The sequence below is a fragment of the Melospiza georgiana genome, chromosome 25 (genome assembly GCF_028018845.1).
Source record: "Melospiza georgiana isolate bMelGeo1 chromosome 25, bMelGeo1.pri, whole genome shotgun sequence".
Taxonomy (NCBI): domain Eukaryota; kingdom Metazoa; phylum Chordata; class Aves; order Passeriformes; family Passerellidae; genus Melospiza; species Melospiza georgiana.
In genome coordinates this window covers 6,773,366-7,230,059 of record NC_080454.1, presented here as the reverse complement: position 1 = coordinate 7,230,059, position 456,694 = coordinate 6,773,366, and the positions used below count along the sequence as shown (strand labels likewise).

Sequence of the window (456,694 nt, the reverse complement as noted above, 5' to 3'; positions counted from 1 at the left end):
ACTCTAAATCACTTCCCAACCTCATCTCAGCCTGATGGCTGCAGAATCGAGTGAGTTTGGCATGGGATTGAGTTCTTTGAGGTGAGTTTGAGCTATTTTTGGGGTAAGGTTGAGCTTTTTTCACTGGGATTTGAGTGATTTGGAGGTGACAGATCCATTCCTCTTGACTTTTGCAGTGCAAAGAGATGAAGAATAGAAAAAACTTGGGGTGAAATTAAAAGTAGAAGAAGCCAGGTGTGTTCTCAACATGGATCAAAGGGACTGTGGCTCACCTGGGCTGTGGCAAAAGTGCCTCCTCCAGTGGGGGATGGAGCTGGAGCAGTGCACGAAGCTCTGCCCGCACTCGGGGCACTCACAGGACTTCCCTTAGTGGTGCCTCCGTTGGTGTCGGGTCAAGTTAGAGCTGCTGGAGAAGCTCTTCCCACACTGGGGACACTCGTAGGGCCTCTCCCCAGTGTAGGTGCGCCGGTGGGTGACGAAGTTGCAGTTGCACTTGAATCCCTTCCCGCAGTTGGGGCATTGGAAGGGCCTCTCCTCTGTGTGAATCCGATAGTGCTGGAGCAGATGGCTGCTTGTCTTAAACCTCTTCCCACACTTGGAACACTCATGGGGCCTCTCCCCAGTGTGGGTCCTCTGGTGCACGATCAAGTGGGAGCTCAGGCTGAAGCTCTTCCCACACTCCTCACACGTGTAGGGCCGTTCCCCAGTGTGGGTCCTCTGGTGTACAATCAGGTTGGAGTTCCACCTGAAGCTCTTCCCACACTCCACGCACGTGTGGGGCTTCTCCCCACCATGGAGCTGCTCATGGAGCACCAGCTCTGAGCTCTGGCTCTGTCTCTGGCCGCCTTCCCGGCCCAGGCTGGCTCTTTCCCCCTCAGATCCCCGCCGGCTGCGTTTGCAGCCCCTCCTCGTGCGGCATCTCCGGGGCTTCTCCTCCCCGTTGGCTTCCTGCACCGTGGAGCCACTCAAAATGGCCTCTTCCACCAGGTTCTGCCGTGGGCATTTGTCCTCCCTGCTCTCCATGCTCAGCTCCTGCTCTGGGGGAGGAAGGACAAGGACAGGATGGGATTTGCCTCCATGCCACAGGCAAGGGCAAGGAGATCCCCCCAGGGCTGAGCTGCTGCCGGGGCCGTGCTGGGCTGGGAGATGGAGCAGCACAGAGGGGAAAGGGGCACTGACTTCCTCCTCACCTGCCTCAATATCTCGGGTCATCTTCCTCTTCCTTGCAGCCTCCCTGGGGTTGGCAATGGGCAATCCTGGTTTGGTGAAAACAAGAGATGAGCGCGTTTGAAGGAGTGTCGGGGGATTGGACGGTCGGGACGGACGGAGGCGAGAGATCTCTGCAGCCAGGGCATGGAACTCGCGGTTTATTGCAAAGCGCCTGGGTGCAGGGCCCTGCTTGGAGCAGCCAGGCACAGCTCAGAGCAGGCCCAAGAGAAGAGAGGGGTAGAGAGGATGAGAGGGTAAAAGACAAAGACAGGCAAGAGCATAAGAGAGTAAGGTTCCCATTACAACACAATAAATTTTCTTCTGTGTTAAATATTCTATTACTCACCGACCAATCTAGTACAAGATACAAATCCTACAGCATTTACATACAGCCTATAAGAATCATTACATCACCATACTGTGTTACATTTTAAACCCTAAAAACTCCTCTTTGGAGTTTTTCTGCTGAGCTAGTAGGGTCTGGATCTCTCTGCGAACAGAGGGAATTGTTTCATCAAAAGGGGATTACCTTCACTCAGGCCACACATTGTTTTCCAGTTGTTCACTAACATAGGTATCGTAAAGCTTGCTTTCATTTCAATCTACCTTATTCTTACTATATTCTCAAAATCTTCTGCCAGACAATTGTATTTAAAAGGCTTTCCTGTTTCATCTTCCCCAGCACACATTGAGTTTGAAGGTCCCTCTGCCCGAGTCCATCTCTACAAGTCACTGGCCACGTGTGCTCCAGAAAAACCTCCCAAACACCAAGAATCAGGCCTGAAAAAGCCTGCCATGAGTTCCCCATCCCCGGTTCCTCCCCTCTGGTGTTCTGGGGTTCCCCCCTGACCCAGCAGCTGGGGGTCATGCTTAGATTGGGGATCCCCCTTCTCCTCGGTGCCCACCCTGCCCAGGCTGCTGGCAGTCCCAGCAATGCCAAAAGCTCCCCCTGCTTCGCTCTCCCCATTTTGGGATGCTGGGGCTTTTTGGGCTCCCGAGGTCCCTTCTCCCCTCATTCTCTGCTTTGGGCTGCAGTGGCTCCAAGGAGTCCCCCCTGCCCCTCTCCAGGCTCTTGAGGCTCCCACCAGTGGTGGCGCTCCCCCCTCTCTGGGCTCCCCCCTTTGGGCTCCTGGGGAACACAGGGCTCTGCTCCTCCAGGCTGCCTCTGCTGGCAGCCGCCACTGCCACCCCCCAATGTCCCCCTGAGGGGCCTTTTCTGCTTAGCCATGGCGTTCTTCATTCTCCATATGTCGCCCCAAAACCCCAACCCAGGGAACTCTGGGGATATCTGGGTCGAGCTCCCCCTCCCTGCTCACTGGTTTGATGGGGGGGGCGATGATCCCACAGGTAGGGGCTGCGAATTCAGGCAGGGATCAATGGCTTGGTTCCCTCACCTCAGCCTTGATCCACCTTTGTAGCTCCTCTTCCTCCCACTCCTCCTTTTCCATCCCCTCTCCTCCTCCTCCTCTGTTATCTGTACTTCCTTCTCCTCTTCCATCCCTCCCCTTCCATCCCTTCTCCTCCTTCTTAGTAACCCCACCTCCTTCTCCTCCTTCCATCGCTGCTCTCCTCCTTCATCCCTCCTCTTCATCCCTCCTCCCCCTTCTCCTCCTCCCTAACCCCGCCTCCTCCTCCCCCTTCATCCCTGCCCTTCCCTCCCTCCTCCTTCTCCCCCAGCAGCAGCCACACCCTCGGTGACCCGTTCCCGCAGGCCTCGCAGCCCGCGGCAGGAGCGGGGATGGAGCCGGGACAGGTCGGGATGGGCAGCACGGGGCTCTTGGCTGCTCCCAGCCGCTGCGGGCAGGGGGAACCCGGCCCAGGCCAAAGGAAAGGCAAACTGGGAAAACTGGAGGCACATTACAAAGCTAAAGATGCAGCGGAAAATGGAGCTGAAAGAGTTATGTTAATATTAACTCAAAACAAGGAAAACCAGGAAATTCCAAAGTTTAGGGAAGCCGAGAAAAAAGAATTTAACAAGTTAGGAAGTGAACAAGATAAATCAGGGAAATGGAAATTCCTTGATGGAAGACAATTACTTATTAAAATGTGCTTCTAGGAAAATATTAGAAGACATGCATCAGAACACCCACTGGGGTAGTCAAGCTTTGTGTGATCATTTTTAAGAAACTATGGGTCCACTGGGATTTTTGGAGTAGCAAAGTAAGTAACTGAAAGATGCTTAATTTGTCAAAGGATAAATAAAAAAGCAATGAGAAAAACAAGATTAGGAGGTCGTGAGTTAGCTCGTTGACCATTTCAAAGTATCCAAGCAGAAGTTTAGATTTGTTAGGCTCTGGATTTATTGTAAAAAAACCCTATTTAATCTAGAAGAAAGAGAATATGCCGTATGTCAGACAGGAGATTTTAGGAGAATAAAAATCTTTAAAATATCAGTAACACTCAATACAAAACAAGAAAAGAAAAAGGGGAAATGAAAGGGAAGGGAACAAGAGGAAAAATCAGAAAGAGAGTGGGATCCTCTGCAGGTCTTGCCCCCTCCGTTTGCGGCCCAGGCGCCTGTCCCGGGTCCCGGCTCGCTGCCCGCCTCAGCTCCGCCTCAGCTCCGCCTGCCCCGGTTTCCATCCCAGGTGCGGCCTCACTGCCCAGGGCAGCTCCACCTGCCCCGGCGCTGTCGCTCAATTTGTGTGCCCTGCTCCCACTGCCTGGCCCGCGGCCGCTCTGCCGGCCATGCTGGGGAAGATGGGCTTGCTCTGTCCTGCCTCGTGCTTTGAGGTCCCTGCGCCCACTGCACCCGGGGGGGTCCCAGCCATCCCATCCCCGGCTGCCCTGCCCGTGCCACCTGCGCTGGGCACCGCCGCTGCTGCCGGGCTCTCCCACCTGCCTTTGCTCTGCCGGGAGCTGCCGGATCAGCCACCATCAGCCATGTGGGGGCTACTCACGCTCCGGCTCGGGCTCCACGGGAAGATCCCCCTCTGGCGATTCCAGTAGCAGACCCTGCCCACACTCCGACCGAGCCTCAGCAGGATATCCTCCCCTGACCCCGTCCTGCTCTCAGTTAGGTCCCCTTGGTAACCACAGCTCCGGCTGCTCAGGAAACTCTCTCTCTCTTTATCAAAACACTAGGAGCTCAGTTAAAAAGCAGCCCTCTCCAAATTCTTTCCCAAAACACAGCAGAAAGGCTATAGAAGGGAAAAAAGTGAAAGAGTTAGCTGAAGGGATTGCTCTATTTCCGTTCAGAGAGGTTCCCATGGGAGGGATGCGCTGCCCCGCCCCGAGGGAGCCACCAGCGCCCCTGCCGGCCGTGCCCGGAACTGCACCAAAGGGCAAAGCGCCGCAGCCCAAAGGCCGGGACTGGGTTCGGGCTCTGTTTGCTGTCAATGCCGCAGCTGTTGCTGTTTGTTTGCTTTATTATACACACTAGTAAAGAACTGGTATTCCTACTCCCATGTCATTGCCTGAGAGCCCCTTGATTTCACTATTCTAAAAATTAAGAGGGACGGGGTTTGCATTCTCCATTTCAAGAGAGGCTTTTTCTGCCTTCCCGAGCAGACACCTCTCTTGTAAAGCAGGACAAGCACCCACAGGCACTGAGGGCGGCTGCAGGAGGGGCACAAGAAGGCTTTGCAGCACTTGGGCACAAAGGCACAGCAGGTGAATGCAAGAAGGGAGCAGCAAAAGGCCAAGCTGAAGGCAAAGGCCAGGGCACAGTTCCCACAGCCCCTGAGGGATCAACCCCAGGGCCCAAGGGGGCCCCAGCACCCAGGGCATGGGCTCGGCCACAAGCACCTGGCATTGCCCTGCTCTGCAGGGGAGAGCCCACCCAAACAGCCCCTGGCAAGGAACCAGGGCTCCAGCTGCAGGGCACAAGGACACTGCAAGCACAGACAGCAGCACCCTCAGGACCAGCAAGTCCACCCTTTGGTGGACATGGATTGGCAGGGCTGTCACAGCTCCCATCACACCAGGGACCCTCCACACTGCAGCCCTTGAGAACATTCAGGATGGGTCTGTGTGAAAAATGCATGTATTTTATGATTGGCTTTTCGCAAATATTTAAATGAATATTATATGTGTTGTGTTAGAAAGTAATGCTGTATTAATTCTCTTAAGTACTGTGTTAAATATATTTTTAGGTTATAAAAATTGTTAAAGTAGAAACTATGCTATGTAAGATGCTTTGTTTAAAAGAAAGGACTTGCAGCGAGATAGCAGCCACAGGACACGTAGATCTTTCAGAGAAAAAGAATTTATTGCCTTCTTATTGGAAGGATCTAACTTCTTCTTGCCTCAAGGGCGCTTTTAGGGTTAGAGCGAAAAAGCTGATGAAGAGCAGATGGAGTCCCGTATTTGAATGGAATTTATGCATTATTTATTAAGAGTATGAATATGCATCGGGCTATTGTTCTTAAGGGTTCGTCCTTTGTTAGCGGTTGTCCTTTTTCGGGCTTGTGCTGCCCAGAAAAAGGTACCCGGACGTCCGTAACTCTTTGGTTTTATTGTCTCATATTGTCTTAATTCAATTTATCCAAATTGTTATTACTCTAATTGTGTTACTATTCTTTTTAACCATTTTATTTCTTTTAGACTTCTAAAAATGTTAAAAACAAGGGGTTGGCATTTTTCACAATTTGGTAGCACAGGATGGTTACCAACACCTCGCTGCTGGTGCTTTAGGAGAGTCAGAGCGGGGAAGGCGCGCCCTGCCCCATTGGCAGCCTCACTCTGTTTCCCCTGGAGTGACCGACAGACGACAGACGCAGGTTACGATCTGTGGACAAAAGGAGACAATAAAACAAGGAGAAGGGAAAAAGCCTCCCTACAACCGGGGTAATTGGCCCCCTAAGAGTAGTAATGGGCACAAAGACCCCGGGAAGGAAAAGGGATTGGTAAGTATTTCTCAGGGGGGCAGGTACAGGGGATGAATGTGTGTGAATGAGAGGAGGGCTGGTTGTCCCAGACCTGCCAAGTGAGTGCTGGAGTCTCCCACGCTGCGTTTCCGACTTTCTGCAGTAAGTGGCCAGGAAAGAGAGGAAGTGAATGTTAACAGGAGTGAGAGAATCCCCCAGCGTAACTGGGACTGAGTCTCCAAGAGGGGTTGGACCCCTCAGAGGAACGGAGCAATGTTTCCTAGCCCAACCCTCTAGGAAAGGGGACAGGAGGAGCCCCTAAAACCTGCTGGGTTGAGGGATTTATATTCCAAGAGCATCCAAGAGCAGGGTTGAGCAGAATTCTGTCGGAGTGAGGATATGCCCAAGAACACTCAGGGTGGGACAACACATCTAGATTGAGGGATAAAAATTGCCCAAGAATATCCAGGTTTGGACAACATAGCAGAACAAATTAAATGCCCAGGAGCATCTGTAGTTGTACCACACAGCTGGGTTGAGGGACAGAAAATGCCCAAGAGCATCTGGGGTTGAACAAAACAGCTGGATTGAGGGAAAAATACCCAAGAGCATCTGGGGTTGGAAAACACAGCTGGGTTGAGGGATATCCAATAGCACCGGGACTGGCCAGTAACACCTAAACTTGTAATAGGTGATGTGAAAGTAAAAGGTACCTTATTGTTGTTTTGTGGTGTGTGAGAGTGAGACACACACAAAGTCAGCCTCAACTTCCTGGGCAGGTGGGAAGGGGGGGGGCGGTGGAAAGAGGAGTGAGTGACCTGCTCACCAAGCCGTAGCTCCCGAGTAGGTGGCAGCTTCTGGGCCAAAGGGTATGAGTTACCTACGCACCAGGCTGTAGCTCCCGGGTAGGTGGGGGCTTCTGGGCCGAAGAGGAGTGAGTGACCTGCAAACCAAGCTAGCATTCCCTGGGCGTGTGAGGAGCCGTAGCTGAAGAGTGTGAAAGACATGCAGCCTCACAGGTGAATGGGCACTGGAGGCAGCCAGAGTCAGGGCCCTTCTAGGGGGCCTGGTGACACTGCGACCTGGAGGTAAAGCCCAAAGCGAAAGAGGGGGCCACAAGGACCTGTGATTTCCTAGCAATAAGGATCCACTTTGTGTCTTGAGAGTGTGAAAGAATGTGTGAAAGTGAATGAGAAATAAAAGTGACTGAATGTAGATGAATGAAAGTATAGGTAATGTAGATTGTGCATTTTAAGCCTTACCATATCTCCTTGGAGGGAGGTGGATTGTATTGAAAAGCAGTGTGAGAAGAAGGGGTTTTTTTTTGGGTGTAAGTAGTTGAAAGAAAAGTGGTATTTAAGTTGTTAGTAAAAAGTGAAAAACAGAAGCAGGGGATGAATAGATAGAAAATTGAAAAATGAGACAGAAATCCAGTAAGGTGGATACAAGAAAAGAAAAGCAAAAAAATTACCAACAGAAATACCCCAAGATAGCACTTCGGGAGTTATGTTAACAAACAGAAATACAACTCTCTGCAAAATACAGGGTATGCAGAAGTTGATGAGAAAAAACATGCAAACTTATGAATTATATACTTAAAAAGAGCATTAGAAAATTTAACACAAAAGAAAGGAGTTATATATTGATTCAAGGTATGCCTTTAGAATAGCACATACCTTAAGAAAAATTTGAAAAGGGAGATTACTTAATTAAAGAAGAAAAAGATTAGTACATGAGAAACTTATTTTCAAAATTTTAGAGGCATTAAAATTACCTAAGAAAGATAGCAATAATACATATTAAAGGACACCCAAAGGTAAAGACCCAGAAATAAGAAGAAATAATTGACAGATCAAGAAGCTAAAGATGCAGCAGAAAATAGAGCTGAAAAAGTTAATATTAACTCCAAATGAAGAAAAATTGGAAATTCCAAAGTTTAGAGAAGCAAAAAAAAGGGAATTAAAACAAGATACATGGCGAACAAGATAAATCGGGGAAATAGAAACATCTTGATGGAAGACAATTAGATAATAAAACGCTTACTAGGGAATAGCAGAGGACACATATCAAAAAGCCCAGTGGGATACTCAGGCTTTGTGTGATCATTTTTTTCAAAGAACTGTGGGTGCACTGAGACTTTTAGAGTAGAAAAACAAGTACCTGAAAGATGTATAATTTGCCAAAGCATAAATAAAAGGGTGATGAGAAAAACAATATGAGAAGGTTGTGAGTTGGCCCGTCGACCATTTCAAAGTATTCAAGCAGAAGTTTATATTTGTTAAGCTCTGGATTTATTTGTAAAAACCGTTTAATCCAGAAGAAAAAGAGTATACCACATGCTGGGGAGGGGGGAGGCTGTAAGAAAATAACATTTTTGAAAGGCAATAAAAGCAAAACGGGGGAAGTATAAAGCTGAGAACAAATTACCTCATCCATTCCCGTTCGTTCCCCCACTCATTCGCACCACCCCTCCCAGCCCCTCTGCCAGCTCTGGCACAGTCCGTCTGTCCCAGTCCGGTCGCCTGGCCCGCGGCCGCTCCGCAGTTCGTGCTGGGGGTGGAGGTCTGTCCGGCCGTGTAGACCGTAGTTACCGCGCTGACCGCACCGAGGGGGGGTCCCGTCTGTCCCATCCCCGGCTCTCCTGACTCTGTCGGCTCCCGCCGCTGCAGCTAGGGTTGTGGTAGATAGGGAAAAGGCGCTGCGGAAGATCACACGATGTCACGGAAAGCCAGGACCCTTTGTTCCTCTAAGATAAGAGATTACCCTAGGAATGTGGCCCCACTAACAGTAGGAATGTGGCCCCACTAACAGTAATGCCAGTAACTTTCCACTCCTTACCCAGTACTTTTCCATTCCCTAACCATAGATAACCATAACCCATTCCATAACCATAGATAAGAAGGACAAACCCCCTTTTGACGTAGAGACCCCTTAGACTATAAGACCCCATGAGAAGAAGTAATAAACGCCTTTTGACCGTCCACCACATTGGTGTCTGCGTGTGTCATTGGCCCGAGCAGCCCTGGAGAGAGTGGGCCGCCGTGCTGATCCTCAGAACCAGGTCGCCTGCCTTGATCCAGAAGGCAACATTTGGTGCTGACACCCGGGAAGCGACTTGCGCCCGGGGAACGGGGATACTCCTGGAAAGAGGACGGCGGCTGTGGCAGCAGGTCTGACCACAGCGGGAGGGACGCCTCCGGACCCGCGTGGACCATGGAAGCCATAGCGAAGGTCGTAACAGAGATGCATGCACAATGGGGTATAGAATGTAAACTTAGAGATTTAACTCTCGCATTGCCGAGATTGATTAAGCTTGGGGCTATTGAAAGCCCTGCGGACGTCCTACATTCGGACGTGTGGGATAATTGTACAAAAGCTCTGGTGTAGGACACTATGTCCTCGGGCACAGAGAAAGCCCGAAAATCGTGGGGCAGAGTTGTCCAGGCTCTGCAAAAAGCTCGACAAGAGCAAGAAACCTGGAATGCCGCTCGAACTTGTTTATTAGCTGTGCCGCAGTTGGGGGTGGGCGCGGCGACACAAACCGCCGAGGTGCCTGACCCGGGCGGGCGTGCGGAGGCGCGAACGCCAGATCCCCCTCAGGGAGCGGACTCACCATTGGAGGAGGGGGAGCACACGCGGGCGTTCTGGCGGGGGCTCACGGAGGAGGAGCGGAACGTGGCCAGAATCGGACCCTGTAGGGATCGATAAAAACGCCCCCCCACCATATGCGTTTGAAAATGGTGCCGGACCGTGTGGTCAGGGTGGAAAGGAGGAGGCAGGGGGCGGAAACGCAGTCAGCCCGCTTAACATCGCATGCGCGGGCGAGCAGGGAGACGGGGCGGCTCCCGCAGAGGTGTGTAAGACCAATTAGAGCGCTTTATTCAAATTAGGTCCTTGTAGGGCAAGGACCTCCCCCAGCAGGAGGCGGGGGGACCCCAGGGAGAGGGAACGGCCCGACCCCCGCAGGAAGGGGCGGGGTCGGAGAGCGAGGAAAAGGCAGAGCAGCCCGGAAGCGTCTAGTTACTCGACTTCCGGCTTAGCCTCGGACTCGAGCTCTGAGCCCGAGACAGGGTCGGAGGATTCTGACTCAGATTCTAGCTTTAACAGAGAGAGAGCAGCAGCATGTAAGGTCACTAGCCACAGCGCTTCTGCATGGGTGAAGGGGTTACTAGAGAAAAAGCGAACCCCGCTTACAAACTGGCAGAAAGTAAAAATGGCTTGTGCGTTATGGACTCCGTCTGCCACTCTGGTGTTCCTGGTCCGTGTGGGGGGGGCAGGCGGAAACCAAAGGACTTATTCACCAATCAATCCGAAAGATGTGCAGGCAATTGTTAAAGCGATTGCGGATAAGGGAATTAATTCTGCCATGGTTTGCACACTTATTGATGGCCTTTTTGGTGGGGACGATATGCTTCCCTTTGATATTAAGCAGACGTGTAGAATGATATTTGATGGTGCGGGAATGATCATTTTTAAACAAGAATGGGAGGATAATTGCATCAAACAGCTAGCCTTGGTAACAGGGGCAGACCATCCACTGCACGGCTCCAGCATACAGAGGCTAATGGGCACAGACCCCACTATGATCACCCCCCAGCTACAGGCTGAGGGCTTGCATGCCCATGAGGTCATGACAACAACCCGTGCTGCCTGAGAAGCCATCCGTGACACTCCTAAAGTGGTAGCCAAACCATCTCCGTGGTCTCTCATAAAACAGGGTGAGAGTGAGAGTTTCACTCAGTTTGTGGACAAAGTTCAGGCCGGATTAGATTCCTCTGCGTTACCCTCAGAGGCGAAGGGTCCCGTGCTGGCAGACTGCCTACGCCAGCAATGCAACTCAGCCACCAAGGACATTTTAAGGTCACTGCCACAGGGGTCTAATATAGCTGCCATGATCAGACACGTTGCAAAGGAGGAACATCTAGCTCCCATTCAAGCAGCAGTTCACACTGCAATAACCAGTGTGATGGCATGCCTTAAGTGTGGCCAGGCAGGTCACTTGGCAGTAAACTGCCCCCAGCCAAGGCGCCTATCAGCACCTGCTCCACCACGCCAAGGGGGAGGTAGGGGGCCGTGCTGGGTGTGTGGAAGGAAGGGGCATTTAGCTAAGGAATGCAGATCCAGGCCCCAGGGAAATGGGAGAGGGAGGGGGCACCTGGCGCGCAGCCAGCCTCCTCCCACCTGGAACATGCAGCGGCCCAGCTACAGCAACCTCCAGTGGGGCAGGCGACCTTCATACCCTATGCCCCCACAGGGAGCAGTTACCTTTGCATCCCCCCCAGCAATACAATGGCAGAGTTGTGCAGCACCCTCAATACCTTCGCACCCCCCACCGCCACAAGCCGCGCCGGAGTCACAGGAACAGCAGGGGACGTCCCAGAGCGGGATCCCTGGGTGGCCTTGGTCATGAAAATAGGGAAGGAGCCCCTGATGGAGTGGGGGACATGCCGCCTTTACGGCAGCCAGGATCCCCACGTCATAGGGTTTCAGTTCTGGGCGGACACGGGATCAGACTGCACAATTTTTCTCCAAGCCCATTGGCCTGGACATTGGCAAACAAGGAAGTCCCCCCAGTGAACAGAGCGGGGGGCAGTCCCGGGCATGGAAAAGCACCCAGCTGGTGGCTATAATACTTCACACAAAAAAGGGACCAGAACAGACAGTAGCAATCTACCCCTACATTTTGCAAAGTTTTCCACTCCTGTTAGGAAGGGACGTCCTTTCCATGCTCGGATTTCGGATTACAAATTTATCATGAGGGCCACTGCCGTACACCCTCCGCTGCCAATCAAATTGACTTGGAAATCATCAGACCCTGTATGGGCTGAGCAGTGGCCCCTGACAGAGCCTCGAATGGCAGCCTTGCTGGAACTGGTCGACCGCAAACTGCAAAAGGGTCCCATAGAACCCTCCACCAGCCCATAGAACACCCCTGTATTTGTGATCCCCAAAAAGTCCGGAGAAGGCTATCGCCTTGTCCACGACCTGAGAGAAGTGAACAGGACAATCCGACCCATGGGTCCAGTCCAGACACTGCTACCCACGAACTCAGCCATCCCCGCAGGGCAGCCGTGCGCAGTACTGGATATCAAGGACTGTTTCTTTTCAATACCCCTGCACCCTGAGGACAGAGAAGGATTCGCCTTTTCCGTGGCGTTTCGAAACAGTGAGCAGCCCAACCTTTGCTTCCAATGGAGAGTACTTCCACAAGGTCTTGTTGACAGCCCTGTCATATGCCAAATCACTGTGGACAAAGCACTGATGCCAGTCCGACACTCCAATCCCACCACAACCATCATCCAGTACATGGATGACATCCTGGTCGCAGCACCATCAACAAGCCAAGTAGATCACCTGGTGTCCACAATCATGGAGACCCTTCAGGCCAACGGCTTCGAGATCGCGAGCGCAAAGATCAAGAGAGGACCCTGCGTGACGTTCCTGGGAGTAGGAATCACAAGCTCCTACATGACACCCCCCGAGATGAAGGTCAACCGAGACGTCGAGACGCTCCACGACGTGCAACACCTGGTGGGATCGCTGCAGTGGCTTCACAACATCGTCTTGATTCCTCCCGAGGTCATGGACCCTCTGTACGACCTCCTGAAAGAAAAGAACCCCTGGGAACCCAAGGAGCTGACGCCGCAAGCAACGAGCTCCCTCCACTTTATTGAAAACCAGATGTCCACTGGCACGCTTTCCAGGTGGAACCCAGCCGTGCCACTGGACGTGTACGTCCACTTTACACCGAAGGGGGGAGTGGGAGCACTGGCCCAAGGATCTGCTGAAAATGCCCGACCGATCCAATGGGTGGTCCTCGGAAGACCCGCTCGTGCATTTTCCCCAGGAATCGAATGCATCGCCAGCCTCATCATGAAAGGCAGGAGACTCGCCTTGAAACACCTAGGAACCAAGCCGACAAGCATCCACCTTCCGTTTTGCAAGCAGCCAATCACGGAGTCAGCCACAATATCGGAGTATCTGGCCCTTGCTCTCTCCAGCTTCAGAGGAGAAATCTCCTACTCCTCCAAGCCACCCTGGACGAAGCTGCTGACTGTAGTCGACATGGACATGCCACTGAAGGTCAAGGACAGACCGCAGCCAGGACCAACGGTCTTCACAGACGCTTCGTCCACGACTTCAACGGCAGCAGCAGTGTGGCAGGCAGGAGAACAATGGCATTGCATCAAAGCGTGTGACCCCACACTGTCAGTGCAACAGCTGGAGGCAGCAGCAGTGGTTTTGGCGTGCGGACTCTTCCAAGACGAACACCTCAACATCGTAATGGACTCTATATTCGTGGCAAGGCTCTGCCTAGCCATGGCAGGACCAGGAGTGTCAACATCAGCAGTAGCCCTAATGCTGGAAGAAGCACTCTCCTCGCGACAGAGCACCGTGTCAGTCATCCACATCAACAGCCATGACCCAGTCAAAGGTTACTTCCAGATTGGCAACGACAAAGCGGACGCCGCAGCAAAAGGCGTATGGACCTTGCAAAGAGCTCGTCAATTGCATGAGTCGCTCCACATCGGAGTCAAAGCACTGGCGAAAAGATGCGAAATCTCGACGGCAGACGCAAAACATGTGGTAGCCACCTGCCCTTACTGCCAGAAGTCACCCCTATGGACCTGCAGGGTCAACCCGAGAGGTCTCAAGCCCTCAGTAATCTGGCAGTCGGACTTCACCTGGTGCGAACTGCTGAACCCCCGAGCATGGCTTGCAGTGACAGTGGACACTTAGAGCGGAATGATCATAGCCACACAGCACCCCAAAACCAACTCCAAAAACACAATTCAGCACTGGCTGACAGCCATGGCTTGGCTTGGTATCCCCAAGCAGATCAAAACGGACAATGGCTCCAATTTCACCTCCAAACAAGTACAGGAATTCCCCTCAAAATGGGGCATCACGTTAGTGCAAGGCATCCCATACAACAGTACCGGGCAGGCCATAGTTGAGAGAGCAAACCAGACCCTGAAAACCAAGCTAGAAGTGTTGGCAAAAGCAGAGGGCTTTGCCAATGCCATTCCCCCAGGAGATCAGGCACATATGCTGGCAACCGCTCTGCTGGCACTGAATCAATTCCCTAGGGAGGACGAAACAAACAGTCCCGTCCAAAAACACTGGGCCACTCGAACGCTAGAAGAGGGCCCACAGGTGGTAATCAGAAACGAGCTAGGCGAGTGGGAACGGGGTTGGAGGCTGATGCTCACAGGGCGAAGGTACGCAGCTGTCAAAAAGGACGGCAAAATCAGGTGGTGTCCACTTAAGTCAATTAAACCGGACCTTCATAGCAAGCAGAATGAGACTGAGGAGAATTGCGAGTCTTTGTTTACAGGACATGCTCGTGGGACATCCTCGTGACGCGTACATCCCGGTTCCAGAAGAAAGTGACAGACCACCAAGCCGTCAGGCCGCACGCGAGAGACCCACACAGGTGAGACCCAAGCATCAACGGTGTTTCTGTGTGATTTTGCTGTTGGGGCTTGTCGCCAGAGGGCAAGCCAGCCCAGACCACTACCCCCATCGGCCATTCAGGTGGGTCATGCGACACCTTAGTAGTGGCAAAGTACTCAGAGAAATCACCACACCAAACACCCCATCCTTCGTGCTCCGCATCACCGACCTGTTTCCAGGACAGCCAAGGGTAAACCCCTATTCCCTACACGTCACACACTTGTATCTATCCTACTGGTGCCCAGCTTCAAACCCTGGGAAAAGCTACTGCAATCACCCAGGGTGGGGATATTGTGGGCACTGGGGCTGCAAAACCATAGTTACAGATGCCAGACCGTTGGGGCCTGGGTGGGATCCACAAGAGCCAGACAAATTCTTACAGTTCACCTGGGCACCCATCGGCTGCAAAACACCCTTCTTCTCTCACGGAACCTTCCATCGAAACCAACATAAAATCCCTAGATTTCGGGCGTGCACTGATTACAACATGACGGTCTTGCAGCCAGATCACCCTAGCTGGGCCACAGGCAGAACGTGGACAGTGGTCCTTCAAGGGTCAAAAGAGAGGGTGAACGTGCAAATTATCAGGCTCCAACCTTTGGCACCCCGAGCGGTCGGAGCCAACAAAGCGATTAAAAGCGTGCCGAAAGGGAGAAACGTAACCTACCCCAAAACCTTACCCACAGGGGTCAGCAATGTCCCGACCGGTCAAGCGGAAACCTTTCAGATGAGCCGCTTAACCGAGTCTGACGCAGACCCAATCCTTTGTATGTTAGAAGCTACCTTTGTATCCCTGAATGAATCCAACCCTAACCTAACCGAGTCCTGCTGGCTTTGTTACGATGCCAAACCCCCCTTTTACGAAGGAGTCGCTTTAGACACTCCCTTCAGTTATTCCTCAGCCGACGCCCCTCACCAGTGCAGATGGGACACCCCTCGCAAAGGAATCACCCTGAGTCAAGTCACAGGCCGAGGCAGATGCTTTGGCAATACAACCCTAGCTAGGCGGAAAGGCAACATCTGCACCAAAATTGTCAAGCCTAACAGGAAAAACAATAAATGGGTAGTCCCATCCGCATCAGGGATGTGGGTTTGCCAGCGATCCGGAGTGAGTCCTTGTGTGTTCCTTTCGAAATTCAATGACTCTAACGACTTCTGTGTCCAAGTTTTGATTGTTCCTAGAGTCCTGTACCACTCAGACGAAGAGATGTACCATCTTCTTGAGGGACCCAGCCGGATCCACAAAAGAGAAATAATGACAGGTATAACTATCACAATGCTCCTTGGCATGGGAGCAGCCAGAACGGCCACGGGTGTCTCAGCCCTAGCGACCCAGCACCAAGGACTGTCCCAGCTGCAACAGACCATTGATGAGGACCTGCAAAGCATCAGAAATCCATCTCCTTTCTAGAGAAGTCAGTCTCCTCACTTTCAGAAGTGGTCTTGCAGAACAGGCGAGGCCTGGACCTCCTGTTCATGCAGCAAAGGGGCCTGTGTGCCGCCTTGAAAGAGGAGTGCTGTTTCTAAGCAGACCACACGGGAGTTGTGAGAGACTCCATGGCAGAACTCCGGAACCGACTGGCTCAGAGACAGAAAGACAGGGAAGCCCAACAGAGCTGGTATGAGTCCTGGTTCAATCAATCACCTTGGCTAACCACTCTGATTTCTGCCCTGATAGGTCCATTGGCGATGCTGTTTCTAACAGTCACCTTCGGACCATGCCTGCTGAACAAGCTGGTCTTGTTCGTTCAGAGCCGCCTGGAACGGACCAACATCCTGTTCTTAGGCCAACGACAGTTGCTGTGAATTCAACCAGGGAACACTGCCAGTCACAAGATTTTCTGAACTTGTCTGGCAAAAGCTTACTCAGGTTTCCCAAAACCCCTTTCCCTTGTCAAGTTACAACCTTATACCTCATTTTAGTACCTATGTATATGACTACTTCATTCATTTGTGAAAAGGGGGGGGGAGATGTGGTAGATAGGGAAAAGGCGCTGCGGAAGATCACGCGATGTCACGGAAAGCCAGGACCCTTTGTTCCTCTAAGATAAGAGATTACCCTAGGAATGTGGCCCCACTAACAGTAGGAATGTGGCCCCACTAACAGTAATGCCAGTAACTTTCCACTCCTTACCCAGTACTTTTCCATTCCCTACTAACCATAGATAAGAAGGACAAACCCCCTTTTGACGTAGAGACCCCTTAGACTATAAGACCCCATGAGAAGAAGTAATAAATGCCTTTTGACCGTCCACCACATTGGTGTCTGCGTGTGTCATTGGCCCGAGCGGCCCTGGAGAGAGTGGGCCGCCGTGCTGATCCTCAGAACCAGGTCGCCTGCCCCGATCCAGAAGGCAACACGGGCTCAGTCCCGGCTTTGTCTCTGCCGGACCAGCCACCGTGAGCCGTGTGGGGGCAATCCACGCTGCAGCTCGGCCTGCACCGGAACAGCCCCTCGGGAGATCCTGGCTGCAGACCCCGCCTTTGGAGCACCCAGACCCTGAGCTGTGCTGATCCCCTCAGGTCATCCCGGCTGCAGACCCCGCCTTTGGAGCCCCCAGACCCTGAGCTGTGCCGATCCCCTCGGGCCATCCCGGCTGCAGACCCCGCCTTTGGAGGACCGGGACTGTTGAGCTGGGCCGAGTCTCCCCGTCCTGCCCTGAGCTCCATTCCCTTGGTAACCACAGCTCCGGCTGCTCAGGGGAACTTTCTAAAGGAATCACTTAATCGAAACACTAAAAGTTCAGTTAAAAGAAAGCCCTCTCCTGATTCTTCCTAAAAATACGGGAGAAAGGCTATAGAATATAAAAATCCAAAAAGAATAGGATAAAGGGATTGGTCTATTTCCGTTACAAAAGGTTCTCATAGGAGGAGATGGATCAGAGTTTGTAAATGCTCCTTTGACTTTGTCTGAGGTCTGAAATTTTAAGAAATAAATAAAAGGGATATTTGGAGGATCCATAGGCATAGCTGAACAATTAGACCAACTTTTAGGTCCAAACATTTATACTTGAGAAGAGATGCGGTCGGTAATGAAAATAATATTTTTCTCAAGAAGAAGGGCAATCAATTAGAGCAATTGAAATAAAAACTTAGGAAAAAGATAATCCGCGGGGACCCCCAGAGAAGACAAACTGCCAACTGTACCTCCTGAGTGGGGTTAAAATAATGAGGAGGGGAGTAAACACATGAATAGCTATTGTAATTACATAACCAAGAGAACAAATGAGACAGCATATCAAAGGCAAAATGCGAAAACAAAAGATTTTTGAGGGACAGCTTTTAGAGGGGAAAGAAGAAACTCCAACTAAATAGATAAACAAAGTTGAGAGAAAAAGGAAAATGGTCCTAAGTAAGAGGAAGATCTGAAAATCTTTAAAGAAATGGGCACATAAAAAAAAAGTCATAGGTGAAATAAACGGGGCCAGGACACTTCTTCTCGTTTTTAATGCCTTTATTAAAAGTGATCAGCTCAGGATTGGGCGGCTCGGCGGGTCTGCAGCGTCCGTCGTCTCCCAGGGCGACTCAGAGGAGGAGGATATGCACAGCTCTGTCCACCAGGGGCAGGGCTGGGGGAATCCACTCCTCGTGGGAGCCTTTAGGGCGTGATGTGCCCATCAGATGGTGCTTCTGTCCGGGTCTCGCTCCCTCCCAGACCTGGCCCGGGGGATCTCGAAGACAGGGTGAGGAACGATGAAGGTTTCCCGCATCTCTGCAGGCCCAGCACTCCGCTCCTCACATCCAGACATCACTCCAGTCTCTCAACTCTTAGGTGGCTCGTTGTTTTTGGGGTTTCTCCGTGGGTTTGGAGTCAGGGGTCCCACAAAGCATTCTGGTCTTGGGAGTCACTTTGCATAACCCCCCCCACCCTCTCAGGTGTCTTCACTATTCTGGGAAAGGTACAACTTAGCCTCGGGAAGGTCCTCACCCAGGAGAAGGGCCATTAACTCGCCCCAGCCAGGGCTTTTACTAATACAAAAACAACCATTAACGACAACGACCTGTGATTACAATAACAAAACGCTCAGAACTTGGGCAGGGCCAGTCATCTGGCTGCCTCTTTGTAACTTTTTCTCACAAAAAAAATATTAACCGAATTTTTGTTCATAACAATAGGCTCTAATTTTTTGGGGGGGACAAATACCATCTGGAGCCTGTGATAACTTTAAGAAGTGGGTCCCCGAGAAGAAGAATTGGAATTTGTAATAGACACAGGGGCAGAGAGAACCTGCCTGTTAAATGTTCCAAAAAATTATAGTGTAAGCAAACATATAGCGAAAGTAACAGGGGCAAAAATAGAAAGTTTTACATTTCCAGTCATTAAATATGTGGTAATTGAAGGAAGAAACTAAAATTTAGATGGGAGATGTGTTATTGGTCCCAGGGGTGAAATAAACGGGGCCAAGAGCCTTCTTCTCCTTTTTAATGCCTTTATTATAAGTGATCAGCTCAGGATTGGGCAGCTCGGCAGGGCTGCAGTCTCCCGTCGTCTCTCCCAGGGCGACTCAGAGGAGGAGGATATGCACAGCTCTGTCCACTTGGGGCAGAGCTGGGGATCAGGTCCTTGTGGGAGCCTTTAGGGTGTAATGATCCCTTCGTTGTTTTGGGGGTTCTTCCTGCACGTTTGGAGTAGGGGTCCCACACAGCATGCTGGTCCTTAGAGTTATTTTGCATATCCCTCCCCTCCAAAGTCTTTTCTCTTAACTGTTCGGGAGGTACCGCACCCTTCACTGTCTGAGCGAAGAGCCATTAATTCGCCCCAGCCAGGGATTTACTGATACAAAAACAACTATTAACAACAACGACCCATAATTACCATAACACAGGCAGCAGCCCAGCAGTAGTGGTAACCTTTTTCTCACAGAAAAAAATCAACTGAATTTTTGTTCATAACAGGGGCAGGTAGCAATTTATTGGGAAGAGTCTTACAAGTGCAATTAAGAGTAAGAGTTATATCAGAAAATGGGAAAATGACAGGTAGAGTTTTGAAATTAGGCCAAGGCGATGAAGAAAAAAAAATATCAACAAAGAAGTTTGGGCTGGAGAAAAAGATAGGGGAAGATTAGATATCGATCCCATAAGGGTTACAATTGAGAGAGAACAAAGAGAGAAGTTGAAGTAGAGAGGCAGTTGAGAAACTCTGAGATGTTAGAATGTGAAGTGATGACATCTTGGTGCTAGAAGAGAGCAGAAGTGTGAATGAAGGTTTTTTGCATGAAAGGCAGAGAAGTATCTTAACACATGGTTGTTGGGAGGTTATTCGATGCCACACTGAGGTCCAGAAAGGCCTTAGAAGAACGAGCCCTGCTTGAAGAGAAAAGAGGATAAGTTGCCTAGAGAAAGAAAAATAATGTCAGGAGCACCTGGGGGATGCCAAGTTTGGGGTTGTCAAGGTTGGGAGGTGTCTGAGCGCTCCCTATGATCGGCGGGGTCTCGGGGGCTGCGGCAGGGACCAATCCATGGAGGTGACCCGTGGCAGTGCTGGCAGCAGAGGACACAGGTTTGCGGCCAGGAGCGAGCTGGCTCCGTGGTGGAACTGCCGGGAGGCTCCCAAGACTGTCGGGGCGCCGAGTCCAGGATGGCAGCATCGGCCCAGTAAGTGAGCCGAGAGAGAGAAGGAAAGAGAGAGAGAGAAAAAGAGAGAGACAAGGAAAGAGAAAGAGAGAGAAGAGAGAGAGAGAGAGAGAGAGAGCATGGGGACCCAAGGCAGCCCCCAGGGTCCCCATGCCCGGGGCTGTTCTCCCCTGCTCCGGCCCTGCAGCCAAGGGGCAGCAGCGGGGGAAGAGCGAAGAACAGCACTGACAGTAAGGCTGTGAAGAGCAGGGGAGAGGGGCTAGCACTAAAAGATAAAATCAAAGCAGATTGCTGACTCTCCAAACCCCACAAAACAGTTTGTTTTTCTTAAGTAAGAAGGTTTTTTGGGGGTTTGTTGTGTGTGTTTTGTTTGCTGTTAAAGAGAAGGTTTTTTTCCTGAAGAATGGGTTTGTAAGGCTAAAACAATTAAATGCTGCCCAAAAAGTAAAAAGCAATAGATGATACATCTCGTGTTAAAATTGGTCTAGCTTTTCTTATTTAACTAACTGTAACTCACAGAAACAAGAATTTGCCTCTGCAGCTATTAGCACAGCTGCATAGAAGAAGAGGCTGCTGTGGAGAAAGCTTTTAGAAAGTTTGGAAAAAAAGCGAATAGTAAAAGTTAATGCAGTATTATCTTTCTTTTTTTACTATGCTATTAAGAAGTCCTTTCCAGGTACTACTGAAGCAACAATCAGAATCATTGTTGCAGAGGGTGAATTCATGCCAGCAGAATCAACAGACTTGTGAAGAAACCTGAGGAATGGACTATCACATTTAAACTGGGTGATACCGAAGTGACTTTCAAATGGGGACTGAGTGGCAATAGTTTGGGAAAACCCAAATGATCCAAGAAATGTACAAAGAATAACACTGAATTAAGAAATAAGATAACGTTTATATCACTGGTTTCGAGCACTGCCTGAATAAAACATCTCCTTGGGGGAGGAAAACTTCAGATAGAAACATCAAGACTGCTTTTGTGTTCTGACCTTAGCCTGAGAATTGAACAGGGGAGAAGGGGAATTGCCATTTCCATTAGTAAACTTTATTTGATTCATTCTAATACTGGACATGCTATCTGGATTATAAGTAAATGCTTAAATTGTGAGAGTAATTAGTATTGTAATTCACAAAATTTATGCTCTTGTTGCAAAAAGATTGTTAAAGTAATAACTTGGTTTTGTGGATGGGAATTATTAGTGCCTGTTGAATGAGAGATACCTGAGGAACAGTAAGAGACCACAGTTAAAGAGTGTCAAAAACAATTTGCCTAGAAATTAGTTAAGAGAAGGTGACAAGAAAATAGAGGGCAAGACCAGATTGGCCTCTGCATTTTGCCACCGAGAAGATCAAATAAACCTGCTGTGGGTTGCAACCTCACAGGCATGGGAGGTGGGAGTATAAGCCATACTGGACCTCTGTTATTCCTGTTTCCAGCACTCATTTGTTGTCTTTTCCCTTTCGGGATATCAGCAAGATTGTGTCACAAATGCTACAGAAAGCATCACATGGAAAGAAACCAAAGTTCCTCTTTTATTACACACACCCATGCCAACAGCCACTGTTATAACCCATCCAAATTAAAAACCTGTAGGCAAAATAGAGTAAATTATTAGATTACAAGAAACTTAAGAAAAAGTGGCAACAGATTTAGAACTGAATGTCCAAAAGGAGAGAGATGGATTTGTTTTAAATTTAATCTTGAAGATATGGTTCAAGATTTGGTAAAAAAAAAATAATAAACGAAAAGGTAAAACCAGGACAGCCATCTAACTCTGTATTGACTCCAAATTATCTGTTGAATTGCATTACAAGACTCCAAGCAGTTATAGAAATGATAGCAAATAAGGCTACCCAGGCATTAGAGTTAATATTAAGCTAGCTAAGCCAAACGAAAACTGTAGGGTATTAGAATAGTTTGGCTTTAGACTATTTATTAGCCAAAGAAGGGGGTGTTTGTGGAAAGTTCAATATATCAGATCATTGAAAATTGATGACCACAGAAAAGTCATTCTAGCAAAAGCAAAAGAAATCAAAAAGAAAAATATATATGCATATAATAACCCAGGTACCAGTCCAAAAATTAGAAAACAATGTTAACATCTAGCTGGTGGCGTAATGTATTAGAAGAAATTAAGATCTTTCATTTTGTGTTACGACGGTTTTTATATTTCTTACTTGTGTAATCCCCTATTTTATTTCACCAGCATAGTCCAGAAGATACAAGTAGAAAAAGATATTGCTCAAGCCAAATTATTTACAAAGAATAAGAGTGGGGATTGTGAAAAATGCATGTATTTTATGATTGGTTTTTCACAAATATTAAAATGAATATTATAAGTGTTGTGTTAGAAAATAATGCTGTATTAATTTTCTTAAGTAATGTGTTAAATATAGTTTTAGGTTATAAAAATAGAAACTATGCTATGTAAGATGCTTTGTTTAACAGAAACGGCTTGCAGTGAGATAGCAGCCACAGGACACCTAGATCTTTCAGAGAAAGGGAATTTTTTGCGTTCTTATCAGAAGAAACGAACTTCTTCCCGCCTTGGAGGCGCTGTTAGGATTAGAAGGAAGAAGTTGACACTGACCAGACAGAATCCGGTATTTGAATGGGATTTATGCATCATGTATGAAGTGTATGAATATGCAACAGGCTATTGTTCTTAAGGGCTAATCCTTTTTTAACGCGGTTTTTTTTCGGGCTCCTGCTGGCCACAAAAGATACCCGGACATCCGTAACTCTTTCTTTTTATTGTCTCATATTGTCTAAATTCAATTTGTCCAAATTGTTATTACTCTAATTGTGTTACTATTTTTATAACCATTTTATTACTATTAAACTTTAAAAATTTTAAAAACAAGTGATTGGCATTTTTCACAGAGGCAACTCCCATCTTTTCATTGTCCGCCCTCCTTCCTTGTAGATTTCTATGCTGTTTCTCTTTTCTTGCTTAGGCTGTTTTACGCTGATTTATAGTTGATTTAGGTTTGATTTATAGTTGATTTATGCTTGTCGGTTTTCTGTTTCTCCCGGCTGGCTGATTTATGTCCGGAGATAGCACAGGGATGCCACTTGCTCGGTTTCTGCTCTCTTTTCTCGGCTGTTTCAGACCTGGAAAGGCCCAGAGTGGCCTTGGGCAGCCCGGCGCTTCAAAGGACGAGGAGAGACTTCTGGTCTTGTTTCGGTCTCAGTGTTTATTAATTGTTTATCTAAAAGATTTTCTTTCAGCCCAACAGAGGTCTGCACAGCAAGTCAGCCATGGGCACACTCCCCAGCCTCCGGGGCAGTCACTTATCTTTATACCTAAAGTTACGTGTACAATATTTATGATTTTTCTCCAGTACCTTCTACTCTTATTAACCGGTGCACTTCTAGTAAAGACCAATCCCAAAGTGCCACCATCACCACAGAAGATGGAGGCCAAGAAGAAGAAGAAGAAGGACAGGACACGCCCCAATTCCTCCATCTTACTTCTCTAGACTCCCCTGTACAGAAATCCTAAACCCTGTGTTCTACACCTTAATTAACTTATCCCTTCACCATTCACCCCAGTGAAATCCTCCCAGTCCTCATAGAGGTGTCATCTCCTGCGTAGGATCAAAGTCCTGCCACCAGACACTTCTGGCAACATTCCAGGACTCCCGAGCCCCCCAAGGGTGGTCTCGGTCTCTGCACCTCAGTCCTGAGGTGCTGAGATCCCACATCTCCCCCTTCTGTTTGCACCAGGAAAACTTCTTTTGCTATCCGATTCATAGCGTGTTTTAAACATGCAAATATGCATGGGATAACAAGTATGAGGACTAGTAGAATTATTAAAACATAGAATCCTACCCTTAAAATTCCTCTCCAAATGGGAGAGATGTCAAAGAACTCTACCCTTAAAATTCCTCTCCAAATGGGAGAGATGTCAAAGAATTCTACCATACATTTTGCTTTTGCTGACTAATAGGTATATTACCCCCATTGCTTACTGCAATGAATGAAAGAATGATGCAGATAAGCATCATAAAACTCATGGCTTCGCTTCTATGTGAAATCATTGTTTCGCTTTTCATTCAGGACCTTAACAGAGAATTCCCCCAAAGTCCTTAGTTTCTTTTTATTTCTCTTCCGAGTCGTCTTGTGCAGTGTGAGTCTCGACTCCTGTCTGAGTACTCGTCTCTTTGTTACTTGAATCATTGTTTCTCGGATCCACGTTTTCATGTTCTCGCACTCGAAATGGTTTCACGTGTCGTGCCGACACCCACGTCAGACCTCGCTCTGTGGAAACACAAGCGAAAGCCTTGCCCCCCACTAGGTGGCGCTGTCACTGGCCTCCCCAGGTCGTACGACAGCATGGGCTCGACTGCCCCTCGTCCTGTCGACTGCCGTGTTCGTGATCTTGTTTGAGACCGTGTCTGCCTGGCTTTCAATTCAGCTGGAAATGGAGCTTGAACACCAGAACGTCTCCCTTGAAGGGAAGGGACTGGGACTCCGAGGGTTATAACCAGAGGTACCAAGTCTGAAGAGGGTGTGGAGCCGCTGGGACATAGGATCCCGAGCACGGCCCCTCCTCGCCTGAGACGTCACGGGCCCGCCCCCGCCCACGCTCTACTCTCTGCGCATGCGTGCTCTCCGAGCCTCTCCCCGTCTCTCCTGGGCTGACGTCACTCTCTCCCCCTTGTTCCACCTCCCAGGTCTCCTCCCTCGGTCTGCCCCTGACTCTGTCTCTGTGTCCATTCCTCCCGCCGGTGTGTACGGCCCGCCCCCCGCCGGCACCCGGGCCCGCCCCGCCCCGCAATTCGAGCCGAATTTGTCCGCGGGTTTTTCCGAGTTCTGCCCGCCGCGCGCGTTTCCAGGACGGCCGCCACCCCCCGGCGCCGTGCTGACAAAAGCCGCACTGGGACATGTGTCTCCCGGTACCTCTTCACCCACGCTCCCCGTCTGCTCCGCCGCTACCGCGCCGTGCCCCCGCGAGGATGCGTCCCCCCCAATCCCTTCTCTGTCCCCCCTGCACCCCCCCCCTCCGATCCTGACTCCCCTGTACTCTCCGGAGTTTCAGGACGCTTTAGGAGTTTCCTGGGGTTTCTGGGTTTTGGGACCGGGGCTTTAATATTTTTCCTGCTCTCTTTTCTCGAGAGCCCTTTCCCCCTGGCTTCTTAAGGCCAGAAATAATTTTTTTCCGGAGCTTTGCTCCTCCCCTTCCGATGAGGGCACCGCAACTTTTCGTTGCTCTCCCAGTCTTTTCGACTGTGCTGATATGCCTTCCAGCATTAATCTTGCCGGCAAGAGCAGCTTTAACGCTGTCTCGTCTTTTTTGTCGTTAAGAAATATCAGTGCCTATTGATTTCCTGCCAAAACCCCACTTCGAATAGCAGGCATGTTTCGGCCAGTGGGTAATTAAGCCTTGCCCACAACAATAGCTGTTTTAATACTTTCTTTGGGATCTCTTCTGTGTGTGTTTGAGCCACGCCTTGTAAGGCGGACAAAATTTCCCGCTGTTCTTGGGAGAGAGTGTGCAATTATGTTCTTATATTTTGACCTTCTCACCGAATCTGTCGTCAGAGCTGTCCGAAGCCTCCCGTCTCTGTCCAGCAGGTCACAGGAGAAGAATCCGGAGGCGCCTTCCGGTTCCGATCTGGGCTGCTCTGCTACGAACTGTCTTCGGTAGAAGCTGAGAGATGTAATTCTCAGTGACTGCTGTTTTTTGCAGACTCTTCTGGCCGTTGTTTTTTTTTTTTTTCTTTTTCTTTTTTCTTCAGGCTTCTCTCCTCAGGAGCTATCAGTGCTCTCCTGAGAACTCGTCCTAGATTGGAGCTGCCCTCTTTGCTTTTCAGCTCTTTAGCTTTTCAGCTCTTCAGGGCTGATCCCCCCCCGAAAGGGTTGGTGGGGAGTAGCCCACGCAGGGACGCCACTTGTAGATTTCTATTCTGTTTCTCTTTTCTTGCTTAGGCTGTTTTACGCTGATTTATAGTTGATTTAGGTTTGATTTATAGTTGATTTATGCTTGTCGGTTTTCTGTTTCTCCCGGCTGGCTGATTTATGTCCGGAGATAGCACAGGGATGCCACTTGCTCGGTTTCTGCTCTCTTTTCTCGGCTGTTTCAGACCTGGAAAGGCCCAGAGTGGCCTTGGGCAGCCCGGCGCTTCAAAGGACGAGGAGAGACTTCTGGTCTTGTTTCGGTCTCAGTGTTTATTAATTGTTTATCTAAAAGATTTTCTTTCAGCCCAACAGAGGTCTGCACAGCAAGTCAGCCATGGGCACACTCCCCAGCCTTCGGGGCAGTCACTTATCTTTATACCTAAAGTTACGTGTACAATATTTATGATTTTTCTCCAATACCTTCTACTCTTATTAACCGGTGCACTTCTAGTAAAGACCAATCCCAAAGTGCCACCATCACCACAGAAGATGGAGGCCAAGAAGAAGAAGAAGAAGGACAGGACACACCCCAATTCCTCCATCTTACTTCTCTAGACCCCCCTGTACAGAAATCCTAAACCCTGTGTTCTACACCTTAATTAACTTATCCCTTCACCATTCACCCCAGTGAAATCCTCCCAGTCCTCATAGAGGTGTCATCTCCTGTGTAGGATCAAAGTCCTGCCACCAGACACTTCTGGCAACATTCCAGGACTCCCGAGCCCCCCAAGGGTGGTCTCAGGCTCTGCACCTCAGTCCTGGGGTGCTGAGATCCCACACTTCCTCTCCTCATTCTGTCCTATATCCATCCATGTTCCTTTCCCATCTCCTTCCTCCCTTGCTCCCTCTTGTTCCTTCCTCTCCTCCTGCCTTTTCCTTTTCCCTTCTCCCTGTTTCTTCCTCTCCTTTTCCTTCCTCCACCAGGCACTGTGCTGCAGACAGAGACCAGGGAGAAAAAAATCCCTGCCACAGAATCTCATGGAAGAGGCCATTTGGAACGGCTCCACGGCTCAGGAATGCAATGGGGAGGAAAAGCCCCAGAGATCCCACACGAGGAGGGGCTGCTGTGGAGAGTCAGGGACAAGCGTGCTGAAGAATTCGGGCTGTACGGTCAGTCAGGACACCCCCCAGCCGGCGGTCAGACCTTTGCTCCGTGCCTGGGCGCACCCAGCCGGACGTGAGCAGAAGGAAATGACACTGACTTCCCAAGCCATAAAAACCCGTGTAACCCAGCAATCAATGCCATTTGCTGTCCACAACATTGGTGTCAGGAGCATATGGACCAAGTGACCCTGGGCTTTGCGCCACCTTGCCAGAATAAGAACCAGGTCGCCACGCCTTGAGAAGGCAACAGGCTGCAAAACCAGCCCGGGGAGCTGTGAGGAGGTAAAAGCCTCCCTGTGCTAGGAAGGGTGAGGGGAATGTGAGAAGAGCTTCAGGCAGAGCTCAGCCGATTCCTGATGCCTCCCACAATGGCGGTGCCGGATGCAGAGATCCCCCTGCAGATCTATGGGGATGCAGAGATCCCCCCACAGATCCATGGGGATGCAGAGATTCCCCTGCAGATCTATGGGGATGCAGAGATCCCCATGCAGATCCATGGGGATGCAGAGATCCCCCTGCAGCCCCTGGAGCAGCCACGCTGGAGCACGGCGATGCCTGAGAGGAGGCTGTGACCCCGCGGCCAGAGGGCCCTGCTGGAGCAGCCTGTCCTGGCAGGACTGACCCCGGGGCACAGTGACCCTCGCTGCAGCACTTGGAGGGGGCCGGAGAAGTTCCTGGAGAAGTCTCCGGTGGGAGAAAGCCCAGGGTGCAGCAGGGGAACGACTCCTGTCCCTGAGCAGAGGGAGAAGCCCCGGGGCATGAAATGAGGCCGGCCCCATTCCCTGTCTGCGGCACTGCCAAGGTAGGAGGTGCAGCTGGAAGGAGGGAGGTGTGAGGGAAAGCTGCATTTAAGGGTCTTCACTTACTTCTCTGTTGCCTTCTAGATCAAGGCAGGCGACCTGGTTCTGAGGTACAGCTCGACAGCCCTCTCTCTAGGGCCATTCGGGCCAATGACATACGCAGACACCAATGTGGTGGACAGTCAAAAGGCGTTTATTACTTCTTCTCATGGGGTCTTATAGTCTTAGGGGTCTCTACATCAAAAAGGGGTTTGTCCTTCTTACCTATGGTTAGTAGGGAATGGAAAAGTACTGGGTAAGGGATGGAAAGTTACTGGCTTCAGTGGGGCAACATTCAAATTGTTAGTGGGACCACATTCCTATGTTAATTTCTTATCTATGAGTACCTGAGGGTCTTATCTATGGGGAACCGAGGGTCCTGGCTTTCCGTGACATCGCGAAATCTTCCGCAGCGCCTCTTCCCTAGCTACCACATCTCCCCCCCCCTTTTCACAAATGAATGAGGTAGTCATGTACATAGATGCTGAATTGAGGTATAAAGTTGTAACTTGACAAGGGAAAGGGATTTTGGGAAACCTGAGTAAGTTTTTGCCAGACAAGCTTGGAAAATCTTGTGACTGGCAGTGTTCTTTGGTTGAATTCACAGCAGTTGTCGTCGCCCTATGAACAGGATGTTGGTCCGTTCCAGGCGGCTCTGAACGAACAAGACCAGCTTGTTCAGCAGGCATGGTCAAAGGTGACTGTTAGAAACAGCACCGCCAATGGACCTATCAGGGCAGAAATCAGAGTGGTTAGCCAAGGTGATTGATTGAACCAGGACTCGTACCAGCCCTGTTGGGCTTCCCTGTCTTTCTGTCTCTGAGCCAGTCGGTTCCGGAGTTCCGCCATGGAGTCTCTCACGACTCCCGTGTGGTCTGCATAGAAACAGCACTCTTCCTTCAAGGCGGCACACAGGCCCCTTTGCTGCATGAACAGGAGGTCCAGGCCTCACCTGTTCTGCAAGACGACTTCTGAGAGTGAGGAGACTGACTTCTCTAGATAGGAGATGGATTTCTCGATCCTCTGCAGGTCCTCGTCAATCGTTGCCTGCAGCTGTGACAGTCCTTGGTGCTGGGTCGCTAGGGCTGAGACACCCGTGGCCGTTCCTGCTGCACCCAGGCTGAGCAGCATTGCGATAGTTATACCTGTCATTATTTCTCTATTGTGGATCTGGCTGGATCCCTCAAGAAGATGGTACATCTCTTCATCTGAGTGGTACAAGACCCTAGGAACAATCAGAACTTGGACACAGAAGTCGTTAGAGTCATTGAATTTGGGAAGGAACACACAAGGACTCACTCCGGATCGCTGGCAAACCCACATCCCCGATGCAGATGGGACTGCCCACTTATTGTTTTTCCTGTTCAGCCTGCCAATTTTGGTGCAGATGTTACCTCCCCGCTTAGCTAGGGTTGAATTGCCAAAGCATCTGCCTCGGCCTGTGACTTGACTCAGGGTGATTCCTTTGCGAGGGGTGTCCCATCTGCACTGGTGAGGGGCGTCGGCTGAGGAATAACTGAAGGGAGTGTCTAAAGCGACTCCTTCGTAAAAAGGGGGGTTTGATATCGTAACAAAGTCAGCAGGATTCGGTTAGGTTAGGGTTGGATTCGTTCAGAGATACAAAGGTAGCCTCTAACATACGAAGGATTGGGTCTGCGTCTGACTCGGTTAAGCGACTCATCTGAAAGGTTTCCGCTTGACCGGTCGGGACATTGCTGACCCCCGTGGGTAAGGTTTTGGGGTAGGTTACGTTTCTCCCTTTCGGCACGCTTTTAATCGCTTTGTTGGGTCCGACTGCTCGGGGTGCTGACGGCTGGAGCCTGATAATTTGCACGTTCACCCTCTCTCTTGACCCTTGAAGGACCACTGTCCACGTTCTGCCTGTGGCCCAGCTAGGGTGATCTGGCTGCAAGACAGTCATGTTGTAATCAGTGCATGCCCGAAAGCTAGGGATTTTAATTTGGTTTCGATGGGAGTTTTCGCGAAAGAAGAAGGGTATTCTGCAGCCGATGGGTGCCCAGGTGAACTGTAAGAATTTGTCTGGCTCTTGTGGATCCCACCCAGGCCCCAACGGTCTGGCATCTGTAACTATGGTTTTGCAGCCCCAGTGCCCACAATATCCCCACCCTGGGTGATTGCAGTAGCTTTTCCCAGGGTTTGAAGCTGGGCACCAGTAGGATAGGTATGAGTGTTTGACGTGTAGGGAATAGGGGTTTGCCCTTGGCTGTCCTGGAAACAGGTCGGTGATGCGGAGCACGAAGGATGGGGTGTTTGGTGTGGTGATTTCTCTGAGTACTTTGCCACTACTAAGGTGTCGCATGACCCACCTGAATGGCTGATGGGGGTAGTGATCTGGGCTGGCTTGCCCTCTGGCGACAAGCCCCAACAGCAAAATCACACAGAAACACTTTTGGCGGTTGGGTCTCACCCGTGCGGGTCTCTCGGGTGCTGCCTGACGGCTTGGTGGTCTGTCACTTTCGTCTGGAACCGGGATGTACACGTCACGAGGACGTCCCACGAGCAGGTCCTGTAAACAAAGACTCGCAATTCTCCTCAGTCTCCTTCTGCTTGCTATGAAGGTCCGGTTTAATCGACTTAAGTGGACACCACCTGATTTTGCTGTCCTTTTTGACAGCCGCGTACCCTCTCCCCGTGAGCATCAGCCTCCAACCCCGTTCCCACTCGCCTAACTCGTTTCTGATTACCACCTGTGGGCCCTCTTCTATCGTTCGAGTGGCCCAGTGTTTTTGGATGGGACTGTTTGTTTCGTCCTCCCTAGGGAATTGATTCAGTGCCAGCAAAGCAGTTGCCAGCATACGTGCCTGATCTCCTGGGGGAATGGCATTGGCAAAGCCCTCTGCTTTTGCCAACACTTCTAGCTTGGTTTTCAGTGTCTGGTTTGCTCTCTCAACTATGGCCTGCCCGGTACTGTTGTATGGGATGCCTTGCACTAACGTGATGCCCCATTTTGAGGGGAATTCCTGTACTTGTTTGGAGGTGAAATTGGAGCCATTGTCCGTTTTGATCTGCTTGGGGATACCAAGCCAAGCCATGGCTGTCAGCCAGTGCTGAATTGTGTTTTTGGAGTTGGTTTTGGGGTGCTGTGTGGCTATGATCGTCCCGCTATAAGTGTCTACTATCACTGCAAGCCATGCTCGAGGCTTCAGCAGTTCGCACCAGGTGAAGTCCGACTGCCAGATTTCTGAGGGCTGAAGACCTCTCTGGTTGACTCCGTAGGTCCAAAGGGGTGACTTCTGGCAGTAAGGGCAAGTGGCTACCACATGTTTCGCGTCCGCCGTCAGGATTCCGCATCTCTTCGCCAGTGCTTTGACTCCGATGTGGAGCGACTCGTGCAGTTGACGAGCTCTTTGCCGGGTCCAAATGCCTTTCGCTGCGGCGTCTGCTTTGTCGTTGCCAATCTGGAAGTAACCTTTGATTGGGTCATGGCTGTTGATGTGGATGACTGACACGGTGCTCTGTCGCGAGGAGAGTGCTTCTTCCAGCATTAGGGCTGCTGCAGATGTTGACACACCTGGTCCTGCCATGGCTAGGCAGAGCCTTGCCATGAATATAGAGTCCATTACGATGTTGAGGTGTTCGTCTTGGAAGAGTCCGCACGCCAAAACCACTGCTGCTGCCTCCAGCTGTTGCACTGACAGTGTGGGGTCACACGCTTTGATGCAATGCCATTGCTCTCCTGCCTGCCACACTGCTGCCGTGGTTGAAGTCGTGGAGGAAGCGTCTGTGAAGACCGTTGGTCCTGGCTGCGGTCTGTCCTTGACCTTCGGTGGCACGTCCATGTCGACTACAGTCAGCAGCTTCGTCCAGGGTGGCTTGGAGGAGTAGGAGATTTCTCCTCCGAAGCCGGAGAGAGCAAGGGCCAGGTACTCTGATATTGTGGCTGACTCCGTGGTCGGCTGCTTGCAAAACGGAAGGTGGATGCTTGTCGTCTCTGTCCCTAGGTGTTTCAAGGCGAGTCTCCTGCCTTTCATGATGAGGCTGGCGATGCATTCGATTCCTGGGGAAAATGCACGAGCGGGTCTCCCGAGGACCATCCATTGGATAGGTCGGGCCTTTTCAGCAAGTCCTTGAGCCAGTGCTCCCACTCCCCCCTTCGGTGTAAAGTGGACATACAGGTCCAGTGGCATGGCTGGGTTCCACCTGGAAAGCGTGCCAGTGGACATCTGGTTTTCGATGAAGTCGAGGGAGCTCGTTGCTTGCGGCGTCAGCTCCTTGGGATCCCAGGGGTTCTTCCCTTTCAGGAGATCGTACAGAGGGTCCATGACCTCAGGAGGAATCAGGACGACGTTGCGAAGCCACTGCAGCGATCCCATCAGGTGTTCCACGTCGTGGAGCGTCTTGACGTCTCGGTTGATCTTCATCTCGGGGGGTGTCACGTAGGAGCTTGTGATTCCCACTCCCAGGAAGGTCACGCAGGGTCCTCTCTTGATCTTTGCGCTCGCGATCTCGAAGCTGTTGTCCTGAAGGATCTCTGTGATTGTGGTCACCAGGTCATCTACTTGGCTTGTCGATGGTCGATGGTGCTACAACCAGGATGTCGTCCATGTACTGGATGATGGTTGCGGTGGGATTGGAGTGTCTGACTGGCGTCAGTGCTTTGTCCACCGTGATCTGGCATATGGTCGGGCTGTCGACTAGGCCTTGTGGAAGCACTCTCCATTGGAAGCGAAGGTTGGGCCGCTCGCCGTTCCGAAATGCCACGGAAAAGGCAAATCGTTCTCTGTCCTCAGGGTGCAGAGGTATTGAAAAGAAGCAGTCCTTGATGTCCAGTACTGTGCACGGCTGCCCTGAGGGGATGGCTGAGTTCGCGGGTAGCAGTGTCTGGACTGGACCCAGGGGTTGGATCGTCTTGTTCACTTCTCTCAGGTCGTGGACGAGACGATAGCCTTGTCCGGACCTCTTGGGGATCACGAATACAAGTGTGTTCCATGGGCTGGTGGAGGGTTCTATGTGACCCTTTTGCAGTTCGCGGTTGACCAGTTCCAGCAAGGCTGCCATTCGAGGCTCTGTCAGGGGCTGCTGCTCAACCCATACAGGGTCTGATGATTTCCAAGTCAATTTGATTGGCAGCTGGGGGTGCACGGCAGTGGCCCTCATGATAAATTTGTAATCCGAAATCCTAGCAAGGAAAGAACATCCCTTCCCTTCCCAACAGGGGTGGAGAGTTTTGCAAAATGTAGGGGTAGATTGCTACTGTCTGTTCAGGTCCCTTTTTCGTGTGAAGTGTTATAGCCACCAGCTGGGTGCTTTTCCATGCCCGGGACTGCCCCCCCACTCCATTCACTGGAGGGACTTCTTAGATTTGCCAATGTCCGGGCCAGTGTGCTTGGGGTATAATCGTGCAGTCTGATCCCGTGTCCGCCCAGAACTGAAACCCTATGACGTGGGGATCCTGACTGCCGTAAAGGCGGCATATCCCCCACACCATCAGGGGTTCCTTCCCTATTTTCATGACCAAGGCCACCCAGGGATCCCGCTCTGGGACGTCCCCTGCTGTTCCTGTGACTCCGGCGCGGCTTGTGGCGGTGGGGGGTGCGAGGGTATTGAGGGTGCTGCACAGCTTTGCCATTGTATTGCTGGAGGGGATGCAAAGTTGACTGCTCCCTGTGGGGCCATAGGGTATGAGGGTCCCCTGCCCCACTGGGGGTTGCTGTAGCTGGGCCGCTGCATGTTCCAGGTGGGAGGGGGCTGGATACAGCCTGGCTGCCCCCTCCCTCTCCCGTTTCCCTGGACCCTGGATCTGCATTCCTTAGCTAAATGCCCCTTCCTTGCGCACACCCAGCATGGCCCCCTACCTCCCCCTTGGCGTGGTGGAGCATCTGCTGATAGGCGCCTTGGCTGGGGGCAGTTTACTGCCAAGTGGCCTGCCTGGCCGCACTTAAGGCACGCCATCACACTGGTTATTGCGGTGTGAACTGCTGCTTGAATGGGAACTAGATGTTCCTCCTTTGCAACGTGTCTGATCATGGCAGCTATATTAGACCCCTGTGGCAGTGACCTTAAAATGTCCTTGGTGGCTGAGTTGCATTGCTGGCGTAGGCAGTCTGCCAGCACGGGACCCTTCGCCTCTGAGGGTAACGCAGAGGAATCTAATCCGGCCTGAACTTTGTCCACAAACTGAGTGAAACTCTCACTCTCACCCTGTTTTATGAGAGACCACAGGGATGGTTTAGCTACCACTTTGGAAGCGTCACGGATGGCTTCTCGGGCAGCACGGGTTGTTGTCATGACCTCATGGGCATGCAAACCCTCAGCCTGTTGCTGGGGGGTGATCATAGTGGGGTCTGTGCCCATTAGCCTCTGTATGCTGGAGCTGTGCAGTGGATGGTCTGCCCCTGTTACCAAGGCTAGCTGTTTGATGCAATTATCCTCCCATTCTTGTTTAAAAATGATCATTCCCGCACCATCAAATATCATTCTACACGTCTGCTTAATAGCAAAGGGAAGCATATCGTCCCCACCAAAAAGGCCGTCAATGAGTGTGCAAACCATGGCAGAATTAATTCCCTTATCCGCAATCGCTTTAACAATTGCCTGCACATCTTTTGGATTAACCGGTGTATAAATCCTTTGGTTTCCGCCTGCCCCCCCCACACGAACCGGGAACACCAGAGTGGCAGACGGAGCCCATTCCGCGCAAGCCATTTTTATTTTCCGCCAGTTTGTAAGCGGGGTTCGGTTTTTCTCTGGTAACCCCTTCACCCATGCAGGAGCGCTGTGGCTAGTGACCTTACTTGCCGCTGCTCTCTCTCTGTTTGAGCTAGAATCTGAGTCGGAATCTTTCGACCCTGTCTCGGGCTCCAAGCTTGAGTCCGAGTCCGAGCCGGAAGTCGAGTAAAGAAACGCTTCCAGGCTGCTCTGCCTTTTCCTCGCTCTCCGACCCCGCCCCTTCCTGCGGGGGTTGGGCCGTTCCCTCCCCCTGGGGTCCCCCTGCCTCCTGCTGGGCGAGGTCCTTGCCCTACAAGGACTTAATTTGAGTAAAGTGCTCTGATTGGTCTTACGCGCCTCCGCGGGGGCCGCCCCGTCTCCGTGCTCGCCCGCGCATGCGTTGTTAGGCGGGCTGACTGCGTTTCCGCCCCCCGCCTCCTCCATTCCGCCCTGACCACGCGGTCCGGCGCCATTTTCAAACGCATATGGTGGGGGGGCGTTTCTATCGGTCCCTATGGGGTCCGACAATCTGGCCGCGCTCCGCGCCTCCTCCGCGAGCCCCTGCCAGAACGCCCGCGTGTGCTCCCCCCCCTCCAATCGTGAGTCCGCTCCCTGAGGGGGATCCGGCGTTCGCGCCTCCGCGCGTCCGCCCGGGTCAGGCACCTCCGTGGTTTGTGTCGCCGCGGCCACCCCCAACTGCGGCACGGCTAATAAACAAGCTCGCACAGCTTTCCAGGTTTCTTGCTCTTGTCGAGCTTTTTTCAGAGCCTGGACAACTCTGCCCCACGATTTTAGGGCTTTCCCTGAGCCCAAGGACATAGCGTCCTCCGCCAGGGCTTTTGTACAGTTATCCCACACGTCCGAATGTAGGACGTCCACGGGGCTTTCAATAGCCCCAAGATTAATCAATCTCGTCAATGCGAGAGTTAAATCCTTAAGTTTACATTCTATACCCCATTGCGCATGCATCTCTGTTACGACCTTCTCTATGGCTTCCATCGTCCAAGCGGGTTCGGGAGCGTCCTCCCCACTGCGGTCAGTCCGGCTGCTGCAGTCGCCGTCCTCGTTCCAGGAGTGTCCCCATTGGCCGGGCGCAAGCCGCTGTCCCGGGTGTCGGCAGCAAATGTTGCCTTCTAGATCAAGGCAGGCGACCTGGTTCTGAGGTACAGCTCGACAGCCCTCTCTCTAGGACCGTTCGGGCCAATGACATACGCAGACACCAATGTGGTGGACGGTCAAAAGGCGTTTATTATTTCTTCTCATGGGGTCTTATAGTCTTAGGGGTCTCTACATCAAAAAGGGGTTTGTCCTTCTTACCTATGGTTAGTAGCGAATGGAAAAGTACTGGGTAAGGGATGGAAAGTTACTGGCTTCAGTGGGGCAACATTCAAATTGTTAGTAGGACCACATTCCTATGTTAATTTCTTATCTATGAGTACCTGAGGGTCTTATCTATGGGGAGCCGAGGGTCCTGGTTTTCCGTGACATCGCGAAATCTTCCGCAGCACCTCTTCCCTAGCTACCACACTTCTCATTATCCTGCTCTGAGATTTTGGAGTTCTCTGTCAAAAATCTCTCCCCTCCCCCACTCATCCACAGGGCTTTGGGGCGGTTTTCTCTTTTTGGGGGAAATCAAAGCGATGCACTGATGCTCCTAATTAGGGGTAGGAGAAGTCAGGCTCCAGGGCTTCCCGCTGAGCCGGAGCCACCGAAGCGACAGTGCCGGGAAAGCCGTGGCGTGAGATGCGGAGAAGTTTGTTTGTGTTTTCAGCTCAATCCCCTCGGGCCCGGGCCCATTCCAGGGCTGCTCCTCAGCTCCGGCTCTGCCCTCACGCAGCCCGGGGGGCCCTGAGAGCGTGGGGCGGGGCTGTGCCGCGTGCAGAGCCCGCCCCTGGCTGGGATTGGGCGATGGTGCCGTCAGTCGTGGTTGTGGCGCAGTGATTGGTGGGAGCGGGGCGGAGCAGGGTCTCGGTGGCGGGCTGAGGGCGGCCGTGGCTGGGCAGCGGCGCCATTGTCGGAGCGTGTGTGCGGTCCCGTGAGCGGCGGCAGTGGCCGGAGCGCGGTGAGGCGGCGGCGGAGCTCGGAGGTGGCCGCAGCGCAGGTGGGAGCCGCGCTGGGTTGTGCGGGGGCTCGGGGCTGGCTGCGGGCCTCGGGGGCGGCAGGGGGCTCGGGTGGGTTCGTTGTGCCACGTCCGGCCCGTGTTGCCGCTGGCATGAGGGCGCTGCGGGAGCGGCTGCCCGCGGTCTCCTTGCGGCCGCTGCCTCGGCAGGAGCCGCTGCCGGAGCAGCGCTGGCTCAGCCCGGTTGCTGTGGCTGGGACAGAGGGGGCTGCCCCGTGCCCGGGGCTGTGCGGGGAAATTCCCGTGGCCGGAGGTTTCTGTGCGCAGAGGAGACAGAGGAGTCCTGTAAAAGTGACTTTATTGCTGGGCAGAGGGAGAGGCCGAGGGGCATTTGCCGTGCGCTCTGTGCCATTGTTGTAGTTCTCAGCCTCCTTTTTATCCTCATTTTCCCGGCCTCATCTCCCTCTCCCTTTGCCCCCTGGCTGAGGTGCTTGGAAGGTTCAGACCTCCCGGTCCGGCAACTGCATGTCCTCGTTAATGTGCACCCCCACATTTGTAAAACAGCCGATATTCACGGCTCAGTAAAGTCTTTTTTCTTCTCCAAGTTCAGGAATTTTGCGGCACTTTGAGCAGCAGTCCATGTTAATTAGTAACATTTATTGAAGCTGGTGCTTTCGCCCCTTACTTCCTTACCTGCAAGTCCCTGGCCCCTCCCTCACCTGCTGAATGAGCTGCACTCTCAAGGTGTGGAGCACGGTAATATGATGAGAGTTGCTGTAGCACATCAGAGGAGAAACAGCATTCGTTTAACCCATGGTCTGCCCGGGAACCCCGAAACCGTGTCCCATTCCCATCCTTTCCGCATTTGAATCTGTATAGGAGCTGCTTTCTTATTTCCTTTGTTATCTGTTTCACCACTTTTTTTTTGTCATCTATTTGCCCACAGCAGTTTGAGTCATTTAATTTTCCACAAACTTCTCTTTTTTCTTCTAAAAGGTAATCTGATGCCATCCCATGGTGAAATGTTGTGTTCCTCATTTCAGTGGATTGGTCAGCAGGAAGGTCAGGAGCTGGAGCTGTTTGGTTGGTTATTATTCCAAGGACAGCTTGTAATCTAATGATGCCATTGAAATGAGAAATGGATTCTATGGCTCCTGATATAAATTGGTTCGGGTTCCCAGGGCCTGGTCCATGGTGTTGTAGGATTTGTTCTGCTGGCCGTTCAACTATTCCCTATTTTACTGCTCTCTCCAGCCAGGGCTGCATCAATTGACTGCTTTTCTCTAATTAAATCCTCAAATACTTGGATTCCCAACTGATTTCCCTGATTTTTTGGTAGCAAAAAACCCCCAGTGCTCTGATACACCCTTTATAACAGACAGTGACAGCACATGTTGGAGTGGGCAGTGGGATGATTCCAAGCCAGTTATTTATAGTGAAGTTTTCCCAACTTTCTCAATTTGCTGTTTCTCTTTGCAGCTTCACCCGTTTCTGTTGCAGGGTCAGATATCCTCCCCCTGGGCTCTGCCTCGAGCTGTGCAAATTCCATCAGTGCAAGCAGGCAGAGCTTGGAGTGAGGGGCAGAGGGAATCAGCCCAATTCCTGCCCCGGGCAAGACACCCAGGTGCATTGTCCACACTTTGCCCAGCAGTGTTCATTTGCATTTCTAAAGCTCCTCTGCAGACTGCCTGGAATGGAGCTTCTCTTCCAGGGCAGCCATCTGGTGAGTCACATGTGGCCCCCCCCAGAATATGCTTTTTTAAAAAAAGTATGAACTATTTACGAGTTCAAAGTGTTACGGTTAAAGCTGTTCAATTTTGCAAAACGCAACATAAAGGCAAACATGGAAAATCCGAGACCAAAACTTGATTCTCACACTTCTTTCCGAAACTTACCTGACAATATAAAATGGGAATATTATGAAAACTTTTTCTCATGTTGTAATTTTGTCACTGAAACTGCAGGGAAAACAGAAACCCTCCAAGAATCACTTTAGTGTTAGAGAGTCAAGGCATTCCTTCTGGCCAGGATGTGCAACAGAAATAATTTCTTTCATAAATAGCCCGGCTGTGCAGAGAAAATCATGCCATGTGAGTTTTACTCGATTTTTCCTAAACTTTATGTAGTCGGAACCAGTCTAAATCCAATGCTTTAATGTTCATTGCTTCCAAATTGTGTAAGTTTTTAGTATTTGGTTTCCTGTTGGACCCGGATTTCTTCCCCTCTGATGTGAATTCGGTCTCCACACTCCTGGATTTCCTTCTCAGCCTTTTCCAGCCCAGGTGTCTCCAGCTCTGCCGGGGGCAGTGTCTGGGGTAGCTGTTGGTTGCTGTTTGCTGCTGGGCAATGTTGATGTTTTGTTGCTGGTCACTATCTCTGTGGGTGTCTTTTGGGCTGTTCCCAGTCTGTTGAGATGTTAAACTCATCTCCATTGAGTGGTGTAACACCCCTTAAATAAAACCTTTAAAATTCCTTTTCCAAAGGCAAACCTTTGAGTAGAGAAACCTTTCTGAGCAGAGAAATAATATTTGAAAGAACCAAAATCAGTACATTTTGCAGCAGTGCAATGGCAGGCAGCCCAGAGTGTGGGTGTCAGTGAGCCCCAGAGTGGAATTGTGCCGTGGTGTTCCCCAGCAGCTGTGGCAGTGCAGGCCCAGCCAGTGCTGAAGCTGCAGCAGTGGCAGCAAGGCTTGGCCCCAGGGGCTGGAGATGGCAGAGGAGGGTGGCCAGGATTGCAGAGGATTCCAGGCGAGGATCTGTGGGCAGGCGCAGGGGCTTGGCCCGCTGTGGAGCCCTGGCTGCTGCTGCATTGCCTTCAGGGCAGGCTCAGGGGCGGCCTCCCGTCCTCCTGCTGCGGGCGGGAATTGCAAATCTCCGGGGCTTCAGAGCCCTTGAGGCCAGGCTGAGGGGTCCCCCCGTGTTGAGCTGTGCTGGCGGCTGTTTCTGGCCTCAGGGACACTTGGCATGGGCCCCTTGGCCACCAGTGGTGCTGCTTTGCACTCCTTAGGCAGGAGCCAATGTCCTGGCTGGGTGTTGGGAGCAGCAAAGTGCCAGGGCAGGCTCTGTGCCAGCCCAGCTTCCTGTGGGAGAATGTACCTTGATATCTGCTCCAGTGGTTTCTGAAGCAGTGAGAATTGCTTTTGCCCCCCTGTTAGGTGCCATGGTGTCAGCAGAAGATGTTGAAGCCTTCCTGCTCAGGGCATTTCAGTGCCAGGCTCTCACAAGCACCCACAGCTGCTCAGGTTGAGCTGAGCATGGGATGGTGACCTGTGCTGTGTCTGATTCCCCTTCCTACCCTGCCCTGTAAAAGGGTGTTGCTTTTAGACGCCACTTGTCCTGGCTGCTTCAGAGTACTTTGGAGAGGCTCCATATCTAATTTTCCCTATTTTCCTCGGGCTGCCCACACTTCTGGGTTCACTTCAGATAGGCCTCGTCAGACATTTGAAACAAAGGTACAACAGAACCGGCCTCTGTATCCCTTTTCATAACATTAATTTGTGTTACGAGTTTAGCGATCAAATCCCTTCCCACTAAATCATTATAGCAATTAGGAGCAAATAAAAATTCACGCATTTCAAACCCATCCCCCAGATCTCCTAACACTGATTGAATAAAACCATACATCTTTTCCACTTATCCCCTCACTAATTAAACATATTTCTAGCATATTCCCCCCCTTAGGTCTAAGATTTAGAGTGGATTTAGAGACCCCTGTGTCCATCAGGAAATGCCTCCTCTCAATGCAGACCCACCGTGAATGTTCTCAAGGGCTCCAGTGTGGAGGGTCCCTGGTGTGATGGGAGCTGTGACAGCCCTGCCAATCCATGTCCATCAAGGGGTGGACTTGCTGGTCCTGAGGGTGCTGCTGTCTGTGCTTGCAGTGTCCTTGTGCCCTGCAGCTGGAGCCCTGGTTCCTTGCCAGGGGCTGTTTGGGTGGGCTCTCCCCGGCCGAGGAGGGCAATGCCTCTGCCAGGTGCTTGTGGCCGAGCCGTGCCCTGGGTGCTGGGGCCCCCTTGGTCCCTGGAGTTGATCCCTCAGGGGCTATGGTAAGTGTGCCCTGGCCTTTGCCTTCAGCTTGGCCTTTTGCTGCTCCCTTCTTGCATTCACCTGCTGTGCCTTTGTGCCCAAGTGCTGCAGGGCCTTCTTGTGCCCCTCCTACAGCCGCCCTCAGTGCCCGTGAGTGCTTGTCTTGCTTTACAAGAGAGGTGTCTGCTGGGGAAGGCAGAAAAAGCCTCTCTTGGAATGGAGAATGCAAACCCCCTCCCTCTTAATTTCTAGACTAGTGAAATCAAAGGGCTCTCAGGCAAAGATATGGGAATAGGAATACCAGTTCTTTACTAGTGTGTATAATAAAGCAAACAAACACCAACAGCTGCGGCACTGACAGCAAACAGAGCCCGGACCCAGTCCCAGCCTTTAGGCTGCGGCGCTTTGCCCTTGGGTGCAGTTCCGGGCATGGCCGGCAGGGGGGCTGGTGGCTCCCGCGGGGCGGGGCAGCGCATCCCTCCCATGGGAACCTCTCTGAATGGAAATACACCAATCCCTTCATCTAACTCTTTCACTTTTTAACCTTCTATAGCCTTTCTCCCGTGTTTTGAGAAAGAATTTGGAGAGGGCTTCCTTTTAACTGAGCTCCTAGTGTTTCAATAAGGTGCTTCCTGTAGAGAGACAGTTCCTTGAACAGCTGGAGCTGTGGTTACCAAGGGGACGTAACTCAGAGCAGGACGGGGTCAGGGGAGGATATCCCGCCGAGGCTCGGTGGGAGTGTGGGCAGGGTCTGCTGCCGGAATCACCAGAGGGGGATCTTCCTGTGGAGCCCGAGCCTGGAGCGTGGGTAGCCCCCAGATGGCTGATGGCGGCTGATCCGGCAGCTGCCGGCAGTACAAAGGCAGGTGGGAGAGCCCGGCAGCAGCGGCGGTGCCCAGCGCAGGTGGCACGGGCAGGGCAGCCGGGGATGGGATGGCTGGGACACCCCCTGGGTGCAGTGGGCGCGGTGACCTCGGAGCAGGCGGCAGGACAGAGCAACCCCCATCTTCCCCAGCATGGCCGGCAGAGCGGCCGCGGGCCAGGCAGTGGGAGCAGGGCACACAAATTGAGCAACAGCGCCGGGGCAGGTGGAGCTGCCCTGGGCAGTGAGGCCGCACCTGGGATGGAAACCGGGGCAGGCGGAGCTGAGGCGGGCAGCGAGCCGGGACCCGGGACAGGCGCCTGGGCCACGAACAGAGGGGGCAAGACCTGCAGAGGATCCCACCCTCTTTCTGATGTTTCCTGTTGTTCCCTTCCCTTTCATTTCCCATTTTTTTTTCTTGTTTTTTCTTGGGGCATTCTGATACTTCAAAGATTTTTATTCTCCTGAAATCTCCTGTCTAACCCATGGCATATTCTCTTTCTTGTAGATTAAAAGGGGTTTTTTTACAAATAAACAGAGAACCTAACAAATCCAGACTTCTGCATGGATACATTGAAATGGCCAACCATCTAAGTCACGACCTCCTAATATTGTTTTTGTCATCATCTTTTTATTTATCCTTTGGCAAGTTACGGATACATCCTAAATCCAAGAATCCCAGTGCACCCACAGTTCCTTAAAAAATGATCACACGAAGCTTGAGTACCCCAGTGGGTTTTCTGATGCCTGTCTTCTAATATTTTCCTAGAAGTCCATTTTATTAGGTAATTGTCTTCCATCAAGAAGTTTCCATTTCCCAGATTTATCTAGTTCACTTCCTGTCTTGTTTAAGTCTTTTTTCTCAGCTTCCCTAAACTTTGGAATTTCCAGTTTTTCCTCGTTTGGAGTTAATATTAACATAACTCTTTCAGCTTAATTTTCTGCTGCATCCTTAGCTTTGTGATCTGCCAAATTATTTCCTCCTCTTTCTGGGGTCTTTCCCTTTTGGGATTCCTTAACATGTACTATAGCTATCTCTTTTAGGTTATGGTAATGCCTTTAAAACCTCTAAAATAAGTTCCTCATATACAAGTCCTTTTCTTCTTGAATTAAGTAATCTTTTTCCTTTCCAAATTTTTTAAAGGTATGTACTACTCTAAAGGCATAACTTGAATCAGTATATATAGTTCCTTTATTTAGTGTTAAATATTCTAGTGCTCTTTTTAAAGTATATAATTCACAAGTTTGAGCTTACTAGTTTAAGGTTAATTTCTCTTTTTCCATAGTTTGCACGTTTTTCCCATCAACTTCTACATACCCTGTATTTTCTCCTTTTGCAAGGAGGTGTATCTCTGTTAGCTAACATAACTCCCAAAGGCCTGATTTTTTTTCTTTTTTTTCCCTGTATCCAACTTACTGCTTTTCTGTCTCATTTTTCAAGATCTTATCTATTCATCTTCTTCCTCTGTTTTTCACTTTCACTAACAACGTAAATACCACTTTTCTTTCAACTACACACAGAAAAATAAAAAACATTTTTCTCACACTACTTTCAGTACAATACATCTCCCTCCAAGGAAATATAGCGAAGCTTAAAATACAGAATCTACATTACCTATACTTTCATTCATCTACATTCCCTCACTTTTATTTGTCATTCACTTCCAAACATTCTTTCCCACCCTCAGGACACAGAGTGGATCCCTGTTGACAGAGAATCGCTGGTCCCTGTGGCCCCCCTCACCTTGGGGTGGCCTCTGGGTCTCAGTATCTCCGGGCCTCCTGGGAGGGCCCTGACTCTGCTGCCTCGGGTGCCGTTCACCTGTGAGGCTGATTTGTGTGTCACTAACACTCTTTAGCCACGGCCCCCTCACATGCCTTGGGGACAATGGCCCGTTTGCAGGTCACCTGTACCTTATGCCACAGCCCCCACACGCCCAGGAGAGCAATGGCTCATTTGTGGGTCACACACTCCTCTTTCCACAGCCCCCCCTTCCCACCCGCCCGGGAAGCTGAGGCTGATTTTGTGTGTGACTCACTCTCACACACAACAAGACAACAATAAGGTACCTTTTGTTATAAATGATCAAATCGAGAGCCAAACTTATAAGAAAATATTATAGATAAATTTATTAATTTGTCTGTGAGATTGAAGTTCGGTCATCTACACTACCACAGCCAAGGGTCAGCGTCGAGCCCGGGTTTGGTGCTGGGTGAACACGGATCTGAGCTCCGAATGTCAGTCTCCCCCTGTTCACAAATGCTGCCTGACGCAGCGAGTTCTTTTACAGTTTATTCTGTTCGAGGCAGAGATGACCGAATGCTCTTTGTGTCCCTTCCCATGCATAACCTTGTCTTTACATGCCCAGAGGTGGACAAAGACTCAGTCCCGGTGTCTGATGTTGTCAGTAGACTCCAGGGAAGTCAGCATTCACATGCATCAGGGTGGGGCTGTGGATCATTGTGGTAGATGTAATCGTTGAGGCGATAATCACTCTTGGCTGGACCTGGTGACCCGGGGAAGCCAGCGATTATCGCCCTGGAAGCTTCTATTCTTTCATTAAAAACCCCGATGTTTATCTCAACCAAGTCCAGGAACTAGATGTATATGAATAAGACACTGCTCCTGGCCAGATGCTCAAAAGACATAATGTGGATTTTACAATATTTTATACATTAGTAGCATAAATTATCTGTACCATATACTACACTTTCACATCACCTATTACAAGTTGAGGTGTTTCTTGCCCGTCCCCGTGCTCTTGGATATCTCTCAACCCAGCTGTGTTGTGCAACCCCAGATGCTCTTGAGCATATCCTCAATCTGGCAGAATTTTGCTCAACCGTGGATGCTCTTGGAATGTTAATTCCTCAACCCAGCAGGTTTTAATTCTGGATGCTCTTGGGCTCTCTTATCCCTCAAACCAACAGAATTTTTAGGGTTCCCTTTTGTCCCGTTTCCCAGTGGATTGGGCTCAGAAACTCCTCTGCTCCCTTCCTCCGAGGGGTCCAGCCCCTCTCTGAGACCCAGTCCCAGTTACCCCGGGGGATTCTCTCACTCCTCTTATCACTCGCTGTGTCTCTTTACTGGCTGCTTCCCTCGAGGAAAGTTGGAAAGGCAGCACAGCACGGGAGACTCCAGCACTCACTTGGCAGGTCTGGGACAAGCAGCCCTCGTCTCATTCACAGCCCAAAGCAGAAAATGAGGGGAGAAGGGAGCCCTAGAGCCCAAAAAGCCCCTGGACCCCAAAATGGGGAGAGCGAAGTGGGGGGAGCTTTTGGCATTGCTGAGACTGCCAGCAGCCTGGGCAGGGCAGGCACTGAGGAGAAGGGGAACCCCCAATCCAAGCGTGACCCCAAGCAGCTGGGACAGGGGGGAACCCCCGAACACCAGAGGGGAGGGACCAGGGATGGGGAACTCCTGGGAGGCTTTTTCAGGGCTGAATCTTGGTGTTTGGGAGGTTTTTCTGGAGCCCAGATAGCCAGTGACTTGTAGAGATGGACTTGGGCAGAGCGACCTTCAAACTCAATGTGTGTTGGGGAAGATGAAACAGGAAAGCCTTATAAATACGATTGTCTGGCAAAAGATTTTGTGAACATAAAAAATATAAGGAAGATTGAAATGAAAGCAAGCTCTGAGATACCTCAGTTAGTGAACAACTGGAAAACAATGGTGTGGCCCAACTGAAGGTAATCCCCTTTTGATGAAACAATTCCCTCTGCTTGCAGACAGATCCAAGGGTCAGAGCAGACCCCACTAGCTCAATAGAAGGGGTCCAAAGAGGAGTTTTTAGGGTTTAAAATGTAACACAGTATGGTGATGTAATGATTTTTACAGGCTGTATGTAAATGCTATAGGATTTGTATCTTGTACTAGATTGGTTAGTGAGCAATAGAATATTCAACACAGAAGAAGATTGATTGTATTGTAATAGGAACCTTACTCATACGCTCTTCGCTTACTCTCTTACCCTCTCACCCTCTCTACCCCTCTCTTCTCTCAGCCCTGCTCCGAGCTGTGCCTGGCAGCTCCAAGCAGGGCCCTGCACCCAGGCCCTTTGCAGTAAACCGCAAGTTCCACGACCTGGCTGCAGAGATCTCTCGTCTCCGTCTGTCCCGACCGTCCTACCCCCCAATGCTCCTACAAACGCGCTCATCCCTTGTTTTCCCCAAACCAGGATTTCCCATTGCCAAGGCCTGGGAGGCTGCAAGGAAGAGGAAGATGCCCCGGGACACTGAGGCAGGTGAGGAGGAAGTCAGTGCCCCTTTCCCCTCTGTGCTGCTCCATCTCCCAGCCCAGCATGGACCGGCTGCAGCTCAGCCCTGGGGGGATCTCCTTGCCCTTGCCTGTGGCACGGAGGCAAATCCCATCCTGTCCTTGTCCTTCCTCCCCCAGAGCAGGAGCTGAGCATGGAGAGCAGGGAGGACAAATGCCCGTGGCAGAACCTGGTGGAAGAGGCCGTTTTGAGCGGCTCCACGGCGCAGGAAGGCAACGGGGAGGAAAAGCCCTGGAGATGCCGCACGAGGAGGGGCTGCAAACGCAGCTGGCGGGGATCTGAGGGGGAAAGAGCCAGCCTGGGCCGGGAAGGCGACCAGAGATGGAGCCAGAGCTCGGAGCTGGTGCTCCATGATGGGGAGAAGCCCCACACGTGCGTGGAGTGTGGGAAGAGCTTCAGGCGGAGCTCCCACCTGATCAGGCACCAGAGGACCCACACTGGGGAGAGGCCCTACGAGTGTTCCAAGTGTGGGAAGAGGTTTCAGACCAGCTCCATTCTCCTCCAGCACTATCGGATTCACAGGGAGGAGAGGCCCTTCCAATGCCCCAGCTGCGGGAAGGGATTCAAGGACAACTCCACTCTTGTCACCCACCAGCGCATCCACACTGGGGAGAGGCCCTACGAGTGTGATAAATGCAGGAATAGGTTTCAGACCTGCTCCTGTCTCCTCCGGCACTATCGGATTCACACAGAGGAGAGGCCCTTCCGCTGCCCCGACTGCGGGAAGGGATTCAAGCGCAACTCCACCCTCATCATCCACCAACGCATCCACACTGGGGAGAGGCCCTATGAGTGTCCCCAGTGTGGGAAGAGCTTCTCACAGAGCTCTAACTTGACCCAACACCAACGGAGGCGCCACTAAGGGAAGCCCTGCGAGTGCTCCGAGTGCGGGCAGAGCTTTGTGCACTGCTCCAGCTCCATCCCCCACTGGAGGAGGCACTTTGGGCACAGCCCTGGTCACTCACGTTCTCTGTGATCCATGTTGAGAACACACCTGGCTGCTTCACCGTTTGGTTTGGCGTTAATTTTCCTCTGCTTCACCTTCATCCTTTAAAAACACCCAAAACTGGGTTAAATGAAGGAAATTGTTTGAATATATCTGAAGTTCCATAATTTCTCACTTGTTTTAGACGGAATTTAGGATTTGGGGATGCGTTCTGTGTGGAGTGCTGCTGTTGCTAAGAGGAAGGATTTTGATCTTGCCCTTCTTTTGTTGCTAAGAACTCCTTCCCTGACCCCACCCCAATTCCACCCTTGGGATACCCTGTAAATATTCCACGGCCCTGCCTTTCACCTGACTTTCAGGGTTAAGAAATGGATTCCCAAAGGATCAGCCCTATTCCCTCTGTATTCCAACAGGATGAACCTGTTTCACTGGATTCCCAGAGGATACTGACTCTATCACTTGTTTTTTTTTGTTTGTAGTACTGCATTTGTATTTTTAATTCTACCTAATAAAGAACTGTTATTTCTACTCCCATATCTTTGCCTGAGAGCTCCTTAATTTCAAAAGTATTTAATATTTATAATGATAATAATAATAACAGTAATAATAATAATAATAATAATAATAATAATAATAATAATAATAATAATAATAGTAATCAAAGGGAGGGGGTTTACATTTTCTATTTCAGTGGAGACTCCTGAAATAGGGAGACACCCCCAGGGCTGGGCCATGTAAAATAGTTCCTGAAAGATGTAAATTAGTTTATGGATATGGATAATGGTCTATGAATATGCAACAGGCTGATGTAATTAAAACCAGACTAATTAAGAGGTGTCCCCAAAAATAACTGGGGGGGGGTCTTGGTGGCCATAACAACCTTTGCTCGAAGGTCCTTGTCTCCCATTACATCAGTCTGTTGCATATTCATGGCCTTGTATACCCATAAACTACTTTACATATTCTGGCATCAAAAGTGGATTCATCCTGTTTGGGGGTCCAACCCACTCCCAGCTCAACTTGGTGGGTCCCATCCTCCTCCCAGCTCAGTTTTTGGATCCCATACCCATCCCAGCTTAATTTGGGGTTCCCACGCCCCTCTTTTTCCCACTCTCCCTCCCCTTTTCAATCATTTCCCCAATCCCCTCCCCCGTGTTTGGTTTTAGGGGCTTCAGGGTCCTCCTGGGGTCTCCAGGCCCCTCCTGCTCCATTTTGGGGTCCCGACCCCGTTGTAGACTAATTTGGGGTCTCCAATCCATCCCCAGGGTCACCTTCCCCCCCCCCACCAAATTCCGCCCCTGGCAACTGATGAGTCATCAGCGAGGCACGCTCTGATTGGCTGGAAATTACCCTGCACGGTCTCTGAGTATTTACCGCAGTGAGAGGCCTTGGTCTGTGGCTGGCAAGTGATGAGTCAGACTCGGGCTGGGCGCTGATTGGCTGAAAATCGCTGAGCAGGGCCAGTGCTCTGAGTTTGTGCCCAGCAAGTGGATCGTCATCAGTGCTGTGCATTCTGATTGGTCGGGATCTGTTTTGGGGTGGGGATGGGAGGAACTGGGGTTACTTGGGGTCTACTTGAGTTTATTTAGGGTTTGTTTGGGGTTTATTTGGGGTTATTGATTTACTACATTTGGTTTATCTTGGGTTTAATTTGGTTTATTTCTGTTTATTTGGGGTTATATGGAATTATTTGGGTTTATTTGGAAGTATTTGGGTTTCTTTGGGCTTGTTTGGGTTTATTTGGGCTTATTTGGTATTATTTGGGGTTCTTGGGATTAATGTTGGTGTATATGGGGTTTTTTAGATGTACTTGAAATCAATTGGTGTTTTTTGGGTTTAATTTTGGGGTTTATTTTGTTATTTTGGGGTTGTTTGGATTTGTTTTGGGTTATTTGGGGGACTTTTAGGTAGTGTTTGGGTTATTTTCGAGGTATTTGGGGTTTATTTTGAGTATTTTGGGGTTATTTTGGTTATTTGTGGTCATGTGGGGTGAATAAATCCGGCAATGTTTCTCCTGCAAAAAACGGGAATTTTTCCTTAAAAATCTGAGAGTTTTTCCCCAAAAAAACTGGAATGTCCCTTAAAAATCCCGGACTTTTCCCAGCCAATAGCAGCGTTCCCTGCCCCAAACCATCCAATCACTGCACTTCATCTCCCAAATTAACGAATCACGGCACGTACTGCCCCAAACCAGCCAATCACTGCGTGTCTCCCCTCAGGAACACCAGCCTCCCTGTGTCCCGATCCAACCAATCACCGCACGCCTCCCCTCAGACACACCCGCCTGTCACGCACCTGAGCCAACCAATCAATCACTGCACGTCTCCCCTCAGCAACTCCCGCCTTCTTTGCCTCTATCCAACAAATCACCGCTCGCCTTCCCCGCCCATCTCCTGTCAATCACCATGCCCTCTATGAAACCAACCAATCACCAGGCATCTCCCCACAGCAACTCCCGCCCTCCCCACGCTGCTCCAGCCAATCAGAGCCAAGCTGGAAGCAGCGCCCCCTCACCCCGGGGCCAGGCATGGAGCGGCGCCCCGCCCCCGGGACCCCCTCAGGGACCCCCGGGAGCCGTCCCGGGCTCGGGCGGGTCCTGTGGGAGGCGCTGGAGAGAGTGGGGGAGGCGCTGGGAGAGGACGGGGGGCTCCGGGAGCTGCTGAAGAGGCACAGGGACAGGTGAGGGGTCCGGGAGGGGCCGTGAGGGGAATTTGGGGAGGGGTCTTGAGGGGGTTTGGGAGGGATTTGGGGAGGGTCTGGGGGGAACTTGAGGGGATTTTAGCGGGGTCTGGGGGTGCTGGGGGGGCTTTGGGGGGGAATTCGGGGAGGGGTCCTCGGGGGCGTGTCACGATCCGTCCTCACGGACGGGTTTCATGGTGGTTCGTGGATTTGATCTCAGGGTGCAAAAAGAACCGACATGGAACAGGGGGGTTTGCAATGATAATTGAAACAAATGCACCTTTATTGAATGACCACAGCAAAATGCGATAGAGGGATTAAGGGAGAGTAAAAGATAGAGGAAGAGAGAAAAGAGAGAGAGAGACAAAGAGAGGGGGGATAGAGCTACCAAACGTAGAGACAATGTTGTTTGGTTCAGTCCAGTCGAGGATCCACCTGTTACCTCGGGGAGATCTTGAAGTCTCTCGCTAACTCAGAGGTTTTTATTATGATAACTCTATTGGCAATTGCAAGGGAGGGGATACAGATACAATAAGGAATAGAAGTAACAGGTAGTCCACGCTCTCAGCAGTAAATGAGAGCCATTGTCTTCTTGGTCCATGGGTCACAACCTGCAGGCAAACATCTCGCTTTGGTCAGCTTGCCTCCCCCACACACCTGCCCCGGGCTGGGGGTTTCAGTTCCAGTCCTTGGAAGGAGCAGAGGGGCCTTTTCACATGGGGGTTCCATGTCTCAGTCCTTGATGGAGAGGCTCCTTCCATCTCAGTCTGTCTGTCACGGTGGTTGTAAAACAGGTGAGGGTCTTCTGTGGGGGGACCACCTGAAACTCAGAAGAAGTCCAGCCAGGCCGAGAGGTGGGACAGCTTCCAAGGCTGTTGTTGCACAAAGGGCACGGTGCCCACTTTTTCTTGTCATTGGGCTCAGTGTAGTATACAGCAAATAACACCTATGAGAACAATGGCTTAGCAATGCTCTCAGGTCTCAGGCACATGACTTTCTCCCTTGGAGCCAGAGATTTCAGACAGGGGGGGTCTTCTCTTCAGTGGTCCCCCAATGACAATCATGAGGCAGATGAGGGAAAATCCGTACAGACTCGTACATGACCCCATGACTCACGATTGTCTTGAGGGATCTTCATCAGCGGAACTCTGGAGCATCTTTGATCAATCTGCAGAACTCGCTGTACATTGGTAGTATAACCTGGGAAAATAGGGATGTCAGAAAGAGAGGAAAAAGAGAGTGAGAGAAGAAAAACAAAGGATAGGAGAAGGAGGGGGAAAGGGAAACAATAAACAAACATAATATTGATTATCATAACAATTTTCACAAATGGTTGATTAATTAAAACAATATTACTTTTAAAACAATATTTAAATGGTTAAAACCAGTCACAAATAATCAAAAGCAAAAGCAATCAACCCATATTAATACAAGCATTAACTTTAAAAAATTATTTTCTAAAACAATTCACTAAAAATCGAACGTAATTTCCACAAAACCATAAATGGAAATCAAGGATTATTCCAAAACACATAGGCTTCATTCATAATTGCCTTGTGTCAAATGTCATGGGGATGTCCACAGTGTAGAGTACATCAGCCAAGTTGTGTGCATTAACTATAGACATTAATCTTGTCAGCTGTTTCATGCTCCACTTAATAACGAATAGGACTACTGATAAAATAAAACCAAACAGAATTAGTATCAAAAGGATAACAATGGGATGACACTGTTCAGGACACCCATGTGTCCTAGGGTGACGTTATGATGCTTGTATCCCCATTCATATGTTCTGTGCCTTTAAGACTGTCTCTGTAATGTGAAAGTTTTGTTTGGGTTTTTCTTATCAAGGACACAGAGACTGGGCAGCGCACAGTTCTGCTTTCGCCTTTTTGCTTTGCTCTCTCTCTGGCTCTTACTTCTGCTTCACTTCTGCTTGTTTTTGCTCCTGCTCATTAGCTAGTTTAGCTAAACAGTCCAAATTCCTTCCTGGACTGTTTCTCCTTTCCTTTTTTCAACCTTCTCGAACCTGCTCCAGACTGGGACCTGGGAACACCGAGAGTTTGCACCTTGTGGCTGCAGCAGCTGCCCCAGCGCCGGAGGGACTGAGAACAGAGCGACCACCCCCGAGAGAGACTTTCTGAATTTGTCACCTTTTTCAGAGCGGTGTCATCCGGTATTGTTCATTCTGTGTGCTGGGGGTGCTGTGCCTGTTAAATAAACAGGTTCTTTCCCCTTCTCTCGGAGGAATCCTTCCCAAACCGGTTGGGGGGAGGGGCCGTGTGGGTTTGCTTTCTGGAGGGGCCCCTTTGGAGATTCTCTACCAAATTTACCCTAAACCAGGACAAAATTTGGCGCCCAATACGTGGGGCTTGAGAGAGAGTGGAGAAACCCTGTTTTGAGTGCATTTTGGTTGCCATTACTCTGTGTTTGTATAAAGCAGTTAATAGCTATGCTTTTTGAATTCATGATGTCTGTTGGGGTGAAGGCTTGCATGCATTTCTGGTCCCTAGGGTTTTTTGAGATTTTAATACCTCCGTGGTCCCTAGGTTTATTTTCTTATCCAGAAATAGCTTTATATTGTCCCTAATATGTAGTTTTTATAGCAGAGGGGCAATGACCAGAATAGCTATCCTGCTGGGCTTGGTGGCAATGATTTGCAAGAAGTTTATAAACATGCTGGGGTCTGCTCCAGGTATGAATGGTTCATGGCTACGGTTATGCATCCAGTTTGTTAGAGGAGGAGCAGCAGGGGATCAGGCATTTCAGCCTTTGCTTTCCTTCTTCTCCTATGAATCTGTTGCATCACTATTGAAGGATGTTGAGTTTCCGCTAAATGTTAAAGAAACCATCTTTCTGGTATTGAGTCTGGTAACCTTCCTCTACACAGCCTGCTGCTTCTCTAGGATGAGGGCTGAGATTTCTAGACAGGCTGATGAGACCCCTGACTCAGGAGTAGACCCCAGTGTGGAAAATCCTAAGTGGTGTGGGAAATGGGAGGATATGGGCCAAATCCTGAAGGAATTCTCTGACCCTATGGTCTGGGATTTTCCCCATGAGCAAATTCAGAACCCAGCTGAGGTGGGGAAATATCTGAAAGAGAAGTACCAGGATGAGCCTAAGGAGAGGAAGGTCATTGCAGTGAGCTGGGCCCTGGCTTGTGCTCATCGCTCACTGCTAGATCCTGTCGGGCAGCAGACAGAGGCAGGGGGGCAGGGAGATAAATCAGCAGCTATCCCGGTGACTCAGGCTGCAGCCAACAGCCCAGGCTCGAAGCCAGCAGCCAAACCAGATAGTGAGCCTAAGCCAGCAGCTAAACCAGAAAATAAGCCTGAACCAATGGCTGTTGTTGCCAGTACTAGAAGTGGAAAATGCACGGACAAGACCAATTGACCAGTGGATGACGAGGATGATGATGATGAAGGAGAAGGAACCTCAATGCCTCCTGACATAAAATCAGGAGTCAACGCAGCAGGTGCAAGATCAGATGCAAATATTTAGTCCTTTCCCCTGAAGGAACTTCGTGGCTTACGGAAGGATTCCATGTGGGGACAGGGTCTGTTTCTATTGCTGGTGTGACAGGGGCATCACAGGATTTTACTTTGGTGGAAGCTGAGGTGAGCCTGACTGGAAATGAATGGAAGAAACACCCTATTGTGACTGGTCGAGAAGCCCCATGCATTTTAGGTATAGACTTCCTCCGACGTGGCTATTTCAAAGACCCAAAGGGACTCAGATGGACATTTGGAATAGCTGCTGTAGAGACAGAGGGTGTCAAGCAGTTGAACAGCTTGCCTGGACTGTCAGAAAGCCCATCTGCAGTAGGACTTCTGAAGGGAGAAGAGCAACAGGTGTCAATTGCCATTTCCACAGTGCATCGACGACAGTATAGAACCACTCGAGACGCTGTGATCCCCATCCAAAAGATGATCCAAGAGCTGGAGAGCCAAGGTGTGGTCAGCAAGACCCACTCACCCTTCAACAGTCCCATTTGGCCTGTGCGAAAATCTGAAGGAGAATGGAGATTGACTGTGGACTACCGTGCATTGAATGAAGTGACTCCACCACCCAGCGCTGCCGTGCCAGACATATTAGAGCTCCAGTACGAGCTGGAGTGCAAGGCAGCGAAGTGCTTTGCCACTATAGACATTGCCAATGCATTTTTCTCCATTCCTCTGGCAGCAGAATGCAGGCCTCAGTTTGCTTTCACATGGAGGGGAGTGCAGTACACCTGGAACCGACTGCCCCAGGGGTGGAAGCACAGCCCCACCATCTGCCATGGACTGATCCAGACTGCACTGGAAAGGAGTGAGGCTCCAGAACATCTGCAGTATATTGATGACATCATTGTGTGGGGGAACACAGCTGCGGAAGTGTTTGAGACAGGGAAGGAAATCATCCAAATCCTCCTGGGAGCTGGTTTTGCCATTAAAAAGTCAAGGTAAAGGGACCAGCTGGTGAGATTCAGTTCCTGGGAGGGAAGTGGCAAGACGGACTGTAGTAAACCCCATACATTTAGCAAAAGCACCATGGAGAATTTAACAAAAGAAATGCTGACACAACAGCAAGGAAGCTTCCTGACTCCATGGACATCTGCCCTATAAACTGTCTCTATAACCATGTAAGGAAATGCCATGGTAGCCTTTACCTATCGGTCATTTTATGATCCCCCTAATCCCTTGCCATTGGTCAAGTTTGGATACTTGCCAAGCCTATAAAAGTAGCATGCTGTACCCTACTAGCTCAGAAGGAGAAGAGCCGAGACCCTTCGTGGACCCCCAAATAAAGCCTTCTCTGTGGAACACCTTCTGCCTTCTTCTCCTCTCTCCGTCTGCTGCTGCCTCAAGCCCGGGGCTCCACTACCCAGCAAGCAAAGAGATGAGGTCCTAAGAGCTGCTAATCACTATAGAGCTGAATATCACCAGGCTTGCTAGAAAGGTAGCCCCGCAGCATTGGCCTGAGCTGGCTTTGGGCACCCGCTCCCTCCTCAGGGACTGAGATCCTGAGCACCAAGGCTCTGCTTCATGATAAGGCTGATCGGAGGCCTTATTAATGGATGGCATCAGATTCCTACAGACGTAATCAACAAGATCACAGCGATGTCTCCACCCACCAATAAGAAAGAAACACAAGCTTCCCTAGGTGCCACAGGCTTTTGGAGAATGCACATTCCTGAGTACAGTCAGATCGTGAGCCCTCTTTACCTGGTCACCTGCAAGAAGAACGAGTTCCACTGGGGCCCTGAGCAGCAACAAGCCTTTGCCCAGATCAAGCAGGAGATTGCTCATGCAGTTGCCCTTGGCCCAGTCAGGACAGGACCAGAGGTGAAGAACGTGCTCTACTCTGCAGCCGGGAACCATGGCTTGTCCTGGAGCCTTTGGCAGAAGGTGCCTGGGGAGACTCGAGGCTGACCACTGGGATTTTGGAGTCGAAGCTACAGAGGGTGAGAAGCCAACTGCACTCCAACAGAGAAGGAAATCTTGGCTGCCTGTGAAGGAGTCCAGGTTGCCTCAGAGGTGATTGGCACGGAAGCACAACTCCTCCTGGCACCCCGACTACCGGTGCTGGGATGGATGTTCAAAGGAAAGGTTCCCACCCCCCACCACACCACTGATGCTACATGGAGTAAACGGATTGCTCTTATCCCACAGTGTGCCTGTACTGGAAACCTGAATCGCCCTGGGATTTTGGAGATAATTACAAACTGGCTGCAAGGTGAGAACTTACTGATGAAGAGCCACAAGAACCAGTGACACGGGCTGAAGAGGCTCCTCCCTATAACCAACTGCCCCCAGAGGAAACGCACTACGCTCTTTTCACTGACTGTTCCTGTCACATTGCAGGGATGGACCAGAAGTGGAAAGCAGCCGTATGGAGCCCCACATGACAGGTAGCAGAGGCTACTGAAGGAGAAGGTGGATCAAGTCAACTTACAGAACTCAAAGCCGTTCAGCTGGCCCTGGACATTGCTAAGGGAGAGAAATGGCCAAAGCTCTGCCTCTACACTGATTCATGGATGGTAGCCAATGCTCTGTGGGGATGGCTGGAGAGGTGGGAAAAGGCCAACTGGCAGCGTAAGTGTCACGGTTTGACGCTGGCACAATGCCAGTGTCCCCATAAAATATATGCTCCCTGGTGTCTGCTGTGAGATGTGACCAGGAATAAGCAAAGCAGGCCCCCACTTAGAAATAAAGAAAAGAAACCTTTATTAACTAAACTACAACTCTAAGTAACAATAAACACACAGGGAAAATGAAAACTTTCCAAAAACATTTCCTCCCCCTCCCACCAAATTTCCAATACACCTATCCCACAAATCACCAACTCTCGGTCCATCACCACCCTTTAGGTAATCAATTCTCAGTTCATCAAGGGGAGAGGAGTCCTTCTTGTGCCACAAGCTTCCCCAGGAAACACCGTTGAAACCTCGTGTGTTTCCACGTCACTCGTGGCACCGCCTGGAGAACATCTGCCATCTTCCTTCCATGTCCAGTGCTCTCACCACTGCACATGGACCAGAGCTGCTTCTAGGGTTGTCCTTTTAAGGATGCTTTGTCCCGTTCCAAAAAGGGCACAGTCTTACCTTTGGGACACCTGTGCCCCCCAAATTTCACCCCCTGGGGCCCAGGGGTACCAACACTGAACCCTCTTGGCTCTGAGCCATTGCCTTCCTCTGGATGCAGTCTCTGTGTCACAGGAAACATGGTTCTGTCCATGGCCATACAGGAAAAGTCTAGCTAAGGCCACTCCATCATCTCTTCCCACCTAAGATTCTTCTCTACTCTCCCGACATCTTTCACTTGCCCAGACCTTCACACTTGCACATTTCCTTCCTCCATTTCATCTCTTATCTCTCTTCTAGGAAAGGTTAATGTTCTGCAAAGTTTTCCTTGTCCAAAAAAGGGTTAAAAGCTCGGGCTCTACCCGCCCAAAGCTCCCACAGCTGCCAGGCCCCTTCTCGCTGCATCCCCCCGCCCTTCTCCGCCCTTCTCCGCCAGCCGCCCTTCTCCGCCAGCCGGGCTGTGCTGCCAGCACAGGATATCAAATTTCACGGGGGCACAGGCGCTCCGTCTCTCTCTGTGTCCTGGGGGGCAGGTGTGGCTGCCCGATGCCCCTCAGGGCTCTTCCACCCTTCCATCCTCGGGCCAGGCCTACCTCACCCAGCCCCAAACCAGCCAGGAGCTGGGCAGGGGAGGCCCGACCTGCTTCCCTTTTTGGAACCCAAGAGAGCTTCCCCCCGGGAGTGCTCTGCTTTTTAACCCCTGAGTTCTCAGAGGCGTATCCAATGTCCCCAGTGGCCAAACCAGGTGCCAGTATTCAAATGTGAGCACCTACTGGCCTGACCACTTCATATCCCAGAAAACTAACTTCCTCTCAAACCACGACATCTATATAATCTCAGTCCAGTTTATCCCAGTCTGTAGGAACCCAGTCCATTTGATCCCAATCCATATTTGATCCCAGTCCATATTTAATTCCTGTCCATACCTTACCCTAGTCCATATTTGATCCCAGTCCAAATTGATCCTAGTCCAAAATTGATCACAGCCCTGATTTGATCCCAGTCCAGTATATCCCAGTCCATACTTGATTTTAGTCCCTATTTGATCCCAGTCCATGTTTGATCCCAGTCTGTACTGCCCTTCACACGTTCCAAAAGTCTGGAATTCCAGCTTCCAGCCAGGAAAAGATGTTCCTGCCCTTGAAGGGAAATGGAGCAAAATCCTACAGAGACATTTCCCTGCCAGCCTTCAGGACTTCAGCTCCTGGGACTGGGAATTGAAATAATAATTGGGAAATAAAATAATAAATAATCAGGGGAGGGTCTGTGGGGACAGAGGGGTCATCTAAATCAGGGCAAGGGTCAATTAAATCAGGGCAGGAATCAATTAAATCAGGGGAAGGTGAATTAAAACAGGGAAAGGTCAACTAAATCAGGGGAGGGTCTTTGGTGGCAGGGGTCAATTAAATCAGGGGAGGGTCTTTGGTGGGCACTGGGGCAATAAATCAGGGGAGAGTATTGGGTGGTCCCTGAGGCAATTAAATATAGGGAGGGTCTCTGGTGGTGCCTGGGTCCAGGGAGACACTGAGAGAGAAATGGAGCAGGCGAAGAGAGGTAGGAGAGAAAAGGGACACAAAGACAATGAGCTGAGAAGGCGGCACTCTGCAAACAGAACTGCAACAGACTGAACATGAACGGGAGAGAAATCAGTAAGTCTCAGAGTTTTATTTGCTGTCAAATATATCCCACACACCCAGCCCGACACAATCTCCATCCCACCACTCTAATTGGGACCCCACGACTCTAAATCATTTCCCAACCTCATCTCAGCCTGGTGGTTGTGGAATTGAGTGAGTTTGGCATGGGATTGAGTTTTTTGAGGTGGGTTTGAGCTCTTTTTGGGGTAAGATTGAGCTGTTTTCACTGGGATTTGAGTGGTTTGGAGGTGACAGATCCATTCCTCTTGGCTTTTGCAGTGCAAAGAGATGGAGAATAGAGAAAAATTAAGGTGAAATTAAAAGGCGAAGCAGCCAGGTATGTTCTCAACATGGATCACAGAGAACGTGAGTGACCAGGGCTGTGCCCAAAGTGCCTCCTCCAGTGGGGGATGGAGCTGGAGCAGTGCACGAAGTTCTGCCCGTACTCGGGGCACTCACAGGGCTTCCCTTACCGGTGCCTCCGTTGGTGTTGGGTCAAGCTAGAGCTGCTGGAGAAGCTCTTCCCACACTGGGGACACTCGTAGGGCCGCTCCCCAGTGTGGATGCGCCGGTGGGTGATGAGGTTGCAGTTGTACTTGAATCCCTTCCCACAGTCGGGACAGCGGAAGGGCCTCTCCTCTGTGTGAATCCGATAGTGCAGGAGGACACTGGAGCTGGTCGGAAACCTCTTCCTGCATTTATCACACTCGTAGGGCCTCTCCCCAGTGTGGATGCGCCGGTGGTTGATGAGGGTGGAGTTGTGCTTGAATCCCTTCCCACAGTCGGGGCATTGGAAAGGCCTCTCGTCCCTGTGAATCCGATAGTGCCGGAGGAGAATGGAGCTGGTCTTAAACCTCTTCCCACACTTGGAACACTCATGGGGCCTCTCCCTAGTGTGGGTCCTCTGGTGCGTGATCAGGCTGGAGCTCTGGCTGAAGCACATCCCACACTCGGAGCACTTGTACGGCCTTTCTCCAGTGTGGGTCCTCTGGTGGTTGATCAGGTGGGAACTCTGGCTGAAGCTCTTCCCACACTCCCCACACTCGTAGGGCCGCTCCCCAGTGTGGATCCTCTGGTGCTGGTTCAGGCTGGAGCTCCAGCTGAAGCACTTCCCACACTTGGAACACTCATAGGACTTCTCTCCAGTGTGGATCCGCTGGTGCCTGATCAGCCTGGAGCTCACGCTGAAGCTCTTCCCACACTCCTCACACTCGTAGGGCCGTTCCCCAGTGTGGATCATCTGGTGGCTGATCAGGCTGGAGCTCACGCTGAAGCTCTTCCCACACTCCCCACACTCATAGGGCTTCTCCCCAGTGTGGATCCTCTGGTGGCTGATCAGGCTGGAGCTCACGCTGAAGCTCTTCCCACACTCCCCACACTCGTAGGGCCGTTCCCCAGTGTGGATCCTCTGGTGCCTGATCAGGTTGGAGATCCACCTGAAGCTCTTCCCACACTCCACGCACGTGTGGGGCTTCTCCCCGTCATGGAGCTGCTCATGGAGCACCAGCTCCAAGCTCTGGCTCCATCTCCGGCCGCCTTCCCGGCCCAGGCTGGCTCTTTCCCCCTCAGATCCCCGCCGGCTGCGTTTGCAGCCCCTCCTCGTGTGGCATCTCCGGGGCTTTTCCTCCCCGTTGGCTTCCTGCGCCGTGGAGCTGCTCAAAACAGCCTCTTCCACCAGGTTCTGCCGCGGGCATTTGTCCTCCCTGCTCTCCATGCTCAGCTCCTGCTCTGGGGGAGGAAGGACAAGGACAGGATGGGATTTGCCTCCATGCCACAGACAAGGGCAAGGAGATCCCCCCAGAGCTGAGCTGCAGCCGGGCTGTGCTAGGCTGGGAGATGGAGCAGCACAGAGGGGAAAGGGGCACTGACTTCCTCCTCACCTGCCTCAGTGTCCTGGGGCATCTTCCTCTTCCTCGCAGCTTCCCAGGCCTTGGCAATGGGAAATCCTGGTTTGGGGAAAACAAGGGATGAGCGCGTTTGTAGGAGCATTGGGGGGTAGGACGGTCGGGACAGACGGAGACGAGAGAGCTCTGCAGCCAGGTCATGAAACTTGTGGTTTATTGCAAAGGGCCTGGGTGCAGGGCCCTGCTGGGAGCTGCCAGGCACAGCTCGGAGCAGGCCCGAGAGAAGAGAGGGGTAGAGAGGGTGAGAGGGTAAGAGAATAAGAGGGGAAGAGCATAAGAGAGTAAGGTTCCCGTTACAATACAATAAATCTTCTTCTGTGTTGAATATTCTATTTCTCACTAACCAATCTAGTACAAGATACAAATCCTATAGCATTTACATACAGCCTGTAAAAATCATTACATCACCATACTGTGTTACATTTTAAACCCTAAAAATTCCTCTTTGGACCCCTTCAATTGAGCTAGTGGGCTCTGCTCTGACCCTTGGATCTGTGTTGTTGTCATCTTATTGTATTTCATATTTCTGGAGTCCCATATATTGTTATGATATTCTTAAAGTCCATACCTTCTAGCTGGTTTTCTACCATACAGCTCCTCTCTGCTCTGCTGTTCCTCATGGCTTCACAGGGGCTCCTTCTGGGCTCTCGACCCACCCCCTTTTATCCCAGCTATCTTTGCAAGCCACAGCTGCTGCCCAACTAAGGACTTTACAGCTGTGGCTCATTTAGAGCAACTAGGACCCACTTATCCAATACATAGGACTCTCACTACATTTCCCCTTTTTTCTGTTACTAACAGATGTATTCAAATACAATATCGATATTCAAGTACAATATATTCATTTCCTTTACAATACATGTTTTATCCCAAGACTCAAAGGCCCCATACACCACACAAGTACAATACACACATTCCCCCATGGCTCAAAGCTCATGTACAACACACACAGCTTCTTGACTCAAGGGCCATAATCCAGCACAGCTCTTTAAGATTCAATAGCTATGTTCTTTCTGCAGTTCTAGGCTGCCTTTTCTTCCACAGCTCTTCAGGCTGCTACAGCTCTCAGGCTATCCTTATTTTCCACAGCTCTTCAGGCTGCATACCTCTATCATGTCGGGGTCACCAATTGTTGTTGTTATCTTATTGTATTTCATATTTCTAGAGTCCCATACTCTTGTTATGATATTCTTAAAGTCCATACCTTCATGGCTGGTTTTCTACCATGCAGCTCCTCTCTGCTGTGCAGTTCCTCATGGCTTCACAGGGGCTCCTTCTAGGCTCTCGACCCACCCCCTTTTATCCCAGTTGCCTTCATGAGCTACAGCTGCTGCCCAACCAAGGACCCCGCAGCTGTAGCTCATCCAGAGCAACAGGACCCACCTATCCAATACATAGGACTCTCACTACATGTCTGCAAGCAGAGGGAATTGTTTCATCAAAATGGGGATTACCTTCAGTTGGGCCACACCATTGTTTTCCAGTTGTTTACTAACTGAGGTATCGCAGAGCTTGCTTTCATTTCAATCTTCCTTATATTTTTTATGTTCACAAAATCTTTTGCCAGACAATCGTATTTATAAGGCTTTCCTGTTTCATCTTCCCCAACACACATTGAGTTTGAAGGTCGCTCTGCCCAAGTCCATCTCTACAAGTCACTGGCCATCTGGGCTCCAGAAAAACCTCCCAAACACCCAAGATTCAGCCCTGAAAAAGCCTCCCAGGAGTTCCCCGTCCCTGGTTCCTCCCCTCTGGCATTCAGGGGGTTCCCCCCTGTCCCAGCTGTTGGGGGTCGCACTTGGATTGGGGGTTCCCCTTCTCCTCAGTGCCTGCCCTGCCCAGGCTGCTGGCAGTCCCACCAATGCCAAAAGCTCCCCCCGCTTCGCTCTCCCCATTTCGGGATGCTGGGGCTGTTTGGGCTCCTGGGCTCCCTTCTCCCCTCATTCTCTGCTCTGGGCTGTGAATGAGACGAGGGCTGGTTGTCCCAGACCTGCCAAGTGAGTGCTGGAGTCTCCCACGCTGCGTTTCCACCTTTCCTCAAGGGAAGCAGCCAGTAAAGAGACAGAGTGAGTGATGAGAGGAGTGAGAGAATCCCCCGGGGTAACTGGGACTGGGTCTCAGAGAGGGGCTGGACCCCTCGGAGGAAGGGAGCAGAGGAGTTTCTGAGCCCAATCCACTAGGAAATGGGATAAAAGGGGCTCCTAAAAATTCTGCTGCTTTGAGGGATAAGAGAGCCCAAGAGCATCCAGAATTAAAACCTGCTGGGTTGAGGAATTAACATTCCAAGAGCATCCACGGTTGAGCAAAATTCTGCCGGATTGAGGATATGCTCAAGAGCATCTGGGTTTGGGCAGCACAGCTGGGTTGAGGGATATCCAAGAGCACGGGAACTGGCCAGAAACACCTTGTAATAGGTGATGTGAAAGTGTATTATATGATAGAGATAATTCATGCTATTAATGTATAAAATATTGTAAAATCCACATTATGTCTTTAGACCATCCTGGCAGGAGCAGTGTCTTATTCATATACATCTAGTTCCTGGACTTGGTTGAGATAAACATCGGGGTTTTCAATGAAAGAATAGAAGCTTCCAGGGCGAAAATCGCTGGCTTCCCCGGGTCACCAGGTCCAGCCAAGAGTGATTTTTGTCTCGACAATTATACAGCTACCAAGATGATCCACAGCCCCACCCTGATGCATGTGAATGCTGACTTCCCCGGAGTCTACTAACAACATCAGACACCAGACTGAGTCTTTGTCCACCTCTGCACAGGTAAAGACACGGTTATGCATGGGAAGAGACACAAAGAACATTCGGTCATCTCTGCCTCGAGCAGAATAAATTGTAAAGGAACTCGCTGCGTCAGGCAGCATTTGTGAACAGGGGGAGACTCTGACATTCGGAGCTCAGATCCGTTTTCACCCAGCACCGAACCTGGGCTCGACGCTGACCCTTGGCTGTGGTGGTTTTGACGACCGAACTTCAGTCGCACAGAAAAGTTAATAAAACTTTGCTAAATTTTCTTATAGGTTTGGCTCTCGATTTGATAATTTATAACAAAAGGTACCTTATTGTTGTCTTGTTGTGTGTGAGAGTGAGTCACACACAAAATCAGCCTCAGCTTCCCGGGCGGGTGGGAAGGGGGGCTGTGGAAAGAGGAGTGTGTGACCCACAAATAAGCCATTGTTCTCCTGGGCGTGTGGGGGCTGTGGCATAAGGTACAGGTGACCTGCAAACGGGCCATTGTCCCCAAGGCATGTGAGGGGGCCGTGGCTAAAGAGTGTGAGTGACACACAAATCAGCCTCACAGGTGAACAGCACCCGAGGCAGCAGAGTCAGGGCCCTCCCAGGAGGCCCGGAGATACTGAGACCCAGAGGCCACCCCAAGGTGAGGGGGGGTCACAGGGACCCGCGATTCTCTGTCAACAGGGATCCACTCTGTGTCCTGAGGGTGGGAAAGAATGTGTGGAAGGGAATGAGAAATAAAAGTGAGTGAATGTAAACGAATGAAAGTATAGGTAATGTAGATTCTGTATTTTAAGCTTCACTGTATCTCCTTGGAGGGAGGTGTATTGTACTGAAAGTAGTGTGAGAAAAAAGATTTTTATTTTTATGTGTGTAGTTGAAAGAAATTGGTATTTAGGTTGTTAGTGAAAGTGAAAAACAGAGGCAGAAGAAGAATAGATAAGATCTTGAAAAATGAGACAGAAAACCAGTAATTTGGACACAGGGGAAAAAAAATGAAAACAAATAGTCCTGTGGGAGTTATATTAGCTAACAGAGATACAACTCCTTGCAAAAGGAGAAAATACAGGGTATGCAGTAGTCGATGGGAAAAACATGCAAACTATGGAAAAAAGGAAATTAACCTTAAACTAGTAAGCTCAAACTTGTGAATTATATACTTTAAAAAGAGCACTAGAATATTTAACATAAAATAAAGGAACTATATATGCTGATTCAAGGTATGCCTTTAGAGTAGTACATACCTTTAAAAAATTTGGAAAGGAAAAAGATTACTTAATTCAAGAAGAAAAGGACTAGTACATGAGGAACTTATTTTAGAGGTTTTAGAGGCATTTCAATTACCTAAAAGAGATAGCTATAGTACATATTAGGGAACTCCAAAAGGGAAAGACCCCAGAAAGAGGAGGAAATAATTTGGCAGATCACAAAGCTAAGGATGCAGCAGAAAATGGAGCTGAAAGAGTTATGTTAATACTAACTCCAAATGAGGAAAAACCGGAAATACCAAAGTTTAGGGAAGCCGAGAAAAAAGACTTAAACAAGACAGGAAGTGAACAAGATAAATCAGGGAAATGGAAACTTCTTGATGGAAGACAATTACTTAATAAAATATGTCTCTAAGAAAATATTAGAAGACAGGCATCAGAAAACCCACTTCGGAACTCAAGCTTTGTGTGATCATTTTTTAAGGAACTACGGGTGCATTGGGATTTTTGGATTTGCAAACAAGTAACTGAAAGATGCTTATTTGCCAAAGGATAAATAAAAAGGTGGTGGGAAAAACAACATTAGGATGTCATGAGTTAGCTCATTGACCATTTCAAAGTATCCAAGCAGAAGTTTAGATTTGCTAGGCTCTGGATTTATTTGTAAAAACCCCATTTAATCTAGCAGAGAATATGCCATATGTTAGACAGGAGATTTTAGAAGAATAAAAATCTTTAAAGTATCAGAAACCTCCGAGAAAAAACAAGAAAAAAAAATGGGAAATGAAAGGGAAGGGAAGGGAAAAAGAGGAAAAATCAGAGAGTGGGATCCTCTGCAGGTCTTGCCCCCTCCGTTCGCAGCCCAAGCGCCTGTCCCGGGTCCTGGCTCGCTGCCCGCCTCAGCTCCACCTGCCCCGGTTTCCATCCCAGGTGCGGCCTCACTGCCCAGGGCAGCTCCCCCTGCCCCGGCGCTGTCGCTCAATTTGTGTGCCCTGCTCCCACTGCCTGGCCCGCGGCCGCTCTGCCGGCCATGCTGGGGAAGATGGGGGTTGCTCTGTCCTGCCGCCTGCTCCAAGGTCACCGTGCCCACCCCACCCAGGGGGGGTCCAGCCATCCCATACCCAGCTGCCCTGCCCGTGCCACCTGCGCTGGGCACCGCCGCTGCTGCCGGGCTCTCCCACCTGCCTTTGTACTGCCGGCAGCTGCCGGATCAGCTGCCATCAGCCATCTGGGGGCTACCCACACTCCGCCTTGGGCTCCACAGGAAGATCCCCCTCTGCTGATTCCGGCAGCAGACCCTGCCCACACTCCCACCGAGCCTTGGCAGGATATCCTCCCCTGACCCCATCCTGCTCTGAGTTACATCCCCTTGGTAACCACAGCTCCGGCTGTTCAAGGAAACTCTCTCTCTCTACAGGAAGCACCTTATTGAAACACTAGGAGCTCAGTTAAAAGGCAGCCCTCTCCAAATTCTTTCCCAAAACACGGGAGAATGGCTAGAGAAGGTAAAAAAGTGAAAGAGTTAGATGAAGAGATTGGTGTATTTCCGTTCAGAGAGGTTCCCATGGGAGGGATGCGCTGCCCCGCCCCGAGGGAGCCACCAGCGCCCCTGCCGGCCGTGCCCGGAACTGCACCCAAGGGCAAAGCGCCGCAGCCTAAAGGCCGGGACTGGGTTCCCGCTCTGTTTGCTGTCAGTGCCGCAGCTGTTGCTGTTTGTTTGCTTTATTATACACACTAGTAAAGAACTGGTATTCCTATTCCCATATCTTTGCCTGAGAGCCCCTTCATTTCACTACTCTAAACATTAAGAGGGAGGCGGTTTGCATTCTCCAGTCCAAGAGAGGCTTTCTCTGCCTTCCCAAGCGGACATCTCTCTTGTAAAGCAAGACAAGCACCCACAGGCACTGAGGGGGCTGCAGAAGGCGCACAAGAAGGCCCTGCAGCACTTGGGCACAAAGGCACAGCAGGTGAATGCAAGAAGGGAGCAGCAAAAGGCCAAGCTGAAGGCAAAGGCCAGGGCACACTTACCATAGCCCCTGAGGGATCAACTCCAGGGACCAAGGGGGCCCCAGCACCCAGGGCACGGCTCGGCCACAAGCACCTGGCAGAGGCATTGCCCTCCTCGGCCGGGGAGAGCCCACCCAAACAGCCCCTGGCAAGGAACCAGGGCTCCAGCTGCAGGGCACAAGGACACTGCAAGCACAGACAGCAGCACCCTCAGGACCAGCAAGTCCACCCCTTGATGGACATGGATTGGCAGGGCTGTCACAGCTCCCATCACACCAGGGACCCTCCACACTGGAGCCCTTGAGAACATTCACGGTGGGTCTGCATTGAGAGGAGGCATTTCCTGATGGACACAGGGGTCTCTAAATCCACTCTAAATCTTACACCTAAGGGGGGGAAAATGCTAAAAATATGTTTAATTAGTGAGGGGATAAGTGGGAAAGATGTATGGTTTTATTCAATCACTGTAAGTAGATCCGGGAGATGGGTTTGAAATGCGTGAATTTTATTTGCTCCTAATTGTTATCATGATTTACTGGGAAGGGATTTGATCGCTAAACTCGTAACACAAATTAATATTATAAAAAGGGATACAGAGGCCAGTTCTTTTGTACCTCTGTGTCAAATGTCTGACGAGGCATATCTGAAGTGAACCCAGAAGTGTTGGCAGCCCAAGGAAAATAGGGAAAATTAGATATGGAGCCTCTCCAAAGTACTCTGAAGCAAGCAGAACAAGGGGCGTCTAAAAGCAACACCCTGTTCCAGGGCAGGGAAGGAAGGGGAATCAGACACAGCGCAGGTCACCGCCCCATGCTCAGCACAACCCACACAGCTGTGGGTGCTTGTGAGAGCCTGGCACTGAAATGCCCTGAGCAGGAAGGCTTCAATATCTTCTGCTGACACCATGGCACCTAACAGCGGGGCAAAAGCAATTCTCACTGCTTCAGCAACCACTGGAGCAGATATCAAGGCACATTCTTCCACAGGAAGCTGGGCTGGCACAGAGCCTGCCCTGGCACTTTGCTGCTGCCAACACCCAGCCAGGACATCGGCTCCTTCCTAAGGAGTGCAAAGCAGCACCACTGGTGGCCAAGGGGCCCATGCCAAGTGTCCCTGAGGCCAGAAACAGCCGCCAGAACAGCTCAACACGGAGGGACCCCTCAACCTGGCCTCAAGGGCTCTGAAGCCCCAGAGATTTGCACTTCCCGTCCGCAGCAGGAGGATGGGAGGCCGCCCCTGAGCCTGCCCTGAAGGCAACGCAGCAGCAGCCAGGGCTCCACATCAGGCCAAGCCCCTGCGCCTGCCCACAGATCCTCACCTGGAATCCTCTGCAATCCTGGCCACCCTCCTCTGCCATCTCCAGCCCCTGGGGCCAAGCCTTGCTGCCACTGCTGCAGCTTCAGCGCTGGCTGGGCCTGCACTGCCACAGCTGCTGGGGAACACCACGGCACAATTCCACTCTGGGGCTCCCTGACACCCACACTCTGGGCTGCCTGCCACTGCAGTGCTGCAAAATGTACCGATTTTGCTCCTTTTGAATCTTATTTCTCTGCTCAGGCTTGGTTTTCTTTGCCTTTGGGAAATGAATTTTAAAGGTTTTATTTAATGAGTGTTATACCACTCAATAGAGATGAGTTTAACATCCGAACAGACTGGAATACCCAGCAGCAAACAACAACCAACAACTACCCCAGGCACTGCCCCCGGCAGAGCTGGAGACACCTGGGCTGGAAAAGGCTGAGAAGGAAATCCAGGAGTGTGGACACCGAATTCACACATCAGAGGGGAAGAAATCCGGGTCCAACAGGCAACCAAATACTAAAAACTTAGACAACCTGGAAGCAATCTACGTTAAAGCAGTGGATTTAGATTGGTTCAGACTACATAAAGTTTAGGAAAAATCGAGTAAAACTCACATGGCATGGAATGATTTTCTCTGCACAGCTGGGCTATTTGTGAAAGAAATTATTTCTGTTGCACCTCCTGGCCAGAACCATGGAATGCTTTGACTCTCTAACACTAAAGAGATTCTTGGATAGTTTTTGTTTTCCCTGCAGTTTCAATGACAAAATTACAACATGAGAAAAATTTTTCATAATATTCCCACTTTATATTGTCAAGTAGGTTTGGGACAGAAATGTGAGATTCAATATTTGGTCTGGATTTTCCCACGTTCTCCTTTACGTTGCATTTTGCAAAATCCAAGAGATTTAACTGTAATACTTTGAACATAAATAGTTAATACTTTTTTTAAAAAAGCATATTCTTGGGGGGGCCACATGTGACTCACCAGATGGCTGCCCTGGAAGAGAAGCTTCATTCCAGGCAGCCTCCAGAGGAGCTTTAGAAATGCAAATGAACACTGCTGGGCAAAGTGTGGACAATGTACCTGGGTCCCTTGCCTGGGGCAGGAATTGGGCTGATTCCCTCTGCCCCTCACCCCAAGCTCTGCCTGCTTGCACTGATGGAATTTGCACAGCTCGAGGCAGAGCCCAGGGTGAGTGAAGTAAAGTGAAAAATTTTCAGGATAGAAATCCATTTTAATTGAAGTGAAATGTACATTTTTGAGTTGAGTCTGTAGTTAGAAACCATAGTTATTTAGCTAGACTGCAAGGTCTAAGCTCAGTGGAGTTACTTCAGCGAAGGACAGAGATAAAGGGGGGGGAGACAGAAGATGATAGAAGGAGACAGAGACTGTTGTGAGGGCAAGTCAACCTGACCTCGGAATTTTTTCTGATACAAAGGAACTAGTGGTAAATGTCACACGAAACCCATAAAAATGAAACTGTTGTGAAACTGTGTGCATATGTATTTAAGAGAGATAAAAAGAGACCTGAAGTTCTCAGAGGTACGCATGCCTTTTTTGAAGAGAGCAATCTCCGCATGCATCCAGCGCTCTAATAAACATACCAACTTTACAACTTTGACAAAGTTGTAGAGTTTTCTTCTTTTCTCTGCAAAATATTATGGTGAGCCAAGGCAGGAGTTCTCTGTCCCTGCAGGGGCGGGGGGATAGACAGACCTTCAAGGCGCTCCCTAAGATTTTTTTTCTGGTGGGGCTCCGCTCATCTCGATTTGCCTCCTGCGAGGACAGACAAGGACCTGCTGGCCTGCGGAGGAGAATACGGTATGTACTGAGGGACCCCCGGGAGAAAAGAGAGCTAGGGAGTAAATCACTCAGAGACATCTGGGTGTAGCTGGTGGAGCAGCTGGATTAGAGACGGGGGTTCATTGTTCTAATAGAGCAGACCGCTAGCGACCCTGGGAGTGGGTTGAGTGGACGTCTATGTGTGTGTATGTGTGTCGTGTCCGGACACTGTATTGGGGGTTCATTGTCTGATAGAGCAGCCGCTAGCGACCCTGGGGGTGGGTCGAATGAATCTCTATATGCATGTGTGTGTCAAACACTGTGTCACTGTATGGTTAATACATTGTGTGGTCAGTGCACTGTGTTTCTAATAGTGCAACTGTATAAGTGTATGGTGTATAAAAGAGAGTAGATCTACAGTGCCCTACAGTGCGGGGGGAGTGAGTACTACCCGTGTTTGAAGCAGCTGAGTGAGGCCTGAGGCGCCGGCTGCAGCAGGCTGTGGGGGCAGGGAGAGAAGTGCCCCGTGGAGAAGCGGGTGGAGAAACATCAGTGACGGTATTTATTGTGTTTAAATGTAGTGATTTGTGTAGATTTGGTACATTTTAACCGTGAGTACGAGCTCAGAGAGTTCCTTTGCCCTGAATGTTTGGACTTGATCTCTGTACTGTGTGCTGTTATTTTGATTTGTGTCCAAGGAAAAATTGATGTGAGTAAATGCTGAATTATGGTATGCTATGTTGTGTTGAGAAAAGTGGGCACTTTGAGGGATATGCCCTTTCCCAGTGATTTTGTGTGGTGATTTTCTTCCACTGCACTGTGGTAATTTGATTCTCGGATTGTATAATGGTGTTTGTGGAGATTTTCAGTTTTTGTTTGCAACAAGAGTAGCATTTTACACAGAAGAACTATGGTTTGGTGATTTATGTTTAACTATAGTAAAGCAAATTAAAGGAATTCCAAGAATTCTCCCCTCACAGCAATTCAAGCCCTGGCTCTAGTGAATTTGAGATAAAGGGGGGGATGCGTGTGCCTGTGTCTGTGGGCGTATCAGAGTTTCTGCTGTGACAAGCACAGCCTTTCTGCAAAGCAGTAAAACGAGTGTAAGTAGACACAGTGCTTAATTAGATTGTGCAAGCAGAGAACTAGAAAGGACTGATATTTTGTAAAATGGAGTTTAGATAGAAGAGATGAATGAGTTTATCAGACTTCAGCTGGTACTATAGTAAGTCTGGACTGGGAACAGCCTGGTGTAGGGATTTAGAGTTCTCTGTAATAAACAGAATAGCCTGCCTCTGCGGGCAATTCCTTCGGTGCATCAAGAGGCTGGCACGCTGTGTTAGTATTATTGCAGTGCGGTGTTTGTGAGAAACGCTGGTATTGCTGTTCTAATAAGCATCAGGGCACATGCCCTGAGTGTAAATTAAAGGTTTCTGATCAAGCTGATTCAGAACCCAAGATCTTAAAGCTCGTGTGTGGGAAATCACATCTGATACCTGCCACCTGGAGCTGTGTGTGTGTGTGTGTAGGAGGAAGACTGAGAAACTATTGTGAAGCTTTGTAAAGAGAAGAGTGGGTGGAAGCGAGATAGGGCAAGGAGAAAGAGATAATGAGAACTGACCAGAGCAAAGAGGTTGCTAAATTAGCCCCTTTTAGGAGGGGCTCACTGGGAGAAGGCTGCCAGTAGGAGCAGCTCAGAAAATAAGAAGATTTATAATACTTCATTGCAGTTAATACTGTTTTAAAATAGGAAGGTAAATGGGATGGGGTTTTGTATGCTGATATGTCTTTTTGTTTTAAGAAATCACCCAGAATGGCAGACTGTGAGATCAGACTGCCCTCTGGTCTTGGCCCTTGAAAAGGAAGACAAGGCAAAGAGAAAGCAAATCAAACGTGTTGTTCAGCATGCAGCATAAGACAGCAACATATGAAGTCAAACAAAGATTATCATGCTGAAATGCAAAGTGATTAAGGTTCGCAAAATGAGTACATATGATTTGTAAAGGCGCCTCCTAAGGTAAGGGAGGAAGGATAAAGATGACCTCCCCAAAAGGGAAGAAGGCTTAGGCTCCAAAAGTATACCCACTTGAACCCATCCCCCTCCTGGCAGTTCAATTTCATCCAGAACTAGGATGTAACAGACCCCTCTGCAAGAGACAGTGAGATCAGAAGAAAGAAAAGGGTAGAATTTTAGTCAACACAAGGGCCATATATTCAGTTTTAAATAAAGCTTTAGTACTTGTGGAAAATATTTAGGTTGTAGTGCGGGGAACAACTGGCCAGTCTGAGAAGGCATACTTTTGCAAACCTTTAAAGTAACATGTGTACTATGTGTACTTAGAAGCTTTTGTACAATTCGCTCCATTCGCTAAACATTCTCAAATGAGAAAGGTTACTCTGGAGGCAAATGATATAAAGATGTTAGGCTTCACATTACCAGCCATTGAAATTAAGAAAGACATTAGTAAAGAGATACTAGAATAAGTAAATAAGTGTTTTTGAGGGTATGGGCCTCTGCTGTACCAGGGAGGGTGAAAAATGCCCCCACATAGTAATCAAGCTTAAGAAAGAATACAATCAGTGAGAATTGAGCAGTACACTCAAAAGGAAGATAGGGAAGGAATCAGCCCAATAATTGATAGTACTGGATTGAGGGCTGTCAATAAGATAACACAGAATTTATACCCTGTGGTAGCAAATCCATAGACTTTACTAACTTGTTTTACACCTGAGCTAACCTGGTTCACTGTTCTAGGCCTAAGAGATGCCTTCTTTTGCCTCCCTATCCACGAAGCCACTCAGAAAATTTTTGCATTCAAACACAGCTCACGTGGTCCATGTGCCTGAAGGCTTCAGAATTCCCCACTCTGACTGGAGAACAGCTTGCACAGACCCAGAGTCCCAGGAAGCTCCACAAGAGGAAAGGAGGCTGTTGCAGTACGTGGATGATCTTCTAGTAGCCACTCGGACGAGGGAAGCCTGGACGGTAAGCCTTCTGAATTTCCTAGGACTCCAAGGATGCAGAGAAAGAAAAAGGCACAGGTAGTGAAACAGAAGGTAATCCACCTGGGGTAAGAAGTGAGTGCTGAGCAGCAGACTTTAAGGCAGGGAAGCCATATGCCAAACCCCGAAACCACAGACAACGAAGGAACTCCCAACCTTCTTAGGCATGGCAGGGTGGTGCTGGCTGTGGGTTTATAATTATGCACTGCTCGTCAGACCCCTCTATGCTCTTAGTGCCGATGGAAACAGAGATCTCTAGTGGACAAAAGGAGCCACACAGGCCTTTCACCAGCTAGAGAGTGTCCTTATGTCAGTTCCAGATGTAAGTAAACCATTCTTTCTATTTTTCCATGAAAGGAATTTCCCTGGGAATACTGGCTCAGGACTTGGGTCCATACCTAAGGGCAGTTGCTTACTTCTCTAAGCAACTTGATGCAACAGCCAAAGGATGGCCAGGTTGCCTCAGAGGTGTAGCGGCAGTTGTGCTGAATATTCAAGAAGCACCCAAGTCTACCCTAAAACAAAAATGACTGTGCTAGTGTCCCACACAGTGTCCACAGTACTGGAAGTAAAGGGTGGCCACTGGCTTTCACCACAGAGATTTCTGAAATACCAGGTCATCATGGTAGAGCAAGATGATGTAGAGATAGCGGTGACTAATATTGTCAACCCAGCTTCTATTCTCAGTGGAATCAAGGAGAAGCAGTACACCATGATTGCCTAGAGACCATTGAAGCTACCTACTCCTGCTGCCCTGTGGTAGATAGGGAAAGGCGCTCCGGAAGATCTCGCGATGTCACGGAAAGGCAGGACCCCCTGTTCCTCTTAGATAAGAGATTACCCTAGGGGTGTGGCCCCACTAACAGTAGTGCTAGTAACTTTCCATTCCTTACCCAGTACTTTTCCATTCTTTACTAACCATAGATAAGAAGGACAAACTCCCTTTTGACGTAGAGAACCCCTTAGACTATAAAACACCACGAGAAGAAGTAATAAATGCCTTTAGACCGTCCACCATATTGGTGTCTGCGTGTGTCATTGGCCCGAGCGACCCTGGAGAGTTTGGGTCGCCGTGCTGATCCTCAGAACCAGGTCGCCTGCCTTGATCCAGAAGGCAACATCTGGTGCCCGAAACCCGGGAGCCGATCTGCACCTGGGGAACGGGGATTCTCCTGGACAGAGGACAGTGGCTGTGGCAGCAGGCCTGACCACAGCGGGAGGCATGCCTCCAGACCAGCGTGGACCATGGAATCCACAGCGAAGGTCGTAAGTCAGGCTCATGAGCAATGGGGAATTAAATGTGAGCTCAGGAACTCTAATCTTGCTATTGCAAGGCTCCTAGAGCTGGGGACGATCGAATGTCCGGTAAATATATTATATTCAGAAGCGCGGGAGAAGTGCACTGCTGCCTCAGCAGAGGACTCTAAGTCTGCAGGCAGTGGTAAAAACCTCAAAGCATGGGGGAAAGTAGAAGAGGCCCTACGCAAGACGTTAGAAGAACAGGAGACGCAGGAAGCTGCGCGTATACGTTTATTAGCTACACCAAAGCTTGGGGTGGGGGCCACGACACAGACCACCTCTGAGAGCGATCGGATTGAAGGCGGGAATATGCGGGGGCCGGGGGCATTCCACCCCTTCCCGAGCCCGAACCCAGACCCCCCGGAGCACCCAGGAGACCCCCTGGAACCCCCAGGGGACCCCTAGACCTTCCCGCGGAGCCCGCCCAGTCCTAGCCCCCCCGCGGAACTGTCCGAAAAATCCGCGGTTTCTCTATCCGTCTCTTCCCCGCCGGCCGCCGGTCCGGCGCAAGAAGCAGAGCAGCGTGCGCGATGCTTCTGGCAGGGACTCGTGGAGGAGGCGCGGAACGAGGCCGGATTGTCAGACCCCGCCGGGATCGGTAAAAACTCGCCCCCGCCATGTGCGTTTAAAAATGGCACCGAACTACACGGCGAGGGAGGAAGGGAGGAGGCGGGGACAGAAATTCAGTCAGCCTGCTTAACAACGCATGCGTGGGCGAGCGGGGAGAAGGGGCGACCCCCGCGGAGGAGCGTAAAACCAACCAAAGCGCTCTATCCAAATTAGGTCCTTATAGGGTAAGAACCTCCCCCGGCAGGAGGCGGGGGGACCCCAGGGGGAGGGAGCGGCACCACCCCCGAAGGGAGGAGTGGGGTCGAAGCCGCACAAAACGGCACGGAGCGCCGGAAGTGTACCGGCAGTCAGCTTCCGGCTCAGAGTCAAGTAAGAGCTGCTCAGACAGCTCGGAAGAGCCGACCGAGTCCGGCTGGGACTCGGAAACCGAGACAGCAGAATTAATGCGGTTTCAAGCAAAACCGAATAAAGCTTTAAACAATATCGGGAAACAATCGCAACACAAACTCACCAATTGGGGAAAAACAAAAGCAGCCTGTGGGGACCGGGCACCGGCAGCCTCCATGCACGCTTTCCCGGGGGGGTTGCCGGAGCGCGGGGGAACCAACAAAGGGCATATACCCCAGTTAACCCAAAAGAAGCCAAAGCAATTTCAGAAATAGGGATCAACTCAGCTGTAGTACCCACTCTTGAGGATGACCTTTCTAGCAATAACGATCTGCTCACTTTTGATATTACACAAATAAGCCGCATGCTTTTTCATGGGGCGGGGCAGACTGTATTTAAGCAGGAATGGCAGGACGACCGCGTTAGCCCAGGCTTCTGGGGAAGGGCAGCAACTCAGCGAGCTGTCCCCAGCCGGCACAGCTTTCCCTGGCAGCACCCTCACTCCAAGCATCCCGGCCTCAGGGAAACGGGACGTCCTTTCCATGCTCGGATTTCGGATTACAAATTTATCATGAGGGCCACTGCCGTACACCCTCCGCTGCCAATCAAATTGACTTGGAAATCATCAGACCCTGTATGGGTTGAGCAGCGGCCCCTGACAGAGCCTCGAGCGGCAGCTTTGCTGGAACTGGTCAACCGCGAACAGCAAAAGGGTCACGTAGAACCCTCCACCAGCCCATAGAACACCCCTGTATTTGTGATCCCCAAAAGGTCCGGAGAAGGCTATCGCCTTGTCCACGACCTGAGAGAAGTGAACAGGACAATCCGACCCATGGGTCCAGTCCAGACACTGCTACCCACGAACTCAGCCATCCCCGCAGGGCAGCCGTGCGCAGTACTGGATATCAAGGACTGTTTCTTTTCAATACCCCTGCACCCTGAGGACAGAGAACGATTCGCCTTTTCCGTGGCGTTTCGAAACGGCGAGCAGCCCAACCTCCGCTTCCAATGGAGAGTACTTCCACAAGGTCTTGTTGACAGCCCTGTCATATGCCAAATCACCGTGGACAAAGCACTGATGCCAGTCCGACACTCCAATCCCACCGCAACCATCATCCAGTACATGGACGACATCCTGGCCGCAGCACCATCAACAAGCCAAGTAGATCACCTGGTGCCCACAATCACGGAGACCCTTCAGGCCAACGGCTTTGAGATCATGAGCGCAAAGATCAAGAGAGGACCCTGCGTGACCTTCCTGGGAGTAGGAATTACAAGCTCCTACGTGACACCCCCCGAGATGAAGGTCAACCGAGACGTCAAGACGCTCCACAACGTGCAACACCTGGTGAGATCGCTGCAGTGGCTTCGCAACATTGTCCTGATTCCTCCCGAGGTCATGGACCCTTTATATGACCTCCTGAAAGGAAAGCACCCCTGGGAAACCAAGGAGCTGACGCCGCAAGCAACGAGCTCCCTCAACTTCATCGAAAGCCAGATGTCCACTGGCATACTTGCCAGGTGGAACCCAGCCATGCCTCTGGACCTGTGCGTCCACTTTACACCGAAGGGGGGAGTGGGAGCACTGGCCCAAGGACCGCTGAAAAGGCCCGGCCAATCCAATGGGTGGTCCTCGGAAGACCCGCTCCTGCATTTTCCCCAGGAATCGAATGCATCACCAGCCTCATCATGAAAGGCAGGAAACTCGCTTTGAAACACCTAGGGACCGAGCCAACAAGCATCCACCTTCCGTTTCGCAAGCAGCCGACCTCGGAGTCAGCCACAATATCGGAATACCTGGCCCTTGCTCTCTCCAGCTTCGGAGGAGAAATCTCCTACTCTTCCAGACCACCCTAGACTCAGCTGCTGACTGTAGTCGACATGGACATGCCACAGAAGGTCAAGGACAGACCGCAGCCAGGACCAACGGTCTTCACAGACGCTTCCTCCACGACTTCAACCGCAGCAGCAGTGTGGCAGGCACGAGAGCAATGGCATTGCATCAAAGCGTGTGACCCCACACTGTCAGTGCAACAACTGGAGGCAGCAGCAGTGGATTTGGCGTGCGGACTCTTCAAAGATGAACACCTCAACATCGAAACGGACTCTATATTCGTGGCAAGGCTTTGCCTAGCCATGGCAGGACCAGGACTGTCAACATCTGCAGCAGCCCTAATGCTGGAAGAAGCACTCTCCTCGTGCCAGGGCACCGTGTCAGTCATCCACATCAACAGCCATGACCCAGTCAAAGGTTACTTCCAGATCGGCAACGACAAAGCGGACGCCGCAGCAAAAGGCGTTTGGACGTTGCAAAGACTCGTCAACTACACGAGTCGCTCCACATCGCAGCCAAAGCACTGGCGAAGAGATGCGAAATCTCGACGGCAGACGCAAAACATGTGGTGGCCACCTGCCCTCATTGCCAGAAGTCACCCCTTTGGACCTACGGGGTCAACCCGAGAGGTCTCAAGCCCTCAGTAATCTGGCAGTCGGACTTCACCTGGCGCGAACTGATGAAGCCCTGGGCATGGCTTGCAGTGACAGTGGACACTTATAGTGGAACGATCATAGCCACACAGCACCCCAAAGCTTACTCCAAAGCCACAGCTCAGCACTGGCTGACAGCCATGGCTTGGCTTGGTATCCCCAAGCAGATCAAAACGGACAATGGCCCCAATTTCACCTCCAAACAAGTACAGGAATTCGCCTCGAAATGGGGCATCATGTTAGTGCAAGGCATCCCATATAACAGTACCGGGCAGGCCATAGTTGAGAGAGCAAACCAGACCCTGAAAACCAAGCTAGAAGTGTTGGCAAAAGCAGAGGGCTTTGCCAATGCCATTCCCCCAGGAGATCAGGCACGTATGCTGGCAACCGCTTTGCTGGCACTGAATCAATTCCCTAGGGGGGATGAAACAAACAGTCCCATCCAAAAACACTGGGCCACTCGAACGCTAGAAGAGGGCCCACAGGTGGTAATTAGAAACGAGCTAGGCGAATGGGAATGGGGCTGGAGGCTGATGCTCACAGGGCGAGGGTACGCAGCTGTCAAAAAGGACGGCAAAATCAGGTGGTGTCCACTTAAGTCGATTAAACCGGACCTTCATAGCGAGCAGAATGAGACTGACAAGAATTGCGAGTCTTTGTTTACAGGACATGCTCATGGGACGTCCTCGTGATGCATACATCCCGGTTCCAGACGAAAGTGACAGACCACCAAGCCGTCAGGCAGCACCCGAGAGACCCGCACGGGTGAGACCCAAGCACCAAGGGGGTTTCTGTGTGATTTTGCTGTTGGGGCTTGTCGCCAGAGGGCAAGCCAGCCCAGACCACTACCCCCATCGGCCATTCAGGTGGGTCATGCGACACCTTAGTAGTGGCAAAGTACTCAGAGAAATCACCACACCAAACACCCCATCCTTCGTGCTCCGCATCACCGACCTGTTTCCAGGACAGCCAAGGGTAAACCCTTATTCCCCACACGTCACACACTCGTACCTATCCTACTGGTGCCCAGCTTCAAACCCTGGGAAAAGCTACTGCAATCACCCAGGGTGGGGATATTGTGGGCACTGGGGCTGCAAAACCATAGTTACAGATGCCAGACTATTGGGGCCTGGGTGGGATCCACAAGAGCCAGCCAAATTCTTACAGTTCACCTGGGCACCCATCGGTTGCAAAACACCCTTCTTCTCTCACGGAAACTTCCATCAAAACCAACATGAAATCCCTAGATTTTGGGCATGCACTGATTACAACATGACTGTCTTGCAGCCAGATCACCCTAGCTGGGCCACAGGCAAAACGTGGACAGTGGTCCTTCAAGGGTCAAAAGAGAGGGTGAACGTGCGAATTATCAGGCTCCAACCGTCGGCACCCCGAGCGGTCGGACCAAACAAAGCGATTAAAAGTGTGCCAAAAGGGAGAAATGTAATCTACCCCAAAACCTTACCCACAGGGGTCAGCAACGTCCTGACTGGTCAAGCGGAAACTTTTCAGATGAGCCGCTTAACCGAGTCAGACTCAGACCCAATCCTTCGTATGTTAGAAGCTACCTTTTTATCCCTGAATGAATCCAACCTAACCTAACCGAATCCTGCTGGCTTTGTTACGATGTGAAAACCCCTTTTTACGAAGGAGTCGCCTTAAACACTCCCTTCAGTCACTCCACAGCCGATGCCCCTCACCAGTGCAGATGGGATACCCCTCGCAAAGGAATCACCCTGAGTCAAGTCACAGGCCGAGGCAGATGCTTTGGCAACGCAACCCTAGCTAGGCAGAAAGGCAACATCTGCACCAAAATTGTCAAGCCTAACAGGAAAAACAATAAGTGGGCAGTCCCATCCGCATCTGGGATGTGTTTGCCAGCGATCCGGAGTGAGTCCTTGTGTGTTCCTTCCCAAATTCAATGACTCTAACGACTTCTGTGTCCAAGTTCTGATTGTTCCTGTACCACTCAGATGAAGAAGCGTACCATCTTCTTGAGGGACACCCAGCCGGATCCACAAAAGAGAAATAATGACAGGTATAACTATCGCAATGCTGCTCGGCCTGGGAGCAGCCGGAACGGCCACGGGTGTCTCAGCCCTAGCGACCCAGCACCAAGGACTGTCCCAGCTGCAACAGACCATTGATGAGGACCTGCAAAGTATTGAGAAATCCATCTCCTTTCTAGAGAAGTCGGTCTCCTCACTCTCAGAAGTGGTCCTGCAGAACAGGCGAGGCCTGGACCTCCTGTTCATGCAGCAAAGGGGGGCTGTGTGCCGCCTTGAAAGAGGAGTGTTGTTTCTAAGCAGATCACACGGGAGTAGTGAGCGACTCCATGGCAGAACTCCGGAACCGACTGGCTCAGAGACAGAAAGACAGGGAAGCCCAACAGGGCTGGTACGAGTCCTGGTTCAATCAATCACCTTGGCTAACCACTCTGATTTCTGCCCTGATAGGTCCATTGGCGATGCTGTTTCTAACAGTCACCTTCGGACCATGCCTGCTGAACAAGCTGGTCTTGTTCGTTCAGAGCCGCCTGGAACGGACCAACATCCTGTTCATAGGGCGACGACAATTGCTGTGAATTCAACCAAAGAACACTGCCAGTCACAAGATTTTCCGAACTTGTCTGGCAAAAGCTTACTCAGGTTTTCAAAAACCCCTTCCCCTTGTCAAGTTACAACCTTATACCTCATTTTAGTACCTATGTATATGACTACCTCATTCATTTGTGAAAAAGGGGGGGGAGATGTGGTAGATAGGAAAAAGGCCCTCTGGAAGATCTTGCGATGTCACGGAAAGGCAGGACCCCCTGTTCCTCTTAGATAAGAGATTACCCTAGGGGTGTGGCCCCACTAACAGTAGTGCTAGTAACTTTCCATTCCTTACCCAGTACTTTTCCATTCTTTACTAACCATAGATAAGAAGGACAAACTCCCTTTTGACGTAGAGAACCCCTTAGACTATAAAACACCACGAGAAGAAGTAATAAATGCCTTTAGACCGTCCACCATATTGGTGTCTGCGTGTGTCATTGGCCCGAGCGACCCTGGAGAGTTTGGGTCGCCGTGCTGATCCTCAGAACCAGGTCGCCTGCCTTGATCCAGAAGGCAACACTGCCCAGACTTAAAGGACACTCCTTTGGACGATGCAGAGACCCGGTTCACTTATGGGAGCAGCTACACTGCCAGCGGAAAGCGACATGCAAAGTACACAGTGACTACCTACAGAGAGATAATAGAGTCTGGACCCTTACCAACAGGTACCTCTGCAAAGAAGGCTGAGATAAATGCATGGACCCATGCCTTAGAAACAGCAAAAGGCATTCAGAGTCGTGCATGCGCATGGAGCCATCTGGAGGGAGAGGGGACTGCTGACCCCACAAGGGAAGAAGAGACAAACCGGCTCCTGGAAGCAGTTCAGCTACCTGAAAAAGCATATTAAGGCACACCAGAGAGTGAGCTTAAAATTGGAGGAAAGAAATGAGCTGGCGGATGGAGAGGCAAAGAAAGCAGCAAAGAGTGAGGTAATTATGGACAGATTTTCCTCGAAGGTAAGCCATAATACAATAATACTAATCAAAACAGACATACAACTACAAGGTGTGCGTCACCCTGGTTTTTTAGGATTTTCTATGCCTTCTGATGTTGACATTTTTAGTGAACTTTCTCACACACTTTCTGTAAATAACTCATTGTTTTGCATTCCTTGATGGAGGAGGAGAGAGTTGATGGACTGTTGGTTTAACCAGTGTCATTGGAGAGGTGTCACTGTCACCCTCCAATCCGCTGTCACTTTTGTAAAACTATAAATATTGGAGTCAGAAAATAAACTTTCCTTTTTTCCTTCACCTTGAGAATGGTGGTGTGCTTGTGTTCTTTTGTCTCCTACAGCGACATCTGGTGACCGCCCAAGTGCTCCTCACCACCTTTACTGCAATCAAGATTAAGGAACAAAGCACCTAGATCCATCATTCCCGAGTGAAGAAGGCTCCTGAGGGACTTTAGAAAGTTACAATGGGTAACAACAAACTGAAATTAAAACTTTCTCGAGAAAATAAATAGAGTGTGAGTAAAATGATAAGCACCGTGTAATAATCCCCCAAAGAACAGAACTACTTGTCGTTGAAATAGATAATCAAGGAGGTGTGGCTTAGAGAGTTGTGGCAGTTATGATTATTGCTGTAACCACAGCTAATGCAGCACCACTTCCATATCATGTGACCAGTATATAAGTGCCAAGGGAAAGCCTATGATTTTAACTCCCAAAAGTCTCTGGGTCAAATGCTAAAAATTACAAATGCAACTGTGTAAGAAAGAAGAAATGGTTGGGGATGTAAATATGTGTTTGTCCAAGACAGATTCCATGAATCTCACCAAGAATTCTAAATACTGTGACAAATGCTTAACTAGCTGCTCTGAGTTTAGACTTAGATACAGAGTGAAGTATTTATCACTGAAGCCCCAAAACAGATAGCCTTCAAGAAATAATGAGTTAAAACAAAGAATGCGAGGCATTTGAAGAAAGCATAGCATTAGGAAACACATAAAGCAATAAATCAACTAAAGCATGGAACACAATGACAGAAAAGAGAGATAGGAATAGGGGAACTGATGGGCTAAGCATGTTCAGAGCCAACAATGTCAAACTGACCCTAAGAACTTTGCCAAGCCATAGAGACCAAGCCAAGTACACCAGGAATTGACCAAATTAGGAAAGAAGTTCAAAAGTGTAAACAGGAAGACTCATCAGGAGACTCCAGCCCATGATGAAGGCAACCGGAACGACCACCAAGATGATCCTCAAAAGAGGTGTCCCCGCCCACGCTCCGCCTACACCACGCCCCATATGAATATTCATGCTAAGATATGATTATGTATATGATCTGATGTAATCAAATAACCAAGACATTACATCCGGTAGTTGCTAATCCGTACACGCTTTTAACTAGACTGAAGGACAACTTGGCCTGGTTCACCGTATTAGATTTGAAAGACGCATTCTTCTGCCTTCCCTTAGCTCCCGAGAGTCAAAAGATTTTTGCCTTAGAACAGTGGGAAAGGCCGCTGGGAGATGGCACCCTCCTGCAGTACGTAGACGACCTCCTAATAGCAACAGTGACAGAGGAAGAATGCATTGAATGGACTATTTCCTTGTTAAATTTCCTGGGTTTAAGTGGATATCGAGTCTCTCAACAGAAAGCACAGCTGGTGCAAAAAGAAGTGGTGTACCTGGGATACGAAGTCTCCAGAGGACAGCGATCCCTGGGAGCAGCTAGAAAAGAGGCCATCTGTCAGATGCCTAAACCAGAGACGGTGAGAGATCTGCGCGCCTTTCTGGGGATGACAGGTTGGTGTCGGCCATGGATCTACCAGTATACTCGCTAGAAGGGAAAGCCCCAGCAGAACCCATCGAACACGACTGCCTGGAAACAATTGAAGCCATCTACTCCAGTCGCCCAGATCTCAAAGAAGAGCCGCTCGAAAATGCGGACAACTGGTTCTCGGATGGCAGCAGCTTCGTGAAGCGAGGAGTAAGAATGGCTGGCTATGCAGTCACTACTACAGAAAGGGTAATTGAGTCGAACCCCTTGCCTGCAGGGACTTCAGCCCAAAAGGCAGAGCTGATAGCTCTGACTCGAGCCCTGGAATTGGCGGAAAACATGCAAATTAATATATGGACAGACTCTAAATATGCCTTTTCCGTTGTACATGCTCATGGAGCCATCTGGAAAGAAAGAGGACTGTTGACTACACAAGAAAAAAACAGTCAAACATGCAGAGGAGGTTCTGCGATTGCTAGAGGCGGTCCAACTCCCAGCACAAGTGGCCATAATGCATTGTAAGGGACATCTGAAAGGTGACACTATTCCGGAAATAGGGAACAGGAAGGCAGATACAGAAGCTAAATTGGCTGCCACAAGAACTAGGGGAGTGGAAATAGTGGCCCTAATACCAGGAGAGCTGGATACCAATATCCAGCCAGATTACCAGGAATCAGATCATAGATGGATTCAAAGAAATAAGGGCAAAATATTAGAAAATGGTTGGGGTCAATTGGAAACAGGACAGTTAGTAGTACCAGGAAACGTGATGTGGCAGTTTGTAAAAGCAGAACATGAGAAGGCCCATTGGGGTCTAGATCAGCTTTACCAATATTTGCGGACCAGGATAGCAGGACCGAAATTATTTACTACTGTAAAACACGTTACGTCCCAGTGCGAGCGGTGTCTGTAAAACAACCCGAATACGGGAACCAAGGTACACCAAGGAGCCATAAATCGAGGTAAATTCCCAGGTGAAGTATGGCAAATTGATTTTTCTGAACTCCCAAGAAAAGGGGGGTTTCGGTATTTGTTGGTGTTAACTGATACATTTTCTGCGTGGCCTGAAGCATTCCCTTGTAGGACAAATAAGGAAAGAGAGGTAACTAAAGTACTATTGAATTAAATTATTCCACGGTTTGGGGTACCGAAGAGCATTTCTTCGGATAGGGGTACACATTTCTGTGCAAAAGTAGTGAGAGCAATAAGTAAAGCATTATAAATCAAATGGCAATTACACACGCCTTACCGTCCACAGGCCAGTGGGCAAGTGGAAAAGATGAATCATCTTATCAAACAGCAAATTGCCAAAATATGCCAGGAAACTAATTTGCAGTGGTATCAAGCTTTGCCCATTGCTCTGCTGAGGCTGAGAGTCAAACCAAGATCAAAAGAAAGGTTAAGCCCATTTGAAATTTTGTATGGTAGACCTTATGCTATGCAAGTTGTAAATAGGGACGCCATAGACCAAATCGGTAATCAATACATTTACGATTATGTAATTACGGTGGGGAAACGGTTCGATAAAAATGCTACTGTGATGATAGAGCACCAACCTAAACAACCTGATTGCAAATTGCATCCGTTTAATCCCGGTGATTGGGTGTATGTTAAGAATCTTTTAGGAGAACCCCTACAAGAGAAGTGGGAGGAACCTTTCCAAGTGCTGCTGACTACCTTCACTGCGGTTCGGATCAAGGAGCGACCCACATGGATCCACTTTCACGGGTCAAGAAAGCTCCGGAGAACAAACAAGAGGAGCAGACATTATAATTCTGACTCCACCTCAAACCTTTACAACTCTGATCATTGAGTTCTCGAGGGACTCTCTGGATACCTGCTAAATGGGTGAAGCCTTACGTATCTGGGATGTCGGGTGGTGGAATAGAATAACAGCAGGAGATGAAGGACGACAACTGCTGAGAAAGCTTTTCTTTAATGTACAGCAAGACCTCCAGCGTCTCGTGCAATATAACGAACCACCTGCCAGAGCCCTAACAAACCCACCACAGGATTGGATAAACTGGGTTCTTACCATGCAATTTGATGAATCCAAACCACTGAATAACACAGCCTGTTGTGCTTGTAGTAATATGTTTTGCTGTGCTGCTCTAAAGTGTGCTGGGTGCGGGTATACTTACTGGTATGATCAGGCACTTGTGTGGCAAATTTGGTGTTGGAGGTGTCGTGGCCAATGGGCAAGAGAACATAGCTGGATTAGAGCGTTACGTAAATTTACAGGTTTGCCAGGAAGAGAGGGACTTAATTTGTATGAGAGTGCAGAACAAATAATTACTGCTTTTGTGAGGTGGCGTTTGAATCACGAACTAAAGGGACTAGAAATAAGGAGAAATTCTCACATTGTAGCTGCCCGGTGTAGACAACAAGTCCCACTGACCCAAACATCTGTGGTAGGGCCCTTTGAGGGGGATCCTGACCAAGCATTGAATCAGTGCATCGAGAACCTTCAGAGATTGAAGGTAGGAAAGTGGGGAACAGCAAAACTCAAAAGAAAGAAGGGAGAAAAGAAGTGAAAGCCACACGAGATGCATTTCATTGCTGCAGTTGTATTATTGCTAGTGAGCTAAACAATTGGGATGTTGGGCCAAAGATGGGCCAAATAAAACGACAGAAGTTTTAGGCTTATTAATTACAGGTGTACAAAGTGTTAATCATGCCGTATTACAGAATAGAGCAGCTAGAGACTTTCACTTTAGCGCCAGGCCATGATTGTGAGGAGTTAGAAAAATGTGTTGCATGGGAATATGTTGCATGAGTCTCTCTGATCATTCTGTTTTGATTCACAGCAAGATTAGGGACATTCAAGAAGGAGTCCACTAGTTAAAGAAAGAAGAGGAGCTAAGAATCGATGAATGGCTAAAGAGTTTAAAACTTGGGCTATGGTACGAGCATGTCAACGCCCTATAAGATTACAATTTGACGAAAGAATTCGTAAGTTATAAGAAAAAGGGGGGAATGAAGCCCCAAAACAGATAGCCTTCAAGAAATAATGAGTTAAAACATAGAATGTGAGGCATTTGAAGAAAGCATAGCATTAGGAAACACATAAAGCAATAAATCAGCTAAAGCATGGAACACAATGACAGAAAAGAGAGATAGGAATAGGGGAACTGATGGGCTAAGCATGTTCAGAGCCAACAATGTCAAACTGACCCTAAGAACTTTGCCAAGCCATAGAGACCAAGCCAAGTACACCGGGAATTGACCAAATTAGGAAAGAAGTTCAAAAGTGTAAAGAGGAAGACTCATCAGGAGACTCCAGCCCATGATGAAGGCAACCGGAACGACCACCAAGATGATCCTCAAAAGAGGTGTCCCCGCCCACGCTCCGCCTACACCACGCCCCATATGAATATTCATGCTAAGATATGATTATGTATATGATCTGATGTAATCAAAACTGTATAAAAAGCTTGCTTTTGTTACGGGAAACTCAGAAATCCATTTTGTGATTTCTCCGACGCGTCACAATAAAATACCTCCTGCTTATCTGACTTAGGCTGAGTCTCTTAAGCAGTTATTCTCGCCTTTTGGGGCAAAATTCGGCATCATCACTTTGAAATTCATCCCATTAACCAGACAACCTTGCCTGTGTATACAAGACAAAGTTGTATCTGCCTCAGAGCAGCATGCCCCACTATAATAGTAGAGGAGATCACAGTGAAGGAAACTCAATTTAACTTGTGCATTTGTAACTTTGTCAAAATCAAAGGATGTGCTTTTTCCTATCAGGCACCTGTCGTATCATACCAACATAGAAAGGCGAATTTGATCACTGTCCAAGAAATATTGCCTGTGCCCATAGGGATGAACTTAACTTTGGTTACCAAATTGTTGAAACATTATGAATTCAAGAAAATTCTTAAAAAAGTTAAAGATAAAAGGAAAAGAACTTTGATTACAATACACCATGACACAGAGACTATACAGAAAGTATTTAAAAGATTGGAAAAAAGCCCATCCCATCATTAGTGGGATGTGCTTTGTGAGCAGTCTCCAATGGCAGCTGACTTGCTCAGTACCTTTGTTCATCCAATTATTGTTTTACTTCTCTTGGTTAGTATAAGTTTGATTTTGTCTATTACAGTACTTATTTAGAATTAGAGACTGTTGCAGCAAGTAACAGCTTTAACTTCAATATTGAGAACATAAGGTACGGTTTTTAGAAACACTTACCACATAAGTTGGCTCAATAAAGAAGAACCTATATGTTAGTGAAAGAATTTACCAACCTTGAAGAAGGAGTAGGGGTTGAATTATGATTTTAAAAATTTAAGATTTTAGCTGAGGGTTAGAACCAATTCATATTGAAGTCAGATACACCAACAACTGGTTAATGATTATTAGATGCTTAAGTTAAAGCTAATTGTTACATTATGAGCTCATTTGTAGAAGGAAGAGGAGCAAGTGAACCAACATAGGAACATATTGAAACCAGCAGAACAATGCCCAGCACCTGGACTCTGTGTCAATCCATCATGAAGCAGGGGGCCTTGGATTGTGCCAGAGGGTCACAGAGACCTGACCAAGACCTTCCTGACTTCATCCCTGGGACCACTGACCCAATTTGGGACCACTGACCCAATTCAAGAGAAGAATTGCGCACACGTGAAGGACTAATAACCTCATTTTAATACAAAGCGGGGATGGGAGGTGCTGGGGTTATGCATATGTATTATTTTGGGAAATAAAGAGAAGGCAAAAATCCTTGTGTGGTGCAGTCACGCATTTCAAGAATGACCCCTTCCAGGCCACCCACCAGAGTAATAAACATACCATTTTATAACTTTAACTAGTTAGAGAGTCTTTGTCCCTGATTTTCAGTTTTAATGATTAAGTGACAATGCTATAGACCCAAAACTGACTACATCTGGGACTGCACAAAAGATTATGTGCACACAAAATAATAAGAAAGACCACTTGGAAGAAGCAAAAATTATTTATGAAAAAAAAAGCAAATAATGGAGGATAGAAAAAAAGAAATACTGCTCAAGCCAAGTTATTTGTAAAAAGGGAAGAGGAAAGATTATTATAGATGCTTATTATATTGTTATATTAAGAGGAATCTTATATGTACAATGTTAAAATAACTATGCTCTTATTTCTGCTGTTAATAAAAACTTAGACATGGCAGTAGTGGTACCTGATCTAGTCAGGAGTGAACTCTCTGTTTGATCGGGATAACATCCAGTGAACACGTCATGAGCACCCTGCTATTGATGTGCCAACTATCAGCATCTGCCGTCTGAAGAAAGTGTGGACCAAGGCCCAGAGTGGAAGTGATCAAGAGAGGGAACCAAAACCACAGCCAAGAAACATACATGCTCTAAAAAGGCAGAGCTGAGGATGAGCCATGCTAAACAGTTCCTGAAATATGTAAACTAGATGGTGGATAGGCATAAGAGTCTATGAATATGCAACAGGCTGATATAATAGAAATGGTATAAAAAGGGTGTTTCCCAAACTAGCAGGGGTGCTCTTGGCTTAGTACCAAGATGTACTGAGCCGTAATTTTTGTTTTACTGTCTCCTACTGTCCTTTATTAAAGTTTTAAATTTTAACAGGAAAGTGAACCGTGTTTTTCACAAGGGAAGATGGAATATTAACGTGTATCGGTCCCTGGTTGCCAACTGCTGCTCATAGTGGGGATTGTAAAACCGGTTCTTTTCTCATTTTTATCTTGTACGTTTCACTATGGGGCTACTCTCTTTGATGGCTTTTCTCACGATCTTCCCCCTCCTTCGCTTGCTCAAGGCTGCAATGAGTTCATCAATTTCACCTTCCCCGGAGCTGCTGGAGCAGGAGCTCTCTGGTTCGGCTGATCCTGTTGTACCATATAATCTATTTTGCCGACCCCCGATCCTAGGGAGCCCCACGCGGGATTTGCTGCGTCTTTTAACCCGGGCTGCGCGTCCGCCCGCACCGGTGACGTCATCCCCCGCAGCCGCTCCCCGGCGTTCCGGGTTGCCATGGAAAATGACAGGGCTGGGAGCGGAGAGACCCCGCCCCCATGGGAGGTTACCTCTCCGCCCTCCCGGCACAAGGCTCCGCCTCCGGCTCCTCCTCCTCCTCTCGGGGCGGTGCCGTGGGCGGTGCCCGCCATCCATCCCCTCCCCTCTCCCGGCACAAGGCTCTGCCCCGGCTCCTCCTCCTGGCCCGGGACCGGCGCCGTCCCTGCCTGCCCGGGCTCGCCTTTCTCGTCCTTCCCCGGCTGGGCCCGGTCTGAGCTGCGCCTCCCCCGCTCCCCGATCGTGTCGGCGCTGGCGGCGGGGGGGGGCGGTGGCGGGGGGGGGGGGGGGGGGGGGGGCGCGCCTTGGCCCGGACCCGACCGACCCCACCCTCAGGGCGGGAGCGACTCGATCTGAGCCTTCTTCCTCCCTTGTTTTACTTTTGTTTGCCAATATTGGCTCTTTTTTCCTCTTGTCCCCTTTTCCCTTTCAGACTAAGGAATGCTCTTCCTTTTGCTTTGCTGCTGGGCTCCCCTGACATGCTGGCACCATAAAGAGCCTCGCATATTCCAGCACAGCTGAGCACCCTGAGGATTTATCCTCGCGTCTACGGCAAATCAAACTTGATGTTAATCATCTCTTATCCCAACTACCAAACTCGGGAGTCTGACTGTCCTCTAGTTCATACCGCGGCCAGATCTTTTCTGAGAGTCCAATAAATTTGCATTTGAAAAACAAGGCTCCCCCCGGTAAGGGCTCCCCAGTTTGTCAGTGCTAATCTCAGGGGACTGTCTCTAGGGATATTATCACTACAGCACTCGCAGCAGAATATACACACGGAATTTTAAAAGTTCTGAGTAGAAATTTAAAAAACCAACGAGAGAGAGAAAGAGCGAGATTCCGATCGCGGCGCTCCGGAGCGGCGCTGCGGGAACGATCCCTGCGCCAGCACTGCCGGCCCCAGGCCAAGCCCAGCCCCGCAATCCAACCCCGCTGCTCACAGCGCCCGCCCTCCCCGGCCCGGGGCACAGCGAGCCCCGCACCCGCTGCGCTCCCGAGCACAAAACGCCCCTTCCCACCGCGCTCACCCGATAAACACAGCGCCCCTGCAGCCGCTCACGCCTCTCTCGCTCCTCCCGAGCTTCTCGGCCTCCCGCACCCTCTGCCCCGCACCTGGGCCCCGCCAGTGCCTCGGGCTGGGGGCAGCAGCTGCACCTTCCTCTGCCTCTGCTCCAGCCCTGCCCAGGTGCCTCGGCTCCCTTCGTGCTCGCCACAAACTGAGGCCTTCACAAGGCTGAGCTAGAACCGAGGCCAGACACGGTTACACAATAAAGCAGGCATTTGTTAAAAGGCCTCCGTGGATACACCTTGGGCAGAACAAGAGCCCAGCCAGGGCTACGCCCAAGATGGACCAAAATGGCCACAAAATGGACAGCCGGTCACGAGGTCTGTCACTTTTATAAGTTCTGCTCCATTTGCATATTGGAGTTAATTGTCCAATTATGTCTTTAGATGATGAAGTCCCATCCTTCTTGTTTTTCTCTCTTCAGTGCCCATTGTTTATGCTCTTGGGCCTGAAGTTTGGATTATGTGTCCTTGGGTTCACAGCTAGAAAGGAATTGTTTTGTCTCACTGCTCTGTGAACAGAGCTCAGCATCCCTTAATATGAAGCCCAGACCCAGAGAGCAAAGCAGCACAGAATCTGAAAAATAGAAAAGCCAAAACCTGAGGCATCACATCCATGAGAGCCCCCCACACACTCACCACGCCTCCCCCTCGGCACCCCCCAGGCCCTCCCCATTGATTGAAGCCCCCAAAATGCTCGCAGGCCCAAGCCCCTCGGCCCCCCTGAACCCCCGGCCCGTGTTCTCACCTGGGAAACGCCAAATCTTTGGGAATTTTCGACTGGGATTACCCAATTCCCTCGAAACCTCACCTGGGACCCCCAAAACCTCACCTGGGAACTCCAAACCTCACCTGGGAACTCCAAACCTCACTTGAGACCTCCCAAAATGCTTCCAGGACACCCCAACACCCCCCGCAGAAGCCCCCAAACTCTGCCTGGGATCCCCCAAGACCCCCAAAACACTGGTGACAGTGGGACAGAACTGGTGGCACTGGGTTGGTGACAGTGGAATGGAACTGGTGGCACCGGGTTGGTACCACTGGAATGATGACACAGGGCTGGTGGCACTGGGACAGCCCTGGGGACACTGGGGTGGTGAAAGTGGGATGGAACTGGGGACACAGGTGGTGACACCAGGGCTACCCTGGTGGCACTGGGCAGGTGCCACTGGGGTGGATCTATGGACAGTGTGAGGGGACAGGTGGCACAGGGACAGGGGTACTGGGCTGGAACTGGAGACACTGGGAGGGGACACTGGGATGGGGACATTAGGAAGGGACTGGGGACACTGGGCTGGTTGCACTGGGGTGGAACTGGTGACACTGGGACAGAACTGGTGACACAGGGGACAGAGGGGACAGGGGGGACATGAGGGTGACAGAGGGGACACGGAGGAATGGAGGAGACACAGAGGGTGGTGGGAGGGGACAGGGGGTCTCAAAGGGGACAGGAGGGTGTGGCAGGAAGGGGGAAAGTGACAGAGGGGTGGAGGGGACTGAGGGCGGCAGCGGGGCAGAAAGCGGGGGGTGGCAGATGGCATTAGGGGCTGACGAAGAGACAGAGGGGACAGCAGATGCCTCCAGGGAGGGGACAAAGGGGCCACCTCAGGAGGCCACAAGTGCCACCAGGTCCCTGACACCACTCCAGTTCCCTTCCCAGTGCCTGGAGGCTGTGGTGGCCGTGGGCAAGGTGGCAGCCACTGTGACCAGGCCACAGAGGGGCATGTGCCAGCGCGTGTCCCCAAAGTCCCTGAGTGCAAACCTGAGGAGATTCACCTGGTACCTCCATAAGACCCTCAACTATCACGCTGTCACCTTCCTGGGCCACTCCAGTGTCTCCTCCCTGGGTCAGGCCCTGGCACCACCCTGGGACCACCTGGGCCGATGTGAGAGCCGCGGGCAGCGCCTGGTGGCCTGGTGGGACTCGTTGGAGGTCTCGAGAACAGCTGGGACTGGCTGGCCAGGGAGGCCACCGAGCTCCGTGACACCTGCAGGGACACAGCCACCACTGCTGCCATTGCTGCAGCCACCGTTGTGACTCTGCCTGGAACCTGCAGGACAAGGCCGCCCACTGGGGGACGTCTCTGCACAACCTGGTGGCCATGGCCCAGCGGCTGTCGGTGGCCCTGGACAAGGAGGAGGTGGCCTCGGCAGTGGCCACGCTTGAGGCTTGGCTGGCGGCGGTCACCAGTGAGGAGGAGGCGGCCACCAAGGCCATGAGAGAGGCCATGGTGGCCACCAGCTGGTTGAGAGTGGCCACCAGGAGGGGTCAGCAGGCAGAGGTGGCCCTGGGGCCACTGGAGCGCTTGGTGGCCGCGTGTGACGAAGCCACCGCGTTCCCCCGGGAGCTGCGGTGCCAGCTCAGGGACATTGAGGCCACCCTGGAGGGGACAAATGAGGCGTCCCCTGATGTCCCCGAGGCCTTGGTGGCCGAAGCCAAGTGGCTGTTGGAGGCCAGCGCCCACCTGGCCATGCGTCACCTGCTGAGGACACTTGGGGACATCCACAAACTCCTCTTCAGTCACTATGGTGGCCATGGTGGCCCCGGTAGCCCACACAGCTGAGCTGCGCCAAAAAAGCATCGAGGACATCCTGACGGTGCTGCAGGGACAGTGATGTCACTGCTGTGATGTCATTGTGGTAATGACGTCACTTGGGAGCCTTGTGGACACTCAGGTGCCCCCAGGCACTGGGACACCCCCGTGCATTGACAGCACTGCCCCCATCATCAAGCTCCAGGACTGGGGCTGAGCCCCCCTCTCCTGTACCAACCCCCACAAGCACCGGGCCTGGAACCCCCTCTGTGCCTCCCCACCCATCCTAGGGGTTCTGCCCCCTCCCCTTTGACCCCCCAGAGCTGCGGAATCCCCTGGGAACAGCACCGGGACTGGGGCAGGCCCAGGAGTGAGACCAGAGGGGCTCTGAGCGCTGGGGGAGCACAGGGGGGTCCCCAACACCGGGGGGGTCCCTTGGGGCTCGACCCTGTGACCCCCCCGTTATCAGCCAGGACCCCCTGTTATCACCAGGGACCCCCACCAATTTACTGAGCCCCCCCTTGCACCAGGACCCGCCCTTCACCAACCCCTAAAAGTGCTTGGGCTCCCCTGGTCCATGAACCCCCCCCCAGTGCACCAGGATCCTGCACTCACTGCCCCTTCCCCATCCGTGGGATCCCCTCACACTCACCAGACACCCCCACTGACGAGGACGCCCCAGTCCATGGGACTCCCCCCACACTCACCATGTCCCCCCTCAGAACCCCCCAGGGCCCTTCATTGATAGGAATAGTCCCAAATGATCTCAAATCCTGGATCCCAAACAACCTCAAAGCACTCAAAGATCTCAAATCCTACTGGACACTCAAAACCAATTCTAAATGCTCTCAAATCCCAAACCCTGGATCCCAGAAAATCCCAGATCCCAAATGCTGCCAGATACCCCGAATCCGATCCTAAAAGATCTCCAATCCTGGGTCCTCAAACAATCCCAAATCCCAGACCCCAAATCCTGCTGGATCTTCATAAACAATCCCCAAAACCAATTCCAAATCCGGGTTCTGGCAGGGGAAATCAGAGCCCTGTGTGGGGTAAATGGCCCTGAGGGGGTAAATGGGGTCCTGGAAGGATAAATGGGGTCGTGAGGAGGAAATGGTTAGTGAGGGATAAATGAATGCCCTGAGGGGTAAGTGGGGTCCTGAAAGGATGAATGGGGGTAAATCAGGGTCCTGTCCAGGGAAATCAGGGCCCTGAGGGGTCGCTGGGGTCCTGGCAGGGAAATGGAGGCCTGATGGATGGATCCAGGCCCCGAGGGCTTAAAGCCAGCCCCGAAAGGTTCCCTGAGGTCCTGGCAGGCCCAGTTCTGCCCCTCGGGGGAGGATCAGGGCATGGGGCCCTCCCTCCTCCGAGCCTCGACGCCCTCTGCCCTCAGAGCTCCGGCCGCAGCCTCTGGATGGGGACCAGGATGGAGCTCAAGGTGGGAACCCCAAAACCCCGGGGTCACCCCCAGTGGGCACCCGAGGGGATCTGGGAGGATCTGGGGGAGGGATTTGGTGAAGTTTGGGAATCCCCAGGGCCAGGGCTGCAGCTGGGAGGGCAAAGAGAACTGGAAAGTTCTGGAGTCTTGGGAGTTCAGAGGGGCCAGGGAGGGGGAAAAGGGGGGTGGGACTCCCCAAATTCCTGGGGGGATTCAGGTGGAACCCCCCAGAATCTCACCTGGGTACCTGGGAACCCCAAAACCTCCCTGGAATCTCACCTGGGACACCTGGGAAACCCAAAATTCTTGTGAATTCTCATCTGGGACACCCAGATCTCATCTGGGAGTCCCTTGAGATCCTCACCTGGCCTCCTGGGACTCCCCCAAATCCTCACCTGGGCATCTGGGAAACCCCAAATCTTTGAGAATTCTCAACTGGGAAGCCACAAATCCCTGGGAAACATCAGCTGGGAGCCCCAAAACCTTGACTGAGAGCCCCAAGACCTCACCTGGGACCCCCAAAACCTCACCTGGGACCCCTCAGTCTCTTGCAAACCTCACCTGAGACTCCCTCTGTCCACCCTGACTACCCTGTGCTGTGCCCCATATTCACTTGGGACCCTCAAAACCTCACCTGGGACCCCCAAAACCCCACGTGGAGCCCCCCCAAAACCCTTCCAGGACCCCCAAAAGCCCCCTCAGGATCCCCCAAAATTCATCTGTGGTCCCCCATGCCCCAAAAATGTCACCTGAGACACCCCAACCCCCCTGGGCCACCCCCTGAATACCCCTCTGGACCATCCAAAACCTCCCCCAGAACCCCCAAACCCCACTGGCGACCCCCCAAACTCTCCTCCCCGAACCCCCCAAACCCCTCCCCCCCCTCCCCTAACCCCCCTTTCCTGTCCCCAGGTGTCCCTCCCGAGGTGGCCCCGGCGGTGGCCGCACGGCACCGGGCCCTGGAGGCCCTGGTGGCCCTGGCCGAGGCCTTGGAGACACCGGACAGCATCCCCACGGCACTGGCTGAGGCCGAGGCTGCACTGAGACAGGCCCAGGTGGCCCGGGAGGGGCTGCAGGGGGCCCAGGAGGCCGCGGTGGCCCCGGCTGTGGCCCTGGGGACCCTGGGGGATGAGGACGAGCCATGGCTGCGGCAGATCGGGGCCAAGGCTGAGGAGGAGGCAGCGGCGCTGGAACGCAAGGAGCGACGGGCACGGCGGTGCCTGTGCTGGCTGCGGGCTGGGCACGGGCTGACCCTGGGGCTGATGGTGCTGTGTGGGACCGTGTGTGAGTGAAAAACCAGTATGAACCAGTATGGACCAGTATAAACCATTATGGGCCAGCACTGATCAGTATAGAGCAGTGTGGAGCAGTTTAGAGCAGTGGGAGGTAGCGTGGACGAGCATAGACCAGTAGAGACCATTATGAACCAGTTTAGGCCAGTATAAACCAGTTCAGACCAGTATACATCTTTATAGAACAGTGGGAGGCAGTTCAGACCAGTTCAGATCAGGTCAGACCAGTGTGAGTTTCTACAGACCAGGAGGGACTTTCTCCTGTGCTTACCAGTATAGACCAGTATGGACCAGTACAGAACTGTGGGGACCGATTCAGACCAGTATGAACCAGTATAAACCAGTTCAGACCAGAATGAACAGTATGAATATCTACAGACCAAGAGAGACCTTCCCCTGCCCTGACCAGTATAGGCCAGTTCAGACCAATATAGACCAGTATGGACCAGTGTAGAGCATCATGGGGCAGCAGGGGATGCAGGGAACCAGTACAGACCAGTTCAGACCAGTTTGGAGCCCTACCGACCAATAGAGACCTTCCCCTGCCCCAGGATGGGGACACTGGGATGGAACTGGTTACACTGGGATGGGGACACTGGGACAGGACTGGGGAAACTGGGACAGGACTGGTGACACTGGGATGGTGACATCAGTATGGGGACAATGGGGCGGTGGCACTGGGATGGTGACATTGGTATGGGGACAATGGGGGGGTGGCACTGGGCTGTCGGTGGGAGCACTGGGATGGAACTGGGGACACTGAGTTGGTGACACTGGAATGATGACATGGGTGTGGTGGCACTGGAATGGAACAGGGGACACTGGGTTGGTGACACTGGAATGTTGGCACGGGGCTGAGGAAACCCTTGGGACAGTTAGGTGGTTACAGTGGGATAGAACTGGTGACACTGGGATGGAACTGGTGACACTGGGACACGGCTGGGAATACTGGGACAGGGACATGAGATGGGATAGGGAACACTGGGTCAGGACTGGGGAAGCTGGGATGGCATTGGTGACACTGGGATGGGTACACTGGGGCAGAATGGGGGACACTGGGGAGAAACTGGGGACACTAGGATTGAACTGGTGACACTGGGCTGGTGCCATGTGTGGCACTGGTGACACTGGGATGGCACTGGTGACACTGGGATGACTCCCTTGGTTGGTGGTACTGGAATGGAACTGGGGACACTGGGAGGGGACTGGGGACACAGGGACACAACTGGGGACACTGGGATGGAACTGGGGACATTGGGTTGGTGGCATTGGGATGGAACTGGGAACACTAGGAAGGGACACTGGGATGGGGACATCAGGAAGGGACTGGGAATACTGGGAGGGGACTGGGGACATGACTGGGGACACAACTGGGGACACTGGGATGGTGACATTGGTATGGGGACAATGGGGTGGTGGCACTGCACTGGAACTGAGAGCACTGGACTGGCACTGGGAGCACTGGGATGGTGGTGCTGGGCTGGTAGCACTGGGAGAGGACTGGTGACACTGGGTTGGCCGCACCGGGACAGCCCTGTTGGCACTGGGCTGCTGACACCAGGACTGGGACACTGGGCTGGAACTGGGGACAGTGGGAGGTGACTTGTGACACTGGGACAGGACTGGAGACACTGGGCTGGTGGCACAATGATGGAACTGGTGACACTGGGACACAACTGGGAGCACTGGGACAGGGACACTGGGACAGGGTGGAGGACACTGGGACAGGACTGGGGACACTGGGAGGGAACTGGGGACATTGGGATGGTTACATTTGGATGGATCTGGTGACACTGGGATAGTGACAATGGTATGGGCACAATGGGGTGGTGGCACTGGCCTGACACTTGAAGCACTGGGATGGAACTGGGGACACTGAGATGGTGGCACTGGGACAGGACTGAGGACACTGGTCCTGCAACTGTGTTGGTGATGCTGGGCTGGTGGCACTCAGATGGTGATAGAGGGATAGAACTGGTGGCACTGGGATGGAGCTGGTGACACTGGGGTGGTGACACCGAGGTAGTCCTGGTACCACTAGACAGGTGGCACTGGGCGTCCCTGGTGCCACATGTCCGGTGTCCCCATGTCCCTGCAGTGTCCCTGGACTCAGGCCGCACTGCCCTGGGGGTGACCGAGGACGATCAACTGCTGCTTGCCCTGACCGTGGTGGCCGTGTCCTGCAAGGTGGCCTGCCAGGGCTTGGGGACATCATGGCGTCACCTGGCCACTGCGGCAGGCCACCAGCGGGACATGGCCCAGTGCCTGCATGACCGAGCCCGGCGGGTGGCAGCCGCCAGGGCCAGCGCTGAGGCTGCCACGGCCACCAACGAGGTCACCGCAGATGTGCTGGGGCAGCTGGAGGAGGTGATGGAGGCGCTGGAGACATTGGTGGCTGCTGTCACCCGGGACAGGGAGGTGATGCTGTGTGGGACACGGGGACAGGGCTTCCACAGAGTGGCCGAGTCACTCAGGGAGATCATAGAGGGCTCGGCGAGATGGCGGGGGGGTCACAAGGAGGTGACAAGGAGGCTGGCGGTGGCGTATAGAGCACTGGTCGGGCAGGGGTAAGGACAGACTGGGGACATGGGAGTGGCACTGTCACCGCTGGGGCATGGGGACGCCCTGAGGGACGTTGGGGCCCTTGGACACACCCCTGTGTCCTTCCCTTGGGGACCCCCAGGCCACTCTGATGTCCCCTGTCCTGTTTTGGGTCACCACAATGTCCCCTAGTGTCCCCAGCAGGACATCGGGCGACATTTGGGCCCTGTTGGGGACATGGGGGGACATCAAGGCCTCTTGGAGACATTCAGGGGACACTAAGGCCATGTGGGGACCCTGAGGGGACATGGAGGTGCGTCAAGGGGACATCAGGCACCCCACAGGTGGGGGGGCGGGGCCAGGGGTGTGACGTCACCTCTTCCTGTTTACTGTCGCTGTTTACTGTTCCTGTGTGTCACCCAAGTGTCCCCTGGGTGTGTCCCGATCCTGTCCCCTGAGGCCATGGAGCCCCCACTCACGGCAATCCAGGTGTGGTGTGGGGGGTGGGAGGGAGAGGGGACAGGGGATTGCAAAGGGAACAGGGGTGTCGCAGGACAAGGATAGGTGACAGAGGGGTGGAGGGGACCGAGGGTGGCAGGGGGGAACAGTGGAGGGTGGCAGGAGGTGGCAGAGGCAACGAGGGGCTGACAAAAGGAGAGAAGGGAGAGCAGAGCCCTCCAGGGAGGGGACAAAGGGAACCCAGGGAAGGTACAGGGGGCACCACAGGAGGCCACAAGTGCCCTAAAGTCCCTAACACCTCCCCTGTCCCCTCCACAGCTGTTGGAGGCGCTGGTGGACGTGGTGGCCACGCTTGGTGAGCTGGCAGCCACCGTGGCCGGGCCGAACGGGGATGTGCTGCAGCAGGACCCCAAGGTCCCTGCACAAGGCCCTGGAGACCTTCTTCGGTCACCTCCAGGACACCCTGAAGCGCTCTGGTGATGCCTCCCTGGCCGAGGCCCTGGCTGGCTTTGGGGCCACCTCGGGGGCCACCTGGGCCAATGTGACAGCCGCAGCCAGCGCCTGGCGGGACGCGGTGGCTACACTTAAGGACAGCTGTGCCCGGCTGGCTCGAGAGGCCACCGAGCTCCGTGACGCCTGCAGGGATGCGGCCACTGCCGAGGCCACCACTGCGGGCACCGCCACCGCCCTGGCTGGAGACCTGCAGGACAAGGCCACCTGCTGGGGCAGAGCTCAGGACAACCTGGTGGCCAAAGCCTGGCAGCCGCTGCTGCCCCTGGCTAAGGAGAAGATGGCCTCGGCGGAGGCTGCGCATGAGGCCCAGGCGGCAGCCGCCGCCAAGGAGACGGAGGCGACCACCAAGGCCATGGAAGAGGCTGAGGTGGCCAGAAGCGAGGGGGAGGCGGCCACCAGGAGGGAACAGTGAGCAGAGGTGGCCCTGGGACTGCTGGGGCGCTTGGTGGCTGCTTGTGACGAAGCCACCGCGTTCCCCTGGGAGCTGCAGCGCCGGCTCAGGGTCATCAAGGCTGCCCTGAAGGAGACAAATGAGGCATCCCCTGATGTCCCCGAGGCCTTGATGGCCAAAGTGGCCGAGGCTGAGCAGCTGTGGAAGGCGAGCAGCCTCCTGGCCAAGCGTCATCTGCTGGGAACACTTAGGGACATCCGCAGGCTTCTCTCAAGTCCCCCTGGTGGCCCTGGTGGCCTCAGTTGCCATGCGGTGGCCATGCAGTGCCAAAAAGCATCGAGGACATCCCGAGGCTTCTGCAGGAACAGTGATGTCACCACTGTGATGCCATCAAGGGCGGTGAAATCATTGGGGACATCACTGGTGTCACCTGTCCACTCCCTCCTCCCTATGTGAGATTTGAGACAAGATTGGGGAATTTTCTGGGAATTTTCATTACATTTGCCCCAAATCCTGATGGGAATTCCTGGGGTCATGTCACTGTGGTCACTCTTGGGACACTCTGGGGCCACTCAGGGCCACTCAGCGGAGGGTTGGGGGGATGAATGAAGCAGCTTTCCACCATGGGTACAGCAGACTGTTTATCAAGACTCCTCAAAAACCTTCAGGTCCCTTTCCCTCCCTGGGCAGTTTCACCTCCAATGCCCAATTTCCCTGTGCTGGTGACAGATTGGGCCTCAGCTGTTCAGTTGCCCTTTTCCCTTTTAGGGCCTCTGCCCCCGGGAGCTCTGTCCCATTCTCCTCTCCCTGGTCCCATTTGCCTTGCCCTGACAGAGTCTCACTTCCCTCTGGGGGTGGCTCCTTGCACACGGGTTCCCCTCAGCAATAGTGGCTCCATTATCTTTGCTTTCCCCTCGGCTTTCTCATCATCCCTCCCTCTGTACATTGACATTTTGGGCTTCCTGTCGGGAGTTTAGTTCAGGCATGGCTTAAAGAAAAAGGCCATGAAGCCATGCAATTGAGAGAAAAGTAAAAGGTAGTTGTGAAGCAGTTCCCAGCCTGACTTCTATAAACAATTAGACTCTTTCAGGCATCATTGTATAAACAATAAAATTCTCAGGCAGTCTTCCCATAACAAGTGTAACACTCTCTCTGGGAAAAGATGGCACCCTGAGAACAGATGTGGAAGTTTTGGGAACCGTTCATATCACAGTGAGAACACTGGTTTTGTTTTGTGTAAACAATCAACAGTGTAGTAAAACAAAAGGTGTGGTTAGAGTTTTCTCTGTTAGCCTATCATAAACCTGTATTTCGGAATATGCATGAAGTTCGTTAACACTATTATTTAAGCTGACTGATCGATCAATAAATTGAGTTCGATGCATCACAGGATGGTCGTTCTCCCCTCACTTCAACCAATGGTGACCCCGACGTGATAGCGGACACGACCATCGCGACCACCACGGGGATTGCGAACACCTCGAGAAGTGAGGACTGGTTCAGGCTCCGAAGCAGCGGGAGCAGCAAATAAGCGCGAAACCAAAGCGGAGAAAAAAAAGCCGCCGATACGCGCCGTGCCCTGGCGACCATATAGATGGGTCCAGCTGATACGTGTGGCCGATGCCTGGAAATCGCTGCTAGGTAAAAGTGCGCACTTAAAAGAGGTATGGAAAGGCAAGCCACATATGAACTTTTTATTATGTTTTTGCAAAAAAGGCAAATTAAGGGAATAGACTTACGGAAGGAATTGCAAGGTCTTTTGGCTTATGGTCTGGAATGGGGAGTCTTCGTGAATCCCCACACAGTTTACGAGTTAACGGAATTGCGTGAATTCGGTGATTTATTGTCAGAGGCTGCTTTAGAGAGTGGTAAAACTGCCAAGAAGCTAGGCAAGCCATGGCGAGTGATATATGGTGCACTGTTTTACTATCTCTCTGAGTGCAAGACAGCGGCCGCAGCCCGTGGAGCTTGCAGGGCTGTGCTACTCCGAACTCGGCACGGGCGCTCCGCCATGGCGAGCAGCCGCGGCGAGCGACGCGGGAGCGGAGGCAGCGGCGGGGAGAGCGGAGCCGCCGCCGCGGGAGCCGAGCCGCGCCGCCCCGGGAGAGAGCGAAGCCGCCACGGGGGGAGCCGCGGGTGCAGCGGTGCCTGCAGCGGAGTCAGCCTGCCGGCGAGTAAGCAAAGAGCCCAGTGCAGTGGGGGGTTTTCGCCCGCTCCGACACACGCGCCGCGGGACTGGAGTGCTTTTTGCAGCGGGAGCGTTTCTCCCTCCCCCCACAGCCGGCAAAAACTTCAGTTTAAGACCTAACAGCCTAATGGATGCCTCGGTCTAGGACCTAACAGCCTAATGGATGTAACTTTTGTCAACAAAAGGAAAAGATCCCTGTTGAAATTAAGAAACAAGTGATGGTAAACAAAGAAAGTTAAAGGCACTTTTGTTCTTCCTGGCAGAGACTATGAAACAGGAATCAGCGTACTGTATGCATGGGTCAAATTTCGGCCGATTTGGCTCGGCATTAGTTATGCTGTCTTGAAATCACCTGCATTAACATAAACTTTAACATCAGAAGCCCGGATGGTTCAGTCAGTGGAACATCAGACTCTAAAATTATATTTTGAAAAGTTTAAAAATGTTGGGATGTGTTGGATTGATTGTATGAGTGAGATTGTATGAGTGTGCTTTTTGGTATAAATGCTGCAGCAGAAACGTGAGAAAGGTTGTTTTGATTTAGTGTTTTGGAGTCAGGCCTGTGGGTGAGTGATAGTGAATGCTATATTTTATGTTTATAGTAAGTTATCTGTTATTAAGTAGTTTAAGTTAAATTATTTATTAAGTGCCGTTCTATTAAGGTTAAGTTTGTTAAGTTTATTTTCTGTTAAGTTCGAGGTCTGTTAAGTTTAAATTGTATATTAAGTTAAGTTAGATTCTGTTAAGTTTGATCTTACATTATTTACAAATAAGTCTGTTATTTAAAGTCAGTTAAGTTTTGTTATAGTTAAGTTTTATTAGAATTAAGAGATTTTACATGTAAGTTCTGTTGATTTAAAAATCTATTAAGTTTAAGTAAAGATAAGTTTAAGTAATGTTAAGATCTATTAAGTTTAAATATTTTAAGTTTAAGTATTATAAGTATAAGTGCTATTAAGTTTAAGTGATGTTAGATAGATTTATGCTTTTACGATAGACGTTTATTTTATGGCTTGTGTGCAAAGTGTTGTTGTGAACATCAGGGAAACCTTGCTAGCTGAAAATACTATTTAATTATTAGAATTGCCTATTCTTATGTTGCAAAGAGTGTAACACAGCTAGCCCATAGAATTTTGAAGCCAGTTAAGTTATGTTAATTTACAAATAAGTCTGCTAAGTTAAATATTTTAAGTGCTTTAAGTGTATACTATTTTCTCACCACTCCAAGTCAACAAAGGACTGAGAATCGCCCATCTGATGCCATTTCAGCCAAATGACTAAAGGATTACAGACTGTAAAACTGATTTTGAACTTTTCTGAGAAACCCAAGGAAAAGGTGGATGTGAAAATCTCAAGGACAAAAAGGATTGTTTTCAGACTTGCCGTTCACCTCCTCTCCAGGTTCACATGAATGAAAACAGCTAACAGCTGTCTTTTCTTAGTCCAATTACCATCTACCTTGCAATGCCTGATAAGGCCAGACATAGTGGCTCAGCTGGGGGTGCGTTTAACCCTTTAGGATAAAACGCCGTTGCCGGAGGACCAGAGAACTGATTGACATTATTGAATCATTATCATCTTTCTATATAAAAGGACCGGCAAAAGAGAACTGTCTTGAATGTCACAGCCCAAATTGTGCTGCTTGGGTTGCACTGTGTTGTGGGGGTTGTGACAGGACCTTTTGGGTGGATCAGTTGTCACTTTTTCGTTTATGGTGTAATACCTGTAATTATAGACATAACTGGGAACATAATTGGGAGTGGGCACTACGGAATGAAACAGGACTAAACACTGCCTCAGCTTTAGATCTTTATGAATCGCATGAGCAGAAAATCTTGGCTTATTATCGGTGGGAGGTAGAGTGTATTTTGAAAAGGATTAAAGCTCAAAGTGCATCATATATAACCTCTGTAAGGTGTAGAAAACTGGTGCCTTTAACACAACATTCCGTTGTAGGGCCTATAAAAGGAGATCCCAATCAGGCATTAGACAACTGCATTAGAAGGTTACAAAGGTGTGGTCTTCGGGTCTCGGGAACAGTAAGGTTAAAAACTGATAAGAAGAAAGTCAAAGTAAAACCAGAAAAATGAGGTTTCCTTTTATTATATTACTTGGTGTAGTGGTAGCTGAAGAATTAAAGGTAACACATTTTAGTCAACCTAGAGATAATGTATGGATAACATTTGCTAGGCAGATTAATCAGTCATCACTTTGTCTCAGCATTAGAAGAGTTACTAACCCCTTTCAAACATGTTTAGTAAGACTTCCAGTATGGTCTCCTCAATAATTCTGCAGTTTTATTAATAACCGTGCCTTATGTATGCGCAGTATGGTAAATATCAAATTGCCTAAAGGGTATACTGCCAGTCAAAGTGACGGCTATCATCAATGCCTGTTAATTGAATCACTTAATATTCCTTTGCATTCTCCACCTGAGGAGTTGGAGCTTTTCAGAAGTGCAAATGCTAGCATGACCAGCACTTCCAAGAGTGAGTAGTTCAGCTTTGATTACTCTAATCCTCAAAAGATGAATCAACATAAACAAACATGGGCTACTCTGGATTCAGCTCTAAAGCCAAACATAGTGTCTAAACAACTCTACAACCATTGTAAAGGCTCTAACATCATGACACCTAAGAAATTACCTACGGGAATATTTCTAATTTGTGGAGATAGAGCTTAGAATAGTATACTTGCTCAGCCTCAGGGTGGACTTTGTTATTTAGGCAAGTTATCACTATTTTACCTTAATATATCTGTGCTAATGCAATTAAGCCATAAGAAAAGCAGGCAAAAGCGTAGCTTACATAATTTAGACTGTAGTCAAATAGGAGATCTATGGTTCTAGAGTAAATTTAAACAAGTGATGGTTTCAGCTCTCCTACCATGAGGTGCTGCGAGCAAAGCATTGACTCTAACAAAACAAATAGGGTGTTGGGCTAAAGGTGAACTGAATAAAACTTCACAGATATTATATATGTTAACTTCAGATGTACAAAGTGTTAATCACGCTGTTCTACAAAATAGAGCTGCTATAGATTTCTTATTATTAGCACAAGGCCATGGGTGTGAAGAGGTTGAAGTGATGTGTTGCATGAACTTATCTGATCATTCTGTATCTATTCATGCTAAGTTAAAAGAGCTACGGCTAAGATTTAACAAACTTAAAGAAGAAGAAAGATTAAGTATTGATGAGTAGCTTAAAAGTTTCAGATTGAGACCCTAGCTAAGAAACCTTATAACATATGCTATAAAGATATTAAGAGTACTCTTATTGCTTTTACTGATATTACCTTATTTTTGTAGCTGTATCCAAAAGATAGTTAGTAAGATGATAGAGAAAACCTAGCAAACTAACTTCCTTTCTCAAAAAGAAAAAAGCGGGGGAAATGTCGGGAGTTTAGTTCAGGCATGGCTTAAAGAAAAAGGCCATGAAGCCATGCAATTGAGAGAAAAGTAAAAGGTAGTTGTGAAGCAGTTCCCAGCCTGACTTCTATAAACAATTAGACTCTTTCAGGCATCATTGTATAAACAATAAAATTCTCAGGCAGTCTTCCCATAACAAGTGTAACACTCTCTCTGGGAAAAGATGGCACCCTGAGAACAGATGTGGAAGTTTTGGGAACCGTTCATATCACAGTGAGAACACTAGTTTTGTTTTGTGTAAACAATCAACGGTGTAGTAAAACAAAAGGTGTGGTTAGAGTTTTCTCTGTTAGCCTATAATAAACCTGTATTTCGGAATATGCATGAAGTTCGTTAACACTATTATTTAAGCTGACTGATCGATCAATAAATTGAGTTCGATGCATCACAGGATGGTCGTTCTCCCCTCACTTCAACAGCTTCCTTTAACAGGTCATTCAATCCCTTATCCTGCCATTCCCCCAGTCTTGCAGCTTTTCCTTATATCCAGCCAAGCATTCATGACAAATGTTATTTTCAACAAAGCTTGTCCAGCTATTGTATCAGTCTGTACCTGAGTATTGTCTCGCATTTCTTTTAACCTCTCCAGCCATTCAGTTGGAGTCTCATCCTTCTTTTGTTGTTCAGCAAATGCCCTATGGTCGTTCTGAGTTGGTGGAGCAGCCTCCCTAATTCCCCTGATAATTAATGCTCTATAATCTTCCATGTTTTACCTTCCTCCAGGGTTATGGTGGTCCTAATTAGAGCATTGCAGGGGCATTTTCTGCTCCCCATGGGGTCTGTGTTGTGCAGGGTGCCTTTCCCAAATCCACATCCCCACTAGTTGGATCATTTGTCTTTCCTCAGGTGTTAACAAAAGGTTAATTCTAGATTGCCCTCTGTCCCAGTTATAAACATTGGGTCCCAAAATTGGTCTACTTGTTCTGCTAATCAAATTGGATCTTCACCTAGACCTTTTAATTCCTTTTTAAATGCTCTCACTTCGGAGGAATTAAGTGGGGCAGTGACAAACCTGATTCCCTGTGTGCCCCAGCCAATGGCACTTCCCAGAGGGGGTTTAGTGCCACTGCTTGGTTCTCATTTTTTCCATTCCTCTCGCTGGACTGCTCTGCCCCAGGTATCCTGGCTGGGTCCATCAGGGGGTGCATCAAGTGCTGGCAGACATGGAGGGGACAGATACTCTAAGGGGTCCCAGGTTTTAATGTCTTTTAATTTAAATGGGTTTGCCTCCCCCAGGAAAACCTTGCCCTTCCAACTGGCAGCAGAATCAGTTTTTTCCTGACTGACTGGTTCTTTGAATATTCACATGAATATTCAAAATTTGGCACATCCACCCCTCAAAGGAACTCTATTTTGGCCAGATCAGATCAATGATAAATGATCAGATCTTATCTCCTGTTTAGTCTATTTTCTCATATAATAATGTTTCATTTTGATTCTATTTTCATTCTTTGTGTCAGGGTTACGTAGCCACCATGCCATTTTTATCTCTAGGAGGCTGTTTAGAGGTGTATCCATGGATGTTTCCCTGTTCCCCTTTCCCCTGGGGGTTTTCTCCTTGTCTGCTTTGTGTCCCATTTTCTCAGTTTATCCTGGCACTGTCCCCATGCCTTTGTTTTTTCCTTCTTTCTTAATTTCCAAGCAAATCTGACTCTATGCCTTTCACGTGTATTATCCCAGTCCTTCTCAGGTACTATTCAGGCTCTTGGAAGCAAATGCTACTTTCCCACACACTATTTCCTACAGTAATTTTAAAAAAATTAATGCCCAATTCCTGGCTCTCTATTCCACTCTTTCCCACTCCTGCCTCAGGCACTCTTTAGTATTGTTGTGCAGTGCCACCTATCATGACAGATTTTACACTCACACCATATCCAAGGATCACATCCCACTCCACAACTGAAACACAAAATTACACTCATACGTGTTGTGATGGGAATCATTCATTGGAGGCACAGAAACAACTCGATCTCTCAAAGGTCCTTGTGACAAACTGCCTCATTTATTGTTCGGACCCTCTTTATATAGGGGGTTTGAATCTCCTGGCTTAAGACAGCTGATGGGATGGGTTCTCTCTCTGCCCTGCTCTCTGACCAGTGCTGTATCTGCATCTAAACCTGAACAGGGTTGGCTGAAGTCTTTGCTTGGGTTTGACTCCAACCTATCCCTGCCTTATCCAGGGACTTGTTTTCTTCTGGGCTGGTTGAGTTTAGGGGGCAGTTTGAGATCAGCTGCAATGCAACAACTCACCCTCTTGGTTAGACTAAAAAATTAAATTATGAGCCTAATTGAATAAGGCTTTTTCCACCCAACTCAGCAAGCCCAGTCTCCCACAGCTAGTGATGTACCTCATGTATCACTGGTGTTGTGACATTCACATCCACAAGCTGTCAGGCAAAACCACCAGCATTACAATTCTTTAGGTTAGCATGTCACAGGCTTAATGTTTAGAAGTTACAAAGTTCCAACTTAACACTACAAACAGTAAACAATTCAACTCAAAACTAGTTCAATTAAAACCACACACATTATTACTCATGGGTTGTAAATATTTGAGTCTTGGAATAAGGTGATGGGCAGATGGTCTTACCATTGACAATCTTCTGCTTCCGACGTGCTGTTGGCTTTCCAGGTTATGTTGTGATTTTATTGGAAAACATCAGATAAATATGAGAGTAGGAGTGTTTGAAATAAACATCAAAAGTTTTATAACATCCATAGTGACTTTCAGAGCTTTTGATCATACATTTCTCCTCGTTGAAGTAAAATAAAAGTTCATACTTTAATGACTCGTTGTTCCTCTATGGAGGTTAATCCACCTCTTTCTTTGGTGAGGTTTTCCTTCTATTTTTCAGCTTTTTTCTTTCTCTGACTTCTACACCATTCAGTTTTTTAGCCTTACTGTCAGTTCTCAGCTCCTTCACTGTCTGGGTTTCTTGCCTTACTGGCTTTTCCCGGCTCCTACACGGTTCAGTCTCCCCTGCTCTGTACACAGAAAATGGCTGAGTCGCATCACTTCGTGGATCACTGCATATCACGGTGGGGGCTGTTCATCGGCGACATACAAACAGCCCAACTCTCCAAGGTCCTTGTGACAAACAGCCTCAGGTTTATTCTTGCAGCTCCTTTTATAGGAGCTTCAAATTTCCCTCACTTACACATGTGATTGGTTGGGGTCTTAGCACCGTCCAGCTCCCTGGCCAATGATAGGTCTGCATTTAGGGCTGAATGACATTGGCGGAGGGTCCTTGTATAGAACTGAATCCAACCTATCCTTCTTCACTCAGGGACTTGTTTGCTTCTAGGCTGGTTGAATCAGGGGGGCAGCTTCAGACTGGTTGCACTGTGACACCCCTGCCCTGAACAGTTTAGACCAATATAGACGAATTCAGACCAGTATAAACCAATAAAGACCAGTATAAACCAGTATGAATATCTACAGAGCAGTAGACACTTCTCCCTATGCTGACGAGTATAGACCAGTTCAGACCAGTATTGACCAGTATGAGACTCTATAGAGCAGTAAGGACCAGTATGAACCAGTATAGAGCAGTGGGGACCAGTTCAGACCCGTTTAGACCAGTATGAGTTTCTACAGAGCAGGTGGAACTCTCCCCTGCCCTGCCCAGTATAGAGCAGTATGAACCAGTATAGAGCAGTATGGACCTGTTCAGAGCAGTGGGGACCAGTTCAGATTGGCATGGACCAGTATAATCAAATTCAGACCAGTATGAACCAGTATGAATATCGACAGACCAACAGAGACTTTCCTCTGCCCTGACCAGTATGAACCAGTTCAGACCAGTATTAACCAGTATGGACCAGTAAAGAAGAGCAGGAGATGCAGGAAACCAGTACAGACCAGTAGAGACTGGTAGAGACGAGTTCAGACCAGTATGGAGCTCTACAGACCAGTAGAGACCTTCCCATGCCCCGGGATGCGGACACTGGGATTGAACTGTCACATTGGAGGGGGCACTGGGATGGAACTGGGGACACTGGAATGGAGACATTGATATGGGGACAATGAGAGATGGTGGCACAGGGCCGGCAGTGGGAACACTGGGATGACACTGGGAGCACTGGGATGGAAGTGGGGACACTGGGCTGGTGGCACAGGAATTGAACTGGTGCCACTGCACTGTCCCTGGTGCCACCTCTGTGGTGACCCCCATGTCCCCACAGTGTCCCCACATGAACCCAGTGTGTCCCCATTGTCCCCAAGAGGACATTTTGGGAACACTTGGGCACTGTTGGGGACACTTAGGGGTCATTGGGATCCTTTTGGGAACATTGGGGGCACATTTGGGACCCACGATGGCTTCTCAAGGGAGGGGTGGTGGGGAGGGCCAAGGGTGACATCACCTCTCCCTGCCTCCACCCCTGCCCCCCCACCTCCCTGCCTGTGTTCAGAGTGTCTCCTGGGAGTGTCACCTCCCTCTGCCAGCACTCCTGGAGTGTTCCCAGTGTCCCCAAGGCGTCCCCACAGTGTCCCCAGCGGCCATGGAGCACCAAGAGGTGCGACAATCCCGGTCTAGTGTGGTAGATAGGGACAGGTGATCGGAAGATCACGCAATGTGACGGAAAGCGGCAGGATTCCTTTTCCTCTAATCCCCTGAGATAAGAGACCACCCTAGGAATGTAACTAGGAATGTAGCCCCCCTAACGATAGTAATGCTGGTAACTTTCCACTCCTTATTAACCATAGATAGTACTGCAGACCCCCTCTGACGTAGAGAAGCCCCTTAGACTATAAAACCCCATGAGATGAGACAATAAAGGCCTTTGACCATCTACCACATTGGTGTCTGCGTGCTCTCTGGCCCAAGCAACCCTGGTGAGTTTGGGTCGCCGTGCTGCTCCTCGAAACCAGGTCGCTTTGCCTTATATCAGAAGGCAACAACTGGTGCCGACACCTGGGAGGGAGCTTGGGAAACAGGATTTGCCTGAACGAGAAACAGCAGCTGCAGCAGCAGGACCATCTGCAGCGGGGGGGACGCCCCCAGACCCGCGTGGACCATGGAAGCCTTAGCGAAGGTCGTAAGTCAGATTCATACGCAATGGGATATTGAGTGTAAGCTTAAAGACCTATGTCTTGCATTACTGAGACTGACTAAGCTTGGGGCCATAGAAAGGCCAATAGATATCCTCCATCCGGAGACTTGGGATAATTGTACAAAGGCTCTGGCCGAGGACACCATGTCCTCAGGCTCAGGGAAAGCCCTAAAATCATGGGGCAGAGTTATTCAGGCTCTGCAAAAAGCTCAACAAGAGCAAGAAACCTGGAAAGCCGCGCGAACTTGTTTATTAGCCACACCGCAGCTGTGGGTGGGCGCGGCAAAGCAGACCGTGGAGGATTTTGATCAGATCGGCAGCGTGGAACCACGAACGCCGGATTCCCCTGAGCAGACCAACTTACCATCAGAGGGGGGGGAACACACACAGGTGTTTTGGCAGAGGCTCGCAGAGGAGGCACAGAACGCGGCCGGATTGTCGGACCCTGTGAGGATCGATAAAAACGCCCCCCCACCCTATGCATTTGAAAATGGCGCCGAACTGCGTGTTCAGGGTGGAAAGGAGGACACGGAGGGCGGAAATGCAGTCAGCCTGCTTAACAACGCAGGTGCGGGCGAACGGGGAGAAGGGGCGGCCCCCGCGGAGGAGCATAAGACCAATCAGAGCGCTCAGTTCACATTAGGTCCTTATAGAGCAAGGACCTCCCCCAGCAGGAGGCGGGGGGATCCCAGGGGGAGGGAACGGCCCGACCCCCTCAAGAAGGGGCGGGGTCGGAGCCCGAGAAAACGGCAGAGCAGCCCGGAAATGTCCGGCCAGTCCACTTCCGGCTCGGACTCTGACTCGAGCTCTGAGCTCAAGAGGGGATCGGGGGGTTCCGACTCGGATTCTAGTTTTAACAGAAAGAAAGCAGCGGCATGGAAGGTCACTAGCCACAGCGCTCCCACATGGGTTAAGGGGATATCAGAGAAAGATCGAACCCCGCTTACAGACTGGTGAAAAATAAAAATAGCGTGCGCGGAATGGGCTCCGTCTGCCACACTGGTGTTCCTGGTCCATGTGGGGGGAGCAGGTGGAAACCAAAGGACCTATTCCCCAGTAAACCCGGAAGACGTACAGGCAATTATTAAAGCCATTGCAGACAAGGGAATTAATTCTGCCATGGTTTCCACTCTCATTGACAGCGTTTTTGGAGGGGACGACATGCTATCTTTTGATATGAAGCAGAGTTGCAGGATGATTTTCGATGGGGCAGGGATGATCGTTTTTAAACAGGAGTGGGAGGACAATTGTGTAAAGCAGCTAGCTTTGGTAACCGGAGCTGACCATCCACTGCACGGCTCCAGCATACAGAGGCTAAAGGGCACAGACCCGACTATGATCAGCCCCCAGGCGCAGGCTGAGGGCTTGTGGGCCCATGAGGTTATGACAACAACCCGTGCTGCCCGAGAAGCCATCCGTGTTGCTTCCAAAGTAGTAGCCAAACCCTCGCCGTGGTCATGTATAAAACATAGTGAGAGTGAGAGCTTCACTCAGTTCGTGGACCGCCTTCAGGCAGCATTAGATTCCTCTGCATTACCCTCAGAGGCAAAGGGTCCTGTGCTGGATGAGTGCCTACGCCAGCAATGCAACTCAGCCACCAAGGACATTCTAAGATCACTGCCACAGGGGTCTAATATAGCTGCCATGATCAGACACTCTTTGCAAAGGAAGAACACCTTGCTCCCATCCAAGCAGCAGTCCACACTGCAATAACCAGTGTGATGGCATGCCTTAAGTGTGGCCAGGCAGGCCACTTGGTAGTAAACTGCCCCCAGCCAGGACGCCCACCAGCAGCTGCTCCACCACACGGAGACTTAAGGGACCGTGCTGGGCATGTGGAAGGAAGGGGCATTTAGCTAAGGAATGCAGATCCAGACCTCAGGGAAACGGGAGAGGGAGGGAGCAGCCCGGCTGTATCCAGCCTCCTCCCACCTGGAACATGCAGCGGCCCAGCTACAGCAACCCCCAGTGGGGCAGGGGACCCTCATGCCCCATGCCCCCACAGGGAGCAGTCAGTTTTGCACACCCGCCAGCAGCGCAATGGCAGAGTTGCGCAGCACCACCAGCAGTACTTTCGCATTCTCCACTGCCACAAGCCGGGCCGGTGCCACAGGGCCAGCAGGGGACGCCCCAGAGCGGGACCCCTGGGTGGCCTTGGCCATGACAATAGGGAAGGAGCCCCTGATGGTGTGGGGAACATGCCGCCTTTATGGCAGTCAGGATCCCTACGTCATAGGGCTTCAGTTTTGGGCTGACATGGGATCAGACTGCACGATTTTTTCCCAAGCGCATTGGCCCGGACATTGGCAATTCAAAGAAGTCCCTCCAGTGAACAGAGTGGGAGGGCAGTCCCGGGCATGGAAAAGCACCCAGCTGGTGGCTATAACACTTCACACGAAAAAGGGACCAGAACAGACAATAGCAATCTACCCCTACATTTTGCAAAATTCCCCACCCCTGATAGGAAGGGATGTCCTTGCTATGCTAGGAGCCAGGATCACAAATTTATCATGAGGTCCACTGCCGTACAGCCTCTGCTGCCAATCAAATTGACTTGGAAATCATCAGACCCCGTATGGGTTGAGCAGTGGCCCCTGACAGAGCCTCAAGCGGCAGCCTTGCTGGAACTGGTCGACCGCGAACTGCAAAAGGGTCACATAGAGCCCTCCATCAGCCCATGGAACACCCCTGTATTTGTGATCCCCAAAAGGTCTGGAGAAAGTTATCGTCTCGTCCATGACCTGAGAGAAGTGAACAAGACAATCTGACCCGTGGGTCCAGTTCAGACACTGCTACCCACAAGCTCAGCCATCCACGCAGGGCAGCCATGCGCAGTGCTGGACACCAAAGACTGTTTCTTCTCGATACCCCTGCACCCTGAGGACAGAGAACGATTTGCCTTTTCCGTTGTGTTCCCAAATGGCAAGCGGCCCAACCTCCGCTTCCAATGGAGAGTATTACCACAAGGTCTAGTACACAGCCCGACCATATGCCAAATCACCGTGGACAAAGCACTGACGCCAGTACGATACTCCTACACCACCGCAACCATCATTCAATACATGGATGACATCCTAGTCACTGCACCATCGGCAAGCCAAGTAGATCACCTGGTGCCCACAATCACGGAAACCCTTCAGGCCAACGGCTTCGAGATCGCGAGTGCAAAGATCAAGAGAGGACCCTGCGTGACCTTCCTGGGAATGGGAATCACAAGCTCCTACGTGACACACCCCAAGGTGAAGGTCCGTTGAGACATCAAGACGCTCCACAACATGAAACGTCTGGTGGGAGCGCTGCAGTGGCTTCGCAACGTCGTCCTACTTCCTCCCGAGGTCATGGACCCTTTATATGACCTCCTGAAAGGAAAGCACCCCTGGGAACCCAAGGAGCTGACACCGCAAGCAATGAGCTCCCTCGACTTCATCGAAAGCCAGATGTCCACTGGCACACTTGCCAGGTGGAACCCAGCCATGCCTCTGGACCTATACGTCCACTTTACACCGAAGGGGGGAGTGGGAGCACTGGGCCAAGGACCTTCTGAAAAGTCCCAACCAATCCAATGGGTGGTCCTCGGAAGACTTGCTCGTGCATTTTCCCCAGGAATTGAATGCATCGCCAGCCTCATCATGAAAGGCGGGAAACTCGCCTTGAAACACCTAGGAACCGAGCCAACAAGAATCCACCTTCCTTTCCGCAAGCAGCCAACCACGGAGTCAACCACAATATCGGAGCACCTAGCCCTTGCTCTCACCGGCTTCAGAGGAGAAATCTCCTACTCCGCCAGACGACCCTGGACTCAGCTGCTGATCATTGTCAACATGGACATGCCGCCAAGGTCGTGGACCGACCGCAGCCTTGACCAACGGTCTTCACAGAAGCTTCCTCCATGACTTCAACCGCAGCAGCAGTGTGGCAGGCAGGAGAACAATGGCATTGTGTCAAAGCATGTGACCCCACACTGTCAGTGCAACAACTGGAGGCAGCAGCAGTGGTCTTGGCGTGCGGACTCTTCCAAGATGAACACCTCAACATAGTAACAGACTATATTCATGGAAAGGCTCTGCCTAGCCATGGCAGGACCAGGTGTGTCAACATCAGCAGCAGCCCTAATGCTGGAAGAAGCACTCTCCTCGCAACAGGGCACCGTGTCAGTCATTCACATCAACAGCCATGACCCAATCAAAGGTTACTTCCAGATCGGCAATGACAAAGCAGAGGCCACAGGAAAAGGCGTATGGACGTTGCAGGAAGCTCGTCAACTGCACGAGTCGCTCCACATCGCAGCCAAAGCACTGGCGAATAGATGCAGAATCTTGACAGCGGACGCAAAACATGTGGTGGCCACCTGCCCTCATTGCCAGAAGTCACCCCTATGGACCTGTGGGGTTAACCCGAGAGGTCTCAAGCCTTCAGAGATCTGGCAGTCGGACTTCACCTTGTGTCAACTGCTGAAGCCCTGAGCATGGCTTGCAGTGACAGTGGACACTTATAGTGGAACGATCATAGCCACACAGCACCCCAAAACTAACTCCAAGGCCACAATTCAGCACTGGCTGACAGCCATGGCTTGGCTTAGTATCCCCAAGCAGATCAAAACGAACAACGGTTCCAATTTTACCTCCAAACCAGTACAAGAATTTGCCTCAAAATGGGGCATCACATTAGTTCAAAGTATCCCATATAACAGTACCGGGCAGGCCATAGTTAAACGAGCAAATCAGATCCTGAAAACCAGGCTAGAAGTGTTGGTAAAAGCAGAGGGCTTTGCCAATTCCATTCCCCCAGGAGATCAGGCGCGTATGCTGGCAACCGCTTTGCTAGCACTGAATCAATTCCCTAGGGGAGGTGAAACAAACAGTCCCGTTCAAAAGCACTGGGCCACCCGAGCGCTAGAGGAGGGCCCGCAGGTTGTAATTAGAAATGAGGTAGGCAAATGGGAACGGGGCTGGAGGCTGATGCTCATGGGGTGAGGGTACGCAGCTGTCAAAAAGGACGGCAAAATCAGGTGGTGTCCACTTAAGTCAATCAAGCCCGACCTTCACAATGAGCAGAATGAGACTGATGAGAGTTGCAAGTTTCTGTTTACAGGACATGCTTGTGGGGCGTCCTCGTGACGCGTACATCCCCGTTCCAGAGGAAAGTGACAGACCACCAAGTCACCAGGCAGCCCCCAAGAGACCCGCACGGGTGAGACCCAAGCATCAACAGTGTTTCTGTGTGATTTTGCTGTTGGGGCTTGTCGCCAGAGGGCAAGCCAGCCCAGACCACTACCCCCATCGGCCATTCAGGTGGGTCATGTGACACTTTAGTAGTGACAAGGTGCTCAAAGAAATCACCACACCGAACGCCCCATCCTTCGTGCTCCGCATCACCGACCTGTTTCCAGGACAACCAAAGGTAGACCCCAATTCCCCCACACGCCACACACATGTACCTATCCTATTGGTGCCCAGCTTCAAACCCAGGACAAAACTACTGCAATCATGCAGGGTGAGGATATTGTGGGCACTGGGGCTGCGAAACCATTGTTACAGATGCCAGACTGTCGGGGCCTGGGTGGGAGCCACAAGAGCCCGACAAATTCTTACAGTTCACCTGGGCACCCAGCGGCTGCAAAACACCCGTCATCCTCCAGGGAAGTTTCTATCAAAACGGTCATAAAATCCCTAAATTTCGGGCATGCACTGACTACAACATGATGGTTTTGCAGCCAGATCACCCTAGTTGGGCCATAGGCAGAATGTGGACAGTAGTCCTTCAAGGGTCGAAAGAGAGGGTGAATGTGTGAATTATCAGGCTCCAACCGTCAGCACCCGGAGCGGTCGGACCCAACAAAGTGATTAAAAGCACACAGAAAGGGAGAAACACGACCTACCCCAAAGCCTTGCCCACAAAGGTCACCAATATCCCGACTGGCCATGCGGAAGCCTTTCAGATAGGCTGCTCAGCCGGGTCAGACTCAAACCCAATCCTTCACATGCTAGAAGCTACTTTTCTATCCCTGAATGAATCCAACCCTAACCTAACCGACTCCTGCTGGCTTTGTTACGATGTTAAACCCCCCTTTTACGAAGGAGTCGCTTTAAACACTCCCTTCAGTTACTCCACAGCCGATGCCCCTCACCAGTGCAGATGGGATACCCCTCGCAAAGCAATCACGCTGAGTCAAGTCACAGGCCAGGGCAGATGCTTTGGCAATGCAACCCTAGCTAGGCGGAAAGGCAACGTCTGCACCAAAGTAGTCAAGTTCAACAGGAAAAACAATAAGTGGGTAGTCCCATCCGCATCTGGGATGTGGGTTTGCCAGCGATCTGGAGTGAGTCCCTGTGTGTTCCTTGCCAAATTCAATGACTCTAACGACTTTTGTGTCCAAGTTCTGATTGTTCCTAGGGTCCTGTACCACTCAGACGAAGAAGTGTACCACCTTTTTGAGGAACCCAGCCGGCTCCACAAAAGAGAAATAATAACAGGTGTAACTATTGCAATGCTGCTCGGCCTAGGATCAGCAGGAACGGCCATGGGTGTCTCAGCCCTAGCGACCCAACACCAAGGACTGTCCCAGCTGCAAATGACCATCAATGAGGACCTGCAAAGTATTGAGAAATCCATTTCCTTTCTAGAGAAGTCAGTCTCCTCACTCTCAGAAGTGGTCTTGCAAAACAGGCGAGGACTGGACCTCCTGTTCATGCAGCAAGGAGGCCTGTGTGCCACCTTGACCGAGGAGTGCTGCTTCTACGCGGACCACACGGGAGTCGTAAGAGACTCCATGGCGGAACTCCGAAACAGACTGGCTCAGAGACAGAAAGACAACAGGGAAGTCCAACAGGGTTGGTTCGAGTCCTGGTTCAATCAATCACCTTGGCTAGCCACCCTAATTTCTACCCTAATAGGTCCATTGGCAATGCTACTTTTAGCTGTTACCTTTGGACCATGCCTGCTGAACAAGCTAGTCTCATTTGTTCAGGCCCGCCTAGAACGGGCCAACATCCTGTTCATAGGCCGGCAACAAATGCTGTGAAATCAACCAGGGAACACTGCCAGTCACAAGATTTTCTAAACTTGCCTGGCAAAAATTTACTCAGGTTTACCAAACCCCTTTCCCTTCTCGAATTACAACCTTATACCTCATTTCAGTCCCTATGTATATGACTACCTCATTCATTTGTGAAAAAGGTGGGGGGAGATGTGGTAGATAGGGACAGGCGATCGGAAGATCACGCAATGTGACGGAAAGCGGCAGGATTCCTTTTCCCCTAATCCCCTGAGATAAGAGACCACCCTAGGAATGTAACTAGGAATGTAGCCCCCCTAACGATAGTAATGCTGATAACTTTCCACTCCTTATTAACCATAGATAGTACTGCAGACCCCCTCTGACGTAGAGAAGCCCCTTAGACTATAAAACTCCACGAGATGAGACAATAAAGGCCTTTGACCGTCTACCACATTGGTTTCTGCATGCTCTCTGGCCCGAGCAACCCTGGTGAGTTTGGGTCGCCATGCTGCTCCTTGAAACCAGGTCGCTTTGCCTTATATCAGAAGGCAACAGTCTAGGGAGGGGGGAGGAGACGGGGGATACACGGGGGTGGCAGGAGGGGACAGGGGTGACAGAGGGGAACAGGGTGGTGGAGGGGAAATTGGGGGTTCCAGTAGGGGACAGGGGCATGGCAAAGGGGACCGCAGCATGTTAGGAAGAGGGAGATGACCCCAAGGGTGGCAGGGGGGAACAGTGGGGGGTAGCAGGAGGTGGCAGAGGGGATGAGGGGGTGAGAAAGGGACAGAGGGGACACAAGAGCCCTCCAGGGAGGGGACAAAGGGGACCATAGGAGGGCAGAGGATCCGCCACAGGAGGTCACAAATGCCACAAGGTTTCTCACATCTCCCCTGTCCTCTCTCTTTGTATCCCCTTCCCAGCTGCTGGAGGCACTGGTGGCTATGGTGGCCACCCTGGGTGAGCTGGTGGCTACCATGAGCGGGCCATACGGGGATGTGCTGTTTGCCGTGTCCCCAGGACCCCTGCACGCAGCCCTGGGGACCTTCATACATCGCCTCTGGGACACCCTGAACCACCCCAGTGTCACCTGCCTGGCCAGGGCCCTGGCTGCCCTTGGGGCCACCCCGGGGGCCACCTGGGCCCATGTGACAAGCACAGCCAGTGCCTGGTGGGACTTGGTGGCCACGCTCTTGGATAGCTGTGCCCACCTAGACCGGGAGGCCACTAAGCTCTGCAATGTCTGTAAGTGATTTACTAAAATTATGGATATTGATCTAGTACTGATATTCCAACTGTGACGGACAAAGACTCTCTAACAGTTTAAAGTTACAAAGTGGATGTTTATTGCGATGTCGGATAGCTCCCAAATACACACCGCAATTTACAGGTGATTGCAGAGTCCTTTTATCTATACCAGTAGTGAACACCCAAAATACAAATACATATTCATAACTTTGGTGCATCCCATTCCCCACTTCGTATGGTAATTAGTTCAAAAGCTATTAACCATGCGTTGTTTGTTCCTTGAAATGGGTCGGTGGTCCCTTTCATGGGGAGGGGCCCCAAAATGAGGGAATAAATGAAGTCTTCCTCGTTCTGACCTTTCTAACTTTCAATGCAAATATGACAAATGAACCCTTGGTAGAAGAACTCCCATTCCCCATCTTCAATTGGTTTCATAACAGAGGAAGCCACAATTGTCTTGTGTTCCTAAAAGCTATTTATCAGTTTCTATATTCTTCATTAAAAACCCAGCTAACCAAACAGTGTGTTGACAAGCAATCAATTATTAGTTAACTACTAACTCTTAAGTTCCTCAAGGCCTTCCCATTTTTTGATTAACTCTAATAAAGCTTATCTCTAACTGAAACCTCAGCTCCTTTAAAATCTCTAAATTTCTTAAAGTTTATGTCTCACAGGGACGTGGCCACTAATGAGGCCACCACTGCGGCCACCGCCACTGCCCTGGCTGGGGACCTGCAAGACAAGGCCACCTGCTAGGGGACATCAATTCACGACCTGGTGACCGCGGCACAGCAGCTGCTGGTGGCCCTGGCCAAGGAGAGGGTGACCTCAGAGGTGGCTGCGCTTGAGGCCCGGGTCACAGCCTCCGCCACGGAGAAAGAGGCAGCCACCAAGGCCGTGGGAGAGGCCATGGCGGCCAGCGGCCAGGCAAAGGTGGCCACCAGGAGGGACAGAGGGTGGAGGCGGCCCTGGGGCTGCTGGAGCGCTTGGCGACTGCCTGTGACGAAGCCACCGTGTTTCTCTGGGAGCTGCGGCACTGGCTTGGGGACATCAAGGCTGTCTCTGAAGGGGACAAATCAGACATCCTCCGATGTCCCCGAGGCCTTGATTGCTGCAGTGGCCAAGGCCAAGCGGCTGTGGGAGGCCAGCAGCCGCCTGGCCACGTGTCACCTGCTGAGAACACCTGGGGACATCTGCAGGCTCCTTCTGAGTCCCCCCAGTGGCCCCGGTGGCCTTGGTGGCCGTGCAGTGGCTGGGTGGTGCCAAAAAGCCACTGAGGACATCCAAAAGCTGCTGCGGGAACAGTGATGACAGCACTGTGACATCATCAGGGCAGTGACATCATCAGAGACATTGCTGGTGTCACTTGTCTTGTCTCCCCTCCCTGTGTGGGATTTTAGACACATTTGGGGAGTTTTCTGAGAATTTTCATTAAAATTGCCCTAAATCCTGGGGTAATTCCTGGAGTAACACACCAGAATCCCCCCCTTTGCTGCCTGACCGCTTCACAACATCCCCCAGAATGCCTCCAGCCACTTCCCCCTCGGTCCTCCCAAGCCCCTGGCCCACGTTGGCCCCTGCTGGGGCCTGACTGGCTCTACCCCCTGGGGCCCCCCAGAGTTTGACTGCCATTTTCTCGTCTTCTGGAAGTACCCCGACATCTAACTGCATTTGCAAATCCCTTCCCATCAGATTATATCCTTCCCCCCATACAAATAAAACATCCCTCATTCCTAATTTGTTTGTTCCTTCAAACATTACATGTTTTATAACAGGTGCTTCATATCCTTCTCCCTTTGCCCCTACTACTTGAACTGTATTTTGGCTTTTTTTTTTTGCATCCTCTTGGAATTCTAGAAACATGTCCTCTTAGCCCCTGTGTCTACTAAAAATTCAAATTCTTCCTCCTGAGGGCCTAGTTTGAAATTTGTCAAGGGCTCTTGTTGATATTTTGACCCCAGGAGACAGAGCCCCTGACTTTCCTATTTAACCCAATTCCCTGTGTGCCCCTCCCAGTGGCACTTCTAGGAGGGGGTTTAGTGCCACTGCTTGGTTCTCATTTTTCCATTCCTCTCGCTGGACTGCTCTGCCCCAGGAATTCTGGCTGGGTCCATCAGGGGGTGCATCAAGTGCTGGCAGATATAGAGGGGACAGATACTCTAAGGTCCCAATTTTCAGTTTCTTTTAATTTAAATGTGTTCACCTACCTCAGGGAAGCCTCACCCTTCCAACTGGCAGCAGAATCTGTTTTTTCTTGACTGACTGGTTCTTTGGCATTCACATGAATATTCAAAATTTGGCATATCCACCCTTCAAAGGAACTCTATTTTGGCCAGATCAGATCAATGATAAATGATCAGATCTTGTCTCCTGATGAGTCTATTTCATCATATAGTAATCAATCATTTTGATTTTATTTGCATTCTTTTTGTCAGGGTTATGTACCCTCTGTGCCAATTTTATGCCTAGGAGGCTGTTTGGATGTATATCCATTAATGTTTCCTGGCTCCCCTTTCCCCTGGGGATTTTCTCCTTGCTTGCTTTGTGTTCCATTTTCTTAGCTTATCCTGGCACTGTCCCCACACCTTTTTTTTCCCTTCTTTCTTAACTTCAAAACAAATCTGATTCTACATATTTCACATATATTTTCCCAGTCCTTCTCAGGTACTGTTCAGGGTCATGGAACTAAATGCAGTTTTCCCACACACTATTTCCTACAGAAATTTTTAAAAATTTAATGCCCAATTCCTGGCTCAGAGTTCCACTTTTTCCCACTCCCGGCACAAGGCACTCTTTAGTGTGCCTGTGCAATGCCACCTCTCATGACAGATTTTACACTTACACCATACCCAAGGATCACATCCCAGTCCACAACTGAAACATAAAATTACATTCATACAGACAACACAAAATCTTTATTAAAAATTTTATTCATATGCAAAACAAACACTTTGCTTTTTCTGGCTGTCTCGGTCACCCGAAAAGAGGAAGCTCGGCTCAAAGCTCCTTGTTAGTTTTGTACTGCAGTACATCTCATTCACTCAGCAGCTATACCTATCAGCCACACAAGACACAGGACATAAACATTCACTTCCCACTCTCCTCATTTCCCATTCACACTTTCACACAATACTGAGGTGTAGCAATGGGGAATAAAGAGACACAGATGCCCTTGTGCATCTGAAGGAGATCACTTTATTGTAGAAATCACCCTCCTTTTATAGCTTTACTCTGAACCTGACAAAACCAGAACTCAACAGAAGAAGGTCACCCATTGGCTGGCTCAGCTGCAGTCTGCTGTCCACAGGTCCTATCACCCAACCAGTTTCCCTTTCATGTGCTGTCCGTGCATTCCTCCTCATAACTGCCTCTCACCCCCCAACCAACCTCCAACCGTCCAGCCTGCAGCTGTGCCTTCCCCACAGGGCCTTCTGTGGGCATGAGCCTTAACAACTTTAGGAAATATTGCCCCATATTCCACATACTGCCCTTCCTTTTTTTTAGGCAATGAAAACATACTAAGAAAAACCTAAACAACCCCTAAAACATTTATTACAGTGATAACAATAATAACTTTAACAACTTTTTAAAAATAGTAACATATACCTATAACATAGCAACTATATACACATGGGATCAGGACAGTGAGACAAAAGGCTGCACACTGTGATGGATCCCACTCCACATGGAGACACTGTGAAGACACAGGCCCAGCCCCTTCCCCATGTCAGTAAGTCCAGGGCTCCTTTCCATTGTCCAGTCAGTAAGTCCTTCACCAGAACTGGAGGTCTTAGATGAGCCTTTGTGCTGAAGGAATGCTGTCTGTCACATGCAGTCTGTCCCATCTTGTCCCGATTTAAAAAACTGAAGACATATAGGGCTTTAGCTAATCTGTTGTGAGGGTACCCCAAGTCCCCCTCTTTTTGTTTTTCAAGCATGGTTTTTAGGGTCCTATGGGCACACTTGACAACAGTTTACCCTGTGAGAGAGCGGGGAATGTCAGTATTGTGAGGCATACCCCACTGCTGCAAGAAGTTACAAACTCTCTCTGAGGTGTAGGCAGGTCCATGGTCCATTTTGATGGTGTCAGGAAGGCCCAGAGTGGCAAAACAGGTGAGCATCACAAGCCTTCTCTCTGGTGTAAGAAGTCGCTTTTAGAAAATGAGAATAGGTGTCAATGGAAACGTGAACATATTTTAAGCAACCAAACTCTGGGATAGGGGTGACATCAATTTGCCAAATGGAGTTAGGAGTTAAACCTCAGGGCTTAGTGCCTTCTGCTAAAGGAGCAGGATCAGCCTCATGACAGGAGGGACAAGACAACAGGATATCATGGGCTTGTGAGGAAGTTATTTGAAATTGCTTGTGAAGAGAATAAGCATTCTGGTGTAAAAAAGTTGTGACATAGCTTGGCCTGTGCAAAAGTATTTTGTAGGAATGTTCCCCCTATTGAAAGAGTGACCAAATTATCCTTTATCTCCTTAAAAAGGAAAAAACCCAGAAGTTTCTCTCCTCAATTTGGTAAAAAGACACCTCACAGGACCTTTGGGACTTCATCTCAAACTTAAGACTACCCAATTGGATAGAAGCCAAAAAGTCCCACCTAAGTAATTCACTAGAAAAAGAAGAGAACAAAAAAAATCATTGTTTTTGTGGGGTGTTTTTAGCAGGAGCAAGAACTTCTTGCTCCTGGCTCAGGTTTTCTCTGCCAAGAGCTTTGTTATTTGCCTTTTATTAAAACTTTCCTGTTTCCAACACTACCTCAGAAGTCATCCTGCTAATTTTATGCCACTTGAAGTAGCTGAGCTATCTTGGGTGTGATAAGTCCTCTAAGAGCTCATGAGACCTGGCTCGAGGAGAAAACTTATCAGTATTTGGTACCACACCTGTCATGACAATGACATCTGCATAGTTATTACCTTCTGCAATAGGGCCAGGTGAACCTGTGTGGGAGCGAACATGCAACACATAAAAATCATGCAGCTGGCTGTTAATTAAAGTCCACAATGTTCTTAACTCTGTAAACAAAAGATAGTTATTAACATGCTTTAAATAGGAAAATTGTCAATGGAATACAACATTGGCAGCATACAAGGAATCAGTTATGGTGTTAAGTGGTTCCTGTGAAAATCACTGAAGGGCATAGCGGATAGCAGCCAATTCTAAAATGTGCACCGAGGCATCCTTTAACATTAACACTCTTTTATGCCACTGGAAAGAGTCACCTTCATGCCAAATCCCTGCACCTTTGTTGGTTTTGCTGGATGCATCTGTAAAAACACCTGGTCTGTTGACAGGGGTCGTGCTGCAGTGATGCTTTGAGTGCAGGGGGAGGTTACCCATCTCTGTCCATAAACGATGTGAGGGATAATGGATAGATAATTGTCCAGAAAAGCCTGCAAGCACAATTTGGAAGTTAGTTGCTGTCAGAGTCTTCTTTACTTGCAAGTACGTTGATGGCATGATGATCCTGGCCATTGAGAGTTTGCAATCTGTTTCTACCTTTCTTAACTAAATAAGAGAACATATCATTAACAGTCCACACAGGTTTTGTTGCTATGTGAGGTAAGAATAACCATTCTAACACAGGCAAACGGTCTTTATCATTAGCAAACAATCAAAACAGAACAGCAAAATGTCGAAATTTTTTAGCAATTATGGCAAGGTACACAGATTTATCAGGATCCCCTCTCCAATTCTGTTGGTTTTCTATTGCTTGAGCACAGTGTGCAAGGGCACTTCTAGCTTCTGGGGTAAACTGTCAAAGCGAATGCAGGTGGGGGTTTCCTCTGAGTAAGCCAAACAAAGGATGTGAAAGTTCTGTGGATGTACCCAAAACAGGATGCAGCCAATTCAAAGAACCCAGCAGTTTCTGTAATTCATTTAAAGTGAGGGTGACTTTAACACAAAGCCTCAAAGGCTGAGGTTCTGCATGATTGGAGGTAGGCACAGAAAAGGCAAACAGAGGTACATCATCAGGGTGTAAAGATATGGTGAAATAACAATCTTTAGATCTAACATTACTAAGGGCCAATTGAATGGCATCATTGTAGCTGATGGAAGAGCACCCATAGCTTCAATAAGTGCATTTACTGCCCAATAATAGCTCACCATTTGCCATTTTGCTTGGGTATGCAGAATATTGGTGTTCCGGGGGCTAGAAGATGGACAGATATGGCCTAAGGGCAATTGCTGTTCCACAAGCTGTTTTAAATTTAGTAGATGTTCTTTTCATAAGGGCCATTGGTCGACCCATGCAGGGTCTTCAGTCCACCTTGGGAGTTGACATATGTCCAGTATTTGGTTTTGGAACGGCTGATCAATGGCCTCTTTGAAAAAGGTTTTCTGGTGAGGTCAAGTCTATGGTGACAGAGGGACAGAACAGGTGGCAATGCTGTGTCCCTGGTGCCACCTGCCCAGTGTCCCCATGTCCCCGCAGTGTTGCTGGACTCAGCCAGCACCACCCTGGCTGTGTTCGACCCCTGGAGTGTCCCTGGAGTGTCCCCAAAGTGTCCCCAGTGTGTCCCCAGCAGCCATGGACCCCTGCAAGGTGTGACAATTCCGGCAAGGAGGTGGCAGAGTGGACACAGGGGGTGGGGGGAGGGGGCAGGGGGGACAGAAGGTCACAAAGGGCACAGGAGCGTGTGGCAGGATGGGGGCAGATGACAGAGGAGTGGAGGGGACCAGTGGTGGCAGGGAGACGGCAGAGAGGATGAGTGGCCTGGGAGGGGGGTTGGCAGAGGGGACGAGGAGGTGACAAAGGGATAGAAGGGACAGTAGAGCCCTCCAAGGAGGGGACAAAGGGGACCCTGGGAGGGCACAGGGGCCCACCACAGGTGGCCACAAGTGTCACGGGGTCCCTGACACCTCCTCTTTCCTCTCCCCACCTGCTAGAGCCACTGGTGGCTGTGGTGGCTACCCTGGACAAGGTGGTGGCCACACTGACCAGACCATACAAGTGTGGTGGCGTGTGTACCCAAAGTCCCTGCACGGAGCCCTGAGGAACTTCACCTGGCACCTCTGTTAGACCCCGGACCATGGTGATGTCAACTCCCTGGGCAGATTCAATGTCCTCACTCTGGCCTGGTCCCTGAGAGTCCTCAAGTTCTCCAACATCAACCCACAGGTCTTCTGGGCCGGTGTCTGGTGGGACTTGGTGGCCATGCTCATGGACAGCTGAGTCCAGCTGGCCAGGGAGGCCACTGATCTCCATGACACCTGCAGGGACACGGATACTGCTGAGGCCGGTGCTGCAGCCACCACCACTGCCCAGGCTGGGGACCTGTGGGACAAGGCCACCCGCCAGGGGATGTCAATGCACACTCTGGTGGCCATGGCCCAGCGGCCTCCAGTGTTTCTGGCCATGAAGGACTTGGCCTTGGCATGGGCTGCACACAAGGCCCATGTGGCAGTGGCCACCATCAGGTGGTGGCAGCCCCCAAGGCCATGAGAGAGGCCATATTGGCCGCCAGCCAGGCAAGGGCAGCCACCAGGAGGGGACAGTGGGCGGGTGTGGCCCTGGGTCCACTGGAATATTGGTGACCCCATATGACAAAGCCACAGGGTACCCCTGGAAAATGCGGCACCTGCTCAGGGACATTGAGGCTACCCTGGAGGGGACAAAGGAGGCGTCCCACAATGTCTCCAAGGCCTTGGAGGCCCCCGTGGCTGAGGCTGAGCAGCTGTGGGAGGCCAGCGCCCGTCTGTTCATGCATCACCTGCTGGGGACACTTGGGGACATCCACAACCTCCTCTTCAGTCCCTATGGTGGCCCCGGCAGCAGCACGGTGGCTGAGGAGTGCCAAAAAGCCATGGAGGACATTCCAAATCTGCTGCAGGGACAGGGATGTCACCGCTGTGATGTCATTGGGGGTGGTGACATCAGCGCTTGTGTCTTCTGTGCCCTCCCTCCTCTCCACACAGGATTTGGGACAAAAGTGGGGAATTTTCTGCAAATTTTCATTTATATTCTTGGTGGGAATTCCTGGGGTGATGTCACTGGGGACACTCTGGGGACACTCTGGCAGCACTCAGGGACACGCAGGGACATGGTGACAGGTCAGGGGGTGAATGAACCCCCTCAGTGCCTTGCAGCAGAGGCAGCTTTCCACTGTGGCTGCAGCAGAACTGGGTTATAAATGGCAATATAATAATTGGCTTTTGCATTTCTGTATTGGCTTTTACACATTGTAATTGATCACAATTATTTTGCTATGGGGCTTGATATTGATATACATTATTGATAATTCCTTCTATCTACTTGTTAGTACAATATAATCTATCTAGGCTTTTTGTCCACTGCAGAGCCTTTTTAATGGTAGCATAATGGTCCCTTGGGGCTCGGTCCTGTCGCCCCCACCCTGTTATTACCGGGACCCCCCATTGTGACGGTGTTCGCAGGGGTCTTCAGATGAGGGAAAAGCAGAGGATGCTGACTCTGTGTTTCAGAAGGCTGATTTATTATTTTATGCTATATATATTATATTAAAACTATACTAAAAGAATAGAAGAAAGGATTTCATCAGAAGGCCAGCTAAGAATAGAAAAAGAATGAATAACAAAGGCTTGTGACTGACCAAGACAGTCCAGACAGCTGGGCTGTGATTGGCCATTAATTAGAAACAACGACATGACACCAATCACAGGTGCACCTGTTGCATTCCACAGCAGCAGGTAACCATTGTTTACATTTTGTTTCTGAGGCCTCTCAGCTTCTCAGGAGAAAAAATCCTAAGGAAAGGGTTTTTCAGAAAATATCATGGCTGCACCCCATTATCACCAAGGACACCCCTCAATTTACCAGGGCCTTCCCTGTGGTGAAACTCACAGCTTTAGCCAGGGCCCCGTGGAGAATCTGAATAATAGAAATGCTGACACAGCAGCAAAGAAACTTCCTCACTCCAGGGACATTCGCCCTATAACCTATCCCTAAAACCATGTAAGGCAATATCTTGTTAACCCTACTATTGGTCACTTATGGTCCCTCTAACCTTTGCCATTGGTCAACTTTGGAACTGGGCCAAGGCTATAAAAGTAGCATACTGTACCCCTACTAACTTGGAAGAAGAAGTGCTGAGACCCTTCACAGACCCCTCCAATAAAGCCATACTTGTGGAACAGCCGGCGTCTTCTCCTTCTCCTCTCTCTACCGTCTGCTGGAGCCTCAAGCCAAGGGCAAGCTACCTAGCAAGCAAAGCTGAAATCATAAGAGCTGGCTAATCACTATAAGAGCTGAATATCTCCCTGCTTGCTAGGGGCTGACCTGCGGCCTTGGTCTGAGCAAGCTGGCCTCTGGCACTCAGTCCTCTTGGGGGCTGAGCTCTGGAGCTGTCATAGCTTGCCCTAGGATAAGACCAATTAAGGCTCATTACTCCCCCATGCACTGAGACCCCTCCTTCACTGCCCCCCCATTCACTGTCCCCCCAAAGTTCTGGGACCACCCTGATCCATGAGCCCCACCCAGAGTGTCAGGACACCCCTTGGCCTCCCCCGAATCCCCAGCCTGCACTGGGCCCTACCAGGGCCAGGCTGGCTCCAAAACCCTGCTTGGAGCCATTCAATAAATGCCAATCAGTCTTGTAGTCATGCCCACAGAGGGGGAGGACTGCTCGGGGCGGCCAGTGGGGAGCGACGGAGCAGGGAGGGGGCAGGGATTGAAAAGAGTTAGAAATGGGACTGCGGGAAATGGGGCGGGGCCCAGTGAGTGATGGCCGATGTGCAGATTAGAGGCCTGGGGGGCTGGAATAGGAGCGTGGGAAGGGGCAGGCAATGAATGGGGTGTGGAAAAGGGGCGGTGCCTGGACAGAAACAAAAGTGGGCGGTGCACAGCAGGTGTGGAATGGGGATGATTCTGGATGATTTTCTCTCCTTTCTCGAACACTTTTGCTGCCATCTTCCCCCACACAATGATGTCATTGATGTACTGCAGCTGTTCTGGAGCTTCACCCTTTTCCAGTGCAGCCAGGATCAGTCCATGGCAGATGGTAGGACTGTGCTTCCACCCCTGGGGCAGTTGGTTCCAGGTGTACTGCACACCCCTCCAGGTGAAAGCAAACTGAGGCTTGCATTCTGCTGCCAGAGAAATGGAAAAAAAATGTATTAGCAATGCCAATGGTGGCAAACCACTTTGCTGCAGATGGGGCTGTTGAAGGGTGAGTGGGTTTGGCTGACCACCCCTTGGCACTCCAGCTCATGGATCATTTTGTGGATGGGGATCATGGCATCCCAATTCATCCAATACCGCCGGCGGTGCACTGTCGAGATGGCAATTGGTATTTGTTGCTGTTCTACCCCCAGGAGTCCTACTGCAGATGGGTTTTCTGATAGTCCAGCCAAGGTGTTCAACTGCTTTATGATCTCTGGCTCTACAGCAGCTATTCCAAAAGCCCACCTGAGTCCCTTTGGGTCTTTGTAAAGCCATTTCAGAGGACGTCTATGCCCAGAATACATGGGGCCTCTGGGCCAGTCACAACAGGATGTTTCTGGGAAGGATCCACTCCTTCCCAGTCAGGCTCACCTCAGCTCCCAACAGGGTCAATTGCTGGGATCCCCCCATCAATGGAAACAGGTTCTGCCCCCACATGCCCTGATGGTATCAGGGTACACTGCGCACCAGTATCAACTAAGGCATTGTATTTTTGTGGTTCTGATGTGCCAGGCCATTGGATCCACACCGTCCAAAAGATCTGGTTTTCCGTGCCTCTCCCTGGCTACAGGCAGGGCCCCCCTTTCCTGGGCATACATGCTAGAGGTACCTTCACTTTAGTGGAACTCCCTTGGTTAGTGTTTCCCTCCTTGAGTTGATGCACCCGTGCTGCCAGAACAGAAGTGGGTTTCCCATTCAACCTTCCCATGTGTCATAGTTTGACCCTGGCACAATGCCAGCACCCCCATGAGACCACCCTCTCCCTGGTGTCTGCTGTGAGATGTGACCAGGAATAAGCAAAGCAGGCTCCTGCTTAGAAATAAAGAAAACTTTATTAACTAAACTACAAGAAAAAAAAAAAAACACAAGGAAAATGAAAACTTTACAAAAGCATTTTCCTCCTCCCACCCACCAAATTTCCCAATGCAATATATTCCCCCCAAATCACCAACTCTCAGTCCGGCGCCACCCTATTGAAGATTGAGTATTCTAAATACTCAATCTTCAATTCATCAAGAGGAGAGGAGTCCTTCTTGCACCATAGGCTTCCCCTGGAAACACGCTGAAACCTCGTGTGCTCCCATGTCACTCAGCACCGCCCGGAAAATCCTTTGCCATCGTGACATCTTCCTTCCATGCCCAGTGCTCTCACCACTGTGCATAGACCAGAGCTGCTTCTAGGGTTGTCTTTCAAGGGTGCCTTGTCTCACTCCAAAAAGGCACAGTCTCTTCTTGGGGACATCTGTCCCCCCCAAATTTTTTGCACCCCCTGGGGCTGAGGGGTACCCACACTGAACCCTCCTGGTTCTGAGGCACTGCCTCCCCCTAAATGCAGTCTTTGTGTCACAGGAAAAAAATGGTTCCATCTATGGCCACACAAGAAAAGTCCAGCCAAAAGGCCACTCCGTCATCTCTCCCCCGCACTCAAGAGTCTTCTGCACTTCCCTCGTGGCCCATCCACTCTTATCTCATCTCTTATCTCTCTTCTCATTCAGCTCCAGGAGGACCAGCATTTGCAAGGTTTCTATCATGCAAGAAAAGGGTTAAAAATTTCAGTCTCGTGCCTGTCTGGATCTCCGGACCTCCCACGCTGCCCCGCCGGGCACCTTCTCGCCTCACCCCCCCCTTTTCCTCCTGGGCCGGCACCGCTATCAAATTCAGATACTGGCTCTCCCTCTCTCTGCCCTGCGGGGGGAGGGGGGGGGGGGGTGGCTGCCCGATGTCTCTTGGCGCTCTTCCACCCTTCCATGCTCAAGGGCCTCCTCACCTCCCATCTCTGTCCAGGCCCAGGCCTACCACAGGGCTGCCCCTTCCCCACCCATCAGCAGCAGCTGGACGGGAGAGGGAGATCCGACCTTGTTCCCTCAAAGTCCCAAGAGAGCTTCCCAGAGGAGCAGCTCTGGTTTTTAACCCCTCTGTGTTCTCAGAGGTGTGTCAGAACCTCAGTGGCTACATCAGGTGCCAATATTAAAATCTGAGCACCTATTGGTAACCACAGCATATCCCAAAAAAAACCCCTACTTCCTGTCAGTGAAACCACGACAAAATTGTACTCTATCAAAATCAGTGTGATTAGGAAAAATTTGCAGAAGTCAATACATAATAGCAAAAGCCAACACTACCCAGTTATTTATAACAGACCCAGAGGAGGTTTTTCCCTTGCATGGAGCACTTGGGCCTTCCCCGGACCCCTTCTGCCCTCGTGCAGAGCCGGTGGCATTTTCCAGCACACCCAGTTTGTAACCAAGAGCCGGGTGCAGCCCAGAAGGCTCCAAGCGCCTCCTTCCAGGCTGACTCTGCAGGGCCCGAGGCTGCTCTGGGCTCTGCCAGGGCTCTGCTGGGGCTCAGCTCTGGGCCAGGCTGGGCCCGCTCTCCCCTCACATTGCTCCGGGCAGCTGAGGCACAGCGGGACAAGGAAGGGCCACGGCAAGGCAGTTCAGGGTTAAGCGAGTTTTTATTCAAAACACTGCCATAACAAACAGGCTGTCCTAACTCCCATAACTAACTACCACTGCAAACCACCATAACTAACTACCAGTGCAAACTACCATAACTAACTAGTTGTCCTGACTTCTGTAACTGAAAGCTGTCCTCAAGGGCTTCATCTCCTCCGCTGCTCCCTCAGTTGCTTTGCTGCAGTGATCAAGGGGTCAGGCTGCAGAGAGGCTTGGCTGATGATAAAAATGGGTGCTGTCCAAAGGAGAAAAAGGAAAGAAATTAATTGTTACTTTCCAAAGTCAAGTTCCTCACAGGCTCTGTTGCAACAGGACAAAGGGAAATGGTTTGAAACTCAGGAGAGGGAAGCAGGCTCAGATTAGATCTAAGGAAGAATTTTTTAACCAGGAGAGTGGGAAAACACTGACAGAAGGTGCCCAGAGATGTGGGAGGTGCCTCCTCCCTGGAAACATCCAAGCTCAGGTCAGGCAGGGCTCTGGGCCCCCTGAGCTGCTCGAAGATGTCCCTGCTCGCTGTGGGGCACCAGGCCCAGATGAGCTCCAAAGGAGCCTGCCAAGCCACAGCAGGCGAGGATTCTGCTTGCTCTGCATGTGGAACGCAGCCAGACTGGAGACTGTCGGAGGGGGCCCCACAAGAAAACCCCTCCCTGGTGCTGCTGCTTCCCCTGCAGCCCCTGGCCCTCAGCTGCAGCAGCTCCTGGGCAGCCCAGCGCCGCTCCTCATCTGGCTCCAGGCTGCACTCGAGGCAGTCCCGCAGCAGAGCCGACAGGCGCCGGGGCTCCTGCAGCTGCGGGGTCCCGTTCTGCCGGATCAGAGCGTGAGCCTGCAGGGAAAGCAAACTCAGCGCTCTGCCAGCTCCCTTCACACCCACACGGGCTCACATCCACCCCGGGCCTCAGCCCCAGCTCCAGGGGCACTTTCCTCCCTGCCACAGATGCTGCTCAGAGCTCATTTTGCTATGCCAACCAAAAAACCCAAACCCTGGGGCTGCCACAACCACTGCAACATCCAAATGATCTCGCCTTGAGAGCCAGTTTCATTGGCTGACTCTGTCAGTAGGAACCTCCATCAGAAAGAGCACATTTTGCTTCTCCAAATGGGGACACCAGCTTTACAGGCCATTTTCCAGAGTCAGTGTGGTCTGCCTGTGTTATTTCAGAGGATTCTTACATCAAGTGCATCTCTGCAGTGCCACTGACACTCAAGTAAATGCATTCCTGATGCCCCATCCCAGAAACTGCCAGGCAAGAAACAGGAGGTTTGTGTTGCTGAAAGCTCAGGCTTGGTGACACAGAGAAAGTAGCTTGGACTAGGAAAGAAATACGTTACACTATGAGGATGTTAAACAATCATCTTCATGTTCTCAACAAATTTCCCTGTGAGAAGAATCAGGGTGGAGATCAACTTGCAAAATGGCTTTTAGAAACTCCTGCAGAAAGCTTGTTTTTGGGACTGGGATTTGGGGGTGGTTTGGGGTTTTCTTGCAAGGTAACATTAGAGCTGATGCACTTGCTTCACATTTCCAGGTCATCCTGACAGCCAGATGAGCTGCAAAAACATAAATCCCAAAGCAAATTGTTGCTGGAGACTGAGGAATATTTTCCTGTGTGGAGGCTGGAGTCCTCTGGGAATTCCCTTCCCATGTGCAGAAACCTCCAGCTGCTGCTCCCAGTGCAGGGTCCCCCTGTTCTCACAGGCCTCTGCAGCCACTGCAGAATTTGCCTCTTACCATGGCCGCCGTTTCCCTGAACTAAGGAGGTTCTCCTTCCACCATCCCGATGGTCACAGTGCCAAAGGCCCAGATGTCCACCTTGGGGCCATAAGGAGATCTGGTCACAACTTCTGGGGCCATCCAGTGAGCAGTGCCCACCATGGAGCTGCGCTGGTCCTGCTCAGGGCTGAGCTGAGCGCAGAGGCCAAAATCAGCTGAGGACAGAAACAAACCCTGTCAAAGGCAGCTGGAATGAGGAAACCAAGCACCAAGACTCCCCACTCTCAGTCTGAGAGTGCAGTAGTGAAGTCAGCTGGAAAAGCCCACAGGGCTGTAGCCAAGCAAAGATGGAACTGGACCCTTCAAGAAACCCTCAGTTTTCATGCAGTGGCTTTTACTGATTCCTTTGTAGCTTTAGATTCCCACTGCTGCCCCTCTGGCAGGGCCATAGGCAGAGCAAAGGCACTGCTGGCACCCTGCTCCTCTGCTGAGCTCTCTGCAGGGGCAGCCGCTCTCAGCTGGCAGCAGGGGCCGGGCAGTGCCCCCAGCAGCCCTTGTGGGGCTCTGGCCCTCCCTGGGAAGCAGCCCCACACCCGCAGCCCGGGAGCACCGTGCCTGGCCAGGAACACCCACCCAGCCTGACACAGCCGTCCATGCCCAGGAGGATGTTGGAGCTCTTCAGATCCCTGTGGATCACCCGCTTGGAATGGAGGAAATCCAGGCCCTGCAGACACTGAGAGAGAACAATGTGGTAAATAGGTGTGATTCATGCTGATAAAATTGAAACAGTAATCAATATTGATACAGTAATTAATATTTGGAAATAATAAAACAGATAAAAGTTGTAATGCCAAAGAAGAAAGGGAGAGGAGGGGCTCCACCCCCTCTCCTGGCAGATGTTCAAGGATAGGAGGAAAAAGCAAGAGATAACAGTTACTAAATATTAACTGAGAGAAGTGAACATCTGATTGGGTCCCAGGAAAATGCCCGCTATAAGAGATTTATTGCTTTGATGCTAAAATGTAGTAATATCTTTGTTTTGGCTTACATTGTACTGGCTTGGTGCGCATGTGTAACCCAAAGGTGAATTAAAGGACAATGAAGAAGACTATACGGCCTTCATCAGTGACGACCCCCAAAGACTTGTGCGACCACCAAACCGAGTGGTGGCGCATGCGTGGTAAAGGTGGTGAGGAGGGCGGAGACAGAAAAGTGACGAGCCAAAAATAGGAGGAGATGGCATTGACACATGGCATATAAGGGGCGACTTTCACTTGGCAAGCTTGTACGTGAAGTGGCAAGGGTCATTGAACCCTGCCCTCCGTACCCCGCGGTTGTTTTTGCTTATGTGCTATTATTTGAACCATATTATCCCTTATTTATATATTTGCTAAACTATTTAATTAATATTGCTGCTACCTTAAATATTGTTTGGGGTTTTTTTATGATGGGATAATTGGGCAAATATAACACCTGCAAGCACAGAAGGACACCTGTCAGGGCTGGGCTGGCTGCTGAGAATGCCTCGGGCAGGAGGATCCTCCGGCAACGAGCCCAGAGCCACTCTGGGCACTGAGGCCTCCGTGTCCCACAGCAATGGGAACACCACGGGGACATGGCGCTGTTCCTGTGACATCCCAGCAGCAGCTCACGCAGAAACCACCTGGAAGGTTCTCCTGTGTCACAAAGGAGCACAAAGAACCCTCCCAGGGCACAGCCTATGGCCCAAAGGGTGCAAGAGGAACTCGGAAAATGCATCAAACAAGGACACCCCACAGCCCAGCCTGAACACTGAGGAGGAACAAGGACGACACCAAACCAAAGGAAACATGATCTTTAGTCACTGATGCTTCTGACTAAAAGCAGCAAGCCTTGTTCCATCTGGGATCTTTGTTCTAGTTCTAAAAACGAGCAAGGTTCCCCACTCTAAATACACAGAAGGCAGGAACTGGGGAGAAGGTGGGGTTAGGAAGGAGGAGGAGGAGGGACAGAGAGAGGAAAAGGAGGAGGAGGAAGAGGAGGAGCAGGAGCAGGAACAGGAGGTTCCAGTGCTCCCTGTGGCCGCAGCCGTGGGACCATCGCCCCCAGCTCGTCCTGCAGGTGAGCGGGGAGGGGGAGCTCATCCCAAATCCATCGGGGGGTCCCTGAGAGGATTTTTTATTGGGGTGTGTTTGGAGATCACAGATTGTGAAATTGACCCAAATATCATCTGGTGTCTCTGGGAGTTTTTTTTCTCTGTGTGTGTAGGTTTGGATCTTGCAGGACCCCAAAGCTGAGCCCCTTGGGGGATCTTTGGGGGCCCACGTGGCCATTGCCCAGTATGGGCAGGAGAGGACATTGGTCCTGGGAACCCCCGGGAGAGCAGAGGAGGGGAACCCCTGGGACCCCCAGAGTGGGGAGAGCAGAGAGGGGCGATCCCAGAGCTGGGGGACCCCGGCAGACTGGAAAGGGGGGGAGCCTGAAGAGGAGGGACCCCTGGGATCCCTGGGATCTCAAAGTAGAACATCAGGGTAGAAGGGACCCCATGGACCCCCAAAAGCCCCTGGATCATCCCTAAGCAGGACGCCGGAGAATGAAGAACCCCTGGAACCATTGGACCCCTGTGATCCCAAGGAAAGGAAACCTGTGGAACCCCAAAAGTGGAGAGATCAGCAATAGGGAGCTCCTGGGAGAGTTTTTTCAGGCTAAATATTGATGTGTGGAGATTTTCATGGACACAAGAATCCTGCTGAGTTCCAGACATGGACCTTGCCAGGAGGAGCCGCTACTCCAAGGCGCTCCCACCTTGGTTTCCCCCAAACCAGGGTTTGTCATTCCCAAGCTGTGGCCAGATGGAGGAGGAGGAAAAGCCCCAGAGATCCCTCACAAGGAGGGGCTGCAAACTCAGCCCAGGGAGGTGTGGGGAGGAAAGAGCCGCCCTGAGCCAGGAAGGCGGCCGGAGATGCAGCCAGAGCTCAGAGCTGGTGGAGCCTCATGGCAGGGAGAAGCCCCACAAGTGCTTGAAATGTGGGAAGGGTTTCAGCTCCAGCTCCACCCTGAGGGAACACCTGAACATCCACACTGGGGAGAGGCCCTGGGAGTGTGAGGAATGTGGGAAGAGCTTCAGTGGGACCTCTGACCTCAGCAAGAACCACATGATCCACACTGGGGAATGGCCCTAGGAGTGTGGGGAATGTCAGAAGAGCTTCAGGTGGGATTCAGAGATCGTCACTCACCAGCACTCCCACACCAGTTAGAGGTCCTGTGAGTGTCCCGAGTGTGGGAAGAGCTTCGTGCGCTGCTCCAGCTCCATCCCCCATGGGAGGATCCTGGCTGGATGATCCACAGTGAGCCGCGTTGGGAAGAGCCCTGGTGACCCCTGTTCTGGCTGATCCATGTTGGGCAGGGGGAAGGTGTTGGAGAGATTTCTTTCCCTTCTCCTTGTGCTGCTATGATTTGGTTGGCAATAAATTCCCTCTGTGTGTCCAGGCCGAATCTGTTGTGCCTGTGTGGGATTTGCTTCGGGATCTCTCCCGGTCCTTGTCCCCACGCAGGAACCCTCGGTTCCATTTTCTGTCCCTGTGTGGCTGCGGGGGGCAGGGACAGAGCGGCTCTGGGAGTGCCTGGCATCGGGCCAGCGTCACCGCTCGCCACGGACACCCCTGAGATGCCGCGCACCTGGGCAGGCATTGCTGGGCTCACCTGAGCTCCCACCTGCCCAGCACCTCAAGGTTCCCCCTGCCCAAAAAACCCCCAGCCCGGGGCTGCAGCGTCCCGGAAAGGCCTCAGCCAATGGCAGCGCAGGCAGGAGGCGGTGCAGCCAATGAGCGGTCGGGACGTTGGATTGCCTCATCGGTTGCCGGGCAGAGCCCGTGGCCGATCGCTCCCAGAAGCGGCGGCAGCCAATGAGAGCGCGCGGCGCTGCCGAGCCCGCCCTGCTCCGGACTGGCGCTCCCAGCGCAGCGCGGCTGCTTTGGGGCTGCTGCTCCCTGCCCGGCCCCGGCCATGGGGCGAGGGGCGGCAGCTGGGGCCCTGCTGGCGGCACTGGTGGTGCTGGGAGCCCCCCCGGCTGCGGGCGCGGAGCTCTCGAGTGAGCGGGGGGCGGGAGGCGCTGGGACGGGGGGAGAAGGGGGAAAAGGGGGCGAAGGGGGGAGGCCGAAACGGAGGGGGAGGAGGAGGGGACCCCCCAAAGGGAGAGCGGGAGGGACTGAGGTGTGGGGGGAGGAGAGGGAGCGGTGGGAGAGGGTGGGGAAGAGGCAAAAGCGGAGGGGAGGAACTCAAAACTGATCGCAATGGGGACTGGGGATTGGGGAATTTGTGGGAAAATGGGGAAATGGCACCCCAAAGTGATTTGGGAGCGGCCGGAGGTGGGAGGGGAGAGGATGTGGAAGGGGAAATGAGGGAAGGGCGACAAAGAGGAAGCGGCAGCGCGGGCAGGCGGGTCCCATGGCGGCCGTGGGGCACAGGGGGTGCGGAGTGGGGATCCGGTGTGGCCCCGGAGCTCTGGGGATGCTGGGGACGGTGTTGGAGAGGCACCCCCCGATCTATGTTCTGCACACACAGGGGTGTTCCAAAGGATGACAAAGTCCGAGTGTTACTTCATTAACGGCACGGAGAAGGTGAGGTACGTCCAGAGATCCATCTACAACCGGGATCAGTTCATAATGTTCGACAGCGACGTGGGGCACTTTGTGGGGTTCACCCCCTATGGGGAGAAGTTGGCCAAGCGCTGGAACAGCAACGCGGTATTCATGGAGGACAGACGGACTGCGGTGGACTGGTTCTGCCGGTGCTGGTACAAGAATTTTACCCCGTTCCTCACGGAGCGCCGAGGTGAGCGCGAGGCAGAGCGCGTCCCCTCGGGGCCTGCCCTGCCAGTGAGCCTGGAGCCCCTCAAAATCTCCCTGGGCATCGGCCCAGAGCCCTCAGCCCTCCTTGTGCCCACCCCCGGGGTCTCCAGATCCTCCCAGTCCCTCCCAGTGCCCCCCCGCGCGTCCATTTCAGCGACCCGTAAAGTTGACACTTGGCAACCAATGAGATCGCATCCTGTTCATGACTCATCTGTTGCCAGGCGGACCCGCATCGCCGAGTGCCTCGCGCCGGACTCGACCTCCCAGTGCCGTGCACTTCATTCCCAGTTCCTCCCAGTGCCACCAAGATCCCTCCCAGTGCCATTCCAGTCCCTCCAAGACCATCCCCAGTTCCTCCCCAGTCTCTCCCAGTCCATTCCCAGTCTCCTCCCAGTTCATTCACAGTTCACTCTTAGACCTCCACCCTCTCTCCCAGTTCCCCCATTCCTTCCCATCACTCTGTGTCACCCAACTCCCTCCCAGTCTCTCCCACTCCCTCCCAGCACATTCCCAGTCCCTCCCACCACATTCCCCAATCCATTCCCTGTCACTCCGAGTACATTTCAGTCCGTTCCCACTCCCTCTCCAGCCCAGCCCAGCCCTCCCCTCTCTCTATTAGCGCCCCCCAGCTGATCCCAGTGTGTCCCGCTCTCTCTTTCTCTGTCTCTCCCAGTGTCCCCCAGCGTGTCCATCTCGCTGGTGCCCCCCTCAAGCTCCCAGCCCGGCCCCGGCCGCCTGCTCTGCTCCGTGATGGATTTCTACCCTGCTGCCATCCAGGTGAGGTGGTTCCAGGGCCAGCAGGAGCTCTCGGAGCACGTGGTGGCCACCGACGTGCTCCCCAACGGGGACTGGACCTACCAGCTGCTGGTGCTGCTGGAAACGCCGCCCCGGCACGGGCTCAGCTACAGCTGCCAGGTGGAGCACGTCAGCCTGGAGCAGCCCCTGAGGCGGCACTGGGGTACGGGGGAGCCCCTGGGGGCGCTGGCAGAGCCGCTGGGCTGTGCTGGGAGCCACTGGGAGGGAGCTGGAGAGAGCCGGGCTGGAAGTGGGAGAGGGGCTGGGGGCTGGGCAAGGGCTGGGAAGGGGTTTGGGGGATGTTGAGGAGGGTGGGATGGGGTTGGGGGGTGCTGGTGGGCACTGGGAGGGAGTTTGGGGGTGCTGGGTGTGACTGGGAGGGATCGCAGTGAGCCCCGAGGGGCTGGAAGGAGATCGGCGATGGCAAAGCGAGGCTCGCCATGAGCTCGGTTGTGCTGGGCACAGCCTGGGAGGGCTCTGGCTGAGTCCTGCCGGGGCTGCCAATGGACTGCGAGAGGCTGTGGGGGTCCTGCGGCGCTGCGGGCAACTGGGAGGGGGCTGTGGGATGCTGAGAGGGACGGGAGGGGCTTTGGTGGCTCCTGGCCAGGCCAAAAAGGGATCGGAGGGAGGTTTCAGGGGGTCCTGGCTGGGCTGGGGGCCATAGGGGGGGCGCTGGGAGGGGCTCGGGGTGTCGGTGAGAGGTTTTGGGGGTGCTGAGCCCTGCGGACCCCCCAGAGATGCCGCCGGACGCCGCCCGCATCAAGATATTGATGGGGATTGGGGGCTTCGTCTTGGGCTTCGTCTTCCTGGCGCTGGGGCTCGGCTTCTCCCTGCGCAAGAAGGTCAGGGCGGGTGCCGGGGGTGGCGTCCTCGCCGTGGCGGAGCGTGTGCGCTCCCGCCGGGGCCCCCAGCCCGGTGTCACCCCCTTTTCTCTGCCCACAGAGCTCCTGAGCCGGCGGCGGCCGCAGCCCCTCCCCGTGGTCTCGGGCCCGGCCGGGACCCCCCGCTCCGTCCCCGCTCCGCTGATTTTGGGGGGGTCCCGTGTCCCCCCCAGCCCCGCTGGCGCTCTGCCCCCGCCCAGTGCCTGCTCCCAGTGCTCCCAATAAAGCTTCCCAGTTGGGCCCGGGCCCGTTTATTGGGGGGCGATGGGGAGGGATTTTGGGGGGGCGATGGGACGGATTTGGGCAAAGGGAGGGGGACAAAGGGTGGGGGCTGGGCCCGGGGGGATGGGTCGCTGCCCGCGGATCCCGCAGTGCCCGGTGCGGGACGAGCTCCGTGCGCCGCTCCATCTCCATCTGCCGTGGGAGGATCCACGCTGGATAATCCCGGGTGACCCCCAGGGTCGGAGCCCCCCGTGTTGGGAACACTCCTGGCTGGGGGTTCCACATCTTCCTGGCCCCCCCCTGGACACCTCGATGAAGGCTGGGGGATCCCCGCTACTTTTCTTGTTTCTGCTCCTCTCCTCATCTCCCCCTTCTCTTCCCCCGGGTCAATCGCTCCCCCTCCTCCCCGCTCCTCCTCCCGCCTTCTTCCCCTCTTCTCTCTCACATCCCCTGACCCTTCCTCAATGGTTTCTTGAAGTGTCCAGTTCCATCGTTCCTTTCCTTGGCTACAGCCCTGAGGGCTTTTCCAGCTGACTTCACTACTGCACTCTCAGACTGAGAGTGGGGAATCTTGGTGCTTGGTTTCCTCATTCCAGCTGCCTTTGACGGGGTTTATTTCTGTCCTCAGCTGATTTTGGCCTCTGCGCTCAGCTCAGCCCTGAGCAGGACCAGCGCAGCTCCATGGTGGGCACTGCTCACTGGATGGCCCCAGAAGTTGTGACCAGATCTCCTTATGGCCCCAAGGTGGACATCTGGGCCTTTGGCATTGTGACCATCGGGATGGTGGAAGGAGAACCTCCTTAGTTCAGGGAAACGGCGGCCATGGTAAGAGGCAAATTCTGCAGTGGCTGCAGAGGCCTGTGAGAACAGGGGGACCCTGCACTGGGAGCAGCAGCTGGAGGTTTCTGCACATGGGAAGGGAATTCCCAGAGGACTCCAGCCTCCACACAGGAAAATATTCCTCAGTCTCCAGCAACAATTTGCTTTGGGATTTATGTTTTTGCAGCTCATCTGGCTGTCAGGATGACCTGGAAATGTGAAGCAAGTGCATCAGCTCTAATGTTACCTTGCAAGAAAACCCCAAACCACCCCCAAATCCCAGTCCCAAAAACAAGCTTTCTGCAGGAGTTTCTAAAAGCCATTTTGCAAGTTGATCTCCACCCTGATTCTTCTCACAGGGAAATTTGTTGAGAACATGAAGATGATTGTTTAACATCCTCATAGTGTAACGTATTTCTTTCCTAGTTCAAGCTACTTTCTCCGTGTCACCAAGCCTGAGCTTTCAGCAACACAAACCTCCTGTTTCTTGCCTGGCAGTTTCTGGGATGGGGCATCAGGAATGCATTTACTTGAGTGTCAGTGGCACTGCAGAGATGCACTTGATGTAAGAATCCTCTGAAATAACACAGGCAGACCACACTGACTCTGGAAAATGGCCTGTAAAGCTGGTGTCCCCATTTGGAGAAGCAAAATGGGCTATTTCTGATGGAGGTTCCTACTGACAGAGTCAGCCAATGAAACTGGCTCTCAAGGCGAGATCATTTGGATGTTGCAGTGGCTGTGGCAGCCCCAGGGTTTGGGTGTTTTGGTTGGCATAGCAAAATGAGCTCTGAGCAGCATCTGTGGCAGGGAGGAAAGTGCCCCTGGAGCTGGGGCTGAGGCCTGGGGTGGATGTGAGCCCGTGTGGGTGTGAAGGGAGCTGGCAGAGCGCTGAGTTTGCTTTCCCTGCAGGCTCGCGCTCTGATCCGGCAGAATGGGACCCCGCAGCTGCAGGAGCCCCGGCGCCTGTCGGCTCTGCTGCGGGACTGCCTCGAGTGCAGCCTGGAGCCGGACGAGGAGCGGCGCTGGGCTGCCCAGGAGCTGCTGCAGCTGAGGGCCAGGGGCTGCAGGGGAAGCAGCAGCGCCAGGGAGGGTTTTCTTGTGGGGCCCCCTCCGACAGTCTCCAGTCTGGCTGTGTTCCACACGCAGAGCAAACAGAATCCTCGCCTGCTGTGGCTTGGCAGGCTCCTTTGGAGCTCATCTGGGCCTGGTGCCCCACAGCGAGCAGGGACATCTTCGAGCAGCTCAGGCGGCCCAGAGGCCTCTCTGACCTGAGCTTGGATGTTTCCAGGGAGGAGGCACCTCCCACATCTCTGGGCACCTTCTGTCAGTGTTTTCCCACTCTCCTGGTTAAAAAATTCTTCCTTAGATCTAATCTGAGCCTGCTTCCCTCTCCTCAGTCTCAAACCATTTCCCTTTGTCCTGTTGCAACAGAGCCTGTGAGGAACTTGACTTTGGAAAGTAACAATTAATTTCTTTCCTTTTTCTTCTTTGGACAGCACCCATTTTTATCATCAGCCAAGCCTCTCTGCAGCCTGACCCCTTGATCACTGCAGCAAAGCAACTGAGGGAGCAGCGGAGGAGATGAAGCCCTTGAGGACAGCTTTCAGTTACAGAAGTCAGGACAACTAGTTAGTTATGGTAGTTAGCACTGGTAGTTAGTTAGGGTAGTTAGGATTGCCTGTTTGTTATGGTTCTTATGACAGCCTGTTTGTTATGGCAGTTGTTTGAATAAAAACTCTCTTAACCCTCAACTGCCTTGCCGTGTCCCTTCCTTGTCCCGCTGTGCCTCAGCTGCCCGGAGCAATGTGAGGGGAGAGCGGGCCCAGCCTGGCCCAGAGCTGAGCCCCAGCAGAGCCCTGGCAGAGCCCAGAGCAGCCTCGGGCCCTGCAGAGTCAGCCTGGAAGGAGGCGCTTGGAGCCTTCTGGGCTGCACCCGGCTCTTGGTTACAAACTGGGTGTGCTGGAAAATGCCACCGGCTCTGCACGAGGGCAGAAGGGGCCCGGGGAAGGCCCAAGTGCTCCATGCAAGGGAAAAACCTGCCCTGGCTTTGTTATAAATAACTGGGTAGTGTTGGCTTTTGCTATTAGGTATTGACTTCTGCAAAATATTCTTAATCATAATGATTTTGATAGAGTACAGTTGGTAATCACTTTTAACTGCTTTTGCTATAGTATAATTTGTCAGCTTTTTGTGGTCAATGCCCTGGCCCCTGTGTAGCTCATATCCTCAGAACATCATTTATGGATTATATTTTAGTTTGTGGACAGTGTGAAAAACATACATTATAGTTTTGGATATGTTGCAAAATATTAAAATGGATGTCATGTGTTGTGCATTAGAATGTTAACATTTGCAGAAGTAGCTGTAGTTGTGAAATAAGAAGTAATGCTTTTATTTTTATAAATAACTGACAATAACACTTCAGAGATGTTTGTGAAATAGATAATGTTCCTTCAAGTACTTGTAGAAGTATCTAAAACCGTCTGCATGATCAGACAACATTTAAGGAAGGGATGTGATGAGGAGCCCTGCCACTGACCCTTGCACTGTCAATAACTGTCACCTGCTGAAACCACAGAACAGGGGCCCTTGTGAGGGAGTGAAACACAACCCTCAAAACAGCAATCCACGATTCCTGCACGTGCTCTAAAACGGCGAGTTGGGGGTCAAACAAACCTAAAGAATTCCTGGAACATGTAAACGAGTTCAAAGAAATGTTTGAATGTGTATAACCATTAGGAATATGTATTTGAACAATACAATGGGAAACCTAGACAAGAAGAGTTGCTGTGGTTAACCAGTGACCCTCTGGCCATCGCCAAGCACCCAGCCCTGTTACTGATTTACCCCTTATTATTCCTTATTAAACTTTCAAAAATTCGAAAGAGTGAGGCTCCTTTCTCATAAAACCCAAGGTGCTCACCCCTTGTTCTTCCCCCAAAGCCAGGATTTGTCAATCCTAAACTTTGTCTGGATGGAGGAGAAGGAGGCTGCGAGGAAAAGGAAGATGCACTGGTGTGGAGGCCCATGGGAGTCTCAATCTCCCACCCGTGGAGGACTGGTCCTCAAGAAGAAGAATAGATTTCAAGGTTATGGTGAGAAGCTTGCTTCTCCCATAGATCTTTGCAGGCACATGCTGATTTATGGAAAGTTATGTTGCCCCATTGGCCCATTGGCCTAATTACCCCAGTTCAAACCCTATTACCCATCCCTGGTTAGTCCCTGGAATGTTCTCCCTCTCTGTCCCTCCATTGGCTCTAATTTACTGCATTCCTCTGCCCCTGTTTCCCTATTAGCTGACTCGACCCTTAACCCCTCCTTTGCCCCATTTTCCCCCATATCCATTGGACCCCGACCCTCAGCTCCACCCTCACTACCCCATATAAAAACCCCCTGTGCCCTCAGCTTGTGCCCTGTCTTTGTCCCTGTGCCCTGTTCAGCTCTGTGCCTTGTTCCTGTGCCAATAAACCCAGTTTGCTGCAGATCATACCCAGACCCATCCTGCTGACTTTGTCAGCTTTATAAAGCAGCCGTGAGCTTCGGGCTCTGGAGTGCCGGACGCTCCAAGGGCCTCGGCAGCGCCAGGACGCTCCAGGCTGGGACAGCCAGGCAGGGCAGGAGGAATCACTGCCCCTTTCCCCTCTCTGCTGCTCCATCTCCCAGCCCAGCATCGCTGCAGGACAGCCTCACTGCCAACGCCATCCTGCCAGGGCATGGACTGGGGGGATCTCCTTCCCCTTCCCTCTGGCATGGAGGCAAATCCCATCTTAGCCTTGTCTGCCCTCCTTCCTCTTCTCATTCTGTCCTTCATCCATCCACGTTCCTTTCCCATCTCCACCGGGGCGGACAAGGCCCAGAGATCCCACACGAGGAGGGGCTGCAAACCCAGCCTGGGGAGCCGAGAGGAGGTAAAAGCCTCCCTGTGCTGGGAAGGGTGTGGGGAATGTGAGAAGAGCTTCAGGCAGAGCTCAGCCTAATCCTGGTGCCTCCAAAACCAGCGGTGCCAGATACAGAGATCCACGGGGCAGCAAAGATTCCCCTGCAGATCCGTGGGGCTGCAGAGATCCCCCTGCAGATCCATTTGGATGCAGAGATCCCCCTGCAGCCCCCGGAGCAGCCACGCTGCAGCACGGCGATGCCTGAGAGGAGGCTGTGACCCCGCGGCCAGAGGGCCCCGATGGAGCAGCCTGTCCTGGCAGGACTGACCCCGGGGCACAGTGACCCACGCTGCAGCACTTGGAGGGGGCTGTGCCCCATGGGATGGACTCAGCTTGGAGAAGTTCCTGGAGAAGTCTCCGGTGGGAGAGAGCCCAGGATGCAGCAGGGGAACGTCTCCTGTCCCTGAGCAGAGGGAGAAGCCCCGGGGCATGAACTGAGCTCGGCCCCATTCCCTGTCTGCAGCACTGCCGGGGTAGGAGGTGCAGCTGGAAGGAGGGAGGCGTGGGGGAAAGCTGCATTTAAGGATCTTCACTTACTTCTCATTATCCTGCTCTGAGATTTTGGAGTTTTCTGTCAGAAATCTCTCCCCTCCCCCACTCATCCACAGGGTTTGGGGTGGTTTTCTATTTTTGGGGGAAATCAAAGCGATGCACTGATGCTCCTAATTAGGGGTAGGAGAAATCAGGCTCCAGGGCTTCCCGCTGAGCCGGAGCCACCGGAGCCGCAGTGCCGGGAAAGCCGTGGCGGGAGGTGCGGAGAAGTTTGTTTGTGTTTTCAGCTCAATCCCCCTCGGGCCCGGGCCCACTCCAGGGCTGTTCCTCAGCTCCGGCTCTGCCCTCACGCAGCCCGGGGGGCCCGGAGAGCGCGGGGCGGGGCTGTGCCGTGTGCAGAGCCCGCCCCTGGCTGCGATTTGGCGATGGTGCCGTCAGTCGTGGTTGTGGCGCGCTGATTGGTGGGAGCGGGGCGGAGCAGGGCCCCGGTGGCGGGCTGAGGGCGGCCGTGGCTGGGCAGCGGCGCCGTTGTCGGAGCCCGTGTGCGGGCCCGTGAGCGGCGGCAGCGGCCGGAGCGCGGTGAGGCGGCGGCGGAGCTCGGAGGCGGCCGCAGCGCAGGTGGGAGCCGCGCTGGGTTGTGCGGGGGCTCGGGGCTGGCTGCGGGCCTCGGGGGCGGCAGGGGCTCGGGCGGGTTCGTTGTGCCGTGTCCGGCGCGTGTTGCCGCTGGCGTGAGGGCGCTGCGGGAGCGGCTGCCCGCGGTCTCCTTGCGGCCGCTGCCTCGGCAGGAGCCGCTGCCGGAGCAGCGCTGGCTCTGCCCGGTTGCTGTGGCTGGGACAGAGGGATCCGCCCCGTGCCCGGGGCTGTGCGGGGAAATTCCCGTGGCCGGAGGTTTCTGTGCGCAGAGGAGACAGAGGAGTCCTGTAAAAGTGACTTTATTGCTGGGCAGAGGGAGAGGCCGTGGGGCATTTGCCGTGCGCTCTCTGCCATTGTTGTAGTTCGCAGCCTCCGTTTTATCCTCATTTTCCCGGCTCATCTCCCTCTCCCTTTGCCCCCTGGCTGAGGTACTTGGAAGATTCAGACTTCACGATCCGCCAACTGCATGTCCTCGTTATTGTGCACCCCCACTTTCGTATAACAGTTGATTTTCATGGCTCTGTTAAGTCTTTGTTCTGCTCCGGAAGAACAAAATTCCTGAAGTTTAGGAATTTTAGCGGAACTTTCTCTGAGCAGCAGTCCCTGTTAAATAGCAACATTTGTTGAAACTGATGGTTTCTCTCTTCCTTATCTATGAGTACCTGACCCAATCTCCAGGCAGATTCACTCAGTGAATGTTTTTTCTTTTTAATTTTATTTTCTTTTTATTTTCAGGTTTTCTTGTCTTTTTTCCTTACTGAGTCTTCCTTGGTTTTGGGATTATTCTCAGTGCCCATATTTCCTGTCCTTCTGTTGCCGTTTCTGGATCTGGAGGCCTGGCTGCCACCTGCATCCCCTCGCTCTGCTGCTGAATGAGCTGCACTCTCTAGATATGGAGCATGGTAAAAAGATGAGAGTTGCTGCAGCAGATCAGAGGAGAAACAGCATTCGTTTAACCCATGGTCTGCCAGGGAGCCACAAAACCTTGTCCCATTGCCATCCTTTCCACGTTTGGACAGATACATGAGCTGCTTTCTTGTTTCCTTTGTTATCTGTTTCACCACTTTTCCTTTGTCATCTATTTGCCAACAGCAGTTTGAGTCATTTAATTTTCCACAAATTCCTCTTTTTTCTGCTAACAGATGATCTGATCCCATCCCATGGTTAAGTGTTGTGTTCCTCATTTCCTCGGTGGACTGGCCAGCAGGAAGGTCAGGAGCTGGAGCTGTCTGGTTGGTTATTCCGAGGACAGTTTGTAATCTAATGATGCCATTGAAATGAGAAATGGTTTCTGTGGCTCCTGATATGAATTGTTTCGGGTTCCCAGGGGCTGATCCATGGTGTTGTAGGATTTGTTCTGCTGGCCATTCATCTTTTCCCCATTTTTGGCTGCTCTCTCTAGCCAGGGCTGCATCAATTGACTGCTTTTCTCTAATTAAATCAGCCAATAGTTGTAATCACAACTGATTTCCCTGAATTTATGGTAGCAAAAAATCCCCATTGCTGTAATATACCCTATATAACGCAGACAGTGACAGCACATGTTGGAGTGGGCAGAGGGGTGATTCCCCCCATTTATTTATAGTGAAGTTTTCCCAACATTCTCCATTTGCTGTTTCCTTTTGCAGCTTCACCCGTTTCTGTTGCAGGGTCAGATATCCTCCCCCTGGGCTCTGCCTTGAGCTGTGCAAATTCCATCAGTGCCAGCAGGCAGAGCTTGGGGTGAGGGGCAGAGGGAATCAGCCCAATTCCTGCCCCGGGCAAGAGACCCAGGTGCATTGTCCACACTTTGCCCAGCAGTGTTCATTTGCATTTCTAAAGCTCCTCTGCAGGCTGCCTGGAATGGAGCTTCTCTTCCAGGGCAGCCATCTGGTGAGTCACATGTGGCCTCCCCAGAATCTGCTGTGTTTTAAAAAACAGTATTAACTATTTACGAGTTCAAAGTATTATGGTTAAAGCTCTTCAGTTCTACAAAAGCTACATAAAGGAGAACTTGGAAAAACCCAGAGCAAATATTGATTCTTACACTTCTGTCCAGAACCCACCTGACAATATAAAGTGGGAATTATTATAAAAAGGTATTATCATGTTGTAATCTTATCACTGAAACTGCAGGGAAAACAAAAACTCTCCAAGAATCTCTTTAGTGTTAGAGAGTCAAGGCATTCCTTGGTTCTGGCCAGGATGTGCAACAGAAATAAATTCTTTCACAAATAGCCTGGCTGTGCAGAGAAAATCATTCCATGCCATGTGAGTTTTACTCGATTTTTCCTAAACTTTATGTAGTCGGAACCAATCTAAATCCACTGCTTTAATGTTCATTGTTTCCAAGTTGTATAAGTTTTTAGTATTTGGTTTCCTGTTGGACCTGGATTTCTTCCCCTCTGATGTGAATTCGGTCTCCACACTCCTGGATTTCCTTCTCAGCCTTTTCCAGCCCAGGTGTCTCCAGCTCTGCCGGGGGCAGTGCCTGGGGTAGCTGTTGGTTGCTGTTTGCTGCTGGGCAATGTTGATGTTTTGTTGCTGATCGTTATCTCTGTGGGTGTCTTTTGGGCTGTTCCCAGTCTGTTGGGATGTTAAACTCATCTCCACTGAGTGGTGCAGCAGCCCTTAAATAAAACCTTTAAAATTCCTTTCCCCAAGGCAAACCTTTGACTAGAGAGACCCTTCTGAGCAGAGAAAGAAGATTTAAGAAATAAACTTGGTACGTTTTGCAGCAGTGCAATGGCAGGCAGCCCAGAGTGTGGGTGTCAGTGAGCCCCAGAGTGGAATTGTGCCGTGGTGTTCCCCAGCAGCTGTGGCAGTGCAGGTCCAGCCAGCGCTGAAGCTGCAGCAGTGGCAGCAAGGCTTGGCCCCAGGGGCTGGAGATGGCAGAGGAGGGTGGCCAGGATTGCAGAGGATTCCAGGCGAGGATCTGTGGGCAGGCGCAGGGGCTTGGCCTGCTGTGGAGCCCTGGCTGCTGCTGCGTTGCCTTCAGGGCAGGCTCAGGGGCGGCCTCCCATCCTCCTGCTGCGGGCGGGAAGTGCAAATCTCCGGGGCTTCAGAGCCCTTGAGGCCAGGCTGAGGGGTCCCCCCGTGTTGAGCTGTGCTGGCGGCTGTTTCTGGCCTCAGGGACACTTGGCATGGGCCCCTTGGCCACCAGTGGTGCTGCTTTGCACTCCTTGGGCAGGAGCCGATGTCCTGGCTGGGTGTTGGCAGCAGCAAAGTGCCAGGGCAGGCTCTGTGCCAGCCCAGCTTCCTATGGGAGAATGTGCCTTGATATCTGCTCCAGTGGTTTCTGAAGCAGTGAGAATTGCTTTTGCCCCCCTGTTAGGTGCCATGGTGTCAGCAGAAGATATTGAAGCCTTCCTGCTCAGGGCATTTCAGTGCCAGGCTCTCAGAAGCACCCACAGCTCTGTGGGTTGAGCTGAGCATGGGGCGGTGACCTGCGCTTTGTCTGATTCTCCTTCCTTAATAACAGCCTGTCGTGTAGCTCTTTTCCCTTCTGCTGCCCTTGCAGAGCCATCCACAAACACATTTTCTCCCTCAGGCCAGGGAATGTCCCATCATCACTCTGTTCCAGCCTGGGTCTGGAGCTCTGTCCCTTGAGTGCAGTCCTGGGTTCCTTGCCAGCCCCTCTCCAGGCTGTTCAGACCGGAGGCTGGGTTAAACCCTTGCCCTGTCCTCAGTTCTAAATCCTCCTGTGCCATTGAACAAGTTTCATACTGTAATAACCAAGCCCTGCTCATCCATTTAGAGGCTGTTTAGGTTGTCAAACCTTTACCTTGATGCCAGACTTGAACTGTAGGAGATCCTCCTGTTGTCATCACTTTTCAGGCGAGGCCACTCTCTGGCCACTGGGTTAAACATTTTAGCACAAGAATTCCTTTGACTAGATCCTGTTTAAAATCCACCTATAATTCAAATTCTTTTTCCTTTTTGGAAGGCCCAGGAAAACTGCCTCATTTAATCTTCATTTTAACACTTGAAAATTCTGTGTTTCCTCCTGCTGTCCATCTATCCAGTTTGTTGACTGGGAGGATAGGAGTGTTGTAGGGAGACATCCTTGGCTCCAAAAGCCCTGCCTTTAACAGGGACTCAATACCAGGCTGTGAGCCGTTTCTTCTCTCTCTTGGAACAAGGTATTGCTTGTCCTAGTTGCTTTAAAGTAATTTGTAGTGGCTCCATATCTAATTTTCCCTCTTTTCCTGTCTCTGCCCGCACTTCTGGGTTCACTTCAGCATGGGCCTTTTCAATCTTGTCACACAAAGGTAGAACAGAACTGGCCTCTGCAACCCCTTTTACAGTATTAAAATCCAGCTCTCAAATTCCTTCCTAAGTAATTACAATCACAGGAGGAAGAAAAAGAAATTAATTTTATTCAAACCTATGCCCCACAACTTCTAATAGTAGTTGAACAAGTCATACCTGCTCATCTTTCCCACTCATTCCCTTAAAAATAAAACATTCCTTTACTCTTTCCGCCCTTCGGTCTAAGATTCAGAGTGGATTGAGAGGCCCCTGTGTCCATCAGGAAATGCCTCCTCTCAATGCAGACACGCCCTGAATGTTCTCAAGGGCTGCAGTGTGGAGGGTCTCTGGTGTGATGGGAACTGTGACAGCCCTGCCAATCCATGTCCATCAAGGGGTGGACTTGCTGGTCCTGAGGGTGCTGCTGTCTGTGCTTGCAGTGTCCTTGTGCCCTGCAGCTGGAGCCCTGGTTCCTTGCCAGGGGCTGTTTGGGTGGGCTCTCCCCTGCCAAGGAGGGCAATGCCTCTGCCAGGTGCTTGTGGCCGAGCCGTGCCCTGGGTGCTGGGGCCCCCTTGGGCCCTGGGGTTGATCCCTCAGGGGCTGTAGGAACTGTGCCCTGGCCTTTGCCTTCACCTTGGCCTTTTGCTGCTCCCTTCTTGCACTCACCTGCTGTGCCTTTGTGCCCAAGTGCTGCAGGGCCTTCTTGTGCCCCTCCTGCAGTGCCCCTCAGTGCCTGTGGGTGCTTGTCTTTCTTTATAAGAGAGGTGTCTGCTGGGGAAGGCAGAAAAAGCCTCTCTTGGAATGGAGAATGGAAACCCCCTCAGTCTTAATTTCTAGACTAGTGAAATCAAGTTGCTCTCAGGCAAAGATATGGGAATAGGAATACCAGTTCTTTACTAGTGTGTATAATAAAGCAAACAAACACCAACAGCTGCGGCACCGACAGCAAATAGAGCCCAGACCCAGTCCCAGCCTTTGGGCTGCGGCGCTTTGCCCTTGGGTGCAGTTCCGGGCACGGCCGGCAGGGGCGCTGGTGGCTCCCGCGGGGCGGGGCAGCGCATCCCTCCCATGGGAACCTCTCTTAATGGGAATAGACCAATCCCTTCATCTAACTCTTTGACTTTTTTCCCTTCTATAGCCTTTCTCCCGTGTTTTGAGAAAGAATTTGGAGAGGGCTGCCTTTTAACTGAGCTCCTAGTGTTTCGATAAGGTGCTTCCTGTAGAGAGAGAGAGTTTCCTTGAACAGCCGGAGCTGTGGTTACCAAGGGGCCGTAACTCAGAGCAGGACGGGGTCAGGGGAGGATATCCCGCCGAGGCTCGGTCGCAGTGTGGGCAGGGTCTGCTGCCGGAATCACCAGAGGGGGATCTTCCCGTGGAGCCCGAGGCGGAGCGTGGGTAGCCCCCAGATGGCTGATGGCAGCTGATCCGGCAGCTGCCGGCAGAGCAAAGGCAGGTGGGAGAGCCCGGCAGCAGCGGTGGTGCCCAGCGCAAGTGGCACGGGCAGGGCAGCCGGGGATGGAATGGCTGGGACCCCCCCTGGGTGGGGTGGGCGCGGTGACCTCGGAGCAGGCGGCAGGACAGAGCAACCCCCATCTTCCCCAGCCTGGCTGGCAGAGCGGCAGTGGGAGCAGGGCACACAAATTGAGCGACAGCGCCGGGGCAGGTGGAGCTGCCCTGGGCAGTGAGGCCGCACCTGGGATGGAAACCGGGGCAGGTGGAGCTGAGGCGGGCAGCGAGCCGGGACCCGGGACAGGCGCCTCGGCTGCGAACAGAGGGGGCAAGACCTGCAGAGGATCCCACTCTCTTTGTGATTTTTCCTCTTCTTCCCCTCCCTTTCATTTCCCCCATTTGTTTTTTTTTTCCCCTCTGGTGTTTCGGATACTTCAAAGATTTTTATTTTCCTAAAATCTCCTGTCTAACATGTGGCATATTGTCTTTTTTCTAGATTAAACGGGTTTTTTTTACAAATATATCCAGAGCCTAACAAATCTAAACTTCTGCATGGATTCTTTGAAATGGTCAACCAGCTAACTCATGACCTCCAAATGTTGTTTTTCTCTTCACTTTTTTATTTCTCCTTTGGCATATTAAACATCTCTCAGGTACTGGGTTTGCTACTCCAAAAATCCCAGTGCACCCATACTCCCTTAAAAAATGATCACACAAAGCTTGAGTACCCCAGTGGGTTTTCTGATGCAAGTCTTCTAATATTTTCCTAGTAAGCATATTTTATTATGAAATTGTCTTCCATCAAGAAGTTTCCATTTCCCTGATTTATCTTTTTCACTTCCTATCTTGTTTAATTCTTTTTTCTCGGCTTCCCTAAACTTTGGAATTTCCAGCTTTTCCTCCTTTGGAGTTATTATTAACATAACTCTTTTATCTCCATCTTCTACTGTGATGTTCCCCAGTTTTCCCAGTTTGCCTCTCCTTTGGCCCGGGCCGGGTTCCCCCCGCCCGCAGTGGCTGGAGCAGCCGAGAGCCCCGCGCTGCCCGTCCCGACCTGTCCTGGCTCCATCCCCGCTCCTGCCGCGGGCTGCGAGGGCCGCGGGAACGGGGCACCGAGGGTGTGGCTGCTGCTGGGGAAGGAGAAGGAGGGAGGGAAAGGCAGGGATGAAGGGGGAGGAGGAGGTGGGGTTAGAGGGGAGGAGCAGGGGGAGAAGGGATGGAAGAGAAGTGGTGGAGGTGGAGAGAGAGCAGCAATGGAAGGAGGAGGAGGAGGTGGGGTTAGGGAGGTGGAAGAGGAGAAGATAAAAAGAGCAAGGATGGTAGAGGGGAAGGAGGTGGAGATAAGACAGAGGAGGAGGGGGAAAGGAAGGGGACGAGCGGGAGGAAGAGGAGGGACAAAGGCAGATGGAGGCTGAGCTGAGGGAACCACACAGTCGATCCCTGCCTGAAAAGCAGCCCCCACCTCTGGGATCATAACCCCCCCATCGCGCTGGTGAGCAGGGAGGGGTAGCTCGGCCCGGATATCCCGGGGGGTCCCTGGGTTTGGGTTTTGGGGGGATGTTTGATGTTGCTTTCTATGTCAAGGCTGGCGACCTGGTTCTGAGGTACAGCTCGACAGCCCACTCTCCAGGGCCGTTCGGGCCAATGACACACGCAGACACCAATGTGGTGGACGGTCAAAAGGCGTTTATTACTTCTTCTCATGGGGTCTTATAGTCTTAGGGGTCTCTACGTCAAAAAGGGGTTTGTCCTTCTTACCTATGGTTAGTAGGGAATGGAAAAGTACTGGGTAAGGAGTAGAGAGTTGCTGACTTTACAGTTAGTGGGGCAGCACTCCTATTGTTAGTGGGGCCACATTCCTATTGTTAGTTTCTTATCTATGAGTAACTGAGGGTCTTATCTACGGGAAACAGAGGGTCCTGCCTTTCCGTGACATCGCGACATCTTCCGCAGCGCCTCTTCCCTAGCTACCACATCTCCCCCCACCTTTTCACAAATGAATGAGGTAGTCATATACATAGGTACTGAAATGAGGAATAAGGTTGTAACTTGACAAGGGAAAGGGGTTTTGGGAAACCTGAGTAAGCTTTTGCTAGACAAGTTTGGAAAATCTTGTGACTGGCAGTGTTTCTTGGTTGAGTTCTCTGGTTGAATTCACAGCAATTGTCGTCGCCCTACGAACAGGATGTTGGTCCGTTCCAGGCGGCTCTGGACGAATGAGATTAGCTTGTTCAGCAGGCATGGTCCGAAGGTGACTGTTAGAAACAGCATCGCCAATGGACTTATCAGGGCAGAAATCAGAGTGGTTAGCCAAGGTGATTGATTAAACTAGGACTCGTACCAGCACTGTTGGGCCTCCCTGTCTTTCTGTCTCTGAGCCAGTCGGTTCCGGAGTTCTGCCATGGAGTCTCTCACTACTCCCGTGTGGTCTGCATAGAAACTCTTTCAAGGCGGCGCACAGGCCCCCTTGCTGCATGAACAGGAGGTCCAGGCCTCGCCCGTTCTGCAAGACCTCTTCTGAGAGTGAGGAGACTGACTTCTCTAGATAGGAGATAGATTTCTCGATCCTTTGCAGGTCCTCGTCAATCGTTGCCTGCAGCTGTGACAGTTCTTGGTGCTGGGTCGCTAGGGCTGAGACACCCGTGGCCGTTCTGGCTGCTCCCAAGCTGAGCAGCATTGTGATAGTTATACCTGTCATTATTTCTCTTTTGTGGATCTGGCTGGGTCCCTCAAGAAGATGGTACATTTCTTCGTCTGAGTGGTACAGGACCCTAGGAACAATCAGAACTTGGACACAGAAGTCGTTAGAGTCATTGAATTTGGGAAGGAACACACAAGGACTCACTCCGGATTGCTGGCAAACCTACATCCCCGATGCGGATGGGACTGCCCACTTATTGTTTTTCCTGTTCGGCTTGACAATTTTGGTGCAGATGTTGCCTCTCCGCTTAGCTAGGGTTGAATTGCCAAAGCATCTGCCTCAGCCTGTGACTTGACTCAGGGTGATTCCTTTGCGAGGGGTGTCCCATCTGCACTGGTGAGGGGCGTCGGCTGAGGAATAACTGAAGGGAGTGTTTAAGGCGACTCCTTCGTAAAAGGGGGGTTTGACATCGTAACAAAGCCAGCAGGATTCGGTTAGGTTAGGGTTGGATTAGTTCAGGGATACAAAGGTAGCTTCTAACATACGAAGGATTGGGTCTGAGTCTGACTCGGTTAAGCGACTCATCTGAAAGGTTTCCGCTTGACCGGTCGGGACATTGCTGACCCCTGTGGGTAAGGTTTTGGGGTAGGTTATGTTTCTCCCTTTCGGCACGCTTTTAATCGCTTTGTTGGGTCCGACTGCTCGGGGTGCTGACGGCTGGAGCCTGATAATTTGCACGTTCACCCTCTCTTTTGACCCTTGAAGGACCACTGTCCACGTTCTGCCTGTGGCCCAGCTAGGGTGATCTGGCTGCAACACCGTCATGTTGTAATCAGTGCATGCCCGAAATTTAGGGATTTTAAGTTGGTTTCGATGGGAGTTTTCGCCAAAGAAGACGGGTATTTTGCAACCGATGGGTGCCCAGGTGAACTGTAAGAATTTGTCTGGCTCTTGTGGATCCCACCCAGGCCCCGACGGTCTGGCATCTGTAACTATGGTTTCGCAGCCCCAGTGCCCACAATGTCCCCACCCTGGGTGATTGCGGTAGCTTTTCCCAGGGTTTGAAGCTGGGCACCAGTAGGATAGGTACAAGTGTTTGACGTGTGGGGAATAGGGGTTTACCCTTGGCTGTCCCGGAAACAGGTCAGTGATGCGGAGCACGAAGGGTGGGGTGTTTGGTGTGGTGATTTCTCTGAGTGCTCTGCCACTACTAAGGTATCGCATGACCCACCTGAAGGGCTGATGGGGGTAGTGGTCTGGGCTGGCTTGCCCTCTGGCAACAAGCCCCAACAGCAAAATCACACAGAAACACCCTTGGTGCTTGGGTCTCACCCGTGCGGGTCTCTCAGGTGCTGCCTGATGGCTTGGTGGTCTGTCGCTTTCGTCTGGAACCGGGATGTACGCGGCACGAGGACGTCTCACGAGCAGGTCCTGTAAACAAAGACTCGCAATTCTCGCCAGTATCATTCTGCTCGCTATGAAGGTCCGGTTTAATCAACTTAAGTGGACACCACCTGATTTTGCCGTCCTTTTTGACAGCCGCGTACCCTCGCCCCGTGAGCATCAGCCTCCAGCCCCGTTCCCATTCGCTTACCTCGTTTCTAATTACAACCTGTGGGCCCTCCTCTAGCGCTCGGGTGGCCCAGTGCTTTTGAACGGGACTGTTTGTTTCACCTCCCCTAGGGAATTGATTCAGTGCTAGCAAAGCGGTTGCCAGCATACGCGCCTGATCTCCTGGGGGAATGGAATTGGCAAAGCCCTCTGCTTTTACCAACACTTCTAGCCTGGTTTTCAGGATCTGATTTGCTCGTTTAACTATGGCCTGCCCGGTACTGTTATATGAGATACTTTGCACTAATGTGATGCCCCATTTTGCGGCGAATTCTTGTACTGGTTTGGAGGTAAAATTGGAACCGTTGTTTGTTTTGATCTGCTTGGGGATACCAAGCCAAGCCATGGCTGTCAGCCAGTGCTGAATTGTGGCCTTGGAGTTAGTTTTGGGGTGCTGTGTGGCTATGATCGTTCCACTATAAGTGTCCACTGTCACTGCAAGCCATGCTCGGGGCTTCATCAGTTCGCACCAGGTGAAGTCCGACTGCCAGATTTCTGAGGGTTTGAGACCTCTCGGGTTGACTCCGTAGGTCCAAAGGGGTGACTTCTGGCAGTAAGGGCAGGTGGCTACCACGTGTTTCGCGTCCACCGTCGGGATTCCGCATCTCTTCGCCAGTGCTTTGGCTGCGATGTGGAGCGACTCGTGCAGTTGACGAGCTCTTTGCAAGGTCCAAACGCCTTTTGCTGCGGCGTCCACTTTGTCGTTGCCGGTCTGGAAGTAGCCTTTGACTGGGTCATGGCTGTTGACATGGATGACTGACACGGTGCCCTGTCGTGAGGAAAGCACTTCTTCCAGCATTAGGGCTGCTGCTGATGTTGACACTCCTGTTCCTGCCATGGCTAGGCAGAGCCTTGCCACGAATATTGAGTCTGTTACGATGTTGAGATGTTCTTCTTGGAAGAGTCTGCACGCCAAAACCACTGCTTCTGCCTCCAGCTGTTGCACCGACAGTGTGGGGTCACACGCTTTGACGCAGAGCCACTGCTCTCCTGCCTGCCACACTGCTGCTGCGGTTGAAGTCGTAGAGGAAGCGTCTGTGAAGACCGTTGGTCCTGGCTGCAGTCTGTCCTTGACCTTCGGTGGCATGTCCATGTCGACTACGGTCAGCAGCTTCATCCAGGGTGGCTTGGAAGAGTAGGAGATTTCTCCACCGAAGCCGGAGAGAGCAAGGGCCAGGTACTCCGATATTGTGGCTGACTCCGAGGTTGGCTGCTTGCAAAACGGAAGGTGGATGCTTGTTGGCTCTGTCCCTAGGTGTTTCAAGGCAAGTCTCCTGCCTTTCATGATGAGGCTGGCGATGCATTCGATTCCCGGGGAAAATGCACGAGCGGGTCTTCCGAGGACCACCCATTGGATCGGTCAGGCCTTTTCAGAAGGTCCTTGGGCCAGTGCTCCCACTCCCCCCTTCGGTGTAAAGTGGATGTACAGGTCCAGTGGCATGGCTGGGTTTCACCTGGCAAGCATGCCTGTGGACATCTGGCTTTCTATGAAGTCGAGGGAGCTCATTGCTTGTGGTGTCAGCTCCTTGGGATCTCAGGGGTTCTTCCCTTTCAGGAGGTCATATAGAGGATCTATGACTTCGGGGGGAATCAGGACGATGTTGCGAAGCCACTGCAGTGATCTCACCAGGCGTTGCATGTCGTGGAGTGTCTCGACTTCTCGGTTGATCTTCATCTCGGGGGGTGTCACGTAGGAGCTTGTGATTCTTACTCCCAGGAAGGTCACGCAGGGTCCTCTCTTGATCTTTGCGCTCGCGATCTCGAAGCCGTTGGCCTGAAGGGTCTCTGTGATTGTAGTCACCAGGTCATCTATTTGGCTTGTCGATGGTGCTGCGACTAGGATGTCGTCCATGTACTGGATGATGGTTGCGGTGGGGTTCGAGTGTCGGACTGGCATCAGTGCTTTGTCCACGGTGATCTGGCATATGGTCGGGCTGTCGACCAGGCCTTGTGGAAGCACTCTCCTTTGGAAGCGAAGGTTGGGCCGCTCGCCGTTCCGAAACGCCACGGAAAAAGCGAATCATTCTCTGTCCTCAGGGTGCAGGGGTATTGAAAAGAAGCAGTCTTTGATGTCCAGTACTGCGCACGGCTGCCCTGTGGAAATGGCTGAGTTTGCGGGTAGCAGTGTCTGGACTGGACCCAGGGGTCGGATCGTCTTCTTCACCTCTCTCAGGTCGTGGACGAGACGATAGCCTTGTCCAGACCTCTTGGGGATCACGAATACAGGGGTGTTCCATAGGCTGGTGGAGGGTTCTATGTGACTCTTTTGCAGTTCGCGGTTGACTAGTTCCTGCAAGGCTGCCATTTGAGGCTCTGTCAGGGGCTACTGCTCAACCCATACAGGGTCTGATGATTTCTAAGTCAATTTGATTGGCAGTGGAGGGTGTACGGCAGTGGCCCTCATGATAAATTTGTAATCCGAAATTCGAGCATGGAAAGGACGTCCCGTTTCCCCGGGGCCGGGATGCTTGGAGTGAGGGTGCTGCCAGGGAAAGCTGTGCCGGCTGGGACAGCTCGCTGAGTTGCTACCTTTCCCCGGAAGCCTGGGCTAACGCGGTCGTCCTGCCATTCTTGCTTAAATACAGTCCGCCCCGCCCCATCAAAAAGCATGCGGCTTATTTGCGTAATATCAAAAGTGAGCAGATCGTTATTGCTAGAAAGGTCATCCTCAAGAGTGGGTACTACAGCTGAGTTGATCCCTATTTCTGAAATTGCTTTGGCTTCTTTTGGGTTAACTGGGGTATATGCCCTTTGTTGGTTCCCCCGCGCTCCGGCAACCCCCCCCGGGAAAGCGTGCATGGAGGCTGCCGGTGCCCGGTCCCCACAGGCTGCTTTTATTTTTCCCCAATCGGTGAGTTTGTGTTGTGATTGTTTCTCGATATTGTTTAAAGCTTTATTCGGTTTCGCTCGAAACCGCATTAATTCTGCTCTCTCGGTTTCCGAGTCCCAGCCGGACTCGGTCGGCTCTTCCGAGCTGTCTGAGCAGCTGTTACTTGACTCTGAGCCGGAAGCTGACTGCCGGTACACTTCCGGCGCTCCGTGCCGTTTTGTGCGGCTTCGACCTCGCTCCTCCCTTTTGGGGTGGTGTCGCTCCCTCCCCCTGGGGTCCCCCTGCCTCCTGCCGGGGGAGGTTCTTACCCTATGAGGACCTAATTTGAATAGAGCGCTCTGATTGGTCTTACGCTCCTCCGCGGGGGCCGCCCCGTCTCCCCGCTCGCCCGCGCATGCGTTGTTAAGCAGGCTGACTGTGTTTCGGCCCCCCGCCTCCTCCCTTCCGCCCTCGCCATGTGGTTCGGCGCCATTTTTAAACGCACATGGTGGGGGCGAGTTTTTACCGATCCCGGCGGGGTCTGACAATCTGGCTTCGTTCCGCGCCTCCTCCGCGAGTCCCTGCCAGAAGCATCGCGCGCGCTGCTCTGCTTCTTGCGCCGGACCGGCGGCCGGCGGGGAAGAGACGGATAGAGAAACCGCGTTTTTTTCGGACGGTTCCGCCGGGGGGCTAGGACTGGGCGGGCTCCGCGGGAAGGTCGGGGGGTCCCCTGGGGGTTCCGGGGGGTCTCCTGGGGGCTCCGGGGGGTCTGGGCTCGTGCTCGGGAAGTGGTGGAACGCGCCCGGCCCCCGCATATTCCCGCCTTCAATCCGATCGCTCTCAGAGGCGGTCTGCGTCGCGGCCCCCACCCCCGGCTTTGGTGTAGCTAATAAACGTGTACGCGCGGCTTTCCGTGTCTCCTGTTCTTCTAACGTCTTGCGTAGGGCCTCTTCTACTTTCCCCCATGCTTTGAGGTTTTTACCACTGCCTGCGGACTTTGAGTCCTCTGCTGAGGCGGCAGTGCACTTCTCCCGCGCTTCCCAATATAATATATTTACCAGACGTTCAATCGTCCCCAGCTCTAGGAGCCTTGCAATAGCAAGATTAGAGTTCCTGAGCTCACTTTTAATTCTCCATTGCTCATGAGCCTGACTTTCGACCTTCGCTGTGGATTCCATGGTCCAAGCTGGTCCAGGGGGCGTCCCCCCCCCCGCTGCGATCAGTCCTGCTGTCGCAGCCACTGTCCTCGTTCCAGGAGTGTCCCTGTTCCCCGGGCGCAAGCCGCTGTCCCGGGTTTCCGGCACCAGAATGTTGCCTTCTATGTCAAGGCTGGCGACCTGGTTCTGAGGTACAGCTCGACAGCCCACTCTCCAGGGCCGTTCGGGCCAATGACACACGCAGACACCAATGTGGTGGACGGTCAAAAGGTGTTTATTACTTCTTCTCATGGGGTCTTATAGTCTTAGGGGTCTCTACGTCAAAAAGGGGTTTGTCCTTCTTACCTATGGTTAGTAGGGAATGGAAAAGTACTGGGTAAGGAGTAGAGAGTTGCTGACTTTACAGTTAGTGGGGCAGCACTCCTACTGTTAGTGGGGCCACATTCCTATTGTTAGTTTCTTATCTATGAGTAACTGAGGGTCTTATCTACGGGAAACAGAGGGTCCTGCCTTTCCGTGACATCGCGACATCTTCCGCAGCGCCTCTTCCCTAGCTACCACAGTTTGAAGAATGAAGAAGTCCAAGGCTGAGCGGAAAAGGCCCCTTGGGGGGACATCGGGGGGTGGCGGTGGTGGCTGCCGGCAGAGGCAGCCTGGAGGAGCAGAGCCCTGTGTCCCCCAGGAGCCCAAATGGGGGAGCCCAGAGAGGGGGGAGCGGCGCCATTGGTGGGAGCCTCAAGAGCCTGGAGAGGGGCAGGGGGGACTCCTTGGAGCCGCTGCAGCCCAGAGCAGAGAATGAGGGGAGAAGCGAGCCCGGGAGCCCAAACAGCCCCGGCATCCCGAAATGGGGAGAGCGAAGCAGGGGGGGAGCTTTTGGGATTGCTGGGACTGCCAGCAGCCTGGGCAGGGTGGGCACCGGGCACAAGGGGGACCCCCAATCCAAGCGTGACCTTCGAGCAACTGGGGCAGGGGGGAACCCCTGAAAAGCAGAGGGGAGGGACCAGGGACGGGGAACTCCGGGGAGGCTTTTCCAGGGCTGAATCTGGGTGTTTGGGAGGTGTTTCTGGAGCCTAGATGGCCAGTGGCTTGTAGAGATGGACTCGGACAGAGGGAACTTCAAACTCAACATTCTCATCCCTTTTTTTCCCCAAACCAGGATTTCCCTTTGCCAACTTCTTGGAGGCTGCGAGGAACATGCCTGGGACACTGAGGAAGGTGAGGGGGAAGTCAGTGTCTCTGGATTCTTAAAATCAGAGGGTTGTGGGAAAGCTGCAAAAGACAAGCCTCAGAGACATTAGAACTGATTTGAGCTTAGCAGCAGCCATAAGATTGGTCAGCAGAATAATTATATAAGAAGTAAGAATAATTATATAAGAAGTAGAAATTAAGGAGAAGTAGAACAATGGTCTGTGTGCATTAACGCTTATCTAGAATAACTCCCTAACCTGCTGAAAAGTGTATCTAGCAAGATATTGGGAAGTTCCAAGATTAATAATGGAGCTCTGTGCATTGTTTTTAAGGCTTACAAGCAGGTATTGTATTTGAAATAGGCAAGCATTGTTTTAACCGTCAATGTGCTTATAGTGCTTGGATAGAACTAATGTCAATATGCTTTTGCTTTGCATGATTGGTCAAAAACCTTTTAAAGTAAATTTTAACGTGAAGTTCTTTTTCTGCTACCTGTGATATGAGCTGCTGACATTTTGCCATTGTCATAACCAAGTAATGAGACAGATGTTGGAAAATCACACAGCTCAGGACGCATTCCCAGCAGTCCAGTCCTGTTGGTGGTTTGTGCACAGCCCCGAGCTGGCAATGAGTGCCCCTTTCCCCTCTGTGCTGCTCCATCTCCCAGCCCAGCATGGCCCCGGCTGCAGCTCAGCCCTGGGGGGATCTCCTTGCCCTTGCCTGTGGCATGGAGGCAAATCCCATCCTGTCCTTGTCCTTCCTCCCCCAGAGCAGGAGCTGAGCATGGAGAGCAGGGAAGAGAAATGCCCGCGGCAGAACCTGGTGGAAGAGGCCGTTTTGAGCGCCTCCACGGTGCAGGAAGCCAACAGGGAGGAAAAGCCCCGGAGATGCCGCACGAGGAGGGGCTGCAAACGCAGCCGGCGGGGATCTGAGGGGGAAAGAGCCAGCCTGGGCCGGGAAGGCGGCCGGAGACGGAGCCAGAGCTTGGAGCTGGTGCTCCATGAGCAGCTCCATGATGGGGAGAAGCCCCACACGTGCCTGGAGTGTGGGAAGAGCTTCAAGTGGAACTCCGACCTGATCAGGCACCAGAGGATCCACACTGGGGAGAAGCCCTACGAGTGTGGGGAGTGTGGGAAGAGCTTCAGCCTGAACTGCAATCTGATCAGGCACCAGAGGACCCACACTGGGGAGAGGCCCTACGAGTGTTCCAAGTGTGGGAAGAGGTTTAAGACCAGCTCCCATCTCCTCCAGCACTATTGGATTCACAGAGAGGAGAAGCCCTTCCAATGCCCCGACTGCGGGAAGGGATTGAAGCACAACTCCACCCTCATCACCCACCGGCGCATCCACACAGGGGAGAGGCCCTACGAGTGTGATAAATGCAGGAAGAGGTTTCCGACCAGCTCCAGTCTCCTCCAGCACTATCGGATTCACACAGAGGAGAGGCCCTTCCGCTGCCCCGACTGTGGGAAGGGATTCAAGTACAACTCCGCCCTTGTCACCCACCGGCGCATCCACACTGGGGAGAGGCCCTATGAGTGTCCCCAGTGTGGGAAGAGCTTCTCCAGCAGCTCTGGCTTGACCCAACACCAACGGAGGCACCACTAAGGGAAGCCCTGTGAGTGCCCGGAGTGCAGGCAGAGCTTCGTGCGCTGCTCCAGCTCCATCCCCCACTGGAGGAGGCACTTTGGGCACAGCCCTGGTCACTCACATTCCGTGTGATCCATGTTGCGGACACACCTGGCTGCTTCTCCTTTTGGTTTGGCCTTAATTTTCCTCTGCTTCACCTTCATCCTTTAAAAACACCCAAAACTGGATTAAATGAAGGAAATTAATTGAATATATCTGACGTTGCATAATTTCTCAATTGTTTTAGAGGGAATTTAGGTTTTGGGGACGCGTTCTGTGTGGAGTGCTGCTGTTGCTAAGAGGCAGGAATTTGATCTCACCCTTCTTGTATTGCTAAGAACTCCTCCCCTTACCCCAACCCCAACTCCACCCTTGGGATACCCTGTAAATATTCCACAGCTCTGCCTTTGCCCTGTCTTTGGGGCATAAGAAATGGATTCCCAAAGGATCAGCCCTTTTCCCACTGGATTCCAAAGGATCACCCTCATTCTCCACTGGAGTTCTAGAGGATCAAGCTTTTCCTGCTGGATTCCCAATGGATCAACCTTTTTTCCACTGGATTCACAGATTGTCCACCTTTTCCCACTGGATTCCCTGGGGATAAATATTTGCCCACTGGATTCCCAGAGGATCAACCTTTTCCACTGGATTCCCAGAAGATTCTGATTGTGTCACTGATTTTTTTTGTTTGTACTACTGCATTTGTATTTTTAATTTTTCGTAATAAAGAACTGTTATTTCTACTCCCACATCTTTGTCTGAGCACCCCTTAATTTCAAAAATTAATTAATATAATAATAATCATAATCATTATCATCATCATCATCAAAGAGAGGGGGTTTTCATTTTCCATTTCAGTGGAGGCTCCTGAAATGGGGAGACACCCCCACGGACGGGACCTGTAAAATAGTTCCGGAAATATGTAGATTAGTTCATGGATATGCATGAGGGTCTATGAATATGCAACAGGGTGATGTAATTAAAACCAGATTAATTAAGGGGTGTCCCTGAAAATAACTGGGGGGTCTTGGTGGCCATAACAATGTTTGCTTTACGGTCCTTTTCTCCCATTACATCAGCCTGTTGCATATTAATAGGCTTTTCGCATATCTATAAACTACTTTACATATTGCAGGAACAAAATTGGCTTCATCCGGTTTGGGGGTCCCATCCCCCTCTGAGGTAAATTTGGGTTGTCTCATTCCCGTCCCAGATCAGTTTTGGGATCCCATACCCCTCCAAGCCTTTTTTGGGAGTCCCATTCCCCTCCCACCTCAATTTGGGGGTCCCATTCCCCTCCCAGCTCAATTTTGGGGTCCCGACTCTTTTCCCCTCTCTCTCCTTTCCAGTCGTTCCCCCAATCCCCTGCCCCGTGTTTGGTTTTGGGTGCTCCAGGCCCCTCCTGCTCCGTTTTGGGGTCCCGACCCCATTTTGGATTAATTTGGGGTCCCCAGCCCATCCCCAGGGTCACCTTCCCCCCCCTCCCCAAATTCCGCTCCTGGCAACTGATGAGTCATCAGCGAGACACGCTCTGATTGGCTGGAAATTACCCCGCGCGGTCTCTGAGTATTTACCTCAGTGAGAGGCCTTGGTCTGTGGCTGGCAAGTGATGAGTCAGAGTCGGGCCGGGCGCTGATTGGCTGAAAATCGCTGAGCAGGGCCAGTGCTCTGAGTTTGTGCCAGCAAGTGGATCGTCATCAGTGCCTCGCGTTGTGATTGGTCGGGATCTGTTTTGGGGTGGGGACTGGAGGAACTGGGATTTCTTGAGGTTTGTTCGGGTTTATTTAGGGTTTGTTTGGGGTTATTTATGGACTCCTTGGTGTTTTTCTTGGGTTTTACTTGGTTTATTTCTGTTTATTTGGGGTTATTTGGAATTATTTGTGTTTATTATGAAGTATTTGGGTTTGTTTTGGATTATTTGGGCTTATTTGGAATTATTTGGGGTTCTTGGGAGTTATGTTGGTGTATATGGGATTTTTTTCGGTGTACTTGAAATCATTTGTGGGTTTTTGGGTTTAATTTGGTTTGCTTTGTTTGTTTTTTTGGGTTTTTTGGATTTGTTTGGGGTTATCTGGGACATTTTGAGGTATTTCGGATTTTGGGGGGTTCTTTGGGGTTTACTTCGAGTATTTGGGTGTTATTTACATTATTTGGGGTCATGTGGGGTCAAAAAAACCGGGAATGTTTCTCCTGCAAAAATCAGAAATTTTTCCTTCAAAATCTGAGGTTTTCTCCAAAGAACCGGGAATGTCCCTTTAAAATCCCGGACTTTTCCCAGCCAATAACAGCGCGCCCCGCCCCAAACCATCCAATCACCGCAGGTCTCCCCTCAGGAACACCAGCCTCCCCATGCGCCTGGTCCAGCCAATCACCGCCCGCCTCTCACGCAGCGAACCAACCAATCACTTCACGCCACCCCTCAGCGACTTCCTCCTCTCTTGAGCTGAACCAACCAATCACCGCGCATCTCCCTTCGGCAGCTCCTGCCTTCTTTGCCCCATGCAGCCAATAACCGTGCACTGCCCCCGCCGCCCCATGTCAATCACCGTGCCCTCCACGAAACCAACCAATCACCGGGCGTCTCCCCGTCAGCTACTCCCGCCCTCCCTGCGCCGCTCCAGCCAATCAGAGCCGAGCCTGAAGCGGCGCCCCCTGACCCCGGGACCGGGCATGGAGGGGGTGCCCCCTCCTGCCCTCCCCCCCCCTTCTGCCCCCCGGGACCCCCTCAGGGACCCCCGGGAGCCGCCCCGGGCTCGGGCGGGTCCTGCAGGAGGCGCTGGAGAGAGCGGGGGAGGCGCTGGGAGAGGACGGGGGGCTCCGGGAGCTGCTGAGGAGGCACAGGGACAGGTGAGGGGTCCTGGAGGGGTCGTGAGGGGAATTTGGGGAGGTGTCTTGACGATGTTTAGGGGGCATTTGGGGAGGGTCTGGGGGGAACTTGAGGGGGTTTTAGCGGGGTCTGGGGGTGCTGGGGGGGCTTTGCGGGGGGGAATTTGGGGAGGGGTCCTCGGGGGGTGTCACGATCTGTTCTTACGGATGGGTTTCGTGATGGTTCATGGATTTGATCTAAGGGTGCAAAAAGAACTGACACGGTACAAGGGAGTTTGCAACGATAATCGAAACAAATGCACCTTTATTGAATGACCACAGCAAAATGCGATAGAGGGATTAAGGGAGAGAAAAAGATAGAGGATGAGAGAGACAAAAGAGAGAGAGAGAGAAAGAGGGGGATAGAGCTGCCAAACGTAGAGACAAAGTCCTTTGGTCCAGTCCAGTCGAGGACCCGCCTGTTACGTCAGGGAGATCTCAAAGTCTCTCGCTGACCCAGAGAATTTTATTATGATAACTCTATTGGAAATTGCAGCGGGGAGGGGGGGGAGGGGAACAGACACAGTAAGGAATACATGTAACAAGTAGTCCATGCTCTCAGCAGTAAGCGTGAGCCATTGTCTTCTTGGTCCAGCGGTCACAACCTGCAGGCAAACATCTCGCTTTGGTCAGCTTGCCTCCCCCACACACCTGCCCCGGGCTGGGGGTTTCAGTCCCAGTCCTTGGAAGGAGCAGAGGGGCCTTTTCACATGGGGGTTCCATGTCTCAGTCCTTGATGGAGAGGCTCCTTCCATCTCAGTCTGTCTGTCACGGTGGTTGTAAAACAGGTGAGGGTCTTCTGTGGGGGGACCACCTGAAACTCAGGAGAAGTCCAGCCAGGCTGAGAGGTGGGACAGCTTCCAAGGCTGTTGTTGCACAAAGGGCACAGTGTCCCCTTCTTGGCATACAGCAAACACCACCTGTGAAATCAATGGCTTAGCACTGAGTTCTGGTCTCAGGGCCTTGTGGCATGTGACTTTCTCCTACAGAGAAGGCAGGAGGGGTCTTCTCTTCAGTGGTCCCCAATGACGATCGTGAGGCAGATGAGGGAAAATTTGGACAAACTCTCACAACCCCCCACCCTTTGTCCCCCTCCCTTTTTCCAGATCCATCCTCATCGCCCCCCGGGGCCAACTGGGAAGCTTTATTGGGAGCACTGGGAGCAGGCACTGGGCGGGGACAGAGCGCCAACGGGGCTGGGGGAGACACAGGACCCCCCCAAAATCAGCGGAGCGGGGACGGAGCGGGGGGTCCCGGCCGGGCCCGAGCCCACGGGGAGGGGCTGCGGCCGGCGGCGGCTCAGGAGCTGTGTGGGCAGAGAAAAGGGGGTGACACCGGGCTGGGGGCCCGGCGGGAGCGCACACACTCCGCCACGGCGGGGACGCCACCCCCGGCACCCGCCCTGACCTTTCTGCGCAGGGAGAAGCCACCACGTGCTCTGAGAGCTCCTGCTGGCCCTGGAACCATCTCACCTGGATGGCAGCAGGGTAGAAATCCATCACGGAGCAGAGCAGGCGGCCGGGGCCGGGCTGGGAGCTCAGGGGGGGCACCAGCGAGATGGACACACTGGGGGCCACTGGGGCAAAGAGAGAGAGAGCGGGGACACACTGGGATCAGCTGCGAGGCACTGGGAGAGAGAAGGGAGGGCTGGGCTGGGCTGGAGAGGGACTGGGAATAGAGTGGGAGGGACTCGGAATGGACTTGGAGGGACAGGGGGCGACTGGGAGGGACTGGGAATAGACTGGGAATTGACTTGGGGAGCAGGGATGAGACTGGGAAGGACTGGGAGGGGCTGTGGTGGCACTGGGAGGAACTGGGAATGAAGTGCGCGGCACTGGGCGGCCGCATCCAGCGCGGGGCACTCTGCGCTGGGGATCTACCAAGAAACAGATGAGTCATCAGCGATATGCGATCTCATTGGCTGGGAAGTGTCAGCTTAATGCGTCACTGAAATGGATGCGGGAGTGTGGAGAGTTTTGTCAAAGAGTGGCTTGAGGAGACGGGACACAGCCGAATCAATTTGGTAAAGATATCCTAACTAGGGCAGAGGCCCTTTTTTGCAGGCAGGGTGTCTGTTGGGAATTTAGCTGACTAGAGAATGGAAAAGTACAAGGCCGTGGCTAATTCCAAGTCCTGCACCTGCAAGATAGCGTGTCCTTGGGCCTAGCTGAGTATGATAATGAGTGGACAGAGAGACGTAAGAAATAGAGAACATATGCCCAAAGGAATGAGGAAGAGTTGATGGTAAAGTTTAACCAATAGATCGCTTGGCTTACAGAATATTCATAAGCTTATTACTTGCTGTATAAGTGTCTGATGCTTTCTTCAATAAATGGGACTTTTTGATGACCATCTGGTGTGCTGGTCTCCCTCCTTCAACAAATGGTGACCCCGAACGTTAGCCCCCATGTCTCGCTGAAAAAGAAAACGGGGGGGGACACGCCATGGTCGAGGGAAGTTGGAGTTGGGTCCTGATCGCAGCCAAGATGGTGCCGGAATTTTGAAGCATCCTCGAGGTTCACATCGGTGACTCGAGCCGTACATGTCTGCCAGAGCCTGGAAAGCTGCAACAGTGCTGATGTATACGAATAGGTATGGATAGGCAAGCAGCATATGATCTTTTCGCCGCGTATATAGAAAGGCGAGGGGTAAAGGGGATAGATATAAAAAAGGAGCTACCAGGGTTGTTAGCCTACAGCTTTGCTAAGGGGGTTTTCCTTAACCCACATACAGTCCATGAACTCTCGGAATGGAGAAAATTTGGGGATATACTGTGGGAAGCGGTGTTAGAAGATGATAAGACAGCAAAGAAATTGGGCAAGCCATGGTGGGTGGTGCACAATACACTGCTTCAGCATGTCTCTGAGCACAAGGCAGCAGAAAGGGCGATAGAAGCTCATAAGAGGAATATAGGGTATGGTCGTGAGGACGATCCTCTTGCGCCTTTGGTAAACAAGGTGTTAATACCAAAGGGTTCACAACAGTGTGGTATGGAGGATCCTGTTACAGGCGCTGGGGGGCCATCTGCACCTCCTCTGTCGGAGGAGGAGGACGAGTTGGAGAACGGCGGAGAGAGCGAGCCGAGCCTGCCACCTCCCCGCAGAGAGGGCGAGCCAAGCCTGCTGCCTTCTCCACCCGAATGCCTGCGCAGAAGTGCCAACAGTGCAGAACTCTCGGAGAGTCAGATCCTATCCCAGGGGCACTCAGTGACCTATGGGAGGAGATGGCTAAACAGAGGAGGGAGGCTTGGGCTACTCTGGCAAAAGAGGCAATGCAAACGGGAGATGATGAGGCTATGGAGGCCGCTTCTGCTCTTGCCTGTCCGGTTACATACACGCCACAGTGTGATGCTCAGGGGAACCACACACAGGATCTGGCGGAGTATACCCCTTTAGACTGGAAGTTGTTATCTCAGTTGCGGTTCACAGTCAGTCAGTTCAGTGTAAAAAGTTAACCTGTTAGGCAGATGCTGGATTATCTCTTTAATACGCAGATTTTGTGCCCAAATTATTTGAGGGGGATAGTACGGTTGATATTTACTCAGTATCAGCAATTGTTGTTTAATGTGCATTGGCAAGCCTTGGTTAATGAGTCGATTGCGACACAGCGAGCTCAGGGGAACCCGCTGCATGGAGTGACAATAGATGAGCTCATGGGCTTAGGGGCATATTTGCGCACAGAGGCACAGATGATAGCACAAGCAGATAAGCTTAGAGAAGCTATACGGTCGGTATGTGCTGCCATAGAGAGGGTTAAAGAGCCAGGAGGGCTGCCGGCGTACATGGGCATAAAACAAGGTAGAGAGGAATCATTTGGGAGTTTTATTGACAAAGCAGCTGCAGCATAGACTGGATGGGATTCGCAGAATATATGAAGGGGGCACTATAAAAGCAGTGTGCCTTACAAAATAGCAATCCAGCAACGCAAAGGGTGCTAGCCACTCTGGGAGCAAATTGGACCATTGAGGAAGCGCTAGAGCGAATGGCATTACAGCCAACAACCTCACAGACATTTTTAGTAGATGCCTTAAAGGAATTAGGATTAGGGCTGCAAAAACAAGGAGAATCCACTCAAAATCAAGTGTTAGCTGCTCTTGCTCCTCTCCGAAACGGCTCCATGGCAGTCACGCAGGGAGGCTCGAGATCACATCTCAAGTGTTACCGATGCGGTAATGGGGGACACATGCGCCGAGAATGCAGAGTGACCAGCGTGTGTTGCCAAAGCTGCCAATCTAGCTCCCACAACACCACGGCTTGTCGGCGCCGATTGGGAAACAGACGGAGGAGCACAATCAGCGGCTGTGCCCAGACACAAGTTGTGGCCATGACATCAGCGCCACCTTCTGTCTGCAACCAGCAACAGCAGGGAGCCTCGGCTTGGACATAGCAGCAGCAGTAGATGTCACATTAATGATGAGCCGGCCTGAAAGGATACCAACTGGAGTAAATGGTCCTCTCACGCTACAAGGACAAAAATGTGGAGCATTATTACTAGGAAGCTCCTCGATATCCATGCTGGGACTATTTGTATTGCCTGGGGTCATAGACGCAGACTATACAGGGGAAATACAAATCATGGCTTACACCCCTTATCCTCCAGTTAAAATAACAAAAGGACAACGCATCGCACAATTGGTACCACTACCACAGATGACATTGGGTATACCATCGTTTACTGGACAAAGATGTGATGAGAAGGGTTTTGGCTCTACTGGTATTACACTTTTGACTGTAGACTTAGAGGAGACACCAAGACAAAAAGTTGAGATCACCCATGGACATTAGAGCATAACCCTCTATGGATTATTGGATACAGGAGCAGACACCAGCATTATATCTCCAGAGGCATGGCCACAACATTGGCCCCTGCTCCCATCAACAAACATGCTCACAGGAGTAGGAGGACTTACCTTGGCAAGCAGAACACTGCCTCTGTCGGTGTGCATTGATGGGCAACAAGTGTCCGTTGTGTTCTCAGTCGTTCAGTTGCCTCCTACGGTCTCCTGCCTGATAGGCAGGGACATTTTAACACAGCTGGGGGTGGTGTTGACCAATCACCACCCTTTGGGGTAATTGCCATTGCTTGGACTTTCTCCATTCCACTCACCTGGAAAACAGATACACCGGTGATGGTTAAGCAATGGCCCTTGAAAGGGGAGAGTCTTATGCATGCCTATGAATTGGTGAAGGAGCAATACACGCAAGGACATTTACGACTCTCAACGAGTCCGTGGAACATGCTCATTTTTGTGATTAAGAAGAAATCAGGAAAATACTGCCTGGTACATGATCTGCGAGCTGTGAATGACCAGATGGAACCGATGGGGGCCTTGCAGCCTGGTCTTCCGAATCCAGCCATGATCCCACAAGATTGGGCACTTCTAATCATTGACTTAAAGGAATGTTTTTTCACTATTGAGCTGCATCCCGATGACATGAAGAGGTTCGTCTTTGCCCTACCAGCAATAAATCGTGGAGAACCAGACAAAAGATTTGAGTGGACGTCACTACTGCAGGGGATGCGCAATGCCCCTATGTTGTGCCAGCTTTATGTTGACGCTGCATTATAGCCATTGCGTCAGCAGTGGCCAGCTACCGTAATATATCATTACATGGATGATATCTTGTTTGCTCAGCAACAGCCATTTTCCCAAGCCACTTGCTTGGCGCTCTCTCCCAATGTGAAAAGAAAACGGGGGAGATACGGGTATTGGAATGGCTGTCACCATCATTACAACATAAAAGAACAATATTCTCAAAAATCAAACAATTGGCTGCGTTGATCAAAAAAGGCCGTCTCAGAGTTACTGAAGTGGACGGCCGAGAACCTGCCACCATTAGGCTACCCATGGAAAAAGAAACGCTGGACTGGTACCTGGTTAATTCAGCGGACTTACAGGAAGCATTATTGACATCATCTGCAAAAGTGGAGACAAGCAAGTTAGTGCCCAGGGTCCTGCAATGGATGACAGAATGGGACTGGATCACTTGGCCGCTGAGAAGAGAGCGCCCCATAGAAGGAGCCACCACAGCCTTTACAGACGCAGGGAAAAAATTGAGACGTGCTGCTGTCACCTGGCAAGAAAAAGGACAATGGAAGCATCAACTTCTTACAGCAGACCCTGCAGACAGCCTACAAACCTTAGAGTTGTTAGCAGTAGTATGGGCAATGTCCAACCTGCATGAGCCCTTGAATGTGGTCACAGACTCTCTGTATGTTGCTGGAGTAGCCAGACGTATAGAAGGAGCAGCGATTAAGGAAGTGAATAACAAATGGCTGTATGAGTTACTGGTTCAATTAAGGAAAGCTCTCCGGGATAGAAGTGCAGTGTACTCTGTAATCCATATCAGGAGTCATAAGTGGTCCAAGGGCCTAGGAGAAGGGAATGAGCGTGCAGATAAATTGGTTACCTTACCCATTGATAACTCTTGTCCTGTTGATAAGCATACATTTGCAAGAGAAGCCCATAGTAGATATCATCAAAATGCAAAAGGGTTGGCGAGGAACTTTGATCTGGGCTTATCAGAAGTTAAGGCCATTGTCAGGGTATGCCCAATATGCAGTTATCATAATGGGGGAATAGGTCTGGGCTGCGAAGTTAATCCTCAAGGTTTAGAAATGAATGAGAAATGGCAAATGGATATCATGCATGTAGCTAGATTTGGTAGGCTCAAGTATGTGCATGTTACTATAGATACATATAGCCATTACAAATGGGCTACAGCTCAGAGAGGAGAGAAAGTGATACATGTGATCAGGCACTTATTGAGCTGCTTTGCTGTCATGGGAGTCCCAAAAGGTATCAAAACGGATAATGGTGTGGCTTACACAAGTGCTAGAGTCCCAAAGTTTTTGAACCAATGGTCTGTCAAGCATGTGACAGGTATTCCGCATTTCCCCCCAGGACAGGCGATAGTAGAAAGAGCAAATGGTACCCTCAAACAATATATCGACAAACACCAGGATTTAAAGGACCCACAAGCATGCCTGGCTAAGGTTTTGTATGTGATCAATCATTTATGTATTTTTGGGGAGGACGATGCCCCCCCTGCAGTTAAACATGACCCGAGATCAAGTCAGGAAACTATTAAGGAAACAGAGGTCTGGGTGAAGTATAAGAACCCAAGCACAGGGATACTGGGTGTGATTTTGATGCTTTTGCTTATTTTGCCTTGTATCTTTAATTGTATTCAAAATATGGTCAGCCGAATGATAGAAAGATCCTGGCAGTCTAGCCTTCTTGCCCAAGAACAAAATGGGGGAAGTGTGGGGAGTTTTGTCGAAGAGTGGCTTGAGGAAAGGGGACACAGCCTAATCAGTTTGGTAAAGAAGTCTTAACTAGAGCAGAGGCCCCCTTCAAGGCTAGGGTGTCCTTGTGTATAAGAAGAATACAAAAGTTGCTGTGTTTGCTAACCACAGGAATGTGGCTAAAGGCTAGATTAGGCGAAGCTGATATGTAGCTGAATAGCCAATCCTGAGCTCAGCTTTTGCAATATGTATGAGACTCATTAGACACTGTATTTAAGTTGCCGAATCAATCAATAAATTGGACCTGTGATGAACTATCTGGTGTCCTGGTCTCCTTCCTTCGACACACATCCACACCGGGGCCTCAGCCCCAGCTCCAGGGGCACTTTCCTCCCTGCCACAGATGCTGCTCAGAGCTCATTTTGCTATGCCAGCCAAAAAACCCAAACCCTGGCGCTGCCACAGCCACTGCAACATCCAAATGATCTCACCTTGAGAGCCAGTTTCACTGGCTGACTCTGTCAATAGGAACCTCCATCAGAAATTTTGCTTCTCCAAATGTGGACACCAGCTTTACAGGCCATTTTCCAGAGTCAGTGTGGTTTGCCTGTGTTATTTCAGAGGATTCTTACATCAAGTGCATCTCTGCAGTGCCACTGACACTCAAGTAAATGCATTCCTGATGCCCCATCCCACAAACTGCCAGGCAAGAAACAGGAGGTTTGTGATGCTGAAAGCTCAGGCTTGGTGACACGGAGAAAGTAGCTTGGACTAGGAAAGAAATACATTAGACTATGGGGATGTTAAACAATCATCTTCATTTTTTCAACAAGTTTCCCAGTGAGAAGAATCAGGGGGGAAATCATCTCACAAAATATCTTTTAGAAACTCCTGCAGAAAGCTTGTTTTTGGGACTGGGATTTGGGGGTGGTTTGGGGTTTTCTTGCAAGATAACATTAGAACTGATGCACTTGCTTCACATTTCCGGGTCATCCTCACAGCCAGATGAGCTGCAACAACATAAATCCCAAAGCAAATTGTTGCTGGAGACTGAAGAATATTCTTGTGTGTTGAGGCTGGAGTCCTCTGGGAATTCCCTTCCCATGTGCAGAAACCTCCAGCTGCTGCTCCCAGTGCAGAGTCCCCCTGTGCTCACAGGCCTCTGCAGCCACTGCAGAATTTGCCTCTTACCATGGCCGCTGTTTCCCTGAAGTAAGGAGGTTCTCCTTCCACCATCCCGATGGTCACAGTGCCAAAGGCCCAGATGTCCACCTTGGGGCCATAAGGAGATCTGGTCACAACTTCTGGGGCCATCCAGTGAGCAGTGCCCACCATGGAGCTGCACTGGTCCTGCTCAGGGCTGAGCTGAGCGCAGAGGCCAAAATCAGCTGAGGACAGAAACAAACCCCGTCAAAGGCAGCTGCAATGAGGAAACCAAGCACCAAGACTCCCCACTCTCAATCTGAGAGTGCAGTAGTGAAGTCAGCTGGAAAAGCCCTCAGGGCTGTAGCCAAGGAAAGGAACGATGGAACTGGACACTTCAAGAAACCATTGAGGAAGGGGCGGGGGATGTGAGAGAGAAGAGGGGAAGGAGGCGGGAGGAGGAGCAGGAAGAGCGATTGAACCGGGAGAGGAGAGGCAGGAGGAAGAGAAGGGGGAGATGAGGAGAGGAGGAGAAACAAGAAAAGTAGCGGGGACACCCGGCCTTCATCGAGGTGTCCAGGGGGGGGCCAGGAAGATGTGGAACCCCCAGCCAGGTGTGTTCCCAACACGGGGGGCTCCGACCCTGGGGGTCACCCGGGATTATCCAGCGTGGATCCTCCCACGGCAGATGGAGATGGAGCGGCGCACGGAGCTCGTCCCGCACCGGGCACTGCGGGATCCGCGGGCAGCGACCCCTGCCCCCGGGCCAAGCCCCCACCCTTTGGCCCCCTCCCTTTGCCCAAATCTGTCCCATCGCCCCCCCCAAACCCCTCCCCATCGCCCCCCAATAAACGGCCCCGGGCCCAACTGGGAAGCTTTACTGGGAGCACTGGGAGCAGGCACTGGGCGGGGGCAGAGCGCCAGCGGGGCTGGGGGGGACACGGGACCCCCCAAAATCAGCGGAGCGGGGACGGAGCGGGGGGTCCCGGCCGGGCCCGAGCCCACGGGGAGGGGCTGCGGCCGACGCCGGCTCAGGAGCTCTGTGGGCAGAGAAAAGGGGGTGACACCGGGCAGGGGGCCCTGATGGCAGCGCACACGCTCCGCCACGGCGGGGACGCCACCCCCGGCACCTGACCTGACCTTCTTGCGCAGGGAGAAGCCGAGCCCCAGCGCCAGGAAGACGAAGCCCAAGACGAAGCCCCCAATCTCCATCAATATCTTGAAGCGGGCAGCGTCCGGCAGCATCTCTGGGGGGTCCGCAGGGCTCAGCACCCCCAAAATCCCCCAGGGACACACCAAGGCGCTCCGAGCGCCCTCTCCAGGCTCATTCCAGTCCCTTCCAGTCGCAACCGGCATCCTCTAAACCCCCTGCCCTTTGCCCCCAGAGCCCCCAAACTCCCTCCCAGTGCCCACCAGGACCCCTTCAACCCCATCCCACCCTCCCCAGTATCCCCCAAACCCCTTCCCAGCCCTTGCCCAGCCCCCAGCTCCTCTCCCACTTCCAGCCCGGCTCTCTCCAGCTCCCTCCCAGTGGCTCCCAGCACAGCCCAGCGGCTCTGCCAGCGCCCCCAGGGGCTCCCCCGTACCCCAGTGCCGCCTCAGGGGCTGCTCCAGGCTGACGTGCTCCACCTGGCAGCTGTAGCTGAGCCCTCGCCGGGGCGGCGTTTCCAGCAGCACCAGCAGCTGGTGGGTCCAGTCCCCGTTGGGGACCACGTCGGTGGCCACCACGTGCTCCGAGAGCTCCTGCTGGCCCTGGAACCACCTCACCTGGATGGCAGCAGGGTAGAAATCCATCACGGAGCAGAGCAGGCGGCCGGGCCCGGGCTGGGAGCTCGAGGGAGGCACCAGCGAGATGGACACGCTGAGGGACACTGGGAGAGAGAGAGGAGAGGGCTGGGATCAGCTGGAAAGGGACTGGGAATGGGCCAGGGAGGGACTGGGAGTGATTGGGGTGGCGCTGAGAGAGATGGGACAGGGTGGGGCACACTGGGACGGATGTTGGACGTCCGGGCTTGAACGGAGAATGAACTGGGAATTAATTTTGAATGGATTTGGAATAGCCTGAGAAGAGGAGGGAGGGACTTTGGAAGTACTGAGAGCGACTAGGATGGCACTCAGAGGGATTTTGATGGCCCTGGAATTAACTGGGAATGAAGTGCGCGGCACTGGGAGGCCGAGTCCTGCGCGGGCCCTCGGGATTTCAGCGCCAGGGACTCTGCATGGCAACCGATGAGTCACCAGAGAGACGCGCTCTCATTGGCTGAAAGGAGCCGGCTACACGGACAACCTACACGGGATGGACACGCCGGGCAGGCCCAGGGATGGACTGGGACGGACTGGAAGAGCCACGGGGGTCACTGGGTGGGACAGGAGGCCCCGGGGTTGTTCTGAAGGCGGGCTGAGGGCTCTGGCCCTGATGGTGAGGTACATCCACCAGTGGCTCATGGCCAATGAGGCTGCTGGGCACAGGCTGGACAAGGCCCTTCTGGAGCTGACCCAGGAACACCCCTGTGACGTGCTGATCACCCTCTTGCGCTGGGCCCCATCGCGTGACAGGTAGGGCAGCCTCACGTGCCTTGAGGGCTTAGGCTTCACCTGCCCGTCACCCTGTAGAGCCTGTCCCTGCTGACTGCCAGACAGGCGGGCAGTTCCAGGATCCTCTGGCTCCTCTGTTTTCCAGTGCTGCCATGTCAGCTCCTGAGCCTGGTGCCACGCTCCCTCCCTGCCCCTCCGGGCCTGTACCCACGTGGGCTGGCTGGCCGCTGCCGGCGAGGGGCAGTGGGCAGAGGCAGGGCTGAGGGCCAACGTGGGGCCCTGAAGCTGCCCAGGCCACGGCGCTGTGGCCGAGCCCGCCCTGACACAGAGCTCTGACCCCACAGAGCTGCCGCCACCATGTGGGGAACCATCATGTCCTCGAGCAGGACTGCGGAGCCGGCGCTGCAGCTGCTCCTCCATGTGCTGAGGGCCTGGCCAGTGCACAGCGTGTGCACCTCCGATGGGGACGACGCAGGAGTCTTTGCCCTGGCTGTGAGTTTCTGGTGCTGGCCTTTGCCAGCCCCCAGGCCGCCTCTCCAGCAGCCAGCTCTCTGTGCTCCCCCCAGCTGCATCTCCCTGCCTCAGGCACTGGGCTGAATCCTGCCTTAGGGGCAGGGCTCAGGGGCACCAGGCCGGCTGCTCCCCCCGCGTGTCCCTCGACCTCTCCCTCGCACGCTCGGGCCCTGCCACGTGGATGTCTTGGCCACTGAGCGTTGTCTCTGGCTGTTTTATTTCTTGCAGGCAACCGTGGCACTGTGGAAAATCTTCAATCTGGCCTGGCGCTCGCCTGCTGTGCTGGAGTATTTCCCCAGTCTCTTTCTGCATCTGCTCTTCCAAGCTTACATCAGCATGCAGGAGATGCCAGAAGAGGTTGAGACCTTCTGGCAGGGATGCCAGGAGCAACACGGCCTCTCCACCAACCCCAACAGGCGCTCCGTGCCAGTCCTCCCAGTCTCCCCATCCCTCCCATGCCCCAGGGCAGGAGCCGGGGCTCCCAGCGTGACCTGGCCTTTGCTCTGCACACAGCTTTGCGCTGCAGACCCTGAAGGCCCTGCTCTGCCAAATGCGCTATGAGCACGTGGTGCTGTCCATGGAATGCAAGCGTGCCTGGGACACGCTGCTCCGTGCCGACACCCACCACTGTGCAGTGGGTCTGCTGGCCAGGTGAGACCTCGTTCTCCCCACCGCCCCTCTCCTTTGTGCCCGCAACGCCCCACGCAGTCCCCGTGCTCGTGGGCAGCAGGGCCTTGTCACCAAGGGAGGGATGAGCAGACTGGAAAGGGCCAGCAGAGGAGGGTGCCTGGGAAGAGCCGCCTCCCAAAGCGCTCCCAGGGAGCTCGGGAGCAGAGCAGAGCTCTGCCAGTCAGCCCTGGGAGAGGTTTGCCCGCCCGGCCCAGGAGCAATGGTGCCTTTTCCTCCCTGCCAGGGAGGTGCGCTGTGTCTCCACCATCTGGTGCTGTGGCATGGCATCCTACCTCTTTGAGCTGCTCAGCGAAGGCGTTTCAGACTGGGAACTGCCCGCCCTGGCCTTCCTGGTGGAGGTGAGCCCCATGGCCAGCGCTGCCTGGCTGAGCTGCCTCCCAGCCCTCTGCCTTCTCGTAGCCGCAGCTGCCTGGGACGCTGCCTGTGCCCTGTGCTGCTGCCTTGGCTCGGCCCTGTGCACTTCTGAGTTCCTGCCAGCTGGCACCTCTGTGCCTGCTCTGTGCCTTGCAGCTCCTGGATTGCCTGGACTTGAGCAAATGTGCTGAACAAGTCCTGGAGATCCTGACAAGGCACCTGCAGAGCCAGTCCAGGGAGATGCATCGCGTGGCGCTCCGAGGCCTCGTGGTGCTCACCTCAATGGTGAGGAGGAGGCAGCAGCTGAAGCTGTGCTGGCAGCGTGGGGCTGGGGCAAGCAGCCCCTTGGGCTCAGCTGGGCTTTGGCAGCTGTGGCAGCTGCTCCCAGCTCTCCAGGCTCGCTGTTCAACTGCCCGAGTGCTTTGGGACAGGCCTTTGGCCTCTGAGCCCTGCAGCAGCAGCAGCAGCAGCAGCGTGGGGTTGCCCAGCCTTGTTTTGCACACAGGATCCAAGCATGTACAGCCTGACCGAAAGCCTTGTGAAGCTACTGTGGGATAGGGATGAAGACATCGTGGAGAGGACCCTCATTGTGCTCATCCTCCTGATGCTGCAGGAAGACCTGGCAATAGCCAGCCCCATGGCCCTGCAGCTGGCTGAGGCGCTCTGGCACCTCTTTGACAATGTGAGGCTCTGTGCCCCCAGCCACGGGCACTTGGGTGCTGCCTTGGGCCTGGGCACAGGGGGGCCTGGAGCAGCAGATGTGGAGGGCTTTGGCTTCCTTTCCAACAGGACAACAGTCTTTTGCAGCTGCTCTCCATTCACCTCTTCCAAGACGTGATTGCCTTTGTAGTGGCAAAGGGAGAAAAGCCCCTGAAGAAGCCTGGGAGCCAGAGCCTGCTCCCACTCTTCTTCCACTGCCACAATAAGAACCAGTGTGTGGCACAGGTGAGGCTCCTGGGTGTCCCCATGGAAGGGTCTCAGCTGTCTCCCCACCCCCTGGCACCTGACGGGCTCCAGCCTCCTCCCAGCCCTGGCACAGAGATTCGGCTCCTGTGCCCTGGGCTGCGGTGCCATCTCTGGGTCTCTGCTGCTCTGCAGGCCTCTCGGGAAACACTGCTTTCTGCAGTGAGGTTCCTGAAGAGGAAGGATCTCAAGCAGCCGCTGCAGATGGATCAAATGTGGAGATTTGCTGAGTGCTTGGTAAGGACAGCCTGGAATGCCCAGCCCAATCCCCGGAGCAGCCGCCTGCCCACGGCACCCAGTCTGTGGGGCTGGCAGCTGTGGCCCCTGCCCAGTGCCGCACGCAGGGGCACCGGCCTGCGCCCCACACGCCGCTCCCTTCCCTGGGCCGTGCGGGCTCTGCTCCAGGCTCCTGTGGCCCCAAGGCCGGTGCCCACGGAGCCCCGAGCCAGCCGGGCTCTGCTGCGGGGCAGCAGCGCGGCTCGCCGGGCCCTGTGCCCCGTGTCGAGCCCGGCGCCTGCGGCTGCTGGCCGGGCCTCGGGGCTCTGTGGGCAGGGGGAGCAGCGCCGGCCGTGGGGAGCGCCCGGCCCAGGGGCAGGGCCCGCATCAACCCTTTCCCTCCGTGCCCTGCCGCTCTCTGCAGCTGGCAGAGGACAGGAGCAGAGCGGCCGAGCACCTGCGCCGGGCCCTGCCGTACCTGCGGAGCGCACAGGAGCCCCTGCGAGAGGCGGCCGTCAGGTTCCTGGGTGAGCGCCAAGCCCGGCTCCCTCCCCGGCCCGCCCCATTGCCGCAGCTCGGCCCCGGCCCCGCCTGCTGTGCCGGCAGCAGGATCCGGGCGCGGGCATGTGCAGCCCCCGCTGGCCTGGGCATTGCTGCTGCCGCCCTCTGGCAGCCGTGCCCTGGGGCGGCAGCGTGCGCCAGGGGCCCGGGCTGAGCCCTGCCGGGCCAGCAGGGCGTGTGGCCTCAGGGCTGGCAGCGCCCGTGGGCGGCAGCTGTGCCTCTGAAGGCAGGACACGCTCTGTGTTCCCTAGGGATGGCCGGGCGCTACCTGACAGGGCAGCAGCCGCAGTTCCGCATCATCTGCAGCGGTGAGTGAGGCCCGCGGGCTCTCGGCGGGGGCTGCCGCTGGCAGCTGCGTTCCCTGGCCCGCCCGCCGACGGCTCCGCTCCCTGCGCGCCCCAAGGGCAGCGGGGCCACAGCGCAGACACCTTGCAGGGGCCTGGGGGGCATTCCTGGCCAGCAGCTGCCAGCTCGTCCTTCTCGGCTCCTGCTTCCTCCAGGCCGTGCCAGCAGCTGCGTGGCACGGACGAGGCTGGAGGCTCCGCCCAGCTCCCCGCAGATCCAGCCTCTGACTGTGCCTCTGTTTCTCTCTCTGCAGCCCTTCAGGACATGACGGATGACACCAGCCCTGCCATCTCATGCCTGGCGCTTCAAGCTCTGTACATCCTTTTAGCCGTACAGAGCGTTCCCTCCTCCCGGCTCCAGAGGATGCGAGACCAACTCCGCCGCCTCTGGAAGTCACGGCCTTTCCTGTGTGCCCGTGGCTGAGTGTCCTGCCGCGGCGCTGTGCAGAACTGATCCTGGAGGCTTCGTCTGCTGGGGCCGCCTGAGCCTGCGGGGAACACCTCTCCTCCGCCAGCACTTCCTTTCCCTTCACCCACTAGAGGAACATTAAATTGCTGTTGTTGGATAGCCGGCTGTCCAGGAGCTTTCTCTTGGTGCCGAGTGTCTTCAGGCCAGTGGGGAAGAGGGGAAAGGCTGCTTGGTCTGCGCAATTTGCCCGAGCGTGCGATGTGGAAGTGAAAGTGGCCAAACGCCCCTTGGCCTTTGGTGGTTCCTGCAGGAATGTTTTTGTTCCTGCATCAAGTTTTCTGGAGCTGGAGGAACAAGTGTGTTCCGTGTTGTGAGAGTCTGTCTGAAATATCCCTCGTCTGCCTTATGATTGTCATGGAGAGAGACCACCAAAAAATTAAAACCCCCTTTCGCTGATCCGGTGGCCGGGAAAGTCATGTGCCTGAGGCCTGAAAGTGTTGCTAAGTTGCTGTTTTCACACGTGTTGTTATACGTTACACTGAGCTCACAGGGCATCCTGCCCTTTTGCACAATAGCTCTGGAATCCTCCCTACCTCTCAGCCTGGCTGGTTTGAGCATTAGGGTGCTCCCCTCCTCCAAGAGAAGACCGTTCATAACCACTGTGGCAGACAAGTAGAGATGTAAGAAACCTCTTCATCAAAGGACTGAGACATGAAATCCCTATGTGAGAAGGCCCCTCTCACCTTCTTCCAGAGACTGGGACCGAAAGCCCCAACTCGGGGGAGGTGTACAGGGCGAGGAAGGAAAGCTGCCCAAAGCAAGGTGGATATTGCAGGTGTAGGCAGTGGACAACGAAATCAATGACTCTCGCCTGCTGCCAAACTTGGACTGTGTGTATCCTTATTTCCCACCCCTCCCCGAAGATACAATAAACTACCTTTCTTTCAGCTGCAAAATCCATCCCCCTTGCCCCAAAGAAAAAGAGTATAATTGGGGTCCAGATGAACTGGGCCTCTGAGACCTCCCTGACGCAACAGGCGAGTCCTCAACTGGACTGGACCAAAGGACTTCGTCTCTACATTTGGCAGCTCTATCCCCTCTCTCTTTCTCTCTCTCTTTTGTCTCTCTCTTCCCCCATCTTTTTCTCTCCCTCAATCCCTCTATCACATTTTGCTGTGGTCATTCAATAAAGGTGCGTTTGTTTCGATTATCATTGTAAACCCCCTTGTACCGTGTTGGTTCTTTTTGCACCCTTAGATCAAATCCATGAACCATCACGAAACCCGTCCGTGAGGACGGATCGTGACACCCCCCGAGGAACCCTCCCCAAATTCCCCCCAAGGCCCCTCCAGCACCCCCAGACCCCGCTAAAACCCCATCAAGCTCCCCCCAGACCCTCCCCAAATCCCCCCCAAACCTCCTCAAGACCCCTCCCCAAATTCCCCTCACGACCCCTCCAGGACCCCTCACCTGTCCCTGCACCTCCTCAGCAGCTCCCGGAGCCCCCCCGTCCTCTCCCAGCGCCTTCCCCGCTCTCTCCAGCGCCTCCCGCAGGACCCGCCCGAGCCCGGGGCGGCTCCCGGGGGTCCCTGAGGGGGTCCCGGGGGGCGGGGCGGGGGGGCGCCCGCTCCATGCCCGGCCCCGAGGTCAAGGGGCGCTGCTTCCAGCTCGGCTCTGATTGGCTGGAGCGGCACGGGGAGGGCGGGAGTTGGTGAGGGGAGACGCCCGGTGATTGGTTGGTTTCGTAGAGGGCGAGGTGATTGACAGGAGGGGCGGGGGAGGCGGGCTTTGCCGAGGGCAGGCGCGCGGTGATTGGTTGGCTAGAGGCAAAGAAGACGGGAGTTGCTGAGGGAAGACGCCCGGTGATTGGTCGGTTCAGGTCGAGAGAGGCGAGAGTAGCTGAGAGGACGAACGCGGTGATTCGTTTGTTCGGGGTGAGAGGCGGGCGTGTCTGAGGTAAGGCATGCAGTGATTGGTTGGATTGGTGCACAGAGAGGCTGGTATTCCTGAGGGGAGACCCGCGGTGATTGGATGGTTTGGAGCAGTGCGCGCTGCTATTGGTTGGGAAAAGTCCGCGTTTTTTAAGGGAACATTCGCGGTTTTTTGGGGAAAAAAACTCGGAGTTTTAAGGAAAAATTCCCGATTTTTGCAGGAGAAACATTCGCTGAGGTTTTGACCCTACCTGCCTCCAAATAACTCAAATAACCCCAAAACACTTGGAAAAAAACCTAAATAACCCCAAACAACCCCAAACAATACCTAGAAATCCCCCAAATAACCCCAAATAAATCTAAATAACCCCCAAAACCGAAAAAAAAACTCCCCCAAGTGAAAGCCAAAAAACCCCGAATGATATCAAGCACAGGGAAAAAAACCCCCATATACACCAACATTAACCCCAAGAACCCCAAATAATTCCAAATAAACCCACATAAACTCAAATAAGCCTAAACAAACACTAATACTTCATAATAAACTCAAATAATTCCAAATAACCCCAAATAAACAGAAATAAACCAAGTAAAACCCAAGATAAAGGCCAAATAGTCCATCAATAACCCCAAATAAACCCCAAACCCCAAGTAACCCCAGTTCCTCACGTCCCCACCCCAAAACAGATCCCGACCAATCACAACGCGCGGCACTGACGACGATCCACTTGCTGGGCACAAACTCAGAGCACTGGCCCCGCCCAGCGATTTTCAGCCAACCAGCGCCCGGCCCGACTCTGACTCATCACTTGCCAGCCACAGACCAAGGCCTCTCACTGCGGTAAATACTCAGAGACCGCGCGGGGTAATTTCCAGCCAATCAGAGCGTGTCTCGCTGATGACTCATCAGTTGCCAGCAGCGGAATTTGGTGGGGGGGGGGGGGGGAAGGCGACCATGGGGATGGGCTGGGGACCCCAAATTAATCCAAAATGGGGTCGGGACCCCAAAACGGAGCATGAGGGGCCTGGAGCCCCCAAAACCAAACACAGGGGAGGGGACTGGGGGAACGATCGGAAAGGAGAGAGCGTGGAAAAAGAGTGTCGGGACCCCAAAATTTAGCTGGGAGGGGAATGGGACCCCAAAATTGAGGTGGGAGGGGAATGGAACCCTTAAATTAAGCTGGGATGGGTATGGGGTCCCAACACTGAGCTAGGAGGAGGATGGGACACCCCAAATTGAGCTGGGAGGGGGGTTGAACCCCCAGACAGGATTAAGCCAATTTTGTTCCTGGAATATGTAAAGTACTTGATGGATATGCAACAAGGCCATGAATATGCAACGGATTGATGTAATGGGAGACAAGGACCATCGAGCAAAGGCTGTTATGGCCACCAAGACCCCCCAGTTATGTTCAGGGACACCCCTTAATTAATCTGATTTTAATTACATTACCCTGTTGCATATTCATAGACCTTCATGCATATACATAAATGAATTTACATCTTTCAGGAACTATTTCACATGGCCCAGCCTTGGGGGTGTCTCCCAATTTCAGGACCCTCCTCTGAAATGGAAAATGTAAACGCCCTCCCTTTGATTACTATTACCATTATTATTATCATCCTTATTATTATTATTATTATTATTATTATTATTATTAATAATAATAATAATAATAATAATAACAATAATAATAATAATAATATATTTTGAAATTAAGGGGCTCTCAGGCAAAGATATGGGAGCAGAAAAACCAGTACTTTATTAGCAAAAATTAAAAATACAAATGCAGTAATAGAAACAAAAAGAAACAGTGACAGAATCAGAATCCTCTGGGAATTCAGTGAAAAAGGCTGATCCTCTTGGAATCCAGTGTGAAAAGGGCTGATCCTCTGGGAATCCAGATGGAAAAGGGCTGATCCTTTGGGAACCCATTTCTTACCACCCAAAGACAGGGCAAAGGCAGGGCTGTGGAGTTTTTACACGGTATCCCAAGGGTGGAGTTGAGGTTTGGGTCAGGGGAGGAGTTCTGAGAAACACAAGAAGGGTGAGATCAAATTCCTGCCTGTTAGCAACACCACCACTCCATATAGAACGTGTCCCCAAATCCTAAATTCCCTCTAAAATAACTGAGAAATTATGCAACATCAGATATATTCGATCAATTTCCTTCATTTAAACCAGTTTGGGGTGTTTTTAAAGGATGAAGGTGAAGCAGAGGAAAATTAAGGCCAAACCAAAAGGCGAAGCAGCCAGGTGTGTTCCCAACATGGATCACAGGGAATGTGAGTGACCAGGGCTGTGCCCAAAGGGCCTCCTCCACTGGGGGATGGAGCTGGAGCAGCGCACGAAGCTCTGCCCGCACTCGGGGCACTCGCAGGGCTTCCCTTAGTGGCGCTTCCGTTGGTGTCGGGTCAAGTGAGAGCTCCTGGAGAAGCTCTTCCCACACTGGGGACACTCGTAGGGCCTCTCCCCTGTGTGGATGCGCCGGTGCCTGATGAGGTGGGAGTTGCGCTTGAATCCCTTCCCACAGTCGGGGCAGTGGAAGGGCCTCTCCTCTCTGTGAATCCGATAGTGCTGGAGAAGATGGCAGCTGGACTTAAACCTCTTCCTGCATTTATCACACTCGTAGGGCCTCTCCCCGGTGTGGATGCGCCGGTGCCGGATGAGGGCAGAATTCTGCTTGAATTCTTTCCCACAGTCGGGGCATTGGAAGGGCCTCTCCTCTCTGTGAATCCGATAGTGCTGGAGGAGACTGGAGCTGGTCGGAAACCTCTTCCCACACTTGGAACACTCGTAGGGCCTCTCCCCAGTGTGGATCCTCTGGTGCGTGATCAGGCTGGAGCTCTGGTTGAAGCACATCCCACACTCGGAACACTTGTATGGCCTCTCCCCAGTGTGGATCCTCTGGTGCCTGATCAGGCTGGAGCTCTCCCTGAAGCTCTTCCCACACTCCCCACACTCGTAGGGCTTCTCCCCAGTGTGGATCCTCTGGTGCACAATCAGGTCGGAGTTCCGCCTGAAGCTCTTCCCACACTCCACGCACGTGTGGGGCTTCTCCCCATCATGGAGCTGCTCATGGAGCACCAGCTCCGAGCTCTGGCTCCGTCTCTGGCCGCCTTCCCAGCCCAGGCTGGCTCTTTCCCCCTCAGATCCCCGCCAGCTGCGTTTGCAGCCCCTCCTTGTGCGGCATCTCCGGGGCTTTTCCTCCCCATTGGCTTTCTGCGCCGTGGAGCCGCTCAAAACGGCCTTTTCCACCAGGTTCTGCCGCGGGCATTTGTCCTCCCTGCTCTCCATGCTCACCTCCTGCTCTGGGGGAGGAAGGACAAGGACAGGATGGGATTTGCCTCCGTGCCACAGGCAAGGGCAAGGAGATCCCCCCAGGGCTGAGCTGCAGCCGGGGCCGTGCTGGGCTGGGAGATGGAGCAGCACAGAGGGGAAAGGGGCACTGACTTCCTCCTCACCTGCCTCAGTGTCCCAGGGCATCTTCCTCTTCCTTCCAGACTCCGTAGGGCTGGCAATGGGAAATCCTGGTTTGGGGAAAACAAGGGATGGGAGCGTTTGTAGGACTGTCGGGGAGTAGGACGGTCGGGACAGACGGAGACGAGAGATCTCTGCAGCCAGGGCGTGGAAATTTTGGTTTATTGCAAAGGGCCTGGGTGCAGGGCCCTGCTTGGAGCTGCCAGGCACAGCTCGGAGCAGGCCCGAGAGAAGAGAGGGGTAGAGAGGATGACAGGGTAAGAAAGTAAGAGGAGAAGAGCGTAAGAGAGTAAGGGTCCCATTACAATACAATTAATTTTCTTCTGTGTTGAATATTCTATTTCTCACTTACCAATCTGGTACAAGATACAAATCCTAGAGCATTTACATACAGCCTATAAGAATCAATACATCACCATACTGTGTTACATTTTCAACCCTAAAATCTCTTCTTTGGACCCCTTCTGCTGAACTAGTAGGGTCTGGACCTGCCTGCAAGCAGAGGGAATTGTTTCATCAAAAGGGGATTACCTTCAGTTGGGCCACAGCATTGTTTTCCAGTTGTTCACTAACTGAGATATCCCAAACCTAGCTTTCATTTCAATCTTCCTTACACTTTCTATATTCTCAAAATCTTTTGCCAGACAATCATATTTATAAGGCTTTCCTGTTTCATTGTTCCCAACACACATTGAGATTGAAGGTCCCTTTTGCCAAAGTCCATCACTACAATCACTGACCACCTGGGCTAAAGAAAAACCTCCCAAACACCCAGATTTAGCCCTGAAAAAGCCTCCCAGGAGTTCCCCGTCCCTCGACCCTCCCCTCTGGTGTTTGGGGGTTCCCCCCTGTCCCACCAGCTGGGGTCACACTTGGATTGGGGGTCCCCCTTGTGCCCGGTGCCCGCCCTGCCCAGGCTGCTGGCAGTCCCACCAATGCCAAAAGCTCCCCCTGCTTCGCTCTCCCCATTTCGGGATGCCAGGGCTGTTTGGGCTCCCGGGCTCCCTTCTCCCCTCATTCTCTGCTCTGGGCTGCAGTGGCTCCAAGGAGTTCCCCCTGCCCCTCTCCAGGCTCTTGAGGCTCCCGCCAATGGCGGCGCTCCCCCCTCTCTGGGCTCCCCACTTTGGGCTCCTGGGGGACACAGGGCTCTGCTCCTCCAGGCTGCCTCTGCCGGCAGCCGCCACTACCACCCCCGATGTCCCCCCAAGGGGCCTTTTCTGCTCAGCCTTGGACTTCTTCAGTCTCCAAACATCCCCCAAAAGCCCCAACCCAGGGACCCCCCAGGATATCCGGGCCGAGCACCCTCTCCCCGCTCATGGGTGCGATGGGGGGGCGATGATCCCACAGGTGGGGGCTGCGAATTCAGGCAGGGATCGACAGCATGGTTCCCTCAGCTCAGCTTCCATCTGCCTTTGTCCTTCCTCCCCCTGCTCCTCCCCTCTAACCCCACCTCCTCCTTCCCCTTCATCCCTGCCCTTCCCTGCCTCCTCCTCCTCCCACAGCAGCAGCCACACCCTCGGTTCCCGGTTCCCGCAGCCCTCGCAGCCCGCGGCAGGAGTGGGGATGGAGCCGGGACAGGTCGGGATGGGCTGCGCGGGGCTCTCGGCTGCTCCAGCCACTGCGGGCGGGGGGAACCTGGCCCGGGCCAAAGGAGAGGCAAACTGGGCAAACTGGGGGCAGAGCACAAAGCTAAGGATGCAGCAGAAAATGGAGATAAAAGAGTAATGTTAACATTAACTCCACACGAGGAAAAACTGGAAACTGCAAAGTTTAGGGAAGCCGAGAAAAAAGTTTTAAACACGACACGAAGTGAAGAAGATAAATCAGGGAAATGGAAACTTCTTGATGGAAGACAATTACTTAATAAATGTGCTTCTAAGAAAATATTAGAAGACATGCATCAGAAAACCCACTGGGGTACTCAAGCTTTGTGCGATTATTTTTTAAGGAACTAGGGGTGCACTGGGATTTTTGGAGTTGCAAAGCAAGTAACTGAAAGACGCTTAATTTGCCAAAGGATAAATAAAAAGGTGACGAGAAAAACAACATTAGGAGGTCATGAGTTAGCTCATCGACCATTTCAATGTATCCAAGCAGAAGGTTAGATTTCTTAGGCTCTGGATTTATGTGTAAAAAAAACCATTTACCTAGAAGAGAATATGCAATATGTTAGACAGAGGATTATAGAAGAATAAAAATATTTAAAGTATGAGTAACCTCCGAGAAAATTAAAAGGGGAAATGAAAGGGAAGGGAACAAGAGGAAAAATCAGAAAGAGAGTGGGATCCTCTGCAGGTCTTGCCCCCTGTGTTCGCAGCCCAGGCGCCTGTCCCGGGTCCCGGCTCGCTGCCTGCCTCAGCTCCGCCTGCCCGGTTTCCATCCCAGGTGTGGCCTCACTGCCCAGGGCAGCTCCACCTGCCCCGGCGCTGTCGCTCAATTTGTGTGCCCTGATCCCACTGCCTGGCCCGCGGCCGCTCTGCCGGCCATGCTGGGGAAGATGGGGGTTGCTCTGTCCTGCCGCCTGCTCCGAGGTCCCACCCACCCAGGGGGGGTCCCATCCCACCGCACCCAGGGGGGGTCCCAGCCATCCCATCCCCGGCTGCCCTGCCCGTGCCACCTGCACTGGGCACCGCCGCTGCTGCCGGGCTCTCCCACCTGCCTTTGCTCTGCCGGCAGCTGCCGGATCAGCCGCCATCAGCCATGTGGGGGCTACCCACGCTCCAGGCTTGGGCTCCATGGGAAGATCCCCCTCTGGCGATTCTGGCAGCAGACTCTGCCCACACTCCCACCGAGCCTCGGCGGGATATCCTCCCCTGACCCCATCCTGCTCTGAGTTACGTCCCCTTGGTAACCACAGCTCCGGCTGTTCAGGGAAATTCTCTCTCTCTACAGGAAGCACCTAATCGAAACACCAGGAGCTCAGTGAAAAGGCAGCCCTCTCCAAATTCTTTCCCAAAACACGGGAGAAAGGTTATAGAAGGTAAAGAAGTGAAAGAGTTAGATGAAGGGATTGCTCTATTTCCCTTCAGAGAGGTTCCCATGGGAGGGATGCGTTGCCCCGCCCCGCAGGAGCCACCAGCGCCCCTGCCGGCCGTGCCCGGAACTGCACCCAAGGGCAAAGTGCCACAGCGCAAAGGCCGGAACTGGGTCCGGGCTCTGTTTGCTGTCAGTGCCGCAGCTGTTGGTGTTTGTTTGCTTTATTATACACACTAGTAAAGAACTAGTATTCCTATTCCCATATCTTTCCATGAGAGCCCCATGATTTCACTAGTCTAAAAATTAAGAAGGACGGGATTTGAATTCTCCATTCCAAGAGAGGCTTTTTCTGCATTCCCGAACAGACACCTCTCTTGTAAAGCAAGACAAGCACCCACGGGCACTGAGGGGGGCTGCAGGATGGGCACAAGAAGGCCCTGCAGCACTTGGGCACAAAGGCACAGCAGGTGAATGCAAGAAGGGAGCAGCAAAAGGCCAAGCTGAAGGCAAAGGCCAGGGCACAGTTCCTACAGCCCCTGAGGGATCAACACCAGGGCCCAAGCAGGTCCCAGCACCCAGGGCACGGCTCAGCCACAAGCACCTGGCAGAGGCATTGCCCTCCTCGGCAGGGGAGAGCCCACCCAAACAGCCCCTGGCAAGGAACCAGGGCTCCAGCTGCAGGGCACAAGGACACTGCAAGCACAGACAGCAGCACCCTCAGGACCAGCAAGTCCACCCCTTGATGGACATGGATTGGCAGGGCTGTCACAGCTCCCATCACACCAGGGACCCTCCACACTGGAGCCCTTGAGAACATTCAGGTTGGGTCTGCATCGAGAGGAGGCATTTCCTGATGGACACAGGGGCCTCTCAATCCACTCTGAAACTTAGACCCAAGGGGGGGAAATGCCAAAAATGTCTCTGATTATTCAGGGGATAAGTGGGAAAGATGTGTGGTTTTATTCAACCACTGTTAGCAGAAGTCCGAGATGGGTCTGAAATGCATGAAGTTTTATCTGCTCCTAATTGTTATCATGATTTACTGGGAAGGCATTTGATCGCTAAACTCGTAACGCAAATTAATATTATAAAAAGTGATACAGAGGCCAGTTCTGTAACTCCGTGCCAAATGTCACGCAAGGCCTATGCTGAAGTGAACCCAGAAGTGTGGGCAGGCCCAGGGAAATAGAGCAAGTTAGATATGGAGCCTATACAAATTACTTTAAAGCAACCAAGACAAGCAATACCCTGTTCCAAGAGAGGGAGGTAAGGGGTCACAGCCTGAGATTGAGTCCCAGTTCAGGGAAGGGCTTTTGAAGCCAAGGATGCCTCCCTACAACACTCCTATCCTGCCAGTCAAAAAACTGGATGGATGGACAGGAGGAGGAAACACAGAATTTTCAAGTGTTAAAATGAAGATTAACTGAGGCGGCAGCCCTGGGCCTTCCAGAAAGAGAAAAAGAATTTGAGTTACAGGTGGATGCTAAACAGGGTCTTTCCAGAGGAATTCTTGTGCGAAAATGTTTAACCTTATATAGGACCTCCTAGAGATCAAGTCTGGGATCAAGTTAAAGCTTTGACAACCAAAAGAGCCTCTAAATGGTTGAGCAGGGCTCAGTTATTAGAGTATGAAACTTGTTCAATGGCACAGGAGGATTCAGAAGTAAGGACAGGGCAAGGCTTTAACCCAGCCTCCTGTGTGAACAGCCTGGAGAGGGGCTGGCAAGGAACCCAGGACTGCACTCAAGGGACAGAGCTCCAGACCCAGGCTGGAACAGATTGATGATGGGACATTCCCTGGCCAGAGGGAGAAAATGTGTTTGTGGATGGCTCTGCAAGGACAGCAGAAGGGAAAAGAGCTACAAGACAGGCTGTTATTAAGGAAGGGGAATCAGACACAGCGCAGGTCACCGCCCCATGCTCAGCTCAACCCGCAGAGCTGTGGGTGCCTGTGAGAGCCTGGCACTGAAATGCCCCGAGTAGGAAGGCTTCAATATCTTCTGCTGACACCATGGCACCTAACAGGGGGGCAAAAGCAATTCTCACTGCTTCAGCAACCACTGGAGCAGATATCAAGGCACATTCTCCCACAGGAAGCTGGGCTGGCACACAGCCTGCCCTGGCACTTTGCTGCTGCCAACACCCAGCCAGGACATCGGCTCCTGCCCAAGGAGTGCAAAGCAGCACCACTGGTGGCCAAGGGGCCCATGCCAAGTGTCCCTGAGGGCAGAAACAGCCGCCAGCACAGCTCAACATGGGGGACCCCTCAGCCTGGCCTCAAGGGCTCTGGAGCCCCGGAGATTTGCACTTCCCGCCTGCAGCAGGAGGATGGGAGGCCGCCCCTGAGCCTGCCCTGAAGGCAACGCAGCAGCAGCCAGGGCTCCACAGCGGGCCAAGCCCCTGCGCCTGCCCACAGATCCACGCCTGGAATCCTCTGCAATCCTGGCCACCCTCCTCTGCCAGCTCCAGCCAATGGGGCCAAGCCTTGCTGCCACTGCTGCAGCTTCAGCGCTGGCTGGGCCTGCACTGCCACAGCTGCTGGGGAACACCACGGCACAATTCCACTCTGGGGCTCACTGACACCCACACTCTGGGCTGCCTGCCATTGCACTGCTGCAAAGTGTACCGTGTTTGGTTCTTTTAAATCTTATTTCTCTGCTCAGAAAGGTTTCTCTACACAAAGGTTTGTCTTTGGGAAAGGAATTTTAAAGGTTTTATTTAAGGGATGTTACACCACTCAATAGAGATGAGTTTAACATCCCAACAGACTGGGAACAGCCCAAAAGACACCCACAGAGATAACGACCAGCAACAAAACATCAACATTGCCCAGCAGCAAACAGCAACCAACAGCTACCCCAGACACTGCCCAGGCAGAGCTGGAGACACCTGGGCTGGAACAGGCTGAGAATGAAATCCAGGAGTGTGGAGACCGAATTCACACATCAGAGGGGAAGAAATCCGGGTCCAACAGGAAACCACATGCTACCAACTTACACAACTTGGAAGCAAGGAACATTAAAGCAGTGGATTTAGATTGTTCTACATAAAGATTAGGAAAAATGGAGTAAAACTCACATGGCATGGAATGATTTTTTCTGCACAGCCGGGCTATTTGAGAAAGAAATTATTTCTGTTGCACATCCAGGCCAGAACCAATGATACCTTGGCTCTCTAACAATAAAGAGATTCTTGGAGAGTTTTTGTTTTCCTTGCAGTTTCAGTGACAAAATTACAACATGAGAAAATTTTTTCATTATATTCCCACTTAATGTTGTCAGGTAGGTTTGGGACAGAAGTGTGAGAATCAATTTTTGGTCTGGGCTTTTCCATGTTCTCCTTTATGTAGCTTTTGCAAAATTAAAGAGCTTTAACTGTAATATTTTGAACTCGTAAATAGTTAATACTTCTTAAAAAAAAGCAGATTCTGGGGGGCCACATGTGGCTCACCAGATGGCTGCCCTGGAAGAGAAGCTCCATTCCAGGCAGCCTGCAGAGGAGCTTTAGAAATGCAAATGAACACTGCTGGGCAAAGTGTGGACAATGCACCTGGGTCTCTTGCCCGGGGCAGGAATTGGGCTGATTCCCTCTGCCCCTCACCCCAAGCTCTGCCTGCTGGCACTGATGGAATTTGCACAGCTCAAAGCAGAGCCCAGGGGGAGGATATCTGACCCTGCAACAGAAACGGGTGAAGCTGCAAAGGGAAATAGCAAATGCAGAATGTTGTGAAAACTTCACTATAAACAAATGGGGGGAATCATCCCTCTGCCCACTACAACATGTGCTCTCACTGTCTGTGTTATATAGGGTATATTAGGGCACTGGGGATTTTTTGCTACCAAAAATTCAGGGAAATCAGTTGGGAATCCAAGGATTTGATGATTTAATTAGAGAAAGGCAGTCAATTGATGCAGCCCTGGCGAAAAATGGAAAAAAATATGAATGGCCAGCAGAACAAATCCTACAACACCAGGGACCAGCCCCGGGGAACCCGAACCAATTCATATCAGGAGCCACAGAACCCATTTCTCATTTCAATTGCAACATTAGATTACAAGCTGCCCTCGCAATAACCATCCAGACAGCTCCAGCTCCTGACCTTCCTGCTGACCAATCCACTGAAATGAGGAACACAACACTTAACCATGAGATGGGATCATATTACGTTTTAGCAGAAAAAAAGGGGAGTTTGTGGAAAATTAAATTACTCAAACTCTTGTTGGAAAGAGATGACAAAGGAAAATTGGAGAAACAGATAACAAAGGAAGTAAGAAAGCACCTCATGCTCCAGGCCAAACCTGGAAAGGACAGGAATGGGACACGGTTTTGTGGCTCCTTGGCAGACCATGGGTTAAACGAATGCTGTTTCTCCTCTGATGTGCTACAGCAACTCTCATCTTTTTACCATGCTCCACACCTTGACAGTGCAGCTCATTCAGGAGCTGAGCGAGGGGCCAGGGATTTGTAGATAAGGAAGCAACGGGCGAAACCATCAGCTTCAATAAATGTAACTAATTAACAAGGACTGCTGCTCACACAAAGTCCCGCTAAATTCCTGAACTTCCAGAAGAAAGCAACCTTTACAGAGCCGTGAATATCGGCTGTTATACAAAAGTAGGGGTGCACACTGACGAGGACATGCAGTTGGCGGATCGGGAGGTCTGAACCTTTCAAGTACCTCAGCCAGTGGGCAAAGGGAGAGGGAGATGAGGCCAGGAAAATGAGGATAAAAAGGAGGCTGCGAACTACAACTATGGCAGAGAGCGCACGGCAAATGCCCCTCGGCCTCTCCCTCTGCTCAGCAATAAAGTCACTTTTACAGGACTCCTCTGTCTCCTCTGCGCACAGAAACCTCCGGCCACGGCAATTTCCCCGCACAGCCCCGGGCACGGGGCAGTCCCTCTGTCCCAGCCACAGCAACCGGGCCGAGCCAGCGCTGCTCCGGCAGCGGCTCCTGCCGAGGCAGCGGCCGCAAGGAGACCGCGGGCAGCCGCTCCCGCAGCGCCCTCACGCCAGCGGCAACACGCGCCGGACACGGCACAACGAACCCGCCCGAGCCCCCTGCCGCCCCCGAGGCCTGCAGCCAGCCCCGAGCCCCCGCACAACCCAGCGCGGCTCCCACCTGCGCTGCGGCCTCCTCCGAGCTCCGCCGCCGCCTCACCGCGCTCCGGCCGCTGCCGCCGCTCACGGCACCGCACACACGCTCCGACAATGGCGCCGCTGCCCAGCCACGGCCGCCCTCAGCCCGCCACCGGGACCCTGCTCCGCCCCGCTCCCACCAATCAGCGCGCCACAACCGCGACTGACGGCACCATCGCCCAATCCCAGCCAGGGGCGGGCTCTGCACACGGCACAGCCCCGCCCCGCGCTCTCAGGGCCCCCCGGGCTGCGTGAGGGCAGAGCCGGAGCTGAGGAGCAGCCCTGGAGTGGGCCCGGGCCCGAGGGGGATTGAGCTGAAAACACAAACAAACTTCTCCGCAGCTCCCGCCACGGCTTTCCCGGCACTGCGGCTCCGGTGGCTCCGGCTCAGCGGGAAGCCCCGGAGCATCACTTCTCCTGCCCCTAATCAGGAGCATCATTGTATCGCTTTGATTTCCCCCAAAAAGGGAAAACCGCCCCAAACCCCTGTGGATGAGTGGGAGATGGGAGAGATTTCTGACAGAAAACTCCAAAACTCAAAGCAGGATAATGAGAAGTAAGTGAAGATCCTTAATTCCAGGTTTTCGCCCACGCCTCCCTCCTCCCAGCTGCACCTGTTCAACCCGGCAGTGCCGCAGACAGATAATGGGGCCGGGCTCAGTTCATTCCCCGGGGCTTCTCCGTCTGCTCAGGGACAGGAGTCGTTCCCCTGCTGTACCCTGGGCTCTCTCCCACCGGAGACTTCTCCAGGAACTTCTCCAAGCTGAGTCCATCCCATGGGGCACAGCCCCCTCCAAGTGCTGCAGCGTGGGTCACTGTGCCCCGGGGTCAGTCCTGCCAGGACAGGCTGCTCCAGCGGGGCCCTCTGGCCGCGGGGTCACAGCCTCCTCTCAGGCATCGCCGTGCTCCAGCGTGGCTGCTCCGGGGGCTGCAGGGGGATCTCTGCATCCCCATGGATCTGCAGGGGGATCTCTGCATCCCCGTGGATCTGCGGGGGGATCTCTGCCGCCCCATGGATGTCTGCGTCCGGCACCGCCATTTTTGCAGTCACGAGGAAGAAGCTGAGCTCTGCCTGAAGCTCTTCTCACATTCCCCACGCCTTTCCCAGCCCAAGGAAGCTTTTACCCTTTTACCTCCTCACAGCTCCCCAGGCTGGGTTTGCAGGCCCTCCTCGTGTGGGATCTCTGGAGCTCTCCCTCCCCGTTCGATTCCTGTACCATGGAGCCGTTCCAAATGGCCTCTTCCACGAGGTTCTGTGGCAGGGATTTGTTCTCCCTGGTCTCTGTCCGCAGCTCAGTGCCTGGGGGAAGAAGGACAAGGAGAGGGAGAGACAGGCAGAAGGGCAAAGGAAAATGCAGGAGGAGAGGAAAAAACAAGAAGGAACAAAGGAGGAAGGAAATGGGAAAGGAACATGGATGGATGAAGGACAGAATGAGGAGAAGAAGGAGGGTGGTCAAGGAGAAGATGGGATTTGCCTCCATGCCAGAGGGAAGGGGAAGGAGATCTCCCCAGTCCATGCCTGGCAGGATGGCGTTGGCAGTGAGGCTGTCCTGCAGCGATGCTGGGCTGGGAGATGGAGCAGCAGAGAGGGGAAAGGGGCAGTGATTCCTCCTGCCCTGCCTGGCTGTCCCAGCCTGGAGCGTCCTGGTGCTGCCGAGGCCCTTGGAGCGTCCGGCACTCCGGAGCCCGAAGCTCTCAGCTGCTTTATAAAGCTGACAAATTCGGCAGGATGGGTCTGGGTAGGATCTGCAGCAAACTGGGTTTATTGGTAAAGGAACAGGGCACAGAGCTGAACAGGGCCCAGGGACAAAGACAGGGCGCAAGCTGAGGGCACAGGGGGTTTTTATATGGGGTAGTGAGGGTGGAGCTGAGGGTCAGGGTCCAATGGATATGGGGGAAAATGGTGCAAAGGAGGGGTTAAGGGTCGGGTCAGCTAATAGGGAAACAGGGGCAGAGGAATGCAGTAAATTAGAGCCAATGGAGGGACAGAGAGGGAGAACATTCTAGGGACTAACCAAAGATGGGTAATAGGGTTTGAACTGGGGTAATTAGGCCAACGGGCCAATGGGGTAACATAACTTTCCATAAATCAGCATGTGCCTGCAAAGATCTATGGGAGAAGCAAGCTTTTTACCATAACCTTGAAATCTATTCTTCTTCTTGGGGACCAGTCCCCCACGGGTGGGAGATTGAGTCTCCCATGGGCCTCCACACCAGTGCATCTTCCTTTTTCTTGCAGCCTCCTTCTCCTCCGTCGAGACGAAGGTTAGGATTGACAAATCCTGTCTTTGGGGGAAGAACAAGGGGTGAGCACCTTGGGTTTTGTGAGAAAGGAGCCTCACTCTTTAGAATTTTTGAAAGTTTAATAAGGAATAATAAGGGACAAATCAGTAACAGCGCTGGGTGCTCGGTGATGGCCAGAGGCACACCGGTTAACCACAGCAACTCTTCTTGTCTAGTTTTTCCAGTGTATTGTTCAAATACATATTTATAATGGTTATACACATTCAAACATTTCTCTGAACTCGTTTACATGTTCCAGGAATTCTTTAGGTTTGTTTGACCCCCAACTCGCCGTTTTAGAGCACGTGCAGGAATCGTGGATTGCTGTTTTGAGGGTTGTGTGTCACTCCCTCATAAGGGCCCCAGTTCTGTGGTTTCAGCAGGTGACAGTTATTGACAGTGCAAGGGTCAGTGGCAGGGCTCCTCATCACATCCCTTCCTGAAATGTTATCTGACCATGCAGACGGTTTGAGCTATTTCCACAAGTACTTGAAATGAACATTGGCTATTTCACAGCTATCTGTGAAGTGTAATTGTCAGTTATTTACAAAAAAAAAAGCATTAATTATTATTTCACAACTACAGCTACTTCTGCAAAAGTTCACATTCTAATGCACAACACATGGCATCCACTTTAATATTTTTCAAAAGCCAAAACTATAATGTACGTTTATCACACTGTCCACAAACTAAAATGTGATCCATAAATGATGTTCTGAGGATATGAGCTACACAGGAGCCAGGGCATTGGCCACAAAAAGCTGACAAATTATACTATAGCAAAAGCAGTGAAAAGTGATTACAAAATGTACTCTATCGAAATCAGTGTGATTAAGAATAGATTGCAGAAGTCAATACCTAATAGCAAAAGCCAACACTACCTAGTTATTGATAACAATCCCAGGGCAGGTTTTTCCCTTGCATGGAGCACTTGGGCCTTCCCCGGGCCCCTTCTGCCCTCGTGCAGAGCCGGTGGCATTTTCCAGCACACCCAGTCTGTAACCCAGAGCCGGGTGCAGCCGAGAAGGCTCCAAGCGCCTCCTTCCAGGCTGACTCTGCAGGGCCCGAGGCTGCTCTGGGCTCTGCCAGGGCTCTGCTGGGGCTCAGCTCTGGGCCAGGCTGGGCCCGCTCTCCCCTCACATTGCTCCGGGCAGCTGAGGCACAGCGGGAGGAGGAAGGGACACGGCAAGGCAGTTCAGGGTTAAGCGAGTTTTTATTCAAACAACTGCCATAACAAACACGCTGTCCTAACTACCATAACCAACTACAGTGCTAACTACCATAACTAACTAGTTGTCCTTACTTCTGTAACTGAAAGCTGTCCTCAAGGGCTTAATCTCCTCCTCTGCTCCCTCAGTTGCTTCACTGTAGTGATCAGAGGGGTCAGGCTGGAGAGAGGCTTGGCTGATGATAAAAATGGGTGCTGCCCAAAGGATAAAAAGGAAAGAAATGAACTGTTACTTTCCAGAGTCAAGTTCCTCACAGGCTCTGTTGCAACAGGACAAAGGGAAATGGTTTGAGACTGAGGAGAGGGAAGCAGGCTCAGATTAGATCTAAGGAAGAATTTTTTAACCAGCAGAGTGGGGAAACACTGACAGAAGGTGCCCAGAGACGTGGGAGGTGCCTCCTCCCTGGAAACATCCAAGCTCAGGTCAAGCAGGGCTCTGGGCCCCATGAGCTGCTTGAAGATGTCCCTGCTCGCTGTGGGGCACCAGGCCCAGATGAGCTCCAAAGGAGCCTGCCAAGCCACAGCAGGCGAGGATTCTGCTTGCTCTGCGTCTGGAACGCAGCCAGACTGGAGACTTTCGGAGGGGGACCCACAAGAAAACCCCTCCCTGGCGCTGCTGCTTCCCCTGCAGCTTCTGGCCCTCAGCTGCAGCAGCTCCTGGGCAGCCCAGCGCCGCTCCTCGTCCGGCTCCAGGCTGCACTCGAGGCAGTCCCGCAGCAGAGCCGACAGGCGCCGGGGCTCCTGCAGCTGCGGGGTCCCGTTCTGCCGGATCAGAGCGCGAGCCTGCAGGGAAAGCAAACTCAGCGCTCTGCCAGCTCCCTTCACAACCACACGGGCTCACATCCACCCCGGGGCCTCAGCCCCAGCTCCAGGGGCACTTTCCTCCCTGACACAGGTGCTGCTCAGAGCTCATTTTGCTATGCCAACCAAAACACCCAAACCCTGGGGCTGCCACAGCCACTGCAACATCCAAATGATCTCGCCTTGAGAGCCAGTTTCATTGGCTGACTCTGTTAGTAGGAACCTCAATCAGAAATAGCACATTTTGCTTCTCCAAATGTGGACACCAGCTTTAAGGCCATTTTCCAGAGTCAGTGTGGTCTGCCTGTGTTATTTCAGAGGATTCTTACATCAAGGTCATCTCTGCAGTGCCACTGACACTCAAGTAAATGCATTCCTGATGCCCCATCCCAGAAACTGCCAGGCAAGAAACAGGTTTGTGTTGCTGAAAGCTCAGGCTTGGTGACACAGAGAAAGTAGCTTGAACTAGGAAAGAAATACTTTAGACTATGGGGATGTTAAACAACCATCCTTATGTTTTCAACAAGTTTTCAAGTGAGAAGAATCAGGGGGAAATCATCTCACAAAACCTCTTTTAGAAACTCCTGCAGAAAACTTGTTGGGTTTGGGGCTGGGATGTGGGGTTGGTGTGGGGTTTTCTTGCAAGGTAACATTAGACCTGATGCACTTGCTTCACATTTCCAGGTCATCCTCACACTCAGATGAGCGGCAACAACATAAATCCCAAAGCAAATTGTTGCTGGAGACTGAAGAATATTCTTCTGTGTTGGGGGTGGAGTCCTCTGGGAATTCCCTTCCCATGTGTAGAAACCTCCAGCTGCTGCTCCCAGTGCAGGGTCCCCCTGTGCTCACAGGCCTCTGCAGCCACTGCAGAATTTGCCTCTTACCATGGCCGCCGTTTCCCTGAAGTAAGGAGGTTCTCCTTCCACCATGCTGATGGTCACAGTGCCAAAGGCCCAGATGTCCACCTTGGGGCCATAAGGAGATCTGGTCACAACTTCTGGGGCCATCCAGTGAGCAGTGCCCACCATGGAGCTGCGCTGGTCCTGCTCAGGGCTGAGCTGAGAGCAGAGGCCAAAATCAGCTGAGGACAGAAACAAACCCCATCAAAGGCAGCTGGAATGAGGAAACCAAGCACCAAGACTCCCCACTCTCAGTCTGAGAGTGCAGTAGTGAAGTCAGCTGGAAAAGCCCTCAGGGCTGTAGCCAAGGAAAGATGGAACTGGACCCTTCAAGAAACCATTGAGGAAGGGGCGGGGGATGTGAGAGAGAAGAGGGGAAGGAGGCGGGAGAAGGAGCGGGGGAGGGGGGGGAGCGATTGACCCGGGGGAAGAGAAAGGGGAGATGAGGAGAGGAGCAGAAACAAGAAAAGTAGTGGGGACCCCCCGGCCTTAATCGAGGTGTCCAGGGGGGGCCAGGAAGATGTGGAACCCCCAGCCAGGAGTGTTCCCAACACGGGGGGCTCCGACCCTGGGGGTCATCCGGGATTATCCAGCGTGGATCCTCCCACGGGGGATGGAGATGGAGCGGCGCACGGAGCTCGTCCTGCACCGGGCACTGCGGGATCCGCGGGCAGCGACCCCTCCCCCCGGGCCCAGCCCCCACCCTTTGTCCCCATCCCTTTGCCCAAATCCGTCCCACCGCCCCCCCGCAAACCCCTTCCCATCGGCTCCCAATAAACGGCCCCGGGCCCAACTGGGAAGCTTTACTGGGAGCACTGGGAGCAGGCACTGGGCGGGGGCAGAGCGCCAGCGGGGCTGGGGGGACACGGGACCCCCCAAAATCAGCGGAGCGGGGACGGAGCGGGGGGTCTCGGCCGGGCCCGAGCCCATGGGAAGGGGCTGCGGCCGCCGCCGGCTCAGGAGCTCTGTGGGCAGAGAAAAGGGGGTGACACCGGGCTGGGGGCCCCGGCGGGAGCGCACACGCTCCGCCACGGCGGGGACGCCACCCCCGGCACCCGCCCTGACCTTTTTGCGCAGGGAGAAGCCGAGCCCCAGCGCCAGGAAGACGAAGCCAAAGACGAAGCCCCCGATGCCCGTCAGCATCTTGCTGCGGGCGGCGTCCGGCGGCATCTCTGGGGGGTCCGCAGGGCTCAGCACCCCCAAAACCTCTCAGCGACACCCCGAGCCCCTCCCAGCGCCCTCCCTGTGGCCCCAGCCCAGCCAGGGCCCCCTGAAACCTCCCTCCGATCCCTTTTTGTCTTGGCCAGGAGCCACCAAAGCCCCTCCCGTCCCTCTCAGCATCCCACAGCCCCCTCCCAGTTGCCCCCAGCGCCCCAGGGCCCCCAAAGCCTCTCGCAGTCCCTTGGCAGCCCCAGCAGGACTCAGCCAGAGCACTCCCAGTCTGTGCCCAGCACAACCGAGCTCATGGCGAGCCCCGCTTTGCCATCGCCGATCCCCTTCCAGCCCCTCCGGGCTCGCTGCGATCCCTCCCAGTCACAGCCAGCACCCCCAAACTCCCTCCCAGTCACAGCCAGCACCCCCAAACTCCCTCCCAGTGCCCAGCAGGACCCCTCCAAGCCCATCCCACCCTCCTCAGCATCCCTCAAACCCCTTCCCGGCCCTTGCCCAGCCCCCAGCCCCTCTCCCACTTCCAGCCCGGCTCTCTCCAGCTCCCTCCCAGTGGCTCCCAGCACAGCCCAGCGCCTCTGCCAGCGCCCCCAGGGGCTCCCCCGTACCCCAGTGCCGCCTCAGGGGCTGCTCCAGGCTGACGTGCTCCACCTGGCAGCTGTAGCTGAGCCCGCGCCGGGGCGGCGTTTCCAGCAGCACCAGCAGCTGGTAGGTCCAGTCCCCGTTGGGGACCACGTCGGTGGCCACCACATGCTCCGAGAGCTCCTGCTGGCCCTGGAACCACCTCACCTGGATGGCAGCAGGGTAGAAATCCATCACGGAGCAGAGCAGGCGGCCGGGGCCGGGCTGGGAGCTTGATGGGGGCACCAGCGAGATGGACACACTGGGGGGCACTGGGAGAGAGAGCGAGAGAGAGAGCGGGGACACACTGGGATCAGCCGGGGGGCACTGGGAGAGAGAGGGGAGGGCTGGGGTGGGCTGCAGAGGGACTGGGATAGACTGGAATGGACTGGGAAGGGACTGGGAGTGATTGGGAGTGACGGGGAGTGACAAGGAACGGCCTAGGGGAAAGTGGTGGGAGGGACTGGGGATGGGCTCGGATGGACTGGGAATGTGTTCGGAGGGAGTGGGAGGGACTGAGAGGGACTGGGAGGGAGTTGGGTGGCACTGCGAGAGGTGGGAGGGGATGGGGGTGCACTGGGAGAGAGGGTGGACGTCTGAGAGTGAACTGTGAGTGAACTGGGAATAGATTGGGAATTGATTTGGAGTGGCTGGGTGGGACCGGGAATAAACTGAGAGGGATTGAGAATGAACTGGAGACGATTGGGAGGGACTGGTAAGGTACAGGAGGCCCCGGGGATGGGCACAAGGAGGGCTGGGGGCTCTGGGGAGATTCCCAGGGAGGTTTTGAGGGGCTCCAGGGTCATTGGCAGGGTAGGGCCCGAGGGGAGACGCTCTGCCTCGCGCTCACCTCGGCGCTCCACGATGATCGGGGTGTAATAGTCGTAGTTTTACCGGCAGTACCAGTCTAGCGCAGTCCGTGCGTACTCCAGTCTAGCCGGGTCGCTGTTCATCTTCCTGGCAAACCTCTCCCCATAGGGGGTGAACCCCACGTGCAGCCCCACGTCGCTGTCGAACATCACGAACTGCTCCCGGTTGTAGATGTACCTCTCCACGAACCTTACCGTTTCCGTGCCGTTAATGAAGTAACACTCGCACTTAAACACGAGCTGAAACACCCCTGTGTGTGCCGGACACAGCTCAGGGGCCGCCCCCCGCTCCGCACCCCCAGAGCTCCGGGGCCCACCCCGGATCCCCACTCCGCACCCCCTGTGCCCCACGGCCTCCATGGGACCCTCCTGCCCGCGCTGCCGCTTCCTCTTTGCCGCCCTTCCCCCATTTCCCCTTCCACATCCTCTCCCCTCCCACCTCCGGCCGCTCCCAAAATTTCACTTTTGGGGTCCCATTTCGCCATTTTCCCACAAATCCCTCAATCTCCAGCCCGCTCCCGCTCAGTTTTGAGGTTCCCCGGTCCCCTTTTCCCCCTTTCCTCACCCTCTCCCACCGCTCCCTCTCCTCCCCCCACCCCTCAGCCCCTCCCGCTCTCCCTTTGGGGGGTCCCTTCCTCCTCCCCCTCCATTCCGGCCTCCCCCCTTCGCCCCCTTTTCCCCCTCGCCCCCCTTTCGTCCCAGCGCCTCCCGCCCCCCGCTCACCCGAGAGATCCGCGCCCGCAGCCGGGGGGGCTCCCAGCACCACCAGTGCCACCAGCAGGGCCCCAGCTGCCGCCCCTCGCCCCATGGCCGGGGCCGGGCAGGGAGCAGCAGCCCCAAAGCAGCCGCGCTGCGCTGGGAGCGCCAGTCCGGAGCAGGGCGGGCTCGGCAGCGCCGCGCGCTCTCATTGGCTGCCGCCGCTTCTGGGCAGCGAGGGGCCACGGGCTCTGCCCGGCACCCGATGAGGCAATCCAACGCCCCGAGCTCTCATTGGCTGAGCCGCCTCCTGCCTGCGCTGCCATTGGCTGAGGCCTTTCCGGGACGCTGCAGACCCGGGCTGGGGTTTTTTGGGCAGGGGGAACCTTGGGGCGCTGGGCAGGTGGGAGCTCAGGTGAGCCCAGCAATGCGTGCCCAGGTGCGCGGCATCTCAGGGGTGTCCGTGGCGAGCGGTGACGCTGGCCCGATGCCAGGCACCCCCAGAGCCGCTCTGTCCCTGCCCCCCGCAGCCGCACAGGGACAGAAAATGGAACCGAGGGTTCCTGCGTGGGGACAAGGACCGGGAGAGATCCCGAAGCAGATCCCACACGGGCACAACAGATCCTGGGCCTGGGCACACGGAGGGAATTTATTATCAACCAAATCACAGCAGCACAAGGAGAAGGGAAAGAAATCCAACACCTTCCTCCCGCCCAACACGGATCAGCCAGAACAGGGGTGACCAGGGCTCTGCCCAACGGGGGTCACTGGGGATTATCCAGCCAAGATCCTCCCATGGGGGATGGAGCTGGAGCAGCGCACGAAGCTCTTCCCACACTCAGGACACTCGCAGGGCCTCTCCCTGGTGTGGAAGTGCTGGTGAATGACGACCTCTGAATCCCACCTGAAGCTCTTCTGACATTCCCCACACTCCCAGGTCCTCTCCCCAGTGTGGATGTTCAGGTGTTCCATCAGGGTGGAGCTGGAGCTGAAACCCTTCCCACATTCCAAGCACTTGTGGGGCTTCTCCCTGCCATGAGGCTCCACCAGCTCTGAGCTCTGGCTGCATCTCCGGCCGCCTTCCTGGCTCAGGGGGGCTCTTTCCTCCCCGCAGCTCCCTGGGCTGGGTTTGCAGCCCCTCCTCGTGAGGGATCTCTGGGGCTTTTCCTCCTCCTCCATCTGGCCACAGCTTGGGAATGACAAACCCTGGTTTGGGGGAAACCAAGGTGGGAGCGCCTTGGAGTAGAGGCTCCTCCTGGCAAGGTCCATCTCTGGAACTCAGCAGGAGTCTTGTGTCCATGAAAATCTCCACAAGGTCAAGATTCAGCCCAAAAAAGCTCTCCCAGGAGTTCCCTATTGCTGATCTCTCCACTTTTGGGGTTCCAGAAGTTTCCTTTCCTCAGGATCATGGGGATCCAATGGTTCCAGGGGTTCTTCATTCTCCAGCGTCCTGCTTAGGGATGATGCAGAGGCTTTTGGGCGTCCATGGGGGCCCTTCTCCCCTGATGCTCTGCTTTGACATCCCAGGGATCTCAGGGGTCCCTCCTCTCCAGGCTCCCCCCCTTTCCAGTCTGCCGGGGTCCCCCTGCTCTGGGATCGCCCCTCTCTGCTCTCCCCACTCTGGGGGTCCCAGGGGTTCCCCTCCTCTGCTGTCCCGGGGGTCCCCAGGACCAATGTCCTCCCCTGCCCATACTGGGCAATGGCCACGTGGGCCCCCAAAGATCCCCCAAGGGGCTCAGCTTTGGGCTCCTGCAAGATCCAAACCTACGCACACGGAGAAAAAAACCTCCCAGGGACACCAGATGATATTTGGGGGCAATTCCACAATCTGCGAGGTCCAAACACACCCCAATAAAAAACCCTCTCAGGGACCCCCCGATGGATTTGGGACGAGCTCCCCCTCCCTGCTCACCTGCAGGACGAGCTGGGGGCGATGGTCCCGCAGCTGAGGCCACAGGGGGCACTGGAACCTCCTGTTCCTGCTGCTGCTCCTCCTCTTCCTGCTCCTCCTTTTCCTCTCTCCCTCCTCCTCCTCCTCCTCCTTCCTAATTCCACCTCCCCCCAGTTCGTGCCTCCTGTGTATTTAGAGGGGAGAACCTTGCTCGTTTTTAGAACTAGAACAAAGATCCCAGAGGGAACAAGGCTTGCTGCTTTTAGTCAGAAGCATCAGTGACTAAAGGTCACATTTCCTTTGGTTCGGTGCCGTCCTCATTCCTCCTCAGTGTTCAGGCTGGGCTGTGGGGTATCCTTGTTTGATGTATTTTCCGAGTTCCTCTTGCACCCTTTGGGCCATAGGCTGTGCCCTGGGAGGGTTCTTTGTGCTCCTTTGTGCCACAGGAGAACCTTCCAGGCAGTTTCTGCGTGAGCTGCTGCTGGGATGTCGCAGGAACAGCGCCACGTCCCCGTGGTGTTCCCGTTGCTGTGGGACACAGAGGCCTCAGTGCCCAGAGTGGCTCTGGGCTCGTTGCCGGAGGATCCTCCTGCCCGAGGCATTCTCAGCAGCCAGCCCAGCCCTGACGGGTGTCCTTCTGTGTTTGCAGGGCTACAGGCTGCAGACGTGTGCAGTGCAGCCAAAATGATGCAGCACGTGGCTGCTGCAGTTTGCACTCTGTACTCTGTGGCTTATTCGGGGTATTTTTTAACCCACTTGGCGTGTAAGTCGAGGTTTTCCCTCGGTGCGGCATCTGTGGCTTTGGGCTTGCTGTGTGCTTTCTGTTCTTCCTCTGGAGCTGAGCTGACTTTGGAACCAAATTGCCATGAAGATACCATTGCTATGGGAGAGCTCCTGCCAGCAGCTGCAGCTGAAAAAGGGGGTATCTGCAGCCAGTGGGGCGTGCACAGCATCGGCAATGAGCCCTGGGGGGTTCTGTTCCCTCAAGCAGGGAGTCTGTGCCAGCAGAGCCTGGAACTCCCTCCCTTTGCTGCTCCAGCCAAGAACTGACCCAGCCCAGTATTTTGTGCTGTTCTCTTGCTTGCTGTGGGAAGGGACTGTGGCTCCTGGAGGGATGCTGTGAAAGCAAAATGCTCTCTCGGGGTTGCCTTGCTCCGTGGCATTTCCCACCACTGGCAGTTTTTCTCCTAACAGCATCTGGTTCATGTTCCCTCTCCCATTGCAGGGCATTTCATGTCTGGATTCCGAGCAGCTCCTCCTTCGGTGAGTGGGAAAGGAACTTGGTGTTTGGAATTGTGCAGCAAGTTGTGAGCTTGGCATGTGGCAGCCGAGTGCCAGCCTGGGAGGCTGAAGGAAAGTTCCTGTCAGTGCCTGCAGCAGCAGCAGCAGCAAATGGATCCCCAGCAGTTTTCTCCTTTTCTGCTGAAGAGCTTTTGAAGAGCTGCAGGTCTGGTTTTGCAGGCAGAGGATTGCTTGCTGGCTTTAGCCATGGTGGAATATCGAATTCCCAACAATAAGTGGCAATGTTGACTTTAGCCCATTGTTAGTTGGAACAGCTCTGAACCCAGTTTCTGCTCAGTGATGCTGGATGTGCAGCTGAGGATAAATAAGGTAATAACTGAGATAGAACTTCCCGTCCCTCACGCTGCCATCTGTTCACAGGGCACAAAAGCAGCACCAGCACCTCCTGGGGCTCCCTCTGCTTCCAAAGAGGAGGCCAAAGAGGAGGAAGACAACAGTGAGCTTCCCACTGCTCTGGGGGCCGATGGTGAACTTCCCTCAGTGCCAGGAGATGACAGTGAACTTCCCGCTGCTCTGGGAGATGAGGGCGAACATGCCGCGGTGTGGGAATGCAACGGCGAGGCTCCCGCGGGGTGGGACAAGGACAGGGGACATCTCCCGGCGTGGGACGAGGATGGTGGATGTGCCCTGGTGTAGGACCAGAATGGCAAAGCTCCCATGGAGTGGGATGAGGATGGAGGACATCTCCCAGTGTGGGATGAGGATGGAGGACATCCTGTGTCTTGGGAAGAGGAGAGTGAACATCTCCCAGCATGGGAAGTGGACATCGAACATCACCTGACTTGGAAAGATGATGGCGAACCTGCAGCATTTTGGGAAGAGGATGGAGAAGCTGCAGCGTTTTGGGAAGAGGATGGAGAACCTCCCTCTGCTTGGGAAGAGGACAATGAAGCTCCCCCCACTGCGGGATCCTGGGCTGAACATTCTGACAGCAGCACAGCCCTGCAGCCAGAGGGGAGAGGGGAGTGGTACCTGATGCAGCTGAGTACATCTGCTCTGTTCCTGGGTGCCCGAGCAGGTGCTGTTAGTGTGTCTGGGCATCAGCTGCACCCAGGGTTGCTCTGCAGCTGAATGTCACCAAGCCATTTATTGTCCTTCCCCAGCTGACACCAAGGGGATCACGGCCCCAGGGAGTGGGGCTGGTTCTGGCTCTGCTGCAAGGCGGGCTCTCACTCTGGGAGGGAGCGTCTTCCACGTTTTTTCTTTCAGGGAACACCATGAGATACCAGAACACCAGAAATACCTGGAAGTGGAGCAGATTGGCCAAGGGTAAGTGCACGGCAGCTGCTTCTGCACAAGCAGGGCTGGGTGTTGTGCTGGTGCAGGATCAAGTGACGGGTCAGGAGAGCCCAAAGCACCTTCAGACACTGGGCTACCATCCTGCTGTCTCTCAGTCCTGATCAGAATTGATAACTGCGGTCAGAAGGCACCGTCAAAAGCCCCTGAGGCTGACAGTGTCCTGCTTGCAGCAAGGAGCAGGACCTGGAAGATCTTCTGTCCCTGGAACTGGATTGCCTAAAAGAGCAACTCACCATCTGGTGACTGTCAGAAAACAGTTCTCCAGAAGATTTCTTTCAAATATTTTGCTTCAAAAAATATCCACTGCTCTGGATTATCAACCTAATGGTTTAGAAACAGAAACGAGGGATGAACCAATAAGTGCTCTATTCTAGCACAGGTAGCAGACCCCATACATTCAGTAAGAGACACAGAGCTGATGCACTCTGGGGGAAAATGCATCACCTGCCTGATGGCAGGGCCCTTGTGGATCCTGCAGGTCTTAGGCAGGAAATGGAAAAGGATGAAATGCATTCTTTTCCAGTTCTTTAGACACCCATTTCTCACCTCAGGTTTTGAACTAAAGCTATTCAGGGTGGACATTTGGGATTTGCTCCAGCCCAATTCCTTCGTATTGGGTCTCAGTTTTCTCTTGCACACCTTGCATGGCAGAGGGCTGGTGGCTGCTGTGCTGCTGTTGGAAGGGTCGATGCACCCAGGTGTTTGTGAATGCTGCAGGCAGCAGAGATCTCCTGTCTGGGCTGGCTTTCACTGCCAGGGCCTAAAGCGCTGCTTCTTTCTTCTCTGCTGTTTTGTCTCCAGGGCTTTCAGAGCCATTTCTAAAGGACTCGACAGGGCCACTGGAGGAGAGGTCAGTGCCAACACGCCCAGCACGGCTGGCAGCTCTGCAGGGCTTTCCCCTCTGCTGGGAGCTGTGGCTGCAGCTCTGGGGGCCAGCAGAGCTTTCCTGCCCAGGCTGCTCCTCTGAAGGCAGAGCAGTGTCAGCCTGCAGAGCACAGCTGGGACAGACTTGTTCCTTCTCAAGTGCCAAAGGAATGCAAGGAGGGCAGCGGTGTCTGTCAGAGCAGGACACCCTGGCTTGGTCTTAATATCTAAAAGTGTGAATGCATCAGCTGCTGGAGACTGAGGCCCCATTAATCGTCATCCCAGCCTCAGACAGGAACATTATTTAGCTGTTTTTCCATCCTGCCTTTCATCTTCAGAGGGAACCTCAAGGCCTATTTAGGGAGAGATCCTGCTTGGACTCAGTTTGGGGTATTAGTCCTACTTCAGTTGTTCACAGAGGAAGAGGGAGAGAAATGAGAAGATGGATGTCCAGAGCAAAGCTCTCTCCTAAATCCTGCAGTTGTGTTTGGGTCTGGTGTCAGTGACAGCCTGTGACAGGGATCACCTGAGCAATGGGTGTGTGTTTGCTTTGTTGTGCAATCCCAAACAAAGCAGTTGGATCTGAAATCATGAAATCATCCAATCACCAGTTGGATCTGAAATCCCATAGAATTGCTAAAGGGTTCCTGGCTGTTTTGCTGTTTTCACAGAACCAGAATTACCTCCTGCTTGCAAAATATGTTTGAATAATAATAAGAGTGTTGAGGCCATTAGAGAAGACTGTAGGTGCAGAGAATGTTGTTAGAGCTTTGAGGCTGACAGCTGAGGGACCATTTCTGCAGAGCTTGCAAGGCCAATATCTCTGGCCACGTGTCCTGTAAGCAGCTCCCAGCTGGCAGAGCAATGGGCTGTGGGAATGGCCCTTGCTGAGCTCTGGTGTCCCATTCCAAGGCAGTTGGGCACAGCCCGGCTCCGTCGCTCCAAAAAGACTCGCTCAGTGTTTGCTGTGGCCTCCTGGCACAGACTCCTGCAGTTAAAGGCTGCAATGTCCCTTCAGGTGGCCATCAAGAAAATGAGTCTCAGAGGGCAGAACACTGAACGAGCTGTGAATGAGATCCTGCTCCTGAAGGACAAGAACCCCAACATTGTCAACTCCTTGGACAGGTGAGTGCTTCAGTTCTTATCCCGTGCCCAGGCCCTGCGTTAACCTTTCCTGGCATCCGGAGTCTGTAGCCTGTTTGGAAAATGCCTGACCCAGCCACATCTTCCCAAAACAACAGCCTGGCAGTTCACTCCCTCCGTGTGCTTTTGTTGCTTTGCTTTGGTTTTCCTTCAAGTTCCTCCCTGTTTGCTGTGTCTCCCAAGAAGTGCTGATAAACCACAGCAGAAATTATTTCCCTTGGCTTCTTCTTCCCAGCCCTTTTCCATTGCTACAGATGCCAGGAACATCGGGTTCTTGTTTCCAGAAATGCCTCATTTGCCCAGTTTTCACTGGCCTTGCCTGTTTCTGAAGGGACTTTCTGAAAGGTTTTCTGACTGCTTTTGCTGCACGGCCTCCTCCCCTGGATAACCCTGGCAGTTGTGTTGCCTTGTTCTGCAGGGAATGGTGGAACTGATGAGTCCAGAAGCTGAACCAGCTGGGGCCAAGGGTTGTGGTTCCACATTGATCTGGGCTGTTGCTAAACTGCATTATTCACCTGGTTGCCATCTAAGGCCTCTCCTTTCTCACAGGTGTCTCCTTCTCCTTTAGACTGTGCAGATTCCAAGGGCTGTGCAGCCTGGCAGGAATGTCTCTCCATCTGATTCTGTCCTCATTGACAAATGACCTGGAAACAAAACTCCACTCCAGGCTTTTCCATGGGGGAATTGAGCTCTGCACTTTCATCTCCATGCCATTGCTTTCCTCTTCCAGCTTCCTTATTGATGGAGATCTGGCTGGTGATGGAATACATGGATGGAGGAACTTTGCGGGACGTTGTCAGACAGACATGCGTGGTTGAAGGAGAGATGGCAGCTGTCAGCTGGGAGGTGAGGGATCCTGCTTGTCACTCCCATGGCTGGGACACGATGATCCTTCCAAACAGGGCGTGAGAACAGGAGTGGCTCCATGCTCAGGGCTTTGTTTCTGTGTTGTTTTTGTGAGCTGGAGAAGAAAGAGCCTCTGCAGTGAACGGCCTGCCCACATCACTGCACTTCTACTCTGTTCTTGTTCTCTCTCCTGCTGTTGTGGTACTCTCTGTCTGGTTTGGATTTGATTTGCTGTTCTCAGCTTTGCCTTGAACCGTTTGTCTGTAGCTTGTGAGCACTGCACTCCTGGCCTGTCACAGCAAAGCTGCTGCGGGCAGAATTCTGAACTGTCCTTTCTTGTGTGATATATTCCAGCCATTAGTTTTTGTCCTCGTGTTTCTTGTTGTTATGTTTGCCCAATTATCCCATCATAAAAAAAACCCGAACAATATTTGAGATAGCAACAATTTTAATTGAATAGTTTATAAAATATTATTGACCATATAATTTGATTAAAAATAAGGGATAATTCAGTTCAAATAATAGCACATAAGCAAAAGATAAGTGCCGAGTACGGAGTGCAGGGCTCTTGGACCCTTGCCACCTCACATACGAGTTTGCCAAGTGGATTCCCCCCTTATATGTCATGTGTCAATGCCATCTCCTCCCATTTTCAATTCATCACATTTTTACCCGCGCCCTCATCACCACCTTTACCGTGCATGCTCCACCACTCGGTTTGGTGGTCGCACAAGTCTTTGGGGGTCATTTTGGATGAAGACCTCTCCTCTTCCTCTTTGTCCTTTAATTCACCTTTGGGTTACACATGCGCACCAAGTCAGGATAATGTAAGCCAAAACTAAGATATTACTACATTTTAGCATCAAAGCAATAAATCTCTTATAGCGGGCATTTTCCTGGGACCCAATCAGATGTTCACTTCTCTCAGTTAATTTTTAGTAACTGTTCTCTCTTGCTTTTTCCTCCTATCCTTGAACATCTACCAGGAGGGGGGATGGAACCCCTCCTCTCCCTTTCTTCTTTGGCATTACAACTTTTATCTGTTTTATTATTTACAAATATTAATTACTGTATCAATATTGATTACTGTTTCAATTTTATCAGCATGAATCACACCTATTTACCACATTGTTCTCTCTCAGTGTCTGCAGGGCCTGGATTTCCTCCATTCCAAGCGGATGATCCACAGGGATCTGAAGAGCTCCAACATCCTCCTGGGCACGGACGGCTCTGTCAGGCTGGGTGGGTGTTCCTGCCCAGGAACGGCGCTCCCGAGCTGCGGGTGTGGGGCTGCTTCCCAGGGAGGGCCAGAGCCCCACAAGGGCTGCTGGGGGCACTGCCTGGCCGCGGGTGCCAGCTGAGAGTGGCTGCCCCTGCAGAGAGCTCAGCAGAGGAGCAGGGTGCCAGCAGTGCCTTTGCTCTGCCTATGGCCCTGCCAGAGGGGCAGCAGTGGGAATCTAAAGATCCAAGGGAATCAGTAAAAACCACTGCATGAAAGCTGAGGGTTTCTTGAAGGGTCCAGTTTGCACCTTGCACTTTCAGACTGAGACTGGGGAATCTTGGTGCTTGGTTTCCTCATTCCAGCTGCCTTTGACAGGGTTTGTTTCTGTCCTCAGCTGATTTTGGCCTCTGCGCTCAGCTCAGCCCTGAGCAGGACCAGCGCAGCTCCATGGTGGGCACTGCTCACTGGATGGCCCCAGAAGTTGTGACCAGATCTCCTTATGGCCCCAAGGGGGACATCTGGGCCTTTGGCACTGTGACCATCGAGATGGTGGAAGGAGAACCTCCTTACTTCAGGGAAATGGCGGTCATGGTAAGAGGCAAATTCTCCAGGGGCTGCAGAGGCCTGTGAGCACAGGGAGACCCTGCACTGGGAGCAGCAGCTGGAGGTTTCTGCACATGGGAAGGTGGTGTGGTTTGCTGTGATGTCCCATTTTGGCCTTCCAGGTCACTTTCCCAGGTGTGCCTATAAGTCTCTCTCCCTTCCCCCTTGCCCCCATGCTGAGTGAGTCCTGTCACTCAGACTTAACATTCCAGCAAGGTGTCCTGTGGTTGGTCAAGTTCAAAGGATGCCCCCATGCCCAGAAGTCATTGGCCTGTCTGGGTATCATCTTCCCCTGAGACCCTGCCCCTCTCACCTGGTTGGTGGCTCACCTGTACCTCCCCTCCCCTTGTCCCTGAGCTTAAAAAGGTCAGGAGACCATGCGGCTGAGTTCTGTTGGAGCAGGTCCTCATGTTCAGACCTCTGTAACCATGGAATAAACCTCTGGACATTAAACCCTCCAGCAGAATCCTCTCCTTTTTCTCTTCACCATCGCCTGAAGCTATCCTCCTGAGGTAACGGGGTCCCTTACAGGCCTGGACTTGTTCAGTGCCCAGCTGCAACCACCAGCAAGCTAAGGTATCTCTGGGGTGACACACCGCAGTTGCTGCCTTTGGCCCAGCAGCGAGGGTCAGACTGGCCCAGGCACAATCTAACTGGTAATATTGGGAGCCATTTTTTTTTCCAATATTTGGCGTCCCTGGTTGGGCAAAGCGACTCTGCAGCCCAAGACGGACCCGCAGCACCTTAGAGAAACTTCTGGCAGCCGTGCATCCAGCTGAAAGGGGCTTTGGTTGCAAGGCCCTCGACTAGAGACTTAGGGAATATTCCCAGAAGAAGTTTTGTGGACTGTTCGGCGGCTCTGGAAAGCCCAGCTCCTTTCTGGTGAGCAGATTTTCCAGAGGAAGAACAGGGGAGCCTCTCTCGCCCACAGAGGGGTCCTGTTCCGGTGAAGAGACCTGCCTGTACCCAGCCAGCTACAGCTTCCATTTCGGGTGAGTATCTCTGCTCTCGGTAGGGCAGGAGCTCAAAAACAGACTCTGCCGTGAGTTCTGTTCCATTTTGCATTTGCATTTTTGGCTGCGCAGCCCCACAGACGGGAATTCATTGATTTCTAGCTATTAGCTTTCTGCCGTGTGTTTTGCTGTCTTTGGGAATTCGCGCGGGAGATCTTTGCCCTTCCTCTTGGCTCTGCAAGCTCGGCTCTCTCCACGTGGTCGAGAGATCTTTCTCTCTCTCTCTCTCTCTCTCTCTGTGCGGGGGAGGGGGGGTTCTCTGCACACAGCGCGGGGGGCCCCGGTTTCGGCTTGCCACGTGGCGTGGCTGCTCTCTCTGCTCCGCGGGGGGCGTGCATTCCACGGCGGGGGAGGCTTTGTTTCTGCCTCTGCTTGGCAGGGCGTGCCCTGCTGCTGCTGCCCGGGAATTTTAAAAGCAGTATATACAGCTGCATTGTGAAGCTTTTGTCGGCTCGTTATCCCTTTCCATCTGTGGTTTTTTTTTGAAATCGGTAGCTGATTTTGGCTTTGTTTTTGGTCAGGCAGGATTTAGTACTTTGCTTTTTACATCTAACATGGGTTTGAAACTCAGCATTGTACAAAAAGGAGTGTATTATAATATTGTAAGCATTTTGGACAGTGGTAATGTTAAGTTCTCTAAAGGAAAATTGAAACAGTTTGTAAGATGGCTTTTCCTCCACTTCCCACAAATCTCCCCTGAAGAAATCCACAATATTCAATTCTGGGATAAAGTTGGAAATGAATTGATAACCTTAGGACAATCTGGCAATGCCCCATCAGCTAAATTTGTGTTTTGGAGTTTACAAATTCGAACAGCATTGCTCAAACAAAAGGAAATGGAGAAAAAGCCAAATGTAAAGCAATGTACCTCTGCTCTCCCTGTTTCTCCCTCTCCTAGTTCTAAAACCCCTAAACCTCTTTCCCCAAAACTTAGTATTTTAAACAGATCAATCTCATTGGGAAGTCGACGCCCAAAGTCTGTTGAAATGCCTGAGTTGCCCTGTCCACAAGGCCCTGGCCAGGCTGCGTGGAACCTTTCCCAATCCCCTGTGTCCCATCCTCAGAAACCCACAGCACGTGTTAGCTTTGCAGAGAGTAGTGCTACCCAAAATGGCCCCCAGCCCCTAGGGGGTCCACAAGATGGTGGATGCCACATGGCATCTTCCCAAACCTGGTCTTCTTCTTCCCAAAATCCTCTTAAGCATCCCAAAACTCCAGCCCCATCCCCCTCTCCTTCTGTTCCTCGTGACACCTTTCCCCCTTCCCCTCCCTTTCCTGCAGTACCCTCAGCTCCGCCCCTCTACTCCTCCCAGGGGGCGTCTGCTGACATGATGTCACCAGGTGTCCCCGCCCCCTGGTTGCCCCCTGACCCCGCCCCCTGTTCCCACAGTTTCCCCGCCCCTTGCCGGCCCCCTGTCCCCGCCTCCTGTACCCGTTTCATCCCCGCCCCCTCCCCGGGTTCCCACGGTGGGGACACACCCACTGCCATTCCCCAAACCTGTATCTGTGATCCCAATGCTTCTGTTTCAAGGGATACAGAGCAGGGAACAGCAGATTCAATGCATAGTCCCATGCTGTCACTGGCTCCTGTTACCTTTCAGCCTGCAGCTCAGGGGGGAGCAGCTCCAACTGCTAATTGGAGTTCTTTTGGACGGCAATTGATTAAAGAGATCTGTAAGTCTCATAAAGAATATGGTCCACACAGTCCATATTTCCGTGGCCTTTTAAATTCTGAATTGAGTAGGACTGTAGTGATTCCACATGATTTAAAACAGCTTTTTTCCTGTCTCATGACCTCCACGGAATTTAAATTATGGGAAATAGCATGGAAACAACTGCTGAATGATGCTCTCCCAGGCTTGCATTCTGATCCAAACACAGCCAAAGACAACAGTGGTAACCCTATCACCATTGAGCACCTCTGTGGTGAGGGCCAATGGTCTTCTCCCTCGATCCAAGCTACTGCAATTCCTGCAGAAACACTCGAAAAAGTAAAGGAAGCAGCTGAAAAAGCGTTCTTTTCCCTACAACCTGAGGGGCCTTTTGAGCCCTATAGTAAAATTAAACAGCTACCATCAGAGCCTTTTTTGAAATTTGTAGAAAGGTTAACTAGAGCTATTGAAATACAAGTTAAAAAAGAGAATGCTAGGGAAGCAATTTTAGAGGAAATGGCATTTACAAATGCTAATGAACAGTGTCAAGCGGCAATCCTGAGCCTTCCTATCGAACCGCCTCCAACGTTAAAAGACATGCTCCTAGTCTGTAACAGGAAAGTGCCTCTGATGAGTGTGGCTGAAGATACCAGACCAAGGCTGCTGCCAAAACCACCTCAGCGTGTCGCCGTTGCCAGCCCTGCGCCTTTCCCCTCAGCACAGCAGTACCCTGGGCAGCAGCGGAGACCAGCAATGGTTGAGCCCACAAAACCATGCCTGCTTTGTAACAACCTAGGGCACTGGAGTAACCAGTGCCCCCTGAAAAGGGAATTTGATGAATTTAGAAATGGCAGGAGAGGAGAACTCCAAGCCCTCCCTGGGGGTCAACAACAACAAAAAAACTGAAGAGGGAGCGCCGGCCTGCCAGGCGCATAGACACAAAAAGAGCAGGCCAAGGGAATAAGGGTAGCGGAACTGATCCGGAAAGCAAGGACCCGGATCAGGGAGTTAGCAGGATGTGATTTTAAGTGCATTCACATTCCAGTTAAGTTAAAATCAGGTCAAAATACTATGAAAATACTGGAACAATTGTTTCAAGAAAATGAAGTGTTGCAGTTTGCTCTGGATTCCTACTCAGGACAAATTTCGGTAGCTCGGCCCGCTCACAAATTGTTCGAACAAGATGTTCAATTTACCTTAAAACTGAGAAGTGCTCTAAGTAGGAGACCTTTAAAAAGGGCTCTAACTGTCTTCACAGGTGCATCCGGGAGGTCCCACAAGTCTGTTATGACTTGGAAGGATCCTCAAACCCAGCAGTGGGAGACAGACATTGCTGAGGTGGAAGGTTCACCTCAGGTTGCTGAATTGGCTGCGGTTGTTAGGGCCTTTGAAAGGTTCTCAGAACCATTTAATCTGATTACAGACTCTGCATACGTGGCAGGAGTAGTATCCAGGGCAGATCAAGCAATACTGCAAGAGGTGTCTAACATTGCACTTTTCGAATTGCTCTCAAAACTGGTGAAGTTAGTCAGTCACCGAGAGCAACCATTTTATGTGATGCATGTCAGGTCACACACTGACTTGCCAGGGTTTATCGCTGAAGGCAACAGAAGGGCAGATGCTCTTGCTGCACCTGCAGTGATGGCCACTCTCCCAAATGTTTTTGAACAGGCAAAAATCAGCCACCAGCTTTTCCACCAAAATGCACCTGGCCTGGTTCATCAGTTTAATATCACTCGAGAACAGGCCAAAGCGATTGTGGCCACATGCCCAAATTGCCAACAACATGCACTCCCTACAGTGAGTACGGGAGCAAACCCAAGGGGATTGAACAGTTGTGAACTGTGGCAAACAGATGTAACACACATACAGTCTTTTGGACGGCAGAAATATGTTCATGTTAGTGTAGATACCTTTTCTGGAGCGGTCTATGCTTCTGCCCACACAGGAGAATCATGTATTGATGCTACTAAGCACCTCTTACAGGCTTTTTCTTTCATGGGCATCCCCAAGGAGCTGAAAACTGATAATGGGCCTGCTTACAAATCCAAGGAATTCGGGAGCTTCCTGCAGCAATGGGGAGTAGAGCACAAAACTGGCATCCCCTACTCCCCTACAGGTCAAGCCATTGTAGAAAGAACTCACCGTGATATTAAAAGGGTCCTGGACCAGCAACAACAGGTTCTGAAGGTGGAACCTCCCCACATCCGGTTATCCAGGGCGCTATTCACAATAAATTTTCTGAATTGTTCTTTTGACAGCCTGAACCCACCCATCCTACGCCACTTTGGGGGGAGCAATCATAGGTTAATTAAGGAAAAACCTCCAGTTTTAGTAAAGGACCCTGAGACTTGGAAAATGGTGGGACCCTACAAATTGGTTACTTGGGGACGTGGATATGCCTGTGTGTCCACCCCCTCTGGTTTAAGGTGGGTTCCTTCCAAATGGGTAAAGCCCTATGTTCCCAAGGTCTCAGAGAAATCTACAGAAGCACCCCAGGTTGCTCATGCTGCCTGGAGAAGAAAATGCCGCCCGTGTTCTCTGGAGGAAATTCCATTTAAGCCTCCTATCTGGAATAGTTTATAATATATGTTTGTTTCAAGTTTTTGTGCCAGTTTAGATCCCACTGTTCTTGTGTAGCCTCGAGATGCCATGAGACCGAGCCTGCTTCTCGTCCTACTCGTGATCATCTCACCTGTGACCTCCTACATAGTGCCGCAGCCCAAACCACATATGGACTACCTTGACAAAGGCTCTCGGACATCAACAGAGAAACTGAAAACTGACTGAATGGACTGTTCAAAGGCTGGGGACTCTCGGGCTGGTTGGGATTTATTCTGAAAACTGTGTTTTTAGTGCTGTTTACTTTAGTTATTGTAGTTGTTAGCATTGTTTTTGGACTAATCAAACGCATGGTCCTCAAGTTAATTTCAAGCTCATCTCCCCCTCCTGAGGTCTACCATTTGGAAGCCCTCAGTGCTCCAATGGATGACCTAGAAGCCTCAGTGGAAAACACTGACCCTCCTGTAGAGGAAGAACTGATTTACCAACCATGGTTTGACAATCATTCTGCACCACAAACACAGTCCTCTTCTTTTTAAACAAAACTAGGGGGAGATGTTGTGGTTTGCTGTGATGTCCCATTTTGGCCTTCCAGGTCACTTTCCCAGGTGTGCCTATAAGTCTCTCTCCCTTCCCCCTTGCCCCCATGCTGAGTGAGTCCTGTCACTCAGACTTAACATTCCAGCAAGGTGTCCTGTGGTTGGTCAAGTTCAAAGGATGCCCCTATGCCCAGAAGTCATTGGCCTGTCTGGGTGTCATCTTCCCCTGAGACCCTGCCCCTCTCACCTGGTTGGTGGCTCACCTGTACCTCCCCTCCCCCTGTCCCTGAGCTTAAAAAGGTCAGCAGACCATGCGGCCGAGTTCTGTTGGAGCAGGTCCTCATGTTCAGAGCTCTGTAACCATGGAATAAACCTCTGGACATTAAACCCTCCAGCAGAATCCTCTCCTTTTTCTCTTCACCATCGCCTGAAGCTATCCTCCTGAGGTAACGGGGTCCCTTACAAGCCTGGACTTGTTCAGTGCCCAGCTGCAACCACCAGCAAGCTAAGGTATCTCTGGGGTGACACACCGCAGTTGCTGCCTTTGGCCCAGCAGCGAGGGTCAGACTGGCCCAGGCACAATCTAACTGGTAATATTGGGAGCCATTTTTTTTCCAATAGGAAGGGAATTCCCAGAGGACTTGTGCCTCAACACAGACAAAGATTCTGCAATCTTCAGCAACAATGTGCTTTGGGATTTATGTTGTTGCCGCTCTTCTGGCTGTGAGGTTGACCTGGAAATGTGAAGCTAGTGCATCAGGTCTAATGTTACCTTGCAAGAAAACCCCACACCAACCCCACATCCCAGCCCCAAACCCAACAAGTTTTCTGCAGGAGTTTCTAAAAGAGTTTTGTGAGGTGATTTCCCCCTGATTCTTCTCACTGGAAAACTTGTTGAAAACATAAGGATGGTTGTTTAACATCCCCATAGTCTAAAGTATTTCTTTCCTAGTCCAAGCTACTTTCTCTGTGTCACGAAGCCTGAGCTTTCAGCAACACAAACCTCCTGGTCCTTGCCTGGCAGTTTCTGGGATGGGGCATCAGGAAGGCATTTACTTGAGTGTCAGTGGCACTGCAGAGATGACCTTGATGTAAGAATCCTCTCAAATAACACAGGCAGACCACACCGACTCTGGAAAATGGCCTTAAAGCTGGTGTCCACATTTGGAGAAGCAAAATGTGCTATTTCTGATGGAGGTTCCTACTGACAAGAGTCAGCCAATGAAACTGGCTCACAAGGCGAGATCATTTGGATGTTGCAGTGGTTGTGGCAGGCCCAGGGTTTGGGTGTTTTGGCTGGCATAGCAAAATGAGCTCTGAGCAGCATCTGTGGCAGGGAGGAAAGTGCCCCTGGAGCTGGGGCTGAGGCCCGGGGTGGATGTGAGCCCGTGTGGGTGTGAAGGGAGCTGGCAGAGCGCTGAGTTTGCTTTCCCTGCAGGCTCGCGCTCTGATCCGGCAGAACGGGACCCCGCAGCTGCAGGAGCCCCGGCGCCTGTCGGCTCTGCTGCGGGACTGCCTTGAGTGCAGCCTGGAGCCGGACGAGGAGCGGCGCTGGGCTGCCCAGGAGCTGCTGCAGCTGAGGGCCAGTGGCTGAGGAGGAAGCAGCAGCGCCAGGGAGGGGTTTTCTTGTGGGGCCCCCTCCGACAGTCTCCAGTCTGGCTGCGTTCCACATGCAGAACAAGCAGAATCCTTGCCTGCTGTGGCTTGGCAGGCTCCTTTGGAGCTCATCTGGGCCTGGTGCCCCACAGCGAGCAGGGACATCTTCGAGCAGCTCAGGGGGCCCAGAGCCCTGCCTGACCTGAGCTTGGATGGTTCCAGGGAGGAGGCACCTCCCACATCTCTGGGCACCTTCTGTCAGTGTTTCCCCACTCTGCTGGTTAAAAAATTCTTCCTTAGATCTAATCTGAGCCTGCTTCACTCTCCTGAGTTTCAAACCATTTCCCTTTGTCCTGTTGCAACAGAGCCTGTGAGGAACTTGACTCTGGAAAGTAACAGTTCATTTCTTTCCTTTGTATCCTTTGGGAAGCGCCCATTTTTATCATCAGCCAAGCCTCTCTCCAGCCTGACCCCTCTGATCACTGCAGCTTTTAGTATTTCTAGTGACTATATGGATTGTATATAGATGCCTCTTAGGTGTGATCGAAAAGGAAAAGAGGCGATCTCTCCGGTTGCTGAAGGTGATGACCCGCGGGCGGCAGAATGAAGAACACTCCCCACCTCGTTATGAAGATGTTACTGTCAATACTGTTGATTGAGCATCCTTGCAGCAGGACTGAAGGATGCTCGAAAGGGGGGAAATGCTGGAAAATAAATGAAATTTAGCAAAATATTTAATTATAGTGAGTTGTGTGTGAACTGGTTTGTTAAAAAGTAGTTTTGTAGCCGTTGAAAGTGTGTTGGGTTTTGTGTGTAACCTAGCAGGTAGTCTTAGGGATTTAATAAATAATTAAACTAGTGCAGGAAAGTAAGAATGCTAACCTGTCTGGAGGCAGCATACAATGCTCTTAGAATAAGATAAGCAGAGGATTAATGATCTTGTTTGTGAACCAAGGAATGTATCACAAGGGGTCTGTGACCAGGCAAGGGGAACGGGGAACTGTTTCTTTGAGAATAGGCAAGGGGAACGGGGAACTGTTTCTTGGAGACTTTGTTGTGAATCGCATGTATAAGAGGGAAGCACCCATACGTGAATTTGGGGGCTCGGGTTTTAGGGACGTGAGTCCCCCAAGCTCCCCGGGCCCTTAAAACTTATCCGAGTTTTGTGGCACTTATCAATCGGGCAACAAGCAGTGGTAGTTAGTTAGGGTAGTTAGCACCGGTACTTAGTTATGGTAGTTAGTTTATGGTACTTAAGACAGCCTGTTTGTTATGGCAGTTGTTTGAATAAAAACTCTCTTAACCCTCAACTGCCTTGCCATGTCCCTTCCTTCTCCCGCTGTGCCTCAGCTGCCCGGAGCAATGTGAGGGGAGAGTGGGCCCAGCCTGGCCCAGAGCTGAGCCCCAGCAGAGCCCTGGTAGAGCCCAGAGCAGCCTCGGCACCTGCAGAGTCAGCCTGGAAGGAGGCGCTTGGAGCCTTCTCGGCTGCACCTGGCTCTGGGTTACAAACTGGGTGTGCTGGAAAATGCCACCGGCTCTGCACGAGGGCAGAAGGGGCCCGGGGAAGGCCCAAGTGCTCCATGCAAGGGAAAAACCTGCCCTGGCTTTGTTATAAATAACTAGGTAGTGTTGGCTTTTGCTATTATGTATTGACTTCTGCAATCTATTCTTAATCACAACAATTTTGATATAGTACAGTTTGTAAGCACTTTTCACTGCTTTTGCTGTGGTACGATTTGTCAGCTTTTTATGGCCAATGCCCTGGCCCCTGTTAGCTCATATCCTCAGAACATCATTTATGAAATTTATTTGAGTTTGTGGAGGGTGTGAAAAACATACATTATAGTTTTGGCTTTTGAAAAATATTAAAGTGGATGCCATGTGTTGTGCATTAGAATGTTAACTTTTGCAGAAGTAGCTGTAGTTGTGAAATAATAATTAATGCTTTTATTTTTGTAAATAACTGACAATTACACGTCAGAGATATTTGTGAAATAGCTAATGTTCATTTCAAGTAGTTGTGGAAATAGCTAAAACCGTTTGCATGGTCAGATAACATTTAAGGAAGGGATGTGATGAGGAGCCCTGCCACTGACCCTTGCACTGTCAATAACTGTCACCTGCTGAAACCACAGAACAGGGGCCCTTGTGAGGGAGTGACACACAACCCTCAAAACAGCAATCCACGATTCCTGCACGTACTCTAAAAAGACAGGTTGGGGGTCAAACCAACCTAAAGAATTCCTGGAGCATGTAAACGAGTTCAGAGAAATGTTTGAATGTGTATAAGCATTATGAATATGTATTTGAACAATACACTGGAAAAACTAGACAAGAAGTGTTGCTGTGGTTAACCGGTGTGCCTCTGGCCATCGCCAAGCAGCCAGCGCTGTTACTGATTTGTTCCTTATTATTCCTTATTAAACTTTCAAAAATTCTAAAGGGTGAGGCTCCTTTCTCACAAAATCCAAGGTGCTCACCCCTTATTCTTCCCGCAAAGACAGGATTTGTCAATCCTAAACTTTGTCTGGACAGAGGAGAAGGAGGCTGCGAGGAAAAGGAAGATGCACTGGTGTGGAGGCCCATGGGAGTCCCAATCTCCCACCCGTGGGGGACTGGTCCCCAATAAGAAGAATAGATTTCAAGGTTATGGTGAGAAGCTTGCTTCTCCTATAGATGTTTGTAGGCACATGCTGATTTATGGAAAGTTATGTTACCCCATTGGCCCATTGGCCTAATTACCCTAGATCACCCCCTATTACCCATCTTTGGTTAGTCCCTAGAATGTTCTCCCTCTGGCCCTGCCCAAGTTCTGCGCGTTTTGTTATTGTAATCACGGGTCATTGTCATTAATGGTAGTTTTTGTATTAGTAAAAGCCCTGGCTGGGGCGAGTTAATGGCCCTTCTCCTGGGTGGGGACCTTCCCGAGGCTAAGTTGTACCTTTCCCAGAATAGTGAAGACACCTGAGGGGGTGGGGGGGGGTTATGCAAAGTGACTCCCAAGACCAGAATACTTTGTGGGACCCCCGACTCCAAACCCACGGAGAAACCCCAAAAACAACGAGCCACCTAAGAGTTGAGAGACTGGAGTGATGTCTGGACGTGAGGAGCCGAATGCTAAGCCTGCAGAGTCGCGGAACACCTTCGGACCCTCTCGCCCTGACCATGAGAGACGACCCCGGCAGTGAGACCAGGCCGACTGAGTGGGAGGATTACCATCTGACAGGGATCAGCAGGCCCTAAAGGCTCCCACGAGGACTGGATTTTCCCCCAGCTCTGCCCCTAGTGGACAGAGCTGTGCATATCCTCCTCCTCTGAGTCGCCTTGGGAGAGACGACGGATGCTGCAGACCCGTCGAGCTGCCCAATCCTGAGCTGATCACTTTTAATAAAGGCATTAAAAAGGAGAAGAAGTCTCCTGGCCCTGTTTATTTCAGCTGGGGCCTCGTCCGGGACAGCCACGCCGCAAGAGGACTCAGGACTGGCCATCTTGGATCTTCAGAGGACAGCTGGCTACCAGGACCAGAGAGATCGGCTAAGGACAGCGACGCAGAGGAGCACCGGAGCACTGGACAGGTGAGAAATCCGGTGGCGGGAGTGGGAGACATGCGCATGTGTGTGTGAGTGAGACGAGGGCCGGCAGCCGGACCTTCGAAGTGAGAGTGGACCCCTCAGTACTGCGGTTCCGGCTTTTCGCGAGAAAACCGGCCAGGAACAGGGGGAAGCGCGTGGAATTAGTGTGAGTGAAGTCGTCTCCCAAGGGGGAATTAAAGGGCCCCCTCACTCCGGGTGTGCGGAGTGAATTACTGTGTATGAGTGGCACGCACCCCAAAGTCCTTGACAAAGGGAGGTCAGGCACTTTTGTAAGTCTCGAGAAGGATTCGAGTAAGATTTGTCAGTCCCGAGAAGGATTCGGGTGTTTCACAAGCCCTGCAGGCAAAGTAAGTCCTGACAAAGGGAGTCAGGCACAAACCCCAGCGAAGGAAGCTGCGGTTTGCTTTTAAGTCCTGATACGGTGAAGCCTAAAAATTGGCGGGTTAGGCGAACTAAAAAATCAGGCAGTTGTTTTTCCTGACTGAGGGAGTCAGGCACGATCCGGATTCTTGGCCGAGGCTTCGTGTGTTCAAGTCCCGATAGATGTAAGACCTGACGCTTGGAAGTTGGGCAATCAAGAGATTGGGCAGTTGTTTCAGTATAAAGTCCTGAGCATCAGGCAGAAATTTGAAGTTCAGTGGAGGAGGCTGAAGCTCCTCAAACAAGGTTTTCTTTGAAATTCCCGGTCAGTAGAGGCACCTTTGGGACTTTTTTATTGAGACCTGAAAAATGGGATGTTGTAATCGTAAATAGACCGGCAAGAGACTGAGGTATATACATCCCAATAGTGCCTTAGGAGAACTGTTAGTAAAATGGGATTCTATAGAGGCCACGGAGGGATTAGATAAAGTGAAAATGATCCATTATTGTATGGAAGTGTGGCCAGAATTAGAGGTGCAAGGAGGATGGCCTTGGTGTGGGACAAAGGATAAGTGGATGTGCCAACAATTAAATAATTATCTGACAGCTCGAGGCAATACTGATCCTGAGCAATTACTGTATGTATCTTGCTGGTTAAAGAGCGCTGTTGGGGATGAAGGGGTGCGAATTTGTAAGGTACAGAGGAAGAAAGAGGGGAATGAAGGAGGGGATGATAGGACTAGTAAAAGATGGGACCCCCTGGATTATTTGCCTCCTTCTGCCCCTCCACCTTATAATCCTCTTCTTCAAGCACCTCAAATGGCAGGTCCGGTTCCTCCCCCGGCTGCCATCTCATTACCACCTGCTCAAATTCCTCCTTCTACCTCTTCAGCTTCCCCTATGATAAACCCAGTATCCCCTCCAGTTCCTTCTGCATCACCACAAGTGCCTACTCCACCTCTGCATTCTCCACCCCTTCTCCAGCTCCGCTTAATATCTACTCAGGCTCTTCTCCCCCTCCTATTGCTGTCCTTTTACCTCCTCCTAGTTGGGACACAAATGCCTCCTCGCCCAGTAAACAGCTATCAGCAAATACACCTGCTGATGGGCAGAACATTCAGGGTAACCCAGAGAACCCACAAAGTAGTTTGGCATCTGAAGATGGGCCTTACTGTAGGACCAGATCCAAGACCTCCAAGGCAGAGAGACTCTTCCCCCTCAGAGAGGTTCCTATGGGAGGAGTGGCGGGAGGTGTTGGCTTTGTGAATGCTCCCCTAACTGCTTCTGAGGTGAGAGGATTCAAGAAAGAGTTGGGGCATTTAGTTGAGGACCCAGTGGGCATAGCCAACCAAGTGGATCAATTTCTAGGTCCAAATATCTACACTTGAGGGGAGATGAATTCCATCCTGAGTATATTATTTTCCCCAGAAGAGGTCCAGATGATAAAGGCGGCTGGCATAAAAATTTGGGAGAAAGATAACAGTCCAGGACCCCAGGTGCCATCAGGTGAACAGAAATTGCCACTAACGGATCCCAGCTGGAACCCTAACCAGGAGGAGGGGAGGAAGGCCATGATGGAATATAGGTCTTTGATAATACGGGGGATCAAAGAGTCAGTTCCCAAAGGAACTAACACCCAATTGGCATTTGAGGGTACACAAGAGAAGGATGAAGCCCCTGCTGCCTGGCTTAACCGCCTAAAGCAGAACTTCCAGTTGTACTCTAGAGTAGACCCAGACACCCCAGGAGGTCAAATGCTACTAAAAGTCCAATTTGTTACCAAATCTTGGCCTGATATGAGGAGAAAACTGGAAAAGATGGATGATTGGCAAGAGAAGGACATTAATGAGTTATTAAGAGAGGCATTGAAGGTGTATTTAAGGAGGGAGGAAGATAAAGCAAAGGCCAAGGCTAAGGTCAATGTTGCTGTAGCTACAGAAAGTGCAGGGTGGGCGGGTCCACCACCAGGAGGAGGCAAGGATAGGCCAGTACTGTCAGGTGCAAGAGGGATGGAGACACCTCAAGTCCCTTTGAGAGAACGACATTGCTATTACTGTGGAAAGGCAGGACACGTGAGGAGGTTTTGTAGAAAGCTCAGTCTCGATGAGGCAATAGCCAGGGAACAAGATAATTTAGGGAAGATCCTTAAAGGTGACAATTACAGGGTCAGGGGCTTTACACTTAGGGGACCCGATGTAACATCTAGAAGAGCCCTTGGTAAACTTTGAAGTGGGACCCTTAAATGAAGAATTAGAATTTTTGAGTAGATAAAGGAGCAGATAAGTCCTGTCTCAACAAAGTACTAAGAAGTATAGTATAGTATAGTGAAAAACATCTGAAGTTAGACAAAAACAGCTAGGTAGAAAGGATATCCAATAGCACCAAAACTGGCCAGTAATACTTAACTTGTAATAAGTGATGTGGAAGTAAAAGGTACCTTATTGTTGTCTTGTTGTGTGTGTGAGAGTGAGTCACAAAGTCAGCCTCAACTTCCCGGGCAGGTGGGAAGGGGGCAGTGGAAGTGTGTGTATGTGTGACCTGCAAACCAGGCTTGTGTCCCCTCGGCGGGTGGGGGCTGTGGCTGAAGTGTGTGTGTGTGTGACCTGCAAACGAGACTAGTGCTCCTCAGGTGTGTGAGGGAGCCGTAGCTGTGAGAGTGTGAGTGACATGCAGACAGCCTCACAGGTGAATGTGCACCAGAGGCAACCAGAGCCAGGGCCCTTCCAAGAGGCCCAGGGATACTGAGACCTGTGGGCCAACCCCAAGGTGAGGGGAGCCACAGTGATTTTCTAGCAATAATGATCCAGTTTGTGTCTTGAGGGTGTGAAGGAATCTGTGAGAATGCATATAGACAAATAAGAATAGAAGTAATGTAGATTGTGCATTATAAGTTTTACCACATCTCCTTAGAGGGAAGTGTATTGTGTAGAAGAACGGCGTAAGAAAAAAAAAAGAAAAAAAAATTCAAGTGTAAGGGGTTGAAAGAAATATTTAAGCTGTAAGGGAAAGTGAGAAACAGAAGCAAGAGATAAATAGATAAGATCTTGAAAAATAGAACAGAAAACCAGTGAATTAAATACACAGAAAAATAGGGGAATAAAAATACTTTGGGAGTTAAGTTAGCTGAGAAATACAACTCCTTGCAAAATACAGAGTATGTAGAAGTTGATGAGAGAAACATGCAAGCTATGGAAAAAGAGAAATTAACCAATAACATTAAACGGAGAAACTGAGTTTTGATAAAATCATTAAATAGCAGACCATTAAAGCCTGTGTTTGAAAGTCCGTTTCAGGTACTCTTCCTTACTAATTCGACGGTGCAGACCAAAAGGAAAAGGTTGGACTCACATCACTCTCACCCCCTGGCATTGGACCAGGATTCAACACCAGTTTTTTTCCCTCTGGCATTCTGGCATTGGACCGGACTGCACCCCATTCTTCCTCTGGCATTGGACCGGACTCCACCCCTTTGTCCTTCTGGCATTGGGCCAGAGTCCCAGTTTTTCCCTCTGGCATTGGACCAGAGTCCACATCACTCTCACCCCCCGGCGCTGGACAAGATTAATCTGCTTCACAAGTTAATTCACCTGAGTATACTGTGATTTAAAGTTGACTCTCAGAAGGAAGAGTCAAAAAGACTGAACTGTGTGGGAAAAAAAATTGGTATCAGAGTTCTAATATTGCTTAAAATGTTTTAAGACTGTTCTGTGTAAACTATGTTGGTAAAAAGTTTAAGACTGTAAATAAGTAATTCTGGTTAAGTTCCCCAATTTATTTCTAAAGACTCCAGGTTAATCCTCTACAGAACACTCCCCTGGGGGAAGGCAAAATTGGTAGGGAACAGACCAAGAGAGGTTTAACCAGAGAAATGGGTAGAAGGGACTCTAAAGAGCTTGGAAGCTTTTCCTCAGTAAAATTCCCCAAGAGGCAAGGCCGGGTGGGCAGGCTGTGTGAGATGACCCATACCGGACTCTTGGGAAGGGTAGTGCTGATGGCTTTGATTGCTGGTGGTGCTCTGGGTAGCCCAGCTGAGCCGTGCAATGAATGCTACCAACACCTCTATGAGGAGGAAGTGAGCTCCTTGGAGAGTCCACATCAGATCTAACCCTGATTGTGTTAACCTCTCCGAATTGGTCCTTTATCAGAAAAATAAGAGAGTGTATTGGATAGCATACAATACTGCCACTTTTAGGCAGCCACTTCTAGGAGAGTGCCCTATAGGGGAAGCCTGGTTGTGCTTTGAATGGGATGCTGCTGAAACAAGCTCAGCAGATCTAGTAAAAAGCAAAGAAATGGTGAAAATGGTAAGAAAATTTGTTTGTTACAAGTATCTATATGAGTGTACTGGGAAAGAGATAAACTCCTTTTGGAACACATTTCAGGGGAGCCTTAAACCTCTAGATTTGATCTTGTCTGGCAGCTGCGCCGCTAGAGTGATAAAACCAATTTTCTTATTACCCAAAGAAACTGGATCAAGTTTGGGAGTTCCTATATATAATGATTTGGGAGAAAATAAACAGAACAGGCAAAGTGAAATAGAAATAGAGAAAATCCAAAATTGTAAAAGCCAAATTCAGATTAAACAAAGTTATCCGGCTCCAGGCAGTATTAAAAATAAAGAATTCAATTCTTAGGAACATTTCAAACGAAATAAAAAGGTTAGCATGTGTAAATAATGAGGAACAAACTCCTACACTTGATCCCAGTGGGTGGGAGAACCTAAAGATTTTCAAAAAGGATGTATGGGAAAATACTTTTTCTCAATGTGTGTGTACTTGGAGGACTGCTCTTTTTACTATGGTTATTTATCTGTTTTAGTAGAATAGTACTTGCCGTGCAGACCAACCTGAAGAAACCAAGGAAAGTAACAAGGTTAAGTAACCATGATTACCAAAGTGCACAAGAGATTTATAGTAGATTCAAAACAAAAAATTGTTAGTTGATGCGAGTTTAGAATTTAAGTTCGATCAAAGAAAAAGAGGGGGAACTGTTATGAACAAAAATTCGGTTAAGAGAATTTTTTTTGTGAGAAAAAGTTACAAAGAGGCAGCCAGATCACTGGCCCTGCCCAAGTTCTGCGCGTTTTGTTATTGTAATCACAGGTCGTTGTCGTTAATGGTTGTTTTTGTATTAGTAAAAGCCCTGGCTGGGGCGAGTTAATGGCCCTTCTCCTGGGTGGGGACCTTCCCGAGGCTAAGTTGTACCTTTCCCAGAATAGTGAAGACACCTGAGAGGGTGGGGGGGGGTTATGCAAAGTGACTCCCAAGACCAGAATACTTTGTGGGACCCCCGACTCCAAACCCACGGAGAAACCCCAAAAACAACGAGCCACCTAAGAGTTGAGAGACTGGAGTGATGTCTGGACGTGAGGAGCCGAATGCTGAGCTTGCAGAGACACGGAACACCTTCGGACCCTCGTGCCCTGACCATGAGAGACGACCCCGGCAGTGAGACCAGGCCGACTGAGTGGGAGGATTACCATCTGACAGGGATCAGCAGGCCCTAAAGGCTCCCACGAGGACTGGATTTTCCCCCAGCTCTGCTCCTAGTGGACAGAGCTGTGCATATCCTCCTCCTCTGAGTCGCCTTGGGAGAGACGACGGACACTGCAAACCCGTCGAGCCGCACAATCCTGAGCTGATCACTTTTAATAAAGGCATTAAAAAGGAGAAGAAGTCTCCTGGCCCTGTTTATTTCACGTTCCTCTGCCCCTGTTTCCCTATTAGCTGACCCGACCCTTAACCCATCCTTTGCACCATTTTCCCCCATATCCATTGGACCCTGACCCTCAGCTCCACCCTCACTACCCCATATAAAAACACCCTGTGCCCTCAGCTTGTGCCCTGTCTTTGTCCCTGGGCCCTGTTCAGCTCTGTGTTCTGCTCCTGTACCAATAAACCCAGTTTGCTGCAGATGATACCCAGACCCATCCTGCCGACTTTGACAGCTTTATAAAGCAGCTGTGACCTTCGGGCTCCGGAGTGCCGGACGCTCCAAGGGCCTCGGCAGCACCAGGACGCTCCAGGCTGGGAATGCCAGGCGGGGCAGGAGGAATCACTGCCCCTTTCCCCTCTCTGCTGCTCCATCTCCCAGCCCAGCATCGCTGCAGGACAGACTCACTGCCAACGCCATCCTGCCAGGGATGGACTGGGGGGATCTCCTTCCCCTTCCCTCTGGCATGGAGGGAAATCCCATCTTCTCCTTGTCTGCCCTCCTTCCTCTTCTCATTCTGTCCTTCCACGTTCCTTTCCCATCTCCAGCGGGGAGGACAAGGCCCAGAGATCCCACACGAGGAGGGGCTGCAAACCCAGCCTGGGGAGCTGAGAGGAGGTAAAAGCCTCCCTGTGCTGGGAAGGGTGTGGGGAATGTGAGAAGAGCTTCAGGCAGAGCTCAGCCTATTCCTGGTGCCTGCAAAACCGGCGGTGCCAGATACAGAGATCCACGGGGCAGCAGAGATCCCCCTGCAGATCCATGGCGATGCAGAGATCCCCCTGCAGCCCCCGGAGCAGCCACGCTGGAGCACGGCGATGCCTGAGAGGAGGCTGTGACCCCGTGGCCAGAGGGCCCCGCTGGAGCAGCCTGTCCTGGCAGGACTGACCCCGGGGCACAGTGACCCACGCTGCAGCACTTGGAGGGGGCTGTGCCCCATGGGATGTACTCAGCTTGGAGAAGTTCCTGGAGAAGTCTCCGGTGGGAGAGAGCCCAGGGTGCAGCAGGGGAACGTCTCCTGTCCCTGAGGAGAGGGAGAAGCCTCGGGGCATGAACTGAGGCCGGCCCCATTCCCTGTCTGCGGCACTGCCGGGGTAGGAGGCACAGCTGGAAGGAGGGAGGCGTGGGGGAAAGCTGCATTTAAGGGTCTTCACTTACTTCTCATTATACTGCTCTGAGTTTTTGGAGTTTTCTGTCAGAAGTCTCTCCCATCTCCCACTCATCCACAGGGTTTGGGGCGGTTTTCTCTTTTTGGGGGAAATCAAAGCGATGCAATGATGCTCCTGATTAGGGGTAGGAGAAATGAGGCTCCAGGGCTTCCTGCTGAGCCGGAGCCACCGGAGCCGCAGTGCCGGGAAAGCCGTGGCGGGAGCTGCGGAGAAGTTTGTTTGTGTTTTCAGCTCAATCCCCCTCGGGCCCGGGCCCATTCCAGGGCTGTTCCTCAGCTCCGGCTCTCCCCTCACCCAGCCCGGGGGGCACGGAGAGCGCGGGGCGGGGCTGTGCCGTGTGCAGAGCCCGCCCCTGGCTGGGATTGGGCGATGGTGCCGTCAGTCGCGGTTGTGGCGCGCTGATTGGTGGGAGCGGGGCGGAGCAGGGCCCGGTGGCGGGCTGAGGGCGGCCGTGGCTGGGCAGCGGCGCCATTGTCGGAGCGCGTGTGCGGTGCCGTGAGCGGCGGCAGCGGCCGGAGCGCGGTGAGGCGGCGGCGGAGCTCGGAGGCGGCCGCAGCGCAGGTGGGAGCCGCGCTGGGTTTTGCGGGGGTTCGGGGCTGGCTGCGGGCCTCGGGGGCGGCAGGGGCTCGGGCGGGTTCGTTGTGCCGTGTCCGGCGCGTGTTGCCGCTGGCGTGAGGGCGCTGCGGGAGCGGCTGCCCGCGGTCTCCTTGCGGCCGCTGCCTCGGCAGGAGCCGCTGCCGGAGCAGCGCTGGCTCGGCCCGGTTGCTGTGTCTGGGACAGAGGGGGCTGCCCCGTGCCCGGGGCTGTGCGGGGAAATTCCCGTGGCCGGAGGTTTCTGTGCCCAGAGGAGACAGAGGAGTCCTGTAAAAGTGACTTTATTGCTGAGCAGAGGGAGAGGCTGTGGGGCATTTGCCGTGCGCTCTCTGCCATAGTTGTAGTTCGCAGCCTCCTTTTTATCCTCATTTTCCTGGCCTCATGTCCCTCTCCCTTTGCCCACTGGGTGAGGTCCTTGGAAGGTTCCGACCTCCCGATCCGGCAACTGCATGTCCTCGGTAATGTGCACCCCCACTTTTGTAGAACAGCCCACATTCATGGCTCTGTTAAGTCTTTGTTCTTTTGGAAGTACAGGAATTCAGCGGGACTTTGAGCAGCAGTCCATGTAAATTAGTAAGGCGTTTTGAAACTGATGGTTTCTCCCTTCCTTCTCTACGAGTCGCAGAGCTAATCTCCAGGCAGATTCACTCACTGATTTTTTTTTTTTTTTTTGTTTTCCTTTCTCTCTCTCTCTTTTTTTTTTTTTTTTTTTTTTTTTTTTTTTTTTTTTAATTCCTTTTCGAGTCTTCTTTGGTTTTAAGATTATTCTCCCCATTCCCTGCCCTTCTGTAGCCGTTTCCGGATCAGGAGGCCTGGCTGCCATCTGCATTCCCTCGCTCAGCTGCTGAATGAGCTGTACTCTCAAGGTGTAGAGCATGGTAAAAAGGTGAGAGTTCCTGTAGCACATCAGAGGAGAAACAGTATTCTTTTAAGCCATGTTCTGCCAGGGTGCCACAAAACCGTGTCCCATTCCCGTCCTTTCCACGTTTGGACTGGTACATGAGCTGCTTTCTTATTTCCTTTGTTATCTGTTTCTCCACGTTTCCTTTGTCATCTATTTGCCAACAGCAGCTTGAGTCGTTTACTTTTCCACAAACTCCTCTTTTTTCTGCTAACAGATGATCTCATCCCATCCCATGGTTAAGTGTTGTGTTCCTCATTTCAGTGGGTTTGTCAGCAGGAAGGTCAGGAGCTGGAGCTGTCTGGTTGGTTATTGCGAGGGCAGCTTGCAATCTAATGATGTCATTGAAATGAGAAATGGGTTCGGTGGCTCCTGATATGAACTGGTTTGAGTTCCCAGGGGCTGGTCCATGGTGTTGTAGGATTTGTTCTGCTGGCCATTCATCTTTTCTCCATTTTTGGCCGCTCTCTCCAGCCAGGGCTGCATCAATTGACTGCTTTTGTCTAATTAAATCATCAAATCCTTGGATTCCCAACTGATTTCCCTGAATTTTTGGTAGCAAAAAATCCCCAGTGCTCTAATATACCCTATATAACACAGACAGTGACAGCACATGTTGGAGTGGGCAGAGGGCTGATTCCCCCCATTTGTTTATAGTGAAGTTTTCCCAACATTCTGCATTTGCTATTTCCCTTTGCAGCTTCACCCGTTTCTGTTGCAGGGTCAGATATCCTCCCCCTGGGCTCTGCCTTGAGCTGTGCAAATTCCATCAGTGCCAGCAGGCAGAGCTTGGGGTGAGGGGCAGAGGGAATCAGCCCAATTCTTGCCCCGGGCAAGAGACCCAGGTGCATTGTCCACACTTTGCCCAGCAGTGTTCATTTGCATTTCTAAAGCTCCTCTGCAAGCTGCCTGGAATGGAGCTTCTCTTCCAGGGCAGCCATCTGGTGAGTCACGTGTGGCCCCCCCAGAATCTGATTTTTTTAAGGAGTATTAACTTTTTACGAGTTCAAAATATTACGGTTAAAGCTCTTCAATTTTGCAAAAGCTACATAAAGGAGAACATGGAAAAACCCAGACCAAAAATTGATTCTTACACTTCTGTCCCAAACCTACCTGACAACATTAAGTGGGAATATAATGAAAAATTTTTCTCAAATTGTAATTTTGTCACTGAAACTGCAGTGAAAACAAAAACTCTGCAACAATCTGTTTAGTGTTAGAGAGTCAAGGCATTACTTGTTTCTGGCCTGGATGTGCAACAGAATTAATTTCTTTCCAAATAGCCCAGCTGTGCAGAGAAAATCATTCCATGCCATGTGAGTTTTACTTGATTTTTCCTAAACTTTATGTAGAACCAATCTAAATCTACTGCTTTAATGTTCATTGTTTCCAAGTTGTATAAGTTGTTAGTATTTGGTTTCCTGTTGGACCTGGATTTCTTCCCCTCTGATGTGAATTCGGTCTCCACACTCCTGGATTTCCTTCTCAGCCTTTTCTAGCCCAGGTGTCTCCAGCTCTGCCGGGGGGGCAGTGTCTGGGGTAGCTGTTGGTTGCTGTTTGCTGCTGGGCAATGTTGATGTTTTGTTGCTGGTCGTTATCTCTGTGGGTATCTTTTGGGCTATTCCCATTCTGTTCAGATGTTAAACTCATCTCTATTGAGTGGTGTAACATTCCTTAAATAAAACCTTTAAAATTCCTTTCCCAAAGGCAAACCTTTGTGTAGAGAAACCTTTCTGAGCAGAGAAATAAGATTTAAAAGAACCAAACTCGGCACATTTTGCAGCAGTGCAGTGGCAGGCAGCCCAGAGTGTGGGTGTCAGTGAGCCCCAGAGTGGAATTGTGCCGTGGTGTTCCCCAGCAGCTGTGGCAGTGCAGGCCCAGCCAGCGCTGAAGCTGCAGCAGTGGCAGCAAGGCTTGGCCCCAGTGGCTGGAGATGGCAGAGGAGGGTGGCCAGGATTGCAGAGGATTCCAGGCGAGGATCTGTGGGCAGGCGCAGGGGCTTGGCCCGCTTTGGAGCCCTGGCTGCTGCTGCGTTGCCTTCAGGGGCGGCCTCCCATCCTCCTGCTGCAGGTGGGAAGTGCAAATCTCCGGGGCTTCAGAGCCCTTGAGGCCAGGCTGAGGGGTCCCCCCGTGTTGAGCTGTGCTGGCGGCTGTTTCTGCCCTCAGGGACACTTGGCATGGGCCCCTTGGCCACCAGTGGTGCTGCTTTGCACTCCTTAGGCAGGAGCCGATGTCCTGGCTGGGTGTTGGCAGCAGCAAAGTGCCAGGGCAGGCTCTGTGCCAGCCCAGCTTCCTGTGGGAGAATGTGCCTTGATATCTGCTCCAGTGGTTGCTGAAGCAGTGAGAATTGCTTTTGCCCCCCTGTTAGGTGCCATGGTGTCAGCAGAAGATATTGAAGCCTTCCTGCTTAGGGCATTTCAGTGCCAGGCTCTCACAAGCACCCACAGCTGCGCGGGTTGAGCTGAGCGTGGGGCGGTGACCTGCGCTGTGTCTGATTCCCCTTCCTTAATAACAGCCTGTCTTGTAGCTCTTTTCCCTTCTGCTGCCCTTGCAGAGCCAGCCACAACCACATTTTCTCCCTCAGGCCAGGGAATGTCCCATCATCAATCTGTCCCAGCCTGGGTCTGGAGCTCTGTCCCTTGAGTGCAGTCCTGGGTTCCTTGCCAGCCCCTCTCCAGGCTGTTCAAACAGGAGGCTGGGTTAAACCCTTGCCCTGTCCTCAGTTCTGAATCCTCCTGTGCCATTGAACAAGTTTCATACACTAATAACCGAGCCCTGCTCATCCATGTAGAGGCTCTTTTGGTTGTCAGACCTTTAACTTGATGCCAGACTTGAACTGTAGGAGATCCTATATAGAGTTAAATTTTTTAGCACAAGAATTCCTTTGGCAAGACCCTGTTTAACATCCACCTGTAATTTAAAGTCTTTTGCCCTGTCTGGAAGGCCCAGGTCAGCCGCCTCAGTTAATCTTCATTTTAACACTTGCAAATTCTGTGTTTCCTCTTTGTGTCCATCCATCCAGTTTGTTGGCAGGATAGGAGTGTTCTAGGGAGACATCCCTGGCTCTAAAAGCCCTGCCGTTAACAGGAACTCAATACCAGGCTGTGAGCCCTTCCTTCCCTCTCTTGGAACAGGGTATTGCTTGTCTTGGTTGCTTTAAAGTAATTTCTATAGGCTCCATATCTAATTTTCCCTCTTTCCCTGGGGCTACCCACACTTTGGGGTTCACTTCAGCATGGGTCTTGTCAGATTTTGGCACAAAGGTAGAACAGAACTAGCCTCTGTATCCCCTTTTGCAGTATTAAAACCACACTCACAAATTCCTTCCTAGTTAATTACAAGCACAGGAGGAAGAAAAAGGAATTCATTTATTTCAGACCTATCCCCCACAGCTTCTACTACTGCTTGAACAAATCATACCTGGTCATCTTTCCCACTCATTCCCTTAAAAATTAAAACATTCCTTTACTCTTTCCCCCCTTCGGTCTAAGATTCAGAGTGGATTGAGAGGCCCCTGTGTCCATCAGGAAATGCCTCCTCTCAATGCAGACCCACCCTGAATGTTCTCAAGGGCTCCAGTGTGGAGGGTCCCTGGTGTGATGGGAGCTGTGACAGCCCTGCCAATCCATGTCCATCAAGGGGTGGACTTGCTGGTCCTGAGGGTGCTGCAGTCTGTGCTTGCAGTGTCCTTGTGCCCTGCAGCTGGAGCCCTGGTTCCTTGCCAGGGGCTGTTTGGGTGGGCTCTCCCCTGCCGAGGAGGGCAATGCCTCTGCCAGGTGCTTGTGGCCGAGCCTGTGCCCTGGGTGCTGGGGCCCCCTTGGGCCCTGGGGTTGATCCCTCAGGGGCTGTAGGAACTGTGCCCTGGCCTTTGCCTTCACCTTGGCCTTTTGCTGCTCCCTTCTTGCACTCAACTGCTGTGCCTTTGTGCCCAAGTGCTGCAGGGCCTTCTTGTGCCCCTCCTGCAGCCCCCTCAGTGCCTGTGGGTGCTTGTCTTGCTTTACAAGAGAGGTGTCTGCTTGGGAAGGCAGAAAAAGCCTCTCTTGGAATGCAGAATGCAAACCCCCTCCCTCTTAAGTTTTAGACTAGTGAAATGAAGGGGCTCTCAGGCAAAGATATGGGAATAGGAATACCAGTTCTTTACTAGTGTGTATAATAAAGCAAACAAACACCAACAGCTGCGGCACTGACAGCAAACAGAGCCCGGACCCAGTCCCGGCCTTTGGGCTGCGGCGCTTTGCCCTTGGGTGCAGTTCCGGGCACGGCCGGCAGGGGCGCTGGTGGCTCCCGCGGGGCGGGGCAGCGCATCCCTCCCATGGGAACCTCTCTGAACGGAAATAGAGCAATCCCTTCATCTAACTCTTTCACTTTTTTACCTTCTATAGCCTTTCTCGTGTGTTTTGAGAAAGAATTTGGAGAGGGCTGCCTTTTAACTGAGCTCCTAGTGTTTCGATAAGGTGCTTCCTGTGGAGGGAGAGAGTTTCCCTGAACAGCCGGAGCTGTGGTTACCAAGGGGACGCAACTCAGAGCAGGACAGGGTCAGGGGAGGATATCCTGCCGAGGCTCGGTGGGAGTGTGGGCAGGGTCTCTGCTGGAATCGGCAGAGGGGGATCTTCCCGTGGAGCCCAAGCCTGGAGCGTGGGTAGCCCCCACATGGGTGATGGCGGCTGATCCGGCAGCTGCCGGCAGAGCAAAGGCAGGTGGGAGAGCCCGGCAGCAGCGGCGGTGCCCAGCGCAGGTGGCACGGGCAGGGCAGCTGGGGATGGGATGGCTGGGACCCCCCCTGGGTGCAGTGGGCGCGGTGACCTCGGAGCAGGCGGCAGGACAGAGCAACCCCCATCTTCCCCAGCATGGCCGGCAGAGCGGCCGCAGGCCAGGCAGTGGGAGCAGGGCACACAAATTGAGCGACAGCGCCGGGGCAGGTGGAGCTGCCCTGGGCAGTGAGGCCGCACCTGGGATGGAAACCGGGGCAGGCGGAGCTGAGGTGGGCAGCGAGCCGGGACCCGGGACAGGCGCCTGGGCCACGAACGGAGGGGGCAAGACCTGCAGAGGATCCCACTCTCTTTATGATTTTTCCTCGTGTTCCTCTCCCTTTCATTTCCCCTTTTTCTTTTCTTGTTTTTTTCTCGGGGCTTTCTGATTCTTTAAAGGTTTTTATTCTCCTAAAATCTCCTGTCTAACATATGGCATATTGTCTTTTTTCTAGATTAAACAGGTCTTTTTTACAAATAAATCCAGAGCCTAACAAATCTAAACTTCTGCATGGATACTTTGAAATGGTCAACCAGCTAACTCATGAACTCCAAATGTTGTTTTTCTCTTCACCTTTTTATTTCTCCTTTGGCATATTAAACATCTCTCAGGTACTGGGTTTGCTACTCCAAAAATCCCAGTGCACCCATACTCCCTGAAAAAATGATCACACAAAGCTTGAGTACCCCAGTGGGTTTTCTGATGCAAGTCTTCTAATATTTTCCTAGTAAGCACATTTTATTATGAAATTGTCTTCCATCAAGAAGTTTCCATTTCCCTGATTTATCTTTTTCACTTCCTATCTTGTAATTATTTTTTCTCGGTTTCCGTAAACTTTGAAATTTCCAGCTTTTCCTCCTTTGCAGTTATTATTAACATAACTCTTTTATCTCCATCTTCTACTGTGATGTTCCCCAGTTTGCCTTTCCTTTGGGCTGGGCCGGGATCCCCCCGCCTGCAGCGGCTGGAGCAGCCGAGAGCCCCGTGCTGCCCATCCCGACCTGTCCTGGCTCCATCCCCGCTCCTGCCACGCCGAACGGGGCACCGAGGGTGTGGCTGCTGCTGGGGAAGGAGGAGGAGGGAGGGAAGGGCAGGGATGAAGGGGGAGGAGGAGGTGGGGTTAGAGGGGAGGAGCAGGGGGAGAAGGGATGGAAGAGAAGCGGTGGAGGCAAGAGAGAGCAGCAATGGAAGGAGGAGGAGGAGGTGGGGTTAGGGAGGTGGAAGAGGAGAAGGTACGGAAGAGCAAGAATGGTAGAGGCGAAGGAGGTGGAGATAAGACAGAGGAGGAGGAGGGGGAACGGAAGAGAAGGAGTGGGAGGAAGAGGAAGAGGAGGGACGAAGATGGATCAAGGCTGAGGTGAGGGAACCACGTCATCGATCCCTGCCTGAATTCGCAGCCCCCACCTCTGGGATCATCATCCCCCCCCATCGCACTGGTGAGCGGGGAGGGGGAGCTTGGCCCAGATATCCCTGGGTGTCCCTGGGTTTGGGTTTTGGGGGGATGTTTGGAGAATGAAGAAGTCCAAGGCTGAGCAGGAATGGCCCCTCGGGGGGACATCGGGGGGTGGCGGTGGCGGCTGCCGGCAGAGGCAACCTGGAGGAGCAGAGCCCTGGGTCCCCCAGGAGACCAAAGGGGGGAGCCCAGAGAGGGGGGAGCGCCGCCATTGGTGGGAGCCTCAAGAGCCTGGAGAGGGGCAGGGGGGACTCCTTGGAGCCGCTGCAGCCCAGAGCAGAGAATGAGGGGAGAAGCGAGCCCGGGAGCCCAAACAGCCCCAGCATCCCAAAATGGGGAGAGCAAAGCAGGGGGAGCTTTTAGCATTGGTGGGACTGCCAGCAGCCTGGGCAGGGCGGGCACCAGGCACAAGGGGGACCCCCAATCCAAGCGTGACCCCCAGCAGCTGGGACGCGGGGGGAACCCCTGTCCCAGCTGAGGGGAGGAACCAGGGATGGGGAACTCCTGGGAGGCTTTTCTGGGGCTGAATCTGGGTGTTTGGGAAGTGTTTCTGGAGCCCAGATGGCCAGTGGCTTGTAGAGATGGACTCAGACAGAGGGAACTTCAAACTCAACATTCTCATCCCTTTTTTTCCCCAAACCAGGATTTCGCTTTGCCAACTTCTTGAAGGCTGCGAGGAAGATGCCTGGGACACTGAGGAAGGTGAGGGGGAAGTCAGTGTCTCTGGATTCTTAAAATCAGAGGGTTGTGGGAAAGCTGCAAAAGACAAGCCTCAGAGACATTAGAACTGATTTGAGCTTAGCAGCAGCCATAAGATTGGTCAGCAGAATCATTATATAAGAAGTAGAAAGTAAGGAGAAGTAGAACAATGGTCTGTGTGCATTAACGCTTATCTAGAATAACTCCCTAACCTGCTGAAAAGTGTATCTAGCAAGATACTGGGAAGTTCCAAGATTAATAATGGAGCTCTGTGCATTGTATTTTAAGGCTTACAAGCAGGTATTGTATTTGAAATAAGCAAGCATTGTTTTAACCGTCAATGTGCTTATAATAAGTGCTTGGATAGAACTAATGTCAATATGCTTTTGCTTTGCATAATTGGTCAAAAACCTTTTAAAGTAAATTTTAACGTGAAGTTCTTTTTCTGCTACTTGTGATATGAGCTGCGGACATTTTGCCATTGTCATAACCAAGTAATGAGACAGATGTTGGAAAATCACACAGCTCAGGACGCATTCCCAGCAGTCCAGTCCTGTTGGTGGTTTGTGCACAGCCCCGAGCTGGCGATGAGTGCCCCTTTCCCCTCTGTGCTGCTCCATCTCCCAGCCCAGCACAGCCCCGGCTGCAGCTCAGCCCTGGGGGGATCTCCTTGCCCTTGCCTGTGGCATGGAGGCAAATCCCATCCTGTCCTTGTCCTTCCTCCCCCAGAGCAGGAGCTGAGCATGGAGAGCAGGGAGGACAAATGCCCGCGTCAGAACCTGGTGGAAGAGGCCGTTTTGAGCGGCTCCACGGCGCAGGAAGGCAACGGGGAGGAAAAGCCCTGGAGATGCCGCACGAGGAGGGGCTGCAAACGCAGCGGGCGGGGATCTGAGGGGGAAAGAGCCAGCCTGGGCCGGGAAGGCGGCTGGAGACGGAGCCAGAGCTTGGAGCTGGTGCTCCATGAGCAGCTCCATGATGGGGAGAAGCCCCACACGTGCGTGGAGTGTGGGAAGAGCTTCAGGTGGAACTCCGAACTGATCAGGCACCAGAGCATCCACACTGGGGAACGGCCCTACAAGTGTGGGGAGTGTGGGAAGAGCTTCAGCCGGAGCTCCACCCTGATCAGGCACAAGAGGATCCACACTGGGGAGAGACCGTACAAGTGTTCTGAGTGTGGGATGTGCTTCAGAGAGAGCTCCAGCTTGATCGTGCACCAGAGGACCCACACTGGGGAGAGGCCCTACGAGTGTTCCAAGTGTGGGAAGAGGTTTCAGAGCAGCTCCATTCTCCTCCGGCACTATCGGATTCACAGAGAGGAGAGGCCCTTCCAATGCCCTGACTGTGGGAAGGGATTCAAGCACAAATCCACCCTCATCACCCACCTGCGCATCCACACAGGGGAGAGGCCCTACGAGTGTGATAAATGCAGGAAGAGGTTTCCGACCAGCTCCAGTCTCCTCCTGCACTATCGGATTCACACAGAGGAGAGGCCCTTCCGCTGCCCCGACTGCGGGAAGGGATTCAAGCACAACTCCTCCCTCATCACCCACCGGCGCATCCACACAGGGCGGAGGCCCTATGAGTGTCCCCAGTGTGAGAAGAGCTTCTCACAGAGCTCTCACTTGACCCAACACCAACACCAACGGAGGCACCACTAAGGGAAGCCCTGCGAGTGCCCCGGTGCGGGCAGAGCTTCGTGCGCTGCTCCAGCTCCATCCCCCACTAGAGGAGGCACTTTGGGCACAGCCCTGGACACTCACATTCCCTGTGATCCATGTTGGGAACACACCTGGCTGCTTCTCCTTTTGGTTTGGCCTTAATTTTCCTCTGCTTCACCTTCATCCTTTAAAAACACCCAAAACTTGATTAAATGAAGGAAATTGATCGAATATATCTGACGTTGCATAATTTCTCAGTTGTTTTAGAGGGAATTTAGGTTTTGGGGACAGGTTCTGTGTGGAGTGCTGCTGTTGCTAAGAGGCAGGAATTTGATCTCACCCTTCTTGTATTGCTAAGAACTCCTCCCCTGACCGCAACCCCAATTCCACCCTTGAGATATCCTTTGCCCTGTCTTTGGGTTTGGGCGTCCCATCCCCCTCCGAGTTAAATTTGGGGGTCCCATTCCCCTCCAAGCTCAATTTTGGGGTCCCGACTCTTTTCCCCGCTGTCTCCTTTCCAGTCGTTCCCCCAGTCCCCTCCCCTGTGTTTGGTTTAGGTGCTCCAGGCCCCTCTTGCTCCATTTTGGGGTCCCGACCCCATTTTGGATTAATTTGGGGTCCCCAGCCCATCCCCAGGGTCACCTTCCCCCTCCCCCCCAAATTCCTCTCCTGGTAACTGATGAGTCATCAGCGAGACACTCTCTGATTGGCTGGAAATTACCCTGCGCGGTCTCTTTAGTTCTTACCGCAGTGAGAGGACTTGGTCTGTGGCTGGCAAGTGATGAGTCAGAGTCGGGCCGGGCGCTGATTGGCTGAAAATCGCTGGGTGGGGCCAATGCTCTGAGTTTTTGCCCAGCAACTGGATCGTCATCAGTGCCTCGCGTTGTGATTGGTCGGGATCATTTTTGGGGTGGGGACCGGAGGAACTGGGGTGTCTTGAGGTTTATTTGGGTTTATTTAGGGTTTGTTTGGGGTTAGATATGGACTCTTTAGGGTTTTTCTTGGGTTTTACTTGGTTTATTTCTGTTTATTTGGGGTTATTTGGAATTCTTTGTGTTTATTTGGAAGTATTTGGGTTTGTTTGTGTTTATTTGGGCTTATTTGGAATTATTTGGGGTTCTTGGGAGTTATGTTGGTGTATGTGGGATTTTTTTCGGTGTACTTGAAATCATTTGGGAGTCTTTGAGTTGAATTTGGGTTTTTTTGTTTGTTTTTTTTTTTGTTATTTGGATTTGTTTGGGGTTATTTGGGGCATTTTCAGGTATTTGGAGTTTTTTGGGTGTTCTTTGGGGTTTATTTCGAGTGTTTTGGGGTTATTTAGGTTTTTTTTGGGTCATGTGGGGTCAAAAAACCCGGAAATGCTTCTCCTGCAAAGATCCGGGAATTTTTCCTTAAAAATCTGAGAGTTTTTCCCCAAAAAACCGGGAAAGTCCTTTAAAAATCCTAGACTTTTCCCAGCCAATAGCAGCGCGCCCCACCCCAAACCATCCAATCACCACGCTTCATCTCTCAAACTAACGAATCATGCCGCAACCCACCCCAAACCAACCAATCACCGCGGGTATTCCCTCAGGAACACCGGCCTTCCCGTTCGCGGATCCAACCCATCACCGCAGGTCTCCCCTCAGCTACTCCCGCCTCTCTCGAGCTGAACCAACCAATCACCGTGCGCCTCCCCTCGGCAAAGCCCGCCTCCCTCGCCCCTCTCCTGTCAATCACCGCGTTCTCTATCAAACCAGCCACTCACCGGGCGTCTCCCCTCAGCAACTCCCGCCCTCCCCTCGCGTCTCCAAGAAATCGGAGCCGAGCCAAAAGCAGCGCCCCCTGACCACGGGCCCGGCATGGAGCGGGCGCCCCCTATTCCCTCCACCATGGGACCCCCTCAGGGACCCCCGGGAGCCGCCCCGGGCTCGGGCGGGTCCTGCGGAAGGCGCTGGAGAGAGCGAGGGAGGCGCTGGGAGAGACGGGGGGGCTCCGGGAGCTGCTGAGGAGGCGCAGGGACAGGTGAGGGGTCCTGGAGGGGTCGTGAGGGGAATTTGGGGAGGGGTCTTGAGGATGCTTGGGGGGGATTTGGGGAGGGTCTGAGGGGAACTTGAGGAGGTTTTAGCGGGAGGGTGCTGGGGGGGCTATGGGGGGGAATTTGAGGAGGGGTCCTCGGGGGGTGTCACGTTCGGTCGTCACGGACGGGTTTCGTGATGGTTCGTGGATTTGATCTCAGGGTGCAAAAAGAACCGACACAGTACAAGGGGGTTTGCAATGATAATCGAAACAAATGCACCTTTATTGAATGACCACAGCAAAATGTGATAGAGGGATTAAAGGAGAGAAAAAGATGGGGGAAGAGAGAGACAAAAGAGAGAGAGAGAGAAAGAGGGGATAGAGCTGCCAAACATAGAGACAAAGTCCTTTGGTCCAGTCCAGTCGAGGATCCGCCTGTTGCGTCGGGGAGATCTCGAAGTCTCTCGCTAACTCAGAGGTTTTTATTATGATAACTCTATTGGAAATTGCGAGGATGGGGAAACAGATACAATAAGGAATAGATGTAACAGGTAGTCCATGCTCTCAGCAGTAAGCGTGAGCGATTGTCTTCTTGGTCCAGCGGTCACAACCTGCAGGCAAACATCTCGCTTTGGTCAGCTTGCCTCCCCCACACACCTGCCCCGGGCTGGGGGTTTCAGTCCCAGTCCTTGGAAGGAGCAGAGGGGCCTTTTCACATGGGGGTTCTGTGTCTCAGTCCTTGATGGAGAGGCTCCTTCCATCTCAGTCTGTCTGTCACGGTGGTTGTAAAACAGGTGAGGGTCTTCTGTGGGGGGACCACCTGAAACTCAGAAGAAGTCCAGCCAGGCCGAGAGGTGGGACAGCTCCCAAGGCTGTTGTTGCAAAAAGGGCACGGTGCCCCCTTATTACAGCGTCCTGAGTGGGTCACTGCTGGTGAGAGAGAGATGGTGAATCTTGTTTCTAGATCAGAAAGCTGAATTTATTGATGTATAATATATAATACATTATAACTATACTAATAAGAATAAAGAGAGAGGTTGCAGAGCTGCTAAGCTGAGCTAAGAATAGATAGAAAGAATCTATAACAAAGTTGTGCCCAAGGACTCGGTCCCCGGCTTGCATTATGTGATTGGCCCTTAATTATAAACAAGAAGCATGAGCCAATCAAGAAACCCCTGTTGCATTCCACAGCATCTGATAATAATTGTTTACCTTCTCTTCTGAGGCCTCTGGCCTCCAGAAGACGCAGAAATCCGAAAGAAAGGATTTCTGTGAAGAAATGTCTGCGACGCCGCCTTCTTCTTCTCCTTGGGCTCAGTGTAGCATACAGCAAACAACACCTGTGAGAACAATGGCTTAGCAACGCTCTCAGATCTAGGGCGTTGTTGGCATGTGAGTTTCTGCTTTGGAGCCAGAGATTTAAGACAGGGGTGGTCTTTTCTTAGTGGTCCCCAAATGACGATCCTGAGGCAGATGAGGGAAAATTCGGAACCGACTCCCTCACAAATATAAAATTATTTTTTAAATTATATAAATTTAAGTTATATGATGTTTTCATAAATTAAAATAACATTTTATTAAAATTAAAAAGTATTAGTTATTTTAAATTAATTAGATATTCCTAAAAAGGGTTGAGCTCTCCCTCCCTGCTCAGTGCAGGATGTGGAGAGGGGGCGATGCTGATGGGGTGGGGGGGGCTGAAGCTCTGGGGGGGTGGAAAAACGGTGAGGTTCTGGTGCTGCTGCTCTTCTTCCTCCTCTTCTTCTTCTTTCCAGTTCCTCCTTCCCCCACCTCCTCATTTCTTATCCTGCCTCCTTTTCCTCTTCTCTCCAGCGTTTCTCCTGATCCTTCCTCTTCCTCTTCCTCTTTCTCTTCTTCCTCCTCCTCCTCCACCTCCCCTTCCCGCTGCCCCCGGGCCCAGCCCCCACCCTTTGTCCCCCTCCCTTTGCCCAAATCCGTCCCATCGCCCCCGCAAACCCCTCCCCATCACCCCCAATAAACGGCCCCGGGCCCAACTGGGAAGCTTTATTGGGAGCACTGGCAGCGGGCACTGGGCGGGGGCAGAGCGCCAGCGGGGCTGGGGGGGACACGGGACCCCCCAAAATCAGCGGAGCGGGGACGGAGCGGGGGGTCCCGGCCGGGCCCGAGCCCACGGGGAGGGGCTGCGGCCGCCGCCGGCTCAGGAGCTCCTTTGGCAGAGAAAAGGGGGTGACACCGGGCTGGGGCCCCGGCGGGAGCGCACACGCTCCGCCACGGCGGGGATGCCACCCCCGGCACCCGCCCTGACCTTCTTGCGCAGGGAGAAGCCGAGCCCCAGCGACAGGAAGACGAAGCCCAAGACGAAGCCCCCAATCCCCATCAATATCTTGATGCGGGCGGCGTCCGGCGGCATCTCTGGGGGGTCCGCAGGGCTCAGCACCCACAAAACCTCTCACCGACACACCAAGGCGCTCCGAGCACCCCCTCATTCCAGTCCCTTCCAGTCGCAACCGGCATCCTCTAAACCCCCTGCCCTTTGCACCAGGCGCCCCCAAACTCCCTCCCAGTCACACCCAGCACCCCCAAACTCCCTCCCAGTGCCCAGCAGGACCCCCCAAACCCATCCCACCCTCCCCAGCATCCCTCAAACCCCTTCCCAGCCCTTGCCCAGCCCTTGCCCAGCCCCTCTCCCACTTCCAGCCCGGCTCTCTCCAGCTCCCTCCCAGTGGCTCCCAGCACAGCCCAGTGGCTCTGCCAGCGCCCCCAGGGGCTCCCCCGTACCCCAGTGCCGCCTCAGGGGCTGCTCCAGGCTGACGTGCTCCACCTGGCAGCTGTAGCTGAGCCCGCGCTGGGGCGGCGTTTCCAGCAGCACCAGCAGCTGGTAGGTCCAGTCCCCGTTGGGGACCACGTCGGTGGCCACCACGTGCTCCGAGAGCTCCTGCTGGCCCTGGAACCACCTCACCTGGATGGCAGCAGGGTAGAAATCCATCACGGAGCTGAGCAGGCGGCCGGGGCTGGGCTGGGAGCTCGAGGGGGGCATCAGCGAGATGGATATGCTGGGGGGCACTGGGAGACAGAGAGGAGAGGGCTGGGTTTGGCTGGAAAGGGACTGGGAATGGGCTAGGGAGGGACTGGGAGCGATTGGGGTAGCGCTGAGAGAGATGGGACAGGGTGGGGCACACTGGGACGGATGTTGGACGTCCGGGCTTGAACGGAGAATGAACTGGGAATTAATTTTGAATGGATTTGGAATAGGCTGAGAAGAGGAGGGAGGGACTTTGGAAGTACTGAGAGCGACTAGGATGGCACTCAGAGGGATTTTGGTGGCCCTGGAATTAACTGGGAATGAAGTGCGCGGCACTGGGAGGCCGAGTCCAGCGCGGGGCCCTCGGGATTCCAGCGCCATGGACTCTGCATGGCAACCGATGAGTCACCGGAGAGACGCGCTCTCATTGGCTGAAAGGAGCCGGCTACACGGACAACCGGGATGGACACGCCGGGCAGGCCCAGGGATGGATTGGGACGGACTGGGAGAGCCACGGGGGTCACTGCGTGGGACAGGAGGCCCCGGGGTTGTTCCGAAGGCGGGCTGAGGGCCCTGGGCTGATTCTCAGAGACGTTTTGAGGGGCTCCAGTGTCATTGGCAGGGTAGGGCCCGAGGGGACACGCTCTGCCCCGCGCTCACCTCGGTGCCCCGTGAGGAACGGGGCAGCAAGCTCGTAGCCGGCCCGGCAGAACGTGTAAACCGCAGCCCGATTATCCTCCAGTATTTCCGGGATTCCGTTGCAGCACCGATCCTGTGTCTCCCCATAGCGGGTGTCTCCCACGAACACCCCCACGTCGCTGTCGAACATCATGTACTGCTTCCGGTTGTAGACGTACCTCCTCAGGAACCTCACCTTCTCCGTACCAATAATGAAGTGACACTCTCTCGTTCTCATCTCCTGGAACACTCCTGTGAGTGCAGAACACAGATCCGGGGTTCTCCCCCCAGCACGCCCCCAGCGCTCCGGGGGCCACCCTGGATCCCGACTCCGCACACCCTGTGCCCCACGGCTGCCATGAGACACTCCTGCCCGCGCTGCCGCTTCCTCTTTGCCGCCCTTCCCTCCTTTCCTCTTTCACATCCGCTCCCATCCCACCTCCGGCCGCTCCCAAAATCACTTTCGGGGTCCCATTTCCCCATTTTCCCACAAATCCCCCAATCTCCAGCCCCCTCCCGCTCAGTTTTGGGGTCCCCCCTCCCCTTTTTCCCCCTTCCCCACCCCTCCCTCCCCTCCCCTCCCCGCATCCCTCAGCCCCTCCCGCTCTCCCTTTGGGGAGTCCCTTCTCCTCCCCCTCCATTCCGGGCTCCCCGCTTCGCCCCCTTTTACCCATTTTCCCCCGTGTCCCAGCGCCTCCCGCACCCCGCTCATTGGAGAGCTCCGCGCCCGCAGCCGGGGGGGCTCCCAGCACCACCAGTGCCACCAGCAGGGCCCCAGCTGCCGCCCCTCGCCCCATGGCCGGGGCCGGGCAGGGAGCAGCAGCCCCAAAGCAGCCGCGCTGCGCTGGGAGCGCCAGTCCGGAGCAGGGCGGGCTCGGCAGCGCCGCGCGCTCTCATTGGCTGCCGCCGCTTCTGGGCAGCGATCGGCCACGGGCTCTGCCCGGCAACCGAAGAGGCAATCCAACGCCCCGACCTCTCATTGGCTATGCCGCCTCCTGCCTGCGCTGCCATTGGCTGAGACCTTTCCGGGACGCTGCAGCCCCGGGTTGGGGGTTTTTTTGGGTAGGGGGAACCTTGGGGCGCTGGGCAGGTGGGGCGGGGATAGAGAGCCGCGGGCTGTGCTGGACCAGCCAATGAGAGCCGCTCATTTCACATTTAAGCCCATTTTTTGGGTTACTGAGCTCCTTCAGGATTTTCTGTTCAGAACCCTTGGTCCCGCTGTCGTGGTTTGAAAAGAAAGTGAGTTTTTTGGGATGCTGTGGTCAAACCAATCAGGGCTCAGATTTGAATATTGGCGCCTGGTGTGGCCCCTGAGGACATGGATTCACCTCTGAGAACACAGAGGGTTAAAGGCAGAGAACTCCCAGGGGAAGCTCTCTTGGTTCTGGTGGGTGAAAGGTTCAGAGCTGCCCTGCCCGGCTGCGGGCTGGGTGCGGGAGGGGAAGCCAAGCGGCCGGGTGAGGGGAGCCGGGCCTTGGACAGAGAAGGGAGGTGAAGGCCCCTGCAGGATGGAAGGGTGGAGGAGCGCTGAGAGGCATCGGGCAGCGGCCACAGAGAGAAAGGGAGAGGCGGTGCCTGTGCCTGTGCCACCTTGAAATTTGCTACCTTGTGCTGGCAGCACAGCCGAGAAGGAGAAAGGGTGCAGAGAGAAGGTGCCCGGCAAGGCCAGCGTGGGAGTTCTGGGCAGGCAGAGCCCGAGATTTTAACCCTTTTCTTGGATGATGGAAACCTTAAAAATGCTGATCCTCCTGGAGTTGAATGAGAAGAGAGACATGGATGAAATAGGAGAAAATGGGCAAGTGTGATCAAAGTCCATGCAAGCGAAAGATGTCAGAAGAAGTTGAGAAGAATCCTAGGCGGGAGGAGATGATGGAGTGACCTTTGGCTGGACTTTTCTTGTGCAGCCATGGACAGAACCGTTTTTCCTGTGACACAGAGACTGCATTTAGGGGGAGGCAATGGCTCGGAGCCAAGAGAGTGCAGTGATGTGATGTGAAGGAGTGGCAAGAACAGAGATGGATAAGGAGGGTGGTGGTGCCCTCTGCCTTCAGTGAGGAAGAAGATCTTTGTTCTTGAGACCCCTCGGCCCCAGGGGGTGAATTTGGGGGGGACAGGTGTCCCAAAAGTGAGAGACTGTGCTCATTTTTGGAACTGGGCAAAGCATCCTTAAAAGGGGAACCCCAGAAGCAGCTCTGGTTCATGCGCAGTGCTGAGAGCACTGGGCATGGAAGGAAGATGTCACCATGGCAAATGATCTCTGGGCAGTGCCACGTGTAACACCGAAACACAAGAGGTTTCAACTGTGTTTCCTGGGGAAGCCTGTGGCACAAGAGGGACTCCTCTCTCCTTGATGAATGTAGAGTTGATTATCTGAGGGGTGGTGATGGACTGACAGTTGGTGACCTGAGGGGTGGCAACTGAATTGCGAATACAAGGTTTTGCCTTACTGTGATGTATGGGGAATTTGGCTGGGGGGAGGAGGAATGTTTGGAAGGTTTTCATTCTTTCTGTGTGTTTCTTTTATATATTGTAAGGTAATAAAGATTTTTTTCTTTGTATACCGAAGCTGGAGCCTGCTTCGCTGTATTCCTGGTCACATCTCACAGCAGACACCAGGGAGAATGTATTTTCATGGGGGCACTGGCATTGTGCCAGCATCAAACTGTGACACCAGGGAAAATGGCTGCTCGTGCCAGTCCATCCCCTTGCCCAGAAGGCGCCCGCTTGTGTTTGGGCATGAGCTGCTGGCCACAGGCAGACGGGCAGCACCCGCAGCATTGGCCATCAGACGCTGGGCTGATGTTTTCATCCAGAGAGAAAGAAAAGCAGCCAGAAGCACACAAGGCAACTTGACAGCATCTCTGTAAGAATGGCATTGTCCTGTGAATGTCAATAGTGGATGGTGGTTTTGTGCTGCAGATAATCACTTCCGAGCAAAAATCATTCCAGGAAGGGACAACAGCTTCTGCCTTCTGACAGATACCAAGTGTGGCCACCAATTGCTCCAGGTGCTCCTGCCAACATCCACCTGCAGAAAAGATCACATAGACACCAAGGCACGTTGGCTTTGGCTGTCCTCTGGCAGAGATGTCCCCTGGGGCCACAGGTCTCTGTGGCAGGAGAGAGGCACCAGCATTGGCAGGCCTTGGGCATGGCAAATCTCCTTTGGCAGGGACTCTTCCACAGCTGCTGCTGCTGCCAGCGCTGCCCAGGGGACAGAGCAGCATTGGAGCTCTGGGCCACACGTCCCGTGTCTGTGTCACGCCCCTGCGAGTGTGCCGGCCACCCAGCACCGGGACTGGTCCCAAAGAGGCCGTGGCAGGGCCTGTGGAAGGCCCCTGTGCCCTTCCTGCTCTGCTGCGCTGGCAGCCGTGGGGGCTCATTCTGCTGCCCTGAGCAGGCAGAGCAGAGGAGCAGCTGCTTCTTGTTTGGGCCCTTGCTAAAGTTCCTGCTGGGCTGTGTCTTCAACACTTGGGGCAAGGTCTTGCCTGCAAGCTGGGGCAGTTTGGGTGGGGTGGGGGTGTCCCCAGGGCACGTGGAGGTGTGTCCTGGGGCTCTCTGTGACACAGTACACTGTGGTCACAGTGGGATGGAAAGGGACAGAGTGTGCGAGGGTGACCCTTTGTGACACGCCGTGACGTAGGTGCTGGCGGCGCCATGGCCATGCCACAGTGCTCAGTGCACGCGACAGGACAGGACGGGACAGAGCAGTGCTGTGAGGAGCCCCCACACAGCCAGCTCGTTCCTTGCTGTCCCGGAGCTTTTCCGAGGTGTTCCCGGTGCAGGTGACCTCGAGGCCAGGCTGCGGGACTTGGGGACGTGGAGCATTTCCCAAGCGTCTGCCATCCCTGCGGCCGGTGCCCTCGAGGACAGACTGTGGGACTTGCAGTCCTATTTCCTTCTTGAGACTTCTCTCTTGCTGCTGCCCTCGAGGACAGACTGCAGGACTTCCTGTCCTGTAGCCTTCCCGAGGCTCCTCTGTTGCAGGAGCCTTCAAGGCACGACTGCAGCACTTGCTCATCTTCAGCCCTTCCGAGGCCTCTCTGCTTCAGCAAGCACTCATAACTGCAAAGAGTGACATGAAGCAGAGACGCCCCAGCGTGCCCAAGCTGGCCTGGCTGGAGGAGGAAGAGGCTGGAGCTACCTCAGCACAGCAGCCTGAAGAACTGGAGCAGTTCCAGATGCTGCAGGAGCGTGAGTGTCAGAGCTGGGCCACAGGGCTGGTGCCTGCAGCCATCTTGGCCCCATCCCATCCCATCCCATCCCATCCCATCCCATCCCATCCCATCCCATCCCATCCCATCCCATCCCATCCCATCCCATCCCATCCCATCCCATCCCTGTGGACATATCCATGGATAGGACAGAAGCTGGGCTGGAGCCCCTGGCAGCCGCGCTCCATCCCCCGGGGCATCCCGAGGCTCTCCCTGCCTCGGGGGAGCCCAGGGCTGGGCTGTGTTCTCTGGCCTCTCCCGCAGCCCCTCAGCTATGGTTGCGCTCGCTCTTTGCCAGATGCAGCCAAGGACCGGACACAAGAACAGGAAGCCGCCCGTGGCCGCTTGGGTAGAACGGCGCAGGTACCTGCGGCCATCCCCACCTGGGCTGGGCCTGCTGGCACTGCTCAGCCAAGCACCAGGCTTGGAGCACTCCATGGATTCTCCCTCCCTTGCTGCCCTTCTCCTGCAGACCCTCTGTGAATTCATCACGTGCCTTTGGCAGGAAGAGACCACCGGTGTGGGCACGGGCGTCTTGGCCAACCTTCCTTTCCTCGATGCCGAGACCGGTGCTGCCATGCTGGAATTGCTTGTGGAGGAGGGTGTCTCCAATCCAACGCAAGTAAGCAGCCTGGGCAAGGGCTCCATGGCCCCAGCAGTGGTGTGGCGCCTCCAGCCGGCTCTGCCAGGCTCCCTTGGTCTCTGAGACCCGGCCCAATGCGGTTGGAAGGGAAGCACTTCTCAGGGGAAGTTGCTGCTCTGGCAGCTCTGCGAGTCTCCCCGTGCCCTCTGCAGGCGCCCGCCATGGTGAGGTACATCCACCAGTGGCTCATGGCCAATGAGGCTGCTGGGCACAGGCTGGACAAGGCCCTTCTGGAGCTGACCCAGGAACACCCCTGTGACATGCTGATCACCCTCTTGCGCTGGGCCCCATCGTGTGACAGGTAGGGCAGCCCCACGTGCCTTGAGGGCTTAGGCTTCACCTGCCCGTCACCCTGTAGAGCCTGTCCCTGCTGACTGCCAGACAGGCGGGCAGTTCCAGGACCCTCTGGCTCCTCTGTTTTCCAGTGCTGCCATGTCAGCTCCTGAGCCTGGTGCCATGCTCCCTCCGTGCCCCTCCGGGCCTGTACCCACGTGGGCTGGCTGGCCGCTGCCGGCCAGGGGCAGTGGGCAGAGGCAGGGCTGAGGGCCAGCGCGGGGCCCTGCAGCTGCCCAGGCCACGGCGCTGTGGCCGAGCCCGCCCTGACACAGAGCTCTGACCCCACAGAGCTGCTGCCACCATGTGGGGAACCATCATGTCCTCGAGCAGGACTGCGGAGCCGGCGCTGCAGCTGCTCCTCCATGTGCTGCGGGCCTGGCCAGTGCACAGCATGTACACCTCCGATGGGGACGATGCAGGAGTCTTTGCCCTGGCTGTGAGTTTCTGGTGCCGGCCTTTGCCAGCCCCCAGGCCGCCTCTCCAGCAGCCAGCTCTCTGCGCTCCCCCCAGCTGCATCTCCCTGCCTCAGGCACTGGGCTGAATCCTGCCTTAGGGGCAGGGCTCAGGGGCACCAGGCTGGCTGCTCCCCCCGCGTGTCCCTCGACCTCTCCCTCGCACGCTCGGGCCCTGCCACGTGGATGTCTTGGCCACTGAGCGTTGTCTCTGGCTGTTTTATTTCTTGCAGGCAACCGTGGCACTGTGGAAAATCTTCAATCTGGCCTGGCGCTCGCCTGTTGTGCTGGAGTATTTCCCCAGTCTCTTTCTGCATCTGCTCTTCCAATCTTACATCAGCACGCAGGAGATGCCAGAAGAGGTTGAGACCTTCTGGCAGGGATGCCAGGAGCAACACGGCCTCTCCACCAACCCCAACAGGTGCTCCGTCCCAGTCCTCCCAGTCTCCCCATCCCGTCCCTCCCATGCCCCAGGGCAGGAGCCGGGGCTCCCAGCGTGACCTGGCCTTTGCTCTGCACACAGCTTTGCGCTGCAGACCCTGAAGGCCCTGGTCTGACAAATGCGCTATGAGCACGTGGTGCTGTCCATGGAACGCAAGCGTGCCTGGGACACGCTGCTCCGTGCCGACACCCACCACTGTGCAGTGGGTCTGCTGGCCAGGTGAGACCTCATTCTCCCCACCGCCCCTCTCCTTTGTGCCCGCAACACCGCACACAGTCCCCGTGCTCATGGGCAGCAGGGCCTTGTCACCAAGGGAGGGATGAGCAGACTGGAAAAGGCCGGCAGAGGAGGATGCCCGGGAACAGCCGCCTCCCAAAGCGCCCCCGGGGAGCTCGGGAGCAGAGCAGAGCTCTGCCAGTCAGCCTTGGGAGAGGTTTGCCCGTCCGGCCCAGGAGCAATGGTGTCTTTTTCTCCCTGCCAGGGAAATAAATGAAAGAAACCTGTTCATCAAGAGACTGAGACATGAAATCTCTATGTGAGAAGGCCCCTCTCACCTTCTTCCAGAGACTGGGACTGAAAGCTCCAACTCGGGGGAGGTGTACAGGGTGGGGAAGAAAATCTGCCCAAAGGAAGGTGGATGTTGCAGGTGTAGGCAGTGGAACACGAAAACAATGACTCTCGCCTGCTGACAAACTTGGACTGTGTGTACCCTTATTTCCCACCGCCCCCCCCCCCTCAAAGATACAATAAACTACCTTTGTTTCGGCTGCAAAATCCATCTCCCTTGCCCCAATGAAAAAGAGTACAATTGGGGTCCAGATGAACTGGGCCTCTGAGACCTCCCCAACGTAACAGGCGGATCCTTGACTGGACTGGACCAAAGTACTTTGTCTCTATGTTTGGCAGCTCTATCCCCTCCCTCTTTCTCTCTCTCTCTCTTTTGTCTCTCTTCCTCTGTCTTTTTCTCTCCCTTAATCCCTCTATCGCATTTTGCTGTGGTCATTCAATAAAGGTGCATTTGTTTCGATTATCATTGTAAACCCCCTTGTACCGTGTCGGTTCTTTTTGCACCCTGAGATCAAATCCTTGAACCATCACGAAACCCGTCCGTGAGGATCATGACACCCCCCGAGGACCCCTCCCCAAATTCCCCTCCAAAGCCCCCCCAGCACCCCCAGACCCCGCTAAAACCCCCTTTAAGTTCCCCCCAGACTCTCCCCAAATCCCCCCCAAACATCCTCAAGACCCCTCCCCAAATTCCCCTCACGACCCCTCCAGGACCCCTCACCTGTCCCTGCGCCTCCTCAGCAGCTCCCAGAGCCCCCCGTCCTCTCCCAGCGCCTCCCCCGCTCTCTCCAGCGCCTCCCGCAGGACCCGCCCGAGCCCGGGGCGGCTCCCGGGGGTCCCTGAGGGGGTCCCGGGGACGAGGTGAGGGGGGAGGGGGCGCCCGCTCCATGCTCGGCCCCGGGGTCAGGGGGCGCTGCTTCGTACTCGGCTCTGATTGGCTGGAGCGGCGCGAGGAGGGCGGGAGTTGCTGCGGGGAGACGCCCGGTGATTGGTTGGTTTCGTAGAGGGCACAGCGATTGACAGGAGAGGGGCGGGAGAGGCGGGCTTTGCCGCGGGGAGACGCCCAGTGATTGGTTAGATTGAGGAAAGAGAGGCAGGCGCTGCTGAGGGGAGATGCCCGGTGATTGGTTGGTTCAGCTTGAGAGAGGCAGGAGTAGCTGATGGGAGACCTGTGGTGATTGGTTGGATCGGCGCATGGGGAGGCCGGTGTTCCTGAGGGAAGACCCGCGGTGATTGGATGGTTTGGGGCGGGGTGCGCCATGACTCGTTAATTTGGGAGATGAAGTGCAGTGATTGGATGGTTTGGGGCAGGACGCGCCGCTATTGGCTGGGAGAAGCCGGTGATTTTTAAGGGAACATTCCCAGTCTTTTGGGGAAAAAGTCTCGAATTTTTAAGGAAAACTTCACATTTTTTGCAGGAGAAATATTCCCAGTTTTTTGAACCCACATGACCCCCAAATAACCGAAATAACCCCCAAATACTTGAAATAAACCGCAAAAAAACCTCCAAACAATACCTAAAAGTCCGCCAAATAACCCCAAACAAATACAAATTACCCCAAAAAACAAAAAAAGCCTTCCAAATTAAGTCAAAAAAACCCCAAATAATTTCAAATACAACTAAAAAATAATTTCATATACAACAACATAACCCCCAAGAACCTCAAATAATTCCAAAGAAGACCAAACAAACCCAAACACTTCCAAATAAACCCAAATACTTCCAAATAAACCAAGTAAAACCCAAGATAAACCCTAAATAGTCCATAAACTACCCCAAATAAACCCCAAAAAAACCCCAATTTAACCCAAAGAAACCCCAAGTAACCCCAGTTCCTCCCATCCCCACCCCAAAACAGATCCCGACCAGTCAGAACGCATGGCACTGATGACGATCCAGTTGCTGGGCACAAACTCAGAGCACTGGCCCCGCTCAGCGATTTTCAGCCAATCAGCGCCCGGCCCGACTCTGACTCATCAGTTGCCAGGCACATACCAAGGCCTCTCACTGCGGTAAATACTCAGAGACCATACGGGGTAATTTCCAGCCAATCAGAGGGACCCCCAAATTGAGATAGCGGGGAATGGGATCCCAAAACTGAGCTGGGAGGGGGATGGGACTTCCCAAATTGAGCTGGGAGGGAGGTGGGATCCCCGAACAGGATGAAGTCAATTTTGTTCCTGGAATATGTAAAGTACTTTATGGATATGCAAAAAGTTGATGAATATGCAACAGGCTGATATCATGCGAGACAAGGACAACTTAGCAAAAGTTGTTCTGGCCACCAAGACCGCCCTAGTTATTTTCGGGGACATCCCTAATTAATCTGATTTTAATTACATCAGCCCGTTGTATATCCAAAAACCAGTTTACATATTTCAGGAACTATAAATGTACACTCCCTCCCTTTTACTACGACTACTACTACTACTACTACTACTACTATTATTATTATTACTATTATTATTATTATTATAAACTATAAAAATATTAAATACTTTTGAAATTAAGGAGCTCGCAGGCAAAGATATGGGAGTAGAAATAACAGCTTTTTATTAGGAAAAATCAAAAATAGAACTGCAGTAGTACAAATGAAAAAAAAAACAGTGACAGAGTCAGAATCCCCTGGGAATCCAGTGAAACAGGTTCATCTGCTTGGAATACAGTGGGAAAAGGGCGGATCCTTTGGGAATCCATTCCTTACCTCCCAAAGACAGGGCAAAGGCAGAGCCGTGGAGTTTTATCCTTGGGGATATCCCAAGGGTGGAGTTGGGGTTGGGGTTGGGGTCAGGGGAGGAGTTGTTAGCAACATAAGGAGGGTGAGATCAAATTCCTTCCTCTAGGCAACAGCAGGACTTGACACAGAACGCGTCCCCAAATCCTAAATTCCCTCTAAAACAACTGAGAAATTATGCAACGTCAGATATATACGATGAATTTCCTTCATTGAATCCAGTTTTGGGTGTTTTTAAAGGATGAAGGTGAAGCAGAGGAAAATTAAGGCCAAACCAAAAGGAGAAGCAGCCAGGTGTGTTCCCAACATGGATCACAGGGAATGTGGCGCACCTGGGCTGTGCCCAAAGTGCCTCCTCCAGTGGGGGATGGAGCTGGAGCAGCGCACGAAGCTCTGCCCGCACTTGGGGCACTCACAGGGCTTCCCTTACCCGTGCCTCTGTTGGTGCCGGGTCAAGTGAGAGCTGCTGGAGAAGCTCTTCCCACACTGGGGACACTCGTAGGGCCTCTCCCCAGTGTGGATGCGCCGGTGGGCGACGAGGGTGGAGTTGTGCTTGAATCCCTTCCCACAGTTGGGGCATTGGAAGGGCCTCTCCCCAGTGTGAATCCAATAGTGCTGGATGAGTCTGGAGCTGGTCGGAAACCTCTTCCTGCATTTATCACACTCATAGGGTCTCTCCCCAGTGTGGATGCGCCGGTGGGTGATGAGGGCGGAGTTGTCCTTGAATCCCTTCCCGCAGTCGGGGCATTGGAAGGGCCTCTCCTCTCTGTGAATCCGATAGTGCTGGAGGAGAACGAAGCTGGTCTGAAACCTCTTCCCACACTTGGAACACTCGTAGGGCCTCTCCCCAGTGTGGGTCCTCTGGTGCACGATCAGGCTGGAGCTCACGCTGAAGCACATCCCACACTCGGAACACTTGTACAGCCTTTCTCCAGTGTGGATCCTCTGGTGCTTCATGAGGTGGGAGCTCTGGCTGAAGCTCTTCCCACACTCCCCACACTTGTAGGGCTTCTCCCCAGTGTGGATCCTCTGGTGCTTGATCAGTTCGGAGTTCCGCCTGAAGCTCTTCCCACACTCCACGCATGTGTGGGGCTTCTCCCCATCATGGAGCTGCTCATGGAGCACCAGCTCCAAGCTCTGGCTCCATCTCTGGCTGCCTTCCCGGCCCAGGCTGGCTCTTTCCCCCTCAGATCCCCGCCAGCTGCGTTTGCAGCCCCTCCTCGTGCGGCATCTCCGGGGCTTTTCCTCCCCGTTGGCTTCCTGCACCGTGGAGCCGCTCAAAACGGCCTCTTCCACCAGGTTCTGCCGCGGGCATTTGTCCTCCCTGCTCTCCATGCTCACCTGCTGCTCTGGGGGAGGAAGGACAAGGACAGGATGGGATTTGCCTCCGTGCCACAGGCAAGGGCAAGGAGATCCCCCCAGGGTTGAGCTGCAGCCGGGGCTGGGCTGGGCTGGGAGCACAGAGGGGAAAGGGGCACTGACTTCCTCCTCACCTGCCTCAGTGTCCCGGGGCATCTTCCTCTTCCTTGCCGCCTCCCAGGCCTTGGCAATGGGAAATCCTGGTTTGGGGAAAACAAGGGATGAGCGCGTTTGTAGGAGCACTGGGGGATAGGACAGTCGGGACAGACACAGACGAGAGATCTCTGCACCCAGGTCGTGGAACTTGCGATTTATTGCAAAGGGCCTGGGTGCAGGGCCCTGCTTGGAGCTGCAAGGCACAGTTCGGAGCAGGCCCGAGAGAAGAGAGGGGTAGAGAGGGTAAGAAGGTAAAAGACTAAGACAGGCAAGAGCATAAGAGAGCAACGTTCCGATTATAACACAATAAATTTTCTTCTGTGTTGAATATCCTATTTCTCACCAACCAATCTAGTACAAGATACAAATCCTACAGAATTTACATACAGTGTGTAAGAATCATTACATCACCATACTCTGTTACATTTTAAACCCTAAAAACTCCTCTTTGGACCCCTTCTATTGAGCTAGTGGGGTCTGCTCTGACCCTTGGACCTGTCATCAAGCAGAGGGAATTGTTTCATCAAAAGGGGATTACCTTCAGTTGGGCCACACCATTGTTTTCCAATTGTTCACTAACTAAGGTATATCAGATCTTGCTTTCATTTCAGTCTTCCTTACACTTTCTATATTCTCAAAATCTTTTTCAAGACAATCATATTTATAAGGCTTTCCTGTTTCACCTTCCCCAACACACACTGAGTTTGGAAGTCCCTTTTCCCCAAGTCCATGTCTACAAGTCACTGGCCACCTCGGCTCCAGAAAAACCTCCCAAACACCAAGATTCAGCCCTGAAAAAGCCTCCCAGGAGTTCCCCGTCCCTGGTCCCTCCTCTCTGGTGTTCGGGGGTTCCCCCCTGTCCCAGCTGCTGGGGGTCACGCTTGGATTGGGGGTCCCCCTTGTGCCTGGTGCCCGCCCTGCCCAGGCTGCTGGCAGTCCCAGCAATCCCAAAAGCTTCCCCTGCTTTGCTCTCCCCATTTTGGGATGCTGGGGCTGTTTGGGCTCCCGGGCTCCCTTCTCCCCTCATTCTCTGCTCTGGCCTGCAGTGGCTCCAAGGAGTCCCCCCTGCCCCTCTCCAGGCTCTTGAGGCTCCCGCCAATGGCGGCGCTCCCCCCTCTCTGGGCTCCCCACTTTGGGCTCCTGGGGGACACAGGGCTCTGCTCCTCCAGGCTGCCTCTGCCGGCAGCCGCCACCACCACCCTCGATGTCCCCCCAAGGGGCCTTTTCTGCTCAGCCTGGGACTTCTTCAGTCTCCAAACATCCCCCAAAAACCCCAACCCAGGGACCACCCATGATATCCGGGCCCAGCTCCCCCTCTCTGCTCATGGGTGCGATGGGGGTCGATGATCCCACAGGTGGGGGCTGCGAATTCAGGCAGGGATCGACAGCATGGTTCCCTCAGCTCAGCCTCCATCTGCCTTTGTCCCTTCCTCCCCACTCCTCCCCTTCCATCCCCCATCCTCCTCCCCCTCTGTCTTATCCCCACCTCCTTCTCCTCTTCCATCCCTCCCCTTCCATCCCATCTCCTCCTCCTCCCTAACCCCACCTCTTTCCCCTCCTTCCATTGCTCTCTGCCTTCATCCCTTCTCTTCCATCCCTCCCCCTGCTCTTCCTCCCTAACCCCACCTCCTCCTCCCCCTTTGTAATGAGTTAATGTCTTAAGTTTGTTCATCAAGTTGCTAAAGACTATGAAAAGGGGAAAAGCCAATAATAGAAAAACCACAAAGAAAGATGTAACAAGCTAGTATGTTGCAAGATGAATATAACGGGCTAATATACTGCAAAATAAATGTCATAAGGCTTAAACTGCAAAATGTTAGAAACTAATATGTTGAAAGGCTAAATAAGCAATGTGTAACTATACGTAGCTATGTGCCTATTGTTTGCCGAGGAGTAAGGGGCAAGGCCCTTGACATGGGTAGCGGGCCTGCTATGATTGATAGCACAATATTTGCTTATCTGCTCAGTAAGCTTAAAGTTCCAGGAACCAGCGCAACCATACCAACTAAGGAAAGGTTGACCGTGGGGCAAGAAGTGAAAGAATACCAGCCTTCATCCTTGGTCCACCGGGAGGCAGACTACGACCGCCTAGCAACAGGAGGAGAATGCACAGAGTACTACCCTGAAAGACACGCCAACCCGGAAGCAGGACTGTATATAAACCCCATGAAATACCAGAAGCGGGCGGCAGTTGGCGGAGCGGAGACTCCCCTGTCGCCCAGCACTGATTTGCTTTTTGCCTTGCTTGCTGTAATCAATAAAAATTCTTAATCTGATTATACTCACTCAGCAGATTGTCCACTCCAATTTATAACACCCTTCATCCCTGCCCTTCCCTCCCTCCTCCTCCTCCCCCAGCAGCAGCCACACCCTCGGTGCCCCGTTCCCGCAGCCCTCGCAGCCCGCGGCAGGAGCGGGGATGGAGCCAGGACAGGTCGGGATGGGTAGTGTGGGGCTCTCGGCTGCTCCAGCAGCTGTGGGCGGGGGGAACCCGGCCCGGGCCAGAGGAGAGGCAAACTGGGCAAACTGGGGGCTGCACATCCAAACTGGGCCTTGCTGGGACCCTGTCTGGGCACTGCCAGCCCCTGGGGCTCCTCTCGGCACATCCACCGGGGGGGAACGCACACAGGGCTGGGGGATCCCAGCAGTGGCAGCACTGCCAGGGACTGGGCTGGACTGGGATCGTACTGGGAGTGACTGGGACTGTACTGGGCTTGTACAGATATCATACTGGGATCATACTGGGAGTGACTGGGACTGTACTGGGCTTGTACAGATATCATACTGGGATCATATTGCCATGCCAGGGCAGACTGTGATGGCAATGATGGACACTGGGATCATACTGGGAGTGAGCAGGGGCCTGCAGGAGGCAACTGAGACCATGTTAGGGGCAATTGGGATATACTGCGAGTGACTGGGATTATGCTGAGGATGACTGGGAGCAGCTGTGAGTAACTGGGATCATGGTGGGAGCAACTGGGAAGAACAGGGAGTGACTGGGTGCATGCTGGCGGCGATTGGAAACTGCTGGGCTTGTACTGGGATGAACTGGGATCATACTGGTGGTGACTGGGATCATACTGGCAGTGAGTGCCACTACTCTGACGCTGACTGGGAGTGCTTGTGAGCAAATGGGATCATACTGGAAGGAACTAGAAAGATGGTGGAGGGAACTGGGGTACCCTGGGAGATACTGGAAGTGACTGGAAGGAAAGTGAGGGTGAAAGAGAGGAACTGGAACCATGTAGAGCAAAACTGGTTTATTCTGGCAGAGACTGGGAGCACACTGGGCTCATATTTGGGCCATACTGGGAGTGACTGGACTAATACTGGGAGGAACTGAGTGTCACAGTGAGCACTCCCTGCACATCATCCCCCATACTGGGCCTGACTGGGAGCAACTGGGAGCAAATGGCATCATACTGGGACTCACTGAGTTGATTGAGGAAGCAACTGGAACCATGCTGGTGGCAGCTGGGACCATACTGAGAGAGATTGGAAGTAGGTGGGATTATACTTGTAAAAAATGCATATTTTGTGATTGGGTTATCCCAAATATTAAAATGAATATTATATGTCTTGTGTTAGAAAGTACTGCTGTATTAATTCTCTTAAGTAGTGAGTTGAATATGGTTTTAGGTTATTAAAAAATGTTAATATATAAACTATGCTTGGTAAGAGACTTTTTTTAAAGAAAGGACTTGGAGCGAGATAGCAGCCACAGGATACCTAAATCTTTCAGAGAAAAAGAATTGATTGCTCTCTTATCAGAAGAAATGAACTTCTTCCCACCTCGAAGCTGCTGTTAGGATTCAGAGGCAGAAGCTGGCACTGACCAGACAGAATCCTGTCTTTGGATTTATGCATCATGTATGAAGTGTATGAATATGCAACAGGCTATTGTTCTTAATGGTTAATCCTGTGTTAACCGGTGTCGTTTTTCAGGCTTGTGCTGCCCAGAAAAAGGTACCCAGACATCCGTAACTCTTTGTATTTCTTGTCTCATATTGTCCTAATTTGATTTCTCCAAACTGTGATTACTCTAATTGTATTACTATTTTTCATAACCATTTTATTACTATTATGGTTTTAAAAATTTAAAAGCAAGTGATTGGTGTTTTTCACAATTTGGTAGCAGAGGATGTTACTAACACCTCGCTGCCAGTGCTTTAGGAGAGTCAGAGTGGGGAAGGCGTGCCCTGCCCCATTGGCAGCCTCGCCCTGCCCCGTTGGCAGCCTCGCTCTGTCTCCCCTGGGATGACCGACAGACGCAGGTTATGGTGGACAAAAGGAGACAATAAAACAAAGAGAAGGGAAAAGGCTCCCTACAACCGCGGTAATTGGCCCCCTAAGAGTAGTAATGTGCATGAAGACCCCTGGGAAAAGGGATTGGTAAGTATTTCTCAGGGGGGCAGGTACAGAGGGATGAATGTGTGAATGAGAGGAGGGCTGGTTGTGCCAGACCTGCCAAGTGAGTGCTGGAGTCTCCCAGGCTGCGTTTCCGACTTTCCGCGCTAAGTGGCCAGGAAAGAGATGAAGTGAATGTTAACAGGAGTGAGAGAATCCCCCGGGGTAACTGGGACTGGGTCTCAGAGAGGGGCTAAACCCCTCGGAGGAAGGGAGCAGGAGTTTCCGAGTCCAATCCACTAGGAAACGGGACAAAATGGGCCCCTAAAAACCTGCTGGGTTGAGGGATAAGAGTGTCACAGACATTTCTCCACAGAAATCCTTTCTTTCGGATTTCTGTGTCTTCTGGAGGCCAGAGACCTCAGAAGAAAAGGTAAACAATTATTATCAGATGTTGTGGAACGTAACAGGGGTTTCTTGATTGGCTCATTTTCTATGTTTATAATTAAGGGCCAATCACCAGTGCAAGCTAGGGGACTGAGTCCTTGGGCTAAACTTTGTTGTACATTCATTCTACCTATTCTTAGCCTAGCCTAGCTGCCCTGCAAACCTCTCTCTATATTCTATTTAGCATAGTCTTAATGTATTATATATGACATCTCAATAAATTCAGCCTTCTGATTCAAGAAACAAGATTCACCGTCTCTCTCTCACCAGCAGCGACCCACTCAGGCGCAGTAATATCAGAGTGCCCAAGAGCATCCAGAATTAAAACCTGCTGGGTTGAGGAATTAACATTCCAAGAGCATTCATTGTTGTGCAAAATTCTACCGGATTGAGGATATGCTCAAGAGCATCTGGGGTTGGACAGCACAGCTAGGTTGAGGGATATCCAAGAGCACCAGGACTGGCCAGAAACACCTCAACTTGTAATAGGTGATGTGAAAGTGTATGGTAGAGATAATTAATGCTATTAATGTATAAAATATTGTAAACTCCACACTAAGTCTCTTGACCATCCTGGCAGGGAGCAGTGTCTTATTCATATACATCCAGTTTCTGGACTTGATTGAGATAAAAATCGGGCTTTTTAATGAAAGAATAGAAGCTTCCAGGGCAATAATCGCTGGCTTCCCCGGGTCACCAGGTCCACCCAAGAGTGATTATTGCCTCCTCGATTACAGCTACCAAGATGATCCACAGCCCCACCCTGATGCATGTGAATGCTGACTTCCCCAGGGTCTACTGACAACATCAGACACCGGAACTGAGTCTTTGTCCACCTCTGTACAGGTAAAGACACAGTTATGCATGGGAAGAGACACAAAGAACATTCGGTCATCTCTGCCTCGAGCAGAATAAACTGTAAAAGAACTCGCTGTGTCAGGCAGCATTTGTGAACAGGGGGAGACTCTGACATTCGGAGCTCAGATCCTTGTTCACCCAGCACCGAACCCGGGCTCGATGCTGACCCTTGGCTGTGCTGGTTTTGACGATGGAACTTCAGTCACACAGACAAATTAATAAATCTTTGCTAATTTTTCCTATAAGTTTGGCTCTCGATTTGATTATTTATAACAAAAGGTACCTTATTGTTGTGTTGTGTGTGAGAGTGAGTCACACACAAAATCAGCCTCAGCTTCTCAGGGGGTGGGAAGGGGGGTCTGTGGAAAGAGGAGTGTGTGACCCACAAATAAGCCATTGTTCTCCTGGGTGTGTGGGGGCTGTGGCATAAGGTACAGGTGACCTGCAAAGGGGCCATTCTCCCCAGGGCGTGTGAGGGGGCCGTGGCTAAAGAGTGTGAGTGACACACAAATCAGCCTCACAGGTGAATGGCACCGGAGGCAGCAGAGTCAGGGCCCTCCCAGGAGGCCCGGAGATACTGAGACCCAGAGGCCACCCCAAGGTGAGGGGGGCCACAGGGACCCGCGATTCTCTGTCAACAGGGATCCACTCTGTGTCCTGAGGGTGGGAAAGAATGTGTGGAAGTGAGTGAGAAATAAAAGTGAGTGAATGTAGATGAATGAAAGTATAGGTAATGTATATTCTCTATTTTAACCTTCACTATATTTCCTTGGAGAGAGGTGTATTGTACTGAAAGTAGTGTGAGAAAAAAGTTTTTTATTTTTGTGCGTGTAGTTGAAAGAAAAGCGGTATTTAGGTTGTTAGTGAATGCGAAAAACAGAGGCAGAAGATGAATAGAAAAAATCTTGAAAAATGACACAGAAAACCAGTAAGTTGGATACAGGGAAAAAAAAGAAAAAAAATAGTCCTTTGGGAGTTATGTTAGTCAACAGAGATAGATCTCCTTGCAAAAGGAGAAAATACAGGGTATGTAGTACTCGATGGGAAAAACATGCAAACTATGGAAAAAGGGAAATTAACCTCAAACTAGTAAGCTCAAACTTGTGAATTATATACTTTAAAAAGAGCACTAGAATATTTAACACAAAATAAAGCTATATATACTGATTCAAGGTATGCCTTTACAGTAGTACATACCTGTAAAAATATTGGAAAGGAAAAAGATTACTTAATTCAAGAAGAAAAGGACTAATACATGAGGAACTTATTTTAGAGGTTTTAGAGGCATTACAATCACCTAAAAAAGATAGCTATAGTACATATTAGAGAACTCCAAAAGGGAAAGACCCCAGAAAGAGGAGGAAATATTTTGGCAGATCACAAAGCTAAGGATGCAGCAGAAAATGGAGCTGAAAGAGTTATGTTAATATTAACTCCAAACGAGGAAAAAATTCCAAAGTTTATGGAAGCCGAGAAAAAAGAATTAAACAAAACAGGAAATAAACAAGATAAATCAGGAAATGGAAACTTCTTGATGGAAGACAATTTCTTAATAAAATGTACTTCTAGGAAAATATTAGAAGACATGCATCAGAACACCCACTGGGGTACTCAAGCTTTGTGTGATCATTTTTTAAGGAACTGTAAGTGCACTGGGATTCTTGGATTTAGGATGTATCCGTAACGTGCCAAAGGATAAATAAAAAGGTGATGAGAATAACAACATTAGGAGGTCATGACTTAGCTGGTTGGCCATTTCAAAGTATCCAAGCAGAAGTCTGGATTTGTTAGGTGTGGTAGATAGGGTCAGGCGCTCGGAAAATCTCGCGATGTCACGGAAAGCAGCAGGATTCCTCTCCCCCTAACGCCTAGTGATAAGGGATCACCCAAGAATGTAGTCCCCCCTAACATTAGTAACTTTCTACTCCTTATTAACCAATTACAGTAAGGTAAGACCCCCTGACGTAGAGAAAAAACTTTCCCGAGTATAAAACCCGACGAGACAGGACAATAAAGGCCTTTAGACCGTCCACCATATTGGTGCCCGTGTGACCCTGGAGAGTTTTGGTCGCCGTGCCGTTTCCTCGGAACCAGGTCGCCATGCCTTGCATCAGAAGGCAACAACTGGTGCCAAAAACCCGGGAAGCCGATTAGCGCCTGGGGAACGGGGATTCGCCTGGACAGAGGACGGCAGCTGCAGAGCTGGTCTAGTGCAGCGGAGGGGACGCCCTCGAATCATGGAAGCAATCGCAAAGGTCGTAAGTCAGGCTCATGAGCAATGGGGAATTAAAGGTGAGCTCAGGAATTCTGATCTTGCTATTGCAAGGCTCCTAGAGCTCGGGACAATCGGACGTCCGGTAAATATATTATATTCGGAAGCGCGGGAGAAGTGCACTGCCGCCTCAGCAGAGGACCCTAAGTCCGCAGGCAGTGGTAAAAACCTCAAAGCGTGGGGGAAAGTAGAAGAGGCCCTACGCAAGACGTTAGAAGAACAGGAGACGCGGAAAGCCGCGCGTACACGTTTATTAGCTACACCAAAGCTGGGGGTGGGGGCCGCGACACAAATCGCCTCTGAGAGCGATCGGATTGAAGGTGGGAACATGCGGGGGCCGGGCGCGTTCCACCCCTCCCCGAGCCCGGACCCCCCGGAGCCCCCAGGGGACCCCCCTGGAACACCCAGGGGACCCTCCGACCCTCCCACAGAGCCCGCCGGGTCCCGCCCCCCCGCGGAACCATCCGAAAAAATTGCGGTTTCTCCATCCGTCCCTTCCCCGCCGGTCGCCGATCCGGCGGAGGGGGCAGAGCAGCATGCGCGATGCTTCTGGCAAGGACTCGCGGAGGAGGCGCGGAACGCGACTGGACATTCGGACCCTGCCACGATCGGTAAAACCTGGCCCCGCCATGTGCGTTTAATGGCGCCAAATCACATGGCGAGGGCGGAAGAGAAGAGGGGGAAAAGGGCCGAAACACAGTCAGCCTGGTTAACATCGCATGCGCGGGCGAGCAGGGAGACGGGGCAGTCCCCGTGGTAGAGTGCAAAACCAACCAGAGCGCTCTATCCAAATTAGGTCCTTATAGGGTAAGAACCTCCCCCGGCAGGAGGCGGGGGGACCCCAGGGGGAGGGAGCGGCACCACCCCCGAAGGGAGGAGCGGGGTCGAAGCCGCACAAAACGGCACGGAGCGCCGGAAGTGTACCGGCAGTCAGCTTCCGGCTCAGAGTCAAGTAACAGCTGCTCAGACAGCTCGGAAGAGCCGACCGAGTCCGGCTGGGACTCGGAAACCGAGAGAGAAGAATTAATGCGGTTTCGAGCAAAACCAAATAAAGCTTTGAACAATATCGGGAAACAATCGCAACACAAACTCACTGATTGGGGAAAAATAAAAGCAGCTTGTGGGGACCGGGCACGAGCAGCCTCCATGCACGCTTTCCTGGTGGGGGTTGCCGGAGCGTGGGGGAACCAACAAAGGGCATATACCCCAGTTAACCCAAAAGAAGCCAAAACGATTTCAGAAATAGGGATCAACTCAGCCGTAGTACCCACTCTTGAGGACGACCTTTCTAGCAATAACGATCTGCTCACTTTTGACATTACGCAAATAAGCCACATGCTTTTTCATGGGGTGGGGCAGATTGTATTTAAGCAGGAGTGGCAGGACGACCGCATTAGCCCAGGCTTCTGGGGAAGGGCAGCAACTCAGCGAGCTGTCCCCAGCCGGCACAGCTTTCCCTGGCAGCACCCTCACTCCAAGCACTCCCGAGAGGGACCTGTAGGAGCTGCGGGAAGACACCTCGCTAGGGACTGTAGATCCCGGCCCCGGGGAAACGAGAGAGGGAGGGGGCGCGCGGGCCATGCTCAGCCTCCTCCCGCTGCGAATGCGAGACGACCCATCTATGCCAACCCCCAGTGGGGCAGGGGACCCTCATACCCCATGCCCCGACAGGGAGCAGTCAATTTCACATCCCCGCCAGCAGCGCAATGGCAGAGTTATGCAGCACCCTCAGTACCCTCGCACCCCCCACCGCCACAAGCTGCGCCGGTGTCACAGGACCAGCAGGAGGCGCCCCAGAGTGGGATCCCTGGGTGGCCTTGGCCATGAGAATAGGGAAGGAGCCCCTGATGGTGTGGGGGACATGCCGCCTTTACGGCAGTCAGGATCCCCACGTCATAGGGCTCCAATTTTGGGCGGACACGGGATCAGACTGCATGATTTTTCCCCAAGCACATTGGCCCGGACATTGGCAATTCAAAGAAGTCCCTCCAGTGAACGGAGTGGGAGGGCAGTCCCGGGCATGGAAAAGCACACAGCTGGTGGCTTTAACACTTCACACAAAAAAGGGACCAGGAGTGTCAGCATCAGCAGCAGCCCTAATGTTGGAAGAAGCACTTTCCTCGCGACAGGGCACCGTGTCAGTCATTCGCATCAACAGCCACAACCCAGTCAAAGGTTACTTCCAGATCAGCAACGACAAAGCAGACGCCGCAGCAAAAGATGTATGGACGTTGCAGGAAGCTCGTCAACTGCACGAGTCGGTCCACATCGGAGCCAAAGCACTGGCGAATAGATGCGGAATCCCGACAGGACGCAAAACATGTGGTAGCCATTTGCCCTTACTGCCAGAAGTCACCCCTTTGGACCTACGGGGTCAACCCGAGAGGTCTCAAGCCTTCAGAGATCTGGCAGTCGGACTTCACTTGGTGTGAACTGCTGAAGCCCCGAGCATGGCTTGCAGTGACAGCAGACACTTATAGCAGAATGATCATAGCCACACAGCACCCCAAAACTAACTCCAAAACCACAATTCAGCACTGGCTGACAGCCATGGCTTGGCTTGGTATCCCCAAGCAGATTAAAACGGACAATGGCTCCAATTTCACCTCCAAACCAGTGCAAGAATTCACTTCAAAATGGGGCATCACACTAGTGCAAGGTATCCCGTATAACAGTACCGGGCAGGCCATAGTAGAGAGAGCAAATCAGACCCTGAAAACCAAGCTAGAAGTGTTGGCGAAAGCAGAGGGCTTTGCCAATTCCATTCCCCCAGGAGATCAGGCGTGTATACTGGCAACCGCTTTGCTAGCACTGAATCAATTCCCTAGGGGAGATGAAACAAATAGTTCCGTTCAAAAACACTGGGCCACCCGAGCACTAGAGGAGGGCCCACAGGTGGTAATCAGAAACGAGCTAGGCGAATGGGAATGGGGCTGGAGGCTGATGCTCACGGGGAAAGGGTACGCAGCTGTCAAAAAGGACGGCAAAATCAGGTGGTGTCCACTTAAGTCAATTAAGCCCGACCTCCATAACGAGCAGAATGAGACTGACGAGAATTGCGAGTTTCTGTTTACAGGATATGCTCGTGGGGCGTCCTCATGACGCGTACATCCCCATTCCAGAGGGAAGTGACAGACCACCAAGCCGCCAGGCAGCGCCCGAGAGACCCGCACGGGTGAGACCCAAGCATCAACGGTGTTTCTGTGTGATTTTGCTGTTGGGGCTTGTTGCCAGAGGGCAAGCCAGCCCAGATCACTACCCCCATCGGCCCTTCAGGTGGGTCATGCAACACCTTAGTAGTGACAAGGTGCTCAGAGAAATCACCACACCGAACACCCCATCCTTCGTGCTCTGCATCACCGACCTGTTTCCAGGACAACCAAAGGTAGACCCCATTCCCCACACTCCACACACATGTACCTATCCTACTAGTGCCCAGCTTCAAACCCTGGGAAACGCTACTGTAATCACCCAGGGTGGGGACGTTGTGGGCACTGGGGCTGCGGAACCATTGTCACAGATGCCAGACCGTCGGGGCCTGGGTGGGATTCACAAGAGCCTGACAAATTCTTACAGTTCACCTGGGCACCCAGCGGCTGCAAAACACCCCCCTTCCTCCACGGAAACTTCTATCGAAACCGCCATAAAATTCCCAGATTTCGGAAATGCACAGACTACAACATGACAGTTTTGCAGCCAGATCACCCTAGTTGGGCCATAGGCAGAACGTGGACAGTGGTCCTTCAAGGGTCAAAAGAAAAGGTGAATGTGCGAATTATTAGGCTCCAACCATCGGCACCCCGAGCGGTCGGACCCAACAAAGTGATTAAAAGCGTGCCGAAAGGGAAAACCCGGCCCACCCCAAAGCCTTGCCCACAAGGGTCGCTGATATCCCGACTGGCCATGCGGAAGCCTTTCAGATAGGCCGCTCAGCCGAGTCAGACTCAGACCCAATCCTTCGTATGTTAGAAGCTACCTTCCTATCCCTGAATGAATCCAACCCTAACCTAACCGAATCCTGCTGGCTTTGCTACGATGTCAAACCTCCCTTTTTACAAAGGAGTCGCTTTAAACACTCCCTTCAGTTACTCCACAGCAGATGCACCCAACCAATGTAGATGGGACACCCCCCGCAAAGGGATCACCCTGAGTCAAGTCACAGGCCAGGGCAGATGCTTTGGCAATGCAACCCTAGCTAGGCAGAAAGGCAACATCTGCACCAAAGTTGTCAAACCCAAAGGGAAAAAAATAAGTAAGTAGTCCCATCCGCGTCTGAGATGTGGGTTTCCAGCGATCTGGAGTGAGTCCCTGTGTGTGTTCCATGCCAAATTCAATGACTCTAACGACTTTTGTGTCCAAGTTCTGATTGTTCCTAGGGTTCTGTACCACGCAGGTGAAGAAGTGTACCACCTTTTTGAGGAACCCAGCCGGCTCCACAAAAGAGAAATAGTAACAGGTATAACTATCACAATGCTGCTCGGCCTAGGAGCAGCCGGAACGGCCACAGGAGTCTCAGCTTTAGTGACCCAGCACCAACGACTGTCACAGCTGCAGGCAACAATTGACAAGGACCTGCAGAGGATCGAGAAATCCATCTCCTTTCTAGAGAAGTCAGTCTCCTCACTCTCAGAAGTGGTCTTGCAGAACAGGCGAGGACTGGACCTCCTGTTCATGCAGCAAGGGGGCCTGTGTGCCACCTTGAAGGAGGAGTGCTGCTTCTATGCAGACCGCATGGGAGTCCTAAGAGACTCCATGGCAGAACTCTGAAACAGAGTGGCTCAGAGACAGAAAGACAGGGAAGCCCAACAGGGTTGGTGCGACTCCTGGTTCAATCGATCACCACGGCTAACCACCCTAATTTCTACCCTAATAGGTCCATTGGCAATGCTACTTTTAGCTGTCACCTTCGGACCATGCCTGCTGAACAAGCTGGTCTCATTCGTTCAGACCCGCCTAGAACAGGCCAACATCCTGTTCATAGGCCGGCAACAAATGCTGTGAATTCGACCAGGGAACACTGCCAGTCACAACATTTTCTACCCAGGTTTACCAAACCCCTTTCTTTGTCAACAACCTCATGCCTCATCACAGTACCTATGTATATGACTACTTCGTTCATTTGTAAAAAAGGGGGGGGGATAATGTGGTAGATAGGGTCAGGCGCTCGGAAAATCTCGCGATGTCACGGAAAGCAGCAGGATTCCTCTCCCCCTAACGCCTAGTGATAAGGGATCACCCAAGAATGTAGTCCCCCCTAACATTAGTAACTTTCTACTCCTTATTAACCAATTACAGTAAGGTAAGACCCCCTGACGTAGAGAAAAAACTTTCCCAGTATAAATCCCGACGAGATGGGACAATAAAGGCATTTAGACCGTCCACCATATGCGTGCATCTTTGGCCTGAGTGACCCTGAAGAGTTTGGGTCGCCGTGCCGTTTCCTCGGAACCAGGTCGCCATGCCTTGCATCAGAAGGCAACAGTTAGGTTCTGTGCTTATTTGTAAAAAAACCCCATTTAATCTAGACGAAATACAATATGCCATATGTTAGACAGGAGATTTCAGGAGAATAAAAATCTTTGAAGTATCAGAATGCCCCGAGAAAAAGCAAGAAAAGAAAAAGGGGAAATGAAGCGGAAGGGAAAAAGAGGAAAAATCAGAAAGAGAGTGGGATCCTCTGCAGGTCTTGCCCCCTCCGTTCGCGGCCCAGGCGCCTGTCCCGGGCCCCCGCTCGCTGCCCGCCTCAGCTCCACCTGCCCCGGTTTCCATCCCAGGTGCGGCCTCACTGCCCAGGGCAGCTCCACCTGCCCCGGCGCTGTCGCTCAATTTGTGTGCCCTGCTCCCACTGCCTGGCCCGTGGCCGCTCTGCCGGCCATGCTGGGGAAGATGGGGGTTGCTCTGTCCTGCCGCCTGCTCCGAGGTCACCGCGCCCACCGCACCCAGGGGGGGTCCCAGCCATCCCATCCCCGGCTGCCCTGCCCGTGCCACCTGCGCTGGGCACCGCCGCTGCTGCCGGGCTCTCCCACCTGCCTTTGCTCTGCCGGCAGCTGCCGGATCAGCCGCCATCAGCCATGTGGGGGCTACCCACGCTCCGCCTCGTGCTCCACGGGAAGATCCCCCTCTGACAATTCCGGCAGCAGACCCTGCCCACACTCCCACCGAGCCTCAGCGGGATATCCTCCCCTGACCCCGTCCTGCTCTGAGTTACGTCCAGTTGGTAACCACAGCTCCGGCTGTCCAGAGAAATTTTCTCTCTCTCTACAGGAACCACCTTATCAAGACACTAGAAGCTCAGTTAAATGGCAGCCCTCTCCAAATTCTTTATCAAAACACGGGAGAAAGGCTATAGAAGGTAAGGAAGTGAAAGAGTTAGATGAAGGGATTGGTCGATTTCCGTTCAGAGAGGTTCCCATGGGAGGGATGCGCTGCCCCGCCCCGCGGGAGCCACCAGCACCCCTGCCGGCCGTGCCCGGAACTGCACCCAAGGGCAAAGCGCCGCAGACCAATGGCTGGGACTGGGTCCGGGCTCTGTTTGCTGTCAGTGCCGCAGCTGTTGGTGTTTGTTTGCTTTATTATACACACTAGTAAAGAACTGTTATTCCTATTCCCATATCTTTGCCTGAGAGCCCTATGATTTTACTACTCTAAAAATTAAGAAGGATGGGATTTGAATTCTCCATTCCAAGAGAGGCTATTTCTGCCTTCCCGAGCAGACACCTCTCTTGTAAAGCAAGACTAGCACCCACAGGCACTGAGGGGGCTGCAGGAGGGGCACAAGAAGGCCCTGCAGCACTTGGGAAGAAAGGCTCAGCAGGTGAATGCAAAAAGGGAGCAGCAAAAGGCCAAGCTGAAGGCAGAGGCCATGGCATAGTTCCTACAGCCCCTGAGGGATCAACCCCAGGGCCCAAGGGGGCCCCAGCACCCAGGGCACAGGCTCGGCCACAAGCACCTGGCAGAGGCATTGCCCTCCTCGGCAGGGGAGAGCCCACCCAAACAGCCCCTGGCAAGGAACCAGGGCTCCAGCTGCAGGGCACAAGGACACTGCAAGCACAGACTGCAGCACCCTCAGGACCAGCAAGTCCACCCCTTGATGCACATGGATTGGCAGGGCTGTCACAGCTCCCATCACACCAGGGACCCTCCATACTGGAGCCCTTCAGAACATTCAGGGTGGGTCTGCATTGAGAGGAGGCATTTCCTGATGGACACAGGGGCCTCTCAATCCACTTTGAAACTTAGACCTAAGGGGGAGGAAATGCCAAAAATGTCTCTGATTATTCAGGGGATAAGTGGGAAAGATGTGTGGTTTTATTCAACCACTGTTAGCAGAAGTCCGAGATGGGTCTGAAATGCATGAAGTTTTATCTGCTCCTAATTGTTATCATGATTTACTGGGAAGGCATTTGATCGCTAAACTCGTAACGCAAATTAATATTATAAAAAGTGATACAGAGGCCAGTTCTGTACCTCCGTGCCAAACGTCACGCAAGGCCTATGCTGAAGTGAACCCAGCAGTGTGGGCAGGCCCAGGGAAATAGAGAAAATTAGATATGGAGCCTATACAAATTACTTTAAAGCAACCAAGACAAGCAATACCCTGTTCCAAGAGAGGGAAGGAAGGGCTCACAGCCTGGTATTGAGTCCCTTTTCAGGGCAGGGCTTTTGAAGCCAAGGATGCCTCCCTACAACACTCCTATCCTGCCAGTCAAAAAACTGGATGGATGGACAGGAGGAGGAAACACAGAATTTTCAAGTGTTAAAATGAAGATTAACTGAGGCGGCAGCCCTGGGCCTTCCAGAAAGAGAAAAAGAATTTGAGTTACAGGTGGATGCTAAACAGGGTCTTTCCAGAGGAATTCTTGTGCGAAAATGTTTAACCTTATATAGGACCTCCTAGAGATCAAGTCTGGGATCAAGTTAAAGCTTTGACAACCAAAAGAGCCTCTAAATGGTTGAGCAGGGCTCAGTTATTAGAGTATGAAACTTGTTCAAAGGCACAGGAGGATTCAGAAGTAAGGACAGGGCAAGGCTTTAACCCAGCCTCCTGTGTGAACAGCCTGGAGAGGGGCTGGCAAGGAACCCAGGACTGCACTCAAGGGACAGAGCTCCAGACCCAGGCTGGGAGAGATTGATGGGACATTCCCTGGCCAGAGGGAGAAAATGTGTTTGTGGATGGCTCTGCAAGGACAGCAGAAGGGAAAAGAGCTACAAGACAGGCTGTTATTAAGGAAGGGGAATCAGACACAGCGCAGGGCACCGCCCCATGCTCAGCTCAACCCGCAGAGCTGTGGGTGCTTGTGAGAGCCTGGCACTGAAATGCCCCGAGTAGGAAGGCTTCAATATCTTCTGCTGACACCATGGCACCTAACAGGGGGGCAAAAGCAATTCTCACTGCTTCAGCAACCACTGGAGCAGATATCAAGGCACATTCTCCCACAGGAAGCTGGGCTGGCACACAGCCTGCCCTGGCACTTTGCTGCTGCCAACACCCAGCCAGGACATCAGCTCCTGCCTAAGGAGTGCAAAGCAGCACCATTGGTGGCCAAGGGGCCCATGCCAAGTGTCCCTGAGGGCAGAAACAGCCGCCAGCACAGCTCAACACGGGGGGACCCCTCAGCCTGGCCTCAAGGGCTCTGAAGCCCCGGAGATTTGCACTTCCCGCCCGCAGCAGGAGGATGGGAGGCCGCCCCTGAGCCTGCCCTGAAGGCAACGCAGCAGCAGCCAGGGCTCCACAGCGGGCCAAGCCCCTGCGCCTGCCCACAGATCCTCGCCTGGAATCCTCTGCAATCCTGGCCACCCTCCTCTGCCAGCTCCAGCCACTGGGGCCAAGCCTTGCTGCCACTGCTGCAGCTTCAGCGCTGGCTGGGCCTGCACTGCCACAGCTGCTGGGGAACACCACGGCACAATTCCACTCTGGGGCTCACTGACACCCACACTCTGGGCTGCCTGCCCTTGCACTGCTGCAAAGTGTACCGTGTTTGGTTCTTTTAAATCTTATTTCTCTGCTCAGAAAGGTTTCTCTACACAAAGGTTTGCCTTTGGGAAAGGAATTTTAAAGGTTTTATTTAAGGGATGTTACACCACTCAATAGAGATGAGTTTAACATCCCAACAGACTGGGAACAGCCCAAAAGACACCCACAGAGATAAGGACCAGCAACAAAACATCAACATTGCCCAGCAGCAAACAGCAACCAACAGCTACCCCAGACACTGCCCAGGCAGAGCTGGAGACACCTGGGCTGGAACAGGCTGAGAATGAAATCCAGGAGTGTGGAGACCGAATTCACACATCAGAGGGGAAGAAATCCGGGTCCAACAGGAAACCACATGCTACCAACTTACACAACTTGGAAGCAAGGAACATTAAAGCAGTGGATTTAGATTGTTCTACATAAAGTTTAGGAAAAATGGAGTAAAACTCACATGGCATGGAATGATTTTTTCAGCACAGCCGGGCTATTTGAGAAAGAAATTATTTCTCTTGCACATCCAGGCCAGAACCAATGATACCTTGGCTCTCTAACAATGAAGAGATTCTTGGAGAGTTTTTGTTTTCCTTGCAGTTTCAGTGACAAAATTACAACATGAGAAAATTTTTTCATTATATTCCCACTAAATGTTGTCAGGTAGGTTTGGGACAGAAGTGTGAGAATCAATTTTTGGTCTGGGCTTTTCCATGTTCTCCTTTATGTAGCTTTTGCAAAATTAAAGAGCTTTAACTGTAATATTTTGAACTCGTAAATAGTTAATACTTCTTAAAAAAAAGCAGATTCTGGGGGGCCACATGTGGCTCACCAGATGGCTGCCCTGGAAGAGAAGCTTCATTCCAGGCAGCCTGCAGAGGAGCTTTAGAAATGCAAATGAACACTGCTGGGCAAAGTGTGGACAATGCACCTGGGTCTCTTGCCCGGGGCAGGAATTGGGCTGATTCCCTCTGCCCCTCACCCCAAGCTCTGCCTGCTGGCACTGATGGAATTTGCACAGCTGAAGGCAGAGCCCAGGGGGAGGATATCTGACCCTGCAACAGAAACGGGTGAAGCTGCAAAGGGAAATAGCAAATGCAGAATGTTGTGAAAACTTCACTATAAACAAATGGGGGGAATCATCCCTCTGCCCACTACAACATGTGCTCTCACTGTCTGTGTTATATAGGGTATATTAGGGCACTGGGGATTTTTTGCTACCAAAAATTCAGGGAAATCAGTTGGGAATCCAAGGATTTGATGATTTAATTAGAGAAAGGCAGTCAATTGATGCAGCCCTGGCGAAAAATGGAAAAAAATATGAATGGCCAGCAGAACAAATCCTACAACACCAGGGACCAGCCCCGGGGAACCCGAACCAATTCATATCAGGAGCCACAGAACCCATTTCTCATTTCAATTGCAACATTAGATTACAAGCTGCCCTCGCAATAACCATCCAGACAGCTCCAGCTCCTGACCTTCCTGCCGACCAATCCACTGAAATGAGGAACACAACACTTAACCATGAGATGGGATCATATTACGTTTTAGCAGAAAAAAAGGGGAGTTTGTGGAAAATTAAATTACTCAAACTCTTGTTGGAAAGAGATGACAAAGGAAAATTGGAGAAACAGATAACAAAGGAAGTAAGAAAGCACCTCATGCTCCAGGCCAAACCTGGAAAGGACAGGAATGGGACACGGTTTTGTGGCTCCTTGGCAGACCATGGGTTAAACGAATGCTGTTTCTCCTCTGATGTGCTACAGCAACTCTCATCTTTTTACCATGCTCCACACCTTGACAGTGCAGCTCATTCAGGAGCTGAGCGAGGGGCCAGGGATTTGTAGATAAGGAAGCAACGGGCGAAACCATCAGCTTCAATAAATGTAACTAATTAACAAGGACTGCTGCTCACACAAAGTCCCGCTAAATTCCTGAACTTCCAGAAGAAAGCAACCTTTACAGAGCCGTGAATATCGGCTGTTATACAAAAGTGGGGGTGCACACTGACGAGGACATGCAGTTGGCGGATCGGGAGGTCTGAACCTTTCAAGTACCTCAGCCAGTGGGCAAAGGGAGAGGGAGATGAGGCCAGGAAAATGAGGATAAAAAGGAGGCTGCGAACTACAACTATGGCAGAGAGCGCACGGCAAATGCCCCTCGGCCTCTCCTTCTGCTCAGCAATAAAGTCACTTTTACAGGACTCCTCTGTCTCCTCTGCGCACAGAAACCTCCGGCCACGGGAATTTCCCCGCACAGCCCCGGGCACGGGGCAGCCCCCTCTGTCCCAGCCACAGCAACCGGGCCGAGCCAGCGCTGCTCCGGCAGCGGCTCCTGCCGAGGCAGCGGCCGCAAGGAGACCGCGGGCAGCCGCTCACGCAGCGCCCTCACGCCAGCGGCAACACGCGCCGGACACGGCACAACGAACCCGCCCGAGCCCCCTGCCGCCCCCGAGGCCTGCAGCCAGCCCCGAGCCCCCGCACAACCCAGCGCGGCTCCCACCTGCGCTGCGGCCGCCTCCGAGCTCCGCCGCCGCCTCACCGCGCTCCGACCGCTGCCGCCGCTCACGGGACCGCACACACGCTCCAACAATGGCGCCGCTGCCCAGCCACGGCCGCCCTCAGCCCGCCACCGGGACCCTGCTCCGCCCCGCTCCCACCAATCAGCGCGCCACAACCGCGACTGACGGCACCATCGCCCAATCCCAGCCAGGGGCGGGCTCTGCACACGGCACAGCCCCGCCCCGCGCTCTCAGGGCCCCCCGGGCTGCGTGAGGGCAGAGCCGGAGCTGAGGAGCAGCCCTGGAACGGGCCCGGGCCCGAGGGGGATTGAGCTGAAAACACAAACAAACTTCTCCGCAGCTCCCGCCACGGCTTTCCCGGCACTGCGGCTCCGGTGGCTCCGGCTCAGCGGGAAGCCCCGGAGCATCACTTCTCCTGCCCCTAATCAGGAGCATCATTGTATCGCTTTGATTTCCCCCAAAAAGGGAAAACCGCCCCAAACCCCTGTGGATGAGTGGGAGATGGGAGAGATTTCTGACAGAAAACTCCAAAACTCAAAGCAGGATAATGAGAAGTAAGTGAAGATCCTTAATTCCAGGTTTTCGCCCACGCCTCCCTCCTCCCAGCTGCACCTGTTCAACCCGGCAGTGCCGCAGACAGATAATGGGGCCGGGCTCAGTTCATTCCCCGGGGCTTCTCCGTCTGCTCAGGGACAGGAGTCGTTCCCCTGCTGTACCCTGGGCTCTCTCCCACCGGAGACTTCTCCAGGAACTTCTCCAAGCTGAGTCCATCCCATGGGGCACAGCCCCCTCCAAGTGCTGCAGCGTGGGTCACTGTGCCCCGGGGTCAGTCCTGCCAGGACAGGCTGCTCCAGCGGGGCCCTCTGGCCGCGGGGTCACAGCCTCCTCTCAGGCATCGCCGTGCTCCAGCGTGGCTGCTCCGGGGGCTGCAGGGGGATCTCTGCATCCCCATGGATCTGCAGGGGGATCTCTGCATCCCCGTGGATCTGCGGGGGGATCTCTGCCGCCCCATGGATGTCTGCGTCCGGCACCGCCATTTTTGCAGTCACGAGGAAGAAGCTGAGCTCTGCCTGAAGCTCTTCTCACATTCCCCACGCCTTTCCCAGCCCAAGGAAGCTTTTACCCTTTTACCTCCTCACAGCTCCCCAGGCTGGGTTTGCAGGCCCTCCTCGTGTGGGATCTCTGGAGCTCTCCCTCCCCGTTCGATTCCTGTACCATGGAGCCGTTCCAAATGGCCTCTTCCACGAGGTTCTGTGGCAGGGATTTGTTCTCCCTGGTCTCTGTCCGCAGCTCAGTGCCTGGGGGAAGAAGGACAAGGAGAGGGAGAGACAGGCAGAAGGGCAAAGGAAAAGGCAGGAGGAGAGGAAAAAACAAGAAGGAACAAAGGAGGAAGGAAATGGGAAAGGAACATGGATGGATGAAGGACAGAATGAGGAGAAGAAGGAGGGTGGTCAAGGAGAAGATGGGATTTGCCTCCATGCCAGAGGGAAGGGGAAGGAGATCTCCCCAGTCCATGCCTGGCAGGATGGCGTTGGCAGTGAGGCTGTCCTGCAGCGATGCTGGGCTGGGAGATGGAGCAGCAGAGAGGGGAAAGGGGCAGTGATTCCTCCTGCCCTGCCTGGCTGTCCCAGCCTGGAGCGTCCTGGTGCTGCCGAGGCCCTTGGAGCGTCCGGCACTCCGGAGCCCGAAGCTCTCAGCTGCTTTATAAAGCTGACAAATTCGGCAGGATGGGTCTGGGTAGGATCTGCAGCAAACTGGGTTTATTGGTAAAGGAACAGGGCACAGAGCTGAACAGGGCCCAGGGACAAAGACAGGGCGCAAGCTGAGGGCACAGGGGGTTTTTATATGGGGTAGTGAGGGTGGAGCTGAGGGTCAGGGTCCAATGGATATGGGGGAAAATGGTGCAAAGGAGGGGTTAAGGGTCGGGTCAGCTAATAGGGAAACAGGGGCAGAGGAATGCAGTAAATTAGAGCCAATGGAGGGACAGAGAGGGAGAACATTCTAGGGACTAACCAAAGATGGGTAATAGGGTTTGAACTGGGGTAATTAGGCCAACGGGCCAATGGGGTAACATAACTTTCCATAAATCAGTATGTGCCTGCAAAGATCTATGGGAGAAGCAAGCTTTTTACCATAATCTTGAAATCTATTCTTCTTCTTGGGGACCAGTCCCCCACGGGTTGGAGATTGAGTCTCCCATGGGCCTCCACACCAGTGCATCTTCCTTTTTCTTGCAGCCTCCTTCTCCTCCGTCGAGACGAAGGTTAGGATTGACAAATCCTGTCTTTGGGGGAAGAACAAGGGGTGAGCACCTTGGGTTTTGTGAGAAAGGAGCCTCACTCTTTAGAATTTTTGAAAGTTTAATAAGGAATAATAAGGGACAAATCAGTAACAGCACTGGGTGCTTGGCGATGGCCAGAGGCACACTGGTTAACCACAGCAACACTTCTTGTCTAGTTTTTCCAGTGTATTGTTCAAATACATATTCATAATGGTTATACACATTCAAACATTTCTCTGAACTCGTTTACATGCTCCAGGAATTCTTTAGGTTGGTTTGACCCCCAACTCGCCTTTTTAGAGCACGTGCAGGAATCGTGGATTGCTGTTTTGAGGGTTGTGTGTCACTCCCTCATAAGGGCCCCAGTTCTGTGGTTTCAGCAGGTGACAGTTATTGACAGTGCAAGGGTCAGTGGCAGGGCTCCTCATCACATCCCTTCCTGAAATGTTATCTGACCATGCAGACGGTTTGAGCTATTTCCACAAGTACTTGAAATGAACATTGGCTATTTCACAGCTATCTCTGAAGTGTTATTGTCAGTTATTTACAAAAATAAAAGCATTAATTATTATTTCACAACTACAGCTACTTCTGCAAAAGTTCACATTCTAATGCACAACACATGGCATCCACTTTAATATTTTTCAAAAGCCAAAACTATAATGTACGTTTATCACACTGTCCACAAACTAAAATGTGATCCATAAATGATGTTCTGAGGATATGAGCTACACAGGAGCCAGGGCATTGGCCACAAAAAGCTGACAAATTATACTATAGCAAAAGCAGTGAAAAGTGATTACAAAATGTACTCTATCGAAATCAGTGTGATTAAGAATAGATTGCAGAAGTCAATACCTAATAGGAAAAGCCAACACTACCTAGTTATTGATAACAATCCCAGGGCAGGTTTTTCCCTTGCATGGAGCACTTGGGCCTTCCCCGGGCCCCTTCTGCCCTCGTGCAGAGCCGGTGGCATTTTCCAGCACACCCAGTTTGTAACCAAGAGCCGGGTGCAGCCCAGAAGGCTCCAAGCGCCTCCTTCCAGGCTGACTCTGCAGGTGCCGAGGCTGCTCTGGGCTCTGCCAGGGCTCTGCTGGGGCTCAGCTCTGGGCCAGCCTGGGCCCGCTCTCCCCTCACATTGCTCCGGGCAGCTGAGGCACAGCGGGAGGAGGAAGGGACACGGCAAGGCAGTTCAGGGTTAAGCGAGTTTTTATTCAAACAACTGCCATAACAAACAGGCTGTCCTAACTACCATAACCAACTACAGTGCTAACTACCATAACTAACTAGTTGTCCTTACTTCTGTAACTGAAAGCTGTCCTCAAGGGCTTCATCTCCTCCTCTGCTCCCTCAGTTGCTTCACTGTAGTGATCAGAGGGGTCAGGCTGGAGAGAGGCTTGGCTGATGATAAAAATGGGTGCTGCCCAAAGGATAAAAAGGAAAGAAATGAACTGTTACTTTCCAGAGTCAAGTTCCTCACAGGCTCTGTTGCAACAGGACAAAGGGAAATGGTTTGAGACTGAGGAGAGGGAAGCAGGCTCAGATTAGATCTAAGGAAGAATTTTTTAACCAGCAGAGTGGGGAAACACTGACAGAAGGTGTCCAGAGATGTGGGAGGTGCCTCCTCCCTGGAAACATCCAAGCTCAGGTCAGGCAGGGCTTTGGGCCCCATGAGCTGCTTGAAGATGTCCCTGCTCACTGTGGGGCACCAGGCCCAGATGAGCTCCAAAGGAGCCTGCCAAGCCACAGCAGGCGAGGATTCTGCTTGCTCTGCGTCTGGAATGCAGCCAGACTGGAGACTGTCGGAGGGGGCCCCACAAGAAAACCCCTCCCTGGCGCTGCTGCTTCCCCTGCAGCCCCTGGCCCTCAGCTGCAGCAGCTCCTGGGCAGCCCAGCGCCGCTCCTCGTCCGGCTCCAGGCTGCACTCGAGGCAGTCCCGCAGCAGAGCCGACAGGCGCCGGGGCTCCTGCAGCTGCGGGGTCCCGTTCTGCCGGATCAGAGCGCGAGCCTGCAGGGAAAGCAAACTCAGCGCTCTGCCAGCTCCCTTCACACCCACACGGGCTCACATCCACCCCGGGGCCTCAGCCCCAGCTCCAGGGGCACTTTCCTCCCTGACACAGGTGCTGCTCAGAGCTCATTTTGCTATGCCAACCAAAACACCCAAACCCTGGGGCTGCCACAGCCACTGCAACATCCAAATGATCTCGCCTTGAGAGCCAGTTTCATTGGCTGACTCTGTTAGTAGGAACCTCAATCAGAAATAGCACATTTTGCTTCTCCAAATGTGGACACCAGCTTTAAGGCCATTTTCCAGAGTCAGTGTGGTCTGCCTGTGTTATTTCAGAGGATTCTTACATCAAGGTCATCTCTGCAGTGCCACTGACACTCAAGTAAATGCATTCCTGATGCCCCATCCCAGAAACTGCCAGGCAAGAAACAGGTTTGTGTTGCTGAAAGCTCAGGCTTGGTGACACAGAGAAAGTAGCTTGGACTAGGAAAGAAATACTTTAGACTATGGGGATGTTAAACAATCATCCTTATGTTTTCAACAAGTTTTCAAGTGAGAAGAATCAGGGGGAAATCATCTCACAAAACCTCTTTTAGAAACTCCTGCAGAAAACTTGTTGGGTTTGGGGCTGGGATGTGGGGTTGGTGTGGGGTTTTCTTGCAAGGTAACATTAGACCTGATGCACTTGCTTCACATTTCCAGGTCATCCTCACACTCAGATGAGCGGCAACAACATAAATCGCAAAGCAAATTGTTGCTGGAGACTGAAGAATATTCTTCTGTGTTGGGGGTGGAGTCCTCTGGGAATTCCCTTCCCATGTGCAGAAACCTCCAGCTGCTGCTCCCAGTGCAGGGTCCCCCTGTGCTCACAGGCCTCTGCAGCCACTGCAGAATTTGCCTCTTACCATGGCCGCCGTTTCCCTGAAGTAAGGAGGTTCTCCTTCCACCATCTCGATGGTCACAGTGCCAAAGGCCCAGATGTCCACCTTGGGGCCATAAGGAGATCTGGTCACAGCTTCTGGGGCCATCCAGTGAGCAGTGCCCACCATGGAGCTGCACTGGTCCTGCTCAGGGCTGAGCTGAGCGCAGAGGCCAAAATCAGCTGAGGACAGAAACAAACCCTGTCAAAGGCAGCTGCAATGAGGAAACCAAGCACCAAGATTCCCCACTCTCAGTCTGAGAGTGCAGTAGTGAAGTCAGCTGGAAAAGCCCTCAGGGCTGTAGCCAAGGAAAGATGGAACTGGACCCTTCAAGAAACCCTCAGCTTTCATGCAGTGGCTTTTACTGATTCTCTTGGAGCTTTAGATTCCCACTGCTGCCCCTCTGGCAGGGCCATAGGCAGAGCAAAGGCACTGCTGGCACCCTGCTCCTCTGCTGAGCTCTCTGCAGGGGCAGCCGCTCTCAGCTGGCAGCAGGGGCCGGGCAGTGCCCCCAGCAGCCCTTGTGGGGCTCTGGCTCTCCCTGGGAAGCAGCCCCACACCCGCAGCCCGGGAGCACCGTGCCTGGCCAGGAACACCCACCCAGCCTGACAGAGCCGTCCATGCCCAGGAGGATGTTGGAGCTCTTCAGATCCCTGTGGATCACCCGCTTGGAATGGAGGAAATCCAGGCCCTGCACACACTGAGAGAGAACAACATGGTAAATAGGTGTGATTCATGCTGATAAAATTGAAACAGTAATCAATATTGATACAGTAATTAATATTTGGAAATTATAAAACAGATAAAAGTTGTAATGCCAAAGAAGAAAGGGAGAGGAGGGGCTCCACCCCCTCTCCTGGCAGATGTTCAAGGATAGGAGGAAAAAGCAAGAGATAACAGTTACTAAAAATTAACTGAGAGAAGTGAACATCTGATTGGGTCCCAGGAAAATGCCCGCTATAAGAGATTTATTGCTTTGATGCTAAAATGTAGTAATATCTTTGTTTTGGCTTACATTGTACTGGTTTGGTGCGCATGTGTAACCCAAAGGTGAATTAAATGATAACGAAGAAGACTATACGGCCTTCATCAGTGACGACCCCCAAAGACTTGTGCGACCACCAAACCGAGTGGTGGCGCATGCGTGGTAAAGGTGATGAGGAGGGCGGAGACAGAAAAGTGACAAGCCAAAAATAGGAGGAGATGGCATTGACACATGGCATATAAGGGGCGACTTTCACTTGGCAAACTTGTACGTGAAGTGGCAAGGGTCATTGAACCCTGCCCTCCGTACCCCGCGGTTGTTTTTGCTTATGTGCTATTATTTGAACCATATTATCCCTTATTTATATATTTGCTAAACTATTTAATTAATATTGCTGCTACCTTAAATATTGTTTGGGGTTTTTTTATGATGGGATAATTGGGCAAACATAACACCTGCAAGCACAGAAGGACATCTGTCAGGGCTGGGCTGGCTGCTGAGAATGCCTCGGGCAGGAGGATCCTCCGGCAACAAGCCCAGAGCCACTCTGGGCACTGAGGCCTCCGTGTCCCACAGCAACGGGAACACCACAGGGACGTGGCGCTGTTCCTGCGACATCCCAGCAGCAGTTCACGCAGAAACCGCCTGGAAGGTTCTCCTGTGTCACAAAGGAACACAAAGAACCCTCCCAGGGCACAGCCTATGGCCCGAAGGGTGCAAGAGGAACTCAGAAAATGCAGCAAACAAGGACACCCCATAGCCCAGCCTGAACACTGAGGAGGAACAAGGACGGCACCAAACCAAAGGAAACATGATCTTTAGTCACTGATGCTTCTGACTAAAAGCAGCAAGCCTTGTTCCATCTGGGATCTTTGTTCTAGTTCTAAAAACAAGCAAGGTTCCCCACTCTAAATACACAGAAGGCAGGAACTGGGGAGGAGGTGGGGTTAGGAAGGAGAAGGAGGAGGGACAGAGAGAGGAAAAGGAGGAGGAGGAAGAGGAGGAGCAGGAGCAGGAACAGGAACAGGAGGTTCCAGTGCCCCCTGTGGCCGCAGCCGCTGGACCATTGCGCCCAGCTCATCCTGCAGGTGAGCGGGGAGAGGGAGCTCATCCCAAATCCATCGGGGGGTCCCTGAGAGGGTTTTTTATTGGGGTGTGTTTGGAGCTCACAGATTGTGAAATTGACCCCAAATATCATCTGGTGTCCCTGGGAGGTTTTTTTCTCTGTGTGCGTAGGTTTGGATCTTGCAGGAGCCCAAAGCTGAGCCCCTTGGGGGATCTTTGGGGGCCCACGCGGCCATTGCCCAGTATGGGCAGGGGAGGACATTAGTCCTGGGGACCCCCGGGAGAGCAGAGGAGGGGAACCCCTGGGACCCCCAGAGTGGGGAGAGCAGAGAGGGGCGATCCCAGAGCTGGGGGACCCCGGCAGACTGGAAAGGGGGGGAGCCTGGAGAGGAGGGACCCCTGGGATCCCTGGGATCTCAAAGTAGAACATCAGGGTAGAAGGGCCCCCATGGACCCCCAAAAGCCCCTGGATCATCCCTAAGCAGGACGCCAGAGAATGAAGAACCCCTGGAACCATTGGACCCCTGTGATCCCAAGGAAAGGAAACCTGTGGAACCCCAAAAGTGGAGAGATCAGCAATAGGGAGCTCCTGGGAGAGTTTTTTCAGGCTAAATATTGATGTGTGGAGATTTTCATGGACACAAGAATCCTGCTGAGTTCCAGACATGGACCTTGCCAGTAGGAGCCTCTACTCCAAGGCGCTCCCAACTTGGTTTCCCCCAAAGCAGGGTTTGTCATTCCCAAGCTGTGGCCAGATGGAGGAGGAGGAAAAGCCCCAGAGATCCCTCACAAGGAGGGGCTGCAAACCCAGCCCAGGGAGGTGTGGGGAGGAAAGAGCCGCCCTGAGCCAGGAAGGCGGCCGGAGATGCAGCCAGAGCTCAGAGCTGGTGGAGAAGCCTCATGGCAGGGAGAAGCCCCACAAGTGCTTGGAATGTGGGAAGGGTTTCAGCTCCAGCTCCACCCTGTTGGAACACCTGAACATCCACACTGGGGAGAGGCCCTGGGAGTGTGAGGAATGTGGGAAGATCTTCAGTGGGACCTCTGACCTCAGCAAGCACCACAAGATCCACACTGGGGAATGGCCCTAGGAGTGTTCGGAATGTCAGAAGAGCTTCAGGTGGGATTCAGAGATCGTCAGTCACCAGCACTCCCACACCAGTTAGAGGTCCTGTGAGTGTCCCGAGTGTGGGAAGAGCTTCGTGCGCTGCTCCAGCTCCATCCCCCATGGGAGGATCCTGGCTGGATGATCCACAGTGAGCCGCGTTGGGAAGAGCCCTGGTGACCCCTATTCTGGCTGATCCATGTTGGGCAGGGGGAAGGTGTTGGAGAGATTTCTTTCCCTTCTCCTTGTGCTGCTTTGATTTGGTTGGCAATAAATTCCCTCTGTGTGTCCAGGCCCAGGATCTGTTGTGCCCGTGTGGGATTTGCTTCGGGATCTCTCCCGGTCCTTGTCCCCACGCAGGAACCCTCGGTTCCATTTTCTGTCCCTGTGCGGCTGCGGGGGACAGGGACAGAGTGGCTCTGGGGGTGCCTGGCATCGGGCCAGCGTCACCGCTCACCACGGGCAGCCCTGAGATGCCGCGCACCTGGGCACGCATTGCTGGGCTCACCTGAGCTCCCACCTGCCCAGGCCCCAAGGTTCCCCCTGCCCAAAAAACCCCCAGCCCGGGGCTGCAGCGTCCCGGAAAGGCCTCAGCCAATGGCAGCGATGGCAGGAGGCAGCGCAGCCAATGAGAGCTCGGGGCGATGGCTCATCGGTTGCCGGGCAGAGCCCGTGGCCGATCGCTGCCCAGAAGCGGCGGCAGCCAATGAGAGCGCGCGGCGCTGCCGAGCCCGCCCTGCTCCGGACTGGCGCTCCCAGCGCAGCGCGGCTGCTTTGGGGCTGCTGCTCCCTGCCCGGCCCCGGCCATGGGGCGAGGGGCGGCAGCTGGGGCCCTGCTGGTGGCACTGGTGGTGCTGGGAGCCCCCCCGGCTGCGGGCGCGGAGCTCTTGGGTGAGCGGGGGGGCGGGAGGCGCTGGGACAGGGGGGAGAAGGGGGAAAAGGGGGCGAAGGGGAGAGCTCGGAATGGAGGGGGAGGAGGAGGGGACCCCCCAAAGGGAGAGCGGGAGGGACTGAGGTGTGGGGGGAGGAGAGGGAGCGGTGGGAGAGGGTGGGGAAGGGGCAAAAGCGGAGGGGGGGAACTCAAAACTGATCGCCATGGGGACTGGGGAATTTGTGGGAAAATGGGGAAATGGCACCCCAAAGTGATTTGGGAGCGGCCGGAGGTGGGAGGGGAGAGGATGTGGAAGGGGAAATGGGGGAAGGGCGGCAAAGAGGAAGCGGCAGCGCGGGCAGGCGGGTCCCATGGCGGCCGTGGGGCACAGGGGGTGCGGAGTGGGGATCCGGGGTGGCCCCGGAGCTCTGGGGATGCTGGGGAGGGTGTTGGAGAGGCACCCCCCGATCTATGTTCTGCACACACAGGGGTGTTCCAAAGGATGACAAAGTCCGAGTGTTACTTCATTAACGGCACGGAGAAGGTGAGGTACGTCCAGAGATCCATCTACAACCGGGATCAGTTCATAATGTTCGACAGCGACGTGGGGCACTTTGTGGGGTTCACCCCCTATGGGGAGAAGTTGGCCAAGCGCTGGAACAGCAACGCGGTATTCATGGAGGACAGACGGACTGCGATGGACTGGTTCTGCCGGTGCTGGTACAAGAATTTTACGTTCCTCACGGAGCGCCGAGGTGAGCGCGAGGCAGAGCGCGTCCCCTCGGGGCCTGCCCTGCCAGTGACCCTGGAGCCCCTCAAAATCTCCCTGGGCATCGGCCCAGAGCCCTCGGCCCTCCTTGTGCTCACCCCCGGGGTCTCCAGATCCTCCCAGTCCCTCCCAGTGCCCCCCCGCGCGTCCATTTCAGCGACCCGTAAAGTTGACACTTGGCAACCAATGAGATCGCATCCTGTTCATGACTCATCTGTTGCCAGGCGGACCCGCATCGCCGAGTGCCTCGCGCCGGACTCGACCTCCCAGTGCCGCGCACTTCATGCCCAGTTCCTCCCAGTGCCACCAAGATCCCTCCCAGTGCCATTCCAGTCCCTCCAAGACCATGCCCAGTTCCTCCCCAGTCTCTCCCAGTCCATTCCCAGTCTCCTCCCAGTTCATTCACAGTTCACTCTTAGACCTCCACCCTCTCTCCCAGTTCCCCCATTCCTTCCCACCTCTGTGTGTCACCCAACTCCCTCCCAGTCTCTGCCACTCCCTCCCAGCACATTCCCAGTCCCTCCCACCACATTCCCCAATCCATTCCCTGTCACTCCGAGTACATTTCAGTCCGTTCCCACTCCCTCTCCAGCCCAGCCCAGCCCTCCCCTCTCTCTCCCAGCGCCCCGCAGCTGATCCCAGTGTGTCCCTGCTCTCTTTCTCTGTCTCTCCCAGTGTCCCCCAGCGTGTCCATCTCGCTGGTGCCCCCCTCGAGCTCCCAGCCTGGCCCCGGCCGCCTGCTCTGCTCCGTGATGGATTTCTACCCTGCTGCCATCCAGGTGAGGTGGTTCCAGGGCCAGCAGGAGCTCTCGGAGCACGTGGTGGCCACCGACGTGGTCCCCAACGGGGACTGGACCTACCAGCTGCTGGTGCTGCTGGAAACGCCGCCCCGGCGCGGGCTCAGCTACAGCTGCCAGGTGGAGCACGTCAGCCTGGAGCAGCCCCTGAGGCGGCACTGGGGTACGGGGGAGCCCCTGGGGGCGCTGGCAGAGGCGCTGGGCTGTGCTGGGAGCCACTGGGAGGGAGCTGGAGAGAGCCGGGCTGGAACTGGGAGAGGGGCTGGGGGCTGGGCAAGGGCTGGGCAGGGGTTTGGGGGATGCTGAGGAGGGTGGGATGGGCTTGGGGGGATCCTGGTGGGCACTGGGAGGGAGTTTGGGGGTGCTGGGTGTGACTGGGAGGGAGTTTGGGGGTGCTGGGTGTGACTGGGAGGGGTTTGGGGGTGCTGGCTGTGACTGGGAGGGATCGCAGCGAGCCCGGAGGGGCTGGAAGGGGATCGGCGATGGCAAAGCGGGGCTCGCCATGAGCTCAGTTGTGCTGGGCACAGCCTGGGAGGGCTCTGGCTGAGTCCTGCTGGGGCTGCCAAGGGACTGAGAGAGGCTGTGGGGGTCCTGCGGCGCTGGGGGCAACTGGGAGGGGGCTGTGGGATGCTGAGGGGGACGGGAGGGGCTTTGGTGGCTCCTGGCCAGGCCAAGAAGGGATCGGGGGTAGGTTTCAGGGGGTCCTGGCTGAGCTGGGGGCCACAGGGAGGGCGCTCGGAGGAGCTCGGGGTGTCGTTGAGAGGTTTTGGGGGTGCTGAGCCCTGCGGACCCCCCACAGATGCCGCCGGACGCCGCCCGCAGCAAGATGCTGACGGGCATCGGGGGCTTCGTCTTTGGCTTCGTCTTCCTGGCGCTGGGGCTCGGCTTCTCCCTGCGCAAGAAGGTCAGGGCGGGTGCCGGGGGTGGCATCCCCGCCGTGGCGGAGCGTGTGCGCTCCCGCCGGGGCCCCCAGCCCGGTGTCACCCCCTTTTCTCTGCCCACAGAGCTCCTGAGCCGGCAGCGGCCGCAGCCCCTCCCCGTGGGCTCGGGCCCGGCCAGAACCCCCCGCTCCGTCCCCGCTCCGCTGATTTTGGGGGGTCCCGTGTCCCCCCCAGCCCCGCTGGCGCTCTGCCCCCGCCCAGTGCCTGCTCCCAGTGCTCCCAGTAAAGCTTCCCAGTTGGGCTCGGGGCCGTTTATTGGGGGTGATGGGGAGGGGTTTGGGCAAAGGGAGGGATACAAAGGGTGGTGGCTTGGGAGAGTCTGTCAGAATTTTCCCTCATCTGCCTCACGATTGTCATTTGAGGACCACTGAAGAGAAGACCCCCGCCCCCCATCTCCTCTGTAGGAGAAAGTCACATGCCACAAGACCCAGAGACCCCAGAGCACAGTGTTCAGTTGCTGTTTTCACAGCTGTTGTTTGCTGTGTGCTACACTGAGCCCAAGGAGAAGAAGAACGGGGCACCGTGCCCTTTGATGCCAAATTTTGCCCCAAACAGGCAGAGTGACTGCCTAATCAGACTCAGCTTAAGTCAATTAAGCAGGAGGTATTTTTATTAGCGACGCGTCGGAGAAATCACAAAATGGATTTCTGAGTTCACATAGCAAAAGCAAGCCTTATATACAATTTTGGGTATAGGATTACATCAGATCAGATACATAATCATGCATATTCATATGGGGCGTGGTGTAGGCGGAGCGCGGGCGGAGCGTAGGTGGAGACATCTCTTTTGGGGAATTTTCAGGTGGTCGTTCCTGTTGCCTTCATCATAGACGGGGTCTTTCCGATGAGTCTTCCTCTTTAAACTTTTGAACTCCTTTCCTAATTTGGTCAATTCCCGGTGTATTTGGCTTAGATCCCGTGGCTTGGCAAAACCCTTAGGGTCGTTTCGACATTGCTGGCTCTAAACCTGCTTAGCCCATTAGTTTCTCCTATACCTATCTCTTCCCCTGTCATGATGCTCTACCTCTTATCTAATTTGTTGCTCTGTTTTCCTAGTGCTGTGCTTTCTCCGTGTGTTCTAGTGCTAGGCCCTTCTTTCCATGCCTCTCATTCCATGTTTTAACCCATTACTTCTGGAAGGCTATCTGCTTTAGGGCTTCATTTCCCCCCTTTTTCTTGTAACTTACGAATTCTTTCGTCAAGTTCGGGTCCTACAGGACGCTGATAGGCTCGTACCATTGCCCAAATCATTTGGGTCTTTTTCATTATGCTCCTTAGTCTCCACCACAAACAAATGTTTGTAAGAGTTAGTAATAACAAAGCTACAATTACTATTAGCATTGGGTGCACCAGGTAATGGAAGACCTGTGTAGATGTTGGGGAATATCCTGTAAAGATGTCCCACCAGTGATGCTGGCCTACTTGTTCTACTTCAGTCAGGACATTCTTTATTCTTTCTGAATTGTGTTCTATCTGCCATACCATTCGTTTAGTTGTTTGATTCACCTTTTGCACCAATTTCTTTACTTCAGGGTGTGCAAGCATTGCTTTGAGAATCTTGACGTCCATCCCTATTTGTAAAGGTTTGAGGTGGAGTCGGGGTCATGATGTCTAGCTGTCAATTTTGTTTCTTTTGGCGCTCTCGTTGCTTGATGTGAATTTGTTCTACCCGTAAAATAACCTTTTCTAGTTCAGTGTCTAAATCTCTAAGGGTCCAATTTGGTCACTTGTTAGTGGATGTCGTGGGACAGAAGAATAGCAACGGGTTGATAAAACCTTAGACATCCACTAACAAGTTTCAAACAATATTGTAGCCAGCGGTGTACTTTCCAATGGCACCACCCTAATACAATTTGTTCGGGAGCTTCAAACAATTCCCTAGCCTCTAAAATGGGTCTGTTGGCGAATTTCTCTAAGGCCAAATAGTGGTCGTTTTCCCTTGCTTCTTTGTAGCTACACTCATAACATTGGAGGTCTAGTAAACAACTTTGTACGTTCCAAAATTTTCTATCACAACCTCCACAAAGAAATCCAATTAGTCCCACACAATGTGCTTGGCAAAGTTGGGTTTCATCAGGGTCACATCTATCTTAATGTGGCTAAACTGCCGCAGCTGGGAGCGGGGATCCCGTAACGTGACGCCCGGCAGAGGCTCCAAGGGAATGAGGAAAGCTCGTTCCCTTAGCTCCCTCTCCGAGTCCTCTTTATCATCATCCAGCCCTTTCTGCTTGACCTTCACTCCGGCGTGGGCGTGGTGCAAATCCAGCTTGGCTCCAGCCAGGGAGGGGCCGGGATGGGCGCCTTCGCTGACCTTGTGCATCCGCGGATCACGGGCCAGCCGGGGATCCAGGGACGTCGACTCCGAACCGTGGTGAAGGTAGTCAGCAGCACTTGGAAAGGTCCTTCCTACTTTTCTTGTAGGGGTTTTCCTAAAAGGTTCTTAACATACACCCAATCACCGGGGTTAAACGGATGCAATTTACAATCAGGTTGCTTAGGTTGGTACTCGATCATCACAGTAGCATTTTTATCAAACTGTTTCCCCACCGTAATTATATAATCATAAATGTATTGATTACCGATTTGGTCTATGGCGTACCCATTTACAACTTGCATAGCATAAGGTCTACCATACAAAATTTTAAATGGGCTTAACCTTTCTTTTGATCTTGGTTTGACTCAGCCTCAGAAGAGCAATAGGCAAAGCTTGATACCACTGCAAATTAGTCTCCTGGCATATTTTGGCAATTTGCTGTTTGATAAGATGATTCATTTTTTCCACTTGCCCACTGGCCTGTGGACGGTAAGGCGTGTGTAATTGCCATTTGATTTGTAATGCTTTACTTATTGCTCTCACTATTTTTGCACAGAAATGTGTACCCCTATCCGAAGAAATGCTCTTCGGTACCCCAAACCGTGGAATAATTTCATTCAACAGTACTCTAGTTACCTCTCTTTCCTTATTTGTCCTATAGGGGAATGCTTCAGGCCACCCAGAGAATGTGTCAGTTAATACCAACAAGTACCGAAACCCCCCTTTTCTTGGGAGTTCAGAAAAATCAATTTGCCATACCTCACCTGGGAATTTACCTCGGTTTATGGCTCCTTGGTGTACTTTGGTTCCTGTATTCGGGTTGTTCTTCAGACACCGTTCACACTGGGACGTAACGTGTTTTATAGTAGTAAATAATTTTGGTCCTGCTATTCTGGTCTGCAAATATTGGTAAAGCGAATCTAGGCCCCAATGGGCCTTTTCATGCTCTGCCTTCACAAACTGCCACATCACGTTTCTTGGTATCACTAACTGTCCTGTTTCTAATTGACCCCAACCATTTTCTAGTATTTTGCCCTTATTCCTTTGAATCCACCTATGATCTGATTCTTGGTAATTTGGCTGGATATTGATATCCAGCTCCCCTGGTATTAGGGCCGCTATTTCCGCTTCCCTATTTCTTGTGGCCGCCAATTTAGCTTCTGTATCTGCCTTCCTGTTCTCTATTTCTGGAATAGTATTGCCTTTCAAATGCCCCTTGCAATGCATTATGGCCACCTGTGTTGGGAGTTGGACCGCTTCCAGCAGTCGCAGAACCTCCTCTGTATGTTTGACTGCTTTTCCTTGTGTAGTCAACAGTCCTCTTTTTTTCCAGATGGCTCCATGAGCATGTACAACAGAAAAGGCATATTTAGAGTCTGTCCATATATTAATTTGCATGTTCTCTGCTAATTCCAAGGCTCGGGTCAGAGCTATCAGCTCTGCCTTTTGAGCTGAAGTCCCTGCAGGCAGGGGGTTTGACTCAATTACCCTCTCTGTAGTGGTGACTGCATAGCCAGCCATTCTTACTTCTTGCTTCACGAAGCTGCTGCCATCCGAAAACCAGTTGTCCGCGTCTTCGAACGGCTCTTCTTTGAGATCTGGGCGACTGGAGTAGACGGCTTCAATTGTTTCCAGGCAGTCATGTTCGATGGGTTCTGCTGGGGCTCTTCCTTCTAAGAATGAAGCTGGGTTCACAATATTAGTTACTTGAATGGTTATATTATCTGATTCAGCCAGGATGGCCTGGTACTTTAAGAATCTGGAAGGCGACAACCAATGGTTGCCTTTCTGTTCCAGCACAGCTGACACAGTGTAGGATACTGACACAGTCACCTTTTGGCCCAGCGTAAGCTTCCTGGCCTCTTCTATGTTAATTATCACTGCGGCCACTGCCCTCAGACAGCCTGGCCATCCTTTACTTACTTCATCCAATCGCTTGGAGAAGTAGGCCACAGCTCTCTTGTGTGGTCCCAACTGCTGTGCTAGTACTCTTAGGGCCATCCCTTGCCGCTCATGGGAAAATAGCCAGAATGGTTTTGACACATCTGGGAGACCTAAGGCTGGTGCTCTCATCAGCTCCCGCTTCAGCCTCTTAAAGGCCCCTTCCGCCTCGGGAGTCTAAACTAGGACATTCTTGGTTTCCTTTAGCAAATCATACAGTGGTTTAGCGAGTATCCCATACTGGTAGATCCATAGCCGACACCAACCTGTCATTCCCAGAAAGGCACGCAGATCTCTCACTGTCTCTGGTTTGGGCATCTGGCAGATGGCCTCTTTCCTGGCTGCTCTCAGGGATCGCTGTCCTCTGGAGATTTCGTATCCCAGGTACACCACTTCCTTTTGCACCAGTTGTGCTTTCTGTTGAGAGACTCGATATCCATTTAAACTCAGGAAATTCAACAAGGAAATAGTCCATTCAATGCATTCTTCTTCCGTCACTGTCGCTATTAGGAGGTCGTCTACGTACTGCAGGAGGGCGCCATCTCCCGGTGGCCCCTCCCATTGTTCTAATTCTTTGGCTAACTGATTCCCAAAGATCGTGGGCGAGTTAGACCAGCCTTGGGGCAACCGCGTCCAGGTAAGTTGGGTCTTTCTCCCCCTATCTACTGATTCCCACTCAAAGGCAAAAATCTTTTGACTCTCGGGGGCTAAGGGAAGGCAGGAGAATGCGTATTTCAAATCTAATACGGTGAACCAGGCCAGGCTATCCTTTAGCCTAGTTAAAAGCGTATATGGATTAGCAACCACCGGGTGTAATGTCTTGGTTATTTCGTTTACTGCCCTCAGATCCTGAACGAGCCTATACGTTCCATTGGGTTTTTTTTACTGGCAGGATTGGTGTATTAAAATCCAATTCGCATTCTATCAATAACCCCAGTTCTAAAAACCTTTTGATTATGGGCTTAATCCCCTCCTTTCTCCTATCTTCAGAGGGTATTGTTTTCTTACCACTGATTCTGCCCCAATTTTAAGTTCAACAACAATCGGTGCTGCTTATTTGATTTCAGGGGGGGATTGTGAAAGGGGCTAGCGGTGGGCCTGTTAGCTAAAGGAGTGAGAAGTAAGAAGAAGAGACTGATAAGGAGCTTTCCCCAAGGCCTTGGCAGCTTTCCCAGAAGCCTTGGCAGCACGCCAGGTGACTCCCATGGCATCCGAACTTTCTTCACTGAGTTCCCCATCAGAGCCCCCTTCTACTTCAGCCCCCCCGTTAGGTATCAGCCTTGACTTTTTTGTCTGCATTTTGCTCCGTTTCTCTTTTTATTCTCTATTCCTTTAAAACTCCAAAGAGCGAGTTCTAGGTTACTGCTAAATTAACAGCTGTTTTAGCTCAGACTAATGGGTAAATCTCGCTCGGGATTTGCTTGAGATTGTAATAATTGTGATACAACTGATTGTTAGGCTTAGAATCAGTTGTTCCTCGTTTACTTGCCTTATTGAATTTTATTATGGCTCTTAAGTTCTCCAATAGGTTTCTTCTCAATAGGGGCTTTGGTGAATTTGGTAAATATAAGAACTAATGAATTTCATCTGTTTCCTAATACTGTATTTAATGGGTTTCAGAAAGTAAGGCTTTTCTGGTTGGCCTGTTGCTCCCACAAATTGTATAAATCCATCACTTTTAGGTACCAATTCCTGATTTAAAACTGAAAAAGTTGCTCCCGTATTAATCAAAAGTACTGTTTAAACTGACAAATATTTCCACCGATCTACTTTAAACAAATCTACAAAATCAACCTGGATCTTTTGAAATAGCCGCTAGGCTATTTTGCATTCTCCAGAGGGAGGGCTCTTAAGCACTTTCTTATTTACCTTTTAACAGGTGAGACACCCCTGGGTAATTTGCGCTTTTTTTTTTTTTTTTTTTTTTTTTTTTTATTTTCAAATATCTTCATACATCCAAAAAATTTAAAAAAATGATCACAAAGGCTCTTGCTTCCCAATATGTCTGTCTATACAAGTTATTTAAGATTTAATGTGCCACTGGTTTTGGCATCATAATTCTATCATCAGGAAAAAAACTCACTTCTCCTCCTTAAATGTTGCTCCTAATTCCCTTATAGCTGCCAATTCTACTAGCGGAAGGGAAAGAGTCTCTTGCTGAATTTCTATTTTTTTGTGAGATCATGATTTCAATATCTCTCTTTCTTAAGGTTGCTTTTTGTTTCTTTATTAGCCAAATTATTTCTCTGACTTTAATATCCCTCCCCCTCTGGTGTTCCTTTATATGAACTATCCCCTCATATATTAACCCCTTCCTTTGAGTGTTTATAAGTCTCCTTTCCTTCTAAATTTCTCTAAAAGTATGTACTACACTAAAAGCATGTTTGGAGTCTGTATAAATAGTCCCTTTTCGCCCTTTTAAAATCCACAATCTTGCGCTGACCAGGAGGGACTAAAGGGACTAGACTCCTTCACTCTAAACTTTTCTACTTCACCTGAAAGCCAACCCATGTCATCAATTTCTAGATCATCTTCTTTAGGTAAAGAATAAATTTCAAGTTTTCCTTCACAGGGTTTTATCTGTAAATTTAGGGCTACTATTAGATCTCTGCCTAGCATATTCTCCTCGGCCTCTGGTACCAACAATAAATCATTTACTCCAAATTTGTTATTTGTTTCAATTTTCACCCCTTTTATTATAGGAACAGGGAAAGCTTCTCCTGTAATTCCGACTACTGAAACTTGCTCACAACTCACTTCACATCCCTGGGGTAATTTTGTCACTGTTGACCGAAAAACTCCTGTATTTACTAAAAATACAAATTCTTCACTCTGAGGACCTACTCTTAGCTTTATTATCAAGGGCTCTTCTAGGTGTAATTCAATCTTTTTCATTAGACAAAACCCTTGCCCTTTCTGACTCTCTTGAGAAGTTTTCTCATCTTGCTGTTTCTTTTTGCAATTTCTTTGCAGGTGCCCCTTTTTATGACAATAAAAACAGGTAGGTTCCACACCCTTCTTTTTCTCATTTCCACTACATGCATCACAGCAACGTTCCTTGGGCTTTGGACCCTTCTTATCCCTTTCCAGGGCTAGTACTAGGGGATCCTGAGGGGCTACGTTAATTTCACATTCTTTTTGCCACTCAGGTTTATTCCTTAGGGTGAAGAACATGTCTGCGTACATTATCTCATCCCATTTATTGAGTCGGCGGAGGAGGAGTATTAGTTGCAAAATAGTGTTATAATTAGTTGTTCCCTCTGGTGGCCATTTTTCTCCGTCATCAAGACGGTACAGGGGCCACCATTGTGTACAATACTTAAGAAGTGTCTTTTTACTTATGTTTCCCCCTGGAATCCCTCCCAGGTCCTTCCAGTGTCTTAGGATACATCCTAAAGGGGTTTTCATATTTATATCTTTACTCTGTTGGCTTCCCATGGCTATTCTCTGTATTCGTGCTCTTTTCCACAAGTACTATATGCCAATATACCTTAACATTTCATTCACACAATTTCCATTCGCTTCGTCCAGGAAATGCGGATCGGGACTCCGCTCTCGTTTCGCAGCGATGCTGCATCTCACTCACTCCACACACACACCCGTACAGTGAGAGGTTCCTACCTTATGGTCTTATGTCAGAACAGGCTGTTTTACCGGGTTTGGTCAAAAGAGGTCGCCGATAGACCGTGAAATACCGGGTTCCCAAGTTCATGCACATACATTTCCAATCTGTTTACATAGAAAGTAATAAAAGCGTCCCCTATAAGATTTTACAACGGAAACATAGAACAGACGCAAAAGGATCACCGGCTGACAGACCTCTCAGAAAGCAATCTTAGTTTTCAACCCTTAATCCACAGTATTATAACATTAAATACAATATTGAAAACAGTTGCCCACACAGTAAAAACAGACCAAAGATACCAAGATAAACAAATACTCCTTCCAGCAGGACTTTAACCTGCGTTTTCTCTTTTCCTTGCTTTTTTTTTTTTTTTTTTTTTTTCTTTTTCTTTTTTTTTTTTTCTTTTTTCTTTTTACGTTCACAAAACCAAATGCTGGGACTCTAACCCAGTAGCTGGGACTCTAACCCAGTAGCAGGACTTTAACCTGCATCTCTATTTCTGGGACTCTAACCCAGTAGCAGGACTTTAACCTGCGTCTCTATTTCTGGGACTCTAACCCAGTAGCAGGACTTTAACCTGCGTCTACGGGACTTTAACCCGCGTTTACGGGACTTTAACCCGTATAATCAGGGATTTTTACCGAGGCGTCCCTCCGGCTTACCCTGCGAGCGGTCACGTCTGACCCTCGTTTTCCAAACAAAGCGCTTTATCCCAAAACCAACAAACAATTCAAATACCTCTTAAAGCCAATAGGCAATTAAAATACCTCTTAATTGAGCAGGAGATGCAGCCAGCGTCCATCCGAGAGCACTGGTCCAGGGAAGGAGCTTCTCCCGACGAAAAGCCGTCAGGGGCGCCCAGAAGACCCCGGCCCCGGACCCGGCTCGGGAGAGGACCCTTAAGGCTTGGATCTCCTGTCTGGTGCCATATCTCCTGGCTGGCTCGCCAGATATGATGCCAAATTTTGCCCCAAACAGGCAGAGTGACTGCCTAATCAGACTCAGCTTAAGTCAATTAAGCAGGAGGTATTTTTATTAGCGACGCGTCGGAGAAATCACAAAATGGATTTCTGAGTTCACATAGCAAAAGCAAGCCTTATATACAATTTTGGGTATAGGATTACATCAGATCAGATACATAATCATGCATATTCATATGGGGCGTGGTGTAGGCGGAGCGCGGGCGGAGCGTAGGTGGAGACATCTCTTTTGGGGAATTTTCAGGTGGTCGTTCCTGTTGCCTTCATCATAGACGGGGTCTTTCCGATGAGTCTTCCTCTTTAAACTTTTGAACTCCTTTCCTAATTTGGTCAATTCCCGGTGTATTTGGCTTAGATCCCGTGGCTTGGCAAAACCCTTAGGGTCGTTTCAACATTGCTGGCTCTAAACCTGCTTAGCCCATTAGTTTCTCCTATACCTATCTCTTCCCCTGTCATGATGCTCTACCTCTTATCTAATTTGTTGCTCTGTTTTCCTAGTGCTGTGCTTTCTCCGTGTGTTCTAGTGCTAGGCCCTTCTTTCCATGCCTCTCATTCCATGTTTTAACCCATTACTTCTGGAAGGCTATCTGCTTTAGGGCTTCACCTTTTTGCAACAACAGACTTGGGAGCTGTCCCACCTCTCGGCCTGGCTGGACTTCTCCTGCGTTTCAGGTGGTCCCCCCACAGAAGACCCTCACCTGTTTCACAACCACCGTGACAGACAGACTGAGATGGAAGGAGCCTCTCCATCAAGGACTGAGACATGGAACCCCCATGTGAAAAGGCCCCTCTGCTCCTTCCAAGGACCGGGACTGAAACCCCCAGCCCGGGGCAGGTGTGTGGGGGAGGCAAGCTGACCAAAGCGAGTTGTTTGCCTGCAGGTTGTGACCGCTGGACCAAGAAAACAATGGCTCTCATTTACTGCCGAGAGCATGGACTACCTGTTACTTCTATTCCTTTTTGTATCTGTTTCCCCTCCCTTGCAATTTCCAATAGAGTTATCATAATGAAAACCTCTGAGTTAGCGAGAGACTTCGAGATCTCCCCGGCGTAACAGTGGATCCTCAACTGGACTGGACCAAAGGACTTCGTCTCTATGTTTGGCAGCTCTATACCCCTCTTTCTCTTTTGTCTCTCTCTTCCCCCATCTTTTTCTCTCCCTTAATCCCTCTATCGCATTTTGCTGTGCTCATTCAATAAAGGTGCATTTGTTTCGATTATCATTGCAAACCCCCCTGTTCCATTTCGGTTCTTTTTCCACCCTGAGATCAAATCCATGAACCATCACGAAACCCGTCTGTGAGGACGGATCGTGACAACCTGAGGACCCCTCCTCAAATTCCCCTCCAAAGCCCCCCCAGTACCCACCCGCTAAAACCCCCTCAAGTTCCCCCCAGACCCTCCCCAAATCCCCCCCAAACCCCCTCAAGACCCCTCCCCAAATTCCCCTCACGACCCCTCCAGAACCCCTCACCTGTCCCTGCGCCTCCTCAGCAGCTCCCGGAGCCCCCCGTCCTCTCCCAGCGCCTCCCCTGCTCTCTCCAGCGCCTCCCGCAGGACCCGCCCGAGCCCGGGGCGGCTCCCGGGGGTCCCTGAGGGGGTACCGGGGGCGGGAGGGGGAGGGGGCGCGCGCTCCATGCCCGGCCCCGGGGTCAGGGGCCGCTGCTTTGGGCTCAGCTCTGATTGGCTGGTACACGCGGGGAGGGCGGGAGTTGCTGATAGGAGACGCCCGGTGATTGGTTGGTTTCGTAGTGGGTATGCTGATTGACAGGATGGGGCGGGGCAGGCGGGCTTTGCCGAGGGGAGGCGCCCGGTGATTGGTTGGATGAAGGCAAAGAAGGCGGGACTTGCTGACAGGCGACTAGCGGTGATTGGTTGGTTTGGGGCAGGGTCCACCGTGATTTGTTAATTTGGGAGATGAAGGGCGGTGATTGGATGCTTTGGGGCGGGGCACGTCTCTATTAACTGGGAAAAGTCACGGATTTTTAAGGGACATTCCCGGTTTTTTGGGGAAACAATCTCAGATTTTTAAGGAAAAATTCCCGTGTTTTGCAGGAGAAACATTGACGGATTTTTTGACCCCACATGACCCCAAATAACCTAAATAACCTCAAAACACTCGAAATAAACCCCAAAGAACCTCCAAAAAACCCTAAACAATACCAAAAAATGCCCCAAATAAACCCAAAAAAAACAAATGAAAAAAACCAAATTAAACTCAAAATTCCCCAAATGATTTCAAGTACTCCTAAAAAAAACACAGACACAATAACATTAACTCCAAGAACGCCAAGTAATTCCAAAAAAACCCAAGTAAACCAAAAGAAACCCAAGTACTTCCAAATAAACACAAATATTTCCAAATAAGTCCAAATAAACAGAAATAAACCAAGTAAAACCCAAGATAAAGCCCAATTAGTCCATAAATAACCCCAAATAAACCTCAAACCAACCCTAATTAAACCCAAAGAAACCTCAAGAAACCCCAGTTCCTCCCAACCCCACCCCAAAACAGATCCCGACCAATCAGAACGCGCAGCACTGATGACGATCCACTTGCTGGGCACAAACTCAGAGCACTGGCCCCGCTCAGCGATTTTCAGCCAATCAGCGCCCGGCCCGACTCTGACTCATCACTTGCCGGGCACAGACCAAGGCCTCTCACTGCGGTAAATACTCAGAGACCGTGCGGGGTAATTTCCATCCAATCAGAGCGTGTCTCGCTGATGACTCATCAGTTGCCAGGAGGGGATTTGGTGTGGGGGGGAAAGGTGACCCTGGGGATGGGCTGGGGACCCCAAATTAATCCAAATTAATCCAAAACGGAGCATGAGGGGCCTGGAGCCCCCAAAACCAAACACGGGGGAGGGGATTGGGGGAATGATCAGAAAGGGGAGGGAGAGTGGGGAATAGAGGGTTGGGACCCAAAAATTGAGCTGGGAAGGGGATGGGACCCCAAATTGAGGTGGGAGGGGAATGGGACCGCCAAATAAAGCAGGGAGGGGTATGAGATCCCAAAACTGAGCTGGGAGAGGGATGGGACACTCTAAATGGAGCTGGGATGGGGGTGGGACCCCAAACAGGATGAAGCCAATTTTGTTCCTAGGATATGTAAATGAGTTTATGGATATGCAAAGAGTCTACGAATATGCAACAGGCTGATGTCATGGGAGACAGGGACCAAGGAGCAAAGGTTGTTATGGCCACAAAGACGCCCCAGTTATTTTCGGGGACAACCCTTTAATTATTCTGGCTTGATTACATCAGCCTGTTGCATATTCATAGACCCTCATGCATAACCATACTAATTTACATATTTCATGAAGTATTTTATATGGCCCATCCTTTGATTACTACTACTACTAATAATAATAATAATAAAAATAATTATAAATTAAAAGGCTCTCAGGAAAAGATATGGGAGTAGAAATAACAGTTCTTTATTAGGAAAAATTAAAAATACAAATGCACTAGTACAAACAAAAAAACAACAGTGACAGAGTCAGAATCCTCTTGGAATCCAGTGAAAAAGGTTGATCCCTTGGAATCCAGTGGGAAAAGGGCTGATCCCCTATGAATCCAGTGGAAAAGAGCTGATCCTCTTAGAATCCAGTGGGAAAACCTTGAACCTCGAGGAATTCAGTGAAAAATGAGGGTGATCCTTTGGAATCCAGTAGGAATAGGGCTGATCCTTTGGGAATCCATTTCTTACCACCCAAAGACAGGGCACAGGAAGGGCCGTGGAGTTTTTATAGGGTATCCCAAGGGTGGAGTTGGGGTTTGGGTCAGGGGAGGAGTTCTTAGCAACACACCAAGGGTGAGATTCAAATTCCTGTCTCTTAGCAACAGCAGCACTCCACACATAACCTCTCCCCAAAACCTAAATTCCCTCTAAAACAACTGAGAAATTATGGAACTTCAGATATATTCAATCAATTTCCTTCATTTAACCCAGTTTTGGGTGTTTTTAAAGGATGAAGGTGAAGTAGAGGAAAACTAAGGCCAAACAAAAAGTAGAAGCAGCCAGGTGTGTTCCCAACATGGATCACAGGGAATGTGAGTGACCAGGGCTGTGCCCAAAGTGCCTCCTCCAGTGGGGGATGGAGCTGGAGCAGCGCACGAAGCTCTGCCCGCACTCAGGGCACTCGCAGGGCTTCCCTTAGTGGCGCCTCCGTTGGTGTTGGGTCAAGTTAGAGCTCTGTGAGAAGCTCTTCCCACACTGGGGACACTCGTAGGGCCTCTCGCCAGTGTGGATGCGCTGGTGGGTGACGAGGGTGGAGTTGCGCTTGAATCCCTTCCTGCAGTCAGGGCATTGGAAGGGCCTCTCCTCTGTGTGAATCCAATAGTGCTGGAGGAGAATGGAGCTGGTCTGAAACCTCTTCCTGCATTTATCACACTCGTAGGGCATCTCCCCTGTGTGGATGCGCCGGTGGGTGACGAGGGTGGAGTTGGCCTTGAATCCCTTCCCACAGTCAGGGCATTGGAAGGGCCTCTCCTCTGTGTGAATCCGATAGTGCTGGAGGAGATGAGTGCTGGTCTTAAACTTCTTCCCACACTTGGAACACTCGTAGGGCCTCTCCCGAGTGTGGATCCTCTGGTGCCTGATCAGGCTGGAGCAGTCTCTGAAGCACATCCCACACTCAGAACACTTGTACGGCCTCTCCCCAGTGTGGATCCTCCGGTGCTTCATCAGGCTGGAGCTCAGGCTGAAGCTCTTCCCACACTCCCCACACACGTAGGGCTTCTCCCCAGTGTGGATCCTCTGGTGCATGATCAGGTTGCAGTTCCACCTGAAGCTCTTCCCACACTCCACGCACGTGTGGGGCTTCTCCCCACCATGGAGCTGCTCATGGAGCACCAGCTCCGAGCTCTGGCTCCGTCTCCGGCCGCCTTCCCGGCCCAGGCTGGCTCTTTCCCCCTCAGATCCCCGCCAGCTGCGTTTGCAGCCCCTCCTCGTGCGGCATCTCCGGGGCTTTTCCTCCCCGTTGGCTTCCTGCGCCGTGGAGCCGCTCAAAACGGCCTCTTCCACCAGGTTCTGCTGCGGGCATTTGTCCTCCCTGCTCTCCATGCTCAGCTCCTGCTCTGGGGGAGGAAGGACAAGGACAGGATGGGATTTGCCTCCGTGCCACAGGCAAGGGCAAGGAGATCCCCCCAGGGCTGAGCTGCAGCCGGGGCCGTGCTGGGCTGGGAGATGGAGCAGCACAGAGGGGAAAGGGGCACTCATCGCCAGCTTGGGGCTGTGCACAAACCACCAACAGGACTGGACTGCTGGGAATGCGTCCTGAGCTGTGTGATTTTCCAACCATCTGTCTCATTACTTGGTTATGACTATGGGAAGATGCCTGTAGCTCACTTCACAGGTAGCAGACAAAGGAGTTCATGTTAAAACTTACTTTAAAAGGTTTTTGACCAATCACACAAAGCAAAAGCATATTGACTGTACTTCTATCCAAGCACTATAAGAACATTGAGGGTTAAAAATTGCTTGTTTATTTCAAGTACAATACCTGCTTGTAAGCCTTAAAAAACAATGCACAGAGCTCCAGTATTAAGCTTGGAACTTCCTAATATCTTGCTAGATATACTTTTCCGCAGGTTAGGGAGTTATTCTAGATAAGTGTTAATGCACAGACCATTGTTCTATTTCTCCTTACTTTCCACTTCATATATAATTTTTCTGCTGATCAATCTATTGGCTGCTACAAAGCTCAAATCAGTTCTACTGTCTCTGAGGTTTGTCTTTTGCAGCTTTCTCAAAACCATCTGATTTCAAGCATTCCAGAGACACTGACTTCCTCCTCACCTGCCTCATTGTCCTGGGGCATCTTCCTCTTCCTCGCAGCCTCCCAGGAGTTGGCAATGGGAAATCCTGGTTTGGGGAAAACAAGGGATGAGCACATTGAGTTTGAAGGTGCCTCTGTCCAAGCCCATCTCTACAAGTCACCAGCCATCTGGGCTCCAGAAAAACCTCCCAAACACCAAGATTCAGCCCTGAAAAAGCCTCCCAGGAGTTCCCCGTCCCTGGCCCCTCTTCTCTGGTGTTCAGGAGGTTCCCCCCTGTCCCAGCTGCTGGGGGTCACGCTTGGATTTGGGGTCCCCCTTGTGCCCGGTGCCCACCCTGCCCAGGCTGCTGGCAGTCCCAGCAATCCCAAAAGCTTCCCCTGCTTCGCTCTCCCCATTTCGGGATGCCGGGGCTGTTTGGGCTCCCGGGCTCCCTTCTCCCCTCATTCTCTGCTCTGGGCTGCAGTGGCTCCAAGGAGTCCCCCCTGCCCCTCTCCAGGCTCTTGAGGCTCCCGCCAATGGCGCCGCTCCCCCCTCTCTGGGCTCCCCACTTTGGGCTCCTGGGGGACACAGGGCTCTGCTCCTCCAGGCTGCCTCTGCCGGCAGCCCCCACCACCACCCCCGATGTCCCCCCAAGGGGCCTTTTCTGCTCAGTCTTGGACTGCTTCATTCTCCAAACATCCACCCAAAAACCCCAACCCAGGGACCCGCAGGGATATCCGGCCGAGCTCCCCCTCCCCGCTCATGGGTGCAATTGGGGGGCGATGATCCCACAGGTGGGCGCTGCGAATTCAGGCAGGGATCGACAGCGTGGTTCCCTACCTCGGCTCAGCCTCAGCCTCGATCTGCCTTTGTCCCTCAGCTTCCTCCCGCTCCTCCTCTTCCTTCCCCCCTCCTCCTCCCCCTCTGTTTTACCCCCACCTCCTTCTCCTCTTCCATCTCTCCCATTCCATCCCATCTCCTCCTCCACCCTAACCCCACCTCCTTCTCCTCCTTCCATTGCTGCTCTCTGCCTTCATCCCTCCTCTTCCATCCCTCCCCCTGCTCCTCCTCCCTAACCCCACCTCCTCCTTCCCCTTTGTAATGAGTTAATGTCTTAAGTTTGTTCATCAAGTTGCTAAAGACTATGAAAAGGGGAAAAGCCAATAATAGAAAAACCGCAATGAAAGATGTAACAAGCTAGTATGTTGCAAGATGAATATAACGGGCTAATATACTGCAAAATAAATGTCATAAGGCTTAAACTGCAAAATGTTAGAAGCTAATATGTTGAAAGGCTAAATAAGCAATGTGTAACTATACGTAGCTATGTGCCTATTGTTAGCCGAGGAGTAAGGGACGAGGCCGTTGACACGGGTAGCGGGCCTGCTATGATTGATAGCACAATATTTGCTTATCTGCTCAGTAAGCTTAAAGTTCCAGGAACCAGACCAACCATGCCAACTAAGGAAAGGTTGACCATGGGGCAAGAAGTGAACGACTACCAGCCTTCATCCTCGGACCACCTGGAGGCAGACTACGACCGCCTAGCAACAGGAGGAGAATGCACAGAGTACTACCCTGAAAGACACGCCAACCCGGAAGCAGGACTGTATATAAACCCCATGAAATACCAGAAGCGGGCGGCAGTTGGCGGAGCGGAGACTCCCCTGTCGCCCAGCACTGATTTGCTTTTTGCCTTGCTTGCTGTAATCAATAAAAATTCTTAATCTGATTATACTCACTCACAGATTGTCCACTCCAATTTATAACACCCTTCATCCCTGCCCTTCCCTCCCTCCTCCTCCTCCCCCAGCAGCAGCCACACCCTCGGTGCCCCGTTCCCGCAGCCCTCGCAGCCCGCGGCAGGAGCGGGGATGGAGCCGGGACAGGTCGGGATGGGCAGCGTGGGGCTCTCGGCTGCTCCAGCAGCTGCGGGCGGGGGGAACCCGGCCCAGGCCAAAGGAGAGGCAAACTGGGCAAACTGGGGGCTGCACATCCAAACTGGGCCTTGCTGGGGACCCTGCCTGGGCACTGCCAGCCCTTGGGGCTCCTCTCGGCACATCCGCCAGGGGGGAACGCACACAGGGCTGGGGGATCCCAGCAGTGACAGCACTGCCAGGGACTGGGCTGCACTGGGATCATACTGGGAGTGACTGGGACTGTACTGGGCTTGTACAGATATCATACTGGGATCATACTGGGAGTGACTGGGACTGTACTGGGCTTGTACTGACATCATACTGGGATCATATTGCCATGCCAGGGCAGACTGCGATCGCACTGATGGACACTGGGATCATACTAGGAGTGAGCAGGGGCCTGCAGGAGGCAACTGAGACCATGTTAGGGGCAATTGGGATATACTGCGAGTGACTGGGATTATGCTGAGGATGACTGGGAGCAGCTGTGAGTAACTGGGATCATGGTGGGACCAATGGGGAAGAACAGGGAGTGACTGGGTGCATGCTGGCAGCGATTGGAAACTGCTGGCCTTGTACTGGGATGAACTGGGATCATACTGGTGGTGACTGGGATCATACTGGCAGTGAGTGCCACTACTCTGACGCTGACTGGGAGTGCTTGTGAGCAAATGGGATCATACTGGAAAGAACTAGAAAGATGGTAGAGGGAACTGGGGTACCCTGGGAGATACTGGGAGTGACTGGAAGGAAAGTGAGGGTGAAAGAGAGGAACTGGAACCATGTAGAGCAAAACTGGTTTATTCTGGCAGAGACTGGGAGCACACTGGGCTCATAGTTGGGCCATACTGGAAGTGACTGGACTAATACTGGGAGGAACTGAGTGTCACAGTGAGCACTCCCTGCACATCATTCCCCATACTGGGCCTGACTGGGAGCAACTGGGAGCAAATGGCATCATACTGGGACTCACTGAGTTGATTGAGGAAGCAACTGGAACCATGCTGGTGGCAGCTGGGACCATACTGAGAGAGACTGGAAGTAGGTGGGATTATACTTGTAAAAAATGCATATTTTGTGATTGGGTTATCCCAAATATTAAAATGAATATTATATGTCTTGTGTTAGAAAGTACTGCTGTATTAATTCTCTTAAGTAGTGAGTTGAATATGGTTTTAGGTTATTAAAAAATGTTAACATATAAACTATGCTTGGTAAGAGACTTTTTTTAAAGAAAGGACTTGGAGCGAGATAGCAGCCACAGGATACCTAAATCTTTCAGAGAAAAAGAATTGATTGCCCTTTTATCAGAAGAAATGAACTTCTTCCTGCCTCAAAGGCGCTGTTAGGATTCAGAGGCAGAAGCTGGCACTGACCAGACAGAATCCTGTGTTTGGGTTTATGCATCATGTATGAAGTGTATGAATATGCAACAGGCTATTGTTCTTAATGGTTAATCCTGTGTTAACCGGTGTCGTTTTTCAGGCTTGTGCTGCCCAGAAAAAGGTACCCGGACATCCGTAACTCTTTGTATTTATTGTCTCATATTGTCCTAATTCGATTTCTCCAAACACTGATTACTCTAATTGTATTACTATTTTTCATAACCATTTTATTACTATTATGGTTTTAAAATTTTAAAAGCAAGTGATTGGCGTTTTTCACAATTTTGGTAGCAGAGGATGGTTACTAACACCTCGCAGTCGGTGCTTTAGGAGAGTCAGAGCGGGGAAGGCGCGCCCTGCCCCATTGGCAGCCTCGCTCTGTTCCCCCTGGGGTGACCGACACACACAGGTTATGGTGGACAAAAGGAAACAATAAAACAAAGAGAACGGAAAAAGGTTCCCTAGAACCACGGTAATTGGCCCCCTAAGAGTAGTAATGTGCATGAAGACCCCTGGGAAAAGGGATTGGTAAGTATTTCTCAGGGGGGCAGGTACAGAGGGATGAATGTGTGTGAATGAGAGGAGGGCTGGTTGTGCCAGACCTGCCAAGTGAGTGCTGGAGTCTCCCAGGCTGCATTTCCGACTTTCCGTGCTAAGTGGCCAGGAAAGAGATGAAGAGAATGTTAACAGGAGTGAGAGAATCCCCTGGGGTAACTGGGACTAGGTCTCAGAGAGGGGCTAAACCCCTCGGAGGAAGGGAGCAGAGGAGTTTCCGAGCCCAATCCACTAGGAAACGGGACAAAATGGGCCCCTAAAAACCTGCTGGGTTGAGGGATAAGAGTGTCGCAGACATTTCTTCACAGAAATCCTTTCTTTCGGATTTCTGTATCTTCTGGAGGCCAGAGGCCTCAGAAGAAAAGGTAAACAATTATTATCAGATGCTGTGGAATGTAACAGGGGTTTCTTGACTGGCTCATTTTCTATGTTTATAATTAAGGGCCAATCACCAGTGCAAACTAGGGGACTGAGTCCTTGGGCTAAACTTTGTTGTACATTCATTCTACCTATTCTTAGCCTAGCCTAGCTGCTCTGCAAACCTCTCTCTATATTCTATTTAGCATAGTCTTAATGTATTGTATATGATATCTCAATAAATTCAGCCTTCTGATTCAAGAAACAAGATTCACCGTCTCTCTCTCTCACCAGCAGCGACCCACTCAGGTGCAGTAATACCAGAGTGCCCAAGAGCATCCAGAATTAAAACCTGCTGGGTTGAGGAATTAACATTCCAAGAGCATTCAATGTTGTGCAAAATTCTACTGGATTGAGGATATGCTCAAGAGCATCTGGGGTTGGACAGCACAGCTGGGTTGAGGGATATCCAAGAGCACCAGGTCTGGCCAGAAACACCTAAACTTGTAATAGTGATGTGAAAGTGTATGGTAGAGATAATTATGCTATTAATGTATAAAATATTGTAAACTCCACACTAAGTCTCTTGACCATCCTTGTAGGGAGCAGTGTCTTATTCATATACATCTAGTTCCTGGACTTGGTTGAGATAAACATCGGGGTTTTTAATGAAAGAATAGAAGCTTCCAGGGCAATAATCGCTGGCTTCCCCGGGTCACCAGGTCCACCCAAGAGTGATTAACGCCTCGAAGATTACAGCTACCAAGATGATCCACAGCCCCATCCTGATGCATGTGAATGCTGACTTCCCCAGGGTCTACTGACAACATCAGACACCGGGACTGAGTCTTTGTCCACCTCTGCTCAGGTAAAGACACGGTTATGCATGGGAAGAGACACAAAGAACATTCGGTCATCTCTGCCTCGAGCAGAATAAACTGTAAAAGAACTCGCTGTGTCAGGCAGCATTTGTGAACAGGGGGAGACTCTGACATTCAGAGCTCAGATCCGTGTTCACCCAGCACCGAACCCGGGCTCGACGCTGACCCTTGGCTGTGGTGGTTTTGACAACCGAAATTCAGTCGCACAGACAAATTAATAAATCTTTGCTAAATATTCTTATAAGTTTGGCTCTCGATTTGATCATTTATAACAGAAGGTACCTTATTGTTGTCTTGTTGTGCGTGAGAGTGAGTCACACACAAAATCAGCCTCAGCTTCTCAGGGGGTGGGAAGGGGGGGTCTGTGCAAAGAGGAGTGTGTGACCCACAAATAAGCCATTGTTCTCCTGGGCGTGTGGGGGCTGTGGCATAAGGTACAGGTGACCTGAAAACGGGCCATTGTCCCCAGGGCGTGTGAGGGGGCCGTGGCTAAAGAGTGTGAGTGACACACAAATCAGCCTCACAGGTGAACGGCACCGGAGGCAGCAGAGTCAGGGCCCTCCCAGGAGGCCTGGAGATATTGAGACCCTGAGGCCACCCCAAGGTGAGGGAGGGCCACAGGGACCCGCGATTCTCTGTCAACAGGGATCCACTCTGTGTCCTGAGGGTGGGAAAGAATGTATGGAAGTGAATGGGAAATAAAAGTGAGTGAATGTAGACAAATGAAAGTATAGGTAATGTATATTCTCTATTTCAACCTTCACTATATTTCCTTGGAGGGAGGTGTATTGTACTGAAAGTAGTGTGAGAAAAAAGTTTTTTATTTTTGTGCGTGTAGTTGAAAGAAAAGCGGTATTTAGGTTGTTAGTGAATGTGAAAAACAGAGGCAGAAGATGAATAGATAAGATCTTGAAAAATGAGACAGAAAAGCAGTAGGTTGGACACAGGGAAAAAAAAAGGGAAAAAAAATTGTCCTTTGGGAGTTATGTTAGCCAACAGAGATAGATCTCCTTGCAAAAAGAGAAAATACAGGGTATGTAGTAGTCGATGGGAACAACATGCAAACTATGGAAAAAGGGAAATTAACCTTAAACTAGTAAGCTCAAACTTGTGAATTTTATACTTCAAAAAGAGCACTAGAATATTTAACACAAAATAAATGAACTATATATACTGATTCAAGGTATGCCTTTAGAGTAGTACATACCTGTAAAAATTTTGGAAAGGAAAAAGATTACTTAATTCAAGAAGAAAAGGACTAGTACATGAGGGACTTATTTTAGAGGTTTTAGAGGCATTACAATCACCTAAAAGAGATTGCTATAGTACATATTAGGGAACTCCAAAAGGGAAAGACCCCAGAAAGAGGAGGAAATAATTTGGCAGATCACAAAGCTAAGGATGCAGCAGAAAATTAAGCTGAAAGAGTTATGTTAATATTAACTCCAAACGAGGAAAAATTGGAAATTCCAAAGTTTAGGGAAGCTGAGAAAAAAGAATTAAACAAGACAGGAAATAAAAAAGATAAATCAGGGAAATGGAAACTTCTTGATGGAAGACAATTACCTAATAAAATGTACTTCTAGGAAAATATTAGAAGACATGCTTTAGAAAACCCACTGGGGTACTCAAGCTTTGTGTGATCATTTTTTAAGGAACTGTGGGTGCATTGGGATTCTTGGATTTAGGATGTATCCGTAACTTGCCAAAGGTTAAATAAAAAGGTGATGAAAAAAACAACATTAGGAGGTCATGACTTAGCTGGTTGGCCATTTCAAAGTATCCAAGCAGAAGTCTGGATTTGTTAGGTGTGGTAGATAGGGTCAGGCCCTCGGAAAATCTCGCGATGTCACGGAAAGTAGCAGGATTCTTCTCCCCCTAACGCCTAGTGATAAGGGATCACCCAAGCATGTAGTCCCCCCTAACATTAGTTAACTTTCTACTCCTTATTAACCAATTACAGTAAGGTAAGACCCCCTGACGTAGAGAAAAAACTTTCCCGAGTATAAAACCCGACGAGACGGGACAATAAAGGCCTTTAGACCATCCACCATACTGGTGCCTGCGTGTGTCTTTGGCCCGAGTGACCCTGGAGACTTTGGGTCGCCGTGCCGTTTCCTCGGAACCAGGTCGCCATGCCTTGCATCAGAAGGCAACAACTGGTGCCAAAAACCCGGGAAGCCGATTAGCGCCTGGGGAACGGGGATTCGCCTGGACAGAGGACGGCGGCTGCAGAGCTGGTCTAGGGCAGCGGAGGGGACGCCCTCGAATCATGGAAGCTATAGCAAAGGTCATAAGTCAGGCTCATGAGCAATGGGGAATTAAAGGTGAGCTCAGGAATTCTGATCTTGCTATTGCAAGGCTCCTAGAGCTCGGGACGATTGGACGTCCGGTAAATATATTATATTCGGAAGCGCAGGAGAAGAGTACTGCCGCCTCAGCAGAGGACTCAAAGTCCGCAGAGAGTGGTAAAAACCTCAAAGCGTGGGGGAAAGTAGAAGAGGCCCTACGCAAGACGTTAGAAGAACAGGAGACGCGGAAAGCCACGCGTACACGTTTATTAGCTACACCAAAGCTGGGGGTGGGGGCCGCGACACAAACCGCCTCTGAGAGCGATCAGATTGAAGGCGGGAACATGCGGGGGCCGGGCGCGTTCCACCCTTTCCCGAGCCTGAGCCCAGACCCCCCGAGCCCCCAGGAGACCCCCTGGAACCCCCACAGGACCCCCCGACCCTCCCACAGAGCCCGCCGGGTCCCGGCCCCCCCGCGGAACCATCCGAAAAAAACGCGGTTTCTCTATCCGTCCCTTCCCCGTCGTTCGCCGATCCAGCGCAGGAGGTAGAGCAGCGCGCGCGATGCTTCTGGCAAGGACTCGCGGAGAAGGCACGGAACGCGGTCGGATTGTTGGACCCTGCCGGGATCGGTAAAACCTCGCCCCCGCCATGTGCGTTTAAAAATGGCGCCGAACCACATGGCGAGGGTGGAAGAGAAGAGGGGGGAAAAGGGCGGAAATGCAGTCAGCCTGCTTAACAACGCATGCGCGGGCGAGCAGGGAGAAGGGGCAGCCCCCGTGGTAGAGTGCAAAACCAACCAGAGCGCTGTATTCAAATTAGGTCCTTATAGGGCAAGGACCTCCCCCGGCAGGAGGCGGGGGGACCCCAGGGGGAGGGAGCGGCACCACCCCCGAAGGGAGGAGCGGGGTCGAAGCCGCATAAAACGGCATGGAGCGCCGGAAGTGTACCGGCAGTCAGCTTCCGGCTCAGAGTCAAGTAACAGCTGCTCAGACAGCTCAGAAGAGCCGACCGAGTCCGGCTGGGACTCGGAAACCAAGACAGCAGAATTAATGCGGTTTCAAGCAAAACCGAATAAAGCTTTAAACAACATCGGGAAACAATTGCAACACAAACTCACCGACTGGGGAAAAATAAAAGCAGCTTGTGGGGACTGGGCTCGAGCAGCCTCCATGCACGCTTTCCCGGGGGGGGGTTGCCGGAGCGCGGGGGAACAATCAAAGGGCATATACCCCAGTTAACCCAAAAGAAGCCAAAGCGATTTCAGAAAAAGGGGTCAACTCAGCCGTAGTACCCACTCTTGAGGACGACCTTTCTAGCAATAACGATCTGCTCACTTTTGATATTACGCAAATAAGCCGCATGCTTTTTCATGGGTCGAGGCCAATTGTATTTAAGCAGGAGTGGCAGGACGACCGCGTTAGCCCAGGCTTCTGGGGAAGGGCAGCAACTCAGCGAGCTGTCCCCAGCCGGCAACTCTTTCCCTGGCAGCACCCTCACTCCAAGCACGCCCGAGAGGGACCTGTAGGAGCTGCGGGAAGACACCTTGCAAGGGACTGTAGATTCCGGCCCCGGGGAAACGGGAGAGGGAGGGGGCGCGCGGGCCATGCTCAGCCTCCTCCCGCTGCGAATGCGAGACGGCCCATCTATGCCAACCCCCAGTGGGGCAGGGGACCATCATACCCCATGCCCCCACAGGGAGCAGTCAATTTCGCATCCCCGCCAGCAGCACAATAGCAGAGTTATGCAGCACCCTCAGTACCCTCGCACCCCCCACCGCCACAAGCCGTGCCGGTGTCACAGGACCAGGAGGAGGCGCCCCAGAGCAGGATCCCTGGGTGGCCCTGGCCATGAGAACAGGGAAGGAGCCCCTGATGGTGTGGGGGATAATGCCGCCTTTACAGCAGTCAGGATCCCCACGTCATAGGGCTCCAATTTTGGGCGGACACGGGATCAGAATGCACGATTTTTCCCCAAGCACATTGGCCCGGACATTGGCAATTCAAAGAAGTCCCTCCAGTGAACGGTGCGGGAGGGCAGTCCCGGGCGTGGAAAAGCACACAGCTGGTGGCTATAACACTTCACACAAAAAAGGGACCAGGACTGTCAGCATCAGCAGCAGCCCTAATGCTGGAAGAAGCACTCTCTTCACGACAGGGCACCGTGTCAGTCATTCACATCAACAGCCACAACCCAGTCAAAGGTTACTTCCAGATCGGCAACGACAAAGCGGACGCCGCAGCGAAAGGTGTCTGGACGTTGCAGGAAGCTCGTCAACTGCACGAGTCACTCCACATCGGAGCCAAAGCACCGGCAGAGAGATGCGGAATCTCGACAGCGGACACAAAACATGTGGTAGCCACCTGCCCTCATTGCCAGAAGTTACCCCTATGGACCTGTGGGGCCAACCCGAGAGGTCTCAAGCCTTCAGAGATCTGACAGTCGGACTTCACTTGGTGTGAACTGCTGAAGCCCCGAGCATGGCTTGCAGTGACAGTAGACACTTATAGCAGAACGATCATAGCCACACAGCACCCCAAAGCAAACTCCAAGGCCACAATTCAGCACTGGCTGACAGCCATGGCCTGGCTTGGTATCCCCAAACAGATCAAAACTGACAACGGTTCCAATTTCACTTCTAAACCAGCGCAAGAGTTCGCTTTAAAATGGGGCATCACATTAGTACAAGGTATCCCGTATAACAGTACCGGGCAGGCCATAGTCGAGAGAGCAAATCAGACCCTGAAAACCAAGATAGAAGTGTTGGTGAAAGCAGAGGGCTTTGCCAATTCCATGCCCTCAGGAGATCAGGCACGTATGCTGGCAACCGCTTTGCTAGCACTGAATCACTTCCCTAGGGGAGATGAAACAAACAGTCCCGTTCAAAAACACTGGGCCACTCGAACGCTAGAGGAAGGCCGCAGATTGTAATTAGAAACGAGTTAGGCGAATGGGAACGGGGCTGGAGGCTGATGCTCACGGGGAGGGGGTACGCAGCTGTCAAAAAGGACGGCAAAATCAGGTGGTGTCCACTTAAATATATTAAGCCCGACCTTCATAACGAGCAGAATGAGACTGATGAAAGTTGCAAGTTTCTGTTTACAGGACATGCTCATGGGGCGTCCTCGTGACGCGTACATCCCCATTCCAGAGGAAAGTGACAGACCACCAAGCCGCCAGGCAGCGCCCGAGAGACCCACACAGGTGAGATCCAAGCATCAAAGGTGTTTCTGTGTGATTCTGCTGTTGGGGCTTGTTGCCAGAGGGCAAGCCAGCCCAGACCACTACCCCCATCAGCCATTCAGGTGGGTCATGCAACACCTTAGTAGTGACAAGGTGCTCAGAGAAATCACCACACCAAACACCCATCCTTCGTGCTCTGCATTACCGACCTGTTTCTAGGACAACCAAAGGTAGACCCCCATTCCCCACACTCCACACACATGTACCTATCCTACTGGTGCCCAGCTTCAAACCCTGGGAAAAGCTACTGCAATCACCCAGGGTGAGGACATTGTGGGCACTGGGGCTGCGGAACCATAGTTACAGATGCCAGACCGTCGAGGCCTGGGTGGGATTCACAAGAGCCCGACAAATTCTTACAGTTCACCTGGGCACCCAGCAGCTGCATAACACCCCCCTTCCTCCACGGAAACTTTTATCGAAACCGCCATAAAATCCCCAAATTTCAGAAATGCACAGACTACAACATGACAGTTTTGCAGCCAGATCACCCTAGTTGGGCCATAGGCAGAACGTGGACAGTAGTCCTTCAAGGGTCAAAAGAAAAGGTGAATGTGCGAATTATTATGCTCCAACCGTTGGCACCCCGAGCAGTCGGACCCAACAAAGTGATTAAAAGCGTGCCGAAAGGGAAAACCCGACCCACCCCAAAGCCCTGCCCACAAGGGCCGCTGATATCCCGACTGGCCATGCGGAAGCCTTTCAGATAGGCCGCTCAGCCGAGTCAGACTCAGACCCAATCCTTCGTATGTTAGAAGCTACCTTCCTATCCCTCAATGAATCCAACCCTAACCTAACCGAATCCTGCTGGCTTTGCTACGATGTCAAACCTCCCTTTTTACGAAGGAGTCGCTTTAAACACTCCCTTCAGTTACTCCACAGCAGATGCACCCAACCAATGTAGATGGGACACCCCCCGCAAAGGGATCACCCTGAGTCAAGTCACAGGCCAGGGCAGATGCTTTGGCAATGCAACCCTAGCTAGGCAGAAAGGCAATGTCTGCACCAAAGTTGTCAAACCCAAAGGGAAAAAATAAGTAAGTAGTCCCATCCACGTCTGAGATGTGGGTTTGCCTGTGATCTGGAGTGAGTCCCTGTGTGTGCTCCTTGCCAAATTCAATGACTCTAACGACTTTTGTGTCCAAGTTCTGATTGTTCCTAGGGTCCTGTACCACGCAGGTGAAGAAGTGTATCATCTTTTTGAGGAACCCAGCCGGCTCCACAAAAGAGAAATAGTAACAGGTATAACTATCGCAATGCTGCTCGGCCTAGGAGCAGCCGGAACGGCCACAGGAGTCTCAGCCTTAGCGACCCAGCACCAAGGACTGTCACAGCTGCAGGCAACAACTGACAAGGACCTGCAGAGGATTGAGAAATCCATCTCCTAATTTCTATCCTAATAGGTCCATTGGCAATGCTACTTTTAGCTGTCACCTTTGGACCATGCCTGCTGAACAAGCTGGTCTCATTCGTTCAGACCCGCCCAGAACGGGCCAACATCCTGTTCATAGGCCGGCAACAAATGCTGTGAATTCGACCAGGGAACACTGCCAGTCACAAGATTTTCTACCCAGGTTTACCAAACCCCTTTCTTTGTCAACAACCTCATGCCTGATCTCAGTACCTATGTATATGACTACTTCGTTCATTTGTGAAAAAGGGGGGGGAGATGTGGTAGATAGGGTCAGGCGTTTGGAAAATCTCGCGATGTCACGGAAAGTAGCAGGATTCCTCTCCCCCTAACGCCTAATGATAAGGGATCACCCAAGCATGTAGCCCCCCCTAACATTAGTTAACTTTCTACTCCTTATTAACAAATTACACTAAGGTAAGACCCCCTGACGTAGAGAAAAAACTTTCCTGAGTATAAAACCCGACGAGACAGGACAATAAAGGCCTTTAGACCGTCCACCATATTGGTGCCTGCGTGCGTCTTTGGCCCGAATGACCCTGGAGAGTTTGGGTCGCCGTGCCGTTTCCTCGGAACCAGGTCGCCTTGCCTTGCATCAGAAGGCAACAGTTAGGTTCTGTGTTTATTTGTAAAAAAACCCCATTTAATCTAGAAGAAATAGAATATGCCATATGTTAAGACAGGAGATTTCAGGAGAATAAAAATCTTAGAAGTATCAGAATGCCCCGAGGAAAAACAAGAAAAGAAATAGGGGAAATGAAGCAAAAAGGAAAAAGAAGAAAAATCAGAAAAAGTGGGATCGTCTGCAGGTCTTGCCCCCTCTGTTCGCGGCCCAGGCGCCTGTCCCGGGTCCCCGCTCGCTGCCCACCTCAGCTCCGCCTGCCCCGGTTTCCATCCCAGGTGGGGCCTCACTGCCCAGGGCAGCTCCACCTGCCCCAGCGCGGTCGCTCAATTTGTGTGCCCTGCTCCCACTGCCTGGCCCACGGCCGCTTTGCCGGCCATGCTGGGGAAGATGGGGGTTGCTCTGTCCTGCCGCCTGCTCCGAGGTCACCGCGCCCACCGCACCCAGGGGGGGTCCCAGCCATCCCATCCCCGGCTGCCCTGCCTGTGCCACCTGCGCTTGGCACCGCCGCTGCTGCCGGGCTCTCCCACCTGCCTTTGCTCTGCCGGAAGCTGCCGGATCAGCCGTCATCAGCCATGTGGAGGCTACCCACGCTCCGCCTCGGGCTCCACGGGAAGATCCCCCTCTGCCAATTCCGGCAGCAGACCCTGCCCACACTCCCACCGAGCCTCGGCAGGATATCCTCCCCTGACCCCGTCCTGCTCTGAGTTACGGCCCCTTGGTAACCACAGCTCCGGCTGTTCAGGGAAACTCTGTCTCTCTCTACAGGAAGCACCTTATCAAAACACTAGGAGCTCAGTTAAATGGCAGCCTTCTCCAAATTCTTTCCCAAAACACGGCAGAAAGGCTATAGAAGGTAAAAAAGTGAAAGTGTTAGCTGAAGGGATTGCTCTATTTCCGTTCAGAGAGGTTCCCATGGGAGGGATGCGTTGCCCCGCCCCGCGGGAGCCACCAGCGCCCCTGCCGGCCGTGCCCGGAACTGCACCCAAGGGCAAAGCGCCGCAGCCCAAAGGCCGGGACTGGGTCCGGGCTCTGTTTGCTGTCAGTGCCGCAGCTGTTGGTGTTTGTTTGCTTTATTATACACACTAGTAAAGAACTGGTATTCCTATTCCCATATCTTTGCCTGAGAGCCCCTTCATTTCACTACTCTAAAAATGAAAAGGGAGGGAGTTTGCATTCTCCATTCCAAGAGAGGCTTTTTCTGCCTTCCTGAGCAGACACCTCTCTTGTAAAGCAAGACAAGCACCCACAGGCACTGAGGGGGCTGCAGGAGGGGCACAAGAAGGCCCTGCAGCACTTGGGCACAAAGGCACAGCAGGTGAATGCAAGAAGGGAGCAGCAAAAGGCCAAGCTGAAGGCAAAGGCCAGGACACAGTTCCTACAGCTCCTGAGGGATCAACCCCAGGGCCCAAGGGGGCCCCAGCACCCAGGGCACGGCTCGGCCACAAGCACCTGGCAGAGGCATTGCCCTCCTCGGCAGGGGAGAGCCCACCCAAACAGCCCCTGGCAAGGAACCAGGGCTCCAGCTGCAGGGCACAAGGACACTGCAAGCACAGACAGCAGCACCCTCAGGACCAGCAAGTCCACCCCTTGATGGACATGGATTGGCAGGGCTGTCACAGCTCCCATCACACCAGGGACCCTCCATACTGCAGCCCTTGAGAACATTCAGGGTGGGTCTGCATTTAGAGGAGGCATTTCCTGATGGACACAGGGGCCTCTCAATCCACTGTGAATCTTAGACCTAAAGGGGAAGGGAAAGGAGTGGGAAAGATGAGCAGCTATGATTTGTTCAACTACTATTAGAAGCTGTGGGGGATAGGTTTGAAAGAAATTAATTTCTTTTTCTTCCTCCTGTGATTGTAATTAAATAGGAAGGAATTTCAGAGCTGGATTTTAATACTGTAAAAGGGATTACAGAGGCAAAATTTGTTCTACCTTTGTGCCAAAATCTTACAAGGCCCATGCTGAAGTGAACCCCAAAGTGTGGGCAGCCCCAGGGAAACAGGGAAAATTAGATATGGAGCCTCTAAAAATTACTTTAAAGCAACCAGGACAAGCAATATCTTGTTCCAAGAGAGGGAAGGAAGGGGTCACAGCCTGGTATTGAGTCCCTGTTAAAGGCAGGGCTTTTGGAGCCAAGGATGTCTCTCTACCACACTCCTATCCTGCCAGTCAACAAGCTGGATGGATGGACAGGAGGAGGAAACACAGAATTTTCAAGTGTTAAAATGAAGGTTACCTGAGGCGGCTGGCCTGGGCCTTCCAGACAGAAAAAAAGAATTTCAGTTACAGGTGGATGTTAAACAGGGTCTTGCCAAAAGAATTCTTGTGCTAAAATATTTAACTCTATATATGATCTCCTACAGTTCAAGTCTGGCCTCAAGTTAAAGGTCTGACAACCAAAAGAGCCTCTAAATGGATGAGCAGGGCTCGATTATCACAGTAGGAAATTTGTTCAGTGGCACAGGACGATTTAGAACTGAGGACAGGGCAAGGGTTTAACCCAGCCTCCTGTTTGAACAGCCTGGAGAGGGGCTGGCAAGGAACCCAGGCCTGCACTCAAGGGGCAGAGCTCCAGACCCAGGCTGGAACAGATTGATGATGGGACATTCCCTGGCCTGAGGGAGAAAATGTGTTTGTGGATGGCTCTGCAAGGGCAGCAGAAGGGAAAAGAGCTACAAGACAGGCTGTTATTAAAGAACGGGAATCAGACACAGCGCAGGTCACCGCCCCATGCTCAGCTCAACCCACGGAGCTGTGGGTGCCTGTGAGAGCCTGGCACTGAAATGCCCTGAGCAGGAAGGCTTCAATATCTTCTGCTGACACCATGGCACCTAACAGGGGGGCAAAAGCAATTCTCACTGCTTCAGCAACCACTGGAGCAGATATCAAGGCACATTCTCCCACAGGAAGCTGGGCTGGCACAGAGCCTGCCCCCTGGCACTGTGCTGCTGCCAACACCCAGCCAGGACATCGGCTCCTGCCTAAGGAGTGCAGAGCAGCACCACTGGTGGCCAAGGGGCCCATGCCAAGTGTCCCTGAGGCCAGAAACAGCCGCCAGCACAGCTCAACACGGGGGGACACCTCAGCCTGGCCTCAAGGGCTCTGAAGCCCCGGAGATTTGCACTTCCCGCCTGCAGCAGGAGGATGGGAGGCCGCCCCTGAGCCTGCCCTGAAGGCAACGCAGCAGCAGCCAGGGCTCCACAGCGGGCCAAGCCCCTGCGCCTGCCCACAGATCCTCGCCTGGAATCCTCTGCAATCCTGGCCACCCTCCTCTGCCAGCTCCAGCCACTGGAGCCAAGCCTTGCTGCCACTGCTGCAGCTTCAGCGCTGGCTGGGCCTGCACTGCCACAGCTGCTGGGGAACACCACGGCACAATTCCACTCTGGGGCTCACTGAAACCCACACTCTGGGCTGCCTGCCATTGCACTGCTGCAAAATGTACAGAGTTTGGTTCTTCTAAATCTTCTTTCTCTGCTCAGGCTTGGTTTGTCTTTGCCTTGGGGAATTGAATTTTAAAGCTTTTATTTAAGGGGTGTTACACCACTCAATGGAGATGAGTTTAACACCTGAACAGACTGGGAACAGCACAAAAGATACCCACAGAGATAACAACCAGCAACAAAACATCAACATTGCCCAGAAGCAGGAAGAGAAGCTTCATTCCAGGCAGCCTCCAGAGGAGCTTTAGAAATGCAAATGAACACTGCTGGGCAAAGTGTGGACAATGTACCTGGGTCTCTTGCTTGGGGCAGGAATTGGGCTGATTCCCTCTGCCCCTCACCCCAAGCTCTGCCTGCTGGCACTGATGGAATTTGCAAGCTCAAGGCAGAGCCCAGGGGGAGGATATCTGACCCTGCAACAGAAACCAGTGAAGCTGCAAAGGGAAACAGCAAATGGAGAATGTTGGGAAAACTTCACTATAAACAAATGGGGGGAATCATCCCTCTGCCCACTCCAACATGTGCTGTCACTGTCTGTGTTATATAGGGTATATTAGAGCACTGGGGATTTTTTGCTACCAAAAATTCAGGGAAATCAGTTGGGAATCCAAGGATTTGATGATTTAATTAGAGAAAGGCAGTCAATTGATGCAGCCCTGGCTGGAGAGAGCAGCCAAAAACAGGGGAAAGATGAACAGCCAGCAGAACAAATCCTACAACACCATGGACCAGCCCCTGGGAACCCGAACCAATTCATATCAGGAGCCACAGAACCCATTTCTCATTTCAATGGCATCACTAGATTACAAGCTGCCCTCGCAATAATAACCAACCAGACAGCTCCAGCTCCTGACTTTCCTGCTGACCAAGCCACTGAAATGCGGAACACAACACTTTACCATGGGATGGGATCAGATCATCTGTTAGCAGAAAAATAGGGGTTAGTGGAAAATTAAATGTCTCAAACTGCTGTTCGCAAAGAGATGACAAAGGAAACGTGGTGAAAAACAAAACAACAACGGAAACAAAAAAGCAGCTCATGTATTGGTCCAAACATGGAAAGGATGGGAATGGGACACGGTTTTGTGGCTCCCTGGCAGACCATGGGTTAAACGAATGCTATTTCTCCTCTGATGTGCTACAGCAACTCTCATCTTTCGACCATGCTCCACACCTTGAGAGTGCAGCTCATTCAGCAGCTGAGCGAGGGGACAGGGACTTGTAGATAAGGAAGTAAGGGTCGCAATCACCAGCTTCAATAAATGTTACTAATTAACATGGACTGCTGCTCACACAAAGTCCCGCTAAATTCCTGAACTTACAGAAGAGGAAAGACTTAATAGAGCCGTGAATATCGGCTGTTATACAGAAGTAGGGGTGCACATTAACGAGGACATGCAGTTGGCGGATCGGGAGGTCTGAACCTTCCAAGCACCTCAGCCAGTGGGCAAAGGGAGAGGGAGATGAGGCCAGCAAAATGAGAATAAAAAAGGGGCTGCGAACTATAACAACGGCAGAGAGCGCACGGCAAATGCCCCACGGCCTCTCCCTCTGCTCAGCAATAAAGTCACTTTTACAGGACTCCTCTGTCTCCTCTGCGCACAGAAACCTCCGGCCACGGGAATTTCCCCGCACAGCCCCGGGCACGGGGCAGCCCCCTCTGTCCCAGCCACAGCAACCGGGCCGAGCCAGAGCTGCTCCGGCAGCGGCTCCTGCCGAGGCAGCGGCCGCAAGGAGACCGCAGGCAGCCGCTCCCGCAGCGCCCTCACGCCAGCGGCAACACGCGCCGGACACGGCACAACGAACCCGCCCGAGCCCCCTGCCGCCCCCGAGGCTCGCAGCCAGCCCCGAGCCCCCGCACAACCCAGCGCGGCTCCCACCTGCGCTGCGGCCGCCTCCGAGCTCCGCCGCCGCCTCACCGCGCTCCGGCCGCTGCCGCCCCTCCCGGCACCGCACAAACAATGCCGCCGCTGCCCAGCCACGGCCGCCCTCAGCCCGCCACCGGGGCCCTGCTCCGCCCCGCTCCCACCAATCAGCGCGCCACAACCGCGACTGACGGCACCATCGCCCAATCCCAGCCAGGGACGGGCTCTGCACACGGCACAGCCCCGCCCCGCGCTCTCAGGGCCCCCCGGGCTGCGTGAGGGCAGAGCCGGAGCTGAGGAACAGCCCTGGAACGGGCCCGGGCCCGAGGGGATTGAGCTGAAAACACAAACAAACTTCTCCGCACCTCCCGCCACGGCTTTCCCGGCACTGCGGCTCCGGTGGCTCCGGCTCCGAGGAAAGCCCTCAGTTTTCCCCCTCAGTTTTCCTACCCCTAATTAGGCGCATTAGTGCACCGCTTGAATTTACCGCAAGAAAAGGAAAACTGCCCAAAGCTCTGTGGATGAGTGGGGGAATGGAGCGATTTCTGACAGAAAACTCCCACATCGCAGTCCAGAATAATGAGAACTAAGTGAAGACCCTTAAATCCACTTTTCCTCCCATGCCTCCATTGTGAAAATGCCCATCACTTTAAAAAAATAATTTAAAGTTTAATAGTAATAAAATTGTCGTAAAAATAGTAATATAATTAGAGTAATAAAAATTTGAACAATTGAGATTAGGACAATACGAGACAATAAGAAGAAAGTTACGGAGTACTGGGTACCTTTTCTGGGCAAAATAAGCCCGAAAAAGGACACCCATTAAAAGAGGATTAACCCTTAAAAGCAATAGCCTGTTGCATATTCATAAACCTCATACATGATGCATAAATTCCATTCAAACAAAGGATTCTGTCTGGTCAGTGTCAACTTCTTCCTCCTAATCCTTAGCGGCATCTTCATGGCTGAGCAAGTTGGGAGAAGTTCGTTTCTTCTGATAAGAGCAGTAAATTCTCTTTCTCTGAAAGATTTAGGTGTCCTGTGGCTGCTATCTGGTGCAAGTACCTCATTCATTTCTTAAAAAAGTATCCCACATACATAGTTCCTACTTTAACTACAAAATTGCATTTACCATACTGTTAAAATGTTGATACTGCCCTACTAATCACTACAACAAAATACATATAGTATTTTATATCTGCATAGAGACATATAACATGCACTTTTCACACTGCCAAGGTAAAGGGATTCCTTTAATCTGTGTAACCACAAATAAAATAAATAAAAAGGCTGTCCCTGTTACAGCAAAAAATCTGATATGCCCACAAACACCACAAATGGGGGCGGGGGGGGAATTTCTGGAATTCTTTTAATTTGCTTTAATGCACATAAATCACCACACTAGTTTTTCCACATAAAATGCTGCACTTGTTGCAAACAAAATCTTAAAATCTCACAGAGCTATACAGTCCCAAGAATCAAATTACCACAATGCAGGGGAAAAACCCACACAGCTCTCCTGTACCTCAAATCTTGGGAATCAACTTATAACAAGCTGTCTCTATTACAGCTCTGACAGCCCACAAACATCAGTTTAAGTTAAAACCCTTCTAAAAGGGTGGCTTAACCCTCTTGACTCAGGCTCAAGCTTAATACACAGCTTAACACAGATGACACACAACAAAAATTACCAGCTTGTTATAATTATAACTTTTACACAATAGTCAGCAAAATCTCACACTACACCAGATTAATCCAAAGTTGCATCTTTGCAAACTCCACAAGGACAGGGACCACAAAGGCACCGTGTTACAGCGTTTGATCCTCGCCTCCCAGGTCCCACAGGCAAAGGATTGGTTAACACCTGAACACAAAGCCTTATGAAAGAATGGTTATACTCAAACACCAGGTGTCACAGCAAATGCTGCTCCCCAAAACTAGAAAGTTCACACACACAAACTCACTGTGAAAGGGGTATTTCTTTCCACACACACAAACTCACTGTGAAAGGGGTATTTCTTTCCACACACACCAACTCAGTTATAACAACCTTAGACCAGCATTTGCCCTTACGACTGCTAGCCCCAGTTGGTGGCAAACTGAGCTCTCTATGCTGAAACAAATGGCAGCACCAAAAGCCCGAGCTCAGTACAACAGTTCAACAACTCTTTCTGCTGGCAACCAGATTTCAACTGCAACTTCAGCTTGCAAGCACACTACAGAGGCACAAATTGCACATGGACATCTCCCACGACTTACCAAAGGGCCTCTCCTGACCACGCCTTACCGGTCACTGTTTAAAACTGTCTCAATTTTTAAACATACCATTTTGTCTGGAGTTTTAGTAGTCAGGGGTCCTTGTCTGCTGCTGGATGAACAGTCTGTGCAGCAGAGCCCACTCTTCCAGGAATATCCTGGGGGTGCTGTTGCAGAATGCGGCCTTTGTCGGGGATGAGCCATTTGTCAGGTGCAGGGAAAACTCGGGGCTCAATATGAGTCAACAGCAAGTTCCGTTTATTGAAGAGAGCATCAGACACTTATACAGCAAGTAATAAGCTTATGAATATTCTGTAAGCCAAGCGAACTATTGGTTAAACTATACCATCAACTCTTCCTCATTCCTTTGGGCCTACATTCTCTATTTCCCACGTCTCTCTGTCCACTTGTTATCATACCCAGCTAGGCCCAAGGACACGCTATCTTGCAGGTGCAAAAACTCCAACTAGCTGTGTTCAGTACTTTCCCAACTCCTGGTCGGCTAACAAGCGAATGTCTACGTGACTTCTGTCATGTAGCCATTTCTCCACAGGATGCACCAAGGGGGTCCATGACCTGAGCTGGTCTCACAGCCCAGCAGCACAGGGGAATCATTCTCAAAATGTATGACCTTGCCAAAATAATACATATACATAACCCCAGCACATCCCATCCCTGCGTTGTATTAAAATGAGGTTATTAGTCCTTCACGCATGCGCAATTCTTCTCTTGAATTGGGTCAGTGGTCTCAAATTGGGCCAGTGGTCCCAGGGATGAAGTCAGGAAGGTCTTCATCAGGTGCTGGGCATTGTTCTACTGGTTTCAGTATGTTCCTATAATGGTTCACTTGCTCCACTTCTTTCTACAAATGAGCTCATAATATAACAATTAGCTTTAGCTTAAGCATCCAATAATCATTAACCTAACATTGCTGTATCTAACTTCAATATGAATTGGTTCTAACACTCAGCTAAAATCCTAACCCTTTAAAATCATGATTCAATAGGACTTAGCAAAACATAAGATGTGAAAAAGGCTTTTGTGTAACTAAAAACAGTGTAAGGCCATCCACTGACCAGCCTGTCCAAGTAATATGATAACCATGACACAAAGCAGAGCACCAGAGGACAATTAGACAATACCATGTTAAAATTAGGGAGGCCATACTGAATCCTTATCAGAGGATGTGAAACAGCAGGATGGAGACACAAAAAGAAATAAAATATATTGACCTGACACACAGGATGTTGTGCAGATAAGCTGGAGTGTGAAGAAGTCAAAGAAAGAACTTCCCAAAACATCAGAAATTTCACAAGAATTTTTAAATAATGCATGAAACACATGAATGTGCATATATCTCAGCAATGTAAAGGTATAAAGATAACATTGTCTGTGTACACCCCTGTGTTCTTTGGCTGTTTGCCAAGAGCACTCCAGCGCATGGGAGGGGGGGAAATATCGTCCTTTTCTGGATTGTTATTGTTATTGTTATTATTCTTCCTATTATTATTATTACTACTATTACTCTTACTCTTACTCTTACTATTATTATTAAACTTTTAAAAACTCTAAGCAGTGAATTTTGTTTTTCACACCCTGAACAGGATCAGGACCCCCCCCTGAGTCCCCCATTCCTGTGAACGAGGACCCCCTGCAGTGGATCCCAGCCAGGCCCTTATCTAGCACCAGGACCCCCCCAAACCCTGATTCCCAGGAAGGGACTCCCCCTGAACCCCCATTCCAGGGTACCAGGACCCCACTGCATGCCCTTATTCAACACCAGGACCCCTGTTCACCCCCATATCCGGGACTGGAACCCTGCCAAAGCCTCCATTCTCAGGCACAGGGACCCCCCTGCACCCTCTTATCTGTGGATATATCTTATCTGTGAATATATGTATTGTTATAACAGCAATAAGAAAACAACAACTGAAATGTAGTGAGAATCCTATGTGTTACATAAGTGGGTCGTAGCTATTCTAAATGAGTCATAGCTGCGAAGTCCTTGGTTGGGCAGCAGCTGTGGCTCGTAAAGATAGCTGGGATAAAAGGGGTGGGTCGAGAGCCCAGGAGGAGCCCCTAAGAAGACGCATGAAGAACTGTGCTGCAGAGAAAACAGCTTGCTACAGTATGGGACTTGAGAAATATGAATAACAACAAGAATGAAACACTTATCCAGCACAGGGCCCTCCTGCACCCCCTTATCCATCACCGGGATCCCCCTGCTTCCCCTCATCCAGCCCGGGGATCCCCCTGCACCCCCTTATCCAGCCCCAATGCCCCCCCGCACCCCCTTTCCCTGGACCCCCCCCTCCCGCCTTCCCCAGCCCCCACCCATCACCTTCCTCAACACCGGGGGCCCTGCACCCCCTTTCCTGGGCACCGGGACCCCCTGGAACCCCCATTGCCCTCACCCCCCATTCCTGGGCACAAGGACCCCCCGAACCTCCGTTCCTGGGCAGGGGGACCCCCCTGCACGCCCTTATCCGGGACTGGGACCCCTCCTGGACCCCCTTCACGTGTTCTGGGACCCCCCGCACCCCTGCCCGGCCCTCCCGCCCTTCCCAGACCCCAGACCCCAGACCCGCCCTTTTCCTTCACCTTTGCACCCCCAGATCTCCCAAATTTCCGGATCTCCCCAGTTCTCCCCTCCAGGCGCTTCCTTAAGGGGGTCCCAGGGGTTCCCAGGTGTTCTCAGAGGGCTCCAGGGCGGTCGCAGCGGGATCCAGAGGGATTCTCTGCAAATCCTCCGTCCCCTCCCCGCCCCGCCCTCCTCGGTCCCTTTCGCTTCCGCGTCCCAACCTGCGAGACCGGGATCTGCCCGGTGACCGGTGACGTCACTGACAGATCGGGCTGCCATTGGCGGGCAGGAGACAGCGGGGCCGGAGGCGGGGCCGGAGGCGGCTGTGGGAGCCTGGCCATGTCTGGGGCGGAGCCGCAACAGAGCAGCGCCGTGGCTCCAGCGCTGGGTCTGGGGCTGCTCTGGGGGCTCCTGGGGCTCCTGGGGGACCCGAGGGGCGCGACCAAAAGTGAGTGGGAACCCCGAAACCGGGAACTCCCTGAACGTCCATTTCCGGGCACCGGGACCCTCCTGAACTTCTGTTACCGGGCACAGGAATCCCCATAGGCCCATTTTGGGTCCTGTGACCCCCTCCATCCCCTCCTTCAGCACCGGGACCCCCCTGAACTCCATTCCTGGACTCGGGGATCCCCGTGAACGTTCATTTCTTGGCAGCGGGACCCCCTGCGCCCCCTTATCTGGCCCCGAGACCCACCGGATCGCCCATTCCTGGGGATCAGGATCCCTTTGAACCCTGAATCTCGGCACGGGAACCCCCCTGAACCCCCATTCCTGGGCACTGGGTCAGCCCTGAATCTCCATTTCTGGGCACCAGGACCCCCCTTCACCCCCTTATCCGGGACTAGGATCCCCCCACACCCCCGTCAGTGCTCTGGGATCCCCCTGTCCCCCTTTTCGGGCATCCCGCCCTTCCCAGACCCCAGACCCTTTGGACCATTACCTTGACCTTTGGATTCCCCCAGATCTCCCAACTTTCCGTGTCCCCCCCATTTTCCATTCCAACCGCTTCCCGAAACGGGGTCCCAGAGGGTCCCAGGGGTCGCAGGGGGGATCCTGATGGATCCAGATGAACTCCCTGGAATTCCCCGTTTCCCTCGTCCCCTCCCCCGGCGTTCCCTCGGTCTTTTCTCTTTCGCGTCTCCCAAACTGCGTCCCCGGGATCCGCCCGCCTCTCCCTGCCCCAGACCCCTCTTTCTGTGACCCAGGGACCCCTGAACCCCCATCCCTGCCTTTCCCAGCTCCCAGACCCCACTGCCCTCAACACCGGGGACCCCTGGACCCCCTTTGGTGGGCACCGGGGACCCCTGGATCCCCCATCCCGCCTCTCCCAGTCCCTTCATTGGACCTTGGACCCTTTCTGGCTCTCCCGGTTCCGCTTCCCAACTCTTGGACGCTCCCAGAGCCCCCAGTCTCTGCGTCCCCCCATTTCTTCACCCGTGTGTCCTGCTGGCGGGGGGTTCCTGAATTTTCACGTCTGGGCACTGGGACCCCCCTGCACTCCCTTATCCAGTACCAATCCCCCCCTTTCTCATCCATCCCGCCTTCCCCAGTCCCCCCTTTTCCTTGACCCTGAGACCCCCTGGACACCCATTCCTGCTTTTCTCAGCTCCCAACGCCCCTTTCCTCTGCATCAAGGATCCCCAAGACTCCTATTCCCAGGTCCTCCCACCTTTTGACCCCTCATTCCTTAGGACTGGGGATCCCTGGACCCCCTTTCCTGGGCACAGGGATCCCCTGGAACCCCCATCCCACTCTCCCAGTCCCTGCACCACCCCCCCCCCTTCTGAGCCCCCATTCCTGGACACCAGGACCCCCTGCAGGCCCTTTCCTGTCCATTCCACCTCTCCCACCATGCACACCCTTTCCTTGGCCCCAGGATCCCCAACCCCCTTCCCAGCTCTCCCAGTTCCCCTTTCATTGATCCATGATCCCCTCAACCCCCCCAAATCTCCGTGTCCCCCCAGTTCTCCACTCCCTGCGTTACCTGCACGTGGCGGTGTCAGAGCCCAGCCCAGGGATCCCCCAGTACATGCAAATGGGGCTCATGGATGGGATCCCCTTTGTGCGCTACGGCAGCGAGCAGGGCCGGCTGGAGCCGCTGACGCAGTGGATGAAGGATGGAGTCGAGCCAGGATTTTGGGAGTGGCAGACCCGGAACAGTATGAGGAACCAGCACATGGATGCCAAGAACCTGGAGACACTGCAGGAGCAATACAACCAGAGCGGGGGTGAGTGGGGGGATCTGTGGGGGTGGGATGGGATTGGGGGGATAGGATGGGATGGGATCTATAGGTGTCAGATGTGGATTCATGGGGTTCAAGTGGTTGAAATGGGGATCCATTAGGCTAGGATTGGATATCTTGTGATCCATGGATTGGGATGTGGATCCATGGGCTGCGATGGGATCTGTGGGGCTGGGATTGGATCCATGCAGCGGGGATAGAAACTGTAGGGCTGAGATGGGGACCCATGGGGCTGGGATGGGATCTGTGGGGCTAGGATAGGAATTGTAGGGCTGGAATGTGCATCCATGGGGCTGGGATGGGATCTGTAGGGTTGAAATGGGAACTGTAGGGCTGGGGTGAGCATCCATAGGGCTGGGATCGGATCTATAGTTTACGGATGTGGATTCACAGAGCTCCAAGTGGCTGAAATGGGGATCCATTAGGCTGGGATGGGATATCTTGTGATCCATGGGGCTGGGATGTGGATCCATGGGGCTGGGATGGGATCTGTGAAGCTGGGATGGGACCTGTGGGCTTGGGTTGGAATCTGTGGAGTTAGGATTTGCATCCATGGGGCTCCGAGGAGCTAGGAGGAGCCTCTGTGGGTCTCCATCAGACTCTGGAGCTCCATGGGGCTGGAATGGGGCTCTGTGGGGCTGGGACACAATTCCATGGGTCTCTGTGGGTACAATCCCTCCAGGTCTCCACACGAGGTTGCGAGTTTCCGGCTGTGACCTCCTGTCCGATGGGAGCATCCATGGATCCCACCGGAATGCCTACGATGGGCGGGATTTAATTTCCTTCGACCTGGAATCCAGGAGATTTGTGGCGGCCGACAGCGTTGGTGAGATCATCAGGAGGCGCTGGGAGCAGGATGGGACCGTGGCTGAGTATTGGATGAATTACTTGAAGCACGAATGCCCCGAATGGCTCCAGAAATACATCAGAAGGAGCTGGAGCGCCAAGGTGGGAGCAGAATTCCTGTGGGGATTTGGGATTTGGGGATAGGGGACTTGGGAACACAGTAATTCCTGTGGGAATTCTATGGATACATCTCATCTCCAGTGAGAACTCCATGGGTAGATCTCACTCTCATGCTGTTCCTGTGGGAATTCCATAGGTAGGACTCACCCCACCCCAGTCCCACTCTCATGGAATTCCAATGATGTCTATCACCATTATCCCATTCCAGAGCCCCCTGATGTCCATGTGTCTGGAAAAGAGGAACACAAGATGCTGATCCTGTCCTGCCACGCATACGGATTCTACCCCAACACCATCGCAGTCAGCTGGATGAAGGGGAGTGAAACCTTGGATCAGGAGACGGAGTGGGGCGGGATCGTTCCCAACAGCGACGGCACCTTCCACACCTGGGCCGGGATCGAGGCGCTGCCGGAGGAGCGGGAGCAGTACCGGTGCAGGGTGGAGCATCCCGGAATGCCAGAACCTGGGATCTTCGCTTGGGGTGAGGCTGGGAATGTGGGGATTGGGAATTTGGAATTCCCAAATGGGCATCCCCCTCCCCTCCTCACTATCCCACATTTCCCAGAGCCGACATCTGGCGGGAATCTCACTGTGGTGGTCGCCGTGTCCATCATCACTGTCATCCTCATCCTCATTGTCCTCATCGGATTCGGCGTCTGGAAGCTCCAATCCGGTAACACACGGGATGGGGGTCAGGAAGGGACACGAATCCACCCGGCACCGTTCTGGGAATCCTGTGCCACCAACGCTGATCCCACTTTGTTTCCACAGGGAGGAGGGACAGGAATGGATACAAACCAGCAGCTGGTGAGTTCCAATGGCGGATCCAGCTCTGGATCCCTTCTGTGCAAATCCCAGGATGGATCCAGGGGTTAATCCCAGTGTGTGATCTGTGCTGGAATCTCATGGATCTTCTCTTTCTGCAGGAAGGGAACACGGGAACCAACAGCTCAAGCACAGGTACGGAGCAGGATCAGGGTGGGATTCCAGAGGGGGATTGGGGCAGGATGGATGGACTGGGATCAGGGAAGGATTCTGGATCAGGGCAGGGGTCCATGCAGAGTGGGATCAGGGGGAATTGTAGAGTGGGACTGGGGCTGGATTCTGGAGCAGGATTAGGTGGGATGGATGGAGCAGGATCGGTCCAGGATGGATAGAGTGAGATCAGGGAAGGATTCCAGTTCTGAATTGGGTGGGATGGATGGAGCAGGACTGTGGCAGGATTTGAGTAGGATCATGTGGGATCCTGGATAGCTCCTGCTCTGCATGGACTCCAGCCAGGTCTACCCTGTGGAATGAGGACAGGGTGACACCATGACCTTCTCTCATCCTGGCAGGAATCACTGCCTGAGTGATCCATGGAGCTGGATCCGGCCCCTTCCCTCTTCCCAGGAAAGCTGAGAGCTGCCACCAGAGCTGATCCTGCTGCTCCCACCCACCCCACAGGTCTTTCTAACGGATTCATTTCCAGTTTTCCATTTCCCAGTGTTTTAAAGGCAAGAACCACAAATATTTACAATGCTTTAATTCTGGTGTGAAATTATCCTGCTTTGGGCAATAAATCTACTTGTGGCAATAAATCCTGCTTTGGGCAATGTCCTGGATTGTCACGCAAATTGTACTCTATTTACCATCTGTATAGCAGTTGTTTTCTGTTAAGTAGGCAGTTTTCCTTATCTCTTCTACAACCGGGGAGATATCTGTTGATAACAGGCTACTGAATGTCACTGCCTGACTGATAAGAACTACAGCATCCCAGTGTGAGATGCTCCGCCCAGAGGGGAGAGCCAAGCATTCCTACCTGGATATAATCTTGAGGTTCTGGACCACCAGCATGGCTTTCTCCACTGCATCCCCAGAGGAACAGCAGCTGCTTCTCCTTCCACTGGATCTTAGAGGAAGACTGCACCTTTCTACAGGATCCCTGCTCCAATAGAACCACACCTGACACTCCAGGAGGACTGCAGCCACATTTCCAATGGGACTGCTACCAACAACCTGGCCAACAGGGTGTCAGGTTGTGTTCTGACTCTGTCAGTGTTGTTCTAGTGCACTGTATTGTTTATTTTATCTTTTTATTTTCTTGCCTAGTAAAGAACTGTTATTTTCTGCTCCCATATTTTTGCCGGAGGGTCTCTTAATTCCAAATTTATAGCAATTTGGAGGGGTGGGGAGGGTTTACATTCTCCAATTCAGGGGAGGCTCCTGCCTTCCTTAGCAGACTCCTGTCGTTCCAAACCAAGACAGATTTTGGCACCCAATGTGAAGCTCAAGGGCATAGAAACAAAAAGGGGATAACAGTTCTTGAGTAATCTAATTTTGTGTGCTGATACAGAAACCTTGTTAGGTGTCACCATGTGGTCCTAGTTTGGGTGGCATGTGACCATGGTTGTATTTGTCCCATTCGCACGCCCTCATCTAAACATAGGTCCTATAACCAAGGCTGTTGTCTGGTTTGCTTTACAGGTTAATAAGGTGAGGAATTAATGGATTTTTAACTTCCACTGGAAGGCAAGCACATGGATTCAGAGCTATCACACCCTTACTGTATGGGCCCATCAATGCCTTGCCCCATGACTCAGAGAAAACTCCCTCCAGGAGCCATTTCTGTTTGATGGGCAATCAAGGACCAATCATGACTCAGACCGATATCAGCCCATTGGGAGATGCTCTGCCCAGTGGGGAGGAGCTCAGCATCCCCACCTGGATATCATCTGGGCTTTGGGACAGAACAGGCAGCCCTTACCCACTGGTTTCTAGAGGACAAGAGCTGCCAGATCTTTTCTATGGGATCACCACATCAACAAGACCGTTTCATCTGGACTGCCACCACCACCCTAACTAGCAGGGTGTCCGGTTTTATTCTGACTCTGTCAGTGGTTTCATTTTGTACTATTGCATGTATTTTTGGTTTCTTTTCCTAATAAATTGTATTTCTGACTTGGAGTCTCTCACTGGTTTTGCTTTCTAACCAGAACATAATTTTGGCACCCAAAGTGGGGCAGCAAGGTTTTTTCTCAAGAACCTGGTTACTCTGGGTGGGTAATGCAGAAGGACGGGGAAACCCCTTGTGTACCACAAAGAGACCTAATTTTAAGTGAGATCTGTGTGTAAGGTTTCATTCTGTATTTTAAATATATCAATATGTCTATACATCTATATATCTTTTATATACATTATTATGTGCATTATACATTTATATATCTTTTTCTTTTGTGTTTCATGTATTTTGGGGTTTTTTCCCTTTTTGTAAAAACTCTTATTTCTGATTTAGAGTTTCTCACTGGTTTTGCTTTCAAACCAGAACAACTGGCCACTGGCGATGGTTGTTTGGCTTGATTGACCAATTGGATCTGCATGTGTGTTGTGACTGTCAGGCAAGGGCCATGGGTTGTTCTTAGTAGTAAAGTATGGTATAACAAAGCAATTGATCAGCCTGCTGCAATCATGGAGTCAATGCTCATTATTCCCTGCTGGGGACCGCTGCTACGACAGGGACTGATGATTTTTCTTTCAGCACTGGACAGTCCTTTTTCCAATGCCCCCATATCTTACAGGATGCACTCTGAGCCTTCTCCAGAGGGGAAGCTTTCTTGGGTGACTTTTCCCGAGTTGCCTTCTTGCTAGGCTGGGATTAACTCTTTCAGTTGGGCCCCTGTCTCAAAATACCTTCCAGGCAACCTCCAGCAGTTTATCCATGTCTTCAACTCCCTTTATCTTTCCTTACGTCTTTTGAAGCCTGACCCACACAAAACAAAACCAGATGTGCTTTACCATCAACTGATTCAGAATCTAGATCAGTCTATTTGATGGCAGATCTCTTCACCTGTTCAAAAATCAGTGGGTGATTCATCATAATTTTGCCTCACTGGGTAAAACTTTGACTAATTTACAGTTTTAGAGACCCCATGTTTTAACCCACATTCCACGAGGCTTTGATATCATTTTAATTTTGCCATCTGCTCAAGTGTATTTGGATCCCATCCAGGGTTTCCAAGGGGAAATATCTCAGTGACAGCGCCTTGAAGCAGCTCCCTCGCTGTGCTCCCCTCAAGGAACATTGAGGTGGATTTATTGACCACTTGTCCCTCAGTGGGGTCTGTGGTATTTGCTGGGTCCCCAGGATGAAGGAGGAACTGAGAATCTGACTCCATGTTCTTAGAAGGCTAATTTATTATTTTATGCTATTATTTTATATTACAGAATGCTATACTAAAACTCTACTAAAGAATAGAGAAAGGATACAGACAGAAGGCTTAACAAGAATGAATAATAAAAACTTGTGACTCCTTCCAGAGTCCCGACAGAATTGGATGGTGATTGGTCATTAAGTAAAAACAATTCACATGTTGCATAAACAATCTCCAACCACATCCCAAAGCAGCAAAGCACAGAAGAAGCAAATCAGATAATTATCTTCTTTTTTTCTCTGAGGCTTCTTGGCTTCCCAGGAGAAGAATCTTGGGCAAAGAGGATTTTTTCAGAAAATATGGCAGTGACAATGGTCAAGTGATGTGTCTGACACAGGCTTCAGATCAGCCCGGTGTGATTCATACAGAGGGCATTTATATATTTATTCATTCATTCATTTATTTATTCAATTATTCATTCATTTATTTAATAATTAATAGGCTGTATGGTGCACACATGAACTAAGAGATTATATTGCACCAACCAGCAGCTACAATGAATCATCGATAATCGATATTGGTATCAAACACTGTATCAAATTGCTGGTGATCAATAACAATGTGTAGAAGGCAATACAAGAGTGCAAAAGGCAATTATTAAATTGCCATTTATGACCTGGCTGTGCTGCAGGCACAGTGGAAAGCTGGAAGCTGCTGAGGGGACCCATACACCCCTGTCCCCTGTCCCTGACTGTCCCTGAGTGTCCCCAGTGATGTCACCCCAGGAATTCCCATCAGGATTTGGGACAGTATCATTGAAAATTCCTAGAAAATTCCCCAAATCTGTCTCAAATACTGCACAGGGAGGGCACAGGTGACAGTAACGATGTCCCTGATGATGTCAGTGCTCCCATGTGAAACTTTCCTGCAGCAGCCTCGGGATGTCCTCGATGGCTTTTTGGCACTGCTTGGCCACTGCGCAGCTGCCAGGGCCACTGGGGCCACCCCAGCCACCATAGGGACTCAAGAGGATGTTGTCGATGACCCCAGGTGTCCCAAGCAGGTGATCCTTGGCCAGGCGGGTGCTGGCCTCCCACAGCCACTCAAACTTGGCCACTTTGGCTACCAAGGCCTGGAGGACATCAGGGGACACCTCGTTTGTCCCCTTCAGGATGGCCTCGATGTCCCTGAGCCGCCACTCCATGTTCCAGTAGAACAAGGTGGCTCTGTCACATGTGCACCAAGCACTGCAGCAGCCCCAGGGCCACCTCTGCCCAATGTCCCCTCCTGGTGGCTACCATAGCCTCTCCCATTCCCTCATTGGTGGCTGCTGCCACCTGGGCATCTTATGTGGCCATTTCCCTGGCCACTTCCTCCTTGTCCAGGGCCACCATCAGCTGCTGGTTCACGATTACCTTCCTGTGGTTGTCACGGAGCTTGGTGGCCTCCCTGGACAGCCAGTCCCAGTGGTCCACGAGCCTGGCCACCAACTCCAGCCAGGCCTTGGCCACGGCTCTTCCATTGGCCCAGGTGGTCCCAGGGGTGGCCCCGAGGGTGGCCAGGGCCCGGCCCAGGGAGGCGACACCAGGGTGGCTCAGGGAGGTGACATTGCCGTGGTTCAGGATTGCACGAAGGCTCCGGGTGAAATTCTTCAGGTCCTCATGTAAGGAGTTTGGGGACTTGTCACTGTGTGGCCCAGTCATGGTGGCCAGCAGCTCGCCCAGGGTGGCCACCACGGCCACCAGCACCTGAAGCTGTGGAGGGAACACCTGTGGAGGAGACAGGGGAGGTGTCAGGGACCTGGTGGCACTATTGGCCTCCTGCGGTGGCCTCAGTGCCCTCAAGTAGTCCCCTCTGCCCTTCCGTCCCTTTGTCAGCGTCTTGTCCCCACTGCCAACTCCCGCCACCCCTCGTGTCCCGCCCAGTGTCCCCTCTGTTCCCCTCTCCCCACCATCGCACCTCTTGGGGCTCCATGGTCACTGGGGATACATTGGGGACACTCTGGGGATGCTCTGGGGGTCGAAGGAGCCTTGGGATGTCCTCGATGGCTCTTTGACACCGCTCGGCCACCTCACAAGCACTGGATCTGGCGCAACCACCGGTGAAATAGACCTTGATGATGTCGTCAACTGCCCCCAGCAGGTGATCTTTGGCCAGGCGGGCATTGGCCTCCCACAGCCGCTCGGCCACGGCCACCTTGGCCACCAAGCCCTTGAGGACATTGAGACATGCCTCATTTATCCCCTTCAAGGCAGCCTTGGTGTCCCTGAGCAGGCGCAGCAGCTCCCGGGGGAACGCGGTGGCTTCGTCACACGCGGCCACCAAGCGCTCCAGCAGCCCCAGGGCTGTCTCACCATGGTGGCCCTTGTTGCCTCACTGGCAGTCAGCCTGGCCTCGCTCTTCACCTGGGCTCTATACCCGGCCACCACCTCGGCCCCCTCCTCCCCGCCCAGGGCCTGACCCAGCTCCACCATGTTTTCCTGAGCTGTCCCATAACGGGCAGCCTTGTCCTGTAGCTCCCTGGCCCGGGCGGCGGCGGTGGCCACCCTGTCGGCCGCCTTGGTGGCCAAATCCCTGCAGGCCTTGCGGAGCTTGGTGGCTGCCCTGGCCAGCCGGACCCAGTTGTTCACAAGCGCAGACACCGAACACAGCCACTCACCAACCGCCAATCCCACAGGTAACAAGGTGGTCCCTGGGGTGCTCTTGTAGGCGGCCAGGGTCTGCCTCAGGGCGTGGAAAGGGCTATCATCATCGGAGGTGACATCTTGGGGCCACCAGACGTTATCAATGCGGTGCAGGGTGACCCAGAGCTCCTGGTAAAGAACTCCAGATCCCAGTACAGGGACCATGGGGACCAGGGCTGCATCATCTCGTCCTGATTGCTCAGGGCGTCCAGCAGCTCACCCAGGATGGCCACCACGGTGACCTGTGGCTGCAGCAGGGCCGGGGACAGCTGGGGAGGGAAAAAGGAAGGTGTCAGGGACCTGGTGGCACTTACGGCCTTCTGGAGTGGCCCCCTGTCCCCGAAGGACCCTTTTTGCCCCTCCCTGGAGGGCTCTGCTGCCCGTCTGTCCCTCCCTTGTTCCCGCTGCCACCCCTGCCACTTCCCTCGTAGGGTCTGGCACCCTCCTGCCCTCACTGCTGTCCCCTCTGCCACCTCCCCACCCGCCCCGGAATCCTCTCCCTCTTTCAGCAATCCACGTTTTCCCCCCTCCCGTCGCACCTCTTGGGGCTCCATGCTCACTGGGAACACCTTGGGGACGCTCCGCTGGCGAAGGAGCCCCGGCACCAACTCCGGTCCAGGCCCAGAACAGGCCCCGGGGCCGGCGCCGGGAAAAGTCAGAGCCGCCTCAGGAGGGGCCGGAAAAGGGGTTGGGCGAGGTGACGTCACCGCCCGCCCTTTCCAGTACCGCCCCTATCCATGGAAAGCGCCTGGATTTGGCCGTTTTGGTTGAATCCCAGGGGATTTAGGCTCTATAGGAGGGTACTTAGGCTCCATCCCCAGGGGATTTAGGCTCCATCCCACCATTTCTAGGCGGATTCATTTCGCCGTTCCCGGCTGGATTTACGAGGGAACGCGGAGGGCTCTGAGGAGCCCGCAGAGTTGCCCTCAACAAACAGGGCCGCGCTGCTTCTCTCGCGAGACCTCTGCCGAGAATCCGCAAAGGCGGCGCGGACCAATCAGAAGCCGCGCCGGCCAGAAGTACTGGCAGAAGTTCCCGTTGCTTCGTCGTCGGCAGCTGCTTCCGGCGAATCCGCGGTGCATTGTGGGCACTGTGGTCCCCGTGGGGCCCAGCGGAGGCGGAGCGGGGCTGAGGCCGCGGGGCGGGGAGGGAGGGGGCGGGGCGGGGAGGGAGGGGGCGGGGCGGGGGGGGGAAGGGGCGGGGCGGGGGGGAGGGGGCGGGGCGGGAATCTGCGGGCGCCGAGGGAGCCCCGGGACCCCCCCCGGCAGCGCGGGATGGGCGACAGCGACCGCGGTCAGCACCGGGAGCGGGGAGAGGGGGAGGGGCGATGAGGAGGGGTTTGGAGGGGTTAGGAAAGGATTGGGAGGGACTGAGGGAGAACTGGGGGTCCTGAGGGGATGTGGGGTGTCCTGAGGGCGTTTGGGGAGATCGAGAGGGAGAACTGGGGATCGTGAGGAGGTTTGGGGGCTCCTGAGGGGATTGGAGGGGTTGTGAGGGGATGTGAGGGGGTAAGAGGGAGAACTGGGGATCCTGAGGGTATTTGGGGGGTCCTGAGGGGATTTGGGGGGATTGTGAGGGGGCTGAGGGGTTGTGAGGGGGTTTGGGACGTGGTGAGGGGATGTGGAGGGTCCTGGGGGAGAATTAGGTATCCTGAGGGGGTTTGTGAGGCTCTGAGGAGATCTGGGGGGGTCTTGAGGGGATATGGAGAAGTCATGAGGAAATCTGGGGGGATTCTGTGGAGATTTTCGAGGGTCCTAAGGAGGATATGGGAGCCCTGCGGGGGACCTGGGGTACTGAGGGTAGTTTGGAGGGTTGGGGGCACTTGGGGGCATTCTGAGTGGGTTTGGGAGGATTTTGGGAGTTTCCGACTAGATTTGGGGCATCCTGAGGGAATTTTGGAAATCCCCGAGTGGATTTTGTGGGTCCCTGACTGGATTAGGAGTGATTTGGGGTTATTTTGGGGTCCCTGACTGGATTAGGAGTGATTTGGGGTTATTTTGGGGTCCCTGACTGGATTAGGGGTCATTTGGGGAATTTTGGGGTGTTTTCAGGTGTTTTTGGGGTAAGTTTGGCTATCTGACCAGATTTTGGGGTCCTTGTTCTGATTTTGGGATATTTTGGCATACCTGACTCCATTTTGGGGTATTTTGTGGTCATTTTGGGGCTCCTCACCAGATTTTGGCCATTTTGGGGTAATTTCATGGTCCCTGACCAGAGTTTGGGGATTTTTTTGGATTTTTTTTGGAAGTAATTTTGTGATCTCTCACTAGAGTTTGGGGTTTTTTTGGGGTATTTTTGTAGGAAAACAGGGGCAGGACGGTCGGGATGGAGAGAGACGAGAGATCTCTGAAGCCAGGTCATGGAACTTGGGGTTTATTGCAAAGGGCCTGGGTGCAGGGCCCTGCTTGGAGCTGCCAGCCACAACTGGAGCAGGCCTGAGAGAGGGAGAAGAGTGGTGTTATATTTGCCCAATTATCCCATCATCAAAAACACCAAACTATATTAAAGGTAGCAGCAATTTTCATTGAATAGCTTAGAATATATAAAATCGGATACACTTGAAATATTGACAATGTAATTTGGTTAAAATAAGGGATAATTTGGTTCCGATAATAGCACATAAGCAAAAAAACCAAACGGAGAGGGGTACGGAGTGCAGGGCCCTGCCACCTCACGTAGGAGCTTGCCAAGGGAAAATTCCCCCTTTGGTGCCATATGTCAATGTCATCTCCTCCCATTTTCGAATCATCACACTTCTACATCCGCCCTCCTGACCACCTTTACCGCGCATGCTCCACCGCTCGGTTTGGTGGTCACACCCGTCTTTGGGGGTCCTCACTGATGAAGGCCTCTTCTCTTCCTCGATGTCCTTTCCTTCACCTTTGAGTTACACATGTGCACCAAGCCAGTATAATGTAAGCCAAAACTAACATAATATTATATTTAAGTGTCAAAGCAACAAATCTCTTATAACTAGCATTTTCCTGGGACCCAACCAGATTTTCCTTTCTTTCTGTTAATTTTTAGTAACTGTTATCTCTTGCTTTTTCCTGCCTTGAACATCTGCAGGAAAGGGGAGGGGATGGAACCCCTCCTCCCCTTTCTTTCTTGGCATTACACCTTTTAACTCTTTTATTATTTCCAAATATTAATTACTGTATCAATATCAATTATTGTTTCAATTTTGTCAGCACGGATCATACCTATTTACCACACTTCTCATTATCCTGCTCTGAGTTTTTGGACTTTTTTGTCAGAAATCTCTCCCCTCCCCCACTCATCCACAGGGGTTTGAAGCGGTTTTTCCTTTTTGGGGGAAATCAAAGCGATGCACTGATGCTCCTAATTAGGGGCAGGAGAAGTGAGGCTCCAGGGCTTCCCGCTCAGCCGGGGCCACCGGAGCCGCAGTGCCGGGAAAGCCGTGGCGGGAGCTGCGGAGAAGTTTGTTTGTGTTTTCAGCTCAATCCCCTCGGGCCCGGGCCCGTTCCAGGGCTGTTCCTCAGCTCCGGCTCTGCCCTCACGCAGCCCGGGGGGCCCTGAGAGCGCGGGGCGGGGCTGTGCCGTGTGCAGAGCCCGCCCCTGGCTGCGATTGGGCGGTGGTGCCGTCAGTCGCGGTTGTGGCGCGCTGATTGGTGGGAGCGGGGCGGAGCAGGGTCTCGGTGGCGGGCTGAGGGCGGCCGTGGCTGGGCAGCGGCGCCATTGTCGGAGCGTGTGTGCGGTGCCGTGAGCGGCGGCAGCAGCCGGAGCGCGGTGAGGCGGCGGCGGAGCTCGGAGGCGGCCGCAGCGCAGGTGGGAGCCGCGCTGGGTTGTGCGGGGGCTCGGGGCTGGCTGCGGGCCTCGGGGGCGGCAGGGGGCTCGGGCGGGTTCGTTGTGCCGTGTCCGGCGCGTGTTGCCGCTGGCGTGAGGGCGCTGCGGGAGCGGCTGCCCGCGGTCTCCTTGCGGCCGCTGCCTTGGCAGGAGCCGCTGCCGGAGCAGCGCTGGCTCGGCCCGGTTGCTGTGGCTGGGACAGAGGGGGCTGCCCCGTGCCCGGGGCTGTGCGGGGAAATTCCCGTGGCCGGAGGTTTCTGTGCCCAGAGGAGACAGAGGAGTCCTGTAAAAGTGACTTTATTGCTGAGCAGAGGGAGAGGCCGAGGGGCATTTGCCGTGCGCTCTCTGCCATTGTTGTAGTTCGCAGCCTCCTTTTTATCCTCATTTTCCCGGCCTTATCTCCCTCTCCCTTTGTGCACTGGCTGAGGTGCTTGGAAGGTTCAGACCTCCCGATCCGCCAACTGCATGTCCTCGTTAATGTGCACCCCCACTTTTGTATAACAGCCGATATTTACGGCTCTGTTAAATCCTTGTTCTTCTGGAAGTTCAGAAATTAAGCGGGACTTTGTGAGAGCAGCGGTCCATTTTACTTAGTAACAGATATTGAAGCTGGTGGTTTCGCCCCTTACTTCCTTATCGACGAGTCCCTGGCCCCTCGCTCCGCTGCTGAATGAGCTGCACTCTCAAGGTGTGGAGCATGGTAAAAAGATGAGAGTTGCTGTAGCACATCAGAGGAGAAATAGCATTCGTTTAACCCATGGTCTGTCAGGAGGCCACAAAACCGTGTCCCCTTCCCATCCTTTCCACGTTTGGACCAATACATGAGCTGCTTTTTTGTTTCCGTTGTTTTTTTTTTGTTTTTTTTTTTTTCACCACGTTTCCTTTGTCCTCTATTTGCCAACAGCAGTTTGAGTCATTTAATTTTCTACAAACTCCTCTTTTTTTCTGCTAACAGATGATCTGATCCCATCCCATGGTTAAGGGTTGTGTTCCTCATTTCAATAGATTGCTCAGCAGGAAGGTCATGAAGCCATTTATTATAATGAACAATAGTTTCTGAGAAATAAAAGAATTAAAAGACACTTAAAGTATATCAAGGGAATCGCAGAAGTTAATAAATGACCTAAAATACACTATCAGGAAGAACTTTGATCAGATATCTACATAAGTTAATAAATAATCTAAAATACACTCACAGAAGAAACTTTGGAATTAGAATATTTGAAGAAGCAGAAGTGGAAGCCAATAAGTTAAAGTGACCTGCCAAGCCGTTAGAATCAAGCCAAGTACAACAGTAACTTCAGCCTAGCCATGGTAAAACATGCCAAAGATAACAGGAAGAAGTCCAAATTAGGAAAAGCTTAAAATTTAACTAAGGAAGACCAAGAATTCCCGGAAGACTCCGCCTGCCTATGAATATGCATGTAATAAATGATGTAATCCTTGTTTAAAATTGTATAAAAACCCGCTTTTGCTGTACATAACTTAGAAATCCATTTTGTGATTTCTCCGACGCGTCGCAATTAAATACCTGCTGCTTATCTGACTTAGGCTGAGTCTCTTAAGCAGTTATTCTCGCCTTTTGGGGCAAAATTCGGCATCAGTCAGGAGCTGGAGCTGTCTCGTTGGTTATTGCAAGGGCAGCTTGTAATCTAATGATGCCATTGAAATGAGAAATGGGTTCTGTGGCTCCTGATATGAATTGGTTCGGGTTCCCAGGGTGTTATAGATTTTGTTCTGCTGGCCTTTTAGGTTTTCCCCATTTTTGGCCACTCTCCAGCCAGGGCTGCATCAATTGACTGCCTTTCTCTAATTAAATCATCAACTAATTGGATTCCCAACTTATTTCCCTGAATTTTTGGTAGCAAAAAATCCCCAGTGCTCTACTATGCCATATATAACACAGACAGGTACAGCACATGTTGGAGTGGCCAGAGGGATGATTCGTCCCCCATTTGTTTATAGTGAAGTTTTCACAGCATTCTCCATGTGCTGTTTCCCTTTGCAGCTTCACCCGTTTCTGTTGCAGGGTCAGATATCCTCCCCCTGGGCTCTGCCTTGAGCTGTGCAAATTCCATCAGTGCCAGCAGGCAGAGCTTGGGGTGAGGGGCAGAGGGAATCAGCCCAGTTCCTGCCCCGGGCAAGAGACCCAGGTGCATTGTCCACACTTTGCCGGGCAGTGTTCATTTGCATTTCTAAAGCTCCTCTGGAGGCTGCCTGGAATGGAGCTTCTCTTCCAGGGCAGCCATCTGGTGAGTCACATGTGGCCCCCCGAGAATCTGCTTTTTTGTAGAAAAAGTATATAACTATTTCTGAGTTAAAAGTATTATGGTTAAAGCTCTTGAATTTTGCAAAATGCAACATAAAGGTGAACATGGAAAAACGCAGACCAAAACTTGATTCTCACACTTCTGTCCCGAATCCACCTGACTATATAAAGTGGGAATATTATGAAAAATTTTTCTCATGTTGTAATTTTGTCACTGAAACTGCTGGGAAAACAAAAATTCTCCAAGAATCTCTTTAGTGTTAGAGAGTCAAGGCATTCCTTGGTTCTGGCCATGGTGTGCAACAGAAATAATTTCTTTCATAAATAGCCCAGCTGTGCAGAGAAAATCATTCCATGCCATGTGAGTTTTTCCTAAACTTTATGTAGTCTGAACCAATCTAAATCCACTCCTTTAATGTTCATTCCTTCCAAGTTGTGTAAGTTTTTAGTATTTGGTTTCCTGTTGGACCCAGATTTCTTCCCCTCTGATGTTCTGATGTGAATTCGGTCTCCACACTCCTGGATTTCCTTCTCAGCCTTTTCCAGCCCAGGTGTCTCCAGCTCTGCCGGGGGCAGTGTCTGGGGTAGCTGTTGGTTGCTGTTTGCTGCTGGGCAATGTTGATGTTTTGTTGCTGGTCGTTATCTCTGTGGGTGTCTTTTGGGCTGTTCCCAGTCTGTTGGGATGTTGAACTCATCTCCATTGAGTGGTGTAACACCCCTTAAAAAAAACCTTTAAAATTCCTTTCCCAAAGGCAAAGACAAACCAAGCCTGAGCAGAGAAATAAGATTTAAAAGAACCAGAATGGGTACATTTTGCAGCAGTGCAATGGCAGGCAGCCCAGAGTGTGGGTGTCAGTGAGCCCCAGAGTGGAATTGTGCCGTGGTGTTCCCCAGCAGCTGTGGCAGTGCAGGCCCAGCCAGCGCTGAAGCTGCAGCAGTGGCAGCAAGGCTTGGCCCCAGTGGCTGGAGACGGCAGAGGAGGGTGGCCAGGATTGCAGAGGATTCCAGGCGTGGATCTGTGGGCAGGCGCAGGGGCTTGGCCCGCTGTGGAGCCCTGGCTGCTGCTGCGTTGCCTTCAGGGCAGGCTCAGGGGCGGCCTCCCATCCTCCTGCTGCAGGCGGGAAGTGCAAATCTCCGGGGCTCCAGAGCCCTTGAGGCCAGGCTGAGGGGTCCCCCCGTGTTGAGCTGTGCTGGCGGCTGTTTCTGGCCTCAGGGACACTTGGCATGGGCCCCTTGGCCACCAGTGGTGCTGCTTTGCACTCCTTAGGCAGGAGCCGATGTCCTGGCTGGGTGTTGGGAGCAGCAAAGTGCCAGGGCAGGCTGTGTGCCAGCCCAGCTTCCTGTGGGAGAATGTGCCTTGATATCTGCTCCAGTGGTTGCTGAAGCAGTGAGAATTGCTTTTGCCCCCCCCCTGTTAGGTGCCATGGTGTCAGCAGAAGATATTGCAGCCTTCCTGCTCAGGGCATTTCAGTGCCAGACTCTCACAAGCACCCACAGCTGCGTGGGTTGAGCTGAGCATGGGGCGGTGACCTGCGCTGTGTCTGATTCCCCTTCCTTCCCTCCCCTGGAACAGGGTGTTGCTGACAAGACACCACTTGTCCTGGTTGCTTCAGGGTGCTTTGGAGAGACTCCATATCTAATTTTCCTTATTTTCCTGGGGCTCCCAACACTTCTTGGTTAACTTCAGCATAGGCCTGGCCAGACATTTGACACAGAGGTACAACAGGACCGTCCTCTGTATCCCTTTTTATGATATTAATTTGTGTTACGAGTTTAGTGATCAAATCTCTTCCCAGTAAATCATGATAACAATTAAGAGCAAGTAAAAATTCATGCATTACAAACCCATCTCCCAGATCTACTAATAGTGGTGGAATAAAACCATATGTGTTTCCCACTTATGCCCTCACTAATGAAACATATTTTTACCATTTTTCCCCCCTTAGGACTAAGGTTTAGAGTGGATTTAGAGACCCCTGTGTCCATCAGGAAATGCCTTCTCTCAATGCAGACCCACCCTGAATGTTCTCAATGGCTCCTGTGTGGAGGGTCCCTGGTGTGATGGGAGCTGTGACAGCCCTGCCAATCCATGTGCATCAAGGGGTGGACTTGCTGGTCCTGAGGGTGCTGCTGTCTGTGCTTGCAGTGTCCTTGTGCCCTGCAGCTGGAGCCCTGGTTCCTTGCCAGGGGCTGTTTTGGTGGGCTCTCCCCTGCCGAGGAGGGCAATGCCTCTGCCAGGTGCTTGTGGCCAAGCTGTGCCCTGGGTGCTGGGGCTCCCTTGGGCCCTGGGGTTGATCCCTCAGGGGCTGTAGGAACTGTGTCCTGGCCTTTGCCTTCAGCTTGGCCTTTTGCTGCTCCCTTCTTGCACTCACCTGCTGTGCCTTTGTGCCCAAGTGCTGCAGGGCCTTCTTGTGCCCCTCCTGCAGCCCCCTCAGTGCCTCTGGGTGCTCATCCTCTGACAGCTGCTGAGCTTTCTGCAAAATCGTTTGTATCTCCAGTAACCCTAATTAAATCCTTAAAAGATAATCTCCTTGCTAAAATGTACAATCCACATTTCCCAGGCGTTCCTTGCTCCTCCTCCCTGTGCTCAGGGTGCCCTCCCCAGCCCGTATCCCAGAGCCGCTCCCTGTCCTGCCGCAGTGTCCAAAGGCGGCCCCCGGCGGGCAGGGCCGGCAGCTCCACGGGGCCGGGCAGCGGCCGGGGCGTCCCGCAGCCTCCTGGGGGCCGGGGGCCGCTGCCGGCCCTGCCCGGGCTGGTGGGGTCAGGCAGCGCCCGGCGCTGAGCCCCAGCTGCCCCACAGCCCCGGCCCGGCCCCACAGCTCCCCACAGGCCCCCAGGCCGTGCTCCCGGTGCCGCAGCTCTGCGCCCGGTGCTGCCTCTGCCCCCCACTGAGAAACCCCCTGAAACCCTGACCTCCTTGATTTCCTGGCCTGGAAACCGGGGATACAAAAGATCTGAATCAGCTGACAAGTTTTGAGGCTAAGGCCCTGCTGATAAACATCCCAATCCTCAGTATTTTTCTCTTCCTCCGCTTTTCCATCATCCTTTTCCTTCCCACATAGATTCCTGCTGCAGCTTTTTGCCTTAACCATATTGCTGCACACTCCCCTTCACGCAATGCCTTTGCAGCACACCAACACCATCCATGCCCTGTTGTCCAAATGCGAGGGGAATTTGGGGAGGTGGGAGTGGGGCAGCGCCAAGGCCGGGCCCCCCCGCGCTGTCCCGGCGGGAGCGGCTGCAGTGGGGACCGAGTGCGGGCGGGAGCGGCCGAGAGCCCAGCGCTGCCCCAGCCCGACCTGCCCCAGCTCCATCCCTGCCCCTGCCGCAGGATGCTGTGGGTTTGGGGGGAAGAGGGAGCCGGCAGTGGGTGCTGGGCCTGGGGCAGGAGGAGAAGGGAAGGAGAAGCAGAATTGAGGAACATGATGCCGAATTTTGCCCCAAAAGGTGAGAATAACTGCTTAAGAGACTCAGCCTAAGTCAGATAAGCAGGAGGTATTTTATTGCGACGCATTGGAGAAATCACAAAATGGATTTCTAAGTTATGTACAGCAAAAGCAGGTTTTTATACAATTTTAAACAAGGATTACATCATTTATTACATGCATATTCATAGGCAGGCGGAGTCTTCCGGGAATTCTTGGTCTTCCTTAGTTAAATTTTAAGCTTTTCCTAATTTGGACTTCTTCCTGTTATCCTTGGCATGTTTTTCCATGGCTTGGCTGAAGTTACTGTTGTACTTGGCTTGATTCTAACGGCTTGGCAGGTCACTTTAACTTACTGGCTTCCACTGTTGTTTCTTCAAATATTCTAATTCCAAAGTTTCTTCTGTGGGTGTATTTTAGATTACCTTATCTAAATATCTGATCAAAGTTCTTCCTGATAGTGTATTTTAGGTTATTTATTAACTTCTGTGATTCCCTTGATATACTTTTGAGTGTCTTTTAATTCTTTTATTTCTCAGAAACTATTGTTCATTATAATAAATGGCTTCAAACAAAAGGGTCAAATGATGCATGAGGGAGGAGAAGGTGGTATTGTGCGGGAGAAGGAGGAAGAGGAGTGGGAGAAATAGCAAGGACACTGGATGTGGAGGAGGAGCAGAAACAGAAGGCACCACAAGGTTCCACTTCTCCCTGTATCTGCAACTTCCCTGCCAGCCCCAGTAGCATTCCCCCCCTACCATGCAGCAGGTAACCGGGAATTGGGATCCACGATTTTCCCGGGGGTGAATCTTGGTGTTTCTGAGCTTTATTGGGCTAATTATTGGTGCTTTGTTTTTTTGTGGGGGCTGAATCTTTATATTTTGGAGGGGGCTTTTGCTGAATCTTGATGTTTGGGAAGTTTTTGATCTGTGTGTTGATGTTTGGAGGACTTTTGTGCTGAATCTTGGTGTTTTGGAGGTTCTTAGAGACACAAGATGCCCAATGACTTAATGAGATGAACTTGGGCAAGGAGGAGCTCCCAGTCCAATGCACTCTCATCTTGTTCTTTTCCCCAAACCAGGATTTTTCATTCCTAGGACGTGTGTGAATGGAGCAGGAGGAAAAGCCCTGGAGATTCCGCACGAGGAGGGGCAGCAAACCCAGCCCAGGGAGCTGCGGGGAGGAAAGAGCCCCCCTGAGCAAGGAAGGCGGCCGGAGATGCAGCCAGAGCTCAGAGCTGGTGGAGAAGCCCCATGGCAGAGAGAAGCCCCACAAGTGCTTGGAATGTGGGAAGGGTTTTAGTCGGAGCTTAGACCTGATCCAGCACCAGGTGATCCACACTGGGGAACAGCCCTACGAGTGTGAGGAGTGTGGGAAGCGTTTCAGCTGGAGCTCCAGCCTGAGGCAGCACCAGGTGATTCACTCTGGGGAGAGGCGCTTTGAGTGTGAGGAGTGTGGGAAGAGCTTCAGCCACAACTCTGTCCTGATCCAACACCAGAGGATCCACACTGGGGAAAAGCCCTTTGAATGTGGGGAATGTGGGAAGAGCTTCAGGCAGAGGGGGAGCCTGATGCAACACCAGATGATCCACAGCGGGGACCGGCCTTACGAGTGTGGGGAATGTGGGATGAGCTTCAGCCAGAAGGGCCACCTTACGCGACACCAGAGGATCCACACAGGAGGAAAGCCCTATGAGTGTGGGGAGTGTGGGAAGAGCTTTAGATACAGCTTTGGCCTGAGGAGACATGAGAGGATCCACACTGGGGAAAAGCCCTATGAGTGTGGGGAGTGTGGGAAGAGCTTCAGCATGAAATGCAAGCTGACGGAACACCAGAAGATCCACTCTGGGGAAAAGCCCTACAAGTGTGGGGAATGTGGGAGGAGCTTCAGAGAAAGCTGGGCCCTGATTCGGCACCAGGTGATCCACACGGGGGAACGGCCCTACACCTGCTTGGAATGTGGGAAGAGCTATGGGTGGCACACTGACCTGAGAAAACACCACCAGCGTGTTCACTCTGGGGAGAAGCCTTACAAGTGTCCCCAATGTGGGAGGAGGTTTCACAGGAGCTCCGATCTCCTCATACATGAGCGGAGTCACAGGGAGGAGAGGCCCTTCCGCTGCCCCGACTGCGGGAAAGGCTTCAAGCTAAACTCCCACCTCACCCTGCACCGGCGCATCCACACGGGGGAGAGGCCCTACGAATGTGGGGAGTGTGGGATGAGATTCTCATCGAGCTCAATCTTGACAAAACATCAACGAAGGCGCCACTAAGGGAAGCCCTGTGAGTGGCCTGAGTGTGGGAAGAGCTTCGTGTGCTGCTCCAGCTCCATCCCCCATGAGAGGATCCACGTTGGATGATCCCCAGTGACCCCTGTTGGGCAGAGCCCTGGTGATCTGTGGTCCTGATGATCCAAGTTGGAAGGCATCTGTCTGGGGGGCTCCACATCTTCCTGGTTCCCTGAGGGTACCTAGATAAGCCCAGCAGCAGGAACATCCATCAGGATGCAGACCTATAATGGGAATTCCATGGGGAGAGCAGATTTGTCGACTTTCAACCCCATAAAATCTTTTGCATTCAATTCTATCTTCCTGTGACATCAAGGAGTATTGAATGGTCTTGGAGGTATATTCTGGGTTACTGTTTGGTGCTTGTATCCCCAGTCTGTTCTGTTTATGCTGAATAATAAGTTTTGCACCTTCAAGACTTGTCCTGAGAGTGAAGGGGGAGAGAAGAAGCACGGAGTTTGTTTCCAGAAACCGCACTCACTCCTCCACATTCGTGTTCCTGCACTGTGTTGTCTGCGGATGGACAGACAGTGGGACAGAGCTCTCCTGAACCAAACAAGTTCTCTGGACTGTGGGGTTTTTCCCCTTTCTTTGGACCTGTTCAAACCTGCTCTGGCCTGAACACCAGAAGAGCATGGGCAGCTCACACCTGTGGCCCACCGGGCTGGGCCTGGCCTGTGACATTTCCAGCACCAGAGGGATTGATAAGAGACTGAGTGAGCTGAGCTACAGCCACAGAGGGACTTAGTGAGTTTGTCTCTCTTTTAGAGCGGCAAAAGGTTTTATTGTTTAATATTATTTAGGTTTTATTGTTTAATAAACAGTTTTTTCTGCTTTTCTCCAAGGAGGTATTTTATTTTTCCTGAACCAGTTGGGGGAAGGGCCAATTGAATCTGCTGTCTTAAAGGAGCCCCTTTGTGGGTTCTCTCTCAAATTTGCCCTGAACCAGGACAAGGTCTTTTCCAACTTCAGGGATTCCACAGTTTTGATTTCCTATTTCCCAAGGGTGTCTTCTGTAGCCAAATGGTGAAAAACTGGGGAAAAGACCAAGATTTTGGAGACAGTGGGGTAGAAACCCCACCAAAAAAGGTTCTTCCCTTCCACCTAAGCAGTGGATCCTCAGCTGGTATGGACAAGGAAATCCTTTTCTTTTGGCCTTGATTTTGTTTTAATTTCTATTTATCCCTTTAAAATATCCAATATTGAGGTAAAAACAGACATTGAACTAAGACTTGGATGTGGTCATGGTAGGACACATGGACACATGGAGAGAGACTTGGGGACGCATGGATTTTAACAGGGATGGGGCCATTTGTGGGGGACATGGGGGGACACAGGCATGGATGGAGATGTGGGGGACAATGACAGGGATGGAAACAGGGAGAGAGCCATGGGTGAGGACATGGTGGGACATGGGCAGTGACATGTGGGGACATGGCCATGGCCGGTGCCATGGGGGGAACTTGCAGGGGATGTGGGGGATGCAGGGTTGGAGGGAGTTGAGGGTTCCTGGGAGGGACTTGGGTCTTGCTGAGGCCTTTGGGGACCCCAGGCTGAGCAGCTCCAGCTGTGCTGGGAGACCCTGGGGGAGCTTCTGGGGCAGCTGCTCAAGGACCCCCTGACCTGGAGCCCCAGCCAGGCATTGGGCTCCTGGAAGGGGATGAACATCCTTGTCCCCAGGAGGGAAATCCCAGCACCCCCAGGGTGTCAGGGGCAGCTGAGAGGCCACAACAGGGAGGGGAAAGCCAGAGAGAGCTGTCACACTTCTAAGCTACACCTCAAAAGTCCCAAAACTGAGGGATTCCTCCCAGGAAAAAGGAGCCAGGAGCTGCCAGAATTGAGGGAAAGGGGAGATGTGACCTTCCAGACAGAGCAGGAGGGGCCTGCATCCCCCAAAACCAAACACAGGGGTGAGGGCTGGGGCTGGGGGCACAATGGAGAAGGGGTGGAAAAGCAGGGGAAAAGAGGATTCAGAGCGCGAGAGGGATGACACCCCAAGACTGAGTTGGGAGGGGTCTTTGGGTTGGAGGAATGATGAGTGAGGGAAGGGAACGGTGGGGATGGAACAGAGAAAGAGCGGTTCCATGGGGATCCCATTGTGTCCCCATCATTCGATTCCTGGAGTGATTCCCTGGAGCTCTGGAGGGGAATGGATCCACACTGGGTGGGTCCCCAAGCCCCCTGCCCATCCCTGGGGGGTTCATGGGGGGTTCCCTCCACCCAAATGCTGGTGATGCTGCAGCCATGGGGGAGAGGTGGGATCTGGAGTGGATGTGGAAGGGGGAGCAATAGGAAGAGGAGGGAGAGGAGGAGGAGGATGGGGAAAAGGAGGAGGAGGAAGAGGAGGAGCCCCAGCAGAACCACGCTTTTCCCGCCTGCCTGCTGAGTCTGCAGCTCCCCTGGCCCTGGCAGCATTGATCCCCCAGATCCCACAGGTGAGCGGGGAGGGGGAACTGACCCCAAATCCACTGGGGGGGCCTCTGGGAGGATTTGTTTGCGGGGTAGGGGATGTTTGGATCTTGCAGGTCCCCAAGGGTGAGACGCAGATGCCGCTTTGGAGACTTGTGGAGGGTTCCAGTGGCAAACTGTCTGTACTGGCTGGGGAGGTGGTACCAGTTTGGGGGGGGAGACATTGGCATCAGAGTGGGGAGAGCAGCAAAGGCCAATCCCAGAGCTGAGGGATCCCGGCAGCCTGGAAGGGTGGGGGAAGCTGGAGATGAGCAGGGTCTGGGCCCATCCGACTGTGAACAGGGCAGTTACTTCTGGAGATGGACTTGGGACAGCAGGACCAAGGGCTCACCCACTGTTTTTCCCCCAAGCCAGGATTTGTCAATCCCAAACTTTGTCTGGATGAAGCTGGAGGAGGCTGCAAGGAAAAGGAAAATGGCCTGGGACACAGAGGCAGGTGAGAAGGAAGTCACTGCCCCTTTGCCCCTCTCCTCTGCTCCATGTCTCAGCCCAGCATTGCCCCTGGCTGCAGGACAATCCCACTGCTGTTGTTATAAACAAAAATCCGCCAATTTTTTTTGGTGAGAAAAAGGTTACAAAAACTAGTCAGATCACTCTTGCTGCTGAAGCGCTACCTGTTTGTTATGATAATTACAAGTCGTTGTCGTTAATGGTTCTTTTTTGGATCAGTAAAGGCCCTGGCCAAGACTAAGTTAATGGCTCTTCTCTGGAGACAGTGAAGGGCGGGGACCTCCCCAGACAGTGAGGAGAAAGGACTAAACGTGGGAGAGGGGACATGCTAAATAACTTCAGGACCAGCATGTCATGAGAAGCTACTACTCCAAACTTACTGAAAAGACCCCCAAAACAACGAGCCAATATAGAGTTGAGAAATTGGAGTGATGTCTGAATGTGAGGAGCAGAGTGCTGGACCTGCGGGGACGCTGGGGGCCTTTGTTGCCCCTCACCCTGGGTGTGGGGATCCTCTCGGACCGGGTCCCGAAGGGAGCGAAGCTGGGAAAGTCAACATCTGGGTCACGCCCATAAAAAGCTCCAACGAGGACTGGACCGCCGGCTCTGTCCCTAGTGGACAAAGCTGCAAATATCCTCCTGCGAGTCACCTTGGGAGAGACAACGGAGACTGCAGACCCGTCGAGCTTCCCAATCCTGAGCTAATCACTTTTAATACAGGCATTAAAAGGAGAAAAAGTCTCCTGCCCTGTTTATTTTAGCTGACACTGTCCTGCCAGGGATGAATTGGTGGGATCCCTTCCCCTTCCCTCTAGCACAGAGGCAAATCCCATCCTCTCCTTGTCCACAGCTCCTTCCTCTTCTCTTTCTGTCCTTCTTCCTTCCTCATTCCTTCCTCTCCTTTTCTTTTCTCCTTTCCAGGCACTGAGCTGCAGATGGAGACCAGGGAGGACAAATCCCTGTGGTATTCACATTTCTTTGAATAGAGACATAATTCTCTCTCCCAGGATTTTTCCTGGGAAGCTGTGGAAAGACTGAGAAAGCTCAGAAAGGAAGAAAACAATTCTTATCTCACTTGCTGCACCTGTTGTTTGGCACATGTGAATGTGTTATTGAGATTGTTTACTGAGAGTGATTTGTTAATTGGACTGTGGTGATGGTTGTTAGGACTGATTGACCAGTTAGGTCAAAGATTGGTCATGACTGTCTGGAAAGGGTCAGAGGTTTTTCTTTAGTATGTATTTTTGTATAGATTTAGTATAGCAATAGTGTAATGTAGTATAATATAGTATAGAGTAAATCATCTGTTCAGCCTTTAAAATCATGGAGTCAGAGCACATATTTCCTTGGATGGGTGAGACAAAGTAGAAATTTAACAGGATAGAAATGCATTTTTGGATTTAGGTGAAAAGTGCTGTTCTGAGCCTGTAACTTGTTTATCTGTGCTTAAGAGTCACTGTTCTCACAAGAGAGGAAAAAAATCAAAGAAAAAATCTTGTGCTCACAGAATGGCCTCGACCAAGAGAAGGAATTCAAATTCCCAAGATAAATGGAGGCCCCTTTGTCAGGGCCAAAGGCTGAGGCTGACCAGAGAGCTCTCTGCGCAAAAGGCAAGGACTGATAAAAACTAATTGCAGCTTGTAATGTGAAATCTGTAAAATGAATATGAATGAGACTATATGCATATGTATAAGCAAGGGGGAATTCTCAGGGGTGCGCGTGTCCTTTAGGGGGAACAACGATTCCCACATGCGTCCAGTGCTAAACATACCAGCTTTACGACTTTGTACAAAGTTGTGGAGTTTCTCTTTTTTTTCCACTAATCATTTTGGCGAGCCAGCCAGGCGATTGTCTGTCCCTGCAGGGGCGGAAGGGAGGACGGACTCCTGGGCGCTCCCTGGGATTTTCCTGGAGGAGCTCTGCTCCATCTCGGCTTGCCTCCTGCAGATACAGACAATGACCTGCTGCTGTGCAGATACACGGTATGTCTGTCAAAGGGCCTGGGGGAGATAGGGCTGCTGATAAGTCACTCAGAGACGTCTGAGTGCACAGCCTCGTCCCTGTGCTTGCAGGCAGCCATCGACCAAGAGCACGGTCAGCGGCAGAGGTTCCCAGTTGATAGCGCGACTGGGAACGGGTTCATTGTTCAATGGAGCGGCCGCTAGCGACTCTGAGGTGAGCTGAGTGAAACCGAACTTTGTGTGCTTGTGGTGTCCAGACATTGTATGGCTAATGCATTGTGCGGTTAATGTTGGCGTGTTTGTAATCGTGTGAGTGCGTGGTGTATAAAACAGACCGAGTGAGTGAGTGAGTGTACCCACGGCGTGCGGGGGCAGTTCTACCCGTGTCTGAAGTAGCCAGGTGAGGCCCGGAGCACTGGCTGGGGCAGTCTGTGAGGGCAGGAACACCCCGTGGAGTAGTGGAACAAGTGGAGAAACGTGGGTGAGGACATTTAGTCATTTATTGTGTTTAAAGGTGGTGATGTGTGATTTGTGTAGATTGTGTGCATTTTACCCGTGGCTAGATGAACTCAGGGGATTCTTCTGCCCCCGCAGTTTGGACTTGGTCCCTGGAATTTTACTGTGTGCTGTTATTTTGATTGTGTCCAGAGTGTGTGAGGACCAGAAGAGGCTGATAAGCTGATGTGGGTAGATGATGAAGTGTTGTATGTTGGGTTGTGTCAAGGAAAGTGGGCACTCTTAAGAGATACCTCTTTCCCAGTGAGTTTGTGTGGTTCTTCCCCCACATTGTGGTAATTTGATTCTCGGTATTGTAGGCTTGTGTTTGTGGAGATTTTAGGATTTTGTTTGCAACAAGTGTAGCATTTTACATGGAAAAACTGCAGTATGGTGATTTATGTTTAACTGTGATAAAACAAATTAAAGGAATTCCAGGAATTCCCTTCCCACAGCAACCTAAGCCCTGACTCTCATGAATTTGAGATGCAGGGTGTGTGTGTGTGTCTGTGTCTGTGTCTGTGTTTGTGTTTGTGGGCATATCAGAGTTTTTGCTGTAAGAGGCACAGCTTTTTGCAAGGCAGCAAAGTGAGTGTCAATAGAAACAATGCTTGAATTAGATTGTGGGGGAAGAGAACTGGGAAAGAATGAGATTTTGTAAAGCAGAGTTTAGGTGGAAGAGACCAAGACAGGCACTTTATAATTTATGTTATTCTAAGGAAACCAAGGCTACTCAGAGAGCTCTAAGGAATTTAATGGCAACTGGTCACGAGAAGCAAAGAAGAACGAGGATGTTGAATTATTAGAAAAGAGAGTTTCAAGTAATTTAAGAAACCCAGCAGAAATAATTAAAGCTGAGTGCGTTCAGCTTATTTTATACCCCAAGACTTTGAATTAAGGCAAAAGGCTGGGATGGGGTAGAAAGATGGGAACTAAGAAAATGGAATTTTTAGTAGACACAGGGGCAGCAAACTCAGTGTTAAATAAAGCCTCGATGCCTGTAACAGATGTTATGGTAAGGGGGCAACTGGCCAAGCTGAAAAATCATATTTTGCAAACCATCAAAATAGTCATAGTTTTTTGTATATGCCCAACTCTCCAAAGGCCCTGTTGAGTAGGGACTTGTTGGAGCAGCTGGAAGCAAGGATCACATTTAAAGATGGAGAGATTATTTTAGAGGTAAAGGATCAAGAATATGGAGATATATTGAGCTTAATTTTAACAATTAGTGAAACTGAAATTGAAAATAAGGATGAAATTTACAAGAAAATAATGGATCCAATGTTTCCTGGGGTATGGGCTTCTAACATGGCAGGGAGGGCAGAGAATGCACCTTCTGTACAAGTTAAGGAAAACAACAGGCTAGGGTCAGGCAGTACACCTTGTGGCAAACCCATACACCTTACTAACATGTTTGGCACCTGAGCTACCCTTGTTTACTGTTTTAGATCTGAAAGATGCCTTCTTTTGCCTCCCTATTCATAAAGCCAACCAGAAAATTTTTGCATTCAAATGAGAAAACCCTAAAAGCAGGTGCAAAACCCAGCTCACATAGATTGTGAAGGCCTCAAGGCCTTCAAGGTTTCAAAATTCCCCTGCTCTGTTTGGAGAACAACTTACAAAAGACCTAGAGCCCCAGGAAGCTCCACAAGAAGAAGAAAGGCTATTACAGTACGTGGATAATCTCTTGATATCCACTCAGACAAGGGAAGCATGTGTGGCCTGGACCGTGAGCCTTTTGAATTTCCTAGGGCTCCAAGGACACAGAGTATCAAAGAAAAAAAAAAAGAAAAAGGCAGAGGCAGTGAAACAGAAAATAATCTACGTGGGGTATGAGGTCAGTGCTGGGCAAAGGACTCTGTAGTCACTAACCTTGTGAACCCAGCTTCTTTTCTCAGTGGGATCAAGGAGAAGCAGCACACCATGATTGCCTGGAGACCATTGAAGCTAATTACTCCAGATACCCGGACTTGAAGGACACTCCTTTGGATGGTGCAGAGACCTGGTTCACTGATGGGAGTAACCACATTGCCAGTGGAAAACGACGTGCTGGATGTGCAGTCACTACCTGCAGAGAGGTAATAGAATCTGGACCCCTACCAACAGGCACCTCTGCACAGAAGACCAAAATAATTGCACTGATTCTCTTTCCTTTTGGCTTAGAAATGGCAGGAGGAAAGAGAATAAAATCTATACAGAGCCATGGTATGCATTTGGAGTTGTGTATGCACATGGAGCCACCTGGAGAGAGAGGGGACTGCTGACCTCACAAGGAAAGAACATCAAACATGCACAAGAGATGATTGGGATAATCGGGCTGCTGGAAGCAGTTCAGCTGCCTGAAAAGGCAGCAATTATGCATATTAGGGCACACCAGAGAGTGAACTCAGAATTGGAAGAAGGAAATGAGCTAGCAGATAGAGAGGCAAAGGAAGCAGCAAAAGGTGAGGTAACTATTGAAGGAGCTCTGATTTTAGATGGGCAAATTTCCCTTGAAGGTAAGCCAGAATACAATGAGAAAGATAGAAAACTAATCAAAGATCAAAAAGGGACATACAACCAAGAAGGGTGGGCTACCACTGAAGGGAAGCTGGTAATCCCTTCCCATTTCATGTAGTCACTAGTAAGGGAGGAGCACCAGAAAACACACTGGGGAATAGATGCCCTGAACACCTACATGATTGAAAGAATTGTTGCCTGGAATTTACATGCCACTATTACTCAAGTGGCAGTGTGATCTTTGCCTCCAGACTAACCCCAATAATACCCGCAGACCAAAACTTGGTCAGACTGGGAGGGGCCATGGGCCTGGACAGCAGTGGCAAATTGACTTATCCATCAGAAGGCAGAAGCTGTTGTCCCTTCCTGGAATGATTTTTGCTCAGAAGTGATTATCTGCAGCACAAAACCACCATCCACTATTGACTTTCACAGGACAATGACATTCTTACAGAGATACTGTCAAGTTGCCTTGTGTGCTTCTGGCTGCTTTTTTTGCTCTCTGGAAAAAAACATCAGTCCAGCGTCTGATGGCCAATGCTGCGGGTGCTGCCCATCTGGCTGTGGCCAGCAGCTCATGTCCAAACACAAGCGGGTGCCTTCTGGGCAAGGGGATGGACTGGCACGAGCAGCCATTTTCCCTGGTGAACCCGGGAGACACCTGGGCAAGTGCAGAAGATTGGGATGACCCTGGCATGAGAGAACGTGTGATGTGTCTCTGATGATGCTGCCAGCACTGCGAAGGAACAGCCAAGACAAGCACTGGAAGCAGACACATCCTGCCAGTTTCTGCTTGTGAGAGTCTGTCCGAATTTTCCCTCATCTGCCTCACAATCGTCATTGGGGGACCACTGAAGAGAAGACCCCCCTGTCTTGAATCTCTGGCTCCAAGGGAGAGAGTCATGTGCCTGAGACCTGAGAGCATTGCTAAGCCATTGTTCTCACAGGTGTTGTTTGCTGTGTGCTACACTGAGCCCAAGGAGAAGAAGAAGGGGGCACCGTGCCCTTTTTGCAACAACAGCCTTGGAAGCTGTCCCACCTCTCGGCCTGGCTGGACTTCTCCTGCGTTTCAGGTGGTCCCCCCTCAGAAGACCCTCACCTGTTTCACAACCACCGTGACAGACAGACTGAGATGGAAGGAGCCTCTCCATCAAGGACTGAGACTTGGAACCCCCATGTGAAAAGGCCCCTCTGCTCCTTCCAAGGACTGGGACTGAAACCCCCAACCCGGGGCAGGTGTGTGGGGGAGGCAAGCTGACCAAAGCGAGATGTTTGCCTGCAGGTTGTGACCCATGGACCAAGAAGACAATGGCTCTCGCTTACTGCCGAGAGTATGAACTACCTGTTACTTCTATTCCTTATTGTATCTGTATCCTCCTGCCTCGCAATTTCCAATGGAGTTATCATAATAAAAACCTCTGAGTTAGCGAGAGACTTCGAGATCTCCCCGACATAACAGTGGATCCTCAACTGGACTGGACCAAATGACTTCATCTCTATGTTTGGTAGCTCTGTCCCCTCTCTCTTTCTCTCTCTCTCTCTTTTGTCTCTCCCTCTTCCCCCATCTTTTTCTCTCCCTTAATCCCTCTATCACATTTTGCTGTGCTCATTCAATAAAGGTGCATTTGTTTTGAGTATCATTGCAAACCCCCTTGTACCATGTCGGTTCTTTTTGCACCCTGACATCAAATCCACGAACCATCACGAAACCCGTCCGTGACGACCGAACGTGACACCCCCCGAGGACCCCTCCCCAAATTCCCCCCAAAGCCCCCCCAGCACCCCCAGACCCTGCTAAAACACCCTCAAGTTCCCCCCAGACCCTCCCCAAATCCCCCCCAAACATCCTCAAGACCCCTCCCCAAATTCCCCTCACGACCCCTCCAGGACCCCTCACCTGTCCCTGCGCCTCCTCAGCAGCTCCCGGAGCCCTCTGTCCTCTCCCAGCGCCTCCCCCGCTCTCTCCAGGGGGCGCTGCTTCAGGGTCGGCTCTGATTGGCTGGAGCGGCGCAGGGAGGGCGGGAGTTTCTGATGGGATACGCCCAGTGATTGGTTGGTTTCGTGGAGGGCACGGTGATTGACATGGGGGGGCGGGAGCAGTGCGCGGTGATTGGCTGCATAGGGGCAAAGAAGGCGGGAGTTGCCGAGGGGAGACGCGCGGTGATTGGTTGGTTCAGCTCAAGAGAGGAGGGAGTAGCTGAGGGGTGGCGCGCGGTGATTGGTTGGTTCGCCGCGTGAGAGGTGGGCGGTGGGGATGCGTGCAGTGATTGGCTGGATTGGGCGCACAGGGAGGCCGGTGTTCCTGAGGGGAGACCCGCGGTGATTGGATGGTTTGGGGCGGGGCGCGCTGTTATTGGCTGGGAAAAGTCCGGGATTTTTAAGGGACATTCCCGGTTCTGTGGGAGTCAGGGAAAGGCGCTGCGGAAGAAGTCGCGATGTTACGGAAAGGCAGGACCCTCTGTTCCCCGTAGATAAGACCCTCTGTTACTCATAGATAAGAAATTAACATAGGAATGTAGCCTCCCTTAACCGAATACCAGTAACTTTCTATTCCTTACGCAGTACTTTTCCATTCCCTACTAACCATAGATAAGAAGGACAAACCCCCTTTTGACGTAGAGACCCCTTAGACTATAAGAACCCATGAAAAGAAGTAATAAACACCTTTTGACCGTCCACCACATTGGTGTCTGCGTGTGTCACTGGCCTGAACGGCCCTGGAGGGTGGGCCGTCGTGCTGTACCTCAGAACCAGGTTGCCTGCCTTGATCCAGAAGGCAACATTTTGGTGCCGGGAACCCGGGAAGCGATCTGCGCCTGGGGAACGGGGATTCTCCTGGACAGAGGACAGCAGCTGTGGCAGCAGGGCTGACCACAGCGGGGGGGGGACGCCCCCGGACCAGCGTGGACCATGGAATCCACAGCGAAGGTCGTAAGTCAGGCTCATGAACAATGGGGAATTAAAGGTGAGCTCAGAAACGCTAATCTTGCTTTTGCAAGGCTCCTAGAGCTGGGGACGATCGAACGTCCGGTAAATATATTCGGAAGCGCGGGAGAAGTGCACTGCCGCCTCAGCAGAGGACTTCAAGTCCACAGGCAGTGGTAAAAACCTCAAAGCGTGGGGGAAAGTAGAAGAGGCCCTACGCAAGATGTTAGAAGAACAGGAGACTCGGGAAGCTGCGCGTATACGTTTATTAGCTACACCAAAGCCAGGGGTGGGGGCCGCGACTCAGACCGCCTCTGAGAGCGGATTGAAGGCGGGAATATGCGGAGGTCGGGCGCGTTCCACCCTTTCCTGAGCTCGAGCCCAGACCCCCCGGAGCGCCCAGGAGACTTCCCGGAACCCTCAGGTATTGGAAATGGCTCGCAATATTACCAGTTAGATTGTGCCTGGGCCAGTCTGACCCTCGCTGCTGGGCCAAAGGCAGCAACTGCGGTGTATCACCCCAGAGATACCTTGGCTTGCTGGTGGTTGCAGCTGGGCACTGAACAAGTCCAGGCTTGTTAGGAACCCCGTTTACCTCAGGAGGAGTAGCTTCAGGCGATGGTGAAGAGAAAAAGGAGAGGATTCTGCTGGAGGGTTTAATGTCCAGAGGTTTATTCCATGGTTACAGAGGTCTGAATGTGAGGAACTGCTCCAACAGAACCACGGCTGCATGGTCTCATTCACCTTTTAAGCTCTGGGACAGGGGGAGGGGAGGTACAGGTGAGCCACCAACCAGAGGGGCAAGGTCTAAGGGGAAGATGACACCCAGAAAGGCCAATGACCTCTGGGCATAGGGGCATCCTTTGAACTTGACCAACCACACGACGCCTTGCTGGAATGTTAAGCCTGATTGACAGGACTCACTCAGCATGGGGGCAAAGGGGGAAGGGAGAGACGTATAGGCACACCTGGGAAAGTTACCTGGAAGGCCAAAATGGGACATTACAGCACACCACCACACTCAGGGGATCCCCCGACCTTCCCGCGGAGCCCACCGGGTCCTAGCCCCCCGCAGAACCGTCCGAAAAAACCGCAGTTTCTCTATCCGTCTCTTCCCCGCCAGTCGCCGGTCCGGCGCAAGAAGCAGAGCAGCGCACGCGATGCTTCTGGAAGGGACTCGCGGAGGAGGCGTGGAACGAGGCCGGATTGTTGGACCCCGCCAGGATTGGTAAAAACTCGCCCCCGCCATGTGCGTTTAAAAATGGCGCCGAACCACATGACGAGGGTGGAACGGAGGAGGCGGGGGGCAGAAACGGAGTCAGCCTGCTTAACAACGCATGCGCAGGCGAGCGGGAAGACGGGGCGGCCCCTGCGGTAGAGTGCAAAACCAACCAGAGTGCTCTATTCAAATTAGGTCCTTATAGGACAAGGATCTCCCCCGGCAGGAGGCGGGGGGACCCAAGGGGGAGGGAACGGCACCACCCCCAAAGGGAGGAGCGGGGTCGAAGCCGAACAAAACAGCACAGAGCGCCGGAAGTGTACCGGCAGTCAGCTTCCGCCTCAGAGTCAAGTAACAGCTGCTCAGACAGCTTGGAAGAGCCGACCGACTCCGGCTGGGACTCGGAAACCGAGAGAGAAGAATTAATGCGGTTTCGAGCGAAACCGAATAAAGCTTTAAACAATATCGGGAAACAATCGCAACAAAAACTCACCAATTGGGGAAAAATAAAAGCAGCCTCGGGACCGGGCACCGGCAGCCTCCATGCACGGTTTCCCGGGGGGGGTTGCCGGAGCGCGGGGGAACAATCAAAGGGCATATACCCCAGTTAACCCAAAAGAAGCCAAAGCGATTTCAGAAATAGGGATCAACTCAGCTGTAGTACCCACTCTCGAGGATGACCTTTCTAGCAATAACGATCTGCTCACTTTTGATATTACGCAAATAAGCCGCATGCTTTTTGATGGGGCGGGGCGGATTGTATTTAGGCAGGAATGGCAGGACAACCACATTAGCCCAGGCTTCCGGGGAAGGGCAGCAACTCAGCGAGCTGTCCCCAGCCAGCACAGCTTTCCCTGGCAGCACCCTCACTCCAAGCATCCCGGTCCCGGGAAAACGGGACGTCCTTTCCATGCTCAGATTTCGGATTACAAATTTATCATGAGGACCACTGCCGTACACCCCCCGCTGCCAATCAAATTGACTTGGAAATCATCAGACCCTGTATGGGTTGAGCAGTGGCCCCTGACAGAGCCTCGAGCAGCAGCTTTGCTGGAACTGGTCGACCGCGAACTGCAAAAGGGTCACATAGAACCCTCCACCAGCCCATGGAACACCCCTGTATTTGTGATCCCCAAAAGGTCTGGAGAAGGCTATCGCCTCATCCACGACCTGAGAGAAGTGAAGAAGACGATCCGACCCCTGGGTCCAGTCCAGACACTGCTACCCGCAAACTCAGCCATCCCCGCAGGGCAGCCGTGCGCAGTACTGGATATTAAGGACTGTTTCTTTTCAATACCCCCTGCACCCTGAGGACAGAGAACGATTCGCCTTTTCCGTGGCGTTTCGGAACGGTGAGCGGCCTAACCTTCGCTTCCAATGGAGAGTGCTTCCACAAGGCCTGGTCGACAGCCCGACCATATGCCAAATCACCGTGGACAAAGCACTGATGCCAGTCCGACACTCGAACCCCACCGCAACCATCATCCAGTACATGGACGACATCCTGGTCGCAGCAACATCGACAAGCCAAGTGGATCACCTGGTGAACACAATCACGGAGACCCTTCAGGCCAACGGCTTCAAGATCGTGAGCGCAAAGATCAAGAGAGGACCCTGCGTGACCTTCCTGGGAGTAGGAATTACAAGCTCCTACATGACACCCCCCGAGATGAAGGTCAACCGAGACGTCAAGACGTTCCACGACGTGCAACGCCTGGTGGGATCGCTGCAGTGGCTTCACAACATCTTCCTGATTCCTCCTGAGGTCATGGACCCTCTGTACGACCTCCTGAAAGGAAAGCACCCCTGGGAACCCAAGGAGCTGACGCCGCAAGCAACGAGCTCCCTCGACTTCATTGAAAACCAAATGTCCACTGGCACACTTGCCAGATGGAACCCAGCCATGCCACTGGACCTGTACGTCCACTTTACACCGAAGGGGGGAGTGGGAGCACTGGCCCAAGGACTCGCTGAAAAGGCCCGACCGATCCAATGGGTGGTCTACGGAAGACCCGCTCGTGCATTTTCCCCAGGAATCGAATGCATCGCCAGCCTCATCATGAAAGGCAGGAGACTCGCCTTGAAACACCTAGGGACAGAGCCAACAAGCATCCATCTTCTGTTTCGCAAGCAGCCGACCGCGGAGTCAGCCACAATATCAGAGTACCTGGCCCTTGCTCTCTCCGGCTTCAGAGGAGAAATCTTCTACTCCTCCAAGCCACCCTGGACTCGGCTGCTGACTGTAGTCTACATGGACATGCCACCAAAGGTCAAGGACAGACCGCAGCCGGGACCAACGGTCTTCACAGACGCTTCCTCTACGACTTCAACCGCAGCAGCAGTGTGGCAGGTGGGAGAACAGTGGCACTGCGTCAAAGCATGAGACCCCACACTGTCAAGGCCACAATTGGAGGCAGCAGCAGTGGTTTTGGCGTGCGGACTCTGCCAAGACGAACACATTGTAACGGACTCTATATTCGTGGCAAGGCTCTGTCTAGCCATGGCAGGACCAGGAGTGTCAACATCAGCAGCAGCCCTAATGCTGGAAGAAGCACTCTCCTCGCGACAGGGCACCGTGTCAGTCATCCATATCAACAGCCATGACCCAATCAAAGGTTACTTCCAGATCGGCAACGACAAAGCGGACGCCAGAGCAAAAGGCGTATGGACGTTGCAAGAAGCTCGTCAATTGCACGAGTCGCTCCACATCGGAGCCAAAGCACTGGCGAAGAGATGCGAAATTTTGACGGCGGACGCAAAACATGTGGTAGCCACCTGCCCTCATTGCCAGAAGTCACCCCTATGGACCTGTGGGGTTAACCCGAGAGGTCTCAAGCCCTCAGAAATCTGGCAGGCGGACTTCACCTTATGTCAACTGCTGAAGCCCCGAGCATGGCTTGCAGTGACAGTGGACACTTATAGCGGAATGATCATAGCCACACAGCACCACAAAACTAACTCCAAAGCCACAATTCAGCACTGGCTGACAGCCATGGCTTGGCTTGGTATCCCCAAGCAGATCAAAACCAACAACGGCTCCAATTTCACCTCCAAACAAGTACAGGAATTCGCCTCGAAATGGGGCTCACGTTAGTGCAAGGAATCCCATACAACAGTACCGGGCAGGCCATAGTTGAGAGAGCAAACCAGACCCTGAAAACCAAGATAGAAATGTTGGCAAAAGCAGAAGGCTTTGCCAATGCCATTCCCCCAGGAGATCAGGCACGTATGCTGGCAACTGCTTTGCTGGCACTGAATCAATTCCCTAGGGGAGATGAAACAAACAGTCCCATCCAAAAACACTGGGCCACTCGAACGCTAGAAGAGGGCCCACAGGTGGTAATTAGAAACGAGTTAGGCGAGTGGGAACGGGGTTGGAGGCTGATGCTCACGGGGCGAGGGTACGTGGCTGTCCAAAAGGATGGCAAAATCAGGTGGTGTCCACTTAAGTCGATTAAGCCGGACCTTCATAGCGAGCAGAATGAGACTGATGAGAATTGTGAGTCTTTGTTTACAGGACCTGCTCGTGGGACGTCCTCGTGACGCGTACATCCCGGTTCCAGACGAAAGTGACAGACCACCAAGCCGTCAGGCAGCACCCAAGAGACCCGCACGGGTGAGACCCAAACGCCAAGGGTGTTTCTGTGTGATTTTGCTGTTGGGGCTTGTCGCTAGAGGGCAAGCCAGCCCAGACCACTACCCCCATTGGCTGTTTAGGTGGGTCATGCGACACCTTAGTAGTGGCAAAGTACTCAGAGAAATCACCACACCAAACACCCCATCCTTCCTGCTCCACATCACCGACCTGTTTCCAGGACAGCCAAGGGTAAACCTCTATTCCCCACACGTCACACACTCGTACCTATCCTACTGGTGCCCAGCTTCAAACCCTGGGAAAAGCTACTGCAATCACCCAGGTTGGGGATATTGTGGGCACTGGGGCTGCGAAACCATAGTTACAGATGCCAGACCGTCAGGGCCTGGGTGGGATTCACAAGAGCCAGACAAATTCTTACAGTTCACCTGGGCACCCAGTGGCTGCAAAACACCCTTCTTCTCTCACGGAAACTTCCATCAAAACCAACATAAAATCCCTAGATTTCGGGCATGCACTGATTACAACATGACGGTCTTGCAGCCAGATCACCCTAGCTGGGCCACAGGCAAAACGTGGACAGTGGTCCTTCAAGGGTCGAAAGAGAGGGCGAACGTGCAAATTATCAGGCTCCAGCCGTCGGCACTCCGAGCAGTCGGACCCAACAAAGCGATTAAAAGCGTGCCGAAAGGGAGAAACATAACCTACCCCAAAACCTTACCCACAGGGGTCAGCAATGTCCCGACCGGTCAAGCGGAAACCTTTCAGATGAGTCGCTTAACCGGGTCAGACGCAGACCCAATCCTTCGTATGTTAGAAGCTACCTTTGTATCCCTGAACGAATCCAACCCTAACCTAACCGAATCCTGCTGGCTTTGTTACGATGTCAAACCCCCCTTTTACGAAGGAGTCGCTCTAAACACTCCCTTCAGTTATTCCTCAGCCGACGCCCCTCACCAGTGCAGATGGGATACCCCTTACAAAGGAATCACCCTGAGTCAAGTCACAGGCCGAGGCAGATGCTTTGGCAATGCCACCCTAGCTAGGCGGAAAGGCAACGTCTGCACCAAAATTGTCAGGCCTAACAGGAAAAACAATAAGTGGGTAGTCCCATCCGCATCGGGGATGTGGGTTTGCCAGCGATCCGGAGTGAGTCCTTGTGTGTTCCTTCCCAAGTTCAATGACTCTAACGACTTCTGTGTCCAAGTTCTGATTGTTCCTAGGGTCCTGTACCACTCAGACGAAGAAATGTACCATCTTCTTGAGGGACCCAGCCGGATCCACAAAAGAGAAATAATGACAGGTATAACTATCGCAATGCTGCTTGGCCTGGGAGCAGCCGGAACGGCCACAGGTGTCTCAGCCTAGCGACCCAGCACCAAGGACTGTCCCAGCTGCAACAGACCATTGACGAGGACCTGCAAAGGATCGAGAAATCCATCTCCTTTCTAGAGAAGTTGGTCTCCTCACTCTCAGAAGAGGTCCATTGGCGATGCTGTTTCTAACAGTCACCTTCGGACCATGCCTGCTGAACAAGCTGGTCTCGTTCGTTCAGAGCCGCCTGGAACGGACCAACATCCAGTTCTTAGGCCGACGACAATTGCTGGAACTCAACCAGGGAACACTGCCAGTCGCAAGATTTTCCGAACTTGTCTGGCAAAAGCTTACTCAGGTTTTCCCAAAACCCCTTTCCCTTGTCAAGTTACAACCTTATACCTCATTTTAGTACGAATGTATATGACTACCTCATTCATTTGTGAAAAGGAGGGGGGAGATGTGGGAGTCAGGGAAAGGTGCTGCGGAAGAAGTCGCGATGTTACGGAAAGGCAGGACCCTCTGTCCCCCGTAGATAAGACCCTCTGTTACTCATAGATAAGAAACTAACATAGGAATGTAGCCTCCCTTAACCGAATACCAGTAACTTTCTATTCCTTACGCAGTACTTTTCCATTCCCTACTAACCATAGATAAGAAGGACAAACCCCCTTTTGACGTAGAGACCCCTTAGACTATAAGATCCCATGAAAAGAAGTAATAAACGCCTTTTGACCGTCCACCACATTGGTGTCTGCGTGTGTCACTGGCCTGAACGGCCCTGGAGGGTGGGCCGTCGTGCTGATCCTCAGAACCAGGTTGCCTGCCTTGATCCAGAAGGCAACACGGTTCTTTGGAGAAAAACTCAGATTTTTAAGGAAAAATTTCCGATTTTTGAAGGAGAAGCATTCCCGGATTTTTTGACCCCACATGACCCCAAATAATGTAAATAACACCCAAATACTCGAAATAAACCCCAAAGAACCCCCAAAAAATCCCAAATACCTGAAAATGCCCCAAATAACCCCAAACAAATCCAAATAACCCCAAAAAAACAAACAAAGAAAACCAAATTAAACCCCAAAACCCCCAAATGATTTCAAGTACGCTGAAAAAAATCCCATATACACCAACATAACTCCCAAGAACCCCAAATAATTCCAAATAAGCCCAAATAAACACAAACAAACCCAAATACTTCCAAATAAACACAAATAACACCAAATAAACAGAAATAAACCAAGTAAAACCCAAGAAAAATCCCAAGGAGTCCATAAAAAACCCCAACAAACCCTAAATAAACCCAAATAAACCCCAAAAAACCCCAGTTCCTCACGTCCCCACCCCAAAACAGATCCCGACCAATCAGAACGCGCAGCACTGATGATGATCCACTTGCTGGGCACAAACTCAGAGCACTGGTCCCGCTCAGCGATTTTCAGCCAATCAGCGCCCGGCCCGACTCTGACTCATCACTTGCCAGCCACAGACCAAGGCCTCTCACTGCGGTAAATACTCAAAGACCGCGCGGGGTAATTTCCAGCCAATCAGAGCGTGTCTCGCTGATGACTCATCAGTTGCCAGGAGCGGAATTTGGTGGGGGTGGGGGGAAGGTGACCCTGGGGATGGGCTGGGGACCCCAAATTAATCCAAAATGGGGTCGGGACCCCAAAACGGAACAGGAGGGGCCTGGAGAACCCAAAACCAAGCACAGAGGAGGGGATTGGGGGAACGATCAGAAAGGAGAGAGCGGGGAAAAGAGAGTTGGGACCCCAAAATTCAACTGGGAGGGGAATGGGACCCCCAAAATGAGGTTGGAGGGGAATGGGATCCCCAAATAAGGTTTGGAGGGGTATGGGATCCCAAAACTGAGCTGGGACGGGAATGGGACACCCCAAATTTACCTCGGACAGGGAGATGGGTCCCCCAGACCGGATTAAGCCAATTTCGTTCCTGGAATACGTAAAGTAGTTTATGGATACGCAAAAAGTCGATAAATAGGCAACAGGCTGATGTAAGGGGAGAGAGGACCTTCGAGCAAAGGTTGTTATGGCCACCAAGACCCCCCCAGTTATTTTCGGGGACACCCCTTAATTAATCTGGTTTTAATTAGATCAGCCTGTTGCATATTCATAGACCCTCATGCATATCCATAAACTAATCTACATATTTCAGGAACTATTTTACATGGCCCAGCCTTAGGGGTGTCTCCTCATTTCAGGAGCCTCCACTGAAATGGAAAATGTAAACCCCCTCTCTTTGATGATGATGATGATAATGATGATGATTATGATTATTATTATATTATTAATTTTGAAATTAAGAGGTTCTCAGGCAAAGATGCGGGAGCAGAAATAACAGTTCTTTATTACGAAAAACTAAAAATACAAATGCAGTACTACAAACAAAAAAAACCAGTGACACAGTCAGAATCCTCTAGGAATCCAGTGAAAAAGGCTGATCCTCTGGGAATCCAGTGGGCAAATATATATCCTCAGGGAATCCAGCGGGAAAAGGTGGACAATCTGGGAATCCAGTGGAAAAAAGTTTGATCCTTTGGGAATCGAGCGGGAAAAGCTTGATCCTCTAGAAATCCAGTGGAGAATGAGGGTGATCCTTCGGAATCCTGTGGGAAAAGGGCTGATCCTTTGGGAATCCATTTCTTATGCCCCAAAGACAGGGCAAAGGCAGAGCCGTGGAGTTTTTATAGGGTATCCCAAGGGTGGAATTGGGGTTTGGGTCAGGGGAGGAGTTCTTAGCAACACAAGAAGGGTGGGATCAAATTCCTGCCTCTTAGCAACAGCAGCACTCCACACAGAACCTGTCCCCAAAACCTAAATTCCCTCTAAAACAACTGAGAAATTATGCAATGTCAGATATATTCGATCAATTTCCTTCATTTAATCCAGTTTTAGGTGTTTTTAAAGGATGAAGGCGAAGCAGAGGAAAATTAAGGCCAAACCAAAAAGGCGAAGCAGCCAGGTGTGTTCCCAACATGGATCACAGGGAATGTGAGTGACCAGGGCTGTGCCCAAAGTGCCTCCTCCACTGGGGGATGGAGCTGGAGCAGCGCACAAAGCTCTGCCCGCACTCGGGGCACTCGCAGGGCTTCCCTTAGTGGCGCCTCCGTTGGTGTTGGGTCAAGCTAGAGCTGCTGGAGAAGCTCTTCCCACACTGGGGACACTCGTAGGGCCTCTCGCCAGTGTGGATGCGCCGGTGGGTGACGAGGGTGGAGTTGTACTTGAATCCCTTCCCGCAGTCGGGACAGCGGAAGGGCCTCTCCTCCCTGTGAATCCGATAGTGCCGGAGGAGATGGGAGCTGGTCGGAAACCTCTTCCTGCATTTATCACACTCATAGGGCCTCTCCCCTGTGTGGATGCGCTGGTGGGTGATGCGGTGGGAGTTTTGCCTGAATCCCTTCCCGCAGTCGGGGCATTGGAAGGGCCTCTCCTCCCTGTGAATCCGATAGTGCTGGAGGAGATTGGAGCTGGTCTGAAAGCCCTTCCCACACTTGGAACACTTGTAGGGCCTCTCCCCAGTGTGGGTCCTCTGGTGCTGGATCAGGCTGGAGCTCTGGCTGAAGCACATCTTACACTCGGAGCACTTGTACGGCCTTTCTCCAGTGTGGATCCTCTGGTGCTTCATCAGGTGGGAGCTCTCTCTGAAGCTCTTCCCACACTCCCCACACTCGTAGGGCTTCTCCCCAGTGTGGATCCTCTGGTGCTGGATCAGGTGGGAGCTCTGACTGAAACTCTTCCCACACTCCCCACACTCATAGGGCCGTTCCCCAGTGTGGATACTCTGGTGCCTGATCAGGTTGGAGATCCACCTGAAGCTCTTCCCACATTCCACGCACGTGTGGGGCTTCTCCCCATCATGGAGCTGCTCATGGAGCACCAGCTCCGAGCTCTGGCTCCATCTCCGGCCGCCTTCCCAGCCCAGGCTGGCTCTTTCCCCCTCAGATCCCCGCCGGCTGCGTTTGCAGCCCCTCCTTGTGCGGCATCTCCGGGGCTTTTCCTCCCCGTTGGCTTCCTGTGCCGTGGAGCCGCTCAAAACGGCCTCTTCCACCAGGTTCTGCCGCGGGCATTTGTCCTCCCTGCTCTCCATGCTCAGCTCCTGCTCTGGGGGAGGAAGGACAATGACAGGATGGGATTTGCCTCCGTGCCACAGGCAAGGGCAAGGAGATCCCCCAGGGCTGAGCTGCAGCCGAGGCTGTGCTGGGCTGGAAGATGGAGCAGCACAGAGGGGAAAGGGGCACTGACTTCCTCCTCACCTGCCTCAGTGTCCCGGGGCATCTTCCTCTTCCTCGCAGCCTCCCTGGGGTTGGCAATGGGAAATCCTGGTTTGGGGAAAACAAGGCATGAGCGCGTTTGTAGGACTGTCGGGGGGTAGGACGGTCGGGACGGATGGAGACGAGAGATCTCTGCAGCCAGGTCGTGGAACTTGCGGTTTATTGCAAAGGACCTGGGTGCAGGGCCCTGCTTGGAGCTGCCAGGAACAGCTTGGAGCAGGCCCGAAAGAAGAGAGGGGTAGAGAGGATGAGAGGGTAAGAGAGTAAGAGGAGAAGAGCGTAAGAGAGTAAGGGTCCCGTTACAATACAATGAATCTTCTTCTGTGTTGAATACTCTATTTCTCACTAACCAATCTAGTACAACATACAAATCCTATAGCATTTACATACAGCCTGTAAAAATCATTACATCACCATTCTGTGTTACATTTTAAACCCTAAAAACTCCTCTTTGGACTCCCTCTGCCAAGCTGTAGGGTCTGCTGTGACCCTTGGATCTGTCTGCGAGCAGAGGGAATTGTTTCATCAAAAGGGGATTACCTTAATTTGGGCCACACCATTGTTTTCCAGTTGTTCACTAACTGACGTATCTCAGAGCTTGCTTTCATTTCAGTCTTCCTTATACTTTCTATATTCTCAAAGTCTTTTGCCAGACAATCATATTTATAAGGCTTTCCTGTTTCATCTTCATCAACACACACTGAGTTTGAAGGTCGCTCTGCCCAAGTCCATCTCTACAAGTCACTGGCCATCTGGGCTCCACAAAAACCTCCCAAACACCCAGATTCAGGCCTGAAAAAGCCTCCCAGGAGTTCCCCGTTCCTCGTCCTTCCCCTCTGGTGTTCGGAGGTTCCCCCCTGTCCCAGCTGTTGGGGGTCACGCTGGGATTGGGGGTCCCCGTTGTGCCCGGTGCCTGCCCTGCCCAGGCTGCTGGCAGTCCCAGCAATGCCAAAAGCTCCCGCTGCTTCCCTCTCCCCATTTCGGGATGCCAGGACTGTTTGGGTTCCCGGGCTCCCTTCTCCCCTCATTCTCTGCTTTGGGCTGTGAATGAGACGAGGGCTGGTTGTCCCAGACCTACCAAGTGAGTGCTGGAGTCTCCCACGCTGCGTTTCCAACTTTCCTCGAGGGAAGCAGCCAGTAAAGAGACACAGCGAGTGATAAGAGGAGTGAGAGAATCCCCCGGGGTAACTGGGACTGGGTCTCAGAGAGGGGCTGGACCCCTCGGAGGAAGGGAGCAGAGGAGTTTCCGAGCACAATCCACTAGGAAATGGGACAAAAGGGGCTCTTAAAATTTCTGTTGGTTTGAGGGATAAGAGAGCCCAAGAGCATCCAGAATGAAAACCTGCTGGGTTGAGGAATTAACATTCCAAGAGCATCCACGGCTGAGCCAAATTCTGCCGGATTGAGGATATGCTCAAGAACATCTGGGATTGGGCAGCACAGCTGGGTTGAGGGATATCCAAGAGCACCAGGACTGGCCAGAAACACCTAAACTTGTAATAGGTGATGTGAAAGTGTAGTATATGGTAGAGATAATTCATGCTATTAATGTATAAAATATTGTAAAATCCACATTATGTCTTTTGACCACCCTGGCAGGGAACACAAATCAGCCTCACAGGTGAACGACACCGGAGGCAGCAGAGTCAGGGCCCTCCCAGGAGGCCCGGAGATACTGAGACCCTGAGGCCAACCCCAAGGTGAGGGGAGGCCACAGGGACCCGCGATTCTCTGTCAACAGGGATCCACTCTGTGTCCTGAGGGTGGGAAAGAATGTGTGGAAGAGAATGGGAAATAAAACTGAGTGAATGTAGACAAATGAAAGTAAAGGTAATGTAGATTCTCTATTTTAAGCTTCACTATATCTCCTTGGAGGGAGGTGTATTGTACTGAAAGTAGTGTGAGAAAAAGATTTTTTATTTTTGTGTGTGTAGTTGAAAGAAAAGTGGTATTTAGGTTGTTAGTGAAAGTGAAAAACAGAGGCAGAAGATGAATAGATAAGATCTTGAAAAATGAGACAGAAAAGCAGTAAGTTGGATACAGGGAAAAAAAAGAAAATAAAATAGTCCTTTGGGAGTTATGTTAGCTAACAGAGATAGATCTCCTTGCAAAAGGAGAAAATACAGGGTATGTAGTAGTCGATCGGAAAAACATGCAAACTATGGAAAAAGGGAAATTAACCTTAAACTAGTAAGCTCAAACTTGTGAATTATATACTTTAAAAAGAGCACTAGAATATTTAACACAAAATAAAGGAACGGTATATTCTGATTCAAGGTATGCCTTTAGAATAGTACATACCTGTAAAAAATTTGGAAAGGAAGAAGATTACTTAATTCAAGAAGAAAAGGACTAGTACATGAGGAACTTATTTTAGAGGCATTACAATCAACTAAAAGAGATAGCTATAGTACATATTAGGGAACTCCAAAAGGGAACGACCCCAGAAAGAGGAGGAAATAATTTGGCAGATCACAAAGCTAAGGATGCAGCAGAAAATGGAGCTGAAAGAGTTATGTTAATATTAACTCCAAATGAGGAAAAACTGGAAATTCCAAAGTTTAGGGAAGCCGAGAAAAAAGAATTAAACAAGACAGGAAGTGAACAAGATAAATCAGGGAAATGGAAACTTCTTGATGGAAGACAATTACTTAATAAAATGTGCTTCTAGGAAAATATTAGAAGACATGCATCAGAAAACACACTGGGGTATTCAAGCTTTCTGTGATCATTTTTTAAGGAATTATGGGTGCACTGGGATTTTTGGATTTAGGATTTATCCTTAATTTGCCAAAGGATAAATAAAAAGGTGATGAGAAAAACAACATTAAGAGGCCCTGAGTTAGCTCGTTGGCCATTTCAACTATCCATGCAGAAGTTTAGATTTGTTAGGTTGTGGGTTTATTTGTAAAAAAACCCCATTTAATCTAGAAGAAAGAGAATATACCATATGTTAGACAGGAGATTTTAGGAGAATAAAAATCGTTTAGTATCAGAAACCCTCGAGACAAAACAAAAAAGAAAAGGGGAAATAAAAGGGAGGGGAACAAGAGAAAAACTCAGAAGGAGAGTCTGCAGGTCCTGCAGTGCTGTGCAGGTGTTGCCCCCTCCGTTCGTGGCCCACGCGCCTGTCCCGGGTCCCGGCTCGCTGCCCGCCTCAGCTCCGCCTGCCCCGGTTTCCATCCCAGGTGCGGCCTCACTGCCCAGGGCAGCTCCACCTGCCCCGGCGCTGTCGCTCAATTTGAGTGCCCTGCTCCCACTGCCTGGCCCGCGGCCGCTCTGCCGGCCATGCTGGGGAAGATGGGGGTTGCTCTGTCCTGCCACCTGCTCCGAGGTCACCGCACCGACCTCACCCAGGGGGGGTCCCAGCCATCCCATCCCCGGCTGCCCTGCCCGTGCCACCTGCGCTGGGCACCGCCGCTGCTGCCGGGCTCTCCCACCTGCCTTTGCTCTGCCGGCAGCTGCCGGATCAGCCGCCATCAGCCATGTGGGGGCTGCCCACGCTCCGGGCTTGGGCTCCACGGGAAGATCCCCCTCTGCCGATTCCAGCAGCAGACCCTGCCCACACTCCCACCGAGCCTCGGCGGGATATCCTCTCCTGACCTCATCCTGCTCTGAGTTACGTCCCCTTGGTAACCACAGCTCCAGCTGTTCAGGGAAACTCTCTCTCTCTTTACAGGAAGCACCTTATTGAAACACTAGGAGCTCAGTTAAAAGGAAGCCTTCTCCAAATTCTTTCCCAAAACACAGGAGAAAGGGTATAGAAGGTAAAAAAGTGAAAGAGTTAGATGAAGGGATTGCTCTATTTCCCTTCAGAGAGGTTCCCATGGGAGGGATGCGCTGCCCCGCCCCACGGGAGCCACCAGCGCCCCTGCCGACCGTGCCCGGAACTGCACACAAGGGCAAAGCGCCGCAGCCCAAAGGCCGGGACTGGGTCCGGGCTCTGTTTGCTGTCAGTGCCGCAGCTGTTGGTGTTTGTTTGCTTTATTATACACACTAGTAAAGAACTGGTATTCCTATTCCCATATCTTTGCCTGAGAGCCCCTTGATTTCACTAGTCTAAAAATTAAGATGGACGGGGTTTGCATTCTCCATTCCAAGAGACGCTTTTTCTGCCTTCCCGAGCAGACACCTCTCTTGTAAAGCAAGATGACTCAAACTGCTGTAGGCAAAGAGATGACAAAGGAAAAGTGGGGGGAAAAAACCCAACAGAAAGAAAAAAGCATCTTATGTATTGGTCCAAACGTGAAAAGGATGGGAAATGGACACGGTTTTGTGGCTGCCTGGCAGAAAATGGGTTAAAGGAATGCTGTTTCTCCTCTGATGTGCTACAGGAACTCTCATGTTTTTACCAGGCTCCACACCTTGATAGTGCAGCTCATTCAGCAGCTGAGTGAGGGCTCAGGGACTTGTAGATAAGGAAGTAAGGGGCGAAACCACCAGCTTCAATAACTGTTCCTAACACACACTGCTGCTCAGACAAAGTGAAGCTTAATTTCTGAAGTTCCAAAAGAAAAACGACTTAACAGACCCATGAATATCGGCTGTTATGCAAAAGTGGGGATGCACATTAACGAGGACATGCAGTTGGCGGATCGGGAGGTCTGAACCTTCCAAGTACCTCAGCCAGTGGGCAAAGGGAGAGGGAGATGAGGCCGGGAAAATGAGGATAAAAAGGAGGCTGCGAACTACAACAATGGCAGAGAGCGCACGGCAAATGCCCCACGGCCTCTCCCTCTGCTCAGCAATAAAGTCACTTTTACAGGACTCCTCTGTCTCCTCTGGGCACAGAAACCTCCGGCCACGGCAATTTCCCCGCACAGCCCCGGGCACGGGGCAGCCCCCTCTGTCCCAGCCACAGCAACCGGGCCGAGCCAGCGCTGCGCCGGCAGCGGCTCCTGCCGAGGCAGCGGCCGCAAGGAGACCGCGGGCAGCCGCTCCCGCAGCGCCCTCACGCCAGCGGCAGCACGGGGCGGACATGGCACAACGAACCCGCCCGAGCCCCCTGCCGCCCCCGAGGCCCGCAGCCAGCCCCGAGGCCCCGCACAACCCAGCGCGGCTCCCACCTGCGCTGCGGCCGCCTCCGAGCTCCGCCGCCGCCTCACCGCGCTCCGGCCGCTGCAACCCCTCCCGGCACCGCACACGCGCTCCAACAACGCCGCCGCTGCCCAGCCACGGCCGCCCTCAGCCCGCCACAGGGCCGTGCTCCGCCCCGCTCCCACCAATCAGCGCGCCACAAACACGACTGACGGCACCACCGCCCAATCCCAGCCAGGGGCGGGCTCTGCACACGGCACAGCCCCGCCCTGCGCTCTCAGGGCCCCCCGGGCTGCGTGAGGGCAGAGCCGGAGCTGAGGAACAGCCCTGGAACGGGCACGGGCCCGAGGGGATTGAGCTGAAAACACAAACAAACTTCTCCGCACCTCCCGCCACGGCTTTCCCGGCACTGCGGCTCCAGTGGCTCCGGCTCAGCCGGAAGCCCTGGAGCCTCATTTCTCCTACCCCTAATTAGGAGCATCATTGCATCGCTTATTTCCCCCAAAAAGGAAAAACCACCCCAAACCCCTGTGGATGTCTGGGGGAGGGGAGAGATTTCTGACAGAAAACTCCAAAAACTCAGAGCAGGATAATGGGAAGTAAGTGAAGGCCCTTAAACCCAGCTTTCCCCCACGCCTCCCTCCTTCCAGCTGCACCTCCTACCCCGGCAGTGCTGCAGACAGGGAATGGGGCCGGGCTCAGTTCATGCCCCGGGGCTTCTCCCTCTGCTCAGGGACAGGAGTCGTTCCCCTGCTGCACCCTGGGCTCTCTCCCACCGGAGACTTCTCCAAGCTGAGTCCATCCCATGGGGCACAGCCCCCTCCAAGTGCTGCAGCGTGGGTCACTGTGCCCCGGGGTCAGTCCTGCCAGGACAGGCTGCTCCAGTGCTGGGCACGGAGGTTCAGGGACATGACACTATGACCAACATGATCCAGTGAAGGCAAATTTATTATTTTTTAGTACTCAAAGAATAAACAATAACTTCCTGGCACTGATCCCAAAATATCCAATTCCTGTGGTTCCTTACTTGTAATATTTAAACCTTGAGTGATTGTAAATGCCTGAGCTCCTAAAGGATTTCTAGGGACTTTTTGTTTTTCACACCAAATTTCTGTGATCATCCCATTTTGATTAGTACACCAATTTGACCAGGCCTTACTTAAGTTGCCATAAATTTCAGCTCTGGTCCAATTTCCAAATTCTTCCACTGAGTCTAAGGGAATTCCAATTAAACAGGTGCAAAATGGATCCGAAGGTGTAGCTGGTGATAAGCAGAAAGATTCTTGCCCTGTTCTGTTAGCCCATGTAACCTACGTGTTAGCTCGCTGCTCTATATTGTACACACCCTGCTTTTCCCTAATCACTGCACTGAGCAACATTGTCAATATTTGCCAGACTGCTGCCATTGTTGCAGTTGTTGTCCATCACGCCTGCGCTTTGCCCAAATTGCTTTAGCCCGTTCCCACTCAGAATCTCTAAAGTGATGTATTTGTGGTATTGCTATTCCTACTCCACATTCAGTAGCTAATATCTTGCTTTCTAGTACAATTTGGTTTACTATAGCAATTAAAGCAAGGTTAAACTGCACCCATAGTAACGATCTTCGCTCATATACTTCTATCAAAGATACATCCTGGAGAAAACTCTGATATCCTCCTGAGTTACGCCCTAAAAATTTAGTGAATGCCATTCTTGGGGTAATAGTGTTAAGTGTGTAAGACCACTTATTGCATATTAGGTTAATAGGCCTAAATTTTTGCTTTTTCCCCTCAAACCACTGCTAAATTATGTTCTTGACGAACTTGTCGCCAAGTTTTCAAGCTACACTTTATACAATGAACCTTAAGCCATGGCTTACATGCACAACCATGCAGATAACAAGCATTTTCTATCTGATTTACAACTTGTGATGAAAGTGAAGGTAAAAGAAGTCTGTGTATATCTAACCCATGTGTATTAAGCCTATGTTGAGTTGCTAGTACTACCTCAGCATACTCCAGCAAACTTGGTAGATATTCCCACCGTTGTTCAGCTGTCAGGTGTTGAAAAATCAGATTCAGGGCTGTCTGGAATCGGTGCTTTTGCCGATTATCCACCTCTGGGCACTGTTGCAGTGTGTTGTAATGTCCTGTTTTAAACTTCCGGGTCCCTTCCCCAGGTGTGCCAATACTTCTCTTCCCCTTCCCTCTCGCCCCCTTGCTGAGTGAGTTCTGTCAATCAGTTTTAACATTCCAGCAGAGCCATCGAGTGGTTGGTCAGGTTCAAAAGATGCCCCTATGCCCAGAGGTCATTGGCCTGTCTGGGTGTCATCCTCCCCAGAGACCCTGCCCCTACCACCTGGTTAGTGGCTCACCTGTCCCAGAGCTTAAAAGCCGAATCAAGCCATGTGGTCGGGATTCTGTTGGAGCTGTTACTACGATTCAGACCTCTGTGACCATGGAATAAAGCTCTGGATATAATCCTCCGGCAGAATCCATCTCCTTTCTCCTCACCACAGCCTGAAGCCATTCCTTCTGAGGTAAACAAAGCTCCTAACAAGCCTGGACTTGTTCAGTGCCCAGCTGCAATCTCCAGCAAGCTAAAGGTATCTCTGGGGTGATACACCACAAGCTGCTGCCTTTGGCCCAACAGCAAGGGTCAGACTGGCCCAGGCACAATCTACCTGGTAATATTGGGATTCATATTCCAATAGGGCACAACATGGGTTGGTGACGATGGTTTCAGATAGGGCTTCATCCACTTGGCTGGAATCCAACAAATGCCTTTATCTGTAAGTAAGCATATATAACTTCTTCCTATTAATTTTACTGTAGCTGGTCCTTCCCACACCCCTGTTTCTGGACTTTTGAACATAGCCTGAATGCCATCAGGCAATTTTTCCCTTGGATTATGTGTGAGGGCATGATGCACAAGAATAGGTGGATCTTCCCTAGCTCCTGTTGTTCTAAGGTAATTAAGCACAAAAATGGCATTAGCTTTTTTTCCTCGGGATAACCCTGTAGTTCCCCCCTTTTGTTTTTGCAGCATGCCCTTGAGCGTCTGATGGGCACGCTCAATAATTGCATGACCAGTAGGATTGTGAGGAATACCAGTGTCATGTCAAATACCCCATAAATTACAGAAATATTTGAGTCTTAAGGAACAGTAAGCAGGACCGTTGCCAGTCCTAATTGCTAAGGGGATACCTAATATGGCAAAGCAATTGTACAAATGTTTCTCTACATGACATGCTGTCTCACCTGTTAAGGGAGTAACCCACATAACACAAAAATAGATATCAATGCAATCATGTACAAACATTTTCTGACTAAATTCTGCTACAGGAGTTACATCCATTTGCTACAATTGCAAGGGTTGAGTAACCCTAGGGTTAACACCAGTGAATAAACCAATGCCATGTCGTTGACAATCAGGACAGGATCACACAATACCCAAAGCCTCAGTAAGGGGAATACTAAATTATTTAATTAACGTTTTTGCAGATTGATGAAGAAATGCATGGGAAGTTTTAGCTTGCCTAATTTATCAGAGTTTGGCATTGGCCAGACAGTGGCTACCAACTGATCAGCTCGAGCATTACCTTCAGACAGACCAGGGAGAGCTTGATGACTACAAACATAAATAATAAAGTATTCCTGCCATCGTTGATTTAGGTTTTTAAGCAATCAGCTTAAAAGGGAATACAAATGCTCATTACTCACCTTATTAAGTACTGCTCTTTCTAGGCATTGGACACAGCCAACTACATAAAGCGAACCAGAACCAATGTTAATGGCCTCATTGTTTCAATTTTCAAAAGCCCAAATCACAGCTTTCAATTCTATTGTCTGCAACATATCTTTTACCTCTCCAAAAATTACATGCTTTTTCCACACTTTGTCTTGCTGCCAAGTGCAGACAGCCCTTTTTGACCTTTTATCTGCATCTGTAAATGCTGTCTGCCCAGACACCAACAGTCAGATCTCCAGGGTCTGTCCTCCAGACACTGATGCTCCAATAAAGATGATAACACCCGGTGCCGTGGATAAATATCGTGAACTTTACCACCATATCCAGCCAAAGCTATCTGTAAAGAAACAGAATGCCTAATCCCCCATTCAAGATACCAGTTAGCCAATGGTACTACAATTGCATATGGTTCGTGTCCCCAGATTTCCAATATTCTCCCTCTGCCCTTCATAATCAAATGAGCAAAGAGTTCCAGCTGAGTGGTAATAGTTCTAGATTGTTTTACAGGTAAAAATACCCATTCCAAAATAACTTAAGGATTAGCTTGAGTTTTAACCCATTGACAAATCAAGGCGAAAGGATGCTTGGCATAATTGTCACTCTCTTTGCTCTGATTGATCACTAACTGAACTGGATCATCCTCGATCAGAGGATGTGCATGCCATGTAGCAACCTTTGTGGCAATGTGATCCTAAAAAGGCTGTCTAACAATGGTAGCTTTTAACTGGCTTAACAGGTCCCTACCAAGGAAACCTAGTAAAGTGCCAGGAGTTTGCATGACATAAGGCCTTGTAGACACATTCACTCCATCTGGGAAAGTAAAAGTAATTACTTCCCTGCTCATCTGAGTTTCCTGAGTCCCTCCAATACCTGCAATGCCTAAAGGAGGATCAACCAATGCCCAGTTTTTTGGCCATATTGTGTTTGAAATGATGGTTACATCTGCTCCAGTGTCAATTATGAGTTTCTCAGTAATAGAATCACCATTAGGATGTGTCAAGGTTACCTGTTTGGTTTACCTCTTGTGATGTCCATGACCCAATATACTTCTGGTTTACCTGTGGAACCAAAGCTTCCTGTTCCCCATTTCTTGTAGTCTGTACAGGGGACACAAGACTTAAAAGGAACAAGCTGAGCAATTCATGAACCTTTTGGAATAGATACAGGAGGGAAAAATGTTCTAATCATAATTTTAACAACCCCTTGATAGTCTGCATCAATAACCCCAGGAATTACATCCAATCCCTTTTTACTGGCAGATGATCTCCCTAACAGACAAGTACTCAGCCCATCGCCCAAGAGTCCTTTTACATTGGTATCTATCAGGTGCACAGCAGAGTCCGTGATGGTCACGTCTACTGCGATTTCCACGTCCACCCCGGCGCTTCCAGAGTTGATGATGTGAGTGAGCAAAGCCCTCCTCCTCCTCCATGGGAGGCTGAGCTATCCAGGCAGCTCTCCGTACTTGTTTTGTGATGCCTGGAGAGAAGGCACTCCGAGACCCATTTCCCTGGAACCAACATTCTTTAGTATTGTGGTTATCTTTTTTGCAGATAGAACAAAATTTTTTCACAGTTGTAGAGCAACACTGACTCCCAACATGTCCGATTTTATCACATCCAAAGCACTTAATGTTCTTTCCTTCGGCTCTCTTTTGCAGTTTAGAAAGCAATGGTTTTACCACATCCTCTACTGCAGCAGCTACATGGGCTGCTTTTTGTGTCTCTGTAGTTCTAGCTATAAGTTCCAGCTTTTCTGTAACATCAGGTCCCTTCCTTAATGTTCCCAAAATCTGCTGAGTTTTATCATTAGCAGTGTCAAAAGCAAACATAATAAACAATTTTACTTTTGTGTCTGTATCCAAATCAGGATGATCATAGATAGCTTCATGCAATCTGTTTACAAATATATCAAAGCCCTCATTCCCTCCTTGGCGAATCTGTGTCAAAGACTTAATGCATAACCCATCTGGAAGTGCAAGGACAGCATTATGTGCTGGTTGTTGGCTCATCTGTAAGACCTGATCAATGCTCCCAGCCTGGGCAGTGGCAGCAGCCCACGGCCCTTTGCCAAGGAACTGTTGTGCTGTTAAACCACGCAGAGGATCACCCTGCACTCTAGGTCTTGCTGCTTCCTGAGCACACTTTTCCTCACGGCTTTTATGGAACATCACCTGCTGATGGGGTGGCATTATAAGTCTTATCAGGGTATACACATCAGCCGGAATTAATGTGTTAGATGTAAAAATATACTGCAGAAGTGACTGTGCAAGTTGGGATTTTAAACCAAATTGTGAAATTACAGCTCTTAACTTTTCTAAAATCTTCCAATAGAAACGTTCCCAAACTCTACCTGCAGCATTAGTCACTACAGGAAAAGCCTATACATCATTTGAGAGAAAAGTCCCTTCTACAATAGCTTCTGTAATAACTCCCTTCCATTTTGTTTCTGAGCTGCTTCTATTTCAGGGTCACATTCCTATTCTAATTCCACATTTTTTACAGCATGAGAAGGAGAATTTCTTTTAACCATCTCGAATGCTGGCTCAGAGACAAACTGGGAGGGTGGTAACCACTTTCCTTGTTGTCTGTCTGAACCTACTATCATTGGCAAGTCCATTTTCTCAAAAGAATAGTCTCTTTTGGGGACAACTGAATCCTTTTGTTGAATTACTAATTTTTGCAAATTGTCCACTAAAGATTTTAAATCCTCTTCAATAGAAGTATTATTCATAATAACATCTCCTTCCTTACCCTTTTCACATACAGCATGTTTAGTTTCTAAGTTACTGTTACCAACAGTTTCTTCACTCCCAGTACAACTGTTCTTTGTTCTGCAGGCTTATCCCCCTGAAGAGGTTTTTTCACTCTGAGTACAACTGACCTTTGTCTGACAGCCCAACCCCCCTGAAGAGGCAGCAGCTTCCTCTTTCTCGCTCTGAGCTGGAGGAGCAGTCGGTGCAATGCTCGATTCTGAGCTGAGGGGTTGTGGGCTGCGTGAGGGAATATCTAAGGTGGTAGAAAACAGCTGCTGAACTGAATTTGCCGGAAATGCCTGAGGCTGTTCTGACGCAGAGGCAAGGGCTGCAGCAGCTTTCCTCTCTGCCTTTGAGCTTGCAACACCTCTATGATAATTTTCTACAAAGTAGAATATTTAGACACCTCTTTTGCCTCACTCCTGCCAGATGCAATACAGTCCCACAGCTTCTCATGTCGAAATCTGAAAAGCAACCTGTGCTCCTGCTATGAGATTATGGTCCCAAGCCCATTGCAATAGTCCCTCCAAATTGGAGGCATCATACTTTTGTTCTCTCTTAGAGAGGATATGTTGGAGGAGTTTCTGAACACCTTCCCTTTCATGTTCAGACCCCATCTCCTCCCCGGCCGCTCACCTTGATCAGGGTGAGATTCAAGTCATCTACGATTGGAGCTCCAGTAACCTTTCCTTCTCCCCGGGGCAGTGAGGATACTTTACACCGGCTGCTCCGCTCCTCGAGGGTTGGCTCTGATCCCTGCACATCAGCCAAATTGCCGACCTTGAATCCCTTTAGTGCTGCGACATTGGGCCTGCCCGCGTTCTCCACCAGAAATGCGGGGTGTGGAGGTTCAGCGACAACACACCATGACCAATATGATCCAGTGAGCCAAAATTATTATCCTTAAAAAGACTATATTTATAATAAATCTCTACTGTCCACGCATCTCTAGCTAATACATGATTGGTTAATCCTAGCTGTTCACACATCTAAATTAGAATGCTGATGGGATCACCAAATTTTTTACGCGTCTTGCTGTGCTTGTCTCGCCCACCCATGGCTCACTTTTTTCTGACTTTCCCAAACTTGCTGACGAACTTGCTGAGTCCTGAAGATTCTTCTTCTTGTATCGCTTTCAAGGATATACCGACCTCATTTCTGAATATGTCCATTATTCATTGTTTGTGAACACGTCCATTGTCCATTATTACAAGCAGGCTGGATTGTGCATCGGCTGAATATGGCCATTGTCTAACAAAAACTCCTCAATCTGCAAAAAACTCTCAACAGTCGTGGTCACCAGAAGTGTTCTGTCCCAAGCCAATAAACAGGATCCTCGTTCCCACGTGGAGAAGAGCGCTTCTCGTCTTTTATCTCCGTCTCTGCAATTCCGTGTGGGCTAGAGTCCAGAGCTAGCCAGATTTGGACTCATATAAAGCACAGAGACCAAGGGATTACTGCATCCCCCCATGTCCCCATTCCCATCCATGACCGTATGTCCCCATGCTGCTCTCCATGACTGTGTACTACCATAACCACATGCATATCTTAATTTAATGTCTTTGTTTTTACTCCAATATCAGATATTTTAAAGGGATGAAGAGAAACTAAAATAAAATCAAGGCCAAAAGAAAAGGAATTCTGTGTCCATGCTGGCAGAGAACCTATGTGGCTTGGTGGGAGGGAAGAATATTTTTTGGTGAGGTTCCCACCCCACTGTCTCAAAAATCTTGGTTTTTTCCCCACTTTTTCATCATTTGGCTGCCAAAGACACCTTTGGGCAATAGGAAATCAAAATCGTGGCACCCCTGAAATTGGAAAAGATCTCCAAGACCATTCAGTATTCCTTGATGCCACCAGAAGATAGGATTGAATGCAAAAGATTTTACGGGTTTGAAAGTCAACAAATCCACTCTCCTCAAGGAATTCCCATTGTTGGTCTGCATCCCAATGGATGTTCCTGCCCCTGTAGACATCCACATGCCCACGGGGAGCCAGGAAGATGTGGAGCCACCCACCCAGGTGTCTTCCCAACACAGATCAGCAGGACCATGGATCATCAGGTCTCTGCCCAATGAGGGTCACTGGGGATCATCCAACACAGATTCTCCCATGGGGGAAGGAGTTGGAGGAGTGCATGAAGCTCTTCCTGAACTCGGGGTATTCACAGGGCTTCCCTCAGAGGTGCCTCCGTTGGCGTTTGGTCAAGATTGAGCTCTGTGAGAAGCTCTTCCCACACTCCCCACACTTGTAGGGCCTCTCCCCGGTGTGGATACGCTGGTGGATGGTGAGTTTGGAGTTTTGCTGGAAACCCTTCCCGCAGTCAGGGCAGCAGAAGGGCCTCTCCTCTTTATGACTCCGCTGATGTACGAGGAGACTGGAGCTGGTCTGAAACCTCTTCCCACACTCAGAACACTTGTAGGGCTTCTCCCCAGAGTGAACACGCTGGTGGTGTTTTCTCAGCTCAGTGTGCCACCCATAGCTCTTCCCACATTCCAAGCAGGTGTAGGGCCGTTCCCCCGTGTGGATCACCTGGTGCCGAATCAGGGCCCAGCTTTCTCTGAAGCTCCTCCCACATTCCCCACACTTGTAGGGCTTTTCCCCAGAGTGGATCTTCTGGTGTTTTGTCAGCAGGCACTTCATGCTGAAGCTCTTCCCACACTCCCCACACTCATAGGGCTTTTCCCCAGTGTGGATCCTCTCATGTTTCCTCAGGCCAAAGCTGTACCTAAAGCTCTTCCCACATTGCACACATTCATAGGGCTTTCCTCCTGTGTGGATCCTCTGGTGTTGCATAAGGTGGCCCTTCTGGCTGAAGCTCATCCCACATTCCCCACACTCATAAGGCCGGTCCCCGCTGTGGATCATCTGGTGTCGCATCAGGTTGCCGCTCTGGCTGAAGCTCTTCCCACATTCCCCACACTCAAAGGGCTTTTCCCCAGTGTGGATCCTCTGGTGTTGGATCAGGACAGAGTTGTGGCTGAAGCTCTTCCCACACTCCTCACACTCAAAGCGCCTCTCCCCAGAGTGAATCACCTGGTGCTGCCTCAGGCTGGAGCTCCAGCTGAAACGCTTCCCACACTCCTCACACTCATAGGGCTGTTCCCCAGTGTGGATCACCTGGTGCTCAGTCAGCTTTAAGCTCCGACTAAAACCCTTCCCACATTCCAAGCACTTGTGGGGCTTCTCCCTGCCATGGGGCTTCTCCACCAGCTCTGAGCTCTGGCTGCATCTCCGGCCGCCTTCCCGGCTCAGGGGGGCTCTTTCCTCCCCGCAGCTCCCTGGGCTGGGTTTGCTGCCCCTCCTCGTGCAGAATCTCCAGGGCTTTTTCTCCTCCTCCATCCAGCCACGCCCTAGGAATGAAAAATCCTGGTATGGGGAAAAAAACAAGATGAGAGTGCATTGGACTGGGAGCTCCTCCTTGCCCAAGTTCATCTCATTAAGTCATTGGGCATCTTGTGTCTCTAAGAACCTCCAAAACACAAGGATTCAGCACAAAGTCCTCCAAACATCAAGACACAGATCAAAAACTTCCCAAACATCAAGATTCAGCAAAAGCCGCCTCCAAAATATAAAGATTCAGCCCCCACAAAAAAACAAAGCACCAACAATTAGCCCAATAAAGCTCAGAAACACCAAGATTCACCCCCAGGAAAATTGTGTATCCCAATCCTCTGTCACCTGCTGCACGTGGAGGGGGGCCAATGCTCCTGGGGCTGGGGTTGGAGGCTGCAGATACAAGCAGAGGTGGAACCTTGTGCTGCTTCCTCTTCCCCCTCCTGTGTCCTCCTCTTCCTCCTGCTATTCCTCCTTCTCCTGCACAATCTCACCTTTCCTCTCACGTGCATCGTTTGACCCTTTTGTTCCTCAACCCTGCTTCTCTTTCCCTTCTCCTCCTGCCCCAGGCCCAGCACCCACTGCCGGCTCCCTCTTCCCCCCAAACCCACAGCATCCCGCGGCAGGGGCAGGGATGGAGCTGGGGCAGGTCGGGCTGGGGCAGCGCTGGGCTCTCGGCCGCTCCCGCCCGCACTCGGTCCCCACTGCAGCCGCTCCCACTGGGACAGTGCGGGGGGGCCCGGCCTTGGCGCTGCCCCACTCCCACCTCCCCAAATTCCCCTCGCATTTGGACAACAGGGCATGGATGGTGTTGGTGTGCTGCAAAGGGATTGGGTGAAGGGGAGCATGCAGCAATATGGTTAAGGCAAAAAGCTGCAGCAGGAATCTATGTGGGAAGGAAAAGGATGATGGAAAAGCGGAGGAAGAGAAAAATACTGAGGATTGGGATGTTTATCAGCAGGGCCTTAGCCTCAAAACTTGTCAGCTGATTCAGATCTTTTGTATCCCCGGTTTGCAGAAGAGGAAAACAAGGAGGTCAGGGTTTCAGGGGGTTTCTCAGTGGGGGGCAGAGGCAGCACCGGGCGCAGAGCTGCGGCACCGGGAGCACGGCCTGGGGGCCTGTGGGGAGCTGCGGGGCCAGGCCGGGGCTGTGGGGCAGCCGGGGCTCAGCGCCGGGCGCTGCCTGACCCCACCAGCCCGGGCAGGGCCGGCAGCGGCCCCCGGCCCCCAGGAGGCTGCGGGACGCCCCGGCCGCTGCCCGGCCCCGTGGAGCTGCCGGCCCTGCCCGCCGGGGGCGCCTTTGGACACTGCGGCAGGACAGGGAGCGGCTCTGGGATACGGGCTGGGGAGGGCACCCTGAGCACAGGGAGGAGGAGCAAGGAACACATGGGAAATGTGGATTGTACATTTTAGCAAGGAGATTATCTTTTAAGGATTTTGTTAGGGTTACTGGAGATACAAACGATTTTGCAGAAAGCTCAGCAGCTGTCAGAGGATGAGCACCCAGAGGCACTGAGGGGGCTGCAGGAGGGGCACAAGAAGGCCCTGCAGCACTTGGGCACAAAGGCACAGCAGGTGAGTGCAAGAAGGGAGCAGCAAAAGGCCAAGCTGAAGGCAAAGGCCAGGGCACAGTTCCTACAGCCCCTGAGGGATCAACACCAGGGCCCAAGGGGGCCCCAGCACCCAGGGCACAGCTTGGCTACAAGCACCTGGCAGAGGCATTGCCCTCCTCGGCAGGGGAGAGCCCACCCAAACAGCCCCTGGCAAGGAACCAGGGCTCCAGCTGCAGGGCACAAGGACACTGCAAGCACAGACAGCAGCACCCTCAGGACCAGCAAGTCCACCCCTTGATGGACATGGATTGGCAGGGCTGTCACAGCTCCCATCACACCAGGGACCCTCCACACTGCAGCCCTTGAGAACATACAGGGTGGGTCTGCATTGAGAGGAGGCATTTCCTGACGGACACAGGGGTCTCTAAATCCACTCTAAACCTTAGTCCTAAGGGGGGGAAAATGCTAAAAATATGTTTCATTAGTGAGGGCATAAGTGGGAAACACGTATGGTTTTATTCCACCACTATTAGTAGATCCGGGAGATGGGTTTGAAATGCGTGAATTTTTATTTGCTCTTAATTTTTATCATGATTTACTGGGAGGAGATTTGATCACTAAACTCGTAACACAAATTAATATCATAAAAAGGGATACAGAGGCCAGTTCTTTTGTACCTCTGTGTCAAATGTCTGGCAAGGCCTATGCTGAAGTGAACCCTGAAGTTCTGGCAGCCCCAGGGAAAGAGGGAAAATTAGATATGGAGCCTCTCCAAAGCACTCTGAAGCAACCAGGACAAGTGGTGTCTAAAAGCAACACCCTGTTCCAGGGGAGGGAAGGAAGGGGAATCAGACACAGCGCAGGTCACTGCCCCATGCTCAGCTCAACCCACGAAGCTGTGGGTGCCTGTGAGAGCCTGGCACTGAAATGCCCTGAGCAGGAAGGCTTCAATATCTTCTGCTGACACCATGGCACCTAACAGGGGGGCAAAAGCAATTCTCACTGCTTCAGCAACCACTGGAGCAGATATCAAGGCACATTCTCCCACAGGAAGCTGGGCTGGCACACAGCCTGCCCTGGCACTTTGCTGCTGCCAACACCCAGCCAGGGCATCGGCTCCTGCCTGAGGAGTGCAAAGCAGCACCACTGGTGGCCAAGGGGCCCATGCCAAGTGTCCCTGAGGCCACAAACAGCCGCCAGCACAGCTCAACACGGGGGGACCCCTCAGCCTGGCCTCAAGGGCTCTGAAGCCCCGGAGATTTGCACTTCCCGCCCGCAGCAGGAGGATGGGAGGCCACCCCTGAGCCTGCCCTGAAGGCAACGCAGCAGCAGCCAGGGCTCCACAGCGGGCCAAGCCCCTGCGCCTGCCCACAGATCCTCGCCTGGAATCCTCTGCAATCCTGGCCACCCTCCTCTGCCAGCTCCAGCCACTGGGGCCAAGCCTTGCTGCCACTGCTGCAGCTTCAGCGCTGGCTGGGCCTGCACTGCCACAGCTGCTGGGGAACACCACGGCACAATTCCACTCTGGGGCTCACTGACACCCACACTCTGGGCTGCCTGCCGTTGAAGTATTGCAAAATGTACCGATTTCGGTTCTTTTAAACCTTATTTTTCTGCTCAGAAAGGTTTCTCTACTCAAAAGATTTTCCACTGGAAAAGGAATTTTAAAGGTTTTATTTAAGGGGTGTTACACCACTCAATGGAGATGAGTTCAACATTCCAACAAACTGGGAATAGCCCAATGACACCCACAGAAATAACGACCAGCAACAAAACATCAACATTGCCCAGCAGCAAACAGCAAACAGCAACCAACAGCTACCCCAGACACTGCCCCCGGCAGAGCTGGAGACACCTGGGCTGGAAGAGGCTGAGAAGGAAATCCAGGAGTGTGGAGACCGAATTCACATCAGAGGGGAAGAAATCCGGGTCCAACAGGAAACCAAATACTAAAAACTTACACAACTTGGAAGCAATGAACATTAAAGGAGTGGATTTAGATTGGTCCAGACTACATAAAGTCTAGGAAAAATCGAGTAAAACTCACATGGCATGGAATGATTTTCTCTGCACAGCCGGGCTATTTATGAAAGAAATTATTTCTGTTGCACATCCTGGCCAGAACCAAGGAATGCCTTGACTCTCTAACACTAAAGAGATTCTTTCAGCGGCAAAATAACAACATGAGAAAAAATTTGCGTAATATTCCCACTTTATATTTTTAGGTAGGTTTGGGACAGAAGTGTGAGAATCAAGTTTGGGTCAGGGTTTTTCCATGTTCGCCTTTATGTTGCATTTTGCAAAATGGAAGACCTTTAACCGTTATACTTTTAACTGGTAAACAGTTAATAATTCTTTTTTAAAATGCAGATTCTGGGGGACCACGTGTGACTCACCAGATGGCTGCCCTGGAAGAGAAGCTTCATTCCAGGCAGCCTCCAGAGGAGCTTTAGAAATGCAAATGAACACTGCTGGGCAAAGGGTGGACAATGCACCTGGGTCTCTTGCCTGGGGCAGGAATTGGGCTGATTCCCTCTGCCCCTCACCCCAAGCTCTGCCTGCTGGCACTGATGGAATTTGCACAGCTCAAGGCAGAGCCCAGAGGGAGGATATCTGACCCTGCAACAGAAACGGGTGAAGCTGCAAAGGGAAACAACAAATGGAGAATGTTGGGAAACTTCACTTTAAAAAGTGGGAGGGAATCATCCCTCTGGCCACTCCATCATGTGCTGTCACTGTCTGTGTTATATAGGGTATATTAGAGCAGTGGGGGTTTTTTGCTACCAAAACTTCAGGGAAATCAGTTGTGATTACAACTATTTGATGATTTAATTAGACAAAAGCAGTCAAATGATGCAGCCCTGGCTGGGGAGAGCGGCCAAAAACGGGGAAAAGATGAATGGCCAGGAGAATAAATTCTACAACACCATGGACCAGCCCCTGGGAACCCAAACGAATTCATATCAGGAGCCACAGAACCCATTTCTCATTTCAATGGCATCATTAGATTACAAGCTGCCCTCGGAATAACCAACCAGACAGCTCCAGCTCCTGAACTTCTTGCCGAACAATCCACTGAAATGAGAAACACAACACATAACCATGGGATGGGATCAGATCATCTCTTATTATAAAAAAGAGGAGTTTCTGGAAAATTAAATGATTCAAATTGCTGTTGGCAAATAGATGACAAATGAAAAGTGGTGAAAAAAAAACAAACAAAAACAACGGAAAAATTAAGCAGTTCATGTATTGGTACAAACGTGGAAAGAATGGGAAGGGGACACGGTTTTGTGGCTCCCTGGCAAAAAATGGGTTAAAGGAATGCTGTTTCTCCGCTGATGTGGTACAGCAACTCTCATCTTTTTTTCCATGCTCCACACCTTGAGAGTGCTGTTCATTCAGCAGCTGACCGAGGCACCAGGGATTTGTAGATAAGGAAGTAACGGGCGAAACCACCAGCTTCAATAAATGTTACTAATTAAAATGGACCGCTGCTCACACAAAGTCCCGCTAAATTCCTGAACTTCCAGAAGAACAGACTTAACAGAGCCGTGAATACCGGCTGTTATACAAAAGTGGGGGTGCACATTAACGAGGACATGCAGTTGGCGGATCGGGAGGTCTGAACCTTCCAAGCACCTCAGCCAGTGCACAAAGGGAGAGGGAGATGAGGCCGGGAAAATGAGGATAAAAAGGAGGCTGAGAACTACAACAATGGCAGAGAGCGCACGGCAAATGCCCCACGGCCTCTCCCTCTGCCCAGCAATAAAGTCACTTTTACAGGACTCCTCTGTCTCCTCTGGGCACAGAAACCTCCGGCCACGGCAATTTCCCCGCACAGCCCCGGGCACGGGGCAGCCCCCTCTGTCCCAGCCACAGCAACCGGGCCGAGCCAGCGCTGCGCCGGCAGCGGCTCCTGCCGAGGCAGCGGCCGCAAGGAGACCGCGGGCAGCCGCTCCCGCAGCGCCCTCATGCCAGCGGCAACACGCGCCGGACACGGCACAACGAACCCGCCCGAGCCCCCTGCCGCCCCCGAGGCCCGCAGCCAGCCCCGAGCCCCCGCACAACCCAGCGCGGCTCCCACCTGCGCTGCGGCCGCCTCCGAGCTCCGCCGCCGCCTCACCGCGCTCCGGCCGCTGCCGCCGCTCACGGGCCCGCACACGCGCTCCGACAATGCCGCCGCAGCCCAGCCACGGCCGCCCTCAGCCCGCCACCGGGGCCCTGCTCCGCCCCGCTCCCACCAATCAGCGCGCCACAAACGAGACTGACGGCACCACCGCCCAATCGCAGCCAGGGGCGGGCTCTGCACACGGCACAGCCCCGCCCCGCGCTCTCAGGGCCCCCCGGGCTGCGTGAGGGCAGAGCCGGAGCTGAGGAACAGCCCTGGAACGGGCCCGGGCCCGAGGGGATTGAGCTGAAAACACAAACTTCTCCGCAGCTCCCGCCACGGCTTTCCCGGCACTGCGGCTCCGGTGGCTCCGGCTCAGCGGGAAGCCCTGGAGCCTCACTTCTCCTACCCCTAATTAGGAGCATCAGGGCATCGCTTTGATTTCCCCCAAAAAGGTAAAACTGCTCAAAACCCCTGTGGATGAGTGGGGGAGGGGAGAGATTTTTGACAGAAAACTCCAAAAACTCAGAGCAGGATAATGAGAAGTGTGGTAAATAGGTATGATCCGTGCTGACAAAATTGAAACAGTAATCAGTATTGATACAGTCATTAATATTTGGAGAAAATAAAACTCTTAAAAGGTGTAATGCCAAGAAAGAAAGGGAGAGGAGGGGTTCCATCCCCCCCCTCTCCTTTTTCCTGCAGATGTTCAAGGATAGAGGGAAAAGCAAGAGATAACAGTTACTAAAAATTAACAGAAAGGAAAATCTGGTTGGGACCGAGGAAAATGCTAGTTCTAAGAGATTTATTGCTTTGATGCTTAAATATAATATTATGTTCGTTTTGGCTTACATTATACTGGCTTGGTGCACATGTGTAACTCAAAGGTGAATGAAAGGACATCGAGGAAGAGGAGAGGCCTTCATCAGTGACGACCCCCAAAGACGTGTGTGACCACCAAACCGAGCGGTGGAGCATGCACGGTAAAGGTGGTGATGAGGGCAGAGGTAGAAGTGTGATGATTCGAAAATGGGAGGAGATGGCATTGACATATGGCACAAAAGGGGGAATTTTCGCTTGGCAAGCTCGCATGTGAGGTGGCAGGGGTCCAAGGGCCCTGCACTCCGTACCCCTCTCCGTTTGGTTTTTTTGCTTATGTGCTATTATCGGAACCAAATTATCCCTTATTTTAACCAAATTACATTGTCAATATTTCAAGTGTATCTGATTTTATTTATTCCAAGCTATTCAATGAAAATTGCTGCTACCTTTAATATTGTTTGGTTTTGTTGATGATAGGATAATTGGACAAATATAACACCACTCTTCTCCCTCTCTCAGGCCTGCTCCAGCTGTGGCTGGCAGCTCCAAGCAGGGCCCTGCACCCAGGCCCTTTGCAATAAACCCCAAGTTCCATGACCTGACTTCAGAGATCTCTTGTCTCTCTCCGTCCCAACCATTCTACCCCTGTTGTCCTACAAAAATACCCCCAAAAACACCCAAACTCTAGTGAGAGATCACAAAATTACTCCAAAATAACCCAAAAAAAATCACCAAACTCTGGTCAGGGACCATGAAATTACCCAAAAATGCCCAAAATCTGGTGAGGAACCCCAAAATGACCCGAAAATACCCCAAAATGTAGTCAGGTATGCTAAAATATCCCAAAATCAGGACAAGGACCCCAAAATCTGGTCAGATAGCCAAACTTACCCCAAAAACAACTGGTCAGATAGGCAAACTTACCCCAAAAACACCTGAAAATACCCCAAAGTCCCCTCAGGGACTCCTAAATTACCCAATCCTCCCAGAATCCAGTCAGGGACCCCAAAATTATCTGAAAATACCCCCAAATTCAGCCAGGGATCCAAAAATTCCCCAAATGCCCCCAAATCCAGTCAGGGACCCCAAAATAACCCCAAATCACCCCTAATCCAGTCAGGGACCCACAAAATCCACTCGGGGATCTCCAAAATTCCTTCAGGATGCCCCAAATCTAGTCGGAAACTCCCAAAATCCTCCCAAACCCACTCAGAATGCCCCCAAGTGCCCCCAACCCTCCACACTACCCTCAGTACCCCAGGTCCCCCGCAGGGCTCCCATATCCTCCTTAGGACCCTCGAAAATCTCCTCAGAATCCCCCCAGATTTCCTCATGACTTCTCCATATCCCCTCAAGACCCCTCCCAGATCTCCTCAAAGCCCCACAAACCCCCTCACGATACCTAATTCTCCCCCAGGACCCTCCACATCCCCTCACCATGTCCCAAACCCCCTCACAACCCCTCAGCCCTCTCACAATCCCCCCAAACCCCCTCAGGACCACCCAAATACCCTCAGGATCCCCAGTTCTCCCTCTTACCCCCTCACATCCCCTCACAACCCCTCCAATCCCCTCAGGAGCCCCCAGACCTCCTCACGATCCCCAGTTCTCCCTCTCGATCTCCCCAAACGCCCTCAGGACACCCCACATCCCCTCAGGATCCCCAGTTCTCCCTCAGTCCCTCCCAATCCTTTCATAACCCCTCCAAACCCCCCCTCATCGCCCCTCCCCTCTCCCCGCTCCCGGTGCTGACCGCGGTCGCTGTCGCCCATCCCGCGCTGCCGGGGGTGGTCCCGGGGCTCCCTCGGCGCCCGCAAATTCCCGCCCCGCCCCCTCCCCCCCAATGGCCTCAGCCCCGCTCCGCCTCCGCTGGGCCCCACGGGGACCACAGTGCCCACAATGCACCGCGGATTCGCCGGAAGCAGCTGCCGACGACGAAGCAACGGGAACTTCTGCCAGTACTTCTGGCCGGCGCGGCTTCTGATTGGTCCGCGCCGCCTTTGCGGATTCTCGGCAGAGGTCTCGCGAGAGAAGCAGCGCGGCCCTGTTTGTTGAGGGCAACTCTGCGGGCTCCTCAGAGCCCTCCGCGTTCCCTCGTAAATCCAGCCGGGAACGGCGAAATGAATCCGCCTAGAAATGGTGGGATGGAGCCTAAATCCCCTGGGGATGGAGCCTAAGTACCCTTCTACTGAGCCTAAATCCCCTGGGATTCAACCAAAACGGCCAAATCCAGGCGCTTTCCATGGATAGGGGCGGTACTGGAAAGGGCGGGCGGTGACGTCACCTCGCCCAACCCCTTTTCCGGCCCCTCCTGAGGCGGCTCTGACTTTTCCCGGCGCCGGCCCCGGGGCCTGTTCTGGGCCAGGGCCGGAGTTGGTGCCGGGGCTCCTTCGCCAGCGGAGCGTCCCCAAGGTGTCCCCAGTGAGCATGGAGCCCCAAGAGGTGCGACGGTGGGGGAGGGGGCAGTGGGGAATGGGGAGCACACGCGAGCGACCGTGCGGGGTAGCAGAGGGGTCGGGGGGTTGCCAGAGGGACAGAGGGGACAGCAGAGCCCTCCAGGGAGGGGACAAAGGGGAGCCCGGGAGGGCACAGGGGTCATCGCAGGAGGCCGTAAGTGCCACTAGGTCCCTGAACTTCCTCTGTCTCCTCCCCAGCTGTCCCCAGCCCTGATGCAGCCAGAGGTCACCGTGGTGGCCATCCTGGGTGAGCTGCTGGACACCCTGCCCAGCCTGGACGAGATGACTCTGCTCGTGTCCCCATTGCACCTGTACTGGGACCTGATGGACTTCACCAATGAGCTCCACAACAGCCTGTGCACTGATGAGACCTGGAGGCACCGCAATGTCACCTACGATGATGATGACGCTTTCACCTCTGATGATGATGACCCTCCCGCCTCCCTGAGCCAGGCCCTGGCCACCTACAAGAGCACCCATTGGACCAGCAGGTTTGATGTGCAAATGGTGGCCTGAGTGTGGCAGCGGTCAGTGGCCGCAGTCAAGGACAGCTGGGCCCAGCTGGCCAGGACGGCCACCAAGCTCCCCAACGCCTGCAGGGATTTGGCCACCAAGGCGGCCAACAGGGGAGCCACCGCCACTGCCCGGCCGAGGGAGCTGCAGGCCAAGACTGCCCGTGATTGGACAGCTCAGGAAAACATGGTGGAGCTGGGTCAGGCCCTGGGTGGGGAGGAGGGGGCCGAGGTGGTGGCCGGGCATGGAGCCCAGGTGTGGAGAGATGCCATGGTGGCTGCCAGCGAGGCAACAAGGGCCACCATGGAGAGACAGCGGGTGGAGGCGTCCCTGGGGCTGCTGGAGCGCTTGGTGGCCGCGTGTGACGAAGCCACCGCGTTCCCCCAGGAGCTGCAGCGCCTGCTCAGGGACACCAAAGGCATCCTGAAGGAGACAAAGAAGCAGTCCCTTAATGTCCCTGAGGATTTGGTGGCCAAGGTGGCTGTGGCCGAGTGGCTGTGGGAGGCCAACGCCCGCCTGGCCAAGGATCACCTGGGGGAGACACTTCAAGATATCATCAACTTCTTGTTCACCGGTGATCCTGCCAGCCCCAGTGCCTGTGGGATGGCCGAGCAGTGCCAAAGGGCCATCGAGGACATCCCAAGGCTAATTCGACCCCTGGTGTGTCCCCAAGTTGTCCCCAAGGTGTCCCCAGTGACCATGGAGCTCCAACAGGTGCGATGGGGGGAGGGGGAGGGAGAGGGACAGAGGGGACACTGGGGGGGAGGGGTCAGTGGGGGATGGGGGGACACAGGAGGTGGTGAATGTGACAGGGAGTCACAAAGGGGACAGGAGGCAGTGGCAGGAAAGGGGGAGGTGACAGAGAGGAGAGGGGAAAGGGGGGTGAGGGGCAGTGAGTAATGGAGGGAGGAGACACTAGGGCTGGCAAGGGGTAGCTGAGGGGACAGCAGTGAGGGCAGGGTGGTGGCAGGGCCTACTAGGGGAGGGGCAGAGGGTGGCGGAGGGAACAATAGGCTGAGAAAGGGATGGAGGGAACAAAGGGGACCCCTCGGGGGCAGGGGTCCACCCCAGGAAGCCACAAGTCCCATGAGATCCCTGACACCTCCCCTGTCCCCTCCCCAGCTGTCCCCAGCTCTGCTGCAGCCACAGGTCACCGTGGTGGCCACCCTGGGCGAGCTGCTGGACACCCTGCCCAGATGGGACAAGATGCTGCCCGTGTCCCTACCGTGTCAGCACTGGAACCTGGAGGATTTCACCAGGAGCTCCGGGCCACCCTATACTGCATTGATGACAACTTGTGGTGCCACAATGTCACCTCCAATGATGATGACCCTGTCACCTCCCCGAGCCGGGCCCTGGCCGCCTCCAACAGTACCCCATAGAGCACCTGGAACCATGTAAAAATGGCGGGCAGCAAGTGGCAGCAATCAGTGTCTGTGCTTGTGGACAACTGGGCAGAGCTGGCCAGGAAAACCCCCAAGCTCTGCAACACCTGCAGGGTGATGGCCACTGTGGCAGCAGACTTGGCAACCACCGCCACCTCCCGGGCCAGGGAGCTGCAGGATGCCCACCTGGTCAAGGGTCACCTTGCAGGGACAGTTCGAGACATCATCAAGTTGTATTTCGATAGTGGTCCTGCCCGCCCCAGTGCCCACCCCAGCCATAGGGTGGCTGAGCAGTGCCAAAGAGCCATCGAGGACATCCCAAGGCTCGTTCAATCCCCAGAGTGTCCCCAGGGTGTCCCCAGTGTCTCCCCAGTGACCACGGAGCTCCGAGAGGTGTGATGGGTTGGGGGAGTGGTGGGGGGAGAGAGGAGCCAATGGGGGATGAAGGGGACGAGGGGGCTGGCGGGAGGGGAGAGGGGTCACAAAGGGGATAGGAGGGAGTGGCAGGAGGGAGGGAGGTGACAGGTGGAGGGGAAAGGTGGGGGAAGGTGGCAGTGGGGGATGGGGATGACTGGGGGGGTTGGGGACGCATGGTCTAGCGGGCAGTGGCTGAAGGAACAGCAGAGGGTTGCAGGGGCTACGAGTGTGGTGGTAGGGGAAGGTGGCAGAGAGGACGAGAGGGTGACAAATGGACAGCGGGGGAAGCAGAGCCCTCAAGGGAGGGGACAAAGGGGACCCCGGGAAAGGACCAGGGACTCTTGAGGAGGCCATAAGTGCCACCAGGTCCCTGACTCCTCTCCTGTCCCCTCTCCAGCTGTCCCCGGCCCTGCTGCAGCCAGAGGTCACTGTAGTGGCCATCCTGGGCGAGCTGCTGGGCACTCTGCCCAGGCAGGACGAGGAGATGAATCTGCTTGTGTTCCAAGGGTGCCTGTACGGGGATCTGGAGGTTTTCACCAGCAACCTCTGGGACACCCTCTACAGCACTGATGACACCTGGAGGCGCCGCAATGTCACATCAGATGACGATGACCCTGTCACCTCCCTGCGCCAGGCCCTGGCTGCCTACAAGAGCACCCCAGGGATCCCCCGGAACCGCGTGACAATGGCAGCCAGCGAGTGGCAGTGGTCGGTGTCTGTGCTGATGAATAGCTGGGCTGAGCTGGCCAGGACAGGCACTGAGCTCCACAGCACCTGCAGGGATTTGGCCACCAAGGCGGCCGACAGGGCGGCCACAGCCACCGCCCGGACCAGGGAGCTGCAGGACGAGGCTGCCCATGATGGGACAGCTCAGGAAAACATGGTGGAGCTGGGTCAGGCCCTGGGCAGGGAGGAGGGGGCCGAGGTGGTGGCCAGGCATGGAGCCCAGGTGTGGAGAGATGCCATGGTGGCTGCCAGCGAGGCAACAAGGGCCACCATGGAGAGACAGCGGGTGGAGGTGGCCCTGGGGCTGCTGGAGCACTTGGTGGCCACGTGTGACGAAGCCACCGCGTTCCCCTGGGAGCTGCAGCGCCTGCTCTGGGATATCGATGCCACCCTGGAGGGGACAAATGAGGCGTCCCCTGATGTCCCTGAGGACTTGGTGGCCAAGGTGGCCGTGGCCGAGCAGCTGTGGGAGGCCAAGATGCACCTGGTCAAGGATCACCTGCTGGGGGCACTTGATGACATCATCAAGGTCTATTTCACTGGTGGTCCTGCCTGCCCCAGTGCCTGTGGGGTGGCCGAGCGGTGCCAAAGAGCCATCAAAGACATCCCAAGGCTCCTTTGACCCCCAGAGTGTCCCCAGAGCATCCCCAGTGTGTCCCCAGTGAGCGTGGAGCTCCAAGAGGTGCGATGGGTTGGGGGAGAGGGGGACAGAGGGGACACTGGGGGTGAGGGGCAGTGGAGAATGGGGGAAGATGGGGGATGTGGTGGGAGGGGACAGGGGGTCGCAAAGGGGACAGGAGGCAGTGGCAGGAAGGGGAGAGGTGACAGAGAGGGGGAGGGGAAATGGTGTGGGGGCAGGGGGGATGGGGGTGACACACGGGGATGGGGACATGAGGGCTGGCAGAAGGGACAGCAGAGGCTGGCAGAGGCTATGAGTGTGGTGGCAGGGCCTGGCAGCAGGGAGAGCAGGGAGAGTGGCAGGGGGTGGCTGAGGTGATGAGGGGGTGACAAAGGGACAGAGGGGACAGCAGAGCCCTCCAGGGAAGGGACAAATGGGATCCCAGGAGGGCACAGGGGCCACACAAGAGGCCACATGTGCCACCAGGTCCCTGACACTTCCCCTGTCCCCTCCCCAGCTGTCCCCTCCCCAGCTGCTGGAGGCTCTGGTGTCCGCGGTGGCCACCCTGGGCGATGTGACGGCCACCATGACCGGGCCACACCGGGGCGTGCGGCGCTGTGTGCCCCCAAAGTTGCTGCACGCGGCCCTGAGGATCTTCACCTGGAGCCTCCGTAAGGGCCTGGAACACCCCGGTGTCACCTCCCTGGGCCAGGCCCTGGCCACCCTTGGGGCCACCCCGGGGGCCACCGGGGCCGATGTGAGAGCCGCAGGCAGCGCCTGGCGGGAGTTGGTGTCTGCGTGTGAGGAGAGATGGAAACAGCTGGTCGAGGAGATCACCAAGCTCCGTGATGCCTGCGAGGACGCGACCCTCGCCTGGGCCAGGGACCAGCAGGACAAGGCCATCCGCAGGGGGACAGCTGGGGACAACCTGGCAACCACAGCCCAGCAGCTCATGGTGGCCCTGGACAGGGATGAGGAGGCCTCAGTGGGGGCCACACGTGATGCCCAGGTGGCAATGGCCACCAGTGAGGCCATGGGAGAGGCCGTGGTGGCCTCCAGGCGGGCGAGGGCGGCCATCAGGAGGAGACATTGGGCAGAAATGGCCCTGGAGCCGCTGCAGCGCTTGGTGGATGCGTGTGACAGAGCCACTGAGTTTATCAGTTACATGGAGTGCCAGCTCAGGGACACTGAGGCTGCCCTGGAGGGGACAAAGGAGGCATCCCCCAATGTCCCTGAGGACTTGGTGGCGAAAATGGCCAAGTTTGAGCAGCTGTGGGAGGCCAGCGCCCGCCTGTTCAAGCATCACCTTTTGGGGACACTTGGGGACATCCACGACCTCCTCTTGAGTCCCTGTAGTGGCCACAGTGGCCCCAGTGGCCCCGGCAGCCGTGCAGGGGCTGAGCAGTGCCAAAAAGCCATCAAGGACATCCCAATGCTGCTGCGGGGACAGTGATGTCACCACTGTGATGTCATTGGTGCAGTGATGTCACTGGAGAGACTTGTGGACAGTCGAGTGCCACCAGCTCCTTGAGTGCCACAGCGCTGTGTGTCACCAAGAGCCCCTCGAGTGCCACCAGTTCCTCAAGTGCCACCAGCTTCTCGTGTCATCAAGAGCACCTCAAGTGCCACCAGCTCCTTATGTCACCACGAGCCTCCGGAGTGCCACCGGTTCCTCAAGTGCCACCAAGAGACCCCCGAGTGTTACCAGGACTGGCCCAGTCGCTGTGTGGGGGTCCCTGGTGTCACCGGGATCTCTCTCTGTGTCACACGCCGCCCTTGAGCACCCACTGGGACCCCCCTGAGCACCGGGACCCCCGAATTTCACCGTCCTCGTGCACCGGGACGCCCCCGTCAGGACCCCCCCTCAGGCATCAGGACCCTCGAGTTTCCCTCCCTCTCCTCGTGCACCAGCACCACCGGACACCCCCCCCGAGGAACCGGGACCCTCCCCTGTTGCACCGGGACCACCGGAGACCCCTCCATCAATCAGTGCTGTCATCATTCATTGGGACCCCCCCTCAGGCACTGGAACCACCAGAAACCCCCCCAAATCACCGAGCACCGAGACCCCCCCTCGTGCACTGGGGCCGCTGGAGACTCCCCCGAATCACTGAGCACACCCTGTGCACCAGCACCGGGACTGGACCCTCCTCGTGCCCTGATCCCCCCTCACCGAGCACCGGGACAGGGACCGGACCCCCCCTCGTGCACCGACACCCCCGAGCACCGGGCCGGGACCCCCCTTTGTGCCCCCCCCCATCACGGGGGTTCTGCCCCCTCCCCTTTGAGCCCCCAGAGCCGCGGGACCCCCGGGAGCAGCACCGGGACTGGGGAGAGCCGGGAGTGGGACCAGGGGGGCTCCAAGTGCTGGGGGGCACAGGGGGGTCCCCAGCACTGGGGGGGTCTCTTGGGGCTCAGTCCTGTCTGCCCCTCCACCAATATCAGCTGGGACCCCCTGTGAGAAACACGGGTCAGAATTGAAATATTTATAAAAGTTTGTTAAAGGTTAAAATTCTGGTGCTAATTGCCAAAAGCTCACCTTTAATTAAGCCATGTTCTTTATGTCCTGTTACATCAAAGAGGTTTTAAGGCATATTCATTAGGGTTTATGCATATTCATAATATAATGTTAATTAAAATATATATTAGTATTATATAGAGAGAGTAATACAATAGAAATATTATATATTTGATAAAAATATTTTACATTAATGTATTTTATACACACAGAATTTATATTATACTTATGTATTATTAATATATTAACTAAAAATTTGCTCCTTTTTATATAAAATTATGTATATATTTTTCTATATTCTATATAAATTTATTTCATACATTCCTGTGAGTTCAGATGTTCTTTTGTTTGGTTTTAACCCTTGACTTGCCTCCACGCTATCTTGTGCATTAAACCAATTTATTTTATTTCTCCTTGCAGTTAAATCGTGTCGTGTTTTCACTCTCTGGTGACGAGAGAATTCTTCTTTTTTGCTGTTTTGCCACTGGGGTGGAACTGGGGCACTGGTCAGAAATGGGAACACTGGGACAGGGACACTGGGACAGGATGGGGACACTGGGATGGTGACATTGGTATGGGGACAATGGGGCGGTGGCACTGGGCTGGCACTGGGAGCACTGGGCTGGTGGCACTGGGACAGGACTGGGGACACTGGGCTGGCACTGGGTTGCTGATGCCAGCATTAATTAATTAATTAACCCCCCAAGCCCCGATTGTTTGAGAAGGCAAATCTCTTTTTGCATCCATCGCTCAGGGGAACCCTTCCCATCGTTCCTTTGATCTCTCGGTGCCGGTTCGATCTCCCCGCAGAGCCAGAGCCGATGTCCAAGGAATGGCGCCCGCCGGAAATGGGCGGGGTGAAGTGACATCACAACATCAGGCCCGGCCCCCCGCATGGCCACGGCCCGCTGGTGGCCCCGCTGGTGCCCAGGTGACACCACGATGTCCCCTCACCCGCTGGGCCACCTGGCAGGACACGGCCACCGCGGGCAGGGCCAGCAGCAGGTGACCGTCCTCAGCCACCCCAGGGACACTGTGGGGACACGGGGACACCGCACAGGTGGTACCCGGGACACAGCAGTGCCACCCATCCAGTGCCACCAGTTCAATCCCAGTGGCACCAGTTCAATCCCAGTGTCCCTGTGCCACTGCCACCAGCCCTGTCCCCATGTCCCCAGTTCCATCCCAGTGCCACCAGTCCAGTGCCAGCAGTCCAGTGTCCCCAGGGCTGCCCCACTGTCACACCCCAGTGTCCCCAGTTCAATCCCAGTGCCACCAGGTTCATCCCAGTGCCACCAGCTCAGTTCTATCCCAGTGCTCTCAGTGCCAGCCCAGTGCCACCACCCCACTGTCCCCATACCAATGTCACCATCCCAGTCTTCCCAGTCCCCTCTCATTGTCCCCAGCTCCAGCCCAGTGTCCTCAGTCCTGCTCCAGTGCCACCTGCCCAGTTCCATCCCTGTGCTCCCAGTGCCACCACCCCATTGTCCCCATACCAATGTCTGCATCCCATTGCCACCAGTTTCACCCCAGTGTCCCCCTTCCTGTCCCACTATCCCTGTCCATTTTCTTGCCACGATCTTGATTTGAAATTGGTTTTTGTGGATTGTTTTTGGAGATCCAGTAGGGGTCTGGGCTTTGGGATTGGTTTGGATCCAGGATTTGTGACCTTTTAGGATTGGATTTGGGGTATCCAGCGGCATTTGGGATCTGGGAAGTTTTAGATCCAGGATTTGGGATTTGAGACCATTTCGGGTTATTCCTTGGGATCCAGTAGGATTTGGGATCGCTTGGGAGCCTTGGTGTCCCCAACAACCCCCCAGTGTCCCCAAGGGGTCTCTTTTTCTCCCCTTCCCAGGCTCCCCTTGGAACCCCGCCCCTTTCCCACGCCCCATTGCTCTCTCGCCAGGCCCCGCCCAGTTTCGTTTCCTTTTAGGCCCTGCCCCTTTCCTGCCCCATTCCTTCTCGGTCAAACCACGCCCACTTTTGTTTCCCTCCAGGCCCCGCCCCTTTCCCACACCCCCATTCCTTGCCCGCTTTTTCCCGCGCTCCCCGATTTTCGCATCCCAGGCCACGCCCTCTCCCTTCCCCATTGGCCGCCGCTTATGGGGCTCCGCCCCTTTTCTACTCTCCCATTCCTCGCCTTTCCAATCCACGCTCCCTCCCCGCTCTGCCAGTCTCCATTGGCCGCCCCGCGGGGCCCCGCCTCCCCGTGGGCGTGACTACAAGTCCGATGGGCGTTGATTGACAGGCTCCGCTCAGCGGCGGCCCCCCCGGGGCCCAACGCGGGCCGGGGGCTCGGGGGGGCCGGGGAGGGGCTGGGGGCATTTCGGGGGGGTTCAATCAATGGGGGGGTGCCGGGGGGATCCTGGTGAGTGCGGGGGGGTCCCATGGATTGGGGGGGTCCTGGTGAGTGGGAGGGCAGTGAGGGGTGGGGGGTGGGGGTCGGGTCCCATGGATGGTGGTGTCGATGTCCTGGCGCACTGGGGGGAGCTCATGGATCGGGGGGTCCCAGCGCTTTGGGGAATCGGTGAAGGGAGGGAGCAGTGAATGGGGGGTCCCTGGTAGATTGGGGGGGGGTCCTTGATGATAACGGGGCTGGGGGCAGAGGCAGCGACTCAAGGCACCATTAGGCAAACAATAAATCAGTAACACAGTGCACACATCAACGGATAGATTATATTGTACTAGCAAGCAGCTGCAAGGGATTATCAGTCATCAGTATCAATATCAAGCACCATAGCAAAATACTTGTGATCAATAACAATTGCAAAAGCCAATACAGGAATTGCAAAAGCCAATTATTGTATTGTCATTTATAACCCGGCTGCACTGCAGCCACGGCGGAAAGCTGCCTCTGCTGAAGGCACCGAGGGGGCTCATTCACTCCCTGACCTGGTACCATGTCCCTGCATGTCCCTGAGCATCCCAAGTGACAGTACCCCAGGAATTCCCATCAGGATTTGGGACAATTGCAAAGAAAATTCCCAGAAAATTCCCTCCAGCCTCCGCAATCACCTCCTTGTGCCCTTCCCTCAGTGTCCCCAAGGCCACCACGATGTCCCCAAGCGCCCGGGCAGCGCTGGGGAAGCCCTGTCCCCTTGTCCCCCATGGCGTCACCTCCCTGTCCCGGGTGACAGCGGCCACCAATGTCCCCAGCGCCAGCGTAACCTCCTCCACCTGCCCCAGCACATCCGCGGTGACCTCGTTGGTGGCCGTGGTGGCCTCGGCGCTGGCCCTGGTGGCCGCCACCCGCTGGGCGCAGTCATGCAGGCGCAGGGCCATGTCCCTCTGGTGGCCCCGTTGGTGGCCAGGTGATGCTGCAATGTCCCCAGATCCCGCCAGGCCACCTTGCAGGACACGGCCACCATGGCCAGGGCCAGCAGCAGGTGACCGTCCTCGGCCAACCCCAGGGACACTGCAGGGACATGGGGACACTGGACAGGTGGCACCAGGGACACGGCAGTGCCACCAGCCCAGTGCCACCTGTTCAATCCCCGTGTCCCCGTGCCACTGCCACCAGTCCTGTCCCAGTGTCCCCAGTTCCATCCCAGTGCCATCAGCCCAGTGCCACTAATTCCACCCCAGTGCCACCAGTTCTATCCCACTGTCACCACCCCGGTGTCCCTAGGTCTGTCCCAGTGCCACCACCCCTGTGTCACCATTCCAGTGCCACCAATCCGGTGTCCCCAGCTTCATTCCAGTGTCAGCAACCCAGTGCCACCAGTTCTGTCCCACTTTCAGCAGTATTTTGGAGGGTTTGGGGGATCCCAGGTGGAGTTTGGGGGCTCCCGGGGGAGTTTGGGGAAATCCCAGATAAAGTTTGGAGGGTCCTGGGGGGGTTGGGGGGATCCTGGAAGGTTTGGAGGTCCCAGGTGAGGTTTTGGGGGTCCCAGGTGAGGTTTCCAGGGAATTGGGTAATCCCAGTTGAGAATTCCCAAAGATTTGGGGTTTCCCAAGTGAGAACACGGGCCGGGGGTTCAGAGGGGCTGAGAGGGGCTCAGGCCTGGGAGCATTTTGGGGGCTTCAATCAATGGGGAGGGCCTGGGGGGTGCCGAGGGGGAGGCGTGGTGAGTGTGTGGGGGGCTCTCATGGATTTGATGCCTCAGGTTTTGGCTTTTCTATTTTTCAGATTCTGTGCTGCTTTACTCTCTGGGTCTGGGCTTCATATTAAGGAATGCTGAGGTCTGTTCACAGAGCAGGGAGACAAAACAATTCCTTTCTAGCTGTGAACCCAAGGACAAATAATCCAAACTTCAGGCCCAAGAGCATAAACAACAGGCACTGAAGAGAGAAAAACAAGAAGGATGGGACTTCATCATCTAAAGACATAATTGGACAATTAACTCCAATATGCAAATGGAGCAGAACTTACAAAAGTGGCAGACCTCGTGACCGGCCGTCCATTTTGTGGCCATTTTGGTCCATCTTGGGCGTAGCCCTGGCTGGGCTCTTGTTCTGCCTAAGGTGTATCCATGGAGGCCTTTTAACAAATGCCTGCTTTATTGTGTAACCGTGTCTGGCCTCGGTTCTAGGTCAGCCTTGTGAAGGCCTCAGTTTGTGGCGAGCACGAAGGGAGCCGAGGCACCTGGGCAGGGCTGGAGCAGAGGCAGAGGAAGGTGCAGCTGCTGCCGCCAGCCCGCGGCACTGGCGGGGCACAGGTGCGGGGCAGAGGGTGCGGGAGGCCGAGAAGCTCGGGAGGAGCGAGAGAGGCGTGAGCGGCTGCAGGGGCGCTGTGTTTATCGGGTGAGCGCGGTGGGAAGGGGCGTTTTGTGCTCGGGAGCGCAGCGGGTGCGGGGCTCGCTGTGCCCCGGGCCGGGGAGGACGGGCGCTGTGAGCAGCGGGGTTGGATTGCGGGGCTGGGCTTGGCCTGGGGCCGGCAGTGCTGGCGCAGGGATTGTTCCCGCACCGCCGCTCCGGAGCGCCGCGATAGGAATCTCGCTCTTTCACTCTCTCGTTGGTTTTTTAAATTTCTGCTCAGAGCTGTTAAAATGTGTGTGTATTCTGCTGCGAGTGCTGTAGCGGTAATATCCCGAGAGGCAGTCCCCTGAGATTAGCACTGAGAAACTGGGGCACAGTGACCCACGCTGCAGCACTTGGAGGGGGCTGTGCCCCATGGGATGGACTCAGCTTGGAGAAGTTCCTGGAGAAGTCTCCGGTGGGAGAGAGCCCAGGGTGCAGCAGGGGAACGACTCCTGTCCCTGAGCAGAGGGAGAAGCCCCGGGGCATGAACTGAGCCCGGCCCCATTCCCTGTCTGCGGCACTGCCGGGGTAGGAGGCGCAGCTGGAAGGAGGGAGGCGTGGGGGAAAGCTGCATTTAAGGGTCTTCACTTATTTCTCATTATCCTGCTCTGAGGTTTTGGAGTTTTCTGTCAGAAATATCTCCCCTCCTCCACTCATCCACAGGGCTTTAGGGCGGTTTCCCATTTCTAGGGGAAATCAAAGCGATGCACTGATGCTCCTAATTAGGGACAGGAGAAGTGAGGCTCCAGGGCTTCTCGCGGAGCCGGAGCCACCGAAGCCGCAGTGCCAGGAAAGCCGTGGCGGGAGCTGCGGAGAAGTTTGTTTGTGCTCTCAGCTCAATCCCCCTCAGGCCCGGGCCTGTTCCAGGGCTGCTCCTCAGCTCCGGCTCTGCCCTCACGCAGCCCGGGGGGCCCTGAGAGCGCGGGGCGGGGCTGTGCCGTGTGCAGAGCCCGCCCCTGGCTGGGATTGGGCGATGGTGCCGTCAGTCGTGGTTGTGGCGCGCTGATTAGTGGGAGCGGGGCGGAGCCGGGCCCCGGTGGCGGGCTGAGGGTGGCCGTGGCAGGGCAGCGGCGCCATTGTCGGAGCGTGTGTGCGGTGCCGTGAGCGGCGGCAGCGGCCGGAGCGCGGTGAGGCGGCGGCGGAGCTCGGAGGCGGCCGCAGCGCAGGTGGGAGCCGCGCTGGGTTGTGCGGGGGCTCGGGGCTGGCTGCGGGCCTCGGGGGCGGCAAGGGGCTCAGGCGGGTTCGTTGTGCCGTGTCCGGCGCGTGTTGCCGCTGGCGTGAGGGCGCTGCGGGAGCGGCTGCCCGCGGTCTCCTTGCGGCCGCTGCCTCGGCAGGAGCCGCTGCCGGAGCAGCGCTGGCTCGGCCCGGTTGCTGTGGCTGGGACAGAGGGGGCTGCCCCGTGCCCGGGGCTGTGCGGGGAAATTGTCGTGGCCGGAGGTTTCTGTGCGCAGAGGAGACAGAGGAGTCCTGTAAAAGTGACTTTATTGCTGAGCAGAGGGAGAGGCCGTGGGGCATTTGCCGTGCGCTCTCTGCCATTGTTGTAGTTCGCAGCCTCCTTTTTATCCTCATTTTCCCGGCCTTATCTCCCTCTCCCTTTGTGCACTGGCTGAGGTGCTTGGAAAGTTCAGACCTCCCGATCCGCCAACTGCTTGTCCTCGTTAATGTGCACCCCCACTTTTGTAAAACAGCCGATATTCATGGCTCTGTTATGTTTTTTTTCTTCTCGAAGTTCAGGAATTTAGCGGGTCTTTCCGTGAGCAGCAGTCCATGTTACTAATTAACATTTATTGAAGCTGGTGGTTTCGCCCGTTACTTCCTTATCTACGAGTCCCTGGCCCCTCGCTCCGCTGCTGAATGAGCTGCACTCTCAAGGTGTGGAACATGGTAAAAAGATGAGAGTTGCTGCAGCACTTCAGGGACGAAACAGCATTCGTTTAACCCATGGTCTGCCAGGGAGCCACAAAACCCTGTCCCAATCCCATCCTTTCCACGTATGAACCAATACATGAGCTGCTTTTTTTGTTTCCGTTGTTTTTTTTTTTTTTGTTTTTTTTTTTCACCACTTTTCCTTTGTCATCTATTTGCCAACAGCAGTTTGAGTAAATTAATTTTCCACAAACACCTCCTTTTTCTGCTAACAGATGATCTGATCCCATCCCATGGTTTAGTGTTGTGTTCCTCATTTCAGTGGGTTGGTCAGCAGGAGGGTCAGGAGCTGGAGCTGTCTGGTTGGTTATTGCGAGGGCAGCTTGTAATCTAATGATGCCATTGAAATGAGAAATGGGTTCTGTGGCTCCTGATATGAATTGGTTTGGGTTCCCAGGGGCTGGTCCATGGTGTTGTAGGATTTGTTCTGCTGGCCGTTCATCTTTTCCCCATTTTTGGCCGCTCTTTCCGGCCAGGGCTGCATCATTTGACTGCTTTTGCCTAATTAAATCATCAAATAGTTGTAATCACAACTGATTTCCCTGAAGTTTTGGTAGCAAAAAATCCCCAGTGCTCTAATATACCCTATATAACAAAGACAGTGACAGCACATGTTGGAGACGGCAGAGGGATGATTCCCCCCATTTATTTATAGTGAACTTTTCCCAACATTCTGCATTTGCTGTTTCCCTTTTCAGCTTCACCCGTTTCTGTTGCAGGGTCAGAGATCCTCCCCTGGGCTCTGCCTGGAGCTGTGCAAATTCCATCAGTGCCAGCAGGCAGAGCTTGGGGTGAGGGGCAGAGGGAATCAGCCCAATTCCTGCCCCAGGCAAGAGACCCAGGTGCATTGTCCACACTTTGCCCAGCAGTGTTCATTTGCATTTCTAAAGCTCCTCTGGAGGCTGCCTGGAATGGAGCTTCTCTTCCAGGGCAGCCATCTGGTGAGTCACATGTGGCCCCCCGCCCCGGATCTGCTTTTTTTAAAAAAAAGTATTAATTATTTACAAGTTACAAGTATTATGAGTGAAAAGTACTACAGTTAAAGCTCTTCAGTTTTGCAAAATGTGATATAAAGGCGAACATGGAAATACCCCTACCAAAAATTGATTCTCACACTTCCATCCCAAACCTATCTGACAATATAAAGTGGGAATATTAAGAAAAATCTTTCTCATGTTATAATTTTGTCTCTTAAACTGGCAGGGAAAATAAAAACTCTCCAAGAATCTCTTTAGTGTTAGAGAGTCAAGGCATTCCTTGGTTCTGGCCAGGATGTGCAACAGAAATAATTTCTTTCACAAATAGCCCAGCTGTGCAGAGAAAATCATTCCATGCCATGTGAGTTTTACTCGATTTTTCCTAAACTTTATGTAGAACCTATCTAAATTCACTGCTTTAATGTTCATTGCTTCCAAGTTTTGTAAGCTTTTAGTATTTGGTTTCCTGTTGGATCCGGATTTCTTCCCCTCTGATGTGAATTCGGTCTCCACACTCCTGGATTTCCTTCTCAGCCTTTTCCAGCCCAGGTGTCTCCAGCTGTGCCGGGGGCAGTGTCTGGGGTAGTTGTTGGTTGCTGTTTGCTGCTGGGCAGTGTTGATGTTTTGCTGCTGGTCGTTATCTCTGTGGGTGTCATTGGGCTATTCCCAGTTTGTTGGGATGTTGAACTCATCTCCATTGAGTGGTGTAACACCCTGTAAATAAAAGCTTTAAAATTCCTTTCCCAAAGGCAAAGACAAACCAAGCCTGAGTAGAGAAATAAGGTTTTAAAGAACCGAAATCGGTACATTTTGCAGCAGTGCAATGGCAGGCAGCCCAGAGTGTGGGTGTCAGTGAGCCCCAGAGTGGAATTGTGCCGTGGTGTTCCCCAGCAGCTGTGGCAGTGCAGGCCCAGCCAGCGCTGAAGCTGCAGCAGTGGCAGCAAGGCTTGGCCCCAGTGGCTGGAGCTGGCAGAGGAGGGTGGCCAGGATTGCAGAGGATGCCAGGTGAGGATCTGTGGGCAGGCGCAGGGGCTTGGCCCGCTGTGGAGCCCTGGCTGCTGCTGCGTTGCCTTCAGGGCAGGCTCAGGGGCGGCCTCCCATCCTCCTGCTGCAGGCGGGAAGTGCAAATCTCTGGGGCTCCCCCACTTCGAGGTTCACTTCAGCATGGGCCTTGTCAGATTTTGGCACAAAGGTAGAACAGAACTGGCCTCTGTATCCCCTTTTACTGTATTAAAATTCAGCACTCAAATTCCTTCCTAGTTAATTACAATCACAGGAGGAAGAAAAAGAAATTCATTTCTTTCACACCTATCCCTCCCAGCTTCTTATAGTGGTTGAACAAATCATACCTGCTCATCTTTCCCACTCATTCCCTTAAAAGTTAAAACATTCCTTTACTATTTTCCCCCTAGGTCTAAGATTCAGAGTGGATTGAGAGGCCCCTGTGTCCATCAGGAAATGCCTCCTCTCAATGCAGACCCACCCTGAATGTTCTCAAAGGCTCCAGTGTGGAGGGTCCCTGGTGTGATGGGAGCTGTGACAGCCCTGCCAGTGCATGTCCATCAAGGGGTTGACTTGCTGGTCCTGAGGGTGCTGCTGTCTGTGCTTGCAGTGTCCTTGTGCCCTGCAGCTGGAGCCCTGGTTCCTTGGCAGGGGCTGTTTGGGTGGGCTCTCCCCTGCCGAGGAGGGCAATGCCTCTGCCAGGTGCTGGTGGCCGAGCCATGCCCTGGGTGTTGGGGCCCCCTTGGGCCCTGGCGTTGATCCCTCAGGGGCTGTGGGAACTGTGCCCTGGCCTTTGCCTTCAGCTTGGCCTTTTGCTGCTCCCTTCTTGCACTCACCTGCTGTGCCTTTGTGCCCAAGTGCTGCAGGGCCTTCTTGTGCCCCTCCTGCAGCCCCCTCAGTGCCTGTGGGTGCTTGTCTTGCTTTACAAGAGAGGTGTCTGCTCGGGAAGGCAGAAAAAGCCTCTCTTGGAATGGCGAATGCAAACCCCCTCCCTCTTAATTTTAAACTGGTGAAATCAAGGGGCTCTCAGGCAAGGATATGGGAATAGGAATACCAGTTCTTTACTAGTGTGTATAATAAAGCAAACAAACACCAACAGCTGTGGCACTGACAGCAAACAGAGCCCGGACCCAGTCCCGGCCTTTGGGCTGCGGCGCTTTGCCCTTGGGTGCAGTTCCGGGCACGGCCGGCAGGGGCGCTGGTGGCTCCCGTGGGGCGGGGCAGCGCATCCCTCCCATGGGAACCTCTCTGAAGGGAAATAGAGCAATCCCTTCAGCTAACTCTTTCACTTTTTTACCTTCTATACCCTTTCTCCCATGTTTTGGGAAAGAATTTGGAGAGGGCTGCCTTTTAACTGAGCTCGTAGTGTTTCAATAAGGTGCTTTCTGTAGAGAGAGAGTTTCCCTGAACAGCCGGAGCTGTGGTTACCAAGGGGACGTAACTCAGAGCAGGACGGGGTCAGGGGAGGATATCCCGCCGAGGCTCGGTGGGAGTGTGTGCAGGGTCTGCTGCCAGAATTGGCAGAGGGGGATCTTCCCGTGGAGCCCGAGGCGGAGCGTGGGTAGCCCCCACATGGCTGATGGCGGCTGATCCGGCAGCTGCCGGCAGAGCAAAGGCAGGTGGGAGAGCCCGGCAGCAGCGGCAGTGCCCAGCGCAGGTGGCACGGGCAGGGCAGCCGGGGATGGGATGGCTGGGATCCCCCCTGGGTGCGGTGGGCGCGGTGACCTCGGAGCAGGCGGCAGGACAGAGCAACCCCCATCTTCCCCAGCATGGCCGGCAGAGCGGCCGCGGGCCAGGCAGTGGGAGCAGGGCACACAAATTGAGCGACAGCGCCGGGGCAGGAGGAGCTTCCCTGGGCAGTGAGGCCGCACCTGGGATGGAAACCGGGGCAGGCGGAGCTGAGGCGGGCAGCGAGCCGGGACCCGGGACAGGCGCCTGGGCCGCGAACGGAGGGGGTAAGACCTGCAGAGGATCCCACTGTCTTTCTGATTTTTCCTCTTGTTCCCTTCCCTTTCATTTCCCCTTTTTCTTTTCTTGTTTTTTTTTCTCGGGCCTTTCTGATACTTTAAAGGTTTTTATGCTCCTAAAATCTCCTGTCTAACATATGGCATATTCTCTTTCTTCTAGATTAAATGAGTTTTTTTACAAATAAATCCAGAGCCTCGCAAATCTAAACTTCTGCTTGGATACTTTGAAATGGCCGATGAGCTAACTCATGACCTCCCAATGTTGTTTTTCTCATCACCTTTTCATTTATCCTTTGGCAAATTAAGCATCTTTCAGTTACTTGCTTTGCAAATCCAAAAATCCCAATGCACTCATAGTTCCTTAAGAAATGATCGCACAAAGCTTCAGTGCCCCAGTGGGTTTTCTGATGCATGTCTTCTAATATTTTCTTAGAAGCACATTTTATTAAGTAATTGTCTTCCATCATGAAGTTTCCATTTCCCCGATTTATCTTGTTCACTTCCTGTCTTGTTTAAGTTTTTTCTCTCGGCTTCCCTAAACTTTGGAATTTCCAATTTTTCCTCGTTTGGAGTTAATATTAACATAACTCTTTCAGCTCCATTTTCTGCTGCATCCTTAGCTTTGTGATCTGCCAAATTATTTCCTCTTCTTTCTGAGGTCGTTCCCTTTTGGAGTTCCCTAATATGTACTATAGCTATCTCTTTTAGGTGATTGTAATGCCTCTAAAACCTCTAAAATAAATTCCTCATGTAATACTAGTCCTTTTCTTCTTGAAATAAGTAATCTTTTCCCTTTCTAAATTTTTTACAGGTATGTACTACTGTAAAGGCATACCTTGAATCAGTATATATAGTTTCTTTATTTTGTCTTCAATATTCTAGTGCTCTTTTTAAAGTATATAATTCACAAGTTTGAGCTTACTAGTTTAAGGTTAATTTCCTTTGTTCCATTGTTTGCATGTTTTTCCCATCGACTACTACATACCCTGTATTTTCTCCTTTTGCAAGGAGTTGTATCTTTGTTAGCTAATATAACTCCCAGAGGACTATTTTTTTTCCTTTTTTTTCCCTGTATCCAACTTACTGGTTTTCTGTCTCATTTTTCAAGATCTCATTTATTCATCTTCTGCCTCTGTTTTTCACGTTCACTAACAACCTAAATACCACTTTTATTTCAACTACACACAGAAAAATAAAAAACTTTTTTCTCACACTACTTTCAGTAAAATACACCTCCCTCCAAGGAGATACAGTGAAGCTTAAAATACAGAATCTACATTACCTATACTTTCATTCGTCTACATTCACTCACTTTTATTTCCCATTCACTTCCACATATTCTTTCCCACCCTCAGGACGCAGAGTGGATCCCTGTTGACAGAGAATCGCGGGTCCCTGTGACCCCCCTCACCTGGGGTGGCCTCTGGGTCTCAGTATCTCCGGGCCTCCTGGGAGGGCCCTGACTCTGCTGCCTCGGGTGCTGTTCACCTGTGAGGCTGATTTGTGTGTCACTAACACTCTTTAGCCACGGCCCCCTCACATGCCTTGGGGACAATGGCCCGTTTGCAGGTCACCTGTACCTTATGCCACAGCCCCCACACGCCCAGGAGAACAATGGCTCATTTGTGGGTCACACACTCCTCTTTCCACAGACCCCCCCCTTCCCACCCACCCGGGAAGCTGAGGCTGATTTTGTGTGTGACTCAGTCTCACACACAACAAGACAACAATAAGGTACCTTCTGTTATAAATGATCAAATCGAGAGCCAAACTTATAAGAAAACTTAGCAAAGATTTATTAATTTGTCTGTGCGACTGAAATTCGGTTGTCAAAACCAGCATAGCCAAGGGTCAGCGTCGAGCCCGGGTTCGGTGCTGGGTGAACACGGATCTGAGCTCCGAATGTCAGAGTCTCCCCCTGTTCACAAATGCTGCCTGACGCAGCGAGTTCTTTTACAGTTTATTCTGCTCGAGACAGAGATGACCGAATGTTCTTTGTGTCTCTTCCCATGCATAACTGTGTCTTTACCCGTGCAGAGGTGGACAAAGACTCAGTCCCGGTGTCTGATGTTGTCAGTAGACTCTGGGGAAGTCAGCATTCACATGCATCAGGGTGGCGCTGTGGATCATCTTGTTAGCTGTATAATCGTCGAGGTGTTAATCACTCTTGGCTGGACCTGGTGACTCGGGGAAGCCAGCGATTATCGCCCTGGAAGCTTCTATTCTTACATTAAAAACCACGATGTTTATCTCAGCCGAGTCCAGGAACTAGATGTATATGAATAAGACGCTGCTCCCTACAAGGATGGTCAAGAGACTTAGTGTGGAGTTTACAATATTTTATACATTAATAGCTTTAATTATCTCTACCATACACTTTCACATCACCTATTACAAGTTTAGGTGTTTCTGGCCAGTCCCTGTGCTCTTGGATGTCCCTGAACCCAGCTGTGTTGTCCAACCCCAGATGCTCTTGAGCATATCCTCAGTCCGGTAGAATTTTGCTCAACCGTGGATGCTCTTGGAATGTTAATTCCTCAACCCAGCAGGTTTTCATTCTGGATGTTCTTGGGCACTCTTATCCCTCAAACCAGCAGAATTTTTAGGGGCTCCTTTTGTCCCGTTTCCTAGTGGATTGGGCTTGAAAACTCCTCTGCTCCCTTCTCCGAGGGGTCCAGCCCCTCTCTGGGACCCAGTGCCAGTTACCCCAGGGGATTCTCTCACTCCTGTTAACATTCACTTCGTCTCTCTCCTGGGCACTTACCGCGGGAAGTCGGAAACGCAGCGTGGGAGACTCCAGCACTCACTTGGCAGGTCTGAGACAACCAGCCCTCCTCTCATTCACACACATTCATCCCCCTGTACCTGCCCCCCGTGAGAAATACTTACCAATCCCTTTTCCTTCCCGGGTTCTTCATGCACATTACTACTCTTAGGGGGCCAATTACCGCGGTTCTAGGGAGCCTTTTCCCTTCTCTTTGTTTTATTGTCTCCTTTTGTCCACCATAACCTGTGTGTGTCGGTCACCCCAGGGGGAACAGACCGAGGCTGCGAATGGGGCAGGGTGCGCCTTCCCCACTCTGACTCTCCTAAAGCACCGGCTGCGAGGTGTTAGTAACCATCCTCTGCTACCAAAATTGTGAAAAACGCCAATCACTTGCTTTTAAAATTCTAAAACCATAATAGTAATAAAATGGGTATGAAAAATAGTAATAAAATTAGAGTAATCAGTGTTTGGAGAAATCGAATTAGGACAATATGAGACAATAAATACCAAGAGTTACGGATGTCCAGGTACCTTTTTCTGGGCAGCAGAAGCCTAAAAAAGGACACCTGTTAACACAGGATTAACCATTAAAAACAATAGCCTGTTGCATATTCATACACTTCATACATGATGCATAAATTCCGTTCAAACACAGGATTCTGTCTGGTCAGTGCCAGCTTCTTCCTCTGAAACCTAACAGCGCCTTTGAGGCAGGAAGAAGTTCATTTCTTCTGATAAAAGGGCAATCAATTCTTTTTCTCTTAAAGATTTAGGTATCCTGTGGCTGCTATCTCACTGCAAGTCCTTTCTTTATAAAAAGTCTCTTACCAAGCATAGTTTATATATTAACATTTTTTAATAACATAAAACCATATTCGACTTACTACTTAAGAGAATTAATACAGCAGTACTTTCTAACACAAGACATATAATATTCATTTTAATATTTGGGATAACCCATTCACAAAATATTCATTATTTACAAGTATAATCCCACTTACTTCCAGTCTCTCCCAGTTTGGTCCCAGCTGTCTGCAGCATGGTTCCAGTTGCTTCCTCAATCAACTCAGTGAGTCCCAGTATGATGCCACTTGCTCCCAGTTGCTCCCAGTCACTCCCAGTATGGGGGATGATGTGCAGGGAGTGCTCACTGTGACACTCAGTTGCTCCCAGTATTAGTCCAGTCACTCCCAGTATGATCCAAATATGAGCCCAGTGTGCTCCCAGACTCTGCCAGAAAAAACCAGTTTTGCTCTGCATGGTTCCAGTTCCTCTCTTTCACCCTCATTTTCCTTCCAGTCACTCCCAGTATCTCCCAGGGTAGCCCAGTTCCCTCCACCATCTTTCCAGTTCCTTCCAGTATGATCCCATTTGCTCCCAAGTACTCCCAGTCAGCCTCAGAGTAGTGGCACTCACTGCCAGTATGATCCCAGTCACCACCAGTATGATCCCAGTTCATCCCAGTACAAGCCCAGCAGTTTCCAGTCGCTGCCAGCATGCACCCAGTCACTCCCTGTTCTTCCCAGTTGCTCCCACCATGATCCCAGTTACTCACAGCTGCTCCCAGTCATCCTCAGCATAATCCCAGTCACTCCCAGTATATCCCATTTGCCCCTAACATGGTCTCAGTTGCCTCCTGCAGGCTCCTGCTCACTCCCAGTATGATCCCAGTGTCCATCATTGCCATCACAGTCTGCCCTGGCATGGGAATATGATCCCTGAATAATGTCAATACAAACCCAGTACAGTCCCATCACGATCCCAGTATGGTGTCAGTACAGCGCCAGTACAGTCCCAGTATGATCCCAGTATGATATCTGTACAAGGCCAGTACAGTCCCAGTCACTCCCAGTATGATCCCAGTATGATGTCAGTACAAGCCCAGTGCACTCCCAGTCACTCCCAGTACGATCCCAGTCCAGCCCAGTCCCTGGCAGTGCTGCCACTGCTGGGATCCCCCAGCCCTGTGTGCGTTCCCCCCTGGCGGATGTGCCGAGAGGAGCCCCAAGGGCTGGCAGTGGCCAGGCAGGGTCCCCAGCAAGGCCCAGTTTGGATGTGCAGCCCCCAGTTTGCCCAGTTTGTCTGGAGCAGCCGAGAGCCCCAAGGCAAAAAGCAAATCAGCGCTGGGCGACAGGGGAGTCTCCGCTCCGCCAACTGCCGCCCGCTTCTGGTATTTCGTGGGGTTTATATACAGTCCTGCTTCCGGGTTGGCGTGTCTTTCAGGGTAGTACTCTGTGCATTCTCCTCCTGTTATTAGGCGGTCGTAGTCTGCCTCCAGGTGGTCTGAAGATGAAGGCTGGTAGTCTTTCACTTCTTGCCCCACGGTCAACCTTTCCTTAGTTGGTATGGTTGGTCTGGTTCCTGGAACTTTAAGCTTATTGAGCAGATAAGCAAATATTGTGCTATCAATCATAGCAGGCCCACTACCCGTGTCAAGGGCCTCGTCCCTTACTCCTCGGCAAACAATAGGCACATAGCTACGTATAGTTACACATTGCTTATTTAGCCTTTCAACATATTAGCTTCTAACATTTTGCAGTTTAAGCCTTATGACATTTGTTTTGCAGTATATTAGCCCGTTATATTCATCTTGCAACATACTAGCTTGTTACATCTTTCATTGCGGTTTTTCTATTATTGGCTTTTCCCATTTTCATAGTCTTTAGCAACTTGATGAACAAACTAAGACATTAACTCATTACAAAGGGGGAGGAGGAGGTGGGGTTAGGGAGGAGGAGCAGGGGGAGGGATGGAAGAGGAGGGATGAAGGCAGAGAGCAGCAATGGAAGGAGGAGAAGGAGGTGGGGTTAGGGAGGAGGAGGAGATGGGGTGGAAGGGGAGAGATGGAAGAGGAGAAGGAGGTGGGGATAAGACAGAGGGGGAGGAGGATGGGGGATGGAAGGGGAGGAGTGGGAGGAAGAGGAAGAGGAGGGACAAAGGCGGATCAAGGCTGAGCTGAGGGAACCACACCGTCAATCCCTGCCTGCATTCGCAGCCCCCACCTGTGGGATCATCGCCCCCCCATCGCGCCGGTGCGCGGGGAGGGGGAGCTGGGCCCAGATATCCCGGGGGGTCCCTGGGTTGGGGTTTTTGGGGATGTTTGGAGAATGAAGAAGTCCAAGGCTGAGTGGAAAAGGCCCCTCGGAGGTACATTGGGGGGTGGTGGTGGCGGCTGCCGGCAGAGGCAGCCTGGAGGAGCAGAGCCCTGTGTCCCCCAGGAGCCCAAAGGGGGGAGCCCAGAGAGGGGGGAGCGCCGCCATTGGCGGGAGCCTCAAGAGCCTGGAGAGGGGCAGGGGGAACTCCTTGGAGCCGCTGCAGCCCAGAGCAGAGAATGAGGGGAGAAGGGAGCCCGGGAGCCCAAACAGCCCCGGCATCCCGAAATGGGGAGAGCGAAGCAGGGGGAGCTTTTGGCATTGCTGGGACTGCCAGCAGCCTGGGCAGGGTGGGCACTGAGGAGAAGGGGGACCCCCAATCCAAGCATGACCCCCAGCAGCTGGGACAGGGGGGAACCCCAGAACAGCAAAGGGGAGGACCAGGGACGGGGAACTCCTGGGAGGCTTTTTCAGGGCTGAATCTGGGTGTTTGGGAGGTTTTCGTGGAGACGAGATGGCCGGTGACTTTTAGACATGGACTTGGGCAAAAGGGACCTTCAAACTCAGTGTGTGTTGATGAAGATGAAACAGGAAAGCCTTATAAATATGATTGTCTGGCAAAAGACTTTGAGAAGATAGAAAGTATAAGGAAGACTGAAATGAAAGCAAGCTCTGAGATACGTCAGTTAGTGAACAACTGGAAAACAATGGTGTGACCCAAATGAAGGTAATCCCCTTTTGATGAAAAAATTCCCTCTGCTTGCAGACAGATCCAAGGGTCAGAGCAAACCCCACTAGCTCAGCAGAAGGGGTCCAGAGAGGAGTTTTTAGGGTGTAAAATGTAACATGGTGATGTAATGATTCTTACAGGCTGTATGTAAATGCTATAGGATTTGTATCTTGTACTAGATTGGTTAGTGAGAAATAGAATATTCAACACAGAAGAAAATTTATTGTGTTGTAATGGGAACGTTACTGTGTTATGCTCTTGCCTGTCTTACTCTCTCACCCTCTCATCCTTTCTACCCCTCTCTTCTCTCGGGCCTGCTCCGAGCTGTGCCTGGCAGCTCCAAGCAGGGCCCTGCACCCAGGCCCTTTGCAATAAACCGCAAGTTCCACGCCCTGGCTGCAGAGATCTCTCGTCTCCATCTGTCCCGACCGTCCTACCCCCCGACAGTCCTACAAACACGCTCATCCCTTGTTTTCCCCAAACCAGGATTTCCCATTGCCAGCCCTACGGAGGCTGAGAGGAAGAGGAAGTTTCCCCGGGACACTGAGGCAGGTGAGGAGGAAGTCAGTGCCCCTTTCCCCTCTGTGCTGCTCCATCTCCCAGCCCAGCATGGCCCCGGCTGCAGCTCAGCCCTGGGGGGATCTCCTTGCCCTTGCCTGTGGCACAGAGGCAAATCCCATCCTGTCCTTGTCCTTCCTCCCCCAGATCAGGAGCTGAGCATGGAGAGCAGGGAGGACAAATGCCCGCGGCAGAACCTGGTGGAAGAAGCCGTTTTGAGCGGCTCCACGGCGCAGGAAGCCAGCGGGGAGGAAAAGCCCCGGAGATGCCACATGAGGAGGGGCTGCAAACGCAGCCAGCGGGGATCTGAGGGGGAAAGAGCCAGCCTGGGCCGGGAAGGCGGCCGGAGACGGAGCCAGAGCTCGGAGCTGGTGCTCCATGAGCAGCTCCATGATGGGGAGAAGCCCCACACGTGCGTGGAGTGTGGGAAGAGCTTCAGGTGGAACTCCGACCTGATCAGGCACCAGAGGTTCCACACTGGGGAGAAGCCCTATGAGTGTGGGGAGTGTGGGAAGAGCTTCAGCCAGAGCTCCGACCTGATTGTCCACCAGAGGACCCACACTGGGGAGAAGCCCTATGAGTGTGGGGAGTGTGGGAAGAGCTTCAGCCGGAGCTCCCACCTGATGAAGCACCATAGGATCCACACTGGAGAAAGGCCGTACAAGTGCTCCGAGTGTGGGATGTGCTTCAGCCAGAGCTCCAGCCTGATCACGCACCAGAGGACCCACACTGGGGTGAGGCCCTACGAGTGTTCCAAGTGTGGGAGGAGGTTTCAGAGCAGCTCCAATCTCCTCCAGCACTATCGGATTCACAGGGAGGAGAGGCCCTTCCAATGCCTCGAGTGCGGGAAGGGATTCAAGCACGACTCCACCCTTGTCAAGCACCGGCGCATCCACACTGGGGAGAGGCTCTACGAGTGTGATAAATGCAGGAAGAGGTTTCAGACCAGCTCCCATCTCCTCCGGCACTATCGGATTCACACAGAGGAGAGGCCCTTCCGCTGTCCTGACTGTGGGAAGGGATTCAAGCACAACTGCAACCTCATCACCCACCGGCGCATCCACACAGGGGAGAGGCCCTACGAGTGTCCCCAGTGTGGGAAGAGCTTCTCCAGCAGCTCTCACTTGACCCAACACCAACGGAGGCGCCAGTAAGGGAAGCCCTGCGAGTGCCCCGAGTGCGGGCAGAGCTTCGTGCGCTGCTCCAGCTCCATCCCCCACTGGAGGAGGCACTTTGGGCACAGCCCTGGTCACTCACATTCCCTGTGATCCATGTTGAGAACACACCTGGCTGCTTCTACTTTTAATTTCACATTAATTTTTTTCTATTCTCCATCTCTTTGCACTGCAGAAGCCAAGAGGAATAGATCTGTCACCTCAAAATCACTCAAATCCCAGTGAAAACAGCTCAATCTAACCCCAAAAAGAGCTCAAACCTACCTCAAAAACTCAGTCCCACACCAAATTCACTCGATTCCGCAGCCATCAGGCTGAGATGAGGCTGGGAGGTGATTTAGAGTCGTGGGGTCCCAATTAGAGTGGTGGGATGGAGATTGTGTGGGGCTGGGTGTGTGGGATGTATTTGACAGCAAATAAAACTCTGAGACTTATTGATTTCTCTCCCGTTCATGTTCAGTCTGTTGCAGTTCTGTTTGCAGAGTGCCGCCTTCTCAGCTCATTGTCTTGGTGTCCCCTTTTCTCTCCTGCCTCTCCTTGCCTGCTCTGTTTCTCTCTCAGTGTCTCCCTGGGCCCACAGACCACCAGAGACCCTGCCCTGATTTAATTGACCCAGGCACCACCAGAGACCCTCCCTATATTTAATTGCCTCAGGGACCACCCAATACCCTCCCTTGATTTAGTTGACCTTTCCCTGATTTAATTGACCCCTCCCATGAATTGACCCCTCCCCTGATTTAATTTACCCTTTCCCTGTTTTAATTCCCCTTCCCCCGATTTAATTGACCCCTGCCCTGATTTAGATCACCCCTCTAGGGTTCCCACAGGCCCTCCCCTGATTATTTATTATTTTATTTCCCAACTAGTATTTCAATTCCCAGTCCCAGGAGCTGAAGTCCTGAAGGCTGACAGGGAAATGTCTCTGTAGGATTTTGCTCCGTTTCCCTTCAAGGGCGGGAACATCTTTTCCTGGCTGGGAGCTGGAATTGCAGACTTTTGGAATGTGTGCAGGGCAATATGGACTGGGATCAAACATGGACTAGGATCAGATAGGGGTTGGGATCAAATATGGACTAGGATCAAACAGGGACTGGGATCAAATATGGACTGGGGTCAAATATGGACTGCGATCAATTATTGATTGGAATCCTACAGTGTAGGATAAACTGGACTGAGGTTATATAGACTGGGATCAAATATGGGCTGGGATCAAATATGAATTGGGATAAAAAATGGACTCGGATCAAATATGGACTAAAATCAACTATGGACTGGGATAAACTGGACTGGGATCAAAAATGACAGATTTTATGGACTGGGATCAAATATGGACTAGGATAAGCTATGGACAGGGATTAAATATGGACTGGGATCAAATAAGGATTGGGATCAAATGGACTGGGTTGCTACAGACTGGGATAAACTGGACTGAGGTATATAGATGTCACGGTTTGAGAGGAAGTTAGTTTTCTGGGATATGAAGTGGTCAGGCCAATAGGTGCTCACATTTGAATACTGGCACCTGGTTTGGCCACTGGGGACATTGGATACGCCTCTGAGAACTCAGGGGTTAAAAAGCAGAGCACTCCCGGGGGAAGCTCTCTTGGGTTCCAGCGAGGGAAGCAGGGCCTCCCCTGCCCAGCTCCTGGCTGGTTTGGGGCTGGGTGAGGTAGGCCTGGCCCGAGGATGGAAGGGTGGAAGAGCCCTGAGAGACATCGGGCAGCCACACCTCCCCCCCAGGAGACAGAGAGAGAGAGACAGAGCGCCTGTGCCACCGTGAAATTTGATATCCTGTGCTGGCAGCACAGCCCGGCTGGCGGAGAAGGGCGGGGGGATGCAGCGAGAAGGGGTCCGGCAGCTGTGGGAGCTTTGGGCGGGCAGAGCCCAAGCTTTTAACCCTTTTTCGGACAAGGAAATCTTTGCAGAACATTAACCTTTCCTAGAAGAGAGATAAGAGATGAAATGGAGGAAGGAAATGTGCAAGTGTGAAGGTCTGGGCAAGTGAAAGATGTCGGGAGAGTAGAGAAGAATCTTAGGTGGGAAGAGATGATGGAGTGGCCTTAGCTGGACTTTTCCTGTATAGCCATGGACAGAACCATGTTTCCTGTGACACAGACTGCATCCAGGGGGAGGCAATGGCTCAGAGCCAAGAGGGTTCAGTGTTGGTACCCCTGGGCCCCAGGGGGTGAAATTTGGGGGGCACAGGTGTCCCAAAGGTGGGACTGTGCCCTTTTTGGAACGGGACAAAGCATCCTTAAAAGGACAACCCTAGAAGCAGCTCTTGACCATGTGCAGTGGTGAGAGCACTGAGCATGGAAGGAAGATGTCACAATGTTCTCCAGGCGGTGCCACGAGTGACGTAGAAACACACGAGGTTTCAGCAGTGTTTCCTGGGGAAGCCTATGGCACAAGAAGGATTCCTCTCCCCTTGATGAACTGAGAATTCATTACCTAAAGGTTGGTGATGGACCGAGAGTTGGTGATTTGTGGGATAGATGTATTGGAAATTTGGTGGGAGGGGGAGGAAATGTTTTTGGAAAGTTTTCATTTTCCCTGTGTGTTTCTTGTTACTTAGAGTTGTAGTTTAGTTAATAAAGGTTTCTTTTCTTTATTTCTGAGTGGGGTCTGCTTTGCTTATTCCTGGTCATATCTCACAGCAGACACCAGGGAGCATATATTTTCATGGAGACACTGGCATTGTGCCAGCATCAAACCGTGACACCTACGCTGCCAGTTGGCTTTTTTCCACCTCTCCAGCCATCCCCACAGAGCATTGGCTACCATCCATGAATCAGTGTAGAGGTAGAGCTTTGGCCATTTCTCTCCCTTTCTTATTGGTGGGTGGAGACATCGCTGTGATCTTGTTGATTACGTCTGTAGGAATCTGATGCCATCCATTAATAAGGCCTCCGATCAGCCTTATCATGAAGCAGAGCCTTGGTGCTCAGGATCTCAGTCCCTGAGGAGGGACCGGGTGCCCGAAGCCAGCTCAGGCCAATGCCGGGGGGCTACCTTTCTAGCCAGCCTGGTGATATTCAGCTCTATAGTGATTAGCAGCTCTTAGGACCTCATCTCTTTGCTTGCTGGGTAGTGGAGCCCCAGGCAGCAGCAGACGGAGAGAGGAGAAGGAGAAGGCAGAAGCTGTTCCACAGAGAAGGCTTTATTTGGGGGTCTACGAAGGGTCTCGGCTCTTCTTCTTCTGAGCTAGTAGGGTACAGCATGCTACTTTTATAGGCTTGGCAAGTATCCAGACTTGACCAATGGCAAGGGATTAGGGGGACCATAAAATGACCGATAGGTAAAGGCTACCATGGCATTGCCTTACATGGTTATAGAGACAGTTTATAGGGCAGATGTCCATGGAGTCAGGAAGCTTCCTTGCTGCTGTGTCAGCATTCCTTTTGTTAGATTCTCCATGGTGCTTTTGCTAAATGAATGGGGTTTACTACTGTCCATCTTGCCACTTCCCTGCCAGGAACTGAATCTCACGAGCTGGTCCCTTTACCTTGACTTTTTAATGGCAAAACCAGCTTCCAGGAGGATTTGGATGATTTCCTTCCCTTTGTCAAACACTTCCGCAGCTGTGTTCCCCCACACAATGATGTCATCAATATACTGCAGATGTTCTGGAGCCTCTCCCCTTTCTAGTGCAGTCTGGATCAGTCCATGGCAGATGGTGGGGCTGTGCTTCCACCCCTGGCGCAGTCGGTTCCAGGTGTACTGCACTCCCCTCCATGTGAAAGCAAACTGAGGCCTGCATTCTGCTGCCAGAGGAATGGAGAAAAATGCATTGGCAATGTCTATAGTGGCAAAGCACTTTGCTGCCTTGGACTCCAGCTCGTACTGGAGCTCTTAATATGTCTGGCACGGCAGTGCTCAGTGGTGGAGTCACTTCATTCAGTGCACGGTAGTCCACAGTCAATCTCCATTCTCCTTCAGATTTTCGCACAGGCCAAATGGGGCTGTTGAAGGGTGAGTGGGTCTTGCTGACCACCCCTTGGCTCTCCAGCTCTTGGATCATCTTATGGATGGGGATCACAGCATCTCAAGTGGTTCTATACTGTCGTCGATGCACTATGGAAGTGGCAATTGGCACTCGTTGCTCTTCTTTCGTCAGGCATCCTAATGCAGATGGATTCTCAGATAACCCAGGAAAGGTGTTCAATTGCTGGATGCCCTCTGTCTCTACAGCAGCTATTCCAAATGCCCTTCTGAGTCCCTTTGGGTCTTTGAAGTACCCACTTCGAAGGTAGTCTATGCCCAAAATACATGGGGCCTCTGGGCCAGTCACAATAGGATGCTTCTTCCACTCATTTCCTGTTAGGCTCACATCAGCTTCAAAGTGAAATCCTGGGATCCCCCTGTCACACCAGCAATAGAAACAGACTCTATCCCCACATATCTTGATGGCATTAATGTGCATTGCGCACCAATATCGACCAAAGCTTTGTACTCTTGTGGTTCCGATGTGCCAGGCCAACGAATCCACACTGACCAAAAAACACGATTTTCCCTTGCCTCTACCTGGCTAGAGGCAGGGCCCCTCTAAGCCTGGTTATCCTTCTTTGCCTGGGCATATGTTTTGGATGTTCCTTCAAGGGGATCAGACATGTCATCATCATCATACCTGGCCATTCGGCTACGGGCAACTGGAGCTGCTTTCCTTCTGGTGGCTTCCTTCAGTTCTCTCACCCGTCGTGCCAGAACAGCAGTAGGTTTCCTATCCCACCTTCTCATGTTTTCCCCACAATCACGCAGGTAAAACCACAGCTCAGCTCCTGGGGTGTACCTTCTCTCACCATCTGGGTAACGTCTGCCTTGGAGACCAGAACCTCGGATCTGTACTGCTGAAATTTGGAGAAGGAGAAGGTCTTCTTTAATCTCCTCTCTAAGCTTCTTATGATTCTCCTCTATCTTATCCTCTAAGTTCTGCAGACGTGTTTCTACCGCTGCGATTCTGGCATGTGTCGGGCCATGTACAGCATCTGCATATGCTCGGAGCTTCCTTGCCATGTCAAGCACAGTCTCATCCCTCTCATCCTTCTTCATGATGGCTAAGGCAGAAGCATATTCGTGTGGCCCAAGTCGTACGAGTTTTCGCCACATCACAGATGTGCATGGTACTAAGTCTGGGTTCCTAGTTGTTACATCATCTGAGAAGATAATTTCTGCCACTGCCATTTCCCTCAGGCAGTGGATCCCTTGTTCTATGGTTTTCCACTGGGTTTGCTGCATAGAGAGACCATCTGCGCACAGGTACCTTTTTGCTACGCTTCTTAGGACCCAGAGGCTGTGAGAGTTAGCCCCCCTCATCATTCCTTGGTCTATGACAGGATCCTGTGACAGGGATCCCAAATGCCTGGCTTTAGTGCCATCCAGAATTGTAGCCTTGCATGCAGCATCCCAGAGATGGACCAGCCAACTAATTACGGATTCATCAGACCTTCAAGTGTAGTCCTTCCTTAGGCCACGAAGGTCCTTCAGGGAATAAGATTCAATATTTGCATCTGATCTTGCACCTTTGCACCTGCTTTGACTCTTGATTTTATGTCAGGAGGCATTGAGGTTCCTTCTCCTTCATCATCATCATCCACATCATCCACTGGTCGATTGGTCTTGTCCGTGCATTTCCCACTTCTAGTACTGGCAGCAACAGCCATTGGTTGAGGCTTATTTTCTGGTTTAGCTGCTGGCTTCGAGCCTGGAGTGTTAGCTGCAGCCTGAGTCAGCGGGATAGCTGCTGATTTATCTCCCTGCCCCCCTGCCTCTGTCTGCTGCCCGACAGGATCTAGCAGTGAGTGATGAGCACAAGCCAGGGCCCAGCTCACTGCAATGACCTTCCTCTCCTTAGGCTCATCCTGGTACTTCTCTTTCAGATATTTCCCCACCTCAGCTGGGTTCTGAATTTGCTCATGGGGAAAATCCCAGACTATAGGGTCAGAGAATTCCTTCAGGATTTGGCCCATATCCTCCCATTTCCCACACCACTTAGGATTTTCCACACCTGGGTCTACTCCTGAGTCAGAGGTCTCATCAGCCCGTCTAGAAATCTCAGCCCTCATTCTAGAGAAGCAGCAGGCTGTATAGACGAAGGTTACCAGATTGAATACCAGAAAGATGGTTTCTTTAACATTGAGGGGAAACTGAACATCCTTCGATAGTGATGCAACTGATTCATAGGAGAAGAAGGAAAGCAGAGGCTGAAAAACCTCATTCCCTCCTGCTCCTCCTGCAACAAACTGGATGCATAACCATAGCCATGAACCATTCATACCTGGAGCAGACCCTAGCATGTTTATAAACTTTTTACACATCATTACCACCAAGCCCAGCAGGATAGCTACTCTGGTCGCTGCCCCTCTGATTTAAAAACTACGTATTAGGGACAATACTAAAGCTATTTCTGGGTAAGAAAATAAACCTAGGGACCAGAGAGGTATTAATATCTCAAAAAACCCTAGGGACCAGAAATGCATGCAAACCTTCACCCCAACAGACATTATGAATTCAAAAAGCATGGCTATTAGCTGATTTAAACGAACACAGAGTAATAGCAACCAAAATGCAGTCAGGATGGGTGCTAAATTTTGTCGTGGTTTAGGGTAAATTTGGTAGAGAATCTCCAAAGGGGCCCCTCCAGAAAGCAAACCCACATGGCCCCTCCCCACAACTGGTTTGGGAAGGATTCCTCAGAGAGAAGTGGAAAGAACCTGTTTATTTAACAGGCACAGCACCCCCAGCACACAGAATGAACAATACCGGATGACACCACTCTGAAAAAGGTGACGAATTCAGAAAGTCTCTCTCAGGGGTGGTCGCTCTGTTCTCAGTCCCTCCAGCACTGGGGCAGCTGCTGCAGCCACAAGGTGCAAACTCTCGGTGTTCCCAGGTCCCAGTCTGGAGCAGGTTTGAGATGGTCGAAAAAGAGGAGAGGACAAAGTCCGGGAAGGAATTTGGACTGTTTAGCTAAACTAGTTAATGAGCAGGAGCAAAAGCAAGCAGAAGCGAGAGCAGAGAGAGAGAGAGCGAAGCAAAAAGCAAAAGCAGCAAAATCAAGACCCACAGTCTCTCTGTGTCCCGCCAGGCTTATAAGAATACCCAAACAAAACTTTCACTCTTCAGAGCCAGTCTTAAAGGCACAGAACATGATATCCAGCATTAACAGAACACATGAATGGGGACACAAGCATCATAACGTCACCCTAGGACACCTTCAAAATCTGGTGCAAGAGCAGTTGGACCAGGGTCATCTTGAGACTTCTACCAGTCCCTGGAACACTCCTGTCTTCTGCATCAAGAAAAAATACGGGAAATGGAAGTTGTTACAAGGCCTCCAAAAGGTCAATGCCATGATGGAAAGCATGGGAACATTGCAGGCGGGCATGCCGTCGTCCACCATGCTTCCCACAAATTGGCCAGTCCTCATCGTGGATCTGAAGGATTGTTTTTTGCAATTCCTTTGCATCCTGATGACAGACCAAAATTTGCCTTCGCGGTGCCAGCAATTAATGCTGAGCCCACACAGCGATATCAATGGAAAGTTTTGCGCCAAGGAATGCAAAATTCTCCGGCCATATGCCAATGGTATGTGGCCTGTGTCTTGTCTGGAGTTCACAAGCAGTTTTCTGATGCACGTCTGTATCATTATATGGACGACATTTCAGTGGCTGCGTCCAGGACGAGCTGCTGAGGATTAAGCTTCAGTTGCTCAATGCTTTGTATTCTCATGGGCTGCAGGTGGCTCCAGAAAAGGTTCAACAACAACCTCCTTGGAAGTATTTGGGAGTCAAAATTCTGGAATAGACAATCCGACACCAGGAGGTGCAATTTGTACATTTGGTGAAGACACTGAATGATGCCCAGAAATTGGTAGGGGTCATCACTTGGTTACGTCTGTACTTGGGACTGACTAACACACAACTGTCTCCTCTGTATGATTTGTGGAAAGGAGACAGTGGTCCTGCTTATGCATCACAGAAGATGTGGCAGTTCCTGCAGTTGTGGGGTGTGTCACACAGGTTTGGTATCCCTCATGCTCCGACTGGTCAGGCTATTGTAGAAGATGCTTGTGGTACTCTGAAGCGGGTTCTTCAGAAACAAAAATGGGGAATGTAGGGTAAGACCCCACACAGTCAGTTGGCAAAAGCTTTGTACACCATCAATCATCTTACTGTGCCACAGAACTCAAAAAATCCTGTCATTTTGAATCATCACCTTTCGTTGCAGGCTCTGGACGAGACACGTCAGCCTCAAGCGAAGGTTCAGATGTGGAATTTAGTCACCAAACAGTGGGAAGGTCTCTATGACCTTATCACTTCGAGGCGTGGGTATGCTTGTGTATCCACAGATACTGGGGTGCGCTGGGTACCTTTGAAGTGTGTTCGTCCTGACCTGCGACTGCAGAGACAGAATCCAGCACACAGGCAAAATGGAAACTGTGACCAAACTGAAAGTCATCAAGTGGATGAATCGTTGAGTGATGACTCAGATACAGATGGTGTGAGTGATCTCTCCGATGATTCCTCCATGAGTGGACACTGAACATTGTTCATTTTTCCTTTTAACATTGTTCATATTTCTTTTTTTTCTTTTCTAATGGAAAAAGGGTGAGATGTCACCCTGTTCTTTGAAGGTTCTTCTAAGCCTTCTGATGTTTACATTTTTGTAATGGAGTTTCTTACACACTTTTCATGTAAATAATGATTGTTTTGCAGTCCTTTCTGGAGGAGGAGAGAATTGATAGACTGTTGGTTTGACCAGTGTATTTGGAGAGGGGGCAATTTCATCCTCCAATCCATGGATGCTTTTGGAATTTTTTAAATATCGAGGTCCAGAAAAAAATGTGCCTTTTTTGCCTTGGACATCTCAGGGAGTGAGTGTTGTTCATTTTGTGTAGTATTGCAACACCCTACCTCTCTAAGCAGCTGGATGCAGTGGCTAAGGGGTGGCCAGGATGCCCCAGAGCTGTTGTGGCAGTGGCAGTGAACATCCAGGAAGCACACAAGTTCAGCCTGGGCCAGAAGATGACAGTGCTGGTGTCCCACACAGTGTCTGCAGTGCTGGAAGTAAAGGAGGGACATTGGCTCTCCCCACAGAGATTCCTGAAATACCAATCCATAATGGGGGAACAGGATGATGTAGAAATTGCAGTAACTAACATTGGGAACCCAGCTTCTTTGCTCAGTGCTTGTATGGGAGAAATGGTGTGTGACAGTGGTCACAAGGGTTGCAGGATGAAGACAGAGGCAAGAATGTTGACCTCATGTTCAGAAGGCTTGATTTATTATTTTATGATATATATTACATTATGACTATACTAAAAAGAATAGAAAGAGAGTTCTCAGGAGGCTAGCTAAGCTAAGAATAGAAAAGGAATGAATAACAAAGGAGCTGTGTCCCGGCAGAAAGCAAGAACAGCTCTGCCGTGAGTGGTCAGTAAATCCAAACATCCACCAGAGACCAATCATGGATCCACCTGTTGCATTCCACAGCAGCAGATAACTATTGTTTACATTTGTTGCTGAAACTTCTGAGCTTCAGCAGGAAAAATCCTAACGAAAGGATTTTAATGAAAAGAGGTCTGTGACATGTCAGTTTTTAAATTTAGTTTAATTAAAAAGAAAAAGTGTTTGTAATTTTCTCTGCTGTGCAGAGAAAATTATTGTGGTTATCTGTTGCCAATCAAAAGTTCACTCAAGTGCTGGTGTGGAATGAACAGGGAATTTCTTCACCTGTAGAACATACAATTCTATCAAATCACCAAAACAATTTTACAGTATAAGAAAATGCAAAACCAATGCAAAGAAAGTTCAAGCCCAAACAGCTGAGTTTCAGGAAAAAGTCCATGGACTGAAGATGTTCCTCTTTGCCATCTCTGAAAGTCCCTTTTGGTCCTGAAACAGGCTTGCTGCAGAAAAGTCCATCAATAGTTATCAAAAGCCATTGACAGTCATCAAACAATTTCAAACAATTTGAGACAACTTCTGGAATGTCCTGCCACAGCCCTTTATTGAATAACTTTGGGCTGAAGCTAATTTTTGGCCCTTCAATGCTACAGAGCTGCTGCCAGCTATTTCAATGCTCTTTTTTTTTTCTTTTTTTTTTTTTTTTTTTTTTTTTTTTTTTTTTTTTTTTGGTGTTTAAAAAGAGCAGCAGCAGCAGAGCAGCCAAATAAAGTCCCTGGGGGGCCCTGGCCCATGTGGAGGGATCAGGAACCCCAGATCTGTCCCACAGAAAGGCGGGCCAAGACCGATAGGGAGAAGCAAAACCACCAAACCCATCAGGAGGCCGGGAGGTGGCCCTGGCCCAGGGACCCGAGCCCAACAGCCCAGGCCCAAGATGGCAGGCGGGCTCTGCCTTCCCACAGCCTGGCCCCACGCTGCCAATGGAATGGTGACCAAATGCTTCTTTTCCCCAAAATCACCAAGGCATGCCAGCAGCAGGGAAATAGAAGAAGCCCCTCATCTCGTGTCTAGGAATGTTTTTTCTCCACAGCAAACAAGCCATGATCGCTTCCCACTGCGCCCTCTTCCCCTGTCTCAGCTTCCCCCGCAGGGGAGCCCCGGGACAGCCCGAAAAAGAAAAACTCGGGGGAGAAGCCACACTGGGTGCAGGAGCAGCTGCGGTCTGCTCTGAGGGTGCCGTGGGTTCGGCCCCGTCTTCAGCATCATCCTGAACAGGCACCGGCTCGGTTTGAGGCGGCGGGGCCGGAGAGGGGGCTGGTGGACGCAGCAGGACAGCCGGGGGGGCGGTGCCGAGTCACTGTTGTCGCCGAGGGCGTCTCCTACCAACAGCGACGCAGCCGCAGGGAGCGGTGTTCCTGAGCTCTCAGGCGCAGGCGGGGAAGCCGGTGAAGCCACGGGCAGGACCACCCGGGGAGGCGGCCGCGGGGCGGGTCCAGGAGGAGGCCCTGCAGGCCTGGCAGGCGGGACCTCGGAGACCGGTGCTGCCCCCATCTCTGAGCGGGGCAGGGACCAGGAGGCCGGCCAGGGTGGGGCCTGCAGGGCTGTAAGGGGCGGTGCAGCCCACTCCCATCCCCCCGGAGAGAGAGAAGGAGGGGGAAGGGATGGCTGCATCTGAGCATACTCCGAAGACACAGTAAAAAAATCTTCGGCTCCTGGCGAAACTTCCCTCCCACTGCCGGGATGCAGGGGGGCTGGGAAGCAACAGATCATCCCCCTCCAAAGGATCTTCTCCCGCTGGAGTCAGAGGAAATGGGATGAGCCCATTGCCGTTGGCAATCCAGGGAAAAACAGCTGCTCTCCGGTTCAAAACTGGAAAGAACATCCTAAATGCTGGATAAATTTGGGGGTATCCAAACCCACGGTCCAAAACGAATTGGAAAATGGAGTCCATGCACTCCCATACGAAAGCATCAAGGGCACAGAGCACATCCGTAAAGAACCCAAAAAGCTTTGCCCATCAAAAAAACTCACAGAAATCTGTCTCCAACAGGCAAAGTCCATCCTCTTCACTCCATTTTTGACAGAGGGCAATAAGCTTCTCCTCTGAAGGGGAGAACCAAACCTCCTCCTCTATGGGGGAAGCCCTCCACATCAGCAGCCACAAACTACGAAGGGCCGCATTTTCAGGAAGGGAAAAGCCAACAGTACCTTTTGAAAGAGTCCAGCATGCTCTGGCCAGCTCCATTGCGCTACTGTGCTTTCCGAACATCTTCCTGGAGGCTTTTCAGAAGGTTCTCTTTGTGGTCAGCCTTGCTGTGAACTCCAAATCAGGATCTTCAGTTCTTCAGCTCCTGGCTAGAATCCACTTCTGTGGTCACTTGTGAAGCAACCATCAATGCCACACATTCAGGGTTTACCCAGTGCAGCAATTGTTCCTCTGGGGGTCTCTCCAAGTAATTTGCTCTTCAGACGAGGGATCACCAATTGATGGTTTTGTCCTCCTCACTCACTCGGGGTTCGCCAATTGTCACAGTGGTCACAAGGGTCTTCAGGGTGTAAAGAGAGACGAGAATGTTGACCTCATGTTCAGGAGGCTTGATTTATTATTTTATGATATATATTACATAATTACTATACTACAAATAATAGAAGGAAAAGTTCTCAGAAGGCTAGCTAAGCTAAGAATAGAAAATAATGAATAACAAAGGTCTGTGTCCCGGCAGAAAGCAAGAGCAGCTCTGCCGTGAGTGGTCAGTAAATCCAAATCCACCGGAGACCAATCACGGATGCACCTGTTGCATTCCACAGCGGCAGATAACCATTGTTTACACTTTGTTGCTGAGGCCACAGCTTCTCAGAAGGGAGAAAAATCCTAAAGAAAGGATTTTTATGAAAAGATGTCTGTGACACCCTACCTATCTCTCTAACCCTCAGATGCCTTGCCTACCTTTTTGCCGTGGATCTTTTCCTCTGAGAGTTCTGTCATTGTCCTGGTGTGAGGGTTGCTGTCCTGTCCCACCGGGTGGGTTCCTCTCTGGTCTTGCTGTCAGGGTTGCTGTGTTGTGCTGCTATTGAGGAAAAGGCTGTGCTGTTGTTAGGGGGGCTGCTTAGGCTGAGGTGAGGGCTGGGCTGAGGGCTGGTGCACCTGTACCCTAACTTGCCTCCTAAGCTGTTCCCTGTAGCCCTGATCTTCAGTGCACTGTGCAGCTCTCAAGCCTTCTCCCTTGACCCCTCAAACCCGCCCTCAACCCTCAGGCTCTGTCTGTCACCCTCGAGCCCCCCCTGTGCCCCTCAAGGCCCCTCTCAGCTGCCCCTCAGCTCCTGTGTGTCACCCTTAATCCCTCTCTTTGCCCCTCAGCCCCCAGCTTCTCGGTGTCACCCTCCAGCTGCCCCTGCCACCCTCAGCATCTCTGTGTGTCACCCACTGTCCCCTCTCCCTGCTCCTCCCTCAGCTCCTAGCCTCTGCCACCCTCCAGCCCCCACAGTACCACTCAAGCTGCCCCTCAGCCTCTGTCATGCCCTGAAAAGACCCTAAAAAACCCTCTCAATTCCCTAAAAAAGGCATAGTTTTCAAAGTGTCCTAAACACCCCACAAAAACAAAAAATAGCCTCAGAATACATTAAAAACACCCTACTTTTAAAAAGCCCCTAAAACACCTCTAAAAATCCCCAAAGAAGCTTTTGGGACTACTTAGATATTTTTTAAAGACCTCTGAGAATACCCCTAAAATCTTGAAAATTCCCTGTAAGACCCTAAAAAAGCCTATAAAATTCCCCCCAAAACCCTAGAAATAACCTAGTCCTAAAAAAAGTTCTCCATATACCCTCAATACTCTTCAAAAAGCCCTAAAACCTTTTACGTAGTCCTAAAAAAAAAACCCCAAAATATCCCAAAACATCCCTAACAATTCCAATTAGTAGTAAGACAGCCCTTAAAACGCCCTGAAAAGTTCTTTTAAAAGTCCTGAAAAAGCTCTAAATGTTCCTAAACATTCCCAGAGAATTCCTAAAAAACTCCTGCAAAAAGCCCCCTAAAATATCCTTTAAAAATCCTGAAAAAAAACCCTAATAAAACCCCTAAAAGGCTGTTCAACTCCTACCTGTAACTCTGGCCTCCAAACCTCATCTCTGCCTTCCAATTGGGGTAACTGCCTGCAGCTGCTGGGAGGGCTCTGGGGCTGTCCCACCATGAGGGTGGCACCTGTGCCCTAACCCTGCGTGGTACCCCGTGTCCTGTGCACCCCAACCCTCAGGGTCAGCTCTCCAGCTGTCCAGCCCCCCCATCTTTGCCCCTCAGCAATGTCTGTGTGTCTCCCAGAGCCGCGTTCAGGATCCCACGTGCTGCTGCAGGGAGTCACAGGTGGGCAGCGGGGGAAGTGAGGGACGGGGCAGGGGCGACCTGGATTTCAGAACCCCAGCAGACAGCCGGGCACTCAGCACCACAGGCACCCGAACACCAATGCCACCATTGTTCCTTGCACGCGAAACTCATCAGGCCAGGTTCCTGATGGCAGATTGCAGGAGCCACTTGGCAGGAGCCGCGGTGCTGCCGAGCCTGCCCTGCTCCGGACTGGCGCTCCAAGCGCAGCGCGGCTGCTTTGGGGCTGCTGCTCCCTGCCCGGCCCCGGCCATGGGGCGAGGGGCGGCAGCTGGGGCCCTACTGGTGGCACTGGTGGTGCTGGGAGCCCCCCCGGCTGCGGGGGCAGAGCTCTCGGGTGAGCGGGGGGTGGGAGGCGCTGGGACAGGGGGGGAGAAGGGGGAAAAGGGGAGAGGGGCCCCCAAAATTGGGCGGGAGGGTGCTGGGGATTGGGGGATTTTTGGCAGAATGGGGAAATGGACCCCAAAAGTGATTTGGGGAGCGGCCGGAGGTGGGAGGGGAGAGGATGTGGAAGGGGAAACGGGGGAAAGGTGGCAAAGAGGAAGCGGCAGCGCGGGCAGGAAGGTCCCATAGCGGCCGTGGGGCACAGGAGGGGCGGAGTGGGGATCCGGTGTGGCCTCCGGAGCTCTGGGGGTGCTGCTGGGGGGTGCTGGGTGGGCACACCCTGAGCTGTGTCCTGCTCTCACAGGGGTGTTCCAGTTCTGGGCAGTGTCAGAGTGTCACTTCACTAACAGCACGCAGAAGATGACGTTCGTGCAGAGGTACATCTACAACCGGGAGCAGTTCGTGATGTTCGTCAGCAACGTGGGGTACTACGTGGGGTTCACCCCCTATGGGGAAGGGTGGGCCAGTGACTGGAACAGCAACCCGGCCACACTGGCGTACGCACGGTCTGTGGTGGACATGGTCTGTCCGTACAACTACGATGGGGTTCGCCCGTTCAGCGCCGAGCGCCGAGGTGAGCGCGGGGCAGAGCGTGTCCCCTCCGGCCCTGCCTGGCCAATGACCCTGGAGGCCCTCAAAATCTCGCTGGGAATCAGCCCAGAACTCTCAGCCCTCCTTGAGAACACCCCCGGGGCCTCCTGTCCCTGCCACTGACCACCATGGTTCCCCCAGTCCATCCCAGTCCCTCTCAGTGCCCCCCGCGCGTCCATTTCAGCCACGCGTAAAGCTGACGCTTCTCATCCAATCAGAACGCGACCCTTTGATGACTCATCTGTTGCCAGGCAGACCTGCAGTGCCGAGTGCCCCGCTCTGCACTCACCTTCCCAGTGCCGGGCACCTCATTCCCAGTTCCGCCCAGCGCCACCGGGGTCCCTCCAAGCCCGTCTCCAATTCCTCCCCAGTCCCTCCCAGTCCATTTCCATTCTTTTCCCAGTTCATTCCCACTTCACTCCCAGACCTCCACCCTCTCTCCCAGTGCCCCCCAGCGTGTCCATCTCGCTGGTGCCCCCCTCGAGCTCCCAGCCCAGCCCTGGCCGCCTGCTCTGCTCCGTGATGGATTTCTACCCTGCTGCCATCCAGGTGAGGTGGTTCCAGGGCCAGCAGGAGCTCTCGGAGCACGTGGTGGCCACCGACGTGGTCCCCAACGGGGACTGGACCTACCAGCTGCTGGTGCTGCTGGAAACGCCGCCCCGGCGCGGGCTCAGCTACAGCTGCCAGGTGGAGCACGTCAGCCTGGAGCAGCCCCTGAGGCGGCACTGGGGTACGGGGGAGCCCCTGGGGGCGTTGGCAGAGCCGCTGGGCTGTGCTGGGAGCCACTGGGAGGGAGCTGGAGAGAGCCGGGCTGGGAGTGGGAGAGGGGCTGGGGGCTGGGCAAGGGCTGGGAAGGGGTTTGAGGGATGCTGGGGAGGGTGGGATGGGTTTGGAGGGTCCTGGTGAGCACTGGAAGGGAGTTTGGGGGTCCTGGTGGGCACTGGGAGGGAGTTTGGGGTGCTGGGTGTGACTGGGAGGGAGTTTGGGGGTGCTGGCTGTGACTGGGAGGGATCGCAGTGAGCCCGGAGGGGCTGGAAGGGGATCGGCGATGGCAAAGCGGGGCTCGCCATGAGCTCGGTTGTGCTGGGCATAGCCTGGGAGGGCTCTGGCTGAGTCCTGCTGGGGCTGCCAAGGGACTGCGAGAGGCTTTGGGGGTCCTGGGGCGCTGGGGGCACCTGGGAGGGGGCTGTGGGATGCTGAGAGGGACGGGAGGGGCTTTGGTGGCTCCTGGCCAGGACAAAAAGGGATCGGGGGGAGGTTTCAGTGGTTCCTGGCTGGGCCGGGGGCCACAGGGAGGGCGCTGGAAGGGGCTCGGGGTGTCCCTGAGAGGTTTTGGGGGTGCTGAGCCCTGTGGACACCCCAGAGATGCCGCCGGACGCCGCCCGCAGCAAGATGCTGACGGGCATCGGGGGCTTCGTCTTGGGCTTCGTCTTCCTGGCGCTGGGGCTCGGCTTCTCCCTGCGCAAGAAGGTCAGGGCGGGTGCCGGGGGTGGCGTCCTCGCCGTGGCGGAGCGTGTGCGCTCCCGCCGGGGCCCCCAGCCCGGTGTCACCCCCTTTTCTCTGCCCACAGAGCTCCTGAGCCGGCGGCGGCCGCAGCCCCTCCCCATGGGCTCGGGCCCGGCCGGGACCCCCCGCTCCGTCCCCGCTCCGCTGATTTTGGGGGCTCCCGTGTCCCCCCAGCCCCGCTGGCGCTCCGCCCCCGCCCAGTGCCTGCTCCCAGTGCTCCCAGTAAAGCTTCCCAGTTGGGCCCGGGGCCGTTTATTGGGGGGCGATGGGGAGGGGTTTAGGGGGGGCGATGGGACAGATTTGGGCAAAGGGAGGGGGACAAAGGGTGGGGGCTGGGCCCGGGGGGAGGGGTCGCTGCCCGCGGATCCCGCAGTGCCCGGTGCGGGACGAGCTCCGTGCGCCGCTCCATCTCCATCCCCCGTGGGAGGATCCATGCTGGATAATCCCGGGTGACCCCCAGGGTCGGAGCCCCCCGTGTTGGGAACACTCCTGGCTGGGGGCTCCACATCTTCCTGGCCCCCCCGTGGACACCTCGATGAAGGCCGGGGGTCCCCACTACTTTTCTTGTTTCTGCTCCTCTCCTCATCTCCCCCTTCTCTTCCCCCGGTTCAATCCCTCCCCCCCCATCCTCCCCCCCGCCCCGCTCCTTCTCCCGCCTCCTTCCCCTCTTCTCTCTCACATCCCACGCCCCTTCCTCAATGGTTTCTTGAAGGGTCCAGTTCCATCTTTGCTTGGCTACAGCCCTGAGGGCTTTTCCACTCTCAGACTGACAGTGGGGAATCTTGGTGCTTGGTTTCCTCATTCCAGCTGCCTTTGACAGGGTTTGTTTCTGTCCGCAGCAGATTTTGGCCTCTGCGCTCAGCTCAGCCCTGTGCAGGACCAGTGCAGCTCCATGGTGGGCACTGCTCACTGGATGGCCCCAGAAGTTGTGACCAGATCTCCTTATGGCCCCAAGGTGGACATTGGGCCTTTGGCATTGTGACCATCGGGATGGTGGAAGGAGAACCTCCTTAGTTCAGGGAAACGGCGGCCATGGTAAGAGGCAAATTCTGCAGTGGCTGCAGAGGCCTGTGAGCACAGGGGGACCCTGCACTGGGAGCAGCAGCTGGAGGTTTCTATACATGGGAAGGGAATTCCCAAAGGACTCCAGCCTCAACACAGAAGAATATTCCTCAGTCTCCAGCAACAATTTTCTTTGGGATTTATGTTGTTGCAGCTCATCTGGCTGTGAGGATGACCTGGAAATGTGAAGCAAGTGCGTCAGATCTAATGTTATCTTGCAAGAAAACCCCGAACCACCCCCAAATCCCAGTCCCAAAACCAAGCTTTCTGCCGGAGTTTCTAAAAGACATTTTGCAAGTTGATCTCCACCCTGATTCTTCTCACTGGGAAACTTGTTGAAAAAATGAAGATGATTGTTTAACATCCCCATAGTCTAACATATTTCTTTCCTAGTCCAAGCTACTTTCTCCGTGTCACCAAGCCTGAGCTTTCAGCATCACAAACCTCCTGTTTCTTGCCTGGCAGTTTCTTGGATGGGGCATCAGGAATGCATTTACTTGAGTGTCAGTGGCACTGCAGAGATGCACTTGATGTAAGAATCCTCTGAAATAACACAGGCAGACCACACTGACTCTGGAAAATGGCCTGTAAAGCTGGTGTCCACATTTGGAGAAGCAAAATTTCTGATGGAGGTTCCTACTGACAGAGTCAGCCAATGAAACTGGCTCTCAAGGCGAGATCATTTGGATGTTGCAGTGGCTGTGGCAGCCCCAGGGTTTGGGTTTTTTGGCTGGCATAGCAAAATGAGCTCTGAGCAGCATCTGTGGCAGGGAGGAAAGTGCCCCTGGAGCTGGGGCTGAGGCCCTGGGGTGGATGTGTGTCGAAGGAAGGAGACCAGGACACCAGATGGTTCATCACAGGTCCAATTTATTGATTGATTCGGCAACTTAAATACAGTGTCTAATGAGTCTCATACATATTGCAAAAGCTGAGCTCAGGATTGGCTATTCAGCTACATGTCAGCTTTGCCTAATCTAGCCTTTAGCCACATTCCTGTGGTTAGCAAGCACAGCAACTTCTGTATTCTTCCTATACACAAGGACACCCTAGCCTTGAAGGGGGCCTCTGCTCTAGTTAAGACTTTTTTACCAAATTGATTAGGCTGTGTCCCCTTTCCTCAAGCCACTCTTCGACAAAACTCCCCACACTTCCCCCGTTTTGTTCTTGGGCAAGAAGGCTAGACTGCCAGGATCTTTCTATCATTCGGCTGACCATAGTTTGAATACAATTAAAGATACAAGGCAAAATAAGCAAAAGCATCAAAATCACACCCAGTATCCCTGTGCTTGTGTTCTTATACTTCACCCAGACCTCTGTTTCCTTAATAGTTTCCTGACTTGATCTCGGGTCATGTTTAACTGCAGGGGGGGCATCATCCTCCCCAAAAATACATAAATGATTGATCACATACAAAACCAGGCATGCTTGTGGGTCCTTTAAATCCTGGTGTTTGTCGATATGTTGTTTGAGGGTACCATTTGCTCTTTCTACTATCGCCTGTCCGGTGGGGAAATGCGGAATACCTGTCACATGCTTGACAGACCATTGGTTCAAAAACTTTGGGACTCTAGCACTTGTGTAAGCCGCACCATTATCCGTTTTGATACCTTTTGGGACTCCCATGACAGCAAAGCAGGTCAATAAGTGCCTGATCATATGTATCGCTTTCTCTCCTCTCTGAGCTGTAGCCCATTTGTAATGGCTATATGTATCTATAGTAACATGCACATACTTGAGCCTACCAAATCCAGCTACATGCATGACATCCGTTTGCCATTTCTCATTCATTTCTAAACCTTGAGGATTAACTTCGCAGCCCAGACCTATTCCCCCATTTGATAACTGCATATTGGGCATGCCGTGACAATGGCCTTAGCTTCTGATAAGCCCAGATCAAAGTTCCTCGCCAACTCTTTTGCATTTTGATGATATCTACTATGGGCTTCTCTTGCAAATGTATGCTTATCAACAGGACAAGAGTTATCAATGGGTAAGGTAACCAATTTATCTGCACGCTCATTCCCTTCTCCTAGGCCCTTGGACCACTTATGACTCCTGATATGGATTACAGAGTACACTGCACTTCTATCCTGGAGAGCTTTCCTTAATTGAACCAGTAACTCATACAGCCATTTGTTATTCACTTCCTTAATCGCTGCTCCTTCTATACGTCTGGCTACTCCAGCGACATACAGAGAGTCTGTGACCACATTCAAGGGCTCATGCAGGTTGGACATTGCCCATACTACTGCTAACAACTCTAAGGTTTGTAGGCTGTCTGCAGGGTCTGCTGTAAGAAGTTGATGCTTCCATTGTCCTTTTTCTTGCCAGGTGACAGCAGCACGTCTCAATTTTTTCCCTGCGTCTGTAAAGGCTGTGGTGGCTCCTTCTATGGGGCGCTCTCTTCTCAGCAGCCAAGTGATCCAGTCCCATTCTGTCATCCATTGCAGGACCCTGGGCACTAACTTGCTTGTCTCCACTTTTGCAGATGATGTCAATAATGCTTCCTGTAAGTCCGCTGAATTAACCAGGTACCAGTCCAGTGTTTCTTTTTCCATGGGTAGCCTAATGGTGGCAGATTCTCGATCGTCCACTTCAGTAACTCTGAGATGGCCTTTTTTGATCAACGCAGCCAATTGTTCGATTTTTGAGAATATTGTTCTTTTATGTTGTAATGATGGTGACAGCCATTCCAATGCCCGTATCTCCCCCGTTTTCTTTTTGTATTGGGAGAGAGCGCCAAGCAAGTGGCAAGGGCTATTCCAAACGGTGAGGTCAATAGGGCAATCTAGTTGTCGACGAGACACATATCCTTGTTGCACACAGTTACTGATTTGCTGCAAGGCAAGATGGTGCTCCTTTGTGAGGCACATGGGGGTAGAGGGATCAGTGCCCTTTAACAAGGGTCATAGGTTTCTAACAAATGATTTGGTATTCCCACAATGGGTTTTAACCACTGTAAGTCTCCTAGCAACTTCTGAGCATCATGCAAAGTCTTAATGTCCAAGTGCAGTTCTAATTTTTGGTGTACCACTGTTTGGTCCATTAAAGTCCATCCCAAATACTTCCATGGTTTCGTGGTCTGAATTTTCTCTGTGGCAATAACCAGTGCAGACACTGCAAGAGTGTCTCTGATCCTGTCAACCTGCAAAGGGGAAAATGGCTGTTGCTGCGCAAACAAGATATCATCCATGTAATGATATATTATGGTAGCTGGCCACTGCTGACGCAATGGCTATAATGCAGCGTCAACATAAAGCTGACACAACATAGGGGCATTGCGCATCCCCTGCGGTAGTGACGTCCACTCAAATCTTTTGTCTGGTTCTCCACGATTTATTGCTGGTAGGGTAAAGACGAACCTCTTCATGTCATCGGGATGCAGCCCAATAGCAAAAAAACAATCCTTTAAGTCGATGATTAGAAGTGCCCAATCTTGTGGGATCATGGCTGGATTCGGAAGACCAGGCTGCAAGGCCCCCATCGGTTCCATCTGGTCATTCACAGCTTGCAGATCATGTACCAGGCAGTATTTTCCTGATTTCTTCTTAATCACAAAAATGGGCGTGTTCCACAGACTCGTTGAGAGTCGTAAATGTCCTTGCGTGTATTGCTCCTTCACCAATTCATGGGCATGCATAAGACTCTCCCCTTTCAAGGGCCATTGCTTAACCATCACCGCTGTATCTGTTTTCCAGGTGAGTGGAATGGGGAAAGTCCAAGCAATGGCAATTACCCCAAAGGGTGGTGATTGGTCAACACCACCCCCAGCTGTGTTAAAATGTCCCTGCCTATCAGGCAGGAGACCGTAGGAGGCAACTGAACGACTGAGAACACAACGGACACTTGTTGCCCATCAATGCACACCGACAGAGGCAGTGTTCTGCTTGCCAAGGTAAGTCCTCCTACTCCTGTGAGCATGTTTGTTGATGGGAGCAGGGGCCAATGTTGTGGCCATGCCTCTGGAGATATAATGCTGGTGTCTGCTCCTGTATCCAATAATCCATAGAGGGTTATGCTCTGATGTCCATGGGTGATCTCAACTTTTTGTCTTGGTCTCTCCTCTAAGTCCACAGTCAAAAGTGTAATACCAGTAGAGCCAAAACCCTTCTCATCACATCTTTGTCCAGTAAACGATGGTATACCCGATGTCATCTGTGGTAGTGGTACCAATTGTGCGATGCGTTGTCCTTTTGTTATTTTAACCGGGGGATAAGGGGTGTAAGCCATGATTTGTATTTCCCCCGTATAGTCTGCGTCTATGACCCCAGGCAATACAAATAGTCCCAGCATGGATATCGAGGAGCTTCCTAGTAATAATGCTCCACATTTTTGTCCTTGTAGCGTGAGAGGACCATTTACTCCAGTTGGTATCCTTTCAGGCCGGCTCGTCATTAATGTGACATCTACTGCTGCTGCTATGTCCAAGCCGAGGCTCCCTGCTGTTGCTGGTTGCAGACAGAAGGTGGCGCTGATGTCACGGCCACAACTTGTGTCTGGGCACGGCCGCTGATTGCGCTCCTCCGTCTGTTTCCCGATCGGCGCCGACAAGCCGTGGTGTTGTGGGAGCTAGATTGGCAGCTTTGGCAACACACGCCGGTCGCTCTGCATTCTCGGCGCATGTGTCCCCCATTGCCGCATCGGTAACACCTGAGTGTGGTAGCTAGGGAAGAGGCGCTGCGGAAGATTGTCGCGATTTCACGGAAAGCCAGGACCCTCTGTTCCCCGTAGATAAGACCCTCTGTTACTCATAGATAAGAAATTAACATAGGAATGTGGCCCCACTAACAGTAAGAATGTTGCCCCACTGAAGCCAGTAACTTTCCACTCCTTACCCAGTACTTTTCCATTCCCTACTAACCATAGGTAATATGGACAAAACCCTTTTTGACCCCTAGAGACCCCTAAGACTATAAGACCCCATGAGAAGAAGTAATAAACGCCTTTTGACCGTCCACCACATTGGTGTCTGCGTATGTCATTGGCTCGAACGGCCCTGGAGAGTGGGCTGTCGAGCTGTACCTCAGAACCAGGTCACCTGCCTTGATATAGAAGGCAACATTCTGGTGCCGAAAACCCGGGACAGCGGCTTGCACCCGGCGAATGGGGATTCTCCTGGAACGAGGACGGCGACTGCGGCAGCAGGTCTGACCGCAGTGGGGAGGACGCTCCCAGACCTGCGTGGACGATGGAAGCCATAGCGAAGGTCGTAACAGAGATGCATGCACAATGGGGTATAGAATGTAAACTTAGAGATTTAACTCTCGCATTGACGAGATTGATTAAGCTTGGGGCTATTGAAAGCCCAGTGGACGTCCTACATTCGGACGTGTGGGATAATTGTACAAAAGCTCTGGCGGAGGACAGTATGTCCTTGGGTTCAGGGAAAGCCCTAAAATCGTGGGGCAGAGTTGTCCAGGCTCTGCAAAAAGCTCGACAAGAGCAAGAAACCTGGAAAGCCGCTCGAACTTGTTTATTAGCCGTGCCGCAGTTGGGGGTGGGCGCAGCAACACAAACCGCGGAGGTGCCTGACCCGGGCGGGCGCGCGGAGGCGTGAACGCCAGATCCCCCTCAGAGAGCGGACTCACCATCAGAGGGGGGGAGCACACGCGGGCGTTCTGGCAGGGGCTCGCAGAGGAGGCGCGGAACGCGGCCGGATTGTCGGACCCCATAGCGACCAATAAAAACGCCCCCCCACCATATGCGTTTGAAAATGGCGCCGGACTGCATGGTCAGGGCGGAAAGGAGGAGGAGGGGGGCGGAAACACAGTCAGCTTGCTGAACAACGCATGCGCGGGTGAGCGGGGAGACGGGGTGGCCCCGCGGAGGCGTGTAAGACCAATTGGAGCGCTTTATTCAAATTAAGTCCTTGTAGGGCAAGGACCTCCCCCAGCAGGAGGCGGGGGGACCCCAGGGGGAGGGAACGGCCTGACCCCCGCAGGAAGGGGCGGGGTCGGAGCCCGAGGAAAAGGCAGAGCAGCCCGGAAGCGTTTCTTTACTCGACTTTCGGCTCGGACTCGGATTCAAGCTTGGAGCTCGAGACAGGGTCGGAGGATTCCGGCTCAGATTCTAGCTTTAACGGAGAAAGAGCAGCGGCATGTAAGGTCACTAGCCACAGCGCTCCTGCATGGGTGAAGGAGTTACCAGAGAAAAACCGAACCCCGCTTACAAACTGGCGGAAAATAAAAATGGCTTGTGCGGAATGGGCTCCGTCCGCCACTCTGGTGTTCCCGGTTCGTGTGGGGGGGGCAGGCGGAAACCAAAGGATTTATTCACCGGTCAATCCAAAAGATGTGCAGGCAATTGCTAAAGCGATTGCGGATAAGGGAATTAATTCTGCCATGGTTTGCACACTCATTGACGGCCTTTTCGGTGGGGACGATATGCTTCCCTTTGATATTAAGCAGACGTGTAGAATGATATTTGATGGTGCGGGGATGATCGTTTTTAAACAAGAATGGGAGGACAATTGCATCAAACAGCTAGCCTTGGTAACAGGGGCAGACCACCCACTGCACGGCTCCAGCATACAGAGGCTAATGGGCACAGACCCCACTATGATCACCCCCCAGCAACAGGCTGAGGGCTTGCAGGCCCATGAGGTCATGACAACAACCCGTGCTGCCTGAGAAGCCATCCGTGACGCTTCTAAAGTGGTAGCCAAACCATCTCCGTGGTCTCTCATTGTCCTGGTTTAGGACAAATTAGGGGAAATCTCCAAAAGGGAGCCCCCCAAAACAAAACAAACCTCCAACCACCCCTCCCCCAACACCGGGTTCGGGAAGGAATTTCTCGGAGGAGCAAAGTGGAAAACAAAACCTATTTATTTACAAGTAACAAAAGAACACTCCCCAACACAAGAAAAGAAAAGAAAACAAAAAACAGACTGTGTTGAGAGGGCGCGGCGCTTCTTTGCAAGCTTCGGGTGTCCTGGAGCTCTCAGGTCAGGTCCGGAGCCGGTCCAGTATCTTCAGGGGAGGGTAAGAAAGAGGGAACAAAAGAAAAGGAAAAAAAACATCGCAAAAAGCAGAAAGCAAGCAAGCAAAGCGGCTAGCCAAGCCAAGCAGCAAAAAGCCAAAAGCCAAAAAGGCCTGGTCAAACACTCCCCCCCTCTCTTCCCCGCCCCGCCGCAGCAAGATGGCCGGGGGGGGGGAAGAGAGAAAAGGCACAGCTGCCAGACACAACACACAATATTGGGATAAAGGCTGTCAACCCACAACACTCCACCCCTTATCCCATATCATGAATATACAATAAAAACTTTCATTTCACTTACTCACACCTTTGACACTTACGCATTCCTCTCATCTTACTTGCTCAGACCTTTGACACTTACAGGTTCCTTCTGTCTCACATTCAACAAACAATGACATTCATATATGAGTCTCATCCCACAATCAGGTCTCCCTGAGGTATACACCGTGTTGTTCCATCTTTCTGCATTATCCACCATGTATAACCTGGTCCTTGAGCAAAGACAATCCCACGGATGGGTTTGTCTGTACTCGAGGCAGGGTTGATCCATACTGTCTTTCCCAACAAACCTCTGACATGGGCCACTGGGGCTTTATCCCCATCTACTATATTAAGGAGCTCAGACTGAGCAGGACCCGCTCGGTTGGTGGAACCTCGAGTGTTAACTAACCAGGTAGCCTTTGCCAAATGCTGCTCCCAGTTTTTAAAAGACCCCCCACCCAATGCTTTTAAGGTGGTTTTTAACAATCCATTATACCTTTCCACTTTCCCTGCAGCTGGTGCATGATAGGGGATATGGTATATCCACTCGATGCCATGTTCCCTAGCCCAAGTATTAATAAGATTGTTTTTAAAACGAGTCCCATTATCCGACTCAATTCTCTCGGGAGTACCGTGCCTCCAAAGGACCTGCTTTTCAAGGCCCAAGATAGTGTTACGGGCTGTGGCATGAGACACAGGGTAGGTTTCCAACCATCCCGTGGTGGCTTCTACCATGGTTAGTACATAGCGCTTGCCCTGGCGGGTTTGAGGCAGTGTGATGTAATCAATCTGCCAGGCCTCCCCGTATTTGTACTTAGACCACCGCCCCCCATACCAGAGGGGCTTCACCCGCTTGGCCTGCTTAATGGCAGTGCACGTCTCACAGTCACGAATAACCTGAGAGATACTGTTCATGGTTAGATCCACCCCTCGGTCTCGTGCCCACTTATAGGTGGCATCTCTACCCTGGTGGCCTGAGGCATCATGGGCCCATCGTGCTAAGAATAACTCTCCCTTATGCTCCCAGTCGAGATCTATCTTCAACTCCCCTATCTTTGCAGCCTGATGTACTTGCTAGTTGTTTTGCTGCTCTTCATTAGCTCTACTTCTGGGGACATGGGCATCTACATGGCGAACCTTCACAAGTAACTTCTCTAACCGAGTAGCGATATCTTTCCACTCTTCCGCAGCCCAAATTGGTTTTCCTCTTCGCTGCCAGTTCACCTCTTTCCATCTCTTCAGCCATCCCCATAGAGCGTTGGCTACCATCCAAGAATCAGTATACAAATAGAGCCTTGGCCACTTCTCTCTCTCTGCAATACCTAGGGCCAGTTGAATAGCTTTGATTTCAGCAAATTGACTGGATTCGCCTTCTCCTTCAGTAGCCTCTGCAACTCATCGAGTGGGACTCCATACAGCTGCTTTCCACCTCCGTTTCATCCCTATGACGCGACAAGAACCATCGGTGAATAGAGCGTAACGCGTTTCTTCTGCTGGTAACTGATTGTATGGCGGAGCTTCCTCAACCCGAGTCACTGCCTCTTGTTCCTCATCCGCGACACTAAAGCTTTCACCTTCGGGCCAATTTGTAATTATTTCCAGGATCCCAGGGCGATTTAACTTCCCAATTCGAGCACGCTGCGTAATGAGGGCAATCCACTTACTCCAAGTAGCATTGGTGGCATGGTGGGTAGAGGGAACCTTTCCTCTGAACATCCATCCCAGCACTGGTAGTCGGGGTGCCAGAAGAAGTTGTGCCTCTGTACCAATCACCTCCGAGGTGGCTTGGACTCCTTCATAGGCGGCCAAGATTTCTTTTTCTGTTGGGGTATAGTTATCTTCAGACCCCCTGTAGCTCCGACTCCAAAATCCCAATGGTCGGCCTCGGGTCTCGCCAGGCACCTTCTGCCAAAGGCTCCAGGACAGACCATAGACCATGGCTCCTGGCTGCAGAGTAGAGCATGTTCTTCAAATCTGGTCCCGTCCTGACTGGACCAAGGGCTACAGCATGAGCGATCTCCTGCTTGATCTGGATGAAAGCTTGCTGCTGCTCAGGGCCCCAATGGAAGTTGTTCTTCTTGCAGGTAACCAGATAAAGGGGTCTCACAATCTGACTATACTCAGGGATGTGCATCCTCCAGAAACCTATAGCACCTAAGAAAGCTTGTGTTTCCTTCTTATCAGTTGGTGGGGACATAGCAGTGATTTTGTTAATAACATCCGCAGGAATCTGACGCCGTCCATCTTGCCACTTCACCCCCAAGAACTGAATTTCTCGGGCAGGTCCCTTGACTTTGCTCTTCTTAATGGCAAATCCGGCTTCCAAGAGAATATGAATTATCTTCTCTCCTTTCTCGAACACTTCTATTGCCGTGTTCCCCCAAACAATAATATCATCAATATATTGTAAATGTTCCGGAGCCTCACCCTCCTCTAGTGCAGCCTGGATCAGTCTATGGCAGATGGTAGGACTGTGTTTCCACCCCTGGGGCAGTCGGTTCCAGGTATACTGCACTCCCCTCCATGTAAAAGCAAACTGAGGCCTGCATTCTGCTGCCAGAGGGATGGAGAAAAACACGTTAGCGATATCGATGGTTGCGTACCACTTTGCTGCCTTGGACTCCAGCTCGTACTGCAGTTCCAGTATGTCCGGTACAGCCGCACTCAGTGGTGGAGTCACTTCATTCAAGGCACGATAGTCCACAGTCAGTCTCCATTCTCCGTCAGATTTTCGCACAGGCCAGATAGGGCTGTTGAAGGGTGAGTGGGTTTTACTGACCACCCCTTGGCTCTCCAGCTCTCGGATCATTTTGTGGATGGGGATCACGGCATCTCGATTCGGCTGGTACTGCCTGCGGTGCACTGTTGAGGTGGCAATTGGCACTCGTTGTTCCTCTACCTTCAAGAGTCCTACTGCAGATGGGTTCTCTGATAGTCCAGACAAGGTATTCAATTGTTTAATACCCTCTATCTCCACTGCAGCTATTCCAAAAGCCCACCTGAATCCCTTAGGATCTTTGTAATAGCCATTCCGGAGGAAGTCTATGCCCAAAATACACGGAGCCTCTGGACCAGTCACAATTGGATGTTCCTGCCACTCCTTCCCAGTCAAGCTCACCTCAGCTTCCAACAAAGTCAACTGTTGTGATCCCCCCGTCACTCCAGCAATGGAAACAGGTTCTGTCCCCACGTGTTCCGATGGCATTAAGGTACACTGTGATCCAGTGTCAACCAATGCTTCATAGTCTTGTGGCTCTGATGTGCCAGGCCATCTGATCCACACCTTCCAAAAAACCCGGTTCTCCCGTGCCTCTTCCTGGCTGGAGGCAGGGCCCCTCTAAGCCAGATTGTCCTTCTTTCCTTGGGCATATGCCTTAGAAGTTCCTTCAAGGGGATCGGACATGTCATCGGCATCAGCATACTTAACATCTCGGCTACGAGCGACCGGAGCTGCTATCCTTTTGGTGATACTTTCTCTTTTCTTCAAATCACGCCCCCGTTGTGCCAAAGCAGTGGTGAGTTTTCCATCCCATCTCCTCATGTCTTCTCCAGACTCACGCAGAAAAGCCCATAACTCAGTCCCTGGGATGTACCTTCTCTCCCCATCAAAGGAGTGCCAGCGTTGGACACCAGGGCCTCTAATTTGTACAGCTGAGATTTGAATAAGGTCCTCCTTAATCTCTTCCCGGAGTTTCTTATGATTCTCCTCAATTTTATCCTCTAGTTTCTGCAGTCGGGTTTCCACTGCTGCAATTCTGGCATGAGTTGGGCCATGCACAGCATCTGCATATGCTCGAAGCTTCTTTGCCATATCAAGCACAGTCTCATATGTATCATCCCGCTTCATTATTGCTAGGGCAGAAGCGTATTCTGGTGGCCCAAGTCGCACAAGTTTCCTCCACATTACAGGTGTGCATGGTACCAGGTCCGGATTCCTAGTTGTTGTATCATCTGAGAAAATGAGCTCTGCCACCGCCATCTCTCTCAGGCGTTGGATCCCCTGTTCTATGGTCTTCCACCGTGTCTGCTGCATATAGAGATCATCCGTACACAGGTATCGTTCTGCTACGCTTCTTAGGACCCGTTCCCAGAGGCTGTGAGGGTTAGCCCCCCTCATCATACCTTGATCGATGACAGGATCATGTGACAGGGATCCCAAATGCCTCGCTTCGGTACCATCCAAAATTGTAACCTCTCCTGCAGCATCCCAAAGGCGGACTAACCAACTAATTATAGATTCGTCAGGTTGTCGTCTGTAATCCTTTCTTAGGCCTCTGAGGTCCTTCAGAGAAAAGGAGTCAATATTAGCTCCAGAATCTGTGCCTCTTGATGTGGCCTCTGATTTTGGTGAGGGTCCTTCTCCTGCATCATCATCATCATCATCCTCCACCTTTCGATCGGTCTTGCCTTTACACTTTCCACCCCTTGTATTAGCTGCAACAGCCATGGTTTGGGGCCTACTGTCTGATTCAGCTGCTAGCCTGGAGCCTGGGATGTTAGCTGCAGCCTGGGTCACTGGGGTAGTAACTAACTTATCTCCCTGTTCCCTTTCTGCTATCTGCTGCTCCACAGTATCTAGCAGAGTACGGTAAACAAATGCCAAGGCCCAGCTCACTGCAGTAATCCTTTCTTCCTTAGTATTACCATGGCACTTCTCCCTCAAATACTTTGCCACCTCGACTGGATTCTGAATTTGATCAGATGGAAAGTCCCAGTCTATAGGATCAGAAAATCCCTTTAAAGTCTGGCCCATATCCTCCCATTTCCCACTCCAGTCAAGATTTTTCCTGCTTTGTTTTACTCCTGAGTCAGGAGTGTCTCTAACCCCTCTAGAAATTTCAGCTTTCATTTTATACACACTCCAGACAGTATAGAAAAGGCTTAATAAGTTAAATGCCAGAAAGATGGTTTCTTTCAAACTCAGGGGAAATTCAGTATTTTCTAATAGAGATGTCAACAATTTGGAGGAGGAGAAGGAAGACAAAGGCTGAAAAACCCCTTCCCCTTCTTCTCGCCAAACAAACTGAGTACACAGCCATAACAACAATCCATACATTCCTGACCGACACATCATCACACATAAGACCAGCACAATGACTATTCTGGTTAGTGCCCCCCGCTTACAAAAGCTACTTATTAGGGACAACACCAGAGCTATTTTTGAGTAAGGAAATAATCCCAGGGACCATCAGGGTAGCAAAACTTCAAAAACCCCTAGAGACCAGAAATACCAGCAAACTTCCACTCCAAATGACATTATGAATCACCAATATGCCCACAAAATAACCAAAACCAAAATATTATTGTTATAGGTTTTTTTTCACTGTTTTTTTTTTTGGCCTCGTTTCCCGGCCAACGCACCAAAAATATACTGTCCTGGTTTAGGACAAATTAGGGGAAATCTCCAAAAGGGAGCCCCCCAAAACAAAACAAACCTCCAACCACCCCTCCCCCAACACCGGGTTCGGGAAGGAATTTCTCGGAGGAGCAAAGTGGAAAACAAAACCTATTTATTTACAAGTAACAAAAGAACACTCCCCAACACAAGAAAAGAAAAGAAAACAAAAAACAGACTGTGTTGAGAGGGCGCGGCGCTTCTTTGCAAGCTTCGGGTGTCCTGGAGCTCTCAGGTCAGGTCCGGAGCCGGTCCAGTATCTTCAGGGGAGGGTAAGAAAGAGGGAACAAAAGAAAAGGAAAAAAAACATCGCAAAAAGCAGAAAGCAAGCAAGCAAAGCGGCTAGCCAAGCCAAGCAGCAAAAAGCCAAAAGCCAAAAAGGCCTGGTCAAACACTCCCCCCCTCTCTTCCCCGCCCCGCCGCAGCAAGACGGCCGGGGGGGGGGGAAGAGAGAAAAGGCACAGCTGCCAGACACAACACACGATATTGGGATAAAGGCTGTCAACCCACGACACTCATAAAACAGGGTGAGAGTGAGAGCTTCACTCAGTTTGTGGACAAACTTCAGGCCGCATTAGATTCCTCTGCATTACCCTCAGAGGCGAAGGGTCCCGTGCTGGCAGAGTGCTTACACCAGCAATGTAAATCAGCCACCAAAGACATTTTAAGGTTGCTACCGCAGGGGTCCAATATAGCTGCCATGATCAGACACGTTGCAAAGGAGGAACATCTAGTTCCCATTCAAGCAGCAGTTCACACTGCAATAACCAGTGTGATGGCGTGCCTTAAGTGTGGCCAGGCAGGCCACTTGGCAGTAAACTGCCCCCAGCCAAGGCGCCCATCAGCAGCTGCTCCACCACGCCAAGGGGGAGGTAGAGGACCGTGCTGGGTGTGTGGAAGGAAGGGGCATTTAGCTAAGGAATGCAGATCCAGGTTTCAGGGAAACGGGAGAGGGAGGGGGCAGCCGGGCCGTATCCAGCCCCCTCCCACCTGGAATATGCAGCGGCCCACCTACAGCAACCCCCAGTGGGGCAGGGGACCCTCATACCCTATGCCCCCATAGAGAGCAGTCACCTTTGCATCCCCTCTAGCAATACAATGGCAGAGCTGTGCAGCACCCTCCATACCTTCGCACCCCCCACCGCCACAAGCCGTGCCGGTGTCACAGGAACAGCAGGGGACGCCCCAGAGCGGGATCCCTGGGTGGCCTTGGTCATGAAAATAGGGAAGGAACCCCTGAAGGTGTGGGGGACATGCCGCCTTTACGGCAGCCAGGATCCCCACGTCATAGGGTTTCAGTTCTGGGCGGACACGGGATCAGACTGCACGATCTTTCCCTAAGCACATTGGCCCGGGCATTGGCAATTCAAAGAAGTCCCTCCAGTGAACAGAGTGGGGGGGCAGTCCCGGGCATGGAAAAGCACCCAGCTGGTAGCTATAACACTTCACACGAAAAAGGGACCAGAAAAGACAGTAGCAATTTACCCCTACATTTTGCAAAATTCTCCACCCCTGTTAGGAAGGGACGTCCTTTCCATGCTCGGATTTAGGATTACAAATTTATCATGAGGGCCACTGCCGTACACCCCCCGCCGCCAATCAAACTGACTTGGAAATCATCAGACCCTGTATGGGTTGAGCAGTGGCCCCTGACAGAGCCTCGAATGGCAGCCTTGCTGGAACTGGTCGACCGTGAACTGCAAAAGGGTCACATAGAACACTCCACCAATCCCCTGTATTTGTGATCCCCAAAAGGTCCGGATAAGGCTATTGTCTCGTCCACGACCTGAGAGAGGTGAACAAGACGATCCGACCCCTGGGTCTGGTCCAGACACTGCTACCCGCGAACTCAGCCATCCCCACAGGGCAGCTGTGCGCAGTACTGGACATCAAGGACTGTTTATTTTCAATACCCCTGCACCCTGAGGACAGAGAACGATTCGCCTTTTCCGTGGCGTTTCATAACGGCGAGCGGCCCAACCTTCACTTCCAATGGAGAGTGCTTCCCCAAGGTCTGGTCGACAGCCCGACCATATGCCAGATCACCGTGGACAAAGCACTGATGCCAGTCCGACACTCCAATCCCACCGCAACCATCATCCAGTACATGGACAACATCCTAGTTGCAGCACCATCAACAAGCCAAGTAGATGACCTGGTGACCACAATCACAGAGACCCTTCAGGCCAACGGCTTCGAGATCGCGAGCGCAAAGATCAAGAGAGGACTCTGCGTGACCTTCCTGGGAGTAGGAATCACAAGCTCCTACGTGACACCCCCCGAGATGAAGATCAACCGAGAAGTCGAGACGCTCCACGACGTGCAACGCCTGGTGGGATCGCTGCAGTGGCTTCGCAACATCGTCCTGATTCCCCCCGAGGTCATGGACCCTCTGTACGACCTCCTGAAAGGGAAGAACCCTTGGGATCCCAAGGAGCTGACACCGCAAGCAACGAGCTCCCTCGACTTCATCGAAAACCAGATGTCCACTGGCACGCTTGCCAGGTGGAACCCAGCCATGCCACTGGACCTGTACGTCCACTTTACACCAAAGGGGGGAGTGGGAGCACTGGCTCAAGGACTCGCTGAAAAGGCCCGACCGATCCAATGGGTGGTCCTCGGAAGACCCGCTCGTGCATTTTCCCCGGGAATCGAATGCATCGCCAGCCTCATCATGAAAGGCAGGAGACTCGCCTTGAAACACCTAGGGACAGAGCCGACAAGCATCCACCTTCCGTTTCGCAAGCAGCCAACCTCGGAGTCAGCCACAATATCGGAGTACCTGGCCCTTGCTCTTTCCGGCTTCGGAGGAGAAATCTCCTACTCTTCCAAGCCACCCTGGACGAAGCTGCTGACCGTAGTCGACATGGACATGCCACTGAAGGTCAAGGACAGACCGCAGCCAGGACCAACGGTCTTCACAGACGCTTCCTCCACGACTTCTACTGGAGCAGCAGTGTGGCAGGCAGGAGAGCAATGGCACTGCGTCAAAGCGTGTGACCCCACACTGTCGGTGCAACAGCTGGAGGCAGCAGCAGTGGTTTTGGCGTGCGGACTCTTCCAAGACGAACACCTCAACATCGTAACGGACTCTATATTCGTGGCAAGGCTCTGCCTAGCCATGGCAGGACCAGGAGTGTCGACATCAGCAGCAGCCCTAATGCTGGAAGAAGCGCTCTCCTCGCGACAAGGCACCATGTCAGTCATCCACATCAACAGCCATGACCCAGTCATAGGCTTCTTCCAGACCGGCAACGACAAAGCGGACGCCGCAGCGAAAGGCGTTTGGACCTTGCAAAGAGCTCGTCAACTGCACGAGTCGCTCCACATAGGAGTCAAAGCACTGGCGAAGAGATGCGGAATCCCGACAGCGGACACGAAACACGTGGTAGCCACCTGCCCTTACTTCCAGAAGTCACCCCTTTGGACCTACGGAGTCAACCCGAGAGGTCTCAAGCCTTCAGAGATCTGGCAGTCGGACTTCACCTGGTGCGAACTGATGAAGCCCCGAGCATGGCTTGCAGTGACAGTGGACACTTATAGCGGAATGATCATAGCCACACAGCACCCCAAAACTAACTCCAAAAACACAATTCAGCACTGGCTGACAGCCATGGCTTGGCTTGGTATCCCCAAGCAGATCAAAACGGACAACGGCTCCAATTTCACCTCCAAACAAGTAAAGGAATTCGCCTCGAAATGGGGCATCACATTAGTGCAAGGCATCCCATACAACAGTACCGGGCAGGCCATAGTTGAGAGAGCAAACCAGACCCTGAAAACCAAGATAGAAGTATTGGCAAAAGCAGAGGGCTTTGCCAATGTCATTCCCCCAGGAGATGAGGCACGCATGCTGGCAACCGCTTTGCTGGCACTGAATCAATTCCCTAGGGGAGATGAAACAAACAGTCCCGTCCAAAAACACTGGGCCACTCGAACACTAGAAGAGGGCCCACAGGTGGTAATCAGAAACAAGCTAGGCGAGTGGGAACGGGGTTGGAGGTTGATGCTCATGGGGAGAGGGTACGTGGCTGTCAAAAAGGACGGCAAAATCAGGTGGTGTCCACTTAAGTCGATTGAACCGGACCTTCATAGCGAGCAGAATGAGACTGACGAGAATTGCGAGTCTTTGTTTACAGGACCTGCTCGTGGGACGTCCTCGTGACGCGTACATCCCGGTTCCAGACGAAAGCGACAGACCACCAAGCCGTCAGGCAGCACCTGAGAGACCTGCACGGGTGAGACCCAAGCACCAAGGGTGTTTCTGTGTGATTTTGCTGTTGGGGCTTGTCACCAGAGGGCAAGCCAGCCCAGACCACTACCCCCATCAGCCCTTCAGGTGGGTCATGTGACACCTTAGTAGTGGCAAAGCACTCAGAGAAATCACCACACCAAACACCCCATCCTTCGTGCTCCGCATCACTGACCTGTTTCCGGGACGGCCAAGGGTAAACCCCTATTCCCCACACGTCAAACACTCGTACCTATCCTACTGGTGCCCAGCTTCAAACCCTGGGAAAAACTACTGCAATCACCCAGGGTGGGGACATTGTGGGCACTGGGGCTGCGAAACCATAGTTACAGATGCCAGACCGTCGGGGCCTGGGTGGGATTCACAAGAGCCAGACAAATTCTTACAGTTCACCTGGGCACCCATCAGTTGCAAAACACCCTTCTTCTTTCAAGAAAACTTCCATCGAAACCAACATAAAATCCCTAGATTTCGGGCATGCACTGATTACAAGATGACGGTCTTGCAGCCAGATCACCCTAGCTGGGCCACAGGCAGAACATGGACAGTGGTCCTTCAAGGGTCAAAAGAGAGGGTGAACGTGCAAATTATCAGGCTCCAACTGTCGGCACCCCGAGCAGTCGGACCCAACAAAGCGATTAAAAGCATGCCGAAAGGGAGAAACATAACCTACCCCAAAACCTTACCCACAGGGGTCAGCAATGTCCCGACCGGTCAAGTGGAAACCTTTCAGATGAGTCGCTTAACCGGGTCAGACGCAGACCCAATCCTTCGTATGTTAGAAGCTACCTTTGTATCCCTGAACGAATCCAACCCTAACCTAACCGAATCCTGCTGGCTTTGTTACGATGTCAAACCCCCCTTTTACGAAGGAGTCGCTTTAAACACTCCCTTAAGTTATTCCTCAGCCGACGCCCCTCACCAGTGCAGACGGGATACCCCTCGCAAAGGAATCACCCTGAGTCAAGTCACAGGCCGAGGCAGATGCTTTGGCAATGCCACCCTAGCTAGGCGGAAAGGCAACGTCTGCACCAAAATTGTCAGGCCTAACAGGAAAAACAATAAGTGGGCAGTCCCATCCGCATCGGGGATGTGGGTTTGCCAGCGATCCGGAGTGAGTCATTGTGTGTTCCTTCCCAAGTTCAATGACTCTAACGACTTCTGTGTCCAAGTTCTGATTGTTCCTAGGGTCCTGTACCACTCAGACAAAGAAATGTACCATCTTCTTGAGGGACCCAGCCGGATCCACAAAAGAGAAATAATGACAGGTGTAACTATCGCAATGCTGCTTGGCCTGGGAGCAGCCGGAACGGCCACAGGTGTCTCAGCCTAGCGACCCAGCACCAAGGACTGTCCCAGCTGCAACAGACCATTGACGAGGACCTGCAAAGGATCGAGAAATCCATCTCCTTTCTAGAGAAGTTGGTCTCCTCACTCTCAGAAGAGGTCCATTGGCGATGCTGTTTCTAACAGTCACCTTCGGACCATGCCTGCTGAACAAGCTGGTCTCGTTCGTTCAGAGCCGCCTGGAACGGACCAACATCCAGTTCTTAGGCCGATGACAATTGCTGGAACTCAACCAGGGAACACTGCCAGTCGCAAGATTTTCCGAACTTGTCTGGCAAAAGCTTACTCAGGTTTTCCCAAAACCCCTTTCCCTTGTCAAGTTACAACCTTATACCTCATTTTAGTACGAATGTATATGACTACCTCATTCATTTGTGAGAAGGGGGGGGGAGATGTGGTAGCTAGGGAAGAGGCGCTGCGGAAGATTGTCGCGATGTCATGGAAAGCCAGGACCCTCTGTTCCTCGTAGATAAGACCCTCTGTTACTCATAGATAAGAAATTAACATAGGAATGTGGCCCCACTAACAGTAGGAATGTTGCCCCACTGAAGCCAGTAACTTTCCACTCCTTACCCAGTACTTTTCCATTCCCTACTAACCATAGGTAAGAAGGACAAACCCCTTTTTGAGGTAGAGACCCCTAAGACTATAAGACCCCATGAGAAGAAGTAATAAACGCCTTTTGACCGTCCACCACATTGGTGTCTGCGTATGTCATTGGCCCGAACGGCCCTGGAGAGTGGGCTGTCGAGTTGTACCTCAGAACCAGGTCGCCTGCCTTGATATAGAAGGCAACACTTGAGATGTGATCTCGAGCCTCCCTGCATGACTGCCATGGAGCCGTTTCAGAGAGGAGCAAGAACAGCTAACACCTGATTTTGAGTGGATTCTGCTTGTTTTTGCAGCCCTAATCCTAATTCCTTTAAGGCATCTACTAAAAATGTCTGTGAGGTTGTTGGCTGTAATGCCATTCGCTCTAGCGCTTCCTCAATGGTCCAATTTGCTCCCAGAGTGGCTAGCACCCTTTGCGTTGCTGGATTGCTATTTTGTAAGGCACACTGCTTTTATAGTGCCCCCTTCATATATTCTGCGACTCCCGCCCAGTCTATGGCCGCAGCTGCTTTGTCAATAAAACTCCCAAATGATTCCTCTCTACCTTGTTTTATGCCCATGTACGCCGGCAGCCCTCCTGGCTCTTTAACCTTCTCTATGGCAGCACATTCCAACCGCATAGCTTCTCTAAGCTTATCTGCTCCTGCTATCATCTGTGCCTCTGTGCGCAAATATGCCCCTAAGCCCATGAGCTCATCTATTGTCACTCCATGCAGTGGGTCCCCCTGAGCTCGCTGTGTCGCAATCGACTCATTAATCAAGGCTTGCCAATGCACATTAAACAACAATTGCTGATACTGAGTAAATATTAACCATACTATCCCCCTCAAATAATTTGGGCACCAAATCTGCGTATTAAAGAGATAATCCAGCATCTGCCTAACAGGTTCGCTTTTTACACTGAACTGACTGACTGTGAACCGCAACTGAGATAACAACTTCCAGTCTAAAGGGGTATACTCCGCCAGATCCTGTGTGTGGTTCCCCTGAGCATCATACTGTGGCGTGTATGTAACCGGACAGGCAAGAGCAGAAGCGGCCTCCATTGCCTCACCATCCCCCGTTTGCATTGCCTCTTTTGCCAGAGTAGCCCAAGCCTCCCTCCTCTGTTTAGCAATCTCCTCCCATAGGTCACTGAGTGCCCCTGGGATAGGATCTGACTCTCCGAGAGTTCTGCACTGTTGGCGCTTCTGCACAGGCCATTCGGGTGGGGAAGGCAGCAGGCTTGGCTCGCCCTCTCTGCGGGGAGGTGGCAGGCTCGGCTCGCTCTGTCTGCCGTTCTCCAACTCGTCCTCCTCCTCCGACAGAGGAGGTGCAGATGGCCCCCCAGCGCCTGTAACAGGATCCTCCATACCACACTGTTGTGAACCCTTTGGTATTAACACCTTGTTTACCAAAGGCGCAAGAGGATCGTCCTCATGACCATACCCTATATTCCTCTTATGAGCTTCTATCGCCCTTTCTGCTGCCTTGCGCTCAGAGACATGCTGAAGCAGTGTATTGTGCACCACCCGCCATGGCTTGCCCAATTTCTTTGCTGTCTTATCATCTTCTAACACCGCTTCCCACAGTATATCCCCAAATTTTCTCCATTCTGAGAGTTCATGGACTGTATGTGGGTTAAGGAAAACCCCCTTAGCAAAGCTGTAGGCTAACAACCCTGGTAGCTCCTTTTTTATATCTATCCCCTTTACCCCTTGCCTTTCTAAATACGCAGCAAAAAGATCATATGCTGCTTGCCTATCCATACCTATTCATATACATCAGCACTGTTGCAGCTTTCCAGGCTCTGGCAGACATGTACGGCTCGAGTCACCGATGTGAACCTCGAGGATGCTTCAAAATTCCGGCACCATCTTGGCTGCGATCAGGACCCAACTCCAACTTCCCTCGACCATGGCGTGTGCCCCCCCGTTTTCTTTTTCAGCGAGACATGGGGGCTAACGTTCGGGGTCACCATTTGTTGAAGGAGGGAGACCAGCACACCAGATGGTCATCAACAGGTCCCATTTATTGAAGAAAGCATCAGACACTTATACAGCAAGTAATAAGCTTATGAATATTCTGTAAGCCAAGCCATCTATTGGTTAAACTATACCATCAACTCTTCCTCATTCCTTTGGGCATATGTTCTCTATTTCTTACGTCTCTCTGTCCACTCATTATCATACTCAGCTAGGCCCAAGGACACGCTATCTTGCAGGTGCAGGACTTGGAATTAGCCACGGCCTTGTACTTTTCCATTCTCTAGTCAGCTAAATTCCCAACAGACACCCTGCCTGCAAAAAAGGGCCTCTGCCCTAGTTAGGACATCTTTACCAAATTGATTTGGCTGTGTCCCCTCTCCTCAAGCCACTCTTTGACAAAACTATCCACACTCCCGCATCCATTTCAGTGACGCATTAAGCTGACACTTCCCAGCCAATGACATCGCGTACCGCTGATGACTCATCTGTTCCTTGGTAGATCTCCAGTGCAGAGTGCCCCGCGCTGGACGCGGCTGCCCAGTACCGCGCACTTCATTCCCAGTTCCTCCCAGTGCTACCACAGCCCCTCCCAGTCCTTCCCAGTCTCATCCATGCTCCCCAAGTCAATTCCAGGGCCAGCAGGAGCTCTCGGAGCACGTGGTGGCTTCTCCCTGCGCAAAAAGGGCAGGCCGGGTGCCGGGGGTGGCGTCCCCGCCGTGGCGGAGCGTGTGCGCTCCCGCCGGGCCCCCAGCCCGGTGTCACCCCCTTTTCTCTGCCCACAGAGCTCCTGAGACGGCGGCGGCTGCAGCCCCTCCCCATGGGCTCGGGCCCGGCCGGGACTCCCCGCTCCGTCCCCACTCCGCTGATTTTGGGGGAGTCCTGTGTCTCCCCCAGCCCCGCTGGCGCTCTGCCCCCACCCATTGCCTGCTCCCAGTGCTCCTAATAAAGCTTCCCAGTTGGCCCCAGGGGGCGATGAGGATGGATCTGGAAAAAGGGAGGGGGACAAAGGGTGGGGGGTTGTGAGAGTTTGTCCAAATTTTCCCTCATCTGCCTCACGATCGTCATTGGGGACCACTGAAGAGAAGACCCCCCTGCCTTCTCTGGAGGAGAAAGTCACATGCCACAAGGCCCGGAGACCAGAACTCAGTGCTAAGCTATTGTTTTCACAGGTGGTGTTTGCTGTATGCCAAGAAGGGGAGACTGTGTCCTTTGTGCAACAACAGCCTTGGGAGCTGTCCCACCTCTCGGCCTGGCTGGACTTCTCCTGAGTTTCAGGTGGTCCCCCCTCAGAAGACCCTCACCTGTTTCACAACCACCGTGACAGACAGACTGAGATGGAAGGAGCCTCTCCATCAAGGACTGAGACATGGAACCCCCATGTGAAAAGGCCCCTCTGCTCCTTCCAAGGACCGGGACTGAAACCCCCAGCCCAGGGCAGGTGTGTGGGGGAGGCAAGCTGACCAAAGCGAGTTGTTTGCCTGCAGGTTGTGACCGCTGGACCAAGAAGACAATGGCTCTCATTTACTGCTGAGAGCATGGACTACCTGTTACATCTATTCCTTTTTGTATCTGTATCACCCCCTCGCAATTTCCAATAGAGTTATCATGATAAAAACCTCTGAGTTAATGAGAGACTTCAAGATCTCTCCGACGTAACAGGCGGATCCTCAACTGGACTGGACCAAAGGACTTTGTCTCTACGTTTGGTAGCTCTATCCCCTCTTTCTCTCTCTCTCTCTTTTGTCTCTGTCTCTTCCTCTATGTTTTTCTCTCCCTTAATCCCTCTATCGCATTTTGCTGTGCTCATTCAATAAAGGTGCATTTGTTTCGATTATCATTGCAAACCCCCTTGTACCGTGTCGGTTCTTTTTGCACCCTGACATCAAATCCATGAACCATCACAAAACCCGTCCGTGACAACGGATCGTGACACCCCCCGAGGACCCCTCCCCAAATTCCCCCCCAAAGCCCCCCCAGCACCCTCAGACCCCACTAAATCCCCCTCAAGTTCCCTCCAGACCCTCCCCAAATCCCCCCCAAACCTCCTCAAGACCCCTCCCCAAATTCCCCTCATGACCCCTCCAGGACCCCTCACCTGTCCCTGCGCCTCCTCAGCAGCTCCCGGAGCCCCCTGTCCTCTCCCAGCGCCTCCCCTGCTCTCTCCAGCGCCTCCCACAGGACCCACCCGAGCCCGGGGCGGCTACCGGGGGTCCCTGAGGGGGTCCCGGGGGGCAGGGGGGAGGGGGCACCGGCTCCATGCCCGACCCCAGGGTCAGGGGGTGCTGCTTCCAGCTCGGCTCTGATTGGCTGGAGTGGCGTGGGGAGGGCAGGAGTTGCTGAGGGGAGTTGGCTGGTGATTGGCTGGTTTCGTAGAGGGCATGGTGATTGACAGTAGATGGGCGGGTGAGGCAGGCTTTGCCGAGGGGAGGCGTGTGGTGATTGGTTGGATAGAGGCAAAGAAGGCGGGAGTTGCACAGGGTAGACAGCCAGTGATTGGTTGTTTCAGCTCAAGAGAGGTGTGAGTAGCTGAGGGGAGGCGTGCAGTGATTGGTTGGTTTGGGGCGGGGTGCACTGTGATTCATTAATTTGGGAGATGAAGCGTGGTGATTGGATGGTTCGGAGCGGGGCACGTCGCTATTGGCTGGGAAATGCCCAGCATTTTTAGGGAACACACCCCATTTTTGGGGGGAAAACTCTTAGATTTTTAAGGGAAAATTCCCGTTTTTTCAGCAGGCACATTCCCAGAATTTTTGAACCTATGTGACCCCAAATAACCCAAATAACCCCAAAATACTCAAAATAAACCCCAAAGAACCCCAAAAACCCCCAAACATATCAAGATAATCCTAAAAAAACAAACAAAAAAGACAACCTAAACCCAAAAATCCCCAAATCATTTCGAGTACACCTAAAAAAACCCCATATACACCAACATAAACCCCCAAGAACACCAAATGATTCCAAATAAAGCCACATAAACCCAAATAATCCCAAACAAACATAAATACTTCTAAATACACCCAAATAATTCCAAATAACCCCAAATAAACAGAAATAAACCAAGTAAAAACCAAGATAAACCCGAAATAGCCCATAAATAACCCCAAATAAACCCAAATAAAGCCCAGTTCCTCCCGTCTTCACCCCAAAACAGATCCCCACCAATCAGAACGCGCGTCACTGATGACGATCCACTTGCTGAGCACAAACTCAGAGCACTGGCCTCGCTCAGCGATTTTCAGCCAATCAGTGCCCGGCCCGACTCTGACTCATCACTTGCCAGGCACACACCAAGGCCTCTCACTGTGGTAAATACTCAGAGATCACGCGGGGTAATTTCCAGCCAATCAGAGCGTGTCTTGCTGACGATTCATCAGTTGCGAGGAGCAGAATTTGGGGAGGGGGGAAGGTGACCCTGGGGATGGGCTGGGGACCCCAAATTAATCCAAAATGGGGTCGAGACCCCAAATCGGAGAAGGAGGGGCCTGAAGCCCCTAAAACCAAACAATGGGGAGGGGACTGGGGGAACGATCGGAAAGGGGAGAGTGGGGAAAAGAGGGAGCTGGGAGACTAAAATTGAGCTGGGAGGGAGATGGGACTCCCAAATTGAGGTGGGAGGGGGATGGGATCCCAAAACT

At 52.2% G+C, this 456,694-nt stretch overlaps 8 protein-coding genes, 1 long non-coding RNA gene and 2 pseudogenes across 10 annotated transcripts; 8 read left to right on the top strand and 3 right to left on the bottom strand.

Annotated features, from left to right (window-relative positions):
- Window positions 1-366: 366 nt before the first annotated feature.
- Window positions 367-253,906, bottom strand: LOC131093384 (zinc finger protein 850-like). Its single transcript, XM_058040536.1, has 5 exons — window positions 253,369-253,906; window positions 201,291-201,416; window positions 182,672-183,327; window positions 58,118-59,152; window positions 367-818 (listed from the first exon to the last, which is right to left on the bottom strand). Exons 1-5 carry the CDS (start codon window positions 253,827-253,829, stop codon window positions 367-369), a joined length of 2,730 nt encoding a protein of 909 aa, XP_057896519.1. The 5' UTR covers window positions 253,830-253,906.
- On the top strand, window positions 45,608-47,254 carry LOC131093426 (zinc finger protein 180-like). The gene is made up of 2 exons (XM_058040591.1): window positions 45,608-45,759; window positions 45,912-47,254. The coding sequence occupies exons 1-2, from the start codon at window positions 45,651-45,653 to the stop codon at window positions 46,652-46,654; spliced, it is 852 nt and encodes a 283-aa protein (XP_057896574.1). The 5' UTR covers window positions 45,608-45,650; the 3' UTR covers window positions 46,655-47,254.
- LOC131093383 (zinc finger protein 850-like) lies at window positions 143,645-345,332 on the top strand (annotated as a pseudogene).
- Window positions 282,928-285,654, top strand: LOC131093437 (class II histocompatibility antigen, B-L beta chain-like). The gene is made up of 6 exons (XM_058040604.1): window positions 282,928-283,058; window positions 283,527-283,793; window positions 284,483-284,767; window positions 285,366-285,367; window positions 285,404-285,508; window positions 285,609-285,654. Exons 1-6 carry the CDS (start codon window positions 282,974-282,976, stop codon window positions 285,615-285,617), a joined length of 753 nt encoding a protein of 250 aa, XP_057896587.1. The 5' UTR covers window positions 282,928-282,973; the 3' UTR covers window positions 285,618-285,654.
- On the bottom strand, window positions 298,426-338,413 carry LOC131093424 (zinc finger protein 239-like). The gene is made up of 2 exons (XM_058040590.1): window positions 338,341-338,413; window positions 298,426-299,486 (listed from the first exon to the last, which is right to left on the bottom strand). Exon 2 carries the CDS (start codon window positions 299,470-299,472, stop codon window positions 298,564-298,566), a length of 909 nt encoding a protein of 302 aa, XP_057896573.1. The 5' UTR covers window positions 299,473-299,486; window positions 338,341-338,413; the 3' UTR covers window positions 298,426-298,563.
- Window positions 327,529-329,046, top strand: LOC131093462 (uncharacterized). The gene is made up of 2 exons (XR_009115576.1): window positions 327,529-328,205; window positions 328,655-329,046. It is a non-coding gene; the product is annotated as an uncharacterized LOC131093462 (long non-coding RNA).
- An 18,777-nt stretch (window positions 345,333-364,109) lies between the features above and the next one.
- LOC131093455 (zinc finger protein 345-like) lies at window positions 364,110-389,184 on the bottom strand (annotated as a pseudogene).
- A 238-nt stretch (window positions 389,185-389,422) lies between these two features.
- LOC131093429 (uncharacterized) lies at window positions 389,423-391,721 on the top strand. 2 transcript variants are annotated; one of them, XM_058040594.1, is made up of 3 exons: window positions 389,423-389,793; window positions 390,006-391,034; window positions 391,443-391,721. In XM_058040594.1, the coding sequence occupies exons 2-3, from the start codon at window positions 390,507-390,509 to the stop codon at window positions 391,719-391,721; spliced, it is 807 nt and encodes a 268-aa protein (XP_057896577.1). In that variant the 5' UTR covers window positions 389,423-389,793; window positions 390,006-390,506. The 2 variants fall into 2 exon arrangements, with proteins under 2 accessions (XP_057896577.1, XP_057896578.1); XM_058040595.1 differs by lacking the exon at window positions 391,443-391,721 and having other exon boundaries at window positions 390,006-390,298; window positions 390,708-390,789.
- Window positions 391,722-391,723: 2 nt separating this feature from the next.
- On the top strand, window positions 391,724-394,038 carry LOC131093401 (uncharacterized). Its single transcript, XM_058040556.1, has 3 exons — window positions 391,724-392,098; window positions 392,520-393,530; window positions 393,985-394,038. The coding sequence occupies exons 1-2, from the start codon at window positions 391,724-391,726 to the stop codon at window positions 393,468-393,470; spliced, it is 1,326 nt and encodes a 441-aa protein (XP_057896539.1). The 3' UTR covers window positions 393,471-393,530; window positions 393,985-394,038.
- Window positions 394,039-413,390: 19,352 nt separating this feature from the next.
- LOC131093402 (zinc finger protein 501-like) lies at window positions 413,391-415,364 on the top strand. The gene is made up of 2 exons (XM_058040558.1): window positions 413,391-413,741; window positions 413,895-415,364. Exons 1-2 carry the CDS (start codon window positions 413,423-413,425, stop codon window positions 414,899-414,901), a joined length of 1,326 nt encoding a protein of 441 aa, XP_057896541.1. The 5' UTR covers window positions 413,391-413,422; the 3' UTR covers window positions 414,902-415,364.
- Window positions 415,365-428,941: 13,577 nt separating this feature from the next.
- On the top strand, window positions 428,942-432,167 carry LOC131093363 (class II histocompatibility antigen, B-L beta chain-like). Its single transcript, XM_058040513.1, has 6 exons — window positions 428,942-429,041; window positions 429,393-429,662; window positions 430,125-430,409; window positions 431,043-431,149; window positions 431,252-431,407; window positions 432,006-432,167. The coding sequence occupies exons 1-6, from the start codon at window positions 428,957-428,959 to the stop codon at window positions 432,165-432,167; spliced, it is 1,065 nt and encodes a 354-aa protein (XP_057896496.1). The 5' UTR covers window positions 428,942-428,956.
- The last annotated feature ends 24,527 nt before the right edge of the window (window positions 432,168-456,694 follow it).

What these genes read in the sequence shown, in the direction of transcription:
- LOC131093426 (XM_058040591.1), top strand. Translation starts at nt 45,651, where the DNA reads ATGCTCCTACAAACGCGCTCATCCCTTGTTTTCCCCAAACCAGGATTT. An exon ending in GCCCCGGGACACTGAGGCAG is followed by an intron (nt 45,760 to 45,911) that starts GTGAGGAGGAAG and finishes TTCCTCCCCCAG; the next exon opens with AGCAGGAGCTGAGCATGGAG.
- LOC131093384 (XM_058040536.1), bottom strand. Translation starts at nt 253,829, where the DNA reads ATGAAGCACCAGAGGATCCACACTGGAGAAAGGCTGTACAAGTGTTCC. An exon ending in ACTGGGGAGAGGCCCTACGA is followed by an intron (nt 201,417 to 253,368) that starts GTGTCCCCAGTG and finishes GCCTCATGGCAG; the next exon opens with GGAGAAGCCCCACAAGTGCT. An exon ending in GCCCTACGAGTGTCCCCAGT is followed by an intron (nt 59,153 to 182,671) that starts GTGGGAAGAGCT and finishes TGGGCCGGGAAG; the next exon opens with GCGGCCGGAGATGGAGCCAG.
- LOC131093437 (XM_058040604.1), top strand. Translation starts at nt 282,974, where the DNA reads ATGGGGCGAGGGGCGGCAGCTGGGGCCCTGCTGGTGGCACTGGTGGTG. An exon ending in TGCGGGCGCGGAGCTCTTGG is followed by an intron (nt 283,059 to 283,526) that starts GTGAGCGGGGGG and finishes CTGCACACACAG; the next exon opens with GGGTGTTCCAAAGGATGACA. An exon ending in GTTCCTCACGGAGCGCCGAG is followed by an intron (nt 283,794 to 284,482) that starts GTGAGCGCGAGG and finishes TGTCTCTCCCAG; the next exon opens with TGTCCCCCAGCGTGTCCATC.
- LOC131093424 (XM_058040590.1), bottom strand. Translation starts at nt 299,472, where the DNA reads ATGGAGAGCAGGGAGGACAAATGCCCGCAGCAGAACCTGGTGGAAGAG.
- LOC131093429 (XM_058040594.1), top strand. Translation starts at nt 390,507, where the DNA reads ATGGTGGAGCTGGGTCAGGCCCTGGGTGGGGAGGAGGGGGCCGAGGTG. An exon ending in TGACCATGGAGCTCCAACAG is followed by an intron (nt 391,035 to 391,442) that starts GTGCGATGGGGG and finishes TCCCCTCCCCAG; the next exon opens with CTGTCCCCAGCTCTGCTGCA.
- LOC131093401 (XM_058040556.1), top strand. Translation starts at nt 391,724, where the DNA reads ATGGCGGGCAGCAAGTGGCAGCAATCAGTGTCTGTGCTTGTGGACAAC. An exon ending in TGACCACGGAGCTCCGAGAG is followed by an intron (nt 392,099 to 392,519) that starts GTGTGATGGGTT and finishes TCCCCTCTCCAG; the next exon opens with CTGTCCCCGGCCCTGCTGCA.
- LOC131093402 (XM_058040558.1), top strand. Translation starts at nt 413,423, where the DNA reads ATGGGAACGTTACTGTGTTATGCTCTTGCCTGTCTTACTCTCTCACCC. An exon ending in TCCCCGGGACACTGAGGCAG is followed by an intron (nt 413,742 to 413,894) that starts GTGAGGAGGAAG and finishes TTCCTCCCCCAG; the next exon opens with ATCAGGAGCTGAGCATGGAG.
- LOC131093363 (XM_058040513.1), top strand. Translation starts at nt 428,957, where the DNA reads ATGGGGCGAGGGGCGGCAGCTGGGGCCCTACTGGTGGCACTGGTGGTG. An exon ending in GTTCAGCGCCGAGCGCCGAG is followed by an intron (nt 429,663 to 430,124) that starts GTGAGCGCGGGG and finishes CCTCTCTCCCAG; the next exon opens with TGCCCCCCAGCGTGTCCATC. An exon ending in GCCCCTGAGGCGGCACTGGG is followed by an intron (nt 430,410 to 431,042) that starts GTACGGGGGAGC and finishes TGGACACCCCAG; the next exon opens with AGATGCCGCCGGACGCCGCC.